At 40.3% G+C, this 569715-nt stretch overlaps 2 protein-coding genes across 2 annotated transcripts; both read left to right on the forward strand.

Annotated features, from left to right (window-relative positions):
* Positions 1-88741: 88741 nt before the first annotated feature.
* LOC102458814 (uncharacterized) lies at positions 88742-373482 on the forward strand. The gene is made up of 23 exons (XM_089776005.1): positions 88742-88899; positions 90208-90307; positions 140227-140289; positions 146344-146410; positions 146704-146880; positions 160973-161059; positions 166852-166935; positions 173947-174116; positions 190391-190467; positions 195780-196026; positions 198109-198348; positions 220481-220744; positions 223204-223411; positions 227248-227406; positions 236102-236187; positions 246286-246425; positions 289214-289432; positions 292904-293156; positions 298427-298590; positions 311321-311480; positions 360225-360431; positions 369724-369871; positions 371456-373482. The coding sequence occupies exons 3-23, from the start codon at positions 140278-140280 to the stop codon at positions 371482-371484; spliced, it is 3198 nt and encodes a 1065-aa protein (XP_089632131.1). The 5' UTR covers positions 88742-88899; positions 90208-90307; positions 140227-140277; the 3' UTR covers positions 371485-373482.
* Positions 373483-433443: 59961 nt separating this feature from the next.
* On the forward strand, positions 433444-436910 carry LOC149525327 (uncharacterized). The gene is made up of 2 exons (XM_089775987.1): positions 433444-433810; positions 434364-436910. Exon 2 carries the CDS (start codon positions 434389-434391, stop codon positions 435172-435174), a length of 786 nt encoding a protein of 261 aa, XP_089632113.1. The 5' UTR covers positions 433444-433810; positions 434364-434388; the 3' UTR covers positions 435175-436910.
* The last annotated feature ends 132805 nt before the right edge of the window (positions 436911-569715 follow it).

The following is a 569715-nucleotide window of genomic DNA, read 5'->3' on the forward strand; positions in this document are numbered from 1 at the left end:
TAGGTGTTGTGGGGCTGGCCATATTTCAATCCCTGTTACTAGGAAAGAGAGAGTGGCAAGGCCTCTGGTTTTTAACAGGAATGCCTGGTCAAAAAGTGACCCTGGTGGCTCTGGTAACCACTACTGACTGGGCTGTCTAAAGTCCAGTTGCATGTGCAGAGGGGCTAAGGCATGCTCCCTCTTTCCCTAGCTCTGCATGGCTCCAGGAAGGTACAAGCATATCCTGTCCCCCAATAGTACCAAAGGGTTAGGGGTAAGCTCCAGGTGCTGGTCCCACCCTGAGTGCTACCTCTGCAGCTCCTGTTGGCTGGGAGCCACAGCCAATGGGAACTGCAGGAATGGTGTCTACAGGCAGTGTGCACTGCACAGAGTCACCTGTCCAGATCTCTGCCTAGGAACCATGGACATGACATGATACTTGCTTCTGGGAGCAGCACAGCACCAGGGCAGGCAGGGAACCTGCCTTAGCTCTGCAGTACCACCCACTGGACTTTTAACAGTGCCACCAAGTAGGATCTGTATGAGGTAAACTGCCTGCCCAGAGCCTGCACCCCGAACCCTAAAGACCAAGTCAGAAACCCCTTCCGCACCCAAACTCCCTTCCAAAGCCCTTGCCTCAGCCCTAAGCCCCTTCCCACATGCCAAACCTATCAGCCCCAGCCCAGAATCGCCTCCTGTGCCCCACACCTTTTGTCACAGGCCCCATCCCAGAGCCCACATCCCCAGATGGAGCCCTCGGCCCCCTCTAGGACCTAAACCTTCTGCCCCAGCCCAGAGTCCCTTCCCACACCCTAAAACCCTCATTTCTGGCCCCAACCTAGATTCCACACCCCCCAGTTAGAGCCTTCTCCCGTTCCTGCATCCCAATCCCCTACACACAGCCTGGTAAAAGTAAGTGGGAGGTGGGGGAGTGAATGATGGAGGGAGGTGGGATGGAGTGACTAGGGATGAGACCTTGGGGGAAGAGGCAGGGCAGGGGCAAGGCAACGGTGTTTGGTTTTGTGCAATTAAAAAGCTGTCAACCCTAAGGAGAGATCTTGATCCAATTTGGGGTTACACATACCTTTATTACACATAGATGTGCATGCACCTTTCCCCATGCATTTTTAAAAGTCTAGTTCTAAGCCTGAAGGGCCGAATCATGTGTTGACATTTATCCTGTGAAATTCTGTTGGCATCAATGCAGTCTTGTGGAGTTGATAATATGATCACTTAAGATAAGGGTCTTCTTTTGTGTAATGGGACTGCTTCTGACTTCACTCACATCACTCTAAATCCATTTACATCAATTAAAGTATTCCTTATTTAAACCACTGGAACTGAAATCAGAATCTTGCCCAATATTATCATTATATCTGAGGGGAAGTTGTACTAGAGGTATAATAAAAGGCCTGGTAAAAGAGGAAAGTAATAGACAGAGGCTTATTCCTGCTTGCACTTATGGTTTAAACAGCATAATTATGAAACACGTAGATCATCAGACTAAAAGGTGACTATTATTATTCTGTAAGACAGTTGCTTTCATTGGCATAGATTTTATTAAAGAGTTACCAAATGTGCTTATTTGTTAGGTTTGCTTGTCTGGCTACAGGCAACACTGTGAAAGTTAGAAATTGCACCACTGATCTACATGGGAATAGGTTGTGGTTTGTCAAAATGCCAGTAAGTACATATTATTTACTATTATTATTGCATTCTAAGGGCATGTCTACACTAGGATATTATTTTGAAATAACTTATTTTGAAATAACTCCCCAAATAATTATTTTGAAATAGTGTGTCCATATTACAGGGAACCCTCAAAATTAGTTCGAGGCAGGTTCTCTTCATGTGGACATGCTAGCTTGACTTAGAGTAATCTGAATGACTCTGGGGAGTAGTTATTTCAAAATAGCAGCAGTGGAACATCCATACCACCCCTATTTTGAAATAACTATTTTGAAATAAGTGTTATTCCTCATGGAAAGCAGGCGTTATTTCTAAATAACGGGAATGGTAGTATGGATGCACCACTTGTTATTTCAAAATAAGGGGAGTTATTTCAAAATAACTCTCTAGTGTAGACCAGGGGCAAAATGGCTCTAAGAAACGAATTTTCCCATAATGGTTCATGTTCTCATTTAAATGTCACTGTGTGAGCTGGTTGAGAATTCTTTGACAAAGTGTTTTCTCATTGGAAAATGCTGATTTGTCAAAAACAAAATATTTTATGGACAGTTTCTGTTTTAAGAAACTTTTGTGAGGAAGGTATTTGAGGTTTAGGTTGGAATTTAGAGCAAAAGACCTACTTCAGCATTAGCTAGCAATCAAAGGCACTCACTTCGGATGTGAGACCCCCATATTACAGTCTTAAACACAGGTTTATTGCTCATTCTGAATGGGTATCTCTCTTGATTTTTGGTTTTGTTTTGATTGAAAAGGTCTCATTTTTGTTCCAAAAGAGAATAAAAACAAATGTCTAAATCTTGAATTTTTTTTCCAATTCACATTTTTGAGCCAGGCCTATATGAATGTCTTAGCTCAATCTATTAGAAAATTCTCAATGCAGAATAAAGTTAACATTGCAGGAAATCATATCTAAGGGATAGAATGACTGACTGTCCATGGGTCTTGTCTGGTGTTTAGACAGTGTGGGTGTGTCTAGACTGGCAAGATTTTGCACAAAAGCAATTGCTTTTGCGCAAAAGTTTGCCAGCTGTCTACAGTGGCCACTTGAATTTGCACAAGAGCACTGACTTTGTAATGTACAAAATCAGTGCTTCTTGTGCAAATACTTTCACGCTCCCGCTCAGGAAAAAGCCCTCTTGCGCAAGAATACTTGGAAGATTGGAAGAATTGTTTTGCGTAAAAAAGCCCCGATGGCTAAAATGGCAATCGGGGCTTTCTTGCGCAAAAACGCATCTATACTGGGCACGGATGCTTTTGCGCAAAAGCACTTTTTGCGCAAAAGCATCCTTGCCAATCTAGACGCGCTTTTACACAAAAAAGCCCCGATCGCCATTTTCGCGATCGGGGCTTTTTTGCGCAAAACAAATCTGAGCTGTCTACACTGCCAGTCTAGACGTAGCCCGTTTGTACAGAGTGTAAGATGATACTACACATACATATCAGTTTATTCTGCCCACAAGAATATAGAACATTACATCCCATGTAGAGATAGCAGTAAAAACATATGATGAAATGGACCTAAACTAAAATTCATATTCCCCACATAAGATGTGGGTAAACTCAGTTTACTGGAGTTTACTTTTGACTGCACGAGCAGTAAATATCTACAGTCTCTCTCTCTTTATCTCTCTATATATAGTGCTGTTTAGCATTTCGTGTATACTGCCTGGCTTTAGTGGCAGAGTGATTTGCCACTCAATAACACGAGCATGGGCTCGTGAGCAGAATTCTGGCATTGTGGGATTTTCTGAGTAACCCTCTTAGAGGAAGTGAGAGGGAGAGAGAGAACTGCTGCATTTCCACCACTCTCCAAATGAAGGGACAAACACGCCTGAGGATTCCCTTTCAAGGAAGAGCTGGACGGGCAAAGGTTTTAAACAGAGGAGATCCCTTCCCATCCAGAACTTAGAAATTTGAGTGGCAAAGAATGTAGGGACATCTCTGCTCCCCAATCCTACCCAATAAAGGATGCCTAGGAAATAGGTCTTAGGGAAAAAAATGTTGGGGTGAGAAATATACTTAGAAATATATGCAAATAAACATAGTGACTCCTGGTACCACTCAGGAGGTGCACCACCCCTCGTAGCCCTGTCAAAATTCTAATTGATAAACAGGGTGCCCCCATATGTCCCCTCACTGTTCCTCTGGGTGGCCCTCCCTGCACCCCTACCCCTGCAGGAACCAGTCACTTATGCAAATAAATATGTAAATTAGGCAAAATATTCAAGCTTTTGGCAAGTTGCCAGTCCTGCTCTTGGTGCAGCAAAAGTTTAAGCCATCCCCAGAGCATGTGAGTTTGATACTGTGAGGACATGAATTTCTTTAAGCAAGGAACCAGGCAGGAAGTGAAAGGGAATGTCCTAGGGGAAGCAGAGAAAGAATCAGAGTAGCTTTAGGGTTCTGAGTTATCCTCATTCTAATATAGCCCCTGTTTTTAATGTTAGGAGAAAGTAACTTTTCTGTAGTTTACCATTGTTACTGCTGCCATGTCTTCCCCATTGGGAATTCACTTTTAAGGTCTCAAAGGGGTCTTGTGGGTGTATTTTTACTGTATTACTCTAATCCAGGGCTCTATTTAGGTTTTCTTCTTGGTATTACTTCCTATTCTATTGTATTTATGAGGTGAAGTTCTCCGCTTTCATTCATATTCTTATGCAGTTCTTGGCCCTATTGTCAAGTTTCTTTGTTTAGGAGGTTGTTGATTTGGAAAGCTGTATGTTGTGCTAAGACTGGTGGAAGATGGCTGAAGGAGAGTGACGTTTTGAGCACGTTAGTGGAAATATGAGGAGAAATGGAGGAAGCAGAATAATTGTAACAGTGCTTGTCAGTCACAAATCTCTCCTAGAGTTTTAACAAGATAGATTAGTATTATTATTTCCATAAGTGACTTGTCCAATGTGATGAAACAAGTCAGAAACAGATGTCTGGTTTCTTGATTCTAAGTGTGGTGCCCTGTACACTGGACCATAGAGAAGGGGTGTAGGCAATGGTAAACATCTCTCAAATAAATTGTCAGCATAGTTGACAGAGGTGATATTCAGAAGTCAGGTTTTAGCTGGGGAAGCGAATTCGAAACTAACTCACAAATACGAACACCCCTGAATTAAACTTAGTGAGTCAGGCCCTTCTCTTCTTAAAAAGCCAAGGCAAAAAAGAGGCCATGGAAGAAAGAATGGAGAGGGAGAAAGGAAGCAGAAATGAGGGAGGGAAGAAGGGGATAAAAAGACTGAGAAAGCTGCATATGCTAGCAACAAGGAAATGGGGCCTTACATGACAAAAAAAAATCACCATTATAACTTAGGGATACAGAAAATAATAAAAAGTGGGAAAGTGTGTGTGTGTGTGTGTGTATGGTTGGGATGTGTATAGACATTGTCAGATTTACAGCAAAATATCCACAGAAATCTCTAGTTCTAATTAGGGTGTATCTACACTGCACCTGTAGCTCGAAATAAGATATGCAACATGAGTGACTCAAATTATGTAGCTTATTTTGAGTCAATTTCGAAATAGCTTATTTCGAAATTTGGCACTGTCTGTATAGCACTTATTTCTAAATAAATCGCTATTCCCAAATGTCCTTTACTCTCATGGAATGAGGCTTACAGAGTTGTCAGAATAGTGAGCCCATTATATTTTGAAATAATGGGTGCGCTCAAAAGATACGGAAAGGTGCTCAAAAGACCTCCGGTATCCCGAAATAGTGCTGCAGTGTAGACATACCCTTAGTAGGCCTACTTCTGCTCTCCCTTATACCAGAGTAAATCGTCGAGTGTGACCAATACATATAAAATTGGTTTAGCACATTAGTTGCTGATCTTTAGAAGACTGGCTTGAGAAAAGTGCTATCAGCCTCTAATACTTCATGTGAATGGACTAGATTGAAAAACAAATTAATTGGATTCTTTAAAAAAAAACGGTTATGCTTTGGCTAAGGTTGCATCAGCACACATTGTAAACTCAGCAGCATTTCAGAACAAAATGCAGAAGTAAATGTTTGTTTAGCTCTAACAATCATTGAGGCCAAAGCACATCTCCCTGGTTGTCACATTCCCTGTTCATATATTATTTTTATGCTCCCAGCATACAGAAACAGCATCTGGGGGAAGTTTTTACTTTGCATTTAACAAGCTGTATTTTGCTATTTTTCAGCTTGTATCTTTCCCCCCATTACTGTGAGGAATGAAGTCTGCAAGGAGGCTTAGAATCTAGAAACACTGGTTGGATTTGTATTGATAATTTCAACTTCACCTCTGCAGCTCTTGAAGTGTTATTATTTTATGATTTGTGTTTTGCCTTAGATTAAATAAATATATAATATTTTAGAGGTTTGTACTTATTGCAGCAACTTTAGAGAGGGCTACATTTTAAAAATCAAAATCCCAAGAAAAACAGCTAAGCTGATTTTCCACTGAAGGGGATTTTAAAACATTTTTCTCTTTTAGAGTGATTTTAACCCTCTCCCCCAATTTTTTTTTCAATTATTGTTACTGTTATTATTTATATTAATGTAGCTTTTAGGAGTCAAGTATAACAGTGCTCCAATTAAATGCGTTTGGCTTCCTTTCAAAATGACTCTGAAGTTAATGTTTAAAAACACTTCCTGCATGTACTCGAGGAATAACTCGCTTATAAAATAAAATAGTTTTTTTCTTTATCTTTAGATCAGACTGTGATCCAGACTGTCTTGCAATGCAATGGGGGAAAATGAATCTATCCATTTGCACGAATACTGTATAAATATTACAGTGGAATTGTTTAGACTCTGATCTAGTGAAAATGCTTAAGGGTCTAGTAGAGGAAATTCTGAATTATGTCATGTATCGTAATGCACAAATTGCTATACAAATTGTAGGGAACTGCATATTAAAGCCCTGCTTCTGCAACTGGATCCTTCCAGATAGACTGTTAACCTTGTGCAAGTCCGATTGCAGAATCCAGGCCCTAAGAAGAAAAGTCAAACACTAGAAAAGTTAGAAAGTTCCAAAAGTTAAGGACTCCCCTGCAGTATTAATGCAACCACAAGGAACCACCTAGTATATTAATGATATACAAATAAAATATGAAAGTTTACAATTAACAAGGAAAAAAGCAATAGATGATAATGCAAAATATGGCTAAGTTAATATTTATTATTTCAGTAATTTAACTGCAATATCCTTAACTTAATATAAAGTAAATTTTGTGAAACATAGTTGAATTGTATCAGAGGAGTGTTAGTCTGGATCTGCAAAAGCGACAAGGAATCCCGTGGAACCTTATAGACTAACAGATGTATTGGAGCATAAGCTTTCATGGGCAAAGACCCATGAAGACATGCATCTGACGAAGTGGGTCTTTGCCCATAAAAGCTTATGCTCCAATACATCTGTTAGTTTATAAGGGTACGTCTAGACTACAGGCTTTTGTCAACAGAGGCTTTGTTGACAGATACTGTCGACAAAGCTTCTGTCGACAAAGAGCGTCTAGACTACATCCAGGTCTGTCGACAAAGCAAGCCGCTTTGTCGACATGACAGTGTAGACGCAAAGGACAGTTTAGATGCAATAACGCCTTCTGTTGACAGAACTCTGTCGACAAAAGGCGTTATTCCTCGTAGAATGAGGTTTACTGCCATCGACAAAACTGCTGAGTTCTGTCGACATTATGTTGACAGAACTCAGTGGTATTGTAGACTCAGGTATAGTTTTTTGACAAAAGTCCACTTTTGTTACAAAACCCTGTAGTCTAGACACACCCATAGGTGCCAAAGGACTCCTTGTCACTATAGTTGAATTGAAGGATTTGATTTTTGCTAAGATTGCCATCATGCTTTTAAATGCAACTTTGTTTCTGTACCTATTCTGTCAGATGTTTGAGATTTGGCTAGATAATTTGCACATGTATAGGCTATTTAGGTGCATCCCACAGGCGTGCTTCCAATTGTCCTGAAAAACCAGACCCTAACAATTTCAAGGAATCTTAGCTCAGCATATAATATAAATATGCCACCTAAATTCAAGGGTGATACTCTGTCTGAGCTGGCATCTAATGGAATGTAAGTTATATTTGCAGTTCTGAAACCAAGTAGAGTTGTTTCACTCCCAATGAGCCAGGAAAATGTCTCTGTAATTGCTTGGTAACCTTTCTTCAGTACTGGGCATTAAGGGGTGTACCCTAACCAAGTGATATAATTTTGAACTAACTAGACATGAGAAATCTGGATGAAATCTGGATGACTTGATTAGAGCTTTCCTTTCAATAAGAAATAGATGCAGGGTGGGTTTGCCTGACAAAATAGTCCTCTATGTAACTCACCCCTCCCCCTCTTTTTAAAGATGCATGTTTGATTTTCTTACCTGATTTATAACTACGTTGTGGATGTTCTCTCTCACTGCAGCATTCTACAGTTTCTAACTTAAGTACAGAGAGCCAGATGGGTAAAAGGAATAAGACATCTCAAGATTCAGAGGCACCTCGTGTGGTTTTCAAATGCCCTTAAAGGAATTCGGCACCCAGCTCCCATTGGTTTTCAACAGGAATTAGGCAACTATCCAGTTTAGGCAATTTTGAAAATCCCACTAGCTGTATCACTGCTTCATTAGGCACTTACATACTTTTGGAAATCTGGACCCTTGTCATTAGTTTCTGAGGACTCCAAGAGATAGTCCAGGACTGTTTCATTTTGGATCTACTCTGGTTTTGGTGAACTGTTAGTCCTCTTGGGTTTTTCATTTTTAATATCTATACTTTTTTATATCTATGCCTTCACTCTATTGTCTGTCATTGGCTCCTTTATAATTGATATTGAGCCTCCTCTTGACCTCTTCTCTTTCTGTCTCTCCAATCTAGTATAAAAGATTGCCATAAATGGGTAAAATCAGTTACAGGAATAATCCTGTCAAGTCTTGGATTTGCATACCAGGTCATTGTCCTCCATTTGGTATTACCTTTTCATGCTTTGTACTCTTTTCTATAACCTTTGCCTGCTGTTTGTCTTTCTGCCGATTCTTGGACTGTTGCTTCTCCATGTATTCTGTTACGTCTTGACTGCAAGCTTCTTTTGAAAGAAGCTTTTTCAAAAGAGCTCTTTCGAAAAAGCTTCTTTCGAAAGAGAGCATCCACACCTCAAAACTGGATTGAAAAAGCAACCTGCTTTTTTGAAAGAGAGCGTTCAGACTACATGAATGCTCTCTCGGAAGAAAGCCCTAATTGCTATTCACAGAATGGCCACCAGGGCACCTGTGCTTTTTTGATTGTTTCGTCTTTCGAAAAATGTTCCTCTTCTGCATCACACATGCCTTTTTTTGAAAGAGATCTTTCGAAAAAGGTGTTCTTCCTCATAATTTGAGGAACCCCCCCTGCATCTTTCGATTTAATTTCAAAAGAATGTGATTGCAGTGTAGACGTAGGTGAATTTTTATTCAAAAAAGGGCAGTTTTTTTAAAAAAACAATGTAGTCTAGACATACCCTTAGTGATAAGGTGGAAAGGCTCCATAAACGTGTTCTTTCTGTTCTTCTTACTACTCTCAAAACTTCCTTACACTCACATCCTCTTTCTCACTGTTCTGTGAGGTGCTCTCTTTGGCAATGTCTCTTTTCATAATCTATTTGATTTTCATTTAGCTTCCCTGGTTTCTTCTTGTGACTTAACTGGTTTTCATAGCTCTCTTGATCTTTGATTTCTAAGATGGATTTGGGCCAGTCTCCACAATGGACTGACTTGTATCCTTTGAATAGCATTCTGAGTAGACTACTTGATTATTTTTATTCAAAGATAACTTTGCGCTGTTTAGTGGAGCTGGTTGAAAATTTCCTGTCAAAACAGTTTTTTTCAACAGGAAATTGTGGTTTTGCCCATTTACATTTTTTCATGAAGAATATCTATGGAAAAAATAGATTTTTTTTTTGGTCAAAAAATGTTCAACCGACAAAAGTTTTTAGTTTTCAGACCCACATCTTCAGTTTTTTTAATACAAAATGACAAATAAAAGGACTTATTTTTGTTTTTAACAGAATTGTCTGCAGGAAATACATTATTTTTAAACCGACTCGAAAATTTAGCAATAATCAAAGGCCATTTCTGTGCCTCAGCCTCTCCAGGGAATCCTATTTTTTAGTAGCTGTTACTAGGCTTATTTCACCTCTGAGCATGCTTACTCAGATAACTTGGCACAAATGCACCCCTCATTATCAATCTGTTCATCCTGTCCTCCTCACCCTTACCTTTCAAGCAGAGAAACATTGTGTAAGGTGCGTGCATGCACACACATGAACACCTCTCACCACTCAGTCCTTAGCTACAGTCCATGATACATCCATGTATAGTATCAGTAACTTCTTCTGTAATTATGTATGGCATATCAGTGTTACCTTCTTTTTCCTCATGCTTGTCCCAGCTCTATCACTTCTACCAAGAGCTTTCAGATGAAGAAACACACATAGACAGGCTCCTATACACTTGTCTCACCAACAGGTTCTTCTCTAAGTACAGTATTGTATATTTGTAGTTTTTTACTCCCGCTAGAACACTTCTCTCTTACCTCTTCAAATGATAGGTAAATAGACAATTTGCTGTCGTAGCTGTTACACAGGGCCAGTGGACCAGGTTAATGTTACTCTTACCTCTTGCAGGAGTAGAGCAAGGTAAACTACCAGGGTATGTCTATTCTACAGTGTTAATTCGAGTTAACTTAATTCGAATTAACTATTTTGAATTAAGCTAATTCAAATTAACACATCGACACACAAAACCTATTTCGAAATAGCACACCCACACTGAGTGGACCCTGAACCAAAGTTAAGGCTGGCTGGAACCAGTGCCGGCAGGGCATCAGGTTAGGACTTAGTGTGTGGGGCTGCTGCCTGAGGCTAACTGAGCTCTGTGCTTAAAGGGACCCTACCCCCACCCCGGACACACAGTTCTCAGGGTTCCCCGCTTGCTTATCTACCTCAATGAGGGACAGCAAAGCAGTCCTGTCTTGGAGTGCCCGGAGTGCCCGATCTCGGGACACCACAGCACTTGGCCACATGGAGCCAAAGCTGCCCCTGGGCATGCCTGTGCATCTCGTGGGGTCGTTGCCATCAGCCTGGCTGCACTTGCTGCAGGCTGTCATCCGGGGGGTCCATCGGGAGGCCCTGAGGGAGATCGTCCACCCTGAGGAGCCCTCAGAGCCACCCTGGTCTTCCCCACCAGGGGCTCCTGCCCCATTCCTCCCTCATGCCCTTCCACTTACCCCTTCCTAGCTGATGTCAAACAAAAGACACATATGTTCAAAAATAGAAACTGGGTTTATTGAACAAAACTGGGGGGGGGGGAATGAACCTCTGGGGAAACTGGGAAAAGGAGGTGGGAGAGGGGAAGAGAGAGGGTGGAAGAGGGGAGGGGGAAACCTGGGAGGGGGAAGCTGGAAGGGGGAAGCAAGGGGAAGAAGGGAAAGCTTGGGGCTCGGGTTGGGGGTCTCACTGAACCAACTTGATTTTCAGGCAAACCTGCTCCTGGGTTTGCATGTGGCCTTTGGTGGCCAAGCTGGCAGCTATCCTGCCAAAGACTAGTTCAGAGATCATGGACATTGGGGGCTTCCCCCCCAAACTGAATAAGGTCCACAATCTCCACCCTGGACCAGGAAGACTCCCGCCTTCTCCAGACCCTGTCAGGCTCCTGGGAGCTGGCAGACTGCTCTGGGGAGTGGTGGAGGGCTGGCTGCCAGTGGCTTGCTGGCTCATGTTTTGGGGCCACTGGGTCAGGGGCCCCGGAGGCCACTGCTGCCTTTGGGCTGGCAGGCTTGGAGCTGGCACAGGCACTGTGGCCAGGGTCTAACCCTTTAATGGCTCCGGGGCTGGGGGAGAGGAGAATTTTTCCCTGTTGTGCCCAGAGTAGCCACCAGGGCTCCCTAGGAAGGGCTGGAGACCCCCTATTTTGAATTAAGTGACTACACAGCACTTAATTTGAAATAGCTATTTCGAATTTGGCATTACTACTCGTAGAATGAGGTTTGACAAATTCAAATTAAGCACTCCGCTATTTCGAATTAATTTCTTAATAGTGGTTTGCATGTATATATGCTATTAAAATTAATTCGAAATAAGAGCTGTTATTTTGAATTAATTTTGCAGTGTAGACATACCCCAAGTGTTTTGACCGTTTTCCCCTTAAATTGTTGATAAGGCAAGGTTGACTTTTATGGAAAAAAACAGTGTATGTGTATTCCTGTGTGGCATCAGGTATGTGAACAAATTCGAGAGCAACAAAAACAACAAGAAAAATTATCCGTATGGAAAGGTTAAAAGAATTAAGCATATTTAATTTAGAGATGAGAAGGGTGAGGTGGCACCTGTTACTAGTCTTCAAATATGTAAAAGGAACAGGACAGCGATCAATTGTTCTGCTTCCACCAAGGGTAGGACAAGAATTTACACTGTTGAGTTTGACTCTCATTTAGGCTGTGATCCACCATGGCCCCCTAGATCCCTTTCTGAAGGACTCCTTCCTAGACTGTCATTCCCCATTTTCTATGTGTGGAACTGGTTGCTCCTTCCTAAAGTGGAGTATGTTGCATTTGTCCATACTGAATTTCATCCTCTTCACTTCAGACCATTTCTCCAATTTGTCCAGATTATTTTAGCCTCTAATCCTACTACATGTTCACTGGTATTCACTATGATAGAGATCTAATCACAGGCAACCTTTCTGATGGAAGCCAAAACAAAAAAGTCATTTAGCACTTGTACCGTTTCCACATTTTCCCTCTCCCCCATGGCGTAATGGACCTACCTGTCTTTGGACTTCCTCTTGCTTCTAATGTATTTGTAGAATGTTTTCTTGTTACCCTTTGTGTCTCTAGCTAGTTTAATCTCGTTTTGTGCCTTGGTTTTTCTAATTTTGTCACTATGTGCTTGTGTTATTTGCTTAAATGCGTTGTTTGTAATTTTACCTACTTTCCAGTTTTTGTTGACTCTCTTCTGAATTTTAGATCCATTAAAGATTTTCTGGCAGAGCTACGGTGATTTCTTGACATACTTCCTGTTCTTCCTATGCAACGGGGTAGTTTGCTCTTGTACACTAATAATATCTATTTGAAAATCTGCCAGCTTTCTTGATCTGTTTTCCCCCCTTACACATGTTTCCTTTGGGATCTTACCTACCAGTTTCCTGAGTTTGCTAAAGTATTCCTTTTTGAAATCCATTATCATCATTCTACTGTTTTCCCTCATACCATTCCTTAGAATCATTAACTCTACCATTTCATGATCACTTTCACCCAAGCTCTCTTTCACTTTCAAATTCTCAAACAGTTCCTCCCCATTTTTCAAAATCAAATCTAGAACAGCCTTTCTTCTAGTAGCTTTCTCTATCTTCTAAAATAAAAAAATTGTCTCCAATATATTGCAAAATCTTGTTGAATGGACAGCATTCAGGGGCCCTTCCAGTCTTGCATTTCTGTGATTCTATTATTTCCATACACAAAGAGACACAAGTTTTATTATAAGAGTGGAGCTGCCAATGGATCAGACCCAGGGCCCACCTAGTTCAGTACTCTTGTCACTGAAAGTGTCCAATACCATATGCTGCTAGAAGGGCATAAGAAATCCTGTAGAGTACAAGATAACCTGCACCAGGGGAATGTTTCCTCCTATCCCCAAGATTTAGAGGATGGTTTATGCCCTGAAGCATGAACATTTGTTACATGTTTAGAAAATTCCTTTTAATATTTAGTTATATCTTTAGATATGACTGTTATCGATGTCTGTCTAATCCATTTTTAAACCGTTAAGCTTTTGATGTCAGTGATATCTTACTAGTTCCAGAGCTTAACTGTATGTAGTGTGAGAATATTTCCTTTTGTAATACTTCCTTTTATTCCTCCCTAATTTGTCATCTTTCATTGTCATTTAAAATCCCCTTGTTTATTGAATCACCTAGCATAGTTGCTTGGATATCATTATCTGCCCTTTTTCTCAGCCCTGTAAGACTTTTTAGGGAAATTATAGATACAAGATATCCATTTTCTGTATAAAAATAAAGTGAAACAGACAACTGGAGGTTTAATACTTCTGTGAATATTGTATTCTAAAGTTAGGGATGAGGCCTGCATTTAGGTTCAATGAGAACTATAACACCCATAGGACAGTAAATGTATGGGCGTGAATGGAAGCAGAGTCAGATTAAGATTCACTGTTATGTGGATTCTCAGACTGCACTATTCCTTGAACTTCTGATGAATTGTGAGGAATAGTTCAAGGACCTAGTCTCCTAGGTTTAAAGGGTTGCTTGCGAATTGGGTTGCTTGTCTTTATTTTATTTTAAATAAGTCTTGCAAATAAAGTTCCTCTTTTAGGTTAATATGCCTGGAAGGGCTAACTCAGCCATTAAAATGTCATCATTTCATGACAATTGTTCTTCAGCAAACAACATATTTTATCTACTTATATAGATGCTCCTGTAAGATTAAGAAGAATCATTTCCCCCCCATTTCACAAGTGGAGAAGTAGGTCACACAAGTTTGTGACAGAACTAAGAATTGTAGCCAAGTTTTCCTCAGCCCCATGGTAGTGTCTTAACTATAAAACAATTAATAACAGAGAGTTTCAGGATTTTCCTTATTTTCATGATTTTAGGTCTGATCCTCATGTACCTCCATCTAGCTCACGTGTTGCAGGAATTTCTGCATTGCAGGCTGTCTTTGTATGATTCTCCAATGTTTGGACATGGTAATACAAAATATATAATAATGTGTTGGGAAGGAGATTGCAACTTTAACATTATTTTTTGTGATTATGACCCCTAACACGATTTATACGAAGGTTTTTTTTATTTCCCTATAACACACAGATTATATGCACCACTCTGTACATAATTACAGATACCTATTTGTACATGTTTTCTCTCTCTCCCCCCATCCCACCATGTTTGCAGAAAGGGGTATGAAATTTAGAACATGTTCCAGAAAAAGCAGTTGGCTCTTTTTACCTCAAGGCATAACAAATTGGCCTCTTGCCATGTTTTTAGACACTACATTCTTAAAGCTAGGCCAAAATAAAAAAAATAAAAAAATAAAAAAAAGGGGGAGGAGGAGTGGAACCACAGAAGAGAATAAAAGCCATAGCAAATAGTTATGGAACAACCAGCCCTTAACTTTTAAACAGTAGAATGGCAAAGTTGCTACCTATGACCTGTTTGGGCTGTAAACATAATTGAGCTACTTCCCAGAAAGTTATGCAAAGAGTGGCTGATTCTCCCTGAAGATTTCCTTGCCATGCACGGGCATTTTGAAAGAGGCAGGTTTGGGCGTGCATTGAAGCTTCTTCCCCTGTTTACGATCTGATCAGCTTGCAATGAAAAGCTGTCATTTTTTCTCAGGGAGTGTAGAACCAGTTTCACTGGTACATCATGCCACAAAGCCAAGGCCTATCATGAAAGGTGCTGTGATGTAGCTGCATGTTCCTGCTTTTAATTTGACAGAAGGGTGTGGACAAAGAGCTCACACTCTTAATTTGCTGTCTCAACCATTTGCAGCTGCAGAACCAGCTAATTTTCTCAAAGGGCTCAGTCACCATGAACATATTAAGGGTTTCTCAGTAGTTAGCTGAATGCAGTACCAAACAGGGAAACATAGAGCTGTTAGTCAGATACAGTTTTTAAAAGATAACCTTTACTATTTAAAAAAAAAAAAATTATTTATCATATGAGATGCAAGCCTTGTAATACCTACACTTCCCTGTTACATTTCAAAGTTGCATTTATTGCCAACACTGGTGGGTTTTTTTGTGTGACAGTCATCATGTTTGGTGGTTGGTTTATTTTCTTGCTTTTGTTTTTAAATCCCCAGCTCCTGGAGTTGGGGTGATTTATGTGAGTCTCTCAGCTGACTTAAAAAAATAAAGAAAAGTTCTGGTCCTCCTGGTTGTAGAGAAGTTCTTCAAAATATAAACCCTAAAACATCAAAAGCCAGAAGACAAATAAAGCTCCCAACATCTGTAACTAAAAAGTAAATAATAAACTAAGTCAAACCCATGATTTTGTAGCTTCAGACTTATGATTTTTCAGTGCTCAGGGCTGGATGTACTGCTATAGCCATAATACAATTCTCTGTAAAGGGGGGGTGGGAATCAGGTTTCAGATTTTAGATCAGAAATTAAACAATGGGGATAGTCACCCACTGCTGTAAAGCAGCGTGCGCACACATTGATGGCTGCATCATGGATTTCATGCAGTCCAGCTGAAGCAGCACAATGAGACCCTCTCCCACCCCCACGCCCCAACCACACAGCTGCGGGGAGTGAGCAGCATGTGGGGCCAGGGATGCATGAGGGAGTGCATGGGTTTAACTGCTTCTTGAGATCCCCATGCCACCCAGGAGCCAATACCGGAGGGGGTGCCCAGGTAAACATAGCACTCTCCATCCCCACCCCTCACACTCGCTTGTGCTCCCCACTTCCGCCAGAACCTACCTCCTTCTCCCTGCAACACTCAAACTCCTGCCCAGAGTCAGCACCCAGGATCCCACCTTCTGCTCCCACCAGGCCAGCCCCAACCCCCTGCATCCCAATCCCCAACTCCATCCCAGAGCCTGAACCTCAGACCCCTACCCACACCCACGTCCCCCCAAACCCTACCCCTCACCTCTCTTGCACTAAACTCCCTCCCAGAACCTACACCCACCCCCTACTCAAACTCCCTCTCAGACCGTTAGGCAGGTGGGGGCGGAGGGTGAATTTGAAGGATGCGGGCTCTGGGAATTCTGTGTAGCACCAAACTTTCAGAAAACCTGCCACCTCTGCCCCCAGGGAACATGTACCCCTGGTTGAGAACCACTATTGTAAACTATCTGCATGTGGGACTTAAATTGGTGTGTGGTCTCCTGTACTGTGCTGCTCTTTGTGTCCTTCCTTTTTCCCATTTAGGAATGTTTGCATCCCACAGATACTATCAAGGAGCACTTAGCCTACATCTACACTGCTACTTGGCTGCACTGCAACTTCCTGGCTCAGGGGTATGAAGCAACATGCCACCCCTACTCCCCCTGAGTGCTGCAAGTTAGAGAACTGTAAAGGGCTGGTGTAAATCAGGCTACAATGCTGGGGACAACATACCCAGCGCTGTTGGCTAATTCCCTCATGGAGGTGTTTCACGTAGGGTACGTCTACACAGCAGCGTTATTTCGGAACAATGGATGCTATTCTGCAATAACATAGTCCATGTCTACACACAAGCAGTTATTTCAACTTAATGTCAAAATATTGTCAAGGTGGAGGACCGCTTACTCCAATTCCTGTATCCCTCATTGTACGAGGAGTAAGGGAAGTCAGAGGAAGAGTGTTCTATTTCGAAATGAGTGCTGTGTAGACATGCCCAAATTCAGAATAAGCTATTTCGAGTTAAGTGGTGCAATTAGTGTAGCTCAAGTTGCATAGCTTATTTCGAGGTTAGCCCTGTGGTGTAGACGTACCCTTGGAGCACTGGGAGAACTCTCTCCCAGTGATCCTGCCATGGTCACACTGCTGCGTTAAAGCGCTGACACAACAGTGCTGCTACGGCTGCACTTTGTATTTTTAAACATAAGAGAAAGCCTTTGCAGACTTCAACTGGGGAGGAGCGGACAAACTTGATCTCTAACTTTGTGGGGTGGAGAAAGTAATTGTTGTGGGGTTTCATACAGAAATGCTGTCAGTTTCAAACAGAGAAGTCAAAAAGGTCAAAACCTGGATCGTTGACTTACCTATTAAATGAAATAAATTTGCGTTGATTGCATTCAACATTTGGAATCTCTTAGCTCTTCAAATGGCTGTATCTTAGATGTTTAATAGAAAATGGAATATTGTGTGGCCTGATCCAGCAAATGTTTAAGCACATATGTAACTTATTTACATGAGTAATCTTCTTCAAAATGAGGCACATGTATGTTTGTGGCATCAGGATCTATGAAATAATTAGTATTTTCACTTGACAGTTTCATCACTTGTGAAGTTCATTACATTCATGCTACTTTAAATTATTTTGTATAATATGGGAAAAATACTATGAACCACATCCTAAGGGTACAGTAGGGCAATAGTGGAATTAAGATACGTAACTTCCACTACGTCAATTGCATAGCTAAAGTCGAAATAGCTTAATTTGGCTTTTGGCGCTGTCCACACAGAGGTAATTGAAGGAAGAATACTTTTCCTCCGACTTTCCTTACTCCTTATGAAATGGGGGTTACAGGAATTGGAGTAAGATGTCCTCCATCTTGACATTATTTTGAAATAATGGCTTGCTGTGTAGACGTGCATTTTGCTATTTCAAAATAACATCAATTATTCCGAAATAACGCTGCTATTTAGACATATCCTAAGAGTCTTATGTAGAAGGAGGTTTCTTCCTCTCTCTTTACCCTTCCACTTCCATAAAGTTGATTGGAGTTTAAGAATGACATAAAAAGAAAAGGAAAAACTGTGTAAGGACCTCAGAATTTGGCCTTCTGCAGCACATCCTCTATTGACAAAATATTAAAATCTGTGCAACATGGTTTTAAAAAAAATCAGAACCCACCAAAAACAGTTTGTTTCTCAACAATTTTTCTTGTAGACAAACAAATTTTACAGCAGTTTGCAGTCCCTCCACAATGTCTCTAGGCTGGTAACTTGTTCTCCAAATTTTAGCCATGAGTGAATTAACTGCTGGAGGGAACAGCTTAGCTGTCTAAGTATCATGTTTGACAAAACCTAGACTCCCTCAATGCTTAAGTTCAAAACCCAGCAGGGTTGACTTAGCCCTTCAAATGTTCAAAGCAGATGTATTAAGTACTATGCTATTTATTGACACTGTTCTGTCTCATCAACACCACATGATCAAGCTATATTTTAATGGTCTGGGGGCTAGCACGGAGTAAACAATACCCTAATGTAATACATTCTACAAAGTGATTGAGACCTAGAACATACTTTAAAAAACCTCCTCTGTAGAACACAACTGTCTCCATTGGCTAAGGAAACTGTATTAGCACCTTGCCAACAAGAACCATTTCTAAATTCCAGTCTCACTAACACAGCTTGAACTGTAGCATAAACAGGGCCTAAAGCATTGTGAAAACTTCACATTGCAAGTTAGTGTGTTGGCTGAACATGTATCGTATCTCATAGACAGAAGAGACCATAGTGTTCAGCACTTACCCTTATAAACGTGTTTCACAGAGAATGACTCATTCACCTCAATGCACGCAAAACCAAGCAAAAATACAGCCCCAAACCCCAGATACATACCAGCTCGCAATCTGTCATCTACCCCCACTTTTGTAAAATTCTTTCACTCTAATTCCCTTTCTTCATTGTTTAAAAAGTGAAACTTTATAAACGTTTCATAGTTTGGGTTGATATGTTCTTTCCCTTATGTCGCGGCTGAGTAGAGGAGCCAACAGAAAATGCAGGTAAAATATTATCAGTATTGATTTGTAAATACCCTTCTTTCGCCTTTGGCCCTATTAGTGGCATTCCTTCTCACGTTTCCAAAAAATAAAACATCTTTTCAAAGTAGAATTGGAACGCCATGAGCAGTGTTATAGTATGGGAGGGTTGAGGTGGCATTGCACTCTTGAGTAAAAAAGGGGCACAGCAAATAATATAGAACTTTCCTCCTACTACAATTTTTTGGGCTTTCTGCCATTAATTGAATTGCTAAGAACATTAAGATTGCCTTTTTTTTTTTTACTGAGGGGAAAAACTCTGGCTAAATTATAGAATCATAGAATAATAGGACTGGAAGGGACCTCAAGAGGTCATCGAGTCCAGCCCCCCGCCCTCAAGGCAGGACCAAGCTCCGTCTACATCATCCCTGACAGATGTCTATCTAACCTGTTCTTAAATATCTCCAGAGAGGGAGATTCCACCACCTCCCTTGGCAATTTATTCCAATATTTGACCACCCTGACAGTTAGGAATTTTTTCCTAATGTCCAATCTAAACCTCCCCTGCTGCACTTTAAGCCCATTACTCCTTGTCCTGTCCTCAGAAACCAAGAGGAACAAATTTTCTCCTTCCTCCTTGTGACACCCTTTTAGATATTTGAAAACCGCTATCATGTCCCCCCTTAATCTTCTTTTTTCCAAACTAAACAAGCCCAGTTCATGAAGCCTGGCTTCATAGGTCATGTTCTCTAGACCTTTAATCATTCTTGTCGCTCTTCTCTGTACCCTTTCCAATTTCTCCACATCTTTCTTGAAATGTGGCGCCCAGAACTGGACACAGTACTCCAGCTGAGGCCTAACTAGTGCAGAGTAGAGCGGCAGAATGACTTCACGAGTTTTGCTTACAACACACCTGTTGATACAACCTAGAATCATATTTGCTTTTTTTGCAACAGCATCACACTGTTGACTCATATTCAACTTGTGGTCCACTATGACCCCTAGATCCCTTTCCGCCATGCTCCTTCCTAGACAGTCGCTTCCCATCTTGTATGTATGGAACTGATTGTTCCTTCCTAAGTGGAGCACTTTGCATTTCTCTTTATTAAACCTCATCCTGTTTACCTCTGACCATTTCTCTAACTTGCTAAGGTCATTTTGAATTATGTCCCTATCCTCCAAAGAAGTTGCAACCCCACCCAGTTTGGTATCATCTGCAAACTTAATAAGCGTACTCTCTATCCCAATATCTACATCATTGATGAAGATATTGAACAGTACAGGTCCCAAAACAGACCCTTGAGGAACTCCACTTGTTATCCCTTTCCAGCAGGATGTAGAACCGTTAACAACAACTCTCTGACTACGGTTATCCAGCCAATTATGTACCCACCTTATCGTGGTCCTATCTAAGTTATATTTGCCTAGTTTATCAATAAGAATATCATGCGAGACCGTATCAAATGCCTTACTAAAGTCTAGGTATATGACATCCACCGCTTCTCCCTTATCCACAAGGCTCGTTATCTTATCAAAGAAAGCTATCAGATTAGTTTGGCATGACTTGTTCTTCACAAACCCATGCTGGCTATTCCCTATCACTTTATTACCTTCCAAGTGTTTGCATATGATTTCCTTAATTACCTGCTCCATTATCTTCCCTGGGACAGACATTAAACTGACCGGTCTGTAGTTTCCTGGGTTGTTCTTATTCCCCTTTTTATAGATGGGCACAATATTTGCCCTTTTCCAGTCTTCTGGAATCTCCCCTGTCTGCCATGATTTTTCAAAGATCATAGCTAAAGGCTCAGATACCTCCTCTATCAGCTCCTTGAGTATCCTGGGATGCATTTCATCAGGACCTGGTGACTTGCTGACATCTAACTTTCCTAAGTGATTTTTAACTTGTTCTTTGTGTATCCTATCTTCTAAACTTACCCTCTCTCTGCTTGTATTCACTACGTTAGGCACACCTCCAGACTTCTCGGTGAAGACTGAAACAAAGAAGTCATTGAGCATCTCCGCCATTTCCAAGTTTCCTGTTACTGCTTCTCCCTCCTCACTAAGCAGTGGGCCTAGCCTGTCCTTGGTCTTCCTCTTGCTTTTAATGTATTTATAAATAAAGCTCAAGTATCGTGCAATATCTCTGTGAAGCTGAAGAAATATCCAGTTAACCTACCAAAAGTTTTAAATCACATTCATATTTAACAATTATTACTCTAAGGATATACAGAAAGTGGTGGTGGGGGTGTGTATAAAAAGTTAGCATAGTCTTATAATTCTGCCTGTGGGTAAAAGTCCAGCAAATGTTTCACAAGAGAGATAATTACAAGATAATGGTGCAGAAACTTGTGTTGTTGTAGCCCACATGAATACTCTAGTGTGTTGACCTTGTTGCGCCTCATAGCACTGGGGTTGACCTAGTATTCACAATTACATTTCCTTCTGGGGCTCTGGAAAAGGGGAATAGGGCTTGCTCAATTAAAGTTATTCACATTTTACACCAGCAAGGGAAGAGAGAATAATAAAAGCTGGGAAAGCATCGCATTTTATGATCAACTTGGAATCTATGATTTTGCTCCCCTTCCAGTGCCTGAATGCCACCATCAGTGGTGTGCCATCTGTGTATGCAAGCCATGGATTGCATATTCTGGGACTGGCTGTGTCCGCCGGATGATTCCATTTGGCCCCCCGCCTGCAATGTGACCTTGCACATGCAATATGCATGAGGTCACACCACAGGGGGAGAATGCCATTTTGCATGCAAGTGTACTAAAAATGTCAAGTTGCACCCCTGAGCTCCATCCCAAAAAACCTGATGATGGTGGTAGTATAAACTGCTGACACATTCATTTATGCAGACTGTGAAAGATGGGGGTGGGGTGGAGAGGGAAAAATTATGCTAGATACTCAATCCTATTTGGAGAAACATGCTCCTTACTCTTAACCATGTTAATTGGCCACTTCACTGTTGTTCTATTTTTAGCATGCTCACTCTGAGGAATTCCTTGGAGATTTTTCTCAAAAGGTGGTGAGGTAGTAACTTCCCTCAGGAGAGTGGTGCTTTGGCAGCATTTGAAACACCCCGGTGATCAAAGTAGAAAGGAGGGCACTAATGTCAGGTAGCTTGGAGCTAAGTTGCTTCTAGGGGATATAACTTGGCCACAGAAAGAAAGGGGAGAAAGAGAAGATGTAGATAAAGAGTCAGACAAAGAAAATAATACAATGCACAACCGTGTTTTTGACTCATCTTTGACTTTTTTAAAATGTATTTATACTGTGTGATGCCTAAACAAGAGCCTTTTATCACAGATGTTATTCTGGATCAGTTAAATGAAAACAAGGGTGGTTTTTTAAAAAATATATGGAACTGTTGTATGTATTTTTTCCAGCCTTTTATTCCATTTAAAAAGCAGGCCTGGGAGGACAAGAAAAAGAGGAGGATACTGTCTCTTTATGAATACTAATAAGGAAATCAAGGGGGACAATGGCACTTCAAGTTTCATCTTTCCATTTCCTAGAGGCGCAAACTCTGCAAGTTGTCACCTTGGTGTATTCAGTGCCTCTTGAAGCACTAGACTCCTCCAGAGAGAATGTCAGCCCCAGCCCTGGGCAGTTTTGACAAACAGAGTATATATTGATACATGATAAAGTATGCTAGAAATCACCCTAGCGCTAAAGGCTACTATAGTTTTAATATCATCATTTGAATTAACAAGCATTCTGTGGAGAAATAATGAGCTTTCATTATTCAGAACATCATCCTTACCCCGGGAACTCAGAAACCATTAGCTCTTGAGAACTTAATGAAAAGATGATAAAGAATGTTTTAGATAAAAGTTTGAACGGGTGCACTTGGTAACTAAGGTAAAATATTAATGTTTCTCTGGATGATGAATTAGTGTTGCTAAACTAGGGCTTTCTGAGGCAAGGTGGTGTGTGCAGGTGTTCCAGTCAGCTCACACCTGCATCATGTGAACTGTAGTAGCAAGACTGATTGCTTTCACTGGCAAGCTACTGACAAGCTGTGCGTGATTCAGAACGAGGTCATCAGAAGCACGCACCGAACTGCATTTTGGTCCCTTTAATGAACAGAATAAGTAGGAGTCAAAGCAGGAAGGGGAGGAAGTGGTATAAAAGTTGACATACTTACGTCTTAGCATTTCCTTACCAAGTAGGCTTGCATTTTCCCAGCACAGGACTAGGAAATTGAAATTGCAGGGAAATGTTGTTGTCCTCAGTTTCTTATGATGATTAATATAATAGAACTATAAGGAGGAAAGGGGGAAAAAGGAATCCCTTTCAGAAGCCATTGATCTAAAGTTGAATGAAGGTAGGCTTAAAGGGTTTAGGCCAGGAGCAATTGCCACTTTGTGAAATTCCATATGGGTGGCTTGCTACGTGTCTGCAATATCCCCTCCCCCCATGCAATAAACAAAAAGATATTTAAAAGTTTAAATTTTATTGGGTGTAAAGCTCTTAAAGAACTGCTGTTCGCAAAGAGTATAAAGATTGCTGAGTCTGAATGCATGCACCCCAACTATAGCATGTAAGTCCTGCTGTTTTCTTCCTTTAACTGTAGCTATGTGTTTCCTTCCTGTTCTTTTAATCCGTGTACTTACAAGCACAGAGGGATCACAATCTGATTCCACCTGTGGACAACTGGAGTGGGTATTTTGTGCTTCCAGTGTAACCTGACATAGTTTGAAAGGTTGTCTGGGACCCCTGATGTTCATTTTGGTATGGATGATTTGTTTTCAGTAACAAACATGAATGAGTGGGGGAGGAGTGAAGGAAAACAAATGGGAATAAACTATCACATAAACAGTCCTAAGTCACCGTGTTTGCTGCTAACAGATGCATTTAGGTAAATGCTGTTACCTCAAGAGGTGTTATCTTCTGGGGATCCTTACCATAATTTTGTTTTAAATCTGAACAGCTGCTGTTTAACTACCACAGACCACAATTTATCTACAGCTTGAGGCCATAAAGGTAGCTTTATTACATTCTCTTTTTTTTTCATTTGATTTAATTTCAGTGTGTCTGACAACAAAATGCTATATACAATTTGCATATTACAATATGTACTATTGCAAATTCCGTACACCACTAAATAGGAAAACTGGAGCAGAATGGTAAATGGGGGGACATTGACAATGACAAATAAAAAACGATGATGAGTTCCCATGTTTGATTTACATGTAAAATATTCTGACAATAGTTGTTCCTGCAAAACCAAAGAGCTGGTTTTTCTACAGTGACTGGTTTATGATGATTGCAAAAAACAAAACAAAACAAAACCAAAACAGATTTCTTTTTGGCACACTTTTCTGAAATGAGCCCTGGGGCTTGCCATGTAACTGGAATAAAACGTAAGTCTTACTTAAGAAATCAACACATATAGAAGCACCAACCACTTCACTTTTCCAAAAGTTGCAGCCACAATGTACTGAAATGACCACAGTGCAACAAAACTCTAGGCACTATTTAAACCACAAATGAAAGGATGGGGGCTCAAGCAGACAAACAAATCCATACTTATGGATTCTTAGATGTTCAAAGTTTCTTTAACTTCAATGGTTGTTCAGAAGATAATACCCGAGTCATCTGGACGGGGGTGAATTTCAGCCTTTTAGGAATAACAGTGAGTGAAGGTGGACGAGGGGAGGGAGGGCAGGGGGGGGAGAGAGAGAGAGAGAGAGAGAGAGAGAGATTGTGGTCTTGCTACTTTCCATTCAAAAGGCTTCCATTCTAAATGTATGTACCTTATAGAAAGTTCAGCAGTTTTTGAGCAAAGGAGCTTAGCACTCTACAAACATACTAGCTTTGAACTTTGCATGGCTCACATAGAACCAAATGTAAAATTCTGTGCACTGTTTGATGTAGGCCCAAAGGGATCCCGGGACTAGCCCCCAGACCATTAAAATACAGCTTGATCATGTGGTTTTGATGAGACAGAACAGTGTCTAGTCACAATCTGAAACTGCCCTACTGTCTGAGAGCTGGACTTTGAGTTAAAGGCATTGTCCTGAAACTGGGAAGAGCTATCCTATCCTGGAGGAGTTATAAGAGGCCTTGAGTTTCAAAGCCTTGCCTACATTAAGAAATGATTCAGAAATACTGATACTAGTACACCTATGGCAACCTTAGCAATTTTGCCCTATGTCTTCTCATAAACTGTTATAATGCAAGTGTGAGATGAACCACACAGGGAAAGGTTGTCACCAAGGTCCCAGACAAACTCGTTGATGATTGTATTTGGGCCAACACTCCTGCACATTCACTCTCTGCAGCCTCAGCCATACTGAGATTCTTCTAAAAACTTTCCACCATGCTCAGTTGGTGCCACTGGAGGTGGAAGCCCTGTGGGGATTGGTTAATGGTGTTTTTGTTACTGTGTCATCTAGATCTACTGTTAGTGAGTTTGGCCAACATAAGGGTAAAAATAATTGCCAGTTGGCCTATACTACTTCTCCCTCAGTTGCTGGTGCCAATGGAGCTCTCATGGGAGATTTTCAGATCAGTCTTTATGTGGAGAGAAGCACCCCCATGCATCTGAACACACATACTTACATCTCTGGACATGAGGTTAGGTAGCAATACGAAAACAAAAGAATAAGAGATGAGCATAATGGTACAGCCACTCCCCGACTTACAGCCACCTCCATTTACGACCATCCGCACTTACAACCAAAGCGGTCGTAAATCCGTGCTTATGAACACCGCGGTCGCCATGTAACTCTATGGCAGGGGTGTCCAAACTTTTTTCAAAGAGGGCCAGATTTGATGAAGTGAACATGCGTGAGGGCCGACCATTTTGCCTGCCATTCTTTGAACCATTAAAATTAAATGCAAATTAACTATTTTATGCAAAGTTTATTGCAAACGGCATACTTTTCATTTTGTCACATGGATGACAAATCTAAACAGGTGTTAAATCACTCTGCCTTTCATATCTGAAGGCCAGATGAAAAAAAAAAAATCTAGGAAGCTGAAATATATGTCAGGAACATTGTAAAGTACATTACATATTATTGGTAATAAAGGTTGTCTGTCAACTTTTAAGTTAAAAAAATATGAACAGGAACATTACACCAAGTATACATGTTGTGTCCAAATATATTTATAACTGATTTAGACCAACTGACATTAACTGAGATTTTACAATGTATTCATCTCAATACATATGGAGTCGTTGGGGGCCATAAAAGATAGATATTGCCAAATTACCTGTGGGGCCGTATTAAACCGGAACACGGGCCGCAATTGGTCCGCGGGCCGGACTTTGGACATGCCTGCTCTATGGGATCCGAGTTACAAACAGTTTGAGTTACGGACCAAGTTTTGGTCCGTGACTCGTTCGTAACTTGGAGAGCGGTTGTAATTCATATACATCCATAATGACAATTAATAGACACTGGGGCAGAGAAAGAGTGAGGAGCCTGAAAATTGAAGTGGTTTGGTAATGCAAAACAAACTGTATCATCTCAGCATTACTGCACTATTTTAGTATTCAGTTTGATTGAAACTATTTGGCAAACTTAACGTGAGTTCATGAATTTTTGGGGGAGCTGACTGAAACTGCATTCTTGTATGAATACATTATTTGTGCAAAAATTTTTCCTAGCTCTAATCAGCAGCAGGAATCTGCATTAGGAGCTGAATTAGATTTTAGTAAAAGTACAATCTTCAGGAGGTACTTAGCAATGAGCTCAAAGGGCATTCATAAGGATACAGATTATAGGCATAGCCCAAACCAGGAATTATTGGGAATATTTGATGACATGAGACTTAGAAGCCTGATTTTTAGACCAGTGGTTCAGATGCTGTAGAATAGTCCATCCAGGGCCACAAGTAGCAACCAAATATTGTTAGTTTCTCTTGACTGATCAGAGGTCAAAATGAACAGATTTTATTGATCTCACTTGTGTTCTTAATGGCTGGGTGTCCACATCCCAAAATCCACCATTAGTCGCTTTCTGGGACCATTAAGTTGAGGACTGAATGCATGGCATTGAACTATACTTTCACCCCTTGTGGTGGTCTACCCAGATCAGAACTGAATGGGGTAAGATGAGGCAATCTTCACTGATATCTATTCTATTGCCATTCTGTAGCTAACAGGAGGGTCTTCATTTCTGGCATGTTTTACTAATTAATTCTGTCTCCCAAAATTTATAGCTTTGATTAGGAATCTAAATAGTTTTTTTACCCAAACTCAGCTGAATTGCAAGACTTTTGGAGATTCAATCATGATTAGCTTTTGTTAATATTAAGCAACACTATTACTTCTATCTGTCTGTCTGTCTATCAAAACTGTTTGACAAAAAGTGTCAGAGGTATAATTCATCCCCTTTACTCCCATCATCTCCATTTTAGAATTTGAAGGCTGTGTGCATTTCTGTGAACAGGACACTTCTGGTTCATTGTTTTTGTAAGTGTGGAATACATTAATCTGTTGGCACTTATCAAAAGAAATCATACCATAACTCAATTACTAATTGACCTTTCATGCTCAAACATCCATCAAGTAACATGAGACAGTTGAGTTTAGCTGTTCTGTGAGAGCATGTAGAAAACTGCCTGGTGAGAAAACACATTTAAAAAAACCTTAAACTCTCCAAACTTCAAATACCTACAGTGCTCAAACTACAGTAATTTGACACTTAACACTTAGCAAAACAGTGATATGTAGGGGCTGAGCATTGTAGTGGAAGACCAGAACTCCTGCATTCTGTTCTCTCATGGTTACATTTTCATGGAGACCTTGTCCAAGTCATTTAACTTCTCTGCCTAGATTTCCCATCTGAAAAAATAGAGTTCATAGCTACTTGTGAGCCTCACAGGGGTGTTGTAGGCGTTTATTAATGCTCATAAAATCCTATTAATAAACGGCAGTTTGAATCTTGGGTGCATCAATCAGTTTGGGTTACTACTTTACCGTCAAGCAAGAGAAGAGTAGTGTCTTGCAAGTGAGTTGGGTGGTATGATTTATTCATCTCCCTATAGATCACAAATCAGTGGCTGACACTTTTTTCAGAAGTGACATTACTGAAGTACAATTCTACAAATAATGCTTTCTAAGGCTTACAAATTAAGAGTAAGTCATTTGTTAATTGGCTGCTCTGTTATTACTTCTTGATGTAGAATGATATTACTTGCAGGAGAGAATTAAGTGGTCTCCTGGAGCTTGGCATATCTGTTGGAGTACATCTGGAAGTAGTTACAGATGTTTGGGTAGGTGATGCAACTTATTTCTGCTTTACTTTTTAACATAGCAAGTTTTTTCTGTTTTATTTGTCTTTGTTAGGCCATACTCCCTATATTTCATCTCATCGTTTTCTGATGGTCACGGAAAGAATAACACTAAGTTTTAAGTGCTCTTTTCGGGACTCATTGCTCTCCAGCACTGAAGACTCTGTTCACACACACATAGCTTATTTGGTAGCCTGCCAAACCAGACTGCTGAGTATGTACATTGTAGGTGCACACAAAGTGCTCAGAAACTACAGTAATAGGGGGCCAGATGTAGACTTTGACAACCTGGGCTTGATTCTCTTATCACTTAACACCACTGTATATCAGAAATAACTCAATTAAAGTCAGTGGAGATTTATACAAGTGTAAAACTGAGGGAGAATTATGAAGGGAATCCACTCTCCTGAAATCTGAGTCTGGATGAAAAATGAAAATTTTGTGCTGCCTGTACCTCAGTATGGTTTCAGTAATTCCCTGGATCCCTAGGACTGGAGCCTGATCAAAACTCCATTGCAGCAGCTTGACATTTTCTACATTTCTGGTAATCCACTAGGGACATTTTTGTGTCCCTGTAAGTCTAGCTGTAAAGTAAGTGTGGAGGGACTTGCAGCCCGAATGTTGGGTATGTATTCATCAGATTCACACCATCCTTCACTGTAGAGTTCATTACATTGCTCTGCAAAGCTGACTCTGGAATATCAAAAATATTTCATTAGTATTTTACCTTGTTAAATATGGAAATCATGTCAAAGGTAAATGTCAAGGGGCTATAAAATTACCCTTTTTATCTCCCATACATTTATCAGTTGATAAATGGAAAGACTCTGCTGCCAAAATAACTGTGAATGAATAATTTATAAATGACTGATGCCTAGTGTATGTTGTTTCAGGCAGAAAACAGTAGGACATCAATAATCAAAAGAAGTTGGATTAATTTAGCAGTATTTTGCACTTAATATTTTTATCTAAATACTGCAGTCTGGACCTTCATCAAGTAATCCTTCCCTCTGTCATCTGGGGCCTGATCCAAAGCCCACTAATGTCAGTGGGAGTCATTCCATTTATTCCAGCAGAATTGGATCAGGCCTTTAACACTGACATGTCTCTGAGCCTTTTTTGGGGGGGGAGGGACAGACTTTGGCATTTGCCTTTCTTTAGCACCATGATTTAACAGTATGATTGGGTTCCAAGTGCATTTCTTCCCATTCTTTATAGGGTCTGAACATCATATTTTAGATTACATTTTAAGAAAATGATATGAAAACAAAGTGGTGAGCTAACATCCACCCACTTAAAAAAAAAATTCTTCATTACAGTTATTTTGTTTCTTACCAGGATTTGCACTGGGAAAATAGATACCTTACAATCAACTTGAGACAGATTTTTCTTCCTGCATGTATTTTCCCTCTCCTCAGTGTATTACAGTTTTTTTTATAAATTTTCAGCCCTGGTCACTCTGACTAAAGGTTTTCTTCAACCCCAAAGAATGGAGCAGTGCTAGATTATTTCATTTTAATCTCTTTCTTGGGATGTGAATATAGCCCATTTTGCCAGTCACAGGAGAGACTTGGCAGGGACTACCTTAAGGTGGCTCACAGCTTTAACTAAAGGTCATTTTGGGAAAGACATCCCAGAGAGAGGGAGAGGGGAGAAATGTGTGGTTAAAAAAAAATAAAAAAACCTTTAGAAAGTGTTCCCTACATGTTCACATCCTGATGAATGCAAATAAAGAAGAGAAGCTGATATCATATCACTAGCATGATTCATTCAGGCAAAAATAGCTGGCGAAAGACTATTATTGGGTGAAAAACAGTGTCTTTGATTTCAGTCTATTGCTTTATATACCTGACCTAGATATCTGTTTAATGATTCTCCACTGCAGAAAATGCCCTGCTGCAAAACTTCTATCTCATTGTCTGTTAACAAGAGCAATTTTCACGTAGCACTACATCTAGCCCAACAATGTAATTGGTCTGGCTCTCCCAGCTAGTCACCGTTCCTCCTATAGGCCCACACTGTGAAGAGAAATCCCAGACCTCCTGAGGGCTTAGGAGCTCCAAAACCATGCTATGTTATCAACAGCTACATGGTTAGCTAACTGCTGTGACTAAATAGAGATTGGGAAGCACTGCAGGCAAGGGATGAAAAGTGATGCCCTCCCATAGCACAATGCCGATATGCAGAATTGGCCAAAACAACAAAACTTCACAGACAGTGCAGCAGAAGGCATTGGCTCTCTTGTTTGGGCATTTATTACCTGGAGCAAAATGTGCAGAGAAGGGAGATAATGAAGTTCTTGACTAATTCAGTGTGATCCAGCTGGCTAAGCCAGAGGGGCTGTTGAGCAGGAAAAGCTAAAGAACTCACTGCTAGCCATTTTCCCTTGGTACCTGTGAAGCCAAAACAAAGAAGTACAGAGATCAAAAAGCAGAGTAATATCAATAAAAAAACCCTTATTTTCATTTGCCTCATTCTGGCTTCTGAGCTATTTAAAAACCCGCAGATGTACACAGTGTTCCATGTCTTATGTGCTGCAATAACACATGCAAGGTTAATTGTTTCATGTTATTTACCAATCAGATCTGGAAAAAAACAAACAAAAGAAGGCAGGTTTGTTTGTTTATAGACAGACAGACACCCAGATTTGTGTACATATGTTCGTGCACACATGTTCATCTAGTAGAGGTCAAAAGGCTTCATAAACTGTATAGATGTATCCAGATGAGAACAGGGGGATTTACTATATTTAGATTTGCTCCTCCTCCCTTCCTCCCAAATATCTAGCTATTATACAGAAGAAAATTTTTCCTGCCCCTTATTTTCTTCCCCTCTATAGCCTGGTCGTTAGCTACACAAGATGATTTCATCCCAACTATCGCATTCTCTGCCTGCCAGCTGCCCAGTACCTTACTACAGTGCACTCCAATTCCAGCTGCACTAACAAACTGTGTCCAGTGTAAAGTTTACAAAACCAGTCAGTAAAGAACAGAAAGTAGAATTGCTACAGTATTTAAATAAATATATAAATACGGGGCCAAATTCACACCTGATGTACATGGATGTAACTCTACTGAAGGTTAATGGAGCATCAGCCACTTCCACCAAGGCCTAATTTGGTCTATTGCCATCATCCTGGCTGCCAGAAGATGAATCATTACTGGCTGGTCTGTCTGCCAGCCACAGTTCATACCATTTTTTGAATAGGAGACAGACACAGTGATGACTATCCTGAATGGGCTTAGGAAGAACAGGGACCACACCAGCCTGCCAACATGTCCTGTGCTCATTAGAGCGATGGCTTAAGCAGATTCATTAAAGTGAGATCCCAGCCCAGGTGCTTGAGAGTTGGAGGCTTGTGCTAACTTTTGATAGTTCTCATTGGAGCAGCTGAGGTGACCTCACACTGCTATGTGACTTGGATTTTTAACTGGTCATGTACATTTGCATAACGGTTTTGATGCTAGCATTAGACAAACAGTAGGGACCTAATCCAAAGAGGTGCGAAGCACCTTTAATCTCTCATTGCAGACAGTGTAATGAGTACTCATGAGCAGGCCCTCTCATAAAATGACAGGGGCCCAGGCCACTTTGTACATCTACACAGCAACATTATTTCAAAATAACTACTGTTATTTCAAAATAATTTAGTCCGCATCTACACAGCAGGCAGTTATTTCAAAATAATGTTGAAATACTGTCAAGCTGGAGGACTTCTTACTCCGACTCCTGAGTACTCTATTTCAAAATTAGTGCTGTGTAGACATACCCAATTTCAAAATAAGCTATTTTGAAATAAGCTATGCAATTGACATAGTTCAATTTGCATAGCTTATTTCAAGTTAAGCCCTACTATGTAGATGCACCCAGCCCAGTCCCAGAACCAGACTCCTGATGTAGCTAACTTCTCATCCAGAGGGTGATACTAAAACCAAAAGAGTATATGAAAACAAACACTTGAGACATTTATTTAATAACAATTAAGTCATTATACCAATAGCATGTATATTAAAAAGGTAACTGTAATTGTGATTTTCCACTGCAAGCAAACTCTTCATTTTAGGAATGATTTTGTGGCTTTGTTGTGTGCAAACTTGTTTATAATTGAAGAAAAAATCTAATTTATGTGCAACATCACTGACAGTATTACGTGCAGCATCACTGATAGTGTTAAGTATTATGAGCCCGTTCAAATGCTCTTGTCCCATTATAGAATAATGATAATTCTTTACTTGTTTTATCATGCTGAATATGCATTCTGCTGAAGCCACTGATGGAGGGAGACTGACAAAAATATGTAATGCAATTGTGATATTAGGAAATACAGTCAACAGGCTGAGATCGAATATTTCTTGAAGAAGTTCTTTTGGCTTTCAGTACGATTTAAAGTTGGTGAAATGTATAAATTTCAAGAAGATGATCTCATCACAGAGATCTCTTGAAATTTTGTTGTACCTTTGTTGAAACTGTTCAGCTGCTGAATATAGATCTTCATCACTTAGTTCTCTGAACTTCCAAAGGAATCCAAAAAGGGTACAAATTTGTCGCAATGACTTAAATTGATGTGTAAAAACCGATTTGATGGAGTTAATAATAACAAAAAAAATTGACTCAATAGTGCCTTCTGCAGCAGATTGAGATGTTAGTCTATGATTGGTGAAAAACTCAGATGAAATGTCAATACCCTGTGCTACTGATTTGGGCTCAGAAAGGATTGCGTCCCATTGATCATGAAATCTTTTGAATATCTTTAAGAAGTCATTCAATGTTATCCCTCTCAACATCTAATGTAACATCGTGTGCTTCAATTACAAGATTAGTTTCATGGATCATTTTTAGCAGCTTCATCCACAAGGACAACATTAAAATGTATTCAGATTTGGATCTATACTTCTGAATTGACTTAAGCTCAATGTGAGCCTGTGCTGTGAGAGTAAGGGTATGTCTACACTAGCTCATTAATTCGAGCTAGGTAGGCAAATCAGGCAACCAGAGTTGCAAATGAAGCCCGGGATTTAAATATCCCAGGCTTTATTTGCATGTTCCCGTCTGGCCACCATTTTTAAATCCCCTTAGTTTGAACGAACTACCCACGGCTACACGCGGAAGTTTAAAGTTAATCCAAACTAAGTCCTTAGTTCGGATTAACCTTTACACCTCATTCCACGAGGAGTAACAGTTAATCTGAACTAAGGACTTAGTTCGGATTAACTTTAAACTGCCGCGTGTAGCCGTGGGCAGTTCGTTCGAACTAAAGGGATTTAAAAATGGTGGCCAGACGAGAACATGCAAATAAAGCCTGGGATATTTAAATCCTGGGCTTCATTTGCAACTCCGGTTGCTTGATTTGCCTACCTAGCTCGAATTAATGAGCTAGTGTAGACATACCCTAAGAGATTCTAGCTCACTTAAAGCCTTTCTCACAGAGTACAAATGCTATGCAACTGGTTTAATGCCATCATGCTGACCATCTCGTTGTCCACATGCTATGAAGGGAAACAAGCAGATGCTACTTCAGAATTTCCCATTTGCAAGCACTGCTAGTAAAAAGGATGTACAATTGCTAGATTGTTCCAAAGTATGTGATTGCTTCCTTGCATGATTCAGCATAATTAATGCCAACAAGATTTTGTGTGTAGTTGCCACAACTGGAGAAAATACAATTTGGATTTTGCTTGAGGACTGCTTGTACTCCATTGTACTTCCCAGTCATATTGGATCCATTGTCATAGGTTTGACCAATGCAGACTGGAAAATTTAATTAGAAATTCTGGAAGGCTTCAAATACACAAGCGGTGATTTCTTTTCTAGATTTTTTCATGACATTATTGAACAAAATGAATAATTCTTTAATGAAAACTTTTGAATTTCCTGCAATTTTAACATGTCAGACAGCCAAGGTTGACTATTCTTTATGAGAATAGTCTGGAGTTCCATCAATAATAACTCAAAAGTACTTTGCATGTTGTATCTCTTCAAGAATTGTTGTTTGCACAAATATCCCACACAGCTCGATAAACTCATTTTGTATTCTGGTAGACAGATAATGGACTTGCATGCATTTTCCGCTCTCTTGTGATTCATGAACATGCTTAATATGGCTTGATAAAGGTGGGTCGTACTTGCTAAGACGCTCAAGTATACCAAGAAAGTTTTCATTTGTTGACAGGAACCAAACAAAGCCAATCCCCATTCAGAAAGAAGAAGAATGACATTCAATATGTGCACAAGGAGTTTTTCCCAGTTATCAGTTTCTGTGTTTATTTCACTCAGCAGTAAGTTTTCAATTTAACTGTCAGCTAGTGCTGCTCTACTAGCTGATTTCTATGTAACATCTTTGAAGTTTCATGTGCAGGTATTTGGTCTTTCAACTTCCTCCGCCCTCTACTGACGCTCCAACTATAATATTATATAATAATGGTTTGGGGATGTTATTTACTATGGTCCTTCTAGCCTTATTTTAAAGTCTTGAAATTTTGTCTGCTAACATGTTCCCATTATTAAATTCCTCTAACAACTGGTGCATTACTGTGAATATGCAGTTGGGGCGATTGCCAGATTAGATATAAAGTTTATTAAACAACTAGAATTAACAGTTTATTATCACTAAAAAGCCTTTAAAGATGAATCTAATACTGGACGAACAGGTAGCTTACAGCTGAGTCTAATATGGTTATTGTATAGGAAGACACGCAAGAAAAAACAGGAATATAAAAATCTCTTGTGCAAAGATAAACATCTAATTTAAAGGTTAAACTCATCTTCAGACCAAGCAAAATCACTTTACAGTAACAAAATTAATTATGGCTTTCAAAACCTCTAAACTATGCAAAGACTGTAATCAGTGTTTCATAATGTAGAATCACTAATCACAGAAGCTACTCTAGTCTCCAGTCATGTAGATGAAAACTTGGATGTGACCAAAAAATTAGCGAAGGCCCAAGGTCCCATAATGATTAAAATCAATTTTTTGCAGGTGTTTATATAGCTTTGTTCGTTGTCTCTTTATAACTGCAAGGTGTATAACAAATGGAAATGACTTGGTTTTAAAATGTCAAAATTTGAGGCCCCTGTGTCTCCTGAGGCCCAGGCCAAATGGCCCTCCTCGTCCCCCCTCTAATAGGGCCTGCTCATGGGGGTTTTAATGCTGGAATTTATTTCCTAGTTTTTGGAATCAAAGAAATAAAACCACAAATATTGTTTGTTTACTGATTTGTGAGGACTCATGATGACCATGTCTGTGCAACTTTACTTTGCTTATAAAAAGAATCGATTACTATTGGTTTCCATTCTCTTTCCCTCAGTGGGAAGTAATTATTTTAAAATAATGGAAGCATATTATTAGGCATGAACTAATCACACTGACTCCGGTTGGGTGGCTCCATCCAGGTGAGTGTTCGGAAGCTCATGGTGACTTTTTATTTTATCCAACTAAGCATCTGATGCAATGCCACTAAATTAAATGCAAATGTTCCCATTGGCTTCACTGGGGTTGGAATCAAGCCCTTTATGTCACACAAAATGGAGGTTACCCTACATGTGAAACCAGTGCAGAAGTATGTCTCCAGAAGTTTTGTTTGCAGTGTTGTTGTAGCTGTGTTGGTCCCAGGATATTAGGGAGAGAAGACAGGTGAAGTAATATCACCCACCTTGTCTTTCTGGAAGCTTTATTTCCAGGTATGCTTTCTCAGCATCGGAAAAGACCTGATTGGCTGTTGAAAAGGTCTAGCTTTTGGAAGAGAGGGATGCTGGCACTAAGGGAGCTGTGATGCCCTGAGGAGTGAGGAGGTTAAAGAGTAACAGGTAGGCCCTGAATTTTTATTGGTCCTCTGTGGATGTGATGCTAGTGGGACTTCCCCAGTATTATTGGGACAGCAGAGAGGTTGTAGGGCCCTGATCAGTCTCTATTTCATTGAGGGCAGTTCATATTCTGTTCTAACTGACTGGGTGGAAATGCTGTAGAACTTTTGTGGTCTTGTTTTAGCTCTTCATGTCTTGTGTTTTATTGCATTTTTAAATGGAAGAGCACACATGCTTCATATGGTGTGCATTGCATAACCAAAAATATGCCCAGCAGCAGAGATAAGTGACCATACGTAAAATGTAAATTCAAAGAATCATTGCTACGTGATGCTACCGCTACCTCAGCCACTACACAGTATAAATAGTGCTGATAAATATGATACACATAAAGCCTATTTATGTGATTGCCAGAGGATGTTGTAAACTTTAACAGGGTTCAAAAAAGAACTAGAAATTCATGGAGGTTAGGTCCATCAATACTAATAAGCCAGGATGGGTGGGAATGGTGACTGTAGCCTCTGTTTGTCAGGGGCTGGAAATGGATGACAGGAGAGGAATCACATGATGATTACCTGTTTTTGTTCACTCCCTCTGGGGCATCTGGTATTGGCCACTGTTGGAAGGATACTTGGCTAGATGGACCTTTGGTCTGACCCAGTATAGCCATTCTTATATTCGTATGTGACTAATATAGTCAGCAACACATTTAGTTTAGGGGAGAAACAAGAATAAATTTGACCATAAGGCAATGGATAGTAATTTGGAGGAGCCAGGTTGTGCCTGGCCACTGGGATGATATTCTTGGAAGGGAAAAGACACAGGAAACCTTCCTCAAATGTGTCATTTCACAAAGAACTGGATATAATTGAAGTCTTTTCATTTCTCAAAGCATAGACACTGGTCCTTTCTATTGCTGCCAGGATCCTTTCCTCAACTGCAGCAAGTTATACGCCGTAATGATGAAACTGACATTTTCTAACCCTACAGAGACCATGTTTGAAGTCAGCAGCCCAGTGGAACAGAGTTAAGATTGAGCTTTTCACCTTAACTCTGCATTTCTTGTACTTTGCACCCTTGCTTTCTCAATCAGAATGCCTGAATGTTGTTCCAGCATTGGTAATTTTGTATCAATATGACATCGCTGTATGTCTGATAGTAAAGGTTTTCCATGTGAGGCATCAGAACAGTGAGACAAGCTTGGCAGCTTATGAGCTACAATCTTTTGGCAGGCTGAAATACTAGTAAGGGCTTATTTTCCTCTATATGCATGCATTGAATTCATATACACATCAAGGAATAATGTGCGTGCACTGCTCAGAGGCACCCCATGGCCTATGTGCTACTTACAGTCCCATTTATGCCCTCAAAACAGGGTATGAGTGGAATGTAAACAGTGCACTTTTCACACTGAGTGGACAAGCATCCCTTCTGTACACAAGCATTTTTTTATGCTGAGCTAAGGAGTGTGGGGCAGCCTTAAATAAGCTTTCATTGGTTTTTTCTGTGTGTGTTTTTTGTTTGTTTGGTTTTTAACAGTTTTTTCCTGTTTGGTCTTTTACAGTCATAAAATCAAAGCATGAGTGTATATTTAAAAGTTGTAATTAAAATCGGTTGCTCAGATAAGCATCAGAATATGAAAACAACATGATGGCTAAAGAGTAATGTTTAATCAAGAGAACTGGGGTCAGAGAGAAGGTCATTTAGCTAGAGGATGGTCGTACAAATCAGTCTTTTTCCATTTTTAAGCCTAGCAGATCCCAACATCTATGAAATGTTTGAAGGACTGCCTCAGATATTAGGGGCCATCTCAGATATCAGGCCTTTCGACCTTCATTCCCCTCCCACCTAACCTCACTGAAACATTGGGCATTCGCTTCCCCGTCCCAGTAAAATAAAACACATGTGGTTACCAAGATAAAACCTTACGAGGAAGGTACAGTGTTTTATTACTCGGAAACCAGTCTGGCTGGTTTTAACTCTGTTCTTTGTTTTGAGTGCAGTTTTCATTGTCTGCCTTATACTGCATTAATGATAGCCCTGATGACAATTCCTCCTTGATGCCAATTCCTGCATGAGAGAAGGGTGAGGGGGTGTCAAAAGTCATTCCAAAATAATAAATTGCCTAACTACTTGGATTGCCCAAAGACTTCAAAGGGTTACAGATGCATTACTCAGATAAAATCTGTGCATGCTGTGTATGTTTCTAAATGCTACACTCATTTTTAAATAACTCACAGGTTGGGGTGGGGGGAGTTGTTATTTTGATCATGCTGTAAAGTAAGCTGCAGTAGCGTGAAAAATAAATGATCATTTTCTAATCCCCCTCCCCCATCTGCCATCTACCCTGAGGGTGGTCACAGGCGAGGCTTCTCACAGCACATACAAAGGGATGTTGGAAAGCTGAGAAAATGGAAGCGGAAATAGATGATTTCTGCCTGTGAGGAGGAACTAGCAGGAGCTGTATTACTACAGCAGTGATTGTTTGGGTTGGTTATTTTTTTAAGCTGTGTCTGCAATCCAGTGAACACAATGTTCAGCCTCGCACACCTTTTCATTAGGGAAACTTTCTGGAACAGGTCCAACGATATGGCCCTGGGTCAGGCAGCCACTGTAACTATCAACAACAAGAACCTTCAGGGACCTGGAAGAGGTGGTGGCAGGTGGAAAGGCATTTAGTAAATCACTGTAGCTGCCGGGCCTTGTGTAGGAAGCCTGTTTGCTTTGCTGCCTTTTCCATTGCTGTTTCTGCTGCTGCCACTGTTACAGCCTGAAAACTTTTATCTACTGATCAAGATAGTATGCCAGAGGACTGATGGGACACCCCTGCTTTGGCAGAAGGTTCCAGCTGTAGCCTGCAACTATACAGCAGAAGGGGAAGGGGAGGGGCGTTACAAATCAGTAAGATCAATTCCTAAGAGTGCGCACACCAGTTCCAGACCTTTCTTCCCTTCAGCCTAACCTCCGTCTTGCAGCTATGGCTGCCTGCTTGCATTAATTACCTCTCCCTCCCCAGACACATTCAATGCAAGCTACCTTTCGGGTTCAGAGTGCAGGAGTCAACTGACCAGGAATGAAAGTAATTAACAAACAGGTTATTTTAAATTAACAGCCAGGTTTAACCAGCTGTCTAAAACCACTTGTTTATTTCACGGCAAAGTTAAAGCAAAATATCTCAGTGGAAAGACGAATGTTTTGGTTTGAATTTTGTTGTTTTGTTGTTTTTTAAACTATTGCTAAACAGCTCTGGTTTGAGATTTAAGATTATTATTAAAATATATCTACTGCATTACTAGATTATAAATAGAATAGGGTATTTAAACAGAACAACCCTTTTTCTTGTTATTTTGTTACCTTATTTCAAGCTGTGACTGTTGTGAATCATGTTTTGAGAGCTTCTGCTGTTGCTCTGTGATTTCTCATTGTTTTTTCTAACCCTCTCTCCTTTCATCCATTTGTGTCTGACTCTGTTTTGCATTTGCACATGCACACACTTCCTATTAATTTCCTTGTGGACCTTGCAGATCCAGAGATGAAAAGATATAAGGGCCCTCTTTACTACTTCCAAAAATGTTTTTTGTTACCTACGTACAAAGATTTTGACTGAGCTATTTCTAAATATGATGGGCAAAGGAACTTGCGCTAGTCTGCATGGGACTCAGTCCAACAAAGTACATATGCCTCTATTGAGCAATGTATCCCTAATCAGCAAAACACATGCTTAATACGTGTTATGAGCTTTGGTGAAGAGAGATGGAGTTAAACATGAGCTTAAGTGCTCTGCTAAGTGGGAGTCTTACGTATGCAAGTTCCAGCATGTCCCATAGTCACCAGCTTGTGGGTGTAAGGCCAGGAGATCATTCCATAAACTCATGCACCTCACTCTTCCTAAATTTTCCATTTCCTAATTTTCACTGTGTTTATCTTAATTAGATCCCCTTTTATCAAACTAAATCATCCTTCCTTTTTTTTCTTTTCACTCTTTGTAAATCATCTCTGCCTTGAATTATCACAGAGCCAAACTTTTTATCTTTCTTAGTCAGCCAGTCCTTCCAGCCCGTCAGACTATTTTGTTGCTCTTTTGTGAGAACTCCCTCCACTTTGCCATTGTTTTCTGTTTCTGGGGAGCCCAGCATTGAGCACATTTTCTCAGTCATGGTCACACCAGATCACTATAGATTTAAATCATTACTTCTCTGTTACCTGCTGACTCTGCATATGCAACATAACATTGTGTTGCCCTTTTGTGCTGTCATATTGCATTGCAAACTCATGACTAATTTGTTGTTTTCTATTGCCACTCAATCTCTTTTGCCCATTACTATTTCCTGGCTCTCTGTCTCTTGGATTATTTCCCCCCAAAAATATATAATCTCACATTTTCCTAATTGAATCTTATACTGAATTTGATAATTCTTCTGCCCCAATTCTGATTTCTCTAGATATATTGTTTCTCTGTCTTTACTGGTATTTTCAGATCCCCTCAATCTAAGGTCACTTGTAGTTTTGTTCAAAGACATTGCAACCTTTTAGGCTATGTCTACATTGCAGATGGGAAGTGCAATTCCTAGCTTGAGCAGGTTAATATAGGCTAAGTCTATACTAGACCCAGCAGGTTGGCTTAAGGTACGCAACTCATCTTATCTTAAACTGAGATTGGCACCGTTTTCACAGTGGGAGGATGATGGGAGCAAACATTCCCGTTGGGTTCTTTTACTCCTCGTGACTGCAAGAGGTACTAGCACTGACCAGAGCTTCCCTCAGCATTCAATTTAATGGGTCTTAACTAGATCCACTAAATCAAATGCCAGGAGACTGATCTCCGGCTGGGCAAGCAGAGATACGACCTTTGTTCTGTTCAAACGTTAGTGTGGTAAAAACAGTAGGATAGCCATGGCAGCATGCATGGTAACTCAGCCTAGCTTGTTTAAGTACAACCCCCTCTGAAATGCTAATTATGTACTCAGGAAGCTGCCTGAATCAATACCCAGTGCTACCATGGCTACACTGGACTCTAGCTTGCTCAGAGCTAGCCCTTGTCTCTCAGACCAAGTTGGGAATTACTCCTACCAGTTACTGTGTAGATCATAGTGTAGATCAGTGGTCCCCAACCTTTATGGGCTCCCGGGCGCCCGGGGGCGGGGCCACTCGCACGCTGGGGGGCGGGGCCAGCCCGGGTTGTCGGCGGGCGCATACAAATGCCCCGGCGGGTGCCATGGCACCGCGTTGGGGACCACTGGTGTAGATAGTTCATGAGCAGAAGAAGAGGCTAAATTCACTGGCTTCTTTATTTTTTGTAAAGTTTTATTCAGGCCTGCTTTACTAACACATTATTAATATTGTTAGCTATGTGCTGATGGATAGAAGGTGTCAGGAGGAGAGACCAGTTATGGGTGAAAAAGTAGATTTGTGAGTTATCGGTGTAAAGGTAATAATTGAATCCCTGTGACTGGATGAGATGCTCTAAGAATATAGTGTAAAGAGGACAGATTCCTGAAGATTCCACAAATGTGGGGTGCAGGAAGACAGGGAGAGAGAGAGAGAGAGAGAACACAAATGAAGAACAAGAAAAGATCTGGAAGTATGAGAAGACCCAAAACTTCATAGTTGATTAAGATATAAGGAGGGTCATGTGGCTTGGGGCTGGGGAAAAACATGTGTTCTCATCTTGTGCTACCTAGTGTGTAAAAAAAAAAAACGAATGCAAAGGGAAGACAAGACCATTTGTAGTTACAGTAAAACTCCAATAGTCCAGCATCCAATAGTCTAGCACTCCTCATAGTCCGGCATCAAAATGGCAAGAGCCTAGTGAGCGAGCTTCAGCAAAAAATGAGTCACAAGGTAACAACAGCAGCAGCTGAACTGAGCAAAAAGGGTAAAAAAGGCTTAAAAAAACTAAAACATTACAGTATTCTGTATACAGTATGTACAATAAAAAGGGTTAAGAACACTTTATATACAGTATATAATGTATACAGTGTGTATATATATATATATATAACCAGTTTATAGTGCCTCCTGATAGTCCAGCATATCTGATAATCCGGCACCACCTAGGTCGCATAGGTTCCGGATTATCGGAAGTCTACTGTATAACACATATTAGCAGGTCAAGGCAAATCCCTGACATGCTAACATGAATTAATACTACAGCTCCTTTGAGTTCACTAGGATTTTACCTTATCTTTGTTAAAATGAAGTAAGAACAAATCTTTTCAATATGTTTGCCCATTTTAAATAGGTGAAAGCATCGATGTTGTTCCCCCACATCTCCAAGAGTAAGGCCTGGTCCATACTATAAATGATGGCTGGCACAGTTACATCAGCTAAGGATGTAAAACAAAAATCACATCCCCTAGTGACATAGCAGTGTTGGCAGGGCCATCACTGTTGATGCAACTAAGGCATCAGAAGAATGTTTCAGTAGGTTAAAGCTAACATATTTTGGGGAAGTATTCTGAGACAAACTCCTTTTGTCATCATACCCCAGTGTGTACACCATGGGTTTATATCATTGCACCTCCACCTAAAAGTCTTGACATAGCCATCTCCACATCTTAAAGGTTTATTGTTTTATATGAAAACTTTCATTTTGAATATTTGGATTACTTTGAACCCAAAACACAAAGATAAATTCCTGAGGAGGCAGCAGGACAGGTTCAAACCCATATGAATGAATAATAATATAAAAAATCTGTGAACTGAATTTAAATTTCTCATGGCTCTAGCACTGTAAAATGTGCATTAAATCATGGGTACCAAGTTGAAAGAAATGGTGAAGCTTGAATTCAACAGCTTAATCCATTTGGAATGTTCCTTCTGATCAGCTGGCAATGCTAGAACTCCAAACTCTGGGCCAGATCCTCCACTGGTGTAAATTACATAGCTCCACTGACGTCAACTGAGCTTTGCTGATACATACCAGCTGAGGTTTTGTCCCCATGAGTGCAAATTACTAATGCTTTGTGCTAGAAATGTCAGTTAAAATCAGTGGTACTAATTGTAAACTCTGTGGGCAGTACATTGTTTATAGTAGCAACAAAAATGTATTGTATAATTATTGTTTACTTGTAATATAATCATTTTACAAATTTTCTCTGAGTTTTTTCTTATGACACCATCAATACAAATTTGGCAACACAGCTGCAAGCAAACAAAAAATACCCCCCAGCTTTATTAGGAAACATAAATGAGTGGGTTTGGAAAAGGAAGGCAGCATCAAAAATTCAGGGGCTCTAATGTGTCGTAGAACTTCCAAATGAGGCGAAGAAAGGATTCCGTTCTTAGGTTTGTAAAGCTGATTTTTGACAGGTCAAGATGTCTGCTTGTCAGCACCTTCTGAGTTGTCAAAACTTGATATCATACTTCACAAAATATGAAGGTTTTGTGAATATGAAGGATCGCAGCAAGCAGCAAACATGCCATATGTACCCTCAAGGGTCTTAGGCTCAACAGTTGGAGAATAGATGTTAGTGAATTACTGCTCCAGCTTTCGTTTCTTATCTCCATTAAAAATAATTAAGGGGCCAGCTTCACCGCTGGTGTAATTCTATAAATGTTTTCTACACCTGAAAATCTTGAACAATCTCAGTCTCTGGCTTCTTTCAGCATCGTGAGATATAACTGTTGAATAATTTAATAAAGGTGCTTACCTCCTCTGTCAAAATGCCTGATGAGATGTAGCACAGGCTGACTTGGCATAAAGTGCTATAGGATTAAAAGGCAGGTATGGGGATAATAATGTCTGCTCCAAAGCCAATCACAGGCTTTCCATTTATCACATTGGGCACGAGAGGCTGGGCTAGGATCCCTACTTATGCACAAACTTTAAAGTAAAGATGAAAAGAAAATGAAGAAAACAAAACCCAAAGAGTGTTATCTATTCAGAATTGTGCTTTCTAGTTGCATGTATCTAGCTACCAGGCATGTGTTCTAGCTGTGTCAAAACAAGTTACTAAGGTGCTGCTTGAACCCTAAACAATGAGGCCTAAAGGTACGACGACACATAGAGACACAATTTACTAGTAGGCAAGTTCAGCTTGTAGTATGCCTCATTCCTGGTCTAATTTATTGGAGCTTGACACAGCTTAATTCCCATTAACATCACTTCAGTTACTTAGTTTTCTTCATGATAATGAGCAAAAGGATCAGCACTGCTGTATATATTACATAAGGCATACTGTAACATAAGATGTGAAGTAATAAATGCCTGAATAGGCTGTGAGGGATTCCTTTGCCCTAATGAAGACCATGTATGTATTATTAAATTGTGGTAGCACAAAAGTATAGCTTCTGCTTATAGCTATGTGTGAAATAACTCACATACAGCAGTGCTACCCATTGTCACATGCATTTTTGCATCTTTACGTCACCCTCTTTAGTGAAATAAGTTGTGTTCAGGAAGAAGTTGCTATGCTGGCAAAGTGTCCTTGCCTGAGGTCTTGGTTAAAAGCCTCACCCAGTTAATATCTCATGCAACTTATGGAAAAAATTACATCCTCTACATCTTCAGAATGAGTATGTACTAAATTTCTTTTCTGTGCATAGATTGCAGCTTTTACTGAATTATTATAGGTGTGTTTACGGTATGGAGAGGACACTGAAAGCACACAGGATACCATAAATGAATTAGAGCCCAAGAAGTAAACAGAAGTCTGAACATATTTAGGCAGTACATAAAATGTTGAATATTGAAGGGAGAGTACCAATTTGGCTCACTACGGGTAGCATTATTTCAGAATAATTGATGTTAGTTCTTCCAAAAAAACCCAAATAACGCTATAAGCCTTTATTTTGAAATAATGGCGAGATGGAGGACTTTGTTACTCTGACTCACAGCCACCCTCATTTCACGAGGAGTAAGGGAAGTTGAAGGAAGAGTGTTCTTCCCTTAACTTCCAGCTGTGTAGACAGTGCCAAAAGCAGAATTAAGCTATTTCGACTTAAGCTGTGTAATTGATGTAGCTGAAGTTATGTAGCTTAATTCAACTTTAGCCCAGATGTGTAGACATACCGTAAGGACTAATCCAGCAAAACCACTTGAAACCCATGCTAAATTATTAATGGGGCTACTAGTGCTTAAAGCAAAAACTAATGCTTCAATTCTTTACTGGACTGGGGTTTAAGATACTGTGCTAAAATACCACCAGTAGAATTTCTTGTTTGATCATTTGGATATATTGGGCATGGAATATATAGTGACTTCACTGTTGCTAGTTTAAAAAATTGAAGTTTGCATCAGCCAGACTCCTTATTTGTGAGGGCTTCTCAAGTTGTGCAGTATCTCCTAATAGATGTAATATCAGAGCTGGGTTAATACTACAAAAATGTTTTTTCTGTGAGCATCTACTCACATGTAAAAATGAAATTGCCTCACCTGGGCTTGTACCTCCATTTGCGTTCCCTTTCTATGAGCATTAGATGGTTTGAGGTTTGTGTACATGAATAGTCGTGGAAATTTGAATTTCAATTTGATAGTCACCTGTATTTCTACTAAATGGTGCAAAAAAACCTCTAGACCGAAGCACAGAATTAGTTAAATGAGACACGTAAGGAACTTACCATCCCATCTACAACTAGAACTGCATACACAACTAGAATGTGAGACTGTAACTAGAGTAAATTAGTGCTAAATTACTACAGTAATCCTTCCATAGTAAATCTTACAGTGGCCTAATAGGAATAATGTCTGTGTGACTGAGAACAGTATAAAGTTCTCTGAAATGTCTTAGTCCTATTTGTTTATTACTTCTTGTGAGAAATTCAAAAGCTCAGTAAGTTTTTCAGTGCTTCCTCCTGGCTATAAGGTAATGCTAATCCAGTCAAGAAACAGAAGCAATGCCATGTTCTTTGTTAACCAGTGACCAATCAGAATTAAGTAGTACAGTTCCAATTTTCAATTGGAGCTAATTGCAATTCAGAGACTAATTTAAAAAACTGGCAAAATTAGTGGGTGAAGTAATATCAAATTTCTTTTTATTTTACAAAACTGTGATGTGCTAAGAACCTGTGATCAAGCAAAGTGACTAAATTCAACACTTAAAATTATTCACTGCAAATTATTCTCTTGGTTTTAGTATATACTTTTGAATATCTGTACCTCCTACTCTGTGCTACTCTGATGGATAGCAGTTGGTTTGGGAGACACGCCACTTTGCCAATTTCTTTGTGCTTTTAACTGCAAGTCTTTGCTAAATCTAAGAACTGCTGTAGAATGTTTTTGTGTAGGATCATAAGAAGTTAGGATTTGGAAAGACCAATTGGTTCTACTCCATCTCCCTGCCAGTGTAAAATTGTGTATACAACACTATTTCTATTGCTTACTTTTAAGTGTGGGCCTGCTTCACTTCACAGTCTATCAGAAGTTTTTCCTGATGTTCAGCCTAAATTTTCCCTTTCTTACTTTCATCTTGTGACTCCTATTTATACCGCCATGTACCACTCTCAGCAATTTGACTTCCTCTTTGGTGTTCACAGCTTATAGCAGCCTCTTGCAGAAGGTTGGCATATTTTGGCTTTACAGCATTTGTCTTCAGAAAAGGAGGTCATGGAATGTATGCAGTTGAACCTCCACCATGTACTATGCAATCAGTTACACTGCTTAGAGGAGACGTGGCAACAGACTTTGAAGGTTTAACAGTTCGCTTTGTTGTGCTTTTTCATTTATTATTCTGTGTTCTCCCCACCCTAGTGTTTCACAGCATGAGCCAGCTTTTTTCAACCTCTCCTTATTCAAATTCTTTCTTATTTAGCCACCCAATGCCATTATAAACTGTAGCAAGGAAAAGACGCACACACCAAATCGTTTCTTTTGGCAGAGGAGGAAAGTTTGTGCTTTCTTGTATAATCCTCTTTATGTATTCCAAATTAATTTGCTTCTGCAGATTTTCTCCTTTGTCTTTTAAAGCAAAAGCAAGCCATTGTCTTTTGTCTTTAGGTTGAACAACTGCAGTCCTGTCCATGTTGTACTGAAGATACCTGCTCAGCCATAAATCTTTCTGGTTTCACTAAAGTAATTTCAATTGCTTTGTGTTAAAGGGTTACAGTCAGGTCAAATTTGACCAGCTGTGTGTGAGTGTGTGTGTGTGTGTGTGTTGGGGGGGGGGGGGGGAAGAGAGATTAATATTTTACACAACTGACAACTAATAGAATATTCTGTGAAAGTTTGCAAAAATTCCAGGGGATGCAGTTTCAAAATAACAATACATAACACTTTCCTCCAAGGCTTATAATCTTAATATTGTTGTGCTGTGGTTTGCTGTCTAATGAGAATCCCAAAGTGATCATAAAAAAAAGTAAACCAGTCTAGTGTTTTCCACTTGTCAAACTTAAATATAAAAAGCAAACAAAAGGTTGCTGCAAAATGGGGATAATTATAATTTCCTACTTTATGGGAGTTAAGGACTTGTCTCCATGAGAAAGTTTAGTTGGGTTAACTGTACCAGTTAAACTGTTACATAACAGTTTATGGGAGTCAGAATAAGCTAAACTGGCATAAGAAAGTTATACTAATATAACTGTGTGCACATTAGGGTTTATACTTGTATATCAGTAGAAAAAAATTCTTCCATAACCAATATATAACTAAGCTAAAATAACTTCTCATGTAGACAAGGCCTTGACTGAGATAAGCACATTAATATTCATAAGGTACACAAGCCATGTTACAGGAACTACAGTGGCATGTTTTTGGTGTCATAGCTATGTTGGCATAAATGCATAGTGTAGATGCAATTTACAATGATGAAAGGAATTTTTCCATAGATGTGGAAACACGACCTTTCCAAGAGATGGTAGCTAGGTGGACATAAGCATTGTTCTGTTAACCTATCTGCTCTGCATCGGGAACTAGGTGGGCAAAGCTACAGTTCTCAATGGTGTGGGTTTCCACAGCAAGCCTCAGTGAACCCAGGCCTCCCACTTGGTCTACACGCAGAACAACTGATGTAAGCTAAGTTTAAAATGATGTAAGCATGTCTGCACACAAAGTGGTACCAATTTAAGTCAATGTGACACATTTAGTTAAACTGGTGTGATTTCTGTGTGGAAACACCTGGATGACAAATGCATTTTTTATGCAGTCAAGTCCCTAGATAGGGATTTTGCTTGGCTGTACATTATCAAGGATTTTTATTTATCAGTGTCTTGCTGACTCTCTCCAATTTGATAAGTGAATGCCTGGTTCAACTTTTCAGCTAATAGAAAGATGAATTAAGCATTAAAAATGTTGTTTTTCTTTTTAAAGAAAGTGATCATTTACTTCTTATCCTTCTTAGTTCTAAGATGTGAGCTCATTCAGCATCTGCTAAACCCATAACTTCTTCACAAGCACCACACCTCTGCAACAATTAACATCTCCTGCAACAATAATCATTAAGAAACAATGTTGTCATGAGGCTGATTCTTATCACTTACATTACAACTCAGAATCATTAATACATATGAAAGGGTGTGAGGAACAGTCGTTATTTCCACACCCTTTTAATGTAAGAGCTAGTTTAGTACCATAGATGAAATATGGAGAAGTAATATCCTTTATTTTCATTCTTCATATCTTAACACTTTCCTTGTTCAAAGATGAAACAAGGCTGGTTGAATATTTTCTAATGGAACATTTTTGTATCCAAAAATGCCAGTCTGTCAATATTGGAACAAGTTGAGTGGATGTAAAGAATTTCAACTAAATTTCATTTAGAAAAAAACTGAAATGAAGAATTTCACTTTGATTTCAAAATGTACACAGAAAAGTCAAAATAAAACCAAAATATTTTGCTTGACCCAAAGCAACATTTCTTTGAAAGTTTTATTTCACAGAAAATTTCAAAAATCTTTGTTTTTATTCCAATTCAGAGGAAAAACAGAATTTGAAATTGTGGAATTTCTTGCTAAATGGAAATTGTAGTTCATACAGAGCTCTCTAGAAATGAGTGTGGTTCACTTTGCTCTTCAACAAACAAACAACCCCCGAAAAATAAAAAAAAACCCAACAACCCAGACTTACTGCAGATATCAAGTAGTCTGAAATCTCTTTGGCTGCTTGATCCATACTTGACATAATACAGGAGTGGTAGTCTTCCTTGAGGCCTGTTTCCACGGTGGCCATTTCTGTTGAAAGTGGTCTGACCCATTTATACTGAACTGGTTTCAAGAACACAGCAAGGTCTTACTTGAATACAATCAGTTAGAAAATGTCTGCAGTGTAGACAGCACTTTAAAAATATACAGACCCAAACCCATTGTTGGGGGGGGGGGGGGGGGGAGGAGACAGATCCATAAGTAAGCATTTTAATACCCAGAGCAAATAAGCATATTTGTGTCCCTCTACCATATTTAAATCTTAGGGTGGAAAATTATGAAAAGAGCATGTGACTGCCCCACACAGATTTCCAAACTGTCGGGTGCATTCCCACTGGAGGGTGGAGAAGAATTTTTGGGGGGTCAAATGGCAATGCCAAATGGCTTGGATAGGCTAGCCATGAACAGTGGGACTTGGGGAGGGAGTGCCATCTCCACCCCAATTTACCTTGAAGGGCTATTCAGCTACAACCAAATAATTTGGTGGGACAGATAATCCCCATTGCCTTTGGCCCCATTTTTCCACCCCTCACAATTTTGGAACCTGGGCAGCTGCCACCAAGATTCCCACATATTTTTTAGTCTTTGCTTCCCAGGATAGAATCCTCAGCCTGTAAGTATAGGCTAACTTTTGTATATATTAACATTTAGCCATATTAAAAGATAGATTGTTTCCTTGCTCCCATCTTACGAAGCACTCCAAATTATTCTTTATGAATGGCCTATCCTCCTCAGTATTTAGCATTCCCCCAATTTTTATGTCATCTGCAAGCATTACTAGTGATGATTTTATGCTTGCTTCCAGGTCACTGATAAATATGTTAATTAGTGTAGGGCTAAGGACATATCCCTGTGGGACTCCACAAAGAATGTGGCTACTTGATGATAATTACCAATTTACAGTTACATTTTAAGAGCTATCAGCCACTTTTTAATCCTTTTAATGAGTGCAATGTTAATTTTATATATTTATAGTTTTTGATCAAAACATCTTGGGGTACCAAGTCAAATGCCCTTTTGTAATGTTTTATAAACATTATTACTTTTTATCAATCAAAGTTATAATTTCATAAAAAAGATGTCAGGTTAGCTTGATGGGCTCTATTGTCCATAAATTTATGTCGGCTATCATTAATTATATTAACCCCCTTTAATTCTTTATTAATCAAATTCCACAGTACACACTGCATTATCTTGCCTAGAACTGATGTCAGATTGAGAGGTCTATTGTTATCTGGTTTATCACATTTAGCCGTTTAAAATATTGGCACAACATTAGCTATCTTTCAGTCATCTGGAACTTCCTTTGTGTTCCATTATGTAATGAAAATCAACATTAAAGGTGTGGCAAGCTCTTCAGTGGGCTCTTTTAAAAGTCTTGGATACAAGTTATCTGGACCTGCTGATTTAAAAGTGTCTGACCACAGTAGATGCTGTTCAACATCCTCATGAAGTACTAGTGGAATGCAAGAGTGTTATCATGGTCATAGAATGATAGTTCAGTATCAAGAAAGCCTTAATACATGACTGTGGCCTCTGGGTACAAATAAATTATCTTTAGTAACACAATTAGACACATTCTTATAAACAGTCTGCATTCTATCCATGACAACCAATGCCAGCTACCAAATAGGCAACTCTAAATTGGAAAGTCCATATTCAGTGTTTCCTCTGTCCTTTGTCAGACAACCTCCATTACCTCAATAAGTGAGGACCTCAGGGCTTGACCCAAAGGTTTTTAAATGAAATATTACTAATAGAAACATGATAAATACCTAATGGTGATTGCAGTAATTAGAGATGAGGTGGCAGTAAATGTTTTTCTCCACATGAATATTCATTCACATAAACCCTGTTGTATCTCTTATGCCCTAAACCAGAAGAACACTTAGAATCATCACTTAAGCGTATGTAAATAAACACACAGCATGAGATTTTCAAAAATGGGCTGCATTTATCTAACTGTACTCTCACTGAAAACAGGATCTTTAATTCGATAGGAATAAAATTGGGCCACTGTTAGGTGCTTTTGTAAATGAAGGTCTCATTGAAGTTAATGGGACTATATGTGCTTAAGGTTCGCACGTGGTTGGCTAGATCAGAGCATAAGGGCAGGAACACAATCCCTTTTCACATTTCTACAGACATTAATTCAGGTGTATTTTTATATTTGCTAACATGTTCATAGAAACAAAATATCACGACTATCCCATCAAATATGCATAGAAATGTCATGGTAATTTTTGTGTGACTGTCTTTGCATGTATGTTCATTGCATCTCACTGTTTTTATAAGTTTCAGTCATTCAATTGTCAAACAGCAGTAATGTCATATGCCCAGTCCCAAAGCAGAAGCATAACCATTAGAGGGGAGAGGTGCAAATTCATCCCGTCCCTCAGCTTTTTATTAGCCTGCTCAATACAGATAATTTACTGAATTATGCAAACTAGTATGTGGCCCACTTTGCACCAGTGCAGGACATCTATACTAGGGGTTTGCTCCACTGCAACTCAAGAGATTTGTTTATACAAATTTTATTCATGTAGATAAGTTCTGTGATTTGAACAGCTGCAATCAGCGTCCATACTAAGGGTATTGTATACTGGAAATTAAAATATCCTATAAATAATGTCTTCCAAGATCATATTAATTTGTTGCTTTTACCAAATTGCATTCAAATGTTGAGTTAGATTTACTGTAAGGTGAAAGCATACCCAGAATGAATTGCTTAAGTGAAACCAATCCGCAATATGATTAAATTGATTCAGGAGAAGTATGGAAAAAAGGCACTAAAGGAGAAGAATGAAAGTGATCCAGGACCTTTCAAAGCCCTGCTCTGTGAGGTAGAAGAAGAGAGAGAGACAGAATTGTGGTTTGATTTCTTCTGGCTTCCTTTAAAATGAATATTTGGAATATACAGCTAAGACGTAGGAGTGGATTAGTAATGTGTAAAATCTGTGAACTCAGCTAGAGCATCTAGTTTAATGCAATGTCTTTAGGACATGAACTCATTATGATAACGATGAGATTGGTATGAAGAAATTCAGAAGTTTTTGCTCCAAAGAGTGGGCTGTCAAGAAGAAATAGCATTATGAGTTTTCTAAGTAATGCATTAAGTTCCAATAATACATCATTTATATGTATTAGGAATTCTTAGATAATAACAGCATTGTTACTACCGGACAACTTTGCTTGTTTTACTCCTAGGAGATGCCCATGAACTGATTATTGACAGTAAGGTGAATAGCAGGTGGCCAGGGCTATATATCTATAGAAATTTGATAAAATGGTATGTAATGACTGACTATGGGTAAAATGTTCAAGAGTGTCTCAAGTCCCATTTTCAAAAGTGACTCGGGCACGTAAGAGCTTAAATTGTGTTGACTTTCAGTGAGATTTTGGCTACTGATTACTACAGTCACTTTTGAAAATGGGACTTATGAACTTTTGAAAATTTACCATAAACCTTATCACGTATTTGCACAAGAGGTCAAAGTTAAAGTAACACAAAGAAGACTTAACCATGTCATTTTATGATTGTAGAATAACTCACTTGGCAACCTTCATGTTCTTTCAAAATATAACCTTTTTTTGCATGAAATTACCTATAAATCTGGGGGGAAGAAAAAAAGAAATTCTACTAATTTAGGTATTTCATTTTTAATTGAAAAAATTGATTTCCCATTTTGTAAGACAAAACATTTCATTTTGGTTTTTATTTTTAGAGGAGTATCCTCCTATTCCATGCATTTCCTGAAATTTGCATTTTGTTTAATTTTGTTAAAAAAGTGGATAATTTCAATTTTTCCTATGTAAATTTCCATTATTTGACAATTTTTTGACCATCTGGTCAAGACAAATAGGTAAAAGATTACCCAAAAAACTATATAATAAAAAAATATATATTTTCACTCTTGCAAACAGATGTGCCATTTGCTCAGACTTTCAAAATCAATTTATTCCTGGACTGAGAATGAACCTGCTGAATTTTAGCCCCAGATGGAAAAAATTTGAAGCAGCTGAAAAGACTCTTGAGAATGGAGAGGCTTGTGTAACCTTGACTTACAGGTGTTATTGCTCTACAATAAATGTGTCTATGTATGAATTGTACAAACACATGAGTATTCACTTATTTCAATTTAAATAATAGTAATAAATATGAGTAAATGTAGCTGTAGGCACCTTAATGCACAATTAGTATTATAGCAAATCCCCAGCAGCATTAAAATAATCATATAAGCTGGAGCTCAAGCAGCCAGCTACTTCTAGAAATGTTCCTTGCAACCTCATAATCATTCCCTAGTATGTCTTAGTAAAATATTCAAGTGGTCATTTACCTTGAACTAGATCAGTGTTTCCCAATTTTACTTGGCCGAGGAACCCTTTTCAGCTTTTCAGAATTTCAAGGAACCCCTAGGTTTGTCAAGTGAAAAAAAAAAGGGGGGGGGGGGAATCCCCACCAATGCATGAAAATCACATTCCTTCCCTAAGACCCCCCCTTTCCTTGAGGCCTCATCCACTCTGTTCCCCTCCTCTCCATCACTTGCTATCTCCAGCCCTTATACACTCTCACTAGGTTGAGACAGGAGGTGTGGGGTGGGAATGAGGGATTTGGGTGTGGGAAGGGGTAAGAAGTACAAGCTCTGGGAGGGAATTTGGATGCAGGAGAAGGGGATGTTGGCTTGGGGAGGGGGCTCCAGGCTTGGGAATGTTGGGCTCAGGTGGAAGGTTGGGGTGTTGAGCAAGCCATGAGGGTGCAGGAGTTTGGGCTGGATATGTGAGGGACTCAGGGCAAGAAGGCTGTGAGTATGATGGGCTCAGGACACAGATTTGTGATGTGTGGATGGTGCAGGAGTGTTGTGGCAGAAGACTGAGGATGTGGAGGTGCAGGAGTTTGGGGATGTAAGAGGCTTAGGACAGGGGGTTCCAGTGTATGACAGGCTCAGATTTGGGATCAGGTGGTGCAGGAGTGTTATGATGCTTCAGTGAGATGGGGGTTTGGACCCAACTGGGGGCTTGTTGGCCAGGCTTCATTTTTAAATAAAATATTATGTCAAACTCAAAAGGTTTTAGCATTGTCTTTATATATGAGAGGGGCGAGGAACCTGTTTTGAGTCAAGGGTCACTGATCCACAGAAAAGTCATTTGGAGCCACACAAGTGAGATTAAAAAAAAAACCAAGCCTCACTAATGTGGTCCCAAATGTGTGGGTGGGGGCAGGGGACAGAGTGGGTGCTGGTGCTGGGGAGAGGATGCTGCTGGGTGGAAGGATACTGGCTCACGTGGCAGGGTGCTGAGGCAAGGTGCTGGGGCAGGCAGATGACAAGGTGCTGGGGTTAGGTACATGGTCCTGCTGGACACTAGGGTGACTGAAAGGGTGCTGGGGCCAGGGCCAGGGAGGGGACTTGTGTAGGAGTTGGACCTCCCTGATCTGGCACCTTCTGGACCTGTCTGGTCCCAAATGAGGGATTTTTGGACCAGGGGAGATCATTTCAGGGCTCCTGGTTCTCCCCCTTTCACCCCCACCCACTAGGCTTCTTTGCACCTCTATCCCCTGCAACCAAACTGAGCTGCCCACTCCTGCTGGTTCCCTGCACCTCCCCCAAAACCATCCCCCACAATCCAAGGGAGTGCAGCACCAGTTCCCTGCAGCCCCTCACAGCCCAGCTGAGCTGCCTATCTATTCCGTATGCCCTCCCCCATCCACCTCAGCCCAGCTGAGCCCTGCACTGGTTCCCTGCATGTCTCCCCCACAGCACAGCTGAGCCCAGTTTCACTGCAGCTCTCCCAAGCCCCACAAAACTGCTGAGCCAAGTGCTGATTCTCCGCCTCTCCTTCCCCTTGAGTCTAGCCCCGGTTCCCAGTACCTTCCTCCTCCTGCACCAAACTGAGCTCTGAGCTCCACACACACGTCCACCCCGCAGTGCCGTCCAGCCCAGCCCAGCTCCCCAGACCTCCCCACTCTGCAACCCAGCTGAGATCAATTTCCCTGCACCTTTCCCCAAACCATGCAGGCATGCTGAGCCAGTGCTGATTCCCTGCCCCTGCCCCTCTCCCCTTGGCTGTGTCTACACTGGCGCGATCTTGCGCAAAAACTTGCTTTCTGTCTACACTGGCCGCGTGTTCTTGTGAAAGTTCACGGACGTTCTCATGTATGAAATCAGGGCCTCTTGAGCAAGAACTATGATGCGCCCATTCAGGAATAAGCCCTTTTGCGCAACTGTTCTTGCACAATAGGCCAGTGTGGACAGGCAACATGAATTTCTTGCGCAAGAAAGTCCTATGGCTAAAATGGCCATCGACACTTTCTTGGGCAAGAGAGCATCCACACTGCCATAGATGCTCTTGTGCAAAAGAACAGCTCGCAAGCACTGAGTTCATGTGGCTTGTTTGGATATGCCACTGTGGCACCCAAGTTATTAATAAATATTTTTAAACCTTTACCTTTTCTCTCTGCTGCCATGTCTCCTCCCCTTGTTCCATCAGCTCCCCTGGTGCCTGCTGCCCCCCAATTCCTCACCCTCCTCTGCTGTCCTGACGCCTGCCCTTCTCACTGCTCTCAGCCCTCCTGCGACCTGCCCCCCTCCACTTGCCCTTCTCTCCTTCCTGTGCCCACTCCTCCAGTAGCCCAACTCTGATCATGTGAGCTACCCCTCTTCATCCCCTCTTCTTACACCTCCCTGTACAAACCTGCCCTGCGTCTCTCCTCTGGTGCTGGTCCCTCCCCTGCAGGTGTCTGCCCTTCTGCTTCACCCCCAGAATCGCCTGGAACTTGCACCTTCTCTTAATCCTGCACCCTCCTGGTGCCTTCCCCTTCCTTCACTGCCCCTACCTCTTTTGCCCTCTTTTTCCCTGATGCCCACCCCCTTACCATCCTCTGCTCCCATTCCCCTCATGCCCCTCTGTGCCCTCACACATGACTTGCTCCATCCCCACCTTTCTCATCCTCACTCCTTCTTTCAAGCCTTCTCCCAGCACCTCCCCCTTCCCCTCTAGCATCCAATGTCCTTACCCTCTCCCCTCCCAGCATCACCCTGTCCCCCTCTCACTGACACTTCCCCTCCTGCCTTTTTCCTCATTGTCTGCACTTGGCCCCCTGGCATTTGTCTCTTCTCTACCCTGTCCCTTTCGTGCCGTCCCCTCTCTTCCCCCTCTCCTCTCCCCCTCCACACAAGCTCCTTCTTCTCCCAGCCCTTCCCCTCTGCACAAGCCCCTTCCTCTTCCAGCCCTTCCCCTACCTTCTGCCTTCCACTTTGCGGGGCTGGAGTCTGCGCTCTGTCCCCGGACTCCGAACCCGTAACTCAGCCGCGCGGCGCAACGCAGCGCCCAGCAGTTTTAAAATCCCAGGCCATGATGTTACGTCATGCCCAGGCGTCTCCCCGCCCACTGGTTTCAGCATGCCATGCAGGGCAGCAGCAGCCGGCAAGGGGGAGCTCAGTGAAGGTTGCGTAAGGCAGGGCCGGGCCAGGGATGGTGCTGGGGGAGAGACACTCTGGGGCCAGGGTGGAAGGATGTGCGGGGGGGCCAGGGCCCACTCCAGCTCCAAATATTGGTGGAGCATGGGCACCACGAGCCGATACAACTTGCTGACCATGCCTCTGCTGGCTAGCCGGCTTTCTCTCTCTTTCAGAGGATGCGGGGGAGTGCTGGCTCCTCACGGAACCCCTAGTTTTGCTTCACGGAACCCCAGGGTTCCCCGGAGCACCAATTGGGAAACACCGAACTAGATGAACATTATAGGCCCTATCCAGAGAAATCCAATTGCCCAGAACTTTTGCTAATCAAGTCCTCTGATTTTGTTACATTGTCAGCTACTGTATATTTGAGAGAGTTTGTCTGTCATGTCTGTATGTCTCTGTGTGTGAATATTTATCTGTCCAAGAACTTCTCCTAAACAGTAAGAGCTAGGGCCACCAAATTCAGTATACAGTTTCCTCTTATCATACCTTAAAGCCAGGTAAAAGTTGGTTATGCCAAGAAAATGGGATGTGCCTGGAATAGGCTTTCTTCTAATAAAAAAAGAGCTGGAGTACTGTGTCCAGTTCTGGGTGCCACATTTCAAGAAAGATGTGGAGAAATTGGAAAGGGTACAGAGAAGAGCGACAAGAATGATTAAAGGTCTAGAGAACATGACCTATGAAGCCAGGCTTCATGAACTGGGCTTGTTTAGTTTGGAAAAAAGAAGATTAAGGGGAGACATGATAGCAGTTTTCAAATATCTAAAAGGGTGTCACAAGGAGGAAGGAGAAAATTTGTTCCTCTTGGTTTCTGAGGACAGGACAAGGAGTAATGGGCTTAAAGTGCAGCAGGGGAGGTTTAGATTGGACATTAGGAAAAAATTCCTAACTGTCAGGGTGGTCAAATATTGGAATAAATTGCCAAGGGAGGTGGTGGAATCTCCCTCTCTGGAGATATTTAAGAACAGGTTAGATAAGACATCTGTCAGGGATGGTCTAGACAGAGTTTGGTCCTGCCTTGAGGGCGGGGGGCTGGACTCGATGACCTCTCGAGGTCACTTCCAGTCCTATGATTCTATGATTCTATGAAAACCATAGGCTATGTCTAGACTGGCATGATTTTCCGGAAATGCTTTTAATGGAAAAGTTTTCCGTTAAAAGCATTTTCGGAACAGAGCATCTAGATTGGCACGGACACTTTTCCGCAAAAGCACTTTTTGCAGAAAAGCGTCCATGCCAATCTAGACGTGCTTTTCCGCAAAAAAGCCCCGATCGCCATTTTCGCAATCGGGGCTTTTTTGCGGAAAACAAATCTGAGCTGTCTACATTGGCCCTTTTGTGCAAAAGTTTTGCGCAAGAGGACTTTTGTCCAAACGGGAGCAGCATAGTATTTCCGCAAGGACACTGACAATCTTACATGAGATCATCAGTGCTTTTGCAGAAATTCAAGCGGCCAGTGTAGACAGCTGGCAAGTTTTTCCAGAAAAGCAGCTGATTTTCCGGAAAAACTGGCCAGTCTAGACACAGCCATACAGAAAAGAAAGAGACTCACCAGGCAGGTGAAAAGGGCATGCTGGGGATACTCTCAGGCCCAGCTTTTGGGCAAGGCGAGTGAGGCGGTTGCTTTGGGCCCTGCACATTCAGGACCCCGCGCTGCCCAGCTCCCAGCCCCACCCACCCGGCTGCTCATTCGCTACCCTGACTGGAAGCCGTGCTGCTCAGCCAAACACAACACATTGCCTTGGGCCCTGTGAACTCTTTGGCTGGGCCTAGGTATGCTCCCCCATCCAAGACTGCCCCAGCTCCAAGTCTCTCAAATCCTACCACAGAGCAATGATTTAAATGAAGAAAAACAAAAATTAGTTGAGCTAAGGTCACGAACAATTTTCTAATAGAAAATACAATAATAGTAGAACTGAGTGAATAATACATTTGGGCAAGTGTAGTCTTTTCCCACTGCTAGAGTATCTATCACCAGGTTTTGACTTTGTCAAAAGTGCTACTTATTTGAATATATATAACACAGGTTTTGAAGAATTTTTGTTTTGTTTTTACGTTGTGGACTAAATATAATGTTTAACTGGTTAACTGAGTAAACGGATTTTTACTCCCTAGCTCTAACATCCTGGGACCATCATGGCCATAGCAACACTCTAAAATGCAGGACATTTTCAAAAAATTGTTTGGTAGCATTTGTGTAAGGAGGTAAAGGCTGTTGCTGATGAATACAGTACTATTGGCGATGACAGTCTCTAATTCTTTTGAGCAGCTCTGGGTTCAGAGTACAGAGAGATAAACTACAAAAGACTTACATTGTGTATGCTAATTAGAATATAACAATGTTTGCTATTGTTAAGCTGATCCACTTGAAAGGTAGGAAAAGTTTTGTGTTTACCTGTTAATTGGTACTGTCATTAATGTAACTTGTTATGATTAGTATTTTGGTTGGTTCTTCAAATGTGCTTAGAAATTTTAAAAGCATTCATTTCAGCATGTTAAACCAAACGAGAAGTGACTTCTCTCCAGAGCTGCTGCTTATTTAGCCACACATGTTTAGTCTGTCTTTTTAAATCCCATAGCCAGAACTGCCTGCTTCGAGTACAGATATTATTGTCATAGGACCCCATCCAGCTTATACTGTGTACGTTACCTTCTGGTCATGGCTGGCTGCACAATGCACTGACCTGTCCAAAGGGAAGGCTGGGCACATTACACAAGGCCAGTATGGGGGCGGGGAAGGAAGGAGAGAGGGCATAGCCCTTCATCTCAGTGCTGGCGAATTGTGAAGCTGTTCAGAAGACTGCTGATGGTGTCTGTGTCTCACCTTTCCACCGTAGCAGTCTGGTTTTATGCAACAAAGCAACTTTCTTTGAACAGGTCAGCTCGTTCTTCAGCTGGCATGACCAGACGGAGTGAGCTGCTTTGTGGCCTCATTAGGAAGGAGGAGGACACATCCAGACCAATTTAAGCAAGCAAACAAATTAACCTTGTGTTTGGGTCTTTTCCCAGCATAGCTGATATTCTACAGGGTGGTGGGGGAGGTATTCCTGTCTGTATCTCAGTCCCTGAGTGCTGTTTTAGGGATCCAAATTCTACAGTCCAGCTTAGGTGATTGCTGCCTTCCTCTTTTGTCATCCCCATCAGAAGTCAGCAGGGTGACTTCACTGTTAGAGTAGTAGAGCCCAGAGTCCCAAATCTGCTCTTAAGTTATACTACTGTGAATCTGAGTAACATCTTATCTCAGTTTTGTATTAGCGTTGCTGGGAAGAGAGGGCCTGACCCTATTTTCATGGAACTTTGTGTCAAGTTTTGTACTGGGCAGTCTGAGCCATGGAATTATATCTGCTATACGAATATAACAGTACTACTTGGACTTACTATGACTAGGGCATTCTAGTATCAAATAAAGAAGGTGTATGTTTATTAAGTCACCTCTTCAGGGCAAGAACCATCTCCTACTTTGTGTACTGTGCCCAGCACAGCAGGGCCCTGATCTCTGCTGGGGCCTCTCATCTTCACATTAATTAAACCAGGAATGTATTGCTATGTGGAAGAGATGAATCTTTGGCTTGATGAGACTCACACTGTGTATTTCTTCCTTGTGAATGTTTCTCTATATTAGATCTGAGACACCCTTGCAGTTTCTTGGTTGCACAAACGCTATAGGATTATGCCAGCATTACTCTTTATAATTGTTTCCTTATTGAGTCATCATTTGAGCTAGATCTATTTTTAAAACTGAGTAACTTTTTCTTTGAGAACCAGACTTTTTCTCTTGCCTCTTTATATGTAGAAATCATAATTCTCCATTTGTGATGCTGTGATATGTAAATGTGGGTATAGTTTCAGTGTAACAGATGGAGGATTGTAAGTTTCTAAGGCTTGGTTCATTCAAAAGAAATGTTTTGACTCATGTATTTCTGTTCTCTCCAAGTGGATCCTACACTCATAATTCCCTTCATAAATAGCAAATATAACTCTTTGGTTCACGTGAGCATTGCAAAAGACAAGAAGAAAGGAGAGCATGGTAACAAATCAATAGCCACTTATTTCTTGCCTTTAACTGTACTGCACAAAGTGGCCACTAGACACTGACAGTGTCATGGAGACATAATTCAGATCTATCATCAGAGCCCAGGCCTTAACCATGTCAAATAAAGGAGAGTCTCTTACTTGCTAGCACTAGATAATCTATGACAAATTCATCCATCTCAAGGCCCTCCCTACATCTTGGCTTTTTCCTGTAATCTTTTAGAGGAGGATCTTTCCACTTTTCTCATCTTAACCCTCCCTTTTTCTATTTTCCTTTGTGCTGTTTTCCTTGTTCCTTTATCTCTATAGGTCGAGTACCACCTCTTTTCTGCCTAGACACATCTCCTTCAGGTTTGCTTTTTAGCTAACTCTCCATCAGAAGGGTAGCCTGTTAAACCAATGACTTGGTCTTTGCACCTAGTCACATTAAAAATAAATATAAAAGCACCAATCGGAACATACCAAAAAGGGAAATTATTATTCTTTGTAAATAATCCTCTTCAGAAAGCTTTGCCTTGTGTCTAGTTTTATATCATATCGTTTCCTCTTACGATTTGTTTCTATTTGTTATCTAAAACATTTAACGTAGATCACAAGCTCTGTGGGAAGGGAGCAGATGGAATAGACCAGAATTTTAAATGGGTCTCATGTGGCCTTTATTTGTGAGTGAGAATCTTGGTAAATGTAAACATGCTGCACACTGTCTTCAAGTGATATAATCTTTTGCTTGAGCTACAAGATGTTAACACCTGGATGAGCTGGGGCAGTACTCCTAGTATGAGTCGGGGGTGAATGCCACAATATTGTTCTTTACAAGAATATGTTTAAAATCTATTTTTCATATATAGCTAAAGTTTAAGTGAAAATGGTCCCTTTATTCAATATATTTTCTAGTTAGCATGTGCTTATCTGCAGGCTTGATTCCTCAGCAGCTAGATACTACAATGATACTACAGTGCTTTATCTATTTATCTCACTCAGATATTTATTTACAATACCTCTGTGTGTACGAATCCAATGAGAGATCTGTGCTCGGAGTGGCAATAGGATCATTCCCAATGTTTGTTCAAGATACTGAACGACGTATAGCTGACAACATTGCTCTGAATGGACTGGAATGTTGTCCCAACTGTAAATCACTGGAATGGGATGCTCTATCTAGAGTGGAGATCCAGTCCTCTGGGAGATGGATAGCTGTACCCTGACATTTGGAGATACATTATTTAGCACCTGTATTTTGCCTACCTTGTCATGGGGGAGATGCCTATAGCTTTTAGCTCCATTAAGTAGTATCGTTCAGTTAATGGATAGGTAACAGAAAAGAGTGTAAGGGGATGCCATTGTTAATGTGAACTCCTGTGGTTTTTATTACAGTTGCACCCTCTATAGTTAGGGTTGAGCAGCTGTTTCCATTATAAACTCCTATTTGAGGGGTTTATAACTTACTTGTTACATTTTAGCCTGGAGCAAATTTTTAACTTACTGGGTCTTTGCCTGAGAGAATTTAAAAAACAAAAACCAACCCCACCTCCAACAACCCTGCACCATCTACCCATTTTTTACAATTTGCACAGATGCTGAATTTTACTAATGTTTATTGAGATTTTTAAAACTGAGTACTGATTAAATGTCCAGATTTCATAATTTTGCAAAACAGTTTGAACTTTGATGTGTGTTTAGAAGAAATATTGCTGAAGAAAATAAGTGAATTTTAGCAAAATGGAGAACATAGCTTTGGCTAATCTGGTGTTTCTTTAATCAAGTAACTCTTCAGACACTAACATTTTGCTTTGGAAAAGCAGTGAAATGACAGTTCATTGAAATGAGAGACAATGGATTCATTTGTAAAAATGAATCTATTTATATAACTACAAACAGAAGTATGAGAGAATTTGGTGTCTGCGCATTATGTTATACATACATACAGACATGAGCTGAATGCACACATTTTACTGCCTGCTATGTCTGCCTTGGTATCTTATACTACATGTTTGGTCATAAGAATGTGTAAATCCCCTGGGCATCTAACTGCTTTTAAAAAGATCTGAGAGAGCCATCAAAGGTTTGTCCAAATCTTATTCAGTGGTCTTTAACCGTCTTTGAATAATGTGTTGCCTAGCTTCTACAGTGTGCAGTCATACCGTGTAAGGACAACATTTTATATAAAAATAAATAAGTAAAAAGTCTAGACTCTTGAGGATTACCTTCATAATGGGAGGTGGGAATTTACAACCTGCATAGGTACCATATCCTTGTATGCAAATATCTCACTCCCCACCAACAAAAATAAAAAATTGCAACAGGGCCATACACATTTTTTCTTAAATTAATTCAGTCCTTACCTTCATTTTTACAAGTGTAAGTAACTTGCAAAATTGGTTAGGCATTACAGATCCTTTTAGAACTGTATTTTCAAATCGCAGAATTTGCATAGGCAAATCGGATAGTCATCTAGCAGTGGATTTACAAAGAATGCACCTCAATATGTAGACAGACATCTACTAAGATGTAAAGATGGGTGAAAGCAGGGTAGGTTCCTAACTCCCATTGATTTCCATGGGCTCAAGGTGCCGAACTTGCTCAGGTGTTTCTTGTAAAGAAATTAGGTTTCACTTCGTTTTGGAAAAGAAGACTGAACTCAGGTTAGAATTAGCTTTTGACTGCAGCAAAATCTTACAAAGTTTTCTTGCAGCATTTTGTCTCCTAAGAGTTGAAATCTCGAGAGCTCCATTGTTTGTGTGTGATAGCTCTCTTCAGAGTTTGGATCCAATTCTGAACCAAAGCTGTAGTGGTGATTTAAGATGAAGAGATTTGACTCTGAGCCGAGACCTCATAGAAATTTGTAGGCAGAGAGAATCATTATTGAACTTTTGATTTTTGGCAGTCTGGTAAAATATGTGGTGTAGCTTTTGCCATACAGAATTAATTCCTCAGCCTTGTGAGTTGTGTCTGTTTCATACCTGTCTCAAATACATAGTTATGAGGTTTACTAAGGAGACAAACAGTAGGGGTTAAATAAAGACTTTCTTTACAAACCTACCAGATGTTCTTTGTGTGGTTCCTCCCTCACAACCACTCAGCACACTACTCAAGTTGGCTGTGCAGCAGGCTGATTTATTTATACTAAAGGAAGTTCTGCCTCAGAAAGCAAAATAGACCAGCAAAAGAAGCCCCTCACACTGCTTTCTCAGGAGCAAGTTGCAGAGTACCGCAGCTGGTGTAGAATGGAATTCCTGGAGAGGAACTCTGCTGATTCATGTACTGCTCTTGATTCTTCACTCTGCGCTTTGAGCACATGAGGGGGCTGTTATAACTCCCCTGTGTGGCACCCTGTGTGATGATGGATAGGCCTAGAGTTATGTGAGCTCTTTTATTTAGATATATAACACAAAGAATAAAAGTGCCGATTCCATGCTTTACATCCCTTTGCTATAAACACAAAATAGATATTGACATTAACCCAGCCATTTCTCTAAAATCAGGAAATAATCAGCCAGGGAGATCAGGGGCTTTCTTAAGCAAAACCACGTCTAGATTGGCACGAACGGTTTTCTGCAAAAAGTGCTTTTGCGCAAAAGTGTCCGTGCCAATCTAGGCACTCTTTTCCACAAATGCTTTTAACGGAAAAACTTTTCCGTTAAAAGCATTTGCGGAAAATCATGCCAGTCTAGACATAGCCATAGGCTGTGTCTAGACTGGCAAGTTTTTCCGCAAAAGCAGCTGCTTTTGCAGAAAAACTTGCCAGCTGTCTACACTGGCTGCTTGAATTTCCGCAAGAACACTGACGATCTCATGTAAGAAATCAGTGCTTCTTGCGGAAATACTATGCTGCTCCCATTTGGGCAAAAGGCCTTTTGCGCAAAAGCTTTTGCACAAAAGGGCCAGTGTAGACAGCTCAGATTTGTTTTGCGCAAAAAAGCCCCGATCACGAAAATGGCGATCGGGGCTTTTTTGCGTAAAAGCGCGTCTAGATTGGCCACGGATGCTTTTGCGCAAAAGCATCCGTGCCAATCTAGATGCTCTTTTCCACAAACGCTTTTAACGGAAAAGCTTTTCCGTTAAAAGCATTTGCGGAAAATCATGCCAGTCTAGACGTAGCCATACATTTCACATTCCCATATTCCCCAACAGGCTCAGAAAATGATGGGCTTTGTAATATGTGTAGAAGATCTATGGACAAGGAAAGTGTGCCAAAGTTGAGGGCCCGTCACTAAAAGTGACAAGCCAGAAACTCCCTCCTTCATATTTAGGAAGTTGAGTTTGACTGCCTTTTCTGACCACAACTGCTGTGGTATGGCGCAGGGAAAGGAGAGGCAGCTTCTCACATTGGCAGGTCACAAGTTTCTGACATTGGCAGGCAGTACTTAATCTGTAATGAAAGAGGTGCTGGGATTCAAGCAATTAAGTACCAAGGTTAAAGCAATTTTTTTTACATTCATAACTGATGCTACAAGCCCAGAGGTGCTGAAGCTGTGAACTGCCAAGAATCGAGGTGCCAGGACTCAGCCCTGGCAAGCTCTAGTACAAATTAACCACGGCTGACATCTCCAAAGCCATTCAGAATTTTATAAGTCAAAGTCAACATCTTAAACTCCACCCGGAAACCAATAAGCCACCAATGCACCATGTACTCCTGGCAAGATGCATCCCTAAGTAAAGCAGCTACAGCTGTGGTGGCATCAGTTTCAATTTCTGGGTTGATTTCAGGTATAGCTCAATTGCCCCTAATTGAATGAGTCAATAAACCATATTTCTTTCAAAAAATCAACCTCCCAAATTACCTGAAGGAGCAGGACCTACAGCAACTATCCTAATCAGTGAACACAAGTGCATACGAGGGGCCCACTCAATTTATTTGTGATTCCCAAGGAACTTTCCACCTTCCAAATCTGTATCTTCAGCAGGGGTGGCACCTGGATTCAGTTATCACATGTGTATCCAGAAAAAAAGAGTACAGTTCCATCATGATAAGTATCTCCTTATTTCCCCTCTTCCCTGAAAAAAGAAAAGCTATATTACAAGTTGTTATACAGGAAGAGTTTTGTATAGGGAACAGATATTCTTCATAAAATCAAAATTCCACTGAAAGCCTTCACATGCATGTTAGTGAGGTATGTGGTATCTGCCCTGGTTAATTCCTGAAACAAATTCTTCATAGCAGGCCAGAAGCCAATTCAGACACAATGACACTGTTTTGAATATAAATACAAGATTTTGTGATTAGATGATCATTTTTACTGCCCAGGTAGGATGCTGTGGGAGTGAATTCAACCCAGTTAATGACCATAAATAATAACGAGGGCATTATTCCTTTGTCTTGTCCTTTACACACACTAATCTGCTCTGACAGCTAGCTTTGCTCTTTTATTAACTCTCCGTCAGCTGTAATCGGTGACAGTGAAGTCAGGCAGTAAAATTTACATGTGCCAAGTCTCACTATTTCTTTCTGAAACCTTTCAGTCTTCAGCCTCTGCATTTTTGAGATGGGAAAGGAAAAAAGCATAGGGTAGAGACTGGGAGAGAGGTGCTTTTAATATCCTAAGCTAGCAAACAAGGTTTATATAACAAGTAAGCAGCAGGTTTGTTTTGATAAATCTACCTAATTTGTCATGACCACACTTCTTTAAAAAAAACAACAACCCATTCACCAGGATTTGTGGCTTTTGTGGAAATGTAGGCATTATCTTTGATTTTTATTTTTGTTTATTATTTTATTATAAATAAATTAGAAATAAATGTTTGCTGGATCTGCGAAAAATGAATTGATCTCTCATCAGCTCATACTCTGCACTTATGAAAATCCATCATCCAAATCCATGGTGCAATCTAAGTTTATTACAGGTAAATTACCTGGTAGTTAGTGATTAAAGTAGAAGTTTCTTTGAGACCTTATAATGACCTCGGATATATGTATTTCCCTACCAGAACTTTTGGAGATCAAAGTTCTAATGAACAACAAACATTGATTTTACATTGATTTTTTTTAAACAAAAAGAGCGTACCCATAAAGAATGTATCTCATTTTTGCTCTTTTTGTTCATGGTTATCATATTCTGTAAAAGGGAAGCAGGAACCCAAAATAAATTGATTCTTCCACTCTCATGGATCATAATTGTCTCACAAGAGGAAGATACTATACATGTGAGATCATTCATATATTAAAAATATATACAGCATTTTGTAAGATCCATTTTGCAAAGATATTTTTCTTGGCATACTTACTCAGCTGATTGAACTGTAAAAAACTTTCACCAAGAAAGGAAAATAGTAGCCCAGGAGAGAGTTCAAATTGCAGGAATGAGTGAATGAAATAAACATTTTAGGTCAGAGTTTTCAGAAGGGCTCAGCAGTCAAACAATCATGGTTGCAGATCTCTATGGAAAATTTTGCCCACTAGTTCTATTTCCTAACACCCAACGATGAACTTTCAAAACTTGCCAGTTATATGCCCAAGAAACAGAGATTTCCTCTAATTCTTTTGCATTTCCACTGTATTGCAATACCTTTGGGTATGTCTACACTACCCTGCTAGTTCGAACTAGCGGGGTAATGTATGCATACCGAACGTGCAAATGAAGCCCGGGATTTGAATTTCCCGGGCTTCATTTGCATAAGCCGGCCGGCGCCATTTTTAAATGCCGGCTTGTTCGAACCCCGTGCCGCGCGGCTACACGCGGCACGGGCTAGATAGTTCCACGAGGCGTACAGATAGTTCGGAATGGCTTGCTAGTTCAAACTATCTAGCCCGTGCCGCGTGTAGTCGCGCGGCACGGGGTTCGAACAAGCCGGCATTTAAAAATGGCACCGGCCGGCTTATGCAAATGAAGCCCGGGAAATTCAAATCCCGGGCTTCATTTGCACGTTCGGTATGCATACATTACCCCGCTAGTTCGAACTAGCAGGGTAGTGTAGACATACCCTTTGTTACTGTCAATACTTGGATTATTTAACAGCAAGTATTTATTTAAAAAATCTGGCTTAAATGGGAAAATATGCAAGAAAAGGTGTGAATTTAATTTTCTATTCATCCCCATAATATTTCACTTGTCCAAATTTTCCAACCAGCTCAGTTATTTAGGTATTTTAAGACAACTGGTGACTTGCCACTGTAAAACTGTCTTTAGTTTCTCCCATAAACCTTACTCTGTGAGTTGTTGAAATATCCCATCAAGAACCCAGGCCAGGGTTATATAAATGACTTCTATATTTTACAAGCAAAAAAAGAAAAGAAAATACACAAACTACTGCTATCCAAAGAAAGGAAGAATTTGCTCAGCCGCAGTACAAATTAGCAGGACTATTTATGACCCAGAATATGCTGGCAGGAGCATGTTTCTGCCTCCTCCCTGTGATGTCTATCAGCAACCAAAATCTCTACTTTAACAATGATAAAATTCCTGGGTGAGATCCTCAGTCCTAATCTAACTTCTATAAAAGAGGTCTAAAAGCTGTGATTTTGACTCGGCAGGAATTCACTCCGGACAGGAATGGTGGGAGAGAGCTATTAGACTGCCTTCCGAGCACCCCTCCTCCCTGAAGAGGGAGGAAGAAATGTGTCAGAGGTTGGGGAGCATGTTGGGGTGAAACTGCAGCATGCCGTACTGGGGAGATGCTGACCAACATTGTGGCCAAAAGCAGCCTAGCAGAAGCTGCCATGTCTTAGACAGGTCTAGTGCTTTTAAAATGATTAGGAGGCCCTCCATTCCCCTGGAGCAGCCCAAGAGTGGAATGTCACAAAGGTGGGTTATAGCTGTGTTATCCCTACTTCCACCTGAGCTGGAAGTTGTATATTGCACCTTTACAAATCTCAGGACAGATTCTCAACTCATAATTGTTCAACTTCGCTCGCTATTACAGGTAATTGCTTGTAATTCCACAGCCCTTTCCCCTTTCCTTCCCCCTCCCAAAAAACTTCACCTGAATTCTAAAATAATGCCATTTAATTCACATGCGCTGCAAACAGACTAAGTAACTCGTCACCACCCTCTAATACGAACATTCCACCAGAAAACAATTGCAAATGCACATAAAAGCCTGCAACAAAATGGTCACTCAGTTATTTAGCTAAATTTCCCAGAGGATCAAGAAACGTAAGATAAAAGTTAACATCATTTTCCAGGTATAAAAAGCCCAACTTTAAGTGGGCCATAATTACAAGGAATTGCAATTTACAAGGAGTACGTTCAGCGAAAATACCATCTTCTCAGCCCTATTTGGCCATGTTGTTATGCATGCAAATACCCAGTTCAGTTTAAAAACATAACAGGGAAGCTAAGGTACATTTAAATAATACACAATTCAATACAACATATACTAGTCCAATCTGCATAATAGAACATTAACTATAGTATCAGTCTCTTTTTAGTTATTTCTTCCCAGAGAAACTTCTTCTAAACTGAAAAGTCTCCTTTCAGATACTTGGCCTCATAAACACCCCAGATATATTGCCACCCAGAAGGTAACATCTATGTGTTTTAGGACCCACCAAAGATAAATTCCAATTAGTCAGAAAGAACTCTGCTGGCTAACAAGCTATTCACACACCTTCATTAACATCTTCCACACCTATCTAGATATGCACAGACACATATTTGTACTTGCACCAAACATTCAAAAATCAGGAGTAAGGCCCTCAGAAATAAAGAAATTGGCTTAAAGTTAATGATTTAGTTTGACTTCTATTTCAGCCTTATAGCTTCATGTTTTGAAGCTTTCCATCATAACCATTTAGACTCAAAGTAATTTTTTTTTTTTAAATGATAGGTGAAATTCTGCCATCATGTAGGCAGGGGAGTTCTATAGGGGTATGTCTACACTACCCTCCTAGTTCGAACTAGGAGGGTAATGTATGCATACCGCACTTGCTAATGAAGCCCGGGATTTGAATTTCCCGGGCTTCATTAGCATAAGCGGGGAGCCGCCATTTTTAAATCCCCGCTGCTTCGAACCCCGTGCAGCGCGGCTACACGGGGCTCGAGCTAGGTAGTTCGGACTAGGGTGCCTATTCCGAACTACCGGTACACCTCGTTTCACGAGGAGTAACGGTAGTTCGGAATAGGAACCTAGTCCGAACTACCTAGTTCGAGCCCCGTGTAGCCGCGCTGCACGGGGTTCGAAGCAGCGGGGATTTAAAAATGGCGGCTCCCCACTTATGCTAATGAAGCCCGGGAAATTCAAATCCCGGGCTTCATTAGCAAGTGCGGTATGCATACATTACCCCGCTAGTTCGAACTAGCGGGGTAGTGTAGACATACCCTAGGGCACTAAGAAAAAATACCACATATCATGATAAAATTGTGAGAGTTGGCTACACTGATAACCTGTGCTCATGAAGGGCTGCTCAATGCTAATCCTGGAAGTTGCTGCATCATAGTACTGAAAGCAAGTATTTAGATCACAAATAAGAAACACCAAATTAGATAGAAGCTCCCATAACTTATAAGTTCTGGCACATATATAGTTTGAATAAGAAGATGCTATGGACTAGCTCGTGTGCAATACTGTCTGGGTGCATCAGTGTGGTTTAACTCTCTAGGGACATTCTGTCCCTATTTCCTCCCATCGTGTACTAGCAGTATTTAAATTTAATTCTCAAAGGAGCAGTAGGGTGGTAGGCATGCTCCCATGTTGTGTGGGAATGCCATGGCCACAACAAGGTTAGTTCTTCAATTGATATCTGCAACAGGGGCAAGATGGAATGTCTGCAACTTCTTGGTATGTCCAAAGCAATCGTGCTCTAGACACGCAATGTTTGTGGGGTAAAGCAGTCACTGGCCACTTCTCCCACTCAGCACTCTGGGTAGAACAAGATTTGCTACTAGTTTACACCTGATCACATCTGAGGAAGGCTGAAGCAATTCACTCACCTGCCAGAGTGTGTTCTACACCATGCTGTGTGCTGTTATAAATCACTTTATTAGCTTGTAATTCTTGAATGAATTTTTGTGGGGGGAGAGGGTGGGGTTAACAGAATTCAAAACAGATTTATGGAAAGCCCTTTATGAGTAAATACAAAAAGACAGCCCAGCTGCTGCTGTTCTGCAGCACAGTGAAAAACGAAAAGTGAGAAACTCTAGTAATTAGTTTCATTTGAAGGTAAAAGAAGGTCTTTGAGACTATCTGGGATTAATTATAAGTAAGGTTTAGTCACCATTTCCATTTGAAAGCCCTTTTTATTTATTTTTAAAGGGTTCCATATTGTCAACCCGCATATATTTTTGTAAGACTTACTCAAACTAGCAAATTTATTTCCAGTGTAATGCTACTGACTTCAGTGAAGTTACACTAGGCATGCATTATGCACATTAAGGGCTTGTTTCAATACCCCTTGAAGTCAACGGCAATATTGGCTAGATTCTTGAATAGATCCTAAATCTGCAGAGAAGGAGCTTTACAAAGGCACAGAGAGATGAAGGTAGTGAATGTCTATTAATTGGGCTACCTAATGCCCCTTTATACTTCTGAAAACTGTCCTCTCAGTGGTTAAAACCAATATTCTGTTGGTTTAAGATTTGTTCTGCCATTTTAATGTAAAATCAAAAGTGTTCATTTATTATTATGTATGGGAACATATGCTAGTAGGAGTCTGGTTTTTTTTGTTTTTTGTTTTTTTGTCAAATAAAGTGTCAAAGAGAGACTACAGTACTTAACTTTTGAAAAAAGGTTACCCACATTATGAAGTGTAGCTGCTTCACCTTCCTTCGGTATGCAAAGCTAAACTCAAAATTGTTTTATCCTTAACCTCCTCCCTGTTTCCCAGGTATAACAGTATGTGAGATGTGGATTAGATGATCTAAAGGGTCTTTCCCTTCTCTAAATTTTACAATTTACATATAGAGCCATTTGCTGTTCTCAATTCATATGAGTGTCGTCCATGCCATCAATGAGGAGTTTCGCTGTGGCTGAAGCCATCCATGCCAAATGAGATTGTTTTACTCTGAGACACATTCTGTAGGTTAACATAAGGAAATGAGAACAGTGGGTTCATTAATTGGAAGTTAATTTTTTTACTATCTTAACTTTGACTTGCTTTTGTATTAATGCTTTATCAGTAGTAAACCTAGCCTATCTTTTTACCTTTCCTTCCCTATGTACAATTAATGTTTGCTGTACCTTTAATTGTTTTACATGCTAAAATGTATATCTATAGAATATCCTACAACAGAATCAACAGACAAATGCTCTATGGCACTGAGCACACTTTTATCCAGCTGAAAAATAATGAGGCAAAAACCCCTCTAACGTAAAATAAATCTGGAGGTTAGTGGGGAAAAAATGAAAAAAAGACAACAGTGCTAATTAATGAATTATGAAACTTACAGTTTTAAAGATAATCTTTATGACACCTATTTCTACTCATAAAAACAGCATTTCCATCAGCAGATCCTGTCAGAAAGTACTCATTAATACTTCCTCTTCTAGTACTCTACATTTAGAGAAGGGGAAAAATGGCTGTAACAACTAGGATTTTATTCAGATGCTCAGTGCAGCCCAATTTGCATAAATTCTAATAGAGCATTATTAAAATCTATTAACACTTGTCTATGGCAATTAACTTAAGTTTGCTATTTTAAATGATTGCGTTTCATGCAAAGTGAGATAAGAGAATGTGGAGGACCAGCAGAGAATGCAGTGTAATCCCAAGGAAGAGGCACATGAAAGAAATGCTATTCAGAAGGCCCTAAACTTTTGGAAAGAATAAATATTGTCTGAGCTTTCTAAAGAGCAAATGGAAAAATCTCGACTTTTTATAGAGTGGAGATTCAATCACGGCTGCCCGTCAGATGTTTATTTTACAATGTATGTATGATATATAAACCTAGTGAACATTATGATATTTCATTATAAAACCCTGAGCACACTATCCTCTGGAGAGAATAGAAATTTTTAACTAATATTGATTATTTAGTACAAACTGCAGAGATCATAACTTACAATGAAAAAACACCAGGAAAAGATTTAAAATTTTATTTTTATTTATAGTTTCTGGCAGATTTCATGGGAGCTGGTCAGTATTCCAGTAAAAATTAATTCATGGAACCTATTTATTTACTACTGTATGGCCTGGCTTTGTTTGCTTACACAAATAACTGCCGAAATCAGCTCAGCTAAAACAGGCAGAGATGTTACACTGGAAATGGCTTTGCCATTCTGACTTTAACTAACTCTATTTAATCCTGATTGGATTGTGGGACTTTTTATGCTATGTTGTATACATCTTGAGCACCTGATTGAAATACCCATAATCCAGCCAACCTGGGCCTAGTTCTCAGTTACAGTTACCATGCTTGGGGCAGGAACACAGTGGGTAGGCAAAGTGGATTATAAGCCACCTTTTGTGTCCTGCAGCTTCAGGGCAGTTCTAATTTATGTTGTTCTTTCCATGTCTCCCTGTGGGCTCTGGGAAGCCAAGAATAGCTGTAGTGTAGTTTGCTCTGGTCATCTATACTCCCTACCTTTTGCTAGCCTTCCCCCTTCCCTATCAAAAGGGACTGAGTGCAGGGGCAGCTTAGAGTCATTTTAAAAGCAACCCAGGAAACCCTCTGTTCCTGTAGAGGATTTTTGTAGGATGCTGTTTCCATCCACTTTAAGACCACTCGTCTGTGGCATAAAGGGGCTCCAGTGCAACTGACATTCATTTCTGCTGTATTTAAATGTTATGGCAAAATGGCCTGCGATAGGTTTCCAGTTTGAAGGTGTTGCATAAATGGCTCTATTTAAATGTAGGAAAACCATCTGTCGGCCAATGCAATCCAGTTCTGAGGGTTGTCAGCAGGAATGCGGAGAGTGTCTGCTTCTCGTTTTTTTCTGGCCCAGCCCTGAAAACAAACAAAGCTCCAATTGAAGCCAATAGGAATTCTGCCATTATGAGGAGTGAAGAACAGGACCATTATAAAGCATTTTAGAATGGTATAAATGCAAAATGTAAGTCTTACGACTTCTGTACTTGCAATAAGAATGATTGGGTAGCTAGCACAAGGAATTAGTTATGTTTTGTAGTTTCACATAGTAACCCTTTCCAAAATGAACTCCCCTCTGGCACCATAAGTGAAATGGGTGAGTAGAAGATCATCTGTGAAGACAACTGAGAAGTGTCTCTTTTCTCTCTCCTTTCAGGGGGAGGGACAGAGAGCCCAGTAGTCCAGAATTATTTGAGGTTTACAACAGACAGACAGGGCGAGGAATTGTTTTGTGCTTCTCTGATCAGGGAAAACATAGATCAACTCTTTACTCTGCCTAGTAGTTTGTGATCTTTTACTGACTCTGGGATACCTCTATGGATATGAATCCATCCATCTGTTCGAAGCTAAATCCAATTTATATTCATTTTTAGAAGACTGTTTTTTTCACAAAGTTTAGTATTTACTTGCAAACTTATGTCTTCAAAGGAAATATAGTGAGATCTGTATTGGTGTCCAGTTTATCTGTGTCCATTGTTTTCCGTATTGGCAACAATGCCTCCTTTGCTTAGGAAACTGTCATAGCTGTGAAATAACAGAATACTCACCCTTTCAAAGCAGTCATGCACTATTCTGTGAGGCTGTAAAAAGTCAGAATACAGCCTCTTGCCTTTCTCTTTGAAGCTAAATTGGCTACTTGCCTTCAGATGACTCCATAACAATGAAGATATTGGGCAAAATAGAAGAGGGTTAAATTAGGTATATTCCAGTGTGAAGTATGAGGTTTGCTCCTGTGGGAGAGTCCCTGTTTCTTTTGCATATAGCTGGAGATGCTCTAAATTATTTGCTGCATCACCATTTTCGAGTTGTTCTTATTTGAGGTCTTTGGACTAGACAAGAAAGAATATCAGGCCTAGCTATGGTTGTCTCCTCAGGGGAGGCTGAGAATGCTCAGCTCCCATTGATTTGTTTGAAGCAGCGGAGTAGTTTGGCATGTTAGAAGCAGTCCCAGGAGTCATATGCATAGACACACATGAGGTATAGTTATCCAAGTGTTAAATTTCATTTATCACGTACCTTTGGCCGCCTCACCTGCATTCTGCCCATTAATCCGTTTCCAGAGGGATTTCTTGTAACATTCTGAACATCCAAAACCAAAAGCAAACAATATGCAATGGAGAAGCTGACTTCTTTCTCACTCCCCAGTGTGAAATTTTCTCATTCAGAATACATAAGGCCTGTATGGTGGACAACAGTCAATCCTGCAACAGAAACAAGTCGGAAGTAGGATGACTGGTAGCCAATCAGAGCTGAAATATTTACACTACTGAAGCATGGAAAATGGGAGAGTCCTAGCTTTTTAGAAGGGTACCTGGTGCTTATTTAGCATTGGTACAGCCTGAGATAACAGAACTCAATATAAAAAAATGGTTTTGTCTCCTACCTGGATGTACTTGTTGTGTTCAGGTTTCATGATTGCATCTCCTGTAGGAAGGAAGCCACGTGCCCTGAAAAGCTTCATTTAGTACAAAATGCAACAGCTAAGCAAGAGATATCCATGAGTATATCACCTTGACACCTTTCTTCTTGGTTCTTCATTGAATAAAGAATCCATTTGATGGTCTCTGTCCTGATATTCAAAGTCCTCCAGGGGTCAGACAAGCTATCTGAAGTCACCCCTGTAGTCATTTATATACCATGACAGGTCCATTTCACTTGAACCAGGAAACTGTGGGCCAGTAGAGGGAGACTCAAGAACACAAGGGACCAGTCTTTACACTGTGGAAATTATTTCTCTTCAGAGCTAAGAATCACCATGCATTTTAACCACAACTAAATGCAAAGCTCATCTCTTTGACCAGGCTTTTCTTAGTAAAGATTTTACATCTCTCTCATACACTTTCCTAAATGCACAACTAAAATAAAATAAACATTCTCCCTTCTCATTCATCACACAATTTACCTAACAAAATAAAATTACATTGTTATTGCTGGATCTATTTTTAAATATGGGGAGGTACTTGGGTACTATAGCCATGGGGGACATAGAAGTATCTAGATAGATAGCTATTGCATTCAGAAAATCTGCTTTAGGATATTTCTAGAAGTTTCTGTAATTTCTTTCTTTCTCTGATTCCTGCTAAGCTGAACCCGTGAACATAATACCAGTAGCATTTAAAAATACAACACTTCTAAAATTATCTTTCTCAAACACATGTGCTATATACAAAATAACACAATAGTGTAACATGGTACAGTATAAAGATTTTATTGACATTTGTTGAGGATGAGCTGCCCAGCTCATTGTGGCTTTGTCCCTCTCATGAGGGAGGATGTTCTCCCATATTTATGCATCTGCGCCAGGGCATATTCTGAATATAATCTCTCGCGCTCTCACACGCACACAAACATTTTCTCTGTTTAAATCTGTATTCTTTGCATTACTCAAATTGCCATTGATGTTGATGGAAATTTGAGGTGTGTGAGGAATGCAGGAGTAGGCCCAAAATGATTATCAGGGTGAGGGATGGTAGAACCTGATGTTCTATTTTTGTCAGAGTATTTTAATAAATTAAAGAGATGAGGGTATGTGGGGGAGGAGGGAACCCTTTGGGGTTTCATTAAACTTTTATGAATGGGATCTAAACTTGGCCAAATGAGTGTCACATCCCTAATTTGTAGAATAATTATCAATAGCGACCTGAAGAACTTTTGCTCAGCACTCTGAGCTTCGGAGTGCCACAACTCACTGTGCATCAGATGAAAGCAGGAGCATTCTTGTTTTGTGCTGTGAATGTATCCATCCAGCAGACTTGTTGAGAAAGGTACTTTATGCTTCAAAATAAGGGGATCAATGATATCAAAAACATCTTGGGAAGATTTGCCTGCCACAAACGACATAATCTCATAATGGATAGAAATGAAAGCAAAATCTTAGTGACAAGCCGTCGCTGATGAACTTAAACAGATCTGTCTGGACAAGGCTGACCTTTTCCTGCCCGCTAAACAGACAGCCTACAATTAAAATAAATTAATGAATTAAATAAATTCACCACACCCAACTAGCCCAGGCAAAACAATGCACTGAGTATTTCTGTTAATGACCATTTATCCACATCTATTCATTTGTTATCTCCATCTGTTATGATTATTTTCTCATTTTGCTGCAGCTATTCTTGCTACTTTGTTGTGTGTTACAATCATTGATAATTATGTTGAGCTTGCTACTGGAGTGTTGGTGCCTTTAAAAATGCTCAGTATTTTTTTTTGGTTTTTTTTGTTTCTTCTCTTGCCATCTCTCTTTTGCTGCTTGCATGCAGACTTTTAAACATCGTTAATGGCTTTCCTTTCCTCCTCCCCAGCCAATTTCTCTGTGACTGCTTTTGCAAAATGCTTCTGGGTCCGATTCACACCACATAAAGTGTAGACAGATGAATGTTTTCTCTAATGTATTTATGTAGCTGATTAAAAAGAAAACAACCCTAGAACTAGGATTGGATTCATTACTGGCTTATTAGAGCGCTATTGTTCCTTGTATATGGAAGCACTTTATCCCAAATACATTTTTTGAAAAGTAAATAAATAATAAATGACAAACAACAGCACCAAGCTTAGCGCAGCATGAGTATTGACGGTGGTTACTGCTGACAGCTTTTTGCTGTTTCCAAACAATATGTTTCATTCCCTTAACTCCATTGTCACTGGTAATAGGGCTGTACCAAACTGTTCAGCAGAGACACATGTGATGGAGAGTATTCATGATTTCACTCTGTCTTGATTTGAAGTGGTGGTGACTAAAGCTTGCCTGGAGACTTAATCCTAAAACTCCATCTGAGTTACAGGCTACCTATATAGTGGAATTCAAAGATCTACATGCTTCTCTGAAAAAACAAAAACAAAATGACATTATTTTGGGGGCACTCTTCCTCTTAGAGCAATTTGACTCTGTTTAATTCCAAAGTGCCTTGTGAATATAGGGCAGACATCTGTACACAGCTTCTTCTGGTAGATAAAGAAGAAAAGTGATCAGCTGCCCTTCAATACAGCAGAGATGAATTTGACTTTATGGACTTGATCTCCCAAAGTTCTTTACATGTTCAACTCTCCAGTGAAATAAATCAGATTTGAGGATACTCAGCACCTTGCAGTATTCTGTCCTATGTATCTAACTCTTGAATAAACAGATATGCAAAGAAGTCCCTCTAATATAAGAGTCTAGAAGGTTTCAGGTTACAAATGCTTTTCCAGAAAAGCCAGTTGGGCTGAAGAATTGTTACAATATTGTACTTGCGCTTTATGCTGAATTATTCAGATAGGAAAAAGAAAATAACCAGCTGATGAGAACAATAGCAACCCAGTGGGACTGTCCCTCTAGTTTCTCACTTGGATTTTCAGGGTCGTATGTGTACTCATTGACAGTACATGTGTCTATCTTATAGCACGTATCTATGTGTGACATCCTTCAACTGCAACTTTTCCTGAAGGAAGATCTTTCTTTATGTTAATGCAAGTATTTGCCACAACATGAACTTAGTTTCTTTATTGCTACTGTTGTTCTAATACAAGTATAAATCTTAGCTTTTGTACTGACTTTACCAACTGCAGCATTTAATAACTTATAATAAAATAGCAGAAGTTACCTTACATGTATTAAAAGGTATTTTTCTGGTCGAGACTTGACTGCCATTAAGTGCAAAATACAAAGTTATGAAAACAGTTAACAATCTCTCCTATTTGTGGACATAATTATTGTATGAGATACAAGAGAACTTTCTTTTTACATTTCTAGAATGGTTTTTTTTCACCCATATTATTTTGGAGGATGCACCTTAATGTAGAATGAAGAGTGGGGAAAAAATGCACTGGCTGTTTATGAGAAGTGCATTTTAAGGTCACCAGTTGTAATATTCTTAATTCTTAAAGAGTTAGGCTCCAACTCTACAATCAAGTGTAGTAATGGAACTCTAAAGGGACTACTAGTAGTGGTAATAACTGTGTCCCCCTTGTAGGAGTGGCATGATCCGCCCTTTGCTTAGTTACATACAATAACTTATCCAAACAAGGAGCTGAAACCATAAATTTCTGACATATAAATAACCATCAGTGTGAATTCTGAACATTAGAATTCTTGCAATGAACTCTTTTTCATCCTTTATGAAGAAATCCACAAATAATTTCACACACTGAATCATCTTGCTATCTTGTTTATGAACATTTGCAAGCAATGGAATATCTAATGTGATGAATAAATTATTTGTTGCAAACAATTTGTTAGGCAACTTGTCACTATTTCTGTGCTGCTGTATTTCATTTGTAACATGTCGTGTGAGAATGTTTTACTGTGTACTTTCCAGAAAAGTTTAGTACACAGAATATTCCACAGAATGACAAAATGCTGCATGTATATCTAAGGCAAAGAAAAATTGCAAAAATATTGCAATGTTTGAGAAATTGCATACAATTACTCTTTCTTTCTCCAAGTTGTCCACAAAACATTAGCTTTCTTATTTTCTGTCTTTTACGTGCTTCACAATACAATCTGAGTTTATATTAATACTGGTTGTATGCAAAGAAAGAACTATATGTAACAATGATTACATTACATTACATTACATTACAAAATGAAGGGAAATTCTGGGAGGATTAAAAAAGATTAAAAGGAGAGAAATGGTATGCAATGAGCATGCATAGAAAAACATTGGAAGAATAGGGAGAGGATGTACATTATGTCACAAAAAAAAGAATTTGAACCCCATCATGAATCTTATTGTTTTAGAACCAGTAGTAGTTTCTGATGATGCTTCATATGGTCCTATCTCATGGCTGCTTACTGTAATTTCATCAGCATTGTTACATCTGTTGAATTATTGTACAGTCCCATGGAAAGGGTTTGGATAATTACACCCGGAATATTCAGAATATACCAATTTGATTTAATATTAACATCCTTGTGATATTTGCAGTTCTTCCAGCACTAGTGAGATAAAAGACTGCATGCAGTTCAATATTCAGAATCTCATATATGGTTACAGTAAGAGTTAATGGCTATTGCGGATTTACTTCGCTCTTGAGCCAAGAAGGGATGGATGCTTGGAGCCAAATTTGAAAGCTCATCACAACAGCATGAGATGGAAAAGCAGTCTCTGCGACATATTGATAGCTGTGGATGACAGATGTGGTATTTATTGCCATGGACAGCAAAATTTATATATATTAAAAAAATGCAAACTTTGGAGAAACGATGGGAAGCACTGACAGGAAGTGCCTAAGAACAAATTTCTGCAAGAAAAGGCTGCTGGGGGAAGCAGCTTCAGTGAAAACATATTTTATCTGTTCTGATCTAGGAGGAAAAAGTATAGAACACTGGAGGAGTCAGTTTCTGAAATACAAGCTCCTTCCTTCTACTAAAAAATCTCCAAAACTTTTGAAAACAGTGTAAATACTACTTGATAGGCTATTTTAGTAATAGGAATATATGAAGTGGTTCAAAAAATATAATAACCTAATTCCTTCACATTCCCCAAAGCTACACAAGCTGAAGCGAAATGAAGTTCTGAAATTTTGCCCCATTTTTCTGCATACACACAAAACTTGGATGTGCATAGAACAACACTTTAGGTTCAAAATGTAGGTTTTATGCATATTTTCACCTAATATTATAGAAAATATTTGCAATAGGTGTGTGTGTTTTATAAAACCCAATAGTAGAATTGAAATGTTTTAATACATTTTTAAAATAAAATCTCAAAGTAATACATTTTATTTAAATTTATACATCTCCCTTCTGTGTTCCCCCCTAAATAATGTAGCATTGTGATAATGCATGAGAACTAGAAAGTGAAATGAACTGTAAACAACAATGTTATTGACCAGTCTATTTACATTATTAAAGGGCCATTTCAGTATGGGTGGGTTGGACGAGGAGGACCGAGAAAGTATGAGGAGTTCTTTATCTCCATCACAAATGCATAGGGGCAGCACAAATTGATTTTTATTTAGAAGTTTTTCTATCGTATTCATCACTATAGTACAAGTGTCCCACAAATATTAAGGCATTTATTCTCACTATACCATTTAAATGGAAAGAAATTCAATTATACCCACTTTACAGATGGGGAAACTGAGGCACAGAGCAGCTATGTGTCACTTTAAAAATTAAAAATTAATTCTGACAGAAAATTAGGTTTTTGACCAAATGATTTTTTTTTTTTAGTTTTGCTAAGTGTCTGCTTTCCATGGGATTTTCTAAGTTAAAAAAAATCAATTAAAAATCTGAAAACTGAAATCATACTTTGTTATGGAAAGTTGAAATCTGTACTGGAAAATTCTGACATTGAAGTGTTTCTGTGGGAAAAGAACCTATTTTCTCACTAGCTCTTGCAAAATGACTATCCCAGGTTGCCAGTGTCAGAGTTGAGAATAGAACCCAGAACTACCTAGCCCCCAGTGGTCTTAACCATAAGTCCATGCTGATTGGAACATACATGGAGTCTCAGAAGAATGGCTATCATGAGAGGGGAATGTCTGGATTCCATAGGTGATTGTTCAGTTGCAGTGCGTCCCATTGCTAAACTGGCTAATGAATGTTTCAGGAAGCATGAAGACTCCAACTGTAACTGGTTGGCCATTTTACTCCCTCCACCATTGCCAAGGCAAAGTTTGAGTCTCAATTAATTATGAAACAGTAAGTATATTTTAAAGTTCTCTCATCTTTGTCATGTGAGATGCCACTAATAATGCACAAGTGGGGAACATTTAAAAAATATATATATTTTTTAACCTGGATGAATTATTTGAAATACGATGGGTATAAAAGAGGCTGCTGTAATGCTATTTCTTGCCAGCAATGGCAATAGAAGTTTCAAAAGCACAAATGAACCTATTGTCTGGAGATTTCCACCCTAATTTGCAAACCTCATCATGGTGGATACGTTATACAAATAATAAACTTTTGGACGCCTGTGCAAACTGAACTCAAACTTCACAAGCGACATTCTAGTCCTAGTGAAGTAAATAGCAAAAATCTCACTGACTTCACTAGGACTTAGGTTTTCTCCCAAACTGTTTTTCCCATTGTAGTGTAACCTCTGCTTCCCCCCCGGGTTACTTGGGAGCAGGCCACACTTATCTGTGTGCCTGGGCACCTGATGGTTTTAACATTAAAGGAGATCCTGAGTATCCCAGTGGTGATGTTGGATAGTTGGGGATTCCCTATCCACCCCTTTACTGCAGTCCCTTGCTTCCAAAGCAATATACAATGGCAGTGTCTCCACCTGGCTGGCCCCTGTACATGCTTAATAGCGTGCCTTGGAAACCTCCGGGAATAAATTTATTCTAGTAATCTGGATCTAACTCCAAAACACCAATTATAAATAATATACATCTAACTGATTAAATTAGAAATAACACACTTTTACTTAACAGTTTAAGAAAAGAGGGGTTAACAGACTAAAATTGAATAAAATAAATCTACAAAGTAGACAGAAATAAATTAAACACTTATCTAACTGGCATTTACTCTGCCCTTATTTATCCCACCCCAGAGCGTGCATTCCTCTGGATCTCAGAGTGCCAGATGCTTGCATGGGTGAACTTGGAGGTCTGCAGCGGGAGTGGAGTCAGCACTGGGCAGGTTCTGTGCCTGTCACTCCAAGCTAGGCAGCCAGCAGCTCTGGTTCCTGGGGCAGATCTCACTGCCTCTCTTTGGACCAAGAATCAGTCTTTTGTGCTCTGTTCCAGGCAGCACTTTCCCAAACAACACAGTTACTTAAAATACCTTCTGTACAGGCCCTTCTCAGCCACAGGCACTGTCAGAGTTTCTCCCTTCCAGAGAAAATCACAAACAGCCCTGAACAACTTGTTAGATCAAAGCCCCAGTAGGCACTCAGTAGCAGGCTCTAGCTTTCAGCAGCAGAGCCTAGACTGGAAAAAGCTCCACATCAGCAATCTGGTTTCTCTATCTGGAACCCCCAACTCTCTCCCTGATTTGCCTGGAAGAGAGTAACATTTCCCTCCTTTTTTCCCAGGCATCATGGGAGTTGTAGTCTCAAGGGCTAGATTGCAGCACAAAGGGTCCTCCCAGAAAAATGTCAAAGGCTTCTATAGTAAAAGGAGCCTACATTAGTAATGGGTATAAACCAAAACACATTGAACTGTGCAGGAGTCTGTCCATTACCAACGGTGGGGTTTAGATCAGTCCCTATAATATTTTCAGAATGTCAGAGTAGAGATAAGGATGCAATAGGCCAATGATGCATACAAGGTTACTAAGACAGGAAAAGGAGGTATAACCATACACCTGCGAGATTCCAAGCCATAGAGTGCAATATATGTCACAATAGTTTAAACTGCTGTACATTTAGTACTGGAAGATTTATAGAAAAGCAAAATATACAATTTATTACAATTGTTGCAATGAAATCCAAGTTGATCTGGTTTCTCCCACATGAGCTGACCACAATTTTAAGCTTGGCATAGCCCAAAAGCTTGAGGAATGTATTTCCAGTAATTGCCAGGCCACTTCATTGTTCCTGTGTATACATAAACACCAGGCTGTGATCATAGTGGTCATGCTTGAGCTGCTATCTGAAATTCACTTGTGCTAAAAGGATTGACTAATTTGGTTCATTCTGACAGCAGTTTCCATTTACTGTATTAGCTTTCTTTGACTTTAGTGCAATGCATCTCCAGATAGAATAAAAAAACAAAAACTGTTAAAGGTACAAGAAACGAGTCATCACCCTTGTCACACAGCAGAAAATGGTCATGTTATCACAGGATCCATTATTTGTCATCTTAGATATTGAAGCTGCTGGAACATCTCTTTGTAAAACACAAGCACCACAGAACGTGTAGGGCACATCTACACTGGGGAGTTATTTCAAAATAACTTCCCTTATTTTGAAACAACAGGGCAAGCATCCAAACTGCCAAGCATGTTATTTTGAAATAATGGGCTTTTTATTTCAAAATAATAACTCTTGCTTATGAAAAGGAATAAGCTTATTTTGAAGTAGTTATTTCGGGAGTTACTATTTCAAACTAACTTATTTCGAAAAAACTTGGTAGTGTAGACATAGCCGTACAGACTAAAGCACAGCCTGTAGTTTTTAAGCGGGGGATGAGTGGTGAATAGTATGAGTTGGTCAGTTACACAGTAAAGAGCATGTTTGTTTTTCTTGGCTTTTATATTTTTCACCTGTGCCCTATGTTTATATTTCTTTATATCTACAAATACTATTGCAGGTATGTTGTAATCCACTTCCTACAGCTTCTATTGTGCCGTTCTTAATCAGGCAAAATTCTTTGTGAAGTCCATGGAATATCTAAATTCTGAACCTTTTTCTCAAGCTAAGGTGCAACCTATGCAGTTGTTAAAGGTTTTGTGGTATTGTGTTAACTATTTGAATGGTTCACGTTCTAAATAGAGCAGTCTCTTTTTTCTTTCCTAGTAAATATCTTTTAAGCTTCTCTAAGTGTATTGATTTCTGGTAATTTAATGTGTCTGAACTATGAAAAGCTGTTATGACACTTTCAAACACTATTGCAATTTTTTATTTCCCCAGTCACAGACAAAAATGGAAGACCTTCCTTGCTTGAAACTTGTAATACATAATTCAGCTAGATCACCACTGTCCATTAGCCAGAGACTATAACTTTCAACAGCTTTAAAAGACGCACTATATTTTTGGGAAAGGAGATGAAAGAGAGCTGAGACAGGTCCCCCATGAATTCCCAGATCTGGTACATGTTTCCAGCAGCCCCTCCCCATTCTGGGAGTGCCACATAGATCAGGAGACTCCTAGAGTGGAGGAAGAGAGAGAGCCAGACCAAGATTCCTCTGTTCTATATTCGGGAGATTTTTATGTCACATGCCTCACTATAGTATCTGAGAGCCTTCCAGTAGTGCATTAAGCAATATGATTACACACTGTCACATGTTGCTTGTTCTCTCATCCTCTGCCTAGAAGGAGAAGTGTGTGGCATACAGAGTCTTGTTTGATTTGGGTTGTTTTTTTTTCTTTAATGTAGCTGTTGTGGTGTGTTTATATTACAGAAGAAAAGTTGAAAGAAATGTGCTCTCCAGTTGTAACAAGTAAGTTGTGGGTTTGTGATAGTCCCTCCTTCATGGGGGAGCTCACTCCAGACTCTCAGACCACACCCAGAGAAGGTTCTGTCTCTTGCTTGTACAGATGAGCTTTCCTCATATTATTCAGAAATTTGTTGCATCAGAGGAGCAAAATTGTCAGCCACCCTTGGGAGGCTGAGAGTTCAGGCTTCCAACTCTGTTGATGATTCACGCTAGGCCCGTGGTGTCCAACCAGTTCTGAAGCAGTAGCCATGATAGTGACTGCAGCCTTAGCGAACCAGGGCCGCCCAGGGAGGGGGAGCGGGGGCAAGTGGAGCAATTTGCCCCAGGCCCCGGGCCTTGCAGAGGCCCTCACAAGAATATCTGAAGTCTGAGGTCTTAGAGAGGGAGTGCCAGGAAGGGAACCCCAAAATTCCTTTGCCCCAGGCCGCTTGAATCCTCTGGGCGGCCCTGTAGTGAACTAGCCAAACTCAGCCAGCCAAATAGCCACATTGTTCAAGCCAAGTAGCCACACTCAACAGGTGAAATAGCCACATGTGGCTGGTCGCTAGCATGTTGGACACCACAGTAGGAGGCTGTTACAGTGGCATATTCTAGAATTTGCTGCTTCCCCTCCCCGTAGAAATCCTATGAATTTACATTCAAACAAACAAAACCCTTGTTAAAAAGAACCTGCTTAAGATTGCAAAGCCAAGCACCCAAAAATTCAGACATGCCAGATTTGTGATTGCCTGTAAAATCTTAATTGAGCCCCCTTGCATTTATGCATTCTAATCTTTTATTATACTATCAAATATTTTTTATTTTGAAGAATCTCCACCCCATTCAGTGCACGGTCAAATACTCAACGGGGTCGAATTAAGGTACTGCAAGTCACAGGTGATGCATGGGGGAGGAGGAGGGGGAAGGGGAGAATAAGAGATCTGTGCCTCAAATGCTATGAGTGTGAGGGATTGGCCAGCAGCTGGGGAGAGGGGGGAGACCAGCAGGGTTGGAGCACTGGGGACAGGAGTCTGCTCCCCCCACTCTGTCCAGCAGGAACTGGAGCAGCATGAGTGTAGAGTTGTGTGAGCAGGGGGTGCCTTGCTGCACTTTCCCAGCCACTGCCAGTGAGTGTGGGGAGGTGCAGACTCCTGCTGACAGTTCCAGTTCCGCATCCCTGCTAGTCCCCTGGGACACCTCAGTTGTAGAGCGGGGCAGAGGCAGAGAGAGAACGGAGCAGGGGGTGTAGAGAGGGCATGGCAGGAGTGAGGAGGCAGGGCCTGGGCAAAGGGGGGTTGTCCTGGTCCTTCCCCAGACTGAGGTGTGGGGCATGTGACCAGTGGCTCTGTTGTGGGTGACTGTAAATTTAAGATATTCTAATTTTTGATTTTGTAACCTAAACAACATTGTTTTATTTCTTGTTTTTTTGGATATAATTCAATATTTACCTTGCAGTAGTGCACAGAGGTCCCAAAGGAATCAGACCATATTGCAGTAGATGCTACACACACATATATGATCCCTAACTGAAGCTACATCTACGTTGCATCCCTCTTGCGCAAAAGCCTATGCAAATGAAGCATGGATTAGCATATTGCCACGCTTCATTTGCATAATTAATTAGCAGATGTTTTTGCGCAAAACCGCCTCTTGCGCAAGAGCTGTTCTTTCTGAAAAAATGAGGAAGAATGGCTCTTGCAAAAGCCTCTTACGCAAAAATGGCCCCTAATTAATTATGCAAATTAAGTGTAGCAATATGCTAATCTGTGCTTCATTTGCATAGACTTTGCACAAGAGGGATGCAGTGTAGACGTAGCCTCATGAGAGAGCTTCCAATTGACTAGTGGTACATGGCAAGCAGTTCCTAGGTCTTTCATTATTATTATTTATTATATTGTTGTTATTTTAGTTTGCCATTTCATTGAGGGATTGATGTATTGGTATTAGAAAAGATATATTTTTTTAGTGTATTTAAGGCCTCATCCAGATTTTACTGAAATCAATAGGGATTTCCCCATAGTCTTCAAACAGAAACAGACTCGGGTCCTTATTCTTGAGCAGGCTTTTAAATCAGGTAGGATGGGGAAAAAGAAAGATTAAAACACATGACCTGGAGCAAAATTTGATTCAATCTCTAGTTAGTGATAGGGCAGAGAAATTATTGTAACTCAAAACCGAAACTACAATTTTAGTCAAACTACATTTAAATGTAACTTCCTGCAGAAACACTCCAAAACACACCAGTGATACTTTAAGTATAAAGGAAAAATTATGTGTTAGGAGCTTTTTCAAAGGCAAGCACAGGATGGTTAGAAAGGTAGACAGAAATCCTCAAAAATTAAGAAACCATCTAATAGTGAAACTGACTCTCCATGTGCAGAGAAAACAATTTCCATGCATGTTATCCAAAATGTGTTAAATCAACTAACATTGATATAACTTCAAGCAATTAGGAGCATGCTAATAATGATATGAGTCTTCAGCTGTAAATAATTACGCTGCCTCAAGGCTATGCTTTAATTCTTGGCTTGCTGTATCTATAAACAATAATCAAACTGCAAAGCAAGTTGCGTTGTTTTTGTTCACAATTTGTGAAATGATTTCTCTGCCCTACAGTGATGCTGATGGCTATTGTGACCTTCAGGAACTCTGGCCTGTGAGGCTAAGAGCTAATGTGTACTTTCATCGATCTGAGTTAGAGGCACACAGCAGGTTACTGTGCCTGTTCTTCACAAGTACAAAAGCTGCTATCCTCAATCAGTGTGTGTTGTGAAAAGGGGGCTTGCTGCTGTGACTCAATAAATGGGGACATTAGGAGGAAATGTTATAATTGCTGCTACCCACATCTTGTTAATGAGTAATGTACAGTGAGACTCCATGCAATTGCAGCTAAGCTGTTTATACAATTTATTCTTATGTTGCAAGTAACATTTAACATAATGAAGAATCATAATTGTAGCCATTAAAGTCAAGATTAAGATTTGTTTAATTAGAATTAAGAAAATGTAGAATAGACTCTGAAAATGTAGGATTTGCAGGGTAGATACTGCAGCTTGTAGGAAAATTTGGTGGGATCGTATTAAAGAGCTTTGTCTGTATAAAACTGTGTGCTTTGGGCCCGATTCTTCTCTTATTTACACCAGTGTGAGCTTGGAGGAACTCTACAGAAAAAATATATTTATATTGCTCTAAAAATGATAGAAGAGCAGAATCAGGCCCGTGGATTTCAACTCCCTATTTTAAGTCCTAAAATCAATTTTATATCAAACAGTAGTATCTATAGATAATATGAGGAATGCATGGCATTTTATTTCAGGATATGAAAATTGTAGCATCCAAATGTTAAGTGTATATGTTTGTCTTTGCTGCAATTCTAAAACAAATTGCTGTTCATGGCACCTTAGGCACAGAAAACATCCCACAGACTTTCTGCTGAATTACTGTACATAGTGTTTTGCCTATACAGTGTACAATTATCCTATATAGTCTCTTCTAAAGGCTTTATAAACATTGGATCAGATTCATGCTTACATTAGCTTTTTGTGGTGTAAAGCCAGGCTCAGTGCCCTGAGAGGTAGACTCCAAGGTAGGGATGTAAGCGACTAGTTGACTATCCGATAAGCATTTGCAAAAGCCTATTAGATAGTTGACTAGTTCCTCAACTAGTTGTCCTCCCCTCCCACTGTCTGTTGGCTGTTAATACATTTAAAAATCAGAAGCGCAGCAGGGGGGACCCAGTGCGAGCCAGGCCAGCTAATTCCTGGTTCATGCCAGGTCCCCCCTGCTGCACTTTAGCCTTTTCAATGTATTAAGAGCTGGCGGCTCTAAATGTATTAAGAGCTTTAATCTGGCTGTGGGTCTCCATTTATCAACTAATCAAATAGTCGATTAGTTAATTAACCTATATTTAACATCCCTACTCCAAGAAGAGCTGAGAGGGATACTGTAGCGTGAGGTGGCAGGTGGTCTGTTGAAGACCAGAGCTACTCAGTGTCCAGCAGAGCTGACTGAAATATTGCAAAATTTAAAATCTTACTGAAAATTTGTGTCAGAATTTTGCAGAGGTAGGGGCGGAAGGGGAAAGGATGAAAATGTCATGTTGTTTTTCAATCAGGTCTATTATCCCAGAAGGGTAGCTGGGGGTGGACTGATCTAACACAGTATTATGACAGCTTCCAGCTACAAGCCTCTCAAGAGTCACACCAGAAGTTTGAGCTGCTCCCTCTCTATGCATGCTAAGGGAGGATGACAATGGCAAACCTATTTGCCCTCCAGAAAGGTATGGGGAAATTGTGGTGTCAGAAAGTGCACTGTACAGCTACCGTTTACTGTTTAGATGAATAAGGCTCATCATCTGGTTAATCTTCATCATACCATTATGAGTCAGGCAAGTATCATCTCCACTTTAGAGATGAAGAAACTGGATTGTCATAGGTTAAGTGACTTGCACAAGGCCACAAAGAGTGTCACTGTCACAGGTGGGATTAGTACCCCATCTTGTGCTTAGACAAAAAATATAAGAGCCTCTTTCTAGCATTTTCAAATTTTGATGACTTACCATGGGCATGATTTCAGCCAGAAGCGAAGTAAGAAGCAAAAATCAGTAGCCAGTAAGATTTTGTATGGATTATAGGTACCATGATTAAGGATATGTTACTGGGGCATATCATGTTTTTCAACTATCCATATAAAATTATTAACATTTGTAAAGGAAACACTTTTTGATAGTAAATAGGGAGGCTGCACTTACATGGAACTATTTTTCTTCTATTTAAAAAAATGTTGACTTGTTTCTTGTCCCTTTCAGATACAGGTTTTTGGTTTACTTCTGTAAGTTGATTGCAGTAGTGTTTTTAGTCAAGCTTTATAAACGTCACTCTAAAGAACAGATTACTGATTAGTCATGAAAGTGGTGGTCAGACATTTAGTAATTTATATAAAGATTATATATAACAAACTGAAAAAAGAAAGGTCAGATCATTGCTACTCTCTATTGTCATATCAAGTGAAATCTATTTTTTTTAAATGCTAGTATTAGGAAAAACCCTCAATGTAAACCTGTTGGTCAATATTTGTGAAATAATAAACTCTGATGAACAGCTGCAGATTCTATTATGATGTTGAAGGTCATTGACAAAGTGAGTGCTGATTATCTTCATATTTAGAAGCCATCGATCCCTTTAAACTAGTATTTCTATAAATATGAATCAAAATAGACATTGATTTCCTTTCTTTGCAAGCCACATTCTTTAAGATAAGGGCCATATTTGAGTGTGTGTGATTGGCTGGCAGAGAATGGTTAGCTGTATAATTGGTGACATTGTACTGTTGGCTTCTTATGTCTGGTAGAAAAAGGGATATTTTTGGTAATGTTTTTAAAGGCAAGTTTTTAAATACACTGAAATATTGCTCAGTGAGACGTGAATTGCTTAGCCAGTGGACATATCTTGAAATTTTCAGTTATAGTTTCAAATGAATTCCCTTATGTGTTCTGTAAACTAGTGACATCATGTTTTTAAAGTTGAGTACAATTACACTTGCGCTGCTTGGAATTTTTAAGATGTAATCTTTTTCCATTTCTTTGTAGACCATTTCATCATCATATAGTTGATGCTAGTTGGCTTTCATATCAGAAGGTCCAAGTACTGAATGGGCGTGGAGAATGAGCAGTTGGCCTGAAAACAGATGTGAGTAACTATTATGGGATTAACTGGGTACTTTGTATGGGCCATGCAAGAAAGTAAAAACTTCTTCTGTCCCTGCTTTGGACATAGAAATATCATTTCAGGCCCAAGGTTTGCCATGTTGGCACTTACCCCAATGCATATTCACTTACAGAACTATACAAATTAAAATGTACATTTCGAATTAACAGTAAATACGGATAAATGTAACAACAGCCCAAGAAGTTGATTATGTTACATGATTAATGACAAGCTGCAAATCTCACCATTTCCCCCCAAGCATTTTAAGAGAAGCCAGTTTGATGGAATGGAGCACAGATGACTTAGGTTGTAAGCTCTTGGAGGAGGGTTTTTTTTTGTTCTATATTTGTACAGTGGCAGGCACTGTGGGGTTCTGGAACAAGACTAGGCTATTGAGTGTGTCGGTGGTGGGAATAATAAAAATTAATAATAATAAATAGGTCTTTTTCTAAGTAATTTTTAATGGGGACCAGCTTTTTTGCTCGGTATAAGTGACTCCAATTGGGTGTCAGTTTGGCTTTGCTAAAGCCCTTTATGTGGAGTAGTGTGTACAACCAGAAACAGACTGGGAAAGTCAGAATCCACTTTCCAGCTTCCTTCTGGTCCAGGAAGGAGATTCTGTGTGTCATCCCTGCCCTGTGCCCAGAGTACTATGCTGGGAATGTCTACAAAGTTGTTCTAGCCACTTCTTCCCACTGAGTTGCAACTCACATGCATGGGGGAAGACATAGCAACCCTGCAGTGGCTGTACCATCCCTCTGTATTCACAAGCGATGGAAAGCCAGCATGCAGGAGAATGGTCACTTTATACACTCTCCCTCCCTTGCTTAGGACAGCCTGCAAGAGTGCTTTAGGTCTCTTAATTACCAAATGGGATGAGCATTAATATGATATGTAGTGACATTTTTATATATAAAGCAAGTGCTGTCAGCCCCTGCTCCCTCACCTTCAGTGAAGACCCTCAGTCCTACAAAGCAGGTATGTGAGTTTCATTAAGTTAAAATCCCATTGGGATTTCCACCTGTTAATTACATCAATTTATGTATTTTATATATTAATTTGTATTCATGTATGGAATGTTTAGAGAAGTTTTTGATATCCTAAAGCAGATTATAAATTATTTGAGGTGATCAGAGCCAGGGTAGACACCACAAACAGTCCGCAAATTTGTCATCTCATTTTCATTCTTATCCCAGATTTTTTTTACCGCTTACAACTGTGTTCTCAATATCATGATTTTACTCAATGAGAAGAAATACAGGTGACCCCTGAACTTACGACCTAATTGGTTCCTAGAGAACCATCATATGTTGAGCCATCATAAGTCAAACCCTTATTTCCCATATGCGCAATGTTATAAATGGTGGTTCCATTCCTGAAAATCCATTTTATACCCTAAAAATACCAAAACTGACTACAGAAATGGAGGAAAACTAAACTAAATAGTTCAAATAATGCACAAAAATAACTAAAAAGTGAAGACCGATGTGGTGGAGACACATGCGGTTCAAGCAGCAGCTGCAGACTGGTGAGTCTGACTGACTTTGTACGTTTCCTGGTTTGGGATGATGCGTGGAGTCTGCCTCATACGCCGTCATAAATGCAAGCTGCAGATGTAAATTGGGGTTTTTTAGGAGCTCTCTCTCATGAAAAAAATGGTTGTAAATGCGGGAGGTTGTAAATCAGGCAGTCATAAGTTGCCTGTAAGTGGTAAGTCGCCTGTAAGTAAATCACTGCCAGCAATGATTAGCAGCATGTCATATTCCATATGACCAGCCAGCAGGGGGTGCCCAAAAAGATGAAGTAACCACCACCTTCCTTCTGAAGTCCGAATTCAGTTTCCTCTGTGATCTCCTGTCAGTGACAGATGTGAAATCATTGTTGTGCTGCCATCTCTTAGGTCTCTTTGCAAAAAGCTACTGGTTTGCTGCCGTAACTGGCTAATAAAAAAAAAGTTGGAACTAAAAATATCAGGCCTGTACTTGAATTTTCTTTAGTGGAAAGTGCAAATATAATGACCATAGAAAACCAGTTTCAATACTTCAGATAACAATAGGTTTCTAGTTGTTGAATGCTCATTAGCTTTTTCTTTCAGGGTTCCTCTTCTGATGCAAGACTCTTTTGCTAACCTAATTTGGAGCAACTTCCTGCCAAATCAATATCAGTCTTCTGGCAAATATTATTAAATATCTGTTTGATACCTATTTACAACTAGGAAAATAATTTTGCTGCCAAGGGATTGTAAATGTGTGAAAAGACCCTCTGACAGCTTCCTTCACTCACTGTCTACAAGCCAGCGTCTGTGTGCCAAAGCCAGAAGACTAAGACGAAGAACATAATTAAGGAAACATATGAAGGCTAGCGCAGGGTTTGAGATTAATTAGCTGTGCGTCAATAATCTCATCAATATCCGATTAACAAATGACACATTGCCCAATGAAACATATTGATTCATTCACACTCCACACTGTTAATAAATTGAAGCTGCTTTGCTAAATGAGAGAGCTGACAAAATAATAACTTCCTAATACTTCCCTAGTATTGTGATAAAAACATAAAATTAGCCCGAAGTATACTTAATTTAGTAGTGCTGTCATTGCCTTTATGAAGCTTTTTAACATGAGGTAGGAAGGTAAAACAGTTCCTTTCATGGACTAATTACTGGGCTAGGCTAACTGAACAGATGGATAACTATTCATGTAGACATTATAACGTATTATGTATATATGTTTTCAGAATATGGCTCCTAGTTGAATGTTTTTATGGGTTATTTAATTTCTGAAGAAATGTAAACTTTTTGAAAATATTGTGACATTGTAGTTGATCAATGGTCTTTAGTTGGTACATGCAGTCAAAAATAAGGGTAAAATCCTGGCACCATTGAAGTCAATGAGGTTAGGATTTCATCCTTAAGAGTTTACATACACATCACTAAATCACATCACATAAGGCCAGATGAAAATTTGATATGTCAGTGAGAAAAATTAAGAAATAGTCGATGAAGACGACAAATATAGAGCTGACCAAGAATTCCCATTTTCTTATTTAAATGACAAGACCTACTGTCTACTTCTACAAAAGAAGTTCCTTGTAAAAAATGCAAAACCTGCACAGACAAAAAAGTGAATGCTGTTTATTTTCCTTGCGCAACTGGCAAAAGCCAGCAAAACCTTGATTAGAAGTGTGACAATCTAAAAAACTGTTTTTTGCTCTATAAATGGCATTGCATGTTTTGCCATCATAATCTCCTAGTGATTGCCATTAGACATGTCAACATTGCAGTGTGTTGTTTCTTAGCAGTGACTGGACAGTGACAATTTTGTTGTTGCAGCAACTTTGTAGGTTTTGAGATTTCTTCCATATTGAAACAAAACCAATTTTTTTCCAAAAATGTATCTGGGGTGTATGATGCTGACTAACGCTAGTCTGCTGATTTGGGTAGTGGTGTCAGAAGACCCTGGTTCAAATCCCTGCTCTCTCTGATTCATGACAAAGTTTTTCTCTTCTCAACTTGCTCCATATCAGGTAGATCAGGAATTTGAGTCTCACTTCACCCCAGGCCAGGATCACAAACCCACCCAGCTATCGGGTCTCTGTATCCCTTCCTATCCCTCAAAAATTCTCCTTCTTGAAATGTTTTGCCCTTGACAAAAGTGTATAGAAATTCACATAAATGCTAATGTTCAGCTACTGATATAACCTCTCTCCCCTGCACTTCTTCTATCTCCTTTTCACTTAGGGCAGAGTCCAGTGAGGTTCTGAGTTGACCCCAGGAGCTGAGCACATTCACGGAGGAAGGAACCACCAGGGCCATTTAGTCTAACACCCTACCAGTTCCTTGTGGGACAGGAGGGCCTCCTAGCTACTTTATTTACAGGTTTCTGGTTCCTGAGCCACTTGCTTTGCATGACCTCGTGACCCAGCGCAGGTGCAAAGCCAGTTTAACTGGCTAGTTAGGGATTCTTCCAGCCTAGGGGAATTCCTAGGTGGTGAATAGCCAGTTGCACTACGTCTGTCCTCATCCCCTTTGCTGGAACCAGAATAGAGGGTGTGTCAGGGACATGGTGAGGGGAAGGAGACTTTTTTGGAATGTTGCAGCTTGGGCAATCCCAGGTGGCTGGAACAGCCCCTTGGTGGCCATTGCACATGAGGCAATATTGAGGCAACTATAAATTGTGCAAGGAGTCAAATCAGTTCCCAGGTGGCTCTGGAACTAAGCATAAAGGTGTTAAGATGTTATCTATGTTGAACCCCCAAGCTATGTTGAATGCAAGTTGAGCACAGCTGAGGATTTTGTTGTAGAGTTATTGAAGAGCTGTGGTGGCAATTTCATCATTAAGGCTCCCACTCAGCAATACTCTTAAGCAAGTACTTGGTAGTTTGCTGTCATACATTTTATTTTGATGTCCTAGTGCTTTGTAGGGACTGTTAATTTTTAAAACCGTCATCTCATATTTGTCAGAAGAGAACTATTTTTATAAAGTTTCAGGTGTTCTATGAAACTACGAGACTGCAATCTGGGAGCTAATAGATTTTTTTTAAATGATCACAATATTGTAGTAAAGGTCTAGAAATAATGTCTATGTATTTGCAACCTCAATTGTCTTAGCATTCACAAAGTGTTTTGTCTGTGACCTAGAAATTAATGATTGAAAAGCTATGCAAGTAAAGTGGCCCATTGTCTGCCATTGTAAGACTGTTCGCCACAGTGATGTGCCATTTCCAGTCCAGTTTGTAATGAACCAGTCAGCATATTGGTCCATCTGAATTGGGCTCTTAACTAACGGTCATTAGCTTTTTAGGTTTCTGTGATATGCTGAATAACTTGGAACAACTAATGATTTTATTGCCAATCTTAATATTTAAAGTTCCCTGTGGAGTCATATATGGTTCTTAATGAAACCATTATTTACAGGGTTAAAATCTCACAGTAAATTCCTGTCTTTCTGCCTCTATACTGAAATTAACACACATGCACAGCCTAACTTGGATGAATAAAGAGCAGCTTTATTTATCTTATAATATTTAGCGTTGGCTTGCATAACTGAAATTTAAAATATCAGGAATTAAGGACACAAATATATTGTATCATCTTTTTGTTCTGGTAGATTTAGCCAACGTCTAGCCTGTATCATTAAAATAGCCTCTAGCCAGATTACTTTTGGTAGTATTCCTATTACAGTGCATTCCACCATGTACTACGTGTTCTGGCCCCACATGCAATAATAAGTCAATAAATTATTTAAACTACAGTGCTACATATGGGCCCCCTTATGCTAGGGACTACACACTTGTAAACAGACAGTCCCTGCCATGAAGAGAGTCTAGTCCAACAAATCCTATGAGAATGAAAGGCTGCTCCACCTGGAGTGCTAGCAGTACTTTCAGAATATCTAAATGAGCGTGTGTAGTATCCTTCCAATGAAAATCTTGCCCAGTGAAAAGGTAACTAGTCCTGCTCAGTCCATCTGAGTCTCTTTCTCCCAATGTCATACTGACACCCAGCACAGATAAGAGTTTCTCAAGGGGTCCCTGAAAAGAGGTGGTGATTAGCTACTGCAGGTCTCTCATTGTGAAATCACTATAGCACATTTATGACGAATAATATTTAGATTAATCTTGGGTATCCCATCTCCCCACTACCTTTACATTTTAACCAGGCATGATCCCTCACATCTGAATATAGTTTTCCTACCTTTAGTTTTCTGAAACATTCAGCCTGAGTTTAAAGCAATGAAATGAAATTTTCATCCATGTGGTTTGGGTGCTTGCTTTAGTGTGACTGTATGAAATTCATTCCACACCAGCTCAGTGTGTGGGCATAAATTGGGCTAAATACTCTTGCAGCCTCTCTTGGGGCAAATTCTTAGAGGTGAAGAGCACCCAGTACTTCAAGCGAAATTGTTATACCTGCAGGTGCTCTTGACTTGGTAGGGTAAGACCCTTTGCCAACTTTGCCCAGTACTTATTTACTAAGGTAACTCACCGCTACAGCAGGTAAGTGGTACTCAGAATTTGTAGCTCCACTAAGAAGTACAAATCCACCAAATATTTTGACTGAACTCCAGGAGCAGGTCAGTAAATAGTTGTTGTTCGTCCATCGTATTCGAAGAGGACCTTGACATCTAACGGGTTATGGACTGTTCATGGTGTGTCCGCAAATGGCTGATAAGGCCGATACGGGCACGGAATGTTCTACCACAGGTCGGGCAGACATGTGTGGGCACCACTGTTGCAGCTTTTGCAACTCTGGCTTTACGGAGTGCTCGCTTCTCTTGTGCTATGGTTGTCCTTCTGGCTTCAGATGTTTGACAGCCTTGGTAGATCAGCGTGTGCCATGTTGATCGGTCTTGTGCCAGGGTCTCCCAGGAGGTGGTGTCAATATCCAGGGACTTGAGAGAGGCTTTAAGGGTATCTTTGTATCGCTTCTTTTGTCCCCCGTGCGATCGCTTCCCTTGAAACAGCTCACCATAGAAGAGCTGTTTAGGGATGCGATGATCTGGCATCCTTGCAACATGGCCTGCCCAGCGTGTCTGAGCTTTCATCAGCAGGGTGTAAACTGACGGCAGACCTGCTCTAGAAAGGACTTCTGTGTCTGGCACCTTATCCTGCCACCGGATCCTCAGAAGTCTGCGGAGGAAAATCGTGTGGAAGTGGTTCAGTTGCCTAGCGTGCCTCCTGTATACAGTCCAAGTCTCACTGGCGTACATCAGGGTAGTTAACACTACTGCTCGATAGACTTTAAGCTTTGTAACAAGGCTTATTCCACGGCGGTCCCACACTTTGGTCAACAGTCTGCCGAATGCAGAGCTTGCCTTGGCGACTCTGCAGTTGACCTCGATGTCAATTGTCACTGAGCGGGAGAGGGTGCTGCCAAGATATGTAAATTGGTCCACTGCTTGCAGCTTTTGTCCCTTCACTGTGATGGTGGGCACTTGATGCTGAGCTTTTGGAGCTGGCTGGTGCATCACTTCGGTTTTCTTTGTGTTGATGAGAAGGCCGAAGTTGTCGCATGCTGCTGCAAATTTGTCCATGCTGGCTTGCATTTCCTGCTCTGATCCAGCATTCAGGGCGCAGTCATCAGCAAAAAGGAGATCTCGTAACACAGTCTCCTTTATCTTGGTGACAGCCTGGAGTCTTCACAGGTTAAACAGTTTCCCATCGGTCCTGTATCTCAGTCTGATTCCCAAGGAACTGTTCTGAAAGGCGTCTGACAGCATGGCTGAAAACATTATGCTGAACAGGGTCGGTGCCAGCACACACCCTTGCTTGACGCCGTTTGTGACGGGAAAGGCCTCTGAAGCTTCTCCATCATCCAAAACACGAGCCGTCATGCCGTCGTGGAACTGACGTACCATCAAGATGAATCTGTCAGGGCACCCAAACTTCGACATGATGCGCCACAGACCTTCGCGACTGACAGTGTCAAAAGCCTTGGTGAGATCCACGAAGGTGGTGTACAGTTCACAATTCTGCTCTTGACACTTCTCTTGAAGCTGTCGGGCTGCGAAGATCATATCCACCGTGCCACGCTCTTTGCGGAAGCCGCACTGTGTCTCGGGTAATAAACCCTGTTCCAGGTGGTTAATCAGACGATTCAGCAACACTCGTGCAAGGATCTTACCTGCGATGGAAAGCAGTGATATTCCTCTATGATTATCGCAAAATTGTCGATTTCCTTTCCTCTTGTAGAGGTGTACGATAGACGCGTCTTTCAGTTCCTGAGGAATAGATCCTTGATTCCAGAAGGACTGGAACAGCTGAGTGAGTTTGTTGACAAGCACTGCACCACCACCCTTATAGACTTCCGCTGGAATCGCATCAGATCCTGGGGCCTTGCCACTGGACAGCTGGCTGATGGCCTGTAAGGTTTCAGTCTCTGATGGTGAGACATCCAGGCTGTGGTTGATATCCGCCTGGGGCATTCTATCAATCGCCTCGTTATTGATGGAAGATGGGCGGTTCAGTACGGATTGGAAGTGCTCAGCCCAACGCTGTAAAATCAGAGCCTTCTCAGTAATGAGAGTTGCACCATCTGAGTCCAGTAGAGGGGAACTCCCTGAGGGCTGAGGTCCATACAAGGATCTAAGGGCTTCGTAGAACCGTTTGGCATCGTTTCTATCAGAAAATTTCTGGATTTCGTCTGCTTTGGCACTCAACCAGGAGTCCTGCATCTTACGAAGCTTGTTCTGTACGATCCTGCGAATGTTGTTGAAGGCATTTTTCTTAGCTGTTGACGATGGGTCATTCTGGTGAGCACGGTGAAGGCGATGCTTTTCAGCGAGTATGGCCTTGATCTCTTCATCGTTTTCATCAAACCAGTCCTGCTGTTTCCTGTGTGAGGGTCCAAGAACCTTTAGTGCAGAAGAGTGCACAATATCCCGGAAGCGTTCCCAGTCCTTCTCAGCATTTTCCTCTAATTGCAGCTCTAAAAGTTGGTTGCCAAGATCTTCTGCTAGTAAAGTTGCTGTGTTGGGGTTCCTCAGTCTACTGACATTGATCTTTTTCATCACAGCTTTGTTTCCCTGCGGACGTCTCTTTGGCTTGATGCGAAAGCTTAATTTGGAGATGATAAGTCTGTGGTCAGTCCAACAGTCAGCACTCGGCATGGCCTTGGTCACCCTTACATCCTGTCTGTCTTTCCTCCGCACAATGACATAATCAATGAGATGCCAGTGCTTAGAGCGTGGGTGCATCCAGGACGTCTTTTTGCGAGTGGGCAGGCGGAAGATGGTATTGGTGATGATCAAATCATGAGCCGCACATGTCTTCAGTAATAGTAGGCCATTGCTGTTACATTTACCGATTCCATTTTTTCCAATGACGCCATCCCAGGCAGTGTGATCAGATCCTACTCTCGCGTTGAAATCGCCAAGTAGAATCAGCCTGTCAGTGCGCTTCACGGATGAGAGTAGGGCATCGAGATCTTCATAAAACTTGTCCTTTACTTCATCCGGATTCGTCATTGTGGGCGCGTAAGCGCTGATCAGTGTGGCTTGCTTTCCTCTCGGTAGTGGAAGATGCAGTGTCATGAGTCGGTCATTCACGCCCTTGGGAAGACTGGTAAGTTTGCGGACAAGATGATTCTTAACCGCAAAGCCAACTCCAGATTCACGACGTTCGTCACTGCTGCGTCCACGCCAGAAGAATGTGTAACCACCTCCTGTTTCCATGAGCTGACCTTCATTTGCTAGACGAGTTTCACACAGTGCCGCAATATCGATGTTAAATCTTGTGAGCTCTCTGGCGACCAGGGCTGTTCTTCTTTCTGGTCGGTCTGCTGAAGGGTTGTCCTGAAGCGTGCGTACGTTCCATGTGCCAATAGTGAGTGGTGTCACCTTGCATTTTGTTCGAAATTTTATTGTTCGACCGCATGAGATGGGATCCCCTCCAGCCGCGGTAAGCTGGCCAGGGTTCTATGAAGCAAACAATGTTTAGGGCACCTTTCCTAGCCCCTTCCTCTTACTACGGAGGTGAGCAGTGCAATCCTAAAGAGGGCTGCTCAGTCACTCAGGTAGACGCCGAATCCAGCTGTTGCTTCCACCAGCAAGAAGACAACCATTAGACCTGAGCCGCCTGTGTGCAGGTCCGCGGCTACAGCTCCCAGTGTATCCACACCTGCTGCTTCGTCGCTCGCCCGTCGCCACAGGACTTAGGAGATGTCGAGATGTCAAGACTTGCGCGTGAATTGGATTAAAGTGAGGGAGAGGTGCGCATAGTCAGCCTCACTCTCTCTTCCCAGATTCCATCTTACTCCAATGGCAGGACTAATGTCGAGACGGTTGGAGATGGGCTGGGCGCAGTGGTTGACCAGGGCATCTTTCATGTCTTGCCGTGCTCTTAGCGTACCACATCGCTTGCAGAAATCACCTTCATGACCGTTGGTCCTATTCTAGTAGGTCTCATCCGCTCGATCCGCCGGAGTCTGTCTTCACATGCTCGGGATAGACAAGTCCCTATCTCACCGAAGGTCGATGACCCGACGGCTACTCTCAACCTGGTTTAGCCAGCCTGTCGAAGCTGTTGCCCGGGGTGTGGCCGCTGCACATGCTACAGCTACTAGGAGCCACAGGTGAGAGTTGAGTGACAAGTGGGGACCAAAGGTGGACGAGCTGCCCTAAAAGGACACGACATGCCCGTACATCAGAGGTGCTACCCCTCCCTGAACACCCCATACACCCCCAGTAAATAGTACAGTTACTGACAATAGTAACAATATTTTGAAAGCAGTTAACAAGGGCAAGGGCTCACATCTGCCTTCAGGGAATCATCCTCAGAAACCAGCAGGAAGAAAACCTAATAGGAAGTGTAAAAAAAAAAAAAATCTGTTGCACTAAGAGTGGCAGCACAGAAAAAGTCCCACAGGAAAGCTGAAGTTTATAAGCTTTAGCTGGTGACTTGAGCTTTCTGTCGCTTACCTGTTGGGCTGTCACAACATAAAACTCATCCCATTATAAAAGTGGATGACTAGATAACACACTCTCCTGCACAACTTCTGACCATTCCAGTCCTTTCCCCAACTACTTTGGTTACATTCATTTGTTCCCTGTCTCTTTCTAAACGCAATCCCTTTTTCTTCTTTGGGTCCTCCTGATTTAAGTGGCCAACTCTACTGTATATACCAATTATTCTCTTTTGGAGCTGTTTAAACTTTTCTTGGACCTTGACTTACAGGTCTTGGCGACCTTCATAAAATCCCCCCAAAAGGTCAAAATGATTCATTAGCCACCTCTGATTGCCACTTCTCTCACTTTGCAAAACAAGCCAAAGTGCTGAAAAGGCAAAAGAAATGGTTGCAAATGAGGCCAGATGTGGCTTAAGTTAAGCCTATGCAACAGTAGGGAGGTGTGATTTCCAATGTGGAAAGATGGACATGCACTGGCTCTGCTACCAGAGCATCAAAATAGCAATACAGAAATGTGATTGCAGATGTTATTTTTTCTATGTAAAACTAATTAACTCAGGCAAGGGCAACAAATTTACAAATCCCATCACTTTATATTGACTCTGCCCTGAATGTAACTCCCTCAGACATATCTTGGCTACTCCAGAGTATTGTGCTACATTGATTGCTGATGATGTAAAAAGAAAGTCTGCTTTACATTTGTCACAATGCTAACACCAAATATTGCTGGCATTTTTTTTATCTTGATCTCTGCCCCATTGCAATTAAAATCATGGTTTATTCACTTTGTACGTCAACATGGACAATTCTCTTTGCTTTTGCTATATCTCTAATTCCTAAAATTCAGGAGATCTGGAAGTTGTGACCAGATTATTCTTACTCCAGAAAAAAACCTTCATATTCTGTCACCTCTGCTGATATATTACATGATTCTGAATCCAATTTAAAATAGTCATTCTTGTTCTCCAGGAAGCTGTTCCACCCTATTTCTATCCCTCTGAACTACGTCTTTTGGCTGCTCTCTGGACTCCTCAGAGCTGCTATTCAGTGAATGCCAGTTTCACATTTTATTTTGGGCAACATCTTTCAGTGTTTCATGAACACATTTTTTGATTGATCAAGGTGGGTTTTGGCAAATGTGGTTGCATTTTGATGTAGAATTAACCCAAATTTTGAAAAACCCTCTCTTCGTCCATCTCCTCAGTACAACTCCTCTGGAGTCCTTTTCCTTTTCCCACAAGGTTAAAGTCCTCACAGTACCTTGACAACTTCATCCTTAGCAGGATCTCTTGCAACACATTGTCTTCCTTTTCCTCAGTGTATGCTCTCTGGGCTTCTTTTCATCCAGTTACTTGGCAGTTTCTCATGGGTCTTCTCCATCTCTTGTAAGGTATTATTTCTAGTGGTTCCTCTTCAATTTGAACCTTGGTGACAACTTTTGTGGATCCTTTTCCATCTCCCACAGAATGCAATCCATTGGGGACCTTCTTGTGCATCCTCTTTGGCAGGATTCCTTTTGACTACTCAGCCACCTTTTTGTTTGCTGTGATCTCTTGCAACTCCTCCTCAGCTGCATCCCTTTACTGATCCTCTTTTATTTTGCTGGCTGTAAGTTGTCATTATACTCTTCTTGATCACTCCTGATTCCTCTTCCTCTTTGTCCTTGGCAGGATCCCCCATGACTCATCTTTGTAGCCTTCCTCCTTTGTGATATCTCTTATGACACCCCTTCTACAGTCAACTTAGCATAATGCGTATGTCTACACTACAGAGTTTTGTTGGAAAATGGCTGTTTTCCCGATAAAACCTGAGTTACGTCCACACTGCAATTGTATTCTTCCGAAAGTAAATCGAAAGAACAGAGGGATTTTTCAGAGAGTTATTTTAGAAAAAGGCATGTGTGGCTGGGGAAGAAGGAGTTCTTTTGAAAGAAGAGGAAAGAGGAAAAAGCACATGTGCCCTGGTGGCCACTCTGTCCATAGTAATCGCAGCTTAAATGTGAGATAGCGTCCATTCAGTGTGGATGCTATCTTTCGAAAAAGCAGATTGCTTTTTCGATGTGCTTTTGTGTGTGGACGCTCTCTTTCGGAAGAAGTTTTTTCAGAAGATCTCTTCTGGAAAAAGGTTCTTCCAAAACAGGCCTGCAGTCTAGACATAGCCTTAATGTACTCCCTTTGGGCTCATCATTGTTCCCCCCACCAGCTCCCTGGCAGGATCCCTTGAAACCTCCTCCTCATTGAGGTTGGTAGGATGATCCCATTTGGTTCCTTTCTGTCTTCCACAGCACAGTTCATTGGGCCTTCTCTTCCACCTTTTCCTCACCTTGTGCTTCTTCTCCTTCTCCATGGAGGAATCAAACACGGCTTTGTCTTCACCCCTTAGGCTTGTTTCTTTGTAGCCCCACTTGCTGCTCCTCCTCCTCCACATAATCCTTCTTTGGAGTGATTTTTCATCAGTTTCCAGAGGCTCAATTTGCTCTTCTGGACTGGTCAGAGCATTATAGGCCTTCCAGGTAGCAGCTGGGCATGAAGTGCTAACATCACAGTATGGTTGTATCATCTCCTGTGATGAGACCTGTCACGGACCCTGGACAGTCCCAGTAGTTTCTAGTCCAGACTCTGGAGTCCCAGGTCATTATGCTGATTATTGGGCACAGAACAACAAACGAAAGAGGAGCTGACAAAATAATAACTTCCTAATACTTCTCTAGTATTGTCATAAAAACATAAAATTAGCCCGAAGTATACTTAATTTAGCAGTGCTGTCATTGCCTTTATGAAGCTTTTTAACATGAGGTAGGAAGGTAAAACAGTGCCTTTCATGGACTAATCACTAGGCTAGGCTAACTGAACAGATGGATAACTATTCATGTAGACATTATAACATATTATGTATATATGTTTTCAGAATATGGCTCCTAGTTGAAAGTTTTTATGGGTTATTTAATTTCTGAAGAAATGTAAACTTTTTGAAAATATTGTGACATTGTAGTTGATCAATGGTCTTTAGTTGGTACATGCAGTCAAAAATAAGGGTAAAATCCTGGCACCATTGAAGTCAATGAGGTTAGGATTTCATCCTTAGAGTTATATACACATCACTAAATCACATCACATAAGGCCAGATGAAAATTGTGAGGAAAATTCAGAAATAGTTGATGAAGAAGACAAATACAGAGCTAACCAAGAATTCCCATTTTCCTACTTAAATGACAAGACCTATTGTCTGCTTCTACAAAAGAAGTTCCTTGTAAAAAATGCAAAACCTGCACAGACAAAAAAGTGAATTCTGTTTATTTTCCTCGTGAAACTGGCAAAAGCTGGCAAAACCCTGATTAGAAGTGGGACTCCTGGGTGCCACTCCCAGGTCTGCTGTGACTTGCTGTTGCTCTGGATGAGTCCTTTCCATAATACTAGCCCCTAAATCTCCTTACCTCCAAATGAAAGCGCTCTGAGCTCCTGGGAGGGGGTGAAGTTGCTGAACACAACAGAGTTTTAGTAAGACCCATTTTTGCCTCCATGTACTGATGATCCCTCTTTTTGCTATTCCTCACAGGGTGTGTCAAGTGAGGAGTCTCTCCCTAAGCCCCATGTGGGACATCATAGTTTCCCACGTGTGTCAGCCCCATCCCAAACCCTGACATTCAATCATTTGCACATGTCTGGGAATAGAAATAACCCTTTGGATGGAAAGTCCAAGCCCTGTTGTTGTTCATGAAACTCTTGTCACTTTGTTTGCGGGAGTGGGTGGCTCACTCTGGTGGCCAGGCCAAACCCCAATGCTGGGATTCCATTGCATGCCCTTTACAGTCTTATACGGATATGCATTATTGGACAGACTCTCTTGACACCTCTTCTCCTTCTGGGAGGCTGTGGGAGGAGTAGCTGGTTCTGCTCTGAACAACTGGGGCAGGAGAGCTTGCTGTCTTTACAGAGTATCAGTGACACAAACCCTATCTCATGTCCTTTCACTTCTTTTCACCTGGCTTTTTTATTTCTAGCCGAGGCACAGGGACTGTGGTTGTATGTGGTCAATGATGCCAGGAACGTAGCATGCACTGACACCAGAGCATGAGAGATGGAGGTATTTTAAATAGTTTATGTATGTATAAAATGTACCTAACGCATTTTCTCCTTTGAGATTTAGATTTATGGACTTGTGTTTAAAGGACTTGGCTGGAAGACAGGCCCCATATTGGGATCAGGCGGAGGTTTCTTTTGTGACCTGGGACATTGCAAGTAATCACTCTGTTGCCCATCTGCACAATGAGGATAGTGATACTTCTGTCTCTCTGACCTGCCAATTTAGATGATAAACTTTTTTGAGCAAAGAGTCTCTCTTCCTATGTGGATTTACAACACCTATGGTATTAGAGCATCCATTTTCCTAGAGAACTCTTAAGTACTACTGTAAAAAAAAGACGAAATAACAATGTGTCACAATAACAATATGGCCAGTGTTTTGTGAGTGCCTCATTTATGCTGGTTTGTGCACCTCAGAGCCTATCACTGCTGGGGGTAGCTGTATTTTTTAGAGTTGGAAACTCAACAAAATACTTATTTAAACAAAAAAGCCCACCACCCCAGCAATTTCAACTAATGTAGCTTTTGAAAAATTGTCTTATTTCCTCAGAGCGCATTTTCCTGCCATTCCTCTTTTCTTTATTGATAACATATAGAAGTGATAGTTGCTCGCGTTAGTTGTAAACTCTCTTTTTTCAGAGCTCTTCCACCATCTGTCACTGAATAATTGTTTGTTCTCAGGTTTGTAACTTCAATGTGTTGTTGCTGTTTTGTGTACAGGATGTTACATATTATGAAACCTCGAGTAAATAATTCATGTAAAAACCTTTGTAAATATTGTCAAACTGCAGAATAAATGATTTACTAAGAGGTCTCTTGGCTCAGCCTAACAGCTTTGGCCTCATTATTATAACTTGTTTTATAAACAACCCTCATCCCACCCCTCCCTACTTTTTTCCATCAAGTGACTTTGTGTAAATGCAATTGTTAAAAACTACTTAGCTGTATTTCAATCAGCATAAATAATGAAAGAATCTTTTATGATACTAGCAGTTTAACCATCTGGATACTGTATTAAGAATTAAACCAAAGGATTTAAGATTCATCAGGTGAAGTTTATTGGAACTGATCCTCAGCTGATAGAAATTGACACTCCATTGACTTCAGGGTGGATGTTCACTCTCAGGGAGAAGAAGATCTGGCCTCTTATCTCAGTTCTGAGAATGTACTTTATTAGGCCCCAAGGAAATGTACATGTGATTAGCTTTACAAATTGGGTAGTCTCTTGGAATTTATTGGGATTATTCAAAGTCCCAAAGGTTAAGCCTGTGTTGAAGTCTTCGCAAGATCAGGGCTTTAGACCATAACACCTTGTTCTAGGGAAAATGTTGGGTTTTTAAAAAAATTGTATTAATAAAGGATTATGACTTGTTTGCTTGCTGTCACCAATGTTGGGATTGCTTTTTGGCAAAGGAAGATGAGAAGTAATCAGGCATTTGGTAAATAAAATGCACAACTTTGCTCGGATAGCATTCATAACTCTTTCCGCCCTATATTTGTGCATGTGAAATGTTTACAATATGTAAAACTAAATGTGCAGAATGGGAAAAGATGGATATTCATGCATGTGCAGGTGAAGATCCCTGTGCATCAAAATCACAAGACTATTTGCACTGGGGATGTAATAAATTATAAATTCTTGGGGTACCCATCATTTTTACTGACACACACTTACGTTTGCTGGGTATCTGACACCTATCAAATGTAGCTTGTGATAGAATCCCGATGGAGCAGCCAGAGGCTGTGAGACTGCGCTGCCCCCTTAACTCTCCAACCTGGGCTATCTCTCTCAATGGTTTTTTTTGGTGGTAAGCAGCAGACCTCTGCAGGTGGTATTATCATTCAGCACAACTGCTTGTGGGGCCTCATGCCCAGGTAGATTGCACGAATTCTCCCAGAACTACTCATGAATCACACAGAGGAAGGCACCAGCCAAATCCTCCAGGTACCCAGCCTTGTACCTCAGGAATATACCAGTATCTGGGTGCTTCTCAAACCCACAGTATATTTTAGTGATAGCCCACAACACAATCTCATAACTTCATATGCATTAACAATGTACACATTTTGATGCAACAGTGGGTTTCAACAGAGCATAACTTTTCCCATGATATCTTGCAAGGTTCATTTTACATGCAATATCATAATTATATAAAAATAATTAATATGGAGGTCACAGGGTGTTCCCCTGGGGTGTAGAGTATCACACTGATGTTTAGATTGTGAAACACATTCCAAAATACAAGGTTTTATGTTGCCACCATGACGCTCTATGGAGGTTCAGAGAGTTGTCTAGTCAGGGAGTCGAAACAGTTTAAAGTCAAGCAATTGCAGAGAGCGGTTAGCAAATACATGAAGTAAGAGTCACCGTGTAAAATTTGCTAGTGGTAAGCTGAAATGTATTCACATAAACTGCTTATTGAATGGCTTCCGTTAATGCATACATTTTAGAAGCTTGTGATCTCTTCATGGATAAATTGCCAACAGTGTACATTGTTTGCTATAAATAGTCAACCCTGGGGCTAGTCATGGGTCTTGGTGGAAAGCATAGCTTTGTCCTGGTAAAGCGAAACAAAAAAGTTATAATTATGGTTTAGTAAAAGTCATGGCACACCATTTTCATTATTCTACTTATTTTCAGCTAACAATATGTTAAGCGATGGTTCTTAATAAATTCAAAGCATGAAAATAGTGCAACACCAGCACAAAGATTAACTGTAGCCAAGTTTGTTTGAGGTAGAAAAGGGGCACAGAGGTGCTTTAAATGGAATAAAAAATTCTAAAAACCAACAAAAATGTCACAGTGGCTATGGTCTAGATAAATATAGTTTTAGGCCTCCCAATCTTGTGTAGTAATCCAGCTTCCTTGGAGTGGATGAGACTTGGCACAGACACAAGCATCTGCCTCTATGGCTTACTTTTCAGGCTTGAGGGCTTGGTTAGCCCAGCTGTATCTAAAATATAAGCCTTAAATAAAGGCTCTCTTCCTTTTTCTCTTTCCTTTTTATTCCGCACAAGCATTTAGTTACAAATGAATCAAAGGATCATATTTTACAAAAATGAGACATTGAATCCTTTGCATAATGTCTCAGATTCCAGGACCGTCAGCTTTAACAGGGAAGCGTGCACTTCTTCACATTTCTGTGTAGCCCATTCAGTTTCGTCCCAAACCCATCCCCATAAGTAATACTGATCTCTGCTCTTATATTTTCACTTTCCCTGTATGCTGAGTTTAATGCCAAATTGCCTGTTGCTATTTCAGCCCTCACTAGTCTCTACGAGGCAATGCGATGTAACTATTGGTTGGTTGGTTAAAAGGGCACTGTTAAGGAACAACGTGGATGGTTACAAATTAAATATATGACTATCCCTTATATTTTTCTTTTAATCATAGACTGCATACAATGGCTGCATACAAAGGCTGACAATGGCTTACTCTGCAATCAATCTACCTTTGGGGTTTTGTGGTCTGTTCATCAGCATGAAATCAGAAATGAGCTGTTGCAACAGTGCAACACACCCCAGTGTTCCCTTTAAGCTGAGTAGTTTTACAGTCACCCAGGATAGATTAGCAGAGTGCCCACAGCTTCCACACCCAGCAGCATGTTTCCACTGGTGGTGCACATCTGCACATGTGTTAGTGCACATGACAAAAATTATTCTGCACCTGGGTGGAAAATTTAGAGGGAACACTGACACACACCTCTTTTAAATTCAAAGGCCAGAGGCACCCCACAGTAAAATGGGTTAAGAATATAAGAGCTGCCATACTGGGTCAGACTGTGGTCCATCTCATACAGTATTCTGTCTCTGCTAGTGTCCCATACCAGAACATCAGAAGAAGTATATAGAACAGGACAATGACAGGTAGGCCTTGGTGGAGTTTTTCATCTGCCTGGTGTAGGTATTGAGTCTGCAGGGACATGAAATGCTTGCAATCTTGCCTGAGGTAGGAATTATAATGGGTCAGTGAAGCAAGACAACTGGAAGCAAGACAATGGGTCAGTGAAGCAAGACTCAGTAGTTGCTGCTGATGGACTTACTCCAGGAGTTAAAACTGATCCCCCTCTTCTCTTTGGGAAACCTTTAGAGAAGGCAGTGATGGAAACTGTATATCCACCACTATGGATGTTAACTGTTAGAGGGAGGCATAATGCCTTGTATGTATGCTTAAGCACTATGACACAGCTAGATTCATTACTAAATTGCATTACCAGTGTTTTGTAATCATTTTGTGACTCACAGAAGCCTTTCCTAATGAAAAAAAAGTTAGCAGTGACACCTCCCATTGCTTCTCTGGCTGAAAAGGCACTCCTCCACATTGCACAGCTGCTGCTCTTCTGTTAACACTTGATAACATCTCCCTGGAGCTTTTCACTGAAGTGGAGTGAAGAAACATCTTTCTGTCACTGCTTGTTTCTCAAGATGGATGTTCAAGGAATTAGGATCATGTTTATCTACTAATTATCAGCTGCCTTTCTCATATTGTGCAAGTTTCATCCCAGAGTTAAAAATACCCCAAAGAAATTAGCTGCAATTAATTTACCCTGTTTGTGTGACCCATTTCCATCTGGAATACATTCTTTGATTGCATTGGCATCTCCTTTCTTTCTTAGATCATGACTCCCCAAGAATTCCATGCTCACTTATTGTCTTATAAGAAAGGTTAAAAGTCAACGAAAGGAAACCTTTAGGGCCCATAGTTACCCTCTTTCTTCCTCCGACATTAGCTCGTGATTTCACATAGTTTTCTTGACACATTTGTTTGTGGCAAGGTGGTTCTCTGAGGAAGGAAGGCACATATTGCTGAGCTCACAGAGAAACCTAAGATGGAAGAGGCTTCTCATAATGATGGGGCCATTCTCACACCTGTTGAATGTGCCAAGAATCCTCTCATCAATGGAAACTACACGTCACCATTGCCATGGAGACTGCACCAGAGATAATGTTTCAAATGGAGAGCGGAAGGCAGGAACTGAAAAGCTCAGGTAGGGTTTTCTATGAACTTCTATGAGGCATATTAAACATCAACACTATTATTGTTTAACGTTGTAATAGCATTTTAAGTGGGCTCCTATATAAAATAATTAAACTGTTTTCCTCCCCAAAGTTCTTCATTTTTCTTTTTGGCTAATGTTCTAGCATATGACTTTAATATGTCACCTATAAATGATACAAAACCAAGTCCTGGAGTCTTATTTTTTTTAGAATATCATGAAGATAAATGGTTCCCTACCCCTATGAATTAACCTGTTTTGCTGAAAAGATGAGCAAATGTTATGTGCTGTTAACATAATGTTGCCTTTTCTTAACCCCTTACATGGGTCTTCTTATAATTTGGCCAAAGTACAGATGTGAATTACAAATTGTTGTTGACAGTTCATGCAAGAATCAATTGTGTCATTGTTCTTTAAACAAATCGATCTTAGACAGGTCCAGAACAGATAGCAAAAATAAGCCAGTCTCTGGCTGTTGTTACATAAGCTAATAGAATTTACCTTTCTAGGTTCATTCAGAATATTTGCTCCGTCCACTTTTCACCTATTTCACTGCTTTTCAGGACCACAGCAATTTGCTCTGCAGTTCAGATGACATGATTCAATTGGTATATTGCTGATGCCCAATAATGTTCTGACTCCCAACTGATATTTTTCCAGTCTCAAATCCGTAAATGTTTGCTTACTGCATTTTTTTCCAGGGAAAATTGGGTACATGAATTTGTGAGTCACTTGTTATAAAGCATTGTCCAGATGGTATGGGAATCATAGAGCTTGATAAAGACTGAGGCCTTAATCTTCAGTAGTTGCTGGATCCAACTGAAAGGGCACTATTTACAGTTTCCTGATCCTAGGGCCAGAATAATGTGCAACAGAAGTAGAGTTTCTCTTGCCTGAAACTAGCTGGTAGTGACACTAATAGGGCCTTTTTCCAGCCTGGCATTGCCAGAGCACAGTATGCTGTGACTCGGACTCCTTTCTTGACACATCCCCTGCATTCAAGTTGAAGGACAGATGGCACAAGAGTGAGGGACTCCTCACTCCTATGTCAGCGAGGGACTCCTCCCCAATTGGATTACAGCCACCTGCTTTTCTATAAAGGGTCTAGAGCTGAGCTCAGGAATGAGTCACCAGCTCTAAACTCACACAGATGCTACTGTGAAGAGCTCTCAAAAGCCTTGCATATTTATAACACATTGGAAATTAAAAGGTACAGTGCCAAAAGTAAAATCACTGCAAGCTGCATGGAGACTTTTCAAAGACACCAAAATAGAGGCCCAACTTAAATGTAAACCCCAAATTAAAAAAACAGTCAGAGAATCAAAAAACAAGTGCCACCGTGGCTTAACAACTACGTAAAAGAAGCAATGGGAGACAAAAAGGCATCATTTAAAAAGTGCAAGTGAAGTCCTCGTTAGGAAAATAGAAAGTAGCACAAACTGTCCAATTAAGAAAAGCCAAAAAGGAGTTTGAAGAACAGCTAGCCCAACACTCAAAAAGTAATAGCAAAATGTCTTTTAAAGTGCATCAGAAGCAGGAAGCTTGCTAAACAACCAGTGGGGCCACTGGACGATTGAGATGCTAAAGGAGCACTCAAAGGTCATTGCGGAGAAACTAAATGAATTTTTTGCCGTGGTCTTCATGGCTGTGGATGTTAGGGAAATTCCCAATCCTGAGCCATTCTTTTTAGGTGACAAATCTGAGGAATTGACATAGCTTGAGGTGACATTAGAGGAGGTTTTGGAATGAATTGATAAACTTAACAGTAACAAGTCACCGGGACCAGATGGCATTCTCCCAAGAGTGGTTTGTAATCTATTGTTTTAATCAGTTTCTGTACCTAATGACTGAAAGATAGCAAATGTGATGCCAATATTTAAAAAGGGCTCTAGAGGTGATCCTGGCAATTACAGATCAGTAAATCTAAAGTCAGTACTGGGCAAATTAGTTGAAACTATCGTTAAGAATAGACTTGTCAGACACATTGATGAACATACTACGTTGGGAAAAGATAATTTGGAGTTTGTAAAAGGAAATTATGCCTTACCAACCTAACTAGAGTTCTTGGAGGGGGTCAACAAACACGTGGAAAAGAAGGATCCAGTGGGTAGAGTGTACCTAGATTTCCAGAAAGCCATTGACAAGGTCCCTCATCAAAGGCTTGGACCAATCCTATTCAATCTATTTATAACTGATCTGGAGAAAGGAGTAAACAGTGAAGTGGCAAAATTTGCTGATGACACTAAAATGCTCAAGATAGTTAAGAACAAACCAGACTGGGACTTATCAGTTTAGAAAAGAGGAGACTAAGGGGAGAATATGATAAAGGTATATAAAATCTTGACAGGTGTAGAGAAAGTTAATAAGGAAAAGTAATTTACTTGTTCCCATAACGTAAGAACTAGGGGTCACCAAATGAAATTAATAGGTAGCAGGTTTAAAACAAACAAAAGTTTTTCTTCATTTAGTACACAGTCAACCTGTGAAACTCCTTGCCAGAAGATGTTGTGAAGACCAGGACTTTAACTGGGTTCAAAAAAGAACTAGATAAATTTGTGGAGGTTAGATCCATCAATACTTACTAGCCAGAATGGGTAGGAATGGTGTCTCTAGCCTCTGTCAGGGGCTGGAAATGGGTAACAAAAGAGGATTTGCTCGATGATTTCCTGTTCTGCTCACTCCCTCAGGGGCATCTGGCATTGCCCACTGTCTGGTGACAGCATATTGGGCTAGATGGACCTTTGGTCTGACCTAGTTTGATCATTCTAATGTTCTTATGTTCTTTTTGGAAAAAAAATCACCTTCTTGTCAAATGAAGAAGCAAACTTACAGGATTTACTTTAAAAGTTGAATTTTCTTTAATTCTGGATTTATATATAATGATTATTAATTATTATTATTATTAGTAGTAGTAGTAATGCTTTGTACCAGGAACCCATTGTGGTAGGCGCTGTTCAAAAGTCAAATAAAAAGACAGTCCCCTGAACAGTTGAAGTACATAACCAGAGACAACAGATAGATTCACAGCACAAGGAAACAATGAGACAATATAGGTCAGTGTTACAGGCAGGGGATCTCAGCACACTAACCACCAAAACATTGACAATATTTTGTAGGCACCATGGCAATATATATCATTTAGTGCTCATGAAAGGTGTTGGTGAACACAATTCTCTATACACACAACCAGGATAGCCACAACAATTGCAAGTAAGAGTATGTCTACATTTTTCCGGAAAAACTATACTTACATCCACACTGCTATTGGGTTCTTTCAACAGAAAGTTGAAAGAATGGAGGGGTTTTTCCGACGGCAATAAACCTCCTTCTACGAGGAAGAAGTCTTTTTTCCTAAAAAGTTTTTTTCAGAAAAAGGCTTGTGTGGATGCAGAACAGGAAGTTCTTTTGAAAGAAGAGGCCTCCAGGAAACAACACAAGTGCCATGGTGGCCATTCCGTCCATACTAATCACAACTTAAATGCGAGATAGCATCCAATGAATGTGGACGCAATCTTTCGAAAAAGAACATCACTTTTTTTATGCGTTTTTGCTATGTAGATGCTCTCTTTTGAAATAATTTTTCTGGACGATCTCTTCTGGAAAAGCTTCTTTTAAAAGAAGTTTGCAGTCTAGATGTAGCTTATGATTCACCACCAATGTGGCTCATCCCTGGCTTTCAGGGACCCATATGAAGGTATGAGAGTGTAATTCAGTCTCCAAGCCTATTAAGTCCCCAGCCTTTCCACTGAGACTCAACAACAGTGCCAGTTTGAAGTACCTATATTGGCAGGCAAAAAATAGCTCACCAACCTCACCCAGTCACAACCCCTATTTAAAAAGGCATGATTTCACAATATTGTTATCTACTGTATATTTGAGAGAGTTTATCTGGCTGTGTGTCTCTGTATCTGCCTGTCTGTTCAAGAACTCCTTCTAAACAGTCAGAGCTAGGACCACCAAATTTGGAATGCAGCTTGCTCTTATCATAGCTTTAAGCAAGCTCAGGGTTTGTTTGTTCCAGGAAAAGGGAATGTGCCTGTAATGGGATTGCGTCTCATAAAACCATACAGAAAAGAGACAGAATCACCAGGCAGGTGAAAGGTGAAAGGTGAAAGGGGCTCGTTGGGGACACTCCCTTCCATCCAGGACTGCTCCAGTCCAAAGCCTCCCATCCTCAGCCTCCCTTTAGGGAGGACGGGGGGGGTCAAGCTCCCCACTCTCGATTCATACAGGAACATTACTGGATGTTCTCCTTCCTCAGGAAGTGAGGGAAAGAGCACAGTCTGCTGCATTCCTCACTCTGGCTGGAGAGCGCAGGGGGCAGACAAACCTGTACTTGCTTCAATAAAGGGACATGTGCCCCTCTCCTGGCTGTGCCTACTGGAGCTGCAATGCCCATGAAGAGGTGCTTTTTACCTGGCCCCAAGTTGCTGCAGTGAGACAGGGCTGAGGTTCTCCTCTCTCCCCAGGGCAGCCTGCATACTGAAGCCCTCCTTCCCAGCCCCATGCCAGAACAATGATTTAAATGAAGAAAAACAATAATGCATTAAGTTAAGGACTTGAGCAACACTGGGTAAATCTAGTTTCATATATTTCTAAAGTGCCCTTATAGGAACTACTGTTAATGGTTTCGTAGACTTAGCACCCTTCTAGGCTGCTGCTGATTTGGTGGGGATTTTTTTTTTACCATGTCTGTGGTATGTTTCATTAGGGGATGATTTAATGTTCTGACTTGCTTAACAAACTGTGTTTTATAGGATTGTAAGTGGTGACTGTTACAAGAACTCATTCACCCAGATTTTAGTCATCCTTGTCTTTTGTGTCAAGAACTTCATTGCCACTATGTTCCTCACTTAGAGTATGAAAATCTAGGCTGATTACTTTTCAGAAATGAATCAGTTTCTGGAATCAGTCTGTGTCTGAGCTGTACTGCTGTCTCCAGTTTTAAATATTCAGTTAAACTTTTAGGAAACAAGGGAATTGTTACATGGATCAGAATTGAGGTACAGGTGGCTCCCTTGGGACTTGACTGGTGCTGAACCAGAGAATTTGCCGAAACATGGGAGGTCAATATTTTCTAGCAGCATTACCAACACTTCCACTGCTCACTGAGCAGAAATATGAAATAATTCACTTCTCCTCCATTTCTGAAGTGGGTTATGCCCACGAAAGCTGATGACACCATCTACATTTTTTGTTAGTCTCTAAGGTGCTGCAAGACCATTCATTATTTTTAATTTTTTTCAGTTACAGACTAACATAGCTACCCCTCTGAAACTAGTCCCTAATAGAGATTGATATAGATCTTTCTATCTTGCAGAACAGTAGTGAAAGTGCTAATCATGAATAAACATTGAACCCAATAAGCTGAATAGTGTGTACTTTGAAGTACATGGCAGTAACAAACCCACCGTATACCTACAATTTTAGATGTAGGTATTTTGGGGGTTTAGTACTGGATTGATTAGGCTAGTATGGTACAAACATATGGTCAATTTTGGTCTTGATTAACCAAATGGTGCAAAAGGTAAAGCACCTTAAGAAAGTTCATTCTGCCAGGTAGAATGTTATTTTGCGGTGTTTCTTTGTGGTCTTAAGGATTTTCCTTAGTTGTAAATTAAGTCTGTTACTTTAGGCCTATATATTAATCTTCTGTATGTGTGTGCATATATATATATATATATATATATATATATATATATATATATATATATATATATATATATATATATATATATATATATATATATAAACAAGGTAAGGGAACAAGGTAAGGGCCAAGAGAATTTCAGAAGTGACAATAATATAAAAACAAGGTAAGGGAACAAGGTAAGGGCCAAGAGAATTTCAGAAGTGACAATAGGCATTGGTGTCACAATTTTGAGCAGGCCAAGGATTGCAAGAAGATGATGAACAAACACACATGCACACCCACAAGTCTGGTAGCACAGCCAGCTTAGGTGCCTACTTTCTATTACTTTCACAACTAGCTGCTCTCTTGTGTCCTTTCTACCTGGAGGCCATTTATTTTCACATACATTGCTGCTTTGGAGGTTGAATGTTCTGTATACAACTGCTGTTCCTAGGCTTTTGGCTGTTGGCTGTTGGGTCTTTTGCATGACCCAAATTCTCACAGAAGTTAGGTGTATGGGCTGGCGGCAGTGGGGAAAATGTGCTTCATAGCTGTCCTTTTTCTCCACACAGTACCTCTATGCACTAAGGTGATTACAGCCATATAAACCATGATTTTCCATACTATAAAGCAAATGAGGAGCTTTTAGCTTTGGAAATAAAGCTCAGCTTGCAGGGGCTGAGTTCAGCTTACCAACTTTATCTGTCTCAGGGCATGTCAACACTTACTGGGGGAATGACACTGCAGTGACCAATCCTTTGGAGGTCGATTTAGTGGTTCTAGTAAAGACCAACTAAATCAACTGCTGATCACTCTCTCATTAATTCTGATATACCACTGGAATGAAAAGAGTAAGTGAAGTTGATGGGAGAGTTTTTTCCCATTCACCCCTTTCAATGGAGACCCTGCAGCAATTTGACCTAAGATATGTTAACTCTGGCTATGGTATTTGCATAGCTGGAGTTGTGGTAAATTAGGTCAACATAGCCCCATAGTGTAGACTTGTCCTCAGAAGCACATAGCACACACTTCATGCCCAAATCTTATATCTGAGCCACACCATAATGTTGTCTATCTTTTTTTGTTTATGATGTAAATTGTTCATATCAGAAATATTTCCCAGCCAAAATCAAGGATGTAGATACAGAAGGTTTAATTCCCACATGTTTTTAAACTTTCTTGTCTATTATTTTTGTGGCATCATTTATTTTGAGCCCAAGGCCCATTTTTTAAGGGATTGTGTTAGGGATTTACCTCCTGGAGAATTCTTTTTGAGAGGTATGTCCCATGTCATGAAAGCCCAAGAAATGTCAGCGAGATGCAAATAACTGAGGAATGAAAATAGACTTACTTGCTTATTTCAAATAGAATTTTTGTGATTGCATTAAAAAAATTCTCAAAGTAGTACGTTGTAGAAGAATACTTTTTGTGACTGTGAATGGCATGTTAAAAAATATCACTACCTAAAATTCTGTTAAATAAGTAACACGGATCAATTTAATTGCTTTCTACAAAATCCACCCAACAACAGATATATAACTAGACACGTGGTAAAAGAAATTGAGAACTATGTTCAGGTTTTAGGAAAATAAGCCCCTCTCGTCCAAAAAAACAATCCAGTGGGATGTGATACGTGTTCAAAGAAAATACTGTCCATTAAATCACCACATCTACACAGCAGAGTTATTTTGGAATAATAGATGTTATTTCAAAATAAAAAAGAATGTGTCTACACAGCAAGCCATTTTTTCAAAATAATGTTGAGATGGAGGACTTCTTACTCTGACTCCTGTAATCCTCATTCTATGTTCTTCCTTCAACTTCCTGCTGTGTAGACAGCGCCAAAAGTTGAATTAAGCTATTTCGACTTCAACTATGCAACTGACGTAGCTGAGTTGCGTATCTTAATTCAACTTTTGTCCTACAGTGTAGACGTGCCCCATGAGAAACAATACACCACAAGACAGTGTTTGGATATTCTTTGGTTTTTGTTGGCTTCCAATGGATGATGATATATTCTACCAGTACAGCGAATGATAGCTCTAGATCAAAATTTCATTTATTTTTCTGATAAGCAGCCTAAGGTAACCTACCTTTAATTTTAGTTCAAAACTTCTAATTACTGTTCTTGTGCTGTGCTTTAAGCAATTCTTGCTCATTGATGTTTATCCCCTTCATTTTTTTTTAGTTTTACTGCATTTTATATAACTGCATTTATTTCTTTGTCTTATTATATAGTTGTTTTAAATACTCATGACTGAGAAACCTATGCTACCGGAACTGATTTACAGCTCCAATTTTTATAAGCTCTTCTGAAAAAATAAAGCACACCTGATAAATCATCATTTAAAATGATGCATTGCTAACTATACATTGCCTGGCAAGAAATATGCCCTACTTCAACAAAAGTATGATGTTTATGTCCAACCGTCTTGATTATGTTAGTAAAAAAAAGAGACCCACAGTTTCAAAAGTAACTAGTGATTTTGGTTGTTCAGCCTGGGCCATCTTAAAGGTGTCTGACTGTCCAAGGATGGGAGCTCTGTACTTTCAGAAACTCTGATTCCTTTAAGGTATCTCAAGTTGTCTCCCCCCAAATTGCTAATCACTTTTGAAAGTTTTAGGCTTCAGCTGTCATCAAATTTGAAAATAGATTAGATTGGAAATGTCTTTAGTGCAAAAGTAATCTGGGGGTTGGGGTGTAAAAACAAAGGGAAAGTATTAGAGCACCAGGAATGAGAATACTGGAGTTTCCAATTTAGCTGCTGCAGACAAGGATGAGGGATCATTTTCTTCTCACCAGAAATTGCTGTCTGCCTTAGGGAATAGGCCTAGCAGCTAGCCATTATGAATGAGCAGGTAGGGTGCGGCGAGGAGTCCTGTGGCACCTTATAGACTGAAGTGTTGGAGCATAAGCTTTCGTGGGCAAAGACCCACTTCGTCAGATGCATGTAGTGGAAATTTCCAGAGGCAGGTATAAATATGCAGGCCAGAATCAGGCTGGAGATGACGAGGTGGATCCAATCAGGGAGGATGAGGTCCACTTCTAGTAGCAGATCTGGAGGTGTGAATTCCAAGAGAGGAGAAGCTGCTTTTATAGTTAGCTAGCCATTCACAGTCTTTGTTTAATCCCGAGTTGATTGTGTCAAACTTGAAGATGAACTGTAGCTCAGCAGTTTCTCTTTGAAGTCTGGTCCTGAAGTTTTTTTGCTGCAGGATGGCTACCTTTAGATCTGCAATTGTGTGTCCAGGGAGATTGAAGTGACCCCTACAGGTTTTTGTATGTTGCTGTTCCTAATATCTGATTTGTGTCCATTGATTCTTTTACATAGGGACTGTCCAGTCTGGCCGATGTATATAGCAGTGGGGCATTGTTGGCACATGATGGCATATATTACGTTAGTAGATGTGCAGGAGAATGTACCAGTGACAGTATGTCTGATCTGGTTAGTTCCTGTGATGGTGTTGCTGGTGTAGATATGTGGGCAGAGTTGGCACCGAGGTTTGTTGCATGGATTGGTTCCTGAGTTAGAGTTATTATGGTGCGGTGTGTAGTTGCTGGTGAGAATATGCTTCAGGTTGGCGGATTGTCTGTGGGCAAGGACTTGCCTGCCTCCCAAGGCCTGTGAAAGCAAGGGATCATTGTCCAGGATGGGTTGTAGATCACTAATGATGCGTTGGAGAGGTTTTAGCTGAGGACTGTAGGTGATGGCCAGTGGTGTTCTGTTGGTTTCTTTCTTGGGCTTGTCTCGTAGCAGGAGGCTTCTGGGTACACGTCTGGCTCTGTCAATCCGTCTCCTCACTTCCTCATGTGGGTATTGTAGTTTACAGAATGCTTGTTGAAGATCTTGTAGGCATAGGTCTCTGTCTTAGGGGCTGGAGCATACGCGGTTGTACCTCAGTGATTGGCTGTAAACAATGGATCGTGTGGTGTGTCCGGGATGGAATCTGGAGGCATGCAGGTAAGCATAGTGATCAGTAGGCTTTCGGTATAGGGTGGTGTTGATGTGACCATCACTTATTTGCACTGTGGTGTCTAGGAAATGGACCTCCCGTGTAGACTGGTCCATGCTGAGGTTGATGGTGGGGTGGAAGCTGTTGAAATTGTGGTGAAATTCTTCCAGAGTCTCCTTCCCATGGGTCCAGATGATGAAGGTGTCATCGATGTAGCGTAGGTAGAGAAGGGGCATAAGTGGACGAGAGCTGAGGAAGAGTTGTTCCAGGTCAGCCATAAAAATGTTGGAGCCCCCCGCATAAACCCAGACCACACCGCGAGCACAAACTTACAGACTGTGGGCCTCGTGTTGAGTAGCCGTGCACTAGATCATTATTCGCCCCTTCTCAGAATGTAACTAAACATAAAAGAGAGATTCTAGGCCTTTAGAGGGCATGGAAGACTGAGTGAAGCCAGATCAAGGAAAAGTTGTTGAGTTTTGTGAAATTCACCATGGTTCACTTTGTTTAGTCTGAATTTCATATTTGCATAAACACAAAGGGAAACCCCAGCATCTATATCTGTGGCAACTGAACCCACTCCTGTGAACTGAAACCAACTAGTTTCACAGACTTAAGAGCACATTCACAGGTGAGTCATTTCCTGCATTACCTAACATTGCTCAAAACGGCTGAGAGAAAACACCACAACATGTAATTTACATGAGACTGATGTTCACTGGCTTAGGTTGCTCAACAGGCAGTACAAAAGGTGTGTCTCTGTGGCACTGTCAGCAAGAGCAAGCAGAACAAAGGAGAGAGAGAGATTAATCAGGAATAATGGACCAGCAGTGGCAGAAAGTAGCAAAGACACTTAGACTTGTGAATACATATTTCATAGGAAAGCCAGGTGTGCAAGTTAGACCAGTTCCCAGACCAGTCAAAATTATTTGACTAGTGTTTAAGAAGCAACTGATATTGTCAGTGACAGTAACACAAAGGTAAAAGGAAAGATCTTTATCAGAATAGCTTATCTTGTTTTTTTTTAATACAGTGCTGTTCATGGTGTATGGTTACCTTTCACCTGGGATTTTGAACTGAGACAAAGCCAAGAGCTTTAGATCCACATCTTATTCACGCTTCCCCAGATTTAGATATGGGGTTTGGGTTCAAGACATTGGCTGAAGATTTCTGGTCTGGAATAAAATTCAGAATTCTTGTGTTTCATATCTGGGGACTTGGATTGGGCTCATTTCTAGGTAATAGTGTTGGTAGGAAAACCATACTTTAAGAAATAATTTTCCCAAATATAAAATAATATTCTCCACTGGTGTAAAATGGTGTACTTCCAATAAAGTCAATGGAGCATGACAGTTTACAACAGCTGAGAATCTGGCTTACAGGTTCCTTCTGCCTAAGGCATATAGGGTTTTTTCCCTTCATCTATTCTCATTTTTTGTGCTCAGGCAAATTTGCCATAGATTCAAATAAACTCTATCCAGTTAGGGTTTGTATTTGCTCTCTCTTTCAATATCAAAAGGTTACAGCAACCTTTTCATGCCCATTCCTGCGTTTTTGATTCTCCTACACCTCTTTGTCAAGTCTCCTTGTGCTTTATGCCACTGTAGTTTTGTCATTTTAGTACAGAGAAATAGGTTTAACTCTTAGTGTGTGTCTAGATGATGGAGTTTTTTTGAAAAAAAAGTGGCCTTTTTCTCGAAAAAACTTCACCTGAATCTAGACTGCTGCCATGTTCTCTTGAAATTAAATTGAAAGAATGTGGCACTTTTTTCGATATTGGTAAACCTACTTTTACGAGGAAGAACACCTTTTTTCGAAAAAGCTCTTAAGACAAGGCATTCTCGACTGCAAACAGGACTTTTTTGAAAGAGAGCGTCCAGATTGCCTGGATGCTGTCTTTCGAAAAAGTGGATCGCTTTTTTGAAAGTCTTGTGGTTGTCTAGATGATCTCTTTTGAAAGAGACTTTTTCGAAAGAGCTCTTTCGAAAAAGCCTCTTTTGAAAAAGGCTTGTAGTCTAGATGTACTCTTAGTCAATAAACAAGATATAAAGTGTGAACTTCATATTGAGAAGTTTGCAGTTAGCTTATGCATCTTCCTAAGCAGGGGACTGTGTTTTTAATGTCTGGCAACTAAATGTCAATGCAGAGTTTGGGATTTGTTCTTGAGCACTGACAGTTGACTCAGGCTTTTTAAAAGTGTTTGCATATCATTCAGAAGTAAGACTATTTGCATTTTACTAACAGTTCAGGAGCATGAACAAACAATGAAAAAATGTGCGCAAATCCCATGTTTTTTCATTGATCAAAACATTGTTAAGAGAAAAAAAATCCCTATTTTCCCTCCAAAATCACCCTACATTGAACCAAACCACCTAAAGTAAAATGTGGGGCCTATTTCAAATGTCCTTTAAGTTTGTACCATAGCTCAGAGGGTGCTTTATACTTGTTCTTCATAGCACCTATGCTAATCTACTCTTGGCGCTTGGAGGTAGAGAGCATTGTAGCCAGTTCTTCCTTCAGCTTGGCAATTTTATGACTTTTGGAACAGCCTTTGCACTGGACCACACTGGCATAAAACTGATACCAGAGTCCAAAACTGACTCAGCTGCAGCAGGCTTCTTTGGGTGCAGCTGAGAACGAGGACCTTAATACCAATAGGGATAAATCTGAATTTCATGTTTCTCTGCAAATCTGACATAACTCTCATCACTCTGTGACGTATTAATCCCATTTTTATAGATGGGGAACTGAGGCAAAAGAAAAATGAAATGACTTGTGCAAGGTTAAACTGGAGGTCTGTGCATGAGTCAGGAACTGATCTCACATATTGCCTTAGTCCCTGTCCAGTAGTTTGTGCACTAGACCATCCTCCTTCTCACATAACTTTATTCTTTATTTAAAAATGCCATTTCTGACAGCCTAGATTCTATGGAAACAGCGTATTTTTTCAGGCAATTTGAAATATTCAAAATCTGGATCCCACTTTTTGGGGTTGGGCCCATCAGTGATTTGAAGTCAGCACCAGGGACCTCACCAGGCCTGAGCAAAATATGGCCCAGGGGCTGGATCCAGCCCCCTAAGCCACCAGATCTGGGCTCTGGAGGCAGTGGGGAGCCCCAGGTAGGCTTTCCAGCTTGCCCCACAGCCCCGTGCGCCGTGCACAAATGTGGCTGCTGGGCTCCGTTTCTGTTTTAAAACTGGAGGGAAAGAGGGAAGTTTTAGGAGATACCCCTAACCCCAGCACATTCCCATTGGCTGGTTTCTGGCAGAAACCAACCAATGGGAGCTGTTTGTTGGAATAATAGGTATCTAAGAAGAATCACACCCCCTTTCTTGGGCTCAGTTATTCATGAAGCATATATCCAGGCAGGCAGGCAAGCTGGGAAACATTTTAAGCTGTGCAGGCAGGCAAGCTTGTTTTGCAGCTGACAAGTAAGTCTCCTGGCCACAGCCTGCTTCTGGCACTCCAGCCCTTTCCTGCCCCAACTCTCTGCCTCCTCCACTCAACATACCCAAACCCTCTGTCCCCCGCTTTCACCCATACCCTCTCAAAGATCTGGCACTCCAATCTCTTGCCCCAGATCACAGTCCCTTCTTATCTGAGGTTACATCCCAAACCCCTGCACTCCAGTCCCCTGCCCTAGGTCACAACCACCTGCTTCATCCCAACTCCCTCCCAGACTCCAGTCTCCCTCCTGCACCCCAAGCTCCCTTCTGCACCCAACCTCCATCCCAGACCCGCATCTTCTCCATTAATATCATGGAAGATATTGCCCACGCCTGGACCACACACTGTACTTGATGGTTCTCAGGCTGTGTTTAGACTGCAGAGCTGTTCCAGGATACCAAAGGTATCCCAGAAAAGCTCTACTGCATCCAAGGAATGTTTCCGAAAAAGCAGAAGTGTTCTTTTGGCATCCCTGTGAGAGGAATAAGGGATGTTCCAAAAGGGGAGTTTTTTCTCAAATGAGGCCCTGTGTAGATAGGCCAAATTTTGGAAAAGCCTCTTTCAGAAAAAAAGCAGAAAAAGATACTCAAATTGTGGTGTTTTGGAACAAGAGAGGAAAGGACAACTATCCCCCTTGAAATATTATGTTTTATTATTTTCACTAGCTCCTTAATCAAGAGGGTTTGCACACTTTTCCTCAGTCATTTCCATGATGCTTCAGTTTGATGTTGATGGCTGGAAAAGCAGAATTAATATAGTGGCAATCATAGCCTTCATATCAGTTTATATAGTTTGTGCCATGACAACTTTGAAGACATTCTTTCCTTTCTGCCAGTGGCAATGGTGATATTATAATGAATTCCAAACCCGTGATTTTGTGGGCAAAATTGATGACATGCAGTGTATTTAAGGAAAGAATACGATCTTAGATTATCTCCATGCTAACTATATGTAATACACACTGCCTTACCCAAGACATTAGTTTATAGTGTTCCAGTTTTAATCCTGTCTTGCAAAGTGCTGGCGATCAATGTTCCCTCTAATTTATTCCATCCATGTACAGAATAACTTTTGTTTTGTGCACTGAGGCATGTGTGGGTGTGCACCACCAGTAGAAACATGTGCTGCCTTTTGTGGGTTGCTGTAGATGTCCTGCTAATCAGCTGAGTGGCATTGAATCTCTTGTAGGTGACCACCTAAGTGTGTAGCTTACTGGAAACACGGCTATCCCACCTTAATGCTATCTTGAAATAGAATAATGCTATCTTGAAATAGAATAATACTCTCTGTTCCATTGTTGAAATATGATTTAGAGTTAGGACTTGCTCACATGGGGAGTTATTTTGGAATGGCTATTCCTTATTAACTCCACCTATGGATAATTGTATTCCAGAGTAAAACTTCTTTATTCTAAACTAGCAGAAATAGCCAGCGTCGCCCAGGGAAAGTATAGTAGAAGGTGTGATGAATGAACGACATCAATGACATTAACATAGCATATTTTTTTTGGAAATACTTTTCTCTTATATGAAGCAAAATACAGGACTATGTAGCACTTTAAAGACTAACAAGATGGTTTATTAGATGATGAGCTTTCGTGGGCATAGCTAGTACTTTTTCTGTTATCATAGGGAAAGGATCTCGTAGTTGCAGTTTATGTGACACTCTTAACAGAAGAGTCCAGCAAATGCCTATGATCAGGCGCTACTAAAAGCTAATTAGTGGCCCAATTGTGGCTCTGGGGGCCCAATTGGGGATCTGGGGGAACCAATTTCAAGATGTAACCAATCCAGTGATTGAAGTTAGGAAATCAGGAGTATCTGTGCAAAATTTTGTGAGTCTATGGTCAGGCGCTACTAAAAGCTAATTATCAGTGGGCCCAATTGGAGGAACTGGAGGAACCAATTTCAAGATATAACCTATCCAGTTATTTAAGTTAGGAAATCAGTGGGATCCATGCAAAAATTGGTTTTTCTAGCTTTTACCATTTCTGAATATGGTAAACAAACAAACAAACAAACAAACAAACAAACAAACCAAAACAAATTTTCAGAAATATTTATAAGAAGATTTGGAAGCTGATTAAATTTAATTCAGAATAAGGCACTCTTTCTCTTACTCTGTGTGGAATAAGTGTGCCCACACAGGTATTATTCCAGATACTGCTTTAAATTAACATTTTACCATAATGTGAATTAATTTCTCAGGGTGGACAAGCCTATGGGGTTCAGTTTTCATGCTTGATCACCTACATTGGATTACAACATCTATGCAGTCAATTGGCTTAAATGACATTAAATTCACACTGCTTGTCATAAAGGAGGCCTCAGATGGAGTATCATTTCTAGTTTTGGGTCCTACATGTTTAGAAAGATGTGGATAAACTGGAGAAAAATCCAGAGGACAGCAATAAAAATGATAAAAGGTTTAGAAAATCTGATCTATGAGGAAAGATTGACAAAACATGCATGTTTAGTCTTGAGACAAAAAGACAGATGATCGTCTTTAGATATGTTGGGGTTGTTATAAAGAAGATTGTTTTCCAAGTCTATTGAAATGAAGACAAGAAGTGATTGACTCAGTCTGTACCAAACTGGAGATTTAGATTTGATATTATGGAAAACATCCTAAATATAAGGATAGCTGTATGCTGGAATAGGTTTCCCAGGGAGATTGTGGAATCCCTGTCATGAAGGTTTTTAAGAATAGGTTAGGCAAATACATGTCAGGGCTGGTATCTATAATCCTATATTAGCATGGGGTCTGCATTAAAAAAAAAATCCTTTCCAGCCCCACTATTTTCTGATTTCTGTGATCCCATGATTTTTTCATTGACAAATCCTGATTTGTCAAAACCAAAACTTCTCAGAGAAATAGGTCAGTTTCAATGAATGTTTAGATGCCAAAAAAAATTAAAATATTTTTTTGAAATCTTTTTGTTTAAATATTTCATAAATAAAACATTCTGGTATCCAGTTCCAAATGACGTTTGAGTTTTGAAATTTAAGCACATTATGTTAAAATAAGTAACAGTTGTTGAAATTTATATAAAACATCCTAGAGGGCTCAAAATGTCCCATTTATATTACCCAGACAAACCTTTTTTCTTAATTTGTTTGTTTGTTTGTTTGTTTGTTTGAAATTTCAACTTTATGGCAAGATATAGGATGGAAACATTTTTTGATATCTCCAAAATTTTGTGGGATGGGAAAACCATTTTCTACCCAACTCCTATTTTCTTTCTTTGTTTATACATACTTATCTCAAATATCTGGAAAACGTTTAGGAAAAAGTTGTCTGTGAAAGAGTCAACAGCTTCACTCCTTCAACTTCGACTCCTACTCCAGCCTCCAGGCCTTTAATAAAAACTTGGAAGAGAAGAGTTGATATTCTTGATATTTCTTCAGTTAAAACAAAAACAACAACAACAACAAACTTTTTTTAAAAAAAATAGGCATTCTTTAAAGACGCAGAAAAGAGTATAAACCCAATTTTGATAGATCACTTTTCAGAGGCAACAAAAATGTTTAAAGTCTAAAAGCTTATACTTAACCTACAGGCAAATCATCAACTTTACATTGAAATGGCATTCCTTTTTGTGTTGAAGAGAATGGAGTGAATAACAAGGAAGAATTAATCTGTCCAACCTGAGAGAGGCAGCCAGCTGGAATACAATTTTCACAATATGTTTTACAATGTTTTACAATATGTTAAAATTAAGTTAGGAAGAACACATTAATGAGCCAGGATGTGAAAGGACATTCTAAGCTTCATGGGTAGTATTTTGCAGTACATCATCACCGCTGCTCTTTTAGGCCTAAACCATAGAGAAACCCATGGAAGTATGCCAGAGAAGATTGAAGATTCACTGAAAGTCACCTCAGAATTTTAAGGAAATTATCCCCTTTAGTGTGAGAAGTTTGGGATAATGTTCTGTGAGCAAAGGCCAAAGCTCCAAAATGCCCTAGATACACGATCCATAAAAAAAAGGTAATACCAGGTCTGTGGAGGAAGGAGCCATTCAGTGTGTAAGGCTGTAGTCCAGCCAGGCTACACTGGCATTTATGCCATTCCATTCCATATTGTCGGGTTCCCCCTACTAATACTTGGTACAAGATACTTATTAAAGGACATAGCCAGAATTAAAGTTCCTTTAAGCCTAGATTCCCATGTTAAAATCTACAGGTGCTACAGAGTGTGACTTGGTCTCCTTTTCCAACTCTCACCTCCAAAACCCTATAGAGGGGAAGACCACACAGAGCATCCAAGAGAGGCTTTTACATGGTGGGTCTTAGGATTCAGTGGTTCAGTGTCTTTAGAGGAGATGCATGCCATTTCCTTGTGGCTATCTGGCTGCATGGAGTTCTTCCACTTGTAAAAGAAGAATGGACCATTCTTGATATTGATCTTATTTAATTTATGTTGTATTTTGCCATTTCTCACTATATATTTATACCCTTGTAGAGCAGGTGGAGTGATTGATATGTGAACTATACTCTGCAGTCCACTACAAAACAAACAAAAGGAAACCCTGCTCACAGTCTTATCCATGTGAGCGGTGTGTATTTTCCAATTAAATTAACAGAGATCATGATGGCAGACCCATAAATTATGAAATATCTCCAGTGAGTGAGGAGCCATCTCTGCAATTCCTACCAGCTGGGCAGCTTACGGGAACTATGTGGAGATACTGGGAGGCTTGCCAGCTTGTAAATGAGAGGTGAAATTGTTCTTTTGTATCATGTTACTCTGTTCTATTCATGTTCTCCAGGGGTAGAATTTTAATAAACTGCATTTGCCCCAAACATTCAACAAAGGGGAGACCTTTTGAGCTCTGACAAGAGCCAGTTTATCAGGATTGAACATGATCTAATGCATGTTCTTATTTACAAATTCCTAATGTTATCTACTTATATTGTAACTTTGAATCATTCAGATATATTCTTACTCAAAAATCAAGTTAGGAAGGAATTTCCCCCCGCAGCAGATTGGCAGTGTCCCTGTGTTTTTACAGCTTCTCCTGCATTAGAGGGCACAGGTCATCTGGGTATATCTCACTGAACCAATTCCCTTCTATTACAGAAGTGTCCGGTATTGGTGCACCGTAAGTCTTTCTTTTCTCTGCCTGTGTCACACAGCAGTTTAGTCTCCTCACAGTCGTAATACCTTGTTGGTCTAATTTCAGTTATTGAGTTTAGTGTGTGGGTGATATTGGCGGCCTGTGATATACAAGAGGTTAGGTTAGATGGACTGGTGATCCCTTCTGGCCTTAATCTCTATCACTCTCAAAATAGGAATGGTTTTGCTTGATCTTTCTGGTCACACTGAATCAAACTTAGTGGCACTGGAGACCAAGTTGATAACACCACAACATTCAACACAGCTCAGTAAAATGTTGAGTTCGGTAAATCATTTTGTCAATACTCTACCAACAGTATATTAAAAATTTCCTTCCCATTCTATTTTACTAAGCCACCCTGCTAGTCCAGCATAGCAATTCCAAACAATTGACTTATTTCAATTTGCCTCAAGAAGAGAACTTTTTTTTTAAATGTACCAGCTAACTCTCTTCTGGGTTTCCATCTGTGTTTTATCTTCTCTGTGTCTTTTTTTGAAATAGAAGCTGTCTGGGGGCAGGAATTTGGTCTCATTTTGAGCATAAAACTCATTGAAGTTAATTGAAAGTCTACTATTAAATTTACTGGGGGTTGGATCAGGTCCTTCTGCATCTTGCAGAGCACCAAACACAGTATCAGGACTTAAAATAATAAAGTAAGCTGACTGTCTTTCCATCAGTTAATCACTTTCTAAATCATAACTCCTGGCTCCAGCTGCAGGACTGAGCCCCCTTTTCACCTGGACTAATTGGTGATAATGACTAGAGAGCACATATACCATTATATTATAAGAGTGCCTTGTCTGATTCCATTGCCATTCAAGAATATAAGTGGTGGACTGACTGTTGATGCATAGAAAGTGTTACCATATGAACTTTTATTTGTTATTTTTGAGTAGATTTTGATGCTCTTAATTTCAGAAATGATTTTCTGCTCTCACTTAAATGAGAAATGAGAAGAAACTCCATTGAAATCAGTGGTATTACATAGATGCAAATTAAATGAGAATTGGGGCTTAAATCTACAGTTTAGTGTTCCAAGAGAAGCCTGGCCAGAAATCAAATTTAAAATATACCTACATATATTAGTAAAGATTTTCAAATATATGGAGAATGCCCATCCTTAGTGTTCTTAATATGGCCTTGATCCTGTTAACACTTACACCCAAAGATATGTTTATATGTAAGACTTTTCATTGACAGCTGTGGAGTTGAGTGAGTACAGAGCTCACTGGGGTCAGGGCTATTACACAGTGAGGGAGATAGCTTCCTTTTCTGTGATTCTGTTACAATTGCTATGTAATATTTTTCAAAACAGTGAAAAATTATGCCATCATCCACATTAGTCATTTCAGAGAGGATATGAAATAATATCTTCTATATATTTTAAACTAACTAAACTAAATCCTAAATAAGCGGTCATCCTGTAGGGTTCAATATTTTAAATGAGAAAATAACATGCTTTGTGTTTAAAATATTCAGTGACTTTTTTATAAACATCATCTGTCATAGTGAGCAATGTAGCATTAAAACTTATTTTTATTTAGAATTATGGGCATGACCCAAATTAGCAGAAGCCAAAGAAGTGTTAATACACTTACTCTTAGCAAAGGGATTCTGCAAAAATGGTTTTGTCTGATTTGGCTTCTCTCTCTTACCGGATGAAATTCACTCCTGTGTAGAAGACCAGCACAATGCCTATGTACCATTTAAACCCTGTTAGACTTAAAGGACGTGTAGGCCTTCTGCTTACCCTCAGCCTAGAGATTAATTTCACAAGTGAGAGGGAGAGGGCTCAAGGAGCTTGCTTTTCCTCTCTCCATTCTTTGTTCACTCTGCATAAGGATGCCTAGGAACCTGGACTGCTTCCTCCAAGTGCCCTCAGAGCACAAATTGAGCCAATGTGGGTGAGGCTGGAGAGAGGCCATGTGACCCCTCATGCGATTGCAAAGCTGACCAGCCAGAGAGATGAGTGCATACTGTAGCACCATAAGAAATAGTACAACATACACATGCCCCCCCATTCACTGGGGAGCTAAGTGCAGTGAGAAACATCATATGTGTTCATTTTTTTAAATTGTATCCTTTGGTATATATGATTGTGACTATTTTCTTCCACTATTTGATCTGAGGAAGTGAGTCTGGCCCATGAAAGCTCATCATCTAATAAACCATCTTGTTAGTCTTTAAAGTGCTACATAGTCCTGTATTTTGTTTCAGCTACACCAGACTAACACGGCTACATTTCTATCACTATCATCCCTAAGGGCACCCTCATAGCATGGTGTGGCTAAATAATCATATGTTAGTGCCAGAATCTTACTCTCTCTGTCTTCAAATAATAACTGCTTGCTTCAATGAACAGAAGCAAATTTTTGTTGCTGGTATCACTACATATCCAATACAAGTCCTGCATGGAAGAGCTAATTGGATTCCTCCTTGCCCTGAAGATTATCTATTCCATTTTCTGTGGCATTCTGATGATGAAAGAACACAGCTTGGCTTTCAGATCCTTATTTGAGTTTATAGGTTTGGCTGTTAGCTAAGACATATTTGGACATTTAGGTTACAACACTACCACAGAGCATTGACTTAAGCTACGCAGCTTTAGCTATGTGAATAATATAGCTGGAGTTAATGTACCTTAGGCCAAATTACTATGGGTCCTATCATTCTCCAGAAAAGAGTAACAAGGTCCACGGGAGAGCAATCTACAGTCAATTCAACAGGTCTTCACTAGACCTACTAAATCAACTGGTGGTGGATTGCTCTCAGAGCACTTCGAGCTGTGGTGTAGATGTAACCTCAGACCGAGATATGGCAGATAAGGAGAGGAGCAAAATATGGAATTTCAGTTTTGCAGCTGCTTACAGTTATGGTCTGTCTTCAAGCCTAGCATAAACCGGATCAACTCAAATATGTTTCTTTTTGTCTACGAACCACATCAAGTTTAGAAGCCTTTATTTGTTCATTCTTTGTCTACTGAGGTGTCAAGATTTTCCAGTTCATGCCCTACATTGTGATAAGGGAAACATATTTAGCATTCCTTTTAAAGGACTCTTAGTTCCAAGGTTCAGTCTCCAGAGTCTGACATTTTAATTATTATTTATCAGGCTGCAGTAAGCAAAACTGGTAAATAGATATTACCAGCAGGAGAGTCTCAAATAATTTAGAGTATGTGCTGAATAACAGTAGCAATGAGGTCTGTTGTTGAAAGTTGCTGTATGAGAGCTAGGTACAATTATTTTATTGTAATTATTCTTTATTATTTTATTAGTCTATCCAATAAAAAGAAATGGAAATAGTTATAGTATATTTCAGTTGTGAGTATTCAGATTTTCAGTTAACTGACTGCTATGGGAAGTGAAAATCTTGCTAAATAGTCACTTTGGTGCAGCATTCCCAGATGATATTTCAATTCTAATTAATGTCATATGAAAGTTGCCATAACTATTCCTATTTACTCTATATCTGTTTCTCCATCACATACTTGACTACCTCAGTTTCCCTTCACTTGCCATTCAGCTCTCGTGTTTGTTCACAGATATGTGACAAAGAAATGCAAACTTACTGAGATGAGCATATTGATATATACAGTCAGTGTCAACTGGAATATAGAGTAAACTAAAGGGAAGTAATGAGAATGTATAAATAGCTTATGTTGTTCCATGTTGACACATATATGACACTAATCCAGAAACTTATGCCAGAGGCAAGTAAAGTAGGTTTTGAAGCACTAGTAGAGGTATCCCTTGTGGGACTGCTCATATGGTATAATTTCTGTCTCACTGCTTGCAGTCAGACTTCACTGATCTATTAATAACAGTATCAATATATGCAGTGGTAGATATGTTGGATATGTTACTTGTGAAGATGCTTTTCTTGCAATGTATAGTGATTGTTTTAATTCTGATGGCTGATATGTTTTAAAAAGCCTTCTACCATTCTTACCTATGGCAGCACTAATAAATAACAGCATCATACACTTCATAACAGGTCATATGTGTTGCTCGCAGTAGAACATGTATGGAAATCTAGCTCCTCCAATCAGTGATCTTGATCCCAAATATTACCACATATTTATGTCATTTTCTGGGCTCATTTTCCTGGTGTGCTTGTTTTAAAAATAGCTGAAAACTGAAGAAACAAACCCCCCAAATGTAAATTTGCAAGGGACTTCTAAAATCCATTAAGACAGTGACCAGAATAAATTCATTAATCCCTGAAAATAAGATTTCACGTTGGAAGTTCTGGCGCACCCTATGAGAAAAAAGTCAGGGCTGTTGGCCCCTAAATCAGTGAAGGGCTGGGTTAGACTACATTTTCAACAGTACTTACCTTTTGTATGTCTAATCAATAAACTCCACCTGCGTTGTCAACTGTTTATTTTAATGCATGGTTAGCATTTCAAATTCTATCATACCGTCCTGTATGGGAGTAAAGGCATTCAGTGACCCATGTACCCCTAATGAATTTAAAACTGTAGAAGGAGATTGGTGAATTGGTTGATACTTCCATTTACACATCTCTGGAATTCAGGGGAACTATAGAAGAAATAATGAGTTATATGTGGACTGTTAAGAAAATGGGAGTGGGGGTGGTAGCAGTAACACAGTCTGCAGAAAGGCAATGAATTTAATTTTCCTAATACATGAAGCGCATCCAAGGGGGTCCACTGGCATGAGAGAGTTGAGCTGGAGGATTGTCCAAATTCAGCAGAGCCCAGTGTACACCATGATTTAAAAAAACCCTACGACATTTCCTCCTCCACTAAAGAAGTTTCATGGCCCCCCCAGCACAGCAATAAGGGACATCAGCCATTGCCCAGATAAGATAGTTACAAACAGGCAGAGGAGCAGTGCAGACCCAGAGAGAATGGAGAGCTCTTTTGTGTAAGGACAGACAGAAGACCTTAGAAGTAGGACACATTGACCAAAACGCTGAAGTATTCAGATGGGGGTGAGTTTACAGTAGCATTTGGTCAGTGCTTGTATATCAGAGACAGACGGACACTAGGCTAGCAGCATCACAGTGAGAGGAGAAGAGAAAGGGAGTGAAGGGCAGATTTTTTCCTTATATTTTAAAATTATTGTTGGTGTATCCACATGGGGTAAAACCCAGAGATGCAACCCAGAGCAATGAGCAGGGTGGGCCCTAAACTATAGTACTGGGGTTAAAACGTACACTGGAGTGGAATAAAATCTGAAAACCGCAACGTGAGAGATATCTCCAGTGAACTATTATTTGCTGGGCTATGAACAGAAGGGGAATACCAGGACACACACCTTCCATTGTATTGTATAATTACAATCATGATCAGTTTTGGTGATTATTTCATCATTATTAGCAGGCCTATCAAATTCATGATCCATTCTGGTCAACTGCACAGTCATAGGATTTTTAAAAGAGTAAATTCCATGATTTCAGCTATTTAAATCTGAAATGTCGCAGTGTTGTTTTTGCAGGGATCCTGACATAAGAGTTGTGCAGTGGTTGGAAGGGTATCGTGTGTATGTGGAATGGGAGTGGGGGGGAGGAGGGAGTTGCAGTTTTCCTACCCATTACTTCTGCACTGCTGCAGGCGGTGGTGCTGTCTTCAGAGCTGGGCAGCTGGAGAGCTGTGGTTGCTGGCCAGGAGCCCAGCTCTGAAGGCAGAACTGCTGCCAGTAGCAGTACAGAGGTCAGAATGGCATGGTATGGTACCACACCATGCCACCCCTATTTCTTCACTGGTGCCTGCAGAGCTAGATCCTCAGTCAGCAGCCTCCTTTCTCTGGCTGCCCAGCTCTGAAGGCAGCAGTGCAGAAGTAAAGGTGTCATGGTATGGTACTATATGTGTTTTTTATGACTGTGAACTTGAGACGACCCTACTTATTGTCCTGCTCCTGAGAGGTGAGAAAAATTGTGCACATTTTGCAAATAGAAGGTCGTTGACCAAGAATGCAAGAATCCCTCACATTGGGACCTGTGCACAGTCCCCCCATAGCATGACAGGCAATTAAGCTGACCCCCACCACTCTTTGAACTGAGAGGCTGATGAGATGAGACAGAAAATATTCTGTCTGCTGGAAGAAAGCTTGTTGCAGACTAGCTCCCAACCGAGCTGCATATCGGTCTGGGCTTCCCCCACAATTGAATCTGTAATGGCTATATGTTCCAACCTTAGGAACTTCAAAAGGGGAACCTAGAAATACAGGGTCTAGAACACATCAGTAACAAGCTTCTCTATTTATTTTTTAATTTCAAGGCCATCTCCATATAAAAGGCCTAAAACTTTGCCTCTCATCCAACAAAGCACTTAAACATGTGGGTAGTGTCTGACAAACACATGGGCTACATCTACACTGGCCCCTTTTCCGAAAGGGGCATGCTAATTTTAAACTTCAGAATAGGGAAATCCGCGGGGGATTTAAATATCCCCCACGGGATTTAAATAAAGATGTCCGCTGCTTTTTTCCGGCTTGTAGATAAGCCGGAAAAAAGCGTCTAGACTGGCCCGATCCTCCAGAATAAAGCCCTATTCCGGAGGATCTCTTATTCCTACTTTGAAGTAGGTGTGCTTGTACCTGGTTTGAAGTAGGAATAAGAGATCCTCCGGAATAGGGCTTTATTCTGGAGGATCGGGCCAGTCTAGACGCTTTTTTCCGGCTTATCTACAAGCCGGAAAAAAGCGGCGGACATCTTTATTTAAATCCCGTGGGGGATATTTAAATCCCCCGTGGATTTCCCTATTCTGAAGTTTAAAATTAGCATGCCCCTTTCGGAAAAGGGGCCAGTGTAGACGTAGCCATGGGCTGTGTCAACACTGGGCCACTTATTCCGGAAAATCAGCCGCTTTTCCGGAATAAGCTGTGAGCTGTCTACACTGGCTCTTTAATTTCCGGAAAAGCAACGATGCTCTACTGTACAAAATCAGCCACTATTCTGGAAAAACTATTCTGCTCCCGCTCGGGCATAAGTCCTTATTCCGGAACACTGTTCCGGAAAAGGGCCCAGTAGTCTTTTCCGGAAAAAAGCCCCAATTGCGAAAATGGCAATCGGGGCTTTTTTCCGGAAAAGCGCGTCTATATTGGCCACAGACGCTTTTCCGGAAAAAGAGCTTTTCTGGAAAAGCAGCCTGCCAATGCAGACACTCCTTTTCCGGAAAAACTGAAAACGGAATAGTATTCCGTTTTAAGCATTTCCGGAAATTCATGCCAGTGTAGACACAGCCATGAAGTTTAATGTATACCGAAGAGCTGTGCTGGGGTCAAGGCCTTTCTTTAAGGGGGAAAAGACATTGAGATTAAACTTGAGTAGGCTCCTAAAATCAAGGCTTAGAAAAGGAAAGGCATAGCCTTTATGGCTCCTATACTGATTTTAAGTTATGGGTGGGCCTTTTGCCTTCAAGATACACCTTGTGGAGCCCAGGATAAGGTGACTGAGGTTTATGAGAGTATCCAAAGGGAGTCTTCTATAGACTGGTAAGGTTATGTTTTACTACTGGTTTACTATCAATATTCTAACATGGTATTCCTGCTACATATCTCCCCCTTAGCATGTGATGCATTCTGTGTACCAGGCCTGCGTATATTCATATCACCACACCTGTTTGTGCTATGTCAGATTATATCTTTTATCTCTCTCTCATTCTCAAACTGACTCACTTCTTATAGCAGCTTTGCCCAATTCTGCTTAGAAAGAGTCACCACAGCAATGTTGGGATTGACATAGTCATTTATCAACAGGCTTTTTCTGAACCAGTCTTCTCGATTGGTGGAATTCTTATTTGCTTCGTTTCTTATAGTTGCACACAACTAAGCAGTAACCAGATGTGTCTCTGAAGGAAGGAATTATTCAGATAAGTAACTAGGAATCTGATGCTGCACTATTGAAGTCAATTATAGTTTAGCTATTGAATTAAGTGGGGGCAGAGCATGGGTGGGTAATTGAGCAAAGTGGAAGGCAAGCAAAAAAGAATCAACTGGGGAGAAGTCTTTGTATAGGCCCCCAATACTAGCTCTGAGAGTCATAGTCCCACACCAGACAAACCATCTTGTTAGTCTTTAAAGTGCTGCATAGTCCTGTCTTTTGTTTCAACAAAATCTCTGTCTCCTGCTTTGATTAGGCACTGAAAATTCACACTTGCACTGAGAGGGTACCTTACTGGGTAGTATGGGTATGTAATCCCAACAACAAATAAGAGGCTTCTATTCAGGAGAGTATTTAGGTCTGTGTTTAAATTCATTCTTGGTCAGGACAGCACGTGGATAACTTAAAGTACATACATGAATCCTATTAATTGCAATTCCTAGTTTTCTGAACCTGCTGCTGACTTGATGTGTTACCTGAGGAAAGTTGTGTGCACCTCTATTTTACACAGGAATTTCTGTACCAACTCTGAAAAACAATGCAGGAGATTGTACAGTAGCTGTCAAGGCAGCAGCAACAGAAACTGCAAAATTCTCTGGCACCCTCATGAAACTACTAACTGTGATGATGTTGGCACCCACAGGAGGGCATTGGAATCCAGTGAAGGTGACAAAGGTCAGGAGACTCAGCACCGGCAGTGATTAGACAGAGTTCAACTTTTCACTCCTGGTTGAGCAAAGAAAATGAAGATTCAGAAAAGACTACCATTGACTTCAGTGGACATTTGATACAGCCTGGATTTTACAGCCATGATTCATGTAGCCCTGTCCAGTGTGAAGGATAGATTCTTTAGGGAAGGGAGAGTAGATATGGGGGTTGGAGGGGAACAAGACTTCTGGAGGTGCAGACTTTCTCCCTCCATTCTGCTCTGCCCAGAGCTTCCATCTGTGCTGAAATGCGGCTAATGGAGCAGAAGCCAGATTCAAAGGGGTTCTGTCTTAGGGTGAGTCTGCCCTGCACTGTTATTTTGAGATAACTAGAGTTACTTCAAAATAATAATGTGAGCGTCTACACAGCCATTCCATTATTTTGAAGTAATTTATTCCGAAATCTGCAAACCTCATTCTACGAGGCATAACGCCTATTCCGAAATAGCTATTTTGAAATAAGGCGTTTAGACACTCCACTGCTGCTATTTCGAAATAGTCCCTCACCAGGGACATTCTAAGGCCGTGTCTAAACTACACCTCTCTGTCGGCAGAGGGATGCAAATGAGATACATTAGAAGTGCAAATAAAGCGGGAATTTAAATATCCTGTGCTTCATTTGCATAATCACATTTGGGCGCTGTTTAGAATAAGCGCCATTTTGAAACTAAAACCGAGGCTTAGCCACGGTTCTGATGACAGCGGGGTGATTTTTTGACAGATCCTTTACTCCTCAAAAAATGAGGAATACAGAATCTGTCGAAAAATCACCCCGCTTTCGGCAGAACCGCAGCTAAGCTGCAGTTTCAGTTTCGAAATGACGCTTGTTTGAAACAGTTCCCAAATGTGATTATGCAAATTAAGTAACGGATATTTAAATCCCCACTTCATTTGCACTTCCTATGTGCTTTATTTACATCCCTCTGCTGAAAGAGGGGTATAGTGTAGACCAAGCCTAAGTTATTCCTCCCCAGTGCCTCCTGGGGCTCTAAATCGAGATATCACATCTACATTAGGGAAGCCTGCCTTGGACTAATTTTGAGGCTTTCTTGAAGTGTAGACATGCTATTTCAAAATAAACTATTTTGGAATAACTTTTCTGGAATAGCTTATTTCAAAATAAGCGTGTAGTGTTGATGTAGCCTTAGAGATAGTGGTGGAAAACAGGAGACTGCAAAACTGGGCATAGTGGTGGCACTCAATGAGAGATGAGGGGTGAGGTGTTGCCCCTGAAAGAAGGCTATGAGAAAACTTGTCAGAAGTTGGGGTGATGTCTGAGAGTGGGAGCAACTGGAAGAGCAGAGAGAGGAGGAAGAATTGGAAAGCTGACCAGGCACCACCTTTCTTTAAACTAGTGGGTTTCTTAGCTGGGAGCTTCATGTTTATTTATATTAATTCTGATAAATCTAAAAAGCCATCCCTCATATGTCCTAAACAGAATAATTTTGGCTTTAAGGTTTTTCCATACAGACAAATATTCTCAAGTTTCTGCTAAAGCCCCACACCAGACAAAGAACAAAACCCCTGTCACTTGCTTTGATTAGGAACTGAAAATTCAGATAGCATGTTCGCTATTATCATTCTTACTTGCACTGAGTGGGTAACTTACTGGGTATGTAATCCCAACAACAAATAAGAGGCTTCTATTCAGGAGAGTATTTAGGTCTGTGTTTAAATTCATCCTTGGTCAGGACAGCACGTGGATAACTTAAAGTACATGCATGACTCCCGTTAATTGCAATGGGATTTAAGAACAAGCTTAAAATAAACTACAGACTTATCTGATATCCTGAATAGAGGGTATTTTTTCAATTGAAGTCAGAAAAGTCCTTTATATAATGCATTCTTCTAGCCTGGAAGATCAACTAAAGATGTGAGGAAAGTTGAAGAGGCATGTTTATTTTTGAAGGGTTTTTTTTTTTTTGGCAGGGGTGGGGGGTTGTTTTCATCCTCTGCCAAACAATCTGAATGTGTATCTACATAAATACATAATGAAAGGACTTTTCAATGTCCTATTCCTTATAGGCCTGATACTTCACCCGTGAAAATAATAGGAGTTTTGCTGGCAAGGTGTAAGGAAAATGTAGTTCTTGTGGGTGGGATTCACAAAGGTACATCGGTGCCTGAACCCGAGATGTAGAGTCATTCAGCCAAAGAGTAAGAAGAACTCTACAGTCCAGTGGTTAGGGCACCTGTCTAGGAAGTGGGAGACCTTGGGTCCAGTCCTTCTATGCCAATGACTCTTTAATTAAAAGGCTTCAATAGGAAAGACTGAGGGAGCCCATATCAGACTATCCCATAACTCAGTGGTTAGAACCCACTTCTCAGAAGTGGGAGGCCCCTGTTCAAATCCTCTCTCTCCCTTCCTAGCAGGGGGGGAAACTGAACCTGAATTTCCCACATCCTGGAGAGTGCTCTGATCACTGCACTGAAAGAAGGTAGGATCTAAAGATGCTGGTGTGTAATCATTTACATGATTAACTGATAAACCCAGGCTTATCAATTCAGCCTAACAGTTCCACGCATTACACCACCCCCTGGCTGCCTATCCACTCATAGAGGCTGCCTGCCCCACCTCTCTCTGCTGCCTCCAGTAGAGGCCACAGCCTGGAGGACTGATAGGAGCTAGCTCCCTGCAAGCACCTGCCCCCATGCGTAAATGTGTAACCACTAAAAATGTCAGCAATTATACATTTACAGAAATACACAATTATTAACATCGCTAGTACGGATCTCTACACATGCCCTTCCCCCTGTTGGAGTTAGACAAATGCTTCCCTCCATTCTCCCAAGAAACTAGCCATCTGACTCCAGGGGAGAAATTTCTACTTCTGTATCACTAGCCAAGATAGGCACCGATCTCTGCAAGAGAGCCATGGCTTAGGACACATCCCAGTTGTCAGCATCTCCCACTAGCTAGTTTAAGAAGCACTACACTACTGCTCTGGCCTTGTAGATTTTAATCTAATGTTTTACAGGCACCTAGGTGCCTGTCTTGGGCTTTGTGAATCTCAAGTGTTGTGATTTCTTTTTTAGATGTCTGCAGGATAGGCATACTGTTCATGGACACATTGCCTATGTCCCTCTGTGTATCTAGCCTTGTGTATTTAAATGATGGTAGAATTCTTAATATAGTAGGACTCACAACACTGGAAACCAGGGGCACTGGAACAATTCATACAGTGGGGGTGCCGAAAGCCTTAGAACCAGGCTGCAAACCCTGTAGCTAGTGGAAACCACTTCAAGACAGGGGCTATGGCAACACCCCTAGTTCCAGTACCCTTACTGAAAAGTCAAATCACGTAATTACCTCCAGGTTAAATGTGGTTATACCTATACAAACTTCACACAGCCTTGACAATTACTGCAGGTTGACCTAGAATGCCCACTTTCTGTAGAGTTACAAGGTAACTCACTCTGCCCTCAAACACATCTGCGTCTTTCCTAAGGATGCTAAATTTTATTTTAGTTTTAACTGTGTTTTTAACCTGATGAGGACATCTCTTCACAGGAAGGAAGTAAAGAAACTGCACTGTCCTCACTTTGTTCTCGGGCTCAAGTTTGTTAGGTCTACAAAGATGAAACACTCTCTTCCCCTCTAGCAGCATCTTTTAGAATGGTACTATGCAAACATAAGTAGAAAATAGATTGACTGTGTACAGGTTAAAACTGTGATTTATTTTTGTGTGCGCTCTATTTTTGTTTGTAGGCAGAATTGCTTTCTTCATTCTGTTGCACATCTGAGAAAGGGCAGACAACCATGGACACAGCGGTAAGTGAAGATTAATAATATTTACTTAAAAATAAAATAGGGATATTCCTAACATTTATATTTCATAATATTATTTGTAGGGTGATTGGAGGGAAATTAGGAGACTTGTAGTCTCTTTTGAATCATTGACAAGCAAAGGGGATGATTAACGAGTGTGTTAGACAAAGTAGTGGTAAGAGAGGGCCTATAGAAGTTAAACAAAAGTGCCTTCAGAATTTAGAGAATTCCCATGATCCATAGTAGGACCTCATTGTGCTTGTCTACTGTTTCTATTTTTGATTAGATTTATAAACACAGCACCACATATTTTCATGTGGCTTATAGCCCAAGGGCAGAATGAGATTGACTGCACTGAAACTGTGAGGCTTGTGAATTTCGGGCAAGGGATAGAGTGAAATAAGTAGTGTAATTGTTTTTGTGGAGTGACCGTGGGACCTCTTCTGTTCTGAATTACACATGGTTCAACCCTTTGACCTAACCAACCTCGGCAATGCCTGGTAGATCTCCTAAAGCTGTGCTGAAAGGTCCTATCAGTGACATGTTGGAACATTATCTGTCATGTGAGATGTGTGCCAACAACCATATTAAACTACATTAATTACTAGTGAGGCTACGTTTGTGACAATATCAACTTAATTTAACCCATCATCATGTTGGTTATTGTTTAAACAGGAAGTACAAATGGGGACAATTTATGGAATCAAAATGCGACACCAGTCTTTTATTTAATAAATTGCACTTTTTAGTTCATTTCATTTCCCTTTCATTCCCGCAGTGCTATTTTTCTGTCATCAGTTATGCAGCTTTTTTTCTTATTGTGTTTTACAGACATCAGGAAGAAGAAAAAAGGCACAACAAAAATTACAAACCTTAATAACTAAAATAATTTGTCAATTAATTGTGAATATTCTTTGGAAAGTACTTTCCTATGTTGTTACAGTTCATTTAAGATATAGTACTTCCTTTATAACCAAATAATTAATTTATTATGTCAAACACATGAAAGCAGCTTTTATAAAACAGTAAAATCACAGTGAATCTATTTTTTTTAAAAAAAATTCCCTCTTTTAGAGCTAAGTTGTCTTTGTAGTCCAACACTGCAATTCTCCGAAAATGAGGGCTAGAATAATGCCCAGGATTATTTTTTTCTGACAACAAATTTAATATGGGCCTGATATTGTGAGGAGATGAGAACCGCCAATACCCACTGAAAACCCTGTACACCAAAGTTCAGTGTAACCTTCTTACCAGTTTGTAGATGGCAATTCACTGAAACAGTTTGGAGTGTGTATTGCACTTCACAGTGCAAATGGAGTTTCCTTCCACTGCACTGTAGATAGAATCTTGATTTCCGCTGTGCCTAGTGTGTACAATATAGGTGCTGTGGTATTATGAACACACACATTCCTTTTACACACAGAGTAGTTTTCATTTGGATTTTCCCGTTAGCCCAGATAGGCATATTTAAAGTATATATGTATTTTATTTTATTTTATTTTATCATTTGAAAAAATTGCTACAAAACCAGCTAAAGAAAAATGCCTTGATCCTATCGAGTGTCATTCTTATTAGCAGTGAAGAGTTTGCTCTCCATGAAATCTAGCATGGAATGCTTAAAAGCAGACAGGTGCAAATTACAAGCTGTTTCACTTTGGCTGTTATCCCTTAAACAGATAAAGTAATAGACTGGGAGAAGGGAAAAGGTTCCAACTCCAGCTGCATAAATGAAAGCTTAACAGGGAGATACCAGATGGTTATCAGAATTAAATGCTGTAAATACCAAATAATATATTTGAGTGGGTTCATGGAGAACTATTTTTTTAGGAAGGCTCCATCCATTTTTATGCAAGAGGACCATTCTTGAAAAACTTCATTCTGCTTTATGTTTAAAGGCTAATGCTCCCACTGAAGTGAATGAGAACAGAAGCCAAGATACCTGTTCCTGTTTACCGTCACTACACTCCTTGGAGCATTTCAGGCATTATTAGGTTCTTGGAGCCCTACCAGATTGACAATATTTCCAGCTACTTCTCTTTTGGCTGTATTCAAACAAGGACCCAAAGGAAAAAAAAATAAACAAAACTATGGATGAATCTGCTGAGCTAGTTTGCTGATGTTAGAAACAGTTGTTCATATTAGGAACACCTAATTTAATTTCATGAAAGAGACATAACATGCCAGTATGTGTCTGAATCTAAGGTATATATTTCCTAAAAGGAACTAAAACTCTGTCATTCCAAAGTTGCTCTTCTTTTTGACTTCCAGCTTGCATAGGGACTGCTGTCTGGAAGCAGTAACTTTAACTTTAACTCTAAGGCTGCTGATGAGGTCTGTCTGTGTGATCTTCCTAAGCAGATAAGGGTAGGGAGACAGCTCAGAGCAGAGCTTGTTTACAGCAGGACAGAAGAAAACAGCTAGACATAAATGAGGGCTGACGGTTTCATGAAGCACAATTGGTTGATTGCAGATTCAATCTGACTGCCCTGAACTGAGCGATGATCCGTACAGTATGCAAAATTCACTTTCTTGCTGGTCTGTGCCCACCAGCCTTGCAGCAGCTTTCCCAGAGCCCCTCAGCCATGGCTTTGAGTGGAACCAGAACTGAACACAGCCCTGTTGTACCCAATTCCTTTTGACAACAATCACATTCTTTTAAAAACTTCATAGGTTTTAGTTGTCACTGGTTATAAATGAGGAGGTTTTTTTTGTGGCAGTGCTTGCTATTCTCACATAGATTTATTTCTATACAGTTTGCTTTAAAAAATAGTTATCAGAAAACAGTCCATTGTATTTTAAATACCACAACATCCATAACAAAAAAAAAATATTTAGAGGTTTAGTACATGTTTTAAATTGTATGCAGATTAGTTTTACATGGCTGGAATCACTAGTTATCACCTTTCTGTTACACAGTACAAGAATATGCTTCCTATATTATAGTTCAACAGCATTTATTTTTAGTATCTCTAGTGTAAATCTAAAAATTGGATATCTGCATTAGGAGACTCATATTTTAAATTTGACTTTGAGAACACATGCCATCAAATTTATATGTGTCGTTCATGAACACAAAGGCTTGATTTATATTATGTGTATAAATTGGGCCATATCCTTAGTTGCTATAACTTAATGTAGCTCATTGAAACTAAAAGAGCCATGCTGGTTTATACCAGTTAAGGATCTAGCCCAAGATGTGTAACTTTATTACTTTCTTTAAAAGTATATGATCTATTGCTGCTTTTTCCAGGTAGCATGCTATAAATAAGGTGATGTATTTGTGTACTGGCATGTGTGCATGTACATATTGACAAATACACCCACACAAAGCTGGCTGAAAGTATGGCATGTAGTCATTGAAAGAGTTTGCTTTAATTTGCTGTTTTAAATATAAGTATTTTAGTTATATGTGAATTGATTAAAGAACTATTACTTCGGATATAAATTTGCATAAACACATACATTAACTAGTAGTGACTAATGGTAAAATAAATATAAAATGTAACAATAATTTTCTGCACGTTCTCTGATGAGAAAACCAAGTATAATCAGGGAGGAAATTATCTTAACTGAAAAAAAGAAAAGAGGTAATTTACCATGTTTAAAGGTGCCCATGTGTAAACGAGAGAAAGGTAAGGAAATTGACTAGCAAAAGATAGGAAAGAAAAATGTCTACTAATTTCCTCTGAAGCACAAAGTGACAAGAACATGTGTTAGATATGCCCAGGCCACAGAAATACACCATTGTTCATTGAGAAGTAACTCTATAAGAATTTATCTCTGCTGTAGAAAATCAGGTATTGCTTTCATTGCAAATATATGAAATCGTAATAAAAGAAAGAAAGAAAGAAAGAAAGAAAGAAAGAATCACACACCCTCTCCCCAAACAACCCCACCTTTGAAATCCTAATCACATTAAGGAACAAGTGTGTAATTTCTTTTGAAGTTCTTTGTAAGTAAACTGGAGCTACCGATATGTTGCATGAGGTGATTTAAAAATGTTTCTTTGAGTTTGAGCAGGTGAAATGCCCAAGAATGCAGATTACTGTGGCAGGAAAAATAATATCTGGTGTTTCCTTTGTTGGAAATTGTGAAAAAAGAATAATATCTTTACTTTTTTTTTAAACCACAGAAGGAATGTGTGTATTTTGTGAACGACTGTATTTGAAAGTTTTGAAATAGCAGATCTTACAGCCTGCATTTCAGTTTTGTCTTGGAAATCCATTATATAGATGGAATGTATTCATGCTTTAAGGGCTAACTCTTTAGTTGATGTAAATCAGCATTACTGTTTTGAAGTCCAGTGCCCACATTCTAAATGACATTTGCATCTCTTAAATATATAAAGGTAATATTTTCTGATTTATAAGACCAAGGAAAAATCTTTTAATACAATTGCAAAAATGATGTTATTCTAAAGTCATTAGCTGAATTATTTATGTTTAAAAGGTAGGAATTTAATTGAAAAAAATCATTAAACATTAGGGATAAATTCATAAGATCATGGACACAAATGGCAAAACTACCATTAACTATAATGGGGATACGATTTTACCACAACATTTCAGTTAATGCAAATGAACTTATGCTTCTATTCTTATAAAAGTAAGTTTAAATATCAAACCAGTTTTTACAAGTATCTGTCTATTAATAATAAAGAGGCTTTCTTAATTCAGAGAAGTATTGGCAATTTCAGATTATTCCAAATGGCATATACAATGTTTTCTTATCAGTAAAGAATATTTCATACTCAGTCAGTATTGTGGTTCAATTACTGTTGACATATTTATTGATTGTGTCAATTGCGCCCATCCTGACATGCTGGAAATTTATACACACAATCAAAGGGGAAAAAATAGAAAATGGGAAAAGTGTTCATTCTATAGTACACTTTCAATTAATATTGTTATTATGTAAAAATATCAGATTGGCTTTTTTCAGTAGCTCTATTTGTAGCATGGTCTTTACATCAGAACAATTAAATAAATGGCATAAAAATTAACACTTCAGAAATTAACAAAACAATTTACAAAATATGGCACAACATTCTAAAACAAGTAATTAACTTTGTTCTTAGAACTCAGCCATTTTACTTTAGCTACTGCCTACAGTTTGCAACTTTTACATTGCTATTTACCTGATTGCTATTTTTATTATAAGCATTAATTATACAGGACTATATTCAATCCTGGTCCTCTGTGTGAACATCTCATTGCTATCAAGCAGACAAAGATCAAGTTTAAAACTTGGGCCTTGCTCACAGTATTGCTACTGCATCAGCTTAGTGCCTCTTATCCCCTGAGTATGTAATTTAAAACTTGTAAGTACTTGAGGCCTCTAATAAAATTTGTTGCTGTTCATTTATATTGTAACCATATTTTTACATGCTTTCAATATTAAATGAACTTTCAGCAATGTAGCGAATTCCACTAACTCCCTCTCCCACCCCAGTCATGTAATATGTCTGGTGGCATCGCCTGAATTTTTGTGGTTTTAATTATTTTGGGAAAAGTAAAGATTTTGTTTTATCATTCTGCTGTTTTATAGGAACACTGATATCTCTTTATTAGTTTATTTATTCTAAACAAATACATTGTTTTATGTAAGTGGATCTGGAAATAAATAAATAAATAAATAAACAAAAATAACCTATAGAAAAGCAAGAGCAGGGCTACTTGAAAATGCACTGCATAACCAAACTTTCTAAAATGCAGCTTTTATTTTCTAACAGTGAAACAGAGCAGTTGTGCTGAATGCATACTCCGAAAATGAGTTTTCTAATCTCTTCATTTGTTGAAGCTTTGCATTAATTAAAAATGGCAAAAAACAAAGTATTTTAATGTGACCTTCATTTGGCATTTGTTTTAACTTTTCTTCTCCCATTTTATTTAATTCTTCCACTTCTGTTGTTCAATTAATGTTTGACCCCTTTAGCAGCGATGTAAATTAAATGACATTTCAATGCCATCCCTTATTTAAAATACTGTGTTAGTTGTGGATCATAAAGGATGATCTTCGTTCTTTAGCTAATTTATTCATTTAACAATTTCCCTCCAGAAGTTCCAGCAGAAGGCTCTGAAGCAAACTAAGCAGAAGAAATCCAAGTCGGCTGAATTTCTGATGGGTGAGCCTTGCTTGATGAGTTATTGCTCATAATTTGTGTAAGGATTAATTAACTAATTACAGACAAATGGCTGTGGGCGAAATTTTGCTCTTGCTTGTCAGGGTGCAATTTGTAATTATTTTAATCATTTATTCTTTTTTTTAGAGTTAATTTTAACCTAATTCCGTTTTGGCGACATTTGAGGACGATACACTTGAGTCTTTCAGCAAAGGAATTACTAGAAGGAATTTTCTGCTTGTCATTGAAATACACTTTGGTATAATGTGCTCTTCTGACCTCCTTGTTTTCTATAGTAAAAGAAGAGAGAGCAGCAACAGAAGGCATTGAAAATCCAGCTTTTAACATCAGCAGCACAGATCTTTCAGCATATCAGACTTCAGAAGAGAAAGTTATTAGACATGACAAGCTAGATAGCACCCTTGCAGCTCACCAACAAAAGCTCAGGCTGCATGCCCATGCTGAACCAAGAGGTGAGACTTCAGTCTTGATTATCCTCAAACTGAGTGACAGTGGTTGTGTTCTTGATCTAACCTGTGCATTCCATGGCCTACTCTGGATATCCCATCCTAACATGTCCATACAGGCTCCTCCGAAAGCCTGGGATGCAAAATTCAAAATATTGCTGAAAACATTTGATGTCTGTATATTTAGAGATCTATTCTTACATCTTCATGCCCACATTACTCCTGATGATGGGGCACAGTTGCATGATGCTCTTTGCCAGCAGAAGAAACTACTTCACAGACTATTATGACAATAGTTTCTTGCTAATTTCTATGAAATGGAATAATCCCAGTCAAAGGGAAGAAATGTTGTACTGTTACTGACTTTCCAGCATTGGAAACAGTATGCAAGTCCCTGATCCACTATTGCCCTCACCATCCATGGACCCTCAATCAACTAACATATTTCATTATTTTAAGCCCAATTATATTTGAAAAACTATGATGGGGCATTTCATTATAATTATAATATAATAGGATCAATGCTTCCTATTATCTTGATAATAGTTGTAGCTATAATAAACGCCTTGTCTTTCAGCCTCACTTTATTTAGGCCATAGTATCATTATTATCTCAGGAAGAACCCTTAGCTTTCAGTTAAATAACTTACACCAACCCATACTGATCTTCATTGCAGTCAACTTTCTTACTACAGATTGATTGAAACATGAACATGTCATCAGCTTTTGTTGTTATACTATTCTGAATTATTACTATTTAAATATCACCAGTAATTTTTTATTTTCCTAGCGATCCAGCACTGAAAGACTTTTAGAAGAACTTCAGTTGGTCTCATAAAATATGCAGGAATAATTTTAGGCCAAAATTAAAAAAAAAAACAGGTGCATGAAGTTAGGCTGCAATGTGTTATTCTATAAACACTTGTGCAGATACTTAACTTTACCCATGTAAGTTGTCCCATTGATATCAATGGGACAATGTACAGGCATAAGTAAAGTGCAAGTGTAAGGCCCAAGTCTGTACTGAGCTACCTAAATAAATGGCTTGATTATCAATAGTGTTGAGCACCTACCAGCTCCTGTTGTAGCCAAGAACAATGATTTCTGCATGCTCCTCACCTGAGGCTACTTATTTAGGTGTCTAAATAGGAACAGCAGAGAATAACATGAGGTGCTCGTTTTTTTCAAATCCTGGCCACGTTCCTTTGAGGTTTGATCTTCTGAGGAACTGAGAGCCTACAAGTCCCACTGATCACTTGAAAAATGCAGTTCCTGTATTCTTCTGATTCTCAACAGGGCTATGCATGGTGATGCAAAAGGTAAGAAGCTTCCCTTTCCATTATGTGTAGCCCACATAAAGGCTAGTGAGAACTGAAGATTCGGTAGTTTGTGAAGCACGGTTTTCTCTGCCTCACATCCCCTTGGGATGCCTGGTAGCTAGGAAGAAGGCAGGGCTATGGCTCCAACACCCCAAGTACTGCTCAGTGGAGAGAATTGCATGCCATAAAGTGGCTCCCCTAGGCGAGTGTCACTTAGCAGCTCTTATAGTAAGTCTGTTCCTAAATGTCTCAGTCTAGTCTCTTATGCCTAGATGATCATCTTAGATTAATTTGGTGTTGGATCATTAGCTCAAGATGAAATGGGATGCTGCCAGTTTTTCCTACACAAACAAGAGAAAGAGAAATATATTATACATTGATAACCAATTGCTAACATTGCAGAGTATAGTATTTGCCTACCCTCCAGGTACAACTTGAATTCTGTGCTTTTGACATCTGTCAGTGTGGGGACGAAACACATAAGTACAGTTCTCATGGTGATATCTGCAAATACTGTAAAAATCTTACCAAAATTAACTATCTTACTACTTTCCTAATATTATAGGAATCATCATATATTTTTGAATCATCATTCAGCCTGCCACAAGAATAAAAGGTACTTAGATTTATAAAAACTCCCACACATATTCTGTAATAGAAAAGCCTGAGAGAGAAACTAGGCATGTGTTAAAAATAGCACAATACAAAGGATAAATTAGGAAAGGAAAACATGGCAGCTAGGCATAGGTCAAATAAATATAACAAAAATTGAAAAAATAGTAAGGGTTAAAATAACAATAAGTTGATCCTGGGGCAGGATTAAAAACAAGAACTAGCAACAGTAAGGTCAGTTCGGTACTAGGTCAAAAGATAACAAAGTGAGAATTAGGTGTGGGGTCAAATTAAGAAATGTCTTTGTTTTTTTACATCTCTGTCTCCTTTACTTGGTGATACAATTTACTTGACCAATATAGCATCATATTTTTTAGCGGTTTTATATTGCTCTGTTCTTCCACAATGAGTGTTCTGAACCAAATGAAGAAGTTTGGTAAAATTTTCAAAAGTGCCTAAAATGACTTAGTGAGGCCTTGTTGACACATAAAAGTTTACACCTATAACTGGACTGGTGTAAGGGCTACACCCACTCAGTGTTGAAACAGTAACACTGGTATAAATGTGTTTATACCAGAATTGCTGATTTGCAAACATAAAGTGCATTTGTATCCTGCTTTGCCTGCATCCACATTATGGAAATACCAGTAAAAAAAAAATTTCACCCTAACCAATATAGTTATACCAATACAATGGCTGTGTGAAGGCCAGATTCCAGGACTAAGTCCCACTTTAAAAAATGATTTAAGCATGTGGAAGTCTGTGTCTCATTGTCCTTCAGTGAGACTTAAGCTATGGAAACATTACAAGTTAGCTGTGTAGTTCCCTTACACAGTCATACTAGCATTGTTTGTTTGAGAGCTAGTATGAATATAAACAACAGTATATATGTGGTAGCACGGGCAGCGGTAGCAAAGTACGTATGCAGGGGGTTCATACTCTGTACAGTTAAGTCAAGCCTCCACTATCACTGCCCATGCTATTGTAACTACCCTATTATTTATACTCATGCTAGTTCTCACCCAACTAGTGAGAGTATGTGCTTGAGAACCCCCATCGCCCAGCTTTTAGCATTAAGTTATACTTACATCACTTAATAAAAGTCTGACTTTTCAATAAAATGATCAAAACTTAGGATTTAACACATTATATATGTAAAAAGCAGTATAAATATTAGCCCATATTCTCACATGTGGGTCAGGGTACTACTCAAGGCACCTGAAGGCTGGGGCAGAGAGGGGGCGGAGGGAATGCAGAAGTGGCTTTTCACTATCTTTCCACCCCTCTCTCATGACTACTGAACAGCCACAAACTGACTAGCCTCCTAGTTCAACATAGAAGATTACCAGGATTGTCTTAGTTTCCTCTAACAGCATCACAGGAACTGTTACACTGGCGGTGATTGTTAGAGAGCTGTACGCTGTGGGCACACCATCTCCAGCTCCTGGTACATCTCAACACATCCATATGTCAGGGAGCCTGGGAAGTGGTGGCATAACTCCACTGGAGATCTCCAGTTACTCACTTAGGATGGCTTCAAATTCCTTGTATGTCCCTGGACGCAAAAGGCATTTAGTTAACTGCCAGGGTCTTTGGCCCCCTTAAATCCCATACCACTACTGAGAGTTATTTAGATAAGTATTTTACTAGTTTACATATAAGGAAAGAGACAGTGAGAGGTTAAATACACAATTTTCAACAGTACCTGCCAATTTTGGGTCGCCAGTTTGAGGAATCAGATGCTGAAGCATCTAAAATCAGTGGACTCTCAAAACTGGAGGCTAGAGCAGTGGTCACCAACCAGTAGATTAGGATCTACTAGTAGATCTTTGAGCCTGTGACAGGGGATCCTAACTGGTTTGGCCAAGAGGCTATCAAGAGCCGGCACGTCAACTGCTCCTCCCCCCACTGCTGCGCATCTCCTGCCCTTTGCCTTAGAGCTGTCCCCTCAGGAACCTCCTGCTTTCTGTGCAGGGCAGGGGAGGTAGAGAAGGGGTACTCATGTCAAGTTGTCCCCTCTCCCACCCTGTATCCTATCTCCACAGAGCAGAGAGGGGATACAACAGAACTTGGGAGGGAGTTTACTAGCTGCTTTTGGGAGTTGTGCAGGGCCAGTGCAGGGGTGAGCCTGCCTCAGCTCCCCTGCACCAGCACCCAGGAGACACCTGAGGTAAGCAGTGCCCAGTTGGAGCCCACATCCCGAAACCCTTCCCCAGTCATGAACCCCCTCCTGAACCCGAGGCCCCTGCCCTAGCCCCGAGTCCCCCTGCATCCAAATGCCCTCCCAAAGCCTGTGCCTAGAACCCCCTCCTACATCCCAATGGTCTGCCCCAAGCTCAGCTCAGAGCCCCTCTCACACTCCAAATCCCTTAATCCAAGACCAGAGCCTGCACCCCAACCCACTGCCCCTGCCTGGGGAAAGTGAGGGAGGATGGAGAGGGGGGAGGGAGGGAGGAAGGGGAAAGAGGGAGAGAAGACGGAATGAGCAGAAGTGGGGCTTCGGAGAAGGGGTACAAAGAAGGCCCAGCAAGGATATTTGGGTCTGAGGTAGATCTTGGGTTGCGCTTAAGCACAAGATCACTTTTTGAATTTAAAAAGGTTGGAGACCACTGGGCTAGGGCTTGTTCAAGCTCAACTTTCAGGAATTGAGCTGGATGGTTTCTTCTTTTTCTTTTTCTTTTTCTTTTTCTTTTGGACAAGTATTTTATTTGCTGAAAAATACACTAGTCAAACTAGAACTAATTGTTTTTTGAGGAGTAACATTAGTTCGGACTAAGGGCTTTAGTCCAAACTAACGTGTCCCGGCGCGCACTTCCTGGTTCGAATCAGCTGTGATTCGAACTAGCGTGCCGGCGAGATCATGTTAATGGAGCGCGGGATATTTATATCCCCGCTTCATTAACTACTTTGGTTGTCTCCATTTGCATCCCTAGTTCGAACTAGGGATGCAGTGTAGACGTACCCAGAGAGAGAGAGAGAAAAGAAAAGAAAAATCTTCAGGGGGAAGATCAAATGAAGACCGATGGCCAGCTAATCAAACACATGCTCATTCTGAGCTGTGTTTTCTAGGAGATGTCTGTCTATCAGTTAACCTACCTAGTGATCATACTTGTGTGGCTTCCATTACCACACTGTCTGACTGCCTCACAGTATTTAAGGTATTTCTCCTAACACCACCCCTGGGAAGGAGGGAAATATTAGTATCTCTGTTTTACAGATGGGGAAATAAGGCCCAGAAGGGCTAAGTGACTTGCTTGAGGTCACATAGGAGGTCTGTTTTAGAACAGAGGGTGGAATACAGGGATCTCAAGTTTTTTACAGAGAGGAAAAACAGGGAAAAGAGAGGCACATGGAGATTAAAGTACTATTTAGGCACTCCACTCTCAGAATGAAATACTGAACAGCTGCTGCAAATAAAGACCCCAGTGCTGCAATGAGATCCATATTGATAGGCATTCACTCATAGGCAGAGCCCCATTCAAATAAATGGTGCTTGGCAAAGGTCAGCCAATGCAGTGACCACAGGACTGAGGTCTAAATGCAGGTGTAAAGTCAAGGATCAAATTTTGCTCTAGGATACAAAATGGAAGTACCAATTTCCAGTGAGACAAGGAGATTTTCACATTCATATCCAGGGGCAGAATTTGGCTGCAAGTACATGACTTAGGAGCCTAACTCCCATTGAAAGTCAACAAGAAATGCTGAGGCCTTAAATATATTGAGGCACTGAATTCCCATTGGAAATTAATGGCAGGTAAGTGCTTAAATATTTTTATAAAATCTGGTACGTCATCATTTCTGTTCTTTTTTAAAATGGTACCATTCAACTTTAGTGTGAATTTAACCAGTACATAAGAACATAAGAACGGCCGTTCTGGGTCAGACCAAAGTTCCATCTAGTCCAGTATCCTGTCTGCCGACAGTGGCCAGCACCAGGTGCCCCAGAGAGGGTGGACCGAAGACAATGATCAAGCGATTTGTCTCCTGCTATCCCTCTCCAGTACTGGGGGGCTGTCAATTCACAGCTCATAGATATGTTCAACTATTGTTTCATCAGCACTGAAAGGTTTTGAGGGTACTCTGGATAGGACTTAATAAGAAAAATCCCTAATTGCCACTGTCTTGCTATATATCAAGTTATTTACATTAATTCCATCAGCATGGTGTTTGAATCTCACTGTCCAGAACATGCCATTTCAGTTTGAGTCACAAACATATCTCACCTTTCAAAACTGAGCAACTCCATGCCTCAAAGCCCCAAGGAAAAAGGTTGCCTTTTATGACTGCAGAGATATTACATAATCTCCATCAAGGCTGCTCCTTTGTTGCTGAACTTCAAGATCAAGTGTGGAAGTGAAATTGGACTGGATCTGGATTAGAAATAGGCAGCAAATAAGGGCTTTGTGCAGCAATCATCTATGATATTGAATTGATAATAAAAACTATGATCTGTCAAAAAATAGTAAGGTTACATGCTAATGTTCAGGCAAAACATTTTCTGAATATAATTTAATTTAATGTTGAGACTGGATCAGAAAATAAATACAAATAACAAATGGTCAATTGCTGGAAGTTTGTGGTTGGGGGAAATGGGAATTTGATACAGTGGCTGCTACTGCTGGAAACACTGTTTCACATAAAAAATGAAGTGACCCCAAATTAGAATTAAAACTAAACCATCACTCTTTTTAAAAAGCAACTAACTTTTTTCATATTATTTTCAGTGTCATGCCTCTCTTCACTTTCTAATTCCAACTGAGTGTAGAAATGGAAATGTTGAAATATTGCATCCTGGACATGATATATTAAAGTACAGGCTGGGCCTCCCTGGTCCGGCACCTTCAGGACCTGGACTGGTCCTGGACAAGGGAGTTTGCCAGACCAGGCGAGTTTGGGAGGGGAATGCTTGCTTCCCCTGGGCTGCTTCCCAGCCACCTGGGTGCCTCTCTCCAACCTCTTCTCCCCAGCTTCCCAGTCCTGCAAGCTACGGCAGCCCTTGTGGAACTTCTGGTTCCACTGGCCTCATGGTAACTCCTCCAGAGCTACCAGTGGCTGCCTCATGAGCTCTAACCACCTCCTCCCCGTGGATGGAGGTTCAACCTGTATATGTTTCCAAAAAATAATGGAAGAAATTCTACACTGGATTACATCTAGTGCAATACAATGGAAATCAACAGAACTGAATCTGGTGTAATTTCATGTGTGTACTTTCAAAGCTTTCATGCTCTGGCACTTGTCAAACTAAAATGCACTACCATCGAATGTATGCTAGGTTCAGATATAAGATACTGAGGATAGGTTAAACTTTCAATTCAGGGGCATTCTTTCAATATGCTGCCTGAGTTTTGATAATTTGTAGCATAGCTCTTTTGATCAAATCTATTTCTTTTAGCAATAGGAGGAGTCTTCATAGTATCTGCTTCTTATTAAGATTCTCACCCATTTCTCTGTGGGTTTTCTATAAATATCATGTGAATTACTAACTTTCGTAGCTAAGGCATTTAATCGGGGCAGACTGACCCGGCAGGATACCGGGAATTTCCCAGTGGTACGTCCTCCAAAGGGCCGCCGAAGGGCCGGCTGGCAGCTGCTGGAGGAGAAGGGGGATTGTGACGGGGCACCGCAGCCCTGCACTTTAAATTCCATGGCACTGGCCATGTATGGGGCACGGTGAGTCCGAGGGAGCGCATGCTCAAACACCATGCAACAGCTGAGAGGGGAGACACCCGAGCATAGCGTGACATCATTGCCCTGGACTTTAAAACCGCCTGGCCCAAAGTTGCACCACACGACCCAGCTCCAGGCCTGGCAAGTGGTCTGGAGCCCCAGAAGCAGCTGTGGCCAGGGCTGTGGGGACTTCTGGGGCCCGATCACAGACTCCAGTGCCGCAAACTGGAAGGCAGAAAGTGGGGAAGGGGAAAAATAGGGGGACGAGGTGGGAGAGGCAGGGGCTTGTGCTGAGGGGAGGGGGCAGGTCAGGAGAAGAAAGGGGAAGGCACCAAGGGACAGGGTGGAGGAGAGACAAATGCCAAGGGGCCAAGTGCAGACAATGAGGAAAAGGGTGGGAGAGGAAGTGTCAGTGGGAGCGGGGACAGAGTTATGCTGGGAGAGGAGAGGGAGGGTAAGGGCATTGGGAGCTAGAGTGGGGAGGGGGAGGTTCTGGGAGAAGGCTTGAAAGAAGGGGTGATCATGAGGAAGGCGGGGACAGAGCAAGTCATGTGTGAGGGCACAGGGGCATGAGGGGAATGGGGGCAGAGGGTGGTGAGAGGGTGGGCATCAGGGAAAAAGAGGGCAAAGGGCACAGGGGCAGTGAGGGAAGGGGGGGCACCAGGAAGGTGCAGGGCTCAGGGAAGGTGCAGGTGCCAAGGGATTCTGGGGATGAAGCAGAAGGGCAGACACCTGCAGGGGAGGGACCAGCACCAGAGGAGAGAGGCAGGGCAAGTATGTAGAGGGAGGTGTTAGGAGAGAGGATGAGGAGGGGTAGCTCACATGATCAGAGTGGGGCTACTGGAGGTGTGGGCACAGGGGGGAGAGAAGGGCTGGTGGAGGGGGTCAGGTCGCAGGAGGGCTGAGGGCAGTGAGAAGGGCAGAAGTCAGGACAGCAGAGGAGGGTGAGGGGTTGGGGAACATCAGGCACCAGGGAAGCTGATGGATTAAGGGGAGGAGACATGGCAGAAGAGGGAAAATGAGGTTTATAAGATATTTATTAATAACTTGGGTGCCACAGTGGCACATCCAAACAAGCCACATAAAATCAGTACTGGTACACAACACAAAATTCATTCTGCTCATGGGAGGAAACTCTTAGAGGGAACACTTCCTCCAGCCTCTCCACCCTCTCCACTCCCAAGTTAATGTCACACACATTGGGTTAATGCAATTGCAGGATAGTTGCATGAAGGGGATTTGGTGGGGGCCACACTAATCCCTATTGGTAGGAGGGTGGTGGGAAAAGTCCTTAGAGAGGGGGTCACATGACACCTTTTACTTCTGGTCATGTGTCCATCTTGGCCTGAGAGTGTTACCTGCAGGCTAATGGGGGTCAGGGGAGTGGTTAACAGGGGTCAGAAGGTGTGACTAATAGGAGTCAAAGAGTAAATTTGAAAAAAATTATTTCATGTGAAAAAGTGGGCCATTCTTAACCCATTTCCTGGACCTATTTTGAGTGCCAGTCCACCCCTGTGTTCAATATACATGTTTCCCAGCCATTTACATATGTGGGATTATTTGACAATATTTTTGAATGAACTCAAACAACATCAGTAAGGATTTTCTCATGTATTCCACCAACAGTGTTTCCCTAGGAGAACCAACAGGTCTTACATTGGCGTGCTTTGGCACAGAGTCATCTGTTGCCTTCAGAAAACCAAATTATGAATAGACGCTTACTGAGCTGTCTTTCTTCCTAAATAGTGCAAATGCAGTTATTCTTCCAAGAAATGAATAAGGAAAAACTGAATACTGTGAGTACAGTGCAGCATTTTTCAAGCACTCCAGAAAGAATGGAGTGAAACACTCTATTTATGCTCATGAATAATCGTCTGGCCAATGTTCTGTCAAAATTGACAACTCATGTTTATGTTGGGAACGTTGAATAAAATGAGACAAAGAAATATGGTTTACTTATTATCTAAAGTTTCAGTCTAAGATAAAGAAAATGAATGAAAGATGGAGGAGGTATTTGATATTTCCTAAAACATTAAAAATGGGAAAATTGTACTGATAGTCTTGCAAAATATATATTTTTAGATATGACCTATCCTACAGGTACTATTTTTATGGCCTTTAATTGTCGATTTTATTTTTTTTACATCTTTTTGGATGAAATCTCATAGGGTATGTCTACACTACCCCCCTAGTTCAAACTAGAGAGGCTAATGTAGGCATTCAAAGTTGCAAATGAAGCCCGTGATTTAAATATCCTGGGCTTTATTTGAATCTTCCCATCCGGGCGCCATTTTTCAATCCCCCTAGTCCGAACTAGCTGCCCACTGCTACACGTGGCAGTCAAACATTAACTCGAACTAAGTCCTTAATTTGAGTTAACTGTTACACCTCATTTCACGACCTATCCTACAGGTACTATTTTTATGGCCTTTAATTGTCGATTTTATTTTTTTTACATCTTTTTGGATGAACTCTCATAGGGTATGTCTACACTAGCCCCCTCACTCGTGAAATGAGGTGTAACAGTTAACTCGAACTAAGGACTTAGTTCGAGTTAACGTTTGACTGCCGCGTGTAGCCGTGGGCAGTTAGTTCGGACTAGGGGGATTTAAAAATAGCACCCGGACGGGAAGATGCAAATAAAGCCCGGGATATTTAAATCCCGGGCTTCATTTGCAACTTTGAATGCCTACATTAGCCTCCCTAGTTCGAACTAGGGGGCTAGTGGAGACATACCCATGCTTAAGAGTCATTAGACTTAGAAATTCTGTGTAGGACATATCCTTGTCTGGTATATTCTCGTATAAATTAAGAACAACATAATGGATTGCAGCAAAAGGAATTCCAGATTTAAAAAAAATGTAACTTCAATAAGAATTTGATCATGCCAAATTCAGTGAAGACCTAAGTAATTTTGTAAATTACAGCGTATGTGTAATTGACAAAGTAATACCATTTATACAGGGTTAGGAATTTTACAGGTCTGCAAAATAATTTTAATTTCCATTATGACCAATTTTGTCGCTGGTATAAGTGGGAGAAACTTCAGTGGGCCTGAGTCTTCATTGTGTATCCCTGAATTGCTCTGACACTTTTTTCTTTTATGCCTTTCCCCTGAAAAATGGAAGATCCACAAAGGGAATGTAGGTTCAGCATTGCAATGTCCAATTTTAGCTGTGCAGATTCAATATTCTCACCAATATGTTGAGGCTTATGAACATTTTGGATCATGTAGCTAGATAATGCGACTAATTCTAGCTGAGCTACTCCAGTTCATACCAGCTGAGGATCTGGTTTATTAAATGAGCCATCATCCACTTTCATGTAAACCTACGACAATTCCTGATTCTGTTTTTATGATCCTAAATCATGAGTCATATATACTTCTTCATGTTTGTATCAGGAAGCAAGCCAAAACTCCTATAGACCGAGTTTCAAGTTTGATCAAATCCAAAAATCTAAGAAAAACTCAGCAGTTGTAGAATCGCCTAGCTCTACACTAAAGACATCTTTTTGCAACAGTTGAAACCATCAAGTGTTGCACTTCTATTTAAAATACTTGCAAGCACTCTTACCATTTTCTTTACTCTGTTTAGATTCTGAAGCTGCGTGCAATGTGACTTCCTCATGGGACCTGTTAATTTACATGTTACCTACTTGTATTTACATGTATTTCCAAAGCCAGGGTGGAATGATTGCTAATCCATTCGTGAATTCATGTTGTTAGCAAAATATCTTTGGCCATAAGTTAATATTGCCTAAAATTGATCATATAGTATTTTTAAAAGTAAAAATAAATAGGCCCCACTTATAATGTCACTGGACCAGATTCAACTAATTATCCTCCAGCAGAAGAAAGTTCTCTGAAATGAGTAAGCAACAGTTAAAACTGCTCTGAAGCTCTTCGGGGCCTGGCTGGCCTAGCCCACAAGGCACATAGAGATGGACCAAGTAACTTGAATTTGTAGTGATTTTATACATCGTCAGACAACCTCTTTTCGGAGGCTCCAGTGGAATCTAAGCAGAGTTAAGAGCTGGATGCTCTGCTGAACTGCCAGTGGGAAAGCTGTGGTGACAATGCCACTTTTTGTTCTCTGAGGCAGCTGTCTCTTAAGCTGAAGAGTGTGTAAATTGCTCCTAAGAAGGGTAAATCAAGCCTAAAGTTTTGGACATCTATATAACTTCTGTATCCTAATGAAGTTAGAAAATATACCATACATTTCTAAACTTCAGAGCTTTTATCCAGGGTAAGAGTCTCTAGGCCCAGTTGTCAGATGATACCAATGCATAATGGTTTTGTCTCCTTCCATGGAGTTCTTCACAGATGTGATGCTGATTTCTGAGAATATACAAAGGTGAGCTGTTCAGAGAGAGTAATAAAACATCAAGGCTACATCTATATTGCACCCTTCTTCCGCAAAAGCTTATGCAAATGAAGAGCAGAGTGGAATATCACTGCGCTTCATTTGCATAATTAATTTGGGGCCGTTTTTGCACAAGAGGCTTTTGCGCAAAAAGGAGCCATCTATATAGCTCCTTTTTGTGCAAAAGCCTCATGCACAAAAATGCCCTCTAATTAATTATGCAAATAAAGTGTGGCGATATTCTACTCTGAGCTTCATTTGCATAAGCTTTTGTGGAAGATGAGTGCAGTATCGACGTAGCCTAACTATGAAACAAGTGCAGTACTTATTCCTCCCCAAAAGTCTGTAATCAGTCACTGGGGGAAGGATCGAATCCACCCTTTGGTGAGCAAAATGATTTATGCCATTTCTCAAAGAGGATTTTACAATAAGGATAGAAAGAACAGTTGGGAGAAAGAACACCACAAATTTCTGATACTGCGTTCCCAAAATGGTAAGAATGTCTTTGTAAACCCAGATCATGTAGTCATTTACAGATCTCCAAAAATCTAGACCCACGAGCCTACTATACTGCATGTAGTCTACATACAATCATGTGCAGATGGCCAGTAAAAGGCCTATACGCTAACCAAGTACCGCTTTGTAATGATTGCAACATATACTTTCCAGTAGTTTACATTTATAGCTATGAAGCAATTGAATAAAGAGATGCATCATCATTTCCTTTTTTTAAACACACAGGAGAATTATTTTACCAACATATGAAAGAGTGTTTCTATAGCATCACAGTGCTTTGTGCTAGAGGAAAACAATTACAGTGAATAAGGTAGAATAGCTCTGTTATTGCAGTACATAAGACTTTGATTACATACTGCCAAGATTCATACCAGCCTAGTAGTTGTTGACAGATAAAGTAACAAAAATGAAACTCATTTATTTTTTCTTTATTGAGACCTCAAGGTAAAGCAAATTTTCAGTTCTTGTACTTACTACATTGAAAGAACAGAGACTGACAGTCAAAATGTGCCAGTCCAGAAATATAAATTAAACCTAGTTTCATATCAGAGTTTCATTTAGTCTCGGAAAAAGTGCTGCTACTTGGATTATTTTTTATCCTAAAATAAATATACTGTAGACTACTATAGTGAGCCTAAGATGCATTAACCCTTTCCTGTGTTTGATTCAACTGTTTACCCTCTTATATGTTTATTTGCAAGAATATAGAGGCAAACTCTAAAGAATAGAAGCAAACTGCCTCATTCTATAATCCTGAAGAAATCTGGGGGCTAGATTCTGCCATATTTTCTCATGCTGAGTAGCATTTTATTGTATGTACGTAGTGCCATTGATTTCAATGACACTACTTGCAGAGTAAGGCACTTTTACCATATGAAGAATATTTTTTGAAGAAGTATAACTCATCCTTGCTCAGTGAGAAATCTTCTAGCTGATGGTGTAGGAAATGTTGCCAGCTGGTGGCAATGATACACTGTATAGTTTTTTGATATGGTGAATGTGTGTCTTTTTCTTTTATAAAGCTGATTAGTTCCTAAAATACAGATAAAAACAGCTATTGAGCTAGAAAGTGCTAAAAGAGTGTTTTTATCCCATCAGATCTTTGTTTTGCTACCCAGCCCAACTTAATACATTTGCTGAACAGATTAATGAGGCAGCATTCCAGTATCTCCTCTGTAATTAAACACTTCCCTGGTTGACTACTGCATTAAAGATGCACCAGACGTTGAAACCTCAATGGTGAAATTTAAAACTGTTGAAATTGGAGAGGTCAGCTGCGAAGCCCAAGTTCCATTACAGCCTTGGTAACTTTCACTTGTAATGTGTGTCTCAAGAATAATTTGGCTTAGGGACTTTTTTATCATTATATGACCTAAATTTGAAAATTTTCTCATTACTTTCTGAGCAAAAGTAACATGAAGTGCACTTGTTTCCAAAATTACCTTTCCTGACCTTTCACAAGATAATTGCAGTTCTTGTAGGCTTAGAAGACTTGTTTAAAAAATTAAGCTTATAAAGTAGCAAAAATTCCCCTTTGCATGCTGGTGTCGATTTCAAAATTAACATTTTGGTTCATGTGCTTCTAATAATCACTGACCCTTACTTCATGTGCTTTCCACAGGAAATGAATACAGCAGAAATTACTTTGACCCAGTGATGGATGAGGAAATAAACCTAAGGCAGAGCAGGATGGAGGTCAGTGGAGAAGGTGAGGCAGAATTAAGAATGTAATTTTGATGTCAAAATATTCTTTTCCATTCATGAAAATGAGGTGACAAGATCACATATGCAGTTATATTTAAATATTGATGCTTACTATTAAATTTTATGTTTTCACTATCATGAACATGGTGGGCAGTATAGGTAGTCTTTGATCAAGGACAGTGCATTAGCAGACGGGTAAGAGCAAGGGCTGTGTGTTTTGCTCTGTATTTTATTGTAGCTATAGAATATATACTTAGACACAGAAGCATCTTCCAAGAAAACTGTGGGCCTAAAAGTTCTGTCTAATTAAAGTAGCCAGTACAGAACAGAACACCATATAGTAGTTTTTTTTCTAGACCTGATCCTGAAGTCCTCATCCAAGTGCAAATGTCATCGATTGTGTTGCTTCTCAGAATGCAGCAAACCCACTTTCTGGGTAACCAGAAAATAAAATATTTTCCCAACACGTTGAGTATTTTTCTCTTCTGCTTATTAAGGATGTGAAACAATAAGAAGGAATATTTGCTTTGTGGAGTGTGCACTTGTCCATTTCATCTTGGATTGTGCAAGTTCTTTTGTACAGCAAGGACTGGAGGGTTGTTTTACTCCAGCATCCTATCTCGGATACCCAGATTAATGCTTGCATAGCTTTTCTCCCATTTTCCATATGGCATGCAATTGCCTGAGCCTTTTTTCCTTGGTATTTTCTAACCTGGCCAGCTTTGCCACCTCCCTTACTCTCATATTTGTTATTTTCTCTTCCCATTAAATGTTGAATGTCTTCCACCCCCTCCAATCTCTTTTTGTTAGCCATTGTCATTGGCCAAGTCTCTATCTGTACAGTAGTATTCTCAGTACAATGCCCTTGGTTTAATCTAACTTTAAGTTAGGTGGAGATCTTTATTTGACCAGATATTCATTCTTCCAAAACTGGTGTTTTCCTTTTCCTAATTTAATATTGATATTTTTATCATGGACCACCTTCAGATGACATCAAACACTCCACATGCAAGACCTCTTCCACTTGTTCAATTTCTTTTCCATCCTTGTACACCTTTTCATAATCTGTGTTTCCTATTTTCATAATCTGTGTTTTCTCTGCATTTACTTTTAGTCCAATTTTTGCTGCTTCCTTTTCTACCTCAGTTTTAAGGCTAGTCTTCCTCTTCTACAACCTACTTAATAAAACAATTTGGATGGCAACATCAAGGTTGTGTAACATGTCTCTGCTAACCCATTTTACACTGTCCATGATGTCTTTTATTGCTCTCTTCATTGCCCAGACTATTGCTAATGCAAGGAGAATTGGTGCTAAATATGCCCTTGTCTAACTCCAGCAATAATATTGAACCACTCATCCTGGCATGGGGCTGATACTTCTATGATCATATAATCTCCTGGTGCTGTTAGTTCCAGGCAAAGTTATGCTGAATAGAAAGATGAAGACAGTGGATAGAATATTACAGGAAGAGCATGCTGAATTCTTTCCAAGTAGATCATGTTGTGAACAGATATTTACTCTTTGACAGATCATTGAAAAAAGCTAGTTAATAAACCTTATCCACTTTAAGAAAGCCATTAATTGTGTCCACAGATAAACCCTGTGGAATACTGCTTGATGCTATGGGATGCCAGACAAGGTGATCAATATAGTAAAGAGTTAATATGATGGAAGTAGCACTGTCAGGAGCTCAGGATAAAAACATCTGGAATGTGGGTGGAAAACAGACATATCTAAGAATGCACGGGCTTAAATATGATCACTGTGGTATTATGGAGGTACTTTGCTGCTCACTACTCTCTTTGTCCCTACTTCTGCTATTGGGCAACAACAATGTGGTGATATGCAAGACTGAGTTGTTCCCATATGTTCCCTATCCAGCTCTTTACTTTTGAGCCTTGTGATTGAATGGGACATAGCCTTCCTGTGGATACAGGACCCTAGTCAAATATTTAGAGACTATGAGTTGTAGAGACTCAAAAATCTGTGGCCCCATAAAATATAGAGGATCTTAAAATAGACCACCACAAAAGCGGCGAGGAGTCCCTGTGGCACCTTATAGACTAACCAAAGTGTTGGAGCATAAGCTTTCATGGGCAAAGACCCACTTCATCAGATGCATGACGAAGTGGGTCTTTGCCCATGAAAGCTTATGCTCCAATACTTTGGTTAGTCTATAAGGTGCCACAGGACTCCTCGCCGCTTTTGCAGATTCAGACTAACATGGCTACCTCTCTGAAAATAGACCACTGTTGAAGTTAATGAGAGAAACTTACTTTTGCATGGAAAGTATGAAGAGTTGAGTCTTGAAGGCAGAGGATTTTGATGGGTATGCAACTTAGAGAAATCATTAGCACTGCCATGAATTGGATTCATTGGGGGTTCTTATTTGATTTTTTATGAATCAGGGAGAAGGTAAGATGATTTTCACCAAATCTTTTACCATCAGGTTTATTAAGGACATTGCATCTAACCAAACACCCAGGGTATGTCTACACTACCCTCCTAGTTCGAACTAGGAGGGTAATGTATGCATACCGCACTTGCTAATGAAGCCCGGGATTTGAATTTCCCGGGCTTCATTAGCATAAGCGGGGAGCAGCCATTTTTAAATCCCCGCTGCTTCGAACCCCGTGTAGCGCGGCTACACGGGGCTCGAACTAGGTAGTTCGGACTAGGGTGCCTATTCCGAACTACCGGTACACCTCGTTTCACGAGGAGTAACGGTAGTTCAGACTAGGACCCTAGTCCGAACTACCTAGTTCGAGCCCCGTGTAGCCGCGCTACACGGGGTTCGAAGCAGCGGGGATTTAAAAATGGCGGCTCCCCGCTTATGCTAATGAAGCCCGGGAAATTCAAATCCCGGGCTTCATTAGCAAGTGCGGTATGCATACATTACCCCGCTAGTTCGAACTAGCGGGGTAGTGTAGACATACCCCCATAGTTTCATGGGATATCAAAGAGAGCCTTAGGAAGAAAACCTGCATTATTTGTGTAAGATGAAGTTTCTTACAAGGAAGGATTTATTCTTGGTGACAGTGGCTCTGACTTATTTAATAAATGAGCTTCAAAACCATGATCTGCTTTATATTCAGAGAGAGGGAGAGAGAGGAAAGCAGATATTATGTATTTAAGTATGTGTGTGTATCTATAGATCGATTCAAAAATGCACAAAGATTTTCAAAAGATCGTTTAAAAGTTCTACCTTAATCAAATTATTGTCAGGGCAATATATGTCCTGTCGTCATGCCCATGTTAGGGAGGACAAGCTATATAAGTTGAGTCCTAAATGTTTCCTTGGGTGTTTGTCAGGAGCAGATGAAAGCCCTTAGAAAATCCATTCAATTTTTTTTATTTCTGTTGACATTAACATATTAGGTCAGTCTGTAGCTAAGAGAACATGTCTAAATGTCTGTCCTTTTGAATTTCTCTTTGTTTTCCCCTGGCAGGACTGTCACTCAAAGGCCATGTGAAAGCCCAATTTATTAGAGGCATGCTAGCAACAGTAGCCAGCTTCAGATTGGTTCTACTGAGATTTACAGAACAGTTACAATGCTATGTGGAGTTTACTTTATTCTTTTACCTAACATCATTGCCTAGGGCAATGCTAGGGCACAGAATGGATGAGGGCATTTCTTTGAGGTAAATTATTCATAATCATATGTATGTTGTGGTTGTACATCACAGAACTAAGTCAGTCTGTGGCTCTCCTTTCCTTTATCAGCAATCTACTATTGCTTGACCGGTTCACTCCTTGTCCCTTGGCATCTCTTTTGTTGCTCTAATCATCCTCTGAAGAAAAGGACCTTTGCTCTCCCCACTCACTTATGTGCACTTTGAATGTTTCTGAGACCAAATATGTCATAGAATCTTTTTTGTTGCCTACCGCCACATCTCTGAAGCAAAACCTGGCAATTGTAGCAGAAGTTTGTTTGATTTCCCTTGTATAGAAGTACTATAGAATTTTATAGGGAGAAAATTATTATGGTTCTGTAGAAATATGATAGGGCTCTATAGAAATGTCTCTGAGTCCTTAATGTTCAATAGATGAATATATTTTCCATGGGTTTTTTAGTCTTCTATAGAATTCTGTAGCTGGGATACAATTCTCTTCTAAATCTGACAGTCTCTTGAGAATCAGTAACTCAGAAGAAAACTAAGAGGGTGCAGAACAATATGCTTACACTATTACATATGTGGACTCCATCTCTGAACCCTCAATACTGTTCTGAGATCCACAATAGTTTAGCTTGGTATTGTGCATTTCTGAACTGGTTGTCACCTGTGGTACCAAAGAGACTCTGGGCCTGATTTTGTTCTCACTTGCACAGGTGTAAAGAGTAATTTCACTGCAGTCAATGGAGTTACATCTAAGCATAGCAGACAAAGTGAGAGGAGAATTTCAGGTAGGCTGTGTCTAGACTGGCAAGTTTTTCCGGAAATGCTTTTAATGGAAAAGTTTTCCGTTAAAAGCATTTTCGGAACAGAGCGTCTAGATTGGCATGGGCGCTTTTCCGCAAAAGCACTTTTTGCGGAAAAGCATCCGTGCCAATCTAGACGTGCTTTTCCACAAAAAAGCCCTGATCGCCATTTTCACGATCGGGGCTTTTTTGTGGAAAACAAATCTGAGCTGTCTACACTGGCCCTTTTGCGCAAAAGCTTTGCGCAAAAGGAACTTTTGCCTTAATGGGAGCAGAATAGTATTTCCGCAAGAAGCACTGATTTCTTACAGTAGGAAGTCAGTGCTTTTGCGGAAATTCAAGTGGCCAGTGTATACAACTGGCAAGTTTTTCCGGAAAAGCGGCTAATTTTCTGGAGAAACTTGCCAGTCTAGATACAGCCCTAAAGTGTGGAGTTTTCAATTTGGAGTGGTTATATATTGACAGAGGAAAACTTATTTACTCAGTGACCATCTTCATTCAGTGATTGGTCATTATGGAGAGATAAAGGCATGTATCTGGTTGTATCTGGTTCAAAAGAACACTCATTCTATGACTCAGACAGTCTTATACTGAGCGTTATCAGCTGATCATATGTGATTCTTCTGTCACAATATTATTCAAAGTTAAATGTAAGTTTCAGGTAGCTATAGCATAATATTTATAAATGTATTCTCCTGAAAATCTATTGACAAATACCTTTTGCTGTGTGATAAACTAAGTTTGTTCTTGAGATTTATTAGAGTTGATTTTTTCCTCAAAACCAAACAAAAATGAAGGGTGAATATTTTGAGGAAAAAGGCTTTTAGGACCAATTTTCTACTTATATGATAGTCTGGTTATAAAACCCAGGTTCATGGGAAGCTGTAAATACTCAGAATATTTTCATATTAATGCTACCCCTACAGAGTGTTATTAAAATGTAAAGTGTGTTAAAATTCCTGTTAAATATTCAAGAACAAAAAAAAAAAAAAGATTTTTTTTGTTGGTTATTTGTACTTTTATTAGGAAGGAAAAAAGAATTCAGCTAATATTTGAATATTCAAATATGTGAAATATTACAAATAGATTGTTACCTCAAGAGAAAAACTCTGGGTGCATGTGTGACAGAGAGAGAGAGAATGAAGGTGACTTATATAAATTAACATATAAAATAAACATCGTCTTTAAAAATTGTTCCATAATTTAGTTTTGGGAAAGCACTATTTTATAACTTTGTACCAAGTTGTGATAAATGTCACAGCAATCAATTATCTACAATTAATTTTAGAAGGTCAGAAAGGCTTGTTTAAATTCCTTATGTCTCACTACAAAAACAACTGATGGAAAATCTGATTTGCACGTTTTCTTTTTAAGTGTCTATGAATTCAGATGAGAAAATTCTCTATGGTGAACTGTTGAAACTTCTAGATGAAGAAAATAAAATGGCAGAGTCTCAAGGTAAATAACTAAATGTTTCCATTCAGATACCTGAGTTGTGCATATATATGTCATAAGTGTTATCCCACTATAATATTTAAATGTAGCTGATCTCTGCATGCATTGAAGTAGAAGGTAAATTTTCCATTGAACATAATGGAAGCAGGTAAGAGATCTCACCCAAAATAGTTTGTCATTCATGATTATATGTATTTAAATAGAACTTGAATGGTGCATATTCTTTAGACTGCTGCTCTACACGGAGTGAAGGATAGAAAATATTCTAACTTGGATGTCTAAAGTTAATGATTTAAACCTTTATTTAGACATATAAATATGTAACCTGATTGTCAGAAGCACTGAACATCCAATGCATGTATATGTGAAAAAGGGATTTTGGTGTCTACACCAGAGATGTAGTTTTGTAATGCTAGTACCTGAGTTGGAAAAAGCTGGCCTTACTTTTATTACAAAAAGCAAACTCAGGAAATGCATCCAAAATATAGGATGTTACCTCATCTCCGATAAAAACAACAGAGAAACAGAGAGGAAGATCCTTGACTCCGCCAAACTCTCAGGCTTACTCTTGCTTTACTTGGTTTGACAATATTTATTTAATATCCAATGAATGCACTGAACCATTACCTTTACAACCTTTACATGCTGTGCATACCCGCTGCTTTTTTTTTCTATTTCATTTAAGGTAGGTGAAATATAAGTGACCCACAAGTTCATGGCTTGCCTTGTCATTTTTCTCTTCCTATGAAGCATGTGTGTGTGTTTCTGTTCTTACTGTCGTTTTACAGGATTTTTGTGTTCTTGTGTGGTTACATCCATGGTCTGGTCTATAGAGGAGGCAGACCAGGCAGTTGCCTAGGGCAGCCAAGCTTTAGGAGCAGCAATGTGTTTTATGACTATTAAGATTTTGAGTAACTTTGTTCTAGAAGAGGCAGACATTTTTCAGTTTGCCCAGGGTTGCAAAATCCCTTGAACTGGCACTGGCTGTATGATTAATATAGTTGAAACTTATTTGGCTCCATTTTAAATGCAAGGAAAAGAAAGTACAACTACCATAGCTAAATAAGTGCAGATAATGTAAGCAAAAACCTTTAACAGATTGTTAGCAAGCCCTGTATTGCTACATGCTAATGTGGTGTTCCACATTACTGAATAAGATCAAAGTATGGCTGCAAGTGGATTGTTGCTTTTATCATGTAATAACATTGGGTAAAACAAAAACATGTTTTGCTGTGGTAAAACATGCCATTCAGCATTGGAAATATTGGCTTTTGGGATCCTTCTGTGGTGTTTATATAGCCTCCCATGTATTTGAACACCTCACAATCTTTAATCCATTTGTTTTCACAATACCCCTGTGAGAGAGCGCAGTACTGCAACTCGCATTTTACAGATGGGGAACTGAAGTATTAAGTGACTTGCCTTAGGACACACACAGGAATCAGTGGCAAAAGAGGGTATTGAAGCCACCAGGCTAGTGCCCTGGCCACTAGGCAACCCTCCTGCTCTAACACTGAGATACAGCACCATTTATGTTCACAGTATGATATTAATGAGTTCCACCATTATGAGACAGGGAAAAGCACCCATAAATCAGCCTGCAAGTAGGGAGAAGAAAATGGCTTATTCTATAATTGTAACTTTAAAGTAAATTTTCATTGAGGAAAGTGAGAGATACCAATGTAGGATATTTTCACAATGTTTTAGATAATCAGGTATTACAATGAATTTTAATAGCAGAGCATAAAAGAATGTTGTAAAACGTTCTGTCCCTTAGTTAAAAAATGGTTCTAGATGAAAGTTTCAGATTGTGATCCAAATATCTCTAAAGTGATGATAGTGCAATAAATATACAATTATGATGAAGATATTTTAATGTATAAAATCCTAGATTAGTTTAAAATTGGTTTTTCAGGGATGGTTATCCCCCTTCAGAGGGTAACAGGAAAAACTTAAGTGTGCTTGGGTGCCTTAACTGTGCATTTTCATTCATTAACAAGTTTGGATTTCTTTCAAGAGTCATGGTAAAACTGAATTCCCTTGGTTTATAATATCTGTTTTTCAGATAACTGTACAGTGTTTGCTCTGAAGTTACCTATAAAGTATGTATTATTAATGGAAATTAATATAGTTTTTGACCTTGGAGTTTCCTTGTTTTATAAAAAATGTTTACAATATCATTAATGAATATTAAACAAGAAACTAAAACAAAATGCTACCATGCAATATTTTTAATGATCTGGTTTACCAGTACAGCATAACAAAGCTTGAATGCATTGTTAGTTAAGTGGCTTTAGTGCTCCTTTACATAGAACCATAGACTATAAGAACTGGACGGGACCTCAAGAGATCATCAAGTCCAGTCCCTTGCCCTCACAGCAGGACCAAAGACCATCTATATTATCCGTGATAGATGTTTATCTAACCTGATTTTAAATATCTCCAATGATGGAGATTTCACAACCTCCATAGACAATTTATTCTAGGGCTTACCCACCCTGATAGTTGGAATTTTTCCTAATGTCCAACCTAAACCATCCTTGCTACAATTTAACCCCATTGCTTCTTGTGCTATCATCAGAGGCCAAGGAGAACAATTTTTCTCCCTTCTCCTTGTAGCACCCTTTTAGGTACTTGAAAATTGCTATCATGTCCCCTCTCAGTTTTCTAAACTAAACAAGCTGGATTCTTTCTGTCTTCCCTCATAGATCATGTTTTCTAGACTTTTAATCATTTGTGTTGCTCTTCTCTGGAGCTTCTCCAATGTCTCCGTATCTTTCTTGAAATGTGGTGCCCAGAACTGGACACAATACTCCAATTGAGGCCTAATCAGCACATAGTAGAGTGGAAGAATTACTTCTTGTGTCTTGCTCACAACAGTCCTGTTACTGCATCCCAGAATCATGTTTGCTTTTTTGCAGCGGTGTTACACTGCTGACTCGTGTTTAGCTTGTCGTCCACTCTGATCCCTTAGATTCCTTTCTGCAGTATTCCTTCCTAGACAATAGCTTCCCATTCTGTATGTGTGAAACGGATTTTTCCTTCCTAAATGGAGTACTTTGCATTTGTCCTTATTAAACTTCATCCTATTTACCTCAGACCATTTCTCTAGTTTGTCCAGATCATTTTGAATTTTGATCCTATTTTGAATTTTGATCCAAAGCACTTGCAACCCCTCCCAGCTTGGTATCATCTCCAAACTTAATAATTGTACTCTCTATGCCATCATCTAAATCGTTGATGAAGATATTGAACAGAACCAGTCCCAAAACAGTCATTATGACTAATGGAATTGTTGCACATTATTTGCATGGAAAAGTTGGTGATTGATTGGGTTACCACTGATGTCACAGTGGCCCCACTTAGGAATTTCCTGAAAGATTGAGCTGATCCTGTTCGTAGCCTATTATAATCATAACAATTAGCAAAAATAATTGTTAATACCATAAATTAATTATAGCATAATTTATTCAAATATAAAGCATGCAAGAATAATGTAAATTACACAGGAAGTTTGATGATCATTCAAGATAAAGAAAAGAATTGTCACAGGTCCAAAAATCTTAAGTGTCCCAGGTTTTAATTAATGTTAACTCCTCCAACTAATCAGCAGATTTACTTTTGAATTCTCAGAAGACATTTTTCTGTGTTGAAAGAGTAAGTGCTGTAAAGTTGGGAAGGGGAGACTGTACTTTTTGTATGTAACAAAATCCTTGTTTGAATCCTTAGTTTGCTCACCAATAACTTTGAAGACCGGAGTTCACATAATGACATTTTCTCCAACATTGTGTGGGTCCGTTCAGACAAATGGGGTACGTCTAAACTACATGGCTCCGTCGACGGAGCCATGTAGATTTGTTGTTTTGGCAAAGGCAAATGAAGCCGCGATTTAAATGATCGCGGCTTCATTTAAATTTACATGGCTGCCACGCTGAGCTGACAAACAGCTGATCAGCTGTTTGTCCGCTCAGCGCGCTAGTCTGGACGCTCCCCTGCCGACATCAAAGCCCTTTGTCGGCAGCCCCGGTAAACCTCATCCCACGAGGAATAACGGGGCTGCCGACAAAGGGCTTTGACGTCGGCAGGGGAGCGTCCAGACTAGCGCGCTGAGCGGACAAACAGCTAATCAGCTGTTTGTCAGCTCAGCGCGGCAGCCATGTAAATTTAAATGAAGCCGTGATCATTTAAATCGCGGCTTCATTTGCCTTTGCCTATGTGTCTAATCTATGTGTCTAATCTAGGTGACAGAGGCATGTAGTCTAGGCACAGCCATGGGTACCTACTGGCAGACTAATGGAGGAAATCAAAGAGTTTAGTAATGCCAATCTAAAAGGGACTAGTGCTGGCTGAGCAGCCCAGTTCATTTTCTGTCTCTATCAGGCAGAACTGCTCTTCTGACTAGCTGAGCTAGCATTTAGGTGACGTTAAATTCTTTTAATCAAATACTTTCTAATCTGAACCTTAATTTAGCAGTATATTTTTAGTAGGTACTTCCCTTGAGAGGATTCTTTAAAATGACTCTCTCTGTCCTTTCACTCTTTTCCAGAGCACACAGTTTTGATCAGCCAAACATAGTCCTCCAAAATGAATACATTAGATTATAGAGCTAACGAAATAAAGAAAGAAAGCTGACCACAAAGAGAAAAAAAATCATGTTGGAGTGCATTTGTGGACTGGATGTTTTTATTTTCATGTTAATGTGCAGGAATTTGCCTTAATAAGCTCACAGAATTTAAGATAAGAATGTAGCAGATTTGGCCAGATCCAATTTGTATAAATTGGTATAGCTGAAATGAAGCCTCACTGATTTACATCAGCTGAAGATCAGGCACACTAAGTATAACAGAGAAAGAGTTTAAGGGAACACCTGATGTTGTATCCTCTGCTCTGGGCAGTGTTTTCTTTTTCAGCATTTCTTGGATTTTCTCTCTTCTTGCCAAACCCTTAATGCTACAGTAAATTGAAATGTAAATATTGTTTTGTTTTTCCAGTTAATAGTTGTAGGTCAAATCACTTTTCATTAGTCTTGTAAGAAGCTACATGAAGAGATTCTATGTACCCTAAGGTAATGGCTTTAGTTGTTTATATCTACTCTACACTCCCCACCCCCTCCACATGATTTTAAATTTGTATCCTGTTGTAATTAAATTTGAAAAAAATACACTGCTTCCTGTGTGTTGGTGGCACTGAGGTGATTTAAGTACTTGGGAGCCTCCACTATTAAAGTCGTTCAACAATAAGTAGTGAACAAAACTGAAAATTTTAATAGCCTTATTTTATCTTTCCTTTTCTGGTCTTCATTAGAGAATGAAAGACTTCAAAGGGAAGTGAGAAAAAAATCTTCTAAGTGCTTTTATGCCTGAAGATGCATGGAGAGACAGACAGATATCTAGATATGAAGTTTTCTTGCAGAGAAAGAGAAACATAGAAGTAGAAAAACACGCATTTCTTTGCAGATAAATGATGCAGCTAAGACAAAGTGAGATGTGGACAACCTGGGAGCTGTCATGTCTTAGTGATCCTAATATGGAGAAATGAGCAAAAGAGTCTTTATTATTTGTGTCCAAAACTAGTATTAATACTCCAAGAGATGAGTGAGAGGATATTCTGGGAAGCAACATATTGAATTATATTGGAAATACTGAAAACCTATTTTTTTAATGTACACTTTGTGAATAAATAGGATGTTTGGGATTGTCTGTTTGACAGCACATAGCACTGAATGTATAAATACTGCGGGCTGAATATTACTTTTAGGCGTATCTACCCTGCTCTGCAGTTTGGTCTATGGCGGTGGGAATAACAGAACGCACCAAACTGATGCACTGTAACTCTCCTGAGTAGATGCCATGTGTATGAACTAAAAGGGCTGGGATAATTTAGCCCTTTGCAAACAGCCCTACATTTATGTGAACTAGTAACCTTTTATTTCGCGTCCACAGTGTCCACATATGGGAGTTAACAGGGCAGCATGTTAACATGCAGTGTTGTTTATACCTCTGTAGTCCAAACTGTGGCTCACTCTAGACATCACCTTAGTTATAACCATAGAACTCCACTGAAATCCGCTCGGTTGCACAGGTGTAATTTGAACAGAATTAGGCCAAATTAATTAAATAGGAACTGAATGTGCATGCCTGTGGGTAAAGTATGATTCTTCAAGAGGAGTGGGATTCAGGTGAAATTATTAGTATGACTCCTCCTCACAATTCCTTCAGATAGGAATTTATTCTCATAGTTCCATAATTCCGCCAGCCCACGTCAACCCTGATTCCAATTCATTTAATATCAGTCGACTTGTATTAGAAACAAAATGTCCCTGTATTTGTAAAACATCTTTCTGAATTGTGACTTCTGCTATACATTTTTGGGAGTTTGTCTATGTGTCTATTTGTCTGTTTGTTCAAGAATTTCTCCTAAACAATAAAAGCTAAGATCACCACATTTGGTAGGCAGCTTCCTCTTATCATAGCTTAAAGCAAGGTCGGGGTTTGGTTGTGCCAGGAAGGTGGGATGTGCTTGGAATGGGATTGTTTTTCATAAAGCCATTCAGAAGAGAGACATAATCATTAAGCAAGTGAAAGGGGCACCCCCCACACATCTGGGACTGTTCCATTCCATGCTTTCCACCCCCCCCAGATGTCCTTTAGGGAGGGGAAGGAGCTGAAGCTACTCTCCCCCCCAGATTCATACTGGGACATTGCTGGCTTTTCCCTTTGTCACTGTCAGGGAGTGAGAGGAAAGTGCACAAGTTAAGGACCTGAGCAATGCCCAGTAATAACTATTTTAAAAACAAAGAGAACTACACAGCTTTGAGGTTATATAAACCTTTGCCAGTCTTTAGGATAATTTTCCTAATTATGAAATTTGGGATATGTTACCAAATCTTTCAAAGTCATCATGTTTTTTTCATAGCATTGATAGTTGTCATAAAGGTAGGTGGCCCATGAAGTACTAATAAATGAACTAAATGCTCTTCTGTAAAAAATAATCTGCCACTTTTGTTTCAAGCAGCCTATGTCATTTGTGAAGATTTCTCAGACTCAGTAAAGCCTGTCAACTTCACTAAGAGGCTTGACCTTCACAAGGAGGTTGAAGATGATGGGATTCCTCCGTATATTGAACAGTTTGAAAAAGATGTTCAGGATGACATAATTCTGCTTGGCAGCTTTGCGCTGGAACAGGTCAGACTTAAGAACTGTAAGACAATTTCATTGTTTGCTTCATAGCATGATATTGACTTGTCAACCTTGTACACCACCGATCTATTTCACTGGCCAGTGACATATATATTGACAAGATAAAAGATTACCCACTTAACTGTCTTGCTTTATTTCACTGGAATTTTACTGAATAACTAAATTTTACTAAATTAATACTTTATCCTTACCTCCACCTTAATGTGAATAAAAATAACCTCCTTTACTGATTCTTTCCTATGTAATGGAGTGCCTCTAGCTATTGCATAATTAAGATTGCAGTTGGGTATGAAAGATAAGCCCAATTTTCATACTACCCTCATCCCTCTACAAATAAAGGTATATTTATATTCATCTACCGAATAAGAAATTTAGGTTTAGGACAAGAGAGAAAATTTTAAGGGAACTTAAAAAGGGGTTCCTGCGTTCTAGAATAGAAATGTTCACCAGAGTCCAAAAACAAACAAACAAAAAAGCCACCCTCTTCTTTCTTTTGCTTTTTTTTGTATCAGAGAGTAAGGGGATTATAGAAAAGTTAGTTTGCTAGACCCATATAATCAAAGATTAGATTTTCAAAGGCTAAGTGGTAGTTGTGTGAACCAGACTACCATTTCTGCCTCGGAAAATCTCACCCCAAATTTAGTGCACTGAAGCAAAGATTAATGGCTTAATCTATCATTTTTAATTAGTGACAAGAGAATGGTTCATTGGCTCTGATGGGCTTAAAAGAATGCTCTCAAGTAAGGCATAGTGACCTGAGCTGTTATTTTTAAGAAGTAAGTTTCTAGAACCTTTCATTGTACAAATAGACTTCAACAATTACATTTACTGGATTAATTGATTTGGTGAGAGGGATATCTCCCTAATCTGCTGTCTTCCATTGGTAGTTTCTCTGCCTCCTTCCTGCAAACCTCCAGAGCATGTTCATAAGAATTCAGGATGTGCACCAGAAGATGAATTACGCAGTGTGTGGAGCATGGGGTGGAACATGGTTAGTGGCCACACAATGGGGAACAATGAGGTAGAGAGCAAAAGGGGACAGTGGATATGGGAAGTCTGGGAGCAGCAGAACAGAGGGACATTGCTCCTTATCTGCAGACTTTGTAGGTACAGAAATGGTTCCCACCCTCAGTAAGCTTTAAGAGATGTTGAGATGCTTCCCAACTATCACCCTCTAGAAACCTCATGAGACTTAGATGATCCTGAAGTGTCATTGTTAGGCTGATACTCCTATTTAGGTTCATTTTACCATTTAGCAGTCATAGCTTTCTAGGAACAAGTTTCCTAAAGCTTAGAAGGTGGTTGAAGGAATGTAGGGACACAAAGGTAATTGAGTATTTGCAAGATGGAAGCTGGGAGGACACCCAGAAGCTTCCACATGCTTGCAGGGAGAGTGGATTGGGAAGACACTTGATAAAAATCCCAAGGCTTGCTGTGGGGCAAATGCTTTTTGCCTCGTGGACATCTTCTGATCATGCCTAAGCAGAAGGGGTCTCTTTCTGTGACTCCCAAGAAGTATGTGAGAGGCAGGGACTATTCTGAGGAAGATGCAGGAAGGAGGAGAATTTCTTTTTCAGTCCATATTAGAACTAATTTTTTTTTTAAAGACCGCTGTAGGGTATTTCTAGATTAATTGTATTCACACTACTGCTCCCAGCCTTAACTTCAGCTTGAGAGAAGATTTTTTTTGTTTGGAATCAAATTACTTTTATATTATCTGATTTGATTGGGGAAGTAGCCTATAAATCTGATTTGGAATTATGGATAAAAGATTTGTAACTGACAAGGGAACATTTGAATCCAGATGCTGTACAAGCTATCCGTTTTTTAGCTCTTAATAGGCACCAGTGGAAAGAGATAATTATTTAATTGGGTTTTTAGTTTTTTATGGTAGACTGAATAGATTTTTTTACCTACCTTTAAATAGGGACTCCCAGTATTTTGTTCCATTCCATAGATGGAATCTTGGGGTTTCTTACCTCTTTCAGTGTTATCCTTCCATGTTTCCAAGTTTGAAACCCAATTCTGAAGTAACATCAGCAGTAATGTTCAGAACAATTACTCTACATCTAAGGAGATTAACAATGCAAAATTCCTATTGGTCTCGTGGCAGGCCACCATAAATAATGGACTTCCATCGTATTTGTGCCTTCCTTTCCCTGAGACCATCAATGCCATGTTGATGGTGTGCTGCGTTGGTGTCAGTCAAAGATTCAAGGTAGTTTTGGAAATTTCACTGTCAACTGTCAAGACTCCAATAGTTGTTGTGTCACACTAATATTCAGATGTTTGGGTAATCATGTGACTGTCCACTGTTTCCTTTAATGGATTATCTGTTCCCATTACTTAGTATATAAATATGCCCCACCTAAAGCTTGTTTACACTCACTAAAGTTAATTAAATTAACTTTCAAAGTGGATTAGTTAAACCACATGAAACCTTGGTATGGATGCTTTTATTCATAATTACAGTACCCTTAATTCAAACTAACTAAATGAAGGCTTAGATACTTGGAACAATAATGAAGAGTAGAGGGGTATGATTTCTAAAGTGCACTAGCATATTTGTGCATTAATTGGCCCATGCAGACCTTGCTCATGTGAACTAAAACTTCCCTAGTGCCTTTTAATGTAGTACTGTTAACCGTAGTATGGTACCACATTAAAGTGCACTAGGGAACTTTTAGTTCATGTCAGCAGGGTCTATGTGGAGCAATTAATGTGCAACACATTAGTGTGCTTTGGAAATCAGACCCCTGTGGAGCTTATTACTGGCTCCATGTAAACAAGCCCTTTGGTCACTTTAATTCTGAATAAAAGCATTCACACAGGGGTTTAATGTGGTTTAACTAATCAACTTTAAATTCACACATTTAGTTAATTCAGATTAATTTCCCTGAGCCTCTCTGTGTAGACAAGCTGTTAGGTGCAGTCTTTAGGTCACTTCAAGGCACTTGTAGTTTGGGCTAAAATTCTAAAGAAACACCACAATTTATAAGCAAGTATAACTTTTATTAGTTCAATATATTTATTTGTTTTGGAGAAGCTTGTTTTTCTCTTGTCAGTCTCTTCTAACAGCATTATTGCAGCAAATTTAGGAAACAATGAAAAATGTTTGATATTTACTTCTCTTTGTAAAAAACAACTCTATTTCCTTTTGGAGGTCTAGAGACCAATAGATGGGCTTAAGCCAGTGTAATTTATGACTAGTTAGTTTAATTCACACATAATGACATAAATGAGACTGAAACAAGCTTCTGTCAGTTTTGCCTTTGGAAGTAACATAATATTTTCGGATGTCTACCAAACTGAGTAATTAACCCCCAGGCTGATCAAATGAGCATAATAGACATCTTCCACACATTCCATTTAATTAACAAAATGAGAACAAAAATGTGGCAGCCTAAGGGTTAAAAATATATCTCCCATACAAAGTAGAAGTTTACAGAGTTAATACATGAGATTAGTTTTAGACACAATGTTCACAAATAAGGAGAGTTGATAATGGTTTCTTTTATGCTACCAAAAGTAATCTCTGATGAGCCATCTTATTCCCACAGGAGCTTGCTGGTGGAGCTATTACAAGCTATATGTTCTTTAGTGCATTGTGTTATTTGCCTATTCTTAGCTTCACAACATGTTGGTGGCTTTTGTTCTAAGAAATTATGTATTGCCTAACATCGCTATAGTTAATACAATAAAAATGGGAGTTGCATCCCTATCTTTTCCAAGTGATCATATTTGTTTTAACTCTGGAACTTTAAGTTACACAGTTACTCCATGCTGTACTTTGTAAACACAAGGGTTAATCGTGTCTCTAGGAAGGTAAAACATACTGTAAAATGAAGCCTGCCATTGTCATTTGCAGGTAGCATTATGGTGATCCAGCACAATGTTAATAAAGCTACCTAAGAATGTTTCATTTGGACTAAGGAAAATTATTTCTTTGGCTCTGTATGTTGGCCTGCTGACTTTACAAGAGTTCTAATAACGTTTACTTTGAATGAGAGAAAAATGAACTGTACTTGGAGAAAATCTTCTCAGGAGGATGGTATTGGGATCATGGCCTAGCAAGTATAATCCAGACTCAGTGCACAGAACGACATCTGTAGCATGACAATGAAAGACCATCTCTGAATATGAAAAGCTTATTCCTGCCAGTTTCAAAGCAATGTGGAAAGAATTGCAGAGAGGAAATCCAAGGTACTGGCACTTAGTGCTTAATGAGGCCTCCTCTATGTGTGGAGGAATACGCATTGCTTGCTAACATGTGAAAAACTGTATGCAGATGGTGCAGTGAGGGTTAATGAAGAGAGGGAAGATTGGCCACAATGCAAAGCAGAATGAGAGTTTGACAGGGCATAACTACATAGGCATGAATGTAAATGATGTAGATTAGAGCAATGTCTAGGATTTTTACTGACTCTGACTGCCACACCATAATAGTGGCTTATTCAAGGTTGCATAAAAGACGCATGCTTAGAAGAAACTGGCAGCAAGGGAAGCCACTGATGAGAAGTTTATGGAGGGAAATAGTATTTCTTACTGCCAGCTGTTCAATGGCTCATGAGATGTGTTTGAAAAATATTCTTGATAACTCACCACCCTGCAGCATCTAGCTTCTCAATTTACTTCAACTTCTTATACTGTAATTAAGCACTTCGGTCAGTACTCTTACTATTGGATCAACACTATTTATTCACACCCTTTATCTGCCTCTTTGCCACTGCCACTAGATTATATTCAATGTGGCATGTTGAACACCTCCCAGGATTGGTCCTGAAACAATATTCTCCCTTCAGATGGATGACTTCACTGGGGGAATATACAAAGGTATCTGAAGCATGATATAGATTTTGCTTTTTTAATATCAAAGTTCTAAACGTAAGACGTGGATGCTTTGTTGATGGTGTAGAATACAAACATGTTTGCATTTCTATAATACCAGTCAACTGTGGACCTCAAAATACTCTACAAAATTTAGTCAACTAAGCTCCTAAATGCCTCGGTGAAGAAAGAAAGTGTTATCTCATTTGATTCTATCTTGAGTATGAAAAATAATCCAATGGAAGCAATGAGTCAAAATTCTTCGCTCTAACTACTAGTCCAGAACCTCGTTTTGTCATGGAGATAGGGTTCAATGATGAAAAAATAGAACATGAGTTAAACCCGGTTTTAGTTTTCCAAAAACTCGAAGTGAAAGTTAGTTCCATTGAAGTCAATGGCAATATTCCCACTGTCTTCAGGTGAGCCAGAATGTCACCCATATTGGGTAAACACTTTGTTTTAGGTGCTTTGAAGGACTGAAGTGGAAAGCATGATGTTTGTCTCTCCAGTCCTATTCACTCCAATGTCTATATGACATTATTATGTCATATAGATTGTAGTAGCATCTAGAGGTCTCAACCATTGTCTTGGGCATTGTGCAAACACACAGTACATGGCAGTCCTTTGACTACTCAAAAGAATAGCACATTATACACCTATGTCCTTAAGTACTTTGCAGGATCAGATACTTGCCTCAATCCCAGTCTTGACAAAATCTGAAACATGAGACACATTTTGTACACAACTTGGCTAATCATTTTTGAAACTGGTCAACGTTTGAAGTTCCTCTGGACATTCAAGTGGATCCTTTCCCATTTGCCATGTACTTATCTAGGTCAAAAACACACCGGGGGCAGTGTCCCTTCTACCTTGTAGCTAAAATTATAGATTTTATCGATCCATCGAAAATACTTATATGGCCCAGTAACAAAGTAGTTTGACCATGGGCTGGAAAGCTTGGACTAAGCCAGGCCTGATTACACGATGAGTCCCACTTGAGGGGAATCAGGTAATACCAACACAAAAGGCATTAGAAAGCTGTGGAGGTTCAGCTGACAAAGGAAGAAAGTCTGAGACAAAAGGCGAGGTGCTTGTTCGGTGGAATGAGGTCTCCGTGGATGATAGAATTATTAGAGATAGGTATGAACTACAAGGCTACTGTGATGTGCCTTTTATTTGGGTCACTGAAGACTATTTTCACTTACTTTGATCTACTGACCCAGTTTCAGGGGAGGATTTGGTGATAGCCCTGAGAGAAACTATGCTGCTCCCAAGGCCCCTGAAGGAAGGAGCAGAAGGAAAGCCCTGCAGAGACAACTTTGACCACAAGGGTGCCTGGTGAAATGTGGCCCCGTTACAGGCCCTCTTTATCTTAGTATCTGAGTGTCTCGCAATATTCTAATGTATTTATCCTCATGACACTCCTGTAAAGTAGAACAGAACTATTATCTCCATTTTGCAGTTGGGAAACTGAGGCACAGAAAGACCAAGAGCTTGTCTACAAGAACAATTAGACCTCAAAAACCTGGGGCTCTAGTCTTTGACATTTAACTAAGTGTGTGCACCCTGCTGACATGCATTACTAGTATTTTAAAGTGCTTTGTTCTAGTATGTTTTGAAACTTAAGGAGTATCAATTAGTAGCAGTATTTTTTCTTTCCTCCAGCTCTGTGTCACATCAGGAACCAGTGCTTTTGCTTTTTTTTTTTTTTCCAGTTTAGAAATGTTGATGGCAGTGACACCAGGAGCAGTGTAAACTTCAGCATTTCTAATTAACAGAGTGTAAATATGCCTGACAAATAAAATGTTAACAAAATGCTGGTCTCAGAAAATTCACCCTTCTTTAATTAGGATCCTAAGTAAAATTAAAAAAAAATTGTTATTCCTAAACTTATTCATATTTATAAGGTATCCATCATTATGATGATGAGGTCATCTGGAATTTAGCTATTATACCTTTTAATTCTTCTTATGGTCTTTTTGCTAAGTGTGTGTGCATGAGACACAGGCAAGAAAATATTTGAATTGAGGTCACACATTCAAGGGAAAAATATTATTTTATTTTCCACTAAAGGAACTGTCTTTGTGTTTTCACTGTGTATAGTATATGCCCGTAGACCATATAACATTCAAAAACATATAAGAGTGCACCTTTTAAAAAAACAAGATCAGAAGGCAATTAAATAATGAAAGCAATTCTTGATATTCTACTGAGCTGGGACAGTGAATCCCTACAGCTATTGTAAATGATGGTGCTGCATGTGCTGCTGCTTAAAGAAAGCTGACTGGTCAGCTCTCTGCTTCATTATCCTAAAACAAACTAAAGGAAGTCTCTTTTCATGGTTCAATAGAGAGAAGCAATTGGAAAGATTCATCAAAGAGAACCAGTGATTGCCATGTCTTGCTGAGGTTTAAGTGACTTCATAAAATACTGACCACCTTTTCTAACAAACAGAGCCGACATGAAGAAGAGTCATGGCACACTTTGAGGCACAACAATGTGAAAATTGTTACCACAGATACAATCTTATCCGTCTATTCATGAATTCTTGATCTAACATAGAGCTAGGAGCCTGAAAACCGCCACAATCCTGACTTGATGCAGGGATACCAGGCTGTCAGCTGCACGGCAGGAAGCATAGAAATAGGCACTGGGAGAAACCTCAGTTTTGCCCTGAAAAGCTGAAACAAAATTTTGCTTTACCTTTATATTTTTTTTCTAAACAAATTCTTGGCCTTCCCATTCCATGGAAAATATGAGCTTTTGGTCCAACACAGATTTTCTATACTTCTGCCCCCTTCCAAATTTTCTATACTTCTGAATACCTGGGTTCTGACCAACTCAGTATGTTAGGTATACAACTTCTCAGCCCTCCCCTCACAAAAGAGACTCTTCCCCTGCCGCAGTGAGGGGGCTGGTGTTGTGCTGCATAGGGCACCAGCACTGGTAGAGACAACTGTGAAGGCTGAAGTGCATAATGTTTGGGAGTTGACATCCCATATAATTTCGGACAGTTTTCCAAGCAGATAATTGTGTATTTTCACTTTAGTCACCGTCTTTGCAAAAAGATCACAATGAGAGAGTTCTATCCATCGTGAATCCAAGGTAGACTGAATATGAATCATGCTTTATCCCTGATTATGAAGAACTATATTCAGCTCTCTGGCCACTTGGATAGGATTTAAATGGAAGACACTCAACACAAGCTCACTTCCATTTGCTATCAAATGCCATCAATACCAGTAATCTGCAGAAAATTCTCAAGTGTGTCAAAGGGGTGTGACTGAGTGCTGGGGTATGTCACAGCACTCAGGGTCTGGCTACACTAGCCATCCTAGTTCGAACTAGGATGGATAATGTAGTCATTCGAACTTGCAAATGAAGCTTGAGATTTAAATATCCCGGGCTTCATTTGCATGTTCCCGGGCGCCGCCATTTTTAAATGCCCAGTAGCTCGAACTACCTGCCCATGGCTACACGTGGCATGGGCTAGGTAGTTCGAATTAACATTCTTAGTTCGAACTACCATTACTCCTCATTGCAGGAGGATTAACGGTAGTTCGAATTAAGAGTGTTAATTCAAACTACCTAGCCCATGCTGCGTGTAGCCACGGGCAGGTAGGTCGAGCTACTGGGCATTTAAAAATGGCGGTGCCTGGGAACATGCAAATGAAGCCCGGGATATTTAAATCCCGGGCTTCATTTGCAAGTTTGAATGACTACATTAGCCATCCTAGTTTGAACTAGGGTGGCTAGTGTAGCCATACCCTCAGTGTGTGGTACGTCAGTGTGTGGTAGGTCATTTGAATATAAGTTTAATGACGTTGGAGATAAGTGATCTTTTTTAGAAGACTGTTCTTCTTGTGGTTCTAACCACTTGTTCTATCACCAATATGCACATAGACACAGTGATTTCTCAAAACCAGACCCATTGTACATGTTAATCCTCTTGGTATAATTCTAGACGATTTCACCAAAAGGCCCATGTGCCAAACCATATGGCATGCTGCAGGCAGGTCAAGGAAAAAGGAACCAGTCTTCATCTCTTATTTGAGTCCATTTTCAATGAAAGTTGTGTCAACTTTATGGCTCACATTATGACTATGGCAAAACCTAGCTTGTTTTTGTGCCAGCATCCCTTCCAGAGATGGTGAAATTCTTTGCAAAATCAGATATTCAAGCACCTTAAATCTCACCTCTCCCCATTACTTTTTGTGCAACCTTGGGCAAGTCACTAAACCTCTATCTGTGTCTTAGTTTTCTCATCTGTATAATAGTCATAAAAATAGCATACTGATGTGACAGGAGTGTTTTGAGGATTAGAAAGGACTCAGAGAAGAGCCACAAACATTATTAAAAGACTAGAAAACATGTCTTATAATTGAGACTCGAAGAGCTCAATTTATTTAGTTTAACAAAGAGAAGGTTAAGTAGTGACTGGATCGCAGACTATAAGAACGTACATGGGGAATAAATATTTAATAGTGCATACTTCAGTCTAGCAGAAAAAGCTGTAACATGATCCACTGCCTGAAAGTTGAAACTAGACACATTCAGATGGGAACCAAGGTATAACATTTTTAACAGCTTGCCAATGGTTGTGTTCAATTCTCCCTCACTGATCATTTTAAAATCAAGATAGGCTGTTATCCTGAAAGATGTGATTTAGGAATTGTTTTGAGGAAGTTCTGAGCAATGTGTTATACAGGAGGTCAAAGAAGATGATCACAGCTGCCCCTCTGGCCTGGGAATATATGATGATTAAATCAGCTGACATTTGTGAAGTGCTTTAAGACCCTTAGATAAATATGCTATATAAATAATAAGTATTATTGCTATGTGGAAACTATACTTAAATATTTGCACTAAAGAAATAGCAGTCTGCATTGATGTGTAGAAAAACATTTGTAAAATATGAAAGTGTAGAAGAAAACCTAAGAATCTACCTCAGAATGTCCAATCAATATTGTTTACAAAGCCTATTTAACTGTTCATATCCCTTTTTTGCTACTAGTGTTCTGAGCATGGAAAAAGTGGAAGACTATAAAACTGTGCAATCTGTAACACATCACATAAATCGGAGTTTATCTGTAGACTTTTGGGTCATGTCACCACCGTGGTATAGCTCAGTTCACTTCTGTTGGCACAGTGGAGCTGTATCATTTCACACCAGCTGAAGATCCAGTCTCAATAAAATTGTGATCGAGATTACTGAGTGTGCAAACATCTGCTAAGACAAGAACAGTTACATGAGCTATAATGTATTTAGAGCCTTTTGCTAACTGGTGGCTAGCAGTTACTGTTAGATCCACCACTAGGATTATCTGTTCATAAGTACTAAGCACTGTTTCAGAAGTCAGTGTTTTAACTTCTCAATTCTTAATGTGTTAAAAGTTTTGAGACAAGACAGGGGAGTGAGCTCTTTTACATGGGCAAGCTTTGGAGAGTAGAGCTCTTCTTCAGGCCTGAGACATGGATGCAGAATGTCACAGGCAAGCTCTGACAGAGTTGGGGCATGAACACTCTTCAGACACACCCGTGCTTTGGAAGTTTTTAATGTCGAGATGGCTGTCTTACCTTATGAATCCCAAAGCGATGCCTTCGGTAAAGGATGGCATGGAACAAGGGAAGTTTGAGGAGAAAACTAAAGGCGCTAAGAAAGCTACAGGTATTTTCTAATAGGACGAAACTGAAAGGTAGCCCTTGTATTTGGAGGTTAAAGAAAAAAGAACCTTTAGAAAGACTAGTGGCTTAAGAGTGAATATAAATGAGCTCCTCACAATGGAAACTCCTCAAGCTTGTTGTCTCTGTCTTGATTTAATAGCAAAGCAAAATGAGCTAGTCTATAGTTTATGTTTTGCCTTGTATCAAAACCCTAGATTTAAATGGGTCTAAATTATAATAGGGACTGGACTCAATGACCTGTCGAGGTCCCTCCCAGTTTTAGTGTTCTATGATTCTAAATATTCTAAAAATTCACCTCCTCATTCAGTTTATGTACCATAGGGCCAGCTCCCTTTTCTATAATAGTTCAAAATAATGCCTTGAACTTAATTTATTATATAGACATTTTTGAGATGCCTAACTCTATAGTAGGATGCAGCCTTATAGTGTTTAATTTACAGCTAATTATTCATTACCAAAGGTCACTTAGTGAAAATAATACTAAGCTTCACACATCTTCCAAAAAATGATCAGCCTATAACTTGGTCATTAAATGTGTTTATTTACATACACTAAATAAAACTGTAGCATGACTAAAGTAAATCTTGCTTCATGTTCTGCAACATAAATTTTGAACCAGAGAGCATTTAACAATTTTTTAATTTTTTCTTGTTATTAAAAATGGCCAAACTGATCAAGTGTGTAATTTTATGCTCAACTACAGCAAATCCATTTAGTTTTCTCTGTAAAAAAGAAGTCTTTTTGTTTTATGCTAAAAATTATAATTTGGATACTGCTTTTACTATGCAACTGTGGCATATTTTTGCAGCTAGGTCAATGCATAGTATTATCTGTTTGGGGTTTTGCAGCAAACTTACCAAGCTGCTCTATAGAAAAGCTCGCTGCATGTCACAATGCAGGAAAGGATGTGGTTTCAGCTCAATTGTCAAGCTAGTAAGGGATTCAGTATATCACCACTTCTGTTCAGTTAGTCCACTGAAGGATGGGTATTATGCAACAGCAGAATTGGCACAAGGCACTGGCTGAAATTCAGCTGAGATGTAATTGATGGTTGAAGATACCTGGCAATAAGGTGACAAAAAGCAGAATAATGAATTATGGACTACAAGTTGAGGTGACTTTAATGGTGAGAGGAGAAAGAAGGAGGGAAAGCAACCAACATGTAGGAGTGAAATAAAGGAGACAACTCTTATTTTACCTTGCACCTCCTTTATATTATAACTAAAGGTTTTTGCTTTGTTTTGTTTTTGTTCTGGCCTGTGCTATGTAATGAAGTGGTCTTTGGCAGTTGTTGGGTCTGTTTCACTTTACCCTACACTTTGTGTAGTTATTTATGCCATTGTAAAGTGCATGCAATAAAGCTACCATTCTGGTCTAGTAATGTCTTACACTCATTTTTCACTGATGGTGCATTAATGTACATGAGGACACAAGATGCAGAGCAAGGGAAGATCAAATGGTCTGTGTGTAGGATCCTTCCCCGGCATCCTGCAGGCTGTAGAGTAGCAATAACGGCTGCTACTGCAGATGCAAGTCTCATATAGCTCCCAGGGCTGCTACTTATGACCCACACACATGAGGGAGATTTGGGTGGTGAGCTGATGTAGTTACTATCCACAAGGAGTCTGCCTTGTTGGCATGTTTCTTGGTATGCAGGACTGAATGTCTTAAAAGACAATTAGGAAATTGCATTGACAGAGATGTGTTGTTATAATAATGATACGATTGGTCAGAAATGTCAATATTTCTGAATATTTCAAAGGATGTACAATATTAATTTAATTTTAATTTTATTTCAGTTTTTTGATCAAACATAAGGGGAAAATATTTTGTTTCATTTCCTTGGAAAAACAGAAAATTTTGAAGGCATCCATAAGATGCTTTTTGTTGAAAAAATTTTGCAGTGAAAAAATTTCAGGTCCTTCTGATTAATAGTGATGTGCTAAGTCCATGTTTTATTCTGTTGTGATAACAATGTTTACCGTTGTGATTCTGTCGCACTAACTCATGTTGATAGTTCATTATACAAATACCAGACTCCATCTCGGCAATCAATGGAAAGGCTCTTTTTCTGATTATTCTTCAAGGTAGCTTTAAAAGGTATTATTGTTTCATCACCTGTAAATGAAAGAGCTATTAAGAGATGTGGTCAACATCTATGAAAGAATCAGTACCAGAAATGGAGTTAGGAGCAGACCTAGAAAAAGAATGTTTTGACCAAAAGATTTTTTTCAGTAACAAATGTAGATGCAGAAACACCTAAAGGTGTTGTAAACTTGTGACAGTTTTGAAAAGCTGTTTGTTTTGAAAACAGACCAACAATTTTTTTGAAAAAGGTTGTTTAAACTGTTTTTGATTTGGAATTAATTTTTGTTTAGAAATGGGCCTTAATTTTACTTTTAAAAATGTGAAAAATGCTTGCCATAAAATAATAGTCTCATTTCAATAAAAATATTTTATTCGACCTGAAATTATTTATTTTTTAAATTGCCATGTATCAAAGCCTCTCGATTATTTGCCAAGTCTTCCAAGGAGTCCTGTGACTGAGACATGCTGTGGTCAAACAATACACCACTGGTGTGGTGTGGTATGCCTCATGTACACGATAAAAGTTAACCATTACTTTTCTGAAGCAATGTTGGACAGTTTGTCTCTGCTAGTAGTTAAATCCTTTCTTCACCACTGCAGCTACACTCTTTGCTGATGCCCCTTGTCAACAGTGGACAATCTTTATAGTCTAGACCATGCTGCACTCACAATGAAAATTTATTTTTATGTGATAGTACTGTATATAGGAGTTATATATGTGAAGATATTATGCCAATAAGGAAAAAGTACTTGAAGATGTTCCAGTAAATCTATTTGCAATTAGCACAATGATTATTCCACATTTAGATGACATCATCTGAGGAGCTTTGTTTTTTGAAAACTGCAAAAAATCATATAGTAAATTGGTTTATTGTGATGGAAATGTCTTGTTTTCTACCATTTTTATCTTACTTTGGCTTGTACGCACCTGAGGTAATTAAAATAATATAGGTTAACATTTACATAACTGACTTCAGGAGTTTGCAAATAGAAAAGATAAAAATATATACAAAGTGATGAATAATTCATTTTAAAGCAAGTTTCCTATTTATCATGTAAAACAGTGGTTTTCAAACTATGAGTTGTGATCCAGAATTAGGTTGCACCTTGTCAGGCACTGGGTCACATTGATGTAGGGTGACTCCATGACTAATGGGGGTGAGAAGGCAGGCTTCCTGCCTGTCCTGGCACTGTGAACCATGCTGCATCCTGGAAGTTGCCAGCAGTAGGTCTGGCTTGTAGGAGGTCCATAAGATCTGCCCCCACCCTGAGCACTGGCTCCACACTCCCATTGGCCAATTCCCAGCCTGTGGGAGAGATCTGTACCTGTGCATGATAACAGAACACGAGCTTTTGTGTGCCTCTGCACAGGACCCAGATCTGCTCCTGGCCACTTCCAGGACACAACATGGTCCGTGGTGTCAGAAGAGGCTTAACATCCCCACTGCACTACTGACCAAGAGCCCCTGGAGGTAAGCCCATGCTCAACTACTAACATTTCTGCCCCAGTCCTGAAGTCCTCCCAATCTGGAGCCTCTTCCTGCACTCCAGGCCCCTCATTCCTGCCCCCTAGAGCCTGCATTCTAGTCGAAAGATATAACTATGTTGGGTTGCGAACATTAACAATTTTCTTCAAGTGGGTGGTGAGAAAAAAAGTTTGAAAACAATTGATGTAGAAGATGCATTACAGACCCTCAGAGGCTTTCTGAATAGGACCATAAGGACTGAATCTTTGAGGTATTTTTTCCTAGTGTAGGTAAAGAAATAATAATAATCATGACTCATTGCCATTTTACTGTTTAAATGTAAGATTTAAATACTTTGCAAGTGTTGAGTGATTTGTTGCTTACAGAGTATGATGAGAGTTTTGTGATTGTCAGTGGAGCCCAAATACAGACTTAGGAGTATAAGTATCTTTGTGATTTAGGCCTAACTGGCTGCTGTACTATTAGTGTCAATATGATCCCTGACTGGGATATCTAGACACTACTTCTGTTAACAATAATAATATATGTATAGGACAAAAGCAAAGAGGCCCCGGATTTAAAAAGCATCCCTATTCATTTCTAAACTGAGGTGCACTGTCAAGACAGAGTGGCCAAGCAGTGTTGTACTCAGCAGGGGCGGATGAGAGTTTTGCGGGGCTAAAGGCGCGGGGCCTATTGAAGTGCAGGGCCCGGGGCAGCATAATTTCGTGCATGCGCCTGGGCCACAGCTGACAGATAGTTGCACGTGCGCAGGCCTATTGAAACACGGGGCTCGGGGCAGCCGCCCCGCTCGCCCTGCCCTATATCCGCTGCTGGTACTCAGGACTGGGCCGGCCCACAGCATTTTGGCACCTGAGGCGGGGAGCTCAAATGACGCCCCCATGCCCTCTTGCTTGCGCCAAAACTTTGAAAGGTCTCAATTCTGCCTTCTTCCTGTTCTACTCCTCTCATGGTACTGCTCTGCTACCTGCCCCAATAAAGGAGAACTAACAACTTAAAATGCCTTGTTCAAAAATGTTAAGTAACACTTAACTTTCAAATGCCCGAACAGCAAATGTAAATAGTGTAATGTGCATCTAGAGCAGTGAGAATACATATGCACCAGCAGCAGACACAATTTTCTACACTCTGCGTCCTAGTGGTGCCCCCCCACAGTCTGGTGCCTGAGGCGGCCACCTCAGTCCGCCCCATGGCAAGGCCAGCCCTGAATCAGGAGTCCTTGCTGGATATTTGCTAATTGTCTGGAATGTAGACAAATAAAGTTATGTTACCATAGATGACATGCTAGTTTGTGACAGCATACTTTGGGACTACCAAATGGAGTAATTCTCCTTTAGCCTTAATGCATCTCCTCCCCCTTACACGAATAGCATGTAGTACTATGTGCTCAGGAGTTTGATTATGGAAGCAGGCCTTGTTCAGCCTACTGTAGCTTGATGGAGTAGCCATTCCTGTATATTGGATAGCCTCCTTGTGACTGGCAGTGTTGCATACAGAAGATCCATCCATTTCATGGACCCCAGTGGAAGATGTGTGTGAAAGAAGCAGAGAATATGTGGAGATTGGGGAGAAACATTTTGCTCTTATAATATTAAAACCTTTTAGCAATAGTTTTCCATTTTCATACTGTTCAGCTCTCATGGCAGAGTGACTTTTCCAGCCTGCTGTATAATGGCAAAATGAATCCAAGTTGTCTATCTCAGTTCTGGAGAGTGGCAGAAGTACTTGAAGAAATGAGTGCTCATGTTAATAAGCTTCCCACACATTGCAACACGACTCAGAAATGCTAGTCTCTCTTGCACTGCTACATTGAAACAGGACCTCAAGACCTGAAATGGATTTAAGGCAAAGGAAAGTGGTGGGATCTTCAGTGGTCTGTGACAAACATGAGGCACAGATTGGGAAAAATATATCTAACTGTAGGTTAGACACACTAAAAGTATGGAGTTTAGTGAAGTTTCTTATAGGGAGGTATAGAAGACCTAGGTTGAGATTTTAAAACTGATTAAGCGTATTTAACCACACTGCTCCCATCATGGAGTATGGTAGCTGAATCTGACTTTGAAAACAAACTTTTGGAAACATGGATAATGTCTGCTTTTAACCTCCATGTGCTTTTCCTACACTTACTTTTTCAGAAGATAATTTTTTAAATCTTTTTCTTCCATGTAGGACTTAAAAGTACAAAAGAAAATTCTTCATCACAACAAACAGATGTTGCACACCAGATTCCATAAACCCTTTCAGAGGTATGTGGCATCAAAACACCTTGCATTTTTTATGGACCTTTCCATCCAAGGCTCTCCTACTACTTTACAGCCACTGATGAATTAGTCTTCACAAGTAGGGAAGTAGGATTATCTCTTGTTCACAAAAGGAGAAACTGAGGCAAAAATAAATTAAAGCCTATAGATTCAAAGTGACCTTTGATTTGGGGTGCCCAGATTTTAGTTGTGCATGGTGGGTCTAATATTTAGGGTTGCTAGGCACTTGGTGATGTTGACATCAGTTGGAACTATAGAATTTTTAAAAATCAGGTTGCGGGAGCCTCCCAGCGGCCAGACAGAAATAGAGGCTTTCCTAATCAGAGGTCACTTCTGTAGCCTTTGGTTTGAAAATGCTACAAAGATCACACTGAGTCTGTGAAAGAGCTGGCCATAGAACCCAGATTCTAATTCGATGCTTTAGTTACCAGACCCTACAGTATCGTAGTTTCATTCTGGAATTTAAAGTTCACCTCAAATTCCTCCACTTGTCTTTGGCATCTGAACCTGTCTGCACTGGTCATTATTACCTCCACTTCTTCCCCTTCACCTCTATCCTCCAAGAAATCCTTACCTTGAAATATCGAAATATTGCATTTCAGACTAGCCTTAGACACCCACGCTGTGTTTACATTGGCATCCCTTTCTGGAAAAGGGATGCTAATGAGACACATCGCAATTGCAAATCCGCGGGGGATTTAAATATCCCCCGTGGCATTTGCATTTACATGGCTGCTGCTTTTTTCCGGCTTGGGGATAAGCCGGAGAAAAGCGCCAGTCTAGACGTGATTCTCCGGAAAATAAGCCCTTTTCCGGAGGATCTCTTATTCCCACTTTCAAGTAGGAATAAGAGATCCTCCGGAAAAGGGCTTATTTTCAAGTAGGAATAAGAGATCCTCCGGAAAAGGACTTATTTTCCGGAGAATCACATCTAGACTGGCGCTTTTCTCCGGCTTATCCCCAAGCCGGAAAAAAGCGGCAGCCATGTAAATGCAAATGCTGTGGGGGGATATTTAAATCCCCCGCAGATTTGCAATTGTGATGTGTCTCATTAGCATCCCTTTTCCGGAAAGGGATGCCAATGTAGACACAGCCCCACTGTCCAAAGACCATAATACTGATGTTATTGTTTTGGTAGGTACAACTGTATCTATTTTTTAGTTAGGGAGAGACTGAAATTGGTACTTATGGTACCTGAAAGTATATAAGGAGCCTTCCAGGCCGTAATTTGCTTCTGAAAAGACCAGTCATATTCACAGTGCCTAACTGATACGAAAGGGGAAAGAGTTCCCAGACATTTTTCCCCAATTACTGGAGCAGTGGTAGTTATCAGAGCCAGATGATGGTCTTAGGCACCTTTTGCAACTAGCACTCAATATGCACAAACAATTTTCTTTGTGTGACATTGACAAGAGATTGATTTCCACTTCATTTGAATTTTTTCCTAAAATTTCCCTAAGCTTGCTTAGTTGCTACCTCTGCCTGAGAGACTCAAAGTCCTAGTGGCTTACAGCTTCCTTCCTGGTTATGAGTTACTCTGCTGCAAGTATAGAACAGAATAATTGCAGCAAAATTGCTTGTTGTCAATCAATAATATTAAAAACAAATATATAACTTGAAAAAAATGAATGGAGGAACCTGAAGTAATAAAACATTTGAGGAAATTGTGATTTGGGAATGACAGAAAAGAGGACTCAGTTCATTTAGTAAATTATTCACTTGGCTGTAATATTCAGTTATGTGAAAGGAAGGGGAGAAGGAATGTTGCAGCCGGAAAAGAGATCAAATGTGGTTGTTTAAATGTTTGATGTTCAGTAATGAAAACTGTTTACCTTCATAATTGTGTATTAGCAGCTAATAAAGGCACTAGATACAGTAGTTTAAAAGTAATAAAATCCACAACAAAGTGTATTTAATTTTAAATTGAATTGCTAGCAAATGGGTGTCCTAATGAACCCCTGTGTCAATGTAGTTCTAACCAAATTAAGTGAAATAATTTCCATCATGAACGACTAAATAACTACAAAGTTCCAAACAGACAACTTTTCTCCCCAAAGAAGGACCTTCTCAGATGCTTTGGTTGCTGGAATTAGCTAGTGAAATTCAAGATCCCCATTGCCTTCGTCCCATTTTGGGAAATTAGGCTAAGGTTGACCTGTCAGCCACTTAAAGGATAAAATCCCGAAGTCTATTCTTAGGGCTGGATTCTGTAATCCTCATATTGTGTCGTATTATTTGTGCTGTCCTATTCCCATCAACTTCAATGGAACCTCTTATTTGGGAAAGTACTTCTCAACCTCAGGGTTGCAGGATTAATCCTTACTCAGGCAGACCTCCCACTGAAGCCATTGGACGTAGGCCAGCCCAATTTCCCATTTTTGTGCCAATTGAAGCACGTGCCCTACATTTACAGGAACAAGTTCTATTGGTATAAGCACTTAATGTGCCCAAGCTAGGGCTTGTACAGTTGTAACAAGGTGGGTTTCCAACCAATACAAAATTGTGTAAAGAAAGAGGCCTAAATAGAAACTGAATTACAGTGCCTTGCATGGAATTTAGAAGGAAGAGTAGATGCTGCAGGTAGTAAAAGGAGGCAACAACAGATACTTGGTCTGTGTGCATATGACTAGAGTGCTAGCAGTTGCATCATCTCTAACAATAGACATTTTAATAAATTGAGAGTGTAGTTTTATAAATATGTTGCACCCTGACCATTGCATTAAAATAGCATTGCGGCAGGACCTCTGAGTTATGAGCACTTTGTGAATGGAGGTTGTTTGTAACTCTGAAATGTTTGTAATTATGAACACAAAGTTAGGGTTGTTCTTTCAGAAGTTTACAGCTGAACATTGACTTAGTGCAGCTTTGAAACTTTATTATGTAGACAAAAATCTTAAACAAGCACAGAAACAGTTTACTGTCCTTGTTAAAGCTTTTTTAAATATTTCTCTTTATTTTAGTAGTTTACATTTAACACAGCACTGTACTGCATTTGGTTTTTTTGTGGGAAGGAAAGCTTTGCTGTTTTGCATACTTCCATTTCTAATAGAGGTGGGGATTGGCTAGTTAATACGTTACTGAGGTATTCATGACTCTGAGGTTCTACTGTATGTTGGATAAAAATGTAAAAAAAAAGAGAGTAATCCAGTAGCATTTCAGAGACTAACAAAAAAACCACAGACTTAAAAAAAAATATGTGCCCACAAAAGCTTATGATACTATATATGTTGTTAGTCTCTAAGGTTGTGTCTAGACTGCAGGGTTTTTTGAAAAAAGTAGCCTTTTTTCAAAAAAACTTCACCTGTATCTAGACTACATCTGTGTTCTTTCGAAATCAAATCGAAAGAACGCGGCTTTTCTTTCAATGGCGGTACTCCTCATTTCACGAGGAATAACGCCTTTTTTCAGAAGTGCTCTTTTGAAAAAAGGCGCTATGTAATGCAAACTGTGCTTTTTTGAAAGAGAGCATCCAAACTGCCTGGGTGCTCCCTTTTGAAAAAGCAGCTTGCTTTTTCAAAAGTACAGATTGTAGTCTAGATGCTCTTTTTCAAAAGAAGCTTTTTCGAAAGTATCTTTCAAAAAAGCCTCTTTCAAAAGAGGCTTTCAGTCTAGATGTAGTTTAAGGGTGTGTTTACACAGTAGGGCTTAACTTGAAATAAGCTACGCAAATCGAGCTATGTCAATTGTGTAGCTTATTTCGAAACAGCTTATTTCGAAATTGGGCAAGTCTACACAGTACTTATTTCTAAAGAGAGCACTCTTCCTCTGACTTCCCTTACTCCTCGTACAATGAGAGTTACAGGAGTCGGAGTAAGAAGTCTCCAGCTTGACAGTATTTCGACATTATTTTGAAATAACTGCCTGCTGTGTAGATGTCGACTAAGTTATTTCCAAATAATGCTAGTTATTTTGAAATAATGTTGCTGTGTAGACGTACCCTAAGGTGTTACAGGACTACTCATTTTTTAAAATTTACAGTCTATCACAGCTACCCCTCCGAGACTTTTAAACATGTATGTTGGATAGGTGATTCAGCCATTTGAATGAATTAGAATAAATTCTGAGGTTTGTACTTAGGATCAAATGCAGTCTGAGCCTTATGCTACTACCTGGGAAGGGAAAGGGACTAACAAGCCCCCCACAACTGTGTAGCCCACATAAGGGCTGGGCAGAATTTTATACCCAGAATGACAGAGATCACTCCCTCATTACTTTGTTCTGACTCTACCGTCATGCATTGGCTGGCTACCTGTGTGAGGAAGAATAGTACCTGGGGGTATGTCTACACTACCCTCCTAGTTCGAACTAGGAGGGTAATGTATGCATACCGCACTTGCTAATGAAGCCCGGGATTTGAATTTCCCGGGCTTCATTAGCATAAGCAGGGAGCCGCCATTTTTAAATCCCCGCTGCTTCGAACCCCGTGTAGCGCGGCTACACGGGGCTCGAACTAGGTAGTTCGGACTAGGGTGCCTATTCCGAACTACCGGTACACCTCGTTTCACGAGAAGTAACGGTAGTTCGGAATAGGACCCTAGTCCGAACTACCTAGTTCGAGCCTCGTGTAGCCGCGCTACACGGGGTTCGAAGCAGCGGGGATTTAAAAATGGCGGCTCCCCGCTTATGCTAATGAAGCCCGGGAAATTCAAATCCCAGGCTTCATTAGCAAGTGCGGTATGCATACATTACCCCGCTAGTTCGAACTAGCGGGGTAGTGTAGACATACCCTGTGTGAGTTAGCGTATTAGTGTGTGCATGTCTCCTGTGTGTTGGTGTGCTTCAGGATGCCTTCTGTCTCTCTGAAATAAAATGCCTCAAGCTCCCTTTGGGGTGCATTTGCTTTGCACTACCACAAAACAGGCCTGTTCTTAAAATAAATATATATATTTACCCCCCACACAAGATAAATTGTAAGCACAAAATGCCAAACTCTCAGAGGGTGTAAATCAGCATGTCTCCATTGATTTCTGTATGGCTATTACAATTTATTACAGGATCTAGCCTTTAAAATGTTAGTAGAGATATCATTATTCTATTTTATTTTTGGTATTTTGGTATTGGTAATGCAGAACTTAAGCTTTGGTTCAAGTCTGGTTACTGTCAGATCTGTAATTTTTGCTCATATTTTGGGAGTGAAACTCCAGATGCTTCTATGTGAAACTGTGATGCAGCCTTACATATAGTAGTTGTGCTATTAAAAATGTGAATACATTTTTCTGCCACCAGTTTTCAAAGCCTAGCCATTGTTATGCATAAAACAATTCCCTTTTTTGTTTATTATTTATTTTGCTCCCCAGCAAGGCTTGTAATATACTTGAGGAAAACACCAAATTGCGATGTACTTCCAAAGGCAAACCCTTTCCACTTAAGTATTGTAGTTGTTTTCTTTTTTCACCCCCCTTCCCACTTTGTATCTTATACAGAATAGAAAGTCAGTCCTTGAAAGTAGTACAGAATGCCTGCAAACAGGAAATTATAACCAAATTTGGTAACCTCGCAGAAGTGAATAATGAATCAAATGGAGCAGCAAGACTTTGCTGGAAGGTGAGGTTCTCCATGAGTTCTCTTTTTCCTAATGTAAATTGCTAAATGACAGTATATTGAGTCTCTTGCATGAATTTTTGTTATAAATGTGGAGGATAGGATTTAGCAGGTTTAAAAATATGCTTTCCAGCAGAAGTAACCATACGCTTAAATAGGATGTCTAAAGCTATTAACTATGAATCATTTGGGCATAGCTAGAGTTCTTCAAAACAGTTTGTCAGCACTGGCCAAGTAAAGTCTTTCAGTAGGAGATGAGGCAGCTATGCCACCATGCAAATGAGACAGGCCTGAGATGTGATGGATCTTCTATCTCCTTTTCCTACTCGACTGACACTCGCTTTGAGGGAGGTTGTAAATGCAAGAGAGATTGTGGTATAATTCCTCAGACTGGCATTTGTGCCCCCCAGTCACTATTCGATTATCTTCCAAATTGCTGTGTTTCAGAGAGATAAAGATTTTTTATGGCTTGCTGACTTGAAACAACCAGAAGAGCCAGAAAAGAGATGGCTAACCGGCCATGCATAGTAATTCCATTGGTAAATGACAAAATCTTTGTTTGTATGACATTTTCAAAATTACAGCAGAAGATGAATCTAAAATACAAAATGTCACATTTGGCATGCAAAACTATCAAAATATATTTCAGTATAAAATTCATAGAGGCGTTTAATTTAGAATGTGTTTAATAACTAAGCCTGCCTGCATCAGTAATCCTGCCTTGAGGTTTAAAAAAGATTGTCTTATTTATTCACATGATGTTAATTTTTTTATATATATTATTCAGAAACCAAAAATATTAAGGTTAAATCTTCATTGTTAATTAAGATTTTCTAATTAAACTGCAAATAATTGTCATTCAGATTAGTTGTTAAGTATGGTTTGTATTGAAAACACAAAAGAAGTTTAACAACTTCAACTGTTTATTTAACTGCTTAATTTAATTCCAGAAGCATTCTATCTATATGGAAATATGTTATCACTTTCAAAATAAATCCAAAGCAGGATTAAAGGGATTATTAGGTACTATAGGTTTGGACTCGGAGACTGCTAGACTTAATAGTCAAGTTAGCCATTTGATCATAAAATATGCCATGGATCATGGTTTTATATTAAATTAAATGAACAAAAGAGTCCTTTAATAAAATTTTCCCATAAAATGGATTCTCTGAAAAATACCTAAGTTTATTTGGAATAACACGTTTCAATTATTACAGAAATGGTGTGTCATTGTCCTAAAACAAAATTAAGGCCCTTGACCTTTATGCAAAATTAAATATTTGATGGCATAGTGCAAGGGATATTCTTAGATGGTTCTGAATCTGTATTCTTACTCAAGTCAAACATCTAAGGATCTTACCAATATCAATTTTATAATGCCAACTTCTGCTATTTATGCTGAGCATTGAGAATAACTTTTGAAAGAGTTTTTCAAAAATATAGTGAAACATTACTCCATACTAAATATTCTGCAATGTAGACAACATCTTGTCAACAGCAAACAGCAGATGTTTCCTTTTGTCTGGACCTGGAATAAAGGTGCCCGTGGGAAGTGATTATTAAACTTCACACATGTTGCACTTAGAATAATAATCAAAGAGTATATTATAAGAAGATGAAATGATAGTCCAGGTGTTATACAGCACTGATAGCCTTGGTAAGACTTATAATGAATATAAAAACATTGGTTGCCATGTTTCTCACTGTGTGCCTGCAGCCTGATCATCATGTCACCTATCATAGTTGTCTTAAAAGGCATGCTGTATTTTTAGAGGTGTTGATTTCTTGTGAATTCTACCTTATTATTGCAGACTAACAGTTTCTAGTGTCACACTTCATTAACACACCATGCTTTAAAAAACCTGCTGACTTTAAAAAAATATTTCCATGCAATCCACATGTTTGCCTTTTGACACCTTAATTACATATTGCTTGTCTTCCTTTATTGTCATTGCTAATGACAGATAATTACAGGTCAAGTAAAAAGAACTGTCTACTTTTTGGTGGTCATTTTTGGAGGAATTCATTCTCAAAACAGTCAAACTCTGCTTCCTACCTAATTCAATAACATAGTCTTTTTCTTAGGTTGCCCAGTCCAAAACAACTCAGCCCCTTCAGATCCAACTAAGATGCCTAAGAGGTGCCAAAGACAAAATTCCCAAGGGCAGCTACATCATCAAGGTCTCTTTGCTCAGTCGTCTAGGGGGTAGTTTACTTAAGTGGTCCGAACTGGAGGAACAACAGTGGGCTGGAACAACATTGCCAGTCAGCCATGATGGAAACTTCTATGATGTGGACATTTGTTTTGACCAAAGTGTTCATACAGTAAGCAGCACTTCTTATATATGCTTTCTTTGCTTTGATAGGTAAAACACCTCTATTCTTTTTCCCTCAGGCTTATATACTTAATACATGCAGCGATGTTCATAATTTATTTAATATTTTAAGGTGCAATCTCCCCCAGGTAACATGCATCACTCACTCTAAAAGTGCCAAATATATAATATACTATATCATGTAACACTGTCAGCTAATTTTAGATTTTACTTTTATTCTTTCTTATCTATGCAGCTTGTCAGCTATGTAATTTGATTTGGGTAAAATAGCTTTAGAATAATAAATGAATGAGTGGGTGTATATAAACACATGAATGCTCAAATCCTTCTGTGAGTTTTTAGCTTCATTGACCCCCATTTGCCAAAAAAGCAGCATTTGGATTATTTTGGAATAAGACCAAACACTTGAGGCTCTATTCTGTCTTTTGTGACTAAGGCACACATATTTTCTTTCCTAAGCATGCTGTGCGTGGCAGGATTGCTGTGTGTCAGTTGCTCAGCTTTGTGTCTAATGTCTAAAACGGGTTGAATCATTGGCTGCAAATAAATTATCTGACAAACATAGGCAGTTATACTGTTTGGGAATTGATGCTGATTTTAGCAAATGTGTTCATTGTTCTGAACTGTTCTGGGAATAATAATAGCATTACTACTTCTTTTTTATATGCATTGTGGTAGTACTGAGGGTCCCTAGCCATGGGCTCAGATTCCATTGTGCTAGCACTATACAAAAACAGAACAAAAAATGGTCCTACTCCAAGGAGCTAACAATTAAGTAGTATTTATGTTCAGTTTTTAAGCTATACATGGTTTTGAATGGTCCACTTAAACTGCTGGCTATTTAAGGTCTGAGATTGGTCACTACGGCTATGTCTACACAGAAACGTTATTTCGGAGGAACATCAGTTATTCTGAAATAACGTAGTGTGTGTCTACACATCAAGCCTGTTATTTTTAAATAAATTTGAAATAACAGGCTTCCTACTCCAACTTCAGTAAACCTCATTGTGGCTACGTCTAGATTGAACTCTAAAATCAAAATAAGATACGCAATGCAAATTGCGTATCTTCTTTAGATTTTATTTTGAAATAGGCTATTTGAAATTTGGCGCATCTACACAGTGCCAAATTTTGAAATAAAGCACTATTTCAAGACATCCCTTATTTCTTGTGAAACAGGGATGCTGAAATAGCACGTCTGTTATTTCGACAATTATTTTGAAATAGCGAGTGCGTTCCTTGGATGCAAGGTAGCTATTTCTCAATACCTCTGGTATCCCAAAATAGCCTTGCAGTCTAGACATACCCTGTATGAGGAGTAAGGGAAGTCAGGGGAAGAGGGCTCTATTTTGAAATAATTGTTGTGTAGACAGCGCCAAAAGTCGAAATAAGCTATTTCGATTTAAGCTACGCAATTAGCCCTGTTGTGTAGACATTCCTCAAATTATATTTTCTGCTTTTTGATTGGAAATAGTAATTAGCACACAATAAATAATGGATACCTGATGTGAATGTGGATTCCGGTATAAAGAAAAGCCATGCATATGAAGAAAACTGCTATTTACCCAGGCCCTGAATAGAAGGGCATGAAAATCACCAAACAGAATAGCCATTTTAAATTGAACAAATGTTGATGAATGCTTCTTTTGCTATAGCTGGCCAGTTGTGCTAAAGGCTATACATTCAACTTATGTGGATATGGGTGCACCTTTGGACAATGGGTTTGAAATGTAAATGTAGGGTTCCTCTTTTAACTGCGAAAGGAACTCTCCAAATTGAGGAGTGCAGTGCATAGATGTTCTACCTTAAAAAGTGCACATGAACTGTTAAATAAATCAATTTATAGACTACCCTTGTGCAGGCTCTGCATGCTCATGCTATCACCTCTGATACCTCAAATGATACTTCTTTTGAATAATCTGTTAATTAAAAAAAAAGACATATCTATACGAACACTGATCAATTCCTGTCTTTGGCTGCAAAACTCTGAATTATATGGTTGCCACATTCTTCCTTACAAACTGCCTCACCAGCCTGGACCCATCACTGGAAGACCACTGCTCTTCTCCCATGGCCCAGCTGTGTCTCCCACCCTAAATGAAGGGAAAGGGATGATCCCTGGAACCATTGTGTTATCCCCAACAAGGAAAAATGAGGGAATATCATCTACATTGGGCTGCTAGTCCCTCTCTCCTGTGCCTATTGGGGGAAAAAATATTCCCAATTCCACGAAGAAAACCCCAGCTTGGTTCAGCCTTGAGAAAAAAACATCAGGGGAGAGAATATAGCCACTGCCAGAGACACCAGAGGATAGGAGTGGCCAGCTGACATTCAGTTTGGGTTGATACTCGTATGCAGGAATCCAAATACCTCCTACCTATCTCTGTCTATTCAGTCTTACTTACCTTTTTAAAAATATCTGCACATGACTGGAGACAGGTGTGATAGCTGGGATCTCATAAGCATAAAATCCCCAAATATTTATTCTTGATCATGTTGTTTGGGTGGGTCAGGCAATAGCAGTTTGGGGTGCTTTGGCATGGTCATTTTTCTCATTGGAAGAAAAATTAGGGATATGGGAATTCAGGATATTTCCTAGTCTTATTTATTTTGCAATATACACAGATTCCCTGTTTCGTTTATCTACACTTGTAGCTAGAGTTCTTGTTTACAAAGAGAAAAGTGTACTGATATGATTAAATGCCTCTTGTTTTTAGCATTGTGTCTCTTCCTTTGTTCTGCTCGACACTAGGAATTCTGGTTTTCAGAATTACACATCTCTGATTGTTCTTAATATCAATCACCAAACTATTTCAGGTAACTGTTAACACTTCATTTGTCTAGCTGCTCAGCAATACAAAGGAACTCCTCAGACAGGGTTAGCTGTAACTAGTACCCGCTGGAGATGGTTTCTCTATGAGGGTATGTCTACACTACCCTCCTAGTTCGAACTAGGAGGGAAATGTAGGCATACCGCACTTGCAAATGAAGCCCGGGATTTGAATTTCCCGGGCTTCATTTGCATAAGCGGGGAGCCGCCATTTTTAAATCCCCGCTGCTTCGAACCCCGTGCAGCGCGGCTACACGGGGCTCGAACTAGGTAGTTCGGACTAGGTTCCTATTCCGAACTACCGTTATTCCTCGTGAAATGAGGTGTACCGGTAGTTCGGAATAGGCACCCTAGTCCGAACTACCTAGTTCGAGCCCCGTGTAGCCGCGCTGCACGGGGTTCGAAGCAGCAGGGATTTAAAAATGGCGGCTCCCCGCTTATGCAAATGAAGCCCGGGAAATTCAAATCCTGGGCTTCATTTGCAAGTGCGGTATGCCTACATTACCCCGCTAGTTCGAACTAGCGGGGTAGTGTAGACATACCCCGAGTTTCCTTTCAGACAAAGGCGAGTTCTTAATACCAGCCCCTTAACAACTGTCTAAGGATGAATTATTAGTCTATATATGCTCCTTTGGTCAATTTTACCTACTTTTAACTTTTTCTGTGAAGCATTTGTTATCACGTTCTTCTATCAGTAATTAATAATGTGCACTCATTGCCACCTTCTCCATTATTCTCAAACCAATTACACCCTAAAGCTATGTCTACATTACCAAGTTTAGTTCACAAAACTTATGTCGACACCCAAAGATTAACAAAACAAAAATCGCCTGAAGGTGTTCACACTTGCTCCGTCAGTCAACAGATCATGTCCACACTAAGGGCATCATCATGAGTGTATCCACCATACAGTGTGAACAGTGCACTGTGGATTCATATCCCACAGTGCAGTGAAGTGGGAAAGCAGAACTGATCCCTGCACATCTTGAGATTCCCTCTGAGTTCTCCCTCAGCCTCTTCAGTTTCTAGGAGCAGCATCATGAGTAGCTCTGTGAGGTCTCCATTCTGAGAAATGTCAAAGCAGCACAGGGTCTGTGCCCCTCCTCCTGCAGCAGTGGTCTGCCTGCCGCTGTGTTCCTAGAGCAGGGAAAAACAGGAAAAGTCCAATGATTTGCTCTTTGTTCCTTAAATGGAGCAGCACACTTAACTGTCAGATACTTCCTGGAGGTTTGAAAGGGGAGGAACACATGCCTGCAGGGCAGTAAAGAATCAAAGCTGAGCATGGGGACTGGGGCAGGCATTGTGGGATATTTGCAGAAGCCAGTTTTGTCAACAAAACCAAGAGCAGAGCTGACATTGGCTCTTTGTCTACAATAAAGGGAGTGGGACAGAAAAAAGTCTCTCATAGGGATGGAAGTTTTTTGTCACCCAAATTGGGCATTATTACTGACAAATTCTCATTGCAGTGTGTACATTCTTATTGTTTTGTCACTAAAAGGCAGTTTTTGGTGACAAAACTTGGTAGTGTAGACAAAGCCTAATTTACAGGTGTTTATCTCCCACTGAAGTTCATTTAGATTGGGGGCTTGGTTTAATTATTTGTCTGTGAAGAAGCCTTCATCATTGTATAATAGATTGGAAAAGTGTTGTATGTTATTACCCTAAAAATTGCTGGATTTGCATTATTTCCTACTGGTATCTCTGCACACTTATAGTTCAAAAGATGCCCTTAAGATGTATACAGTGTAAAATGAGAGAATAAAGTTCAGCCTTCAAAAATAGACTACTACCACAAAAATCTCTTTATGTAAATATTGTCAATTTTAGTATTGACTTGCTGAGTAGAGACAAACTGTGTGTGGTTCAGGACAACATGATGTACCAAATTGCTGTCCTGTGATATAGAAGGGTAATACAAAAACTTACACATGTAAAGTAATGCTTTGTTTTCATTGTCCACAATAATGATAGAAGTATATAAAGAAGGTGAAAAATAACACACGAATGCTTGGTATTGAACAAAACTTGGTTTTAACTAACGTATTAGCAAAATTGTTCCAGAACACTAGATCCTTCCAAAAATAATAACCCTGTAATGTTGACAAAGTTGTTGTCAGCATGGGTTACCTGCTGCATACAGAAAGTGCTGGTCATGTAAGTTAGATCTGCCTCAGGGCAGTCTGACTTGCACACCTGACCTTTCAGAAATCTTTTTTTGTTCATTAATCAATGTTCTTTGCTTGAGCTTGCCAGTTCCACTCTTCCCCCCTCATTCACTGTCCTCCTTTTTAATTCCAGATCCCCCCCCATGAACCTTTACTTCACTTTGAATGTTAGTAGCATCAGACTATCACATGAATCTGATTTTATTTTTAAGTAATATCTCACACATTTATAAAATGTGATTATGGATCCTGATGGCTGTTTACAATGCTGGTTGAGGTAAATGTTTCAAATGCATGATGGGAGGGTAACTTGTGTGTAGGCCATGATTTTTTAGGAACTTGCAAGTATTTCAGTTTAGTCTTTTATTGGTTAACTAGCCAATTAGCCCATCATGAGATGGGATTTTCAGGTCTTCTCTCCTGAGCTCTCTCGCTCTGTTTCTCTCTCTTCCTACTGCCTCCCCCCCTCTCTCTCAGCTCTCTTCCGCCTCCTGCCTCTCTCTCCGTCTCTTTCTTTCTCTTCTCCCTCTCCTGACTCTTACTCTCCCTTTCGCTTCTCCTCCTCCTCCTGCCTCTCTCTCCCCTCCGTCTCTTCCCGCCTCCCCCCTTCCCCTTTTCATCCCGCCGTGGTGCTCAGCTGAGTGCTGCCTGCTCAGCCGGGCTGCCGTGAGGGAGGGGGGTGGGGCGGTGACATGCACGGCCAGGGGGCAGGGCCGTGTACATCACCGCCCCACTCCCCTCTTCCCCTCCCACCGCAGGGGAGCCCAAACAGCCCCTTGCGCTGCTGGCTCCCCTGGTGGCCCGACTGAGGGGCGCAGCACTCAGCGCCACAGTGGGAGGGGAAGGGAGAGGTGGTGATGTACACGGCCACACCTCCTGGATGTATACATCAGTTCCCCGCCCCCCTTCACCTCCCGCCGGGGCACAGCTGAGCGGCGCAGCACGAGCGCCGCTCAGCTGGGACCCGGCGGTACGGGAAGGGGGGAGGGGCACTGATGTACGTGGCCAGGGGGCATGGCCGTGTACGTCAGCGTTACAGACTCACAGACACTGGGCTACTATATGTATGATATTGGGATTGAACAAATTGATTGGGACAAAATAAGAGGTTTTCTGAACTTTTACTTGAATTATAAAGTGAATTTAACTTAGTCTCAGGTTAAAAGAAAAAGTTCAGTTATTTAACATTTTTAAAAATCTTGGTGTGCCTCTGCACACTTTCTGAATTCTGCTAGGACTATGAGGCTATGTCCCCGAGTGGCATTTTTTCAGAATAACTGACATAATTCCGAAATAACAAAGAGCATGTCTACATGCAACCTATTATTTTGAAATAATAGAGAACTCAAGGACTTCTTACTCCAACTCCTGGTAACCCTCATTTTATGAGGAATAAGGGAAGTCAAAGAAAGGATGTTCTTCAAAAGCCAAAAGCCAAGTTAAGCTATTTCGATTTAAGCTATGCAGTTGACATAGCTCAAACTGCGTAGCTTAACTGGACTGTGTTAAATGCAGGTATTAATGAATGTCAATTGACAGCCTTAATAATATTTTTCTTAAAATTGCTGTTTAAATCTGTATTTAATAGCTATTTATTTCAGTTTATTTGCTAACCTTATAGTACAGGTCACATCCTGCTCCCTCTGATTTCAAGGTCAAAGTCTCTTTGACTCAATGGAACAAAAATTGGCCCATCTTTGAAATATTAACTTTTTTGAAAAATTAAAAACTCACTTTTCTCCTGCAATGTCTAGTAGTGGAGTAATACTCCCTCTATTTCCCCCCATGAATAAAAGGCTTGATTCTTTTTTAACAATTTCTGCTAGACGTTAATTGCAGGGGGAAAGGATAGCATGCGGACATCTGGTTACCTAATAGTAAACACAGATTACATAGTGTAAGGCAGTGGTGGGGAACCTATGGCGCAGTTTGAATGAAGCCCTCTCTCCCCACACCCTCCAGATTGCCTGGATGCAGCTCCCAAAGCTTGGGGCTCCTCCCAAAATCGGGGAGCCATTGCTGGCGATCCAAGCCTGCAGCTCCCTTTCCCCCCAGTTGCAACCCCTCTCCACTCCTGCACCCTAGCCCTTCCCAATTTTCTGAGGAAACATGGCACGGAGTTTGGGATCAGCTGGGGAGTCCCCAGCTTACCCCGGGCTCTACTGCCCCTTTGAAACATGTGGAGGCGGCGTTTCTAAGGGGCAGCTGCCACACAGCTGATCCCCAGCTCAGTTGTGAGGTGGCTGGCCCTCTGAAATGCAGCCTCTGCATGTTTCAAGGGGGCAGTGGAGCCTGGGGTCAGCTGGGGAGGTCCCCAGTTGATCCCAGGGTCAAGGTTGTCCTGCACCTTTGAAGTGCCCCAGCAGCACTTCAGAGGGGCAACACAGCATTAAAGCCTGTGTTTAATGCGTTAAAAAAATTAACGTGTTAATTCTGGACTGTGTGTAGACATGGCTTAAATGTTGTTATTTTCAGCCAACATTTTTCACTGTTGTGGATTTTATTTTTTTTATGAAAAGTCAACATTTTCAGTGAGGAGCAAACACTTTCCATATTTTCTTTTGTTTAATCAGAAACCTACTTTTCTATTGAAAAACATGATTAGATGAAAATTTTTCAAGCAATCCTAATAATAATTAGAGTAAATATAGCAGAGTTCTGCCAAGTAGCCTCTTCAATAATAACCATTCATTAATTACAATGGATTGAAGTCTCTGAGGCTGTAAATCCAGTACCTTTCACAAGCACTGATTTTATACATGATGGAGAAAGGGAAAGCCATTGTATTGGTATTTGTCCACCAAAATTACCTTTAACCGTGTCTCAGTTGAGCAGGAGACTGTGGTAGAATTTTTTTCTTATATTCCAGACTTTGTACTTTAGTGAAAATGTATTAACTCTACAAGACAGTAGTGAAGGTGTACTTCTGTCTCCAACTTCCTGTGTACCTGGAACATTTGATCACCCCAAATCAGTTTGTATGTGTATAAAGCTTGCAGTTGCTGACAGAACAATTCACACTTCTCTAGAGTTTAAAGAGTATATCAAGCAGTTAATATTTATGTATCAATGTAGAAATGTAGCAATACTGCAACAGTAGCTGGCTACCATTTTGTTTTACTTGAGGGAAATCCAATATGAATAAAACAGCAACTTTTCAAACATGACATTTAATCCATGCATGTAAATCAAAGAGGGAACTCTATTATTCATTATTAAAAGGGCACCATATTTTTACTACCCTGAAAATGAAACACAAATGCTGTGAAAAATTTAGTGCCTTTTCTTGAAGTTTCAGGGCACTTATCATGCAGTCATCTAGCTCAGGCTAGCTCTCATTTTAAAAAATAGCCACAAAATTAATAATTTTGAAGTTGTTTGCTGGGGAAAAAAGTGTTCAATTTCATTGAAAGAGGAAAATTATTATTTTGTATTTAAAGCAACATGGTAAAATATTTTGGTAATGTTCATATTTAGGTATACATGAAGAATGTAGTTCATAGCCTTTTCATTATTATTCATGCCCAAAATTTTCTTCCCTGAAGTGCCCTGTGAAAACTATATATATCAGAAACTGATTAACATGACCTCAGGTATTAGTTCTTAAAATATGATGAACCTAACACTTTCCAAGACACTATTTCTCATATGTCAGCATCTATCTAAGAATTGAGATGCTTTTAATAACTACAAAACAGAAAACTAGAGCACAAAACAGAAAACTGGAGCACAAACTTTTATTATTATTTATTATTATTTTATTTATTTATGTATTTTATTATTATTATTATTTTATTATATTACTTTAAACTCTGGAGCAGATTAGAAAATTTAGCTGTAGGATGCTTTAGATGATGAAATACTAGGGTTTGACTAGTTGATAATAATGTGCTGCAGTACCAGAGGATATATTAAAAATATATTTTTTTATATTTCAAAATCTTATTTTCAAATCCTTTGAAATAAATAGCCAGTACCAGTGATTTCAGGAGAGCTACATTTTCTCCTCATAACATCTATGGACTCTGGGTAGCTCCCAGTCATTTTGGAGGTGAAATTCACCAACGGGGTGCTAAAATTTTACTCCATCGTGGGCCCCACAGAACATTCTGTTTGGCCCAGTCTCTATATAAAATGACTTTATACTGTTCTTATTCTTATTAGAATTTATGCCATTAAAAAAACACTTTTTGGGGAGGAGGGTGGCGAGTCCCTTTTTTGTCTGGTGAGTAGGGTTTCCATAATTTGTCAAGCCCTCTTTATTGACATAGATACTGTCACTGTCATGACTCTCCTACATCATGGAGGGGTCATTGACTGCTCACTGATGGAGATTTTCTGACATAGTGCAGCCATGACTATATCCCATATATGTTGTCAGCCGGACAATCAGCGGGTGAGGCCTTCTGAACAATTGTTAGGTCCAATCTGTTGAGGTATGTCATAAAACTGGACAAACTAGAGAAACGGTCTGAGGTAAATAGGATGAAGTTTAATAAGGACAAATTCAAAGTGTTCCACTTAGGAAGGAACATTCTGTTTCACACATACAGAATGGGAAGTGACTGTCTAGAAAGGCGTATTGCAAAAAGAGATCTAGAGGTCATAGTGGACCACAAGCTAAATATGAGTCAACACTGTTGCAAAAAAGCAAACATGCTTCTGGGATGCATTAACGGGAGTGTTGTGAGCAAGACAGAAGAAGTCATTCTTCCGCTCTATTCTGCACTGATTAGGCCTCAGTTGGAGTACTGTGTCTAGTGCTGGGCACCACATTTCAAGAAAGATGTGGAGAAATTGGAGAAGGTCCGGAGAAGAAGAACAAACATTATTCATTAACTATGAGGGAAGGCTGAAGGAAAAGAGAAGACTGAGAGGGGACATGATAGTGGTTTTCAGGTATCTAAAAGGGCGTCACAGGGAGAAGTGGGGGGTGGGGGAATTGTTCTTCTTGGCCTCTGATGATAGGACAAGAAGCAATGGGCTTAAATTGCAGCAAGGGAGGTTTAGGTTGGACATTAGGAAAAACTTCCAAACTGTCAGGGTGGTTAAACACTGGAATAAATTGCCTAGGGAGGTTGTGGAAACTCCATCACTGGAGATATTTAAGAGCAGATTGGATAGACATTTATGAGGGATGATCTAGATGGTGCTTGGTGCTGCCATGAGGGCAGGGGACTGGACTAGATCTCTCGAGGTCCCTTTCAGTTCTAATGTTCTATGAGTCTATGAAAAGTGCATTAGCTTGAATTAACATAATCATATTCTATATTATGTTGGAGCTATGTGCTTGAGCACAGCCCACTCTAAATGAAGAAAATAATGTGTAAGTAACCTGTGTGAGATTAGAGAAAATTAGCCTGGGTCTGCCTTCGGAATGAACTAAAGTTTGTGGTTATCAGACAAATTCCAAAGTTCATGAATGTTCAGAGATGGCATTGAGAGGGTGCAGTTGGTTTGGGCCCCTCTCTAGCCTATTGAAGAAAAAGCAGCAGCTTGTTGAGGGTATTCATATTTGATAAGCTCATCCTCTGCCAATGTTGGAGAAATTCATAAGGGTGATCCTCCATAAATATGCACTGTATGGGTGTGTCTAGACTACATGGCGCTGTCGACAGAGACATGTAAATTAGTGTACTCAGCATAATCAAAGAAGCGGGGATCCCTGCTTCATTAAAATAAAAATGGCCGCTGAGCTGTGCCGACGATCAGCTGATCCAGCACAGCGTGGCAGTCTAGACGCGGCATGGTTGACAAGGGAAGGCTTCTTTGTTGACTGCTCCGGTATGCCTAGTAAAATGAGGTTTACCGGAATGGTCGACAAAGGCTTCTTTTGTCGACCGCACCACGTCTAGACTGCCGTGCTGTGCCAGATCAGTTGATCGTCAGCACAGCACCGCACAGCAGCCATTTTTATTTTAATGAAGGGGGATTGTTTAAATCCCCGCTTCTTTGACTATGCTGAGTACACTAATTTACATGGCTCCGTTGACGGTGCCATGTAGTCTAGACACACCCTAAGTGGGAACACTGGTGTGGTGATGACAAAATGTACTTGATTTCCTGGTCCTAGTCCGCTGAGCAGGGTTTGGTTTACGAAGGTTAACACTCACATCACATCACAGGGGTCAGTATCGATTGACCCTCGTGCCTATTGGTACAGTGATATCATGAGACGTTCTTAGGAAGGTTAATGTTGGCTACTCCAATGTTATTATTCCCTGCTTATCAAAGAACAAAACAGAAATGGCAGTAGATGTATGGGGCCAGTCGTAGATGCTAACATGTGTAGTATGCAAAAAGAAATTCCTGTATCTAGAAAGACAAGGAGTCAGATGGTGTGGCCACTTCACACTGCATGAGGTAGAGCCATTTGGAGAGACCCAAGCCCTGCTGCCAGCATAGCAAAGAGAATCATAGAATCATAGAATACTAGGACTGGAAGGGACCTCGAGAGGTCATCGAGTCCAGTCCCCTGCCCTCATGGCAGGACCAAATACAGTCTAGACCATCCCTGATAGACATTTATCTAACCTACTCTTAAATATCTCCAAAGATAGGGATTCCACAACCTCCCTGGGCAATTTATTCCAGTGTTTGACCACCCTGACATTTAGGAACTTTTTCCTAATGTCCAACCTAAATCTCCCTTGCTGCAGTTTAAGCCCATTGCTTCTTGTTCTATCCTCAGAGGCCAAGATGTACAAGTTTTCTCCCTCCTCCTTATGACACCCTTTTTGATATCTGCAAACTGCTATCATGTCCCCCCTCAATCTTCTCTTTTCTAAACTAAACAAACACAATTCCTTCAGCCTTCCCTCATAGGTCATGTTCTCTAGACCTTTAATCATTCTCGTTGCTCTTCTCTTTTTCCACATCTTTCTTGAAATGTGGTGCCCAGAACTGGACACAATACTCCAATTGAGGCCTAACCAGCGCAGAGTAGAGCGGAAGAATGACTTATCGTGTCTTGGTCATAACACACCTGTTCAAACAACCCAGAATCATGTTTGCTTTCTTTGCAACAGCATCACACTACTGACTCATATTTAACTTGTGGTCCACTATAACCCCTAGATCCCTTTCTGCTGTACTCCTTCCCAGACCATCGCTTCCCATTCTGTATGTGTGAAAGTAGGAGTAGTGGCAAATAGACTCTTGTGCTGTCCTACTCCTTGTCTGTTTCAGTCACTCAGGACCATTGCAGCCTGGCATAGGTTAAAGCAACCTTTGGTAGGTATGGCACAGCATAGGAAGACAGTCCTGAATACATCAGGAACATTAGGTACAGGATAGTGAACAGATGAACACCTTTGCTCCTGACCTTCACTTCCAGGTGTAGCCCATGCACAGTCCAAGGGTTGGGCCTAGATTGCAATATCCAAGGGAGAAGGTTGACCACACCATGTATAGGTTTGCATATATTTAGTGAATGATATCCAAAAGTGCTAGTGACGATTATGAGCTGGTGTGTAAACTTGCACACCTGAATCTAGGTCAACACTGATTATGTACGGTATGTGTTGTGTTACTTTAAAAAGCAAAATGTTTACTTTTAACTTTAAAAGAGTCTACTTGGCCCTATTCCTTCTTTTTGCTAGTCTGGCAGCAGGGTTAGGGTCTCTCCTTCCCTCTTACACATGTGTACCATGTGAATTTTCATTTCAAATATTAGTCTTAATAAAAATGTTTATCATTGTGCTGCTATAGTGCGCTGCATGCCAATCTATTGCCATCTTTGTACAGAAAAAGCGTTTCCCTGAATCCCACTGTTCAATCTTTTAGATCTCCAGTTCAGAAGGATGCATTTTACCTTTTATTTTTACTTCTGTTTATTGGATACAGATTACCATTTTCAGCCCTCTGGCCTTTATTTGTTTCCATGTTATATAATAATTTCCTAATTTCCCTCTTTTTTTCTTCCTGTATAGCAATCTGTCACACATGAACATTGAAGATCTGAAAAGTGCTTATAAAAGCCTTACCTCATTCTGACAATAACTGTCTTATCTTCAAATCTTCAGCTTTATTTAGGTTCATCATGAATATGTATGTGAGTTTTAGTTAGTGTCATATTTATGAATAAGATGGTTAGTCTCCTATAAGGTACTGTGTCCTATTTGAAAAGCTTTCTATGCATACCTCAGTGTAAGAATGGTTAATTTCTCATAGTTTTTGTTGTCACCAGTCATTTACTGCTAATAATTATACATTGTTTTGCAAGGTTCTTTCATTTTCAAGAGTTACTGAAATGTGTTTGAATCTTCATTCTAGCGCAGTTTGGGCTTAGTCTTTAATCTAATCAAGTGGCAGATGTTTAAAAGTCACATCTCTTTGTGTACTGTGGCTTAGACACTAGGGTCTGTAAAAGTAATGGGCTGTGCTCAATTGTCTTTCAAGTTCAACTCATGGGGAAAAAACAGAAAAAGAAAAGATTTATCTCTAGTCTAACCAGGCAAACCCCAAGAGCAAGTTGAAGGGAAAATAATAATAAAAAAAATCCTACCCAAACTGAATCTGCTTATTTGAAATATTCAAATTGAATTCATTCTCTCTCTAGAGTAAATGGTTTTGTTGCTGAAATTATTGTGGCATATGGAGAAGGAAGATATATTACAATATAACTGATATAAAACAGTTGAATTCAGAAGTAGTAACAACAGATAATTTTATTTCACTATGATTTAATTCAATTAAATACAATGCTGTTCATTGCAAAAGAGAAATCTCTCTCTCTCTCTCTCTCTTTCTCTCACCATTGTCTTGTTCCTTGTGGAGTCCATTACACCAGTGGAAATTGAGTAGAAGACACAACACTGGTATGGAAGGTTTTTACATTCCATGACTTCCATGGAAATTTTGTTTGCATGAAGACAGAGTACAAACTTAGGACTTCAGGGTGTCAGTCATATAAATGTATATCTTTGCATTTTATGAATCAAAGGCAAAGGTGTAAGTTGGTGTGCTGACTAAGTAGGTGGGGCATCAGATATAGCTCCCAACATCAGTACAATTTTAGTTCCTCTCTTCTGGGGCGGGTTTATTTTTCAAAACTAAGGGTACGTCTAGACTACACGCTTCTGTCGACAGAAGTTTTGTCGACAGTATGGGTACGTCTAGACTACAGGCTTTTGTCGACAGAAGTTTTGTCGACAGATACTGTCGACAAAACTTCTGTCGACAAAGAGCGTCTAGACTACATTGAGTTCTGTCGACAAAGCAAGCTGCTTTGTCGACATGGTAGTGTAGATGCAAAGGACAGTTTACATGCAATAACACCTTCTGTTGACAGAAACTCTGTTGATAGAAGGCGTTATGCCTCATAAAATGAGGTTTACCAGCGTTGACAAAACTGCTGAGTTCTGTCGACGTTATGTCGACAGAACTCAGCAGTAGTGTAGACGCAGGTATAGTTTTGTCGACAAAAGTCCACTTTTGTTGATAAAACTCTGTAGTCTAGACACACCCTAAGACAGACCAACACAAAGCAAAACAGGGAAACCAGTTCCAGCTCCCTGACCTTTGTCAAAATCTCTTGTTTATCAGGTTTCTTTACCTGGCATTGCAGTAGGTATTTCCAGTCAGGTCTTCCATCTAGCCCAGTGGGGAGAATCCCCTTAAGGTCCTTTCCTGTGGCTCTGGGTCTCCTGCAGGAGAGAATTCTGTGCAAGTTTCTCTCTGAGCTATTTGGTGGCCTTCTAATTTAGGGCCAGGTGAGCTATGAGCTATCATGAGATCTCTCTCTCAAACCAATCACCTCACAGGGAGCTAAGACCATCTTCCTCATAGAGCTATCCCACCCTGTGACAAATGGTCAGTCAGGCACTGTGGAGATGCTCAGTTACTATGGTGATGGGGACTGTATAACTACCTAGAAAGATAGATTTAGCAGGGAGATATAAAGAGAAGTTTTCCTTTTCAGAGCATTCCTGTTGCAGCTTTGCAATTACTTAACAGTAGCAGCTCACTTGGATGAGATCATGATGCATCTGATTCACCACTGGCAGTATTTTAGAACCTAATCTAAAACCTATGAAAGCAAGGGCAAAAAAAAAAAAATGTATGTCAGGACAGAGCCAGCATAGGTAGACTTGCCTGGTAGTTTTGAAGAGGTGAACCTGTGGCACATGAAAGCCTCTTCTTTATTTAATTGGTGTGTTTCAATACAGAGGGCACATACTGCAGTGTGTCATGTTCATACTAACACACCTCAAACAGAAATCTGTAGTTTGTGTATAAAGACTCTTGCACTTGTAGGAGAAAAGTGAAGAGAAGAATTACAGTCTTTGGTGGAATAAAGTTTAGCACCTGCAGTTCTAAAAATCATTATTTTATTATTTGAATTATGGTAGAGCCTACAGGCCCTGAATTAGTTTCTGTATAAGTATATAACCAAGAGATACTTCCTGTCTAGGGGTATATCTACACTACCCCGCTAGTTCGAACTAGCAGGGTAATATATGCATACTGAACTTACTAATGAAGCCCGGGATTTGAATTTCCCGGGCTTCATTAGCATAAAGCCGGCGCCGCCATTTTTAAAAGCCGGCTAGTGCGAACCCCGTGCCGCGCGGCTACACGCGGCACGGGCTAGATAGTTCGAACTAGGTAGCCTCGTGGCGTACAGATAGTTTGGAATGGCTACCTAGTTCGAACTATCTAGCCCGTGCCGCGTGTAGCCGCGCGGCACGGGGTTCGCACTAGCCGGCTTTTAAAAATGGCGGCGCCGGCTTTATGCTAATGAAGCCCGGGAAATTCAAATCCCAGGCTTCATTAGCAAGTTCGGTATGCATATATTACCCTGCTAGTTCGAACTAGCGGGGTAGTGTAGACATACCCTAGAAGAGTTTACAATCTAAGAATATGTAAAGAGACAAGAAGTGGATATAACAAAACACAACAAAACGAGGAGATAATACCAGCCATCAGCATGATAAGTCAATTCTTGTGGTGTTCTCTGTGGCTTTGCATGTGCTCCTTTCACCCGAGACCAAAAGATTCTTCAGTGTTGTGTCTATCAGTTCATGCTTGTGCATTTTCATGTTCTGGACCAAGAGTATAAGGAACAGTACAAACCAACCATCTCTCCGGATCCTTTCTGCTGCTCATGGTCCACGTCAGAACTCTTCAGTGTGCTCAGCTTTGCTAGAATCTCCTTTCAGTCAGGTTTTCCTGCTATCAATTCAGATGCCATTCAGATGCCAAAGATCCCAGGCTTTAAATCCTTGGTGGATGTCCCCAGAGTTTCTGGTTAGCAATTCCCACATCTCCTGCATGTATTGCTTTGGGGAGTCTCACATTCCTTCCAGGTCTGAGAGCTAACACTCCTTCTTTCCTCAGTTGTGTCTACATTCTGAGGCTATGTCTACACTGTGGGTATTTTGAGGAAGAGGAAATGCAAATGGAGTGCTCATTTGCAAATCTCATGTTCTCATTTGCATATCTTCTTCCGTTCCTTTTTGTGGAAGAGGTTTTTGCAATAAAAAGCCCCGTGTAGACGGGGCCATTTGTTGGGAAAAAAACCCTTTTGCACAAGAGCCCTTATTCCTCAAAAAAAAATGAGGTTTACACACCTAATGACTTATATGATGTTAGAGTTGCCAATACTCTTGGAACCAATACTCAGTGAAGTGCACAAACCATCAGTGCACAGCTTGCTAATGCTGTCCACCAGCTGTCCCCACTATCAGGGCATTATTTGTCAGTTCCATCTGACACACAGCTTACCACCAGACACCTGGTAGCAGTAGCTCCACTAGTTGGAGGGACGGAATCAGACTCCTCTGAGAACCCTCAGACCAGACAATCTGCAGCTCTAACCATTCTGGGTGCTAGAATAGCCCTGATAGGGATCTGGGTGCTGCACTGGCACCTTCACATGCTAAACCATATCCCAAGGCTTGGGATCAATAGTCCCCTCCCACATAGGCACCACCTCCATATACATATGAGACTACACGCTGCTTGGTGATTGGAGCTGCATGTCCTGAGAGGATCTGAATTAAACTTAGAAAAGGGGTTACATCTGAGGTAAGAGCTACCTGAGGAAGAGCAATAGCCTGAGCATCTACCTGTAGTTTTCTCTTCCTCTTTTTTCTGATGATGTCAACCCATTTCAGGGCCACCTCAGGAGAGATTTCAGATTTTCTCTAAATCACTCTAGAAGAAATTCAGGACCCTCTAGGTGGCAGGTCCAAGTAAAATGCAGTGCCCTGTTAATGAGGCCATATTGGAACCTGGCAAAACAGTTTGCCATACTCTTAGCCATATGTACACCTACCCCCAACATGGCAGAAAAATATATATTTTGTTCAATCTAAAGGGTCATTGTTTTCCTACCTTATATCAAACTCTTTGGCAGTCCAGGCTGCTGCTGAATGCAGCAGATTGCACCAGTCTGGGTCTACATATTCTGACAAGGAAGCCAAGAAACTGGACCTCCTAGGAAGAAAAAGTTTCCTTTCTACTAGCCTACAATCCCACATTCCAAACAATCAGGCACTCGCATACAAGTATAACTTTATTAACGATATCAAATGGACAAAGTTTACAAACCCGGACTTCCAGACACTCAGGTCTCAGTTTTCAAGTAATCCTCAGTGACGGCAAACTCATTGCTAAGTCTTCTGTTCACGTGTTGCTAGAGGCGGTAGATGTGGCCTCTCACTCCATGGCAACTTTGGTCATCCTGCTGCAGGCTTTGTGGCTTCACTTCTCTGGGTTCTCCAAGGAAGTTCAAGTTACACTGGATGACTGGGAAAACAATTGATTGAGGGAAAAGAGGGATGAGTTGTTACACATTGAAAGACTCCCAAGGAACCCTTTACTCCTTGAGAATATACATCCTGGTGCCATAAAGGAGGTATGCTGCACCTCCTTCCTATTGGTAGTTCCTAGTTCCTCAAATCTTCTACCATCACAGGATGTATAAAACCTATCAGGAAGTGTTAAAATGTCTATTGATGCCCCATTTTCACTTCCAACTAACTCCCACTATTTCACCAAGAAATCATTTTGATTGGACTTCTGAGAGCTGCCAACCAGTTTTCTCATTGCTGGATAAACTCACCCCTGTCAATGGCCACCTAGCCCATTTTCACTTATGTGTCATTAAATCACAGTGGATAGACAGACTCTAGAAATCATCTTTGGGACACTCTATAGAATTCCAACTCCCCCACTCCCTAAAAAAAACCCCTTCCCTCCTCAATAGACGCTGCTTGTGAATCACTCACAGTTAATACCCATTGGGACTACCACTCAAAGGAGAAAGAATGGTTATTTTCGTATTGTAACTAGAGTTGTTTTTTTTCAATGTATGGTTCCTATGGGTATTCCATGATGCACACTTCCCCTCTGCTCAGATCCTTTCCTAGAGTGATTCATGGTAGAGAAGGAACTGAAGAGGTGATTGGTCTCTACTTGCTTTTATGCTCTTGATTCAGAGAACAAGAAGGTGCAGGACATAACCACAGAACAATGGAAACTGCCATTGAAGAATCATCACGTCTTTGACATATGTAGTGAATACAAACCCACAGCAAAAACCAGTAGGATCCCCAGTTACTATTAGGTCAATAACCTTTCTTTCCCTCACACCAGCTACATAACCACTGTTACAGATATCCTAAGAGAGGACAGTTTGTTCTTAGAGGTCATACAAAGATAGTAATTCTCCCCTTGCAACAAATAGGCACATAGACTGAAAGTTCTGCTGTGACATGACAATTACTTCAGCTGTTTATACTTTACAACTTTTCAATAGTACAGATAACTCTCATTGACCTTAGCCTTGTAATCACTTTTTCTTATATTACAAAGGTTACTATCTAGCACCCAACTAGCCAAATGAAATGTATGGCTTGATTAAGGATCTCTTTTGTCAGTAATTTGTGCCTAATGTTTTTAGCTTTCCCACGGGCTGTTATAGAAAATGGTAAATCTGGTTTAAATGAAACCTGATACTGTTAATGGTTTAATAGCAGCTGCCACAGGGTTATGGCATTTTTCAACAGATGCTTCTGTTTCTTTTTTAAGCCTACACAAAGTCTTAGAATATATTTACATAATTAATGTAAAGTACACCTCCATAATGATAGTTTTTATAGTTTTAAGAGATTTCCTTACATTATTTATAACATGAAACAGAAAGGCAAATCTCAATATTTTAATATAATAATTAATATTCTCCCTTTAAGAAAATTCATGATGTATACCATGACTGTAGACATATCTCTTGCAAAGATTTGTAATGTGTATAAGTAGAGCCCTTCATTTCTTTAGAGGCAGAAAAAAGAGCCTTTTAGCTTGCTTGTAGTCCATGCTTATTATGTAGTCTTCAATACAAGCTAGAAAAAAGAATCAATGCCAATATATTTTAAAAAATGAGTGGAACTTGCTTCATCAAATGTGGTTAGCTAAATGTCCTTGGATAAAAATTATTGAAATATTTAATGGTGGACATGGTACACTGACTATTGAACTTCATCTGAGTGAAGAAATTCATACTTGTTTAAAGTATTATGGGCACAGTATTATTTACATGAAGATTTTCAAAAGTTACTGGTGGTTTTAGATATCTTCTTTTTTGAGTCCCCAACTTGAGACACTTACAAAGGGCTTGGCTTTCAAAAAGTACTGAAGTTATGTCATATTGAACACCTCAAAATTGGGACACTCAGCTACACTGGGCATCCCTGAAAATCTTGTCCTCATCAAAGTATATACATGTGCCCTTGAGGGAGAAAAGGAGGGAACAGTGAGTCTCTCTCTTTACTTCAGTGAGGGGCAACCTAGGCTAATGAGTGGACCACATGTATTGCCCTCCTTCTTTGTTAGTGGGCTGCTAGATTGTTGTGATTAAGAGGGACTCTTGTGATAGGATAATTTTGTTAACTGCATTTGCATACCTAAAGTTTGTGGGGTGTGCTGACTGAACCATAGCTGATTAGATTCAGAGGGAGCACATGGCTCTCCCAATGTTCACTTCATGTGCCCTTACTTTACCTGTGTGTTACTTTTGTAATTCTGGTAGGAAAAAAACTACATGGACAAAAACCATCAGAATCTGGCCACCATGTGTGTGGGTAATGGTGAATAAAACGTCTCGTTGCCCACACATAGAACCCCAATTGGCCACATGGGGCCCTTAGGCCACAGGTTGCCCACTACTGTTCTACCTGTTTTGGACAGCATGGGCTGGGTAGAGTAGCAGTCCTTACACTCAGTCCATACAAAAACTCCACAGAACAAGTGTTGCCACCATCATTAACCTTTGAAAAGGGGGCAGTAGTAGAGGGAGGGCATTCAAATATGGCAATTATGAGTGCTAGTTTAATACTCTAATGTGTATGGAGAGAAGTAGGGAGAAAGGGAGAGAGAGAGATGGGGCTTGGACCCCTGTTTTATATCATCCAGCACAACTGCTTAAGAAAAGAGGGGCACTAGGGTATCCACTTCCAAAATTGTGCGGTTGCCTTGTTCCCCTTGTAGTCTTCAGAATCCTGGGTAACATCATGTGGTGGGATGCTGGCCATCATACTTTTGATCAGAGAGAAGGTGGAAATGGGAAATAGGGTTGAAGTACAAAAATAACAGAACATCCATGATGATCCTGAGCCCCTAAAACTAGATAGCTGATAATTTGTACTGAGCAGCATTTCCAATTTCCCAGGACAACCACCGCCCCTTCTCTCCTCTCCTCCCCCCCAAAAAAGGACAATCTTGGAAACACTTAGGGCAGGTGGCAACCCTAGACGTTGGGTGGTGACATTACAGCCCCTAGGGTTTTTTGTTTCTTTTTTTTTTCTAAAATAAAGTAACGGTCCTGTTGAACAGAAGCAAGATCAAACCTTAAATTTCTTCAGTAACATGGTAAAAATTGTGTCATAGGATCAGAATTTCTTTTCTGAATGTAAATTGCTCCACAAAGGAAAAGAGATTTAAATGTATTCATTACATGAGGGATATTGCTTCATCCTTGATTTGCAGGTCTTGTCATGGGAACCCAACATTTGCTGGGGCTCTGTGGCTACAGTAACTTTTTATATCTCTCCAATATAATGAGAATAGATTTGGCCAGTCCATGAAACATAAAATTACAATTACCAGTAATTACCAGTACAATTACTGTTGGTAGGGTGGAACTTTACTGCCCCCACAGTCCTTAATGACCCGCTGCTCTGGAACTAAGATGCCTCATTAGATTGATTCCCAATTTTTGTTAGAGAGAATAGGCTGCAGCTTGCTTCCTTGCCAATATAATTCCTATGAGTGGATTAGGAAGAATTTAAGACTCCACCCCTTAGACTGAGGCAGGCTTTACTTAGTGGATACAATGGAGAAGTCTGAACAGATGAATTCTCCTAAGCTACATAGGCCAAGAGCCACACAGAATATATCCCTGAGGGGAATTTGTGTAGACCCGATGAGAGCCCTACAAGAAAATCAGAGATTACTCAGATTCACATATAATTTTTAAGTGTTCTGTTGACTCTATTAGCTGGTATTGAATAATAATGAAGGATTTTCAGTGCTTATTTTTAAAAAATCAGATAAAAAGGCAGGAAAAGAGTCATTACAGCAGGAATAAAATATACACCATCATACTTTTGATCAGAGAGATGGTGGAAATCATTCAAATGTTAATATGTTAAACTAGATAAGTGGTGGGTCCTGCAACCCGAGGGTGATGTGCATCCTGTTAGGGTTTTATGTTTACTGTTGCTCACACACAGGGTTGCCAGATTCTGCTGGTTTCCATCTGTGTAATTTTTTTCATACCGGTATAACTAAAGTGACATGCACGTATAGTGAGGTACATACCGATTGCACCCAGCATTGACTGTAAAAGCCACAAGCCCCTTTCGCATCCAACCAATGCTGCTATGGTTCACCAGAAGTTCTAAGTACGCAAGCACAACTGGTCAAACTGCCCTAACCCAAGAGACCATCTTGGTTACGACAATCTTGCAGCCCACTGAGATGAAAGAAGGCCACTCACACAGCCCATTCATTAGCCTAGGTTTTCCATCACTGATCTAGGTCATAGGTATGATATTTGTTGTGCAGGGAAACTGTTTCTCTGATCACAACTGATACTTACTTATCTCTTTATCTCTTTCTAGGTTCTGCCTGCTGGACATGAGGTGAAGCTGGGCATGACACTCCTTTTTGAACTTTTTCTTCTTCACGAGGCCAATACTTACATTGACCGCATTGTAGGATGGGGAGCTTTCCCTTTATGTGATAATAATTTCCGCACTTTGGAGGGGAAATTTAAATGCCCTTTTCTCAGAGGCCATTATGATTCCACATTTGACCGCTTCAAAAAAATTGAAAATTTGATTTCTTTGGATTTAGACCACTGGCTGTGCAACCTCTATTTTCAGGTTTGTGTTAAGAAGTCTTGGGCCTGCCTTATATCTCAGTTGCCCCCCTCCTGGATTTCAGTTTGCCTCAGACACATTTAAAGCCAGTGATATGTGTCTTTTATTGGTGTGAAGTTATTTGCAGCAGAAGAATTGAAGTACTTGAAATGTTAATTACTGTTTGCTTCAAATAAAATCATTTGATTATGGGATAGAAGAGGAAGCATACTATTCTGCTCATCTTTTTCTAGGCTTGGTCTTGCAGCATGTGTAGACATGTGAGTCATATCTTTGGTTTCAGTGAATGATGCAGGCCTCGGCCATTAAACATTTAAACACAACCATGGTATACTATAGTACTGATTACAGTACGATGATTGTATTGTAGGCTATATAATCTCTCCATGCTTGCAACAGTATGCTTTGTTAAGCAGATCTGAACTATGAGCTTGACTTTAATGGGAGTTTGTTCTTGAGAATACCCAATACCACAGCAAATTTTAAAGAGAGGATATAAAGTTTCTACCTACTTTATCCTCATTTTTGTTTCCAGAAATATTCATAAAAATAGATGGATTTTGAAACTAGCATGTTAGTTAGGCTCTTAGAAAGTCATGATATTTTGGTTCAATTGTGGCTGCCATTGTGTCTGAGTTTAAACTACACCCCTCTGTCAGCAGAGGGATGTAAAGTAGAGGTTTCGAAAGTGCAAATGAAGCGGGGATTTAAATATCCCACATTTCATTTGCATAATCATGTTCTGGTGCTGTTTTGAACAAGCGCCATTTCCAAACTGAAACTGTGGTTTAGACTCGGTTTTTCCAACAACAGGGAGATTTTTTGAAAGATCCTGTACTCCTCAGGATTTTTCAAAAAATTGCCCCGTTGTCAGAAAAATTGCATCTAAACCGCGGTTTCAGTTTCGAAATGGCGCTTTTTTGAAACTGCTCCAGAACACGATTATGTGAATGAAGCACGGGATATTTAAATCCCCACTTCATTTGCACTTTCAAAACATCTGATTTACATCCCTCTGCCGACGAGGGGTGTAGTTTAGACGGAGCCTGTTTGTGTACTTTTTTTTAAATCTGATCTTCCAAGGCATGTAGACTGCCTTCCAAAGCAGGACAGAAGTTTAGAAGAGATGCTATGGTTCCCACTTTGCTCTTGATGGCAAGATGTTATAAGGGTGGTGAGACCAAATTTGAGTGTCATTGTGTCCTGGTACACAGGGTTACAACACCATTCACATTTACTGCAGCTATAAAATGTGTGGTGCATATTAAAAATTGACATTTCACTATAAAATCATGGCCTGAAATTTTTGTACAGCGTTAGCTATTAGGAAATTGGGGTTATTTAATCAAAAGGTTAGCAATCTACTGTGAAATTTCTTTGCTATTATTTTTATGTGACCTTCTTTTTAGACCTTGCCCCACTTTCAGGCCCAAGCATGGTAAAGTGTAATGATAATAATTGTAATACAGTTCCCAGAATAAGAATTTATATTGAAGAAGTATCTTTGATAAGAAAAGAATGACAGACAGTGTTAGAAATATTAATATTAGTAGCATGATAATAACAAAATAGTGAAAACTATTGAATTTGACAAATCAGACAGATACTTGATCTTCTGAGCCAGAAGATCCTGAAGCTGAGAAGCCCTATTCATCCCGGGGATCCTTGATTTGCTGAATAGTCCTTAATTTAATGTGAGACTGGGCAACTGCTACTGTCTGTGACCTATGTTGAGATGAGACTGAGCTGGCCAGATCTATACTAGACCCAGAAGGTCAGCATAAGGCATGCAACTCCAGCTACATAATTAACATAGCTGGAGTCAACATACCTTAAACTGAGCTTGGCGCCATCTTCACAGTGGGAGGTCAATGGGAGCAAACTCGTGAATCAAGGAGTACTGGTGTCAGTTGGGGGTGATGTCAGCATTTGATTTATTGGGTCTTTAGTAGACCCACTAAATCAAATGCCAGTAGACCAATCTCCATTACTCCATTTTGAAAAAACTTGCATTGCGTTTAGACTGCCGCCGCGTTCTTTCGAAATTAAATCGAAAGAACGCGGTGGTTTTTTTGACGGTGGTAAACCTCATTTTATGAGGAATAATGCCTTTTTTTGAAAGTGCTCTTTTGAAAAAAGGGGTTCTTGAATGCAAACAGGGCTTCTTCAAAAGAGAGTGTCCAGACTGCCTGGGTACTCTCTTTCGAAAAAGCGGATCGCTTTTTTTTGAAAGAAGTGGTTACAGTCTAGATGCTTTCTTTTGAAAGAGGCTTTTTTGAAAGATATATTCGAAAAAGCCTCTTTCGAAGGAGGATTGTAGTCTAGACGTAGCCTACTATTCACATCTCTTTAGTTTTTACTGCAGGACAGTGTAGACAAGCCCAAAGAACATTATGCAAATAAAGATGTATTGATTTTGTGGAATGCTGAACCATTTCAATAACAGATTTGTCTTTTACTAGATTATTAAATTACCATGGTATTTAGATGAGCAGAAGACACATGAGACACGTGTCCATCTCCCACCTGAATGTCTTGCTTATTCAAACATTGTTAAGACAAATGGAGTTACAGACAAGGTAAAAATATCTGGACTACGAGATGATGGATTCAGAAGTTCATGTCTACTTCCAGGCACTCAGTCAAAATGCTCCTTAGCATCTTTTCAAGGTTGGTTAGGCATTAGTTTCCTTGCTAAATTAGTACCCCCCAGAAACCTTCCCTGTACGTAATATAGATCCATATATATTATAAGTGGCAGTATCTATTGTGGCTCAGGTGGCAGTGTGGGCTGACCCGTGGGTCTGAGTCCAGAGTCTCCACCAAAGTGGGCTGACCCGTGGGTCTGAGTCTCCACCAAAGCCAAAAGGTCCCTCCTAACATCTTTTGCACTCTTACTCAAGTAAATCTAACATGAGTCTGTCTACCTGAGGTGTCCAACATGAGGTCTTGCTCCCAGCTGCAGTGTCGACATACCCATTGAGTCTTCTGATGCAGCCTTACCCACCATAAGAACTTAAGTATAGCCATCCTGGTCAGCCCAGAGGTCCATCTAGCCCATTATCCTGTCTTCCAATATTGGCCAATGTCAGATGACCCAGCGGGAATGAACAGAATAGGCAATCATCAAGTGATTCCTCCCCTGATGTCTACTCCCAGATTCTGGCAAAAAAAGGCTAGAGATGCTCAGAGCATGGGGTTGCCTCCCTGATCATCCTGGCTAGTACCTATCGATAGATCAATCTTCCATGAATGTATCTAGTTCTTTTTTTGACCAGACACCCGACTTACCTGATGATGCCCCACCCAAATGGACCCTGCTCCTCCTCCATAAAGACAAGCATGAGCAGGGTTCCAGGGCACTCTGCTGACTTTTCTGGGTAAACATGTGAGAGGTGCTGCAGAGATCAAAGACCATCCTCTTCTTTTGGCATGCAGGCACTTCTGTGAGCTGCCCCAGTTAATTAGCTGGAGGCTGCAGCTCAACAGTAACTTTTTCTCCAAAGGTGTTTGGTTCTTGAACACAAAGTTACCTTAGTGGTTTGAGAACAGAAAAAGAATGTGTGGGAGGGTGGAAGACTTGGGTGGAGGAAAGGAAGGACATTGGGAGTCAGAAAAGATGACAATCTGCATATAAACTGGAGTCAACTTGTACAGAAGACTAAGGAAGCTTAGATTTGAAGTGTGAGGTGAAAAGAAGCCGGTAGAGGCATTTGAGGAGCTGCTGACATTGAACAATTGGAAAGGAAGAAGAGTTTTGCATTATAGCTGCCATCTATAATTATTGGGCCACTTTAAAGCCCAGCAGAACTTGTACTGTGGCCCCAATGGGGGTATGATATGGCCTGTGAGTGCTTAGACTTATATTAACTAGGGGAACAAGACCTTTTCACATATCTCATATGCCATTGGCCAGACACTTTCCAGCTCAGAGGCATGCTCATGCATGGCATTTGGTTGTGGTATCCAAATGTACCCTTCCTCCAAGTAATTTATAGTTTAGCAAGAAAATATGGAGATTGGCAAACAATTAACAAAGATCATCCCCACCGTTATTATTTCTTAATCTCATATTATGTATACACACTGAAAAAAAATTTCAAGTGGCCAGGGACTATTGCCAAAAATGCACAGAATTTGTCACCAGCATATAAAAAAAGTTTTGAAGGATCTAAATTTTGAGAACTACAGAGTAACATTAGTGGATATGCTATTCTATAGGTAGCTCCTTGAAGCAGGCTGATAAACAGATCCTGGGAAATCTGTATTCCCCAGCCTGTGTAGATTTACACAACCAGAATGTCTAGGAATAATTTTCTACATTGTTTATATTTATTTATTTTTTCTTGGAGCCTTCTTTAAAGATATTATTAGCTGTTAATAACCCCCATGGGTTTGTTTTCTAAAGTATCTGTGTAGTGCTACAGTATGCTGTTTCTGCTGGTGATATGTTGCTAAGAGATTTAATAATGGGTAAACAAACACAACATGTGGTAATCCATTTCAAATTAAAAGTTTATTAAATGCTAGCTTGATGACTTTCTGGCTATTTACAATTAAAGGCACAAACCTTAGGGAACTGGAGATCACATGGTGAAAATCAAGACTCCAACATTTCCAACAGAAAAATGTGTTTATGATCTGCAGCAAGCTGTCGCACATTGATATGCTCTATAAATACTGTATTATATCAGTTAAACTGCAAAAAGCTATGTTCAAGTGACATTAAGGTTGAGACACAAGCCAGAAAAAGTGAGCACATTCTCAGTTGAAGACTGATGCTCTGACTTTAACCCACTCCACTGTGGTAGTCTAAATAGTGAGTGATCTTGCATATCTGCACCATATGTGTTGCTGCAATATATAAACAAAACAGAGCAGGTTAAGAGAAGGCATTTTAACCTTAACTCTGATTTCTTTGTTGCTTGAAAGTAAAGTCAAAACCCTTCACATCATTGCCACTAGCTGAGGGCTACATTATGCTTATGTTAAGCACAATCATGTATTGAAGTTTGTGCATGGGGGAGCTCAAATGGAGGTTGTACTTTGAGGAATTGTGGTTCTTCCCAGAGCTCCTGTGGCAGAAACCTAATTGGACCTATGAGTCCCAAGAAAGCTGGCACTGTATGATTTATGAAATGCAAACCACACCAGTGTTTGCTCATGTTGAGATTTTTGACTTTTGTTTTTTTTCATAGTGGTGTGGCTTGTCATCAAATCTATTGTTTTCCCCCTCTAAACAATCATCTCCATTTTAAAATAGCGTGAAATGCCTGTATGATAAAGAACAGTGTTCATCATTTTGAAATCATCATTTGTTTGGATTTTGTGGCTCCCATGAAACCCTGTAATAGCTGATTTATAATCCATAAGGAACACATCATTTTCCAAGTTCCAACAGTATGAATGCAGGCTTGAGTCTCATCTAGCCCATGTTTGGAATGTGAATATGTTAGCCAGTTCAAAGGGATTCATTCATAGTGGTGCAACACTCAGCAGTTTCAGATCACTACATTTGGGGGAATTATTTGTAGTGTTCACACCCTTATAGAGCTCATGGTGTCTCAGACAGGGGTATTTCTTTGAGTTTAGAATGGGGTTGAAACCCAGAACTCAAACTCCCCTGAAAATACTATCTTGTGTTTTCTAACCAGAACCATAAGCCAGGCCACACTTTGGAAAGCCAGTTCAGGTCTGGTAAAAATGACATTAAAATTTATGAACATTGTGGTGAACTTGGGTTGCATTTTTGGTTCATAACAAAATGTCATGATAAATCTGATCCAAACCCATTGTGTCCATATTATGGAAAGACTTCCACTGATCTTTGTAGTCATTGGACAACCCAACTCCCCACATCCATGGAAGTTCAATGAAGCTCTACTAGCTATCTATATATTTTTTTTCTTTACCAAAAGTACACTTCTTTTCTTAAAATGCCAGATTGAAAAAAAATCCCACAAAATCCTTTTGAAACTGTTTTAAAGCCACCTGTTTTCATCACTGTGCAATGAAGACATTGCTAGCTCATTTTTCTAACTCATTTGAAAAGCCCACTATCAGGCTTGGCAGTTTGTGCGCCACATCTATCAACTGGATAAAAGTTGAAACAGCTGAGATGGTTTTAAATTTCCCACACTGTGGTTTACAATGGAAAATATGTTCAGCTGAGGTTCCATTTTCATGTATGCCATTTGTCATTTAATTTTATAACATAGAGAGCTTTTCAGTCTTTCTTTCCTCTGCCTCCTTCCTTGGCTGTCGAAGATCACATAAGTTTGCACCACTTAGCATTAGTAAATAATTGTTGAAACTCCCTGCGATTGTAAAGTTTTAAAGAGTTGCGCAGGTCTTTAATTGTAAATTACTTTTGACAGGACTGTTATGCAAAGACCTGGCTCATCCCAAAGTGATGCTAGCTGACAACCCCTTACTGCTCCCTGGGCAAAGAAACATGTGGAAGGAATTGTTCTTTTACATTTCACAGCTTGTCATTTCCTCTGCAGGGCAACCTTTGACCTCTTGGAGAGATCCTGACACCCATAAGGGAAGTATTCCCACTGTTGTAAAGGAAGTGGAAAAGCAGTTTAATGCTGTGAAAGGAAGGGAAAAGTGTGTGTCAAAAGAAACTGGGAGCAGAGAAGAGCTTAAAATGTTTCCATCAGGTTAGACTTTTCTGTTCCATTATTTAATTTACTAAAAGTTTGGAAACAGATCTGCTTACTTTTGTTTAAAAAATCCCTCAAAACTCTCAATGATATCACCTCTCAATTATTTCACCAGTCATAGGAGGCAAGGGAAGAGTTTAAATTAAAAGTGAAAGATCAAAAGAAGGCTCAACAAAAAAGTACAAATGTGGTTTGCTGCTCTGTTTAAAATATATCAGTAGGCCAAATGTGTTAGTAATTACAAGGTGTGTGTGGAGTTCACTGACAACATCTGATTATGTTGAGTGTTTCTGTGACATTTTTACATCCTTTCATTTTATTTGGTCATTTATATTCATGGATCACAATGTTCTTTTTTCTCTTCTGCACCAGTAGTCCTGTTAATGCTCCCTTGTTCACTGAGCAGAATAAACATAAATGTGTGTGCACTGTCCATAGTGGGCAGTGTTTTTCATTGAGATGGAGGAACACCCATGAAGGCAAGGAAGTTTTGTGCCACATTATCACATTTTATTTCAAGTAAAAAATCATTCGTGGGAAGGTGGGATGTGAACTCCAAGGGCCCAATGCTGAACTCTGATTCTACTATTATGACCATAGCAGAAGTGTCAACATTAGTAGATGGAATATGTAGTAGAGCTGGCCTTTGGTTCCTGCCCTTCATCTGCAGTTGCACCCTGTCCTCTGCCTGTCATTTCTGCTAATAGAAATGAAATAGAGCCTCCACTTTTATTTTCAAAAAAGTATAATTCTAGATCTTTTCCTTGCAATCATGGCCTTAAAAATGTAATCAGATATAAACAAATCACTAGAGTTGAAAGGAACAAGCAACTGAGAACCACTTCCACAGCAGAAAGCTGGACTTGGGAAAGAAGAACTTACACATATATGCTCTTTTTGTGTGACTATGGCAGTCATTTGGGGGAGGGGGGAGCAACCAAAAGAATTTAATTCACACATCTTCCTCCAAATCTTCAGGCTGGCCCCATGGATAGTATTAAGATAACTGTGCACAGGAACCAGGATTTGTAGGGATGGCTGGTAATGCTTAATTTGTAGAGAAGTTGGTGCACAGGCTCAACCAATTATTTTACTTTCAAAATGGATGTGGCAAGCCCTGAGGTGCGGGGGCCATACTCCTTTAAGCCTAGAGGTTCCGGGGCTCAGCCCTGGCAAACTCTGGCACAAATGAAGCACTAATGGTTGGCAAAAAAACACTTCCATGGACCTGTCCGAAAACATGAGAGGTGGTGCTATTGATTTCATTGAATTCAATCAGGATCCTTACCCAGAGTCCGGAACATTTGACATCTGTGGTGGTTTTGTCCAGGATGTTGCAGCATAAAACCACTGGCCAGGTGTCAGTGCTTTAATGCTTTTCAAGACTGAGGGGAAACATGTTGGCTTATCTCTATGTCTCTGTGCTGTGAAGACAGATACCTGGCAGAACAGGAGAGAAGTAACTATTGAATGCTTCACCTTTAGCTCATAGATGAGCTTTGTGCAAGTCCATTTACAATAACAAAACTGCAGAATGACTGGCCTTCTGAACTTAGGAGATGATCTCCAAGCACAAATTCTAGCTGGTTTTGAGGAGAAGTCAAAGGGGAGAGTTGATAAAGTCTAGGTAAACTGTGACTCCACAGAAGTCAGTGGCAGTTCTGTATTGATTTCAGTGGGGCTAGAATTTCATACTAGGTCTTTATGGCAGTGTCACTCTCATTTTTGTACATGGCTTGTACACATATATTAAAAATTCAGCATCTTTCAATTGTTACAACACTGTAATATCTGGAATACCATTATCACAGATGTTATCTAGTGTACTGAAAATAGATGTTCAGCTGTGTGAAATGATGGGAGGATAGGGGTTCTATAGATAGGTAGATATACAGCTTGACCTAAGATAGTACATTTTAGGAATGGGCTAATGGTTGATACACTGAGTATTTAATGATAACCCTGCAGGAAAGTTAAAAATAGAACACAGAGCCAGCAGACAATTCATTTTTAATGAAAAATTGGAATTCTTTTAGTGAAAGATTGCCATTGAAATTGTAGGCACCTTAATCCATATATAAAAGCTAGTTAGGCATCCTGATTTTAAAAGGCACTAAGCTCCAGCTGCTTTATCTGGAGAAGGGCAGGCCCAAAGGAAATTTTATTTCAGTCATTTTGGCTCATACCAACCTTTGACTAATGTAAATCAGCATAGCTTTATTGTCTTCAGTGGAACTACTTTGATTTATATCAGCTGAGTAACTGGCTCAGTATTTCCTTCAATGACAGAAAATAACATAGCAAGACTGAACGGGTTTAAAAAGATCTTGTAAACCAGAGAGTCTATACTTGATCTAGCAGATTTTCCAAAAACATGCCTAGATTTGAATATGATATGGCTTATCTTTATTCACAAGATAACAGAAGCTTTCTCTGATTATCTTAATTGCTGTAATTCGTTAAATCTATTATGGGGTAATTTAATGCAAAGCTTATATCAGTTTCACAAGGCATGTCACCATCACACAGATTTTTTATGATGGAGCTTTGTGAGAATGGGCTAACCAAATTATCTGTATTCAGGACTGAATGAGAAAATAAACTTCATTTAAAACCACTAATGATTTCCACCGAATTATGTAGGAACCAGAAATTATCCTGTAACTGATGCTTAATTTGGAGCTCTAAAGGTGCCTGTTTTCATCACCTCCTCAGAGAGCAAAGAATTCCCCAATTGCCATGACGACTACACCCTATTTTCTTTTTCAAAGCCACCAGTTACCTGTATGGTACAGTCAAAATCCTCAGTAGCAGACAACATAGTTATGTAAGTTGACCTTTAATACATAGCCTATTTCTTTTTTTTCATTGTTGAGCTCTAACATAGACCAACTCTTCTGCCTCTCTCTGATCTTCCTGTGACATGGCTCCTATAATTCCTATATTTAGCTGCTCTGGTTCTGACTTCTCTACAGCTTGTAGATACTGGTTTTTAACTCATATTAATCAAACATACCTGCTTCAACTTAATTTACATCCTATGAAACCCTCGGAACATTATCCAACTATATGTAAGGCTTGACTGAGAGTGCAGTGATTTCAATAGGAATATTCCCATTAACTGCAGTGGACAGTGGATAATACCTTTAAGTGACATCCGAATGATGTTTGGTGTCAGAAAGGGCCACCACATAAGAGTCAAGCAAAGATGGGATGCAAAAGCCAATCTGCAAATTATTGCACTAATTAAATCTCATCTGTGTGTTCAGGAGAAGGTATTAGAAAAAGTCACTTTAGGAAGGCCACACTCCTTCTCTGCCCTCACATCTCCAAAACCAACAGACCAGTCTGGTCCCACAACCTCTTTGTTATTTCAGTCAAAAATCAGTTGCTTGGTTGGTTTAAAAATTGATATTTGCAAGAGCGGCAACAGTTTCTGTTGGAGAGATGACATCTTCACAGTGGACTTCTGAAGCAGCGGTGAAAAGTGAGCCTTCATCATAGAATTCTTCACTATACTGCTGCTGCGATATTTTGGCTTTTTACGTGCTACTTGCTTCTGTTTTACTGTTACATTCTGGTGTCAAAGTAATTACCTGGAAGCAACGACAAAACCAACAAGCTACTTCCACTAATATTTCCTTGCAGGTATCATTTTAAAAGGGAACAAAGTGACACTTTTGAGTTGAAGAATATTTTCCCTTCTTTCTTTGTAGCTAGTGTTTCAAAAGACTAAACCAAGCCTTTTCCTTCTTTTTCTCTCCCACTGTACTCCTTGGCTGTGTCTACACTGGCACCCTTTTCTGTAAAAGGGATGCTAATGAGACACTTCGGAATTGCAAATGCCGCGGGGGATTTAAATATCCCCCGCAGCATTTGCATGAACATGGCTGCCGCTTTTTTCCGGCTCGGGGTTTTGCCGGAGAAAAGCGCCAGTCTAGACGGGATCTTGCGGAAAATAAGCCCTTTTCATGAAGATCCCTTATTCCTACTAACATTATCCCTTTCAAGTAGGAATAAGGGATCTTCCGGAAAAGGGCTTATTTTCCGCAAGATCCCGTCTAGACTGGCGCTTTTCTCTGGCAAAACCCTGAGCTGGAAAAAAGCGGTAGCCATGTTCATGCAAATGCCGCGGGGGATATTTAAATCCCCCGCGGCATTTGCAATTCTGAAGTGTCTCATTAGCATCCCTTTTCCGGAAAAGGGTGCCAGTGTAGACACAGCCCTTGTGTGTTTGAGATTGGATTAATTCATATAAACGGGAGCAAATTTTGCTCACACTAACAATTTACAATAATAAGTGAAATTCCTCTGTTTTTATATGCTTACAATCCCATTCATTTCTCTCATTGGATTGTAGAAGCCGTGTTTAGTCTATATTGAATGTTCTGTTCTATTTTTCATGTAGGGTACATCTACACTGCACATCTTCATAAGCCACCAAATATTTTTTAAATAATGGGCATGCTATTTTGGCATCCCAGTACCCCTCATAGCCTATTTCAAAATTCAATCAAAATAAGATACACGATTTGCATTGCACAAATTGCATATCTTATTTCGAATTTAGGGTGCTGTGTAGACGCACCCATAGTGACTTATCCTAGATATCCATTTTCATGTCTTTTGTCCGACTCCTGGGTGTCATGTTTCTCAAATGCATATCTCCAGAATTGAAAGAACAGTTGTGGAAACCAGAAGATGCTGGGACCGATCCTTTTCTGACTCATACCAGTTAAATCAGGAGTAATGCTATTAAAAAGTCAGGACATAAAACTGGTGTAAAACGAGTATAAGCAAAATTAGAATTAGGTCATATGTAGAGCTGGGCAAAACTTTTTGCATAGAACTTTTTTTAAAGTGAAATATGCAAATTCAATGATAGCAAACCCCTTTTCAAATTCATGTTGATTTTGTTGAATTGTTTGATTAAAAAGAAATTTACAGAAATCAGAAAATTTTTTTGCATTCCGAAACAGAACATTTTGATTTTTTGTTTCAAAATAACGGGTTCAAATCATCCTCTATTTTTATTTTTAAAAATTAAAAAATGTTTAAAAATGCTCAGAATCTCAACAAAATGTCTGTATACACTGAAGGAAGCCAAAGGAAGAACACTCTTTCTTAGTCTTCCCTTACTCCTCGTAAAATGAGAGTTACAGTAGTCAGAGTAAGAAATCTTCCAGCTCGACATTATTTTGAAATAAAGACTTGTGTAGATGTGCTCTTTGTTATTTTGGAATGTCCGTTTTTTCAAAATAACACTGCTGTGTAGATGTAGCCCCAGAGGGTAACATCTAGCAAGCACAGCACATTGTGTGCAGATGGGAGAGAAGGATATATTGCTTCCAACAGGGAATAAGGAATCAAAATACTTCCTTTATTATCAAGGCTTATCCATAGGCATTTCCTCCTGAAGGCATGGGATACAGCTGATCTAAGCATGACTAAGCAGCAAAATTATTTTACCTTTGACCCTCTTTTCCCTTTGTACTCCAGTTGTAAAAATGTGGGTGCCCATGCACTCTGAGGAACTTGATATTGGTGAGGTACACTTTGTGTCCCAAATTAGGTGTGAGACGTGTGGAATTTAAACTGCCTCTCTGGTACTTCATCTGACCATTTATCTGAGCCTAGATGATACTGTTAATATGTCCAGTCTATACTTGCAGTGAAAAATTGCCATCAGTTCATTTTTTTCATTTATTGTAATATACACTATTATTCTTATTCTGGAATCTGCTAGGGTGCATCTACAGTGCACCCTTACCACAAAATAAGCTACGCAGTTTGCACTATGCAAATTGCATAGCTTATTTCAAGGTAATTTCAAAATAGCGTATACATTTCAAAATAAAGCACTATTCCATAATGACCCTTAGCCTAATGGAATGAGGGTTATATGGATGCCAGAATAGATTTCGAAATAATGGGCGCCCTGTTTCGAAATAATGGGCACGCTCAAAAGATGCAGAATAGCTATTTCAGGATACTTCTGGTATCCCCAAATAGTGCCGCCATCTAGACGCAGCCCTAGAATTCTTAGCAAGAGCACTTGGTTATCCATTTATAGTAGTGTGGCTGAAATATGCTTTTACTCTCTTAATCAAACCCTAGCAAAATTGTACTTCTCCATCTTGGTACGACTATTTTCAACAAGAAACACATTAACATGGAAATTTCATGTTTGCAGTTGAACTTTAACATAATGGTAATATTTGCCATTGCTAATTCTCTTTTGTGCTATGTTCTGTTCTTCAAACTGCTCATCTATATTGGGGACTGTATTGTGTGCCCCTCTTAGGAGCAGAATGTATTTTGAGTCAATTTACTGAAAGAATCACTGCTAAGTGGTATATCTGGACAAAGCTGACACCTTTGACATTTTCTAAAATAGCAAAAATAACAGTATGATTTATGGAGGCTGTGTGTCAAAAGAATTTCTGTGGTATGGTTTGCAATATAACCATTACAACTATTTCACCCATCAAATTGCTGATATGGTGATTAATTAGTGCTTTATTAGTGTTTTTGTGGTCAATTATAAAGTGTTATAAAAAAGTAAAATGCGGTTTAATAAAGAAGAGCTGTGTAGTTCTTGTTGTTTCTTTCTTGGAGCTACTTTGTTTTGTATATGGAAGAAATTTTTTTAACATACTTCAGTTTTTATAAGACACATTTCCCCTAGTAACTAAGAACAACTCCTATTATTAAAAAGTAGACTAGAGTCCTTAGATGTCTTTCTGATTGCTGGCCTCTATTAAAAACTTCTTAAAATAATAGATAGATTTAATTCCTCAAACCAAAAAAAATTATATCATCTTAAGTATTTTTCATATTTATTATGTTGATATGACTTGGCTGCAGAAAAAAAAAAGGAAGCAAAATCTCTTGTATTGCAAGTTTTAAATGTACCAGGCTAAGGTTTACTTAATTAGAACCTCCAGGCAATAAAGGAGCCCTTTTTTAAATTCTGTGAATCTTAATATGCTAAATAATGCAAAGCTTCAACTCTTCAAGCATGAGACACACATCTGGCAGCTTAACATTTAAATTACAGGGAAAAAAACACTTCAGTTGTAATTTTCATGAAGAAGAGAATGGGAAATGTATTACAACTAAATTTAATTTCTTTTTAGATTTTTCATCCTGTCTAATTGCAAGCATTTTGCGTCTTTCCTTTTATTTATTTATTTTTATACAGATTTTTTTCTTTGCATTTTCTTGATCTTTAATTTGAGCTGCTTCTCACTGTTTCAGCCACTGAAGAATTACATTGTGTTTTTACTTAGCAAAAATTGTTTAGAGAAATCTATCTTGGGTTAAAATAATGAGCTTACTGATACAGAAAATAAAGAGAAGAATGGCATTTCAAAGCCTCACAAATAAAATACAACAGGCATGAGACATGACTTAACAACAATTTTGAGTTAATTCCAACTCTTAAGTTGAAATTTTCTTTATTTTGTTATATTCTTTATTTTGCTATTTTCATGCAAAAGTAATTACTGCCTTTTTTCTTCATAATTTTCCAAAAACATGGATAAATTGTTAATTATTTCTGCAAGGTTCATTTGGTAAACTATTTAAATATAGCAAATTAAAATATTAGCACAACAAAGGAAAAAACAATAACCTATCATCCCAAGTGTATATACTGGAAATATATATTACCACCATCTGATATACACTTTTAGCTTATATTTATATGTGTGTGTGAAATATGCAGAGTACTCATAATATAAATCTATACAGTGACATGGCATATATGTGTGTGTATTTAAGTACACACTCACAAACATGCTTTTGCACAGGTAAATTATCATAGGTGACTTCAGTGGAACTATGATAATTTATACCAGCTGTCGATCTGATCATTTATATTACGGGCTCTGTGTGCATGTATATATTTATATACAGCTCTATAAACACACAAAAACAGGTACGCATGCTTGTGCTAATAAATTACTATGTAAGTGCAACATATGTATACACAGATCACACAAGCACATTTAACGAACCACTACTGATTGACATTAGGAGTAAGTGAAAAAAATAAAAATAATAACTAAGCATACCATTTGTGTGGCTGTGTTATGTCTTTCCAGTATTACCCTTAAAATCTTCCCTTCTGACCAGTACTCAGTTTAATGTGGTTAGAGATTTTTTTTCATGTTGTTGGCCATTTTGTCGCCATGTTACATTGAAGCCCTTCTGTGGAGATGCTGAGCAACTACTGTTTAATGTTGGTGCTATGGATCTACTTTCAGTGGCACTCAGCATGTAGCAGAATTGAGCCCATGATTTACACAACAAAGTAACCAACATTCTCCACGCTGAAGAAATAAATCTGGGTTGATTTAAAGTTTCCTGCACTATTAGTTTTTGTGTCCTTTATTTGTGTATGGCCAAAGTACTTATATGGCCCCTGTTACTATAGTATCTAACATAACGCTGTTCAATGCATTTATCCTCGCAATTCCCCCGGAGAAGGGGAGCTCTATTATCCCTGATATACACATGTGAAACACAGGCACAGACGGGTCAAGTGACTTGTCCATGGTTACACAGGAAGTTTATGATAAAGCTTGGAACATGGGTGTCGTAGGCTCTTGGATAGCATGCTAACCAGTTCCCTCCCATTTTAGGTTTTTTCTTATATAAAATTATATATGTATATTTTTGCTTTCAGGAAATTATCCTTGTCAAGTCAGCTCAGGTGATTCAGATAAATATGATTTGGTTCCAGTGAAAGAAGACCAAGATATATCTTACAAGGTAAGGACAATATTCTTAAAGTGAAAATACCATTCCCCTGATTATTAAATAATGTTTCTCAGAAAACATAGAATATGAGAACTGGAAGGAACCTCAGGAGGTCATCAAGTCCAGTCCCCTACCCTCACGACAGGACTAAACACCATCTATCATTTGCTGGTAAAGATAAGAGATGTTTTGGTCTTCTAGGTAGGTTTTCCTGGGCACAAGAGAAAGGAGTGGTGGTGCCAGGCGGTAGCAGAGGTTGAGATCCTTGCACTCACTGCAGTGGTGGAAGCCACAGGAAACATAGTGACCCATCATCTTGCTCCGCTCTGCCACCCTCTTCCACCCACGTAGCTCCACCTTACCACAGCTGCAGGAAGTGGAGCACTGGAGTTGGCCCCAGTCACTCTGCAGGCTCAGAATGGTATTCCCTGCTTTGTATTTGTGCATTACATTTTTTTCTGCATCAGTACAGTTCCTTTGTACTTCTCTTTATTGAATTTCATCCTATTAGTTTCTGAGCAATTCTCTTAATGACTTTGAATGATACATTTCTGTCCTGTCTTCTTAATATTTCTTGCCAAAATAGTGTTTGCTATTCAAAAATGTATATTACATATATGTAAAATAGATATTTGATGTATTTCCCAAATGATAAGCTAGGCAGTGCTGCAAAGTTGGTAGCTCAGACTGAAATTTAAGGGCACTGAAATGCATACATTCCATTAGGGAAGGTCTTAAATATTGATATCCAAGAAAACATGCAATTAAAAAAACCTGACATATGCTAGGGGATACTCATTTACAAATTCACACCACCGCTATAGTGGACAAAGGCTAGAAAACCAAGGGTCTGTTTCCAGACCTTTCATCTTTGGCAATGCCCCATATGGTCACTGGAGTTTCTTAAGAAGAAAGGCCATGATGACTGTAAAATCTTGACCATAGTTAGGCTGCTGGGTGCGTAAAAGCCACAGACTTCCATGCTGACCAGTACTGTTTCACTGTATTATTCTTCTTATTTTGCATCCATCTTCTCTTGTACAGGTTGAAACTCTCTTAACCAGCATTCTCGGGTCCAGCAAAATGGATGTTGCATGACCAAAGAGTCCCGGTGTAGAGCCAGCAATAAGGAGTCTTGTGAGGCCGGCAGAGCAGTGGACTGCCTGCAGGGAGCTGATGGTGGGACCACCCAGCATGTGGCAGCAAGGCTGCCCAGTGGGGCTGGGAGCCCCGGTGCATGGAAGACATGTGGCAATCCAAGGAGATGTAGTGGGTGACATATGGGGCTGCTCATGGAGCCCCAGAATAGTGCACATGGCTGCTCAGGAAACCCCGGCACATGCGGCTGTTTGGAGCCCCAGCACCAGGCTTCCTGGTGAAGACATGGCAGTGATGGTTGCCCAGTGGGTCAGCAGGGCAGCAGGGACAGCAGGAGGTGGGAAGCCTTCTGGAAGGCCAGGGGCAGCTGGTGGCAGGGATCCAAAAATTATCTCCTCAGTCTGGCAAACTCCCTCATCTGGGATCAATCAGGTTCTTAGGGTCCTAGATCAGAGAGGTCCAACATGTACCTAAATGGTAAGTTCAAGAAAAAGCCATCTTCTTGCTCTATGTTTGTATAATGTCTAGTACAGTTTGTATATGCCTATGCCATGACTAGTCCCTGTGCACTTTGGTAATTATTGATGACAAAAACAACATACGTCAATGGTTTTTTAAAATTTCAGCTTTCCATACATTTTTTTGTTGTTGTTCATCAAGATTCTGCCTTACACACAGATGACTAGTGGCAGTAATCAGGAGGTGCAGTCATTTCCTATGCCCTGCCAAAATTTTAATTGCTAAACAGAATGCCCCCACATAGCCCCTCCCTCTGGGTGACCCTCCCTGCATCCACTTGAAGGCATCAGTTGCCCCTGACCTTATAGGTGTTTGCCATCTTCTAGAGCCATATGTCTTGGCCACTTCTGAATTAAATTCTTTGTCACTGAGGATATGTCTACACTACAGTGCTAATTTGAACTAAGCTAATTCGAACTAACGCATCCAGACTCAAAAACTAGTTTGAATTAGCATTTTGCTAATTCGAACTAGCATATCCACACAGAGTGGACCCTGACCCGGGGTTAAGGATGGCCGGAAGCAGTGCCGGCAGGGCATCAGATGAGGACTTAGAGAGTGGAGCTGCTGTCTCAGCCTAGCCGAGGGCTGTGCTTAAAGGGACCCGACCCCCACCCCAGACAAACAGTTCTCAGGGGTGCCCCATTTGCAAAGCAGTCCTGGCTTGGATTGCCTGGACTACCCACACTGGGCACATCACAGCACTCGGCCATCAGCCCGGCTGCACTTGCCGCAGGCTGCCATCTGGGGAGAGGGGGCAATTGGGGGGCTGCAGGAGAGCTTCCACCCCCAGAAGCCCACAGAGCCAGCCCAGTCCTCCCCATCGGGGGCTCGTACCCCATTCCTCCCTCACCTCCTTCCACTTACCCTTCCCTAGCCCCCCTTCTTATTGATGTACAAAATAACGATAACGTTTCTTCCAACATTGACTCTGTCTTTATTGAACAAAACTGGGGGAGACTGGGAAAAGGAGGTGGGAGAGGGGAAGAGAAAGGCTGGGAGAGGGGAGGGCAACTAACATGATCAGGGGTTGGGAACAGGTCCCAGATGAAGAGAGGCTACAGAGACTGGGACTGTTCAGCTTAGAAAAGAGGAGATGGTGCGGGGACAGGATAGAGGTCTCTAAAAGCAGGGGTTGGGTGGAGAGGGTGCATTCAGAAAAGTTCTTCATGAGTTCCCATAAAGAAGGACTAGAGGACACCAAAGGAAAGGAATGGGTAGCAGGCTTCAAACTAGTAAGAGAAAGTTGTTGTTCACAAAGCAAATAGTTAACCTGTGGAACTCCTTGCTGCAGGAGGCTGTGAAGGTTGGAACTAGAACAGAGTTTAAAGAGAAGTGAGATCAATTCATGGAGGTTGGGTCCATGGAGTGGTATTAGCCAGGGGGTAGGAGTGGTGTCCCTGCCCAAAGTTTGTGGAAGGCTGGAGAGGGATGGCACGAGACAAATGGCTTGGTCACTGTCTTTGGTCCATCCCCTCCAGGGTTCCTAGGGTTGGCCGCTGTCAGCAGACAGGCTACTGGGCTAGATGGACTGACCCAGTACGGCCATTCTAAGCTCAGGGCTCAGGGTCGGGGGTCTCAGTGGACCCCCTTGATTCTCTTGCACACCTGTTCCTGGGTGGCCAGGCTGGCAGCTCTCCTGCCCTATACGGCCGGTTTCCTGTGCCTAGTGCGGAGGTTGTGGACGAGGTCCACGATGTCTGCACTGGACCAGGCGGGTGCCCGCCTCTTGTGGTCCTGGGCAAGCTCCCGGGAGCCGCTAGCTTGGTCCCGGGAAGAGGGGGAGGGCTGGTTGGCATCGGGTGGCTGGCTCGAGCTGTGCCAGGTGCAGGGTCTGCTGGCTGGGTGCTGGCAGGCTTGCACTTGGCGTGGGCACCGTAGCCAGCCCGTGCCCCTTTGAGGGGTCGGGGTCTGGGAGGGGGGCAATAGAGTTTCCCTGGTGTTGGCCAGAGTGGCCACCAGGGAAAGCTGGGGAGGGCTAGCCTCCCACTAGTTCGAATTAAGGGGCTACACAGCCCTTAATTCGAACTAGTAAGTTCGAACTAGGCTTAGTCCTCATACAATGAGGTTTACCTAGTTCGAACTAAGCACTCCGTTAGTTCGAATTAAGTTCAAACTAGCGGAGCGCTAGTGTAGCGCCTATCAAAGTTAATTCAAACTAACGTCCATTAGTTCGAATTAACTTTGTAGTATAGACATATCCTGAGGTAGTCCCTTAGGATATGTCAACATTTCATTGAATGCAAATGCAGGCACCCGAGATTGCAAATGAAGAGGGATTTAAATATCCCACACTTCATTTGCATAATTGCATTATGGCACTATTTCGAGAGAAAAAACAGTGTTATTTTGAGGGAAGGGCTTTATCTCAAAATAACCCCATTTTTTCTTTCGAAATAGCGCTATTTCAAAATAGTGCCATAACACGATTATGCAAATGAAGCACAAGATATTTAAATCCCCACTTAATTTGCAATTTCGAGTGCCTTCATTTGCATTTCTCTTGAGACAGAGGAATGAAGTGTGGACATACCCTCAGGGTATGTCTAGACTACATGCCTCTGCCGACAGAGGCATGTAAAATAGGCTACCCGACATAGTCAATGAAGCGGAGATTTAAATATCCCCGACTTCATTAAAATAAAAATGGCCACCGCACTGTGCCAGCTCAGCTGATTGTCAGCACAGCGCGCGAGTCAAGACGCGGATCGGTCGACAAGGGAAGTCTTTGTCGACCGCTCCCTTATGTCTTGTGAAATGAGGTTTATAGGAGCGGTTGACAAAGGCTTCCCTTGTCTACCGATCCACGTCTTGACTCACGTGCTGTGCCGACGATCAGCTGAGCCGGCATAGCGCAGCGGCCATTTTTATTTTAATGAAGTTGGGGATATTTAAATCTCCGCTTCATTGACTATGTCGGGTAGCCTATTTAACATGCCTCTGTCGGCAGAGGCATGAAATCTAGATGTACCCTTAGTGTTAATGTCTTCCATGTGTTTTTGTCTCCAGAGAGAGGACCTGTGAGTTCTACTTTCATGTGCATTAATCTTGACACCTCATGAAGTGTTTACCAGGCGTTTTTGTCTTATTTTGTTTCCTTAAGCTTCAAGTCCCTCTTTCTTTGCATGTAAGTGTCAAAAGGAGGAAATAAGGGTAAACAACCATACTGGTATAAAAGAGGGGATTTCTCTGAAAGAAAGAGCATCTGTGGTAGCACACATGCTGACATTCTCATTTTCTAATGACTTGGCCAATGGTCTGATCAAATTGTGAATAGGCACTATTTAAACACATGAGCACATGTTCTCATGAAGCCACATTCGAGTATCATAAGTATATTCTCAGGGCAGGCTATATCAGTGGGACTTTCCACATGTCTGTCATTCCTGAGCATTGACATTTGTAGTTCAGAGACTGTGTCCCTGCTAAATTACTCTGGGCTAGATTTACTGTGGAATATTTTTAATGCTTTTACTGTCCCATAGGGAAAATAATTGATCATGTATAAATAGTATTCAGGATAATTTGTTCTTCTGCTTTATATGGTTTGAAAAACAGTGATAAAATATTGTTAATGATTCAATAGCAGTAGAATTTTAAAACCGTATTTGCTAACAGCATAATAATTTTGAGCATTTAAAAAAAATCCATATGCACATCCTCTTCCTCCTTTTACCCTTCCCCTCTCCCCCAATAACAAGAAGACACTGAGGAAGGAACTGAAAATTCCCTCTGTTTCAAATCACTGAGTTTTCAGGTAATTGTTCCCTATATGGAGGTCTGGAAGGAAGGTCATGGACCAAACAGAGTAACAACCACAACAAGAGCATTTTAGAAATGGAGGACCAGTTTCCAGGGGAAAAGAAGAAAAGCTCTTGGAGTGATAGACTGAAGGGAGATTTTAACTACTTGAACTCCTTCCAATCCAATGACAACCCGCTCCCTTTGAAAAGGGAGCCATAAGTGGTCAACTCTAAACCCCGCCTTGTGTCCCTATTTCAGCAAGTACTTACGCACTTGGGTAATTTCGTACTGAATAGTTCCATTCACTTCAAAAGGATGACTGGGCTTATTAATGTGTTTAAGTTCCTTGTTGATTTAGGGTCTCTGTGAGGGTACCAGAACACAGAAGGGGTCTGTATGAGTGCAGACATGAATTATTGGGGCATTTAAAATCTGGTTTTAAAATTTGTAAATGAACCCTTTTCCATAATGAAGTCAGTGAAAATGTTCAGATCCAGAAAAAAAATGGTGGTATTGAAATCAAGGTGAGGGTTTGAACTTCATTACTAGAGCTTATTTCTAAGCCTCCTAGAATAAATTCCAGAACGAATGTGCTTTACATGCATGAGAGAATTATTTAGAACTTGATACTAAAGAACTATGCTGCTTATTCAAATTTAAGGTGCAATGCAGCAATTTTATACAGGTCATTATTTAATAATAGGTCTTTCCTATTTTCTTTTCATCTTTCAGAAAAATATTTGACAAACTTTGCCTATGTCTTGAACTATAGTTTTTTGTTATAGTTTTGTTTAAAAACATTTTTTGTGGAGAATAGGAAGAAATTAGTAGAAGAAAGTTTTCCAAGGAGTAACTACACAGACACTATGTCAATGCAACTCACATAAGGAACATACACTAGGAAATAATTTTGAAATAAGTAAAATCAAAATATTAACTCCCAAAATAACAAAATCGAAATAGCATGTCCCCTCTATGGGGAGCATCAAAATTAGTTAGAATTATTTTGAAATAGTGCGTCCATACTGATTGGAACCTGTCTTGGACTTAGAGCCCCCGGAAGCACTATAGGGTGGGCACCAAGAAGGCAGACACTTCCTGTGGCTGCTTGGTCAGGCAAGTTGTGACACGTGCTTTCAGGGGCTCCTCTCTACAACCACATATCACACACCACTCCTCCACTGCCTCCCCCCTTGTGGGACGCAAAACAGACACGGTGTGCTCTGGTTGCCCTTGTGGATGCCACAGCAGTCACAAAAAGAAGCTAGTACTGTTTCAAAGCAGGAGTAGACTCCTGGGCCTCATGCTGCACCTCATAGCACAGTACTTCCACACTTCCCGCATGCTGCTCCAGCAGGGTGATGACCAGCCCAGGCCACAGGCCCTCATCACCCACGTCCTGGCGCTCCTGGTGCTGCAAATGCCTTTCAACCCGTGGACACCATGGAGTGCCACTTCTGGTAGTGGGAGACCAGTTTGGACAGGTGGGACTGCATTGTCCTGCAGCAACGGGACGACCAGCAGTGGTTCCAGAACTTCCACATGTGGAAGGCCACCTTTCTGGAGCTCTGTAAGTAGCTCTCCCCTGCCTTCAGGCAACAGGACACCTGACTGAGACCCGCCATCCTCGTGCAAAAGCGCATGGCCATCACCCTGTGGAAGCTCACCACATCAGATAGTTAGCACTCCATCACGAACCAGTTTGGCTTGGAGAAATCCAGACGGGGCTGTGCTCCTGCAAGTAGCCCAGGCCGTCAACCAGGTGCTGCTATGGAGGGTCATCACTCTGGGGAATGTGGACAGCATCGTGGATGGCTTTGCTGACATGGGCTTCCCCAGTTGTGGGGGAAGGAGGGACCAGAGATGGTACCCACATTCCCATGCTGGCTCCTGACCAGCATGCTTCAGACTACATAAACAGGAAGGGGTATTTCTCCATGGTGCTGCAGGCCCTTGTGGACTACTAGGGACTCTTCACGGGCATCAACATCAGCTGGTTGGGGAAGATGCATGACACCTGCATCTTCCAGAACTCCTCCCTCTTCTGAAAAATGCACACTGGCACTTTTTTTCCAATTGCACCATCAGAGTCGGGGAAGTGGACATGCTCATTTACATCCTGGGCGATGCAGCCCACCCGTTGTTCCCCTGGCTCATGAAGCACTACACGGGCAGTCTGGACCCTTCCAAGGAGCACTTCAACTCCAGGAAAAGCAGGTGCTGCATGGTCGTGGAGTGTGCATTCTGCCGTTTAAAGGGGAGGTTCTGGCATCTCCTCACCCATCTTGACCTCAGCGAGCTCAATTCAACATCAGGGTCATGGCCTTTTATGCTCCAGAACCTATGCAAGAGCAAGGGAGAGACATTTCTTCCAGGGTGGGGGACAGAGGCTGAACAGCTGATAAGGGCATATGAGTAGTCAGACACCAGTACCATTCAGTGAGTACATCAAGGGGCTGTGCACCCTTGAGTGTGAAATCCACTTCTATTATAACTTAATTATACAACTTCATATAGAACCATCTTTGCAAAAGTGTTCTATGAAAGCATTTCAACTGACCACTGAATATATTATAATATTATATTTACCTTTATCAAAGTTTTTAGCATTCCACTGATAAGGATCTGAGTTTGTCTGTTATGTCAATGAGCTCTAAACTAAAATGCAAAAGATAGGTGCAGTCTATGCAATCACTTTTTTAGAATCTTTAGAATACATATTTGCCTGTGAGACCATAATAACTTATTAAGTAAATAGAATAGTAATTTTCCATATTAATATATTTTGCAAAATACCAGGTCTTCCTGGGCCCAATACTGCAGACATATGTCAGCAAAATTGTGTGGACACCATGATGGATGTCATCACCTAAACAATCATGATGGTTACTGTGTTCATAGAGTCATAGGGTATGTCTACACTGCCACCCTAGTTTGAACTAGGGTGGCTAATGTAGGCATTCGAAGTTGCAAATGAAGCCCGGGATTTAAATATCCCGGGCTTCATTTGCATCTTGCTGGGCACTGCCATTTTTAAATCCCCGTTAGTGCAGACTCCGTGTCCACGGCTACACGCGGCACAGAGTAGGTAGTTCAAATTAGGCTCTCTAATTCGAACTACTGTTACTCCTCATGGAACGAGGTGTACCGGTAGTTCGAATTAGAGAGCCTAATTCGAACTACCTACTCCGTGCCGCGTGTAGCCCCGGGCACGGAGTCCACACTAACGGGGATTTAAAAATGGCGGCGCCCGGCAAGATGCAAATGAAGCCCGGGATATTTAAATCCCGGGCTTCATTTGCAACTTCGAATGCCTACATTAGCCACCCTAGTTCGAACTAGGGTGGCTAGTGTAGACATACCCATAGATATTTATGGTCAGAAGGAACCTGATTATCTAGTCTGGCTTCCTATATAGTACAGGCCATAGAATCTCATCCAGTAATCCCTTTACTGAGCCCAGTAACTTGTGTTTGACAAAAACATGTCTTTCAGAAAGATAGCTTGATCTGAAGTTCTTAAGAGATGGAGAATCTACCACTTTTCTTGTTAGTTGGTTCTAATGGGTAACAAACCGTTACAAATTTTTTCTTATTTCTAAGTGAATTTGTCTGACTTTAACTTCCAGCCATGTGTTCTTGTTATACTTTCTGGCTGTCTCTACATTGGCAAGATTTTGCTCAAAAGCAAACGCTTTTGTGCAAAATCTTGCTGCCTGTCTACACTGGCCACGAGTATTTGCACAAGAACACTGACGTTGTAATGTACAAAATCAGTGCTTCTTGCACAAATACTCTGATGCTCCCGCTCTGGGATAAGTCCTCTTGCGCAAGTATTCTTGTGCAAGAGGGCCAGTGTAGACAGCAACGTTAATTTCTTGCGCAAGAAAGCCTGATGGCTAAAATGGCCATTGGAACTTTCTTGTGCAAGAGAGCATCTACACTGGCACGGATGCTTTTGCGCAAAAACAAATCTGTTGCACAAAGGCACATGCCAGTATAGACGCTCTCTTGCGCAAATACTTTTAACGGAAAAACTTTTCCGTTAAAAGTATTTGCAGTAAATCATGCCAATGTAGACGCAGCCTCTGTGTATATTTAAGAGTTTTTTACTACCCGGTAATTTATCTCCACTTGAAGGTACTGATACACCATAATGAAGTCGGCGCTTGATCATTTTAGTAAGCTAAGTAGGTCAAAATCTAATTTCTCAGTGTAATGTTTTTTTTTTTTTGTCACAGTCTCCATCCCTTCAGAACTAAAAACATAGAGTGAGAAACCACGGGCAGCATATAAGGCTCCCTCTTAGCACTCCCAAAGGGGATGGGAATGGGATAGAAATGTAAGCCTGGCCCAACCCACATCTACACAGGACAGCAGAACACGGCATTTGGAGGACAGATGCAGGTGTCAGGAATCTGTAGGAAAATGGAGCTTAATAATGGGTGTGTACCAGTTTCTTGGATAATAGGGTAAGCATGTTGCCCCTGCATGAGCCCTTGCTTCACTCCACGTTAACAATAGTGTAATACAATGAGGACTTTGGCCCACTGATGGAAGTTGAAGTGGGCTCTGACAGCTCTAACTTAGAATTTATTCGCTCTTGTCAGTGTTATAGTTTTCTTGATATTACTTTAATATTGTCATAATTATTCTGAATATATCTAATAAAGAGGCAATTGAAACAAGGCTTAAGTGTCATTTTTTGTTGCAGCTGTTTAATGTTTTGTTTTAATATTTTATTTTAAAGCTGAATCAAAATGACCCAGATGACCAACACTGTCAAGGCAAATCAATACCTGGAACCAATGTAGCCGCAGGAGAAGGTGAAGCATCTTCACAGAATACTTCTTATTTGGATGAATTAGAGAAGTACAGATTCTCTGTGTGGTAAGTAATCTTACCATCAAATAGCCTTTTAGCTAGATCTTATTTTTTGTTGGTTGATGTGAAATATTATACATAGATTTTTGGGTGTAATGTGTAAGTGATATATATAGATATAGATACATGCTAACAGAACATGAAGTGTGCAAATTCAAGCCTTTAAAAGTTAGGAAATGCTCATATTAAATTTGCTATGTAAACTTAATTCAACTCCCTTGGGTGTATGCATTATGATACAGTCTGTATGTATATGTCTTACATAGGACTTCTGCCTCATTCAGTGCACAGGATGGTCGGTGCTCATTTAATACTTTATTTTCTGCTCAGTGCATAGCCCCAGGCCTTATTTACTAAACACTCTTCAAATCCTGTTCTGTAGACAGAATTATTAATTTCCTTGCGGGATTTTCTATAGACACTCATGTCTACAATATCTGAATGCTTCACAACATTAATTAATTTATTTTTGCAACACCTCTGTGGAATGAGGGGTGTTATTATTTCTATTTTACAGATGGGAATCAGATATTAAATTTGGGGGTCCAATCTGAGAAGCTGGGATCTGATTTTTTTTGACTGCTAACCATTTTATAATATTAGGGTTCATTGGAAAAAACATTGACAGAACCCATTTTCCGTCAGATAGTGTCATTTTGCCATTTTGCTGCAGTTGAAAAGCTATGAAAAATTGTTTAAACATTGCTGAAATTTCATTTCAAAGACAATATAAAAGCATCTCATTATGACATTTTCAATACAAAATGTTTTAGGCTTTTTGTTTGGAAATTTCTTTCACTTTAACCTTTAATTTATTCTACATAAAATAAATGCATATTATAAAACTTAATATAAAAAGGTAAACTCAAAACAAAATATTTCAATCAATCAATCAGATTTAAAAAAAAAATCTCGTGTGGAGAAGTGCAAAATTCAGGGTTTGTTCCTAATCAGAATAAAGGCAAATGTTCAAATCTCAAAATCTTTTGTGAAATGGAACTTCCATCTTCCTATCCTAGCTCTGTACAATGCTTTATATGTTCAAAGAAGAGCTAAGTGTATCTGCAAATCTGAATTTCAAGTCCATCACCCAGAAAATAAAGAACAGACAATGAGTGGAAAGTCTGGTTTACGTGACTTGTCTAGAATCATACAGGAACACTGATAGTGGCAAGACAGAATCTCATACTTCAGAGTGGCTTTCAGCTTTCTTTACCATGAAACCATCCTTTCTTTTTCTGTAGTCCCTTCCTCACTGACTGCAGCAAATTAAAGGATTAATCAATCATCCCCAGAGCAGTGAAGCACTATACACAGGATCTTGTGTACAAAAAATTGTATGTGATAATGTTGTTATAGTGTGATAATGTTGTATGTATCACAATGTTACCTGGAAGTTTTGACTTCTAATTGGGCATAAACATGATTTTTCCCATTTCTGATTAGTAGAGACTCAAAGGATTTTGGTATGTGTGTCTTACAAATTACATAAATCCAGTCAGTGCTGGTAATCAATATCTTAGCAATGTTGACTATTGAAAGAATAAAATATTGAAATTGAAAGCACCTATTTTCTCTTTATCTATATTTAAAAAAACTAGCAAATTCCAATGCTCCTGAGGTGAACTGTTGTCTTGGAAATGTGTGGTCATTGTCATTCCTGCTGTAACCTGGGCTCACTTCTCAGGGAGGATTTGGAAGATGGCTTTGATTTGGTGAGATACTTAAATAATCCATGGGAATATTCATTAGCTTAAAACAGTGGTTTTCAAAGTGTGGCCCGTGAACCACTAGTGATCTGCGACTGTCTTGCAGGTGAGCTGCAATCTTGGTGCTCACCCCTCCCACCTGTAGCAGGGAGCCTGCACTGGCATTCCCTCTTGGTGGCTCTCCCACATCCCCCATGAGGTTGGAGCACCAACACCAGCTTCCTGCTGTGGTGCAGGGACCAAGACTCGCAGGCCAGATCTGGCTTGTGGGAGAAGGAAGTGGTTCTGCGCACTGCCATTCCCCTTCCCATTCCAATGTGGGGGATTGACAGCACAGGAAACTGTTCACCTGAAGACTTTTCCCGCTGCTCCCTTTGGCCAGAATCACAACCAATGGGAGCAGTGGGAGGTGGTGCCTGGGAACAGCAGTGCGCATGGAGCTAGATAAATACCCCCCATCTCCCTTATGCCCAGACCCTGCATTCCCACCCCACTCTTGCACACATTTTGTCATCATGGGACATTGGCTGGTGATCCACAAAAAGGTCTTTGTTGAGCGGAGTGGGCCTCGGGCCAAAAAGTTTGAGAACCACTGGATTGAAGTAAGGCATGTATTTATTTGCCTTACTGATTTGGGACCTAGGAGCAGCTTGTGACTCTTCCCCTGCAATTTTTAGTTAACTTATATTCCTAGATCCTACAACTAACTGTGTGTGGTCACACCTTACTTCACTGGGGTTCTGGGCAGGCACAGAAGGGTACCTCAGAGCAGCCAATTGAAGGATTTTGTAAAGGCTAAGAAACAACAATTTCAAAATGTGCTTAATGGTTTCTGCACTTTTCTTCCACACATGAAGATAATCACTCTTGATATTTCATTATTTCAACATGTCATTTGGTTAAGCTGGCTCTGTCACCTTATTTGCAAGAAACACCAGTAGTTAGTTATTTTTACTTGGAAGTTCCATGAGGTGGAACAAAGTCAAATTGGGAGATCCTTGCTTGTGTAATTCCTTTACTTTCTGCTTCAGTGCTGGTAAAATGTCATCACTGTAGAAAATAAAAAGACTAGGAAAACAAATCTCGTCATAAAATGGACATATATTGGATTTAGCATCTCGAACAACGACCTTTTAGTTTATCCTCTTTCTCAAATTAAGAGTGAATTCAGTTTCCATTAACTAAGTGAACAAACATCAGATGCCATTTTGTTTCATTTTCTATGATACACTTTCCACCACAGATGACCTTTCAATAGGCTTCTGCCTCTTTCTGTCTTATTCTCATCTTCTTTCATTTCTCTCATTCTCTCTTCTTTTCTCATACTCTTTATCAAAGAGAATTTTTCTCCTTTGTCTGCTTCCAGACCATTTTCTTTCTTAGGGTTTGCTACCCTTTAAAAAATGTAACACAAGATAATTAGCTACTACAAAAAAATTAATAGGGCTGTAGGTCTAGCGGCTGCTAGGACCTCCATAAACTTCAGAGTTTTAGATGCTCTGAGATGCAATCTGAGCAATTTCCTTGATCTTTTATTGGAGCTGGTAAATCATTTATTGGGGAAGCTTTTTTATAAAACCCTCTTTAAAAATATCCCATAAAATGTATTTATCATAAAATACTGTACTACCAACAGTCTTCAAAGTTGCACTACATTAATTATAAACTAACAGTTGAAATGTAACAAGTTTAAACTTTACAGTATACTCTCCCTATTTCTGTCTCTCTCTCTCTGTCTCTCTGTGTAGGTGTTACTAAAAAAGAGATTGGCGAACAGGACAAAGATTAAAAAAATGGAGCTTCCCTGTGATTTTTTTTCACTGCTATCACAGTGTGTGTGTTTGTCCATTTCTGTTATTAATATTGTAGCTTTGTCTGGAGACCCAATCAGGGCCTGTTGTGCTAGCCTCTGCACACACATACAGTGCAAAGATCGTCCCTGTCCCAAAGAGTTTGCCGTTTAAGGCACACTTCCTGCAAATACTGCATGGGGATGCATCACTGTAGCTACGCATAGCTTTGCAAAACTAATGGGATATTGTTCAGGCACAGAGAATTATGGGAACAAGGCCTAACTATGATGAAAGAGAACCAAAGGATACAAAGACAAGCATAGAAAACACAAGATAAAAAGGATATGAGTATAGTAAATATAAATAGCAGAAATTGAGGCACATCAGCTGCCTAACCATTGCTGAGTGTTTGTAGGCATTATTGCTGAGATGAGATCCTAGAATATCTCTCCAAATCCTCATGTGTTTGAACATTTTCTTTTTTATTCTTTCAGTTAAAAGACTCACATTCATAGAGCATGATGTCCAAATAACTCACAGAGAGATATGAATATTTCCCATTGTCTAACTGGAGGAATTAAACAACAGGAGATATTCAAAATTCCGGGTGGAAGAGTAGGTTCTTGGTGCTTATAACTATCTGAATAAATTCCAAATCCATGACATTTTCAAAGCTTCAGAAGGACAGTTGTGTGAACCAAGTGGAATAAAATATGAATCTGTGCTTCAAAATATTTTCACTCAACTGCTTTTAATAATCTTATCTCTACCATTCTAGTTTATGAACAGGATCAGAAGGGACAAAATGCTGAGGAAAATAGCTATTTCAATGGTATTTTTTGTTCATCTACAAGTAGAAAGTTTCAGAAATTTCACGAGAGCTTAGTCTCAAAAATTTTCCAGACCAGTTCTGCAGACCAAATAAGCAAGTGAAACATATGAAGTTTGACCATCGCTATAAGAAATGTTCCCCACAATTATTCCTCTTTGTCCTGTGAACCCACACATCTAGAGGTGAATAATAAATACAGCATAATAAATCCTTCCACTGCCTACTACTTTTTTTTTCCATTTGTGTATAGATTGTAGAAAGAAACAAATTATGACTAATTGTTTTTTTAAAATTATATGTATTTGAATGAATAAAATATTTAAACTCTGAAACCCTACAAATCTTTGATATGAATGGCATACCTACATAATTAATGTCAGCTAATTCCCCCAACAGTTTCTCAATAACCCAACTGCTTAAGATTAACATTATATACTAAGATAAAAGACCCTGTCATATACTATCTCCTATCAAAGCAATTAAATCATTAGCAACATAGCTATAGCGCCTGATTAGATTAAATAATTTTAGAACAGAGAAATTTTCCAAATTCTAACAAACATTGAGCCAAATCTAGCTAATTTCTCTAAAATGAAGTTATCCTAGGGCATTGCCAGCCATGCAGAAATAGTGCACTGCATAGCAATCTTGTATTTAAAGTTGTCTCTGTACCACAGGAACAATCTATTTGGAATATTTTTATCATATCACCAAGTAAATTCATATTAGGCAGGAACACGAGACTGAGAACAAATCAATGTCATCCTGTGCAGGAACATGAGGGCAGGCTAAATTCTACCTTGATTTATATCCTAATACTATTGAAATCAGTGGAGTTCAGGAGATATAAATCAGAGCAGGCTTTGGCTCTAAATTACAGTCCTTGTGATTTCACCTGCTGATTTGTGGGTCTAACTCAAAGTGAGAGCTCAGAGAAAGTAAGAGTTAACTATAAACAGCACAACATAGTAAAGTTGTTTATAAATAAAAACAATAAACTTTCCTTTTATAACACACATGTGATTTGACATTGAAATGAATGCAGATGCTTCTTTGCTTGGTGTATTCCCTGTTGTGCTTTCTAAAACACCTTCACATATGGTTTGCCTCATTCCTGTGAAACTGCTTGTTGTTTATGTCACACAAAGCAAACAGATTGCATTTACACCAAGTAAGGAGGATGATGAATTATACATTGGAGGAAAATCCTTGTCTGACTGTTCAAAATTAATATTGCTTGTTTAAAAAGTTTCTCCCATGGACCCTAATATTTTATTCAAATAAAAAGTATTATATGAATGCTCATAAATGCAAACTTTTATTTGAATATGTAACATTTACCTAAAAGTAAAGATCAAATTTTACCAGCTTTTTTGTTGCACTACTGCTAGGATCAGCTTCATATAGTATCAACAAGAGTGAATAGTCACCTTGTTTACCTTAAGAGGAATATATCCTTCTTTTTTTTTCTTTTTGATTGCGGGGGAGGGGATGAAGACAGATTGCTTAGCTGCTGTTGTCTGTTTATGGTAAGGTAATTTAACTTTTAAAAAAAATCATCCCATTGATAAACTAAAATAAATATTTTTCATAAAAGAAAAGCTCAAGGAAAAATATTTCATCTACTGGTAAGATACAGTAAGCAATTGCATTAATAATATTTTAGGGACCAACAACAAGAATTTTTGCTATAAGCTAGGAAACAAATCAGTTGTAAGTGATGGAGAAGAAAAAACTGGATGAATTGGTTGGTTATAGGATGACTATCAGCTGTCTATGTAATGCTGCTATAAAAAAGGCTAATGCAATTCTAGGATGTAAAAGCAAGGTATATCCAGTAGTACCATTATACAAGGAACTGATGAGACCTCATCTGGAATCCTGTGAGCAATTCTGGTTTTCTATGTTTATGAAAATGAATTGAGACTAGAACAGATGCAAAGAAGTGATGGTAGGATGATCTGAGGAATGGATGATCTGAGGAGTCTCAAAGAGCTTGGCTTGTTTAGCTTAGCCAAAAGAATGCTGAGGAGAGATGTGATTGCTCTCTACAAATTCATCAGGGGGATAAATGCTGAATTATTTAAGTTAAGCACTAATGTGGAACAAGACCACATGGATAAAACTATCCATCAACAAGTTTAAGCTTGAAATTAGAGCTTTCAAACAATCAGAGAAGAGAAGTTCTGGAACAGTCTTCCCTAGGGGAGCAGTGAGGACAAAATTCTGTCTTCAAGACTGAGATTGGTATGTTTATGAAAAGGATGGGATGATGAGACTGCCTACAATTGTATGTACTTGCATGTACTTAGCAGCAAATATCTCCAATGGCTGGTTATGGGACACTAGATGGCAAGGAAAATTCTTTTCCATGTGTCTGGATGGTGGGTCTTACGTGCTGATGGTCTAACTCAGGGGTGGATGGGTGGGCTGCAGGCTGGACGTAGTTTACCAGAGTTAGCCCATGCCATGCTGTCAGATGTTTTGTTTGCCAGAGCGTCTGCAGGTATGTCTGCTCGCAACTCCTGTTGGTGTAGTTCACCATTCCTGGCAAACGGGAGCTGCAGGAAGTTGTGGCCACTTCCTGTGGCTCTCATTGACAGGCAATGGTGAACCATGACCAACAGGAGTTGTGAGCAGCCATATCCGCAGACGCTCTGATAAATAAAACATCTGGAGGCCAACCAGTGATGAACCCTGGCAATCCATGTCTTGCCTGCAGGACTTATTGCCTGCCCCTGGTCTAAATGATCCCCATGTTTGGGCTTGGGGAAGAATGTTCCCCTGGGTCAGAATGTCAGAAACTGTGCAAGGGAAGGGAAGGAGTTGCCTTCCTTTGCAGCATGGAGCATGCATCACTTGTAGATTTAAACTTAAATTCTTTAAATCATGATTGGATTCAGTACCTCAGCCAGAGGTTGGGGGCTGTTACAGAAGTGGGTAGATAAGGTTTTGTGGTCTGCAATGTGCAGATTAGTCTAAAAGTCTGTGAGTCTAAGTAAGGTATAAGTATGTTTGTGGTGGTGTAGCATTTGCAGTAGATCCCAATGTGCCACTGAAGATGGAGGGAGTTTTGCCCCTAATGTTAATGGGAGCAAAATTGGGTCCTTAATTTGAGTTGTATCTTCGGAGTGCAGAGCCTTTGAAGATAGACAGTTCTTGTAAGACTGTTGCATATTTCTGGTGGTTGTTCCTTTATATTTTTCCTATTGTGATAAGATTACAAATTTTCAAGACTTTCAGCACTATAAACAAATGGTTACATACAGCATGGACTCTTCTGTTTGCTATGGCTGTGTCTAGAATGGCAAGTTTTTCCGCAAAAGCAGCTGCTACACTGGCCGCTTGAATTTCTGCAAGAACACTGACTTCCTACTGTCTGAAATCAGTGCTTCTTGCGGAAATACTATGCTACTCCCGTTCAGGCAAAAGTCCTTTTGTTCAAAGCTTTTGCACAAAAGGGCCAGTGTAGACAGCTCAGATTTGTTTTCCACAAAAAAGCCCCAATCGCGAAAATGGTGATCGGGGCTTTTTTGTGGAAAAGCACGTCTAGATTGGCACAGACGCTTTTCCACAAAAAGTGCTTTTGCGGAAAAGCGTCCGTACCAATCTAGATGCTGTTTTCTGCAAATGCTTTTAACGGAAAACTTTTCCGTTAAAAGCATTTGCGGAAAATCATGCCAGTCTAGACATAGCCTATGAGTTTCTGAAGCTATCTGGGAGCCACTTGTTGTTTAGCATAAATCAGAAAATGGTCACGGTACAATATGTTGTGTACATCTTTAGGCCTGAATGTCCTCTCGTTCTGGTGGAAATAAAAAGTTACTCCATTGTCATAATGCATTGGGGTTTACATGAGTGTGTTGAATCGGGCCCAATGTGAATGTCATGATAATGCAGTTGGGGAGATGAAAACTGCCTGGAAAGCTCACATGGCACCAGAGATAAGGCTTAGATATCCAGGAGTTGTGAGATTATCAATCTGTCCAAATTCAAGATGTATAATTTAAGTGATGAAAGGGCATAAACTTGGACACTGATAATATGGAATTTATTAAATTCTAAACCTCAAATAACCAGTACATTAGATAATATAATGCTCAGCTGTATTAATTTCCAAACCCTGCTGAGGAAACAATTGAAGGATTTTATTTTGAGCTTCAGGCACTGTAAATTCTTTCAATCACTCATTTATGCCTTCAGGAGAGAGCGTCTTGAGCCATGCTCATCTTTACAGGGCTGTGCCATTTGGTGACCATTCAATCCACAATCCACTCATTTTCATTTGTTTTTCAGAATTTGTTTTGATTAAATGATTTGAAACAAAAAAGAAGGAAATCTTTAATAGTGGAATGGCTTCATACCAAGTCAGAGTCAATCTACTACTAGAGATATAGTAAATGAACAAAAAAATAAAGGGCTGAAAATCCATATCATTGGACAGTAGGAGCTGCAGACAAAGCTGTCTGTTTAAAGGGCAGTTTTTCAAAGTTCTCCAAAGTCTGGATGCACACACAGGTTGGCCTAACTTTAGTATGTCACTAGAGAGATTGGAGTACAGTTAGCACTGCAAATGTCTAAACCTGGGGTTCTCAAACTTCATTGCACAATGACTTTCTTCTGCCAACAAAGACTTTCTTCTGCACCCCCTGCAGCTTTGGGGGTGGAGCCCAATCACCTTGGGTGGATGGGGTTAAAGCCCCAGGGCTTTGGCCTATAACCTGAGCTCAGCCACCCTCAGGCTTCAGCATTGGCTTTGGGTGGTGAGGCCCAGTCTCCGATTTCATCCCTGGGAAATCTAAGTCAGTGCTTACAATCCTATTAAAAGAAGGTTGTGACTCATTTTGAGGTCCTGAACCACAGTTTGGGAATTGCTGATTTAGGACTTTGTAAGGACCAATTGTGCCTTTGCTTATGCATGTGAATAACATTAATTATGATTTGAAATTGTGGGTGTTGCCTATTTTCCCCTCTCACCGGTTTGGAATCAGTGGAATCCCACCAGCATAAAACTGTCCTAAACACTGGGGAATCAGGACCTGTATGTTCATCCTTGGTAGAAATTAATCCATTTATAGACTGTCCACATAAGGCCTTTTGTGAGATGGCGTTCCCTTATGTAGTGAGGGAAGAAGGAACAGCCATACAGAATGTACTGAGGAGGTATTCACTATGCTGACTCTCAATGTGCTGACCCAGAAAAGAACAGTCAGAGCAAGTTAGGCAAGTGCCAGGTCACTGCTTCTGTGATTATGCTGATTGTATGGAAGGGACCCATGCAGTTGCTATTTAACCGTAGATGCTGAAGTAAGAGTAGTGAAAGGGGATGCTCTGCAGGGCTGTGAGAGTGATAGACTCCTAGGCGCTGCTGCTTCTTTCTCCACTAGAGCTGAAATTCTCGCATGAGGCATTTTGTGGTCAGAGAATAGTGATTTGTCAAACTGTAAGCATCTCACAGAAAACAGCTCCTTGCTGACAATAGTATGACCAAAAGCGGGAAGGTTTCTATCAGTTCATCCATTTGACTCCTCAACAGCTCAACTGGCCAGCTGGTGAGGAGGCTGGATCGCCACGTTCCAGACTCTTTGCTGGATGACCTGATGAGCTGATGGGGAGCAGGGAGACTGGAATATTTGAGAGTATTGACTCCCAAGCTTTCAGTCTTGTAGCTCCTGGGCAGTCCAAGCTTCCCAGTTCTGGGGCAGCTTCCAAGCAGATTGCCCTTTATTCATGGACCATCAGGCTTTCCCTTTTGCAGAGAATTTTGAAATGTTGAGGGTTTAATTCAAATGAAAATTAAACCAAATTTTGAGATAGCATAGTGGAGTTATCTTTCTCTGCCAACGGGTATTTACCATACAAAGGCTGCTTTACTCAGGTACTGGGTGGTGCAGAAGACTTAGGCACATGCTGTCTCTACAGCATGGGATGGAAAGATGTTTTTGCTTGCAAGCGTATATGTGTGTTCATATTATATTTTACTTGTCTTGAGCTAGTTTAGTACACTGTATGTTCATCGCTAATGAATAAAAATAGTTAAGTTCATTGCATTTCCAATTGTCACACCTTCCAAGTGCTACTGATAAATATTAAATAAATGGGAGTTACCCATGTGCATTAGTAGCAAAATGAGTACCTTTGCTTTGTTCCTATTTAGTATAATGCAGGGAAAAATATGATTGCTGTTCTTTACCTGTCACCATGGCGGTGTACAAGCATCTATATGTAAAATGTCTCGATTTCAGTATATTCTCCAACTCTTTCTGAGGTAGCCTGTAGCAAAATGAGTAACTAGCTAAAGAGCCTTATGGGATAGTTCTGGATCCATCAGAGTAAAATATTTCCATAGATACATTAGTATTATTTGTGCAATGACATGTGGCAAAACAGAAGTATAAATCAGCATGGTCCCTAGACCATGTCTCTAGAAACTTACAGTATCAGCTAGATATATTGGTGAGTGACAAGAACTGACAATACTGATGGATAGAGTTGGCAGATGGGAAAGGGAAAGGTTAGAAGATATTAAAATCCAGTAATTTATTTGTGTATGTATTTTGCTGCAGTATGTGTGTGGGTGCTGGCTGAAAATCTGGGCCAAAAGCAGGCAGAGCTGAAATTAAGACTGGGCAGTTAACAGAAGAAAGTAGAATTAGGCAGAGGTGCTGTAGCAAAAGGCTGAGCCTGGAGCAATGGAAGAGAGAAGCCCATTTCACATGCAAGGAGGAAAGCATGGGGGGAAAAGGAACAAGATATACAAATGAGTGAAGAAGAAAAAGCAACAAAATGGGAGATCTGGGGACAGAATAGGGAGCCATAGGCAGAGTTAAGTGTATCCGTGGGCTGAGAAATAGATAGGTATAGATTCATGGGATAACTTGAAGATGAGGAGGTGTTTGAACTTGGCATGAAAAATGATGGGAAGCCAAGAAAGGGATGAAAATAGTGTGTTTCAAGTGAAGGGAAAGGAACATTATTTTAGCTGCAGCATTTTGGATGTATTGGAGAAGGGAAAGATGAGAGGCGGGAGGGTTACAAAGTTCAGGAATGAGGGAGTAGTGAAATGAGTTCGAGTTTAAACTATCCTCTATTTGCTAGAGATGGTATTTTCAGATCAGCAATAAGGTGCATTGACAGGGAAGCGTAAGTTGCTACTGTATTTGATGTATCTCTTTTGTGAATAATTAGTAAACGAGGCCATAATTCTGGTAACTGTCATCCCCAGCAATTCCTTGGAGATATTTTGTCACCATGAAAGCACATACCCTCTAATTTAGAGGTGACCAAGAGTTTCCTTGTCCTGTAATAGCTATCAGCGCATTTTTCATCTGCTATGATTGAGTTTCAATAGTAGTTGACGCTTGTTGCCAGAACTTTGTACTCAATACCAAATTGAAACCATTTATTTTAAAAGTTGGGGTGTTTTTTAAATTCGGAATAAACTTTAGATTTGTCAGGAAGTCCAGTATACTGGCATTACCACTAGCCAGGGATAAATGTTTCAAAGGTATTGAATTGCAATCTCTAGCTGATTCTCAAAAAGAGTAGAGTTTTCTCTGGTGTATTATAGGCTTGAAAGTATCTAGTATTGTTACCTATTTCTATTCCAGTTTTGATTTCAGTTCCCCACTGAGGGAAAATGATTGAAAATACTTCATACAGTTTGCTTCACTAGGTTTAGTTTGACAAAACTTGTAAGAATAAAGCTCCTGGTTCAGCCATTTTTCCTGCAGCAGTTTGGACACTGTGCCTTTCTCTTCTTCAGTTATGCTTACAGAAATATCCTCTCTGACCTTTAATCCTTCAATCTAGGTAATAGTGTATGTGTGCGGGGGTGGAGGTGGAGAGAGGAAGTGTATGAATGTCCGAGTGCTTCATTAGTCTCATTACCCAGCTTCACAGGGCAAACCATTTTACAGAGCTTTTAACTAGCTACTGATGTAATTTGTTATGCATTGTTTGCCTGTTAATCCAAAAATTACTGTTCCCTTTGAAGTTTGCTTTACATAAAGGAAACAATACCACCCTTAGCAATCGTGTGTACCATTTTAAAGGGGGATGATTGCCTAATTTTATTTCCTTTGGCGTTTCAGTTTAAAAGTGCTATCTGGGCTGTCTTTTGTTTCTGTTTGTCTGGTAAGTTATAGCATTTCAAACTTGGAATCATTTCCATTTCAAAGCACCATACCACAGGCCTCAGCTTTTTAAAAGATATTTGTCTGAGTATTTGGGTCATAGGAGCACTAGTGTAACTCACAAATGGGTAAAATTCTGGAAAAAGAAAACATCTTTGTCTGCCTGTGTCTCATATATATATATATATATATAAAACTTCAGTGGACTATAGAATCACAGAAATGCAGAACTGGAAGGCTCTTGAGAAGTTCAGCCTTCCGTGCTGAGGCTGGACCCAATAAATCTGTGCCTTCTGTACACTATTGGGTAAGTTGACCTAAGTTACGCTACTCCATAACATAGTAGGAATTAACATAGCTTAAATCGACTTATTGCAGTGTTTACATTGAAAGCATCTTCCTCTTCTAGTCTCACTTTTTAAACTAGCAAATATGTTCTCATTATCCACATAAATGTCAAATCCTGACATTTATTTGTATTTCAATAAGCTCTTAGCCTCAATGTCAAGGCCTTAAAATCTGATATGTCAGGACCTTCCACAACTGAGAAGTAATTATTGTGTGTCCCATTTGAAAACTGCTAGTTTCCCTTTACTTTTGCCTAATGCCCCCTCTCCATTTCTAGCCTTGTGGAGTGAGGCATTTTTGGCCTTTAAAATAGGTATCAGTGCAGCCCAGCATATCAGGGGGGAAATAACAAAAGAGAAGAAACTTTTTTCTGATGGGGTTATTTATTTAAAATGCTTGGTGTTTGAAGTTGCTCAAGGTGGGAGATGTTAGAATATATTTCAGGGAGATGAATTAGTGGCAGAGGGCAAATAAAGTGATGAAAGATATATGACAAATCTATTATTTTCATTTGGGAAAACCACACCTGAAGTGAGCAGGGGTGTTTTCTTCTTTGTACTTGCACATAACAATACTTGAGCTAATTGGCAGAAGTCTCCACCTTGGTTGGACATGGCTATGAACAACATCACCACAGCTGTGATGCCTTTCCTTGCCTTCATCAAGTTTTGTTTCACATTTGATAAGTAGAGCTGCTGCTGCTGACTTCTTGTGCCCCCAAATTGACGGTGTTTCACCCTGTAATCAGATGACTATCAATGTTTTAACTCCAAAAGGTAGGACAAGAATTAACGAGTTTAATCTGCAGCAAAGGAGATTAGGTCAAGGGATTTTAGTACTCTAAAATGACACTTCTTTGATGGACTCAGCAGCATTGATTTAGAGGGTCTGATGGAGACACAATATATTAATAGCAAAGTGCTATTCCATTGACTTCAGTTCTCCACCTCCCCCAAAAGCAAAAGTTAATTTGACAGGAGAGCATCTCCCACTGGAATAGCTCAGTGTAGACACTGCATTTGGTCAATGTATGTTATGTCGCTTTGGGGAGTGATTTTTTTTTCACACTACTGGGTAACATAACTTACATCAACGTAAGCAGCCATGTCGATCAGGCCTAGATGTTAGAAAAAATGTTCTAACTACAAGGATAATTAAGCACTGGAATAGGCTTCCAAGGAAGGTTGTAGAATCCCTATTTATATAGTTGTCGAATAATAGGCTACACAAACACTTGTCAGGGATGGTCTACGTATACTTGGTCCTTCCTCTGTGCAGAGGGCTGAACCAAATGACCTCCATGAAACTCATGTGGGACCTGACATTTAAACAGTTCATTGATACTCTGTATCAAGGAATGCTACTTTCAGCTGAGAATGCATATTCATTCTTTTTTGTTAACCTTTGCTTCAGTGCATTCATGACAACCCCTACATTTCTATGATTTCATGAATAATTGTCTCCAGTCAGGATGACTGATAACCTCAGATGAAAAAGCGTCTAGTCAAAGTTGGATTCTTTTTGTTTGTTTGTTTGTTTGCTTATTCTGTTTTTCTGTACTAATGCATCCTTTCATAGAGCAGTCTTTTAGATTTCAAGGTTGTAAATCATCAGGAATGTAGAAATGTTAGTTATTTCCTCAATTAAGTAGATTAGTTAGGTGCCTAATTCCTATTTGAGCTTTCTTTCTCCCCCTCCCCCCATGGTAGTGCAGAAGGAAACTAGAAGAATGAACCTGGTTTCTGGAGTTCTCTGTTTACCTATCGCACTGAGTCCAATTTGACTTTTTCATGCCTGCTCATCTCTTTATCAGTCTGTTAAAATTACCAGTAGGGGTAACTGATGTTATAGCATGTTTTGTAAAGTGAAAATTTAGCTACCAGAAACTGAACTGAAATTCACTAATACAACCATTGAACAATTTACATCTTGTGGATGCCCTTAAAGAAACCTGCCTGGGGTCAATCATTGTCTTTTCTGTTTCAATATGAAATAACTACAAAGAGCAACCCGATTTTAGGTCTGACCCAAAGTCCATGAGAGTCAGTGGGAGTCTTTCCGTTGACTCCAGAGGGCTCAGGACATGTCTGTGTCTCAGCGGTCCACTGGTCACTGCAAGCATAAACACAGTCAGATTCCAAAATATGGGCACACAGCACATAGTTCCACACAGAACAAATGTGGATGTTTCCTAGTTTGTGATGTTGCAGAAATGGCAAGATATCCCTGATGCTAGAAGTGTAAAGCTCCATGAGACTCATGTGGGACCTGACATTTATACAGTTCATCGCTACTATGTATCAAGGAATGCTACTTTCAGCTGAGAATGCATATTCATTCTTTTTTGTTAACCTTTGCTTCAGTGCATTCATGACAAGATTGTATGGGTATGTAGCTGTGTTTTAACAGTTTTTTAATTTCAGTTGTTGCTTGAAGCACTACGCTGGAAATTAGACACTTTTAGTAGTTCAATTATTGTTGATTTATTCATCGTTCTTGTAGATACAGTGAATGTAGTTACTATAGTAAGGTTATCCAGTTCTGAATGCCAAGTGCCTAGTTTCAGAGCTTATATCTTGGCAATTGCAAGACTTATTGGCTTGAAATTAGTCATGCCAGCAGTAGTGCCATGTAGCATTTGGTTCACTGATTTTCATTAAATGGGGGGACTGGAGAGAATGACACTACTTGTGACATCATGGATCAGACTGTTTGCCAATGTTACAGGCAAAGCAACTTAGAGTAACACATCCAAGGTGTCATTTATCCATGATAAAGACATTTTCTGCATTTTATTTTAAAAGTAAACCTGTCAGTCTTCCAATAGAAGTCAAAGAATATTAATCAGGGAGCTCTTTTATACCAAAGGTAAAAATAAAGATGTAATATGTATCCTGTTACCCATTTTGAAAGAAAAAAAGCTTAAGTCAGTATGGAGTGTAATGCCAAACTGATAGTCCATATTTGTGACTTCATATGTCAAAAGTTACAAAATTCATTGATTTTGCTATAATTTACTTTTGCGGGGCCATGGTTTAGCAAAGTACTTAATCAGATACTTAAGTCCCATCAACTTTGCATGTTCTCAAAGCCCAGATTTTGAAAGGTATTTAGCCATTAGCTTAAGTCCCATTTACAAAAGTGACATAGACACGTATCTAAATTTCATTATCAATATGAAAGTCAGTGAGCCTTAGGCTCCTAAGCCAGTTAGGCTTTGCAATGCTTAAATACCTTTTAAAAATCTGAGTCTAAATTCCTTACTAATGTTGGACTCCGAATGGATACAATCTTATTAATACAATGAGGCAGATTTTCAGCTATGGCAATTTATGCCAGCTGAGGATGTGTACCATATTTTTATGCCAGCCTACATTCTCCCCAATCACACCATAGATTGCACATTTTTTAAATATAACATCTACTGAGAGTAAAATTAGCTATCATAGCTTGTTATTATAAGAAGATTTTTGCTATACTACAAACTGCATTATCCAGCTTTAAGGCAATAGGCTCTGTGTTTCAAGTAGAATTTCTTATTATAATATCAGTCCATACCATCACTTTATGAACAATGGAGACCTTGATTGCTCACTTATCTACCTTTCTCATTAGCACCTTTATGATTTCTTGACATGCCACCCTTTACACTTGATGGAACACTTCCTATTAGAATTTGCAAAGCCACCATCTTCACATCTTTTAATCCTTCCTAGAAAACAACCTTTGCCATAGTGCTTACAAATTACTCCTGTCTGGCATTATACTGGTAGTTATACTGGTAGCTACACATGACTGCTGAGACCACTGTGATTACTAGGCCAAACACACTCAATTTTACCCTTACCTTATGTTTCTACACCCATTTGACTGTCTTTCCCCGTGTTGTGCAGTCTACATTCTAGATTGTGAGCATTCTGGGACCTGGCTTTTCTTTGTTTCATTTGTTTTTACTGTGTCTATTATACTAGGAAGTCCTGCTTTTGGTCTTTGATGCTATTGGCATAGAAACAATTATAGTAATCAATGTATTGCTAGATCTTCAGATGAGGTAAATCCAGTAACTTTAATGCTGGTTTATATATGAGGATCTGACAAGAATTTAGGGCAAAATTCTGGGAGGCACATGTAAGCAGGAATACCGTAATGACGTATTATGACAGCTGACCAAAAAATATATACAGTCTAACATTAGTAATATTATTATTACACTGCATAATTGTCAACTCAGTTATCCTTATCCACTAAATAGATAAGCTTTATTTAAGGTTAAAAAGAAAAAATCACAATAATTTGTGCATCACATGTGTATTTAGACAAAAAGAGGGAGCATCCAGATTTAACTGATATTTATGTCTCAACCAAATACCTCAACAGTCTCCAATCTTCCCTGGAAGTCTAAAGGCTAAAGATTCAACTGTGAGCCTCTAGGCCTCCAGGGAAGTTTTGTGACTATGGTCCTGTTCCAGTTCATAGTTAGGGAAACTTTTGCATTTGCTACAGAGGCAGGACTAGCCCTTTTTGGTGGACAGGATGGAAAACATTTTGTGCAATTGTAACATTGGCAGCAGCCAGGCTCAAATCTGGGACCTCTAGTGCTTAATGCATGAGCTTGAGGACACACAGTTTTTTAGCCCAGGCTCTACTAGGCTCATCAATCTCAAGCTGGTCCAGCTGCCATTAGAGGTGGACAGAGTGCCACACCAAGCAGGCCTGGGTGATATACTTCCCCTAACTGAAGAGGCTCATCCCAAACTTCAGAGACTTCTCAGTTGATATCCTGGCTGAGCTTCCACTTGACCTGGCCAACAGACCCAGGTCATCAGCAACTGGGATCAAACTTGGTACCCAGTTTGTGTAATGCGTGAGTTTGTACTGGTGTGTAATGCGTGAGTTGGTACTACATGGTACAAACAAGACGCGTGTGTCTTTGCCTAGGCTTCAACAGGCTTATCAAGCTACAGCTGGTTTAGCCACAACTAGAGGGGAACAGAGCACCACACCAAGAAGGCATGGGAGACATAATGCCCACTCTGCACCTCATCCCCCACCCCGAGTGGCCCAGCAATAAATAAACTGTCAAGCAGCACAGTCCTTCCTGGAAGAAGGCACCCTTAGCAGCTGCCCTGCTTGCCTGCCCCTAAACCAGCCCTGCTATGCTGCCTTTTGGATTTAATGCTGTTAACCCTTTTTACCAGTCATTAGGCTTCACCCAAAGTCTACTGAATCTTTCTATCAGACCCGTTAGTGTTTACAGCCATGAATAGCGTTATTAACCACTATGAAGTTCCTTCAGTTAAACTAATGGTTACTAGTCATAGTATTGAGCACTATGTAGCTCCAAGCCCAACATACCTTCCCACTTGCAAATGGCCTCTCACCATTGGAAATCTTTCCCGCTGACCAGCCTCTTTGCCTGCAGCCCCTCCGTACACTATCCCTAACCTCCTCACTCATTCCCCCTCTCAGCCCGCTCAAAGACTGCCCTGCCAGCATCCCCCCTACCACCTCTCGAATGAAACAATATCCTGTGGCAATGAGTTCCCCATCTATTTCCTTTTATCAGTTTTTATTAGAGGTGTACGTTCCTGTTCTATGGCTTTTTTTTGAAACATGGGGGTGGGGGGAACCTCCGACATTCAGAAGGAAAGTTGAAATTTCAAAAAGTTTCACAAACAGAAAATTAGTTTGAGTCAATCAAAAGTTTCTTGTTTATAATTTTGCATTTTTAATTTTAACTAACTTTTTTTTTACTATATTTAACTCTTTTGATAAATCAGCATTTTTTGGACAAACGTTTCAGCAGAAAATTCCTGACAACAGTAGTTTTGAAATTTGTCACCTTTCAATTTCACTCAGTTGGCTGCTTGTACCTTTGCCCTTTCCAGACTGGTTAATATTTTAAACATCATTTGATTTACTATGGATTGTCTAGGTAGAGTGTTGTTAATATTTTGCTATAAAATTGACCAGGTGACATTATTCTCTTCTCTTAGCTATTTCTTCATCCAGGACAATTCTTTGCTCTTACCCCCTGTTCAGTGGTGGGCAACCTACGGCTCATCGGGGTTCTATTGTGTGGCCTGCAAGACATTTTGTTTATCATTGCCCACACACAAGGCTGCCAGATTATGCTCGTTCCATCCATATCATTCCCCACCCCCATATATTACTAAAGTAGCACCCCGGTAAAACAAGTGCATGTGAAGTGAGGCGCATGCTGACTGCATACAACATGGTTTATTAATGTTCTCTCCCTCTGCATCCAATCAAAGCTCTGTTGCAATTCAATCGACACTCCCCAAAATTCTAGATATGCAAGAGCAGTTAGCAAATCTAACCTATCCTGGGAGACTGCGTTGGTTATAACAAACTTGTGTCCCACTGAGATTAAGGAGGGCCACTTATGCGGCCCCCCATTAGTCTACGTTGCCCATAACCAACTTAGTTTTTTGCCCATCAACTCAATGACTTTTTGAAAGTCTAAATTATGTCAAATGTTTCTTCTTTATCCACTACTTTGTTGACCTGATCAAAGAATTCTAATAGATTTTGAGGCAAATTTTTCCTTTGCCAAAACCTTGCTGGGCTATATAAACCATGATTTCCCTTATATAATTTCTAGAGCTTTTTTAAAAACATGGGTATAAATTTGCCTTCAACTAGTGCAGGAGCTGTTTTTAATTAGATTTTTAAAAATAGCTCAATCACTTCATACTGAAGGTCCTTCAGAAATGTTGCATGTACTTTGGGTCTGTAGGCGCTCCTTCTTTTAAATAATCAGTTTTTCCCATCACCTCTTCTTTTGTCAACTCAGTATCTGGGATAGCACCTTGTCTTTATTATCAGAAAAGAATAAGCCCTGGATAGATAGCTCACTTTTATCCTCCAGAGAGAAAACTAATGATTGAGAAAATGCATCTTTTTTTCAGTAAATGATGGCTAAAGAATGAACTGTCTAGCTAGTACATTGGGGCCACAGTTTTTTTTATATATATAGATTCCTTTAAATCCCTATTTAGGCTCTTAAGTAAAAATGGCCTAATTTTCAGAGCTGCAGATAACCCACAGTTTCCACTGAAGTCCTTGGGAACTACCATTGTTCGAGACATAGGAAAATCAGTGCACTTTTCTTCTGGAAACAAGAGTTTTGGTTATCTAAATGTGCACCCGAATTTGAAACATTTTGCTTCTTGAGCATGACCATTTACTTTCTCAATATTAATAAGATTCTTCACATGGTATTAAAGAAGCCACCCGCAATAGGCTGCAGGCTGTTTTTTAAGAAAAGCACAGACCAAAACATGTAAAATACTATTTTTCCTTTGATGCACATTTATACTTTTCATTGTCTCCACCTCCTTCACTCATGTCCGGTATGACATTATTCCTTTGTATATCATATACTTTATATGGCTTCACTATTCTTTTCCTAGCTTGGCTTCTTGTGAAAAGTTTTAAATCAGATTTAAACAGGCTCTCCTTTCATTTTGGAGTAGTACATATAAGTTTTTCATGCAGTTGAGAAACACATACTTTTATACTAAGGAGAGGACATTTTTAAATACATGTTTACCACTAACTGAATTATACATGGGTGGCATAGCACATATTTGTTTGTTTTTTGTCCTTATCTGTGACTTGATCATTACTTTCAAACTGCGGTTAAAGAATGTGACTAACATGTTGTGTGGTATAAATAGACACTGCAGGTTGAGCTCATTTATGCATGGTTTGAATTTTGATGAAATTTTATACTGCCCTCTGGGCTAAACACTTAACCTAAGTGATTGTCCCAATAATTTCATTGAATCAAACCTTTTGAGATGGAAGTTTTACCTTTCATTATCTCCTAAATTGTTTACTATAAAGCTATCCAGGAATGTTAGGAAGCAAATAAAAAGTATACAGTTGCTGTTTATCAGCGGTTCTGTGAATCATTATCTTGTCATTATAAATGAACTGAAATAGAAACATGAAGTGCTTTAAGTTAAAAGATTGTACTTTCAATATATTGAAGTCCAACCTCTTTTTTTCTTTTTGACACGATATTTGGAATGGTATCAAATGCAAAGTTTTACCATACTGCATAATAGTTATGCTGTGGCAAAGCCAATAAAATTCTATTTATAGCTTCTATCCGGAACCAAGAAATGGTTTTTCTCTGTGATGAATTTTTATGAGCAATAGGTTAGCTTAATTCTCTAGTCAGCTTGGTTTTAGCTGACCTAGTTTCACAGATTGTATTTTGCATTTGGTTTTTTAGTTCCAAATTTGATTAAATTTAAAATTCAAGTAGTACAAAAGTTAATTGAAATATGTATTAGCCATATTTTCAACCACCCTCCAAATTTGCACAGGCAGAATGTCCACTTACAACCATTTTGTCATGCAGATTGGAAAGTTGCATATGCAACTATCAATTTTGCATACACAAATACAAATGTACACGCAGGTAACAATGTACATACAACTATGTGAGCTCAGAATTAAGTGTCACTTCTGGAGTTTCTTGTGGTATGTAATATAGTCTCTTTATTTAATTAATTGGTTATGTATTTGCTTTGATGAAGACATAAAAAAAAAAAACCTTAGACTATATGCCAGGAACAATATTTTATACATAAATATAAACAGTAAGTAAATTATGATTTGTTTAAAGGAAAGTTTCCAGACCAAGCATTATGAAGAAGGCATGGAGTCTGATCGTTGATAGATTAAAGAAAGTAACATGCATTTGCAGTGTGGAAACAGTTATATGATACATCATTATGATTAGCATGTTTTAGAGTGGAAAAAATGTCTTGCAGATAATATGCTTGTAGCATATCATGCAACATTTCATAGCAGGTGCAAAATCTGATGTTGTCATTGTACGTACTATATCCAGGGTGGGTTTCAGACTACATCCATTGGCTACATCTAGACTACATCCCTTTTTCATAAAAGGGATGTAAATTAGACGTATCGCAATTGCTAATGAAGTGGGGATTTAAATCTCCCCCGCTTCATTAGCATAAAAATGGTTGCCGCTTTTTTTCGACCCAGAGCTTTGCCGGAGAAAAGTGCCAGTCTAGATGCTGATCTTTCGGAAAATAAAGCCTTTTCCGAAAGATCCCTTATCCCTCTATGAAATAAGGGATACGTCTAATTTACATCCCTTTTACGAAAAAGGGATGTAGTCTAGATGTAGCCATTGTGTCTATATTGGAATGGGAAGAAATAAACTATATCAGTCAAATTCCCCACTTGCGTAGGTGGGTGTAACTATTTTAAACTTATATGACATTTATTTTTACTTCCTTTAAAAACATACTCCATATGTAGCTTTATTATTTTTGACACTTAAGAGCACAAAATGCATTATTATGACCTGAATGCACTGACATTTTAAGTATGGCAGTAATCCAAGCAATTATTCATTTAGTTAATGGAAGATATCTTTGCTTCCTGAGTGAGAGGACTAATTATAAAACAGTGTTATTGTCATTTAACTGCAAAAGTGTTTGCTTTTTGTTTTCATTTTGGTATTCATTAAAGATTTTAATAATTCATAGCTGTGACAAGTTATTAATCAAACTCCATCCACCACTTACTCTTTCTATAGCCAAATTAAGTGTACTGATTAGAGATGGTTGAACAATGGTTTTATATTTGCATGGACATTTTTTACTTTGGCAACCCAATATGTTTAGATTATGAAATACTGCTATCATTCCCGACGTTCTGATTCTATTCTAGTCAGACTATCTCTCCAATCATAGGCGCTGACTTCTGCTCTGGCCAGAGGGCTCTCAACCCCTCCTCTACACACTCTGTCCCACTCCACCCCGCTCCCAAACTCCCATCCTGCCCTGCCTCTTCCTGTTCTTGCTCCACCATTTCCCCCAAACCTCTCTCCCATTCCTCTCTGTCTCTCCTCTTTCTGCCCCCATCTTCCAAGAGTGCTCCATTCCTGCTCCTTCCCTTCCCTACTCATGCCTCTGAATGCCACAAACACCTGAAGCTGAGGGAAAGGGGAAACTTGGCTGCCAGTGAGCGCTGAGCACCTGCTATTTTCCCCAGTTCTGAAGCACCCTTGGCTTCATGACTCCAATGATACACTCTGAGTGCCTCTCTTGGTGAAGGGAGACAATTGTATCATGACAGTCCTTGATTTTGATGCATCCTGAGGGATGTAGTCCACCTGGCAAGCCCAATACATAGAGCAGACTGGGGACAAGAGGAAATTGAATTACAGCATCATTTCTGAATAGAAATATTTTGGGGTGGGGGGATTTTCCCCCCTAGTTTTTAGACATTGTTAAAGAAAGGATGTTTTTATTACAAATTTTGTTCAGTTGAAACCCAGTTTTTCATTAAAATCAGCTTTGATGAGAAACGGTATGGCTGTCATAATGCTGACTCTTTCAGAGGTGCTGAGAACCCACAATACTTACTAATGTAAATGAAACCCTAATCTGAACACTCCCACCATTATCTGTCAGTCAGTATTTTTCCTGTCACCTGAACTTTGGGAATATGTTTCCTTCTTGTGATATCCCTTGGCAGTCTGGGACTTCGCACAGTCTTTCCTTGAGTGTCATGAGCTACTCTAACTTCTTCCAACCCAAAATAATTTCACCACAGTGACTCAGATGCAATGTTCCATAATCCAAGCCTTGGAAAAAAAGATTTGTCAGGCAACAAACAATCAGGAAATGGGCTTAAAAACCATAAGGTGGACAAACAAAACCATATCTTGGGGCATTTTCATTTGCCTTCTGGTTTCAAGACCTTGGTGTACATTCATTTCAGTCTTTTTTTTTTTAATCCAAGAGGGTCTGAAACTTGCCTTTTCTGAAATAAAACAAATGAATAAATAAAGTTGAAATTCTCTTACCTGCTGGGGATTAAGAGAAAACATCAAAGATCTCAAGCCTTACAATAAATTCACAAGATCTGGCAACTCTATTGATGCAACATCACCTCTCAGATCAAGGTCAGTCTTCATTCATTAGATAAATTGTGTCAGACACATTTGGACCATGGAGGCCTGGTTTCTAGTCTTTTGCTGTAATGTGAGAAGTACCAAACTGTATATAAAGGCAAGGTATTATTATTAATGTTCCTCATCATACAGATTAAATTCCAAGATCCAGAATAGTTTACTTTAAGAAAAAACTTTTACAGGGCTCTTTAAAATATAGGCAACACCCCTTAAAAACACATTTAGCTGCTTTTCCTTCCTCTCTCTGCCACATAGCTTTATATGTATCATTTAATATAGGTTTGATTAAAATTGTACGCACACTCCTTTCATACGTTAATGTATGACATGCCAACATATAGAACTGTATTCTCCATTGCAATAGGCCAAATTTCAGCAAGAGCCTTTCATTTTACAATCCTCTAATACAGTTTACAGCATCTTCCATGTTTTGGTGGGCACTTATTCCCATATCATATTGCTCAGCCTTAGTTTCAAAACCCACAAAAGGATTCTGGAATTGTGAAAGGGATTTCTTCAGCTTCAGCAGTCAGTAATGTGAAAACAGACCACTGAAAACAAGAAAGAACATTAGTAATTTGATTTAAGACAATTGGCACATCAAAAGTTAGAGGATATAATAAAACCACTCTTAGACTTTCCTGTGCATTCATGAGTGAAATGACTTAGCCATTTGGCTGAGGTTAATGTAATAAAGTAGCTGTATGTCCTAATTTCCTCATACCATGCTGAAAATGTTCACCCTTCTTTTGACAAGCATGCTCTGGTGATTGGCACTGAATTAATTTGTACTACTGACAATAATCACATGAATTACCCCATATCTTTCTGATCAAAGGCCATTTATAGACATTTTGTTTAATGCCAAATTGTTAATGCTTTGTTATGAGAAAAAAAAGTATAAGAATTCACCATTTTCCATGATATCAGCTTGTTCCACAATGCTAACTGTAAAAGCAGCCAGGAGTCCTGTGGCACCTTATAAACTAACTGAAGTGTAGGAGCATAAGCTTTCGTGGGCAAAGACCCACTTTGCCAGATGCATGTAGTGGAAATTTCCAGAGGCAGGTATAAATATGCAGGCCAGAATCAGGCTGGAGATGACGAGGTGGATCCAATCAAGGAGGATGAGGCCCACTTCTAGTAGCTGATCTGGAGGTGTGAATTCCAAGAGAGCAGAAGCTGCTTTTGTAGTTAGCGAGCCATTCACAGTCTTTGTTTAATCCAGAATTGATTGTGTCAAACTTGAAGATGAACTGTAGCTCAGCAGTTTCTCTTTACTAGAAGTGGGCCTCATCCTCGTTGATTGGATCCACCTCGTCATCTCCAGCCTGATTCTGGCCTGCATATTTATACCTGCCTCTGGAAATTTCCACTACATGCATCTGGCGAAGTGGGTCTTTGCCCACGAAAGCTTATGCTCCTACACTTCAGTTAGTCTATAAGGTGCCATAGGACTCCTTGTCGCTTTTGCAGATTCAGACTAAGACGGCTACCCCTCTGATACTTAACACAATGCTAACTATGTTATCTCACAATATGTGTTCCTGTCCTCAAGATTATACAATTCCAGTTTCCTCAGATTCTACCTGCTGTCCAAAAAGAAGGACAAAACAAAAGAAAAGTCTCAGACACTATCTTTCATTTGCCATGGAAACTCTGAAATCAGTTGACCTCCGTGAAGTGCCCTTAACAACTCTTGTATGCAGTGACTTGAAGAAAATCGCTGTGTGGCTTGAAAGCTTGTCTCTCTCAGCACAAGAAGTTGGTCCAATAAAAGATATTATTTCACCTACTTTGTTCTCTTAACAGCTCTTGACTTGTACAGTAGTACAGTTCAAGATTCACAAACAGCCATCTAAATCACAGAGTGATTGTACTCCTCTTTTATGTCCCAGCACTCACTGTTGGAATTTACTATGTGCCTCAAAATATGAGAAGAAAATGTACAGCCCACAGACAACTGTCTGTGTAACCTTTCCTATCCTTCTTTAAACCCTCTAGTGAAATCTATTAGGTTGTATCTGAGGATAAGACAAATATATTAAAATCTTTATATATGATACATTTTGCCATGACAGCTAGTGTCAGCTTAAAAAAAACCTTTCCAAAATATTCTTCTTTAAAATGATGAATGGTGATTTGCCTTCTTGGTTTGATAGAAATTACATTGAAAGTAACAAAATTTGTTAATGTAATGCCTGCACAGTTAAAAATCACAAAGAAGACAGAACATGCCAAAATTAAGGCTTTCCCAGCTATGTGAGATCAGATGTATTAAACATTTTTAAAGTTTTATGCTAAATTTTTTAGGAGGTAAAGAATGACCTAAAAGTTGTGTGTTAAACAAGAAAGACAGGAACAGAAAATACTACATGCCTGTGAGTTAACAATGCTATTGAAGCCTTGATAGAGATTTTCAGTGCAGTCTAGGTGATTAATCCACGTAACTCCTGTTAATTTTAATTGTAGTTGAATAGCCAAATCCCTGAAACTTCTTTGAAAAACCTCAACCCTTAACTTTTGCATTGTCTCACTTTTTGTGTTTTTTGTCCTTATAAACATGCTCCCCCTGAAGTCAGCAGAAAGTTCCTATTGACTCACTGGGAAAAAGAGCAATCTATTTAGCTATGCAACTTTTAACACTTTGTTAACATGTTTAATACTTAGGTACCATTACAAAAAATAATCCAAATAAATATCGTACACAAACAATGCAACACCAGGGTCTGCTGGACAAATATGCAAACTGTACAAAACTGAAACAGAGTCAATCTATCTTTAAAACAAAGTGTGCCAATCAGGGACAATGTGATCCTATAAGGCTATAAACAACTAAAATGTGAAATAATCAGGAGCGATAAGGTTGATCCAATGCCCATTGGGAGTTTTTCTGTAGACATCAAAGGGCTTCAGAGCAAGCTCAGAGAGGTGCAATTGTGGAAGCAATGAGAATTCCATTAAAATTGGTATCAGAACTAGAGGTGGTCGAGAAATAGAGAGAACACTCAAAGAGGCATGAGCTCAGGTTTGGTAAGGTAAGAAGCTGTGCAGTGACAGGATCATGGAAGAGCAGTGCACAGTTTCAGATCCTTTATTGCTGTGGCTGTGGTATATTGTGGCCTTACAGGATGCAGGGAGATAAGGATTCCATCCTCATTTTACAACCTGAAGTCCAGCTCAGGTGACACAAGTGTGATAGTCCTACAGCTATCACCATATGAAGGAGCAGCCTCTTAAGAGTAGGAGCAACTGCTTGATTATTGTTGTTGATCTTTCTTGGTGTCTGAAATGGGAAAGTCACTCAGCTCAATCCATGCCTTAGTTTTTTCCAAGCATGTAGGCCTTGCTGCCTCCCCTCCTCAGGAAAAGACTCCCTCACCAAGAAAAGGATCTGACAGGGAGGCATCTGAATTGTAAAAGGCTGCCTCCCACTGCCAGAACCTTTTCTTGCAATAGGAAAAGACTCCAGCCATGGGGAAAGGCTCTGCCAGCTCCCTGATGCTGAGCATTTATGTTCCACGGGGAGAAGCTCTGGCTACAGGAAGAAAGTATGGAAAGGCTGCTTAGCTCTTTTCCTACTTCCTCCCCTCTACCCAAGAGCCTTTCGTTGACATGTGTGGCTATGCTGCACATCACAGTGTGGCCATGGCCTGCTTTTCACTACAGGCAGCACCATCCTTATGACTTTGGGTGCCCTATGCAGCCCGAACACCTGCATCACCCATCCACCACCAGGGACCGGGGCAGCAACTCTGCTGGAACAGGGCATGGAGGCTGGTAGGGGAACTGGAGGAAGGGGCAGTGGTGCATCCCAACAGAGATACAAACTGAGAGGGGAAGCTGGGGGTTGGGAACAGGGGCTGAAGGTTCTGGTAGGTGGAGTAGAGGGCCAGGGATTGAGACCAATAGAACCGGGGTACAGTCAAAGCAGAGGGTGGGGGAGCTGGAGATTGGATCACTGAGGTCGGGAAGCAGAGCAGGGGGGCAGAGGTTTGGACCATCTGGGATGGGAGGCAGTCAGAGCAGGGGCCAGAGGGCTGAGAGATTTGGCTGGTGGGGCCAGGGGGTGGAGCAGTCAGGGGAGGGGTCGGAGGACTGAGGGTTTGTGCAGGAGGCTGCAGGGGGCAGAGCAGTGGCTGAGGGAGTAGGGAACTGGGCTGCAGGGGCCAGAGGGCTGAAGAATTGGGCCACTGGGGCTGTGAGGTGGAGCCAGGGGCTGAGAGGCCAGGAAATTGGGCAGCCTGGCCCAAGACACTGAGCAGGGGCTGGGGGACCAGGGGACTGAGGCTGCTAGTGCTGGCCAAGGGCAGTACTAGCTCAAGGCATGTGCAACATAGGACACTGTCTAATTTGGGGCACAGTAGTGCCTCAAATTTAGTGGTGCCCTGCACAGCTGCATATTCTGTGAATGCCTAAGGAGGGGCCTGGTGACAGGTACAGTCCCAGCCACAGGCAGCAGTGCGTAGTGTAGCTTTAATCTCTAAATAACAGAAATGGCCAATGCTACTTTGGGTAAAATCCTGGCTCAAGTCAAGTTAATGGCAGAAATCCCATAGATTTGGGGCAATGGGACCAAACTTTCACCCTCTGTTATTATTTAGATGTCTTTAACAAATTACGGAGAAAAGGTGAGTGAGGTAATACCTACCCAAGACCCAAGGGAGAGTTCCATGTAGCCTGAATGCTTGTGACTCTCTCACCAACAGCGGATCCAATAAAAGGTATTACCTCACGCTCTGCTCTATTATCCTGGGACCCATAGGGCTTCAACACTGCATAATTTTTTTAAACCATTATCTGGGTTTAAATGTTTTAAAGCTGATCAGGAAAACAGTCATTTTTTTTGCTGAAACTTGTGATCTTACAGGGGAGAAATCAATTCCCCAAAATTATATTCAGATATGCCTCTGCAGCACATCATGGAAGCTTTAGTTCAAGTGTTTCATTCCCTCTTTCTCTTCAGTGTGCAAGACCTCTTTCCTGGACTACGTCTATGTCATTTTTGAGTGCCTGTTTTTTGTTTTGTTTTTTTGTTTGTTTGGTTTTTTTTACAAAAGGTCAAATTATCCAGATAAAGCAAATGTTTTTAACATAAACTTCAGCTTAATCAACCCACCAATTTTCAAAAAGCTCTACTATTTGCTCTTTCTTTCTCTCACTCACTCATACACACAAACACACGTAAAAATAAAAGTTTGCAGGATAAATGAAATCACCACCACAGTTTCTCAGATGCAGTTGGGCAAGAAAAAGCTTTTTTACTTTGCCACCTGCAGTTATTCAGCTTTCCAGTGATCATTCCACTTGTGAGGCTTCAGTCTAAAAACTTCTTTGGAAAAAGTGATGTTTGTTTGCTTATTTATTTTATATATTTTGTATTATATATATATATATATATATATATATATATATATATATATATATATATATATGGATGTACACATGATGCACACTCAGGATTGAGTCATCTTTAGATGTTCGCTCTTGATGCTAACTTTATTGCAGATGGGTAATCTAGCCAATCTCTTTCTCTGAATTGCAGGAACTAGCTAAATGGCATGTTTATCAGTATTCTAAACTCCTTTTATACCCTTATGCAAAATTTTCTTTTGGCTAGAATTGGCAAATGTATAGTTCCATAGCTATATTTAAGTATTTTATGACTTTAAACAGGCAAGCGCTTCACTTCCGTACCAGCTCCTGTTTTTCTTTCTGAATCCTAAAACTCTGCATGAGGAGCCTGATACAAAATCAATTGAAACCAATGAACTAACATTAATTTCATTGGGCTATGAATCAAAGCATAAAACTTGCATGTATATCTGCATTTTTTAAAGTAATTTGTTCTTTTCAAGCACTGCCTTTGCACACCTGTGAGGTTGTCCCTTCGTTAACCTTGTCATCTTTGATTGACAACCCCTAGCCCTTAATACTAATAACCACAGCAGGAACTTTATTAAACCTAGCTTCCTTGTTTCTCTTGAGTTATGCTGTCTCTTTGCTGGAGGGGACAAAAATGTCTCACTTTCTAATGCTCTTCACAGTCAAGAAAGGCACAATCATTAGGGCAGGCTAAACTAGTCTTGCAAACATAAGACCAGCTTTAACCTTTGCCCAGCTCTGAGCCCTATCCAACTTATAAAGTTGGCATAAATTCAGAAAAGGGATAATTTTATCAAGCGCAAACATGAGGTACACCCTCTTTCTTTCAGTGACTTGCCAATAGGCTTCTGTCTCCTTTTTCCTGCCCCAAAGACCCATCTGTTTCTCTGTCCCATGAGCTTTTTTTCATCTTGAATTTGTTTTGCACTTTGGCTCTGCTAAAAAGTAATGTAAGCACAACTCTTATTTAGGACATGCTCTAAGGATTCTACCCAATATGACTTCTATATCAAGTGACAGTATGAATTCTGTGTGGAAAGAGAAGAGGATGAAGTAAAGAAATATTACATAGAACCATAGAGAAAGAAGCCAAATCCATGAACAAGACACTCAGGCATGGTCTACACTAGACCAGGAAGGTCAGCTTCAGGTACATAACTCCAGCTATGCCAATTGTATAGCTGGAGTAAGCTTACCTTAAGCCAAGACATGGGAGTGTCCACACAGTGGGAGGCCATCTGGAGCACATGATCCCACCAGCTAGCCTTACTCTTCCTAGGAGGAAGTGTACTAGACTCTGGCAGGGGCTGTCCTCAGCATTCGATTTACAGGTCTATACTAGACCTGCTAAATTGAAAACTAGAAGATCAACCTCTAGAGTGCCAATCTTCTCTTAAGTGCCCTCAGTAGCCAGAACAAACCAACATAAGACAGAAATAAATGACAGAAACTAGTGGCTGTCCTCGTCACCTGTAAGTGTGGGAGAATAAAGGGGGGAGGGGAAGAAGACAACCATTTTTTTTTATTATTCGCATGAGGAAATAGCCTCAAAGTGCAACATAAACTCGGAACCCAATTTTATCCAACAGACATTAAACATAGTCAACAGGTTAGCTTTTTTACATTTTCACGGTCACAAAATAATGTTTCCACAAAGAAGATAATAATGTATGCCTCACTTGGGCTTGTTTTCTGACATTGCTAGTGAGTTGGAAATTCCCTCCAAATGCTGTGCTGTAATAAGCAGCAGGCTTCAGGTTATTGTCACACTATACAAAAAAGATTTGCTTTTCAATAGTAAGTGTTGGGAGGGAAATATGAGATGAAGGAACATGCCACTAGATCAACAGCTGACATGCACAAAAAGAGAAACCTGTATTAGTCTTGCTGGGCTATCGAGGTAATTGTGGGCACTAGAGGAAAAGAAGCTGAATATTATTGTTTCTAACAGAATCCCCTGTTCAGCTAGTGATCGTACATTTATTTCATAGGTAATAGCTGTGGTAATTTTAAAATTTCTATGTAATACAGTGGAAACAGAAGACTAAAATTATGTCTTTCTGTTGAAAGAAAATTTGTAAAGCCACATTCCAAAGGCAGCCGAGCAGCCTATTATAATACTATTTGAACACCTTAAACACAGTTGGTATCCATTATGACATGTAATATAACAAGCAAACAAAGAGAATGCTGCACAAGGACTTATGCATTTTCTTAAATGCAGGAGACCTGACTTCTGTAAACAACCCCCTAAAGGTACTCTCAACTAATATAGACAAATAGATAAGGTTCTCATTATGTATCCTCCTTGTCTTGATCATAATTTCTATCATGGTTGACATTCTGGTCCAGTTATATCAGGTATATTCTGTGTAAGTCCTTTAGAAGACTGGGATAAAGCCCTGCTGAATACGGGATAATTTTGCCTTGGGGAGAGAGTTAGTCAAAGTGCACATAGTTCAAGGTGGATTTCAAGTCAGATTCTGCAGCGCTGGGACATTTTAAAAGAAATAGTTTGGAATCAAAATGAGCTCAAAAGGAATTAAATTAGTTCTTTAATGTCTCGATTTTCTCCAGAACCAGCAACACAAATTACATTCTAAATATAACAACACGGTATAAAATTGAAAATCAATCAATCAGTCAATAAACTTAATATTATTATGTAATGCCTTTTAATTTGCTAAATTATAAGGATATTTTCCCCAAAGTTTTAGTGGTGTTTATAAGGAGGTTTTTTTTGTAATTAAGGATTTGTTGTTAACAATGGCTCTATCTCTTTTTGCCATGATTTCATCGCAATTTAAATATGTTTATATAGACCTGATAAGATGCCTCTTCTTGATCATATTTAATGCTATTTTAAATATAATAGTATCAATGTGTGTTATATTCTGAACAGCTCTTTATGTAGTACATAGACAAGTTCATGATTTTTTGAGGTGTTACAAAAATGTTCTCTTTGACCTCAGCTCCCAGACACCAGTTTCCCAGCTGCCAGACCAGTTCTGCTCTCTCAGCCCTGGTCAGGCTCCGGGCTCCCAGCCTCTCTGCCACCAGACTCCCAGATGGGCCCACTCCCAGCCGCTGGGGCTTTCTGGTTCAGGGATCTCTGGTTCATGGATGTTGGTGGACCAGAGAGCCCCTGGACAAGAGAGATTCAAACTGTAGTGACATATAAGTATTAAATTAATCACATGGTATTTTTTTCTGTTTCCTGATTGGTAATTGAAAGTTTTCTTTCATTTTTAGTTTTAGAAAAGAAAGATAGCGTTTGACAAATATTGAATAGTCTTTTGCAAATAAGCAACATATGATCATGCCCTGGTAAACATGGAAAAATGTACATTCATAAGAAAAAATAATGAATAGGCAAGGGTAATTAATTAAAAAAAAGTAGGCAAAATGAAATGGCCAAAGAATTTATGTGTCAGCCTGATCACATTGTTTATTTGTTGTATTGCTCTCCTACACTCTTATTTTTCTATGGTGGGTGGGAAAGGGTGTATTTATTGGATAGTGACGGAACCTCATACTCTTTTCCCTACAGCAAACTTTCATCTCTTAGGCTGTGTCCAGACTCAGGGATTTTTTCGAAAAAAGTAGCCTTTTTTCGAAAAAACTTCACCTGCGTCTAGACTGCAGCCGCGTTCTTTCGAAATTAAATCGAAAGAACGCGGCTTTTCTTTCGACGGTGGTAAACCTCATTGCACGAGGAAGAACGCCTTTTTCGATGGAGAACCAACCAACAGGCCAGAGGAGATCCATTGAAAATGAGTGTGGACACGGGGAGGCCATTTTTTCGAAAATAATGGCCTCCAGGAAGAAGCCCTGGTGGACAAACTGGGGCATGCCTTGCATGCCTCTGATTCCTGTCTGCAGCCATTTCTTAAAGGGACAGGCACCCTCACAGCCACTTGTGGCAGCAAAGCAGCCAGAGCACACGGCTGGTTAAGAGCAGCATGTCCCAGCCCCAAGACCCTCCTGGCCCTTCTAGAGAGCCTTCTGGGGACCCAACCAGGGGCTCCAAATGGTGGGCACCATCATGGTGTGGGCCAGAGCTCAAGACCCTTCTCGAGCTCTGGGGAGAGGAGGAGGCCTTACAAGCCCTAAAAAGCAGGCGGCGAAATGCAGACATTTATGGCTGCATGGCAGAGGCCCTGGCCCAGAAAGGACACTACCCCCGCACCCAGGACCAGGTGCGCTCCAAAGTTAAGGAGCTGTGCCAAGGGTATGTGAAGGCCAGGGAGGATAGCTCCCGTTCTGGGGCAGCCCCCCACTCCTGCCCCTATTATACTGAGCTGGACCAGATCCTGGGTGGTGGTGAAGCACGCACACCACGGCGTCTCGTGCAGTCAGGCTTGGTGGACCCTGTGGTGGACGCACTAGAGCAGGACCCAGAGCAGTCTGGAGATGGGGACATGGTGCCAGAGGAGGACAGTGAGGAGACGGTGACCCTCACCCTGGAGCCAGTCACACAGACCCCAGAGGCCTCCCAGGTGTCATCTGATGCCGGAGATGAAGCAGCAGGTGAGTGCAGTGAGGTTGTGTAACACCCGGGTTGGGGAGGTAGGTGGGTGCACAGTGGGTGATGCACAAGGGAAACCTGTCATGCTCAGGCTGATGCCCAGGTCACACACGGTGTTACCTTCAGAATGTCTGATTCCCCTGTCTCAAGGAGAGGGCATGCCCTTTTGGACAGCTGTTGCACACATGACTGATTGTGATAGAAATGTAGCCGTGTTACTCTGATCTGAGGAAGTGGGTCTGGCCCACAAAAGCTCATCCCCTAATAAACCATCCTGATAGTATTTTAAGAGCTACATAGTCCAGTTTTTTAGGACTGATTGTGTCTTCCTCTTTTCCTCCACAGCCGGACCAGCCGTGCAAAAGGGCCGCAGCACCCCAGCCCCACCTCCATCTCGGGGACATGGGAGCCGCAGACACAGGCGTGTGTATGCGGACATCCTGAGGCAGCATGTGGAGGCCGTGCAGGAGCTCAACACCATCCTGCGAGAGAGGGCGGAGGCAGAGGATCGGTGGCATGACCGGCTGATGGAGGAGCTGGTCCAGCAGCGCACGTCCCTGAGTGCCACTCTCAGAGAGGTCTGCGGCTTGCCTGCTCCTGTGCCTCGTCCTGCTCCTCCAGCACCCCATGACCCCGCCCCACCAAACCCCCCTTCCACAGCAGCATCCCTTTCCCCCCTTGGACCTCCCTCTCCCCCAGACCCCCCAGTTCCCCAGCCCCTCTCCCCCAGGCCTCCCAGTCCCAAGAACACCTACCCGCTGTTATCCAGCCAACCGACAGATGCACCACCCGATCCCGTGGCCATGGTGGACCCCGAATACGAGGCCCAATCAGGAGACTGAGATCAGGCAAGCACCGTGCAACCTGATCCCTTCCCCCCTCCAGGTTTCAACTCCCATTCCCCACTCCAGGCTTCAAGTCCCCTTCCCCCCTCCAGGTTTCAAGCACCCCCATCACCCCAGTTAAATGACAAGGAATGTGTTCAACATAATGTTTATTGTACATAGTTTGGCATGAAAGTATATTTTCTACATCAAAAATGAACAAAAGCTTTTTTATGTTTGCTACAGTTATACTATTTTCCAGTGAGTGATATTTAAAAAAATAAAACAGAACTTATTATTTTGAGACAAACTCTGGTGTTTATTATTTCTCCAAACAGAGTCAGTAGATGGGTTGTGGAGGGAAGCTTCTATTGGGCCAGGGACCAGTCCCCAGGCAGAAGCCCCTCAGTAGAGTCAGTGGCCTCCAATTGAGAATTGCTCCCGTAGGGCCTCCCGTATGCAAACAGCAGACCGGTGAGCCTGGCAGATAGCAGCTGTCCGGGGCTGGGCAAAGTGCCTCTCCTGACCATCAGCACCTGTACCCCACCCTGGTAGGAAGGCCTCCCCTTTCCTATGGACAGCGCAACACGCGGCCACCACCTCAGGGATGTTGCTCTCCCCCATGTCTAGGCGTGTGAGCAAGCACCGGAATCTGCTTTTTAAATGTCCAAACGCACATTCCACCTGGTTGAGAGCCCGGTTAAGGTGAGCATTAAACTGCTCCTTGCTCGCATCCAGGTGACCGGTGTAGGGCTTCATCAGCCACGGCATCAGGGGGTAGGCGGCATCAGCCACTATGCACACCGGCATGTGCACATCCCCAAACGCAAAGTTGTGATGCGGGAAAAATGTTCCTGCCTGAAGTCTCCGGTAGAGGTACGAGTTCCTGAAGATGCGGGCATCGTGTGCCCGCCCTGACCACCCAACACAAATGTCAGAAAACTGGCCACGATGGTCGACCAGGGCCTGGAGGACCATAGAAAAGTAGCCTTTCTGTTAATGAATTGGGCTGCTTGATGGGGCGGTGCACGGATTGGAATGTGTGTCCCATCGAGCGCACCTCTACAATTCGGGAAGCCAAGGGCAGCAAAGCCGGCCATGACGCTGTCCAGATCTGCTAGACTGACGAGCCTGTTGAGCAGCTCCGAATTGATGGCCCTCATCACCTGCAGAAAGAGACAGACAACAAAATGTTAGAAGGGGTGCCTTATCTCTTAGCAGGAGAACCCACCACCCACCTTCCCTCTCAAACACCCCGGGAATCCCCTCCTCAGAACTCCCCCCCAACAATTCAGGGTGAGTGGAGGAGCTCCCTCCCACTCACACTCCACTTTGCCCTTCCTGACAGTCTCCCTTCCCCCCACCCCAAAATGTGACTGTCCCCAGACAATGACTTACCTCCATCAGGACGGATCCAACAGTAGACCTGCCCACTCCAAATTGGTGTCCCACGGAGCGGCAGCTGTCGGGGGTTGCCAGCTTCCAGAGGGCAATGGCGACCCTCTTTTCCATGGGGATAGCGGACCACAGGTGGGTGTCTTGCCGTTGCAGAGCAGGGGCGAGCCAAGTACACAGCTCCTGGAAAGTGGTCTTTCGCATCCGGAAGTTGCATAGCCACTCTTGGTCATCCCAGAGCTGCATAATGAGCCTGTCCCACCAGTCAGAGCTGGTGTCAAGCCTCCAAACACGCCTGTCCACAAAGAAGTTTGGAGGCAACGGCAGTGGGGCTGCAAGACGGATGATCCCTTCTTATCTCTGGTCTAGGTCCAGATGGGGAAGTAGCCTCATGACTGTGTCATGCAGATGCAGCAACACTTGCAATATGATGGCGTGGGGCCATCGCCTACCCAGGGGCAGCTCTGGCTCCATGCCGAAAAAACGGGTCTAAAACAGAAAAACCTCCAAACAAAAAACCTGCTGGGGTGTCCCAGGAAGCTGAGCACTCCAAACCAGCACTGGAATGCCTTGCTTACCTCCTAGAGGGACAGCAAAGGCAGCTGAAGAAGCAGAGCAACGGGTGTTCAGGGGCGTCCCTTTAACCACGCGTCTCTGCAAAGGGCAGGCAGCAGCACCCGGAAGGAAATGCTGCCCCCATGCCCTGGCAGAAGCGGTTCCGGGTGGCTTTTAATTTCGAAAGAGCGTCCAGCAGTCAGGACGCTCTTTTTTGAAAAAGCGGATCGATTTTCCGATCCGCATATTGTAGTCTAGACGCGCTCTTTCGAAAGAGGCTTTTTCGAAAGATACTTTTGAAAAAGCCTCTTTTGAAAGAGGCTTGCAGTCTAGACATAGCCTTAGAAGTTGTATCTACCAGAACTGTCACTGTCACTTCACCTGCAAACTTTCACTGGAAACATTAGCTAAAATATTGTAAGATGCCTGTTTGCACTTGTTTCACACACTTCACTTCATTCTTTCCCCCATGCAATATTGAATGAATAAACATATTTAAGAACTATGTCTCAACTTTCAAAGCAACTGTACTAGAAAATGTACACCAAGATTAATGAGCGTTCAAGGACAGTTAGACTTAATCAAGTCACTTCAGCCATATCTACACTGGGAGTTTATTTTGAATTTACTAAATTTGACTTCTGGGCACCCAGTTTTACAAATTCGAACTTCCATGTCTTCAGTATGGAGAAGCATAGAAATTAGTCCAAAATAGCATGTCCACGTTGAATGGAGCTTGCCTCAGACTTAAGAGCCCCAGGAAGTACTTTGAGGAGCATAGCGGGAAAGTGGATACTTCTGGTGTCTGCTTGGTCCGGCAAACTGCTTACAGGGGCTCCTCTCTATGTCTGCATCTCACAAGTCATTACTCCACTTTCTCCCCTGTCCTGGGACAGAAAAGCCTTGGACTCTTGTATAAGCACAGCCCCGACTGTGGATTTCCCCACCCTGAACTGGTTCCTGACGGAGCAGTAGCTCCAGTAGCAGTAGCAGGATACCCAACTGAGACAAACCATCCCCAAGCAGAAGCATATGGCCATTGCCCTCTGGGAGCTTGCCACATTGGACAGCTACTTTCTTTACTTCTGTTATATTTAAAATCTATGGAAACATATTTTTTAACAAAATTTCATAAACTTGTCTATTGTTATGGAGATCTCACAAAATAAATGAGTTTCCTTTTTCTAAAAGCGACGAACTTTGTTTTGAACACACTAAATTGCTCTGACTAATTTAAAATCATGTCTTTGTTTCAGTGCATTAAATATGTAGTAATCTGGAATGATTATTTTATGATGGCTTAAGAGTACATTTAAAATATAAAAACAGCTTAGGAATACTGATCAAGATAATGTTCAACAGAAAAGAGCTGCATCATGTATTCCGTAATATTTGATGCATTCAGCAGGACATCTGACTTGACCTTACTATAAAGGTTTTGTAAATAAATATCTAAGGGTATGTCTACACTAACCCCTAGTTTGAACTAGGGAGGCTAATGTAGGCATTCAAAGTTGCAAATGAAGCCCGGGATTTAAATATCCCGGGCTTTATTTGCATCTTCCCATCCAGGTGCCATTTTAAAATCCCCTTAGTCTGAACTAACTGCCCGCGGCTACTCGCGGCAATCAAACGTTAACTTGAACTAAGCCCTTAGTTCGAGTTAACTGTTACACCTCATACACGAGGTGTAATAGTTAACTCGAACTAAGGACTTAGTTCGACTTAACGTTTGACTGCCGCGTGTAGCCGTGGGCAGTTACTTCAGACTAGTAGAATTTAAAAATGGTGCCTAGATGGGAAGATGCAAATAAAGCCTGGGATATTTAAATCCCAGGCTTCATTTGCAACTTCGAATGCCTACATTAGCCTCCCTAGTTCAAACTAGGGGGCTAGTGTAGACATACCCTAACAAAGTTCAGCGTATATAAAAAAACCCCGTGACTAACATTATTTATTCCCAAATTTAGTGCTTGTAATTAAGTACTTTCTGCATGTCCAATCTTCACAATCTGGCATGCAGTGGAAAACATGCTCCATTTTCTTTAGAAAGAAATTTTAGAAGAGTGATTTTTTTCTCAACTGTCATTTGCTGCAGTGGGGTTCATGGACATGGCCGTAAAGGGGAAGGAAGAGAAGGAAGTGGGAAGGAAGAGAAGAGGGACACAGTGGTGTGTGTGTGTGTGCGGGCCTGCGGTAGAGCAGGGGTGGAGTATAGGCTGGTCTCCGCAACCATCAGCCCGTGTGCCACAGGAAGGGATTAGGAGGACTGAGGTGCACCAGTGCTGAAGGCCCCTGCAGTGCCAGGGAAATGATTAAGTGAGATATACCCACATACTGCATCAGCTTCCTGCTATGGGTACCCTGCCAAGCTCGGCTTAAGGTAAGTCGACTCCAGCAACGTATTCCACATAGCTGGAATTGTGCACATTGTAGCACAGATTGTTATTATTAGACCATGACCAATTGTACTATTGAATATCATCCTATTGTATTACTCCAATCTTAAAGGTCATCCAGATTGTTTATGTGGTAGCATGTCAAAGGTTTTTACTGATCTCCAGGGATATTTGGGTCTGCTGCATTACCTTATCTAAAACCAGGAGTTAACTTAATTTTTTTTAAGTTGGGCATGGTGGGCAAACTTCAGTTCCCACCCCAGCAGGGCAAACTGCTCCCAGTGTCTGGTATTTTCTTTCTGGGTCAACAGGAGTGGCAGGAAGTGGCAGCTAGCATATCCTTGCTTCCTGTAGCTCCCATTGGTTGAGAACGATGAACAGCAGCCAATGGGAGCTGAGAGGCTCTGTACCTGCAGATGCTCCAGGTAAACAAAATGTTAGGTCATGCCAGTGACTTAGTCCAGCTGAGACTAGAAGATTGCAAACCATCAATATAGAGTCGGCTTATGAATGGGTCATTGTGATTTTTACAATTTTTTTTTAATTTGGGGGAATCGGTTTATGAACGAATGAGTTTATGGTTGAGTATATATGGTACATGTAATATAGTCTTCAGATTTTATGGCACATAAAATATAATACTTTTTTAGTATAAATTCCCACGTCCGTGAAGTGTCTGGTCTAAATGACTTATAGTTGTGACTTGTTTCTTTTTTTCTCACGCATAGCAAGATTGTGATTAATAAGCATGTACTCACATGAATAGTAAACTATTTGAATGAGTAAGGTGATCAGAAGAATGATGTAGGGGGTTATAAGTTGACTCCAGTTAATGGTGTGGCAAATATAGATCTGTAGGACAGAATGTCATGCACTTTTTCAGAGTGGTCTGCACATGTGTGCACTTAAATGGCCAAAACCTACAGAAGCTGAGGTGAGAGATTTTGCAATTGCATGTGTGGCCCTAACCTCTTTGCCCTTGTCTTGGAAGGATTGTTAAAATTAAGTAGCATATCAAAAAACATTTAACTGAGAATGGACCATAGGAGATGCCCATCTATACTGAATGGACTTTTCTGTGGACATACCATCTGAAGTAAATAATGGCTTCTGCTGTGACACAGTAAAATCAGGCGATTTGCCCAAGTGACATCAAACCCCATCTTGTTCCCTGTGATTTTCCACTAGCTGTTCTTAGGGTTTTGTTTGAAACAATGGATTTCCCTTCACATTGTAGAAGCTAGAAAAGGCCCTGGAATGATCTACATTTTTCCTCTGTCCTGCTCCAGCCTACTCATAGTACTCAAACTTCTGGACTATGGACTTATACTAATGGGGACTGAGGTCCTTCCAATGATTTGGAAGTAACCAGAAACTTGACTTAAGCCAATAGTTTACCACATCACTATTTCAAGCCTATTGTATGTATTTGATTCCATTGACCAATCTTTTCTTTTCTTTTCTTTTCTTTTCTTTTCTTTTCTTTTCTTTTCTTTTCTTTTCTTTTCTTTTCTTTTCTTTTCTTTTCTTTTCTTTTCAAGATTGGCAACAATCTAAATTCTGGGTAAAGAACTAAGTTCTATATTGACTTATGAGAAGGTCTGTTCCTTTGGGATCAAAAGAACCTTTTATTTGATGAGACTAGTTGTAAAGAATCACTCATCTCTTAATCTACTGTTTTTGGTGGTGATATTAATACTGTAATTCCTCAGGAAACTGCTGACATGACTTCTTGTTAGTGTGGTTAGATAAAAAGTTGCTTTTTTATCTGGTTTGGTATATCTTATGGGGAAATAGTCACTAGCATTTTTGGGTATATTTGCCCTGTTTCTCAGCAGTGTGACCTGAATTTGATGTTCTCAGTTGTGACCCATGAAGGCATGGTTACACCATCCATATATAGCCAAGCAAGAGATTAAAATAAAGCTGAAATGGTGCTGATGAAACTGTACAATGCTGAAATAATTAAAATATTATTTTAAGGATGAGCAAGAGAAAGGTCATTTTGTTGAGAAGTGGAATCAATGTTAATGTAGGGAATTAAGTTTCAGAAAAAGAACACTCTCCTGTGAAATATGACACCTGTTCCCCAAGGTTTGATTTGGATTTTATTTATGGATAGAAAACAATATTAAAAAAATATGGGAAATCCTTCCAGTCCCTAAGCCTTAGATCATTCTTTGAAACAAATCTGAATGAACTTTTTAGACATGTTAGCCATTACTTTATACTTCTGTTTCCAAACTAGCTAAAATACTATGAGAGAATTGCAGTTAAAGTATTTCTTGTCTGATCAGAAGCAGGAAGAACCAAAATCTCATGAGAGAACTTGTTTTCATCAGATCATTAGCTATACTTTGCAGACTCAAGGTGTTTGGGTAAACTTGGGAGAGCATCTACACTTTAGGGGCCTACTCAAACCAAAACCAAATTCAGAATGTTTTGAGGATTTCCCATTTCTAGTTGTACCTGTAGTCCATATGGAGAAGAGGTCATGTAAAATAAAATAGCAGTAAAAAACTAGAATATAAAAGTGCACAGTGCAACTATTGCTGTTTCTTGTTCTTCAGTCATATGATGGACTTTAAAAAAAGGCCAGCAAACTTTATTCCACAAAAAGATCTTTATGTTTTTGCACGTTTAAAGGACTACATCAATACAAATGATGGTAAGAGCATAATGACCTCATACTTGGTTCTGGAGCTGTGCATCTGAGCTGCTTAGTCATTTAAATCAACAGAGATAAGCATAGCAGAAGTTTCAAAAGGTCAAAGAAGCGACTGTCTTTTCTGTTTTGAATCAGCTGAGATTTTCCAGTTTCATGCAAACATAATGCCAAGCCTGCATCTGTGCTTCTGATTTCTTTCTTTTTTTCCCTTTGAAGATTCATAGTCATTAACTAAAGGGCAGATCACACCACACTGACTAGCAGAGTATTATATAGTGTAACTTCCTTTCTATTTTCTCCTTCCCATGACAGCTAGTTTCAAAAGGATTTTTGGTCTATTAAATGAAGTACCAGCCAGCACTTTTTTTACACTAAACACTTTACTTCACTTATTGAATTGAAATAAATATGCATGATAGTTCTGATATCAATTTGTCAGAAAAGAAATTGATAATTAATTCCTTGGAGAGCAATTAGTAAACAAAAGAAAAGCAAAAGGCTCAAGAAAATTGTTTTATTTATGGGAAGGGGCTGTTAAAAAAAACCTGGTTATGTAGTTTTCATGGCATAATATTAATCCCAATATGCAGATGACATGTGAACTTCAATTATGTGAAATTAACTTCCTAAGAAAAAATTTCTAATATCTCTCCCTGTTAAATGAACTTTGGCTCTTATTTGCCACATTTTAAAATGTATTTGTTTTTACATTTGACTTGAATTTCTGGAACTCTAATCTGTTTGCTAAAATGCCTGCTTCTGCAGCATAATTATAAGGAATAAAAATAAAATCAAAATACAGGCTTGATTAAATCTGGTGTGACAGTTTAATATCTAATCCATTATCTCTCTGAGGGACTATATCTTGCATTTGCGGGGAATGGAGCAGATAAGGTAACAGTTCTTTTCCATCTGTGACCTCTCTGAGCCTATATTTTCCTGTTGAGTGTGTGTGTGTGTGTGTGCGTAAGAGAAAGGGACAGACATTATTCACAGGGTGCCTGTACATCACAGAGTAAAAATTTCATATTGTTTTTTGTATACGTGTATATCCAATGCAGCAAGCACATAATTTTATTAATCTAGATGTAGTGATCAGTCAAAGGTAATGATAAAATGAGGTTGCCCAAATTTATCCACACAGCAAGTTTCCAGTGTATCTTCTTTCATCGACAATTATTCATTATGCATTCCAGAGTGACTTTGGTTTATTTTGTTCTTATGTATTTCCAGTTGCCACTCTGCTGCTGAAGTGAAAGTCTCCAGAAAAATCATAGAGCATTTCCATTTTGGGATGTATGGAGTTTTTTCAGAACTGGGACTGGCGCAGTGGCGTTCTTGGAACTTCTGGTTCATTATGCTGCTGATAGTTTTACTCTGGTTTGTGAGACTTTATCTGCATTACTGTAGTCAATGGCTCTTTCTTCAAGCCATCTCAGTTCCTGTTACAAAGTGAGTTCTTTTTTCTTCTTACTGTTAGATATTTATACCAGCAACTAAGTGCATGGGATTTAAACAAGGAACTCCCTTCACATTAGGATGAGTATTGGTATGTAAGACCTGTCCTGAAAAGTTTGAATCCAAATCCAACACTGAACTTCCAAGAAGTTCAGGAGTTTGAGGATCTGAGTTCTAGTTGGGTGCATCTCTATTTATATTATGCCCTAATAGTACATGTGACGATGAAAGGAAAGATAAAATTGCTATAGATTTCTAAATATTGTACTTCATATATGTGCTCATACCTATAGATATAGATCTCCCACCACTCATCTACCCACTGTACAGTTTATTATAAGAAACATTATTATCATTTTGAATCAAAAACACACAAGAAAAAAATGATAATCACTGTATTCACAATTTGATTTTATTAAAGTACATTATGCATAAAATATGTTTTGCAAGTAATCTAAGTTTGATACATGTCCTTTACTGAGAAGAGCAAAAACTTCCTCTGCAAAATGAATGAATTTGAAGATTCAGATCTAATTTTAACAAAGGGTAGTCTTCTATGCCACTGTCCTTTGGAAAAATGTGAGCGTGGAAAAGTTATCGCATCGGTACGGTGTACCGTCACCTTTCTATGGGAGCGCTTGCAGCTTTCCCCCGGCATAACCACCAGCCCAGGGAGCACTTGCGCCATGCCGGATGGACATGTTGCAATTAAAGGGACCGTGACCGCATTTCGGCCCCTAGGCTTTTTTTTTTTTTTAAACCATCTGGCAACCCTAGAACCAGCACCTTTTTTTTAAAACAAAAAAAGCACTGTTTTAAATAATTCCACAGAGGTGGTAGACAGACACAGAGATAAACATTTATTTAAATATATAAATATACATATATTTTATGGAATGTGGATGATGAGAGAAATAAGTATTTAGGTCGTTAAAAGAGGATCCAAATGACATTCAGGTTGTCCCAGGTAGAATTTCCACTGCTTTTGATAAATTAAGCACAAATATAAACATGGTGTGAAACTATTATCCAATTGGTATGTTTCATTTTAAGAACAGTAAATAGAATATTTCTCAGAGATTTACAGAAGAACTATTAAAATATTTGATTATTTCCAGAAAATTTAGTAGAAATTGGGGAGCAATTCTGCACTGGCATGGGATAAACTAGATGACAGCACCAGTGCTCATGCATGGTCCCTAGATCTAGATCAACGTATTAGGTGGTCACAAAGTAATTTTTCTACCAGACATGGCTGTATTGAAGATTTTTCTTCTTCTTCACAGCAGCCTGGAGGCCTGGTAAGATAGCTAGGAGATAGTAATATGACCAGTTTCTGGAATAAATCTGAACATGGAACTAAGAGGGTTCTGAACATTTGGTATTCATGGCGGGGAGAGGGGAGAGGCCTCTTAGGTCTATTACAGATCTAGGTTCATCCCTACCCTCATTTCCTCACTCAAGATGGAGGAGACTTCAGTAGTAGCCAGAATGGGTTGCTCGAGGAGGCTCGAGGAGGCCAGGAAATACACTAGTAGTCAGAAGTGCTGCTCACATACACCAGCGGAAGGTCCTGGTCAATAAGATAAGGGAGGAAACAGAAAATGACAGCTGGTTGTAGGGGGTAATCATACCCATAAAACAGCATCCCAACTATGTCAGTCAGCCACCCAGATTAATGTCAACATTTTAAAATCAGGGTGCCCAAAGCTAGGCCTGTAATGCCATATTTCGGCACCTGAATTTCAGAGGCTGTATGTCAGAAGAACTGAGGACCCATTAATCCCATCAAAGTTAGTGGTAGCTCAGTTCCTCTTTTATGTGCCTAACTTGGATGCACGAACATCACATCAGGCACTTTGTTAAAAAAATTTGGATTGAATTTCAGCACAATAACATAATCAACAATGCATTTGCATCCGAAATAGTTAAGAGTTTCTTGAGTATGCAAGATTGTGTCTTCTCATTGCCTTTAACAGAGGTGTGGGCTTCTCAAAATACAAGTGAACATGGTTGATAGTAGGATGCTTCTCTCTGGCAGTTCTGGACTGGTTCAGGAAGCTGTGGGTTTTTTGACATCCTGTAGCTGGCTGTTTTGGGGGCTGCCTATGCTTTTCTAAGGGTATGTCTAGACTGCATCCCTCTGTCAGCAGAGGGATGCAGATTAGGCATGTCGACATTGCAAATGAAATGCGGATTTAAATATCCTGCACTTAATTTGCATAAAAATGGCCACCATTATTGCCAACTCAGCACTTTGTCGGCAAAAAGCAGCAGTCTAGAGGGGATCTGTTGAGAAAGAAAGCCTTTTTTGACAGATTCTGTAAACCTCATTACAGGAGGCCATTTTTATTCAAATCCCCGCTTCATTTGCAATGTCGACCTGCCTAATCTGCATCCCTCTGCCAACAGAGGGATGCAGTCTAGACATACCCTCAGAGTGGGGTGTGTCTATGGATTGTGCTCATAGGGATCCATCTAACTCAGTGGTGGGCAACTTGCAGCCTGCAGGTCACATGTGGCCCACTGAGGTTCCACCTGCAGCCTGGGCACCCCCTGTCTGCTCCTATCCCTCACGCACTTCTTTTACACTGGAGCACTGGAGCCCTGCACTTCCTACTCCTCCATTTTCCTCCCAGCACGTTCGGAGCATGATCTGCTGATTCATGATCTGTCCCCGCTCTTCCCCCATCACTCCCAGAGATTGAACAGCTTTGAACAGCTGGTTCATGGTGTTCAAGCTCTGGGAAGGAGGGGGAAGAGTAGGAAGTGTGGGGCTCCAGTGTCCTTGTGTGTAATAGGCAGGGGCGTATATATGGCAGGGCAAGCGGGGCGGCCGCCCCGGGCCCCGCGCTTCAAGAAGCCCCGCGCATGCGCCGGGCAAAGGGGTGCCCCATGAAATTGTGTTGCCCTGGGCCCCGCAAAATGGCCATCTTCCCCTGGTAATAGGCATGGCAGAGAGGGGGTGCACGGGTCACAGGTGGAACCCCAGTGAGCTGAGGGCTGCAGGTTACCCACCACTGTGGCACACTGAGATGAAGGAGGGCCACTCATGCAGCCCATTCATTCATCTTAGTTGCCCATCAGTGCATGGGAGGAAGGAAGGCTGGCTGTAGTAGCGAATATGTCCCTGCAGGCTGTCCTAACCACTTCATATCAGTTTGCCTGAAAGTGAATAGGAATATGGAAAAATATTACTTTCCTGTGTAGCTTCACCACACTGTGTGGTTGTATAGTCCATTTTCTTTGCATATGGTATGGGATTTGGGCCAGGTTAAGAATTTAGCCTAAGGACACTCAAACAGTGAATGCTACTATTATCACACACTGGATCATGATTATTCTGGGGACCTGATAGTTACATGGGCAATTATTATGCAAATTAATTATTTTTTAATGTTTAGCGTAGTATGTCCAGCAACACAGATATTCTCACCAATGCATTTTTGCTTTGCTTATTTCCAGGTTCCAGCTCTTCCCGCATACTGTGGACCTCTGCTATCAGAACTCTTTGCTGCTTACCAGGGAAGAGTTGTCTATAGTTGTGGTGGGACCTCTAACCTTGAATGCAGTGATGCTTCTTATGGTTCTGATCAGATGGGGCTGTCAGCAACTGTTTGACTCATTCCCTTCCTTCTTGTCAAAGTTTATCATGGCTATGGGACTCTGGACAGTGCTAGACCCCTTGGCAGTATTTGTAGTGGATGTATTCCTCGGGGTAAGTCACTTAAAATAACTTGCACATGAGTCCTTGACGTAGGAGATTGTTTTATTCAGTGAATGATGTGAAATTCCACCCTTAGCAACTGCACATGTAAGTTAAAAAATAAATGCAATAATATTGGTTTATATTACCTTTTTAGTAACAGTATTCTCATCTGATGGACACATTCTGTTGTTTTTGTGTACAATTAAGAGTACTGTACTTACAAACATATGGATATAATATAGAGAATAGTGCTGAAATGATTGTACAAGCATTGGAAAGGATTGCTGCAGTTATAGATGATATTTGAGATGTGTTAATGAGTGGTTTTACATACTAGTATTTCATATTTTTCTAGCAAAGAAACAGATATTAAATGCTATAGAAAATAGCATTCTCTTCTTTTCACTTAAAAGTCTACCATTTAAAATAATTCTAATGGCCTCTTTTGAAGATTTCAAAGTGCGTTAGAAAGGTACCATAGGTATTATGACCAATTTAGATGGGGGCACTGAGGCTTAAATTCTTCCCACAGGTTATTCAGCAACCCACAATGAGGGATGGAACTAAGCTTCCTTACTTCTACCATCCTAGATTCCTAACTGTAGACAGTGCTACCCCTTAAAAGTCCTTTTGAAAAGTTCCTATCCCTTGTTGTTCTTCTTGTGAAAATACTAGTTTGTGGGAAGTTTGATTTTGGCTATCACAGAGATGGTTTCGATAATACACTTCATTTCAGTATGTAGCAATGCGTTAGAGTTGCACTGAGATGTCTTTTTGTGACTGGCATAAAATATTAATAGAACTCTATTCTAATTGTCATTAGCTTCATGTGGCAATTTATTACTGGGAAGGAAGTTGATGTTTTCTCAACTTCTAAACTAGCAATACTTAAAAGAAAAATCTTTTTCTATACTGAATGTACACAAAAAATTTAGAATGACAGCTTAACTCTGCCTTGTTGGATTCATTCTTGTATTGAGGAAAAATTATTAGGGAAATCTCTTCCCTTCCCATAACACATGTATTTAAGAGCCTGGTACGCTCATGCTTTTAGCACAAGCTGAGTCCAAGGACTTCTTGTGAGAGGCTAACACTGGCCTAAATTTTCAAAATTTGGTGCTAAAATTAGTCTCCAGAAAGAAAAGTGGGCTGATTTTCAGGGCATCTGTTGCTTCCACTAGCTCAAGTTATTTTTTGGTCCTGATTCATCAAAGCATTTAAGCATGTTCTTTACTATCCATATCCAGCAAAACATTTACGTACATGCTTCCCACAGATTTTAATGGAACTCAGGAACACAGTGAAAGTTAAGCAGACTTAAGTGTTTTGTTGAATAGGAAGAGGCTGTTGACTCAGACTATAATATTAATAATAATTTGGCATTTTTTTTTGGATAGCAATAATCAGCCTTTCTTCAGTAATAAGGCTAAAATCCTGAAATCTTCCTATAGTAGCCAGTGGAAGTTTTGTTATTGACTCTAGTAGAGCAATTTTGATCCTAGCAAGACCGTATTAATTAACAATAGATGTCAACCAAAGCACCAGGGCTCCTACTATTTGGTTAGAGAGAAACTTTAAATATGGATCATGTAATTAAGTTTTTCATTACAGCAGAGAATAGATTCCAAGTGAGAAGTTCTGAATGCACATTTCTCCTAGTACTTCATAGTGAAACTTTGGCAGTATTATCTACCAGGATGATCCTCACGAGGAACTCATAATTTTTTTTCCCCTCCTGGCATTCTTTCAGCACCTGTTTCATGTTTACTTGCCAATCAATTTATCTGAGACCAAGCATTTTCAAAATGTTATATTGTGGTTATGTAACCTGAGTTATTTTAATGTTAATCTTTTAATATTCTAAGTAGACTTACTGCTTATGAAGGATGACCAATTGCTTGCTCTGAAGAAGAGGGTTTCTTGTTCACTAATACACTTCTTTATTATCATTATTATTAAAGGAAAACACCACAATAGTTCATGATATAAGATTTTGGTTTGGATTTTTTTTTTGGTAAAGCCACAAGTAAGAGAATATCTTAGATCTACAATTAAAACCTGATTCTGCAATGATCTGCTACGAGTTAGTATGGATAGATATCCCAGTGGTGAGGGCCATAGCCAGTGTTTCAGATAAGGCCTTGCTCTACCATGAGCTTCCTGTGTGATCTTGGACAAGTCCCTTAGCTATTTGAAGCTTCAGTTCCCCATCTGTAAGAAAGGGACAGCAGTACTTCCCTACTTCACAGGGGAGTCATGACGAGAAATATCATTAAGACTGTGAGGTGCTCGTATAGCATAGCAAAGTGGAACCAGGCCACATGAGCACTGTGGGTAGATACTGTGCTTCCAACCATGCCTACTGCCATTGAAAACCGTAATAAGTACAGGTCAGTGTGTTCTCATATCGGGCCATTAAAGAACTCAGTAGATTTGAGATAATGCAGTTTGTGATTTGGGGAAGGGGGAGGGAGGAGAAAAGGGAAAAAGTGATACCTTGGTATGTTCATAACAATTTAGAGATGGTTGAAAAACAGGCAAAAAATTCACTAATGGTTTTAGAAAAATTCTTGTTTTATTTAAAGTATTATGTAACTTATTTAAACAAAACATACAGGCAGTCCCCGGGTTACGTACAAGATAGGGACTGTAGGTTTGTTCTTAAGTTGAATCTGTATGTAAGTCGGAACTGGCGTCAGCCGCTGCTGAAACTGATCAGTTTCAACCGCGGCTGAATCTGGATGCCAGTTCTGACTTACATACAGGCGTCCCCAAGTCAGCTGCTGCTGAAACTAATCAGCGGCTGATTCCAGGAAGCCTTGGGCAGAGCAACTCTGCCTCGGGCTTCCTGTAGTCAGCCGCTGGTAAGTTTCAGCAGCGGCTGACTTGGGGACGCCTGGGGCAGAGCAGCTGGGGTACTGCTGGGTTGTTCCAGTAGTGCGGCTCCTCGGCGCTACTGGAGCAAACCAGCAGCACCCCAGCTGCTCTGCCCCAGGCGTCCTGATTCAGCCGCTGCTGAAACTGACCAGCAGCGGCTGAATCAGGATGCCTGGGGCAGAGCAGCTAGGGTGCTGCCGGGTTGGTCCAGAGCGGCGCTGCGGGACTAACCCGGCAGCCCCCAGCTGCTCTACCCCAGGGGTAGGCAAGAAAAGCCTGGTCTGCTGGGGGGGGGGGCACTAGCTGCACCCCCCCCCCCCAGCAGACCAGGGAGACGGGGTGGCGGGAGCACCCAAGTCCTCCATGGCTTTGCTCTGTCTCCCTGGTCTGCTGACCTGGGAGACGCGGAGCAAAGCCGCAGAGAACGCGGGCAGCGGGACAGTCCAGGCGCACCGTGGCTGTCCCACTGCTGGCGTGCTCTGAGGCTTTGCTCCCCATCTTCCTGGTCTGCTGGTCAGACCAGGGAGACGGGGAGCAAAGCCTTGGAGCACGCCCGCAGCAGGACAGCCCAAGCATGCCTGGGCTGTCCCGCTGCGGGCGTGCTCCGCGGCTTTGCTCCCCGTCTCCCTGGTCTGCTGGTCGGGAGACGGGGAGCAAAGCCACGGAGCATGCCTGCAGGGGGACAGCTCAAGCGTTCCCGGGCTGTCCCGCTGCGGGCGTGCTCCAAGGCTTTGCTCCCCGTCTCCCGACCAGCAGACCAGGGAGACAGGGAGCAGCTTTTCTAGCCCCGGAGGACGGGGGCGGCGGACCGCGGCGCATCTGGGCGTCCCGCTGCTCCCATCCTCTGGGGCGAGAAAAGCCCCGTTTGTAACTGCGGATCCGACATAAGTCGGATCCGTGTAACTCGGGGACTGCCTGTATTTGTGAATTATCACTGAAGTGCGCAAATCAGATTAATCTCAGTTAAATGTCAAATTTTAATCTACACAAATATGATATTGTTTGTATCCTGTTCCATATACTAGAGATTTTGGTATCTTTTACTGCCAACTGAATGATCATGTCTTCATGTCCTTATCAAGATTTAGTTTAAGACAAATGAGATGACATTTCATTACTGTTAATATCAGAGAGTGTAATAGTCAGATAGCTTTTGTTATACTTGGGATTTTCATGAAAAAGTGTTAACCGTAGTAACTGCAGTTGTATACAGCTATGAGGTATTTAGTCTTGGGAGACTGATAGCTTCTAGGTTAGCCAAAGCTATTAGGTGATTTTCATTTCACCATATCTAAATCTTTTCCCTCAAAGAATCTACTAAGTAAGGGCTCCATAGCATAAAATAATTTGCCTCTGGGTCAGTTCTCCAATCAAATGCTGACTGTCATGGTTTCCCAAATTCAGTTTTTTGGTTATTGAAAATATGGATAGCTTCCATTTTCTAGCTAAGGGATTTCATGCAGACATAGTAATGCATGTACATAATTTCACATACTGCTTCATAAGGGGGATCTTAGGAATTTGTCTATCTGGACTGAATAGGGTCAACCCCTTTGGGCAAAAAAGCTTTGCAAACCCCTGCTGTCGACTGCTGTTGATCTAATTGTACTTGCTTCCACTGTTTTTCCCACCTCATTGGGTCTCAGTGAAGCTCTGTGAATCTACCGCCCTCTTTGACTGATGGTATTGTTTAGAGAAGCTGTGCTAGGTGACAGCTAGCAAGACATATGCATGTTCTGATACTTTAGTCTGGCACTTTGTACAATTTACCTTTGTTTTCGAGATGTAGCTACCATTGATGTCTTGATTTGAAAATGAGACTGGAGGCAAGCCAGTCTCAAAAGTGTGAGCTCTACAGACTACTTGTGGTGTCTGGTAAGGACTAGTGTTTTTCTTGTAATATAGGTCCCACCTATTTGGAATAATGCCCTATCACATGGGTTTTTTGCCCATTCAGCATTCTTGAAAAGTTACTGTGTAAGTCTTTTTAATATCACAGCATTCCTTGCAGAAATTAAACTCATGTTATCAATTGAAAATAAGGCAGTGCTCCTCCATACTCATTTTAATTTTTTCCAACAATGTGTTCATTAAATCCACATCTGGTTGTTTGCAAATAAAGCCTAGGTTTTGCTCCATGAATTATCTGTAGAAGGCTTGATTCTGACTTCATTAAAACAAGAAAAGATATAGTGAATACAAGTAAGCCAACTTGTATTTTTTTTTGTTTGTTTTACATACAGGTTCCTAAGAGATTTTTAGTTATGTGCCCTGCAAATTAAATTTTAATCCTTATTTTAAAGAAGTGTTCATTCTTCTCTCTGTGTGTGTGTGGCCTTCTATAAATAGACTAACTGAGTCTGCCATTTTCTCATTGGATTCTTTTTCTTTGTATATGTCAGCGACTTACCTACAGAGCAGAGAAGCCCATTGCTGATGCTGCAAAGCTCTATTGGCTCTTTTCAAGAACAGAGCAATCAGGAATTCCTGGTGCATTGATTACCGTGGTGCTTTACACAATTTTGTTCATTATTTCATCTACAGTATTGTTCCTCTATTTTCTAAGGTAAGCCTTTTTTACTTTTACCAGTGTCACTGCTATCTTCAAGGCTACACGTTCCACTGCTATAGCATCCTATAAGATGTTAGGTGATGCCAGCAAATAATATGTTATCATCTGAAGTAGTTCCACCTGGTCACAGTCAATCAGGGGTTAACTCCTGCACAACTTCCATTGCACGGGTGCTGAAGGGAAGACAGTGAGACAGAGAACTATATTTGAAGCCAATCAAGTTTCTCAGCAGGGAGACATTAAGTAACTTATGATGTAATGTTACTTGCTTTGGGGTTAAAATTTCTAAAGTAGTTAAGTCATGCCTAAATTGCCCTGACTTTTGAAGTCCTATTGAGATGATTTTGAAGATTTTTACTTTTGGATTTACAAGTAGGGAGTTTCTGAGGGATGGAGCAAGCCAAGAAAGAAAGGGGTAGGGTAGAGGACACAGCATTTTCCCTGATCTTTGGCTGTTGCACGAGTCCTTTTGGCTGCTTTATGTTTCAAACTAGGGCTATTGTGGCTTGAATGCAAATGGTCTCCTCCCATCTCTAGCATGATTGTTCTTCGTCCATCTTCTTGCCATCTTTCTGGCAGGAATTCTTAGCTGTACAAGCACCACTGGTGTGCACACACGTGGACTCATGCATGGTATTGAGCGGCAAGCAGGAACTTTGATTACATTTTAACACAAAAGAGAGGGCAGTGCCTGCCCATCACCCATACTGTTCTACACCAGGCATTAAATTGGTTCCAGTAAAGAGGTTCCTTACCATATAACCCATAACGAGCACCGGGATACACAGATTCTTGCCATATAATCCATAATACAAAGTAGGCTTTCCTCATCCTATCTACCAAGGAGACAGGGGATGCAAAAAGGTGAAGATCTCATGCTACAGGGGCTACAAATTCAGAACTTGGCCTGCAAATCTTTCCCATGGACCCATCACCAAAATCACAGTTCTTTTACCTTTGGGAAGCATTCATATTATTCTGTAATAGCATGAGAAGTGAGACACAAATTGCAACAAATAAACAATTCCACCCAGTACCTCATTTAGGTTCTGAACACATTTCTACTTAACTCAGTGTAGTTAGATGGTGCTGCAAGGAAGGCAAAAAACGCCCCCTATTCCTCCACCAATTGGCACAAGGGAGGAAAAAGAAATCATTCTTAACCCTACATGGGTGATTGGATAGATCTTCAGCATCTTTGTGGCTGAGTTCCCTTTTCTAATTTGGGTGGGTAGGGTGGGATGCTGTTATGGAGCTGAAAGACGATCCACACGAACCCCATCCCAGATTAAATCCTGGAAGCTGGGAAATGCTGGCCAGTCAACACCCCTTTCTCTAGTGCAGTGTTTCCCAATTTTTTTTGACCACGGAACCCTTTCAAACTCAGAAAAATTTCAAGGAACCCCCTAGTCAGGGATTAAGTTTGTCGAGCAAAAAACCACACCCAAACACACACAGACATCCAGTACACCACAATTGATAGTAATAAGATGCTAAATCCTGTCATGAGATCACCATTCATTTAAATTCAACATATTGAATATAACACCATTCATTTATATTCAACAAAAATCATTAAATATGTACAAAAAATAAAACTATCAAATAATATTAATTATATTCATAGTTTTCAATGCGAAGAGTGGTTTTTCTTCTTTTCTTGGCAAATTCTTTTTATATTTGGTTTAATACTAGAAAGTTGGATTCGCATATCTGGCGCAGCATTCAGTCGATTTCTGTATTTTGTTTTCATTGCTGCATAGTTCGAGAACCCAGTTTCGCACAAGTATGTACTGGCAAAGGGTAACAGCTGACGAATTGCGCGTCTTGATAAAGATGAATATTCTTGACTTTGACATAAGTCACTCCAAAATGTAATCAGAGAAACTTCTTTAAATTTTTGTATTAATTGGCCATCTGAAGTGATTTCAATTAGGTTTTCATAATCTTGTGTAGAAAAACTGACTGGCTTTTCTGTTAAACTTAATGGATTTCGAATCCAGTTATTGTTGTCATTGATGTTTGGAAAATACTTAATGATGTTCGTGTATAAATCGCGAAGATGATCTGCAATGTCACTGCGAATATCTTCATCAAGTTTGTATCCATTTTCTTCAAGGAAATCATTCAGAGTTGGTAAACAATCCAAATCATTTTGTCCTACAGATGAGATCCAAAACTAGCTTCCATGACAAAGACAAAATTTTGTCTTTCGCATTAAAAATATTTACATTCTTTCCTTTCAGCGACAGATTTACTTCATTTAGTTTTATAAAGATGTCTGCAAGATACGCGACTCTAGATAACCACAGAAAGTCTGTTAAACAATCAGACAGTTGGAATTTGTGATCCATCAGATTTGCGGAGAGCTCATGACGCAATTCAAATAATCTAACCAGCACTTTTCCTCGTGATAGCCACCTGACTTCTGTATGTAGAAGCAGGGCTGTGTGCTGACTACCCATATCTTCACTCATAAATTTGAACAGTCTTGATTGTAATGGTTGAGTTTTTATATAATTAATAATCTGTACTGCTTCGTCCAACACATTTTTAAGAGAGGGAGAAATATTCTTAACTACCAGAGCATGTCTGTGGAGAATGCAGTGACTGCTGGTGCAGTTTGGTGCTACATTTTTTATTCGTGTTACAGCGCCAGCCACTGTTCCTACCATTGCTTTGGCACCATCACTGCACACATCAACACATTTTTCCCAACTTATTTGATGTGTTTTCATAAAGTTATTGATACAATTGAATATATTCTCACCAGTTGTATTGGTTTGCAAAAATTCAAATAAAAGTAAGCCTTCTTCAATAGAACTATTAAAATCATAACGGACAAATACAAGCAGAACTGCAAGACCTGCAACGTCAGTGGACTCGTCTAATTGTAATGCATATGCATCACATAAATGCAGCCGAAAAATAAGCTCCTTCTCGATGTCAGCAGCAAGATCGTGAATACGACGTGTAACAGTATTGTTTGATAGTGGCACGGCCTCAACTTTTTTACTAGACTCCTGATCCAACATACACATCACAATATCTTTTGCACATGGTTTTATGAATGATTCCCCAATAGTGTGTGCTTCTTCGGCGAGCGATATACGATAGCTTACTTTGTAAGATGCCTCTGTTGCATTTTCATTATCAGATTTGGCAATTTTTGACATGAAGAGTTTACTTTTTTCAAGCGATTCAAGCTTTTGCTTAAAAAAACTAATGTCTTTATCTTTGTATTCTGGATGATTTGTTTCAAAATGTCTTCGCAATTTAGCAGGTACTGAACAACTATTAGATAATATTTTGTTGCACACTACACACTGGGCACCTGGAGCATCTTCATTTCCATTGCTTGTGAATCCAAATGCCAAATAGTCCTCACAATACCTGCGTTTCTTATTAGTCAGCTGAAATTTTTCATAATTAACTTGAGCTGCCTCAGTATTTTCCTTGCTGGTTTCAGTAAAAATATTGGAGTTTGAAGTACTCACTTTTCTCTTTAAAGTTCCTTCTTTGAACCAACGATCCATGGGGAATTTTGATATTAGATTGAATTCTTAAACTTAAAGTCACACACAGGAGCCACATGTCCTCACAGTGTGAATGGGGATTTGTTCCGATCTTCACAGTGAGTAGGAGTTCCGGTGTTTCACTCACTGATAGTACTCCCCCCCCCTCCACACACACACATGCTGCCTTTACCACCGGACCTAGCAGCAGCAACAGCTGCTTGTCCCGCTTCTGCCCGATCAACCCAAGATCCTTCTCCCGCATCCCCCGCTGCCACTCTGCTTTTTTCGGTGGTAAAAGCAGAGCAGCAGCGGGGGACGCGGGAGATGTCTGAAAGGGGAGCAGGGAAGGAACCAGCGTCTTTGCGCGCTGGGCTCCTCTGTCTCTTTATGGGTGGGGGGAGGGGAGCGTTCGGGTTCTCGCGGAACCCTTATGTTCGCTTTGCGGAACCCCAGGGTTCCGCGGAGCACCATTTGGGAAACACCGCTCTAGTGAGTGCCAGAGGCTCATGGGGAGAGGAGCTACCAGTGGCCCTTTGGTTAGTTTCCCCCGTCTTGCTGCTAAGACTATCCCTGTTTCACCACTGGCCCCGTCATTCTTCCCTGCCCGATGATGGGTGGCATTTGCCACATATGTGGTATAAAGTCAAAAGTAGTAGGCAAGGACCATTTCACGGGGACCCCCTTTGCCATGGCGCATGCGCAGTGGTGCCATGGTGCATGTGTGGGGCTTCTTGAAGCGTGGGGCCCAGGGCAGCTGCCCCGCTTGCCCTGCCCTATATCTGCCCCTAGTAGTAGGTTTTGGTTTACTTGTGTGGAATGATTTTATTTTTTGTTTCTAAGGGTGTATCTACACAGCAGGGCTTAACTCAAAATAAGCTACGTAAAGTGAGCTACATCAATTGTGTAGCTTATTTCGAAAGAACTTGTTTCAAAATCGGGAGCGTCTACACAGCACTTATTTTGAAATAGAGCAATCTTGCTCTGACTTCTCTTATTCCTCGTACAATGAGGCTGTGTCTACACTGGCATCCCTTCCAGAAAAGGGATGCTAATGTAGCACTTTGGAATAGGCAAATCTGTGGGGGATTTAAATATCGCCCGCATTATTTGCATTAACATGGCTGCCGCTTTTTTCCAGCTTGGAGATAAACCGGAGAAAAGCGCCAGTCTAGACGTGATTCTCCGGAAAATAAAGCTTTATTCAAGTAGGAATAAGAAATCCTCCGGAAAAGGCTTTATTTTCCGGAGAATCATGTCTAGACTGGCGCTTTTCTCTGGCTTTTCCCCAATCCGGAAAAAAGCAGCAGCCATGTTAATGCAAATGCCGTGGGGGATATTTAAATCCCCCGCAGATTTGCCTATTCCAAAGTCTACATTAGCATCCCTTTTCCGGAAAGGAGTGCCAATGTAGACACAGCCTGAGAGTTACAGGAGTCGGAGTAAGAAGTCCTTCAGCTTGACAGTATTTTGACATTATTTTGAAATAACTGCCTGTGTAGACATGAACTAAGTTATTTCAAAATAAAGCTAGTTATTTCAAAATAATGTTGCTGTGTAGAAGTACCCTAAGTGTGGACCCTATGTCCCCAGTGTCCTGCTGGCTTCAAGTGGAGAGGGAGAGTGGAGCCTCAGGGCACAATATGGGTAGGGTCATAATCTGAGTCAGGGGAGGCTTAACCTGCCCTGGGCTTTGATTTCTGAGCAACTCTGTCTATATAGCAATACAATTTTCACTGATATACATCTGACATTAGCTCATACACATAGCTGCTGTGCACGAAGACACAAAATCAGAGCAATTCTAAGAATCAGAATGATCAGTATACTGTTTGCATCTAACCTAGCCATCCCTCTGTCTACCTTTTTCCAGAAACTCCATTGTAGCAGACAGAACAAGATAAATGGCAATTTAAATGTCTACCAAGCATTTCAAAGCTTCTACATTCCTGGAAGCTGTACACAACTCCAATGTACTGGTAGTCTAGTTAATTAGTTTTTGAGATGTTAATGCCTTCTTAATCATTGACTTAATAGTTTTGAATAGCTTCATAAGTTTTAGCTGCTGTCGTTTATTACTCAGGAAAATTAATTTAAATTAAAACATTTGTAAGGCAGGTTTTTATGAGAATATTATGAACATCTTCATTGTCTGGGGAACAGGTGCAAGATCATCAAAGATTCTTTCCCTTCTGGATCAATCTTCCCATAATGTTTTCCAATAAACGGGAGGGGAAAACTTAACTGGAAGAGAAAAGCTTCTTTGGATAACACACTTTTTAAAATTATTCATAACAAAATAATAAAGCAAAGGAAGGATAATAAAACATGTTATGCTGCATAGAGTCTTCAAAGTGCTTTACTCAATAGCAAAATCATAGTACACAAACATGTATGGATTTTAACAGAATTGTTTAATAAGTGTAAGTTTTGAACTTGATGGAACTAAGAAAATTTTAAATTCCTCTGAGGAAAATATATCCGAGCTAATACATTAACTGAGTTTATAGACTCGTCTATAGATTTGAGCACCCCCCGGGGAGCAGCCACCAGCCTGGCTATGCAGGCTTTGACACCCCGGGCCGACTCTGGGGAGCAGCCACTAGCCAGGTCACATGGCCCTGGGAACAGCCGCTGGCTGGGCCAAATGGCCTCCACCACTACAGGCTGGTCCCAGAGAGAAACCAGTGCCCTGCCCCCACTCTTGGGCTGGAGCTTTGGGCGGAGCAGGGTAAAGTCCAGCGCCCTGACCCCACTTCTCAGATGGGGTGCCAGGCGGGGTGCCAGATGGGCCTGGAAGCAAAGTGGGTGGTCCATGGCCCACTCAGGCCAGTCGTGATTATGCCCCTGCTATGCAATACACAGTCTCAGGGCTGAGTGACAGCCATTCCAATCTGGGGAGTGTGTGCTGCAGAGTCTTGTGTGGATACAAGTTTTTAAATTCATATCTGAGCTGCAATCCACAATATGGATGTAGATCTCCACAGATTTACAGGGCTCTACTTATAGCCAATGAGTTTTAGCATCAGCATAAGATGGACATCTTTGAAGCAAACTGTGATGACATGAAACATGACAACAAAGCTTTCTTTCTTTCTTTCTTTCTTTCTTTCTTTCTTTCTTTCTTTCTTTCTTTCTTTCTTTCTTTCTTTCTTTCTTTCTTTCTTTCTTTCTTTCTTTCTTTCTTTCTTTCTTTCTTTCTCATGTTAAAAAACTATGTTAAAATAAGAGGAAGAAATGTTCGAGTGATTTTTTGTCTACACAAATGAGAGGAAAACATAGGAAAACACAAATTACTAGAGAAGGCAGGGCACTTTTGGGCAAAAGGAAAAGAAACTAGAAGAGAGAGGCTTAATGATTCCTAATTAATTCAAAGTTAATTATATAACTGATAATCTTGTGCTTAAAATCTTCATATAGAAAATGTTTATGGCAGCAAAATCACAGTAATTTAACTGCGTTAAATTTCACATCATTTTATAAAAGAATGTTCCATTATACAAGCTGAAGTGAATAACATAGTCTAGTTCTTGTTTAGAAAGATAAGTGTCAAATCATCTAAATCACTAACCTGAATTTCAAAGAATAGCTATATACAGAGGTGATTCGTTGATTGCAAAGCCATTGTGATCATCTATTTTGACTCTCTATATAACACATGCTGTAGAACTTCCTCCAAAACAATTCTAGAATATATCTTAGAAAAAGCTCCAGTCTAGTTTTTAAAATTGTCAGAGTGGACTCAACTACAACCCTTGATACTCTCATTTATGCTTACTTACTCTATTTATTTTTAAAAAATATGATGCTTTATTTCCCATATGAATTTCAGCCAGTGGATCGTGTTCTTTTCTGTACTAGACTGAAGAATCCATTATTAAATATTTGTTCCCCATGTTGATGCATTTAACTGTAATCAAGTTACCCCTTAACCTTCTCTTTGTTAAGATAAATAGACGTATTCAAATCCTTTAATAGTTCCTTTGGCTTTTCTCTGACCTCGCTCCAATTTATCAGCATCTTTTTTTGAATTGTGGACAACAGAACTGGGCACAGTATTTTAGCAGCAGTCATACAAGTACTACAAATAGATGTAAAATAACCTCTCTGCTTCTATCATCCTATTAGCTCTTTTGTGCAGTGTCACACTAGAAGTTCATAGTCTGCTGAGTAATCACCATGATACCAAATATTTCTGAGAGTCACTGATTCTCAGTTTAGAGTCTTCCATCCTGTAAGTATTGGCAAAATTCTTGTTCCCAAATGTATATACAATATTTGAATTTGGCAGTATTACAATGCCCAATGTTTGCTTGCTACCAGTTTCCCAAGTCATTTGTCCATTACATTATTTTCCACTCCCAACTTTTGCATAATCAGCAAACTTTATCTTAATTTTATCTTTTGTCCCAGGTCATTGATAAAAATGTTAAACAACTAGGCTCAAGAACTGATCTTTTTCAGGGAACCCATTGGAAACTTATCTGCTCAATGAAGATTCTGCATTATCATTACATTTTGAGGCCTATCAATAAGCCAGTTTTTAAGCCATTTAACCTCTGCCATTAGTTCTAGTTTTAAAATGAAAATATCAAACAATATTAAATCAAACGCCTTACAGAAGTCTAAGTAGATTACATCAACATTATTACTTTTGTCAACCAAAGTTGTAATCTCATTTTTAAAAAAAGATACCAGGTTAGTTGACATAATCCATTTTCCATAAATACATGCTGACTGGCATTAATTATATTTCCCTCCTTTAATTCTTTATTAATTGAGTCCCATATCAGTTGCTCGATTATCTTGCTCGGGATCAATGTTTGACTGACAGGACTATAGTTACCCAGGTCATCCTTTTTTAAAAACTGGCACAAGGTTAGCTATCTTTCAGTCTTCTAGAACTTTCCCAATAGTCCAAGTCTTATTGAAAATCAACATTACAGTGAGCTCCTCTGACAGCTATTTTAAAGCTCTTGGATGCAAGTTATATGCACCTGTTGATTTATAAATATCCAGCTTTAGTAGCTTTTGCTTAACATCCTCCAGAGATGATAGTAGAATGAAAGGTGTGTGATTATCATCCCCATGTGGTGAGTCTACGTTGCTCATTCTCCACCCCCCCATATACAAAAAAGAAATATTTATTGAACACTTCTGCTTTTTCTGTGTTATTGTTGATAATCCTGCCATTCCCATCTTGTAATGGACTTACATGTTGTTAGGACTTATTTTGTTCCTAATATATTTTCAAACTGCTGCTTATTTTCCTTAGCTCTGGTGCACAGAGTTCTTCATTAATCATTTTTTTCCTCTTTTCAACTTTCTACAATTTCTAACTTCTGCTTTATATTAATTACTATCAATTTACCCTTTCATTCACTTGTATAGTATTTTAATAATTGTTTGTAGTCACCTTTACTTCCCCTCTACACCAGTTAATTTTTAATCAGTATGGCCTTCTTTCTTGATTGTGGTTTTTGTACATCTAGTAACATGTTCTTAAATTATTTCTAATTATCATTCGCATTTTCTGAGTAAATACTTCCTCCCAGATGATTTGGCTCGTAATTGTTTTCAGCTTTTCAGAATTGGCCCTATTAAAGCACCAAATATATATATATTCTGGTCTGGACTTTATTATGAATGTGTTCAAGTTATAATAATTTGTGTCTAAGCTAGGCTTAATTTTCAGTCCAGTAATCAGTTCCTGTTTGTTTATTAAGACAAGAGCTAATAAAGAATTTTCCCATGTTGGCTGAAACACTTTTTGAGTTAAGGAATTGCCATCTATAATGTTTACAAATACCAAGAATGTTTTAGCATTGGCAGCATGAGACCTCCAGCATATGTCATTCAAATTGAAGTCCTCCATGATCACACAGCTTTTCCCCCATACACATTATACTGTACATAGACACACGCATTCTCTTCTCTATTGTGATTTGGTGGTCTGCAGTAGACACCAAGTAACACTCCATCTTGTGCCTTATCTGCTAGGATATTTAGCCATAAACATTCAATATAATTATCTTCTAAGTTATCAGTGACTTGGAAATGGGTTATGCTGTTTTTGACAGTTCAACTCTCCTTCCCCTTTTGCCTGCTTGATCCTTCCTGAATAGATTCTAAGGGTGTGTCTAGACTACAGGGTTTTGTCGACAAAAATGGACTTTTGTCGACAAAACTAAACCTGCGTCTACACTACCACTGAGTTCTCTCAACATAACGTCGACAGAACTCAGCAGTTTTGTTGACGCTGGTAAATCTCATTTTACGAGGAATAACGCTTTCTGTCAACAGAGTTCTGTTGACAGAAAGCGTTATTGCATCTAAACTGTCCTTTGCATCTACACTGCCATGTCGATAAAGCAGCTTGCTTTGTCGACCGAACTGAATGTAGTCTAGATGCTCTTTGTCGACAGAAGCTTTGTCGACAGTATCTGTCAACAAAACTTCTGTCGACAAAAGCCTGTAGTCTAGACGTACCCTAAGTTATAGCCACTGATTTTAGCATTCTCGTCATGTGACTCATGTCACCAACTTCAGTAACTACAACTAGACCGAATTTGTGCTCACAAATTAGCATAACATTTCCTCTTGTCTATTACCCAGCTACCTGGCACTGGTGCATAGACAATTCAGTAACATCTCATGTCTCTTTGCTTCCTTGATTAACTTTGTTCTCAACACTCAGTTTTGTGCTGAGTATTCATATCTTCCCTTTTCTTCCCTTTCCTTTTTCTCATAAGTTTAAAGCCATCCTGACTAGTTGAACCAGCCTGTCCCTGAGGAGATGGGTTCCCCTTTTCCTGATATGGAAGCCATTTCCTTCTTCCCACATAGGTGGCTCGATGTTTCACAAAACCAAAACCCTTAATCTTTCAGCAGTTACCTAGCCAGTGAATCACTTTCTAATGTTTCAGGATGAAGAAGAGTAATGAGGCCCATCTACTTGGATAGTATTTTTTTCATTTGCATGCAATAGAATATATGTAAGTATTACAAGTCATCTATGAAAACAATGAATAATTCGGTGGCACCTTAGGGTATGTCTAGACTACATGGCTCCGTCGATGGAGCCATGTAGATGAGTTTACTAGACATAGCAAAATGAAGCGGCGATTTAAATAATTGTCACTTCATTTACATCAAAATGGCCGCCACGCTGTGCCAATGATCAGCTGATCAGCACAGTGGGGCAGTCTAGATGCGCTGCGGTCGACAAGGGAAGCCTTTGTCAACTGCTCCGGTATGCCTCGTGAAACGAGGTTTACCGGAGTGGTCGACAAAGGCTTCCCTTCTCAACCGCAGCACGTCTAGACTTCCCCACTGTGCTGATCAGCTGATCAGCTGATTGTCGGCACAGCTCAGCGGCCATTTTGATGTAAATGAAGTGGCGATTATTTAAATCGCCACTTCATTTTGCTATGTCTAGTAAACTCATCTACATGGCTCCGTCGAGGGAGCCATGTAGTCTAGACATACCCTTAGAGACTAACAAAAACATAGAATTATGAGCTTTTGTGGGTAAAATTCATTTCATCAGGTGAGTCGTCTATGGTCTATGATCTGTTAGACTTTTGCACAAATTTTCCATTGTTGTCAGTGAAGCAATTGAACTAGTCATAAGATTCAATTATGAAATGACTCTGTTTGAACATGTTCGTGTGAATAGATAGTAACATTAGGGAATTCATTTGACATAGTGTATTCATTATTTTATGCTAATAGAAATGCATTTTGAAATTTCTTAATATTCCATTGTTTCTTTGCTTGCACTCCTTGTTTTTTAGCCTTGTCCAATATTCCATGTAGCTATTTTGTCTATATTCCTTAAAATGAAATACACATCAGTCAATCTCTTCTTTTTACCAAGGGAGCCTCAAAAAGATGTCTCACAAGCTGCATGCAATTTATGTTAGCAACTTTGTTAACTAAAAATACAAAAATAGTGAAATTAAAATGAGAGAGGAATGAACATAAGTTTGACACCAAAGGTGGCTACAGCTGCCCGCCCCAATGGTTTTTGTACTGATGATCAGATTCCAACAGCCAGACAGCTACCCTATAAGAACCACCGTAACACTGCATCCAACCTACTATTTCAGACAAAACAACCAAATAAATATAATCCCTTAGAAACACTAAATCCACCCCAACATTAAGACAACACACAGTGGAACATGTGGACACCTGAGTGTGATTCTGCTTGGTTGAACAGAAAAGAAAATTCAATGGTTAGTCACTATAACAATAGATATAATCAGAAATTATACACCAATAAAATTTCCCTAGGATAGGAATCAGCCATTTGTCCTAAATACTAGCCCCATTTTATGGTGAGGTAGGAAAGAAAACCTTGTTGAAGCAATATGAGATGCTAAATGGCTATTGCTTCTCTCCCAGTTTAAAAGGGCAGTTCCAGGAGGGAAGCTGTCTTTCTCCTGACCAATAAAAAGGTGCCTTAGAGACCAATGGCACGGCCTCAGACAAATCTGAGTTTGTAAGTCAATTATTTGAAACTCAGAACACATTTTCCCATAGAAACAATGTTATAAATGATATTTATGTTCCCAGGGTAGCCCACAAACGCCTACTTTAACCCACAATGTATCAGAAATACTGTATATGTGCAATGAAAAATAGTAGAAGTAGTTTTTTTATTAAACTTGAATGCTGATGCTTGAGGAAAGGCAGGTTTAATTAGGGGAGGATGGGCAGGTAGGTGGAGACTTTGAAGGAGACTTTTGGGCATTCTTTGCCTGCTCCCTCATGGGCTTTGTGCCAGCTCCTGCAGCCAGCCTCCCCTCCTACCCATGGGCTGCATGCAGCCCCTGCTCTCCAGGAGGTGATGAGCAGTGTGAGTGCGGGCTGGAGGACTCCAGAGCAGCTGTTGGTGGCTGTGCAGCTGGTGGCTGGAGAGAAGCAGCAGTTTCCCCTTCAAAGTGCCACTTCACTCCAGCCACTGGCTGTGCAGCCACGCCCTGCTCTTCCAGAGTCTTCCAACCAGCACTAGCACTGTTTGCCGCCACTTGCACCTCTTGCCTGCTTCCCTGAGGCTGCACGTAGGCTTTTGTCTGTATGTGTGGGTGTTCGTAAGTCAGATGTATGTAACTCGGGGAGTGCCTGTATAAAAAATAAAGCCAATCTTATTTATTTGTATTAACAACTACTGCAGACAACACTGATTTTTTTTTTCTCCCTAGGCTGCACAATGAAGGTTGGTTAATAGATGTCTTTAAACGCATTCATGGTGAAGAAGCCACATTCTTCATTCCATTAGATCTAGAAATCTCTACTCAGGAACTGAGCTACATCATGAAAAAGGCTGAGCAATGGAGAGGCATCAGTGGAGAAAGACGAAAGGTGAGTAGCGGTGAAAATCTGGGAAAAGAGCTTGTGATGTGTTGATCCAAAAATAATGCTTGGTTTGCATGGATGTAACTCGGAGGAAAACAATCACATAATATGAGAGCTTCAGGCAGAGAGCACTTTACCAGTTCTGTGCTCCGGCTTTTAAAACTACGAGAGACACCACATTCAGAGAGACAAAACTGGAAAGGCCATTTGCACTCATGCTGGCTGCAGACTGCTAGTAATGTTACAGAACCCTGAACTTTTTAAAGAAGGAGAGTTGTTTCCAAGTTCAGCACCCTGATGAGCTAAATGTGGGAGAATCTCCTAGAGAACCACTGCAAGGAAGGTTGCCGGGAGTCTAGTGAAAGTGATCTTGATATCTCAGTGAGTCACTGCCTGTGTCAGCCAAATTTTGGTGTCCTCCCTTTCCTTCCCAGGGGACCCACATGAGGGTAAATAGGCCAATGGTGGGATGATAGGAGTTACTATAGAGAACTTTTTCCTGGGTGTCTGGCTGGTGAGTCTTGCCCCCATGCTCAGGCTTCAGCTGATCGCCATATTTGGGATCAGGAAGGAATTTTCTCCAGGGTAGATTGGCAGATGCCCTGGAAGTTTTTCACCTTCCTCTGTAGCATGGGGCATGGATCACTTGCGGGAGGATTCTCTGCATCTTGGGGTCCTTAAACCATTTGAGGACTTTAATATCTGAGATATAGGTGAGAGGATTATTTTAGGAGAGGGTGGGTGAGATTCTGTGGCCTGCACTGTGCAGGAGGTCAGACTAGATGATCATAATGGTCCCTTCTGTCCTTAAAGTCTATGAGCGTATGAGTCTATGAGGAGCCACATGAAGGGAGGGTGAAAGGCATTAGGTGGACTGAACATGGAATACCAACTTTGGGTGACAAAAATGGAGGATTCATATTGCCCTTCTGCCTCCCCACCTCTTCTGTACTGTTTTATACTTAGACTATACATTATTTGGAGGCAGGAACCATCTTTTTCTTCTGTGTTGTACAGCACCTAGCACAGTGCAGTCCTGGTCTATGAATGAGGCTCTTAAGCACTACTGCAGTGCAAATAAATAACAATAATATCAGTGTTCCAGTATGTACCCATGTCTTTCTCCCTCACTCTTAAGCTGTAAGCTGCCATCATTTACTTTCTAAGCTACTACTTTTAATATGTTAATGAGCAATTATTAATTTAACCAGGGACAGATTTACAAATTCATGAACTCCTCTATGCCTGCAGTTCGAAGCGACCACCAACTCTTTGTGCAGTATCTTTTTTAATTCAGCAAATATAGCTAGTTAGTTACAGATATGAAATAAATGAGTCAGTTGCATCTTTATATTTGACACTGGATACAAATTCTATTTTGACTTTTATTATTTTTAAAATATACTGAAACTAGTGATTTCAAATAAGTTTCTGCAAATGTTGCAAGTCTCTCTGTAGCTGCAGCTAAGAGATCAGCAGTTTATAGCTTCAGTTGTCACTGACATAAAAATGTGACAATGGGAATTATTTTCCAGTGTCTTTCTTGATGATAGTCTGGACACAGAAAGGGGAAATAAAAAGGTGATGCACTGGCAATGTAAAAAACCCAAATACTCGGTACGGGCATGTCTTCACTCGCCACACAGGAGATCAATGTTCTGGGGTTTGATTTAGCAGGTCTAGTATAGACCCATAAATCGAATGCTGTAGGTAGCTCCAACTGGCACCTCTACTCTTTGCAGTTGCAAGGAGTAAAGGAAGACAACAGCAGCATTTGCTCCTATCAGCCTTCCACTGGGTGGATGCTTCCAAGCTCGGTTTAAGGTAAGCCAACTCCAGCTACACATTCTATGTGGAGTTGCATACCTTAAGTCGACCTTTCAGGTATAGTGTAGACTTGGCCTAAGTTTAGCTTTTCCTAAAGTGCAGTGTGCTTAGCCTTATTTGTGGGGAGGGGATGAAGAGGAAGTATTTAAAGTATAAAATTGCATACCGCAGAAAACTAAGACATTCCTTGGATAACATTAGTTCCTTGTTAATGTGAAAAAGCAAGTTTAATTTTTTATACTGGGTCAAAGCAAAATAAATGATTTTGTTTTCACTTCTGCCTAGTACATAAAAATGAGGCCAAATAAACTCATTTCATAAGCCCGAGCAACTACTGACATATTGAAAATTATGGTAGACTAGGCACCTGCAAACAGCCTTTGTCTTTTAAAGGGACTACTACACTATATTATTCAGCTTACCGTTTTTTCCCCCAATAACATAGAAAGGGCTCAGAGAGAAAAGTAAGTGAATTAAAGGAGAGGAGAGAACAAAAAAGGTAAATAAAAAAAGGGAAAAAATGTAAAGTTAAAAGTAGTCTGATATCAGGTAGAAGAAAGCTTCCAAAGTAATTGACAAGTACTAAATGAAATATTTTTTACATAATAAAACTACTGAAAGAAATCAGACACTTAGAAATATTTTTTTAAAAATTTCATAGAAGCTTTGCTCATGGTGTAGAATTTTGCATGTTTATCATGGTAGTCTTGCAGTGTATAGGCCTGATCCTTTAATGTTACAGAGCCCTGCAATTATTAAAAATGAATGTTGCCTTTAAGAAAAGTTTTTTCCCTATTCAGCAAGTAAATTCTTTGTGGTATCAGCTGGATGCCTTTAAGAAATCAGCCATCTGATATGGATAAATAGAGATAGTGGGAGAAATAAGTAGGACAGTGGGTGGGAGAAAGTGATGGACCTGTGGGCAGAATGCTAAATTCTGCACCAACAAAATGAGCGGGAATTCTAACGTTGATTTCTAAGTGCTCAAGATCAAGCTCATCATGAGTGTAATATCTGAGAGCAGAATGCTGCCACTTCTTTCCTGAAACTAAACACCTAAGCTATATATACAACATAGTAATAATATTAAGGGATGTCTTCTAGAGACATGTGTTTTCTTATGTTTGTTAATTATATCAGATTGATAGTTATTCATAACAAAGCAAAGATTTTGTTAAATGGCTACATCTGGGTAAATCTAGTATTTATAATGTAGCTGTTGTCTGATAGGAAAGCTCTAAAAACACACAGTTAATTGCTTGAAATCATGGTCATGCAGCCCTGCCTGAATGCATTTCAGTACAGGATCAGGGCTATGTTGGCAGTTTTTTATATGATCCTGGGCTTTGCAGATTTGGAAGTGCTTTTGTGCTGTGAATTAGCATAAGATATTTATCTTGTCCCTTTCTTTTCATTCTATTTAATTGTTCAAAGTAATCAGTTTGAAAGACACACCACCAGGCCTTATAGCGTACAATATTAATGTGATCATTTCTAAATGAGATACTAAGTTAACTTTGAGCAGATTTGCAAATGATAGTGCAAGAATGCCAAATCGTATATCTCTATCTATATAAATATATAGCTACATTAAATAGAAGCAGTCCAAGTAAATATTCAGTCAAACCTTTTAAAGAAAATTAGGTCTAGGCCTTTGCAGTATTTCCTGTCTCTTAACCATGTGCTTCTCATTTTTATCTTCTGGATTAAAAATTACCCCATAAATGGATATTTTATAATATGCTTAATTTCCTTTTATTAAATTGATAAATGTAGCTGCAGAGGACACATTTACAGTATGATGAGAATTTAAGGTTATTGCATTTTATAATTTTTATATTGTTCAGACAAGCGATTTGTCATTTCTGGAAAGACAGTCATGCCATCATTTCAAAGTATTTTTAGCCATTCTTTTGATAGGAAAAAAGTCACTTTCTGTAGTCAGAGAAGACATCACTCTATTAAACTGATTTGCCTATATGCAAATTTTGTCATTTTTACCTCATTAACTATTTATCATAGAGTAAAAAATATATATTCATGAAGGGGCAGCTAGCAGCCTGATGGAGCTGGAACTAATATTTTGCAACTCTAATGATTTTTTGCATCCTTAATTAGATAGCATAAGGTTGATATGATTAGGTCAGGATGTAGTGTTTTTCATTAAAATACATTTTAGAAGCTGTATTCATAATCTGCCCCTGCAATTAAAAATGAGGCCATGAGTTTAATATTATCACCCCAATTATTATCCCATGGAAAAGTATACCTTTCATAAATTTGTGCCGTAGGACCTTCATTAACAACAAAAAGAAATAATATTTCCAGGTATATAAATTACATGGTCACAATCACATTTATGTAACAATTTGGAACATATTAGTGGTGGGGAAAGACTTCAAGATTCAGGTAGTTGATTTCAGAAATTTGTTTTATTATTTTTGGATAATTAATTCACATTGCATTTAAGGAGCAAGCTGTAGAAAAGTAAAAATACCACCTTAAAGAGCCACACAAAGACATGTGTGGTGGTGGTAGAGTAAGAACTACATTAATAGTGGCTATAGGCCCTGATCCTGCAATCTGGTCTATGCAGGCAGCCTGTTATTTCTGCATGCAGACCCATTTATGTTAATTGAGCTTGGCATGGTTGAAGGGTTTATCAAACTGCAGGATGAGAGCAATAGTTAAGGTTGAATACAGAAAAATATAACATCTTTCCAGTGCTAATAAATAGTCACTTAAATGTGTGTGTGTGTGTATGGGGAGGGGAGATGTCAAAATTATCGATTTAGCCTAGGCTTTTTCTTTTAGCAGATGAGTCACATTAAGTACTAGAGTAAGTACTAGAGATCAGATAAAACTCCATTGTCAAATTCCCAGAATAAGTTAGATAACAATTCAGAGCTTTGTGACAGCTGGTATTTTCTCCTTCTAAGTCAAGACAGAGACCATCAGGATTTAGGAAAACACGGAAGTATACCTACTGGGTACGGTGTACTGTCCTATCTCATGGCAGCTAGCCTACTTGCAATAAAGAAGAATGAGTCTCCTCTGCCACCTTAGTTGTAAGCCAGGCTGAGGTTCATGCACTAAGCTCCAGAGGTCCCAGGTTCAGTTCCGCCTGTTTATGTTACACATGCACTTAAGTTCATCCCTAGTTGGGGAAGTAAACTTAAGCACGTAGTTTACTTTAAGCATGTGCTGAACAGTGATGATTTTCTGATTTGGAGCTATAGTGACCAGATCCCCAACAGGCCTGACAATGTAGCCCAGTGATGAGAGCACTGGACCGGGAGTCAGGAGATTAGGGTCCTATTCCCAGTTTATCTACTAGCTTGCTGAGTGACCTTGTGCAAGTCATTTCACCTGTCTGTGCTTCAATTTCCCCATCTATACAATGGGGATAATGATATTGACCTCTGTAAAGCGCTTTGAGACCTATTGATGAAAAATCATACAAAGAGGGGCCACACGGGGTGTAGTATAACCCGCTAGATCCAATTCAAAAGGCACCTCTGTTGGCACCGGTATTCTTGCTCCTCACAAGGAGTAAGGGAAGCTGACTGGAGTGTTTGCTTCCCTCGGCCTCATGCTGTGTGGATGGAAACGTGATGTAAGATACGTCAAGTCCAGCTACGTATTTTACATAGCCAGAGTTGTGTATCCCATGTGGTGTAGATCAGACCAACATGAAAAACAGGATAAACTTAAAAAAGCAACAAATGGTCTGGTAGCACTTTATAGACTAACAAAACATGTAGATGGTATCATGAGCTTTCGTGGACACAGCCCACTTCTTCAGATGACCGGAGTTTTGAGTTTAGAATGTGCAGACCCAAAATAAATAGGGGAGAAGGGAGAGGGGCGAAGGACAAAAATGGAAGGGGGCAGGAAACAAGAAGCAGAGTAAATACCAAAGGGAAAAACAAGTAGGCAGAACTGGTAATCTTTAAGCATCTGAAGATTGGAAAGTTAAAAGGAAGCAGATAAGGATCAAAGGATAGCCATAGATAGGAAGGGTACTAGAGCAAGAATCTACACAAAGAGCTGTTGGTACCTTCATTGAATAACAGGGATAGAATCTGGCCCTCAGTGATTTGACCATGCTTAGTTCTTATCTAGTAAAGTTAAGATCCAGATACTATCCACAGGTTAACGTTAATCACAAAAATCTTAGAAGGAAACAATTTAGATGAAACAAAAACATTAGTATGGCCAACACGAACCCAAAATATCTGGAAAAACTTAAAAAACAACGAATAGTCTAGTAGCATCTTAAAGACTAACAAAATATGTAGATGGTATCATGGGTACAACCCACTTCAGATTAATGGAGTATTAAAAGTCCAGTTCCAGAATAAATAGGGGATGGGGGTGGGGGGAAGGGAAGGAAGGGAAAAAATAGAATTAGAGTGTTTGTTACATGAAGCTGATAGAGAAGGTGGAAATTGTTCTTAAGAACCGATTGTTTGGGTTTTTAAGTCATTAGAATGTGCTAGCCAGGTAATGTCTTTATTCAGACCTTTGTGATGGGTCCCAAACCTGTAAATAAAGTTAAGTTCCAACACTTCCCAGTGCACACTGAGAGAGTTTCTGGAACAATGCAAGCCCTATATCCAAAAAGATAATGTGAAACGCATACTTGAAATAAATCCTGATGCACTGCAAAATTTATTTTAATTAGACTAAGGCTAATTTTCTAACTCTAAAATGATATTACAGTAAACCATAAAAAATTACCCCGCAGTAGGTTTTTGAAAGGAAAATATATTTGTAATTATCCTGAACGCACAAAATTACTGGAGGGCCTATTATCAACACAATTTTTGGTAGCACTTTACACTAATTTGCATTTATTACTCTCAGGCCAACTATTAATATGTTAATAAATAGTCATTAATACTTGTTATTTAATTGCGATCTATTTATTCCTGTTCAATAATGCATTAATTACTTGTTAATAGTTAAGGGCAAAATCCTGCCCTTGCTACTGGAGCCTGTATTATGGGGAAAGGAGGAATGTTGGACATTTGTTAACAACACCCATGTTTCCGGCAAAGAGTAGAGTGGCTAACGGAGCTACTTTATGTGAAGATATGAATATTGCTTATTCTTTGTAAAGAGTCAGCATGAGTCTCCCCCTTATGAATGTTGCAATATATACCTCAGGCCATTGAAAGGCCACTGAAGTCAGTGGAGGTGTGACAACCAGGGACCTGCAGAATAGACTGAACTTGCTCAGATCTGTGTAATCAGTCACTAATGCCCCTTCCTGGGCTTTCTTCAGTATTAATTTAATTCAGTATCCACTTCTGCTCTGTAGTGGATAGGGCAAGAGAGGAAGGTAGACTGGTGAGACGCAAGAGGGGAAAAGACTATCAAGGGCAGAAAAATAAGCCATCTAATAATCTGCAAAGCACAAAATGAGATCTGGCATCTGCAATATAGTGGGAAACTGAACAAATCTAATATAACGTTTCAATAGATTTTCTTGCACCTTGGACATATGAAACTAAGTAGGGTTACCATATTTGAACTTGCAAAAAAGAGGACACTCCTGTTCTTATAATATAATAACACATTAATACAATGTGAGTTGGTAGATAGTGATACAGATATACTCTCAGGAGTGTCCTCTTTTTCGAAGGTTCAAATATGGTAACCATAAAACTAAGAAATTGAAAATGTTTATTTAACACAAAAAGGAGTATAGTGATTTTTTCTATTTCCAAGATCAAGATTCCAGAATTTGTGCTCTGCTTGTGTAGAAATACCATACGAGACCTGGGAAAAAGTGTGAAATAACCTTTAGGTACAAGATACACTGGTAAATTTCTTCTCTGAAGTTTTGATGCCAATCCAAATGTGATCATTTGACTATAAATGACAGTTGAGCATGGAGATTAAACTGGATGGAGCACAGAGCTCAAATGGATCTGAATATTCCAAATAGAGTCAATGCGTGAAATCCTCATCCCATTAATTTCACTCAGTGGTTCTTCAGGAAGACAGAAATGCAGCTTGGGTAAAAGTGAGGAGGCTGTAAATCTGCAAGGTAACTGTCTTCTGAGAGTTGCTGAGCACTCTCAATGCCTATTAACTTACATATTTGTTGAGGGCAGTTGGCACTTTGCAATATGAGATCCTTTGAGAAAGAAAGAAAACCTGATGATATGGGCAGAGAGATGGAAAGGTGGTGATCATGAAAAGACAAAGTCCAGAGAGAATGGAAAGAGCAATACAATAGAAAATGGAAGAAAGAAATTAAAAAACGAGGCAAATTGAAGAAAGAAATGGAGAAGATCTTAATCTGTCGCAAACAGTTACTCTTTATATGCATGAAAGAAGGTTGTGTCTCAAGAACTGCTGATTTAGACATCACTTGACTTCAGGCAAAGAAACTAAAAAATACTGAAAACAAAAGAGCAAAAAGCAAAGGATGTCATTTTGCTTGTCTGGTGCAGAATTTCCTTTCTGCAGAGTACTCCAGGAGTTGAGCATAGCTTTTCTCAACATCCAGTTTTAAGATTTTAGGTTTTAAGATTGCTGTGATCATTTATGCTGTACATCTGCTAGGAACAGGTTCCTTGGACAATATTAAGCCTTGCACAGTGGTTCTGTCAATGTCTTTTGTTTAACTTTAAGTTGGCTTTTTGCCTGTTTCTGATCCAGGCCATTGTGGGGATTCTAGTTTTCATCTTACAAGACCGACTGTCTTCCTGATCTCAGTGCAATGAAATTCTGACTCCCTATGGTTGTGAGAAGTTTGTTACTAGTTATCTACTTAGGAATAAAGTAGTCTACAATGGTTTTGTGTTGCCCACATGCAAGCCTCATATTCTGGGCAAAATGGCAATACTAGAAGGACAACATTGAATATAATGCTTTTCACTATTACTGAGCTGTCTACCTCACTGATACAAATGTCCCCAGGGATTAATACCTTTACATTTTCAACGGCCCTATTTTTCGAAAATCAACTCTGCCTTAAAATTTATATTTTTTTCAGTGCTGTATTTTGAATGGAGTTATGACAATGATTCTATAGTTAATATTCTAAGGCTTAAGGCCAGATCAGGAAAGATACTAAATGTTCTTTACAGCTGTTTTGCTCAGATTGTGCAGAGGTGAGAAAACTGGGGCTGGGAATCTGACTCTCTAGTTATGCTTTATCATCTCTTTTGTTAATCTAGTTCTGTTGGCCATTTAGAATCGTAGCAACTGTAAGTGAACTTAGTGGCATGTTCCTTCCCCCCCAAGCTCTTTCAAGTATCTCAATTAGTGCTGGGAAAAATATTTTGGATGAATAGTTTATTCACTGAAAAATGCAGTTTCAGCTTGACTAAAGCTATTCACCAATTCAGGTCACATTCAGCAAATAGTTTGAGCCAAAAATAAGAAAAAATCTGACCTAAAACAATATTTTTTAATTTTTTTTATTTGACTACCAATCCAAATGTATTCACTCAGCTCTGAGCTTGATACATTTTCTGTTCAGACTTACTGGAACCAAGATGAAGCTTTTTGTAAGAGCTATATAGGAGACTAGTTAGGGAACAACAGTGCAAATATTGAACTTAGCCAGAAATGAGAAGTAAAAACGAATTCCTCATGCCACTATCAACAAGCCACCAGATTAGTTCAGAATAGTCTGACTGGAGCTTTAGTTTGGCAGGGGAACCAACAGCTCCTGTAGGTCCCCAGGGAAGGTGTGGGGGGCTGGGTCTGTGCCCCCAGAAAGGGGAGCCTTGGGCAGAAGTGGCAGGGCCAGGCAGCTGGTTCTCAGTGCCACCTGGAGTGTATGGCGGCGTGGCACCTCCACCAAACCAGGCAGCCCTCAGAGCTTCCTGGAGTGCTCTGTGTGGTGCTCCTGCAACGATTTAAAGGCCCAGGGATCAGGCCACTGCTGCAGTAGCAGCGGCAGTAGGCAAAAGTCACAGGCCTTTTGAATCTCCAGGCCCCTGGGCAACTGCCATTTTTCCTTTCCTATTGGTGGGCCTCTAGTTTGGTGATTCACAATTGTTATCTTTCAACTGCAAAAATTCTAGAGATGAAATCCTGAGCCATTTTCCCCACTGCCGTGAATGGAGCCAAGATTTCACCACAGAAATATAACAAAGGAGAAGGGGGTAAATAGTGTCACATCCCAATGAACTTTTAAGAGTTCTGTTTATGGAAGTGCCAGATTCTAAAGCAGTGTACATTGTTGTAGATCTACTGAAGGTCACGTCTTGCATATTTTTTTTTACTTAAAAATCACACTGACAGTCATGAGAGGAGCGGATGTAAGGCATGAGCTGGTACCGGAATATGAGAGAGGATAGGACAAAATGGCATTTAAGGGTAAAAAAAGAAAAGATTTTTTTTGGAAGTTAGCCATTCATGACCTTCCAACCTTAAACAAAACAAAATGCTATGTAAAGGAACAACAGTCTGAATTGTGTGAGATTAAATTTAACTCACTATTGTTTTAGGATATTTAATCTTCAGGGAATGGGGTTCAGATGAGAAAAAAAGAGAGAGATGTGGGTAGTGGCAAGCTGACACTAACTAACTGACAGTCTAATCAACTAATCTGACAGTCTCCATAAATACCACTAACACTCACAAATTTGGCTAGAAAATTGTAAGTGTGTGTGTGGAGGGGTTCGGTATGTGTCCCTGAGTGTACGTCTACACAGCAGGGCTAAAGCCGAAATAAGCTACGTAACTTCAGCTACGTCAGTTGCGTAGCTTAAGTTAAAATAGTTTATTTTGGCTTTTGGTACTGTCTACACAGCAGGAAGTCCAAGGAAGAGTACTCTTCCTTCAACTTCCCTTACTTCTCATAAAATGAGGATTACAGGAGTCAGAGGAAGAAGTCCTCCAGCTCGACATTATTTTGACATTATGTCGAAATAACTGCTTGTAGTGTAGACACAGATTATGTTATTTTGGAATAATTTCAGTTATTCTGAAATAACGCTGCTATGTGGACATTCCCTATGGGAGAAAATGCTGGGTGTGGGGGAAACAGGCAAATGCAAACTGGGCAAAATTAAGGCTTCTTTTAGCCATGGAGTAGGTCTACAAGTGGAAGTATTTGAAGAGACATGCACATACAAAAAAGCCTCAGAGTAAAATTATAATAAAGAATGGATGTGATCAGCCAGAAGACAAATGAAAACACTATTAGGGTATGTCTACACTACCCCCCTAATTCGAACTAGGAGGGTTATTGTAGTCATATGGAGTTGCAAATGAAGCCCGGGATTTGAATTTCCCGGGCTTCATTTGCATGAAGCTGGCCGGCGCCATTTTTAAATGCCGGCTAGTTCGGACTCTGTGCCCGCGTGGCTACACGCGGCACAGACTAGCTAGTTCGGATTAGGCTTCCTAATCCGAACTAGCTGTACACCTCGCCGGCCGGCTTCATGCAAATGAAGCCCAGGAAATTCAAATCCCGGGCTTCATTTGCAACTGCGTATGACTACATTACCCCCCCTAGTTCGAACTAGGGGGGTAGTGTAGACATACCCTTACAGACTGAGGCTGTAGTTCTAATAACACTACCCAGTCCAAGTTGGTAGCACATTATTTCCCTTTCTTTAGCAATAAAAACCCTGAATAAAGCAACTGTATAAAAAAGGGTGTGTTAAACTACTTGAAGCTTTGGAGCCTTTGAGCTGTAGCTTGTGTGGCAATAAATAAAGAGACAGATAAAATAAAAGAGACTAAGAAGAGGAAAGACTCTCGTGAGCTACACATAACTTTTTTTTTGCCACATGGTATCTCATATGATGCTCAGTTGTTCTGCACTGTGGAGCCATGCAAAATGAAATGACATGGAGAAACTTCATGGGCTTTATTTGGAGAAAGCGTCTGTGAACTCAATGCTTGGTTTTATAACACATTCATTCTATTTGCCACAGCTGCTTGTTAATGAGTATAATTTGATAGACTTCTATCTAAAAATCTTCAAGCCTCATTCAGGATAGAAAATGTAATATAGTTGCAGATTAAATGCAAAAAAGCATTTAAAACCTATAATGAACATATTAATTATGTAAAGGCAATAGCACTGATGGACCTAATTAATTGTCTACTGTCATCCTTCTGATTTCTATACCTGGAAGGGTGGTGTTAATTTCTATAATACTTAAGCACATATGCAAACTGTTTTGGCAGAGTACTTGGACAGTGATGGAGGGGTAGTACACTTAACTGTAATTTTTGAAGTAATTTATGAGGCGCTCCACTGACATGTGCTAATGGCACTTGATTGCCCTCAAGATGTTTTCACAACAGAACTCTGCAAGTGCCACGTCAAGGTTTGCTCAGTCAAATAGTTTTTTCTCCCTGCATCTTGATAATTTGTGACCATAGGCAAACTTTTGAAAATCCAAGGTGTTTTGCAACAATTCATTAGGGGTTATGAATTTGTCATTGGTTGGCTGGTACAGATTGATGCACTAATGAACAGCAAGCACACTGGGTTTTTTCTGTCATTCCTGAGCAAGCAATCCATTTCATTTCTTCTCAGTGGCAGGGCATGTTACACACCTCCTTCCATATAATCTGACTTACATTATAATTTGATTCATACACATCCTTTCCACAGAGATTAATTAGCAGCAGGTTTGAAGTTTTCAAGTGAAAATATGATAATTAGTTTTCATAAAATGTTAACATTTCAACACTTCAGCTTCTCTCTATCTTTGCATGCGATGAAGCTGCAGTAAATGAATGCTATTTTTCTTTTAAATCAGACTCTTGTAAGGTATGAAATACAGACATATTCATTGCACTGGATAATTTCCATAGAAAATTTACTGACTCGTAAAGTACTGCAAGAGTAAATCATACAGTGATTCGCTCTGTTCTCTGAAGTATAATATGAGCAAATCTGAAATCTTCCAAGACTAGCCACTCATTTAACAAATGAACCCTACTCTTATGGAACAAAAACTAGCTGTCTTCTTATATTTAGGATATAATTAACCTGTGGAACTCATTGACACAAAATATAATTGAGCTATGCAGGATTCAAATATTAGATATTTATATGAATGACAAGCATATTCAAAGTTAACAGTTATGAATAAAAATATTATAACAGAGATAAACCTTAAGAGTTGGGGGTTAAGATGTGTAATGGTGTTGTGAGATTCACCACCATGATCACTCCTTCTGGAAACTTCAGGAATCACCTCTTCAATCTCAGAGTCTTCTGCTGGCCTTCGTCTTGCCCTCGGTTACCTGTCTCCTGCACTGATCCAGGTCCCGTGACCTTTCCTCCTCACAGTGCCAAATGAATGGAAGAAACTAATGTGACTCCAATTTTTAAAAATGGCTCTAGAGATGACCTTGGCAATTATGGACCAGTAGGTCTAACATCAGTACCGGGAAAATTTGCTGAAACTATAGCAAAGGAGAGAATTGTCAGACACATAGATGAGAATAATTTGTTAGGGAAAAGTGAATATAGTTTCTGTAAAGGGAAATCATGGCTTACTAATCTACTAGAGTTCTTTAAGGGGGTCAGTAAGCATGTGGACAAGGGGATCCAGTGTATATAGTATACTTTGATTTCCAGAAAGCCTTTTACCAGGTCCCTTACCAAAGCCTCTTAAGTAAAGTAAATTGTCATGGGATAAGAGGGAAGGTCCTCTCATGGACTGATAATTGGTTGAAAGTTAGGAAACAACAGCTAGGAATAAATGGTAAGTTTTCTGACTGGAGAGAGATAAACTAGTGGGCTACGTCTACATTGGCCCCTTCTCCGGAAGAGGCATGTTAATTTCCAACTTCAGAATAGGGAAATCCGCGGGGGATTTAAATATCCTCCGCGGGATTTAAATAAACATGGCCGCCGCTTTTTTTCCGGCTTGGGGAAAAGCCGGAAAAAAGCGTTTAGACTGGCGCGATCCTCCGGAATAAAGCCCTTTTCTGAAGGATCTCTTATTCCTTCTTTGAAGTAGGAATAAGAGATCCTCCGGAAAAGGGCTTTATTCCGGAGGATCGCGCCAGTCTAGACGCTTTTTTCCGGCTTTTCCCCAAGCCGGGAAAAAAGCGGCGGCCATGTTTATTTAAATCCCGCGGGGGATATTTAAATCCCCCGCGGATTTCCCTATTCTGAAGTTGGAAATTAACATGCCTCTTCCGGAGAAGGGGCCAATGTAGACGTAGCTGTGGAGTCCCATAGTGGTCCATACAGAGACCAGTCCTTTTCAACATATTCATAAATGATCTGGAGAAAGGGGTGAATGGTGATGTGGCAAAATTTGCAGATGATACGAACTGCTCAAGATAGTTAAGAACAAAGCAGATGGCGAAGAGCTTCAAAAGGATCTCACAAGACTAGGTGATTGGGCAACAAAATGGCAAATGAATTTTCATGTTGACAGGGCTGGCCTTACCATGAGGTGAACTGAGGCGGTTGCCTCAGGTGCAAGACTGTGGGGAGGCATCACTAGGACCCAGAGTGTAGAAAATTGTGTCTGCTGCGGGTGCACATGTATTCTCTCTGATCTAGATGCACAGAGATGGCGGAGTGCCATGAGAGGAGCAGAACAGGAAAAAGGCAGAATTGAGGTTTTTCAAAGTTTTGACTGAAGCCAGGGGACATGGGGGTGTCATTTGAGCTCCCTGCCTCAGGTGCCAAATGTTGTGGGCCGGCCCTGCATGTTGATAAATGCAAAGTAATGCATACCGGAAAACATAATCCCAACTATACGTACAAAATGATTGGGACTACATTAGCTGGTTCCACTCAAGAGAGAGATCTTGGAGTCATTGTGGATAGTTCTCTGAAAATATCCACTCAATGTGCAGCAGCAGTCAAAAAAGCAAACAGAATGTTAGGAATTATTTAAAATGTGATAGAAATAAAAAAGACTGGGACTTTTCATCTTAGAAAAGAGGAGATTAAGGGGGAGATATAATAGAGATCTATAAAATCATGATTGGTGTGGAGAAAGTAATTAAGGAAAAGTTATTTACTTGTTCCCATAACACAAGATTTAGGGATTACCAAATTAAACTAATAGGTAGAAGGTTTAAAACAAACAAAAGGAAGTATTTCTTCATGGAATGCACAGTCAACCTGTGGGACTCCTTGCTATAGGATGTTGAGAAAACCAGAACTCTAACAGATCACCAATGAATTATTGGTGACACATATCAAGGTACAAATTATTTTGGAAAGTAGGTAGATAGTATTAAAGAACACTTACATTATGCCATATAAAGGAATGACTAAAGCACAATAGTTGTTAAGTGGTTTTCTTGTTCCAGTTCGCATTTAATACATAGACATATTTTAAATATCTGTTTAGTCTTGTGTGCACAGACTTTTTAGTTTTTCTGTAAGCATGACATTTCTTTACCAACAAATGGGGCCATTCAAGACACCTCCCCCGTCAGCTATAATCCAGTACAACAGCATGTCTTAGATAATTCCCAGGAGAAAAAAGCTCCACAATGGGGGCACACATAACTCTGCACACCCTGCACAGCCATGATAGAATGGTTGGGAGGTCAGATGGAGGGGTAGGAGCAAGGCCAGAGATAACCTGTGATACCTCCCCCCCCCCCACACACACACACAGTGAAGTGTCATGGTTTAGCTGTATGAATCCATGTGAGTGGATAGACTTCTGTTCCTTAGCCTTGCATTCTTCCTTTATACAGCCCTCATTTGCCTGAGATTTGGATAAGGGTCATGAATCATATCCAAATAGCTTACTCAGTACAGAGAGATATTTATTTTCTTGCTATTTCCACTTTGCAATATTTAGTGAAGGTTTCTAAGTAAAAATTTCATCGGTGCATTTGAAATCTGGCACCAGTGTCTAAAAAAGCGGGCCAAATAGAGTTTGTTATTGCAAATGTTAATGTCTTCTAATGCATGTCATAAGGCAAAAAGAAACGTGCTCTAAGTCCATAAGAGAATAACGAATCCCTGCCAACAGCAAAAAGAGAAGGAGGAAAATTTTCTGTTTTATCAGGAACATGATCTGTGGTATTTTGCATCTGGAGAGGGGATTATTGCTTGTTGACGAGCATGGGTATCATAGCACCATAGTGCTGAAATGCCCCTGAGCAAATGTCTTCTGATTCTTCTTCAGGGGCTTGTAACAATAAAGAGAAAACCCACTATACCATCCCATCCATTGACCTGTAGAATGTGTTCACCTTCACATTTGATTGGTCAGCTGTCAAATTTTCTTATGCACGCATATGAAGTACACATGCAAACTATACATGCAATTGCACACACATTTTTCCCATATTTTTAAATCTGTTCTTGTCAAGCTGCTAAATAAAAAATTAAATGGGGGCTACACATAAATGGATCTCTGTATTCATAGTAGTATGTATCTGACAGTTGATGTAATCATAATAGTATAATCTTAATGTAGATGCATTAAGAGAAGAGCAGGGTAGGAACTGGGTTATCTTTTCAACAGGAAATTTAGCAGCTTCAAATTTTTTCCAGTTCTGTGGAATGACATTAAAAAGAATCAAAATAAAAACATTTTGTTTTGATACAAACTAAGTGTTTGGTTCTGATTTTGACTTTTTTATTTTATATTATATATAAAATATTACGGTTTAAAAAAATGTAAATTAGCTTCTGTCTGCCTCTAGTCATGAAGCTGATGATTCAGTGCCTTTACCACATAAGAACCGCCTCTACTTTATTATAGCCACATAATCTATTAGTGGTCCCTCTCATACAAACTAATGGCTTCAGAATGTCAGTTTTGTGGGCAAATTATGCCAAATATCTAATAAGTCATTAGCCTTGAATTAAAATCAAAGGAAAATTCAGTAATAAGGACAGCTTTGTATGACAGGATCAAGGAATTTTCATTTTATTTATTTTTTTCTGTGATAATTAAGATAGAACTAGTACTGTGTCATTACATTGAGTCCTCATTAATAACTTCTTCTTATTCTACCTATTCATAAAAAGTAGTAATTCATACGGAGAAAAAAGACATTTTCCTTATTTCTATGTTGTACCCTCAGGCTACATCTAGACTGGCATGATTTTCCAAAAATACTTGTAACGGAAAACTTTTCCGTTAAAAGCATTTTTGGAAAAGTGCGTCTAGATTGGCAGGATGCTTTTCCGCATAAGCACTTTTTGCGGAAAAGCATCCGTGGCCAATCTAGACGCGCTTTTCCGCAAAAAAGCCCCGATCGCCATTTTCGCGATCGGGGCTTTTTTGCGGAAAACAGTACTATGCTGTCTACACTGGCCCTTTTGCGCAAAAGTCTTTCGGAAAAAGACTTTTGCCCGAACGGGAGCAGCATAGTATTTCCGGAAAAGCACCGATGATTTTACATGAGATCGTCAGTGCTTTTCCAGAAATTCAAGCGGCCAGTGGAGACAGCTGGCAAGTTTTTCCGGAAAAGCTGCTGATTTTCTGGAAAAACCTGCCAGTCTAGACACAGCCTCAGTGTTACAAACAGGAGAATCACAAATCTGTTGTTTATAATAAATACAGTTTGTTTTAAACTTATTTTTCTCCTGCTTAAATTTTAATTACTACATTTTAAAATTAATCTAACCCTGCATCCCCAAGGTGTGTGTGTGTGTGTGTGTGTGTGTTTATGTGTGTGTGTGTGTGTGTGTGTGTGTGTGTGTGTGTGTGTGTGTTTGGGGGGAGTCTCTAATACAGTGGTGGCAAAACAAGATCTCTCTTGTTCTGTAGAGAGAACCTAGAGAGAACGATGATTAATTGGGAAGCTAATAGGCGACACTCCCTCCCTCCTCTCGCACAAAGAGTGCCCCAGTATGAGGAACTGCTATTAGTTAGGGTGCAGGTTTGATATTTCAAAGTTGGATAAATACTTTGGGGGCTACTTTGCCCTTTGACCTATGCACCCATGCAAGGGCACAATTGAGGAAATAAGACACTCCACCCAGCCCAATAAACTCCTGTGTGAGCCACTTAGCTCTTGCATCTACTTCCTGACAAGGAAATGGAAAGGGGAGGGGCAAGAAGTGGTTGGAACCTCATATTTGACCCCTTCCAGCCGGTGCAGATGGGACAGTGCACCAGGTTTTATAATTTGCTGCGGCGATAAGCAGCAAAAAATTACTAAACCACAAAGCTAGAGGGGGTGCAGATAAGGCACTAATTCTTTTCTATGACAACCTATATACTGTGCCAGTGAGAACATCTTAATCTATCCATCCATGTGTGAGGGAATGATTTTCTCAAGTTTGGGTGAAAGTATCTTTTGACGTCTCAGATGGGAGGGAGCAACCTTCCAGTGGCCACCCTCAATTGGCCTTTGCAAGATCTTGGTGGACCTAGCTGGAGTGGAGATTTCTATGTAAAGCCAAGCGCCTTCTCACTATGCGTGTGTCTATATTACAGGGCTTTGTCAACAAAAGGGGCCTTTTGTTGACAAAATTATACCTGCGACATAACATTATACCTGACATAACATCGACAGAACTCGGCAGTTTTGTCGACAGCGGTAAACCTCATTCTACGAGGAATAACGCCTTGTGTCAACAGAGTTCTGTCGATAGAAGGTGTTATTGCATCTACACTGTCCTTTGTGTCTACACTCTCATGTCGACAAAGCAGCTTGCTTTGTTGACAGAACTGGATGTAGTCTAGACACTCTTTGTCAACAGAAACTTTGTCGACAGTATCTGTTGACAAAAGCCTGTAGTCTAGACATACCCAAAACCTCCAAAGAGTTCAGGAGTGCAGCATATGACAGGGGAGCCAAACCACTGCTCGCAAGCCACGTGTGGCTCATTTACACTTAAAGGATGGCTCGCTGAGCTCCCCATACCCTTCCTCCCCATTCTCTACCTACCATACTGGGGAAGGTGAGAGAGCAGGTCTTCTGTCCTGTGGCAGAATGGTGGGGCTAAGGGCTTCTTCCCAGTGAGATGAAAGTCTTGGGGCTTCAGTCCTGCGGGGGATGCCTGCTGGGGTTGGGGGCTTTATTAGGAATGGGGCTAAAGCCCTGAGCCTTGGCAGGCACCTTCTGACCTCACTTCCCATAGAGCAGAAGCCCTAGGTCCATCCCACCATGGGACTGAAGCCCCGAGCTCTGGCAAGCTCCTCCTATGTCCTATAGGCCTGAAGCCCCAAGGACCTTTGACCCCCGATGGGGCTGAAGCTCCAAAGCCCTGGCAGGTGCACCTGCCTCTTGAACTTTTGAAAATTGCCATATGTGGCTCAGTAAGTTTGATCACCTCTCCATACATTCTCAAATCTAGCTCATTATAAAATTATCATCACATTTGAAATATTGTATTAAATGTTGCTTTTAGTTCACTGCTGTGTCACAGAGAAACTCTTGTGATAAATAATGACCATGTTTATGTAACACTTACCACATTTAATACTTTACTGTGGCAGAGACAGCCAAAGAACTCCCTAGCCCCCTTTTTCCAGTTTGCTGCTGATGCCATGAATTAAAGCCCAACAATTCAAACCTTACTCAGCAAAACGCTTGCTGTGTACAGGAGTCTTGCATAACAAAAAGAAAACCCCATGGATTGGTTCCTTAGTTCATTAATAACAATCAGGGAAACAGCCCAAACTAGCTTTGTTAATTTTGGCTTTTCTGAAAACACTTGGGGTTTGTGGTTGGATGAGCGTTTTACAAATGGAAAACAACAAAGTAAAGAAAAAAATTCAGTTATCAGTAACATTTATTTAAAAATGTACTAGACAGTGTCCCTTTAAGAATTGTAGCTCCACTTTTACTTGTTTTTTTCCTGTTTATTTTGTTTTTTAAAAAATTCTGATGAGCTTTAGACAGACTTGAGACTTGTGAACCTGGGAACCTAGAAATTCCTGCTGATAAGACAAGGTTCAGAGATGGTTACTTTCGTTACTACTTTATTAATGGCATTGGTAGGAGGAATGCGCTTCGAATGCCACTTGAATAACAACATTGAGGATGTAGGTTCCTTTGCCATTTGGAAACCAGTGTCTTTTCTAGCATGTTTTCCATTTCAAAAGCTGTTTTTAATGTATATGTCTGTAATATATTTCAAATAGCTAGAAAATACTTTCTACTAGCTTCCCACTTCATGTTTTAATTATAGTAATATGAGCAGCAGGTACACAAGAATTGAAATTTTACCGTTTTGGGGAAGGACACATTCTGTACCACCCACCAATAGCCCTGGGGATAGATGAGTTTGCCCTCCTTGCCTTGGCTTCTGGGCTTAATGAACTCTTTTCCCCTTCTTGCTTCCCTTATGTATGCCCCTGAGTGAGGCCATCTCTAATGCTTGTTTTCCCCCCGCTTGGACAGTTTGTACTCTGCTCCTTCGAAGAACAGCAGACACGGTCCCCCAGTTTTACATGGATTGTAAACATTACAAAGGAAATTCTGGCCCTATTGACATCTTCTGGGGCTGTGCCACTGATGTCTATGGAAGCAGGATTTTACTCTACATGTGGAACAAAGTTTCAGTAGAAAAGAAGTGAACGTCTACAGACTCACTTGGCAGCAATTTGAGACTGCTACTCCTTGTCACCCTGAGCCAAGTCCTGCTTTGACTCATTGTCACAGGGCAGTCTTCTCTGAGTCTCCCTCCCCTTCGGTACAAGCTACCTTCACCACCACTGTGCTTCACTATGCTGTTCTAGGAGGTCATTGCCTGTAGTACTATTTATATATTTACAAGTCCCACTCAGCTTTTCTTGTTACTTCTGGGAGCTAGAGAGGGAAGGCAGCAGTTCTATCAGCAGCCAGCTCTGTCTTCCTTCAGGCTCCCCCTTTGTCAGAGCTTCCTTCCTCTCCATTGATCTGCTCCCAGCTGCTGTGCTTGCTCCACCCTCTAATTAGCCTTGCAGCTGGAGCTCCATTTGTTAATTGGACCTCTATTTAGATCCCAATTAACCTATATTGGTAAAAATGTGTGTGAGAAGGGTTACTGAGTCAGCTCTTGACTCAGAACCTCTGTCACACCCATGACAAGCAGAAGGTCCTCTGGCAGTGGTGTTTCAGCTGCTGGAGGAGTATAAGATTCCAACTGGAGTGTACAATCATCCGTGATGCCTGCAGCCCTGCATGGTAGAGGACCCCGACAAGAAGCAGCGCTGTAAACATACCTGGATTTCACGGGGAGTGAGTGGGGAAAATATGACAGCATGTTTTGATTATTCTAGAGGTTTTTATGTTCTTGTAACTTATGGATGAGAAATCACTCCTATGAATTATTTTAGCATGGTTCACATTCTACCTAAGAAGAGGAATTTTTGCATTGGTTATAGTCTATTATAATCGGTAACCCATTGGTTACTATAGGGTTTTCCAAACCTTTTACTAAGGTGATCGGTTCACCTTGCATTTTGGAGAAGCACATTTTTGAGAGGTGGCCAGAATGGTGCTGTAGCTCAATATACCAGGTCACAATGCATGGACTCGGCCCTATAGATCAGGAGCTGCCTCTACTGGTAAGCCTGGGGCAGGATTGCTCTCTAATCTGTTTGCCCTTTGGGGTCTTGCAATCCATGCAAGGCTAAGAGAAGTTTAGATAGATCTGGGCCCAGTGATGGGTTTAATGTGGCCTCACACATAGTGAGCCATATAGAACCTTCCTGCAACCCATTCATGGGTTGGGACCGACTTCTTCGGAAACAAAGGTTAAGTGACATTCCTGGGTAAATTAGTCCTCAAACTTAAATTTTGTAATTCAAACTAATTGCAGTATGACTAGAAAATGTTTTAGGAAAAAAGCAAATAATAAAAACTGCTTTTTGCTTTGAAAATAACATTCCTTTGCCATGTTTACAGCCCGACATTGCAGCACAGGAAGGAAAGGGGAAGCGAGTCAGAAGAAAAGCAAGCTTATGTCTGTATTATTTATTATTTCATGGCTAAGTTGAGTGAAAACCAAAAAGTGACCAAAGAATAAAATGTTGACAAGTCACGTTTTAAAAAAGTATTCTAATTTTGCTCAAATTGGCAGTTAGAAAATAGCAATAAGGAATTTTGGTTTTTTAAAATATTTGAGGCCTTATTCTCATTTACACCATTGTCCATTTAAGTGAATGCATTTAAGTGAGTGTAACTTATTTGCCAGAGCTGTATAAAGCAGCCTTCATATAAAAGAAAATTGAACTTTTGATTTTTAAACTTGACAGTACTCCTCTAAGCTAAGCAGGAGGAAACTTTGTGTATACATGCAGTACACTGCTTAATCTATGAACAGAAAGTGTCACTGTTGTCATTCATTAAACATGTAGTAGTGTTTAGAGATGTCTTGAAGCTAAATGTTTGGCTTCATTTTTATTTTTTGAATGGAACAAAGGTCTTTGCAATTCAGATGGAAAGGAAACATTGTACAGTTTAAACAAAATGTAGTGGAAAGATTTGAAAGGGCCAAGGATGCTGCAGTTCAAACATTTATTCTGTTTTCTCAGTGATGTGGCATCATCATGACAACAGTATGTCGTTTCTTTTCTAGTTGATGTGTAGCTAGGCAAAGATTCTGACTTAAAAGCTCAGGATTCTAATTCTCAGCCCACCCATTAAAAAGAAAAGATTATCCTTAAATCTGGACAGAAGAAGTTTTATGGTACAAACAAACCAGTTAAAACAAATCTCAGAGTTGAGATTATTTTTGTTTAGCGTTTTCAACCCCTGGTTTGTATCAGACATATTGCTTTCCATATTTGAATTGAACGGTGTATGAAGTGTTGAAAACCATCATAGGTCATTATTTGATTGTTTCAGGAAGGAAAAACCCCCAATGATTCATTTTTCTTTTTTTCTTTAAAAACAAGAACTAAGGAAAAAGATTATGCTTCCACATCTCAATATATAGTATCACAAAGACAGGCTGGGGCACATTTCATAATAGTATTTTATTAAACATCTGAAGTTCACTCCTACCAGCTGCCTTTTAATTGGACCATTGAATTATGACTTGATATCTCATCCCTTTTCTAATATTGCTATTTAAACCTGAAGGATTTTTTTTTTTTTCAAATTGACACAAGCACTTGGCCATATTCTATTCTCATTCCCCTGAACTACACTAGGGGAAAAATTTGAATTAAGATACGCAACTTCAGCTACATTAATTGTGTAGCTTAAGTCGAAGTATCTTAATTTGAATGTTGGCGCCATCCATACCACGGGAAGTCAAAGAGAGCATGCTCTTCCTTCAACTTTCCTTACTCCTCGTAGAAGCAGGACTGCCGACATTGAGGGGAGCACCCTCTCAGTTCAAGTGTTCACTAGATCCACCAATTCGAACCTCAGAAGATCAACTGCGGCTGCTTCAATCTTATCTATAATGTAGAAATTACCATTTATACAGTGCATTTTAACTGCAGTCAAACATATTGCATCCATGACAGCTTAGGCACATTTTTCTAAAACAAATATTTCCAGCCTGGATATTAATTTATAATAGGAGGAAATGAGAATGAGAGAGTTAGTTCAAACTCACATTTATGACACCTTTTTCATTCACCTTTTTCGTTCACCTTTTCCTTTCAACTTCTAAACAGAACTTGAGCTCTTACTAGCTGAGCAATATTTAAAATATCACTGTTCTTGTGGTATTGTCACTGTGCAATCACACATTTCAGGGAATTGTAATGTTTTGACTGAAACTACCATGGGAAATACAAAATGGAAGGGCATCACTAATGGAAGGGCATCGCAGTGTTTAGAGAACAGGTCACATTATACCCATGTACCCCAGGGGTTACAAGGTTCTAATTTAGGATATTTCTTGGCCCAGGGTCTGTTTTCAAATGGACCTTACAGGGCTTGAGATGGGTAGATCTTGAATCACTATATCTAACAGCTGGAGTAAAGCACAAGTTTTGTGGAAAAACAAAAATATTTTGTTTTAAGGAAATGTTTAATAACTTAGGGTCCATCTACACAGCACGCTTATTTCAAAATAGCACATTTACACTACAGGAAAGCCTCAAAATTAGTGTGAGGCAGGCTACCCTACTGCAGACATGCTACCTCGATTGAGAGCCCAAAAAGGCACTTGGGAGTAATTACTTTGAATGGACCTGGAGAAGAGCTATTTCAAAATAGCAGCAGTGGAGCATCCATACTACTGCTATTCCAAAATAGCTATTTCAGAATAAGCCTTATTCCTCTTGGAATGAGGTTTACAGATTTCTAAATAAGCCATTTGTTATTTTGAAATAATAGAATTGCTGTGTAGATGCTCGCATTGTTATATCAAAATAATAGCTGTTATTTTGAAATAAATGTGCTGTGTAGACACACCCTTATTTTAAATCTTGATAGCATAAAACTGAACATGTAACTGCTCAATTTATATCAGCTTGAGGGCTTATCTAGACTACATGGAACAGTTGAAAGAGGAACTCACTTCCTCTTCCAAGCTCACTTTTGAAAGCAGAGCTTTCAAAAATGAAAGTAGTTTAGACATGGCTTTTTCAGTGAACCTCCCTTTTATCGAAAAGCCGCGTAAACCTAAAAAATTTGCATATCCTCTTTCGACTGTTCTGTGTAGTCTAGTTAAGCCCTAAGAGTCCCATATTAGGTTATTTGAGCCTGGAATAGCATTGTGTGATAGTCATGTTGTGTTCTGGGGCCCTTACAAAAACTAGGGATTTGTACCATTCTTCACTGACACTTCTGTAAGTCCCCTGACTTTAAAAGGAAGTGCCTTAATTTGCATCAGCACACATAAGAGGAGAATCAGGCTCAAGATTGCCTGGTGTTGAAATGAGCAAAATGTAAAGTTCATAGAGATGGTTCATTTGTTCATTATCGTTTCACTTTTCAGGGCAGTCCTTTTGCTCCAGGATTACATGAGGAGACACTTTTATAATTCTGATTACTCATGAACTCAGATCCAGAGACATATAATATATGAATACATTGTTCAGAAATGGTTGAAGGCTGTGGAAGTATTTTCTATGCACCGCTGCCCAGTTCCAAAACTGCATGTGTCATCTTATCACATACAGCACATTAAGTGCTGGTCATATAAATTAGATCTGCCCTACGGGTATATTAAATTGCAAACATAACTTTTTTGGAAACTGTCCTGTATTATTTGGTTTTGGGGGGGGGGGGGTTGGTTGTTTTGTTTTCTGAATCAGCATAGATTGTTTGGACCATTTCAATAGTTTTTTTTTTACTCTTTGCTGCTCTCTCCCTGAACATATGCCAATGATCAAGTGCCCAGCTAGATAGCTGAGTAACTTATGTTGGAAGAATTCCACAGGAGGTGAATTATTGCATGTCTTTTCCCCCCCAGTACAACTGACGTAAAATTTGAGTTTATGCAATTTGTAGGTTATTCATGATGAAAAGAGTCTTGAACACATTAAACAATTAAGGTCAGCACTTGAGTTCATGTAGTTTCTTTTCTTTTGTTGTCCTGTTATAGTTTTGAGCTCCAATTAACACCCCATCTGTAAATGTAGCAGTTACATTGGATTATGTCACTCACATTACACCTTGGGGTGCCAGATCCTCGTAATTCTTTACTCCACCAGTGCCAGAGACTGATTAAAGAGTGCTGGCTTGAAATGGCACTCAGTTCTTTCCTGTGTTTCTTCGTCCTTGCCAAAAATCATGACAATCAACCAGCAGTCACTGACAGGACTCCCTAGCTTAGCTCTGCCAAGTGAAATTAAAAAACAGAAGAAAACGTGCTACAGTATTAGATCAGGTGGTTTCTCCCTAGGAAACTGCCTACTGAGGGAATTTAGCTAACACTCTTCTTATGTTAAAGACACTTTATGTCACAGCTGTGGGCAGCAGAAGGAGGAGACTTGGGGCGGATGTAGGAGGGTTATGTATTAAAGGAAATAATGTGTACAGCATACACATATAGATGGACAGATACATTTGTCAGTCTATACATTTGTCAACTATACACAGAGTTGATTAAAAATAATGTGCATAATTTCAAACTAGAGACATTTAACAGGCAAATGGTGAAGAGCTGAAAATGGTGGTAGTGATCTAAAATATTTAAGAAACTATATTTTACTATAGATGGTTTTATATACAGTCTTTGCATTGATCCAAAGGCAAAAGGTAATTTCCATCTATGGAATGTATAGCTCACCAAGTAGCAATACAGTAATTCTGCCACTTTTTAAATCACATACTAGTGTTGTTCTGTAAAATGAAATGGGGATTTTTTTCTCTAAAGCAAGGTCTTATTTCTCCTTCTCCCTAAAGTCTGTTTCCTTTTGTTCAGACTCAGGACTATAAATGACATATTTGAGAGAAGTCTTTTGATGGATCAGTTCAACAAAAGACAGGGTGATCCATTTGGAGGCCATTTACTCCCCGACTCTCATCCAGTTGAGACCAAGATTCAAAAAACGATTGGAGATGATCACAGAAATGTTGGGGCCGATATTAAACCTCATACCTCAGGGATAAAATAATCTGCAGTTATTAGAAACCATGTTAAGATTTTATTTGTTTGTGTGTGTGTGTGTGTGTGTGAGAGAGAGAGAGAGAGAGAGAGAGAGAGGGATTATCTCATACCACCCTCCCATGGGATTCCTTCACCTTCCTTTAATGCAGAGGTGGGGAACCTAAGGCCTGGTGTCTGAATTTGACTCCTGAGGCCACACTGGTTCTCTAGCACCATGCTCTTCCCTCTCCTATCCCCTGCCCCCATCTGGCTCTCTCTGTGGGACAGGAGCACTGTTGCCAGCTCCTTACCGTGCGAGGAGGAGCCCTGAGCCTCACGAGCCAGAATCAGGCAAGCAAGAACTGGATCCTACCCATGGGCTCTTCCTGGTGGGAGAGGCAGAGGCTCCTTGCTCTGCCACTCCCTCTCTCCCCAGTTGGCAGAGTAAAGTGTTGAATTGGAGGCTTCCTCCTCTCCCTCCCTCCCTCCCCCTCAAGCTACTAGCCCAGGCCCCACGAGGCTCTGGTGTGTGAGGGGAATGTGAGAAAGGGCCTTTCTGCTTTTCATTTGTAGCCCCTCGACTTTTTTTCTTGATTTTTCTGTGGCTCAGTAGCCCCTGATCCAAAAAAGGTTGCCCACCCCTGCTCGAATGCATCTACTGCTGGCCACAGCCAGACACAGGATATTTAACTCAGACTTCAGTATAGCAGCTCACATGTTCCCTTCAGAATGCATATGCACAAGAGGGGAAGGTAGGTTGTTCCTGCAATTGCCTTTTCTTGACTTCCTGGTGTTTATCCATGTAACCTGAATATTCTATTACTACAATTTTTCTATTAATTTGACTGAACTATGGGAAGAGATAAAAAGCGTTATTGATCCTATGAGCTCAAACTAGCTACGGGAATAAAGGGAAACAAGAAGACTTTATAAATACATTAGAAGCAAGAGGAAGACCAAGGACACAGTAGACCCACTGATCAGTGAGGAGGGAGAAACAGTTTCCAAGAGGAAACTTGGAAATGGCAGAGATGCTTAATGACTTCTTTGTTTCGGTCTTCACTGACAAGTCTGAAGGAATGCCTAACATAATGAACTAGCCAATTACCCCGTCATAAGACGGGATTTTCAGGTCTCTCTTCCACCTTGGTCTTCTCTCCTGAGCCTCTGGTCTCTTGTGCTATCTCTCTCTCTCGCCTCCTACCGCTTCCCCCTCTCTGTCTCAGCTCTCCTCTGCCTCCTGCCTCTCTCACTTTCTGCCTCTCTCTATGTCTCTTTCTTTCTCTCCTCCCCCTCCTGCCTCTCGCTTCCCCTTGATCTTCTCCTCCTCTTCCTGCCTCTCCCTCCCCTCCATCTCTCCCCGCCCCTCTTCCCCTTCCCCTCCCGCCATGGCGCTTGGCTGACTGCTGCCTGCTCAGCCGGACTGCCAAGAGGGAGGGGGGCGGGGCGGTGACATACATGGCCAGGAGGAGGGGTCATGTACGTCACCACACCACCCCCTCTTCCCCTCCCACCGCAGGAGAGGCCAAATGGCCCCTTGCACTGCTAGTTCCCCCGCGGTGGCCCAGCTGAGGGGTGCAGCACTCAGCTGAGTGCCACAGTGGGAAGGGAAGGGGGTGGTAGTGATGTACACGGCCCCGCCCCCTGGCCGTGTACATCACTGCCCTGCCCCTTTCCCCTCCCTCTATGGCGGCTCGGCTGAGTTTTGCATGCTCAGCTGGGCCGCTGCGGGGGAGGTGAGAGGTATAGGGTTGCCAGGTGTCTGGCATTGTACCGGACAGTCCGGTATTTGTGCACTCTGTCTGGTAAAAAATATCAGAAAATACTGGACATGTGCAATGTCCTGTATTTTCTGATTTTTCCGGTTGTGCACCAGATGGAAGCCTGGCGTGGGGGGGGGGGGGAGTGGCTGGGAGTCCCAGCTGGGAGGCAGGGCCGCGATTGCTGCTGGGAGCCCTCAGTCAGTTGAGTGTGAGGAGGAGGGGAAGCCTTCTCCTCGCTCATGCATCGCCGGGACCCTGCGCAGGACAGGCAGCAAGTGTCCAGGTCCGGCCCGATTCCCGCCAGCCAATTTGCTCACCACCCCCCTTCCCGGCCAGCCGGTTCTCCCCCACTTCCCCTCCTGATCTTCCTCTGCCAGCCCCCCTGCACCGCCCCCAGCTCTGCTTCCCACCGGCCCGTTCCTCTTCCTGATCTCCCCGGCAGCGCCGCTGCATCTCTCCCTGCCCTCTGCTTCCCACCCCCCCTTCCTCCCAGCCACACTTGCAGCTCCCAATCACCCCCAACTGTGCTTCCGACCCCTCTTTACTCCTGGCCAGCCCCATCCCCTCTCAGCCAGTGGTTCCCCCCCGATATCCCACGGCCAGCCCCGTTATGCCCAAGCCCCCCTCACCCCACGACCAGCCCTGATTCCCGTTGGCCCCCCAACTCCCCCGGCCAGCTCTGTTGCCCCCCCATTAGCTGTTTCCAGGCCCCCCCCTTCTCGGCCAGCACTGCTCCCTTCCTGGCTGTTCCCACCTCATCCCCCCATGACGCAGGCCGCTGCATGGGAGGAGAAGGGGGCGGGGTGCTGACGTACACGGCCAACATGCAAGTAGGAATAAGAGATCCTCCGGAATAGGGCTCTATTCCAGAGGATCACGCCAGTCTGGACGCTCTTTTCCGGCTTTTCCCCAAGCCGGAAAAAAGCATTTATTTAAACGTTTATTTAAATCCCGCGGGGGATATTTAAATCCCCTGTGCATTTCCCTATTCTGACTTCTCTCATTTCCATAGCTATTACGGGTTAGGTGGCCAGTGTAGACACAGCCTTGGAAGGTGGCAAGGTGATAGGGAACAGCCAGCATGGATTTGTAAAGAACAAATCATGTCAGACCAAATCCTTTCTTTGATAGGATAATGAGTCTTGTGGATAAGGGAGAAGCAGAGGATGTGCTATACCTAGACTTTAGTAAGGCATTTGTTATGGTCTTGCATAATATTCTTATCAATAAACTAGGTAAATACAACTTAGATGGGGCTACTATAAGGTGGGTGCATAACTGGCTGTATAACCGTACTCAGAGAGTAGTTATTAATGGTTCACATTCCTGCTAGAAAGGTATAACAAGTGAGGTTCCGCCAAAGTCTGTTTTGGGACCAGCTTTCTTCAACATCTTCATCAACAATTTAGATATTAGCAAAGAAAATACGCTTATTAAGTTTGCAGATGATACCAAGCTGGGAGGGGTTGTGACTAATCTGGAGGATAGGGTCATAATTCAAAATGATCTGGACAAATTGGAGAAATGGTCTGAGGTAAACAGGATGAAGTTTAATAAAGACAAATGCAAAGTGCTCCACTTAGGAAGGAACAATCAGCTTCACACTTACAGAATGGGAAGCGACTGTCTAGGAAGGAGTATGGCAGAAAGGGATCTAGGGGTTATAGTGGACCACAAGCTGAATATGAGTCAGAAGTGTGATGCTATTGCAAAAAAAGCAAACATGATTCTGGGATGCATTAACAGGTGTGTTATGAGCAAGACACGATAAGTCATTCTTCCGCTCTACTCTGCGCTGGTTAGGCCTCAGTTGGAGTATTTTGTCCAATTCTGGGCACTGCATTTCAAGAAAGATGTGGAGAAATTGGAGAGGGTTTAGAGAAAAGCAACAAGAATGATGAAAGGTCTACGGAACGTGATGTATGAAGGAAGGCTGAAAGAATTGGGTTTGTTTAATTTAGAAAAGAGAAGATTGAGGGGGGACATGATAGCAGTTTTCAGGTATCTAAAAGGGTGTCATAAGGAGGAGGGAGAAAACTTGTTCATCTTGGCCTCTGAGGATAGAACAAGAAGCAATGGGCTTAAAGTGCAGCAAGGGAGGTTAAGGTTGGACATTAGGAAAAAGTCAGGGTAGGCAAATACTGGAATTAATTGTCCAGGGAGGTTGTGGAATCTCCATCTGTGGAGATCTTTAAGAGTAGGTTAGATAAATGTCTATCAGGGATGGTCTAGACTGTATTTGGTCCTGCCATGAGGGCAGGGGACTGGACTCGATGAACTCTCGAGTTTCCTTCCAGTGCTAGTATTCTATGATTCTATCATAGTAATGGAAAATGGTTCCTTAATATGAATGAAAGAGAAAGTGATTCACAAATTTCACTACCCTAGCAAGGATTATGAGATATTTTTTCTCTCCGAATATTTTAACTGGAGGAAAACACATGTATTCCAAGTCTCCTAGTCTTCAAACTTTTGAAGTCTGAAATCCTTTGGTAATATTTTCCTGAATGTATTCAAACATCTCTGTACCCACACCATCAAAGTTTAGTTGAAACCGCATATGTTCTGATCTTTTCTGAATTGGTTCACCCATCACCATAAGACATAAAACAAGAAAGGGTGTCAGTACTGCAAGAGCAGAGAAATGATGTAGAACTTTTTACTGGGAACTAAAACTCATGCTTCTTCATTTATAAAAAACCATGGCTATCAGCTGAATCAATTTTTATACACTCAATATATAGAAACTAACTTTTCTCTTTGGTCCTTTTGATCCTTGGAAGACTATAAATTAAGTGTCAATTCTGCTGACTTAAAGAGATGTTACAGTTTTCTTGCCCCATTCTTAAATATTAAAAGAGTCTAGTTGATTATCTGCTTTTAATGTTAGTTTGACTGACATTAATGTTATTAAATTGGGGAAAAATTGTTAAGACATGTAATGCATTTAAAATGATACGAGAAAAGAGAAAATACACAGGTCTGATTCATTACACTGAACTGTTATGTTCTCCTGGTGTAACATTGGAATAACTTAATCACAGGAATTTTACTAACAAAAATAACAACAAAACAAAACAAAAAACAGCAGTGACTCAGACTCATATGTAGGGCAAAAAGCATACTAGTTGTTAATGAGATCTGAAATTGCTTTTAATGCATTATCTAAGCTACTGTACTGTACACACTTTTTAATAGAAATTAAAGATTTATGTGGCATGATGCTAATCTCAGTATAATTAGTATAACATTATCCTAGAACAAATATTAAAATCACAATAGATATATTTAAAAATATATATGCTCCAAATAACAATTTAGTTAGTCAGTTTCTACTTTGAAATTTAATTTCCAACCAAAAGTAAAGTTCTGCAGAAAGTAGGTGAAGAGAAAATTGGATATGGACAACTACATCTTTTTACATATAAAATGTTTTTTTAAAGGGCATGCCAATTTTAAAGACAGAGCAGAAGTGGGTAGTTGTGAAACGTAAAGCTAACTATGGTGACTGGCCAAATATGGCAATTAGATGTTACGCCTATTTGTCTGGAACTAAACTTCACCAAAGTGGAAAAGAACAAAGTTGCAAAAGACTAGTGGCTTAGAACTGACACGAAACCAGAAATATAACTTGTATGTTAGTCATAGCTACTTTTCCTAAGCCTAAGCCTTTTTTTTCTAATGCCCCTGATTTAACCATGTATGTGAACTTGTCTCGAATCTTACAGTAAATAATGGTTATAGCATTGTTTGACATAGGTGCTTACACTGTATTATATGTAGAGCTCCTTGCATCTTTATTGAAATGAGAATGAATCAAGATTGTATAGTAAGGCCCTTTTTGTAGGACCCCAGCCTCAAATGTTGCAGGAGTTGGAAGACAAGTGATGAAAAAGAACACGTTTCATAATTAAGACAGCTGACGGATGATCTAGAGACTTAGATTCTATCCCTGGCTCTGCCAAAATGTTAAGTATTCTGAACAATTAGGTCTTGGATGTCTGAAATCGGGCTCCTCAAATCAGTGGACACTTTTGACAATTTGGGCTACAGTCCTTATGTACCTCCATTTCCCAGCTGTAAGAAGAGAGTGTACTGGAATCTTGTCACCCTACTGTACAAGGGTATTCTGAAGAGAAACATATTAACATTTATGATGCACCATAGAAATACTCAGGAGGAAATTAATTTTTTTTAATTCAGTGCTGGGTTTGAAGGATGCATGGTAAATAAGGCTTGGTGTGACACATAGAAGCAAGCATTTTAAAGGAATCTGAAAAGCCTTTTCTTGTTTGCTCATTCGTTTTTAAACTCATGACCATCTATATATACCTTTGAGTGTATATATACCAGTGATGGAAGAATTTAAGATACTCTGTAAAAAAAAAAAAAAAGTAGAAATAAGGAGAAGAGAGGAGGAAATTAGCTACCTTTGAAACTTATAAACGATGTTAAAAGTACCCAATTTAGAACCACAACATACCTTTTATTATGAACTGGATCTGGTTATTAGCAATATTTGTTAATTCTTCTTAAGGATGTTCAGAGCTTTGCAGACTGAAATGCTGAGCTTGGAAAATGTTTTTGGTTTATTTTTAATAAAATGTAAGTTGTTTGAAAGCACCTGCGTTTGTAATAAGCCTTAGGGCTTGTCTTCATGGCGAGTTAGTGCATAGTACTGTGAATCTACAATGCACTAGCTTGCTGTGTATTAGCTTACTGTGTAGACCCTGTTACCATGCCCTAATTTTTCTGTGGTGCTCCTCCAGTGCTTGTAGACCCAGCCAGCTCATAAATCCAGACATTAGTTTGAACAGATATTAATGGACAGCTGTTCTTTGCACAAGACTTTATAAAATGAGCCAACTTTCTCTCATTTTTAATTCCTCCTTTCTTTGACTCAGTCTAAATATCATCTAACTTGAGAGCATTAAGAGAAAATACTGTCTCCCACATGTTATGATTCATGGGCAGCTTTGGCTGCTGTGCAACATGTCTGGGCGAGGAACTGGGGAGCTCCTGGGATGTGGGGTATGCTGCCAGCACAGTGCAGGAGAGAGAGAGAGAGAGAGACAGAGTGACACAGATGGTGGTGAGGAGTGGAAGGAGTAGGATTGAGGATACTGAGTCAGTTATAAGTAATGTAGTGGTTATATCCATCTATTTACTATACAACCAAAGAGAGCAGCCTTACAGCAGAACTAGTGTAAGTGTGTGTGAGGGAGGGGGGGCATGCAGGGGATACTATTGTGCTTAGCGCATTTACTAATGCACTATGAAGTTTTATGCATAATTCTCTTAAGACAATTATGTTTTCGTGATTCATGGCATTGTTGATAATTCCCAATTCAGTTATATACAGAGGGTATCCCGCACAGCTGTGCAACTTAACAAAGATGTACTGTAAATACAACAGGAATGGGTAGATTTAAGACTTTCAAAACTAATAATGGGCTTTCCATGCAGAAATAAAACCTAGCCCCATCTGCTCAAGATAAAATCTAAACAAGATTTATATATTATATGTGAGGACAATGATCCTAATGTATGTATATACAAATCAGTTTTAAAGAAACTACCCAGGAGACCAGAAAATTGGTAATCCATTGTAGTCTTTAACTAAAGGTCAAACCTAAAGTATCCCAAAGTTTCCAGTACAAATTAAAGTAGTTGGTATCAAAGATAAATTATGAATTTGTCAGGGAGGGGTGTGGGAAACAGAGAAGAAGTTTATTCAGATGACCTGGAGCTGTTATTGTTGGTGTTATTAATTTTGATCCTGTTTCATCCCAGGTATTGTAAAATTGTCTTTTACAGTAATAGTGAGTTGCAAAAGTTCAGACAGTTGGGTTCTAAGTAATTTTGTGTGCATCCTCTTTTGTTTGGTCTTTATTGTTTACTACCTGCTAAGATAGGGGTGAGGAACCTTTTTTGGGTCGGGGGCCACTGACCCACAGAAAAATCAGTCCGGGGCCACACATAAGTGAGAAGTGGAGAAATAACACTCTGACTGAGAAGGAGAAAGACATTTCCCACATTCACCTTGCACACTAGAGCCTGGGGGGGGGGGGGGAGGGTAGCTTAGTGGATTTTGTATGCTCCAGCCCCCAGGAGGTCAGCAGGGAGGCTGGAGCACAAGCATGGGTTCCCCAATGCTGGGGAGCGAGGCCCTACGCCTTGGGGGTCAGGTCTGGGCAAGCCGAGGGCTGCATCCAGCCCTCGGGCCTGAGGTTCCCCCCACCCCTGTCTTAAGATCCAAAACCTCTAAGTAAAGCTTACTCCAAACCACTATCTTTTGCTTGTCTTCCACCTGCATCAATATGTTGTGTGTTTGAATATTTTCTTGTTGTTGCTGTTGTTGTGCTGTAATGGTGTTTGTATAGATCCTAGCACAATAGGGGTTAGTTTGGGGCTAGGACTCCTGAATACTAGCACAATACAAATAATAAATATAATAATAAATAATTATATAGTGTATGTTTCACACAGCTCTGTGGTGAGAGCCACATTCAACTTGGTGCCAAAGGGCTTAGATACTGCTATGTGCCTACAAAGATAGAGATATCCCATAAAAGGACATGCCTTAACTCCCTAGTTTCCTTAGCTTCCTTTGTGTTCCTGCTCTAAAAAAAAAGTGAGTTTTCTTTATTATTTAAATGATTTTTCAGATTTATTTTTGGCTGAATTATTGTAGAACGTTTGTGACTCTGATTCACTTGTGGCATCAATGCTTAAGATTTGCATCCCTAATTACCAGTGCACCTAGATGGCAAAGACATAGTACTGTGGGCTCCTGCAGATCCGTAGATTTGAGATGAATAGCGCCTCTATCGATTTCCCTGTAATGGAGTGTAAAAGAAAAACGTACAGGTTTTGGTTGCAGGTATTTTCATGGGGTATTAAATTGGTGGATTAGTTGCAAACAGCGGTACTGATAAAGTCTCCTGTCCATCTTGATGGTTGGGCCTTTGTATTAAAATGACACATAAATAACCTATTAGGTCCCCCACCCATGGAAATTCAAATGCACCTGTCAAGTTGATAAAGCACTTGCCTGGAGGGAATCATTGTTTACATTTTCACTCCATTCTTCAGAAAAAGTGAGATTCTAATTATTTTTCCCACTGTAAATTAATGCTGACTAGGATGGTTAGCATATCTCTGTATTGTTATATCTATGGGAAAGTTAAATAATAGAGCTGATCCATCATGTATTATGCAACGTGCATTTTTATGACAGGCTTCCCTGTGATCTTATTATGCCTCTCTTCATAAATGCTCAGTATTTTCAGCAGCTGGGGGAATCTTTGTTGACTGCTGGTTCAGAAGTTGAAATCTGTCCTACGTGTAATGGAAAATGTAATTTAGGCATTTATGAGGCAGTGAACTTAGCTCTATTACAAGGGAAAAGATAAGATATACAGTGCACTCCACTAATCATGGACATCATTATAACAGGCAATAGGTTACAATACAATAAAAACATTTTTTCCAGACTAAGCATATTAAATTCAATAATATGATTGTTTCTCGATATTATTGGACAGAAACTTTGTGATTAGGGATGGGCAAACCAGTTGAAGTCAAATAAAAACATTTCTGGATCTTTGCTCAAAAAACAAAAACAATCGTGATATTTGCCTGAAACATGACTCCCAAACTGTGAACCATTTTTGAAGGTTGAAAGAATTCAATTTAACAAAATTTTGGTACAGATTACTTTTCATTTTTTTGTGGTTCATCCTAGAACTGAAAGCAGTAACATCATGAAGTGGGCTCTAGTTTCTAAACAAGGGAAATGCAAGGCTGTTAGATTGTTTTGAAAATCCCAGTTAAGCTCTTCAGTCTGGTTTTGAGGACCCAACTGGTTTGAATACCCTGTAGGATGCTTATACAAACTATACTGAATCTCTGAATACCCATCACTAGTTCTAGATTTGTATGGATTTCTAGATTTATATATAAGCATTATTGCCAGTAATAGATTGAGGTTTGAAATGGTTGGGATCCATCACAAAGTAGTCCATTCCAGAAAAGAGGATGGCAAGTACAACTGGAAATATTTTTCACTCAATGCATTTTAGTCTTAGGTTGGACTGAAAGTACAACAGGGCTGTTTGGCAGACTGGGAACAGGGGAAGTGGACCAACTCAGGGTGAATGGGAATATCAGTTTGTGGTAGCTAGCCAAAGTTGGATTCAGAAGACAAAACCCACGGGGTGAGTCTAGACTGGCAAGATTTTGTGCAAAAGCAACTGCTTTTGTGCAAAAACTTGCCAGCTGTCTACACTGGCCGCTTGAATTTGCGCAAGAGCACTAACGTGCTAATGTAAGAATTCAGTGCTTCTTGCGCAAATAGTTTGACGCTCCCGCTCAGGGATAAGCCCCCTTGAGCAAAAATACTTGTGCAAGAGGGCCAGTGTAGACAGGCACCTTAATTTTTTGCACAAGAAAGCCCGATGACTAAACTGGGCATCGGAGCTTTCTTGTGCAAAAACGCATCTATTCTGGGCACGGATGCTTTTGCGCAAAAGCACTTTTTGCACAAAAGCATCCGTGCCAATCTAGACGCTCTTTTGCGGAAATACTTTTAATGGAAAAACTTTTCCGTTAAAAGTATTTACGCAAAATCATGCCAGTTTAGACACAGCGAAGATGTTTCACAACTCTTTTCTTTTCTGTTTGGCCACTCCGGTCTCTCATCACATTGCCTCTCTCTTCTTCCACTTCCTCAGTGATACTTGTATCAGTCCTCCTATGTCAGCTTCTCTCATAAACCTCTCTGCATCTTCTTTCATGTTGCCCCATATGCATGAAACACAGTTATGAATGGATCATCTTTCAGATTTGTCCTCAAGGCCTATCTGCTTCTTAATTATGCCCATAACTAATCAGATAACAAATGATTATTTACAGAGACAGATGGAGATGACACTTACTTTATCTGTTTACCAAAAAGAAAGCATATATATAATATACTTCATTGTCCCCTTCTCCCTTTATTGTCATATGTCATTTCATCCCTAGGCTGAATGGACTGTCTCTTTCTATCTGCAGTGCCTAACAAAATGAGGCCCAACTCCTGATTGGGAGTCTCTAGTTGCTTCCACAATATGCATTTTAAATAATAGTTCCGTGCCCATCATCACTGACTCAAAAAAATGAAAGAACTCATGGCCTTTTCACAATTTTTGAATATTTATTTATTTTCAAGTTTGTGGGAAAATGTCCTTTTAGATCATTTCATGCATTTTTACTAGAGATTTTCAGTTTGGGGTTGTATGTTTTTTCTTCCTCCCTTTCTTTCTTTTGTCCTCCTCTCTCCCTTTTATTCTATTTTGCTTCAGAAAAGGGGGAAAGGGCGAGGACAAGCAAACAATGAAATCTTTAAAAACACAGACATTTTTAGAAAATGAAACTATTTCTCAATTATTTTGGTTTTGAAAACAAGCCACCACTTTTAATGACCTAACCAGCTTTAAATAAAAATCTTTGAGAATTTAAAGGTACCCTGTATACCAGATAGCTCTGATAATTTTTTTAATTTCCTACTCTTTCTTGCTCTCTCTCCTGTCCTTTCAGTGTCACCAGGTAAAAAGTTCCCTAGCCAAAAAAGTGGTGACTAAACGTTCAATCTCCACTCTTCTAAGTGCTATTTAAATACCTGTGCACTTCACTATTCTCTGGAGACTTATGGAACCTGTAGCCAAAATTTTGAAAGATGTTGGCAATTAAGGTATAGGCAGAGACAGCCCTGCCTTTGCTCAAGTATGTGCTAACATGTGAACACACTTAAGCACATGTCTTTGAAAATGTGGACCTGCATATAGTGAAGAAAGCTCTGGAGCACAGATGTATCTGTTCTACATAGCTCGCTGTGTATTTAGTCTGTTCTGAGGAAATAGAACAACATGAATATATAATATCCACTTGAATCATTATTAGAAACAATTGCATTATTTACTACAAATGTATTGCTTAAACATTTTAGCCCTTTTTTCTGCCATTCTTGAACTATCCTGATTTTTGCAGATTTTTTAAAAAGATATATTTTATTGATTCCCCCTCCTACAATAAGAGGGGGAGAGGGAAAAGAGGACTAAAAAGGAAAGGGGAAAGGAGGGAAAGAATAGGAAAGGGACATTTTTGTTTCCATCCCTGTGACTTGAAGACTGCTAAAAAAAATAGGCCAGATCTTTTCAAATGTGTCACCCCCTTCTCCAAAATGCTACCTGCTCTTAGCTGCCAGGTCAGCCATGTTGCTGAGCCAGCCTTCAAGCTTTGGAGGCATCTGCTCTTCCAGTGAAGCAATGAGTTATAGTATTTGTCTACAAGGACTGCTTCAGAAAAGCTACTTTCCTAGGCAGAAGTTTTCACTAGTTTATGTTTCATTCTATATGGTGTCTGTGAATGAGTCACTTCAGCTATTGGCATTTCTGTTGCTTGCACTGGTATTGTGGTCATCTACATCAGCTCCTCAAGCACTCTCCTCTGGCTTACACCAGCCCTAAATTTGTCTTTCAGGTTACACTGGATGCACCTCAGTCCCTGAACTCATTTGAAGCATCCCCCTTGCAACATCCAGCCATTAATCACTGAACAATCACACAAATTACCAGATTTGCTGTGCCAGGGGAACTGTATACACAGTTAGACTAGTTTAACTCAGGATCTCGTACTTTATTGCATCACAACACTGAGCTATATTTGTAATGGAAACAACCAGAAGTATATTATTAAAGACTAAGAGATAGTGAGCATTGATAACACGAGGGAATAGAAATGGTTACAAATAAAACAAAAGACATAAAATGCTTCTTAGAATCTAAACTTAACTTTAAGAGGCTAAAATCCTTGTGTAAATCAGCTTCTTACCTAAAGCATCATTAAGCAATATGGTCAGGATCCAACTTACATGAATGCAAAAAAGCACCGTCCTTTGTTTTTCCTTAGTGAACAATAAAATGGCATCCTCTGTGTCTTCTATTTATATCCCCAAAGTTCATTGTCTTTTGCATTCCAAAGACAGGACAGCACCCTGGCTATGTTGACCTAGAGATGTAGATTACGCTCGTCAAAATTGCTAATGAAGCAGGGATTTAAATATCCTGTGCTTCATTAGCATAAACATGTATGCCGCTTTTTTTCGAAATGGAGCTTTTTCGGGAAAAAAACAGCAGTCTAGACGTGGATCTGTAAAAAATAAACCCTTTTTCGACAGATCCTGTATTCCTCAAAAAATGAGTTTACAGGATCTGTCGAAAAAGGGTTTATTTTCGACAGATCTGCGTCTAGACTGTTGGGGTTTTTTTTTCAAAAAAGCTCAATTTTGAAAAAAAGCAGTGGCCATGTTTATGCTAATGAAGCACGGGATTTAAATCCCTGCTTCATTAGCAATTTCGACGTGCTTGATTTGCATCCCTCTGTCGACAGAGGGATGCAGTCTAGATGCAGCCCCTGTGATTTAATCTCTGGTGTATTCCCGACCTTCCTATTTATTCCATATGCAGATTTGTGATCCTTTGCATTGCCTTATGGTGCTTTATCCACATAGTGCATCCATGTCCCAAAGCCTCTTTGTCCACTGTGCCTTGGACACAGATTTAGGCACATAGACACAACCCCCTTAATATCATCCATTCATCTGTTTCACATCCATTATAAAGATCAGTATGACATAAGCTTTCATTAGGCACCTTACATGATATTCTTTATGGAAAAACACTATGGAAGCAATGTGGTAATATTGGGTATGTCTACATTACCACCCTAGTTCGAACTAGGGTGGTTAATGTAGGCAACAGGAGTTGCAAATGAAGCCCGGGATTTGAATTTCCCGGGCTTCATTTGAATATTGCCGGGAGCCGCCATTTTTAAATGCCGGCTAGTTCGGACTCCGTGCCCGCGGCTACACACGGCACGAACTAGGTAGTTCAGATTAGGCTTCCTATTCCGAACTACCGGTACACCTCGTTCCAAGTGAGGACAATAACTCCCATTGAAATAATTTGTGACTTGTTTGTATGGATCTAGTCAAGTCTATGCCTCAATGTATCAGATCTGATGTTCAAGTGGTAAATATATAATGTTTATTTAAAATGATACCTATAGAATATGCCAAATAATGTAAGTGGGACTTTTTGAAGCAGAAACTAGCAGAATCTGGCTCCAATAAGCCACAGGACAACTCAGCTCTTGAGGGAACAGTATTGGTGAAGGCTATTTTTCCAAATTTGCCTGAGAATTCTCTTAAGGTGAATGTCCACACAGGACTGGAGGAATTTCAGACTCTGGATTTCAGTCAGAGTTCCCCTGCCCTATCACACTAATGGAGATGGGATATTACAGAATTGCACAAAACAGCTTTCATACACAATATTCCAGGTGCTGTACTTCTCCAGTCTAGATCCAGGTTTGAAAGTCTCTGCTCCTCCAGAAGAAACAGAAGGGGCCTGGCAAAACTTTCATTGACTTGATTGGGTATTTTGCTTTAGTAAGTACAAAGTAAATGAGGACTTTGGGATATGGCCCTATATGTATAGGGAAATTTATCTTTATTGGAAAAGTCTGTTTGCATGTTTGTATTTTATTTACCTATTACTCAGAAATTGAGTCAGAATTGTAGAGAAGTGTAGCCCTGAAGCAGCAAAAATGATGAGGCAATAAATAGCAAGTTGCCCAAATAACAGGTTCACAATACAGATACTATGAAATAAATAATAATGCACTATTGGGTTTAACAACAAGAGACCAAAATCACTTAGAATAAGTCTGAATTATTTGTGCATTTGGATATATGCTATTGATACTTTTAAAGGTTAAACCAATTGTTCCCTTATGTGACTATTCAAAGCAGCTCACCATAAAATCCATTCTGGGATTATTCTTCAGTTATTTTAGAAGACGTTGCTGTCCTTATATGTTTATTTTATTAGTTAGTCAGTCCATGTCATACTATTAGATAAATTAGAGAAGTCTGCACCAACACTGCTTCAGGTATTCAAAATTCAACTGAAATAAACCTTCACAAATATTAGCCCATTTTGCTCATAAATAGAGCTATTTAGAAACAAGTTATCTCTCTGCAAAGTTATTATGAATAATAGTGGGTGGGATTAGACACTGATTTAACTGTATCTAGATTGGGTTGTGAAAGCTGTTGCACTAGATGATATTCTGTAGATCCACAGGTGTCAGAGTGGCTATCATGAGATATATGCATATTTAAAGGATGGCCTTCTGTAATACTAAGCCAAAAGATCTTGCACTTTCAGGGCACACTATATATATATATATATATATATATATATATATATATATATATATATATATATTTCATTATGGCCTGTCATGCCAGAGCACGCTGCTTTTCTTACCATGCTACATAAAGGAATTCAATATAGCACAACACTGTAATCAATCATTCTCTTTTATATGATGAGCTATATTTTGAAAGGCATAATAATCACACTTGTTTATGCTTTACATTCCCTTTTGCTACTTGTTTGATTTATTTAATTGTGAGTTGATATTTGCTTTTTATAAATACCATCTAGTAAGGAGCTTGAAATCTTTAGTAACCACTTAGAGTTAAGTTTCAATGCTGAACTGAGCTGACCTAGGGGTGTGTCTGCAATGCACGTTATTTTGAGATAACTAGTGTTATTTTGAAATAACAATGCAAGCATCTACACAGCCATTCTGTTATTTCAAAATAATTATTTTGAAATCTGTAAACCTCATTCTATGAGGAATAACGCCTATTCTGAAATAGCTATTTTGAAATAAGGCGTGTGTAGACGCTCCACTGCTGTTATTTTGAAATAGCCCCTCACCAGGGACATTCTAAGTTATTCCTCCCAAACGCCACATGGGGCTCTAACTCGAGATAGCGCGTCTACATTAGGGAAGCCTACCTTGGACTAATTTTGAGGCTTCCCTGCAGTGTAGATGTGCTATTTCAAAATAAGCTATTTCAGAATAACTATTCTGGAATAGTTTATTTCAAAATAATCTTGCAGTGTAGACGTACCCCTAATCTGGAGCCAGGATGCCTCTGGCTCTTACTGTGGCAATGGGTGTGTGCTTGTGTGCACGCGCACAGCCATCAAATCACTCCTCAGGAGGGCTGTTGCGATGGCTACTAAAAATAAGGATTTCAGCAACAGCATGCCAGGGATGTAAACAGCCAAGGGACTCAGCTGGAACTTTTAATTCCCAAGGGGTTCTGAGCTTTCCTTAGAGTATAAAACTAGCTTTTTAAAAAAATGCAGAGCTGGATTGGTTTTTACAAAGATTGCCTGCAGGATGGTAATTCCCATGGCTGCGACTGTTACATACAGAACATGCATTGGCCGGGTTATGAAATATATTTGATGTCCTCTGACTCTAATTTTCCCACTTTTGCCCTTTTTCCCCATTACCGGTCTGCAATACTGTATTTGCTAACTAATTGCTACAACAAGATTGCAGCTCCATTCAGACCCAAGTAGATGGCGTGGTCTGTTTTGCCCATTTTATACATTTTCTTTAAGTAGCAATGTTATTTTCAGAGCACTTTTCTGTAGTACTTATGTTTTATGAAGCCATGAAAAGACTAAGAACATAAGAACATAAGAATGGCCGTACTGGGTCAGACCAAAGGTCCATCTAGCCCAGTACCCTGTCTGCCCACAGTGGCCAGCACCAGGTGCCCCAGAGAGGGTGGACCAAAGACAATGATCAAGCGATTTGTCTCCTGCCATCCCTCTCCAGCCTCTGACAAACAGAGGCCAGGGACTAAATATACAGTAACTGGAAAAGTTTGTTTTGCTACGTGTATAGTGGTGAGCCTGACATTGTTAATTATGATACTGGTAAGCAAGTAAAACCAGGTACAGTATATAGTCGGGGGGGGGGGGGGGGGGGAGGGGGGGAGGACATATAATTTCTTATGTGAAATAAGAACAAATTATTAGGTTAAGAGTTAAGCACAACTTTTTTGTATAGTAATATACTACTATTCCCGATTTATCACATATAAACAAGTAGATAGTTCTCTGTTGCTAATGATGGTTTTATATTTAACCTACTGTAGTTATAAAGCTGCCATATAATACATCATTGTAATCTTTCATTAATCTTTATTTATATGCTAGGATAGTATTTTCTATTCCCACACTTCTGTAAGTAGTAATATTAAATGTCATATACATTGTGTAATATTGGGTAATATGTGTTATTAAAAATGTTAGTAAATTTTGTCTTCACTGTATGCATGTTTGTGTGAATATGTTTTGACTTATATATTCATACAACATAAAAGTATGTTTATGTATTACATTTATATATCCACATGTGGAGATCTATAGCCAGTGTATTATAATATTTTGCATAAAACATAACTTATCTTTTTTATAAGAAGTGTGTTCTAATCCTGTAAACATCTATGAATATTTACGTCATACTGTACATTCAAGAAGCAGTGACTGAAATCATTGTTGCATAATGCATTAAAATTATTAATAAGACTTAAATCCACATGAGACTCACTAAATCATCTGTTCTGACCTAAATTTATGACCCTTCCTCCTACTCCTTCACGTTGTATACTTTCACAAAGAGGAGTGTACTGGGAGATGAAGAAGGAAAAAGCAACACACTAAAGATCAGTAAAAGCTGTATTTCTGCGTTAAATCTACATAACACTTGGTAATGATAATAACACAAACAAATCAACTATAAGGGCATTGACATCAGGCCTAATTTCCAGATGAACTATTATAAAGTAATTAACAGCCTCATACTCCTATTTTAATTAAGCTATGTTGTGAAATATTCAGCATTTGAACCTGTTCTGGCCTGCCTGCTTTTATCATTGAATTACCATCTTTAATTTGTTTCTCTGCTGAAAGATGAATTTCACTTAAGGATTACTGTACACTGCTCTGGCATTTTGTGGTTTCTTGTCAGCCCTTGTGAATCTAGATCATAGCTAACTTCAGTTCCTCTGACATGTCCTATATGCACAGTCTCTTGACTAGCCTGTCTCAGTGGATTTATTATCTCATATTGTGTTCTGGTAGAAATGAATGGACATTTTAGATTAACTTAATGATAAGAGATTTCAGATGACAGTAGAGTTTACTTTTGGAGCTAACTTCAGGTTATGTAGGGCACAGTAGATATCTACTGACCTATCACTTAATAGAAATGCATTTTGAAAGTTTCAATGCTGAATGGACTTTAGTCTGCCAAATACTATGAAATATTGCTAAGAAGGAGGCACTTTCTAGGGTATCTGAGATCTGGTGTACCCAAATCCAGAAGATATGGTTCTCAGATATGTCACCTCTGTCTTTGAATCATGATATCTGCTTCCTCTTTGTAATTGTATTCTGTCACATCAGACTCACTAGACACAGTGAAAAAACACACCAGACCATGGGCTACTTCGCCGCCCTACCCTGGGCTACTTCCTTCCTCCCCCTACCCCGTCCTCGGGGTGTCTATACTCATGACGTCGTGTCCCCCTTGTGGAGACTGTACTGAGTGCGTCTGGGTTTCTTTTCGTTCGGGAGCCTCCGTGCTCTCCTCGTCCTTCTCCCTCCATTCTCCGGTGGCCAGCCAGCTTTTAAAATCCCCGCCGACCTGGGAGGAGTTTACGCGCCCCGCCCCCTTGACGTCCGACACGGCGCGTCCTCTTTCCCCGTCTCGCTGGAGGGGCTGAGTTCAACTCAGCTGTGCTGGGACGACCCTCAAGCTGAGCGGCGGCATCAATCAGCTGAGCCGCGGCGCGAGAGCAACTGGCGCACCAGCGGTAAGTGCTCCGCTGCCCCTCTGCAAGGGCGCAAAGTCCCAGGGGTTGGGTGCGGGGTCTCGGTGCCCCGTCACACCTCCCAATACAAATTGTGGGTGAAAACAACTTAACTAGTTTTAAGAGCAAACTGGACAAACTGTATGGCTGCGTCTAGACTGGCATGATTTTCCGCAAATGCTTTTAACAGAAAAGTTTTTCCGTTAAAAGCATTTGTGGAAAAGAGCATCTAGATTGGCACAGACACTTTTGCGCAAAAGCACTTTTTGCGGAAAAGCGTCCGTGCCAATCTAGATGCGGTTTTGCACAACAAAGCCCCGATTGCCATTTTCGCCATCGGGGCTTTTTTGCGCAAAACGGTTCTCAGTTGTCTACACTGGCCCTCTTGTGCAAAAGCATTTGTGCAAGAGGGCTTTTTCCCAAACGGGAGAGTCATTGTATTTGCGCAAGAACACTGATGATCATACATTAGATCGTCAGTGTTCTTGCGCAAATTCAAGTGGCCAGTGTAGACAGCTGTCAAGTTCTTCCGCAAAAGCAACTGCTTTTGTGGAAAAACTGGCCAGTCTAGACACAGCCTATGAGTGCAGTTATATGACAGAGTTGCTTGTGAAGGTTGGGGGTATGATTCATCAACCCTGGAGCACATTTCTAGTAATATATCTTAGGTTCTTAAAGAGTACACTTCAAGGCTTCAGCCTGCCACCGGTAGGGATCAAGAAGAGATTTTTCCCCTTCTGGGAGTTTCTTTTTTTCTAGCTAATTCCCATGAAGGATCTGAGATGTCCACAGAGATGGAACATTGTAGGGAGTGAACCAGGGCTCTCAAATGGCACCTAACATTCTCTCAGGGCCTTGGCTATCTGGTTTTTGCTCACATGTTCAATGTCTAACCGATCATTGTTAAGTAGGGTTGGGAAGTAATCTTCCCCATGCCAAATTGGGAAGTTGGGAGTTCTCCTTCCTCTGCAGCATGCAGGGCACTTGCCAGGTTCTCTGAGTATATTTCATTGTTTCCCTGTCATCACCAGGCTCTTGAGCATCAGTGCAGGTTGGTCCCCTCTCAAGCTCTACTTGTGGCATAGAATATTATAGTTTTCTGTGGGGAGTGGTAATCCTGGGTTCTCATTTCAGTTGTTGGGTCAGGTGCTCAGTGATGACAGTTGTTTGTGGTATCCAGGAGGTCAGACTAAATGATCAAGTGGTTCCTTCTGGACTTAAACTCTATGGCTGCGTCTAGACTGGCAAGTGTTTCCGCAAAAGCAGCTGCTTTTGCGGAAAAACTTGCCAGCTGTCTACATTGGCCGTTTGAATTTCCGCAAGAACACTGACGATCTCATGTATGTTGCTCCTGTTCGGGCAAAAGCCCTCTTGCGCAGATGCTTTTGTGCAAGAGGGCCAGTGTAGACAACGCGGTATTGTTTTGTGCAAAAAAGCCCCGATTGCGAAAATGGTGATTGGGGCTTTCTTGCGCAAAACTGCATCTAGATAGGCATGGACGCTTTTCCGCAAAACGTGCTTTTGCGCAAAAGTGTCCTTGCCAATCTAGATGCTCTTTTCCGCAAATGCTTTTAACGGAAAAACTTTTCCGTTAAAAGCATTTGTGGAAAATCATGCCAGTCTAGACGTAACCTATGACTAAAACCCAGTCATTAGAATTCATCCTTTTCCTCCATGGCCACAGTCTGTGGGAGGAACCTCAGCTGCTATAACCCATCATAGCATCATCAATGTCAGTGAAACTGTACCAGTTCCCACAAGTTAACATTCCACATCTGACAGCATCTCACTGACAGCTTTTCCTTTTCAGCTTTGCTTGGTCAAACCTGGGTATTTAGAGTGCGCTCCTCAGTACTACACTTTGATGTATGTAAATTTTGACACTTGTACTGCACAACCTACACTTTCATTGTAAATGTATTCAAAAGATAAAGTTAGTATAATTATTTATTTGTATTATGGAACCCCAAATGAGATCAGGACTCCTTTGTGCCAGCTGCTGTACAAACATACAGTAAAAACCAGCATCAGCTCCCAAAAGTTTAAAATTTAACTCAACGCAACACAGAAGGATCGAGAGAGGAGATTTAACACTCAAGCAGAGGGAAACGATATGTTTGGTTACAAATGCCACTTTTGGGGGGGTTTGTTGTTTTTAAAATTATTTTGGGGTAGGGTTTTGTTGGAAAGGGATTAGAGACAAAGGAAGGGGAGATTTTTGAAAGGAGGGGAGAATAAAGGGGACAAGGAAAAAGAGAAGAGGGGAAAGAAAGGGAGCATGGAAGGCAGGTGCAGTTGAGGTTGAGGAGAAGGGATTGCAAGAGAATAAGCTGCAACAAACAGGCAATCAGTATATCTAGAGCAACAACTGTAAAAAAACAGGTAACATCATGAGTATCTGAAAGTCCCTGCTGTAGCTACTTGCAGCTCTCGATGGCTGAGTTTCTGCATGCCCTTCCCAGCAATTTTTCTCCTCTGAGTTCGTATGATTGGCATGAGTTCTGATGCCCCCAGTGACAGTGGTGGGGGACTTATATCCTGCAAAGTACTGGATTCAGGAGAATAGGTAACCTGGGCTGGATATCAACTCTCCTTCCTACTGCCTCTCATGGTACGAATACCTGCTACAGCTGCCTGTCTCTGTGCTTGTCAGCTCTTTTCTGGGTGACCCCTCCTGACAGAATCTAAGTTCTGTTTTCCAGGTAGCATCAACTGTCTTACTATTTACGAAATAATCATACATGGCAGGCAGGAGGGTAAAACACATTTGTTCTGTGCCTTCAGTTTGCAAAAATGCAGAGTTTGTCTTTATCAAGGACATAGATGCTAAAATTCTATTCTATGATTTACTGTAGTTGCTGCTAGTTCTAACAAACTGTGCTGAATGAAAATCCTTTAAACTCCAGAGAGTGGTGAAATTCAGACTCTTTGTGCATTTTACTGTCATCTTAAAATGGAAGTTCCTTGTTTAGACCAGTGGGCATCAGAATTGCAATAAATAAATAAAAATAATCACCCTAGTATGCCAGCCTGTAGGTACATTTATACCTGCAAAAAGTGCTGGCATTTTTTGCAGGGAACTGATATACGTCATAAAAACAGAAGCACTTTGTTGTTGTTTGCCAGTACAGCTGCACTGGTTCTCTACACCAACAAACCCTTTGCACTGAAGACAAGGCCTAAGACATACAATATTAGGAATCTCATGGGAAAGCCTCTTTGCTTAAAAGTCTCAACAGTAGTGGAGGGTTTAAAAGATTCCATTTTAGAGGTACTATAAAAATAACGCTGCTGAACATCAATTCTAGTTAAGGGTAAGAGACTGAAACTATATGCTGTTTCCAGTTGATTTCTTAAATTTTGTACAGGCTGTAATCAGAAATAACACGAAAATGGTTAAATAGGAACTCCTGGATGAAATCAGAAAGCACAGAGTCTGCTCAAGCAAATATGTTTGTAGCAACAATACGAAAATATGTAACTATGCCAAGAAACTTGCTCTGTACATCACACTAAAATACACATTGGCTACTCTGCCTCTTTAAGTTTGCAGCACAAGTTTACATTAATATTATACAGAAAGCACAGTGGGAAAAAGGGAAAGGCTTCTTTAAAGGAGAAAAATGCAAATACCTGTTCACAAAATTCACCCCAAATATATAAATTTTAATTGGCATTTTCATTTTATTATTTAACCTATCCTGCTTGATCTCCCTACTTTTGGTTAATATGGGAGTCAGTTACAGCTTCATCTGTGCAGAATTAACTTTATGGAATGCACACTGGGGATTTGTCTATCTTCTCTATTTAGATCTGTGTAATAAAATATATGTAGTAGAAAAGCGTGCAGGCACTCCATGTGGCACAGACTTTGCAGATTTATTGTAAAATCATTTTAAATCAGTTTTAAGCTCTTGCCAGCAGTTAATTAAATATATTTCTTTTGGGGTTGGGGGGAATTGGTGTGTGTGTGGGGGGGCTTTCTGTCTCACTAGGTGGCAGTGTATGATTACATCTGGAAGGACCATGCCAACAAGTCTGGTGTCTCCAGCTGTGACCTCCAGTGCCAGAATGAAATCTCCGAATCTGAAGCTCGCTCAGGGGAGATCACTGTCCATGTGTCTATATTCACTGTTCATCTCAGTGGCTTTCAAGAACTCTATAGACATTTCCTCAGACTACCTGATGGGGCTATTGTTGAGGTAGGTCCAAATATTTTACATGCTGTGTTTGCACATACAGACACTTAGGGTATGTCTAGACTACAGGATTTTTTTGAAAAAATTAGCCTTTTTTCGAAATAACATCACCTGTGTCTAGACTGCATCTGCGTTCTTTCGAAAGTAAATCTAAAGAAAGCAGTAGCCTTTTCGATTGCGATAAACCTCATTTTACGAGGAATAATGCCTTTTTCTGAAAGTACTCTTTTGAAAAAAGGCGCTATAGAATGAAAACTGTGCTTTTTCAAAAGAGAGCGTCTACACTCTCTTTTGAAAAAGCCGCTTGCTCTTTCAAAAAATCTGCTTGAAGTCTAGACACTCTCTTTCAAAAGAGACTTGTAGTCTAGACGTAGGCTAAGAATAAGTCAGTGTCATGGAAGTATTAAGATATCACAGCAAGACAATGGGTTCAGCCTGACCTCTCACAACCATACCCAAAGTAACACTTAGCTGGTAGCTAATTTAGGGTAAAATAAAACATTTTGTGCATTTGGTTTGAAAACACTTTTTGAAATGAACACTATCAGTGTTTTATAGAGCTATTTAAATGTAAGTGTTAAAGTAAGTGCAAAATATACAAACTATATTGGTATGACCTTATATGCATACTGCATACAATCATATGAATTTGTGTAGGACAATCCTGTGTCAAATATACAGTATATGTATTTCATACACTGATAGCTCTGTACTGTAGTTGACACAGAGTTTTTCTACAGAGGTATGTACATAGATAATTGGTGCAGAATGATGATATTTGGGTAAGTTCACCGGTATTATTTATATTATTTATTCAGGTTATAAATGAGTCACTAAGCTTTCTTTATAGAATTTGTTCTAATTTTGTTGGACCACTCTTTGTCATATTTTTTTGCATATTGCAAGTAGCTCATACAATAAAAATCCAACACTTCTCTAACTGAAGAAAAATTCCAAGCTATGACTCATTTAATATCTTGCATTTGTTCAGTCACATTGTAATATATGGCTTTTTCTTTTCAGATGTATTTCCTCATTGGTTATATTCCAGTAGACGTAGGTCAGCGATTCTCAAATGTTAGCAATCTGAGGACCCCATTTTGATTGATTTATTTTTTTGTGGATTTCCAAATCCCATCCCCACTCAGCTGTAGGCCCCATTCCCACTTCACCACTGCCTGTCCTCTTCCTGCCTTGTTCCATCTCCTCCCCCAAGCACACCCCTATTGCTCTTCCTCAGACCTACTGAAGAACAAACCTGGATAAAGGGTGGGCTGGAGCAGTATTGCTTTTGGGGTTGTCTAATGGCACAGATTATTTAAGAATAAGGTAATATTCATACACATACATCACATTCATGCTGGCAGTTTGGAGGCAGGCTACAAGTGCGGTGTAGACTACTTTTGATTTCACTGGTGACTGGAGTGCTGGCCAGGCATCAGCTTCCTGGAGACTCGACCATGATGTTCCTTGGGAGATCCCTTCAGAGGCTTTTATTCTCCCGGGCCAGTCCCAGGTTTCTGCTGTGATGTTACATTTTGTCCAGGAGAGAGAGAGAGGGAGAGGGAGATTTTCTGGCCACTTCTCAGTTAATTTATCTGCTTGCAGGGTCTTTGTCTGTGTTAAAAAGTCATGGATCCTAAACTGCCTTTTGGTTTGGTATTTTTCATTCACACCTCACACACATTCCACAGGTTACATACATATTCATAAGCAGTATGGTTTCTAAGCAAAGTTGGGCCTCATGATGGCCTTGAGGACAAGAAATTGCATTGTACTACAGATAACATACCAAAGGCATGATAAAAATCTTAACAAATTATAACTAAGAAAGCCAAGGTCAGGGAAGACGGGAAAAGCAGAGAAGTATGACTGGTCAGCAAGACACCAGTGAAGAGGAGGGAGGGGGGTCGTGCCCAACTGGTTAAAAGTCCCATCCCTGCTTCTCCACTTTCCTCCTAGCACCGCCTGCATGCTGCTGCTAAAGCCACTGCGACGGGGCAGGAGGAGTTGAGGGTAGGATAGAGGGGCTGGAAAATATTATAAGTATTTGTTCACTGGTATTTTAGAAATTCTGCAGGTCTCTTGTGTAATAACCAGTAGTACTGAATCTGACAAAATAAAAATGCTCAAGTTGTTTTATTTTCCATGAATTTTACGAGCTCACTAGTCTTCATTATCAAATATACTGTGAGCACAGTCATGGAAAATATATTTAATTTGCTCTGCAAAATGGTGCCCTCAAATACACATCCTCGGCTCCTATTCTTTTCAGCTGGAGTTACATCTGTGTATCTTAAGGAATAATTTGGCTTACATAAGGTGGTTTTGCATAAACCTATTAGGAAATTCTTAGCTATTTGTGATTTTATTATATTATCAGTATTACCCTGCTCCGATTCACTCCAGTGGGAGCAGCATTGGCCCCATGGCCCTAATTCAGCAAAGTACTTAAATGTGTTCTTTATTTTAAGCGGGGCCCTAACCCCATTGACTTAAAGTGAAAATTGAAAAAATCCATTAAAGTGAAGCATGTGCTTAAGTGCTTTGCTGAATCAGAGTTTACATCAACTCAGAAGAAATCTCTGTATAGATAATACTTTGTTTAAGGTACTTACTGTTCTAGATATGTTATTCCCATTAAAATACACTTTACTACTCTGACCAGTAAATTGATGTTTGATATGAAAAGTAGTTTCATAAGCATGAGGCAAACATGTTTTAAAAGGCAAATTCAGTGCAAGGTGACTTGAATAAATTCCTTTACAAATATTAAATAAAAATCCTTTCAAAAATTTGTGGCATGCAAATTATAGAGGTTAAACTTGCAAACTCTATCCTTTTGTCACAAGCATTATAAAACTGAGAATTCACTTGCAATAAACCACATTTTCCTTTTTTTTATCATGTATTTGCTCTTTACAGAGCTCAAGAAAGATGCTGTTTGCCCATGGAATGACCTCTCCCCACCCCTAAAAAAATTGTCATGCCTTTCCTCATTCATTAATCTTATATTATTTTAATATATGGAAAATTATTGAGTTCTAGCATTTAAAATGTATTTGAAATCCACACACAAAAAAGTTAATGCCGAAGATAAGTGTTTGCAGTCTACATTGTGATAACACTATCTCAGTGATATTTATCTTGACTTCTACTGGTGACTGGAGTTGATTTCTTATTAAAAGGGCAAAGATAAGTCACTTTAACTCAGCAAAAAAAATCAGTTTCTTATTATAGGCCTAGTAAACCTTAACATTGTAGAAAACCTTTTTATAGTATGATTTTATCTATCAAATAAACCTAAACAAATGTCAAGGATTCATCCAATTTAAATATACTGGATAAAAGAGATATGTTTCCCCTCATTATTTGAAATATACCTAGTGATAATAGAATAAGACAGTGTAGGTAACTAACCAATTACTTAGTGTAAGCTATTTACATTCATCCATATGCTATGAATTATGTTTAAACTCTCTTGCACTTCTGGAAAAGCGAATAAAATCATGTAAGTTTATTTTGAATACTAGATCAGATATAGTATGTTGAGTGACACTTAAAAAGAATGAAACAGTAACTGTAGCTTATTTTCTGAAGCAATCTTGACACTAATGCTAAATTACAGCTTGGAAACATCTAGCATTTTTACCTTTATGAGAAAAGGCTTTTTACATATTTAACATAATTCTAGGGAAAATATACTGGAATGATGTATAAAGATATGTACACTGTAACCAAAGGGCATTTATATTCCCCAGTAGAATACTTACAACAATTTTATTGCCATTTGGTGTCATTTTCTAACAGATATAAAATACAGCCAGTAAACAAACTAGACTTTAGATTTAAGCTGACAGCTGTTCCTACAGAAGCAATATTCAGATATTTAATCTTAAGAATACTGAATATTTTACAATTGTTTGAGCAAACTATACTTTTACAAAGCAGAGGCCTGTAAGCTTGTGTATACAGTATTAGGATCTGATGATGACATAAAAAAACAACCCTAGGATAATCTTCACGTTGGTTGCTTTTATATACTCCCTGGGAAAATAAACAGATTACCTCATGTTTTAACCTCATGTTTTATTCTTAATGCAACATAACCTTTTTATAGATTAAATGTTACTGTGCCTACTGTAGGCTAATTTCTTTTTTCTGTGGCAAATAACCAATGCTGTTAATTCTATTGGGGATGTCTCTGAGGGCAGGTTGCATCTCTGGCTTTATTAAGAGAAATATTTACCCTTATACAAAAGGCCTTTTGAGGCCTTCTACACATGGGTAACCAGATGTGGCCCAATATTTTTGGGTCCAAACTGATATTTGGGGCTTTGTCTTTTGGGCTGTGTCTAGACTGTAGGGTTATTTCGAAAAAACTTCACCTGCGTCTAGACTACAGCCGCGTTCTTTCAAAATTAAATTGAAAGAATGCGGCTTTTCTTTCGATGGCGGTACTCCTCATTTCACAAGGAAGAACTCCTTTTTTCGAAAGTGCTCTTTCGAAAAAAGGCATTCTTGAATGCAACTACTACCTCCAGCCCCAGCCCTGATGCCATGTCTGAATTTCTCACACATGCAATCTGGTCATCCTATCCGTATGACAAAAGCCCCCTGTTGTGCCTTCAATGGGGGGCTGACTGCAGCCGCCATTGGAGTGATGGGAAACCTTTATGTCATCCCAAATAGGGGTAGAGGATATAGGCTCACAGATTCACGGTTTTATGAATTCAGTGATCCTATAAACTCTACAGATAGAGCAAGAGAAGTTGTGACTTGAGAGCTATTTAAACCTGAACTTGTAGATTAAGGGCCATGATAAAACTCATGGGTTGAAGAGTGATATTGAGCCAAATTATCTTCTGTTGTACATAGATGCAAGTCCATTGGCTTCTATGGAGCTGTGCCAATATACTCCATCAGAAGAAATGGGAATTTTGCCACTGAATTCAAGTTTGTATGATCAGACTGCATGCTCATCATTCCATCACAATATTTGTTCATATTCAGATTAGAGCACTATATAGTGTTAACGATTAAAGAACACTCAATTCACAATCGGTATCAGAGTAAAGAATGACATGATGCATACAGAATAAAAATGAAAGGTTTTTTTTAAAGAATTTCATCATCTTTCATTACTCCTTTTCTTCTATAAGCATTACAAATAGTACTAATTTCTTGTGTTAATTTGTGAAAAGAGTTACCTGTTTAAAAAAATATTTTACTTAGGATAAATCATACAAGACTGAATTATACCTTTGAGTCATAACTACATATTGAGAAATTATCAATGCTCATAAGAAAGTCGACATGGAAATGCATTTGGCCTGCAGGGAGCAGGGCTGCTAAACATGATCATTCTCCTCCTGTACACCTTTCACTGTCAAAACTTCTCTAAACCAAGGTAGTGTCCCTGTTGAGGAGAATCCACAGAGCCAGTGAATATAGAAGATGTCTATTGGGAAACAGCATTTCTTGTTTGTTTGTAGCCAAACTCTGTGGTTCTAAAGAATCAGCAGAAAGCTGATGAGATATTTCCACCATGGACTCATGGCATGATGTGAGTGCTGTAAAGTAACTAGCAAATCAGAGGAATATGTGCTCAACACAGCATGACATACTAGCAATGTAAATGGCATCCCCACTCCCATTTTTAAATTGTATTAATTTCTTTAGTCCAGGCTTAGAGGAAAGGGAGAGATACACAGAACTATGAGCATTTGAACTCGTGAATTTGAATTTATTTTCCACTGAGTGCTGGGGAGTTAAAACTCTATCATTTGAATCTTCATGGACAGGAAATGCAACATGGATGCAACCTCTGCCAATGTGAATTCATCTAATGGAAACAAAAACTCATGGGGATAATGTTGTGATAGATGAACAGTTCTACTTTATAAAAAAGCATTATTACTCACAATAAAGATGCATTTTAAAAGTGCACTGCCATTTTTCTCAGGTTCTCTCCTTCTTCCAACACATTTTGAACATACAAATTTGATCTGAATGAGTATTTTGTGACTGACTATGCTATATGCTCAGTGGTAGCCTACTGCTTTAACATGCATTTAGAACTTGTCAATGTTTATAATCTTTATTCATTTATCACATATTTTGCTTGAATCAGCAGTATCTGTGCAAAGGATAATTGCCAAACTGTATCAGCTAATTTTACCTAAATAAAAAATAACCTTTGAAAAAGTACCTTGCAGCTACACAAATTGATAAAATCCATCAATTACATTTTTTCCCTCAATTTATAATTACACAGTAGTAACTGTAAAGTGAACTTTAGTACATGGTTGATTAATTATAAGTTTACAGACATTAAGCCACTTTCAGAAACAACAGCTTGGTCTGTAATTAATTTAATATTACAACTTTGCCAACATCTAATCAAATCAAAAAATTGAACTATGTATACAAGCTGCAATTTTGAATTTGTAGACACGGGACGTCAAAAGTGTGATATAGCAGTTTCCCTTTTTTTGGACAAGCTAGTTTATAACTGAGCTATGGAACAATAACCTATTTATCATACTGAAGTGAGCACAGGGTTTCACCAAGAGCAAAGGGTGACCAGGTTTCCACTTAGAAAAAAAAAAAGGCTTTTCCAGTGACTTCCAAATATTTCCTGTTTCCACTCATTTGCTTGTGTCCTTGGAAATAAAAACCTTTAAAGAGTATTCTGCACTAGAGAATTAGGAACAGGGTCTGTGAAGACAGAAATGTTTCTATAAATTATCATACAGGAGTTGGTGGGAAATTTTGCTATTTTACAAAATGAAATTGGTTTCTGGAGCCTTGGAATCAATTTGTTTTTCCTTCTTCAATTGTCTTGTCTGATCTTGTGAAAATTCTTGAGCTCAGATCTTCAAAGGTATTTAAGCTCCTAAATTGTCTGAGGATCGGGTTGCCAACACTCCAGGATTGTCCTGGAGTCTCCAGGAATTAAAGGTTGATTTTTAACTAAACATAATGTCATCTGATGAAACCTAGTGGAATTCATCCAACCAAAGTTGGCAACACTATGGGGATCTGGCCTTTAGTCTTTGTGTGCCTCAGTGTCCCACCTGAAATAAATAATTATGCCTAGTTCTTATATTGCAAGTTAAATGAAATAAGGATAATAGTACTGTTGCATTTTACAAGGGTGTTGTGATCATAACTACACTAAAAATTGTAATGTGCTCATTTAATGAGAACTTTATAAATACCTATAATAGATAAGAATGTGGGAAAACCTATTGTCAGCATTTTATTTACTCCCTTCCTTAACAAATATTGGCTAGTTGACTGCAGCAACTCAAAACCATAAGAAACTGAGGGTACATTTACACAGCAGCACTATTTTGGAATAACTAGTGTTATTACAAAATAACATAGTGTGCATCTACACCATAAGCCTTTATTTCAAAATAATGTTGAGTTGGAAGACTTCTTACTCTTACTCATGGTAACACTCATTTCACGAGGAGTAATGAAAGACGAAGGAAGAGTGTTCTTCCTTCAACTTCCTGTTGTGTAGACAGCATCAAAAGCCGAATTAAGCTATTTTGACTTAAGTTATGCAATTGACATAGATGAAGTTGCATAGCTTAATTCAATTTTAGCCTTGCTTTGTAGACATACCCTAAGATTTATGACGTGCATTTAAAAGATGTTGATTTATTACCAGAGGAACTTACTTATTCCACCACTAAGCTGATGTAGTAGAAAAGAAAGTATGGGCTATAACTGAGTCAACCTGTGTTCTAGTTGCAGCTTTGACACGTACCTATCTGTACGAACTTTGGCTTAGTTTTGGTGTTCATATATGGAAAATGGGGATAATAATTCTTACCTCCTTGGTGAAGCATTTTCAGATTTATGGATAAACAATGCTATAGAAGACAATGGTCATGTTTAGCATTTGATAAATGTTGCCAATTTTTAATTGCAATTTTCCATGCATAAATCACAATCTTTTAAAGAGTTATTAATAATTTAAAACTGTTTTTCTCCATCACATGCTCCAACTTCCTCTAGGCCTTGTGGGATGTTCAAGATGTGCCCTGCTTGGAACATCCATGGAGTTGGTGCCTATGTTTTCTATACTGGGGCTATGTCTAGACTCTGCCACATCCAGGGAACACTTCTGCTCTTCCGCTTTTTTTTTTTTTTTTGCAGAAGAGCAGACGTGCTCTTTTGGAAGCCCTGTCTTCCTCCTCGCACAAGGAAGAAGAGCTCCTCTGAAAGAGGATTTTTTTTTTCTGAAATTTGGCCCAGTGTAAATGGGAAAAGCATACCTTTTTCCAATAAAGCCCCATAGTGTAGACATAGCCTGGGACACTAGAGTGTTGCTCAGCCTACAATCAGATCTAATAGATCTGTGTTCCTACTGCAGTGCATTAGTGTGTGCAGCAGATATTTTGACTGTGGGGTAAATAATTGGAGAAATTATTGCAAACATTTGTATTCATTTTGAACCCAGCTTTTGAGGGATGAAGATGCATCTTGCAGGAACTGTTCCAGGATTGAATGACCTCACATCTTCATAAACTGTTTCTGCCTGAAGTATGAGTCTGAAATTTGCTTTCTGCTAACATAGAAATGAGCAAAATTTATTTCATATGAATGCTCACAAAAATGAACAACATCAGGGTCTGGGTACCTATATAAATTATACAAGTTGACCTATTATGTGGTAGCAGTTGCTGAGTTGGGTTAGATTTGAATCAGTGACCTGGAAGTGTTGTATCCTATTACCAGTCTTATAATAATCCGTCAAGTGGCCCTGATTTTTTTAATTTAAGGGACACTTCCGAATTCAGTTAATTTTTTTCCATATATCAAGAATAATATAAGATGCAATTATAAAAGGATACAACAATAACAATAATTTCCATTCTATTGTTTTATCTGAGCATTCTAGATTCTGAGCAAAATTAGGCGAATTCACATTTCACATGTGTTTAAATTGCTAATTTTGCCACTGTTATCTGTATGAGTGAATATATGTACGAGAACTCTTACTCTATAGTGTTTTGGCAGTACTGTTATAAAAATTGTTATAAAGTCTCGGAGTGGAACTGAACCATGAAACCCAAATTGTAAGTTGCTGCTGAGCTGGGTTATTAGTATGACAGTACCAAATTTCACACACAAAGAGACTTTCAAGCTATAATATTTTAAAAAGGCAAGGAGGAAGAGAAATGAAAGCAAACTCATGTCTGTGTCTTCTAACTTCATATTTAACTGAACTGGGCCATTGTAATGTGTCTGGGTTTTATACTTTCTGTTTTTTCAGGCATTTGGTGATATTAGTGGAGTAAGTCTTTTATATGATGAAGTGAGCACAACCATTCAAGAACATGTAAGCGAAATGGACAATGTGCTGGAAACCTCTTCGGTTATCAAGAGGAGGGAAAGAAAAAAGAATACAGCCAGGTGGAAAGGTATTATTTTCAATGACTCTGCCTCTTTTGAGTGTGCCCGTTATGTCAAAATATATCGGGCTAGCTATTCCGATGTCTCTGTAAAACTCATTCCATGAAGAGTAAGGAATGTTTCAGAATAGCGGTTTATTTCAAAATAAGTACTGTGAAGACAGCTCCAAATTTCGAAATAAGCTATTCTGAAGTAACATCAAAATGAGATACACAATTTGCATCTTATTTTGACCCACAGTGCAGTGTAGATGCACCCCGACTGACTTTGAAATTATCCGTACTCTTTTATAGCTCATGCTGCTTTATATATGCATGCTGGCATTTTCTCTAAGTACACTTTCGCCTCGAAAAAAATAGGCCCCCTATCATTTTTGACTGCACTTAAGTAGCGAGTTGCTGTTTATCTCAGTATGACGTTTTTAGTCTGTCACAAGGGTACATCATGAAGAGAGAACAGCTGTCATTCTTTCACTAGGGAACATCAAAGATCATAACATTTTCCACACGGGAATCTGGTACAGCAGTAATACAATTGAGAAAAGTAGATCTAGAACAAAAGTCAACATTTAAAATGTGCTGCAGACATAAATCAGCTGCTTGATTTATAATTAGGTAAACAGTGTGTGTGTGTTTGTGTGTTTACCCATGAATATATATACTATGGCTCCAGTCTTACAAGGAATTCTGCTGCATTTAACTGTATACACTGAAATACACTGAACTACTTAATAAGTGTAATGTTAAATTCATGTGTAAATCTTTGCTTGGATTGGTGCCAGTATATGTCTCTCCACTAATAACTGTAGTAGCAGCCCATGACAAAGTACAGGCAGTCCCCGGGTTACACGGATCCGACTTGCATCGGATCCCTACTTACAAACGGGGTGAGGCAACCCCGCACTAGCTGCTTCCCCCCAGCAGACCAAGGAGATGCGAAGCTAGCGCCCCCCCAAGCAGACCAGGGAGACGCGGAGCGGCTTTTCTCAGCAGACATCTCAGCTTGAGAATAAAGGACTGAGGGAAGTGAGGTGTGGGAGAATAAAACTGAGCTCTGGAAAATGTTTGGCTAGAGTTTCCCCTACAATATGTACCAGTTCTGACTTACATACAAATTCAACTAAGAACAAACCTACAGTCCCTATCTTGTACGTAACCCGGGGACTGCCTGTAGTAGCAAAGTATTAAATGATACAGAATTATCATAATGACTTAATTAAACCTAGTCATTAATATGAACTATATATTTATTTTATCCCCGTATACAAAGCCTCAGTCCTACATCAGAATCCAGAAGCAAACTACACTTCTGCTAATTCCCCATGGATTTCAGTGCTTCTCCACATATACAGAAATGCTGTCAGTGCCCAAGTTTGGATAGAAGTGTCATGCAGATAATGATGGTTGAATCTTTAAAGGTTCAATATTTCAATTCAGATGAGCAAACAAAAATGAACAGAGAATTTTTAGTGAAAATAATGGAGATTGATACATAGCCAGTTGCTCAGACTTCTTGCTGATGAGGAAAAAAAACACAGCAGATGGTATGGTGTCAATCGTCTGATTATTTTATATGTCTCTTTTTAACTTTAGGGGCTCCTTTTGTCTCCTGCAAGAACTAAGTCACCAGGAAGATTGCTCAGTTCATTGCACTTTTTGCATCCTGCGTCATCTTCATAATCTGCATCCTTATCCAATAAGACATCCACTTCTGTTCACAGCTCCATGTGCATAGACCTGTAGTTGCTTAGTACAGCAAACACTGTGTGCAGAAACCTCCAGTTGTTTTCAATGACTGGTGGCACATCAGATCCCATATATAAACTGCAAATACAAATTTTGCATTTGAGTTCCTCACAAAATATCAGGCTATTCCTACTGGGATCTCCAACTTCATGGGCTTTATTTGTATCTGTTTCGTTGTAAAGGTGGAGGGGGGGGGGTTATTGATTTGCATTTCAGTCTTCATGAATAACATACTACTGTATTTGACAGTCATTTTTCAAAGCACTACAATGTCATGGTTGTAAGATGTAAGATTCAAAGCAGGGCAAAAATATCTTCATACCACTGTAATCACCCTTAATGTTGTGTCCAGCCTCCAAGCCACCTCACAGTCCATGAAGCCCCAAAGAGGCCATTTTCCTACTCATGACCACTTCACTGGGAACCCCAGCATTTCTGCTACCCAGGGATGGAGTTACTAGCTGTAGGCATTATTATTGTTGTTGTTATTATTTATTGCAGTATCCCTAGATACTCTAACTAAAGAAGGGGTCCATTGTGCTGGGCACTGTACAAACACATAAGCAGAAAGTCCCTACCCCAGAAAGATTACACTAAAATTAGACAACAAAGCAAAAAGAGAGGCATATAGAAGTTAAGTGACATACCCCAGATTATACTGTAGGTCCATGAAAGAAGTGGAAATAGAGCTTAAATCTGCTGACTCCCAATCCTTTGCCCAGTCTCCTGATCAAAGCTACTTTACTGTCCCTTTGTGCCCTGTTGAGGTACAACATGTCTGTAGTAAAGGAAAGTTTTTGATTCAGTATTTTCTACTATTCATGGAAAACAGTTTTCATATTTTTATTTTTATTTTAATATGAATGGAAGCTTTGCTCTTCTTTTATGATTAGGGTTTGCTGATGTTGCGGTGTATACACTGGTGCAGTAAAACTGCTTCAGATGCCTTGACCTTTTGTTGGATTTTTCTGAACATCTTATACTGTTTGATTAATTTTGATATATAGAGCTTTGGTTCTCAAATATCTGGAAATTATTAAATTACTTAAGGTGGACGTCAATGTCAACGTCAGTACCACTGGTGAATTGTCTTCTGGGGTGGCAAAATATTGTGAAGGTTTTCTTTCTTTATTAACTGGATTTTTTAAAAGTCCAGTAGAAGATCAAAGAAGAAAAATAAATCTCTGGTACAACTATAAATAGTGTTGTCCTTTGTTTTGGATTTTATAGTTTTAAAAAACACTTGAACAGCATCTTTCAGTGACCATCGAAATGAAATTGAATCTTTAATTTTCACTTAGTCTTTAATTTATGGTTGAGAGTTTTGAAGTGGGAAAGGCTTCCTGTGGGTGCTATTTCTTTGGAGAAAATCAAAGGAAAGTCCTCGGATTTTTCAGTGGAATTCTTAAATTTGAGCTGAGCAACATTTCTTGTGCCTAATGTACCAATATCAATTCATGGCTTGTACAGGTATATCAACACAGCAGATTTTAATGTGCCAGACTGTGACCTGCACAACTTCAATTTAAGTACAGTGGAAATATTACTTTTATCAGGTAGCAGGAATGGTTTTATGTATGGAGATAGGTTGGATCCTAGAAGCTCTCACTGACACATATCCATTTATACCAGCTGAAGATCTGGTTCTGAATACTTAATTTAAAAATGCAGGATCTGTATTACCTCAATTTTATGTTGGTGCCATTCCATTTTAGTCAGTCATATATCTGTTGAAAATAATTTTGATATGACTTCAAATTTTGCATCAGATCTTACTTTAATTTTAATTTTGTAGGAGCACATTGAGTTCAGTTGGTAAACCTAGAGTGAATATGGACTATAAATTGAATATTCTTTGCTGTTGTCAGCAACATCACCACGGCTATGTCTACACTACAGAGTTTTCCTGGGATACCCCAGCACATGGAAAAAATTTGCTACATCCAGGGAACACTTCTGCTTTTTTGGATCAATTTCTGAAAAAACGGGTGCGCTCTTTTGGAAGCCCCCATGTTTCACATTTTATGAGGAATAAGGGCTCTTCTGAAAGAGGAGGTTTTCCCCACATTTGGCCCCATGTAGATGGGCCAAATATCGGAAAAGCCTCTTCCGAAAAAAGAATCAGAAAAAGTTATGCAAATTGGTTTGCAATTTGCATACCTTTTTCCAAAAAATAATTGCAGTGCAGACATAGCCCACTATTACTTAGAAAACTAGCAGTGTTAGTCTGTAACTTAAAAACAAGTAGCCATGTGGCACCTTAGAGCACTCATTTGAGGAAATGTTTTTTACCCACAAAAGCTCTGATACTATATATTTTTGTTAATCTCTATGGTGCCTTAGGACAACTCACTATCACTTAATGAAAGATAATAATTACCTGTTTGTATAGTGTTCCTTTACAACAATTATTTCCTGTGTAGCTATGTAGTCATTACTGAAAAGTGTAAATAAAGAATCCTTTCAGAGATGTAGTTTCCCTAGGTACCAATTTTGCTCCCCCATCTGTAGTTCTCTTCTGTTAAAGAATAAAGACATAAATATGAATTAAAAATTAAAATGTTTGTAGTTCAGAGAATGTGGACAATTTTAATATATCTAGTGAAAGGCTCATGCTAAAGAAGATTCATTACACTGAGAGCCAGTTAAGAAAGTGGATGAAAAATGAGTGATTTTCATCATTTTGTTAAATATAGTGCTAAGTGATACGGGCTAGCATTAAAAGCAAATTACTTAGCTCTTCACCAATCACAGCATGAGAGTATTCCATTGGAACCGGTGTTTTCAGTGATGCTCAGTCTTCAGTTTTATTAAATAAATCAACTGCTTAATGCTTAGAGAGGTAGTTGACGGCATATTGCTAAAATAATAAAAAGTACACACACACATATATATTAAAAACTTATTTTAATTCTATACATTTTTTAAAAGAAAAGCCCCAGCCAGGACACACATATCACAACAAATTTCTCAGACAACAAAGGCCTGGAATCCTTGTGTCATATTCTGTATTTTTTTTAGGTTTTTCTCTGTTTCTTCAATGAACATGCCTTCAAAAATCTTTTTCAGTTCAGTCCATTTCATCTATAAATCTTCTATTCCTACACAGAGCAGTTTGATGAACTCTTTTTTTCTATAACCCACCATCATTCTTATTTTTACTAAGGTAGCATTATCCAGTACAGTCTAGAGACTAGGGTCCGAGTCTCAACATGCATAAATTGTTGTAACTTAGTTGAAGTCAGTGGAGGTATGCTATTTTATATGAGCTGAGGATCTGGGCCCCATATGTTCCCTTTGTGCCTCATTGCAATGTCATTCTCAACCACTAGGGTTTATTACTGTGGAGTTCATGGGGAAGTGGCTTTTACAAGAGATATGCTGGCAGAGTATCATCAGGGGCTGGAGGATATGAGGAAGCTTAGGGACTTCATAAATTTCTATAGATCAAACTATTTGGAGGCCACAATTGCTGCCAACCTGCTCCTGGTAGAACAAATGTACTGGAAACTCCATGAGTCAGAACTGCTGGAAATCATTTACAAAGGGGATGATCCAGGTCCTGATCTGCAATTGACTTCACAAAAGACAAATGCCAGTGTTGCCACATCCAAGAATTAAAATCTCACAGGTTGTTTCTCAAAAACTAATGATTGGCTTTAAAATGACAAGATTTTAGAAAATAATAAATGTGTGTTGGGGATGGAGGCTATTTGTCTTGTGGCTCTGGTCAACCTCTAAGGGGTCATGGTTTCAAGCTTTTTACTCCATATCCACGAGGGCTGAAATGTGAAAGACTGCATGGCTGAAGACACTGCAAAAAGGCTTTGGACAAGAGAAACTTAATTAGATAGGAGGTTGAACTAGTAGTTAATCTTGAGAAAACATATTATCCTTTTGTTTTATTTGTAACTCTATTTTCATTTTCCTTAATCATTATCTCTTGAATCTTTGATAATACATTTGCTATAGTTTTCACTATAAATATAGCTCAGTTCTGTGATATTAAACAAGATGGAGATCTTGAGTACATTCAGGTGAGCTGCTTTGGGCATTGTTCCATTTAGGTACAGTAGACCTGGTATTTCTGTGAATGTTCAGTGAATGAGGAAATGGACAATACAGAGGAATTCTTCAGAGGGGCTCAGGGACTGGGGTGTATGTGTTGTTGTTAACCTGCAAGGCAAAGGAAGGGCTGGATCACAGGCTGTGGTTTCAGGGAGCTGATACCCAGTTAAACAAAAACAAGTCTCTATCATAGTAGAGGCAGGGGGATAACAAGGTGACTCACAATCCTGGGTGCACTGAGGACCATTCCACCTCACCTCACACTTGGAGCTCAGTACAACACTCATATGTTAGGGAAATCTATGTTAGGGAATTCCCCCCTCCCCCACTAGTCTGGAAAGTGTTCATGTGGCCTGAGGGGTTCATTAACTTGATTAGGCCACATCTGAGGGAGAATTAGACTTGATAAGCAAACATTGACAGAGCCCAGCTCAACAGGAGCAGCAGAGGCTAGTGTAAAGCCAAGAAGTATGCAGTAGAAAAGTGGCTGCAGTATAGAAGCCTCCAGGTATTCTCTATGGTTCGAGGGGGAAAGGAGAAAATCTAGGGGGAGAGTCCTGGGATCCTGGCCTTGAAGAAGGGGTTTACCCAGAAGGTTGATAGAGTAGGGGTAGAGTAGGAAAAGATTCAGGGAAATGGTAGCAAGGTTTGGGACAGTGAGGCTCTTGGCTGCTGATTTGAAGGTTTCTGAGCTGGCACCTAGAGCAGAGGATGGGTCTGGGTTCTTTGAGCAGTCACTGGGGAAGTAGTACTGGCTGGGTAGTAATTGGAAGACTGTCTAAGAAAGTTTGTATTGAGAGACTTTGATACCCCAGAATGGGAAGACTACAGTGACCTGACTGAAGGATGACTGAAGCCAGAAGGAGCATGGTAACTCCTTGGGCAGAAGAGGACATCAATGTGAATGAAAGACAGAAGAGGATGTAAAATTGTCCAGAACTATTCCCCACATGGAGCCACAAGAAAGTGCCTCAACAGTGAGTAGAGAGCCCTATGACAGGGCCTTATATTTGAAAGATTATGCTGATGACTTTGCTTGCTTCAAAGTCTTTCCTTGTAGAAGGAAAGTGATAGTCTACTACATATTTTAGAGAATTTGTTAGTCTGTTTGATCAAGAACTCCTCCTAAACGGTAAGAGCTAGGACCACCAAATTCAGCATACAGCTTCCTCTGATCATAACTTAAAGCAACATAAGAATTTGGTTGTGTCATGAAAATGGAATGTGCCTGGAATGGAATTGCTTTTCATAAAATCAAAAGGAAAAGAGACAGCGTCACCAAATCAAGTGCAGGCCTCAAAATAGGCGTAATTGAGTGAATATTGAAAGAGACTGAACCAAAACGAGCCAGAAAAATAGGATGAACACAGAATAGGACTGCTTCTCAATAAACCTTACAGAAAGGAGATAAAATAGAGACATTTCGAGTAGTACTCTGTTTTGGCACAGCTAAATCAGTGCGTAAGGTTTGAAAACTAGAAGGCAACGTTATTGGAAACTAAATTGACTACATCCTTTTTTTGTTCAAATGATAAGAATGTATCAGGATGAAGGAAAAATACCCTTGATGGAATTCCCATTAAAAATACTAACACTTTAAAAGGACAAACTTTAGAAATCCCCTTTTTAAAGAAATCTGAAATAAAAATTAACTTAATAAAAATAACACTATTTTTTAAAAATACAATAATTTAAATAAAGCATGTATATTTTCCTTTTATTTAAAAAAAAATTGAGTTAATGTCAAGGACCTCAGCAATGCTGGGTAAATCTGCTAGTATGCTATAATAATGAGCCATACACTGCAGTAAAATCATTCCTATTGCTTACTGCAGAATACAGTAGTTATTTTTTGTCCTTTTTTTTTGCTGTCAGGGAAATATTTATATATTTATACTAATATTTGTTTTTATTTTTTACAAGATCTATGTTCAAAAAACCTTCTGATGTTTAAAATATAACCATTTTTTGTTATAAACATTAAGATACATTTTTTCCTATTAAAAAAAGAACGGGGGTGGGGGGAAAATGTTATTTAGCTCAATTTTCAAAATATAACATTCCTTTTCTCAGTTTTCCTGGCTGAGGTAATTGTTCTGAGGCATTTTGTTTGGTTATGCCAATTCTGTCACAAACACTAATATAAAATAATGACACGAGGCTGACTTAACTTGACATAATAGGGTGCATTTTAAAAAGACTGTATGGGAGGTATGGGCAAATATTGTGCTACTTGTTAATGAAATTGTTGATGTTCCTCATCTAGGTTGCTATTGCATATATTTAAAATATCTGCCTAGACAAATGCAAAATTGTATGATTTCTAACTGACCACACTCTCTGAATGAAGCCCTGTTATAATTAATTTAAATGCAATGGGCTCAAGTGTCGAAGCTACTACTATGACCTGGTCACCGTCCAATATTAAACAGTTTTAAGGTTATACAGAGAATTTAGTCTGCTTAGTACCATAGTCAGTCACTTAGTAACATAGCGCAAACACCATCAAAAACCCTTTCTAATTTTTAAAAAAGATACAGGAGGGATATGGGCTGCTGTGGCTCACTGAGGAGAAGTAGGGCTACTCATGTGGCTCACCCACTGTTCGTGGTTGGCCATCCTTGGCCTAATCTTCAGTGCTCTTTTGCTAACAATAAAGTTTGTTTATGTTTAAGAGGTTCCTTTAAAATCCCATTTTCCTTTCTTTACATGCCACATATCCCTAAAGAGTTAACTATAAGCTGGAGTTCCTATGGGGGTAGAACTCTGGAGATGGGAGTCCATAAAGAGGCTTGGGAGGTTCAGACTTTATTTTGAGGCTTAGGGTAGTTGACTGTAGAATTCAGTATCCCAAGACGGATTTCCAGCTATGGACTCTGTACCCCAGGAATATACCAAGAAGGCCAAAACTAGAAGCAGTCTCAGACACTATACAGACCCTATTGGCTTGGAGCCATAAGGAATACAATGGTGGAGTACAATACAACAGAGTGGTGACTTTTCATCTGGAAACTTCTCCAGGGCTGTAACAGTCTGTATTTCTAACCCCTGTAGGGCTCATGTCCTCAAGGTAGTTAAACTCATGCCTAACTTTAAGCACTTAAGCAGTCTCATTTGAAATTCCTTTTAGTATACCTCTGTATTTGTAGCATTCACATCTTCAGCCTTTAACTCACTTCAGCTCATATATGTGATAGCAAGACAAGTAAAAATGTATGAAGAAAATTAAAAAAAAAAACGTAGTGCATTTTATATGTTAAATTCTTTGGCTGACAGATTATGTTGCTGTAGTTTCCACAGGATTCCTTTTGTCTGTTCTGAGGATGAATGCTGGTAAAATGTCAATCTGACACCCAAGTAAATGCACTTTAGATGGAGAACTACACAAGAACTGCAGAATCTAACCCTGATGCACATGTCGGTGAATGGCAGCTCTGAAGCCCTTCACAGCCTCTGTTTTGGCCCTATGCAGGAATGGGGTTAGCGACTCCATCATACGTCTTCTGTGAATACTTCTGTAAACATTGGATCTGCATGACAAGCAGCCCAATAGCCATGCCCCTTACTTTCCACAATAGCCCTTTCATATTTGTCTCTATGGAGCTATCAAAAAGTCAAAGGAGTCCTTTAAGCATTTCCTCTGTAGCTGCCTATTCTCTATACTGCAGAAGCACAAGGATTCTTTTGCATTGTAGTCCTTTTCAGCCACCACATCCCTGTATGAATTTCACCAGTAGTGAAAAGATTATATAACTGAGAAATAATGAAATAGAATCTGTGATACTGCACCCCATATTCTTCACAGTGATTCTACACAGTGATGTATTTTGTACAAGGTAAGTCATGTGAGGTATCCTTGAAAAAATTTTGATTCGCTGAATGATTATCATTTTTGTATGCATGTATCCTTTTTAAAATCTGAAATAATAAAAACTGACTAGGAATCTATATCTCAAATGGGCATACACTAGAAAACATACATCTCCAATATTTAGGAGCAATAATAAAAAAGCCAGGAGAGGCTGATGGCCCATCCACAAAGACAATGGAACATGGATTAGCTTAACCTTCCTGTGGGCATTTTTGATCAGCCTTTAAGCAATAGCTGCTATCACACTTCAATGCCATGTGACCAGGCCATGTGATTCTGGATTCCATCTTGAAATGTCAGTATTTTTCCACAAACTGGTCTGTTTTAGAACTTGGTTCCTACTGTATACGAAAGCCACATAAGGCAGGAAGGGACATTATCTATGGTTCTTTGCTCCCCACCCAAGAAGACTCCTGGAAACACCTGAGGAACAAAAACTGAACCCCAGGGAGAACTGGTGGACCCAAGCTAAAGGGATTTCTGTTCTATTTTATTTGCTAGGTGATGTGATTTGGTTGGATTGCTATCCCCTATCATCACTTAAAATCTATTTTTGTAGTTAATTTATTTTATGTTTTAATCTAAGCTAGTGAATTTGGAGTGAAATGCCTGGAAATCTTACCTGAAGGTCCCATGGATAGTCCTCTCCACATTGAGGGAGGGGGTAATTGTGTAAGCCTATGCTGTACAGTTCTTTGTGCAATGCAAAACAGTATAATTTTGGGCTCATAATCCAGAGGGGTGCATATCTGGAGAGCTTGGAAGTTGCCTTGGCGACATTCTTTCTACTGTTGGTTCATGCAGAGAACCTGAATGTAACTGCAGCTGGGTGATTCCCTACCTATATGTATGCTGGAGGACATGTAGGATTGGTAGCATGTCTGCAGTTTGTTATTGCAACACAGAATGAGTGGAAGCCCACTCACGGTGTCATCTTTAGCTCTTTTAAAACCTGGTACCTGAACTGGAGAGAAGTGGCCTCCTAGGAATTCAAAGCACTGTCCCATTAAGAGCTGAAAAGTAGGATGGTATATCCTCAGGGCTGCAGTGATTTTTTTTTTTTTAAATCTCATTGCCAAGAGTTTTGAAATAGAACCAATTTGTCTTGGTAATTAGGCCAGAATTGTAATAGTTTGGATTTATTTTATCAGTGATCCCTTTTTCCTCATCCAGAGATCAGTGGTGCAAATTCAACCCGGACACACCTCATATCAGAAGTTAGTAATTCAATTGCACAAACTGTGTCTGCTAATGCTGAACTACCATTTTTTATTCTAAAAGCTAATAGGCACAGTTCTTCCTTTGACATTTGATTTTAATGGCTGTAATGTTGTTCCCGTCTTACCAGTTAAATGTCTGGGTATTTTTCTTAACTCCAAGCTTTCTCAAAAGGCTGCAGGAGCATCTTTTTAACTCCTCAGATACTGGCAGCTCTCATAGCTTTTGTGATATGCAGAACACCATATATTCTGAGGAAATGACAAAGATGCATTTCAATAGTGATGTGTATTAAACAAGTGGAGAGGGGTGCAGTTTGCCATGTATTTATTGTAGGAACATTAGGCTTGAGTTGCTGCAGTTTCATGCCAGTGCTATAGAAATAATTATATTGGTGTAATAGAGTAATCATGGAGTAATGAAGTGATGAAAGAGGCCTATTTGAATGAATCATTTGCAGTAGATGGACATGTAGTAGCCTTGGATGCCCTCCTATGTTACTAGTGTCTGGATTACTGCAGTTCAGTTTTCACTGGCCTTCCAGCAAAATCAATTCATGAACTATGGAATGTTGCTTTAAGGCTCTATTTATGAGACAAGCCTATCTAACAGAGGGATGATGCCATATATAGGTCTTCTAAGTGGCTACAAGCAGCTTATCATATTGATTTTAAAAATTGTTCCGACTACATTTTAAAGCCTCTCCTAATTATGATCATTCTCCACTCCTTGCTGTTTTCAATTGTACTTCAAGTTTTCTTCTGCATGACCTCATTCATTTTTTGACAACCAGAAAATACCCTTGTAGGAAACTCTATTCCCACTTATACAAGTTTTATGGAACTTAACAAGTTACTGCTGGTAACAAGATACTAACCTTAGTGGACTAATAATTTGGTATAATACAGCAATATCATTTAACATAGTGGAAGGTTAATTAAAACTGATTAAAACAGAAAACACTTCTTAAAAATGAAAGGGTAAGATAATTTTATTCATTTTTAGCAGTGAGGAGAGAATCTGGTGGAGAGATTTGCCCCCCATTGATAAAATGTATCACTTACTACATTTGGATAAGGCATAGGTGGTACTGAAAACCTCAGGAAAAATCGTTACTAACTGATTTGTTATTAGTAAAGTATGTTTATTAACTATGACATTTCTGTTACGATTGATACAGCATGCATAGGACGGATGGAAGATACAATACCAAGCAGTGGTTGTTTGGATTGTTCTAGAACTTTTCCCAGGATTTGGGACCCTTTGTATTAAAGTCCTTGCTCAAGCCCAAATCCCAGATTAAAAACTAGAGGACTGTCCATATGACTCTCAAGGCTAGGACTTCAGCCTTTTCACAGTCTCACTTTCACTGAAAATCATGGGAATTTGTCTGAATACACCATATTCTGCTATCAGTTTTTAAGAAGACTAACAGCCAATGGCACAAAGAGATGGCCTGGAGTTCAAGATTATTTAGGAATCTAAATTAGGTTTATTCATTTCGAAGGGCTAACAGATATCGTCACCAATACCCTGAGGGTGAACCCTGTTATTTAATTTTATTATTCCATGTCTTTGAAATCCATATTTACTTTTTATTCATTATTTTATTATCTAAATTCAAATTAAATGAAATATGTCCAGACTCTCTGCTGTGTATAAAAAAGTTTATTATCGAATTATGACTAACTATATGAATAATTACCAATTACAAGAAAACAATGCAGATGGATAGCTTCATTAAGCAAGCGACATGGGGTCATTATAAGGTTCTGGTTGCTGCCCCCAATCTTAGGAGAAAATATAGTTCTCTAAACCACCAATCTGAACTGGTGATAAAATATCACAAGTAGGCTCACATTAAGCTGGATAATATGCAGGCTGCTTGATTTGTATTGAATATGTGTCTGGTGGCTGGAACCCACTGTAATGAACTAGCCCACAAATCACAGCTTAATGGGAATCTACTTATACATATTGCTTAATTAAAAGTTGTGAGCTTATTAACATGTGTCTTTGGCACTGAGCTTTGGGGATGTAATCTCTGTGCAAATAAGACTAGGTTGTAAAAGTTTTATAGATTGACAATGATATTAAATTCCATACCTTAATAACCCATCATTTTCCCAAAGAATGGTTCATATTCTGTATGTAGGCACTGTTCCGGCAGAGTAGTTGTTTATATTCTTTACAACCCAGGACCTGCTGTATCCATTTTATTTCACAAATCCAGAGCTACTGATTCATCACCTGTTTTCTCTTCTTTTTCAGAGTGTTTATTCACTTCTGTGCCTGACATAAAATCTCAGGGTTTTTTTATTATAATAGCAGCATCCAGTAGCAGAGCGCCATTAGCTAGGATTGTGCCAGTGTTTCCTTTAAAAACCTCTGTTTTTCCTAGGTTTACAGCTTCACTGTAAAAAAATTGGCTTCAGGCACCAACTTGGAATAGAAGTTTTTAAATTGGGAAATAACATTTTTTAACAGCTAACACCCAAATCTACAGTGTGGTGGTGGTGTTAGGTTAAAGATGTAAAAGTCAACAAAATATAGCCAGTTTCAGAATTTTTTGGCCCTTTGTTTCTTTTTATTTTTCCATTATGTTTTATAGGATTAAGCCCAAGTCCTGAAAGATATGTAGGTGCCTAAATCCAACAGGATTAAATGGGAGGTAGATGCCTAAATCCCTTTGTGAAACTAGGCCTTTCTCACTAATCTCAGCTAATATCTCTTGATCTGATTAAAAAAAATGAATAAAAGGATTTCTTTATATTCCTCTGAAATCAGGGATCCTGACATAGGTACTTCCCTCCTGCCTTCTCTGGGTCTGTATTTACTGTGCCTTGTCTGGTACAACCTTGTATGGAATCCTCCAGAGTGTGGCTGTCACCAGGTGCCAGAAGCAGCAAATGGAGGGAGTTGCACATGTGTTTGACCGGGAGTGTGGAGACACAGATCCCTCAGTTATGGATTCCATTTGATATTATCACTAGCTGTATTTGTAACACAGTCAGTGTAAATTAAAACATTCATTTGGGATCAGGAGCCTAACATATTCCATGTTTGGAAAGGTGTGACAGAACAACCAAGGAGCCATTAGTACTGAATGACTCTGTGACGAGGCGGCCCTGCCCCGCACTCAAACCCAGGGCAACCACCTGGCGCCAGGGGCGGAGAGGGCCCCACCTACACAGCCGTACTGAGCATGCTCCCAGGGGAGCCAAGGTATAAAAGGCTGAAGGCATGCTCAGAAGGGGCAAACTGTGGCCAGAGCTGGAGCTAGCGCCCAACCGCTCAAGCTGCAGACCAGACCACCAGAAAGGGAGTCGCCAGGCCTGCTGAACGTGCCGCTGCCAGGTTCAAGCCGGGCTTGACCCCAACGGCGGAGCCGCTGGCCAACCCCCCGTGACCCAGGCACCGGACCGGCCACCGCCAACCCCGACGCTCACCGGGGAAGTGCCGCTACAGCCACCTGACTCATGCCAGCAGGTGGGGCCACGACGGGCCAGGGGTAGGAAGTGACCCAGGGCAGGGAGCTGGGAAAGCCCCTGAGGGCTTGACATGTTGCGGGGAGGAACCCCCATGAGCCAGTGGTGGGAGCCGCCCACCGCTGAAAGGGCCCTAGATGCTGGCGGCAACCCCAAACGAGAGGGGAGCCCCCCAACAGACTCTTACTGCTTGAAAAATGAGGTGTTTACCAGCAAGGCCTCTCCCTCTGAACGCGTTATGTCTTTACAGAAAACTGGATTGGAGGAGGAGAAGCATGATGGCTGGAATCTCCCCACCCCCACTAAGCACATGGGTGGAGGAATTGTTCTCCAACTCACCGAATAGGAACATTGTATTAGGTGTAACTGGAGAAACCAGAGTTCACAGAACTAGGTGAATTCTGGGGAAGAGGGAGAAGGAATCATGTCTAGGCAACTGGGTGGCTCAGGAGGACTGAGGTTCGGGTTTCAGGGTCTAGGAAGCCAGATTGCAGGGCATCACTGCTAAAAGGGGTTTTGAACAGAAGGTCTACGCTTGTAGCTAAGCATGCTCCTTTTCTTGCCTCCTGGAATCAGATTCTCAGTTTTGCCCTTGTGTACTTATTTATATACATGATAAATGAGTGTGTAACAGGTGTATAATACAACCACTAATGAGAGAGGAGAATGCTGATCCTATAGCATTATGTATTCACTTTGCATAAGCAGAAATGACCATGCAGTATTCAAGTCATGAAGAACCATGCCACCGTAATGACTTAATACAATCACCCTCTTTTGCATCAACTGACTCCCTTCCATCATTCTGTAGACATGACTTAGTCATGTTCAGGGCAAGGGTTTCAAACACTATGGCCTCACATGTAGCACTAGACACTTTAAGTTGTTACAAAGACATAGCTACACACTTAGCTCCAAACTGCTTTGTGTGTATGCAGGATTTTTGTTCAAACCTTCTGTATGGTAGCACTTGCATGTACTTTTTGGTGCTTTTATTGATATTCATATCAAACTTTCCTCACATTAATGGAGTTCACAGTTAATCTTCAGGGAGGAATCAGCACTTTTATGTGAAATTAGGTGTGTATTGCTTAATCAAGGCTTTTTCAATATAATTTACTCACTAGAAGTATTCATGCTGGTTCTCTTAGAAAAGTCCCTTTCATTTTAGCTAATAATTTTGACACAGTTATAGCTAATTATCAAAGAAAAACTAATGAGGCCTTTCATTTCATACTGTGATAAGTCTTTCTGTTAAGTTGTTATGCTTTTTTTGGTGGGTTCTTTTGTTTTTGTTTTGTTGCTAGTTTTTTCAGAAAAGCTACAAAGTATGTGGACTCAAGCATCTCATAGTCAGGTTCTCCCTATTAATAGATCATTGAAGTAGACTCCCCACCTCCACCCTAAATGGAAATGAGTTTTCTACAGAATGAGTTAACCATGGATCACATCCTGTATTCCTCTCTCAGATGCTGCCTGTCTCCCCTGTGCACAGATATAGACCCCTCTCAGAAAGATGAATCCACTGTCTCCATATTCACATCCCATCCATGTCCTGGACCCTGCAGAAAGCACTACATGGTGCTCAGAATCTGAGTAAAAACAGGGAAGGGAGAAGTTTGGCCCAACAGGCCGGGATGATGTGATGATGAGACCTAAGCACCCATGACCTGCATTATTCCACACAATGCCCCCTCAGAGATACCTAGGAAAATTGATAACCTCTGTCTATATAATTGTCACTTTGTTTGTATTGAACTGTGGCTCTTGGAGGAAGAAGGAGAGAGTGTTTTTGAAAATATTTATGTGCCTTTGTCCAACTTTCCAAGACCTGTCTACCACACACATTGGCAATCCTGTAGCCATTCAGTGACCCCTAGCAACATCGTCTTTCTGTGAGGGTATGCCTATATTCCAGGACAAAGTCAAATTAAGCTATGCAACTAGTAATTGCTATGCAATTAATTGCGTAGCTGAAGTCAAAGTACCTAAACTCAGCTTCTGGCGCTGTCTACACTGCAGGAAGTTGAAGGAAGAACACTTTTCCTTCAACTTCCCTTACTCCTCATGAAATTGGGGTTACTGGCATCGACTGGCCCCTCACAATTCGAATTAGTTGTCTTAAGTAGACCTCTAATTTGAGCCCTGAAAGATCGATAGCAGCAGCATCAATCTTCCCCTGTAGTGTAGACGTACCTTGAGAAAGTAGAACTGAAGGTCTTCCAAGAACACAACACTGGGTTAGAGCACAGAGCAGCTGATTAACAACCCTGGCCTCCAAGGGTCCATGAAGATCATGGAAAAAAACCCAGAGTAAGTGAAACATCTCCAGTGGCTATTCCACAGGAAATAGATTTCACTTCCAATCCCTCAGCATCATAAATTAGAAGAAATCTCTGCCAGCAAAACTTTGCAGATACTTGCTACCTCTCACAGGAAAAAAAACTATAAGAAGGGATTAACTGGGTCTTTAATTAGGTAATCTTCTATTGACCTCAAGATCTGGCAGCCTAAACAAAAATTGACCAGGACTGCAATTTGTACATTGCAATTGCTGAAAGGATTCCAGACAGTGTGGGTGAAATAATGGCCCTTTGGAAGACCATTGGAGTTTTTCCATTGGCTTCAGTGCAATCAGGATTTCACCTGTGTACTATGGCAGTGCCAATTATTGTCTCAGCCAAATTGGAATGAAAATGTGAAAAAAATACTAACCAAAATGTTTTAAAATAACACAGGCATTAATATAGGGTTAACTCCTGCTCTTCCTGCTCATGCAAACAGTCCCAGTGGCCTCAATTGTGACATTAAGGTGAGCAGCATGTGGCCAGAATATAGTGTTAGGATAAACATGATTGTTCATTTCTCCCACTAAATAAAAGAGAAGCTTAATTTGGATAAACTCCTGAATATTTGGACATTCATCTGAATTCCGAGTTATCCGATCCTCCCAAGTCTGTAAAAACTGTATAGGAAATGCCAGAGCAAGAGTTTAATTTTCAGCTTGGTTTTAGTTCTGGGCAAAATTCATAGATTAGGTTTTTTTTAAGTGAATCCTTTCTTCCATCATAGTCAATGTAAGGAGATAACCGGGAAATCTGAAATGCATCATTCTTGACAGACTTGTGGAGTTTTTTCTTTTTCTTTTCTTTTATTTCTTGTCATCTTTCCTCTGCCAGCATGGAGTGTCCTTTAAAGGTGAAATGACTGTGCATTCTTTCCCTCCATTTAATCCTTGACAGCTCTGCTGAAACTGCCAAATCTGGCATTGGTAGTAGGTTTGTATCACGAACACTTAACTCTCAGGAATGAGACAAAGACTAGTAATCCATTTTACAATGGCCTAACCCAATGCCCAATGAAATCAATGGGAGCATTTCAATTTATTTTAGTAGGTTTCAAATTAGGTCTTTAATTTAAATTGTGAAGGATTTCAACTGCTGACCGACTTGATATTCCAAAGATTTTTTTTAAGTTTAAGCTTCCATTTTTTCCCCTATAATGGCTTTATCTGGTATCTAAATTAGATACATGAAATAAATATTTTCCTGCAATTTAGAGTGGTAAAAATCTGTTTTTTTTAAATCATAACTTTTACTATGTTTGTTAGATTCAAAAGCAAGCTAAATTATATAGCATACTATAGGAAAAATTATAGACTTCATTTACAAATGTGACTGGTCATTTTAAAGGCCTCAATTTTGGGATGTCCCACTTGAAAGACCTTATTATAGGGTCTGATATTTTTTTTCAGAAATTAGGTTGCACATCCAAAATCTGAAGTACCAAAAATCACTGGAAACTCTTTTGGAAAATATAGACCTAAACTAGAAAATAATTCCAAATAGTAATAGTCTGAATTTATTATGGGCTGAGCAGGAGGTGCTCAGCACTTCCCTTAATGTGTTTATTTTTCCCTTGTTAAATGCCTAGTTTAACACTTACAAGTAATGTCTTGCTATCATCTGGTTAGATTTAAGGATGAGTGAACCAATTTAGATAAAATCTAAAATGAAAATAATCCCAAATCAAACATTTCAAAAGATTTGTATATTATAGAATCATAGAACTGGAAGGGACCTTAAGAGATCATCAATATCTAGTCCCCTGAACTCATGGCAGGACTAAGTGCCATTTAGACCATCCCTTACAGGTGTTTGTCTAACCTGCTCTTAAAAATCTCCAGTGATGGAGATTCTACAACCTCCTTAGGCAATTTATTCCAGTGGTCAACTACCCAGAGAGTTAGGAACTTTTTCCTAATGTCCAACCCAAACCTCCCTTGCTGCACTTTAAACCCATTGCATCTTGTCCTGTCATCAGGAGTTAAGGAGAATATTTTTTTTCTCCTCTTTGTTACACCTTTTGAGGTACTTGATCCCTCTCAGCCTTCTCTTTTCTAAACTAAATGAACTCAGTTCTTTCAATCTTCTTATATAAATTGTTTTCTAGACCTTTGGTTTAATTTTTTGTTGTTCTTCTCTGGACTCTTTCCAGTTTGTCTACATCTCTCCTGAAATGTGGCACCCAGAATGTTGTAGAATAATAATCAAAAGTAAAGAACAGATTTGTCATGCTTTGATGAAATGTACCATGTATTAATACCCTAAATAATAATTCCATTATTTTGTAATAATCTTTGTATAAGGCATGCCTTGTGAGGTGTCATTGGAAACCTCATAACTTGCTGATCAGCAAGTTGTATCACAGTAAAATGTATGTGGCATCTTTATGGTAAAATGATACATTTTCCCCTGTACAGTATTAAAAATACATGATCTGACTTGTATAGAACCAAACTAGTCAAAGAGACATGTCCTGACCAAAGAAGTGTATGCGGTATTAATTTGCTTTAAAACAGTATAGACATGAACTGGGAAGGAAACTCAGGAAGTTCACACAGGTGAAAAACCTAGCAAGGAACATCATTCTATACAGACTTTGTCTCTTAGTTCTGAACTGGAAATGCTTTCCAGGAGAGGAACTGAAACTATAAAAAAAGAAGTGCAAACAGTAGGACTCACCACCTCTTACTCTTTGCTTCTGAGAAGTCAAGAGAAGAAACTGCTGAACCAGTAAGATTGGTTCAACAAGTAATGCTCTTGGAAGCATGTGGTAAGAGAAACTTTTGCTTTAAATCTAATACAGGCTACATCTAGATTGCAGTGCTTTTTTAGGATACTGGAGGTATCCTCAAAAAGCAACGCTGCATTCAAGAAATGCGTCCACTTTTTCAAAAAAAAATTCAGAAAAGCAGATGTGCTCTTTCGCCATCCCTGTAAACCTCATTCTACAAGGAATAAGGGATGTGACTAAAGAGCACTTTCTTTTGCAATTTGGTGCCGTGTAGATGCTCCAAATGTCAGAAGAGCCTCTTTCAAAAGTAAATCAGCAAATTGCATTTCTTTTTCTGATTTAACATTGTAGACCTACACTGTAGGGTTATGTTTTTCTCATAACCCTTGCTTGAATTCATTTAAAAGTCTTTCTTTTTGTAGCTAATAACCTTATTTTTATTATTTCACCTAATCCATTATGTTTAAATTAGCATGTAGGTAACTTCATTTATCAAAGAATAATAAAATTAATATTTCTTTACTGTTTGAGAGAGAGATGAACAGTGCAAGACATACATTTCTGTGGGAAAGTCTGATATTAGAAATTTGTTGGGGTGTTTCCTTGTAGTAATAATCAAAAATGGTGAGAGCCAAGGTCTGGTTGGTAGACTGTATTACACACATGCTGGTGATTGTTGGAGCACAATCCAAGCTGGAGGCTACAGTGGCAAGGGACTGCAAGGCACCCCAGGTTACAGGCCAGGGGTGACATATTCACTCATACATCAGGATAGTAACCTGGAATGTCATACAGGGAAGTGGAACCTCTTTTGGCTCTGTTTCAGCCACTGAATCCTGTGGGATAGATTCAGGAGAGTCTACCTGCTGTATTAGTTGTGTGGTATGAGAGCTCTGTAGTCCCACACACTGGAAATAAATACATGTTTGGTATAGGAGAGCATGGATGATGGGAAGATAGTGTCCCTCCCCATTTTAAAGTTTTTAATAAAAGTTGTGGCCTGCCACTGAATTCCATGCATGGGTCTGTCATCTTTTTGCCAGTGTGCCCACATCAAAGGGAATTCTTATGGTATTTGCTACTTCTTTCTTCCAGTTGGGTCCAATTAATCCTCTCTTCATGGACTTGTCTAATTTTACATCTTCAAGGCATTTAAGTAAGCACCCTAATATTTGTACTTTACAAATTACTCATTACATGAGCACCTGATGCTTCAATGTAAACATTACCTTTTCACCCCTCACCTAAGATTGCATGCATTATCCCCTTTTAAAAGGAAGATAGAGAGTAGCACCTGCTACCAAAAGAAACACAAGGTATCTTCTTATAACTGGAGACAATAGGTGTCACTATAATAGCTCCTTTCCCTTCTAGCAGCATTTTGCATGGCAAAAAGAGGGAGAAGTCAAGCAGGGAGCTCTGAACCTGCAACTGTAAGACATAGAAAAAGCTGTTGTTGCACAAATGTTTCTTTTGTTAGTTCATTGTGTATATATTCTCAAACATCTATGGGGAAGAGAGGAATTACAGTTGCATGTCAAATTGGGTAGAACATAGTAAGAAGATAGTTGTGTTTGAAGCGTGAGGTACCTGGAAATTATTTTGTGATTGGTATAATACCAGCAGAAAAATATTTTCAGAATTTAAGCCCCAATTATCTTGAAATGTGATTGTCAGTTTCTTCTCTTTGAGAATTAATTTTTAATGGGATTGTTGAAAACTGTAACCTGCGAACTTAACTCCCTGGAACTTGGAGGCTACTTGAATGAGTAAGCAAACCTCAGGGTGAGTAAGGACTGTAGAAATGGGCCCTTCATCAGAGTACCTCTCTGAGGCACTCAGCTTGGTTGACACAACTCAATTCCCTTTCATCACTATAAGCCTATTATCTCTCTGATTACTGGTATAGTTATTTGTGTCAGAAATGTCTAAGTACAGGATTAAAAAGTTCCTTGGTTTTTGTTTTGTTTTTTCCATTGCTCAGGAGTATTGACAAGGTTAAGAATTCAATTCCTCCAATTGCATAGGCTCTGATTCAGCAAAGCATTTAAGCCCATACTAAAGAAGGATGGATTTAAGCGCAGGCAACAATGTACTGAAACTTTTTTCCTGGTGGAAAATGCCATTTTGATATGCCCTTTTGTGTCAAATCTTATGGATTTTGGATGGAATTTCATTTTTAAAACATTTAGAAGTATTTGGGGAAAATGATACTTCAAATGAGAATTTTTAACTTTTCATTTTGAAACAGAGGTTTAACTTGCAGCTTTTTTTTAAGAAAAATTAAAAAGGTCAGCAAACAAAACATTTTGATTGACCAGAAACTTAAAAAAAAATTATTACATGGACAACTTTGAAAATATGATCTTTCATCAAGATCTAGAAGTAGCTGTTTCAAGATGAAAAATCTTATCTTCCAATAAGATCTACTAGGCTTTCATTTGAAATTAGGTACATGAATAAATATTTTGCTGCATTGGGATTTGCAGCAAATTAGAGATTTTGAGGCCTTCAGCAGGTTTGGCAGGAATGGTTTAGCTTCTGCTCCCCTTCTTCATTCATATTAGAACTGCTCCTACCATTTAGGCTGAGTATAGATGCAGAACATGACTTTGTAATTTAGCACTAACAATGTAGCATATTCACACTTCTCCTATAAATATTTTGTTAGCCATTTTGTGACACTCATTGTACCTTCTTGGCTTTGTACTACTGCTGCTATAGCACCTATTGTCTATTTTAAACTTGCCAACTGCCACTTCTCTTTTGAATTCTATATGAAGGTTTTTGTTCCTCATAGATACTGGAATTAGGAAGTGCTCTTGTGTGCTACCATTCCTTGGCCTGAAAGGCTTATAGTTTGGTTCAATGGCTCTCAGCCCCCCCTCTACAAAAATTGTTCTAGATCCTTTGCTGTTTTTCCTATTTTTCTTCAATATTAATTTTTTAAAATTAATCTACAATATTTTATCATCTTAGAATGAAGTTTATAGACAACATTCTCACCTTTCTAAATACTTAAGCCTCAGTGAGTGAAGCGAGAGAATAGCCTCTAGTCACTACCAAGGATGAAATCCTATCCCCATGAAAGTCAATGAGAGTTTTGTCATTGCGTTCAATGGGGACAAAATGTCATCCCATAGTCATAGAGAAATTCCTTACCAAACTGCTGATGTAGTCAGAACATCAACATTGTAGCTAAATTACTAAGAACTCTGGAGCACAGCAGGGTGTGTGCTATTGCAGTGGAAGATATTAGACAACAGAAACCTGAGAGAATACAAGGGATAGGGAAGAGGACTCGGTTCAAAGTCCACATAGTAACTGCTCCTGACCTTTCAATGTTGTAAATAGAAATAGAGTTTAAGGCCAGAAGGCACCATTTATTAATTAGTCTGATTTCCTGTATGGCACAGGCCACTAGCACCCACATACTAAAACCAGCAGCTGAAATTGGACTAAAGTATTATAGTCCATGATTTGTCCCTCAAGAAAAGAATAGGATATACTGAGAACCCTGCAGTGACTGAGAAATGATTAAGTGAAATACATGCCAATAGTTCTGGCAAATCACTTGAACCCACCAGAGCCATTCTTACCCATATGCAGTTGCATAGGGAAGTGGTTCCAACCACAGGGCTGCGGGCCAATGCTGCCGGGCTGTGGTGGCTGCCAAAGCTAAAGCCAACTGTTCACGGTGGCTCTGGGGGCAGGGAGTGAGGTACATTCCGGCCCCCTGAGCTGAAGCCAGTCGTTTGCGGCTCTGGGGGCCGGAGCTTTTGGCAGACTGGTAACATTTATTCGCATATTCATTAGTTGCATAATTTATATGCAAATAAAATATTGCTGGTTCGTGGTATAAAATAGGTTATGAACCACTGGCATAGGGCACCTGTAAATTTAGGACACAAATGGGTCTTAATGTCCATCTACCTGCTTCTTTTTAGCTCTGTTCTGTGGCTCTGCTTCCTCCAGAGAGGATCTAGTTAAGATAAAAGTGAAAAAGCCTGTGAGACCTATTAGTAGAACATTGAACCCGTGAAAGAGCCATTCAAGAGGTAATGAAGCTATTTAACAGGCATTTGCCAACCACAGGTATATTCTCTGAGTTTCTGAATTTACTGTGTTAAGTCTACAGGACCTTCGTTTACAATTTGTTTTAAAAAATATTTCATTTGTGTGTTTCTGATCATTATAAAATCACATCTCTAAAAAAAAAATCTCGCGCGCACCCCTTGTCCCCTGGCTGCCATCAGGCATAGGGGCACCAGTTTAATAGTACTGCACAAGTTGTCATACATCCTGGCTACGTCTACACTGGCCCCTCTTCCGGAAGGGGCATGTAAATTTCAGCAGTCGTCGTAGGGAAATCCGCGGGGGATTTAAATATCCCCCGCGGCATTTAAATAAAAATGTCCGCCGCTTTTTTCCGGCTTTTAAAAAAGCCGGAAAAGAGCGTCTAGACTGGCCCCGATCCTCCGGAAAAAGTGCCCTTTTCCGGAGGCTCTTGTTCTTACTTATTCTTACTTATTCTTCAAAGTAAGAATAAGAGCCTCCGGAAAAGGGCACTTTTTCCGGAGGATCGGGGCCAGTCTAGACGCTCTTTTCCGGCTTTTTTAAAAGCCGGAAAAAAGCGGCGGACATTTTTATTTAAATGCCGCGGGGGATATTTAAATCCCCCGCGGATTTCCCTACGACGACTGCTGAAATTTACATGCCCCTTCCGGAAGAGGGGCCAGTGTAGACGTAGCCCCTAAGAATAGCCCTGGAACTCACAGGTGACATAAGCAGACAGGATCCTCTCAAGAACATGACAATTTGACCAGTGGGAGAATTCCTTCCTGATCTCATATATGATGATCAATTGGACTATGAGCATGTGAGCAAGAACCAGCCAGCCAAGGTCCTGAAAGAAAGCATTCACTGACACTTCAAAGCTCTGGCCCTCACCACTTGAAGTCCATATCCAGATATGGCTATCACTATTCTTCAAAAGAAGATCAATCTCTTTTTCCTCTTCACAGAATACAAAGGGGGTAGACTGGGGTAAACCTTTCCTGAAACATTTCTAGTAAAATGGATCTGAGATGGTCTGTTTTTTTTTTTATTTTGTTCCCCTTTTTTAACCAAAAATCAAACAAAACTAAAACCTGTACCATACTTAGGGCTTGATAAAATTTGTTTAGCCTTGTTTGCTTTATACATGCTCCTTAACTCTCTGGCTAGGATCAGAAGTACACATCCTAGTACCCAGAAATCAGGAAGTAAATGGCTCTTGTGGCTTTTCTGGTATAAATCAGGTTGTAGAGAAATCTGAATTGATATCCAGACAAAGTGCCTAATGCTGGGAAATGCTAAGCTCCTACTTGAAGTCAAAGGGAGATACAGATGTTCAGCATCTGTGAAAGTTTATTCCAAAATTAATAGGTTTTTTATTGTTCACCTATCCCAGCATATTTTCTTTTTTGAAAGTAATGTCATCATGTTTTATATTTGACTTCTCATCTGAATAAGAATCATCTTGAACGTTAATGAAGAATTCCCAAGTTACCGTAGATCACAAGAGCTTTTGATACTATTTATCTGTAGCTAAGCCAAGCTAGCTGTATGTGCCACAGATATTTTTAAATTTTAAATGCCAATTTACTGCCAAAATGACCTCTGACAAAGTAAATTGTATCTATGCGTATCAAGTATGTATTTAACTCTAAAATTAAAAATGCAGATTATGAGTACAGAAGACAAATGATGAAAAGACAGATCCTCTTTTTTTCAAGTAAGTCCTTTGTGGTAGCATCTGGATTGGTTTTAAGATAGGCGCTTCTTTATCCAGGCAGATGTAGTACTCATCAGAAGTTAATTTGCAGGGATATTCTCATATGCAAATCATGTCACAATGCTGAAATGCAACCACGTAATGAGTGGAAAATGTTATACCCATAAATCATACTACCACAATCATCAAAATTTCCACTGAGCCAGGACAAATTCAGCAGCATTTATGTCTTTCCAGCTTTTAGCCCATAAAAATTCTGTTTTTGGAGAGTGTTACACTGGTGATCTTAAAACTCCCAAGTCTGGTATAATGAGTCCTCAAGTGCGTTATAACTTACCAGTAATTACATTTCAACATTTCTGCTTTCAGCAGTTAGTGTTTTATTCATAAACATTTAAACACTGAATTAGGCATAAAATAAGAATGTTGGCAACAACCCGGCTTAATTTCATTAACTATTAGGTAAACGTAGTATTGCTTCTTCAAATAATCCTTGGTTTGAATGCTAAAGATGTAATGAACTTCATGGTTCATAGCATCTGACATTGCTTAATTAATGGGTGCATTTATAGTACATAGGCCTTGGTAATTGATTTATATGCATGATTTGCACATACAGCTGTTAGTTCCTGTAGCAAAGTCATAATTCAAATGTGTGCATATTTTCTAGATATGAGAAATAGAAGGAACCCCCTCTCAAACTTGTCAAATTTGTCCCCAAAAAACATGAAAGCAAATTTAAATAAGACAATACATTAATGTCATCACATTGAGCTTCCATAGCTCACACATCAAATGGAAAACATGACAAAATGTTCCTTGGAATTCTTGTACTTTTACAGTAGATCCAAGTCAGTCTCTTTACCTATACCCCACTGTGATTTCATCTGCAGGAATTATGAAATAAAGTACAACTGGAAAGTACAACTACAACTGTATCACTTAATCTGATTCCTACCTCCCCACACCTCCCACAAGCCAATTGTACCTTTACATTTAGTGGCCATGCTATACATAATCAAAATGGGTCCTCTCCAGATTTACATCAGAATCCAAATTTCCCCAAATTTCAGGAGCTTTCAGAGCTGCAGTTCCTGTTTGGGTTCATTTCCCACTTCCCCTTCTCCCAATATGGTATATAATTTAAGTTTATGAGCATATACAAGATGGTCAAGAAAAGAGTTGTAGTTAACATTACATATGTTTAGTCTTGGGGCAAGCCTCCACATATAAGCCAAACGCTGCAGGCTGGGGAATTCAGAACTGGTTTCCTAATCTGCCCAATAGATTACTTGTGAAAGCCAACATTGTGTTGAGAAGCTGGAGCTGAAGAATAACTGAGCTCAGGGTGGAAAGAGGTCTCCTGTGGCAGTTTAAAAAAAATGGAGGAAGAGAAACAGCTGTTTCTGGATTATCCATTACCATATAGTTAAACCTGCATCCTTCCTGGTTCCTTCTAGCTCCTCCCTATGTTCTTAAAAAAAAAAATCCCATGCTTCTTATTGGAGCCCTGATTCCCACACACAGTATTGCAGACCAAACTCCTTTCTCTTTCCCAGTGACTACTCACTTCCACTGTGTTAGCTGCTAAATTTATTTCAAGGGTGCTTTCAGGAAGCACTTACCACTTGGGGGCTTTTGAAACTGGCAATCAAAGCACTTCAATGTGCTCTGCATTCTTTAATGTACAGGCAGCCTGATGGCTTTCACAAGGCTGGCTCCATTTCCTGGTGCTCTCAGGCAACACTTAGCTTTTCACTTTCTAACCCCTTATACTCTACAGCTGCTATTCTAATGCCTTCATTCATCAGTAAACTGGCAGTCATAAATTTTCTTTTTCCAAAGGCCACCCCCACTCCTCCACCCGACAGACGTTTGTCATTTCTTCATTATCAATTGCCGGTTGGGAGTGGTGGGTTGGGGAGACTCTCTAGCCAACAATTCCATTGCAATCCATTCCTCTTTTAACTACTGATCCTATTTTAAACCCTAAGTTGTTACTTGACTCCTATCAATGTTATATGTGGAGGAGGAATGGAAAATATATTTCCTCCTATGAATCAGTGCTGCCATCCAGAATCCTACAATGCCTTGAACTAGAGAACATGCAGTGCTGACTCACTTGGCACATGTTGGCCACCTGAGCTCTTTATTAACCCTCTATGGTGCAGTGCTATGAATACAAATCTTCACTGGTGAGTCACTTTATTTTTTCTGTAATGGTTTGATCAGGGCTGGTGGAAGGGGGTAGGGTGGAATTAAAAATTGCCCAGTGATTTTAAAAGGGCTCCCAATCACCACCACTACTACTACCTCACCAGCCAGAGTCCCAGATCCTTTAAATTGCCAATAGTGCCCCCAGCTGCACTGAAAGGCTGGCTAGGGATCCTAGCCCCTCCCCATCATCCAGCTGAGGTCCCCTCCCCTTCTGAGGGGTCCCAGAGCCAGCTTCATCAATGGCCCAGTGAAGTCTTTCATCATCCCTGCATCTAATCCTGTGAGAGGCTGAACCCCTCCTCATCACTCCTTCTCTTCAATGAGAACTGAAAGCTCTTGATATCTCACAAGATCAGATTCATAGGGTTATTATAGAGACTATTCTTTTTGATTATGGAGGAAGAAGTCACCATCTCACAACAACAAAGTACATCGGAAATAAGTATTGTACCGTCATTTCAATTATTTAAACCAGTTCTCTCTCTTTTTAAAAGGAGCCGCTCTTTGAAAACCTAAAGCTAAATGAGAATAAAACAGAAAGATAGAATAAATCCAGTATTGATTGACACTATTGAGAACAGATGGGAAATGTTTTTTTCTCTTTTCATCTCTTCAACCTGGGCACTTGAAGGTCTGCAGCCTTGTTTACAGAGTTGATCTTAGGTTTAAATTCTCAGAGCTATCTTATTAAGGTTGGGAGAGACCTGAAAATACCTTGAGATTGTTAAATTTTGTTCACAGAAATAGGACAGAAACAATAGACCAGTTTATCATCATACATGTGCAAGACTACAGTGCTGGCAGAAATAGTGATTGTCTATGAGACAATATTTGCATATTTTTGGACTAATGCTTCATTCAGATCCAGGATATAATGTAGTTCTCAAAGATTTCCATAGGAGTTAGATCTGATCCCTAGTTACAGTATTAAGGAGTTTTCAAATATTTAAATTGTACTCATAGGGTATGTCTACACTACACTGTTATTTTGAGATAATTAGCATTATTTTGAAATAACAATGTGAGTTTCTATGCACCCATTCTGTTATTTCAAAATAATTTTGAAGTAATGGACGGCTTATTCCAAAATCTGTAAACCTCATTCTATGAGGAATAACGCCTATTCCAAAATAGGTATTTCCAAATAAGGCGTGTGTAGATGCTCCACTACTGCTATTTCAAAATAGCCCCTCACAAGGGCCATTCTAAGTTATTCCTCCCCAGTGCTCCTGGGGCTCTAAATTGAGATAGCACGTCTATATTAGGGAAGGCTGCCTAAGTCTAATTTTGAAGCTTCCTTGTAGTGTAGATGTGCTATTTTAAAATAACTACTCTGGAATAGCTTATTTCGAAATAAGCGTGCAGTGTAGACGTACCCTTAGTTACCCTCCAGAGATTGAATACTTCCCAAAGGTGGATAAGCTATAATTATATCCATTTTACAGTGAAAAATGAAGTAAAGTTAGAGCTACTCAAAAGATTTAAATATTGCCATTTTTCAGTAGGAAAACATTTTTCTTTTCATGCTAATTTGAATGTGGAATATTCCTATTTTTCAGCCTGCTCAAGGCATGCTCAGGTTAAATCATAGACTCATAGAATCAAACAGTTTATGAGGCGCCAGGAGGTAATCAAGTCCAACACCCTGCTAAAAGCAGGACAAATCCCAATTAAATCTTCCCAGAGAGGACTTTGTCAAGCCAGGACTCAAAATAAAATAGTTTACCCCAGGTTACACATTGAATCTTACAGACTGAGGACTGAATTCAGGTGTCCTGGCTCTCCTAACGTACAACTTAAAAAAAATACAAATAAAAAGTAAGGGAGTAGATATCACACATGTACTATGTGGTTTAGGCAGGGTCATTCTGAAGGCTATATTTTATAAGGCTCTCATATAGGACCAGACTGTTATAACCTCATTCACAGTTGGTCATAAACTTCCTCTGCTATAGACCTCAATGGGAGGTCCAATGGGACTGACTTCACACAGAGTACAACACTACTTGGTATTAATGGCCAAACTATGATAGCCTCATATTTACATCAGATCTTCTCACCCAGACAACATGAAGCCATCTTTAATCATGTATTTGTAGATACAGTTTTTATATAACGATACATTAGGAAACAGGCAAGAGTGAGGGAGCAATCAATTTGGCTAATGAACATGGCAAACAGTTAAATTATGGCTTAGAGCCACTGTACTATTTTCCTTTTGTGCAAAGGGATAGAATCTTGAAATCCTAGAATTATCCTTGAGTGCTGTACAAGTTGCACCTCCCACAACTGGTACTCTCTGGTATGGTGCTGAACCATGGATCTTCCTTGACCAGAGAGCCTGGGGAGCTTCGTAATAGGAGGGCTAGCATGTAGTCTAGGGCCAAGCCCCCCAGCAGCCCAGTGCAGTGCATGGTTGGGGCGAGAGCCTCCAGCAGCCTGTGGCATCCCAGGGCTTAAATCAGGATCCACAGCAGTGCATGCGGCAGGGGCCAGACCAGATCCAAAGCTAGTAGTCCAAGGCAGTGTGGGTCCAGGGCCAGAGCTCCCAGCAGCCCGCAGCAATGTGGGGCTGGGACCGGAGAATGCAGCAGCCTGACTGGGGCCAGAGGCTGGTGGCAGCATTGCAGCAGCTTGGCCAAGGCTGGTGGTTATGGGGCCAATCTGGGGCAGTATCAGGGCCAGGAGCACTGAGGGGAAGTGGGCTAGGGAACCTGAGGAAAGGACCTCCTCTGGTCCAGCAAATTCCCTCATTCAGGACTGGTCAGGTCCCAAGGGTACTGGACCAGGGGAGGGGTCCAAACCATACTACTCAGTGTGGGGAAAGGGGACTATTCAAGGTCTGACCCAAAGGTTGAGCTCTCCAGTTTTCTAAGTACAATAATACAGGAAGTAACTTGAGAAAATGCGCTACATTGGTTCTGGAAGTACTTCGTTTTCAATCTTTCTCCTCCTTACTCCTTTGATCCCTGAACCTTGTAACGTAATTCCTTTCTGATGGCTCAATGTGCTTGATCTGTTCCCTGGAAAAGTTACACCACCTTGAAATGCATTTACAGTTACTATTCATTCCTTTGAAATAAATTAGTGTTCCCTTTTTCCAAATGCAATGAACTTTGTTATGACTGCACTAAACCATTCTGAATGATTAATTTAAAATAATGTCTTTGTTTCAAGTCTCAGAGGAGTAGTTGTGTTGGTCTATATCAGCAAAAACAAGGAGTCCTGTGCATAAGCCCTAATAAATCTAAGGTACCACAGGACTCCTTGTTGTCTTTGTTTCAGTGAGTTTAAATATATAGTAATCTGGAATGATTACTTTAAGAGTATATTTAAAATATAAAATCATCTTCGAAATACTAATTAAGAAATTATAAATCAGAGAAGAGCTGCATTGTGTGTTCCATAATATTTAATGTTGTGTTCAGCAGGACAACTGACTTGTCCTCACTTCAGAGTTTTTGCAAATAAATCTCTGACAAACTTCAGGGTATATTAAAAATCCTGTGACTGACATTTTTATTCCCAAATATAATGTTCTTTATTAAGTACCTTCTGCATGTCCAATCTTCACAATCTGGCATGCCGTGGAAAACATGCTCCATTTTCTTTAGAAAGAAATTTTAGAAGAGTGATTTTTTTTCCAAATGTCATTTCCTACATTTGGGTTCAGGGATTTGACTAGAATGGGTGAGCAGACAACAGAGGGAGACTGCGGGTTGGAGGCAGGGTCTGGGCAGAGCAGGGTGGAATATGGGCATGCCACATGGCCATAGTTTAGGGAACTTGCCTTCCGAAGCAGCAGCTCCACCCACTGCCCATGGTGAAGATCAGGACCTGATTGCTTTCCATTCTTTAAATATATTTTTCCCTAGGGTGGGAACCCTTTGTTTGGTCTCCCCATCCCCATGGAAAAGTACTAGATTCAAGATGGATTCCCGTACCAAGTGGCATGGTTACATGTCTTTCTAGGACCAAACATAGTTTTGGCTTACAGGACGTTCACAGGTTGTTGGTTTGTGTACTGAGTCATTAAGTTCCTAAAGTATCAATAATGGCACTCATTATCACAGTTAGAATTAAAATCAGTCACACTTCATATATTTAACTTCACATACAAATTGACACATGCACAAAAACAAGATATATATATTCAGCAGATTGTAACTTTAAAATTGATATGCCACATGATGCATTTTATATAAAGTGTGTCTGAGTTATGTATACTCATATTCATAAGCCAATTTTTATAAAGCATGGAGGAGCCCCATGACAGGATGAAATTCAAAGGCCAAATGCAAAGTATCCATTCACAAAAGCACAATCAGTTGCACATATACAAAATGGGAAGTGACTGCTTAGGAAGGAGTATTATGTAAAGGGATTGAGTTGTCATAGTGGATCACAAGGTAAATATGAGTCATCAGTGTGACACTAGCAAAACATCATTCTGGGAGGTATTAACAGGAGTGTAGACACAAGGTAGACACAAGAAGTAATTCTCAAGGTAGAAAAAAGAAGTAATTCTTCTATAATCTGTGCTGATAAGGCCTCAACTGGAGTACTGTGTCCAATTCTGGGTGCCATATTTCAGGAAAGGTGTGAACAAATGGAAAAAAGTTCAGAGAATATCAACAAAATGATTAAAGGTCTAGAAATCATCATTTATGAGGGAACGCTGAAATAACTGGATTTGTTTAGTCTGGAGAAGACTGAGAGGGAACATGGTAACTTTCAAGGACCTAAAAGGTTGTGACAAAGATAAAAATTATTCTCTTTATCCTCTGATTATAGGACAAGATGCAATGGGCTTAAATTTCAGCAAGGGAGGTTTAGGTTGGACTTTAGGAAAAACCTCCTGTCAGGGTGGTTAAGCACTGGAATAAATTGCCAAGGGAGGCTGTGGAATCTCCATCTCTGGAGATTTTAAAGAGCAGAGCTAGACAAACTCCTGTCAGAGGTGGTCTAGATTCTAGATGGTGCTTGGTCCTGCCATCAGTGAAGGGGCCAGACCTGATGGCCTCTCAAAGTCCAGTCCATGATTCTATGTATGATTCGATGTTGGGTGACCAGATCATAGTAATAGAACATCAGGACACATTGAAGCAGCATAAACTCCATCTACAATCTAGCCCCTCTCCCCCTCCCACAGTAAACCTCCTCACTCCCAGCCCCATCACTGGCTTGCTATGTCCCTCTTCAGTCCCCTCCAGCTGTTCGCCTCTTCTCACCTCCCAGCAACATGCTGCTCACTTCCTCACTCCTTTGCCAGACACTACCCTGCCCTCCATGACATCTCCCCTCTCGCTGCTGGCTCCCCACTCCCTTCCTCCCTTCCCAGCGTTTGCTTTGTCACCTGAATATTGGGACAAATGGCATCCTGATCAACAGGGCTTGACAAACGGCGGCAAAATCTACTCGCCGGCCCCGCACTGCGCATGTGCAAAACCCGCACTGTGCATGCATGCGTCACCAGTGAACGGGGCGACCGGCTGAAATCTACTCGCCATGGGTGAGTAGATTCACTGATTTGTCGAGCCCTGCTGATCAATGTTCCTTCTAACCCTATCCATCCATGTGCCAAATAAATTGTTTTATGTGCACTGAAGGTGTGAATGTATACCACCACTAAAAACAAAAAACCTAACGGTGGGCACTCTTAAATACTGCCCAGCTGATTAACAATCTCTTCTGAGTGACCACACAAGCACACAGTTCAAAGGAAACACTGGTACTGTTCCCACATTGGACAGGATGTGGAACAAAGGGCTGTCTTGAAGTTTGTTTGAAAAAAACACATAAATAAACCACACAGGACAATCTGTGAAAAAATTAAAATATATTTTTTAAAAATTCTCTACTCCAGAGGCTCTGAGTGACCCTCTGTGTTTCTCTCAGGTCTAGAGTTGCAGAGAAGAGAGAAGGGGCAGAGCAAAGAGGAGTTGCACTACTTTTCACAGGAAAAAAGGAGGGAGCAGAGCAACCCTGACAAATTGGGACCTTCTTGCTTAATCCTATCCCCTCTTGGAAAAATGTTCAAAGCTGGTGTTTCTTTCCTGCCTCTTCTACCCAAAAACTCTACTGTAGGCATTCTGGGGGTGGAGTGTTATTTCCTCAGAGCACCTGCCCTCCCCATGCTCTGGGACTGGGGAGGCTTGGGTCTGGGTGGGGTCACAGCCTGGGCATAAGGGTCGGGTAAGGGATTTGCCTCCCTCAACCCTAACTTCACCAGCCACCTATGTAAACAATGAAGAGTCCTTTGGCACCTTAAAGACAGAGGGTATGTCTACTCAGCAAAGTTATTTTGAAATAACATCCCGTTATTTCGAAATAACTTTCCTAGCATCTACACAGCCAAACTGCTATTTCGAAATTAATTCGAAATAGCGGAGCATTTGTTTCAAATTTAGTAAACCTCATTCCATGAGGAATAACGCAAAATTTGAAATAGCTAAATCGAAATAAGTGCTGTGTAGACGCTTATTTTGAAATAGGGGGCCTCCAGCCCTTCCCAGGGTGCCCTGGTGGCCACTCTGGGCACAACCAGGAAAACTCCTCTCCTTTCCCTGCTCCCCGGAGCCCTTAAAGGGGTAGAATCTGGCCACAGTGCCTGTCAGCTCCAAGCCTGCCAGCCCAGAGCCAGCAGTCACTGCCCCAGACCCAGTGGTCCCACAACATGAGCCTGCAAGCCACCGACAGCCAGCCCTCCACTGCTCCCCAGGACCAGTCCTCCAGCTCCCAGGAGTCTGACAGGGGTGCCTTCCTGGTCTAATGCGGAGATCAGGGACCTGATTGAGGTTTGGGGAGAGGCCTCCAATGATCTCCGCACTAGATGCATGAATGCGGCCACCTACAGGAGGATGGCTGACAGCCTGGCCACCAAAGGCTACATGCGCACCCAGGAGCAGGTGCACATGAAAATCAAAGAACTGCGGCAGGCCTATGCCAGGGCCACAGGGGGGGCTGCTCCTCATCAGGGGAAGACCCACACACCTGCCCCTATTTCGATGCCCTGGATCGCATTCTGGGGGGGTGGAATGGTCCATGCCCCCCGGGTTATCGTCAACCCTCGGGCTGAGGGCCCTGATCAGGGCATCGAGGAGGAGGAGAGCCAGAAGCCAGAGGAGGCCATCATTACCCAGATGAGCCAGGACCCCCGAGCTGCCCCAGCAGACCTGTCGCCGGTGTCATCTCAGGTCAGGGAGGCAACAACATGTGAGTGCCATCACTGTCCCCTTATGGGGGGACGGACAGAAACCAGGGACTGTGTGGGGGGGCCTTGCTGACCATGGATCACACAGCAACCTGTGCATGTGCGAGTATGTGCCATGTCACCCCTGGGCCAGTGGCCCCAGCTGGCTGCCACAAAGGGGCCTTACCCTGTTAGCCACATGTGTGTGTGAAGAGGCAGGACATTCTCCTGACTCCAGGGTAGGACACAGCAAGCCGCCCTCCCTCCACAAGGCCACTCTACACAGAGGCAGGGGACATCTCCTCCCCCCCCACATACACACTATATAAATCACAGGGGCATGGGTGTGCTCTCGAGGCAGCTCCCACTCCCGGGGACAGCAGGACATTCCGAACATGGCCTGTGTGCAAGCACATTGGCTCTGATGGTACAGGGAATGGTCATCCAGAGGGGGGCTGGTCTTCACCCACTGTGTCCCCAGGGATAACTGACCACTTCTCTTGTTTCTCCACAGCCTCACCAGCTGCGCGCACAGGGAGCACCACCCCTCTTAGGACGTACTCCTGCACCCAAGGGCTCCGCAGGCCCACCCATGCAGTGGAGGGGTACCAACAGCAGCACCTGGGGGCACTGCGAGCCCTGCACCACACCCTCCGGCATTGGGTGCAAGAAGATCTGCAGCTCTGGCAGGAGCAGCTTGCCCAGGGCCTGCAGACCCTGGTGCAGAGTGTGCTGCCTCCTGTCGCTCCAGCGCCTGCTGCCTCCCCAGCTACCACTCCTCCTCCCACTCCTTCTCCCCCTCCCACTTCTCCCTCCACACCCTCCTCACCCTCCATCCTCTCAACATCCCCATACCCTAACAGATTTCTTTGGGCATAAGCATTCCTGGGCAAAGACCCACTTCATCAGATGAGTCATTAAGGTGCCACAGGACTCCTTTCATTTTTGCAGATAAGCACTAACACAGCTACCCCTCTGATAAACATCCCATAGTCTCAAATTTCATATTCAATGAAATATTCATAAAGATTAATCCTAATCCTAGATTTGTGCAGGAGAAAGCTAAATGTTGTCAAAGAATGAATGACAAATGTAATTTTTTACAGCTAAAATGTATGCTTCCATTGTTTTAGTGGAGTAAATGATAGGAAATAGGCTTCATATATGATTTCAAAGATGATACTAATACTTTTGTAGAGTTTGTCAAATCCAAAATTTCTATTTAGCAGGCAGACTCACCAAATAACTGTACCACAGCTCTTGGCTAAGCAATAAAATATGCTATAATTGACCAATATGTATATATTATAATAATTAATGTGAGCGTTGTCAAGTATCTGTTTGATAGCTAACAATATGTTTTATGCAGAACAATTCCCCACCCCACCCCTCTGCTCCAGGGCCAATAATGGGCATATTTCTGCTTCTTTAAGTCCCTTCACTCATCTGAGGCACACAAAGGCTGAAGAGAGTAGTTGAGGGTATGTCTACACTACCCCGCTAGTTCGAACTAGCGGGGTAATGTAGGCATACCGCACTTGCAAATGAAGCCCGGGATTTGAATTTCCCGGGCTTCATTTGCATAAGCGGGGAGCCGCCATTTTTAAAACCCCACTGGTTCGAACCCCGTGCAGCGTGGCTACACGGGGCTCGAACTAGGTAGTTCGAACTAGGCTTCCTATTCCAAACTACCGGTACACCTCGTTCCGAACTACCGGTACACCTCGTTCCTCGTTCCACGAGGTGTACCAGTAGTTCGGAATAGGAATCCTAGTTCGAACTACCTAGTTCGAGCCCCGTGTAGCCGCGCTGCACGGGGTTCGAACCAGCGGGGTTTTAAAAATGGTGGCTCCCCGCTTATGCAAATGAAGCCCAGGGAAATTCAAATCCCGGGCTTCATTTGCAAGTGCGGTATGCCTACATTACCCCGCTAGTTTGAACTAGCGGGGTAGTGTAGACATACCCTTAGGTATTGACACTTAAATCCTGTTCTCAGCACGGAGTCCGCACTAGCGGACATTTAAAAATGGTGGCACCCGGCTTTATGCAAATGAAGCCCGGGAAATTCAAATCCCGGGCTTCATTTGCAACTCTGGTTGCCTACATCACCACCCTATTTCGAACTAGGGTGGTAGTGTAGACATACCCATAGTCTCTGGCCTTAAACCTTAGGTCTGACTGAAGCAAAGAGTTTGTCCAAATTGGCTTTATGCCACTTTCCCCAGACCCACTGGGTTGGTGGGGGCCAGTTTGGCCTCTGGCATAAGTTAGAGTAGTTAAGGGTCATTCCATATCTGGAGACAGCTGTAATACAATCTAACTCCCACCCTTCCCAGGCCAATAAGAATGTGTTAAGCCAGATTTACAGTACCTGGGCATTCCTTGTAGGCCAGCTCTAGTGGCTGTTTTGCACCTTGCTCTATTGGAAGTAAAGATCTGATCCTTTGCATATGTGTATTGTGTTATACTAAGCACATCATTACAAAAAAGAAACAATGAGAACTATGACAAAAGAAAAAACTGAAATGGATAATGAAACAGTAATAAAATAGAAAGCAAATGGTGTTTAGCAAGTTTGAAAGCTTCAATGTATCTGAACTTCACTGAAGAGACTTGACAGCCAAATATTAAACAGTACACCAGCTAGTTGAATTTTATGTCATTATAGTAGCAATGTTATTAAACTTGATATGGTTTTATTTTTAATTTCAATGGAATATATTTCCTGATCTTTTCATGAAAATGACCTTTGGGAATCACAGTAATCTAGACATTTCCTTATTTATCCTGCTGCATCAGCTAATATTTCCAATCAGAAAATTATATTGGAAAGCATGAGAGTGCTGGCAAGATACTGTATTGTTACTATTTAGATGCTTTATTAAAAGAATTTGAAATGAGAAAATGAACTCTTTTTTATGGTATTATTTGATGTGCCATCATGGAGAGGAGACATTCAATGGATATGCAGTCTTTTTGAGAAAATCACTTTGCATCGTTTTCTTGTTCTTTTGCTTTGCTTTTACTCTGTATTTGATCATTGTGTCTGAATAGTCTTTTACGATTAACTTTAATAAATTATTTTTTTTAAGTAGAAAGACTTGGAGAACATACCTTTTTTATATACTTAGGCCTGTATTTTTTTTCAGAAGGACAGTACTTCAGAAGATCAATTGTCCATTGCACAGAAAATTCTTAACCTTTCTAGTAATTGATTGGTTCTATAGAGGACAGTTCTGAGAAGTTGATTTTAAATATGATGTTTGGAATCAAGAAACCTGAATCCTACTCATGGCTTTGCCATTGACTTTAGTCCTCCTGGAAGTCACTAGAAGCATTTGAAAAGTGGCCTCTTTTGTTTTTTGATACTTCAGGGGTATCTGAACTTTGATCAATCTGGGTATGTCTAGACTGCATTCCTCTGTTGGCAGAGGGATGCAGATTAGGCAGGTCGACATTGCAAATGAGGCAGAGATTGAAATATCCCGTACCTAATTTGCATACAAATGGCCACCCCGTTTTGCCGACTCAGCACTTTGTCAGCAAAAAGCGGCAGTCTAGGGGGCGATCTGTCTAGAAAGGAAGCCTTTTTCGACAGATCCTGTAAACCTCCTTGCAGGTTTTCTTTCTTGACAGATCGCCCTCTAGACTGCCACTTTTTGCTGACAAAGCGCTGAGTCGGCAAAACGCGGTGGCCATTTTTATGCAAATTAGGCACAGGATATTTAAATCCCTGCCTCATTTGCAATGTCGACCTGCCTAATCTGCATCCCTCTGCCGACAGAGGGATGAAGTCTAGACATACACCCAGTGACTGATTTTTTTAGAGGTATGGAACACTTGAAGCTCCTTCTCACCTGGTTTTGTGAATGATCAAAAATCAGGCTCTTGTCTAAACTTGGACACTCAAAAAACAAGACTTCCACTGTTTGAAAAATGTAAAAAGTTTTAAACTACTGTCCTAACCATTGGGACAGCCTTCCTCTTTCAGAAAACTCCCTTGCAGCATCTGAGAAAGTTGGAAAAAGAGCAGAAACATGTCCTTTTTTCATTCACCCTTGAGAGAACTAGTGATGATTAAGGAAAAACTATCCCACTCCATCAAAATAGCACCCAGGAAACTGGTCAATAAGATAAGGTCTATTACATTCCTTAGGGCCATGTAGAGTCACAAAAAAATGACTCAATATTTGAAATTGCAAAAAAATGTTAACGTGCTGCAATTAGCTAGAAGGACTATTCAATAGATAAAGTTGCTTTCTAGGCCTTCACAATTAAATGACAAGGCTACTGAGTACAGTATTGATCTAATGTTCATATGATATAGAGCTGCTGCTGCCATGACTTCTTCTCACTCATCCCCCTGCTCAAGGTGGTTACCGCATGATTTATCTCCAGGTGTGGTTCAGAGACCCCTTGGCAAAAGATCTCCTGTTCTGTGCAAAAAATTCTCACACCAGACCTGACAAACTCATGACACTATGCATTTCTTGCAGGATAATTATGCATAAAGACCAACATGTTATGAGTTTTTATAGCTATCTTATATGTCAAGATTCATTAATATCATTGTGAAACACATAAAGAGCTATATTTGTATACCGAAAATATGTTTCTAAAGTCTGAACCAAGGAAGGGTTGACAAATAGGTTTATTGACAAATAGGTTTATGCCAGACAAGTCTGAACCAAGAAAGGGTTGGCAGACAAAAGCTGTATATTCACATGTATAGGATATCATGTTCTGGGCAACACCCTGGAGTCTTTTGTAAATGCAAAAGCAAAAGGGGTGTGTGAATTCAACAGGGAGACTGGACACTCCAGAGCATGAACCACAGGGAGTTGTTGTGTGTCTGAAGAAGACAATGAACTTTGGGAAAATAAGGGGAAAAGTCTCCCCTTTACCTAGGAAGTAGTTAGGCAGTGTGATTACATTCATGAAACACAGTCTCATACAGACCTGGTTGTCACAATGCAAAGGACATTTGGGTTGAGATAAAATTCTTTGGACAGAAGGTTAGCCGGTTAAGTTTTCTGTCTAGATAACTTACGGTGTTATAGTTTTGCTTTATGGGTTACCTGTTGTTTCTATTATCCTTACTAGCTCTTAAATCTTGATCTTTATTAAGTTTATTGTTTTCACTACATGGACACCTAGTTCTGTAGCATTATAGTCGACGAGGAAGTTTTTATACTGTTACCTTGGGGACAGCTGACTTGGTATATCTGTGAATGAAGAAAAGGCTGGACACTACAGGGAAACACTTGGAAGGGTCTGGGAAGCACCTATGGAAAACCTGAAAAAACAAAAGAAGGGCTGGCATAGCCCTGAGTGAGATTGTTTGAGGCGCTAGCAGTCTGGAAGTGTTAGTAAAGCACAAGTGTCTCTTGCTGGGGCAGAGGGACACGGTGACTCTCAAGCCTGCGTACCTTGTGCACCCATCACATCAGGAAACAGGATAGTAGGATTAAGATGGTCAGACACCACGGCACGTCTCGGAAGCAAATTTGTTTAAAGCTGAGGTAGACACTGGCCAGCATGCTCTTTCATGTCAAAGCTAGCACTGTTAATTACAGTTCCATAAATAAAAATGGATTGAATCACCACAGCTAGGTCTAGGTAATAATTACTCCTTATCAAGAAGCCATTTTTTGCTGGAGCACTCTGGGCTGAACCTTGCATAGAGCCCAGGAACAAATTCCAGCCATCTTCACTTCTCCATGTTCTTTTCACCGGTTGGGTGCACATGTGTGCACACTTGCTAAATATAAAAATAAAAAACTATCTTTTCTGTCTAACAGGAAGCAAGAGAAGAGACACCAAAGCCACACCACTCTGTAAAAACAAAGTGAGAAAGCAGAATGAAAATCCAGAAACAAATATCCAGCACAAATATGAGGTACATCCTCATCAGATATCTTAACTCACAGCAACAATGGCTATGTCTAGACTACACTGATCTATCTGAAAAAGGTACGCAAATTGAGGAGTGCAATTTGCATACTTTTTTCCAATAGCTTTTTCGGAAGAGGCTTTTCCAAAATTTGGCCCATATAGACTGGGCTAAATTTTGAAAAAGTCTTCTCTTTTGGAAGATCCCTTCTTCCTCATGGAAGGAGGAAGATGGGGCTTCCGAAAGAGTGTGTCTGCTCTTCTGCAAAAAAAAAAAAAAAAGTGAAAGAGCAGACGCATTCCCTGGATGTGGCAGAGTTTTTCCGGGATATCGGAGGTATCCCGGAAAAAACCCATAACGTAGCCATAGCCCCAGTGATGATAGGATTGGGAACATAAACCTGGTTAGGGACCCAGTTCTTGTATTCTCAAGGGGAAACTTCAATATTGTGTTTTTACCACTGTGTTGCACTACAAGAAGCTGTAAACCAGCAGGACCTTCAGCCTATTATGTGACTTCAAGATGAGTTCTTCCAATATGAAATAAGCCCTACAGACCTCTGCTTGATCTAGAGCAGAACCAGAACAAGACAAGTACTTCTTATAGGTAAGTGCATTTCCCATGCAGTCTATCTGTAATGTATCAGGTATGAGAGGAGAGTCAAACACTTTTGCAGTGTGTATTCTGCAGCTGGTCTTGTTGCCGATATCTCTCTCCAGAGACTCCATATTAGGTTTCAGGAAAAGGGGGTTGATGTAAATAAGATATTTTTAAAATTAACCCTTCAGTCATTCTCATGTTGGTCCATTGCAAGATATGAAAAGTTTAAGGATGCAAAGCTGTTTAAGCCCCATCCTCCGTCATTCTAAACTCAGCCGCCTCAGTGAGGAGAGAATGTATGTCCCAGCAGGCTTTCAGATGCTCAAATTGTAGAATTTTTGTTTTGAAATGGAAAGATTTAAAGTTTTTAGTTAAAATAAAATAAAAATCTGAAAAGCATTTTAACTTTGCAAGTTAAATATGCCAGCCTAAGCTAGTTAGTCTACCTTTTCATGTTAATGAAAAAAATTACTTGCCCATTTTAAAAAAGCACTTGCACATGAGTGAGTAGAATTTTGAAAGTCTGTTTTAAATCAGATTTAGCTCACAACAATACATTTCTGACTCAAGGTATGAGACCATACCTGCCACATATCAGCCCGGTGTGTCATTACAGCTGAAATAGTGAGTGGCCCTTAACTACCATAGCACTCACAGTATCTACAAGTATTTGAATGAAGCTGACCTTTTACATACTAATGTTCCATAGCTGCTAATAAAAAAAGCATTTTTCAGAGATGAGAGTAGAAAGAAATATTACTAATACTTTACTAAGATGTATGTATTCTAGCTGCAGTGAAAGAAGAAAGGTCAAATTCTCTCTTGTCTCCTTTTATTATTATTATTATTATTTTTATTATTATTTTAGTATTGTCTAACTTCTCACCCATCTTTGTTGTACTAATAAAATTAAGATATCTTTCATGATATAACTGTGAGCTAGGGGGATCTAAATTACCTTCATCTGGCATCATTCCAGTATACTATAAATGAGGTAATTGTCCTTGACTATAAAATTTGCATTTTCAAGACTTAATTGCTATCATTACATCTTTTTGTAATTCTATTAATTTAACTGAATGGAGCATTTGGTTTTATGGTAAAAATTTGCATTAAAACATTGTACATCTAAATAGAATTTTAATATTTGTGTCGAAAGCACAGTACAGTTATCCCACAGGACTTAAATAATTTCACAAGATGAGACTAGGAAGCAGTTGCACTTTAGGTCAACAAACAGGTTTTCCTTAGGTGCATATTAATAGATCTTGCTGTACCGGTACAGTACAGTTATCTGACAAAAGCTTCTGTCTAGAATTTCTGAAATTATTGTCCTGCATAATTATTTACTGGCAATACATTTTGCATAATTATTTACTGGCAATACATTTTCCTAGACACAATCAAAGAAGGATTCTTGCTTATACATTTTGTCTCAGAGATATTCCATTGGACATTTATACCAGATATGGTACATTTCAGAGGAATCACTGAAGTCCCAGTTGACTCTTTCTCACAGTATAAGCTGTCAGCCAAGAAGCTTCAAGTTGAAAGTATGCAAGCACTGTTTTCAAAATATTCCTATGAGCACGCATGGTCTGCTAGCCAAGGTCCACTGCACAAGCTCTGAAACTAATTCATTGGTTGGTATTTCAGTATCTGTTTGGGAAATGTTTCCATCATACTCTCCGGAGCCCCGCTGGCCATTTCACAAACATATGGCTATTTTCTTAATGGTTTTTTATTTGAACACTGAACCTTTCTAGAAGATTAACCAAAGTACATTTATGCAGTTAACGCTGGTAATCCTTTACTTATCAACTCTATGACCCTTTTTGCCAACGTCAGCTTCTTTGGTGGTAGAATGATTGTGAACACAACAGCAAGACAGTTTCACAAAGGACGTATTCTTTATATAACTATAGCAAATACGTTGCAGGCTGGACTGATAACATATGTATTTTTGTGACTATATATAGCACGATTGGAATATGAAAATAAAGCGCAGAACATAAGCATTTTGGGGTAAAAAACCATCTTTTTAGTTTTTGTGTTTGAATGTTGTCTGGTCCAATTGGGCCTCCAATCCAATGTGCACTTCATTTTCATAGAACAAGTTATAACAGGATACCCTTTTTGGCATACAGAGGGCTGAGATTCCTATAATCAAGCTACTCCTTCTACATGTTTTTTCCAATGCGGGAGAACCACCTGTGGGGTCTATTTCAAAGAGTGAATTTCATTCAATGTGAACATTGCACTGAGACTGAATTTCTAGTCAGCATGCATGATGGTTCATTTAAAAAATACATGTATTCTTTTGAAAACTCCAGGTTGGGCTGTTAGCCCCAATTACTTCAAACACCAACTGCCTTTTTTGGCACATCTATCTTATTGAATCTTGGCAACCATTTGCTTGCTTTAAAAATTTGATCACATAACTGGCCTCTGCAAGGGAAGGCAAAAACATTGGATCAGTGTTCACAGTTAGTCATGTCAAACCCAACACAAAAACAAAACATAAGGTAACAATTGAAGTTACAATACATTGCATCACTATGCATACTACAGCATTTCCTTTGGCAACCCACCATGCTTATGTGTGCCTGCACTGATGCCATCTGAACACGGACTGCCTCCTTAAAGTTGACACATGCATCCCATTACATCAGTGTATGCCTGACTTCATTATATCTCGCTGGCAAAATGGATGTTTTGCAAGAGATACATGCTCTAAAAGGTCGTTTGAATTCACAAACTATCTTCATGTTCTGGCAACTTGCATTTTGGAAATGCTTGGTGTCTTGTTTTTCAGAGAAAATATTTACATATAAGATGCTGCACAATTTTAATGGGTTTTATGTTTTAAATAGGCCTTATATTTTTCTGTTTATGTTTATTCCTTGACATATATTAAGGGAGCATTTTATTTAAAAAAAAATTAAAATACCTACTTTTGTTACTAATAGTATGTGGGACTATTAAAAATGGACTGGCTAAACTGTACCTCTTATATGGTATAGTTGCATAGGAATTGGAAGAAAGAAATGCCTTTTAGTATCATTGCCTGGAATTTATTCTGCCTATATTATATACAATGGCACCAAAAGTATTGATGAGAGTATAGAGAGGTGAGAATCTTTGACAAAGTGTAGTATTGTACTCCCACTACTGCTCGGAAGTGGCTAGAGCTCTTGAGTTCAAAGGGAAGAGACTAAATGAGAGGACAATTTGATCCAGAAAGTGTGTAAAAGTAACCAAAAAGTAGTAGTATTTACATGTGCTAAATATTTTCTTAATGCGCTAAATTGTAACTGCACTATCTATAGCAATTAATTCCTTCTCTGTATGTTCTAAATCTGGTATTTCACACTTAGGCTGTGTCTACACTGGCCCCTTGAATTTCCGGAAAAGCACTGACGATCTACTGTAAGAAATCAGCTGCTTTTCCGGAAAAACTATGCTGCTCCCGCTCGGGCAAAAGTCCTTTTTCCAGAAAACTGTTCTGGAAAAGGGCCAGTGTAGACAGCACAGTAGTCTTTTCCGCAAAAGCTCCGATCGCAAAAATGACGATTGGGGCTTTTTTCCGGAAAAACGCGTCTACATTGGCCCCAGACGCTTTTCTGGAAAAAGGGCTTTTCCGCAAAAGCATCCTGCCAATGTAGACGCTCTTTTTCCGGAAATACTTATAACGGAAAACTGTTCCATTTTAAGCATTTCCGGAAATTCATGCCAGTGTAGACGTAGCCTTTCTGTATGAAATACATATGATTTGGCATATCTCAGTATTTGTAACAACTATAAATGAACAATGCTGTGTATATATTGTTGGCTTCTTTTGTGACTTGTATTTTCTGTTGAAAAGTTATGACTCTGTTTGTATGAATTTGTGGATAGGCATGATATTAAATCGGAAGGGCTTGCTTTGGAGAAAGCATGTGATTTCCGAACATTATCCTGTGTAGGTGATATTCAAGTTTAAATTATGCAGTCAGTTATTTGATTGTTTTTTTTAATTGTGTGATATGTTCCGGTTTCTCAATTTGGACAAGTCCATCTCCTTCTGGCTTGAATTTTTCTTTATTTGTACTACTTGTGTACCTTTTCTCTTCCCCATGAACAAATTGGAGTTTCACAGATGTGCAATTCTTTTAGAGTGATTATAGAATTTTTTATTTCCACTTGATACATCTGATGAAGTAGTTTTTACCCAAGAAAGCGTTTACACAAATGCATCTGTTAGTCTTTAAGGGTGCATCTTTGAGCTTATTACCTCTAAATAAGTTACGCAAATTGAGCTACATCAATTGCGTAGCTTATTTCAAAATTGGGAGCATCTACACATCACTTATTTCTAAATAGAGCACTCTTACTCTGATTTCCCTTATTCCTCATACAATGAGGATTACAGGAGGCTGAGTAAGAAGCCCACCATCTTGATAGTATTTTGACAGTATTTTGAAATAATAGTCTGTTGTGTAGACGCACCCTAAGGTGCCACAGGAGTTCTCGTAGACCCTTACATTAATAATTTGGTAATCTGAGCTAGATGTTTCATAAGTGATGACAGAATATTCTTCAATGGAAATGTTATATCCCAAGGTTTGTTGTTTAGTAATAAACATAACTACTGAACCTAAACAAGAAGAAGGAAATGTGTTTCACTCATCTGACTTTTTTTTTATTATTATTTTTGCCTAAGGAAATGGAGTTAACACATTTATGTAAAACAAACAAAAAGCAACAACACATTATTACAAATCCCTACTGGCCATGGTTGTTATCAGTGGTATCTTCAGGGAAATGAAGCAGGGAACCATGAATGAGTTTGCCAAGTGTGAGTTCAAAACCTAGCTCGAAACCCTAATTATTACAATACTTGCTCCAGAGCCAAGGTCTATGGTCTGTTCTAAAGTGGCCAGGAGAATGGGCTCTTCCACACTGATGTTGCACATCACGGAGCTGTTAGCCATTTTGAGAGATCAAATTTAAGGGACAAACTGATACTTGGCAATGAATTAATATAACACTTTTCATATGGAGCGCAATGTGTTTTTAAAAGCAATTAGAAATGGATTCTGATCTGATACCAGAGATGTCATTATTCCCCTTTATTCAGCTCTGGTGCAGCCACATTTGGAGTATTGTGTCCAGTTCTGGGCCCCCCACTACAAAAAGGATGTGGATGCATTGGACAGGGTCCAGCGGAGGGCAACCAAAATGATTAGGGGGCTGGAGTATATGACCTATGAGCAGTGCTTGACAAATAATACAATCTACTCACCACGGGTAGACAAATAATACAATCTACTCACCCAGAAGAGCCAGGTTCGGGCAATCTGCGCATGCACAGAATGATCTGCGCATGCGCAGATTGCCGGACAGCGCGGCTGGTGATCGGGACTCGCCGTGGTTTGGCGAGCCCTACCTATGAGGAGAGGCTGAGGGAGTTGGGTCTGTTTAGTCTGCAGAAGCAAAGAGTGAGGGGGGATTTGATAGCAGCCTTCAACTTCCTGAAGGGAGGTTCCAAAGAGGATGGAGAGAGACAGATGGCAGAACAAGGAGCAGTGGTCTCAAGTTGTGGTGGGAGAGGTCCAGGTTGGATATTAGGGAAAACTATTTCACTAGGAGAGTAGTGAAGCACTGGAATGGGTTATCTAGGTAAGTAGTGGAGTCTCCATGCCAAGAGGTGTTTAAGTCTCAGCTTGACAAAGCCCTGGCCGCGTTGATTTAGTTGGGATTGGTCCTGCCTAGAGCAGGGGGCTGGACTTGATGACCTTCTGAGGTCTCTTCCAGCTCTATGGTTCCATGAATCTATGAACGGGAGTTTGCCACTGACTTCTGTGTGAGGGACAAAGATTTGGCACTGAACTATATTATAGCTGACCTTGTTCTTATATAGTGTCTTAAGTGAGAGTGGCTGTGGGGAAAGTCAATTATATAAGTTAACAACATCTGAATTTGGCAAACAGAACCTAAAGATGTTCATTGTTTCTGTGCCACACACTACAGTTCTGCCAGTTCTTCATCTTAAGCGGCGAGGAGTCCTGTGGCACCTTATAGACCTACTGAAGTGTAGGAGCATAAGCTTTCGTGGGCAAAGACCCACTTCGTCAGATGCATCTTCTCCATCTTAGTTATCCTAACATCCTATTAAGACCTAAACCTGATAGGACATTGTTCTCTTGCATCATATATCAATTCCAGAATACTAAAATGGTTAGGTCTTTGTGCTTATGAAAACGATTAACAGTTTTACATTTTAAACCTAAAAATTCTCTCAATTTCTTCTCTTAAAGGATATGTCTATACTTGTACCCTCTTTTGAGAGAGGGATGCAAATGTAGACATTCGAAATTGCAAATGAAGCCGGCATTTAAATAGCCTACACTTCATTTGCATATTCATGTTATGGAGCTATTTTGAAATAGCGCTATTTTGAATAAAGAAACGCTATTTAGACGCGGTTATTTCGAAAGAAAACCTTTCTTCCAAAATAATTGGTAAACCTTGTTGTAGGAGGAATAAGGGTTATTGCAGAAGAAGGGTTTTCTTTTGAAATAACCGCATATAGACAGCGTTTCTTTTTTCGAAATAGCACCATAACGTGAATATGCAAATGAAGTGCATATTTAAATCCTGGTTTCATTTGCAATTTCTAATGTCTACATTTGCATCCCTCTCTCAAACGAGGGTTCAAGTGTAGTCATACCCTTACATTTCTAATCATGTTCTCAAACCTAAATCAAGTTCTGATTCAAGACATTCTTTCCTTAAGAAATAAGTATCAATAGTTATGGAAATTTACCTTAAATGAACTTCCAAAGTTGGATTTATCTATAATTGTATACTGCATCTTTACTCATTGTTACTTCCAAGCCTCATCAAAATAGATCTTGTGGAAAAGTCCTGGGACATGATGACCAAAAATCATGTATACTCCTGTATTCGCATCCTACACACACCATGGTAATAATCTTTGTACAAAACATGCTTTGTGAGGTAAAATCCATAACCCACTGGTTAATAATATGATGGGTAACTGTGTGTAACAACATTGTATGTAAAGTTATGCATTCTCTCTGAAAGATGTTAGTAGCACATGTTCAAACCCATGTAGCCCCTATTAGGCAGGACTGGGCCTAGTATGTGAAGTTGTAAATAGTGTCCTCAGTCAGCGGGAAAAGGAAAATCTGCATTTCAGTAGACAGAGGTGACAAAAAACTGTGTGCAGCCTCTTTTAACAGAAGACATCATATCACCTTCTTTACAGTTTGAATATTTTTTTATTAGGGATAACCCTCAGCAAAATGCATTTCAAAAGGTGATTGAATTATAAAAATGAGGGGTAAAAACACCCCAACTTATTTCTCCCTATCCATCTTTCTTTTCCACATAACAAGAAAAAAGAAATTATCTATGGACTTTGGGAGCAGATTCTGACCTGAAATCTGGTCACCTGAAAGCATGTGGTAAGAACTTCACCTTGACCCCAGTCTAGTTCGTTAAGTTTAGAAAGCCTTTGATCTTTATTTCTCTTGTAATCATTTCTGACCTGTATGCCTTATATTTACCTAAAATCTTTCTTTCTTCATATTTTATTTAAGTTTCCGGGCCCCTGACCACTGGGCATCTGTCTACATAAACCACAAGGGCTAGTTCTTCATGATCCTGCAGGCCCTGGTTGACCACCATGGGCAGTTTACCGACATCTACATTGGGTGGTCAGTGAAGATGCACGACATGCATGTTCCAGAAGCTGGAGGCCAGCACTTCCTTCCCAAAGCTCACCATCAAGATTGGGGATGTGGACATGCCTCTGTGCATTGTGTGGGACATGGTCTGCCCTCTCATTCCATGGCTCATCAAACCTTACACCAGACACCTTGACCTCAGCAAGGAACACTTTAATGCTAGACTCAACAGGGTCTGCATGGTGGTGGAGGGTGCCTTTGGGCATCTCAAGATGCATTTCAGATGCCTCCCCATGTGACTGGACGTAGGAGTGTGCAACATCCCCAGGTGGTGGCCGAGTGTTGTGTGGTCCACAACCTCTCAGAGAGGAAGGTGTAGATGTTCTTCCCTGGGTGGGGGATAGAGGCAAGGCAGATCAAAAGGCCTTTGAACAGCTGTGCATAGCTGCCATCTGGCAGGCCCATCAGGCAGGGGTGTGCATCCGGGAGGTCCCGAGGAAGAGTTTCTCACAAGGACCCCAGTGACACTCTCCCCAGGGCCTCTCCACTAGGGGCCTGTGCCTTGCCCTGCTCTGCCTTTCTTCTCTCAGACCTCCCTTCCCCTCCTCCCCTCCAGAGACAATAAAACTTTATTCCTTTGCCTTGGAATAAGCCTGGTAAAGAGCCATAACTTTCATCCAGACCTGCTCCTGGGTCCCTGTGTGGCCAGGCTTTCAGCTGTGCAGCTATAGATATTGGTGCAGAGATCCTGGAGGTTTTCCTCCTCGTCCCACACCTCAATGAGGGACGGGATCTCTGCCCCAGACCAGGATGACACATGCCTCTTGAGACACCTGGCAGGCTCCTGGGAGCCATCAGAGTGCTCACTGGGAGCAGGGGAGGGTTCTTTGGGGGCTCAAGGATTAGTCATGATGGCCCAATGATACGCTGTGGAAGCAACAGTGTGGCTGGAGGCTGTGAGGGCCAGCTTCCTGCCACAAGCTCTTTCCACTGCAGAGGAAGAGGAACTATAGAGTCCTGATGAGTGTGGCCAGGTGAGATTTTCTGGAGGCCCCTTATTTCAAAATTACTCCAGGGCATCTATACATGCCCTGTTTCAAAATAGCTATTTGACAATGGGTGTTATTCCTCATGGAGTGAGGTTTTACAGATTTTGGAATAAGCCATCAGTTATTTTGAAATTACTTCAAAATAACGGAATTGCTGTGTAGATGCTCGCATTGTTCTTTTGAATTAACAGTTGTTATTTTGAAATAACAGTGGTGTGTAGATAAATCCCTGGACAGTTCAGATCTCATCTTTTGGTGGGAAATCCAGCACTAGGAGGATATTAGGCTAAAGAAACAGCTTCCTTCACTTTAAGTCTGTAGTGGACACCTAAACCTATATGGCTGTGTCTACATTGGCCCCTATTCCGCAATAGGGATGCAAATGTAGCACTTTGGAATAGGCAAATCCGTGGGGGATTTAAATATCCCCCGCGGCATTTGCATTAACATGGCTGCCGCTTTTTTCCGGCTTGTAGATAAGCCGGAGAAAAGTGCCAGTCTGGACGCAATCCTCCGGAAAATAAGCTCTTTTCCGGAGGATCTCTGAGGGTATGTCTACACTACAGCGCTAATTCGAACTAACTTAGTTCGAATTAGTTAATTCGAACTAAGCTAATTCGAACTAACGGATCTAGAACTAAAAACTAGTTCGAATTAGCGTTTTGCTAATTCGAACTAGCGCGTCCACATTAAGTGGACCCTGAGGCGGGGTTAAGGATGGCCGGAAGCAGTGCCGGCAGGGCATCAGAGGAGGACTTAGAGCGTGGAGATGCTGTCTCAGGCTAGCCGAGGGCTGTGCTTAAAAGGTCCCGACCCCCACCCCGGACAGACAGTTCTCAGGGGTGCCCCGCTTGCAAAGCAGTCCTGGCTTGGAGTGCCCTGAGTGCCCACACTGGGCACATCACAGCACTCGGCCATCAGCCCGGCTGCACTTGCCGCAGGCTGCCATCTGGGGAGAGGGGGCAATTGGGGGGCTGCAGGAGAGCTTCCATCCCCAGAAGCCCGCAGAGCCAGCCCAGTCCTCCCCATCGGGAGCTCGTGCCCCATTCCTCCCTCACCTCCTTCCACTTACCCTTCCCTAGCCCCTCTTCTTGATGTACAAAATAAAGATAACGTGTCTTCCAAAATGGAGTCTGTCTTTATTGAACAAAACTGGGGGAGACTGGGAAAGGGAGGTGGGAGAGGGGAAGAGAGAGGCTGGGAGACGGGAGGGCAACTAAAATGATCAGGGGTTGGGAACAGGTCCCATATGAAGAGAGGCTAAAGAGACTGGGACTTTTCAGCTTAGAAAAGAGGAGACGGCGGGGGGACAGGATAGAGGTCTCTAAAAGCAGGAGTTGGGTGGAGACGGTGCATACAGAAAAGTTCTTCCTTACTTCCCATAAAGAAGGACTAGAGGACACCAAAGGAAAGGAATGGGTAGCAGGCTTCAAACTAGTAACAGAAAGTTCTTCTTCACAAAGCAAAGAGTCAACCTGTGGAACTCCTTGCTGCAGGAGGCTGTGAAGGCTAGAACTGGAACAGAGTTTAAAGGGAAGTGAGATCAAGTCATGGAGGTTGGGTCCATGGAGTGGTATTAGCCAGGGGGTAGGAGTGGTGTCCCTGCCCAAGGTTTGTGGAAGGCTGGAGAAGGATGGCACGAGACAAATGGCTTGGTCACTGTCTTCGGTCCATCCCCTCCAGGGTCCCTAGGGTTGGCCGCTGTCGGCAGACAGGCTACTGGGCTAGATGGACCTTTGGTCTGACCCAATACGGCCATTGTAAGCTCAGGGCTCAGGTCGGGGTCTCGGTGGACCCCCTTGATTCTCTTGCACACCTGCTCCTGGGTGGCCGGGCTGGCAGCTATCCTGCCCAAGCCGGTCACTTTCCTGTGCCTAGTGTGGAGATCGTGGACGAGGTCCATGATGTCCGCACTAGCCCAGGTGGGTGCCTGCCTCTTGCGGTCCCGGGCAAGCTCCCGGGAGCCGCCAGCCTGGTCCCGGGAAGAGGGGGAGGGCTGGAGGGCATCGGGTGGGTGGCTCGATCCGTGCCAGGTGCAGGGTCTGCTGGCTGGGTGCTGGCAGGCTTGCACCTGGCACGGGCACTGTAGCCAGCCCGTGCCCCTTTAAGGGGTCCGGGGCCGGGAGGGGGGCAGTAGAGTTTCCCTGGTGTTGGCCAGAGTGGCCACCAGGGAAACCTGGGGAGGGCTAGCCTCCCACTAGTTCGAATTAAGGGGCTACACACCCCTTAATTCGAACTAACTAGTTCGAACTAGGCTTAATCCTCGTGGAATGAGGATTATCTAGTTCGAACTAAGCGCTCTGTTAGTTCGAATTAAATTCGAACTAACGGAGCGCTAGTGTAGCGCCTATGAAAGTTAGTTCGAACTAACGTCTGTTAGTTCGAACTAACTTTGTAGTGTAGACATATCCTTATTCCTCCTTGAAAGTAGGAATAAGAGATCCTCCGGAAAAGAGCTTATTTTCCAGACGATCGTGTCCAGACTGGCGCTTTTCTCCGGCTTATCTACAAGCCGGTAAAAAGCGGCAGCCATATTAATTCAAATGCCGCGGGAGATATTCCAAAGTGCTACATTTGCCTATTCCAAAGTGCTACATTTGCATCCCTATTACGGAATAGGGGCCAATGTAGACACAGCCAAATATGTGGAATAGTCAATGGGGGTGAAGGACAAAGATGAGCACTGTTTTGTGGGTTAATTGAACCATAGCCCAGAACGAAATGTGGTATGCAAACAAGGCCATGTCAGGAGTAGGTGTGCAGTGCAATTAAAATAATAAACTTTTTAAAGCACTGGTTCTAGTCCTCTCATCAGAGATAGACTTTTAAATTTTATATTGATTTTTAGAACTTTAACTAGTGAAAAGAAAACTTCAACAGGTTTTGCTGCTACAGTTTGGCTCATAGGGTACATCTAGACTACACGTCTTTTTCAACAGAGGCTTTTTTCGACACTGTCTTTCAAACAAGCCTCTGTCGAAAAAGAGTGTCTAGATTGCATTATGCAGATCAAAAAATCGATCCGCTTTTTCAAAAAAGAGCCTTCAGACTGCCGGGCGCTCTTTTGAAAAAAAAAAAGGCACCTGGAAGAGCCTTTGGAAGGGCATAAGGTGCTGCTCCATGCCCTTTGCAGAGACGTGTGCTTAAAGGGATCCCCTGGGACAGCCATTGCTCTGCTCCTGCTTCTGGCTTGCCTACCTCCTCAAGGGAAAGCATAGCTGCTGCAGTGCTTGCTCTGGTTGCCCTGCTTCCTCAGACACCACAGCAGTTTCTTTTCAGGTTTGGTTTTGTGCTTTTCATTGTGTTTTTGGCCATGGATCCTGAGCTGCCCCTGGGCAGGTGATAGCGCCACACTTTGATGCTGGAAGTTCTGCTGCATCTTCATGGGCCCATCATGATGTTTGTGGCAGAGCTGGATTCAGAGCCCAACTTTGAGCCCCTCACTCGGGCTGCAGCCCCGCTGCCCTTGCCAATAAACTTTTTCCTGGAGAGGCGAGTTTGGAGGCTGGACACCAGTTCAGACTAGTGGGACCAGCTTGTTATGGAGCAGTGGGACGACGACCAGTGGCTCCGAAACTTCTGTATGCAGAAGTCCACTTTCTAGGAGCTCTGTGCCTGGCATGCCCCTGCCCTGCAATGCTGGGACACCCATTTGTGGCCCACCATCACCTGGAGAAGCACGTTGCTATTGCTCTGTGGAAGCTGGCAGCCCCGGACAGCTATCGCTCTGTGGGATATCAGTTTGGTGTGGGAAGGTCTATTGTTGGGGCCGTCTTGATGGAGGTACGTCACTAGTCTATGTTGATTGTTTCAAAAACGGTAAAATTCTTTTATTCAGAAAAATTAATTGTTTGTTAACAAAGTAAAGTGCTTCCCTTACTGACTGTCACAGGTGGGAAGGGGGATGTCAACCTGGAAGCGGGGGCTCAGGGTTGAGGGTGGTGCCTGGATGAAGAGCCCCTGGCACTTTGGCTGTGGAGGCCTTCTCAGAGATGGCTGTGCATGCAGGCTGGGACAGTAGGGGGCTGGGTAGGAGGTGGGGCCGTACCTGGGTCTGGAATGGCAGGAGAGGAAGTGGGAGTGGGGGCTGAGGGAGGAGCAGGTGTTGGGGGGGCAAGCTGAGCGGGAGGAGGCGGGGAAGGCCATGGCCTCCCGGATAGCAGTGCAAATAGTAGTGCACTGCTGAACTAACTCACCCAGCAAGCACCTGTGCCACTCTGCCTCTGCCTTCATACTTGGTTAAATGTGTCCTGCATCCCTTGCAGGACCGAGATGTTCTGGCGCACCAGATCCAAATATGTATGCCCGAGCCGAAAGGTTCCCTGCGGCTGTCTGGGTGGTGGGACAGGTGTGGCGCTCCCCTCCTGGTCAGGTGGTCCGGCTGTGGAGGACAAGAGGGAAAAGGCGTCAGTCATGCATGCTCACACTTTCCCTGAGAGGGCATGCCCACCTTCTCAGCAGTCAGTGCCTGTCCTAGGGTCAAGGAATGCTCATGTGGGTCAGTAAGGCAAGGTGTGGCCTGGCCAGCAGCCACGGCCTTCCTGGAGCCCAGAACGTGTGCAGGCCACCATCCTGCTCCCCCCCCCCCGCCCCACACACACACCATGGCCAAGCAGCACAGACAAGTGTCAGGCCACAGTTGGAGTTCCCACAGGTTGCTGAGAGGCCTGAAGGTATGTGGCAATCTCAGCGTCCCCAACCCATGCCTGCACCTGGCATCACTGCCAGGAGCAGGTGGTGCCTTGCAGCCATGCAGGTGCAGGGGTAGGATGGCCCTCCCTGAGGTTGGCCATGTTGGGGATCCCCCAGGCTGTGATCAGCATGACACGTCACGGTACCACATCATCCAACTTGGCTCCCCTGCCCTTTGTGTGTTGGACCCTCACAGCACTCACCTGATGTTCCCTCCCCAGTGTCCGAAGTTGTCTGAGAGGCCTCCTGCATCTGATGTCAGGCTCCTGGGTGAGGGTCGCCATGCTCCTGCTGTCCTCCTCCTCCTCATCTTGGAGCTGTTGGTCTTCAGCAGACTTCACTACCTTCTCTGGAGACAGGGGTTCCCCTCCCCCCAGGATCCGGTCCAGTCCTCATAATATGCACAGTACTGTGGTGCTTCCCCAGCGTGGGAGCTGCAGTTATGGGCTCTAACATACCCCTGCCGCAGTTCCTTGACCTTGGTTTGCACTTTGTCTAGTGTGTGGGGGTGGTGGCCTTTTTTGGCTAGGCCATCTGCCATTCGGGCATAAATGTCCGCATTCCTCCTCCTGGACTGCAGGGCCTGCAGAGACTCCTCCTCCAACCAGAGCTCCAAGAGGGTTTTGATCTTGGGGCCAGACCATGATGGTGCCCAGCATTTGGTGCCCCTCGCTTGGTGCGAGCCTTGAGGGGCTTGTGCCTGTGTCATGGCTGTAATGGGCCTACCAGGAACAGCTGAGCAGTCAGGGTCCTGCTTGGAGCTGGCTTGCTGCCACAATGCTACTCCTGGGTGCCTGTGCCTTTTAAAGATGGCTACAAGAAGGAATAATAGAGTTGAAAGCTCTGGCAGGAGTGTCCACCAGGACTTCTTCCTGGAGGCCTTTATTTTCTAAATAAATTCTTCCCTGCATCCACACGTACCTTTTTTCAACAGATCTCTGTAGAAAATAGCATTATTCCTTGTAAAACGAGGTTTACCACCATCGACAAAACTGCCCCGTTCTTTCGATTTTCTGCCGACAGAACACAGCGGTAGTGTAGACGCAGGTGAAGTTTTTTCGATAAAAAGCCAGCTTTTGTCAAAAAAACGGTGTAGTCTAGACGTACCCATATATATACCTTGAGTTTATCCACAACTTTTTCATTAGGCACTTGAACTGGAATATTATTCTACAGGTGTTTTTTAAAAACTCATTTTCTTATATGTTGCCTCACTGGCACCCATTCAAATCAACAGAAGTCTCTCATTGACTTCACTGTACTAGGCTAGATCCTGAGTCAGGGTCAGAAATATTGTGCCAGCTCACCCTTTTGGCCATTCCAGTACAAAGCAGAAAATTCAAAACTAAGTAAAATGGTTTTTAAAAAAGGTCTGTGAGGTTTATTTTAAGTTGTGATCATATTTCAGTGCATTTCCATTTCTCAGTGAATTCAAACTCAGTTGTCCATCCTTGTTTTAACCCTGTTTCCTGAGGTTTTTCCTTTACATTTTTCTTTTTTCTCCTTTTCTCATAAAGGTCTGTTTATTATTCTTTCTGCTTTAGAATTTTCTCCTTGTCTATCCATCAGCTGGTTCATCATGATCAAGAGTCAATATGAAAGTAAACATAAGACTGAACTATCAAAATATATATCATGTGTTTACATAGTCCTTAGCAACCGGATTTTTCTCTCAGCACCTACTGGATGTGAACAATAACGAGACCTGTGAGTTATCCACAAATTATATTTCATGTCCTGAATTCAACCACCAGATTATGAAAACTATAATTATTTCCTGTTTTAATTTGTCAGGAATGGGGTTGCTGACAAATTAAATTAAATATATTTTGAGCAATATATTTAAGTGTTTTATTACTGGAGACCGTTCAAATATTTTGTAAGGATCAGTCTTTTTTAAGGAAATAACTTTTCCATCTTCTCTTCATAAGAAATAGATAGCAACAACTAATCCATGTGATTTGCCTATTTTAAACTATTTTCCATTACTTATTCCCCTCCCTCCCCCATTTTCCTTTTCACTGAACAAAATGATATTCACCCAGCAAGATTAAGCTAAAAAATAAATGAGGCAGGACTGTCACACTGGTGAAGGTCATATTTAATTTTTCTATTCATAAACTACAATATTTTACTGTAGGAAAAAGACAAGCTTTCACTGATATCTTAGATTCTGTTTTTCATCTACCATTGAAGCAACACTAATATTTTTCATCCAGCAGTTTTGGAGCGGTAGCTGTGTTAGTCTGTAACTGAAAATTTTTTAAAAATTATGAATAATCCTACAGTACCATAGAGACTAACAAAAATGTAAAAGGTATCAAAGAAGTGGGTTGTGCTCACAAAAGCTCATGATACCATCTACATTTTTGTTAGTCTCTCAGGTACTGCAGGACTATTTGTTGTTTTTTAAGTTAAGTTTTTCATCATCTAACCAGATTCCTTTTCAGCAAACACATTATGTTCCATTCTACTTTGTCACCAGATTTAAGAGGGAAAATGAAATATTGGTTAAGTGTGTTAAGTTGGCATCCCTAGAGATCCAAAAACTCACTGGAGTCAACGGAAAGTGTCATATCCATCTCCCAGTGATCCACAGAAGAGACAGAGAAACCATCCCCATTTCACTCCTCTGTGCATCTTTCCTGACCCCAATAGAGCCATCTACAGCTAATGAGAGCTCACACTGCATTAGGAGTGGCTAAAGTCAAGAGTTCTCACAATTGTAACCAAATTCAAACTCAGACCATTTTCACATTTTAAAAAAGGACTACAGTAAAACTCCAATAGTCCAGAATCCAATAGTCCGGCACTCCTGATAGTCCGGCATTTTGATGGTAACAGCGGCAGCAGCTGAACTGAGTGAAAAGGGTAAAAAAGGGTTAAAAAAAATAAAACATTACAGTATACTGTATACAGTATGTACAATAAAAAGGGTTAAGAACACTTTATATACAGTATATATTGTATACGGTATATACATAACCAGCTTATAGTACCTCCTGATACTACAACATATCTGATAATCCGGCACCACCTAGGTCCCATAGGTTCTGGATTATCAGAAGTCTACTGTGTTGGGTTTAGTTTCCCATTTCCTCATGCCCTTGATCCAGCAGTCTGATACCTGCAGGTGGACTACTGAGCCTGTATCAAGTCTCACTGATTTCATGTGGGCTTTATAAAGATATGATTCTTGGATTTTCTGAGTGTGGCTTTATATAGTAAGAGCCTTTGGACAGTGATGTTATTTTTTTTATTTAGCATTCACTACCTGTTTTGGTAGTGTACATTTTATGGCCAGGTCTATCAGTGGGCCTGGCGATTCAAAAGAGTCTGGGGCTCCCCAGCTGCTATCCAGACCAATTAAATCACTGCAGTAGCACTGGACAGAACACTTGGGGTGATGCTAAAAGTTGATGGAGAGACGGGGACACACGTCCCACCTATTCTGGAAGTGCAAAGCCACCCCCATCCCACCTGGCCCAGGGGCCCAGAAAGTGTGTCTGCCTCCCAGTTTATGGCAGGTATTTTCCAAACAGACACGAGAAATGAGCTTTGCCATAAGGAGTTCACTCTCTTGCATTGACAAATCAAGTTAATATGTTTAAAATTCCATGTAATGTGGATCCAAGTGCGGTCAGTAGTGGAGGTGTGGAAACATCACAAGGAACGTTGTTTTGGGGTCTCTAGACCTTTGGTCCAAAAGAAATATTGGGCATCTCTTGGATCAGCCTATTCTCACAAGACTCCCAGTCCAGTTTTGTAAACTCAGAGGTTTCAGACAATGTGGACACCTTTCTGAATTTTTGTGTGCCTAGCCAGAAATGACTTTTATGCACACCTTGTGAGCTTTGCCCATCTCTGGCCTCCATGCCAAATAAATATTTGAGACCACCAATAAAAATGCTAGTGTGCACCATGTGAAACAAGGTATTTGTTTTATTTTAATACTCCTTTACTGGAAGCTTGACTGGAAACATCTTATTTATTATAGGACACTGAATATTTCTCATGCTGGGGGATTTTGGCTAAAAGCAAACATGTTATATATACAGCACACAATGTATTTCTGTGCAGAGTTCCCATGATGCTTCTGTCAACAGCTGAAAAATCCAGAAAACTGCATTACATAAATGAAGGGCCAGATTCTGGGTGGCGAGCTGCCCCCTTTACATTGTTTGAGCATTCAAAGCTACCAGATATGCCTCAGTGGAGAGGCTACATCCAAAATGCATTGTGCTCAGTCAATCTGACTGGCAGATGGCCCTTTGGGGGTTGTTGCACCATATTTTAAAGCAGACCCCCCTTTACCTCTTGGCTATTTGGGGGGTATAGCAAGCGAGCAGTGTGATTTTGTTTTTGCCTTATGAGTGATTTACTGTTCAGTAAAAGATTTTTAAAAATCTTAAGGGGAAAATTCATTCCTCAGATGCAACACATGTGGCTCTCATTGATTTCATTTGGAGCAATGTGAGTTTATGCATTAAGGAATTAAAATGTGACTTTTGATCTTTAAGAGCAATTAGTATGAAATTGGAATTGCAGTCCCAGCTAATACAATATTTTTCACTAGCGAGACCCGAGGGGTTAGGTAATATCTTTTATTGTGCCGATTTCTATTGGTGAAAAAGACAAGCTTTTGTATGTCCAAAGAGCTCTTCTTTAGTCTAGGACCAACACAGCTACAAAACACTGCACATTCTTTAGTACTCAGGGTCAGTGCATTCAAGTTAATAGCACAAAATAACCCTGTAGGGCCTCTTCCCTTCTTTCCTCCTCTCAAGGTGAGAAGAGGGGACCCCCCCTTTTCTGTCACCCCTTGGGGGCGGGGCCATTTTATCCCATCTTACACCTATACAATTTATTATCTATCCCACCACCAGGGTCCATAACCATCTTGTATACAATAGTCCTACCCACTGCCAGTGCTTCCAGTTGCCGGAGGTAGGGGGACCTGGGCCTTCCCTCTCCACTGGGTCCTGACCCAGGGCCCAAAAAAGGGGGAAACTCTCAGTGTTTCCCCCTTTGGCTAATGGGGACACCGCCCATAACATGTCAGCCCACAGGATTCAGAGAACCCCTTCCCCGGGTCGCTTCCTACCACTCCAGCGGGACGTCCCCTACTATTTCGCCCTGTCCGAGTACCGTGTCCGGCATTCAGCTGTTCCTTTGGCCTCCCGAGTCCACAATGGCATCCAGCCTCCTCCTGGGTTTCTAGCTAGACATGGTTGAGGGTCTGGGCCTTCCTCCTGCTCGACCTCCCAGATCTCTGGGGTTGGAGTCCCTGTTGCCTCCTCCGGTCTCACCCCCTGGAGTCTGGGGCACACCATATTTAAAGGCTGCGCTGTAGCGTCGGTGCGACCACGGATTTGCCCACGCCCCGTGTGGCTCCTCTCCCACTCGCTGAGCTTCCCCCAGCCGGGTTGCCTGGAAACCAGAGGCGACAGTGCTCACAGCTTCCGGCCACGGCACGAACACTCATGCTTCCGCCAGTGGCGGCACATCTGCGAAAGTGTGGGGTTTATCTGCCGCATCACAAACCCAAACATAAAAATAATTCACAACTTTCCAGATATCTTTTAATATATTTGCCCCATCCATTTCTATTATTTTGCAGTGCTGTTTAGATACATACATATAAATTTAATTTACACTATCAACTTCAATAACAAGTTTTTATTTAAATAAAAACAAGATCAACACCTATGAAGGGAGGGAAGATGGGAAAGGGACAAAATAAGGAGGGGTATTACAGCTGGAGAAAAACAAAAGAATGGGATCTGCAAAGTCTAACTTGAATGACTCCTCTTTTGCTATTATTAATTGTTCCCATGTGACATGCTAGGATAAGAACATAGGAATGGCCAAACGGGGTGAGAGCAATGATCCAGCTAAGCCAGCATTCTGTCTTCTGACACTGGTCTGTGCCAGGTGCTTCAGAAGGAATGAACAGAACTGGCAATCAGCACATGATCCATTCCCTATCAACCACTCTCAACCTTTAGCGAGAGGCTAGGGACATGCAGTGCATGAGGTTACATCCCTGCCCCTCTTGGCTAATAGCCATTGATAGAACACCCCATGAACTTATCTAGTTCTTTTTTGAACCCAGTTATAGTTTTTGCCTTCACATCATCTGCTGGCAATGAGTTCCACAGGTGGACGTGCATTGTGTGAAGAAGTATTTCCATTTGTTTATTTAAAACTTGATGCCATTAATTTCATTGGGTGACTCCAGGTGTTTGCATTATATAAAGGAGTAACTAACACTTATTCACTTTCTCCAAATCGGCCACAATTTTATAAACATTTATCATATTCCCTTTTAGTTGTCTCTTTTCCAAGATGAAAGTCCCAGTCTTTTGAATCTCTCCTCACACGTAAGCAGTTTCATTACCTTAATCATTTTTGTCGCTCTTCTCTGTTCCTTTTCCAATTCTAATATGTCTTTTTGGAGATGTGGTGCCCAGAACTGTACACAATATTCAAGGTGTGGGAATATGAAGGATGTAGATAGTGGCATTATGATATATTCTGGCTTATTATCTATACCTTTCCTAACAGTCACTAACATTTTAATAGCTCTTTTGATTGCTGCTGCACATTGAGCAGATGTTTTCAGAGAATTATCCACAATGACTCCAAGATCTCTTTCTGGAGTGGGATCAGCTAATTTAGATCCCATCATTTTCTATGTATAGTAGGGATTATGTTTTTCAATGTGCATTTATCAACACTGAATTTCATATGCCATTTTGTTGCCCACATATAAGTGTAGCGCCTAAAGGCTCCAGTCAACAATTATTTAAGCATGTGCTTAAGTGCTTTGCAGAATCAAAAACCTATGGGTTTGAACCTGCCACGTGCTGTGCACAATCAACTCACATTTAGCTCAGTGGGGACGGAGAGTGCATAAAAGTCCTTGGCACCTTGTAGGACTGAGCCTAGAGGTTCTGATTCTGAAAAGCAAAGGACATCACAATACAAGAAGTCTGAAAAGCCAGGTTCATCATTGTTCTGCCTTTTGTGTGCTCATCCTCACTTGTATCCAACTCAGAATGTCTGCATTCTGTTACCACTTTATGATCCCTTACCCAAGTGCAAATAACTACATAAAAGGCCAGGCAGTGGAAAATTATGCTTGAAATAACTTGTTTGCTCAGTTGACAGAGCTATGTATTGACTAACACTACTTTATTCATACCTGTACACCCAGAGACATTTCATAATTTAATGAGGCCAGATGCAAGCAAGGCACTCTTTGGAATTCAGTTAAGAGTTAATGAGGACAATTTTCAGTCAAAACATCAAGGCCTTTTAAAGTTGAATTTTACCAATGAAATGCCACAGTATACCTCTCATACAAGGAAAAAAGCTTAAGTTCTCCTCAGGTGCAGTGATAAGGCTGGTGAATCGTAACTAAAAGATATGAGGATCGCAGGAGGCATATTGTCTAAAGTAACAAACACTGGAAAAGAGAGAAGATTCCTCAGTTCAAAGCAAGAGTTTACAAACTCCATAAGTGATTCTTAGAGATTATTAAAAGTTTCTCAGCTTCTCAAAATGTCAGACCTAACCTTTACGTGTGAAGTAGCAACCCCATGCTTTAACCATCACAACTATCTGAATACTGCCTTGATCTATTTGGTCATTCATCTCTCATGCATTAATTAACTCTTTTTGCATTGTTTACTGATGATCAACAGAATGTATAGTGTCATATAAGCACTTACTAAGGCCTGGTGCTTTTCTTACAAAGCTTACAATTCTGCTCAGTGATCCATGCAACATATAGAAACATACAACAAAGGTTTTACTGTGTGAATAATAACAACAGTACTGCTAGTTTACTCTTATATACACTATTTATTAGTTTGTTTTGGTCTGATTTGGTCTTTCAGCAAATCACAAGCTTACATATGGGACCTCCTCTTGCTCTTTTAGGGCCAAAACCAGCCTTGGTCAGTTCAGTGACATGGCAACCAGAGACCTGGTCAGGTGTGTCTGATACTCTGAGAATCAGGTGTGTCTGATACTCAGAGATAAGTCTAAGGCTACGTCTACACTGGCCCCTTTTCCGAAAGGGGCATGTTAATTTCACAGGTCGTAATAGGGAAATCCATGGGGGATTTAAATATCCCCCACGGCATTTAAATAAAAATGTTCGCCGCTTTTTTCCGGCTTTTTTTCTGCTTCAATGCAGAAGAAAAATAGCAAGTTATTCTCTTAAAAAACAACAACTAGCCTACTTACAGTAGCACCTTAAAGACTAACAAAACATGTAGATGGTATTTTGTTAGTCTTTAAGGTGCTACTAGACTATTTGTGTTTTTTAAGTTTTTCCTGTTAAAGACTCACTCGGCTACCCCCTCTGAAGTTATTCTGTGGCAGAAATCAGAGAAGATGAGAAAATGTGGGCGAAAGATGAAACTTCAATCACTGTTTTCTAACTCTAGAAAGATTTGTTTTGTTTTCTAGATGGAAGCTTGAGTTTGTCCTTTATTTCACTTATTACCGTAACAAAGATGTAGGGAAGACAGGCTTGGGGTAAATTTATCCTTGATGTAAATCTACTGTAGCAGTCATGTGAAAAGGGTAAATTTGACCTCTTGCTTTTCAAATGGAAAAACAACCTGACTTGGTATTTAGGTGGTTTTCATACAATCAGAGCAACACAGAAAAGCTTATCCTCTATTGTAATTTGCTTACATGCAATGGCTAATCTTGCTCACAAGATGGAGGCCAATATAATGAAACTTGATGCTTATATCCATATCTAAGCAACCAAGCTTAATTTTCGTGGGTGCTGAGCACTCACAACTCTTACTGTTGTTTGACTTTTTGCTTTAGTTTCATTTTTAGATTTAATCAGTTAATGCAGGCAAAGTTTATCTATCTATGTTTATTTTTTTTAAAGAATGAATAATGAATTGATGTGTACATAAGAGTCAGCAATGCCTCGCCCTCTTTTATGTGCAGCTAAATGTATACTCTGAGCTGTCTGCAGGGAGTAGCAGGTGCAGCATTATTGATTTATTTTAGAATGAGCCAACAAGTACAATGGATCTGAGGCTGAGAGAAAAAAGGAGGCTGAGTAAAGTGATCCCCAACCTTGGCTTTTTAGTTAGATACTCTCATGTTTTTACAAATCTATGAGAGCAGAACTGTATTTTAATAAAACAGCTCTAATCAGGTGGCTCAGTGGGATTTTGCAAGACTCTCTTGTTGCTGGGTGGAACAGAAGAATTCTGATGATGATGGGTCTGCAGTGTGATGTGTTCCTAAGCCAGATTTTGCTGACTCATATAGGAGCAACCACAATGCCCAGACACAGAGCACTGTAACTGGTTTCCCCACCAACCTCGGTAAGTGCTCTTTTCCTGTCTATCACTAGCTGGCATATAGCTGTAGCGTTAAAGAGAATTAACAGGGAAAATGAATACCGCTGTAAACAAAATGTTAAGAGACAGATTCTGTTACGGGGGCACTTAAACAAAACCTGCTGTCTATGCTACATTGGCCTCTGTTTAAAACTGATCCATTCTGCTAACTCTCCCATCAGTATAAATGACACTGTATTTTTAAATGGGGAGAAGTACTTACAATAGCCATTTACAGTTGTATTCTCTTTAATTAGTCAGCATGCACAGTGCTGCAGGCATAGATCACTTTGCTTTAAAGATTTGAGAATGTTAATAGTACAGTATATCATTTTAATTATTATTGGATTAATGTTGTGTCTCCAAGAACATCTAATGCAAATCACCAAGAAATGGCCTAAAGTGACCCAAGGGTTGTGCTTTATTAGAAAAGTAATAGTTCTGTTGCTTAACTATAAAGAGATTTTCTTTCTTCAAATGTCATTCTGCATTGGTTTTGTGTGGAAATTAAATCCTCTTGTTTCCACTTTGTTCACAGAATCATTCGGTAGCTCATGCAGTAAATGGCTGAAAAGGTAGGTTTGATGTCCAGAGATGAAGAGGAGATGCAAAATAATGATGAAAAATATCCATTTCAGGCTTGTTACACCCTCTCCACAGCTGACTGCTGTTCTGCAAATGATTTGCTTAGCAGCCCTAATGAAGAGAGGGAAAGACTGTCTATTTCATCTAGCAAGGACAGAGAGTGTAAAAAAACTCTCATTGGACAACAACTTATTACTCATAATAAGGCACAAAACATAGCCCCTGGGATCACTGGCTACCATTCAACAGATGCAAATATATCACTAGCTGGATCATCTAGTCCAGAGGCAATCTGTACATTGAAGCCTGTAGGCATATCATCTCCATGCCCAGAAAGCCTACACTGTGACCTCAATAAGTATTCTGAAGAGTTACAGCCTGCAGTGGTTGCTAAAAAGTCTGAGGAGGCCTCCCAAAATATTGCTTCCCTGCTCAGCTGCTGTCGTTCATGGAGTCCCAGTGCTGCACTAACCTGGAATAACACAAAGGAAGATATGGCCACTTGTAGCCTTGGCCAAACTACTTGGATGAGGACCATACAAGTAAAAGGGATCATAGAACAGAGAAAACTGGAAGAAAAGGAGAGATATCAACTCCAGGTAGCGATGTATCGGAGACTTCTGCTTCTGCGCTCAATTAGGAGTTTACATAAGCAGCTTGAGCAGCAGCAGGCCAGGTTGCAGGAATGCTATGGACAAGTAATAAATACAAAGAAAGAAGTGTTGAAACACATTTGTTCCACCTCTGCCTCGCCCTCCCCATAGTCCTGTTACTGCATGTAGAGAAGAGCTGTGTGATATTGCTAGAACTTACAGCAAGCTAGCATATGGCATGGATGACACCATTATTAACAAAGGGGAAATGCACCCACTGTACTCATAGCAAATGAAACATTTGACTATTTAAATCCTGACTCCTGCATATTTATTTGGAAGAAACGTGCCTAGTGCTTTTTTGTATAAAAATCCAGAAAATCTACCCCTGTGGATAGAAGCCCAACACATAAAACCTCCAGCCCAAAATTTCAAGGGATGTTTGAGACAAAGGTTTTTGAGAAGAAAAAATGGAGAATCCAAGTGTATGTGTGGCTAGCTTGATCAGATATCACATGTTCTTCCTGCAGAAAATGTAATGCAGAAAATCTGCCAACTATCTTGCTAAAACTTCCGTAGAAATGTTGTTAGTTTAGCTGCAGAATATCCACCTCCTTGTAAGCAAGGACATTTATGTAAAAAGTCACCATAATCTGCCCAAACTGGCAGTTCCAGGGGAACATCAGAAGTGTACACAGTGACTTATCTGTTGCTAACTTCTGGTGGCAGAAGTAGCCCGGAGAGCAGCATATTTTGTGCCTTAACTGTCATTAACAGGGAGGTCCAAAAAGAACTAAATAAATTCATGGAGGGTTGGACCATCAATGGCTTTTAGCCAAGATGGGTAGAGATGGTTTCCCTAGCCTCTGTTTGCCAGAGTTGGGAGTGAGTGGCAAGATGGTGATTGCCTATTCTATTAATTCTTCCTGGGCCACCTGGCATTGGCCACTGTCAGAAGACAGGATACTGGCTAGATGGATCTTTGCTCTGACTCAGTATGGCCCTTCTTATGTTCCTATGGGGTTGTGACAGTTAGTACTTTTATCCAGGTCCATCAGACATGTAGGAAAACCGAAAGATGACATTCTTCACACTGTGTGCTGGGATCTCTGTATCTGATGTCTTTAAGGGAGCTACCAACAAGCCCAGGGAGAATGAAAGAAAAACATAAATCTGCATCTAGAAATAAGCAAAATGAGCCCCCATTCTTGAGTATTCATTACTGTATTGTATAGATGAGTCCAGTTTTTGTTGAGTTTTTAAACAGAAATGATCAAAAAGGAATACCAGAAATCAAAACGTTGCCTTGGCCAGTGCTTAAAATAACTTTTCAAAAATGCACAATTTCTCGGTGCTAGTTTTAGTAGAGTGGTGTTACTTAGTTCTCTGAGTACATCCCATCTTTATAACCTTGGGGAATTCACTCCTCAGCTATGCTTCAGTCCTTCAGAATGGGAATGTTTAATTTTAAATGTCTAGTACAAGTTCAAGGCAATCGGTACTTTCCTCGGTGGCCAGTTACTTCAGGGGCAGTCCTGCATTTGCCTCAACAGAGGGGACAGCAGTCTCTGTTAGCAATGCACTGGCTCTGCTGCCACCACTAAAGCAACGTTACTAAAGCAGCCTTTAGTCATATTTTATTACAGTGCATTGGGCTTGCTTTCCTTCCTAATGGAACCTGCCATTAAAACAGTCTTACATTGGTTTTAAAATGATCTACAGGTAGATGTCTAGCAAAACAGCAGCAAATAAACTCCTTTGTTCACAGCCTACAGGACACTACCACAGCACACTATTTAGATAAATGTACTAAGTATCAAACTATTCAATTGTGAGCCCTTTGGGGATAAGGACTGTTAACCTTTGTGTTTGTGCAACACCTAATACAAGAGTTCTTTGGTCTTTCGGCTGCTTCCATAATAAAAATATAAAATAATACAAACTCATGTAAAATAACAAGACTGTTGGTTTTTTTTTCCAGTTACAGACTAACTCAGCTATCCCTCTGAAGCTCCTGTAAAATAGATACTGTCTAATAGTTGGCAAGAAATTGAAGCTAAGCCTTACTTTGTGTGTGTGTGTGTATGTGTGCACTTTTTGCCATGAACTGCCTTTATGGACACACACAAAATAAATGACAATTGAGTGAAAACAAGAACATTTGTTTTTGCAGCTCCTTTCCATATGACCATTCATTGGTATGATTCTGGTTTAGGGCTTCTAATGAATAGCATTGGATGAATCAATTCAGATCACATATGAACTAAACCAACATTTCTCCTGAATTTAAACAGTCTTTTTCTAACATTGGAATATGTGCCTTTGTAACCACTCCCTCCTCACCTCCAGTTAATGTTTGTATTTTTTGGCTGGAAGAGGAAATACCAAAATACCATTCTTGGTGTATTTTCAGTCTAAGTAAGGGACAGACTAGAGATCTCATGAAACACTGTCTTTGCATGATTTTTCACTCTATTTTTGTATTAGTTTGCATGAATTAGAAACAAATAGCTGAACTTAGCACTAACAAGAGAGGCAACCTTGAACCGCTGAAATGTCATCTATCCACATTATGGGTTCTTCTGTACGAACACCTAGATTACATCTAAGCTATGAGCCAGGAGTGTTCCCAGCTCTTGCACACGTACCTGAGCCAGCATGAATATAAATTGCAATGTAGGCATCAGTAGTTTAGGCATCAGCAACAGGAACATGACATATCTATGTTGAGTACACACCCTCCTGAACTGCGAGGGTACATATTCATCATTGCTAAGCTACGTTGTTGCTAGCTATGCTCCCATAGGTATCTTGCTATTTATACTCATGCTCAGTGGGTTTTTTTTGTAACGGTTCTGCTTGGTACACAGTACCAGCACTTCCAGATGCAGTACCGGCACTTCCAGTCAGAGCTTTCCTGGAAAGCACGGAGCGTACCAGTACCTGACAGTCTGGCAGTTGGCTGGACTTAAAGGGGAATTCTGGTCTCACCCAGGTGGGTTTTTTTTTTTTTTGGTCAACAACTTTTTCCTGGAGTACCAGCACCTTTTTTAATTTTTTTCCAAAAAAACCCCCACTGCTCATGCTCATATGCAATGAGCTAGATATAGCCATACGTCTCAGCATGCTGAAGTGTAATTGTGCCCCTCACTAAGCCTGTTTCACACTGTGTCCATATGGACCCTCCTTGCCATGCACTAAAATTTCCGTAGTACATTTTAGTCTATACCCATTTCAAATTGGGATGGGTGTTGCTCGGTAAAAATAAAAATGAACAAAATATTCAACTTCAATTGGTCCTGAATTTTTCCATAGTACTTGGACTGTTTGTGTCATTCTTGTAACTTTAGCATCAAAATGCTCCTGGAATACGTGTCTTGATTACTACCACTGAAAATAATGCAGTGAACAAATAAGCGACATTTTTTGAAAAAGCAGAGCCTTGGGATCATTGGGCTAAAACAGAAGTGGGCAATAAAAAATGGCAGCCTGCCAGGGTTAGTCCCTAGCAGGCCAACACTGTTACATTTTCCTGTTCCTCCACAGGTATTGGGAAATCGCAGCTCTCGTTGGCCATGGATCACCATTCATAGTCAATTGGAGCAGCGGAAAACAGGGCGGACTGGGACACTGCTTCCTACTACTCCCATTGCCCATGAATGGCAATCTGCAGCCAACAAAAGCGGTGATCACCCGATACGTGGGGACCTGCCTAAGATTAATTCTGCAGACCAGATCCAGTCTGTGGACTGGAATTTGCCCGCAACTGAGCTAAAATGTGCTCTGAGGAGTTTTGAGTACCTGCACATTTGGGATGCAATATACATTTATGGTGCTGTATAAATAATATATATAATGTTGATTAAATTCACAAGGCCCCCTGTGTAGCCCACTCACTTGCTGGGGGTGGTGTACTGTCCCACGTAGTGGCACTTAGACTACTTACTAAGAGAAAGAATGAGTGTACTCTACAGCCTTAGCTAACAGCCAACTGGTTTTTAGCTCATCTGGTAGAGACTCATGCACTAAGTTCCAGAGGTCCCACTTGCTCCCCTAAGATTGGTTATACTTGCTCCTCTAAGATTTCTACTGAGGGCTTTAGCTTAATCTGAAACCTACTGAAGTTATAAGTCTCGCATGTTTTCAATTTGATTTGAACCAGGACTTTCAAGGGAGGGGGGGGTGTTAAGCCTTGTTCGGGTCTCCTCTGAACTGTGATAAATTTTCCCCATAAGAACAACTTTCTTCCTGCCCCTGAAACTTGTTATGAATCCATTAGTTTTACCAAAGGAGGAAGGTTGCTGCCCTCATACCAACACTCATAACATTTCCTTATTACTTGAGCTTTTTAAGGAGTGCTTCTAAAGGAATTGCTAAAACATCATGGTGCGTCTACACTGGACTGTTATTTAGGAATAACTAGCATTATTCTGAAATAACAATGTGATTGTCTACACAGCAATTCTGTTATTTCAAAATAATATTGAAATAATGGGTGGCTTATTCCGACTTCTGTAAACCTCATTCCACGAGGAATAGCTCCTCTTCCAAAATAACAATTTTGAAATAGCTGCAGTGTGGATGCTCCACTGCTGCTGTTTAGAAATAGCTCCTCACCGGGGCCATTCAAAGTAATTTTTCTCCAGTGCTTCCTGGAGCTCTAAATCAAGACAGTGCATCCACATTAGGGGAGCTTGCCTCGGACTAATTTTGAGGCTTCCCTGTAGTGTGGATGCTCTATTTCAAAATAAGCTATTTCGGAATATTTCTTCCTGAATAGCTTATTCTGAAATCAGTGTGCAGTGTAGACAATACCCCATGGAAATAACAACAGAACCTGAATCTCAGAAGTAAACCCCTCATTATCTGGAAGGAAGTTTCTCTGAGTGTACTGACCATCTGCTTAAAGAATTCTAGGAAGATCCCATCTGTGATGATTTGTATGTCTAGAGCAGTGATTTCCAACCTTTTTCCCATGGAGGAACCCCTAAAATAATTTTTCATATTTTGAGGAACCCCTACCTATGAAAATGCTTGCTTGGCCAGAAAAAGTTGACAGCGGGGAGCACAATTCAATTACTGCTAAATTATTGTCAAGAAATTTTATTTGTAAAGAGCTGTTATATATAGATGTCAGCTTACACTGTAAGAAAAAAAATTGGAGCATTTTTCCTGTTTTTTTTGTATTATCTATTCTTTTTGTTCAAATATCAAAATATCGAATCAAAATGAAGTTTACTGAAACATCAAAATAAAGTTCACATTCAAAGTCAATATAAAGTTTACTTGCAATGTGACACTTGGGTTTGTTTCTTTTTGCACAAATATTGAATTCTTGGCCAAATTTTTGACAAACACACTCGCTTTTCTTCCTCGACAGACAGCAGACGATTTCTTTCTTCACTTTTAATGTTTGTAAGACATGAGAAAGCTTGTTCACAGAGGTAAGTTGAAAACTGGACGATGATGTTCACTGCTTTTGCTGAGATCACAGGATACTCTCTTCTTATTGAAATCCAAAACACATCAAGTGACACTTCATTGAATTTTATCATGGCCAAGTAACTGTCATTGTAAAGGTGAATTTTTTTAATATCAGTCACTTCTCTTCCTGTTTCACTTGTACTTGGCTCTGATCATTTTGATTCATTTTCACTGTCCTCTCCTTCACTGACATACCTTCTTTTCATATAGTTCCACATTTTTTTTTATTTTCGATGGCCGTATGAAAATACTGTTACATACATGAGATTTTAGATACACGAAAACAACCACAGTTTTGGTAAAAACGTTAGTTACAAAACTGTGGAAAGACTACAAACCTACAAAATAGCGAACAACCGTAATGTGCACTAGAAAACATTAGAAACACGGAGAATTCTGGGAAGCAGAAGGGCAGGCACAATACAATTAAATATAACCTTAGATATGAACTGACCAAAACAAAACAAAGAAGCAGTTGGTAGCGTACGAAGATTACTCCAGTATTGCCAATTGCTGGACAAAAATTCCTGTGATATTTCAAGGGATATTTGGAATTGTTTGCGGTATTTCAAAATTTTATTTATTTATTCAATGATTTGTCGCAGAACCCCTGATGATGGTCTGTGGAACCCTGGTTGGGAAACACTGGTCTAGAGTGATGAGTCTATCCACAGCCCAAAATGACTTATGTGTGTGAGAGAGGGAAGGAATTGTTGACAGACTCAATAAAAGTTTTATTTTTTTCCTTTGGTGGGTGGGGGTGGAGGAGCAGGGAAGTATGTGACCATTCATCACAGCTCCAGGCTCATTAGTAACCAGGAACTTTCTACTCTAAATGACAAAGAGGTTCACTGTCGCCAAAGAGAAATTGCTGCTGACCTTAGACCCCTTTTTGGAAAGTAAAATAATGGCACACAGGAGCAGGGTTTGATATTTGACCGAATCCTACACAATTATCATGCATGTGTATATAATAAAATTAATTCTGTGTCTCTGCATTGTAGCCTGCGGCAAGCAGTGTACAATCAGTTTTGTATGTATAATAGATCACAGAGTTGTTCATGAATAATACAAATGCATTGAGCAGATACTAGTGAGTGAGAATGTTTGTCTTTGCATGGAATCGAAGTGAACATGTAATATTGTGATAATATATATTTGATGAATTCAGGTCTGACTTGCCTTTGCCATAGCCTGCTAATTCCCCGACAAGGGTTGCCATAATAATTGAGTTTCCAATAACATTATGATTATTTCCACATGATAATTTAATTGTGGGTATTTTTTAATATTGTAATATTGTAGATTTGTGATTATTATGCATTTGCATGCAGATTTTCATGGTGACTCGGAGCGCATCCCCACATTTATAACTTAATTTCCTGTATTATTGCATACGTATTTTGGGATGAACTCATTAATGCAAAGTTAAAAAAAAACAGTAGGTCTTTTTAGTCATTCTGCTTCTATTATAAATAGCTGAAAGCTTTGCTCATTTTTAGACCAGTCTGTAGACTACGATGAATAACCAAAAGACAACTTTAATTCATGGATGGATTCATTTAAACTAATAATGTAATTACAAATTGTAGAAGATTTGTCCAACATAATTGGGATGCAAGCTAGCACAAATTGTTCTTACATGAAACAAAACTTGTTTAGACAAACCACCAAGTTTACAATGAGCTGGTTTTTTCGGCTATATAAAGAGATAGCAAAGTGATATAGAATTCAAATAGCGTCATTTACATTGGGAATAGAACGGTGTTTACACACCATTGATGCTAGCAGAGTTCTAATATAGTTAATCTGTCTTCTGTGGACAGAGTGGACAGTTTGCCTGAGAAGAATGTTCAAAATGCATCAGGAAATTGTGTTATAAACTAGTTGGAAAAGGAGGTAGGATGTTTCTCAAAAATATATTCTGCCTTAGCTGAATAAGAAAAACATTCTTAAAACATCACTGTTTAAAAACCAGAAGCTCTATTCCAAAGATGGACAGAGTCTTACTGTGTGAAGAAGAGAAGGGATATATGTTCATTGTGTCTCCTGCAAATGAGACTCTAATTGACACCTATGCAACATCATTTGAACTGAGAGAAGAGCACCACGAAAACTTCCTTTTGTCACTCCAATCAGCAGCTGTGACTCTACATATATGCAAGTAGCAGACCTGGTGAGTAAAAGGTTCCATTTATAAATGATCATTTTTCAGTTTGAACATACTCCGTTCTACCTTATTACTTGTGAAACCCATTGAGCACCAAATCCTTGGTAAATAAGGCCTCAAGACAAAAACATATTTGGCCATTAAAGCTACTAACACAAGGAAAAGCTCATAAAGCACCAAGATAATTATATCTTGTGAGCATTTCAAATATACTATTTGTTCTTCATGTTCACTGCCCACAGAACTGTTAGGCTGTGTCTACACTGCACCCCTTTTCTGGAAAAGGGATGCAGATTAGACACTTTGGAATAGCAAAATCCGCGAGGGATTTAAATATCCTCCGCGGTATTTGCATTAACATGGATGCTGCTTTTTTCTGGCTTGGGGATAAGCCGGAGAAAAGCGGCAGTCTAGACGTGATTCTCTGGAAAATAAACCCTTTTCCAGAGGATCTTTTATTCCTACTTTCAAGGGTTTATTTTCCGGAGAATCACGTCTAGACTGCTGCTTTTCTCCGGCTTATCCCCAAGCCGGAAAAAAGCGGCAGCCATGTTAATGCAAATCCCCGCGGATTTTGCTATTCCAAAGTGTCTAATCTGCATCCCTTTTCCAGAAAAGGGGTGCAGTGTAGACATAGCTTTAGTGAAGTCAATGATATAGGACTTGGACGCATAGGACTTGGATGACTGGACCCAGAATCAGTCCATCCTCACGATGGACCACCAGATAAAAATTAAGGACCTGTTCCCATCATCTATTAAATGGTAATGGAACACTCAGGGAGACCTTCCATTGACTTTTATAGGTCCTATATGATCCAAGTCATTTTGGTTGATAAAGACCAAAATAGTTGGAATGTCCTCCACCTTCCTCCACCTGCAAAAACTTCAGTATAAGGGCACATCTTTATAAATTCCACACTATATGCAACAAATCCCACACTATTTAGTCACATTGAGAACTCAATAGAAAACATTATTTTGCACACAAGATTAACAACATATTATTTTAATTGTAATATTTTTTAAAAGTCTAGCCAGTCCATAGACAAAACAGTGGTTGACTTCATATGAATATTGCGTTATTGAATTAATGAGTTTTTCTCAGATACGACAGTTTAAAAGGGGGTAAAAATGTCAAGATCCCAGCATTTGTAGACTCACCACAAGTCCTGCCTTATCAGAAAAAGTTTGGAAGACTATATAACATAAAAATATCTGAATTCTTCATTAAATAGACTGGTTCTGTGTCTTCTGTGTCTGTCACCTCAGATGTCATCGGGGTACCAAATGGTTAAAACACTCAGTTTGAGAGCATGCATGGTGATATGCTTCAGCTCTAAAGAGGCCTATTGTGTGAGCATTTTGTTATACTGAACGACACCACTGAAAAGGCAATGAATCTGTGACTACTAGATGCCTAAAAAGAACTTATTTTTCCAAAAGAAAAGAAAAGAAAAGAATATAATTTCAGTGAGGCAAGTGGTAAATTACACATCATTCACCTGTCATAGGAATAGATCTAAAATATGAGGGCTTCTGTGCACCATATGCATTTGAGACTGGACTGTTTCTTTGATAAAATAATAGACCTGGTCTTTTCTTTTGTTGCTAAATTCAGCTTTCTTGTTAGCCATCACAAACAATAATTCATTGTAAAATCTTAAGTTTCTGTTCCCAAAGGCCTCCATTCAGCAACAAAACAAACTAAAAATTACATAAATTGCATAAACTTAAAAAAAAAAGTCCTTGGGCATTTGCTGGAAAGACAGCAATAATATCCTCTAGCGAATGTGGTATTGGGAGTCTTTTCTAGCGTTATTAAGCTCCCTGTATGGGTCTCCATTATCTACCTATACTATAACAACTATGTGGGTGAAACCAGACAATCACTATGCTCTCAGATCAACTCACTCAGAAAAATAATAGAAGGCAGAAACACCAAGTGATCACTCCATGTCTAGTCTGATCTTTCAATAGCAGTCCTCAAAGGAAACCTGCACAACACTTTCAAAAGACAGGCCTGGGAATTTAAATTCACAGCTTTGCTACACACCAAAAAGCATGGATTTAACAGGGACACTGGTTTTATGGCTCATTACAACAATTTGTAACACATCACTCTGCCTGCTACCCTTAATTGCCTACTTCAAACCCTTTATGCATAACAATCTAATCCCCATTTGCACACTTCATGTGACCACCACCAACATGCATTACTCCCTCTGCTTAGCAATCTGTCCCAATTTGTAGTTAGCTCCTCAGACATTGCTTCCTTCCTCAGACCTGAAGAAGAGCTCTAGTAGATTGAACTCTAGTACCTTCCACCATCAGAAGTTGGTACAATAAGAGATATTGCCTCACCTACTTTATTCCTCTCACGTCTGGGGACCAACGCAACTGCAACACTGCAATCAATTATGTAGGTAGTTACATATGGATTTGACTGTCTCACAGTCAGTAATGGCTTTTATCATCATAACATCACTGTGAGGAAAGGAAATGCTATTACCCTTGTTTCATATGTTGGGAACTAAGACACAGGATAGATTCAGTGGCATACTCAAAAGAACACCAGCATTTTGAATCACAGCCTGGTCTTATAGCCACTAAGCCAACCATCCTAATCCTGGATGCTGAGGTCAAAGTGAGATTCTTCATACTTAAAACACCTGAAAGGAAGCCTGACCTTTCAGCACTGGTTTTATTTATGAAATACTCAGGTATTTATATAAATGCCAATTCACTATCAGGAAGTACACTTGTGCCTTTGCCTTTATCAGTATAGCCATCTGGATCCTCACCCAAAGTCCATTGAAATCAACAAGAGACTTTCCAGTGACAGGCTTTGGATCAGGCTCTCCATTTAAAATTCTGCCTTCCAAACTGTCCTTCGGTGACTGTTCTGTCATCTACTCAGTTTCTTTGTTCTTATTTGGTTGTGCTGAGGTGAAGGAAGAGGTCCCAGCGCTCCTTGCTTGAGTTCCCAAGAGTCAGCTCATTGTTAGCAAATCTGTAAACTAGCAGGGGAGAGAATCAGGCCCCAGCAAAAAGGGACAGTGCATCCTGAAAGAAAACTAAGAAGGAAACCTTAACCTCTCCTCATTTACATATGGTGACATTTTGCAGAAATATTGTAACATTAGCAGTGGCATAATGAAATTCTGCCTATCAGCCATAGAAGGAATAATGTTACTGTAAAGGTAACCTGTCCACAGTTTGTTATCAAGAAAATATTCATGCCAAGGAACATACATTTAGCAAGGAGTGTTAAGAACAGTATTTTTCCTTTATTTTTTTTCCTCTTGGGCTATCCATCTTCCCCTACAGATTTACTGCATGATCACTCCCTTTACATGCTAATTATGTGCAGCTCTGGTGAATTTGTTAGTAGTGACACTTCAGGGACCCAGTGGGACTGCAACTCATTATGTGGCAATGTCCAGATATATCAGATATTATTAGCTGTCATTAATCTGCTGTGGAAACATTGAGTGCACAGCCAGAGAGAGACCAGGAAATAGAGTAAGAATGAAGTCTGGAACTGCCCTGGCCCCCAAAAGGTCAAAGGGGCAATCAGCAGGGAAGAGGAATACACCTTAAAATGGCCAACACTTTCCAGCAGATTTTTAACCCATTACCAGCCATGAATGTTGCAGAGGTAGGAGAAATATGGGCGGGGAGGGGGGGAGAGATTTTAGTATATTTTACACCCTTATGAATTTGTTATACTGAAGGAAGTTACTATTTTGAGACTATTATGTAGAGCTGCAGCTCAACAATGGAAAAACAAAGGCCAACACTAGTTTGGTATGGGTGGAGTGGAACCATTGTGTATTTGAAGTTCCCTCATAGAGTTGCACGTGTGTACTGAAATCAGAATTTGCCCTATTCTGTGTTTGATGTCATGATTTATGGCACAGATCCCGGAAGCAGCTCTAATCCCTCAGAAGTCAGAAGTGCTTGTTTTTGCATGTTTTTGTCCATTCTGGTAACTGAGTCAGCATAGGCACCAGGGTCTGCCTGTGTGCAGCCAATTGCTAAATCAGGGTCCCCGTTCTTACAGGCACCTCAGTTTAAAAAACGGATCAAAGGATTTGCTGAATCCTTGGCAGGAGTTATGTATAATGGGCACTGCCAAATTTTGTGTTTAGTTGCACTCAGGTGACATCAGGAAGATTGCAAAAGTGCAGCAGAACAACAGGTTTACATCAAATGTTTCCTAATACTTAATCTCCAAAGTATCTTTAATAGCAGCGGTTTAAGTGCCCAAATCCCTTCCCTCCCCATCACTGGAGACTGCACAGCTTGAAAATACAGGTAATGTTTGCTTAATATCAGGATGAATAGGAAGGTTCAAATCTGGGAAAACCAGAAGTTTTATAAAAGAAATGGGATAGTTTTCCCTTGTATTATTTGGGTTATAGACCCCCCCATCCTCCTTCATCTGGTAGTCCCATTGAAGTCACTAGGGATATGTCTACACCTATTACTTTTCAGGAAGAACAGCATTGTGCAAGAGGGTTTTTCTTGTTCAAGAAGGGGCAGTGTAGATGCTCCTTCTTGCGCAAGAGCCTCTCCTGAAAAAAATGGTGGCTCATTAGGTATGCAAATGAGGCTTGGCGATATTCCACACTTAGCCTCATTTGCATATTACTCGTGTAAGAAACCGCGAGTGTAGACATAGCCCAGGAGTTTTATGTAAAAACTGATGGCAGGATTGCTCCATGAATCAGAGCTTTTAATTATTAACAGGTGTGTTGATTGTTTTGGAAAGGAAGGTGTGAACTTCTCCAGATAATCACTTGAAAGTTTGAACCTCCTTCTGCTCATTTCAAAGGGAATCCTGCATGACGTGGGAAAGCTGCAATTCTTCTCTATTAACATGATTTAATCTGATGTGTCTCAACTTTTATCTTTTTTGTTATACTACCATCAAACACATGATCTAATTTTAAGCTGATGTTCATGGAAAGCTAGTTCTCTTGTTTATGATGCTTCTTTAGGTTATGGGGACAGCTCTCACTCAACTATAAAACATTATGGACTAAATTTCATATTGATTTCAGTTCTGTGTGACACCATGGAAGAAAAAATGAAATCAGGATTTGGTCAAATGACCATTGTTGCTACTCTTTGAAAGAATGTTCACTTGTGGCCTCAAGTCCTAGGTAAAGTGTTAGAAGCAACAGAGGTGGAAATAAGTGAATTGGAGGGAAAGGCTTATCCAGATAGCTATGAAGAAACTGGTAAGTAATAGTAAATAATCATATGGAAGTTAGCTTGAAAGGTTCAAGACCGGTAATTGAACATATTTGCTTAGCTATTTATTTGAGTGCATCACAATATAAAAAAAATTAGATTATTTCTAATGATTTTAATGTGAAAGAGAATAAAGCTAAAGGTTAAATATATTCATTACAGCAGTCATTCTACTCAATCTTTCTCTAGCTTTCACAGATAAGAAATCCCCGTTGTGGTTTCTTATAAACAGATGTCACAATCTGGACCAATAAAATATATTGAATTAATAAAGATACTAGGATCTTTTTTCATGGAAAGAATCCAGGCTTTGGTTTTCTATTTTGAATGTGTTCAAGATGAAAAAGTTGAGTAATATATCAGTGAGAAGGTATGAAGAATAGGTTATGTTTATTACAGAAAACAACTGCATACGGACAGCCTAAAACTGATGTTACCCAATTATGGTGACTTAGCAGCAGGGCTTGAATGATTTTCTGAAGGGAAGAATATCTGGTGCTCCTTTTCAGTCCTTTGTTATCATTATTTTGGTCCTGATACCTATTCTTATCCTTGATGTGATTAATCCCATTGAGACTAGCTGGACTACTGATAGGTGTAAACTACTCAAGAAACTTGCAGTGGTGGCCCTTAACAAGTTAAATATGTCCCAAGAGTTACCATATCATGGTACTTGAGAGTTTGTGTGTTCCCTTTACAGTGAAAATACAGTGTGGCAAGTGTTGCCATATTCTAAATTGTGCATTAATGTGAATGTTTAATTGCCAGAAGTGTGGCTCAGCTACTTTACTTTTAAATTTCTATAATTTATTAAGTTAGAATTTGGAAGATACAGAGGAAAAACTAAGAAAAAACCTAGATTGTCAATCACTGGATTCTGTCAAAAACAGAAGTGATGTACTGCACACAGATAAGCTCAATCATGTCCTAATAGATTAACAGAAACTCCTTCAGGTGTGAATAAATTCTCAAATTTCATTTCTGAATCAAATGCTTATTCTCAGAATGAATGTCCAGACTTGAACTAGAAATAGGCCTTCTCTTCTCTAAACTAGTTTACTTTAAAAAGTCAACCTGGTTTATATGGAGTAAGTGAGCAATTTGAACAGATTTGCAATTATGAAAAATAAGGGGTAAGGCAGAAACCAATGTTCATGCTAGGGAAGATGCTTTGTGTCTGTGTGTGTGAGGCTAATAGGTAAATATTTGCTATCTCTGGTCTTCATTAAGTTTTGGGAGTATAATATCATCTGATTCTTCAAAATTCATTATTTTTCCACTGTCACTCTGATTGCAAATGACAGGATCTAAGTACCGCTCCATTTTTATCATCTCATACAACTTTTTGTGGCATGAAATATTGCCAACATTCTTTAATAAATGCTGTAAGTTATTCAACATAATTTGAAGAGTCAAGTAATTAATATTTCGGGGTGGGGCTGTTGGGAGAAAGATCAGGACAGAGGTGCTGAGAATATTTGGTTTCATTGTATCAGGACAACTATATTTGAAGGGTTAATCATCCAGTTATGTCTATATTTTTCTTCAAATGTAGTGAACAGAAAAAAGGGATTTTGAAAGTGGGTGGGGGAAGCTGCAAGGAGCTAAACCTGTAGGCATGCATAACTTCAGTACATATTGTCAACAGCTACGGCAGTGGAAGCGGCAAATGATGATCTGATTAGACCACTGATGTGGGCTTGATTTTACCACCTTTACTCCCAAAAGTAAGCTGAGTGAGTGTGGAGGAATGCTAGCCTCCTCTTCCATTTTAATTGGGGCCAGAGAGAACATGAGACTCACACTGTAGTCCTGCGGCTAGGATACTCACCTGCAATATGGAAGATGCCTGTTTCCTGTGTTAACGATAAGGTATGGGGAAGAGGGAGAACCTCAGCCAGGAACTCGCACATTGTGGGTGAGTACCCTAGACATTGGGCTAAACATTAGAAGGGAAGCACTCTTTCCCTTGTTTGTTTTTTTAGTGGAGTTAATTGGTCTTTGATCATTCCTACCAGACCTAGCCTTTCAGACAAGATTGTTTAGAAAATTTCTTACCTCAGACATTTAGTATTGAAATTAATCAGCTCTGAACATGGAAAGAAAGCTACATTAATTGAATGAATTACATTTGGGAAAATTATTCACTCATCTTTTCATATAGGGAAATATTATCTAGTACCAAAGTGAAGCCACCTCTGGGAAAGAACATGGCAGCTCCTTAACAGATGTTGTTTAAAAGAAATGAATTTGTGCTTGCAGCTCTTGCAAATCATTCTGAACAGTGCTATAGAACCAGAATTAAGGATCTGGGTACAAAAACAAAGGTTTGAGAAATAAACCTTAAGGTTGCTCTATACTGCCTCCTTCTTGTGCAAAAGCCTATGCAAATGAAGCATAGATTAGCATATTGCCACACTTCATTTGCATAATTAATTAGGGGCCATTTTTTAGCAAGAGGCATTTGCAGAAAAGGAGCTGTGTAGATGGCTCCTTTTTTAACAAAAAACCCTTCTTGCACAAGAGCTGTTCTTCCTCATTTTTTCAGGAAGAATGACTCTTGCGCAAGAGGGGATTTTTGTGCAAAAAGGAGCCATCTACACTGCTCCTTTTTTCACAAAAGCCTCTTGTGCAAAAATGGTCCCTAATTAATTATGCAAATGAAGTGTGGCAATATGCTAGTCCACACTTCATTTGCATAGGCTTTTGCGCAAGAAGGAAGCAGTATAGATGTAGCTACTTAGTGTGTTTCTACTCCCCAGCTGAAATATTGGCCCAATTTGCAAAAAAACCACGATGTCAGTGATTTTAGTAGAGCCAGAATTTCACTCCCTGATCCTTTATCTAAATCCAGCAACACAGCACTGTGTTAAATGAATGCTGATTCACAATATTGGCATTGATTTTTCTCTCTCTTCTCCCTTTTTGAAAACTGTTCTTCCTTATAACGTCCCATGAATTTGCTCCATAATATTAAAACTGTGTTTATTTCTATATCTTGCTCGAAAGCTGTTTAAGCAAACCATATATGATTACTTCCATCCACAGAGTCAAGTGGATTTGCCACAGAGCACTTGCCCATTAGCAGTCTATTTCTGAGTCTGCTTTAAAACATGCGTATGGTTATGCTCAGGTAAAAGCACACAAGGTCAGTTTGGCAGCGGAGAGGCAAGCACTTTAACATAAGGTTTTTCATTTTGTGCAAGCAGCTAATAAAAATGCCCACAGGTGTTGAGAATTATCCTTCTCCTGAAGATTTCTTTACAGTCTGAACCTAAACTAGGCAAAAGCTTTGGCACAGATATCTGGCACAATAATTAAAATGTTGTTTTGCAGGCTTAATGCTGAAACGTTGATTAACCACTTCTGTGCACAAAAACCAAGCTACTAGGAGACACATAATGATATATCAATTTTGTAGGTTTGCAACTGCTCGAGTTAACCTCCTGGCATTCCCTGTTATCTGAATAGATGCTCCTTGCTGCTGCTATGAGATGCACATTTTCCTTTGTAGTGAAAGTCCCAGTAAATCTGCAGGACAGCATCATTATCACATATTAATCCAAGTCCCTTTTATTCTATATCTTTCTTTGGCTGGGTTCCACTAAGGAATTTCAAATCCTGGAGGAGAAACCTTATTCTTCCATTCCTTCCCCTTTTGAACAGCCTTGCTGTACTGAATACTGCCTTCGTTTTGCAGCTGCTACACATCAAAGCCAGTGGCTGGTGCAGCAGGACATGCATTCACAAATAATGTCTGGCGATGAAAGGTGCCAGCATCAGTGATTTACCATAGTGGATTTTTCTATCTTATGTTATGTTATTCATATGGCACAAAAATGTTCTCATTAGAGCACTGTAGGATTTGGCTTTTCTTAGTCTCCATTGAGAGAGCAGTCCTATTGCAGAGTGAGGACTACAGGATTTAGCCATTTGTTAGTAGCATTCCATAAACCCTTTGTTTTCCTAACATGTTAAAAACTATGGCTTAATGCATTCATGCTGACATCAGTTATCAAGATTTGTGTGGTGTTGGCAGATGTTGAGTTTTCAGTTTCAGTGGAAAACCATTAAGAGGATTTGAGTCCATGTGAATTTCACAACATACACTGTTTATAATAGTGGTTACATGTGTTGGCTTCTGCTTTATTTATTACAAGATAATGCACGCTTGCATGCACACAATAGCAGCGATAAGAAATGTGATCTTCCTAACACCAAAATATTCTGCGGAGCCAGGCTGATTATGAAGTGATGATGGCTGAGGTTTCCATTTTTTTCAAAAATGACTAATAATTTGGGTGTACTTTTTTGGGTGGAGGGGAGGGCAACTTGAGACAGTTTTAAAGAAGGCTGATTTTCAGAAAGTCCTGAGCATCCATGCTTTAGCAGTTGGGCCCTTTGAAGAGGTCTTAAGCATGGTTCCTCTAAGCTGCACAACAGCACTGCCCCGCCTGCTCAGGGCCATGGCGCCATGCTGCTGCACAGCTTAGAGGGAACCTTGATCTCAAGTTGCCCACCCAATAATGGAGGCCATTGAGATCATTAACATTGTTCCATATCAATCCATTTCAGTTCTAATTTTCTGAAACATAAGACATGGGGAAACTGTTAGTATGTGGTGATATTGTTTGTCCATACTATGGTCTATCTTCATGTTTGTGTCCTCGCCTAGGTATTAGGTAATAGGCATATTAGAGTATTGACCTTCTAGGAATGTCTACATACAGTGAAGTTGACTTGCCAATGCCTACAGTGGCAAGATACCATATAACACAATCCATTTCAGCTAATGGAGAACAGCTCCATTTATTTTTCTTTCTTCTGTGTGCTGTACAGGTATAAATATTTGGGCTTTCTGCTACATGATGCTTTCTTGTCCATCACTTATAACAAATCTTGTTTCACACATTAAATGCAGATTTCCATTTTTAGAAATAGGAGTATATTCACAAACTGTACTAACATATGTTTGTTGGGTTTTACTTTATAGTGAAAGAAGAGTATCTACCAAAGACTTTGTCATTGGGATCTAATTATCAGCAAGTCATTATGAATAATCTAGGTGGTATTGATGCAGTGAAGAAGCTTTGGCTTCCTTGCTGTTTCCTGTTGGAGATTGCCAGAAATCAGACTAGCTGAATAATTGCTATAGAACAGTGTTTCTCAACCTTTTTTTTAATAAAGTACCCCCTTTTAAAAAAAATAGAAATAACTCAAGTATCTACAGTTTTCAGACACACTTTTTTTTATACCATTGCAACACCTTTGTTTAAACAACTTAATCATAGCTGGGTGCACGATGACATTTTTGGGTGTAAAAAGTACAAAAATAATAAAGCTCTGTAAAAATTAATACAAAAATTCAGTTTTCTCCAAATCTCAGTTGTGTAGAAGTACCCCCTTGACTTCTCTCGAGTACCCATAAGGGTACTAGTACCACTGGTTGAGAAACACTGCTATAGAATATAGTCTCCTCTCCTACAGCCTGCCCTGAATCTTTCATTGCTGTTGCTGCTGTTCATACACCGAAATTTCCAAATACCAAGTGAGCTGCGTTCTAGCAGTGCCTTTGAATGTAAGTTTCAGTGTGGTAGACAGATTTTTCAACCAGTTGCTTGTCTGTACATCATCTAGTGAATTATAGAAGGATAACTGGGGATGTTGCATTTCACACTAAAAAAAGAACAAATGGTCGGGTAGCACTTTATAAACTAACAAAACATGTAGATGGTATCATGTTTTTTAAGTATGGATAGGCATCCCAGGAAAATTTTGATCTACCTAGCATGTGTAACAGCAGCAGCATAGATGTGGTGGCATGGGCTAATGGGAAGTGTACATACACAGGATCCCTAGAGGTATTGTGCTCAGATTGCTGTGTGAAGTCTGTACTTCATCTACACTACTATTATACATATTAATGATAGCACGAGAAAGCCTACACATGCTACAATCACTCCTTGCAGTATAGACCTACCCTAAAGCATTTCATTTAAGGGAGAGAGGGGGAGGTTTGGGTCTAATCTCATGCTCAGGTTTCTGCTAAAGCACTATTTAATTTTTTTCACTGTTTTCACCTAATTGTTTCCAAACCAGGAAATTAAAATGTTCTCAATAGTCACATGCAAAATGACTCTTTTCACATGAACACCAACTTCATCCTTCAGTACATGAAACAATCGGACCCTAAATTTGCAGCAGCTGAAGCACAAGAAATCATTCACTCTCACACATGTGCCAAAGAAAAACAATCATTCACAAACCATTTAAGTAAAAAATAAATGATGAAATGTTAGGTAATTGTAATTTCATGAGCTACATGATCTTCTGATTATTACAAATGGGTAGATGGAAATCTGATTATTTACACTACTGACTTGTCCCAGTTGTATGCCATCTATTACAGTCAATTTTGTTTATAGCAAAACTTTCTTTTACAATAACATTTTAATATGGGGGGGGGGAGGAGTTTTGCATGAAAGAATTTCAATGTAAATAAACTTAGAGCTTTCTGCATTTGGAACTCTTGCTCTAGTATTTTAGGCCATAATTCTGAAAACACTTAAATACATGCTTAATTTTACCCATGTGACTCCAAATGGGCTACTCACCATGACTAAAGATAAGCTCTTCTGCCTAAGTGATTGCAAGATGAGGACCTTAGTACTTCAAGTGATTGGAGGGGGACATGTGAGGGGTGTGTGTGTGGATGGATAGATATATGCTTGACCCCTTTTAGTAAAATATTTCAGTATCTTATTGTTCTCTAGTACCATCATTCTGACTGTATAAATAGAGGTATGTATAACCATTTTGTCTATCTTACTGAGGCACAGGGAAAGAACGGGGGACTATGGTTCAAACACTTTAAAAAGTGGGAGGGCTATGCCCCCCACACACACACACACACGCTCTATTCCTGCCTTACTAGGAAGTGGCTGGGAGGGGTAGGAGAAAGGGATGGAGAAAGAATGAGCCGTGGTCAGGACCTCAGGGAAAAGGGGTCAAGCAAGGGGGTGGGGCAGTCACTGAGGTGCTGATGGTCCTCCCACTTATCAGGAGTTTCCTGTGCTCCTGCTGAGGGGCCATTTTCTACCATACTAAATAAATACACTGCAGTCCTCTACCAAACAAGCAAGCAAGCAAACAAAAAACAAAGAAAGACAGTAGCATTTTAAATCACATGCTGATATTTGTGATCAGCATTAAATATGTTGATCCCAGGAACACATATCAACTTCTGAGTTATAAAATGAATTGTCCATATTGCAAATTGAGCCCAATATGACTACAGAACACCCGGGTAGTGGTATGTGTGTGTATGTGTGTGGTGTTTTATTAGAATATACATTGCATCCATAATACCTTCTTCCCAGAAATGTAATTAGGTTTTTTTATGAACTGGTAAAATATAGTACATAAATGACTCGGGGGAGTTCCATATAGTCACATTTATTCCCACATGTCTCCCTGAATCATAAATGGTTGTCTTCCTCAGCAATGGATTAGGACAAATTGCATTAGGACATGATTGTGAATCTGATTAAGGTGGAACCATGATCAGGTTTTTTCTTTTGGGCAACCATGTTTTCTTATAACAACCAGAAGACGAAAAAGCCTTTGGCAAAATGTTTCAAAGGCATTTCTCATATGCACATAAAAGGCGTTTTCATGCTAATTCAAAAATTGGTCCACACCTATAATTTCTTTATATAGCCAAGACAAAGCTTTGGGCAAAATTTGCAGCAGTATATGTTTCAGATACGGACTTGTGGTTTCAGTAAAAGCTCGTAAAAAGGAATTTCCATGCATAATTTCCTTAAGGAGACGATTCTGAAGGCAAGCTGCAAGAGGCACATAAGATGAGGCACTGATTCCAAATCGGTTAAGTGAGAATAACAGTAAAAACAAAATCCTGAGTAGAAAACTGATTCAATATCCTGAATAAATACCATTTTAAAGACCTTGAATCCTGTGCAGTCCCTTAGCCCCTCCTGTTTTTGTTTTAGTATCTTATCCTGCCTAAGCAAATTCTATACCACATTTGACATAGAAGGAAAGTCTGAGGTCTCTTTATGGATGATTAGAGGTTCTAAATGTTTGGAAACCCTCTTGGCAAAACCTAGCATTAACTTTCCAACCTTGGGAAGATAAAAGGAACTTCATTTCAAATTTTGTATCCATAGATTCTCTTCTGAGTCTTTAAACTTCTTTACTATTCAATACACAATTTAAACTGGAAGAGGTTGGAAAAATCTGCCTTTAGGTGAATGCCCACAATTCATACCTTTAGTCTCAATTATTTGTATTGTGGTAGAGCCTAGAACTGCAGACAGAGATCAAGACCCCATTATAGCAGGCACTGTACAAACATGATAATGAAAAGACAGTCCCTGCCTCAAGGAGCTTATATTTAAAGTACAGTATAAGATGAGACAATAGGTAAATACAAGGTAGAAGAGAGAGAATGTAATATGTGGCAGTTACAGTACACAAGCTGCCCAACCACTATCAACTATTTTGTAGGCATAGCTATTTTTTTTTCTTAATAGATATTTAAAGAAGCATAATGTAGTGGCCTTGGTAATTTTTACAAGGATTTCTCTTTTTTTTTTTTTTTTTTGTAATGCCAAGATTAAATAGAATTTAATTTAAAATTAATTTGCTTTCAGTGCCTCCACTAGCTACTTTCCTGGCAAATATAAGCAAGAGTTTTGATCCTGCAGCTGTTGCTAGGACAGAAATACCAACTTAGCTGAAATAAAAAATTGATCTGAATCTTTCTCCACACTTTAAGATGTACCACTCTGAACTGAACCTTTGAAATTTGAAAACATCTAGCGATCATTTTAGTTGGCAACAGTTTATGGTTTCACCCAGATGCTGAAGGACTAACATGAGTTTGGCTGGAAGCAATAACTGGTGACCTGACAAGAGAATTCTCAACAGATTTCAGCCTGATAAACGCTGGATAAGTACATAAACAGACCATCAAACTTATTGCAGCTCACTATCACTACATGCAGCTCAAGTTCCATGTTTAGCAGTGATCTAACAAATACATTTAAAATTAAAACCTTTTCAATAGTCAGTCCCCCCTGCATCTCGGTAAGGAATCTTCTCCAATTTCCAGCTGGAACCAGGATCTAAAGAAAACATCTAGTGCATAGATGGACTTTAACTGGAACAATGGAGTTATCAAAAAATGTAAGAGTGTTCAGTTTGGAATGTAAATCTGAAATTAAACAAACAAAAACCCAGATTTCCTCTTTGCCACCCTGCATTATAGTGTCCATTCCATGGGGTAAGTTGGCTAGCTAGGCCAATTAACTGCCCAGACTGCACCTGGAGGTGGAACCAGGGAGCAGGGTGTGGATTAAATGAGACTCAGATGACCAGGAATAGGCCTATAAGGCCCAGGTGTTGAGAGGTGAAGGAGGCTGCTGAGAAAGTCTTCAGGAAGGCAGGCAGCAGTTAGTCAGTAAATCCATCTATCTATCCCTGGGAAGAGGGACTTGGTTTGGAGCTGGTACTCCCAGAAAAGGGCAGGGGAGACCAGCAAGAGTAGGAAAACAATTAAGAGAAGGAGTGGTGAAGGCTGAGAAGGTGAAGCCCAAGACTGCTCAGTGGAGGGTTGTTACACTGGAATCCAGGGAAGAGGGTGGGCACAGGTTCCCGTATGGCCACTGAAGAAAAGGCAGTGCAGGAAAAAATCCCATGGAATGATTTTCATACAGGGACTTCGGGTAACCAAACAAGGGGGAAGCACAGATGGTGGCCTGGCAAGATGACTTGAGTCATTCAGAGGATGCTGTAGTTCCTGATATGAGGTGGCTCTGTGTGGTGAGAGGACAATGGGAGATCCCCAGACTAAACATCAAGAGGCTATGTCTACGCTACAAGGTTTTTGTGCAAAAAACAATGGAGCGTCCACACCTCAAGCACGTTTTTGTGCAAAAAATATATATATATATATATATATATATATATATATATATATATATATATATATATATACAGGAAATTGACAGGACAGAGGGCTTTTGCCGGTAGAGTTATTCCTCTCCCCACAAGGAATAACTTCTTTTTGTGCTAAAGTTCTCACTCAAAAAGTCACGTGTGGCCACTCTGCAAGGGTTTCTTGTGCAAAAAGAGCCTATCAGAAAAAGCACAGGTGCTCTGATGGCCATTCTGTGAATGGTCATCAGAGCTTTCTGCTGCAAGAGCATCCATGCAGTGTGCACGCTCTCTTGTGCAAAAGCACATCACTTTTGTGATGCACTTTGAGATCTGGACGTGCTCTTGCGCAAGAAGTTTTTGTTGAAGATCTCTTCCACAAAAAGCTTCTTGCGCAAAAACTCTGCAGTGTAGACAAAGCCTGTAATGAATGTACGCCCTGACACACCCCAAAAGAATCCACCAAAATAAGAACAATGAAAAAATCAAAAATTGACAAACTGAATGGTCATCATTGGTGTAGAGTTCAGACAGAAGGCCTCAGAGATATTAGCAGAAGTTCCTCATTCAAACATGACTGAAGCTGATGGGGGAAGTTCAGGCAAATAAGACAGGAAGCAAATCAAATGGGAGGAAAATAGTAGGGTATGCCTGTAGCTTCCACATGATCTTGCTTATTCATCAGAGTTTGTCTTAGGCTTATTTATCCAGTCTGTAGTTATTTCTTCGCATTTCTCTAGAAACCAACATACATCTTTTTATGAAAACGTGAGAGTCAGAAATTCACAAAATACCTTACTTAAAAAATCATGCCAGGAGTCACCTTGGTCAGTACAGCTTATCATAACAAACAATGTATTTGGCATACTTAGGCCATTTGTTCAGTTAATGAATCGTCCATATTGTGCAGTGGTCCCCAACCTTTAGAGGCTTCCGGGCACCTGGGGGAGGGGCCACTCACGCGCCGGGTGCCCAGGGGGTGGGGCCGCGCGTCCTGGGGCACGCCGGGGGCGGGGATGCCCTTGCACCCGGCGCCGACATGTGCCCCGGGGCCGGGGCTGCCTGAGTGCCTTGTGCCATGGGCCCGGGGCCGGCGCCGCCACCCGAGCAGCATGCCTGGGGCCGGCACCGGTGCCACGCGCCCGCATGTCCCATGGGGCTGGGGCCGCCAGAGCGCTGTGCACCAGGCACCGGTGAGTGTCACAGGCCTGGGGCTGGCGCCTCCAGTGCGCCGCGCGCCGGGGGCGGGGCCAGCCCACGTTGTTGGTGGGCGCACACAAATGCCCCGCCGGGCGCCATGGCGCCCGCGGGCACCGCGTTGGGGATCACTGATATAGTGGATGTATTATTTAATGTGTTTCCTATATGAAGTGATTTATGCAAGCTAGAGATAGTTTGGAAATACTTTATTTTGTTCCATTGAAAAATTTCATTAAAAATAACAGCATGTTTGTTGTAGTCAAAAGTTTTCATCAGAAGTTTTTGGGTTTTCATCAAAATCAAAAACTTACCTCCTCCTCCAAAACCTTTTCAGTTTTCAAGTGCTAAAAACGTGTGTGGGAGCTCTTAGTAAACTTTTCTTGAATATAGGACATCTGCTGTAGAAACTTCTATTTGCACAAAAGCCATTTTTATCCCTCCCCAACATTGTTGTGAATGAAAAATTACACTCACGTCTTGAGCAAACAAACTGTGTCTGGATTGCTCCCAAATGCTTTGCTTTAAATATTCCATGGAGGATTCAATATTCAAGCAATCTGGTTACTTAAATCGCATACTATTGTTGTTGTTCCCAGAATGGATAATGACCCAATTTTTATAATCTGTTTCCATTTCTGCCTGAAACAATCTTTTTCACAAAATAAATTTCATTTCATGATTGACTTTTTAGCTGAAATTAATTTCCTGTCTGCTGATATTCATGTGAACAAACTTTGCTTACATTAATATTTGTAAGTAGCAAGTTAAAAGAGGTGAGATGATGAAGCAAAATTTGGGTTGAGAATATTTTTTCCACTGTTTCTCCATCTCTGTTCAATTCCCTGACCAGTAATGCAAGAGCTCCCTTTTTCTTCCCTCCTCACAGAGGTAAAATAAGTCACCAGCCTTATAGAAGGCAATGAAAATCCAGAACTCAATAGTTGTTGTATAGTAGTTGAAAAACTGGACTTCTGGTTGTAATTATTTGAGGTCCTGCTATCACGTTAGCACTTAGTGAGGGATGCAGCATGTATTTATTTATTTCATGATCTCAATTAATTCTGTGACTATTGGAGTGTGTGACGGACCGGGCCGTGTCTGGGCACAGCTGAGGGCATCCGCTCAGGGCGAATTGCTCAACTTCGGGGCTCCTTACAGCCCCAGACTGGTGACCTCCCCAAACAGGCCACAAACCAGTCCCACAGAGTGCTCCAGCCGCCTGCCTGAAGCCTCACGAGCAAAACCCCTCCGACACCCCAGCAATATCCGTGCCCCAGATGGCCCTGGGCCTCATACACAGGTGGGGGGTCCTAGCACTCAATCCCACCTACCCCGAACAAGTCCTGTCCGGTTCCAAGAAACCAGCCACAGATCCCTGGTCAATTTACCCTCTGGACCTTACCCACAAATCACGCTGGGCCAATCCTTTAGCATCTAACAACTAAAGGTTTATTATTACAATAAAGAAAAGCATGAGAGTAAGGTTGTTAAAGGAATAGTATGTTACATCCACCGAATCTCCCAGTTCTCGATGCAGGCTCTAGCAGAGATGTCACAGCTGCTGGTTTAAAAGTTCTTGTTGCACATCCTAGGATCAGGATGGGTTCACAGGTCTTCCGGGCTCTTCGATCCCTGCAATGCTGCCTCTGGGATGAAGTGCTGAGCTGAGAACCAAATGGAGTCCCCCACATGGCCTCTTTATACATCCTTCCTGGCCTCTCCTTGGCCGCAGCCGGTCACCTGGCCGTCATCCTCTCTCTGATGCAGCTCTTAGGCCTCTGCCCTCCTGCTTTAGGTGTGTCCTTGGCCCATCAAGTGCCATTGTCCCATAGGGCCTCACTAATTAGCATGTCCATAGGTCAGGCTCTGCCCAATGCTCAACCACATTCAGAGAAATATTCAGTTTCCACACAGATTACAGATTCTTACCTACTCACACAGACATTATACACTCACATAAATAGCGTACACAGGATCAGCAGACAGTAAGCTTCTATTCAATACCTCACATGGCCCCATTCTATACCATTCTTGGGGCCAACACCCCCACCTATGGGTGCATCAGTGATCTGGCTGCTCCCCTCAAGATCCAATAACGTGACAGAGTGACAGTACAGAAATCCAGCACATAGGATGCTAGATCCTCAGCTTATATAAAACTTTGTTAAAGCTAATGGAGATGTTCTGACTTCAATCTGATTTGAGGATCTCACCCAGGAAAGGTTAGGAATGGCAAGGCCAGGACGCTCATTTCAGTCTTATTCCGCTTTGAATTATACTGGATATATCTCTGCAATGGCAAGTTATGTGGGAGTACTGGAAAGAGACCTGCTTTTCCAGGGTAATTTGACTGACTCCAGGGGCTTCTGTTACAACAATGCAAAAATTTCCTTCTGCTCATTTGACAATATTGACTCCAATCCATCATTATGATTACTTTTAAAAACATTTGAGCCCACATTTCTTCTGCTTTCCAGCTATGCAACAGTAGTACAGTGCACCACAGGTCATAATAAGCTACGCAACTTGAGCTATGCTAATTGCATAGCTTAAGTCAAAATAGCTTATTTTGACTTTTGGTGCAATCTACACAGCAGTTATTTTTTATATTAGTCCCCTGACTTCCCTTAATCCTCATGAAACGAGGTTTACAGAAGTTAGAGCAAGAATTCTATTATTTCGAATTTGGGCTTGCTGTGTAGACCCGCACTACATTATTTCAGAATAACTGATGTTATTCCAAAATAACGCTGCTGTATAGACATAGCCCTAGTGTGGACCAGACTGATAATATGAGTGATTACAATAATGGTAGCACAATGGATCATATTGTTTTATGTCTACACATTGTTATGAGCAGTGGGATTTTCAGATTGTATAATTGTGGGATAAGGTTTCTTCAGAATGTGTGTAGGACTCTAAAAATCCCTCAGTGTTCTTATCCCTGTATGGTGTAGATACTTGCTACAATGACAGAGGGGGTGTCTCCATTGTACCATAGTAAAAACACTCTCTTAAGAAGTGATAGCAAGGTCAATGGAATAATAGCCATGTTTGTACCAGGATAGGTCAACTTAAATATGTGTCTCAGGGTGTGGACCCAAACCAAAAATCACTCAGCTAACCTGAACAGCTCACCCCACAGAGATTTTTAGCCCCCAAAAATTCAAGAGCCACAGACTCTATTTTGCATTTTACTAGTGCGGTCTTTGTTTTAGTTTTTCATGGAAAATGCTCAGCTACTGAAGGACTGGGAGGCACTATAAAACCTTTAGATAGGGTAACATTTTCAGAAATTTCCACTGTTTTTCTAAGTGACTTTGGTCATCTCACAAGGAAATTTGTGGGCTTACCGAGGTGGTATGGAAAAGCACGGTAGAGAATGTGTGACTTATAAAGCATTATAACGGGTTACACTCTAATTGCCCCACGTGGACCCAATGGGCTAGTAATTCATATGGATGCAATCCCATTTCAAGCACAATGCAATCCCATTTATGTTAATATGAACTAGATGCCTTTTAGTTTGCTAGCGCAGTTTACATGTGGCAGTTAGACTACAATTTTTTTAGAGCACTCTACAGTTCATACCCTCATAGTCCAGATTGTGACATTGTGAACACAGACTCTAAGTCATACCTGTGACCTGTGAAGTGACTTAACCATCAGACCATCCCTTCCAAAAATGGTCTTTTCTCACTTGGAGTACTTGTATGCCATATTAAAATACTGGATGCTGGCCAAAATACAGGGCAAACGAATTTTCAAAACTATTTTATTGCATCATTGGTTTATTATGCATGATGCTGTTGCATTATGTGTCATGATTCAGAGACCCATGTCTTTAGTCATAATGTGGGAAAACACAGAAGCAGTTGGAGAGTAATTCCTCATGCCATTCTGCCACGGCGATATGTTCTGCTATGATTTAGGAAACTACAGGCAGTGGGAAAGGTTCCTTTTGAAAGTATTTTAAATGTCAAATATAAGATTCATTTCTGTACTGCTTTAATCCAAATGTCAGAGTTTTGAAGTGAACTATCAATCTGTCCAGAACTTCCTGAGTTTTGCCTGTCCAAATGACTATCCCTCAAATGATTTCTGCTAATGGGAAGAGGAGCTTCATTTCTCTGTGCAATCATGCACAACTACCTTCTTAGAAAAGTTGCTAGAGTGCCTCCTAATTTGATCACGTGTAGTCAGTTGGAAGTGGTCTAGGGGAATTGTGGTCTGGCCAGGACAACTGACAGGGGGGCAAATGGGGGCAACTACCCTGGGCCCAGAGCTCCCAGTCACTGCACTGGCAGTGACCAGCGCTCTGGCCCTTTAAATCGCTATTGGAGCCCGGTGAAGCACACTCTTGGCAGCATCGAAGCCCTTCTGCCCAAACTCAGGCCCCTTCTGGGGACACAGAGTAATCCCTCCCCCCACCTTGCACAGGGACCCAGTGAGGCTATTGATTCTATTAGGTCAGGCACTTGGGGCAGAGTAAGCTAGTATGCTTGGGATCTAGAGATTCAGAGGTCTCATCTTGTGGGAGCGGGTCTCATCTTGTGGGTTTAAAGAAATGTCCCACACAGTACAATAGTCCGAATTCTCAGTGACTAGGTGAAAAGCCAAGAGTCTACATGGGAAAGGAAACCATTGGAGGAATGGGATGAAATCTGTGGGATCTGGGAAGGTTTTTTTTCCCAGAAATTTGTAGCTTTTACAGCCTGAGGGGATTAGTGTGATTATCTAGTCTGACCTCCGTAACACAGGTAATGGGATTTCGCTCTATTACTGCTTCAAGTGAAACAGCAATGGTTGAACTAGAGTAATCTTTAAAAAAATCCAATTTTGATTAAAAAATCATGAGTGATGGAAATCCACAACAACCTTTGGTAAGTCACTGCAATGGCTAATTACCTTCATTGTTAAAAAGTGCACCTTATTTCTAGACTCAACTTGTCTAATTTCAACTTCCAGGCATTCAATTTAGTTATGTCTTTCTCTGGTAAACGAAGAATCCTCTGATATAAAATTTTTGTTACCCATAGACTTGTACTTGGACCATGATCAAATCACCCCTTAACCATCTATTTCATAAACTAACTAGATTAAGCTCCGAAAGTCCTTACCAGAATTGAATATTGACCCATCAAAGTGATAATACCACATGGTGAGGGCAGGTTACACTCACTCACTCTCTTCCCATCCCATGAATAAGCCTGGTCATGTAAACTTTCAATGTTTTTGCTACTCTTTTCTATCTTTTGCCTCCCAGAACAAACTTCTTTCTGTTCCCAATAGTGTTTGTTTCCTGTTTCCCAAGAGTCATGTATGCTGGGGCATTCATGTATGTTCTATTTCTAAAACAGAATCCAAGTGGGGATATTTGTAGAAGATTTATTTAAGAAGCAGCTTTAAGACTTCTAAACAGGTCCCCATTCATTCCCAGAGAGGTTCCATCTAACTTACATGATCCTCTTCTCCATTCCACATATTGGGTCCAGGTGTACACTGCATGTGCTTTTCTGCCTTCATCTTCTTTAGCATGTACTTAGGATATCAGCTGCAAATATCTCCCCAATGACAGCATCTCCAATAGCAGTAATGGACACTTTTATTTTATTTTGGTTTTAAATCAGGGTTTATTTCAATTTATCTTAAATTTGTTTAGGAGTTGGCTTTGGCTATATTGAAAATAGGAATGTCTATCTAGGGGTTTCCACTGTTTTAATCAGTTTGGTTTCTAAACTAAATTAAGCCTAGACAATTTCAGAATTATGATTAAAATACTGAACAAGAGCAACGCTTGTGAAACATGATAGGATCACAGCACAAATTAGTGCAGCGAGAAACCAGGGGTATGTCTAGACTACATGCCTCTGCTGACTGAGGCATGTAAATTAGACATACTGACATAGTCAATGAAGTGGGGATTTAAATATCTCCTGCTTCATTAGAATAAAAATGGCCGCCACATTGTGCCGGCTCAGCTGTTTGCCGGCACAAAGTAGCAGTCAAGACAGGGATCAGTCGGCAAGGAAAGCCTTTGCTGACAGATCCTGTAACTCTCACTGCACGAGGCATAAGGGATCGGTTGGCAAAGGCTTTCCTTGCTGACCAATCCCTGTCTTGACTGCTGCTTTGTGCCGACAAACAGCTGAGCTGGCACAACACAGTGGCCATTTTTATTCTAATGAAATGGGGGATATTTAAATCCCCACTTCATTGACTATGTCGGTATGTCTAATTTACATGCCTCGGTCAGCAGAGGCATGTAGTCTAGACATACCCCAGGAGATAGTAACCTAAATAGAGAGCTATATTAGACTATAGAATTTTCTCAAAAGAAGGGAAAGGAAATCTTGTTTCTGTTGGATAGTACCATCTCCAAGAAAATATACTGTAGTGAACAATTTTACACTGGCAGGGGATGAACCAATACCTTAGGTATTTTCCAATAACTAATGTCTATCATTCCCTAATTAATGTTAGTAAAAATAATAATGAAAGGTTTCCAACAGCCTCAGCCTTTTGAAATAGTAAAGCAGAATGCCCACACAAGGGATATATATAGGGGTAAGAAGGAAGAGAGGGATAGGAATACTAGCGGTTAGAAAGTTTCACCTTGATTTGATCAGGACTGTGTTGCATGAGTGAATAGTATTACTCAATTTTTATTCAGTGCATACACCTTTGCTTTATGAGACATCTACCATTTTAACAAGTTTCAGGGTGAACTCCTGGTCCTGTTGAACTTTATGGCAACGCTCCAACTGACCTCAATAGGGGATGTCTCACTGAGTGTCGATTCAAGTGGTGATATTTCTAAAACAGAATCCCTGTGGGGATATTTGCTCAGGATGATACTTTTGCAAACTTAAGATCAAAGAACTGCTTTTGGAACGGACTGTACTTGAGGTACTGTTTTGGTTTGGTTTGGTTGGTTGGTTTATTTGTGGGGGAAAAAATGATTTTCTTTCCCATTCTTTTGATATAAGATGTATAAAAATGAATGGATGACTTAACATGCCTGCAGAAATCTCTTGTTTTATCTTACAATTAAGGACTCTTGCTAATATATACATTAACTTAAAAAAACAAAACAAAGATAATCCAACAGTGGTCAGAGGTAAGTAAACACAATAGAATGTTCTGTGCTGGGCTAAAATTGTTCTAGTTTAGAATCCTGTTTAATATTTTAGTGCCTAACTTGGTTTTAGTAAGAGAGACAGGTAACTAAATATAGTTTTAATAGCATATGCACTGCTTCCTTACTGGCAGAGATGTTGTGCATATTCCAATATTCCATGTTGGTCAACAGCAATCCAGTCTTGTAGCATGTGTGATCCTGGCAGGGACAGATGAGATGAAAATGTATATTATTAACAGAGTGCTGTACTTGAAACCAGCTCATCCATCAGGAAATTAATTCAAGCATTAATTTCCACTACATACATCTGACGAGTGGGTCTTTGCCCACGAAAGCTTATGCTCCAACACTTCGGTTAGTCTGTAAGGTGCCACAGGACTCCTCGCTGCTTTTGCAGATTCAGACTAACATGGCTACCCCTCTGATACTCGACACCATGCAAGGCACTGCATTTAGCCTTATGGAGTGGAAATCTATCAACCTCATGAAGAAACATGCACAAGTACAAACAAATACACACAATAGCAGATCTAAAGGTAGCAATCCTGCAGCAAAAAAACTTCAAGACCAGACTTCAAAGAGAAACTACTGTGCTACAGTTCATCTTCAAGTTTTTACACAATCAACTCAGGATTAAACAAAGACTGTGAATGGCTCGCTAACTACAAAAGCAGCTTCTCCTCTCTTGGTATTCACACCTCCTGATCAGCTACTAGAAGTGGGCCTCATCCTCCCTAATTGGATCCACCTATTCATCTCTAGCCTGATTCTGGCCTGCATATTTATACCTGCCTCTGGAAATTTCCACTACATGCATCTGACGAAGTGAGTCTTTGCCCACGAAAGCTTATGCTCCAACACTTCGGTTAGTCTATAAGGTACCACAGGACTCCTTGCCGCTTTTGCAATTCAAGCAGTAGTTAAAGACATACTTTTTAAAAGATCATTGGATAAGGATGATTCCATTCTTCCCTCTGTTTCCTTTTCTTCTTTTCATTCATTCATTAGTGGGGGAGGGGAGGGAGAGAAGATGGATTAAAGAGAAATTCTGCCATAGGGAAAAGTAAACAAAACTCCAAAATAAAGGCAACAAAGGGTCCAATCCAGTCCGCCTTACTCACATGAGTACTCCCACTGACTTCAGTCAGTCCGTTTATATGAGTAAAGGCTACTCATATGAGAGAGGGTCCATAGAGAGTAATGTAGTACATGACAAGAAGCAAAGCAGCCAATTTGCCTCTTCTAACAGACAGAGTAATCAATTGCAATTAAGAGAAGTAGTAGACTATTAAAGTACCCTTGTCACCAGTTGTCATCTTATGGATCAATTCACACCTCCATCACAATAACATCAACCCTTCAAGTGCTCTAGTGACCCTGAATCCCTACAATGCTAGGAGGATTAGGGCAAGGATAATGTACTGGAAAGGTGCTAAAAAAGTGGTGGAGTTAGGAGATGGGTTTCCCCATTGCTAGAAGGCAAAAGGAAACTTTCTACCTGGATCCTGTCATGAGCTTCACATGTCTAGGAACTCACTGACTTCAGCAGAAGTCAGGATCATGGTCTTAGTTTGTCTGATTCTATTTCCTCAAACAGAGTCTTTCCTGGAAGAGGCAGTTGTTATTTACAAGACTTAAATTTCAGAGACATAGTCTTATTTGTCTGTTTCAGACAAAACATCAAGGAGTCCAGTGGCAACGTAAAGATGAGCAATGTTATAATGGCATAAACTTTTGTGAGTTGAAGTGAATTCATTGTTAACCTTTCAGGTGCCACCAGACTCATTGGGCATGATTTTCCGGAAAAGATTTCCATTAAAAGCATTTTCGGAACAGAACATCTAGATTGGCACGGACGCTTTTCCGCAAAAGCACTTTTTGCGGAAAAGCATCCGTGCCAATCTAGACGTGCTTTTCCGCAAAAAAGCCCCAATCGCCATTTTCGCAATTGGGGCTTTTTTGTGGAAAACAAATCTGAGCTGTCTACCCTGGCCCTTTTGCGCAAAAGCTTTGCACAAAAGGGACTTTTTCCTGAATGGGAGCAGAATAGTATTTCCGCAAGAAGCACTCATTTCTTACAGTAGGAAGTCAGTGCTTTTGCAGAAATTCAAGCGGCCAGTGTAGACAGCTGGCAAGTTTTTCCGGAAAAGCGGCTGATTTTCTGGAAAAACTTGCCAGTCTAGACACAGCCATTGGTGTTTTAGAAGTGGTAGCTAGGCTTCTTTATTTACTACCTGTATATTGACTGATCAGTGGGGAATCTCAACTTCTCTATAATCTGCATTTTGTAGTGACAACTGCTGTGTTTATCATTATATTTTTTGCATAATTCCTTTTAGTGTGTTTAAATATAACAAGTAAATAAAATTTGCTTGCAACCACTTTGCCAACCTACAAATATTTTAAGAACCAATAATTCTGCATCTAATTAGGACAGTGTGAAATTAATTTGTCATACCTGTGCTATGGCATAAAATGCAACATACACTTGTATCGTCTTGTGTGTGCTATTTATTATTTGTTCTGAAATAGCACCTAGGTGAGACCAATATCTTTTCTAAAATCAGACTATACTAATCATTCTATTTCGGTTTCCTATTGTGGTGAATATGGTTTCTTTGCCTGCATCAACTCTAAGCAGACATGTTCCTAACGCGAGTTTAAAAAATAAAATGCATTTAGCTTAATAACAAAGTGACCTGAATGTTTGTGAAAACTACCAGATTAGCAAGATACTTTCCTGATGGGCAGCAGTAGTACATAATCCATATTATTCCATCACTGTGGTCAAGCCAAACTATCTTGTTAGTGTTTATGCAGCCTAACTCTTTATTCATTCTTTGCCATTTCTGCTTGAGCCTACAAACAAAGGTACCTAATGTCACTTTCTGATGGGATCTTCTGTGGTGAATCATTTCAACTTATATACATTTTAACTAGAACAATCCATTTCACATCAGTTACAAAATGGACAAAGGAGCATGCTGACTTTTGCCATAACTAAAGGAAAACCTGTGACCTAGCAGTGGAAGGCTATGAACCTTCCAATTCCCTAAAGTTTTTCTGTGTTCTAAGAATAATATTTAGGGGAAAACTTTGCCTTCTAATAAGGCTTAGTTCCATATCATTGGGAGTTGTGTATGTAATTATGTATTGTAACTGCACTGACATCAATTCATTGTGAATGTGTTACATATGTCAAGGGGAGTTGCATGGGTAAAATACAACAACTAAGGCTCCATGGCTGTATAGCACTACTATAGTCTTCAGGCAATTTTCAAAATATATACTTTTGTATCGATTTCAGATATATATCATCCTTAGTCATAGATGGTGTGAGCTACACCTTTATGGCTACAATATATTGGGATATAAAAGTATCTTCTATGTGGAAAACTTAGATGAAGAATAATAAGGCATTTTAAAAAATATATGTGTCTTTGACTTCCTATTATTTAGTTCATTCTTTTGTGCTCAACAGATTGTCTAGGCCAACTAAGAAGAGCGTGAACACTGTTGTCTCTTAGGTTCCCTTGCTTTGAAGTAGCAAATAGCTAATATATGCATACATGTGGAGACTGTTTTAACTCATGCGTCACGCCACAATAATTGATTCATTGGTTTTCAAAAACAAAACAAAACAAAAAGCTCTCCCCTTGTCCAGCTGCAGCGGGCAAGAGCTGGAACATATGCCCCTATGAAAGAAGGGGTGTGGTAGGTAAACCCTCCTCAGACGAACAAAACAAAGCAAGCCCAATGTTCTTGTCAAAGCGTGGAATGACTTAAACACTCTATTGTATAAAATATGAATAAATCACCATTGTGGAGCACAGTGTGAGGGGATCCTCTGTGTTGTCGATTAGCCACATGATTAACCAGATTACACGGGAAGCGGCCAAGGTAAATAAGGGAACCCTTCTGTCACTTCCTCTCTGGGGCCTGCTATACAAGGTGCCTGGGAGACTGCCCTATTGTCCTGAATCGAAAGGAAAATGGGAGTGGAGGGGGAATGGGAGGAAGTAGGAGACGTTTATGCCACGGTTGTTGATGATATGTATCTCAAGGGGAACAGTGTGAAAATATCTTTCTGGTCAATTTACATGTCAGCATTGTTCCTTCTTACCACACAACACTGAAACGAATTTATTTGTCTTAAGCTCCCCATCTTCTTGGCCTGCCTGAAAACACAGACACACGTGAGCATTAAAAGTGTCTTAAAATCTGCCTGCCTGTTACCATGGCTTCCATCTTCATGGATTTCTCTCCCCACTACAGTCCGACCCTTATGAACTGGCCCTGATTATGAACAGGGCTTTAGGGGCTGCAGCCCAGGACCCTGTGCTAAGAGTGGCACTGATTTGTCTCCTGGGACTCCATTGTGGAGCATGTTGGTTGGGGCTCTCTACTTGTTGTCCCTCTCATGCTCAAAAGAAGGGCACTAATCACCTTTCCCTGTGTCTTTTTATTAATTGCCCTCTGCAATTCATTGTAATGAGGTGTCACGGATCCCTCCTGTTCATGGAGCATGCTGTTCTTTTTGTTCTAGGTGGGCTTGAGCCTCAGCCCAGGATTCAAACAGATCTGACAGGAGATGGAACCAACTCTCACCACTATACTGCCTGCAGGTGGGATGTACTTCAGGACAGAACACTATTCTTCTGCCTCCTCACTTAAGAGGAAGGGGAAGAGTGGCTGTATGTGTAAATTCCACATGGTGGTTCCCTTCAGGCCGGGTGAGTTGACGAAGAGGAAAGGTATCTTCTAAGCTTCTTCCTAACGATCTGCTGGCTATTAAAGAGGTGCTGAAGAAGGGCATAGTGAGTGCATAGTGGGAATGAACAGGTGAGCTGATTTGATGGTGAGGTGGTTAATTTTTTATAGAGTGACTGACTTTTTTTCCCTCTTCTGATTGATTTATTGGCTAATTGAGGAGAATTGATTGGGAAAGGCTGTGAGAATTGAAGAATATAAGGCTTTCCAAAATGTAAATATATGAGTGTTTATTTCTTCCCCAGTTAGCTCTCCTAAGTCCAATGAGTAACACGTGTAGGTGCGGCAATCATTGGCTCTTCCTCTGGCATCCCACTCGGCCATTTCCTTGTTCGTCTGCAAATTGGTGGGCCTAATACCAGGTGCATATTTAAATGTTCTCCTTGTAAGCACTGCCTGAAATGTTCATACCTGGAAGTTTGTAAATGTTTCTGGCTTTTCTGATGCTGTGTTTCACCTCATAAACTTGTGAGTTTGTGGGTAGACATCCCTTGTCACTAATCATTATGATAACAGATTATAAAGGTACTTTGGTGCCTAAAATTCCAGAATAGGTGCAAAATGGGATTTTTTTTTTTTCAAAAACTCCCAAGCAGGTTAAGCATCTGATACCCGTAAATGTTAATGGGAGTTAGATTCCTAATACACTGAGATCCTTACTGCAAATGACAAGAACAACTTTCTGCATCTCTAGGCACAGAAACATTTATAAACCTGTCCCCTGGTCATTCAGTATTTGGGGGCAGATCCCATCTTCTTTCTTGTTCTGCATTTGTACAATGTCTAGCATAATGTACTGCTGATCCAGGAGACTTTACCTCAACACTAATGATCAACTATTAATATTTATAGAGCACCTTGAATGTGCTAAAGATATAGCATCTTTGTGGATATTCTTATGATCTCCAAAATCCTCAGAAGATCCCCTCTGAGGAAGAGACATAATAATAGTCCCATTTTATAGATTAGAAATCCAGACACAGTCAAGCTTAATATATTATTGTTACCATCTGGAGTGACCTTCAGGAAGATTCTTTCCTTTTTCCCAAGGAAAGTTGTTTGTAGCAGTTAGGGAGAAACCTTGCTCAGTAATTCTTCTGCATTATGGGAAATAAGCAATGAAGTTCCCAAAGGGTCAGCATAGTTATTGGAGCTCAGAGTTGTAATGTTATAGGAATTTCCCTGCTGCTATGACACAACCCTAGAGAGTGCTAGAGACTGCTTTGACTTGACAAGAACCCTTAATTGTCCCTTTTCCTAAGCCTTTCTGACATACACATACAACGTGATCCACCTTATTTTTATCACTGTTAGCTAAAATGGTACTGCATCTACAATGGGGACAGAATACCCAGAGTCATCATTAGCTGCACAGAAAACTTTGAAGGAAATAAATGGGTAGGTATTTGTAACCAGATATGAGGGAGTCCTTTATTTTTCAAATCTAGTTCCAGTAATATTTCTTGCCATCATTTTGTGATTTTTTTTTTGGAATTTTAAATTCTTAAAGGGAAATTTATTAAGATACTTGAGCTGAGCAAATGTTTCTAAGTGAATAATTGACATGACCAGGGCCAATCATCAGGGAGGGGAACAGGAAGGCCATTTGGCCTGGGCTTCAAGTTCAAAAAGGGCCTCAAATATAAACATGTTAATTTTTTAGGCATTTGAGAAGTTTCACAATTTGTTTTTATGCTTATCCCTATCGGACCAAAATGTGACACACTTTCTAACTTAGAGCTGCAAATTAGAAGCGTGATTTGGTAAAAGATTAATTTTTTGTCAAAGTAAAGTTTTAAAAATGTTCATCAATATTAGTAAAAATATATTGGTCCTGATTGCACAAGATTAACATGTCCTCTCAGATCAGCCGATTATATAAACAAGCCACTGCTAGTGACTGGTGCTGGATCAGTGTCATCGTTTTTTATTTTTATTATAGCTAGGGGCCTCAAAAGCTGGAAGTGGCTTGGGCCTCTCTGGACCTCTGAGAGGGTGTGGCATGACAACGATAATAGGCTACTATAATTCATGCCGGGACTAGCAGAGATAAGTCTATGGAATCAAGGAGGTGAAATAACTCCTTGCAGTGTTCTGTGCTGAGAGGGAGTTGATACATGAATGTTACTGGCCCAACATATAGAATTCTAGAAAATGTTGTGCTTCATTTTATTCTGCAAGAACTTACAAGTGATCTATTGTAGACAGCATAACTCTAGAAAATTTGTTCTACAAGATGCATTGCTAGCTCACACGTTGGCAGTTAAATTTGCACTGTATGTGTGCCAGAGATGTCCTAAGTGGCACTAAAGCTGACAGAGTACAAGCGAGAGCTGACAGCTTAGCTCCAGTTACAGCTGAGGAAAGGGCCCTGCCTCTAAGGCTACATCTATACTGCTTCCTTCTTGCCCAAAAGCCTATGTAAATGAAGCATGGATTAAAATATTGCCACACTTCTTTTGCATAATTAATTAGGGGCCATTTTTGCACAAGAGGAAAAAATAAGGAAGAACGGCTCTTCCGCAAGAGGGGTTTTTTTGCCTCTTGTGCAAAAACGGTCTCTAATTAATTATGCAAATGAAGCACGGCAATATGCTAAGCCACACTTCATTTTCACAGGCTTTTGTGCAAGAAGGAAGCAGTTTAGACATAGCCTAAAAGAGGGCCACTGAAAATTCACCTAAGCATTTCAACCCTGCATAAGTATTATACAGGCTGGAGTGGAAAACTTTAGGTATTGTGCTAGGCAATCACCTGTGTATCCTGTATTGGAGGCATTTAAAATAAGAAAGAAATTATGCTGGGGAACTGGATATGAAAGTCCTAAAAGGAAAAGTCCTATGAATGTGTTGGAATGGTAAATGAAATAAACAAGGCACTATTTATGATGTACATCATTTAGTGAATCCTCACTGCAAGTCTCAGAGATTATTGTAATACAGTGTGGCCCACTTTGTGTTATTACTTTAATTTGCTTCACTCTAATTAGAGATAGGGGCTAGTGAAGCACACAGTGAAGCAACTTACATGTGAAACACTCTATACAACTTGATTCTTATGTGAACATAATAAGACTATAAAATAAAAAGACCAGCAACCACTAGACAGATTGAATTTCCAAATAGCAGAGGGCTTGAGCAGTCCCATAAGAAGATTGGGGAGATTTATGGGCATAATTGTTTTCAGAATCCTACCAACTCTACAGTCAGAGGTGGCTTTACCTGAGCGAAGGCAGCCAGACTATGCACTTAGAGCAGGTCCACAGTGCAGCAGGCAGTGTGATGCCAGCACTTGTTGATCTACCTGAGTTATCTTAAATCCATCTTATACAAATACCAATAGCTTGTGCTGAAGCCAGTGCTGCAGTGTCTGTCTGTATAAGCCTAATTGGGACCCATACTCATGTGACTATTCTGTGCTGCCATGGCTTCCTTGCAGTTAGTATTTGCACTAGCTACATTAAAGCTTGCTTATGCATGTCTGCACATGCAACCATATCTCCCACTGCAGTGTGGTCAATGCCTGAGATGACACTACAGTACATGCTCCTTTTTTTCCCTTTTCTATTTCCTATTTTGTCCAGGCCAATATTTTTAAATATGACTAGTCATATAGAAAGCTTCTCAAAACTTGGAGGCAACTTGGGCTATTTAAAAAGACCTGATTATAATAGGATGGATTCTCAGTCTTGCCTGTAAATCAGGCCCTTTTAAGGTATGGCATATTTGGCATCCAAAATCACTAACCACTGTTTAAAATCTTTTCCTTCTATTTTCAAAGTAAGTATTTGTACAGTTGTCCTGTGCTAGTCCTTCAAAAACCTTTCTGTTCAAGCAGAGGCAGAGAAATAGCCCTCTTTCTTTGTTTTCCCAGTTATAAGTTTCAAATGTTGGAAAGCACACATCCCATGCTCCTACTTCATCTGCATTGGACGTCTATTTTGGAATGCCTGGAAATGACATATGGTGATGCTTGCACGCATTACAAGCCGTATGCAAGCATTTCCGGGGGAGGGGTTGCTTTTTTTGTAAATGTGGACTGCAAGGGTGAGAATGCACCCCATATGGTCCCCCCAAGTAAGCGTCCCCCATCCCTGGTTTCACTCTTGAGGGAGTGGGGGGGACTAAGCCCCAGCCTTTCCCTGGCTAGCCGAAGCATGGAGAGTAGACAGCTGGAGGAAGACTTAGGCAATGCACTGCTCCTGGTCTGTCAGAATCAGCCCCATGGGGGACTATGGAGGGGGAGGGAAGGGCTTTTGAAGCCTTCATCCACCCCCTCCCCCCCGATACAGGCATGCATTAGGAAAAGCTTCTAATTGTAGAACTCTTTCAATTATTTCGCAGGTCGATTTTATGGATAACTTCACCACTTCACTAACATGAACAACACATTGAAACATATACATACACAGCCATACAAACATGAATAATAAAATACCACAATTATTTTTTAAAAGTTTTACTGAAATCATTAGAGAATTTTTGTTTTATTATTTTAACCAGAAGCTTTCCATTAAACAGTGTAGCTGCATTTGCTCCCCTAAATGTCAATTTAGTTTATTAGCACCAGAGGCCTGATTCTCAAGTATGCTGATTAAAAAAAAACCAAAAAAACCCTACACAATCTTTAGAATATATTGGCTTAGTATTAGTACTTAAAAAAAAAAGTACTGCAGGCAAAAATCTAGTATGTCAAAGCACAGAAGTTTGTTGTCATTTTACTATGAGTAATGGCATGCTAACAGTTTAAAGTGAAGATCTAAAATGAAAGCTTTGTTTAAAAGGTGATATTTGTTTAGTTAATCTTAGATAATGCCTTTGTTATCCATTTTCATTTATCTAACTAGAAAATTAGATTTTCAAATATAGCCTCTTAAAGGAACACTCACAAGATATATTGCTAACTGCAAAACACAAAAGAAAAACAGTCATGCTGGCTTTATCCCTCAATGACAGGGATTGCCTGTAATTAAATTTGTCCAAATTTCCAATTGTAGTATGTCAAAAGAACCTTTACTTGTAACCCCTGTCTAACAGGTTTTTAAAAGACAACTGTTGAGACTTAACTTTTTTTTTAAGTGAGCAAACAATAGTGTCTTTGAACTAGTGTGTGAGTTTCAGGGAGGCGTGTTGCATGTACATATCCTCCTCCCTGGTAATAATGATTTTGTGATTTTTTTAATCACTTTTTTTGGTCTAACTGAAGATCTAATTGAATCATAAAATTCTGCCCTAAAGAGTTTTTCAGCCTTTCTATAAGAGCAATACAAATAAATAAATAACAACTTTGGGGAAATGAATACATTTGCCACAACTGGACTAGCTTATCTTTTTACATAAAATACTTTGCTTTTAGAATCCAGACTACACAAAGTTTTCAAATGAATATAAAGGTGCTCTGATACTTTGAACAGGAAAAATGAAGATGAAGTGACTGCACCGTTATTTCGAGATACCTAGTGTTATTTTGAAATAATAATGCAAGAGTCTTCACAGCCAATCTGTTATTTTGAAATAATTTTGAAATAACGGATGGTTAATTCTGAAATCTGTAAACCTCATTCTATGAGGAATAATACCTATTCCAAAATAGCTATTTTGAAATAAGGTGTGTATAGACACTCCACTGCTGCTATTTTGAAATAGTCCCTCACCAGAGCCATTCTAAGTTATCCCTCCCCAGTGCGTCCTGGGGCTCTAAAATAGCACGTCCACATTAGGGAAGCCTGCTTTGGACTCATTTTGAGGCTTCCCTGTAGTGTGGACACTCTATTTTGAAATAAGCTATTTTGGAATAACTATTCCAGAATAGCTTATTTCGAAATAAGCGTGCAGTGTGGATGTACCAAGGGAAATATAATGATAGAGGAGAGTTTTTAGGTGAGGTAAATATACTCTGCAGTAGATTTGCTTGGATAATTCATTTTTAAATATGGATCCTCATTCTGTTTCTTTTAAATGGAAATTCCTACTTTGAACACATTCCAATATTTTAGTTCAAACAGGGCACTAAGCAGTAACTCAGCACCTGTTTGCTTGTCTGCTTACTGTCTACTACTCTACTTGCCTGTAATCTAGATTTATGGTAAATCTACCCTTTCCCTTCATCTACAAGGTCCTGGGACATTTGAGTAGCCAATCTGCCCTTAAATATGTCTCTGAGGAAATGGTGCTAATTAGTATTGGAATTTACAGCCTTCTGTTTTATTGACTTGTCCTACTTTCTTCGATAATTAACTAATGAGGAAAGTAATGAGCTATCTTAGTCAGTCATGCTGTTCAATTAAACAGCAAATCAATTATTGAAAATAATTTTGGACAGCTCTTATGTCGTCATGATATGTGTGCGCGTGCATATTTAATATAAATACAGCAATGCCTTAGCTGTTACAATGCCAGTCTATGTAGGGTATACCACTTATGAAGGCCCTTCTGACTGCAGGAATATCCTGACCAGGTGTTTCCTTCTCCCTCCTTCCCCTTCCATTTGTCCCCCTGCTCTTCTATTCTTAAATAATCCTATGCTTTTGGCCTTCCTCATCTGAGTATATGTATCATTATATGTATATAACCACCGATAACCACTAGAGAGTAATAAACCAATGTTCAATATATTTAAAAAATGCCTTTCCTAGTTGCAACATCATATGGAAATCAGCACCGAGGAAATGGATGAATTAAGGCATTCCCATAGAAAAGGCTAAAGTATTATCCTGGACACAAATCAGTTTCAACAGGCCTCTTTTATATGTGGTTTCTTATAAGATTGTCTCCGTTTTCCATAACCTTTCATTTCATAATGCCACGAATACTCTACAGGAGTATGGATCCTAACAGGAGTTGAGACATCCCACATATGATCCTGTGTAGCCCCTAGCAGCTCTTATTCCAACTCAATGGGACAAAGTAATTATTCTGAATCCAACTTCTTTCCTTGCACTATAGCTGCTTTTGCTCTGGAAGGGGGATAATAGCGCTGGTGCAAATATGAAGGACTTTCTCTGAGGATACAAAACAAATCTTATTTTACAAATGTGTTGATCGAGCAAGCGAGGCTTTGCTTATGAATTGTGAAGAGCAATTTCAGCTGTGACTTTTACCTTGGACATTACATGAACTCATGGTAACTCCCCTGTTCAATTTAACTACTCTTTAATTGGAGAGCTAAATTCTAACTGAGCCTTATTTTACCAATTATGTAAGCTGATGGCTGCATATTAACATAAGAACATTTGAACAGCCATACTGGGTCTGACTAAAGGTCCATCTAGCCCAGTATCCTGTCTGCCCATAGTGGCCATATGCCAACATATGCACTTACTTGTTGATAAATTGTATAGGCAGCTGTTTTGTCCCCATTCCCTAACTTATCCTTTTACTTCCTTATCTTTATTTTGGATACTAGGGCTACGTCTAGACTACATCCCTCTGTCGGCAGAGGAATGTAAATGAAGCACTTTGAAATTGCAAATGAAGCCGGGATTTGAATTTCCCGCACTTCATTTGCATAATCGCGTCATGGTGCTCTTTTGAAAAAGCGCTATTTTGAAATTGAAACCTCAGTCTAGACGTGGTTCTTTTGAAAACGGGGTGTTTTTTCAAAAGATCCTGTAAAACCTCATTTTTTGAGGTTTACAAGATTTTTCAAAAAAGGCTTCTACTTTCGAAAGAACCGTGTCTAGACTGCGGTTTCAATTTCGAAATAGCACTTTTTCAAAAGAGTGCCATGACATGATTATGCAAATGAAGTGCGGGATATTTAAATCTCGCATTTCATTTGCACTTTCGAAGTACATAATTTACATCCCTCTGCCTACAGAAGGATGTAGTCTAGATGTAGCCTAACATCCCAGGTACTGGTCCATGAATGTACTTTCCTATCTCATAGTGTATCCTCAGGGGCGGCCTGTGAGCCTAGGAGAACTAGGCAGTTGCCTAGAGCGCTGCTGGCCCGGGCGCCTGATGATGACGTCATGGGGCGCTGGGGTGCCCCTTGATGATATCACGGCCATTGATGGCCATGGGGGGGGGGGCGCCAATGGTGTCACCCGCTGGGGCGCCAGCTGCCGCAGCCGGCCTTAGGCCACTCCTGTGTATCCTGATTTTAAATAAGGTTTGTGTCTGCTTATGTCAAATGCAAAGAGTTATGGGATACCTGTTCCCTGTTCTGGTCATTACCTTTGAAGCATTTGGCATCAGCCACTGTCTGATATTGGGATAGATAGACCATTGGTCTGTCCTATTATGGCCATTCTTATGTTAGTGAATAGGATTATGGTATAGGCTAGTTTAGGCTATATATTGCTGCTGCAATATTTGTGCTGAATGTTGTTGATACTTAATGCATACATACTGTATGGATAATACATATTAATATGAGACCTATATATATGCTAGCCAGCACATATATTATTCAACAAACGTAAAGTGTTTTGAGGTTCTTCTTTGTGAGTGTGAGTTTATTTAAAACAGAAGGATTTTCAGTGGGTACTAGAGGAAGTTCCACAGGAGAAAATTTTATGGTTTAATAGGGCAGCATTGCAAAATTGTCATAAAATATATCAGTCCAACTACAATATTTTCTTGCCTGCCCTTTCTGTGATAATGAAAACATGAATGAGATTTTACTTGCCCATCAAAAAGATCACTTTGCTCTGGAAAGGGTAGGATTTTACAGGGCTGGTGCACAGGTCACTTTCACAGTTTCAAACTTTTTCTTTTAAAGGAACAAAAAAGAATAAATTGCAATGTGAACCAAGATTTTAAACACAACTTCAATCTTCAAACTCATGGTGCCTTAAATAAGGTTCTTAAATGAAAGTGATCTGATGTTTAGAGACAGAGAAGACCCTTACTTTTAAGTACCTTCTGAAACACAGGGCAAGCTGGCTAAATATCGAGTTAGGCTCCTAACTTTAGGCATTGGAGTTTGAAAGTGTTGGCCTTAACGGACTGATTGAAACAACAATCTATTATTGAAACAACAAACTGAAACAAATCAATCACAGTTCAAAAAAATGCAACATAAAGTTTTCATATCCAGACAGTTTTAATTCACTCTTTGTGCTCTTCTCTGAGAATATGCAAGGACCACAAACATTCCCATATGAATTAAGTTACAATTTACATATGAATTACATTAGAAATATGAGCTACACTAAAGAGATAATTAGTGTTGTCCTGGGTCATGTGAAGGCAAACAAAATTAAATAAGAACAATTTCAAAGACAAGTTTTCCTTTGCCTTTTCATCTAGGCTGTTTTAATCAGAGATAATGACTGAAATAAATCCACTAAGTATAAAACAATGTGGAACGTACGATACTGTGTGAAATGCCATTACTAAGGCCTTTGTCTTTGTAAATCATATAGTCAAATGGGAAGTACAATATGCCAGATAGTATACTATAGATATTTTGTCTGTGTTAAATAGCAAAGTTTGAAAGAGGTAGTCACTCATGCCTACAAGGGAGCAGACGAACCCTATCATCAAAGTGCTATTTCACTGATGAGTAATAGGGGGTCTCTGAGGATGTGAATTTTGGCAGAGATTGACTTTAAAAAAAGTATCTATATGAATGAAAGAAGTCAGAACTGTTAGAGGAAAATGCTATTGCTGTTATAGAGCATGGGGGTAGAGAAGGAAGCAGCAGGATAGAAATTAAAATACCAAATGGGGAAGTCTACCTGTGTAGCAGTGCTTCAGCCCCTACACTGAGCGATGGTTTATGAGTAACCAGCCTAATGAGCTAAACTCTGGTGACCATAAAACTGAAATATAATTATGACATTAAAGATGCCTATATTTGAACTTAATTATTAATTAATTTAATGAGAGAATAGGAGGTTGTAAAATTGCTAATTAAATGACTCTGTAAAAATGCAGACGGCAGAGGATTTACCAAATGATGAATCCCACAACAGTATTTGGGTTATATCAATATTCTATTAATATACAGTATGCCAGAGGTACTGGCTAGTATGCTACTCACAGTTAAGCTGATGTGACAGGCATACAGAGTGAAAGAAAATGAAGGACATAAAATTCCAAATGACAGCAACCTTGAAGATGTTTTCAGCCCCATGTCTGTGGCAGTCACTGAAATCAGTTAAATAAACTTGGAAGTGCAGGATAAAAATCAATGTTGCCATTGCAAATGTGAATAAATTGGCTTGAAGCAAGCGACCCACCTAAGGTCTTAGGCATTGTGATGTTTATGTTGCTCTGAGCTTGCATGCAGGAATGGTCAGTGCTAACGTGGACTTCAGCATAATAGTCAGAGAGTGAAAGAGAGGCTGAGCAAGAACAAAAATAACTGTCCCTGTGTGATTGGTGAAATTAAACTCAAGTGAACCTTCAGGCGCTGAAGGTGAAGCTATGGGGGATGATGTTAGAGATTCCCACTGTGCACTATGAACATATGAGAAATTTCACTGCAGTGGACAATGGCAATATCATTTTTTATTACATTTGGGGAGGGGGAAGAAGTAATGCGAGAAAATACATTCTTTTCACTATTTACCCTAATGTGTATCTGCAAGTCAAAATAATTTTTGTAGGGATACTTAACCCAGTAGTGTTGAGAAATATTAGTGACCGGAGAAATTTCAAGGAATAGTGATAGAAATGTAGCCGTGTTAGTCTGGGGTAGTTGAAGCAAAATGCAGGACAATGTAGCACTTTAAAGACTAACAAGATGGTTTATTAGATGATGAGCTTTCGTGGGCCAGACCCACTTCCTTTCTTCCACTATTTGATCTGAGGAAGTGGGTCTGGCCCACGAAAGCTCATCATCTAATAAACCATCTTGTTAGTCTTTAAAGTGCTACATTGTCCTGCATTTTGCTTCAAGGAATAGGTATTTGTATATATTTCTATGTGGAAACAGAGGTTTAGGTTGGACATTAGGAAAACTTTCTAACTATCAGGGTGGTTAAACACTGGAATAAATTGCCTAGGGAGGTTGTGGAATCTCCATCTCTGGAGATATTGAAGAGCAGGTTGAATAGACATCTATCAGGGATGGTCTAGACAGTGCTTGGTCCTGCTGTGGGGGCAGGAGACTGGACTCCATGACCTTTTGAGGTCCCTTCCAGTTCTAGTGTTCTATGATTCTATCTCCACTGGCCACACTGGAAGCTGTCATGCAGCATCTCTTTCATCACATCTGGACTTAGTTTCACCCAACTAGCTCTCTGTCTAACAACAGGTAAATTTTTAGAAAATGCAGTGATTGGATTCAATTAAAAAGTGACATGAAACTGGCTATCGTCATCCTATTGATGGCTCCATGCACATTCATACTGACTAAGGAATTGCATTATTATCAGCCCCAAAGATGCCACGTGATAAATAGCTTTAGTGATAGAATAGAACGTTTTCAAAGTGAGAGTCCTCAGGTGGAGGAAAAAAATCATAGCAGTGCCCTCTGAGGCTATGTCTAGACTGCAGACTTCTTTCAGAAGAACTTTTTTTGGAAAGAGATAACACAGGTCAGTGATAGAGCTGGAAATAAGGCAAATAACTCCTGACTCTTAGTCCATTGACTTTATCCACAGATCCACTCTACCTAAGTCATAGGGCATGTCTACACAGCAGGGTTAAAGCTGAATTAAGCTATGCAACTTGAGCTTATTTCGGCTTATAGCTCTGTCTACACAGCAGGCGGTCCGAGTTAGAGCACTCTTCCAACAACTTCCCTTACTCCTCATAAAATTAGGGTTACAGGAGTCAGAGTCCTCCACCTTGAGATTATTTCAACATTATTTCAACATAACTGCTTGCTGTGTAGATGTGGACTGTGTTATTCCAAAATAATGTTGCTGTGTAGACACAGCCATAGAGCTTATGTCTGGTAAGCAGAAAAACTCCAGCATGGTAAAATACAGTACAATGCAGGGCAGTTTATTGTATCATGACACAATCCTACTAGTTCCTCTTTCTAAAATTTCAAAAACAAATTATGCCTATCTTGGGAAAGGTGGAAGGAGAGAAGGAGAGAAGTCTATGAAACTAAAGGAGGAACATAGGCTCTTTTGGTTGCTTGTCGGTCAATCCATTTGTGTTTCTAAATAATACAGAAACAACATTGCAACTAATAGAGAAAGTGACAAGATAGAGCACAAGATGCTGCTGATGAAATCTCAGTTTGTGCATCTTTCATCCTAGAGGTGTAGAGATGAAATGTTAAGTGTGTGAAAAACAAAATGTTTCATTAGAAATTTTCACAATAGATTTTCAATTAGTTGTCATTTCTCAGGTGCAACTTGAGATAATACACATAATCCCAAATGAGCAGAGAGTATATATATGGGTTCAATTTTTTTTATAAAGACTTCCATAAGTTTCCATACTATCATATTTAGCTTGGGATTTGAAAGTTAAGAAGTGTTCTCTCTGACTTGTATATTATCAATAATATGAAATATTCTGCAACTGGAATTTAATTGAGTTTGCTGATCCACAAGATGTTAAAGAATCAAGTTCCCACTCTCACTTGGTAGGAGTACTAGTTCTGTAGCACCAATACTTGTAGGAATATATATATGTCAAAAAAGTAAGCAGATACAATTGGAATCTGAATGTGGGGCACAGAGGAAGAAGACACATCTGAGTGGAGTAACTTTTACTTACTGCCTTTCTGATTATGCGGGTGTTTTCTTTAACAGGTCAGAGGTCTTTTGGAAGAAATAAAACCACCATTGGGCTCAGCAGTCCAAAGAATGTTACACTGTAGGTTTGTTTTAATAAGAACATAAGAACAGCCATACTGGGTCAGACCAACGGTCCATCTAGCCCAGTATCCTGTCTGCTGACAGTGGCCAATACCAGATGTCCCAGGGGGAGGGAACACAACAGGTAATTCTCACGTGATCCCTGTCACCCGTTTCCAGACAAACAGAGACTAGGAACACTACTCCTACCCATCCTGGCCTATAGCCATTGATGGACCTAACCTCCATGAATCTATCTACCTCTTTTTTGAACCCTGTTCAAGTCCTAGTCTTCACCAGAGGTTGACTGTGCACTGAGGGAAGAAAAACTTCATTTTGTTTGTTGTAAACCTGCTGCCTATTAATTTAATTTAGTGATCTGTAGTTTTTATATTGTAGGAATAAGTAAATAACTTTTTCTTATTCACTTTTTCCACATCAGTCGTGATTTTATAGATATCTATCATATCCCCCCTTAGTCTCCTCTTTTCTAAGCTGAAAAATCCAAGCCTTTTTAATCTCTTCATATGGGACTCATTCCAAATCCCTAATAGTTTTTGTTACCCTTTTCTGAACCTTTTCCAATGCCATTATATCTTTTTTGAGATGAGGCAACCACATCTGTCTGCAGTATTCAAGATGTGGGTGTACCATGGTTTTATATAGAGGCAATAAGGTATTTTCTGTCTTATTCTCTATCCCATTTTAAATTATTCCTAACATTCCTCTTCACTGTTTATCAAGATTCCACTCTTAGTTGGGAATTTTTTCCAACTGTAAAGTCAGAAAATTGTAATAAGTTCTTATCCAAATAGGACAACAATTGGATTTCAGTGGCCTAAGCAAGCTACAGAGTTGTTCAGAATTATGTCACTGAGAGGGGTTTAAGTCAGATATCCCTTTGTGCTTGGAATGTGCCTGAAAAGTCTAATTGGGTTCTTTTCTTTTCTTTTCTTTTCTTTTCTTTTCTTTTCTTTTCTTTTCTTTTCTTTTCTTTTCTTTTCTTTTCTTTTCTTTTCTTTTCTTTTCTTTTCTTTTCTTCAAATTCACCACTCAGGAAGGCACCATAAATAGGAGTGAATCAGTCTTTCTGCTCCCAACTCCAAATCTGTTAATCTTTTCCTTTTTCTGTCAATTTTGATTTAATTTAAAAGGAAAATTAAGATAAGAGAACAACCAGGCTGAGGTTGACTATATTTTACTACAAGCTATCCTACTAAGGTCTTTTCTTTCCTTCTAGACTTTTAGTTCTTGTCCACAGTGGGAGCAGAGCCAGCTATAAAACAAGTGCTCAAAAATAGTTATCAAGCATGATTATGTGAGAAATATATATATGAGACAGACAGCTACTTTCTAATATATTTCTGGGTTCCAAATTTGCATGCTCTTGGTATGATTTATCCAATTTGGAAATGGGTTTATTATTTTAAAAAATACCTTTTCAAGGCAACCCAGAACAAGTCTTTAACTGTTTTTTTTTAAATGGTTGTTAATCATGTGCTTCAATGAAAACATTATTGAAGCTCTATTGGGTGAAAAGAGTGTTTAAGTTGTTTCAAATATGGACCCCTAGCCATAAATTTTTAATGGGAAACTCCATATTCTTAAAGTTAAGCACATGTTTTCAAATGCCATAGTTTGAATTAAGAAGTACCTGGAAAAGGAGCTGTTAGTCTTTCTGTAGAGCAAATGGAAAACTTCAGTAATGCCAATAATCATGTCCTCCATTATGGTCATGTTATGCTTAAAAGAAGCATAGGGGATCTTTTTCAGAGGGATAAGGCAACACGCCGCATTTATTGATAATATAATGAATTAGCATCTGCATTTATACACACACACACACACACACATGTCCTGCTGATGTAATAGTTACCAATCTGTTGCTTGACCTAGCCTATTGGCCAGATCGGTTGAGTATGAGTGGGGAGCCGGGTTCATGTCAGTCCAGACTGATGCTCCATGGTCTTAGCAGGTCTTTTATAGGATTTTCCTTCCATGTGAGTCTATGCATTTTGCCTTGTCAGGCCTTAATCAGTCATTCAGCATCACAATCAATTTTTCTGCGACATATGTTTATCTGGAGTTGTTCTTGCAGTCATCTGATATCAGCGTGCTGACGACCCCTCCTGGGTGTTGTCTTCTGGTGAAACTTGTTATTGGTTCCCTATCAAGGGGTGCTTGCCACTAACTTCAGGGTTCATCAATCTGCCTCAGTCCAGTTTGCATCTTTAGGGTGTTTTAGCTTAGTTGATAATTATTTAGTGCTTCTGAGTCTCCAGCCTCTCCTCTGATCATTTGAGCATGCAGTGGCCTTCACACTTATCTCTCCTAAAACATTCTCTCTCTTATTGTACCTGCTCCGCCTGTCAGCCTGTAGCTCCAGCCTCCCTACCCTCAGTATATCACTCAGTCTGCCTGCTCCTCCACCAGCCTCCCTATCCTCCTTCCTCCCCTACAATTCCTGCCCACAAGGCCCTGAGCACAGCCCAACCCCATGGAGTGGCTGCTCCTCCTCCCCCCCCCCCCCCCAGGAGACAGAGGGGACAGGTGTTCAGACTTAGTAACTCACCAAAAATCTTATGGAGGGCCCTGACTGGTCAGTTGGGAGTATAATTGCCTGAAAATTTGTTGATCCCATCGGTTGTATCTGCAATTGAGAGCACCAACTTTGTAGTGAATAGCAAGGCAGCACAAATTCCTTATGTTCTGTTGAACTAGGCAATTTAATTACACTCCTGAAAATAAGCCCAGCACCATATTTCCCCATGCTTTCTTACCAAGAACTCCACTTTGAAATGCAGCTCTTAGCACAAACCCTGAAAAACAATAATGGGTCAATTTAACATCCTCCTAGCTGTAGTCAAGGAAAAGAGAAGCTGCAGAGAGCAGCTGCACAAGAGATCTTACAGTGGCATTGCTGCATGGGTAACACTGTGCCGCTGTAAGGTGTCTAATATAGAAATAGCCAAAGTGTAAATGAGACATGGCCCAGAAACTCTCCCTGCAAGTTAATTAATATATCAATGTTAGCTATTATGTTACCTTTCCCCCGTCAAATATGAACTATCTGAAGTTTTGTTGTAATAACTCAGCTCCAGTTTGGTTTGGCATAAAGAGAAATAACATTGTTTTCCCTCTTTTATGGAGCATTTCATTTCAAAATTTTATTCCAAGATTAGAACCAGCGAGAGAGACTTTTTAAAGTCACTTTTCTCCCCAAGCTTAGCTAAACCTTTTCTTTTTTCTGTACAGTATGCTGTGGTTTTTGTAACATATAAATTCATTATGGAGGAGAGTGGCTCAGTGGATCACAATTGTGTGTTAAATCATGAACAAAACCAGTCTCTCGCTCTCTCCCTTTCTTGTTGTCTGTCTTTTCACTTAAACATAGCTTCTAGCTTAATGAATCATTCTTCTAAAAGGCCGCTGTGCCTACCAGATTATACTGTAAAATCTGTCATTCTGTTTATGTTTAAAGTACATGATTAAAGCAGTGGTCATGCTGGGGGAACTGATTCTCACACACAACAAGAAAGGATCAATCTATGCTTGCCAAATCCAGACTGATTTAGTAGAGGCTGCTGTTTTGGACTGCTGCCAGACGCTTTAAGAAATATGTGTGAGCTTTGAAACTTGGTAGCCATTCTTGCACCAAGCATGGCAAGAGCCTAAAGTAGGACTCCTCAAACTGGACTGTACCTTTTAAAGTTACAGCAGTCTAACTCTCTGCAAAGTGCAGTGCAAGAACACTGAGAAATAAATTATTCTATCCAAATGGGAAGTGAAGGTGCTAAAATGACAGTTACAAGGTGGTCTATATAGCAGCCTCGAATGTATTTTCGGTTTAAAACTGTTGTTTTGAAAGTTATTTCTTTATCATTTGCATGGAAAAGGGTTTTCATATAAATAAGAATCAGACTCATTCTTTTACAGTTGTCTGTGCTTCCTATACATGTTAGCTGGATCGAGATGGTTCATCCAGGAAGGTATTTGGATGTTGTTCTGCACATAGGGCTTGCTTACTCTAGGCCTAGGTCTACAGTAGACTAGGCAGGTCGCATAAAGTATGCCATCCAGCTATGCAAAATGCATGGCTGGATTCATCTTACCTTAAGCCCAGGTGCTGCAGCGTCTACACTATGGGAGGCTGACAGGAGCACATGCTCCCTTCAACTTCCCTTACTCCTCGCAGAATGAGGAATACAGGGTGCTGGTAGTGACTGCCCTCAGCGTTTGATTTGGGAAGTCTATGTCAGACCCACTAAATTGAACACTAGAAGATCGACCACTGGAGGGTCAATCTTCTCTGCAGTGTAGACTTGCTCTTGGAGATTTACCAGAATAACTATTCTCGAATAATGATTCCAGAATAGTTATTTTGGTGTAAACCTCCATGCGGACACACTTATTCCTGAATGTATTCCTGTGTCTTAATCCAGTGTTTCTCAACCTTTTTTTTATAAAGTACCCTTTTTTCCCCCCAAAAATAAGTACCCCTTTTCTCAAAAAAAAAATTGTAAGTACCTCCCAGTACCTACAGCTTTCAGATACACAATTTATTTTTCTACTACTGCACCACATTTGTTTAAACAACTTAATCGTAGCCAGGTGGGCGATGAAATTTTAGGGTGCAAAAAGTACAAAAATAATAAAGCGCTATAACGCTTAAAACAAAAATTCAGTTTTCTCCAAGTTTCAGTTGTGCTGATGTACAGACTTCTCTCAAGTACCCTTAAGGGTACTCGTATCATTGGTTGAAAAACACTGTCTTAATCCACTTTGGAATAGTTAGTTCAATACATTGCTAGTGGAATTTCCCCTCTGCCACACAACTGGAAACACAGATGGTGATATTCTTTTAGCTCTAATTAAGGACTGCTACTAAGTGAAATTTTAGCATTTGCTGGACAGAGTCCGAAAAAACCTAAATTCAATATCTATCTATTTATATATTTTAGAAATGTCTGTCTGCCTATCTGTCTGACTTTGAGTCTGTTTGTTCAAGAACTCCTCCTAAATGGTAAGAGAGCCAGACACACCAAATTTGGTTTGCAGCTTCCTCTTATCCTAATTTAAAACAAGGTCAGAGTTTTGTTGTGCCAGGACAATGGGATCTGTCCAGAATGGGATTGTTTTCCAATAACATGGAAAGGGAGGGGCACAGAGAGGAGGGACATGATACTGAGTGCTGCGAGCCTGCTAGTTCATAGCTAGCTCATGTGTGATGAATCAAACTAAAAATTACATTTCCCAGCTGCAACGTGGACAAATCATAAGAACAATTTCACTCTCACTCTTCTTCAGTAGCCACAGAATTTTGTAGTTAAACTTCTGGATAAATGTAGATAAAAAGCTAGACCAATTCATCATTCAGATTTTTATTCTAATTTGTCATAGGTTAACCAAGTTCGTTTAAACATTTATAAATAGAGTGCAAAATAAATGCTTTTATGCCCTATGTCCACTTCCTCCAAAGAGTTTCTGTTTAAGAACCAAATATGTAATCATTACAACTGTTTTGGGGTTCATAATCTTTATATAGGTTGGACTTCCCTGGTTCAGCACCATTGGAACCTGACTGCTCCCAGATAAGAGATTTTGCCAGGCATGGGAAGGTCATTTTTTGGACCCCTGCCACCTGCCCCCCTGGCCCAGTCGCTGGCTTCCCAGCTGGCTCCCTACCTCCTGCTGGCCCCACTGCCCTGCTGAACCATGGGGAAGCCATCACTGCCATAGCTTTCTGGGCAGCTTCATGTACACTGGGTAGCTACACGCTGGGTCTCCAAAACTTGTTGGGCAGCCCCGCTGTCATATGCTGGGTGGCCTCACTGTCAGCTCACTGCGGGCAACCCACTGCCCTGCCAGCTCCACAGGGATCCTTACTGCTGGTCCTTCACCATGTATGTTGCTGGACCAGAGAATCCCGGTTAAGAGAATTTCAACATGCAGTGCAATGGGCACATAAAAATGGTATTGTGAGATAGGCTGTGCTAGTCCCGGAAAGAACTATAATACTATGCAGACTAGTCAATTTTCATTTTAAATATTGAAGAATTATAAAGGCTAAATAAAGGCTAATACTATAAAAGGGATTCAGAAATGCTAACTATTCCTTCCTGTGCTTATTCTCTATTCAGTCATCACCAATATTCTGATTTTCCACCATCCTTTGTATTGTTTATTTTTTGTAAATGTGATTGTGTCCTTTTATAACCTGCAGTATGGTACAGCATCCCATAAAATGCAGAGCGAAAGCTCTAAACAGCCATCCTCAGTATGTTAATCTACCATAAAAAAAGAAATAACTTATATGAGAGAGCATTTTGATAATCTTGAGTGTCAGTGCTGGCAGCTGGAGTAAGGATGTGCATGCCAACTTTGAGATTCATGCATGAGAAAGCTCTTTGCAGTGTGTTTTCCTGAGCTCTTCTGTAGCTTCTCCTCTCTCACCAGTCATAGGTATGATTCTAGTGACTGTTTGTAGTAGATTGACAGTCATCCTTTCTATAGAAGTAAATATATCTTCTACAAGGACATGCAGTTCTAGACCATAGGTACAGCTATAGGAGGCTGAAAGAGATCAAATCACACCAGAGAAAGAAGTTTCATATGTGGGACCTTTTGCAAGTATAACAAATATAGAAAATAACCCCCATCTCTTTCTAGATTATATTCACTGATTTATTTTTTGAAAACCGCCCAAGTATAACTATTTATTTTAACTAAAGTAATCAAGATTAATGTCAGCAGTTATGACACACGCTGTTTGCTAAAGAACACATAGAACAATTGCTCAAGGCAAGCTTCATTAAGAAATCAGATAAAATTAGTAAAACTGATTATATTTCAAAACTCAGCAGCAGCAGCTCAAATTGCCATTCAGGAGTCTCCAATTAACACAATTGGTCTTGTTCACAATCAGCTTTTGTAATCTTATTAGCCTATTATATTGTAATCACTGGGATAACTGCACAACAAAACTTATTTTATTTTTGCAATGACTACAGAAGGCGAACGTGAAGGTGCAACACACACAGTTTTGCAGAGAACAATGCTGACTCCTTAGAGCAATAGGAATTATCCCAGTTATGCATTATTACCATACATAGTCCCACTGCTCTATCAATGTTAAGGATCGCTGACAGCAGACATCTAATTTGGCATCAATTGACAGGGGACCAATTGCATAACTGACTTTGCTAGTGGAAACTTACAAAGTCTGAGAAGAAGATGTTGCAAAGTATCAGAAAAGAAAGAGAGCCTGCTGCTCTATGGGTACATGGCTATAACTACTTCACTTCCTTGGTATGTTGCCTTGTTTCATAAATATGTTCTGGAGATATTGGTCCTTGTAAAAACACACAGTCTTTCTGTCCTGGCACTCTGCAAATACCTACAATACTAGTGTTTCATTGATATTGAGTATTGCCTGCCGCAATGAGATTATGTTCTATTGATGGGAACTCGGGTGTAACATAGCCATCTACAGAAAGCAATAGGTTGCCTTATTTTCTAGTTGAAAATGTTATGTATTTTCTGAACTGCCTCTATCTTGCACACCAGGGATGTCTCTGTGGCTAAAGCCATAATAGGATTTTCCTAAATGATATAGAAATACAAACATTCTGACTGAGCACTTTTCTAGGCTCTCCTTATTTAGCAGCAAGCTTTGATACAGTATTTTGCTTCCATCTTTTAAAGGAGATTTTCAATTTCCCGTGTCCCTTATGACCGCTTCCTGTAAAGGTGTCAATAAATACTAATTGCATTCTGTTTGGCCAATCTGCAAATCAAAACAGCAGTGAGACTATATGCATGTATTCAAATCCCTTTACTTGGCTTCAGCATTCTCAACTGGAAAGATATGAGAAGGCAAACACTCATGCAATTGTATTATGGAAAATTCAGAATTCCTTTTGTGATCTCCAAAGATACCTGTATGACTATCATTCACACTGAGACAGAGTTGTTGTTGAGGCTATTATGATGCTATTTATTTTAACTTGAAATCACAGAACATTTGTGTGAGAGCAAAACAGGAAAGAGCCCTGTTATAGAGGGTATAAAATAATCAAATTACAAAGCAGGCTAGTATCAAAAGCAACAGGAAAAATAGCTTTTCTGCTGTACTAGTGGCCCAAACCTCAGGTAACCTACCTGGTAGAACTTGTTTCACTTTTAGGCACAGTATATCCAGACAAATGATTAATTTTGCTTCTATATGTATTTCTTACTGATCTGTGAGCAGATCACAATGGTCTTTGGAATAACTAATAAGCTCAAGTATTAGCTGACTAGTTTCCACATAAATTTGTGCCCTGTACTTTGTGAGCATTGGATACTGCAGTAGTTCATAGATTCCCAAGCCAGAAGGGCTCACTCTGATCATGTAGTCTGCTCTCCTGTACAGCAAAATCCATAGAACTGCCCCCAAATAATTCCTTTTTGAAACCCCAACATCAGGGTTTCCCAATTTTATTTGGCCACGGAACCCCTAATAACAGAATTATATATGGAGCTGAAAAAGTAGACCACAAATAAATAAGGATAATAAAAAACAAATGCTAAACAAGGTCATGAGATCAACATTTGGTTTAATTGCACATATTTAAAAACAAAAATCACATTAATTAATAAATGTTAATTATTATTTTTAAATCATAAAATGTTATTGTAATGGAATTTTCTTGCGGAACCCTTATTTTCACTTTGTGGAACCCCAGGACTCCGTGGAATACCTTGTAGGAAACACTGCCCCAAATAATTCCTTTCTGAAGCCCCCAAATCATTCCTTTTTGAAGTAGAACATATCTTTATTTGATTGGAAACAGGCCATATGGGATGTTTCTGTTCTCTGACTGGATGAGCATACCTCTTAGAACCAGATATTTGGTGTGAATACCTTTGCTTATGGATTCAAAACGCACTTATGAACAGTCTTCCATAGTCATGTAAAACTGACAGTCTTCTCTTTTCTAAACTAAACAATTCTTTCAGTCTTCCCTTATGAGTTATGTTTTCTAGACTTTTAATCATTTTTGTTGCTCTTCTCTGGACCTTCTCCAATTTCTCCACATATTTCTTGAAATGTGGTATCCAGAACGGGACACAACACTCCAACAGAGACCTAATCAGTGCAGAGTAGAGCAGAAGAATGACTTCTCGTGTCTTGCTCACAACACTCCTGTTAATGCATCCCAGAATCATGTTTGCTTTTTTTGCAACTGTGTCACACTGTTGACTCATATTTAGCTTGCGGTCAACTATGACCTGAAGATCCCTTTCTGAAGTACTCCTTCCTAGACAGTCACTTCCCATTTTTATCTATGGAACTGATTGTTCCTTTCTATATGGAGTACTTTGCATTTGTCCTTATTAAACTTCATCCTATTTACCTCAGACCATTTCTCCAGTTTGTCCAGATCAGTTTGAATTATGACCCTATGCTCCAAAGCACTTGCAACCCCTCCCAGTTGGTATCATCTGCAAACTTAATAATTGTACTATGCTATCATCTAAAATCATTGATAAAGATATTGAACAGAACCAGTCCCAAAACAGAACCCCACTTGTTATGTCCTTCCAGCATGACTGTGAATCATTAATACCTACTCTCTGAGAACGGTTATCCAGCCAGTTATGCGCCCTCCTTATAGTAGCCCAATCTGAGTTGTATTTCCCCTAGTTTATTGATAAGAAAGTCATGCAAGTCTATATCAAATGCTTTACTAAAGTCTAGGTATACCACGTCCACCACTTCTCCCTTATCCACAAAACTTGTTATCCTATCAAAGAAAGCTATCAGATTGGTTTGACATGATTTGTTCTTTCAAATCCATGCTTGCTGTTACCTATCACCATCACCTATCACTGTCTTCCAGATGTTTGCAGTGGAGAGTCAGGGGAGGTGGCTGGTCAGTTGATCAGGCCGGCAGCGCTTTGAAGTATACGAGAAGGCACACGCACGGTGGTACGTGTGTTGCGAAGACCTCCTAGAGCGAACTGTGCGATGGGTATTTATCCCCAAATCTGCACATCGCTTTCCCGCGCTTGCATATTACCATATAGGGTCCAATGGTCACCAAGTGGGGGGTCTGTGTCCCAGGGATTGGGCCGAAACTGTGCAGGTTTCATGCGACCAGGTAAGCCCCGCAGTTCTCATGCCAAGGTGATGGGTGGAAGAGTCTGAGTCTATTTTCCCCTTTTCACAGCTTCCTTTTTTTCTAAAGGCAATGGTATGCAGGAAGGGTGTGGCCAGTTTCTCTCAAGGAGTACTTCAGCCCACTATAGCAAGAGCAGCCTGGCCAAACTTTTTTACTGGGGGAGGGGGGGGGCAGTTTCTTTTCTCTAACAAAAATCAAGCCAATACACCCGGGAGGAAAACTTTACCAGTTTTTTGCCTCTCATTTCTTCAAGTCTGTGATACATAATTTGCTGTTTATGGAAATAATTTCTGTCCTTCATCTGCTTTTGGAATAGCTACAGTTATTGCTGGCCCTATGCATGAAACCCTATTGACTTCAACTCAACTTAACTTGAATGAATAAGGTGGACAGTATTCAACCCACAGTTGCTTTTTTTCTTCAATTTGTGTTCATTAATCTCCTAGCCTGATTGTCTCTAATAAACCACATGGATGCAACAGAAAATCCTGTAATTTTTTTTAAAACATAGTTTGTAGTACAAGAACTGGGGAGGGAGAGAAATAATCTCTAATTCAACACCATTGGAAATAATAGACAAAATATAATCATATACACACTACAGATGAAGTCCATGACACTCCACCTTCATACAGGGGCATTTTTAAAAAATAACAGATGATTGTTATTGCCACTATGTAGTGATAATGGCCTGGGGTGCTTGATGTTGTTTCTTTTATTGGTATCTCAGACTTGTGGAGTAGAGAAGTGATAGTGTTTTTCCCCTGTCTTCATGCTTTCCCACCCCTTGATTGTGCTGTGATAAGTGGACTCCTGCGACGGTTGTAGGAAGCCTTTCATGATCTGGCATTTTCTGTTGCTAGTGCCACTCCTCATGCTTTGGTTTTCTGTATTTTCACTTGGTTGCACAAGTTTTTCTATATGAGGATTATTACCTTTCTGTACATGTTTGCTGCAGCTGGAGCTGAGAAGAGCTCATCCGTGGTATCAAATGATGCTGTACCATATAGATATTGCAGAATGTCAGCCAAACCAGGCTGATGCTCCTTAATATGATAAGTCATGGTTTCTGACAGATGCTGGCTTATTGGTGCAGTCTCCCTGTTAAGTTGATGCTGCATCACTTTTAAAGGTGTCATCAATGGGAAAACATGGAATCAGTTTGGCAGCTGGAATTCCTTAGGCGAACTGGTGAGCACCGGGGCAACAGCAATGCATTCTTTGAAGCAGAGCTCAGTTTAGTTTGGAGACAACCTTTGCAGATTTCCAGTCACATTGACTAATACCCTATCCTTTCCTTGGTCCTGAGCCAAAGCCCAATGAAGACAAGGAGAGTCTTACTACTGACTTTGGTAGGCCTTGGATCAGGTCTTATGAAGGCAAATGCCATCAAGGCACTCTTGATGTATTGAGACTGCTTACTCACTGCACACTAAGGCATTTGTGACAAACGAGATGGGTCCGAAGCAGAGCCAGCCACACATGGAGAGCAGGTTGCCATGTGCACACACATACGCACACACACACACACACACACACACACATATAAGTTGGGTAGGAATTGTACTGTCTCAAGAGAGAATCTCTTCACCAGCTCCTCTTGAGTTGGTGTGACCCCGCATCATCAGATGAAAGGCTAGATATTGTCCTTCTCTTAATACAGTACACTATTTTTGAATAATAATGTAGCCTGTTTGCTTAAAATCAGGGTTGAGGAATTTTTTTCGGGTCAGGGGTCACTGACTCACAGGAAAATCAGTCAGGCAGGGAGGAAGTGAGGGCTGGAGCACCAGTGTGGGCCCTGAGCCCCGGGGGCCAGATCCAGGCAAGACGGGGACTGCATCTGGCCCCTGGGCCTTACGTTTCCCACTCCTTAATATGATAAGGATAATTAATGGGTAGCAGGTTTAAAACTAATAAAAGGAAGTTCTTCTTCACACAGCGTGTTGTCAACCTGTGGAACTCCTTGCCAGAGGAGGCGGTGAAGGCTAGGACTATAATAGAGTTTAAAGAGAAGCTGGATAAATTCATGGAGGTTAGGTCCCTAAAAGGCTATTAGCCAGGGGATAAAATGGTGTCCTTGGCCTCTGTTTGTCAGAAGCTGGAGAGGGATGGCAGGAGACAAATCGCTTGATCATTGTCTTCGGTCCACCCTCTCTGGGGTACCTGGTGCTGGCCACTGTCGGTAGACAGGATACTGGGCTAGATGGACCTTTGGTCTGACCCAGTACGGCCGTTCTTATGTTCTTATGTTATGTTCTTATGTTCTCCTGTTTTAAATAATCCTTTTCAAGTAGTCATTTATGACAATATACTAGTGAATGAGTGACCTATTGCTTAATGATGAAGTTGATCAATTTACTATTAATTATAATGTTCAGAAACTAGTTCTTCAACCACTAGGTTTTTAGTTGTTTTTTTACTTTCTTTACATAAAATTTTTCACTCGACTAGCCATCAGTCTTAATCTGTGAAAATGGTATGTTGCAGATTGGAAAAGTATTTCCACTCACAGGGCAAAATTCTTCTCCTGGATCAGTGAATCCAATCCCAGCTGGTAGGGAAAGGCATAAAATGTTAGGCATAAAAGGGTGAGATTCACAGTGGGGATTGTTGGTTCTCCAGTACTGCAGAGCATGGTTGTGACTAATTTTAAAGTGCCCTGCCACCTAGTGGAATTCATGACCCTGAGTTAGGTGCTCAGGTTCTCCATCCTGTGCATGGGGACAGTTTGGCACCTAAGAATGGGATTCATAAAAGCCATCACAGTGAGCATGTAGCTTCCTAAGATAAGCAGTAAGAAATGCCATGGAAAGGGGTGTGGTCTAAGCCCCACCTCATCCAAGAGAGAGAGGCACGTATGTACAGGTTAGAGACAAGCATTTTCCTACATGAAAGTATTCCTAAATTAAGCTTTTAAGCCACATCCGTATTTTTTTTTGAAAAATGTGGACAAAGTGCTGCCACTTACCCCTCTTTTAGCCTTTAGCCCAGGAGCTGGAGCACTCACCTAGACTGTAAGACTTGTGCTTGGTGTGGAGAAGTGGTATAAATTAGGACCTTCTACCTCCAGTGCCCTAGCCACTGGACTGTAGAGTCAGTTGCTTCTTTTTTTTCTTTCTCTGGCTCAATATATATTTAGGTAGTTATGCACAGTGGAACAGCTTCAATAGCAATGTTTGACAGATCCCCATCCAGAATACATCACAGTGCAGTAGCTGGGGCACTCACATAAGCTGTGGAAGAACCAAGTTTAAATATTTCTGCACATCAAGCAGAGTGGGATTTTGAACACTGTGGCTACGTCTAGACTGGCATGATTTTCCACAAATGCTTTTAACGGAAAAGTTTTCCATTAAAAGCATTTGCAGAAAAGAGTGTCTGGATTGGCACGGATGCTTTTCTGCAAAAGCACTTTTTGCGGAAAAGCATCTGTGCCAATCTAGACGCGCTTTTGCGCAAAAAAGCCCCGATCGCCATTTTCACGATCAGGGCCTTTTTGTGCAAAACAAATCTGAGCTGTCTACACTGGCCCTTTTGCGCAAAAGCTTTTGCGCAAAAGGACTTTTGCCCGAATGGTAGTGGCATAGTATTTCCGCAAGAAGCACTGATTTCTTACATGAGATCGTCCGTGTTCTTGCGGAAATTCAAGTGGCCAGTGTAGACATCTGGCAAGTTTTTCCGCAAAAGCAGCTGCTTTTGTGGAAAAACTTGCCAGTCTAGACACAGCCTGTGAATGTGTGTGCTAACCATTAGGCTAAAGGTTATAATGAACATGATTTGTTTGTGAATCTTGCTGGGGCTTAGGTGCGAGTCTTGTGCTGAGCAGTGTCACCATTTAGGCCAGGGCCGGACTAAAGGGTGGCGAGCCGGGCAGCTGCCCGGGGCTCCAACCAATGGGGGTCGCCTGATGGCAGTTGTAAGGGACTCCACGCACCCGGCTCCCGGCGGGCTACAGTGGCCGCCCAGGGCAGGGACCACATTAATCCTTGCAGTGTCCTTCCCCCCGTGGCCATGGGGCCCTTCACTGTCAGGCTATGGTCAGCGGCGGTAGCCGAGCAACGCATGCACCATGCACCTGCCCGTGCACCCTATGGATGGGCTCGCATATGTGCCATGCGCCCGGAGGCAGGCCCACGGGCCCCAGGGGCAGGCTCACGCATGCACCGTGCACCTGGAGGTGGGCCCGTCCACCCCAGGGGGGCGGGCCTGTGTGCCCGGGGCCCAGGGTGCCAAAATGGCTCGGGCCAACCCTGATTTAGGCAACTGGTACACACCCAGCAGCCTAAGTATAGGTCCCCCTGGAGATTTGAGTGGTACTTAAGGATTTTAGGCATCTACAGTGTCACAGCAGCTCAATATGGTTTTGTGGAATGCCAGAGGTATGTAAATGTTGGATGGACAGGACTGAATCAGCAGTGACATGCCATGATTCCCACCCAAATGGTGATACATGTTAGCTACTGTGAGCGTATGGATCTACTACTCCTGTGAAAGTGTGTATTGCTTGTGTCTGCCATGTTACAGCTTTTCCCTACCATCTGTAGTCCAAAGGACCCAGGAAAAGCAACTTACAATGACGTTGCCTTGAATTTTTCACTAGAGTGCTTCGGTGAAGTTTCAGACTGTTAGTCTTCCTATGTGATATCAACTTGCTCAGCAGCAGCAGATGGGTCTAGGAATTATGGTTTTGAGTGTGCTCTCCCCCTCCTTGCTCACACTGTCTGTCTGTGCTCTCATATTTTGCTTTGTAGAATCAAACAGCATGTATCCAAAAACCCGGGATTAGCAACATTGAAGCCATGGGATTGAAAAAAATGCCTCTGAATCTCAAATCCCAATTTTTGAGATCCCAGGTTGCATCCCCTAGTTAAGCACCATCAATATCAATACTTAATGGTATTCTCTAAGCTCAGCCAGTGAAGAAAACACGGTTGTTATCTATCAAAGCACATTTTAGTTTTTTGACAAGTAAAAAGCAGCATGGGGAATGCAGTAAGACTGAAATGAAAGCCTAAAAGAAAACTCATATAACATCTGGTGTCATTTATCCCCTGTTGGCCTTTCATAGTGTGATATGATGAGCTTGTTCTGATTTAAGATCAGATGGTTTCAAAGAGGGGAGTGGAGGATGCAACCAGTCTGGCAGCAAATTGGGATACAAAATCTGCTCAAATAATTGGAAACACGACAGATTTTCCTTAACTGATGCCAGTGGCATCTTAGTTTATCCATCTCCCTCTGCTGAATTTGCTAAGTGCATTATCTTATTGGTTTTAAAGTTTTCATCTGACTTATTTGTGGGGGGAAATGTGAGCAAATCAGTCATGATGGATTGCCTAATTTTCTGGGCTGAATAAACCAGTTTTATAATACTGTTGATTCCTGCATTATTAGTTAATAGAAACATTTATCAATTTCTTTATAGGGTAGGAAAAAAACCTTTAACCAATGATTGCATTTTAAAACTTTTGTTAATGTTTCTACACTAATGCCCAGAGTTGGAGACAAAAATGGTAACTGTAGAATTAGAGGGTGGCTGGAAGAAGCATTTTTTACCATACTTATTTTTTTTTCTGCCTGTTCAAATGTATAAACTGGACAAAGTGAAAGGATATAATAAGATTAGTAATTTACATTGCATGGCTCCTCATCAAGGAAGGAGAAGAGGAGGGGGAGGGGGGAATGTTTCTCTTGCTAATTTCTTACTAAACTATATGGGGCCTGACTCTACAAGGTTGAACCCAAAGGATTCAATTCAGCAGTCCATTCTTATACAGCAGAACACTTAAACTTGTGGGCTTAACATTAACTTTGACTTCACTGGGATTTAAGCATGGCCCTAAAGTGTGCTGCTTTATTGGGTAGAAATGGACTGCCCCCAGGTACAGGGAATGCAAATTGAATACTTTACAATTTGTAGACTATTCCTGCAGAACTGCACACACACTTAAAGCATTGCTGAAGTGGGTCCTAAATAAGGAGCAGTAAGCCAAAACAAATAGCATTAAATGTCATGTAAGAGTTTTTGCTCTGAATAAATAGAGTCCTCTTACAATTTTTGACCTGGTTAATAAAAATCTAAGATTATAAATTATCATAATAAATTTGACCTCCTCAAAGAGAAGGAAATCAACTAAATTTGGCAAGATCCAAGACACATTGGGCCTGATTCTCACTACACCTCTTTAAATGTGCTTGACAATCTCCTTCAGGGTCTTCATAGGGTCTTAATCAGGTCCACTGGTACTTTGTATATTGACTGAACCCAAAATTCAGTAAAGCTGGTGTCAATTTCAAGTCACTATGGCTTGATTTATTAATAATTAACTCACAATCCAGAAGTTACTGACAGATGTATGTCCATCTTCCTCTTCCACACATATTTTCCCTATCTCTCTTACAGATTTTAGATACGTCTGCAGAGCCCTAGCTGCAGATGTGTTGGAGACACTCTTCAGCATAAGAATGGAGTTAAAAACTTTATGTAAGTATGCTTTGCTGTGAAATGTTATCTTTTGTTAGTTCAAAGGTTTCCAAGGATATAAATTCTTCACAGCTGCCCCAAGGTACTCGGAATGTAAATTGAATACTTTACAATTTGTAGACTTTTCCTGCAGTAATATGTATCTCCTCTGTGAGTGAGTGTTTGGGGATTTTTCAATTACTGTAGTCTGAAAACTCTGAGATTCTTTAGGGCAGAAAAGGCTTCTTCTCAAAGTTGAGTCACTGATGTTCAAATTAGCTGCCAAAAGCACTGTAATGATCGGTGTTCCAGATATCACAGAAGGGGGAAAGGGAATGTCTTTCTATTGCCATTGTAGGTATCCAAGGTGCTGAGGTAGGGTCAAAAGTGAGATAAATTGTTCACTATACATGCACCTTGTACAATAGGTCAAGGTCATTATTAAGGGATTCAAATAACTCCTTTACATTTCCAGTGTGGTAACATATGTGTGGCCTCCAGGCTCATGGTGATGTTTAATAGCTTTTGAGAAGCTTGGAGTTACATGATAAATTGGACGAATATGTCTTTAAGCTCAGTACGTTTCAAAATAATATACAGTACTACACAGGGATTTTTATATACTGTGGTCAAATGCAGTTTACAGAGCATAGTGCAAATAGTCAGAAATATCCACATTGTTCCAGCTGATGTTAATTTAGCAATGTTTGCTATAATCTACTCATGGTACAGTTTATTGCCACTAAGATCAATAGCCAATAGCATTTAGTAGCTGTTGAATTTGAAAAAAAGTAGAGGACCCAATCATATTCCTAAATTGTATGTTTAAAATAGTGTAGTTCCGAGCATTCAGATAACAGGCACAATCATGTTAAAATTAAACTCCTGGGGTCAACAATGACATCTTGAACGACTGGCAGCACTCTTCGTGGACATGCTCAACTTTGTATGAGATCAGCTACAGTGAGTCATCGAAGAGGTGGGAACCTCCCTTAACTGGGCTGTTGGTCACCCACAACCTCATATGTCACTACTGAGATTTCCTCAATGATGAGCAGGTGTAAATAATTTGCCAGGAGTGAAGCACATGCTTTTTCTGCAAAATGTTCTTCTGCTCATATTCACACTTTCTCTTAATTCAAGAACAAGAGGATGTTCAATTAAATTAGAAGACACTACATTAAAATTATGCAAGGAAATATTTTTTACACTACACGTATGGGTAGACTAGGAAATTCAATGCCAGAAGACATCACTGAGGTCCAGGTTCTTAGATAAAGCATTGGATGGCATATGATGGATAATAAGAATGTGCACAATTCAATTATATAGGTTACAGCGTAAGGGTACAAATCTTCCAGCTGGAGTGAAGAATTCAGAGCACTTTTCCTTGCTCCCTGACAAAGGGGAACAGCCAGCAGTGTTCCCATATGAATCTGGGAGAGGGGAAATCTTCAACCTCCCCCCACCCCTGCTCTGCCTATAGGGTACCTGGGGTGTTGGAGGCTTGGGGCTTGAATAGTGAGTCTGTCTTGTTTCTTTATGGTTTTATGAGAAGCAATCCCATTCTGAGCACATCCCATTTTCATGGCACAACTAAACATTTTTGTTACTTTAAGTTATGATAAGAGGAAGCTGCCTACCAAATTTGGTGGTCTTAACTCTTGCCGTTTAGGAGGAGTTCTTGAACAAACAGACAGACACTCTCTCAAATATATAGGTAGACACTCTGCTGGGTGTCTTATTCCTTACTCTCAAAACACTTCCAAAGAGAGGATCTATAGGAATAAACAGAGTTTCAAACTCATCCAAATTGTCAATGACATGGCTGTCAGATCAGAATAAAGTAAAATGCTAATCAAGTTGGTAATTGCTCTTGCCAATGTTTTTGATCTGCTCTGTTTCACTATCTCCAGTCCGTATCAAATCTATTGGTTAATAGTAATAGAGAGGTAGCCCTGTTAGTCTGATCTTGCTAAAACAAAAGGAAAAACTATGTAGCACTTAGACTTTAAAGTGCTATGCAGTTTTTCCTATTGGGTAATAGTTATCTCTGTAGTTCAATAGTACTTCATAGAAAGCTTTCACTTTTTCCACTAATTTCTTATTTTAAACAGTAGGACTCTCAGTTCTTAAGGGTATTATGATTTGCTACAATATTTGAAAACCACCTCATTATAATGACCATATTAAACTGGGCCTCTCTGCTATTCATACTTTGCTGCAAACGTGTAGTGAGTATTTCAGTTCTGCCACATTTCTAATTCCTTTGGACTTTATTCTTTTTTCTGTCCTCAAGTCCCTTGCTTTCTGGGTCATTAATTTCCAGATTGTCCCTTCTTTCAGGTACCTAGTCCAAAATTCAAAGTCCCTATGGATGATATGACCTATTGCCCATCAGAAAAGACTAAGAAATTGAAATGGGCCATCACAATGCAAAGAGTTTGCTAATTGCCCCTGAACATCCATGAAGAGGCTACGGGGGAAAGGGCTCATCCCAGAGGAAGGGAGGGGGACAAAGTTTTTAATCTTTTATTATTTTATTTTATTTTATTTTATTTTATTTTATTTTATTCTTGTTTGGACTCTGACAAAACCAGAGCTATGGAAGAGAAGCAGAGATTCCCAGGGTCCACCTAAAAGACATTCAGAGCTGACAGATTACTGCAACTCAGTAAAACCATAGACTACAATATAACTTATTTCTATGTATGGGTTTGTTTGCTTTTAACTTTGTAATAACTCTCATTTCTTTTCCTGGTTAATATATGCTTAGTTTATTATGGGATTGGATAAATATCTACTCTTTGATGACAGATCTGATGTACAAGTGGATCTGGGGTAGGTGACTAGTCTCTTGGGACTGCAAGCAATCTGAACCTTTTTTGGTTTTGGCATAAACCAGCCATCACTACATCCAGCCTGCCTGGGTGGCAAGACAGACTATAATGTCCAAGGGGACCAGTTGTGATTCCAGGGTAAGAGTTTTTATAATGCTCTGCTAGTTTACATTTGTTATTGAGTTGAGATGTAATTATAGAACATAAAACCAGTTTGAGGATTCTGCCCCGCTTCGTGATGGTTTGTCCAGAAGTTGACAGGCATGCTCACGAATCATTCAGACATCAGGACACCAATTAAGAGTCACGAGTTTTGTTTTTAACTAGTCGTGTGGCAAATTAAATCTCACGATACATCTCAATCTGTTGAACAAGGAAATAAGAACAACTTCAGTTAGGCTGCGCATTAGATACTGTGAGACAAAGGACAACAAGAAACAAGTATGTTGCTGTGTCTGCACTATACATAAAGTAATACGTTATAGAGGTAGGACAAAGAAAAAACATTGCTCTGGATCCTTGTGCTTTTCTATAGAATTGTTTAGTCACTGATATGGTTGGAGTTAAACTAAAAAAACCCAACCCCAAACAAACAAACAAGAAACCAGACTATGCAGTGTCAGTGTAACTATTTCCTAACACACAATCTCAGATTTCCTCCTCCTCCACATTTACCTGCAAGATTACTGAAGTGCTGGCTTCCTCTGTTTCCTGAAAATGTCTGTACTGCTATTTCCTTGTCTGCAAAGATGACCTAAGCAATTCTGTGTCTGTTCTCTGGCAGCCATCCCAATGCCTTGGCTCTAGTTCCAGCTGAAAGCCAGTTCTAGTCACCCTGCACATTCTCAGTGTATCAAACCGACATTGGCTCAACTTAATCTTGTTAGCACAGTGAGGCAGTTTTCAAACATTGCAGCAAATCACATCATCCCCAAGGATTTTGAATGAGCAAGGAAAAGGGGGAGGGAATCAGAGTTAGGATAACCATCAAAGGTAGGATTAAAGCAGAGTCAGGTTTTTACTGGACTACTGTCAGCAAGCTTGTTCTGTTAGGTACTTTCTCTGTTTGCCACTTCTCTTCTCTTCCCCCTTCCCCCACTCCAACCCCTGTCTCTGTTTCTCCATGGTGCTCAGAGTGAAGTCAGCACTGGGCAATGATAGTGAAAGAGCTCATCTATCTGTGAGGAAAGAAGCCGCTTTGATGGTTCCCCAGTGGATGTAATTGTGCTCATTACTGCCCATTTACATTTCATCACTCGATTATCACAAATGCCTCATTACTGTTGATAAGGGTTTGCATGGGGCAGCTTGCTAACTATTCATTCCTGAGCTCCACTGTCATCAGGCAGGCCTACAGGAGACCATGGGGAGCAGAGGGGAAGGGACGGGAAGGAGAGACGGGAGGTGAAAAAGGTCTTCTATCAGATTTGATTAAAGGCTGTGATTTAAATCGATATTTAATAAAGTGGCTGCTGCCACATAACGCGTGCAATTCCCCATGCAGGCAGAATCATGAATTTGAGGCCCTCGCAGCCTGCTACATAACTCAATTGGGTTTCGTACACCGGTCTGGCACCTGTGTCCCTGAGCACCGCGCCTCCAAGGTAATAGGTTTATGAGCCGATGAACAGAGCTGATAGGTTCTAAATGGATTAACTAGGTGTCTGCAGCCTAGTGATGAATACATCAGGAAAAAACGCCTGCATAAGCAGAGAGTGATAGGGAGTGTTGACAGACACTGTGCATGTCACCAGCCCCACAGGGTGAAACACTGCTCTGCTTCTGTCAGTCAAGCAATATCAGAATAATGGGTGAGGATAACAGGCAGTGAGGCTTAACAAGCCTTGAGGTGCCAGGTAACATAGGCCTGCTGCTGTTGCTACTGCTGCTGAAAAAGGCTAATGTGGGGCATGACTCATCTCAGCAACTATGGCCTGCATAAGAATTAGCTGAAGGTGCAGGAGACACAAAAGTCTAAATACTAACATGGGTGAACTTGAGTGCCTGGTATAAACTGAGACTAGAGCTGTCAAGCACTTACAAAATTAATTGTGATGAATCACACTGTTAAACAATAATAGAATACCATTTATTTAAATATTTTGGATGTTTTCTCCCTTTTCAAATACTTTTATCTCAATAACAACACAAAATAGGAAGTGTACAGTGCTCACTTTATGTTCATTTTTGGTTACAAATATTAGCACTGTAAAAAACAGAAGAACTAGTATTTTTCAGTTCTCCCGTTACAAGTACAGTATTGCAATCTCTTTATCGTTAAAGTTGAATTTACAAATGTGGAATTATGTACAAAAAGTAACTGCATTTAAAAATAAAATACTAGAAAATTGTAGAGACTGCAAGTGCACTCAGTCTACTTCTTGTCTACTCAATCAAGTTTGTTTATATTTGTAGGAAAGAATGCTTCCTGCTTCTTTTTTTCTATGTCATTTGACAGTTAAAAACGGTGTTTGCATGGCATTATTGTAGCTGCCAGTGCAAAATATTTACATGCCAGATGCACTAAAGATTTCTATGTCCCTTCACACTTCAGCCACCATTCCAGAGATTCTCCTCAATACCGATCCAACACATGTTCATTTTCGTCATTTGAATCAGCTGCCATCAGCAGAAGGTTGATTTTCCTTTTTGGTGGTTCAAGTTCTGTAGTTTCCACATTACAGTGTTTCTCTTAAGATTTCTGAAAGCAAAGTTCCATACTTTGTCCCAGAGGTTTTGCAAGGCATTTCAGATTCTTAAATCTTGGCTCAAGTGCTATAGCTATCAATGTAAGGTAACATTGGTACCTTCTTTGTGTTTTGTCAAATCTACAGTGAAAGTGTTCTTACGGCATGTGCTGGGTCATCATTTGAGACTGTAATAGCATGAAAATATGTGGCAGAATGCAGATAAAACACAGAATAGGACACATAAAATTCTATCCCAAGGAGCTGGGTCACAAATTTAATTAACACATTTTTTAATGAGCATCATCAGCATGAAAGCATGTCCTCTGAAATGATGACCAAAGCACCAAGTATATACAAATGTTTAGCATATCTGCAATGTCAACACCTTGCAATGCCTGCTATATAAGTGTGATTAGAAAGTGTGTTCTCACTTTCAGGTCACATTGTAAATAAGAAATGGGCATCATTATCTCCTGCAAATGTAAACAAACTTGTTTGTCTTATTGTGATTGGCTGAATGATGGCGTGCCAGCTCTAAAGTTTTCTGTCAGGGGTCTCAGACTCCACAGGGTGGAGTATATTTGGAGTATACTCCCATCTGGTGGCCTGGGAGATCTGCCACCACCACACCTTCTCTCTCCAAGTGCAGCCCTTCATTCCTTTCCCCAATTGCACCCTATCCCCCAAAGGACACAGCCTCGGGGATTACCTGGGGGGCCTGGTGAGGGGCATGGCAGCAACAGTCAGGTCTCCCACTTTCCCAGTGATGGTGAGAGCTGTGAGGAAGTGAAGTGAGTGTGTGCACCAAATACACTCCACTTCCCCATGGCTTCTGATGCTGCTTTGAATGCAGGTGGCTCAACCACTTCTGCCACCCTATGCCAGGAGCCCCTGGTAGTTCCTGATGCTGCATTCCTTGGGGGATGGGGTACAATTGGAGGGAAAGGGTGGGACGGTGGCAGGAGGGCTGGGGGCTGGATCTCCCAGGCTGGATTGTGAACATGCCCCGGTTTGTGACCCACAGGCCATGAGTTTGCAGTCCCCGTTTTATATTGTTTTGGTTTTGAGTGCAGTTATGTAACAATCTACATTTGTAAATTGCACTTTCATGGTAAAGAGATTACAATGCAGTACTTGTATGCAGTAAATTGAAAAATACTACAGTAAAACTCCATTAGTCCGGCATCCAATGCTCCGGGACTCCTGATGGTCCGGCACCATCAGGAACACGGAAGTGCTGGGGCAGCCAGACAGGCTTTCCCCATTCAGCTGCTGCTGAAACTGACCAGCAGCTGAATCGGGGAAGCCAGGAGCAGAGCAGCTGGGGTGCTGCCGGGTTGGTCTCGTAGCGCTGCCCCTCAGGGCTGCCGGACCAACCCAGCAGCACCCCAGCTGCTCTTGGGGACGCCTGGGGCAGAGCAGCTGGGGTGCGGCCGGGTTGGTCCCGCAGCCCCGAGGGGCAGCGCTATGGGACCAACCCAGCAGCACCCCAGCTGCTCTATTGCAGGCATCCCTGATTCAGCTGCTGCTGAAACTGACCAGCAGCAGCTGAATCAGGGACACCTGGGACAGAGCCGGACTATGGTAAGGGGGGGCTATGAGGGATCTGGGGTGGCATCCCCTCCCACCCCACTCCAGACCCCTTATAGCCCCCCCTTCTGATAGTCCGGCATATCTGATAATCCGGCACCCCCTGGGTCCTAAAGGTGCCGGATTATCGGAAGTTTACTGTATTTCTTTTGTGTATCGTTTTTACAGTTCAAGTATTAGTAATAAAAATATATAGTAAACACTGTACACTTTGTGGTCTGTGTTGTTATTATTTCAATTGGTATTCTATTGTTGAGCAGTGCAATTATACCGCAATTAATCATTTTTTGTTTATAACCACCAGTCCTGGCTCTCAGTGTTCTGTGCCGTTATTTAGCTCTAATTTACCCTGAACTATCTGCTAAGAGCCCAGTAAGCAGCGAAAGTGTTGGTAATGCTGTTAGATAATATTGAGCTCCAATGATTTGGCAAATTCTGTGGTTCAGCACTGGTCATAACCTAAGGATGCCAGACTAGAGAGGTTCAACCAGTAACAGAATGTTAAGAAATATTAGGAAAGAGAGAGATAATCCAAAAAAGTATTATAGTGCCTTTATATAAATCCATGCTATACCCTTATCTTGAATATTACATGCAGATCTGGTCACCCCATCTCAAACAAGTTGCAAAAACTGAAAAATGTACAGAGAAGGTCAACAAAAAATATTAAGGGTATGGAACAACTTTCATATGAGGGGAGATTAAAAAAGACAAATCGGGGCCCTTTATGACATCTCTGGATAGCCCAAGAATGAAGGCACCAAAAAGCATTAGTTGCTTTGGAAAATCTTGTCTCACATTCTTTACTCAGAGATTCTTGCTAGCATGCCAGTTCCAAAAGGGAAGCATCTCAGGGGACAAAGGTAACTGCTCATTTCTGAAAAACTACTGTTGTAGCCATAGGGTATGTTGTTAGTCTGTGGCAGAGAAAAGCAGGTGAAGGGATCATCAAGGGCAGTGATAGCAATATCCCTCATTCTAAAATGTAGATTAAGTCACATCACTGAACACACCACATGGAAAATTACTTTAGACAGAATCAGGGAAGGAAAGAGCTCTTTCAGAAGATATGTCTGGGGAAGGCCAAGATGTTAAGGATATTTTGGCTAAAGTTCCACAAGTACCCAAATTAAAATAATAATTAATCTGCAACATATGGTCAGAGAACAGCTGGCTCTGTTGAGATAAATAGGAAAGAAAGATAATGCAATGAGGCCCTTCTTTCTCCTCTGCATATACTCAAGTCTGCATGGGAAAAATCATAATTCTTGTTCGACTCGTGAGATGTGTGGGAGCCACTTCCCTACTCTTTTTCAGTGTGATTGTCCAAGTCCAGTCATCACTGGGCAGTATGGGTATGTCTACACAACAGCATTATTTAGGAATAACTGACATTATTTTGAAATAACATAGTGTGTGTCTACACAGCAAGCCGCTGAATTTAGTTCATTTCAAAATAATGTTGAGCCGGAGGACTTCTTATCCCAAATCCTGTAGCCCACATTTCACGAGGAGTAAGGGAAGTCAAAGGAACAATGTTTTTCCTTCAACTTCATGCTGTGTAGGCAGTGCCACAAACTGAATTAAGCTATTTCAACTTCAGCTACGCAGTTGACATAGCTGAAGATATATATCTTAATTCAACTTTTGCCTTGCTGTGTAGACGTGCCCTATGTGTGATACACTGTTGTAAAGGAAGTGTAGCAGCATGGGCGGTCGGTAATGTAGGCAAGGGAAGGCACAGCCTTCCCAAAATTGCCACATAACCAACTATGTGCAGCTGGGGCTGCTGCAGGGGAAAGCTGGGGCTGCAGTGTAGCAACCTGGCTTTTCCCAACTACCACTGCACAGCAGCCCTGCTTCCCCCAGCCTCTAAAGAGAGCCACAGCTTTCCACATGACCCAGAAGGATTTGGCTGGGAGTGGGTTGGGCTTCAGGTAGAATGGGGCGGGGCTAAAGCTTGCCTTCCCCAGATGGCCTTTTACCCAATGCCCACGTGTATCGGTTGTCTCTGAGGCCACGTCTAGACTACATCCCTCTGCTGCCAGAGGGATGTAAATTAGACATACCGAAATTGCTAATGAAGTGGGGATTTAAATATCCCGCGCTTCGTTAGAATAAAAATGGCCACCGCTTTTTGCCAATGTGGCAATTTGCCAGCAAAAAGTGGCAGTCTAGACAGGGATCGGTCGGCAAGGAAAGCCTTTTCCGACTGATCCTGTAAACCTCATTGCACAAGGCATAAGGAATTGGTCGGCAAAAAGCGGTGCCCATTTTTATTCTAATGAAGCATGGGATATTTAAATCCCTGCTTCATTAGCAATTTTGATATGTCTAATTTACATCCTTCTGGTGACAGAGGGATGTAGTCTAGACATACGCTGAGAGTACATCCACATTGCATGCTTATTTCAAAATGAGCTATTCCGGAAGAAATACTCTGAAATAGCTTTTCTGAAATAACATGTCTGTACTACAGGCAGTCCCTGGGTTACGTACAAGATAGGGACTGTAGGTTTGTTCTTAAGTTTAATTTGTATGTAAGTCAGAACTGGTACATATTGTAGGGGAAACTCTAGCCAAACATTTCTCCAGAGCTCAGTTTTATTCTCCCACACCTCACTTCCCTCAAGGTATGTCTACACTACCCTCCTAATTCGAACTAGGAGGGTAAAGTAGGCATACCGCACTTGCAAATGAAGCCCGGGATTTGAATTTCCCGGGCTTCATTTGCATAAGCCGGGCGCCGCCATTTTTAAATCCCAGCTAGTTCGAACCCCGTGCCGCGCGGCTACACGCGGCACGGAGTAGCTAGTTCGGATTAGGCTTCTAATCCGAACTAGCTGTACTCCTCGTGGAATGAGGAGTACAGCTAGTTCGGATTAGGAAGCCTAATCCGAACTAGCTACTCCGTGCCGCGTGTAGCCGCGCGGCACGGGGTTCGAACTAGCCGGGATTTAAAAATGGCGGCGCCCGGCTTATGAAAATGAAGCCCGGGAAATTCAAATCCCGGGCTTCATTTGCAAGTGCAGTATGCCTACATTACCCCGCTAGTTCAAACTAGTGGGGTAGTGTAGACATACCCTCAGTCCTTTATTCTCAAGCTGAGGTGTCTGCTGAGAAAAGCCGCTCCGCGTCTCCCTGGTCTGCTGCGGGGGAGGGGCGCTAGCTTCGCGTCTCCCTGGTCTGCTGGGGGGAAGCAGCTAGTGCGGGGTTGCCTCACCCCATTTGTAAGTAGGGATCCGATGTAACCTGGGGATGTAAGTAGGGATCCATGTAACCCGGGGACTGCCCATATAAGGAACCTCAAAATTAGTCTGAGGCAGGCTTCCCTAATGTGGACACTTGATTTAGAGCCCCAGGAGGCACTGCCAAGTAAGTACTTTGAACTGCCCTGTGGAGGAGCTATTTCAAAATAGCAGCAGTGGAGCATCCTTATTATTGCTATTCCAAAATAGCTATTTCGGAATAGGCCTTATTCCTCATGGAGTGAGGTTTACAGATTTTGAAATAAGCCATCCATTATTTCAAAATTATTTAAAAATAACGGAATTGCTGTGTAAACACTCGCATTGTTATTTCAAATAACTGTGCTGTGTAGACACACCCTGAGAGTATCTATATCTGCTGTCATGCCGTCAGAGCAGTGCTGAGCATCTAGTACCAGTTCGAAGTCTCTCTACCCTATCCCCAGAGTAGCTCTTCCTGTTAAAAGTACAATAGATGTTATAACTATATTTATTTTAGCAAGTGGCTACATAAAATGGATTATCATTAGTAACAGCTGAATTTATCTTGTTCTGACTGTTTACTTGCGGGGACTAATTAATGCAATTTTTATATTATTTTTAGTTCATTTTTATTAGAATTGATGAAAAAAATTAATTATCCCTCTGATGGAAATTGTGATTATATTGACATTTTTCATTGCAAACTGTGAGAAAAAGAGTTCGCAGACCGAGTCTTTTTGTGGAACAAAAAGTTCAAACCATTTCTATATGGAAATGTGTTTGGGAGCCCATGGTGGCTTATCCACAAAGGGGGACTACCATGTGTCATAGGAGATGTAGTCTGGCTAGGGAGGGAAGGGCCACTGAGAAGAAATAGGACCCCATAGCTGCCACTTCTATGAGCCACTGTGGAGACTCCGATACAGATTAATGTTTACCAAAAATGAAACATTTCATTTAGATTTTCCTTGTGGAAAAATCTGCCAAAATTGATCTTTTCCCATGGAAAATTTTTAGGTGAATTTTTTGGATCAACCTAGTTTTTATATTTACTCTATTTCCTATTGGTTGCAAGTTCTTCTTCAGTTTAGAAAAGATTATTTACTTGAGGTGAAATTCGCCTTCATGCACAGGGCTTAAGCAGGGCTTAGACCAGGGGTGTCCAAACTTTTTTCAAAGAGGGCCAGATTTGAAGAAGTGAACATGCGTGAGGGCCGTCCCCGCACTCTCAGCCCCAAGGCAGAGGGCCCGCAGGGTCGGAGGCGGGCGGAGAGCGCAGGGCACGCCGGCCTCACGGCGGCCCAGGGGCAGGGCAAATCCGCAGCCGAGCGGGGGAGCGGGGCTGCGGACGTGCCCTACAGGGCAGGCTCTAGGACCGCGGAGGCCATGGGCGGCGGCGGCAGCGGCGGCGGAGGCGGCGGCGGCGCAGCCGGAAGCGGCGTGCTGGGCGCGCCAGTTCAAAAGAGCGCCGGGGAGCCAGGAGAGGGGGAGGAAGCAGGGGCCATATTAAATCGGAACACGGGCCACAATTGGCCCGCGGGCCGGACTTTGGACATGCCTGGCTTAGACCAAGCATTAGGCCATCTGAATTTTGTCTGTGGTGAGGATAACAGTTCCTTTGTGTATTACTGTACTATCTGCTCTAGAGTTCAAATTATGTCTGCAAAGCTGTATTTATTCAGATCAGCATAGTTGGTATCAAAAGACACAGGCTTTGGAGAGTTGGGTAATGAGAAGATACTGAATAAAAACATGATGGCCTAGTTATAAAAGAACTCTCTAGAGCATTTTTCAAGAAGCTTTGTTGGGCTAAAAAACAATTGATTTTTTTCTGAGTTCCAAGTTTAAAAATATAATTATTTTAACCACTGCATGCTTTTTTTAAAAATGTGATTTCTGCCATGGCTGTCTTGCCAGCAGCAAAAACAGATGTTTCTGTAGGGAGGCACTAACGAGATACTACTGATGTGCACTTTCTTCTGGAGCCCATGTGACCTCCAGGATTCTCTTGGGGTGTGTCTAGATGACAGGAATTTTTTGAAAAAAGTGGGCTTTTTTCAGAAAAACTTTACCTGCGTCTAGACTCCTGCCGTGTTCTGTCGACAATAAATCGAAAGAACGCAGTTTTGTTGACGGCGGTAAACCTCTTTTTATGAGGAATAATACTATTTTCGACAGAGATCTGTCAAAAAAAGGTATGTGTGGATGCAGGGAAGTTTTCTTTTAGAAAATAAAGGCCTCCAGGAAGAAGCCCTGGTAGACACTCCTTGCCAGACCTTTTACTGCTATTGTTCCTGGCAGTAGCCATCTTTTAAAGGCACAGGCACCCAGGAGTAGCATTGTGGCAGTAAGCCAGCTCCAAGCAGGACCCTGACTGCTCAGCTGTTCCTGGTAGGCCCATTACAGCCATGACACAGGCACAAGCCCCTCGAGGCCTGCACCAAGCGAGGGGCACCAAATGCTGGGCACCATCATGGTCTGGCCACGAGATCAAAACCCTCTTGGAGCTCTGGTTGGAGGAGGAGTCTCTGCAGGCCCTGCAGTCCAGGAGGAGAAATACGGACATTTATGCCTGAATGGCAGATGGCCTAGCCAAAAAAGGCCACCACCCCCACACACCAGACAAAGTGTGAGCCAACGTCAAGGAACTGCGGCAGGGGTATGTTAGAGCCCATGACTGCAGCTCCCACTCTGGGGAAGCACCACAGTACTGTGCATATTATGAGGACTTGGACCGGATCCTGGGGGGAGGGGAAACCCCTGTCTCCAGAGACGGTAGTGGAGTCTGCTGAAGACCAGCAGCTCCAAGATGAGGAGGAGGAGGACAGCAGGAGCATGGCGACCCTCACCCAGGAGCAGGAGGCCTCTCAGACAACTTCAGACACTGGGGAGGGAACATCAGGTGAGTGCTGTGAGGGTCCAACATACCCAGGGCAGGGGAAGCAGGAGCAAAGTGGATGATATGGTACCGTGATGTGTCATGCTGATCACAGCCTGGGGGAGCCCCACACATGGCCAACCTCAGGGAGGGCCATTCTACCCCTGCACCCGCATGGCTGCAAGGTACCACCTGCTCCTGCAGACAGTGATGGCAGGTACAGGCATGGGTTGGGGATCCTGGGACAACCATGCAGCTTGAGGCCTCTTAACAACCTGTGGGAACCCCAACTGTGGCCTGACACTTGTCTGTGCTGCTTGGCCATGGTGTTTGTGTGTGTGTGGGGGGGGGGGGGGGGAAGCAGGCACACCTTCTGGCCTCCAGTGAGGCCATGACTGCTGGCCAGGCCACACCATGCTTTGCTGAGATCACATGAGCATCCCCTGACCCTAGGACAGGCACTTACTGCTGAGAAGGTGGGCAGTACACAAGGATGCAGGACACAATTTCCCAAAGGATGCAGGCAGAGGTAGAGTGACGCTCTCACTTTCTAGACGAGTTCGTCCAACAGCACACTGAAATTTGAGCTGCTATCCGAGAGGCGATGGCCTTCCCAGGTCCTGTCCATGTTCCTGCTCCTCTTGTTCAGCCTGCTCCCCATCATCCTCTGTGCCCTCTTCCCCCCCCCCCCGCCATCCCACCCAGGTGCAGCCCCACCTCCTGCCCAGCCCCCTAATGTCCCAGGCCTCATGCATGGCCATCTCTGACTAGGCCCGCATACTTGAGGTTGCAGGAGCTATTCATCCAGGAGAAACTCTTATCCTTGAGCCTCCCTCGCTGCTCTGCCTCCAGGTTTACATCTCCCTTCCCCCCTCCAGGTTTACATCCCCCTTCCCACCAGTGAGAGTGAGTGAGGGAAGCACTTCAATTTGTTAAAGAAAAGATTACTTTTTGTTAAAAAAGAATTATACTGTTTGTTACATACAACTGTGCAATATACTGTAAGCATTTTGTAAGCCACACCTGTCTCTCTTCTCTGTGTATGTGTATAAAGTGGGGCAGAGATGGGTTTAGGGAGGAAGGCACCGGGGGCAAGGAGCAAACCCACATTTGGAAGGCCTCGGGGAGAGTCATCGGGCTCCTTAGGAGAATCTCTCCCTCAGGGCCTCCCAAATTCACAATCCTGACTGGTGGGCTTGATGGATGGCAGCTGTCCGGGGCTTTTCAAACTGCCTCCCCTCCACATCAGTCTGTGTCCCCCTACCCTGGGAGGAAGGCCTCCCCTTTCTTCTCCACCAAGTTTTCGATCCATGTAGTACAATCTATATGTTCTTTTTCGAAAGAGGCTTTTTCAAAAGATATTTTCGAAAAAGCCTCTTTCAAAAAAGGCGTGTAGTCTAGACATACCTTTGGAGTCTGCTGTCTCTGAAGGAAGTGTATTCTTAAGTCTAGATCTTTTGCTTAATAGCTACTCTGTTCATTTCAACTTAACTATGGTTTTTTTGTATTTCTTAGTAAAATATTGAAAATATAAAAGTACAAATTGCCAACATTTTCATATAACAATGATTCATTTATAACAAATTAAAATGCCAGTTTTAATCTTTTGAAAGCTTTTTGAGATAGCAGCCTCTAGGCATTGGAACATGTGATTTTGTGTGAGCCCATGTGTCCAGTGAAAGTAGATTTGTCAAGCTCTCACTAAAGCAGTGATTCAGAATCAGTCCTAAAATTAGGAAACTCCCTGACAAAACAAATCCAGATGCTTCCTACATCATTTTGCAGGTTCATCAGGTTTCTGATTCCATTTTACCATGTTTCATTAAATGTCTAAGTCTATTGCCTAATTCTTGTGAGATGCGCAGGTGCATATACAGACTATACCTTAGGAAGCACTGAGAGGGAGGATGCAGCGTGTGCTTTGCTATTTCTTGTAATTACAAGTGTTATAGAGCCTCTCGCTACCAGACATATCTGAGTCAGTTCCTGGTCTGCTTTAGCTTAGAGGATATATCTACTCATGTATGATGAGTAGTTCCTTGGATGCAGTGGCAAAACCAATCTTCCTTACTTCTCCCAACTTCCTCTGGGGTATCTATCAGTGGTCACTGTCAGAAGATAGGATACTGGACTAGATGGACCTGTGGTCTGACAATATGGCTATTCTTATGCCAGTTATGGTTTGTAAAAACATAAGAACATGATAGTTCAGATGTGCATATGTATGTGTGTGCGTGCTGGGAAGAAGAAAGGCAGTGGTTAGTCTCTCAGGGTATGTCTACACTACAGCACTAATTCGAACTAACTTTGTTCGAATTAGTTAATTCGAACTAAGCTAATTCGCATTAGCACAGCTAGTCCTAAAAACTAGTTTGAATTAGCGTTTTGCTAATTCGAACTAGCATGTCCACATTGAGTGGACCCTGAACCGAGGTTAAGGATGGCCGGAAGCAGTGCCGGCAGGGCATCAGATGAGGACTTAGAGCGTGGAGCTGCTGTCTCAGGATAGCCAAGGGCTGTGCTTAAAGGGACCCGACCCCCACCCCGGACAGACAGTTCTCAGGGGTGCCCCACTTGCAAAGCAGTCCTGGCTTGGATTACCCGGAGTACCCGGGTCATCACAGCACTCGGCCATCAGACCGACTGCACTTGCCGCAGGCTGCCATCTGGGGAGAGGGGGCAATCAGGGTGCTGCAGGAGAGGTTCCATCCCCAGAAGCCCGCAGAGCCAGCCCAGTCCTTCCCATCGGGGGCTCGTACCCCATTCCTCCCTCACCTCCTTCCACTTACCCCTCCCTAGCCCCCCTTCCTGATGTCCAAATAAAGGACAATTGTGTTCAAAAATAGAATCTCTCTTTATTGAACAAAACTGGGGGAGACTGGGAAAAGGAGGTGGGAGAGGGGAAGAGAGAGGGTGGGAGAGGGGAGGGCAACTACAAGGATAAGGGGTTTGGAACAGGTCCCATATGAAGAGAGGCTAAAGAGACTGGGACTTTTCAGCTTAGAAAAGAGGAGATGGAGGGGGGATATGATAGAGGTCTATAAAAGCACTAGTGGCGTGGAGAGGGTGCATAAAGAAAATTTCTCCATTAGTTCCCATAATAGAAGGACTAGAGGACACCAAAGGAAAGGAATGGGTAGCAGGCTTCAAACTAGTAACAGAAAGTTCTTCTTCACAAAGCAAAGAGTCAACCTGTGGAACTCCTTGCTGCAGGAGGCTGTGAAGGCTACAACTAGAACAGAGTTTAAAGAGAAGTTAGATCAAGTCATGGAGGTTGGGTCCATGGAGTAGTATTAGCCAGGGGGTAGAAATGGTGTCCCTTCCCAAAGTTTGTGGAAGGCTGGAGATGGATGGCACAAGACAAATGGCTTGGTCACTGTCTTTGGTCCATCCCCTCCAGGGTTCCTAGGGTTGGCCGCTGTCGGCAGACAGGCTACTGGACTAGACGGACCTTTGGTCTGACCCAGTACGGCCATTCTAAGCTCAGGGCTCAGGGTCGGGGGTCTCAGTGGACCACCTTGATTTTCATGCAAACCTGCTCCTGGGTGGCCAGGCAGGCAGCTCTCCTGCCCTAGATGGCCTCTTTCCTGTGCCTAGTGTGGAGTTTGTGGATGAGGTCCATGATGTCTGCACTGGACCAGGCGGGTGCCCGCTTCTTGCGGTCCTGGCCAGGCTCCCGAGAGCCGCCAGCCTGGTCCCGGGAAGAGGCGGAGGGCTGGGGGGCATCGGGTGGCTGGCTCATGGTGTGCCAGGTGCAGGGTCTGCTGGCTGGTTGCTGGCAGGCTTGCACCTGGCACGGGCACCGTAGCCAGCCCATGCCCCTTTAAGGGCTCCGGGGCCGGGAGGGGGGCATACGAGTTTCCCTGGTGTTGGCCAGAGTGGCCACCAGGGAAAGCTGGGGAGGGCTAGCCTCCCACTAGTTCGAATTAAGGGGCTACACACCCCTTAATTCGAACTAGTAAGTTCAAACTAGGCTTAGTCCTCGTGCAAGGAGGTTTACCTAGTTCGAACTAAGCGCTCCACTAGTTCGAATTAAGTTCGACCTAGCGGAGCGCTAGTGTAGCGTCTATCAAAGTTAATTCAAACTAACGTCCGTTAGTTCGAATTAACTTTGTAGTGTAGACATACCCTCATAGAGCATCTGTGCAGGTCCAGACAGCATTTAGTCTTAAAAATTGCTGGCCTAATTGTCAAGAGTACTGGGTGCTTACAGAATAGTGATAGAAATGTAGCCGTGTTAGTCTGGGGTAGTTGAAGCAAAATGCAGGACAATGTAGCACTGGGTGCTTACAGTTCTTCTTAACATTAATTGAAGTTGTGGGTCTTCTCATGAGATGATCAGGCCATGCGATTCATGTCATTGGAAGCATTCACTGACATCTCAGTGGAGAACATTTTAAAGTTCAGTTGAAAAAAAAAGAAATATTTTGAAATGGTGAAGTAGAAACCTTTCTCATAGTCTCCTTATGAAGCAAATACATTTTGAGACAACTGAGATTGTGGGTTTGAAAGTTTGCAACTCATTGAGTACATTGTTTGCATCAACTGTTCATTCCTGCCCATAAAGCAAATGGCCAGTATACATATTTGTTGTCTACCTGGTATTATTCATCAAATGTATTATTTTAGATTTTTCAAAATATCTGTCTAAAAATTCTAAGCATGTGTGCAACAAAATAAATAGAATGTGTCCTTGAGTTAATCAAACCACTCCTGGATACTATCCATGTTCATTTGGGGTGCATCTATACAACAGCATTATGTGGGAATAACGGTTTATTGCGACTTCTGTAAACCTCATTCCACGAGGAATAACACCGATTTTGAAACTGCTATTTTGAAATAGCTGTAGTGTGAATGCTCCACTGCTGCTACTTTGAAATAGTTCCTCCCCAGAGTCATTCAAAGTAATTCCTCCCTAGTACTTCCTGGGTTTCTAAATGGAGGTAGCATATCCACATTAGGGAAGCCTGCCTCGGACTAATTTTGAGGCTTCCTTATAGTGTAGATGCACTATTTTGAAATAAGCTATTTTGGAATATTTATTCTGAATAGCTTATTTAGAAATAAGTGTGCAGTGTAGATGTACCTTTGAACTTTTAAGACTCATTGCTAGGCCCACGTGCTCCTTCCCTTCCTCATACAACACATTAATGTGTTAATTGAAAAGAGATACATTCAGATTTCATTTGCCCCCTAACATTTAGTAACCCTAATTCTTGTGCTGGATGTGTAGTGCCCTATAGTTTGATCTTCCATTTAGAGAAGATCTGGAGTTTGGACTAGATTCTCAGTAGGTATAAATGGTGGTAGTTCCATTTAAGCGATTGAGTTATGCCCACTTTCACCAGCTGAAGATGATTGTAACCCTTTTCAGAGAGCCTCATGCCCCAAAGTAAATATATCTGCTAAAAAGTACATGGCCTTTAGTCTTGTTTCATTTTATCTGATAAAATGGTTCAAAATAGCCATTATAGAATGAAATAAGAAGAAGGCTTGGTTTATGAGCAAAATTATATTGCCTTTTTAAAATATATAAACAAAACACCTGGAATAAACTCAATAGTATGTCTGGGTATATTATGTGGGTATGTCTACATTACAGTGCTATTTCAAATTAACTTAATTCGAAATAGTTAATTCGAATTAAGCTAATTCAAAATAACGCATCTACACACAAAAACTATTTTGAAATAGTATTTTGCTATTTTGAAATAGCACGTCCACACTGAGTGGACCCTGAACTGAAGTTAAGGCTGGCCGGAACCAGTGCTGGCAGAGTATCAGGTTAGAACTTAGTGTGTGGGGCTGCTGCCTGAGGCTAACTGAGCTCCGTGCTTAAAGGGACCCTACCCCCACCCCAGACAGACAATTCTCAGGGTTTCCCGCTTGCTTGTCTACCTTGATGAGGGACAGCAAAGCAGTCCTGTCTTGGAGTGCCCAGAGTGCCCGAACTTGGGACACCGCAGCACTCAGCCACATGGAGCCAGAGCTGCCCCTGGGCATGCCAGTGTGTCTCATCGGGTCATTGCCATCAGCCCAGCTGCACTTGCTGCAGGCTACCATCCGGGGGGGGGTCCACCGAGGGGCTATCAGGATCCAGGAGCCCTGAGGGAAAGCGTCCATCCTGAGGAGCCCTCAGAGCCTCCCTGGTCCTCCCCACTGGGGCTCGTGCTCCATTCCTCCCTCATGTCCATCCACTTACCCCTTCCTTGCCCCCCCTTCCTGATGTCAAATAAAAGACATGTATGTTTAAAAATAGAAACTGGGTTTATTGAACAAAAATGGGGCAAGGGGATGAACCTCTAGGGAGACTGGGAAAAGGAGGTGGGAGAGGGGAAGAGAGAGGGTGGAAGAGGGGAAGAGAGAGGGTGGAAGAGGGGAGGAGGAAACCTGGGAGGAGGGAGCTGGAAAGGGAAAGCAAGGGGAAGAAGGGGGAGGGTAAGTTCAGGGTTGGGGGTCTTGCCGGACCAACTTGACTTTCATGCTAACCTGCTTCTGGGTTTGCATGTGGCCTTTGGTGGCCAGGCTGGCAGCTATCCTGCCATAGACAGCTGTGTTCCTCCATCTAGTGCGGAGATCACGGACTTTGGGGCATCCCCTCCAAACCTGAATAAGGTCCATGATCTCTACCCTGAACCAGGAAGGCTACTACCTTCTCCAGCCCCTGTCAGGCTCCTGGGAGCTGGCAGACTACTCCTGAGGAGCGGTGGAGGGCTGGTGCCAGTGGCTTGCTGGCTCATGTTTTGGGGTCACTGGGTCAGGGGCCCCGGTAGCCACTGGTGGCTCTGGGCTGGCAGGCTTGGAGCTGGCACAGGCACTGTGGCCACGGTCTACCCCTTTAATGGCAACAGTGGGGGAGAGGAGAGTAAGTTTTCCTGGTTGTGCCCAGAGTGACCACCAGGGCTCCCTGGGAAGGGCTGGAGGCCCCCTATTTCGAATTAAGTGTCTACACAGCACTTAATTCGAAATAGCTATTTCGAATTTGGTGTTCCTCCTTGTAGAATGAGTTTTACCAAATTCGAAATAAGGGCTCCACTATTTTGATTTATTTTGAAATAGTGGTTTGCCTGTGTAGATGCTATTAAAGTTAATTTGAAATAACTGCTGTTATTTCGAATTAACTTTGCAGTGTAGACATACCCTTACTTTTTGCTACACTGTGGTCAGGAATTTTCCAAGGAAATATTCTTCATCAGAAAATGCATCTTTGTCACAAATGGTTCAAAGGAAAGTGTTGTTTTTGGTGAACCTCTTGATTTGAATTTTTTGGGAAAAAAAATGTTTCAAAAATGGTAAATGTTTCAAAAATGGTTTCCATGTTCCTGAAATTAACATATTCATTTTCTGATTTTAAATTAATTTAGATTTTAAAATTTAAAGTAATCATAGGAATAAATACATTAAAAATGTCAAAATTAAAATAACTTTTAGAAATTATTAGATTGTTTTGACTGACCCAAACTCTTTTTGGTGTTTTAGTTTGTGAAAATTCGAGATTTCAGCTTTTTGAACAATTCAGGATGGGACAAAAAAAAATTCCAAAGAGTGTTCAGAGGACAGAAAAAAGAAAAAGAAAAAAAGTTGCCTGCCCAGATCTAGTCATAAACTTTGTACTGCTAAATAAGAGCTATTGACGTAGTCTGCCATCTTCTGTAGCAGGACTCTGTGCTTTTGGAGCAGGAAAATATGAATTCGCTCTGTCCTTCTGTCTCTTTGCTTTTGCTGTGAAGTTCTGAGTGGCTATGATAGATAGAACACTGATAATCATGAAGTCCAAGGTTGCCAGGGATATGTTAAATGAACCGTCCAAGGTGAGTGTGATATATCAGAACAGAAGTATGATGATATGAGAATAATGGAAAATTGAGATTAATGAAATGATGGATGGACAGATAGAAAGGGGAGGGTGAAAAGTGGTATAGAGAGAAGTTACTATGTGTGTTCCTATTGTTATCATAGTATCTTGATGACAGTCCTAAGTGGAATCCTTTTCATTTTTATTGTAGGTGATCTATATTTTAATATAATCTATAACAATTTGTCACTACTTGCTAACTTTGCAGAGACCATATTAAGTTAAAATTACTAAAAAAAATCCAAAATATTACAGTTGCTAAGTTCCATCTAAGATAAATGCATTATGCCTACAGAAACAGTGTCTTCTACTTAGAAAACCAAAGTTGTATTATTTTTATCACCTCACAATTCCATTTTCGTGCCTTGTCCCTGAAACTTATCTTGTACTGTTTAATGCACTAACCACAACAGGCATTTTAGCTGTGTAAGACATCTTCGTAGTATCTGAGCAAAGTATCTCATGTGGCACAGGACCAGGATACACCACTAAATGGATTTGATATGCTGATTGGATCATTAGCTCCCATTACCCTAACTGGAAGGGAGTGTGACATAAACATTGATATGTGCTTTCTCCCCCTTCCCTACCCTTCCCAGCGTAAGGAATGCAAGACAGGAACTTTTAGTTACCTATAGCCTATTGCCACAGACTTTGAGGTTCAAAGCCTGTATTCTACTATTTCCTCTGACCCAGGTTGTTTGAGCGGTGTTGTTCTATAACATATCAAAAAGGTAACAGTAAGGTTTTTCTCCTGCTAATGCCATGTAGCCTGCTGATAGCGAGCAGAGCTGAAAGCAGTATCAAGTTGTATAGAGAAATTACATTAGATTTCTTTACAGGAACCCATTTGTGTTGAACTAGCCATTTTCTATTGTGTCAGCAATTCTGTATTGCATTTATTTGTTACTATGGTATTAGACAATACAACAAGCCTATTAAATCTGTATATTACATTTCACAAAATTGTAAGTCATGGAATGAAAGGAATATGATTTCTTCACAGATGAAAATTCCTGTTGCAGAATTTGAGGGTAAACTACCAAAGTCAAAATAAGGACTTTTTTTTTTCTTCAGATGAAAATATAACCTGCCAAATTACATTCTAGGCATCAGGATGATAGCGAGCCTCCTGGGAAATGAAGAACTTTTATCATCCCTATTAATTGGGAGTGGGGAAGAAGAGCAATCTAGAGATACCGGACTGACAATTTGCTTGGGAAATATTTCACTTTTTTCATTTTACATTGTGATATTTGTTTCACAGATTGACAATTAATCAAATTTTTTACAAGTTACATGTGTTAAGAATATTTAATTTAAAATAAAAAAACCTTCCTTATTCCATAATATATGATATGGCCAACTTGTTATCAGTGTGATGATTCAAACAATTTAGACGATGTCTACACTGTGAGATATGGTCCAATGTATTAAGGTGGATTTTTTAGCATACGGTTTTGTGAAGTCCCCACTGTGCGCAAGAATTCAATATTGTTTGTAGTAGCATGTCTCTGGTAGGGTGGCTACTGTTGATTTTGAGAGCGATGTACTGTAGGAAAACTATCCCATAGTTCTTGTGCCCCTTTGTATTCTGGGTTATGTTCCCAGTGCAGCAGGCGGTTCCGGGTACATGTCATCAGCATTTGATAATGGACTCATCTCCTCTCGCCCTCTCTCGCCCTTCCTTCCCCCACTTGAAAGCAATGGCAAATAGTCTTTTTGTGCCCTTTTTTCCTCTGGTTATCTGCACAGAGCTATAACAGTGTACTTATGGAACTCATTCAGCATTAAAGTATAATGGTACTCGTAATCATAATCAAAGTGTGCCTTGTGCTGGAGTGTATCCAAGGGCCTCCAAAATGAGAACAAATCTTGGGAGGCCATGAACATACTCTTCTGTGAAACACTTAAGTTGAGGTTTCGTTAAGGGTTGGGGTTTCCGTAACTGTAGTTGGGCGATAGATGGAATGTGCACCCAACCACCTTGCAAAGGAATACACAAACCGAAAGGGATACTTCTCAATAATGTTGCAGGTGTTGGTGTTTCACAAGGATCATTTCACTAACATCAACGTGGGGTGATTGGGAAAAGTACATGATGCACACATGCTTAAGTACTCCTGTCTCTTCAGAAAGCTTCAGGCTGGAACTTTCTTCCCAGACTGGAAAATTACCATTGAAATATCAACAGTGGTTAAAATATCAACAGTGATCCTGGGAGACCCAGCCTACCCTTTGCTTCTGTGGCTCATGAAGCTATACTTGGACAGCCTGGACTGCAGTAAGGAGCAGTTCAATTACAGACTAAGTAAGTGGAGAATGGTGGTAGAATGTGCTTTTTGGGTGTTTAAAGAAATGTTTTGTAGTCTACTGGCTAGGTTAGACCTCAGTGAAAGCAACATTCTCATTGTTGTGGCAGTCTGATGTGTGCTCCATAATACATGTAAGAGTGAGGGGAAATTTATATGGCAAGATGAGAGGTTTAGGCACAGTGTCTAGCCTGTAATTAAGAGTAGACAGACAACAAGGCAATAAGGAGAGCACAGTGAGAGGCACTGTAAATCAAAAGGAATGGAATTGAATTATCCTAGTCTGGCAGATTCCCTAGTTTTTAACTGATCAGGTTTCAAAGGTGCCAGGCCAGGGGTCAACTATCTGTACTTGAATAAGCTAGTCATCAGATAACTACAATATTTGTCAAGTTGTCTAATTGCTTATTTAGAAAAAAATATATACTTAATCAGCTCTACCTATGGTAAAGTAAAAAAAAATGTAAGTTAAATATCAAGACCTACAAAACTATTTTGGTTTGCCCATCTCTTGTTTGGATATTCATTAACACTTAGATTTAGCATATTATAAGAAGAGTTGTTGGCAAAACAATAATAAAAACATAAAATATTATATTGAAAATAATATGTATTTGAAGAATACTATTAGTGACAGCTAGCTGCAAATACAAATGACATAATTTACTGGTCACTTATTTTGTCTGAAACTGTACTTTAACAAAAATACCAAATATATATTAATTGCAATCTGTATATATTATTGCTGGGGAATAAAGATTATACATTTTGGTGAACCACAATAACATATCAGTTTTAACATGCAGCTTCCCTTCCTTTCTTTCTTTGCAATTTTAGATCTATCTTGTTAACATGGGACGTCTGAAAAATGATTCTTTGTGTTAACTCTATTAATTTACAGTAATCTATGCCATTTCCAACCAGCGTAGAATTATACTTTAAAGACCCTGGTACTACATGACATATATGTGGTTTTAAAGTTCTGAGAAACGTTGAAATTATATTTTAAACACTCGTTAACAGAAAATAAAATTTGTTTAGATCAGCGGTGGGCAACTTGCGGCCCATGGGTTTCATGTTGCCCATAAAGGTTCCATGTGTGGCTCTCAAGACATTTTGTTTTTCTTCCGGTATTACTAAAGTGATATGCATGTGACCTGAGATGCATGTTGACTTCACACAATGTTGACTATGAGAGTTGTGTGCTTCTTCTGCATCCAATCAAAGGACTGCTACTATTCAATCTGTCCACTCCACACATTCTAGGTACACAAGGACTGTTAGCAAAACTATCCTATCTTGGTTATGACTTTCTTGCGGCCCACTGAGATCAAGGAGGGCCACTCAGGCAGACCACTCATGCATCTGGGCTGCCCATCATTCCGTTAGATATAGATATTGACTTGTTTGCTTGTTTTATTTGTGTATTCTCCTGTGGAATGCTGGGTAAAGACAAGGTAACTCTCAATTGGCTTATTTGTCAGTCTAAGTTCTTGGAAACTTGAACAAGAAAGGTAAAGCGCTTATTTTGCTTATTTTGAATGTACAAGTTGCATAAGGCAATATAAAATTTTGGGGCTATCTCCTCAGCTGATATAAAGTGATATAACTCCATGGAGCTATGCCAGTTCACACTAGGTAGGCATCTAGCCTGTTGTGCCTAGACTGGTACTTTCCCCGCCAGTTACATTAATTTTAAATATTAGCAGCACATCTTTTTTCCTGCCATGCATGTCTATCTAGCAATATTAAGCTTACCAACCTGAATATTTACATCTTTGTCTCAAGAGGTTTCCTTTCAACAAAATAATGTTTTTCACAGACCCATTTGATTCAATTTGGTGATTTTTTTTCTATTTGTAGGAATCATTACACAAACTGAAGTGAGTGAACATGTGTTTTCCCTATTCTTCTGTTAATCTTTTTCAAATGCTTAAACCATTTTTGGAATTTGAAATCCCATATGGAATAAATAGTTATGTCAACATATAGGCTATTTGAAAACATATATGCTGTGAATCATGCGTGTTAACATGATAATTGCTTCCATATATATGAACAGTTGAGCTATTAGAAGATCTTTGGAAAACTTGCTTGGTGAGCAAAATGTCTTGCAGGCCACACATAGAACCCTGATGAGCCACATGCAACCCATGGGCTGCAGGTTACCCACTACTGAGCAAATTAAAGTTGTTCTGCTGATGTGTTTTAAAAACATAATTTCAACAATGAAAGGGCCTCAGAACTTTTTGTGTGGTCGATTTTTCACACTTGCTCTCTAATCACCCTAGCCTTCACTGACTCCAGTGAGGGTCCTTGGGTAAGTAACAGCTCACCAATGGAAGTGAGGAGATAACAATCCAGCCCCCAGTGAAACAAAATTAATCATCCTCTTTCTCTTTTCTCTTAAACAGGGCCCAGTTCAATTTTCATTAAAAGCAGAGGAAGGACACCAACTAGCTTCTATGGAAGCTGGATCACGCTAGTTAGGTCAAATTCATCTCTGGCATCATTCCACTAAAGTGTGAGGGCTGGAACTATGAGACCATATGAGAAATCTGGATCTTAATCAACCAAAATCTCCCTCAAATTTTGGTTTATCCTCAGTAGCATTATTTATTATAAACAGAATTACCCTAAGTGAAATATCAAATGTGATTAAATATTAGGGCAAACACGTTATCTCAGAAAAACCGAAAATTATCTATGAAGGGAAAATTTTATATGATCTAGGATGTCAGATTCATTATCACAGAATCCCATAGAATCCGAGGGTTGGAAGAGACCTCAAGAGGTCATTGAGTCCAGCCCCCAGCCCAAAGCAGGACCCACCCCAACTAAACCATCTCATCCAGGACTTTGTCAATCCAGGACTTAAAACCCTCTATGGATGGCAATTCCACCACTTCCCTAGGTAACCCATTCCAGTGCTTCATCACCCTCCTAGTGAAATAGTTTTTCCTAATGTCCAGCCTAGACCTCCCCCACTGTAACTTGAGACCATTGCTCCTTGTTCTGCCATCTGTCACTACTGAGAACAACCTCTCTCCATCCTCTTTGGAACCTATCTTCAGGAAGTTGAAGGCTGCCATCAAATCCCCCCTCACTCTTCTCTTCTTCAGACTAAATAAGCCCAAATCTCTCAGCCTTTCCTCATAGTTCATGTGCGCCAGCACCCTAATTATTTCGGTTGCCCTCCGCTGGACCCTCTCCAATGCATCAATATCCTTTCTATGCTGGGGGGCCCAGAACTGGATGCCTCATTAGTGCCGAATAAATGGGAATAATCACTTCTCTAGATCTGCTGGAAATGCTCCTCCTAAGGCACCTCAATCTGACATTAGCCTTCTTGGCTACAAGGGCACACTGTTGACTCATATCCAACTCATATCCAGTCCTCAGCCTGTAACAATGCTTGGGATTCTTCCATCCCAAGTGAAGGACTCTGTACTTCTCTTTGTTGAACCTCATCAGATTTCTTTTGTCCCAATCCTCCAATTTGTCTAGGTCACTCTGGATCCTATCCTTACCCTCCGATGTAACTACCTCTCCCCCTATCTTAGTGTCATCTGCAAACTTGCTGAGGCTGCAATCCATGCCCTCATCCAGGTCATTAATAAAGATGTTGAATAAAACTGTCCCTAAGACAACCCTTGGGGTACTTCGCTTGAAACCGACTTCCAACCAGACATCGAGCCATTGATCACTACCCATTGGGAATCACATCCACTGACTTTCCCATGTACACAGAGCTCATTACCTCCTCAGAGAAGCTAATCAGATTGGTCAGGCATGACTTGCCATCGTTGAATCTATGTTGACTATTCCTTAGGGTTACCATATTTGAACTTTCAAAAAAGAAAACACTCCTGAGAGGGAGTGTCTCTGTATCAGTATCTACCAATGCACGTTGTGTTAATGTGTTATATATAGTATAGTATAGTACAGTGTTTCTGAAAGTGCTCCATGAAATCACTTTCAGAAACACATTAACTGGCCGCCCCATTTTGTTTATTTATTGGTGCCACGGCCACAGAGCCTTGTGGCTCTCATTGGCTCTGTTTCAGCCTTTACAGCCAAGGGGAGCCGCAGGAAGCGGCGTAGGCCAGGCCACCGCTTCGTGCTGCTCTGCTTGTCTGCAAAGAGCAAAACAGGAGCCAATGGGAGCCACGAGGCTCCGTGGCCATGGCGCCAGTAAATAAACAAACCGGGGCAGCCAGTTAATGTGTTTCTCAAAGTGGTTTCCCGGAGCACTTTCAGAAATACTGGTATATAACACATTAATACAGTGTGAGTTGGTAGATACTGATACAGATACACTCCCTCTCAGGAGTGTCCTCTTTTCTGAAAGTTCAAATATGGTAACCCTAGTATCCCTGATCACTTTTCCCTCTTCCAAGTGCTTCAAAATGGATTCTATGAGGATCCCCTCCATAATTTTTCCAGGGACTGAGGTAAGGATGACTTGTCTATAGTTCCCTGGATTGTCTTTCTTCCTTTTTTCAAGATGGTACTACATTTGCCTTCTGAATCATCTGGGACCTCCCTCAGTTGCCACAAGTTTTCAAAAATAACGACCAAAGGCTCTACAGTGACATTTGCCAACTCCCTCAGTACCCTCAAATGCATTAAATCTGTCCCCTGTTGAAACCTTTCTTGTTACCCTTCACATCCCTTACTAGTTGCAATTCCAATTACTCTTATGCCTTCCTGATTACTCCCCTGCATTGTCGAGCAATATATTTATACTCCTCCCTAGTCATCTGTCCAAGTTTCCACTTCTTATAAGCTTCCTTCTTGTGTTTAAGCTCGCCCAAGGATTTCCCTGGTAAGCCAATCTGGTCACCTATCATATTTGCTTTTCTTACTGCACATTAGGATGATTTTTCTGTGCCTTCACTAAGGCTTATTTAAAATATTTACAGTTCTCCTGGACTCCTTTCCCCCTCATATTAGCATCCCAGGGCATCCTGCCCATCAGTTCCCTAAGGGAGTCAAAGTCTGCTTTTCTGAAGTCCAAGGTGTCTATTTTCATGGGTTGTGCCCAGGAAAGCTCATGATACCATCTACATGTTTTATTACTCTCTAAGGTGCTGCACGACTATTTGCTGTTTTTTAAGTTTTTCCATGATGATATATGATTTGGCTGGATTTGTGAAAGATCTACAAGAATGCATCCTATTTCTCCACCATCGGGCAACTGTAAACCAATGAGAGAGCCTCAGAACTTTTTGTGTGCCATCAGGAGATATTGACATATCCTTGTTGTCTTTAAAAACTCAGCTTTTGCCAATAGTTGGGTTACAGAAATAATGCAGTCTCTCAAAGACCACTATAAGGTGGCTGTTGTCAAAGGCTTTTTTTTTAAATGGCAACTACTGATTAATAGTTGCTGGATTAAACCTTTATAATGTATGAAGAGTTACATTATATTCTTTATGACAGATTCCTGTTGGTTACTTATTCTTCAGGATGAGTTGAATTTGGTTTATCTTATCTAAATATCTTTAAAAGGAAAAGGAAAAAAAAACCACACCAAAATTAGAAGTGATTTGGCCTACCTCTGAATAGTGACTTCAATGTGGAGTACCAAAATTCCTGCAAGAACTGTGCCTAAAATTTTATCTTCCAAGAATGACATATTAGCTTCTGCCACTAAGCTGCTTAAAGAGTCACAATGACTTTGAGAAGTTCCACATTCAGAAAAGGAATTAAAATAGTTTATCTCCTGGTAATGAGTGAACATCAGAAAGGGCCTGAGGTCTGCATTGGGTCACATAAGCAGTCTAAAGTTCATAGGCCAAATTCATCCCTGATGTAACTCAACTAACTTCCATCACATGATGCCATTTGACCTCATATGTTTTTTCTGAAGCATCTCGGAATTTGTTTGTTCTAGAAATCAGGGTGGAAATCTTTCAAGTATTGTATAGACTTGAGTGAACCAGTCTAACCATTCATAATTATTATCCCCATTTTTTTACATACCTATAGTGTAGGTAGGAAGGTATTTGGCTAGTAACTGGAGACATCTATGTCTTGGGTTAAACAACCTAGGTTCATCTCTAACATAGGTTTGTCTCAAGGACAGCAGAGCAATTCTGTGCACTAATCATTTTGCTTCCTAGATTTGGTTCTGGGGATACTTTGAATATTTTTTTCATGTCAACATTTTTATTATGATTAAAAGTAATTTCTATTACATATTTATTTCATTTTAATATAATAAAATTCCATGACTCTGAAAGGTCTGGGCCTCTAAAATTTTATACTCCAACAATATTTACATGGTTTAAACATAGCAACTCACATATTAAACATATACACTATTCCCCAGGAATCTAGAAAAGCTGATTATCTAGGTCTATACACCCACACACTAAGGTAACTGACAAAAAGTCAGGTTCTTTGCCTCAGAACAAAAGAGTATCCCAGTTTATTTAGAAATTGTATTTTGAACTGAGGAGGATATGTTTCAGCAGTTCATGTCCAGAGATCATCTATTGAGATGAAATGGACAAAGATTTGTGTAGTCTGAGGTAGAATATTTTATATAGTTGAGTTTTAAATATTGACATGAAAGTAGGCAATTATTGTTCTTTTCCTTCTATATTAAGGAAATGTGAGGTAGAATATTCAAAAGCAGCCAGCATTTGGCCTACCTTTGCTCTCACTGGAGTTAATGGGAGTTATACTGTTGCTTTTGAAAATCCTACCCATAATTTTAAATCTTGACCTGTCCCCTCCAACCACCCAAGAAAGCAGCTGGATAACCCTCGCTAGTGATTCTTCCTATATGGAGGGAGGGTGGTGTCTAGCTGGTATAGACCAGGAACAGATAGCTTCTTTAACCTTTGCAGTCTTTACTGTAGGTCGCATGCTGGAGGCATGGTGAGAATGCTGCTTTTGAAGTAATAACCCTGACCCTCCCCAGAATCAGAAAGACACAAATGGCATTTATTGGGTGCAGATGAAGATTGAAGCTATAGTTGAGACTCTTGATTTACATCCATTTGCCGTCTGCTTGGTTTAGCCCATTGTTTTAAATATTATCCCTGACTGTTGCTTTGTCACTTTAAGCAGCCACAAGTAGAGCTAGTAGATTTTTTTTCATCCACATATTTTTTCCAACACAAAATGACTTTTTGGAAGAAAATATTTTTTTCTAGAAATCTTTCATTTGGACTAATAGTTTTTTTGGCAAGCACATTCAGTTTGCATAAAAATGATCGGGTTTAGATTCAGGTTTTGGCGTACGTGAAAAATTTCAGGAAAATGGTTTGTTTAAAAAAAATCTGTTTTTTCATTGAAAACCCAAGTTTTTCTCATGGGAAATGAAAAGAAAATTTCAAACAGCTCTAGGTATAAGTGTGATTAATAGTGCTGCCTTCAGTAACAAGCTACTGTCAGGAAGACAACTCTTTCTCCTGATAATTTGTACAGGTATAGTTGGAGTTGTGGCACAGTAAACAAATATTAAATGACTCTGTAGTGAGAACCCCCAAATCACTATTATTGATGGGTTTCAGTTATAAGAGAAGGCTGTGACAAAAGACCATAACTAGGCAAGTGGGTGTTTGTATCACTTTTATTATTTCTTTTTGTTATAACTCCCCAGTGCCAACTCCTTTCTATTTGTGCAGAACTGGTGCTGGAATAAACTGACCTATAAAAAAATACTTACAGTGAATCTGGGAAATAGCCATAGATGGACTATGAAATCCTTAGAGTTACAGTGAAATCTTAGACACTAAATAAGCCTTAGCATGGGGTCAGCTGATCTCAGGGGACTTGATGGGACATAAGAACAAAGATGGTTCTGCAAGTACTTTTATTAAGACAGTAAGGGTTGAATATATTCAAAATGTGACCCTGAGAATATCTGAAGTTAAGATAGGGCATGACTAATTTGAATGAACTGATAGTAAATCATGAGAGCAGTCACATTCTGCAATCACAGCAGATTCCAGCCAGCTTTCAGAGAAGGCCCAAAAGAAGCAATAGCACTCATCCAGCCTGGAGGGAATAGCACATAAGTGATCACAGGTTTACTTATTGTGTATTCTATTCTGGATATGTTTATCTTTAAGAGAATTGCTGTGCCTCGTGAAGGCACATGAAAAGACAGAAGACAAATATCAAAGGAAAACTTCAAACCTCAAGGAGCTCACTGTGTCAGTTTTTATTGTGGAAGGATTTCACTTGAGTTTCATTTGGGTCAGGTTTCCTGCTATTGTACCCTGATTCCAGTGGTGCGTTCAGTGTGCACTGTGCCGCTGGTAACACTTTATGTTAAGTAGGCAGCAGTAACAGCAGGTGAAAACTGTAAAGCATGTAGTAATCTGCAACAGCAGAGAGAGAGAGCGAAACGAGACCAGCATCTTTATTTTTTAAGAATTATTTAAAATAGTATTTATGTAGTTGAAAACAGAATTGCTGAATTTTTAATGTTTTTGTGAATCTAATGTACAAAATGTAAAGATGCCTGGGGAATAGGGAATTGCAAGTAGTGCTTTAAGTAGGTGGTTGGGAACTGGCTTCAGACATACAAAACTGATGGTTTTATGTTCTCTAATTACTTATTATGCAACTTCCACAACCTGTCAAAATACTCCATCCCAGGCACTGCTTGTCAATCAGAATATTAAGTCAATGGTAGATGGTGATATTGATAGGTACAACTGGTCAAAAAAGTTATATATTATCTACTAAATGTTTAGAATGAAATGCAGAAAAATTGTTGCATCCACACATTTGTGTGGAAATATTTGGAACTTCCACCGGAAAAGGAGAAAAAAGAGGGTACATTTTAAAGCTGAAAAGCCAGTAATTTTTATTTTTTAATTAAAATAGAAAATTTGAATCAAAGTATTTTTGTTTAGGTCACATATCTATTTTTCACCTTATAAAGAAAAAAGTCTTAATGAGAAAAAGCCAACTGGATCTACAGAGATGGCAAGTGGATCTTTATGCCCTCTATTTCTTGTGGGTGGCATCGTGTTCTACTTTAAAGTATAAAATATTATTATTGTACCCTTAAGTATCTTCATGCAGTAGACTGACAGCCAGATGTGCAAAGTTCAACTCTTAGCTCTTCCGTGTCTCGTCTTTTCTTGAGCATGTTGCTTCTCTTCTAAGTATCTCAGTTTCTCCACTTGTAAAATGGGGAAAATAATTCTTTCTGACATTTTAAAAAACTATCCAAATCTGGGTAAAAGTTGCTGACTAATTATACATAAGTATATACTTTTATTATTTTATTTTATAACTTAGGGGCTGAGACCTCTGCAGACTACACCCGCCTTACTCCCCGCTCCCTGGCTGTTTTCACTTGGCTGAGAGAGCCTGTTGACACTGATGATGAGATGATGTCATTCTGTCATCCGTCTGGAAAATCTTTTTTATAGAGAGATAACAATAAACCACAATCATAAGATAATGTACTATTATGACGATTCCATTTCTTGCATGGCATGCAATGGGGCGTAGAATGTCCAGCAGAAAGCACCACTAGAACATCACAAAGGAGCCATATAAAATACAAGAATCTACCTCATTCCACAATAGAGGTGGGCAATAAACAGCCTTCAAGCTGGATGTGGTTTGCCAGGATTAGTCCCTGGCAGGCTGCCAAATGCTTTGTTTAGCTGCACCTCCATGGATACAGGTGTTTGCAGTTCCTGTTGGCTGCTGTTCACCATTCCTGGTCAGTGGGAGCTGTGGAAAGCACCGGGGGTTGGGTCACCATTTCACGCTCTTCCCATTGGCCAGGAATGGCAAACTTCAGCCAATGGGAGCTGTGAGTGCCCAGACCTGGAGATATGAAGGTGCATGAAGTGGCTAACCGTGGCGAACCATGTCCAGCCTATGGGCCATTTATTGCATACCCGTGATCTACACAGAATAAAAAACTTTAGTAAATCTGCTATGCTCATGCTGAACAAACAGAGGACAGTTCCAAGTAAAACCTTATAGAAAAATGTAACATTTCTACAGGTTTTTTTAAGGCACATCCTACGTAATTTATTCATGGAAAAAAACATCTCTGCAAATCTATAGGATTTTTAATGTAATTTCTATGGCTCTACAGATGTAATTACTACTCTATTATGTAGGACTCATTCCATAAAAGTAAAACATAGGCACTCTTTGTAAACTAAAAGCTAGATTAAACAATTTACATGAAGTTTGTTTGTGCAGTTGTCCTTAATGTTAAGCCTCAAATAAGGAATAAATTTATTTCACTGTGTGGGGAGAGTAATAGGCAAGTCTAGGTACTGCCATGTGAGAGTATAACACCAAGACAGGAAGCAATCCTGAACTCATTAGTTGGGTAAAATTCTCATTGAGTTCAGTGTCTTAGGGTGCATCTACGCAGCAGGGCTTAACTCGAAATAAACTACGCAAATTGAGCTATGTCAATTGCGTAGCTTATTTCGAAATTGGGAGCGTCTACACAGCACTTATTTCGAAATAGAGCACTCTTCCTCCGACTTCCCTTACTCCTCGTACAATGAGGGTTACAGGAATCAGAGTAAAAAGTCCTCCAGCTTGACAGTATTTCAGCATTATTTTGAAATAACTGCCTGCTGTGTAGACGCGGACTAAGTTATTTTGAAATAACACAAGTTATTTCAAAATAATGTTGCTGTGTGGATGTGCCCTTAGGAATTTACTTCAATGAAAACTCTGCCTCAGCAAAGGGGACAAGACTAAATCCACAGCCTGAATTTACAAACTAACGCTTTCAAAGGGTTGTTCCCCATGCCCTCTATGTACACAGCCATTCCTTGACTAGACAGTTTTTTAAAATGTAGAATACCTGCTTTCTTACAGACTATCATAGTCAAATGAAAAGTACTGTGTGCCTGCCCTCTCCTGGACATCAGAGATTTAGAGTCAACTGTGACAGCTGTCATAATTTTTCTTCCATCTGTTGTTACAGTGAACAACATAATACTTGAGAATCAATCTCTGGTAAATAACTAATGCAGGGTATGGCCAATAAAACCATTTTGAACCATGTCAACTGCCCAAATAAGAGATTATCACGACACACATTATGGTTCAAAATTGCAGAACTTCTGAGAAAATATGCCCCGTGAGTGTCATAGAATCATAGGCATTAGTAATGAAAGAAATCTAAGATGTTATCAGATCAATTGAAGGCCTGTACAAAATCATGCACACACTATGATATTATATGGTCCAGTGTTACTTGACATGCCCATCGGGGAAAAATTCAGGTGTTAAACTTAATGCAAATGTAATTTTCTAATTAATCCCTAATTAAATAGTTAATAAAAATCTCAAAATTTCAATGGACAGTGCATTCTACATAAATCTGAGTTTGTATGCTATAATAGATTAACAGGTAACATTCCTATCATTGCTACTTCTTAAATTTCAGTATCACAAGGATTGGCATGAGAAAGCAAAAGAGGGAATTCTGAGTTGAGACTTACTTAAGTGAAAGATAATTTTGTCTAATCATGGTATATTTTTAACTAGACTGCACGCAACTGTGTCCTAAAACCCAGATTGGATTTGTTTAAAGCCTCTGGAAATGTTAATTCCATGATCTCTTATGATTAACTGAACATTAAATATTTCATTGCACTAGTGTTCTGGGTTTTTTTCCAGGCACTTTACAATATGTAAAAATAAGTCTGCTTCCAAATCATAGCCCTTTTGTGTCTTGCTGCTTTTGTAAGCACATGGACTCATGTGAACATTTCCTTGGTTTTGACAAACTTGAATTTGTACTCATCTGAAGCTCTTTACATGGTTTTCCACTGAATTTTGAGATAGGTCCTTTTGTGAACCTCTGGCTCAGTGTTGAGCAATCACAGTCCTTTATTCTTTGGTGGGAACCTATCTGATTGTAGTTCTATGGCCCCATTGCTCTGCTATCTGCACATCTACCTATGAGGAATGTTTAACATTCCTGGTCTTAGTTCAACACGAAATCTAAAGTGATTTCATTTTGTGACTATTTCAGACAACATCCTTCCCAATAAGAATAAATCCAACAACCCAGACCTCTAATACAAATGTGAGTGGAACTAAGAACATTTTCACCTGTCATGTTGCCTTGGTGAAGCCTGCTTTTCACGGTCGTTTTCTGAAAAAAAGACATTTTGCATGTTTCATCAAGTGTGAGAAAACAGATTATATGGAACCCATTTGGGTGGTAAATCACAGCAAACAGCACTTTGTTGAATCTCATTCCCACCTTGGCCTTATTCTAAACTGGCTTAACTCCATTGGCTTCAGTTGCTTCTGATTTATCCCTGTGAAAGTGAGAGAAGAATCTGATGACAGAATTTTTCCCTCATACACTCTTACAAAAAAAAGGGAGGGGAGTTTGATTCATCACTGTGTTATGCTAGTCTAATCTTTGGAATTAGGTCTTTGGAGTATTATTGCAGCAAATCAGGTCCTTTGCACTTTTTTTTGGAAAATATGTATTTCCCCATCTGAGACTGAACTTCTTTGACTGGTGCACATGACCATACAAGATATATGTACCTTTATATTGCAGGTGCAACTCAATAGAAAATTGCTACTATAAAAGCTTTTTGTTTGTTTGTTTCTCAAAATGTCATTATGCTATCACAAAAGCGACCGTAAAAAAACCTGGAAAAATTGCAGGCATCTTTTGTCTACACTATAATTATCAGATATTTTTGCTGTACTATACATTTAATGATCACATGAAAATGTCGCTCAGCCTGTCCTTTTATCATGAGAAGACACTGCAGTGTAGTTAAGTGGTGACTGCTAACTACAATACAATTGTGACCCTGTTAATAGCACCCAACTTATGGCTCTGTCAGCATATCAGTGATTAACCCCAATGGTATTTAGCAAATGTAGAAATTTGCTCCAGGCCAATCTGAAAATTGGCATGTAGAGTGACATTTGTACACATAAAGAAATAAAATAAAAAAGTCAGTTGGTGATATTTAAACTACAGAGTGAAATAAAGATGAAGTTTGGTCAGTTGTACACCAAAATCAACTCCATTGGTTGGAAGGATATATTTACAAGATTCAAATGTTGATCACTGAGGAAAAAAAGTTATGGCATAAAATGTTCAAGAGAATCTGGGTGACTAAGGTTCATAATTCTTATTTTTAATAGTGATTTAAGCAATTAAGAGACAGGTTTTCATTGAAGGTCAGTGGGCCTTATACTTATTTCAATATTGAAAGTTTCTCCCTTCATCTATTTCTGCAAAGCATTTTCTGTGGCTCATAAGGCTTGAAAAGCAGCTTAAAAGGTTTGTATTTCATCTGTTGCATTGGGTTAGGGGTGGGGAGCAGGTCATCTGCAGAAGGTTTACATATATATTTGTGTCTAAAATCTCTTTTGATGAAGATGAAAAATGTGAGTTGTCCAGAAGCACCAATAACATGATCAGTTGCTTCAAACAGTTGCAGAGGAGAGCTGGTTAGGAATTTGTCAATTAATCTTTTTTTTTTTTTTGGACCAACAAATGCCAATTCGTCAATCAAAACCCTTCCTCAAATAAAGTCAAGTTCAATGAATTTTCTGACTTGAAAATAAGTTTTCAAAATGTCAAAATATTTTGTTGTGATCTTTAAAAAATAAAAATTCCAGTTATCTGGTTTGAAATAACTTTTCATTCAAAAATTAAAGCTAATTAGAGTGGGGAAAGACTTCATTAAAAAAAAAAGATAAAAGGGCAAAATAGATACAAAACATTTCAGTCATCAATACAAGGTTTTCATCCAGGGGCGAGCAAACATTTTGGCCTAAGAGCCACATTTCCATATGGAAATTGTATGGTAGATCATGAAAGCTCATGATAGGCGAGTGGGAGAGTGAGGCTCAGGGTACAGACTATGAGGTATGGCCAGAAATGAGGCGTTCAGGGTGCGGAAAAGGGCTCTGGGATGGGGCACAAGGTTGGGATGCAGGCGGGGTAAAGGCTCTGACTGGTAGTGAAGACTCTAGGATGGAATCAAGAATGAGTGTGGGGTACAGAAGGGTTCTCCAGGTTGGGACCAAAGGGTTCGAAGGATGGGATAGGGATCAGGGCTGGGGCAGGAGTTGGAGCATGCGGGAGGAGGGCTCAGGAGTGTAGGCTCTGGGCAGCACTTATCCCAAGTAGCTCTCAGAATGAGTGGCTTTTCACCTCTCCTGCTCATAGGCATAGGCACAGCCAGGTGGCTCTACAAGCTGACTCATCCATAGGCGTCGCCCCCAAAATTCCTATTGGCTGCATCTCTTGGGCAATGGGAGCTGCAGCGCCATCGCTTGAGGCAGGGGAAGCGTTTGGAGCCCCTTCCTCTCCCTTCCCACCTCCTCCACAGCTGCCCCTGCTTCCAGGAGCCATGCCAAGCCATAGCACATGTGAAGTGGGACAACCTCCAAATCCCACTCCTGGTCAGGAGCTCAAAGACAGGAATAGAAAGGTCTGATGGGCCAAAGGCAACTAATGGGGCATAGTTTGCCCCCCTTCCCCTCTATCTGAAGCCAAAAGAATTGGGTTTTAATTTGTGAACTTCCCATTCCAGAAATTATTTCCAGGATGGGAAAATCATTTCCCATCCCTCTGTGCCAGAGAGTTTTGTGGTCACAAGTCTGTATAAAAAAGGCAGCTGCTATTCCCCGTATATAATGCTTAATAAAGATTTTGGTGCTGCACTGGTACCTTCATCCTTCACTCCAGCTTTGATTATTTAGGGTCTCTAGCCAGCCAGTTTCCTTCTCCTACAACACAGCTGAGCCTTTTTAACTTGGTCTTTAAAGCATATATATTGATAATTAAAAAGGCAAATTAGGAGCGTATTAGGGCTAACACAGGTACACACAAAAAGAGGTAAATGTTAATGAGACCAGAAAAGTGCCAGTTCTGTAGTATGTCAATGGTAACATTATTACAATGAAGAATAATCAAACTGGAATAACTACATTTAAAACATTGTTAACAGTCTGACCAAACCCCACCTGGTGAATAATAACATTGCCAGTAGTTTCCTTCTCAGTCATGTTGCACAGAGCTGAGCTGTTGTAAAATAGCTTTCTTTCAGAATTCTGTAAGGACTTATATACTAAAAGCCCCAAAGTATATTTTGTAAGACTTGGCCTTATGAATCTCTCTAATGTAATTTTTGAATCATGAGTAGCCCAGCCCAACCAGAGAAATAAAGATGCTTTAAAAATATAGGGGCACATTTTCAGTTGGACAACGATACATATGCCTGAGTCAGGCCCACCGTTTTGCAATTGCTTTATGGCATGCACACATCTGAGCTTGAAGGTGCAGACAACACTTGTGGACGATGAGCAGTCTAACCTACCCTCCTGTCTTGTGCAAATGGCATAAGACAAGCATGATTAAACTCCATTGACATAAAATAAAAGGTTTGCTTTTGCAGCTGCACATAGTGATTTCCAGGTCCCAACACACACACAACTGTAGATGTTCAATGATTAAACAACAAATGGTAAATGCACATCCTTTATGTATTCACAGATAGTAAATACTCAAGCCATTTAATTCACCTGAAGATTCTTTTAAGGGGATATTCACAGAAAGCAAATTCTGAATTTGTAATTGCAGCAGTTTGCCTCAGAAAACTTGATTATTTTGTATGCTGAATTCATTCACTTATGTCTACTGAGTAGATGGACGATGTGATTCCCGGACAGACAGAGGTATGTGTATTAGCCTGAGTAGAAAATGGCATGGCTGGTAACCACCAGAGTGCAAACTCATTGAAGATCCTTCTTATAGGATGGCTATTTCTAGCTACCTCTTGCGGTGCTCTAGTCATGCTGTTGTTTTCATGCTCTACCTCAAGCGGAGACATCCATGCTTGGGCCTGCAGCTGGGAGGTGTGATGTAGGCACTCCCCTGATGAGTGAAACAGAAAAATGGTTTGGTATGAAAAATGTCACGTACCCCTAATTGTTAGCGTTTGGCACAATGCATATATGGCCCCGACGAGACTCCCAGATCCACAGACAAATCTCCAGTTTGAGTTTAGTGATGTCTTTTATCTCAAGCTAGCTGACTCATCGAGGTGGTGGGTTGAAACTCAAGGGCTGCTGCACCCCCCAAGCTAGTAAAGGAGTGGGGATTATCATACAGCTTCTCTGTGTGCTCTCTGATCAAGTGTTGTTTGGCAGTGACACTATTCTCACTAGAGCTAGGCTAATTCCAGAGGAGTTAACTTGAGTGTAACTAATGCTGCAGTGAGCATAAACTCAGTAAAAGGTGTCCTCTTTTAATGCTCCTGTGGGCGTAAATCATGATAGGTAGGTGATGTAACTGTATTATCTGACTGAGCTGGCTTCACTATCCCAAGGAAGGGAAGTTTCCTTGCATAGTAGGAAACTCTGGGAGGAGTTTTTGAACCAATGGACTCATGAGTGAGGAAATTTTTCTCTTCTACAGGGTAAACTATTGAACAGTAAGGAAAGTCCGAAAGGAGTTTAGGGCAAATCAAACTTTGGGAGAACTCTGTATAAAAAAGAGGATCCCCTACTTGAGATATAACAGAAGTTACTGTAAGTAACTGCTTCATTCTTATTTCCAGCAAATACTATTTATACTATTCAAGAACGTATTTATGTGCCTTTCTATTTCTGCCAACCCTCTCTTCCATTCAGATTGCAACATTGGCCAGTGAGTTAATGGCACAATCTGGCCCAAACAAAGCATTCATACAAAACTGTCCACTCAGAAATGATACAAATTCAAAGAGGAAAAGGTAAAACAAAAATCCATGCAACTGAAAAAAGAACCAAACCATTACTAGCCCTTCCAATCTATGACTGGATGCCAACTTATCCCGGGGCAGTGAAACAGCCAATAGATAATTCAAAACTTTGAAAGGCATCCACATCACCACTGATCCATGGAAGGAGAAAGACAGATTTAAAAAAAAAAAACCCTGGCCCACCATCAAAAGCATTAATAAAAAAAAGTCTCCTAAAATAAAGTGGATCGCAAGACAAATTTCCATTCTCTCTGCCAAAGACACATTTATACACCAGGCCTGTGCTCGACTCAATACAAGTTTGCTGCCCTGCAGCAATGCTGCAGGATTCTAGTGCCCCAGGAGAACTAATAAAGGTAGCCAACAAAATCCCACACAGATTAAGTATGGCAGTGAGCATGCAGTCATGTGCTACAGATGGATACATAGAAATTTTGTATACTGCCACTATGTGTGTGCGTGTGCACATACTGGCGGGGGCATGAGGTAAATACCCTCATATGTACAGAAGAAGAGTACTGTCCGTGTCAACTGCCTTCTTCATGACGTGAGCAGGACGCAAGCCAAACATGTCACTCTCACTTTCTGTGCCTCTTTTTTTTTTTTTTTTTCCCTCACCAAAAGTAGGGCCAGCAAAGAGGAGTTTGTTCTGGCTGAAAGCTGATGGCACAGGTGGTACCAGCAGCTGCAAGCTTTTTAACTCTCGTTGGCTCCACTTATTAAAACATGTATGGTATATTTAATGCATTGCATCTCATTGTGTGTGGATACAACAGTTTGAGGTTGGCAAAGTAGAGCTTGTTGGTTCACTATTGTCTTTTGTATTTTGTGTGAGAGCAAGTGAAGGTGAAGGTGAGGGCTGCTTCTTATTAGGATAATTAGAAACGAGGCCTCCAGAAGAAAAATTGGTAGCACTGAAAAAAGCAAAAAAAAAAAAACCAGCTGCCCTTGATTACAATAACACATTAGACACAATAAGGTAGCTGTGCCAATCTGCATTTTGCAAAAGTGAGTAATGGAAAGTGAATTTTCAAGGTGGAATTATGGGGATCAAACTTTTGGCACCTGAAATGGGTTGAAATTATTAAAAAAAAAAGATTAGTGTCTTTGTGTAGGGGACTGTTGGGAGGCCATGAGTAATGGGGTATTTAGCTCCTGTCTGCCCTTTTGGCCATACCATATAGCATTGCAGTGTTAGACAATACTTACTGTTTATGACTTGTTTGGAGGAAGGGCTTCTAGAAATAATAAGAGTCGATTCAGCTTAAATCACTGTGGTGTGTAGTAACTAATTGTCACTTTATGGGTACAGTATGACATCAAAGAGTAGTTATTTTCTAGACAGCTTATCTGTAGTTGGCTTCTAATTAGAACATGTTTATCATTAGTCATATCTGAGTATCTTTTGCTGTAATAATCAATAGATCTGTTTCTGTACTCACACTTGTTTTAAACCACTGTAAGTCTATTGACTGTCATTGAATCTGTCCTGATTTATACCCTACTGAGACCGAATTTCACTCAGCATCTTCTGTTTGTTGGGGAGGGTGTATGTGGTAGGGAGGCCAATATATGTTTGTATTTTTAGAGTCAGAGCTAACACCTACTTGGTTGACTTTTTCAAACAGTCTGACTTCATGGAGATCACCCCCATGAAAAAGGAAAAAATCAAAGGTGGCTTTATTGGTGATCTTTGTATGAAAGATACTTGAAAGAAAATTTTTGAAGTATTGTCCAAAATAACTAGAGGTAGTGATTAACGATAGATGATACCCTCCGGTATTGCTTACTGAGACTAACCCCCACCGCTTTAACTTCACCTCCTGTTGATTGTCTGTGTGTGCAAGAGATGTGTATGCTTAACTATCATAGATATCAACAATATGGATGTGTCTACACTGCACCCCTTTTCTGGAAAAGGGATGCAGATTAGACACTTTGGAATAGGCAAATTCGCGGGGGATTTAAATATCCCCTGCGGCATTTGCATTAACATGGCTGCCGCTTTTTTCCGGCTTGGGGATAAGAGAGGAATAAGAGATCCTCCGGAAAAGGATTTATTTTCCGGAGAATCACGTCTAGACTGGCGCTTTTCTCCGGCTTATCACCAAGCCGGAAAAAAGCGGCAGCCATGTTAATGCAAATGCCGCGGGGGATATTTAAATCCCCCGCGGATTTGCCTATTCCAAAGTGTCTAATCTGCATCCCTTTTCTGGAAAAGGGGTGCAGTGTAGACACAGCCTATATGTGTTCACAAAGCAAGGTCTATATATATATAGTCCTCTGTTTCAAGGTCATAAAAGAGACCGAGAGAGAAAAAGAGAGAGAGAGCATCATTCTGATCCATATTAATGTATTCGAATTCTCTGTGGGCAAGTTGGAATGCCGTGTGGATTTTGACATATTTGAAAAATTATGCTGACGCACTTGTCAATGTCAGTGTTAACAACTTATTGGAATTGTTCTCTGCTTAAAACTCCAATAACACATATAATTTTCTTATAAAAAATTGAAATTGTGTAGCACACACTTTCCTTCATTTTGCAAAAGACCATATTCTATCCTAAGTCTCTGGGCAAAATTCCCACTGACAGTAATGGAAGTTGCACAAATGGGCCTGGGGTGAAATAATACTTATAGTTAGACACAATAACTGATACTTTTCATTTAAAAAAACACACAGCCCATACCTTATGTTGTGAGAAGATACGTTTTAAGTCTGACTGCAATATTTGGTAATGTTAGGAGCTGTCTGAGTAGGCTCTGGTCTACACTAGGACTTTATTTCGAAATGACACCCCTCCCAGAGTCAAATTTATAAGTGGAGTGTCCACACTACCAAGCCCATTATTTCAAAATAACAGGCAGCAGAAATCATTATCTGTACTCCCGCTTTTCATCAGGAGTAAAGCTAATTTTGGAAATAACAGCAGTGTGGAAACTCCGGTGTTTCTCTTTAGAAATAATTACTCCACAGAGTAATTTTAACTAATTACCCCCCAGTGCTTCCTGGGGCTCTAAGTCCAAGATATGCATCCATATTAACAGAGCCTAATTTCAATGCTTTCCCTTAGCGAGGACACTCTCATTTGAATTTGTTAAATTGAGAGTTCTTAAGTATAATTTAGTAATTTTGAAATAGTTTCCTAGTGTAGACATGAAGTAGCTATTACAAAATGCATGGATTAGTTTTATTTAAGATCAAAATAGTATATATTGAAATGTTGGATGCAGTACATAATGAGGTATTAATGCAAGCTTGATATATTAATAAGGAGAGGTAACACCTTTGATCAAGACTATCAACTTGAGTCTCCTCTCACACTTGGAATGGTGTTGTCTCTTCAGATTTATAGTGATGACAGAAGAGAATCAAGCCCATTTCATGTTTTCTTCTGATATATGTAGGAGAAAAAAGTGCACGAAAAGTCGTCATTCACAGTTAATAGCCATCTTCCAGGCCTTAAACATTTTAATGAAGGGATTAACTGGATATTCTTCCCTCTGTTACTACATAGAGACACACGTATTTCATACTAACTGAGTAATGAAACTTCAGCAAGCACATGATAATGTATTTTTCTAATCTCCTGACGTGCTGAAACATACTACAGTGTGTATTGTCAGATTAACACACTTTAACTATAACTGAAAGCAAAACTTCATGTAAGCTACATATAACTTGCTTGGCTGAGCATTTTATTCTTTTTTCAATGCTGTTCCCATACTTGGTCTAGAAAATTAATATTACCCAATTATTAACCAACATCCCAATTATCTCAACCAGTCATCCCCAAATGTGAAACGGTAACAGAGGGCTACAGAAATGAAGTGATGAACTGTGACTTCTAATCCAAGTCAATGGATCATGCAATCTTTAGAACCAAGTTTTCCAATGTGCAGATTAACATTTCCTGAGACATTAAGTCAAGTCATTCTGAACACAGCTTGATTACTAGATGTAATCAAAGCCAGGCCTGCTGTTTTGGACTAGTTTTTTCCAGCCAGAGTAAGCACTATTATTACCTGTGCTTGCTTTTCCTGGTTTTCATCTGATTTACAGGCTGGAAAAACAGATATGTCATAAGCAACAGGGGGAAAAGTAGGCTAAGTAGAAACTTGCCGTGAATTTGGCCTCATTTCACTCACACCTTTCCCTGTATAGCAAATAGACTCCTGAGAGCAAGCATCAATGCCATGTAAATCTAATCGCAAAAGTAATAAACAGAAAGCTACATGGATGGTTTTCTTGTTACTTATAACCCTGGAAGTTGCCTAAAAATTGAATCTGTTTTCATTGACTCTTTTATAACATGTTTAAGAATGGGAAACATAAGAAAAAAATCACGCTTTTCCTGACTCTCTGTGACACAAGCATTTACTGGAACACACAACAATAATCAGTCGAGATTAACTTACTTTTTGCAATTTCCTTTGCGCTTTTCCCCTATGTCTCTCTTGTATTAAATATATAGGGTACTTTATGTGTGTGGCATGTTTGCAGCGATGATGCAAGCTGTCCATTTGACTCCTTTGTCTGTTTGTATGAGTGCCTTAGCTCCTTTATTGTCATGCGGCACTGCTGGGCATCCCTGAAATATCCCTTTTCCTCCATGCCCTTTGCAATCTTCACATAGATATATATGTTTCTTTTGCTGGTCTGTAGTTCTGTGAGAACAGATTCCACTCCCCATGCACCAGTGAGATCCAGGATCTCCTGCATGCTCCATGCTGGTGTTCATTTGTGTCCCTATGGGTTCTTGTTTAGGTGTGCTCCTGAGGTGTGCTGCCTGCTTTGAGGTCTGTTCACCATGCTGGCCACATAGGAAATGAAATTTTAATTTTCCCAGGGCTTTTCCTATGCACCTGTAGAGCAGCAGAGTTGAAAGTCCTGGCCAGAGCGGTCACAGCAGGGCCCTATGGGACACCTCCTGGAGTCCAGGAACGCTGATTTTCACAGTGCTGCATCTGCACTACACTAAATGGTGAGAAGAGACTGTTTACCATTGCTTTCAAGCAGGGTGGGAAAGAGGAGATGAGAGTATTATAGGATGCTGATGACATTTACCCAGAATCACCCACTGCAAAACTTTGTTCCCAGCGTACACTGGGAGCATAACCCAGAAAGCAAAGGGGCAACAAGAACTGTGGGATAGCTAACCACAGTGTGTCACTCTCAATGTCAACAGTAGTCACCCTACTGGGGATGCACCATGTCCAACTATGTTGAATTCTTGTGCACAGTGGGGATATGCACCTTCAACTTTACAAAATCGGATGCTAAAAAATCGACCTTAATCAATTTGACCTTTCCTCATAGTGTAGACAACGCCTTAGAGTGACTTCATTATATCTAAGTTGATATCTAGATGGTGTTGGTCAAGCTGGTTTTAGTATAGGATGCTGAAACATAAACATAAACTTAAATTAAAACATAAACTTCCTAAAGGACTGAAAAGTCTATTCATTTGGGAACACCAGTTGTAGTCTAGTGATTAGAGAAAAGAAGTGAGAGCTTTTTCTGTGTTAGTCTAATATACATGATTATTATCATTACCAATTTCTGTTTCTTATTCTTCCACTGTCTTGTTAGGCAAATCATTTAACATGCCAAATTTTCTATTTATTCAACTTTTAAATGAGGTATAATAATGAATATAATAATGATTGCCTGCTTCATAGGGGCTGAGTAAGCTTAATTATTGCTTGTTTTTTAGATCCTTCATTGCAAGACACTACGTAAGTACAGGCCATTGTTTTTATGTTATCTTTGTTTATCTCAGTTCTTTGTTTATTATGTCTTCTTGGTATTTTGTTTTGCACAGGCAGATCAACAGTGCTTTCAAAATGTAAAGAGGCATATAGCAACAAAGAAGCAATATTATTACAGAAAAAACACTCCCTAGGGTGAAATTCAGCCTGGTAGAGACATAAGTAGTGCATAGCTCCCAGAGAAAAGAAAGAACTTGTTGTGTTATGCAGGTTGACCATGCAAACACATTTTTTTTAATTGCAAATTGTGCTGTAGACTAACATATCACCTAATTCTTGTCTATAAATGCTGATAGTGCAGTCTGTCTTTAACAATATTGGTGGTATCTCATGCATAAAGAGCACAAGCCATTCCCATTCCCAGTCAATATCTTGAGATCTACAGTCATTTGTTCTGTAAAGGGTAGAGAGAGAGAGAGAGAGAGAGAAAAGCAACAGAGAAATCTCTTCTCTCTTATGTTTCCACCAAAAGACTGTAATTATGTGGCTCAAATCTGCAGGTGAAATTCTGGCTCTGCTGATGTCAATGGCAATTCTTCTATTAACTTTTATGGGGACATAATTTCACCCTAGATCTGTATTTTTCTTTTTTCTTTGGTGATAGGTTGAATTCCTGTCTGTTTTTTGTCTGCTAAAATTTATGCTTTATTCAATAAACAATAGCAGAAACCCTCTTCACTGCAGCATTGTGCCTCTTTTCCTTACCTCACTGAGACAAAGGATCCTGCTGTTCTACCAGGGCCTAGAAGAATCTCAAACGTGTTAAAGATGAGGTGATCCTGAGAATTGTAGTTAGAGAGCTGTTGAAGATCTCTTTATAGAAGGAGGTGCCTATATATGTATCATTCTTTCCAGCACACATGCAAGATCGATGTTCTAATGTATGGGCATGAAGAAGAGAATTCCTAGTAAGGTAAGTCAGACCTACCATATTGAGAGAGAGGTTGGGTAACCCCTTCTACACCACACTGATGTTAATGGAAGGAATGGTGTTGGGGAATGGATAGGAGTAACAAGATTAAGTTAAGAATGGAAGTTTTTGTGATTAAATGATTAGATTATAGAATAATCACCCTAGAGAAGTGATGGAAGCACCATCCTTTGAGAGTTTTAAATCTAGACATAATAAATATGTAAAGGCCTGATCCTGCATAATGAAATCAGTGATGAAGCTGGGGCAAAGCTCTAAATAACCTTTCCCAGACCTGAAAAAGAGTTACGTGAAACTCTTGAAAGCATGACTCTCACCAACAACAGTTGATCTTGTCTTTCGAACATCCTGGGACCGTCACAGCTACAACGACACTATGTATATCTTCTTTGTGACCATTTATCTGTTAAAATGGAGATAAAGAATGACACTTGCCCACTTGTGTAAAGCACTTTGAGATCTATGGATAAGGAGTGATAAATAAGTGCTAAGTTGTATATGATTTTTTTTAAATCTTAGAACAATTCTGTGTTGGCAATGAAATGGATTGGATTTAATGGGGATGGTTGAGTTTTGCATGTACAAGGACTCCAGAATTGGACCCTGCTCTGCCATCAGGGCGAACACATGAAATCAAAACAAACTGCACGTTTTGTATTTCTTTTGCCTGATCTTTATATTTCTGTACCATTTTAGAGTATGCTTCAATATTGCTCATGATGTATGAGGCAAAGAATGCAGCCTGATTTTTTCCAATCCTAAACAGACTTCACACTGCACCAACATTAAATAGTATATTTTGAACTGTGCACTGAGCAAATTATATATGAAAGTAATAGAGAATACACACACAATACCACTGTGTCATTCCCTCACTCTCCAGAGTATGAATAAACTTTAAAGGTTTTCCAAAACTACATCTGATCTCTGCCATTTCTCCTTTTATACTCCACAGCAAAAAAAATCTTGTTCTTCCACAATTTTATCTATTTGTTAATCATTTTATTGTTGACCTTGATGGTTAAGGCAAGAGCTGATATGCAGATGATCTGAGTTCATTACAGGCAGTCTCCGGGTTATGTTCAAGATAGGGACTGTAGGTTTGTTCTTAAGTTGAATTTGTATGTAAGTCGGAACTGGTTCATATTGTAGGGGAAACTCTAGCCAAACATTTTTTTTAGTTTTGGATAGCATAGGGAAAGGTTAACTCCCCTCTAATGTTTGTTTTGCTGTCTGTTCCCCTGTTCAGAAGATTTCACATCTATTTCTGTCCCTGTGACAAACTCAGGACTAAAGGAGTAACTCATCAAATACCAAACAGCTCTGCACCATGCTTTGAGCTAATAGCTTTATTTCCACACTCGACCCAGGGTTCTAGGAGGAGGGTCCTTTTTTTGCTAACACAATGAGGCCAGCACTTTGTTTGTTTTGGTGGAGTCTTTGTTTGCCCAGGGAGCCCAGCATGTATAGGGGGAGGAGGGGCGGAGAGGCTGCTTTTGTCTGCTGTTCGGCAGCCTGTTGCTCAGGGGAGGGGGCAGCCTGTTGCTGGCAGGGGGGGAAGGGGGGAGGCGTGCAGGATGCGAGGCCGCGGGGGGGGGCAGCGGGCGTGGGGAGGCACTTTTCCTCTGCCCGGCAGCTCTGCGGGATCCCTGTCCCTATGGCCAGCTGCTGCAGGCAGAGGCCAGTTGGAGCCGGCCGAAGAGGAGGAGGAGGTGGATTCTAGGACCCAGGTGAGCGAGCCCCGGGGACGCTGCTGCGCTCCGGGAGCCCGGCATGTATAGAGGGGAGGAGGGGCAGAGAGGCTGCTTTTGTCTGTTCGGCAGCCTGTTGCTCAGGGGAGGGGGCAGCGGGTGTGGGGAGGCACTTTTCCTCTGCCCGGCAGCTCTGCGGGACCCCAGTCGGAGCCGGCCCGAGGAGGAGGAGGATCCTAGGACCCAGGTGAGCGAGCCCCGGGAATGCTGCTGCGCATGTGCGGGAGTTGCCTCACCCCGTTCGTATCTAGGGATCTGACGTAAGTCGGATCCACGTAAGTCGGGGACTGCCTGTACTAGTGCTGCAGCAGACTTCTTGACTAGTCTGGAGCAGGTCAAATAATATCTCCATTATTCCATTCCCTATCTGTAAAATGAGAATAATACTTCCTTTGTATGTCTAAATATATAGAGTCAAGAACTATCTTTTATTTATGTAGGAAAAGCATCTAATACAGTGCTAGACTGGTACTCAGGAGCACTGGCTCTGCCATTAGCCTGCTGGGTAACCTTTGGCAAGTCACTTTGTCCCTTCCGTGCCTCAGTTTTCCCATCTATAAAGTGGGGATAATAACACTCACCTCTTCTGTTAATCACTTTGGGATCTCCTGATGGAAAGCACTATATAAGAGTTGGAAATTGTTATAACGTGTATTACACTAGTCACTAGGAATCTTTGTTGGGGCCAGGATCCCATTGTGTTGCACGCTGTACACACTCGCATTATAAACTAGTTTCTGCCCCAAATGGCTAGAGTTTAAACAGCCAAAGGAAAGACTGAAGCACAGACTGAGTGATTTGTCGAAAGTTACACTGGAACTTTGTGTCGAGGTTAGGAATTGATACCCTCTTCTCTCAATCCCCTTTTAGTGTCTTTCCCACAAGGCCATCTTTTCTCTTCCACACCTTAAAAATACTCTGCATACATATGATAATTCCATTGTATTTCTTTTCCTGGGTAAGTAGTTGCCAGAGAGATGTTGAACTGGAGGCCCCCAATCTCTTAGGCTACATCTACACTGCAGCACTATTTCGGGATACTGGAGATATCCCAAAATAGCTATTCCGCATCTTTTGAGTGCACCTGTTATTTTGAAATAGAAGGGGCTCATTATTCCAATGTCCCTGTAAACCTCATTCAGCGAGGAATAAGAATAAGAGATGTTTTGGAATAGCAGCTTATGTTGAAAAAGTGCTGTGTAGACAGTGCCAAATTTCAAAATAAACTATTTCAAAATAACGTAGTAATAAGATACACAATTTGTGTAGCTCAAATTGTGTATCTTATTTCAACATATGGTTCAGTGTAGATGAATCCTAAGGGTCAATTTTGAAAAAAGCTTATTTCCTAATTTGGGGCTGTCTACACAGAGCCAAATTTTGAAATAACCTGCTATTCCAAAATGTCCCTTACTCCTTGTGGAATGAAGTTTACAGGGACATCAGAATAACGAGCCCATTACATTTCGAAATAATGGGCATGCTGTTAAGATGCAGGATAGTTGTGTCAGAATACCTCCAGTGTCCAGAAGTAACTCCACAGTATAGTTGTAGCCTTAGTAATGATGATGATGATAATAATTAATAATTCCTGTGCAACCTTATAGACTAATAGATTTATTTAGGCATAAGCTTTCATAAGTAAAAACCATTTAATCAGATGCATGGAGTGGAAATCACAGAGGATACAATAATAATAATCCAAGCAAGGGACTGTACACAGAAGTCATGGGAAAGAAATCCTCTCACATAAGTCATAGAGAAACAGCAGAACTACTTTTCTGGCCACTATGCCAGCCGCAAGACTGGTGTAACGTCTGTGCCACTCCTATGTTTCCCACACTCCACCGGAGTAATAGCTGGCAATTGTATGCAGTTGTTAATTCAGAAGCCCCTTCCCTGGCTCACCCTGTTCTCTCTGTGGCTACATCTAGACTGCAAGCCTCTTTCGAAAGAGGCTTTTTCAAAAGAATCTTTTGAAAAAGCCTCTTTCGAAAGACAGAGTCTAGACTACAAACAGATTTTTTGAAAAAGCGAGCTGCTTTTTTGAAAGAGAGTCTAGATGCGCTCTTTCGAAAAAGCACAGTTTGCATTCAATAGCGCCTTTCGAAAGAATACTTTCGAAAAAAGGCGTTATTCCTCGTCAAATGAGGTTTACTGTGATCAAAAAAACTGCCGTGTTCTTTTGATTTACTTTCTAAAGAACGCGGCTGCAGTCTAGACGCAGGTGACGTTCTTTTTGAAAAAAGGCCACTTTTTTTGAAAAAATCCTGTAATCCAGACACACCCTAAATCACCTCTGTATATTGGCACACAGAGAGCAGGTACTCCTTCAATGACTCCTCAGATCTTTCCCCTCTACTGTACAGTGCAGCCACCCCCTTTCTAGTGCTGGCAGATCCCTCTGGGATCAGGGAGTTGGAAAGAGGCAGGAGATTTGCTCCTCCATAAATACAGCTGTCTGAGAAACACACAACATATTTAATCAGTTTGTTTTTAGCTTTTGTTAACTGAAGAAACAGCTTTGTCAGTTGTTTCTCCACATAATTATAGAGCTATTGCACAGTACCTTCTCTGCTGGTGGAACGCTAGAACATACTTGCCGCGTTATTAGTATTCTTGTATAGTTGTTTGCTGTCTGCTGGGGCAATTATCTTTCTGTAATTTAGGTCACTAATGATATTACAGGATAGTTTGATGATGGTGTAATTTCTTTTGATGTTGTTAATGGAGATATCAGCTGGTTTTGATACCATAAACCACAAGGTTTCATACCCTCCTAGAGAGGGGGAAGAGAAGAAAGGGTGGCGGTAGTGAGGCGGTAGAGGAAGAATCAATCAGTGCTGTGCTGATCTGCTATTTTGAGTGAATGATAATATCGCAGGGCTGGCAGCAGTGCTTTTGCTATCAGGATTTTTACTGTGCTTCTGTGCTTATCTCTCAGCACGACCACTGAAATCTGTGAGCTCACACTACAAGCTGTGGTATCCTGTCAGGTTTGAAATTATTTCCGACAGGCTGCAAAAACAATTGGCCCCTCACTTCAGCTGCTTTTACACTAGTTGAAGTCTAATTTATAAGATAGATCATTCGCTTCACTGGTTCTGTCCCTGATACTTTTCAAGCTATGGCTGGTGTTCGTGACTCTTGTTGTACACGCTAGAATTTTTTCCTCCCTTTTCTTTTTCCTTTTTACAGTTGGGATTCCTTTTTGGCAGAGACAAACATGATTTTGCATGTTATTGCTGTGCAGGTAGCTCTTTTCTGATTAGAGGTTTGACCTTTGCAACACCAAGCAAGCTGATTTGACTGACATTTAGATATAATTCTCTTCAGTAGGTTTGTTTTAGAAAGTAGCTTATTTATTGTTTAGTTTCCACTCTTTAGTACAGTGAGTGTGAGTTTGATTTTCACCTCAAAGAGGTGAAACATAGTGTTACAGTGGCATGGCCATGCAAAGCAGCAACATTTGCTATTGGCGGTATTAACCAATATCCTAAAAGCTAGAAGATCACTGTTATGGAAGAAGATGGTTATACAGTTGTAATCCAGTCTCTAGAGGAACACAGCTCTAGATTGAGATTTTCAAAGGAGTCAAAGGCACCCAACTCCTACTGAATTAACTTTGCAAATCTGACCCTTAACTTTTCGATGAGGCAGAAAGATAAGATTACTTGGTCACTTGTGTTCTTTAAAGCTCCACATAGAAGGGCATGAAATACTCAGAAAGCAATATGAAAAATTCAGAATTTGAACCTGTTTGCATTCCACTGTGAATTCCAAATCAGTTCCTTTTCATAAACGTTTATGTGCTAAAATGGCTCTACATTGGAGAGAAGTTGTTCCCACGTGCAAAACATGTAAAATATTCTTGTCATTATGAACAATATGAAAATTCAAGGAGTTTGGAGGAGGGCATCATAACAGGAAAAACATTTCAGAAATGTATACACAAATAATAATAATAATAATTTTGCATAGCCCTAATACTACTGTACTTTCTGAAAGTGTGTTAATTTCAATGTCCTAGAAAATAGTCAAATAGTGGCGTTCTGTACACTATAAGACTTTCAAATCATTTGCAGTAACATAATTATTTTGAAAATGAGTAATCCTGTGGCATCTTAGAGAGATTAACAAAAAATATAGGATCATGAGCTTTTGTGGGTAAAATCCACTTCATCAGATGAGTTGCAGAGGAAATAACAGAATCCAAGATATATATATGACAACAAAAGCAGTTATCTGTCAATTACAAAGCCAATTTCCCCTGCCTTTGACATTTACATTTCACATGAAAAGCTATGCATTGGACACATCCAACCTACTTAATTAGCTTCATTAACACAGGTCCTACAATTGACAGATAACTACTTTTGCTGTTATATATATCTTGGATTCTGTTATTTCCACTCCAACTCATCTGATGAATTGGGTTTTACCCATGAAAGTTAATGATCCTGTATATTTTTGTTATTCTCTAAGGCTGTGTCCAGACTCCATGCCTCCGTCGACGGAGGCATGTAGATTAGCCAGCTCGGAAGAGGGAAATGAAGCCGCGATTAAAATAATCGCGGCTTCATTTAAATTTAAATGGCTGCCCCGATCTGCCGATCAGCTGTTTGTCGGCAGATCGGGAGAGTCTGGACGCGATGCCCCGACAAAGAAGCCTTTCTTCATCGACACAGGTAAGCCTCGTGAAACCAGGTTTACCTGTGTCGATGAAGAAAGGCTTCTTTGTCGGGGCATCGCGTCCAGACTCTCCCGATCTGCCGACAAACAGCTGATCGGCAGATCGGGGCAGCCATTTAAATTTAAATGAAGCCGCGATTATTTTAATCGCGGCTTCATTTCCCTCTTCCGAGCTGGCTAATCTACATGCCTCCGTCGACGGAGGCATGGAGTCTGGACACAGCCTGTGGGTATGTCTACACTACCCCCCTAGTTCGAACTAGGGGGGTAATGTATGCATACCGAACTTGCTAATGAAGCCCGGGATCTGAATTTCCCGGGCTTCATTAGCATAAAGCCGGCACCGCCATTTTTAAAAGCCGGCTAGTGCGAACCCCGTGCCGCATTAGCCAGTTCGGTATGCATACATTACCCCCCTAGTTCGAACTAGGGGGGTAGTGTAGACATACCCTAAGATGCCACAGGAATAATCATTTTGGGTTTTGATTGTGAAAACAACATGGTATTTGTTTAACTTTAATCATATGAATACTTCCATTGGCCTCAATATAGTTTCTTGGGTATAGTGCTGCCTTGTTAACACAGCATAGGACTAGGTAGAACATGAAAGATCTGATTTCTAATACACAGCTATGTCACTAGTCTGCAGAGTGATCTGTGCCAAGTCTCTCTGACTTACTGTCACCATCTGTAAAATGGGCATAATAATTTGTACAATGGGTTAAGAGGTACTAATGAAAAGCACTATGTAGGAGGTAGGTATTAAAAATGTTTGCAGGATCAGAGCTAAACCATGTAATACTTAGGATGCTCTGGGTTGGTATTTGCCTTCAGATCAATGGGATTATTGAGGAACATGAATTTAAACGTCTCTAAAGTACGTTGCTGGATCAGGACCAGTGCACTTGAAAAGAAGTCTCAAATGAACAGGATATCACTAAGAGATTGACATTTGCTGTTCTTGTTAATGTTTGTGACTGTGCAATTATAAGGCCATTTTGGTTGCAAATAGGTCAGCTAGAAGTACACACAAGACCTTTCATCTATAAATCCTCTGAATGGTAACACAGTGATGGACGACAAGATGATGAAACATTTGATAGTTGGCTTGATTATTTTAACAATTAAATATTAATGAATATTGTGGAGGTTCCTCAGAATTCTCACTTTTTGGCTTTGTTAACTATGGTGTTTAGAATTAATCTGCAAACTGGGTGGGGTTGCAACTTCTTTGGAGGATAGGGACATAATTCAAAATGACCTTAGCAAGTTAGAGAAATGGTCAGAGGTAAACAGGATGAGGTTTAATAAAGAGAAATGCAAAGTGCTCCACTTAGGAAGGAACAATCAGTTCCATACATACAAGATGGGAAGCGACTGTCTAGGAAGGAGCATGGCGGAAAGGGATCTAGGGGTCATAGTGGACCACAAGTTGAATATGAATCAACAGTGTGATGCTGTTGCAAAAAAAGCAAATATGATTCTAGGTTGTATCAACAGGTGTGTTGTAAGCAAAACTCGTGAAGTCATTCTGCCGCTCTACTCTGCACTAGTTAGGCCTCAGCTGGAGTACTGTGTCCAGTTCTGGGCGCCACATTTCAAGAAAGATGTGGAGAAATTGGAAAGGGTACAGAGAAGAGCGACAAGAATGATTAAAGGTTTAGAGAACATGACCTATGAAGCCAGGCTTCATGAACTGGGCTTGTTTAGTTTGGAAAAAAGAAGATTAAGGGGGGACATGATAGCGGTTTTCAAATATCTAAAAGGGTGTCACAAGGAGGAAGGAGAAAATTTGTTCCTCTTGGTTTCTGAGGACAGGACAAGGAGTAATGGGCTTAAAGTGCAGCAGGGGAGGTTTAGATTGGACATTAGGAAAAAATTCCTAACTGTCAGGGTGGTCAAATATTGGAATAAATTGCCAAGGGAGGTGGTGGAATCTCCCTCTCTGGAGATATTTAAGAACAGGTTAGATAGACATCTGTCAGGGATGGTGTAGACGGAGCTTGGTCCTGCCTTGAGGGCGGGGGCTGGACTCGATGACCTCTCGAGGTCCCTTCCAGTCCTATGATTCTATGATTCTAAGTGTGTAAAGGCTGAAGCACAAAGGAAGTTGAAGCAACTCTGAATATTTTATGAAATGTCACTCATTCAAAACACATTAAAATACATAGGGGTGATAAATGTATACATTTGGATATAGCTGTAGGGTTTTTTTTCTTGTAAAATTGCATGGCTTACACTTGAAGAGATAATATTCTAATATTGTCTGAGGCCAAATCCCCTTTTGCCTTACACACTTTCAAAGAGGTCACAAGAAGTTGAAAAATGGGGATTTGGCATGATGTGCTGGGGTCAAAAGTAGAGGAAAGTCCAAACGGTAGAGATTTCATTCTTGTGAATCCTGCAGAAATTTCTCAAAGAGCAAAACTAAAGTAGTCCCTTGTCCTTTTTATATTTTAAAAATCCCTCCATATGTGCTTATGCTCTTTGGGTATGGAGGTGGAAGGATGTATTATGGGCTGCTGCACATTTATCAGTTAGAAATCGACAGGATTTTTTTTCTCGTTGCTTGTATGGAGCAGGGTTCACATACTGATTGCTACTGATCAGAAGAGAGAATGATGTGGTGCCCTCCTTCTGAAATACTTCTTGGAATAGAGCTGACTGGATATCAGAATTTCCATCCTGCAGGAAATTGTAATATCTTAAAACTTCTTTGTCCAAAATTGGAACAGAAATTGCTAACAAAAATCTGAAAAACAATATTAATTTGGAAACGTCAGAAATAATCTGGGTTTGAGAAAAAAACCTGGGGTTTAAAGGTGGTTCACCTTGGTCAGATCCTGCTCTATAGCTATACTATGAATCAGATATGGCAACGCCTCAGTTAAGTTATCCACTTTTATGGCTTTGTATCTCCTTCTTGTTTACGAAATACATCAAATGAGTTAGGGATTAAGACAGCGCCTCTAGATTAGAAGGTGCATTTATTTGGAATTTTTGGTGTTCTGCCAATTAAAACAAAATCCCAGTTTAATGGCATGCAATAGATTTGGCTTTGTAAAATGTCTTCATTATTCTATGAAACAAAATAAAACTAGGTCTATTTCTGTCCTCATATGCACACCATTCACTCTGATTATGGTCCTGATTCAGAAAATCATTCTTGTTCAAAAAAGTACTTAAGTATGTAGTTAAGTCCCATTATAATCAGTTGGATTTATTTGCTTAAGTGCTTTCCTGAATAGGAATGCTTAACTGCTTTTTTCTGAACCTGGGCCTAAAGCAGTGAAAGTTTGGGCTCACTAGTTCTTATTCATGTATTGTGTGTAATGTCTTTGACTTCTAGTGTGTGTGTATATATATATAATTAGTGTAATTAAAATATTGGCTTTAGTATCAATCTTCTCCCTCCCTTCTCCAACCAAAATAAAGGTTGGTCGGTTTGTTTGTTTTATATAAATATCCAATTTATCTAAAAGACCTTGTTTCTGGCTGAATTTTCAAATTTCCTGACACATTGCAATTATGAACAGAATGTCAGATTTCCTAAAGGATTAGTGGTTAACAGGTCTTCAAGGATATTTACACAGTGTGTGGGAAAAATCCAGTAAGTTTTGTGGCTTTTGTTCCATCTATACAGGCACATCTTCCAAAATGGCTTCAGAAATTAATGCTTGTGTTTTGCTGTTCTTTAAAATGAGACTGCAAAGTAATAAAAGTGTGCTTCTACTCTGAAAAGGGAACATTGTATCCAGGGAGTGTCACTTCCACTGGGTTTTAGTGACTTCTGTAACAAATAATCTTGGTTTACAGTTAGAATAATACTTTCCCTAGGGTGTGTCTAAACTACATGGCTCCGTTGATGGAGCCATGTAGATTAGGCTGATCAGCAGAGGGAAATGAAGCCGCGATTTAAATAATCGCAGCTTCATTTACATTTAAAAGGCTGCCGCGCTCTGCTGACCAGCTGATGGTCAGCTGTTTGTCGGCAGATCGGGGCAGTCTGGACATGCCGCTATTGACAAGGAAGCCTTTGTCGACCGGCGCAGGTATGCCTCGTGATTATTTAAATCGCGGCTTCATTTCCCTCTGCCGATCAGCCTAATTTACATGGCTCCATTGACGGAGCCATGTAGTTTAGACACACCCCTAGTTATCAACCTAGCAAATTTAATCCAGGATGAGCGTCAAGATGGCACCTAACTGATTTATGTAACATTGCTTGTAATCAGAGCTGCCCTATGTATAGGTTGGCATTTTGGGGTCTCATTGGTGGCCGCCTCAGCTGCCCCCATTCTGAAGAGCAGGAAGAGGTGAGGCGGGGTCAGCCCTGGGCTCCACATCCCCCAGAGACAGCCCTGCTTGTAATAGAGAGCCTTCTAGTAACTAGCACTTGTCTGTATAACCCACCTGTCCTCAGATTGCGTGCCCTTAGTTACACGTGTGCAAGTGTGTTGTCTTCATAGAAGTCACAAGGTATGTTTCTGAGGGCATAATATGAATATAGTGGGTTTCTCTAGATGACCCTAGTAATAAAATTTAGTTAACAATTTAGTCAATTGCCTGCAAGACAGAGAAGGATTTTGTTTACTCTCCCAGAGCCGTGTTGCCTGTGTTAAAAATCTTACTGTTCTCAACAGATATGATTCTGAATACTCTGGGAACCAATTTTCTGAATAAATGTGTACTCTTTTTAAATAGTCACTTCTAGGAATCATACACCAGAACCTCATTCAGCCATCCACATTGCTAGACTAGGATTAGATCAAGGTCAAAGATGCTAATGTGCCTAAGGCTCAGGAGTGGAGATAGAAGGTTGAAGTATCTGATGAGTTTCTATGATTTTAAATATTTAAACTTTTATTTTTTGCCAGAGCCTTCAAGATACACAAAAGGTTAGAAATCACTCAAGTTGTCTTCATAGTTAATTTTGATTCTTAGAAATACAAACTGCTCCCTAAAGGGCACCTCTCATGAGTTTTGTTTGCATATTACAGAATAGTAACAAAGGTTTTTAAACACTCTCCACTTGGCAAAAGGACAGAGATCTCCAGTTGTCTTTGCTAAGGAGCTTCTGAAAGAATGTGTAACATCTCTGGAATATTAAAATGAAGGCAATCATCACATATTCTTCTGGGATTTAGAAACTAAACTACATGCAGATTAAAAAAGTGTCCTGAAGAGAATTGCTGATGTGAGACCATTTTAAAGTGTTATGTTTTATTATACTTTTATCAAGCCAGGGATAGCAAAGACAGGGTGAAGCACTTAGTTTCTTTCTAATTATTCGTTTAGTCCATTCATGTCTTGGCTTGTTTTGAGGTTTACAGTAATTCTGTTAAAATATCGGCACTGGGCCAAATCATTGAGTCCTTGCATCGAAAACTCCCAACTTCAAACTCCTTTTACTTCAATTGGTTTTTCAAGTAAAAATTGCAGACTTGGGCCAATTGAGACCAAACCAATGTTTGAATCAATGTAGGAAGTGCAGACAAAATGTTACTGTATATGCTCTTTTAAAAAAAATAAATTTAAAAAAATCCTGCTTAATCACAAAAATTACAAAATACCAGATAAATGCTGCTTTCGCTCTTCTTAACGGAAACTGGTAGTGGAGGAGGAGATTCCCATTAGCAAGAGTTTCCTTGTCTAATAGAATTACATAAAAATTGCAATGAAGTATTTATTTTCCAGCAGTAGTGTTAATTATAATAGACTTCTTCCAACTGTGCCCCAAAGACAGAATGCAGTGCCAAGCAGGTGGTAGAGAGGAGGAGGGCTGGCCAAAAACCAAGAATTTTGTTTTGTGACACATTTTTGAGATTTCAGATTTTATTTTTGTGCTGATTCAGAATAAGAATGAAACCTTTCACATTTTTTCACCAAATGCAATAGTGGGACATGCAACTGTCTAATGAGTAGGGCACTTGCCTGTGATTGAAGACCTTGGTTCCATTTCTTTGCCTGAATTAAGTACAATGTAATCTTTTAAATCTGGGGTTCCCATAGCCCAAGTGAGGGCTAACTGCCAGGCTGTTGACAATTCTGAGGTGATTTGGTTCCTTTTTTTCCTCCTCACATACATACAATATCCTGGATATGAAGAAAATTTCATTACAATTGACATTTCCACAAAATATTTCACTTTTGACAGAAATTTTTAGTCAAAAGTATTTTAACCATCTCTGTAGAGGCATCCCTTGAATATAAGTCTTCCCCTGTCAAATATGGAGTATTATTATTTGTTGTTTGGTTGTGGATTGCTTCATTTTGTTGTCTGTGTGATATAATTCCTGATATGTCACAGAAATAAAAAACCTGAGGTGAAATTCTGGTCCCAGAGGAGTCCCTGGAAGTTTTTCCATTGACTTCAATGGACTGATTATTTCACACTGATCCCTTCCCCAAAGAGTTCAAAGTTTAAGTATTCTTATACCTTTTCTCATATTAAATTATATGTTACTCCACAAATAGTCTTATTAAAGTCAACAGGGGACATCTGTGATATAAGGTAACATCCAGACTTTAGGTTGAGTGTCAGGAACTAGCCTAATATTAGACATTGCAAGCACAGGAGACAGTAACAATAGAAAAAGGTAAAAGATAAGGAAAGGAAATACAATATTTACAACAAATAAAAGATAACAGGGCAAATTATGAACCCTGTTTATTGCTGTTTAGATAGTTGCTCATATGAGGAGTCCCAGACAAGTAAATGGGACTAATTGCAGTGGTTTATAACATACTGAATAAGAAGCTCCTAAATGCTATTTGGTGATTGTTATGTATTGATACATCATAATTTTATTTGTTTTTACTTGACATAAGGTAGCGATTAAAGAAGGGTAGTGGGGAGAGCCAGGGGGAAGAGGGAGGAAAAGGGAATTATGGTAGAAGAAAAAGATGAAGTACATATTTTTAAAGAAAAAAAAAGCTCTTGAAAATATTTCCAATAAAAAATAATAAATAAACTGGGGCTGCTTGAATTGTGATGACGGTACATTTCTAATGTGCTTCTCTCTATAGTATCAGTTTGCGCTACCAGATTTGGTACAGGTTGAACATCTCTAGCCCAGCACCTTTGGGACCTGATCAACATAGAACCAGAGAATTTGCTGAACCACAGAAGGTCAATATTGCTAGCAGCATTTCCAACTCTTCCATGGTTACTAGGCTATTAAAAGACATTTAGGGGTAAATTGTAGTTAAATAATAACAAGGAACACTGAGAGCCAGGACTGGTGGCTGTAAACAAACTTTTACTAGGCCACACCCATCAATGGATATCTGCTAACTGAAATCATGCCTGAACACAGATGTTGCCATACCAGAGAATTGCTGGACTACAGAGGTTCAACAAGTCACTGCATCCTCTAAAAGTGTGAACTCTTCAATCCTTACTATGTCGAAGTGGTGATTTTCATGTAATCAGACCCTAATGATTGGTCCTCAAGGCTTCAATTCTGCAGTTGATCTGGATGGGTGAAGGTCCAGATACATGGATCCAATTTCGGGATCTGGGCCCAGGGCAGTACTTTTCAGGGCAATTCATGATATAATTAACTGAATATTCTGTCATTTAAAATGTTAACTATGGGGAATACATCATATATTTTGAAAATAGGTTTTTCACCTACCTTGTAGAAGGCAAACCAAAACTTTAAAGAAATGCACAAGACAAATAAGTGCACCAATTTAGGAGTGGTCTTTTTACAGTTGTATAAGGAAAGAATATGTAACATAACCTAAAAGATGGCACATCTGCTTTTAAAAGTGTCCAGTTCAATCTTTCATCACATTATCAACAGACACAAATTTCTAGTCTTTCACTATCTTAGGACACATTGATTGTAAATTCTTTGGGGCAGGATTCATCTTTCATTAAATTGTGTGAAATGTTTGCACAATGAAGCATTGTCAGAAGATAAATAATGATGTAAGACCATATGCTCATGATTCCAAATCTTTACATGCAGACAGCAAATGTGAATAGGAATTGCCAAGTGATGACCCTGATGTTTCAACAAGTTGTCCATGTATATTTGTGTGCGCACAAATGTATATTGATTTTCATAAGTTCATGCAATTTTGAAAGTTTCCATGTGCACATGGATAGATTGCTGCTTATGCAGATAAACCATACAAAACATATAACTTGAAACATTAAGGTTGTAAAGTCAAGTACTCAAAATTTAGACAGTGTCAGAATTAAGGGAGCTTGTGCAACTTTATTTCCATTCAGTTGTTTCTATGAATTATTATATAGTCAAGTACTACCTCCACAGCTTTCATTGTTGGGGCACCACTCTGAGAAGTGAGGGCAGGAAAGGCATTCTCCTGGGTATTTTACCTGGTTTGAGTAGTTTCCAAACAAATGTATCTTCTCTGAGATACTTGTAAGCTCAGGGAGGAGAAAAACTCACCTTCTGCAGTCCTTTGCAGGTGTCTACAGGGAGAGATTCCTTCCTCCTCACCTCATTCAAGGGTTCCTTGAGGCCCAAAGGAACACCAATGGCACACTGAAACACAAAATTTAGTTATGATTGGCTGGTGAGGAGCGGAGAAGACCCTGGCATCTCACCTACAAGAAACCCTTGGCAAGTATAGTTTGGCCAGTCATTATTCCTGTTTTGGTACATCTAAGAAGAGGCAAGGAATATAGATGAACTGAATAAGGGGAGGAAATTAATTTAATAGACTATTTGACCAGCTGTCTACATAGCAAACTTGAAAACAATGTGGCCTTCGGTGGCTGTGATGCAGCCAACATACTGTAGTAGTGTATAAAGTGCTTCCTTTTTTCAGTTTAAAAGACTTTCATTGCCTTATCAGATCAAAGCGAAGCATCTGCGTATTTTAGTTGTGGGGCATCATGTGTCTGGCTCCCCTCTGGCTCTCACTAATCCCTCGGATTATCAAAGCTCTCTAACGATGCTCTTGAAAACCCTGTGAAAATAGGACTTCACGTGGGTGTGTGAGAAGCGGGAGATAGGTGAATAATAAGGTTGTCTGCATCTATAGTATCTAGATCATCCTGGCATGTCATTCAGCAATGAGATGCTGAAAATTCCATTTTTCTAGCAATTGTTTATAGACTATATTCTCTTCCAGGGAGAAAGAAGCTCCATTTTATTCATTAGTGTCTGTTTAGTGGCAATGGCTGTTTTGTATTGAAGGATTTATGCTGAATCTCCTCTCATCCTCTATCTTTGAAAAAATATTTTTCTTTAATGATGTGCTATACTTAAATTTTGTAACTGCTATAGCATTTGAAGTTTCCAGTGATCTAAATCAGTCTCTTATAGGGTATAGGCCAGATTGTGGCTGGCCCAGGCACAAGTTAAAGGAGGGAGGTAGTGAAAGTAGCCTTCCCTCCATTGCAGATTCATAAAGGGGTCTTTCTTTTCTGAGCACACATGTTCTCCCTGTCGGCTCCCTTAGGAAAGCAAGTCCATTCTAGAAGACTTCTGCAGCTGTGCTACCTAAATACTGTGGCTGTGTCTACATTGGCAAGATTTTGCACAAAATCTTCCTGCCTGTCTACACTGTCCGCGAGTATTTGCGCAAGAACACTGACTTTGTAATGTACAAAATCAGTGGTTCTTGCGCAAATACTCTGACACTCCCACTCAGGGATAAGCCCTCTTGTGCAAGTATTCTTGCGCAAGAGGGCCAGTGTAGACAGCAACGTTAATTTCTTACGCAAGAAAGCCCGATAGCTAAAATGGCCATCGGAGATTTCTTGCGCAAGAGAGCGTCTACACTGGTATGGATGCTTTTGCGCAAAAGCCAATCTTTTGCGCAAAGGCACATGCCAGTATAGATGCTCTCTTGCGCAAATACTTTTAACGGAAGAACTTTTCCGTTAAAAGTATTTGCGCAAAATCATGCCAGTGTAGACGCAGCCTGTGGTTGGTGCATTTTAAATGAGTGTAGCTCCTCAACAAAGCAACATGATGGTCCATGCATTGAAAATACATTTGATGATACGTGACAATTAATTTGAGTAAGGAATGTACCTTGTTTTTTCAACAGTTTTTGTGTAAAACGGAGACTTTTATAAACACATCCTGACAAACTTTAATTTTCTAAATAAACTGGGAGGAGGAATACACAATGACTGTTTCATTTTTTATCCCATATTTAAGCCATTTATTTTATTTTAAGAATCAATATGAAAAACACTAAGGCTACGTCTAGACTGGCCCCAAATTCCGGAAAAGGGATGCAAAGCAGGTAAGACAGCATAGGGAAATCCGCGGGGGATTTAAATATCTCCCGCGAATTTAAATAAACATGGCCGCCGCTTTTTTTTCGGCTTGGGGAAAAGCCGGAAAAAAAGCGTCTAGACTGGCGCGATCCTCCGGAATAAAGCCCTTTTCCGGAGGATCTCTTATTCCCACTTTCAAGTAGGAATAAGAGATCCTCTGGAAAAGGGCTTTATTCCGGAGGATCGCGCCAGTCTAGACGCTTTTTTTCCGGCTTTTCCCCAAGCCGAAAAAAAAGCGGCGGCCATGTTTATTTAAATCCGCGGGGGATATTTAAATCCCCCGCGGATTTCCCTATGCTGTCTTACCTGCTTTGCATCCCTTTTCCGGAATTTGGGGCCAGTCTAGGCGTAGCTCTACTAGGATTAAAATAGAAGATTTCCACAGAATACCTATGATGGTACAGGAATACCTAATCTAAAAGATAAATGTACTAACTAAGTAACATTTCATTTGTAGATTGGTCTATATACTGAATATTTTAAAACATTTGTTATGCAAATAGGGGCTACATAGCACAAGATTTTCCTTTACATTACAAATCGGAGCAAAGGCAGATTTCTAGAATGAGGTTCTGGGTTAGAGCTAACTTTACAACAAATGCTGTTCAATTCCAGCAGAATACACGGGAAGCCACTTAACTGAAAGTCATGAGAGGAACAGGAGCAGTTCAGAGCAGAGAATGTACTGAAAATCCACCTGAATATCGAAGCCCATTTGCAGCAGCCCAGACTGTACCTGTTCTGTGAATAAACAGAGGACTTCAATATGCACTGCTGTCAATCTGGCACCTTTCATGAGCACTAAATCCACTTCAGAAGAAAAGAACTAATGAAAACAGAAGGCAAAGCCTTTAATACTTAAAGGAGACAATAAGTTCATGCCAAGAAAGCAGCTTTTCATCTTTCTCAGTTCTGTCTGCTGCTAGTTCAAGGAAAAAAATTCTCCTCAAGGTCACAGACACTGAAAACCGAATATCAGCAACACTGAAAATCTTGACACCTTCAACAGTTTATAATTTTTTCTTTCTTTTTCCTAATTTATCTTTAAAGATTGAGTGTCCGATGTTGACATAAATCTAGGAGAACTGACCCGTAAAGTAATTAGAGGAGGAATTTGCCCTTTCCTCCACCCTCTCATCTCAAAGCCAGATCAGATGAAAGGCAAGCTCTGTTTACTTCCTGATCTGTCTAATTTCTGTAACAAGGACCATCACCAACTTCATCTTCATGCAGCTGCTAGAAGTGAAACCCAAGAGGCTGCCCCAGGCACTGCAGCACCTTCTCAAAATGGTTCGACCTTAATGGATTAGTTTCCCCCTGCGCAGGTGGCAATTTAACAAGAGAAGACCAAACTTTTTACACTTATGAGACCCCTGGTGAATGGCATCAAATATCAGAAGAGTGAAGCAGAGCAAAAAGGGTAGGGAGTCTTCCATTTTAATCTCCTCCTACCTTGACTCCCTCTACACACATCATATTTAGAAAGAAAATAGGTCATAATTTTCAAACCTGGACACCTAAAATGAAGGGCAAAAGTGGTCTGATTTTCAGAACTGTTAACTCATCACAAATCCCACTGACGTTAATGAGGAATACTGGGGTTTTGAAAATCTGGCCACTTCTATTTGAATATTTGAAAAAGATTTAGGAGTATATCTTTAGGAAATCATGTCTGAAAATTTTGGCCATATCCAATATCATTTTTTTAAAGCAGTAATGAAAAAAGTGTTTTAAAATCAGTAATTCTTGCAAGCAAACAATAATTTAGAACTCCAGAACCAAGTGCAGGCTTGGTAGGTGCATTTAATTTGTAGAAAAGAAATAAAACAAAGCTGCTACCTTATACAGAGAGAAAGTTTTCACAGTTAAACAGAGTGTCCTTAGTAACGGTATCTTTATACTATATTTATGGCTTGTTTGTATATGGATTTATTATAATAATCCAAGGCCAAAATTCAAATTTAGATGTCTGAAATCAGTTTCCTGAGTATTGAGTACCATACAAAAACATTCTGTACTTAGGCCATCTAAATAAGTGGCCTGATTTTCCAAAGATTTTTGAGCTCTAGTAGCTCCAACTGCAGTGTTTCGCAAGATCAGGGCCTGTGTGTTTTGAAAGTTTGTTGCCTTATCCACCCACTAGTTGGATGTGTCTCAAAATTTTCCAATAAAAAATATATGAGATCAGTTTGAGTGACGTAGAGACATGCAACCCAAAGAGACAACATCAGCAGAAAAACCAGTTAAAACTTTACATCAAAATATCCTGGCTATTAGAAAGGCTCAGGATCGGGGGTCTCACTGGACCACCCTGATTTTCATGCAAACCTGCTCCTGAGTGGCCAGGCTGGCAGCTATCCTGCCTTAGACGGCCACTTTCCAGTGCCTAGTGCAGAGGTCGTGGATGAGGTCCACAAACTCCACACTAGACCAGGTGGGCTCCCGCCTCTTGCAGACCTGGGCAGGCTCCTGGGAGCCGCCAGCCTGGTCCCGGGAAAAGGCAGAGGGCTGGGTGGCAGCGGGTGGCTGGTTCGAACCGTGCCAGGTGCAGGGTCTGCTGGCTGAGTGCTGGCAGGCTTGCACCTGGCATGGGCACCGTAGCCAGACCGTGCCCCTTTAAGGGCTCCGGGGCCGGAAGGAGGGCAGACGAGTTTCCCTGGTGGTGCCCAGAGTGGCCACCAGGGAAAGTTGGGGAGGGCTAGCCTCCCACTAGTTCGAATTAAGTAGCTACACAGCCCTTAATTTGAACTACTTAATTCGAACTAGGCGTTAGTCCTCGTAAAATTAGGTTTACCTAGTTCGAATTAAGTGCTCTGCTAGTTCGAATTAATTTCGAACTAGCGGTTTGCCTGTGTAGCACCTATTAAAGTTACTTCGAACTAACGTCTGTTAGTTCGAATTAACTTTGTAGTGTAGACATACCCTATGAGACTCTGGCGCTTGGGAATCAATTTTTGCACACATTGTGTCTGTGAAACTGGGTATATACTATTAATTTGACAAACTGAGAAGTAGCATCAAACTTAATTTCTACCAGTTCAGTGATCTATCTATTTTATATCCTTCAAAATGTAAAGAATGCCAGGTTTGAATGTCCTACAATTTTGGAGGTACCAAATTCCTAAAGAGTTGGAGGATGGTTTGGACAAATATGACTGATTTAAGCAAAGTGTTAAAATTAGTGTAATGCAGCTAGCTAAAACAGGTGTATCTTGAGTCATTGCAGTGAATGTAAATTACATTTAGACTATTTTCTTTCACACATGCTTCTGCTAAATCAGAAATCAAAATTTATAATCTAGCAAGAAGGATTCAGGGAAACCACGGAGATTTATAACACACTCTAGAGATTTGTAGGCTATAGTCTATTTGATGGATTGCATTTTTCCATATACTCTATGCAGTTTTTTATTAATAACAGATTATAATATTGACTTTTCTTTATATTAACATTTAGTATTAAAGTTTATTTAAAAATTAAAGGATAATTTAATACAGTATAAATTAAAATTATTCTTCATTTTGCCAGTTTGGGAAATTCAAGAGTACAAAGGAGAAAAAAACCATGGAAAAACTACTCTCAAAAATTATATTGCAGCACTAGTTAGTGAGATTTTGGAGAGACAACATTCTTCCTATAAATAAGAGCCCAGTTCTGCAAACACTTGCTGCTGGAGAATAACTCCATTCAATTAAATAAGGTTGAGCCTAAACAGCACTCTAAGCTCGAAATAAGATATGCAATTTGCGCTATGCAAATTGCATATCTTATTTCAATTCTATTTTGAAAACGCTTATTTTGAAATTCGGCATGTCTACACAATGCCATATTTCAAAATAATGTGCTATTTTGAGACATCTCTTAACCCTCGTGGAATGGTGGTTACAGGGATGCCAAAATAGTGCACCAGTTATTTCAAAAATATTTCAAAATAACAGGTGGCTTGTTAAGCCACATCGTGTAGATGTATCCTAAGGAAAATCAGTGAGGTTTCACATATGTAGCTGCAGCAATATATCTCTATATTAATGTTTGATCAATTGTTCATATAAAACATCATGTTAAATGTAACTCAAAAATGCATCCACCAGATTTAAATAATGAAAGCATTATATTTCAGAAGACACATACAGGCAGTCCCCGGGTTACGTACAAGATAGGGACTGTAGGTTTGTTCTTAAGTTGAATCTGTATGTAAGTCGGAACTGGCGTCCAGATTCAGCCGCTGCTGAAACTGATCAGTTTCAACAGCGGCTGAATCTGGACGCCAGTTCTGACTTACATACAGATTCAACTTAAGAACCCCAGGCATCCCCAAGTCAGCTGCTGCTGAAACTGATCAGCGGCTGATTCCAGGAAGCCCGGGACAGGGGCTACCTGTAGTCAGCCACTGGTCAGTTTCAGCAGCGGCTGACTTGGGGACGCCTGGGGCAGAGCAGCTGGGGTGCTGCTGGGTTGGTCCAGTAGCGCCGCCGCTCCTCGGCACTACTGGACCAACCCAGCAGCACCCAAGCTGCTCTGCCCCAGGCGTCCTGATTCAGCCGCTGCTGAAACTGACCAGCAGTGGCTGAATCAGGACGCCTGGGGCGCCCAGAGTGGCGCTATGGGACCAACTGGCAGCGCCCCAGCTGCTGTACCACAGGTGTCCGGAGCAAAGCCGCGGAGCACGGGGGCAGCGGGGCAGCCCAGACGCGCCGTGGCTGTCCTGCTGCCCTCGGGCTCCGTGGCTTTGCTCTGCTTTGCTCCCCGTCCCCCTGGTCTGCAGACTAGGGGAACGGGGAGCAAAGTGGCGGAACACGCGGGCAGCGGACAGCCCAGACCAGGGGAACGGGGGGGGGCAAAGCAGAGCCAAGCCGCGGAGCACGTGGGCAGCGGACAGCCCTGTCCGCTGCCCGCGTGTTCCGCCGCTTTGCTTCCTCTCCCTGGTCTGCTGGAGACCAGGGAGAGGAAGGGCCCCGTTCGTAACTGCGGATCCGACGTAAGTCGGATCCGCGTAACTCGGGGACTGCCTGTATTAGCCAATCTGAAATACCAACTCTCAACCAATATCTCTAATTAAGCAACAGATATAGAGCACCCAATAATACAGTAAAGCTATTCTGGCATCACCATTTAATAGTGTTCATATTGCCCTTTTACTGTGGATTTTGTTAGCCCAATGCCAATATAATTTCATTATGACATATAATTTTGCTTCAAGAAAGAAATGATAATTCCATATGGATTCCAGAGGCTAAGCTTTTCTTTTCTTTTCTTTTCTTTTCTTTTCTTTTCTTTTCTTTTCTTTTCTTTTCTTTTCTTTTCTTTTCTTTTCTTTTCTTTTCTTTTCTTTTCTTTTCTTTTCTTTTCTTCATTTGTGTCTAATTGTCCTGCTGTACATGAACAGTATGGGAATGGGTCCCTCAGTGCAAGTGAGTACTTGCAGCTATTACAAGATCCAATTATTAGGGTGCGTGCCTACTGAAATATTTGTTTTTCTCAGTAACCATTGGAGACAATTGACATTTTCAGTTCAGATTGCTTCCTATCCAAAAGATAATACCTAGGTTTAGCTGGATTTTAAGTTAGAAAACAGGAAAGGAGTGGCAAAGAGCAATGAATTAAAAAAAAAACACTTTTCATCTTTCCTACCCAACAATTGTGCAAGAATGTAACATCAAAGACATTTAGGAGAAAGGCGAGGAAAGTATAGCAGAAAAGAAAAAAAAACTTAGTCTTTTTAAAGCTCAAATCAGAAGGTGCACACTTGTCATTGACATACAGGTTTGTTACTGAAATGGCTCAAGTAGTTGAATAAAATGATCTGT

The sequence above is a fragment of the Pelodiscus sinensis genome, chromosome 2 (assembly GCF_052426305.1).
Source record: "Pelodiscus sinensis isolate ZL-2025 chromosome 2, ASM5242630v1, whole genome shotgun sequence".
Lineage (NCBI taxonomy): Eukaryota > Metazoa > Chordata > Testudines > Trionychidae > Pelodiscus > Pelodiscus sinensis.

Coding starts and splice junctions, on each gene's coding strand:
- LOC102458814 (XM_089776005.1), top strand. Junction 220,745..223,203: donor TGTGCAACCTCTATTTTCAG/GTTTGTGTTAAG, acceptor GTCTTTTACTAG/ATTATTAAATTACCATGGTA. Junction 289,433..292,903: donor ATCTCAGTTCCTGTTACAAA/GTGAGTTCTTTT, acceptor GCTTATTTCCAG/GTTCCAGCTCTTCCCGCATA.
- LOC149525327 (XM_089775987.1), top strand. CDS start 434,389: ATGGCTGAAAAGGTAGGTTTGATGTCCAGAGATGAAGAGGAGATGCAA.